Source organism: Arabidopsis thaliana, assembly GCF_000001735.4.
Source record: "Arabidopsis thaliana chromosome 1 sequence".
NCBI lineage: Eukaryota > Viridiplantae > Streptophyta > Magnoliopsida > Brassicales > Brassicaceae > Arabidopsis > Arabidopsis thaliana.
In genome coordinates this window covers 10,102,554-10,554,956 of record NC_003070.9, presented here as the reverse complement: position 1 = coordinate 10,554,956, position 452,403 = coordinate 10,102,554, and the positions used below count along the sequence as shown (strand labels likewise).

The 452,403-nt window shown below is 35.4% G+C and overlaps 119 protein-coding genes, 15 long non-coding RNA genes, 23 other non-coding genes and 7 pseudogenes across 258 annotated transcripts in view, besides 3 other annotated features; 70 read left to right on the top strand and 94 right to left on the bottom strand.

The window, feature by feature from the left end:
* The first annotated feature begins 1,661 nt into the window (after positions 1–1,661).
* Positions 1,662–4,102, top strand: AT1G30080 (Glycosyl hydrolase superfamily protein). 2 transcript variants are annotated; one of them, NM_102747.3, is made up of 4 exons: positions 1,662–1,862; positions 1,979–2,321; positions 2,494–3,217; positions 3,640–4,102. In NM_102747.3, exons 1-4 carry the CDS (start codon positions 1,790–1,792, stop codon positions 3,724–3,726), a joined length of 1,227 nt encoding a protein of 408 aa, NP_174300.2. In that variant the 5' UTR covers positions 1,662–1,789; the 3' UTR covers positions 3,727–4,102. The 2 variants fall into 2 exon arrangements, with proteins under 2 accessions (NP_174300.2, NP_001320671.1); NM_001332880.1 differs by having other exon boundaries at positions 2,494–4,102.
* A 2,618-nt stretch (positions 4,103–6,720) lies between these two features.
* Positions 6,721–8,446, top strand: AT1G30070 (SGS domain-containing protein). Of its 2 annotated transcripts, none has more exons than NM_102746.4 (5): positions 6,721–6,995; positions 7,307–7,462; positions 7,577–7,816; positions 7,907–7,966; positions 8,062–8,446. In NM_102746.4, exons 1-5 carry the CDS (start codon positions 6,885–6,887, stop codon positions 8,161–8,163), a joined length of 669 nt encoding a protein of 222 aa, NP_564346.1. In that variant the 5' UTR covers positions 6,721–6,884; the 3' UTR covers positions 8,164–8,446. The 2 variants fall into 2 exon arrangements, with proteins under 2 accessions (NP_564346.1, NP_001185113.1); NM_001198184.1 differs by having other exon boundaries at positions 6,817–6,995; positions 7,886–7,966; positions 8,062–8,363.
* Positions 8,447–9,050: 604 nt separating this feature from the next.
* Positions 9,051–9,870, top strand: AT1G30060 (COP1-interacting protein-like protein; the record flags this gene model as incomplete). Its single annotated transcript, NM_102745.1, has 4 exons — positions 9,051–9,153; positions 9,252–9,319; positions 9,400–9,589; positions 9,701–9,870. 4 exons carry the CDS (start codon positions 9,051–9,053, stop codon positions 9,868–9,870), a joined length of 531 nt encoding a protein of 176 aa, NP_174298.1.
* Positions 9,871–10,362: 492 nt separating this feature from the next.
* Positions 10,363–11,935, bottom strand: AT1G30050 (tropomyosin). The gene is made up of 2 exons (NM_102744.3): positions 11,595–11,935; positions 10,363–11,522 (listed from the first exon to the last, which is right to left on the bottom strand). The coding sequence occupies exons 1-2, from the start codon at positions 11,778–11,780 to the stop codon at positions 10,539–10,541; spliced, it is 1,170 nt and encodes a 389-aa protein (NP_174297.1). The 5' UTR covers positions 11,781–11,935; the 3' UTR covers positions 10,363–10,538.
* Positions 11,936–14,912: 2,977 nt separating this feature from the next.
* On the bottom strand, positions 14,913–17,500 carry GA2OX2 (gibberellin 2-oxidase). 2 transcript variants are annotated; one of them, NM_102743.3, is made up of 3 exons: positions 16,776–17,500; positions 16,227–16,569; positions 14,913–15,656 (listed from the first exon to the last, which is right to left on the bottom strand). In NM_102743.3, the coding sequence occupies exons 1-3, from the start codon at positions 17,186–17,188 to the stop codon at positions 15,387–15,389; spliced, it is 1,026 nt and encodes a 341-aa protein (NP_174296.1). In that variant the 5' UTR covers positions 17,189–17,500; the 3' UTR covers positions 14,913–15,386. The 2 variants fall into 2 exon arrangements, with proteins under 2 accessions (NP_174296.1, NP_001031112.1); NM_001036035.2 differs by having other exon boundaries at positions 15,090–16,569; positions 16,776–17,309.
* A 2,614-nt stretch (positions 17,501–20,114) lies between these two features.
* AT1G30030 lies at positions 20,115–23,126 on the bottom strand (annotated as a pseudogene; the record flags this gene model as incomplete). The annotated part of the gene is made up of 1 exon: positions 20,115–23,126.
* Positions 23,127–38,571: 15,445 nt separating this feature from the next.
* On the bottom strand, positions 38,572–41,806 carry nMAT1 (Intron maturase, type II family protein; the record flags this gene model as incomplete). Its single annotated transcript, NM_102741.3, has 2 exons — positions 38,572–38,995; positions 39,459–41,763. One exon carries the CDS (start codon positions 41,761–41,763, stop codon positions 39,628–39,630), a length of 2,136 nt encoding a protein of 711 aa, NP_174294.1. The 3' UTR covers positions 38,572–38,995; positions 39,459–39,627.
* On the top strand, positions 38,610–39,083 carry AT1G30020 (hypothetical protein (Protein of unknown function, DUF538); the record flags this gene model as incomplete). The annotated part of the gene is made up of 1 exon (NM_102742.1): positions 38,610–39,083. The coding sequence occupies one exon, from the start codon at positions 38,610–38,612 to the stop codon at positions 39,081–39,083; it is 474 nt and encodes a 157-aa protein (NP_174295.1).
* A 592-nt stretch (positions 41,807–42,398) lies between the features above and the next one.
* MNS3 (alpha-mannosidase 3) lies at positions 42,399–45,801 on the top strand. Of its 2 annotated transcripts, none has more exons than NM_102740.3 (6): positions 42,399–42,714; positions 43,212–44,149; positions 44,255–44,516; positions 44,650–44,847; positions 44,936–45,084; positions 45,176–45,801. In NM_102740.3, exons 1-6 carry the CDS (start codon positions 42,637–42,639, stop codon positions 45,423–45,425), a joined length of 1,875 nt encoding a protein of 624 aa, NP_564345.1. In that variant the 5' UTR covers positions 42,399–42,636; the 3' UTR covers positions 45,426–45,801. The 2 variants fall into 2 exon arrangements, with proteins under 2 accessions (NP_564345.1, NP_001320239.1); NM_001332879.1 differs by having other exon boundaries at positions 42,399–42,872.
* A 4-nt stretch (positions 45,802–45,805) lies between these two features.
* PFD6 (prefoldin 6) lies at positions 45,806–47,424 on the bottom strand. Its single transcript, NM_102739.4, has 5 exons — positions 47,216–47,424; positions 47,051–47,121; positions 46,807–46,931; positions 46,509–46,569; positions 45,806–46,192 (listed from the first exon to the last, which is right to left on the bottom strand). Exons 1-5 carry the CDS (start codon positions 47,289–47,291, stop codon positions 46,136–46,138), a joined length of 390 nt encoding a protein of 129 aa, NP_174292.2. The 5' UTR covers positions 47,292–47,424; the 3' UTR covers positions 45,806–46,135.
* Positions 47,425–48,767: 1,343 nt separating this feature from the next.
* AT1G29980 (choice-of-anchor C domain protein, putative (Protein of unknown function, DUF642)) lies at positions 48,768–51,718 on the top strand. Of its 2 annotated transcripts, NM_102738.3 has the most exons (3): positions 48,768–49,077; positions 50,347–50,871; positions 50,963–51,718. In NM_102738.3, the coding sequence occupies exons 1-3, from the start codon at positions 48,963–48,965 to the stop codon at positions 51,544–51,546; spliced, it is 1,224 nt and encodes a 407-aa protein (NP_564344.1). In that variant the 5' UTR covers positions 48,768–48,962; the 3' UTR covers positions 51,547–51,718. The 2 variants fall into 2 exon arrangements, with proteins under 2 accessions (NP_564344.1, NP_973938.1); NM_202209.2 differs by lacking the exon at positions 48,768–49,077 and having other exon boundaries at positions 49,791–50,871; positions 50,963–51,677.
* Positions 51,719–51,933: 215 nt separating this feature from the next.
* Positions 51,934–52,622, top strand: AT1G09075. Its single transcript, NR_143464.1, has one exon. It is a non-coding gene; the product is annotated as an uncharacterized misc_RNA (transcript).
* Positions 52,623–53,458: 836 nt separating this feature from the next.
* On the top strand, positions 53,459–56,606 carry RPL18AA (60S ribosomal protein L18A-1). Of its 3 annotated transcripts, none has more exons than NM_001160913.1 (7): positions 53,505–53,820; positions 53,903–53,953; positions 54,063–54,138; positions 54,242–54,284; positions 54,383–54,465; positions 54,723–54,837; positions 54,946–55,292. In NM_001160913.1, exons 1-7 carry the CDS (start codon positions 53,646–53,648, stop codon positions 55,003–55,005), a joined length of 603 nt encoding a protein of 200 aa, NP_001154385.1. In that variant the 5' UTR covers positions 53,505–53,645; the 3' UTR covers positions 55,006–55,292. The 3 variants fall into 3 exon arrangements, with proteins under 3 accessions (NP_564343.1, NP_001154385.1, NP_001077626.1); NM_001084157.1 differs by lacking the exons at positions 54,242–54,284; positions 54,383–54,465; positions 54,946–55,292 and adding exons at positions 55,713–55,828; positions 55,924–55,987; positions 56,158–56,606 and having other exon boundaries at positions 53,530–53,820; NM_102737.3 differs by lacking the exons at positions 54,242–54,284; positions 54,383–54,465 and having other exon boundaries at positions 53,459–53,820; positions 54,946–55,366.
* Positions 55,495–56,647, top strand: AT1G29965 (Ribosomal protein L18ae/LX family protein). Its single transcript, NM_179398.1, has 4 exons — positions 55,495–55,598; positions 55,713–55,828; positions 55,924–55,987; positions 56,158–56,647. The coding sequence occupies exons 1-4, from the start codon at positions 55,584–55,586 to the stop codon at positions 56,497–56,499; spliced, it is 537 nt and encodes a 178-aa protein (NP_849729.1). The 5' UTR covers positions 55,495–55,583; the 3' UTR covers positions 56,500–56,647.
* Positions 56,648–57,669: 1,022 nt separating this feature from the next.
* AGL64 (AGAMOUS-like 64) lies at positions 57,670–58,227 on the bottom strand (the record flags this gene model as incomplete). The annotated part of the gene is made up of 1 exon (NM_001084156.1): positions 57,670–58,227. One exon carries the CDS (start codon positions 58,225–58,227, stop codon positions 57,670–57,672), a length of 558 nt encoding a protein of 185 aa, NP_001077625.1.
* Positions 58,228–58,751: 524 nt separating this feature from the next.
* On the bottom strand, positions 58,752–60,330 carry AT1G29960 (Peptidase S24/S26A/S26B/S26C family protein). Of its 2 annotated transcripts, none has more exons than NM_001332878.1 (4): positions 60,019–60,330; positions 59,706–59,943; positions 59,282–59,392; positions 58,752–59,153 (listed from the first exon to the last, which is right to left on the bottom strand). In NM_001332878.1, exons 2-4 carry the CDS (start codon positions 59,913–59,915, stop codon positions 59,106–59,108), a joined length of 369 nt encoding a protein of 122 aa, NP_001322569.1. In that variant the 5' UTR covers positions 59,916–59,943; positions 60,019–60,330; the 3' UTR covers positions 58,752–59,105. The 2 variants fall into 2 exon arrangements, with proteins under 2 accessions (NP_001322569.1, NP_174289.2); NM_102736.3 differs by having other exon boundaries at positions 59,706–59,930.
* A 28-nt stretch (positions 60,331–60,358) lies between these two features.
* Positions 60,359–63,259, bottom strand: AT1G29950 (basic helix-loop-helix (bHLH) DNA-binding superfamily protein). 2 transcript variants are annotated; one of them, NM_202208.1, is made up of 5 exons: positions 62,603–62,982; positions 62,367–62,521; positions 62,060–62,233; positions 60,696–61,891; positions 60,359–60,618 (listed from the first exon to the last, which is right to left on the bottom strand). In NM_202208.1, the coding sequence occupies exon 4, from the start codon at positions 61,494–61,496 to the stop codon at positions 60,741–60,743; it is 756 nt and encodes a 251-aa protein (NP_973937.1). In that variant the 5' UTR covers positions 61,497–61,891; positions 62,060–62,233; positions 62,367–62,521; positions 62,603–62,982; the 3' UTR covers positions 60,359–60,618; positions 60,696–60,740. The 2 variants fall into 2 exon arrangements, with proteins under 2 accessions (NP_973937.1, NP_564342.1); NM_102735.3 differs by lacking the exon at positions 62,603–62,982 and adding an exon at positions 63,124–63,259 and having other exon boundaries at positions 60,359–61,891; positions 62,060–62,521.
* Positions 61,853–61,891: a sequence feature (AT1G29950.uORF2-2).
* Positions 62,060–62,167: a sequence feature (AT1G29950.uORF2-1).
* Positions 62,382–62,459: a sequence feature (AT1G29950.uORF1).
* A 1,675-nt stretch (positions 63,260–64,934) lies between the features above and the next one.
* Positions 64,935–65,175, bottom strand: AT1G06303. The gene has a single exon (NR_139058.1). It is a non-coding gene; the product is annotated as an other RNA (long non-coding RNA).
* Positions 64,935–65,175, top strand: AT1G06297. The gene has a single exon (NR_139057.1). It is a non-coding gene; the product is annotated as an other RNA (long non-coding RNA).
* Positions 65,176–68,132: 2,957 nt separating this feature from the next.
* On the top strand, positions 68,133–75,950 carry NRPA2 (nuclear RNA polymerase A2). The gene is made up of 27 exons (NM_102734.5): positions 68,133–68,467; positions 68,564–68,649; positions 68,739–68,858; positions 69,103–69,179; positions 69,427–69,490; positions 69,622–69,692; positions 69,807–69,884; positions 69,970–70,015; positions 70,176–70,356; positions 70,431–70,483; positions 70,756–70,829; positions 70,916–71,033; positions 71,230–71,317; positions 71,513–71,628; positions 71,742–71,869; positions 71,969–72,048; positions 72,488–72,729; positions 72,817–72,972; positions 73,057–73,221; positions 73,295–73,369; positions 73,477–73,580; positions 73,678–73,753; positions 74,026–74,151; positions 74,259–74,399; positions 74,474–74,686; positions 74,848–75,102; positions 75,213–75,950. The coding sequence occupies exons 1-27, from the start codon at positions 68,287–68,289 to the stop codon at positions 75,633–75,635; spliced, it is 3,537 nt and encodes a 1,178-aa protein (NP_564341.2). The 5' UTR covers positions 68,133–68,286; the 3' UTR covers positions 75,636–75,950.
* CAB1 (chlorophyll A/B binding protein 1) lies at positions 75,843–77,072 on the bottom strand. The gene has a single exon (NM_102733.3). It carries the CDS (start codon positions 76,884–76,886, stop codon positions 76,083–76,085), a length of 804 nt encoding a protein of 267 aa, NP_174286.1. The 5' UTR covers positions 76,887–77,072; the 3' UTR covers positions 75,843–76,082.
* Positions 77,073–78,987: 1,915 nt separating this feature from the next.
* CAB2 (chlorophyll A/B-binding protein 2) lies at positions 78,988–80,301 on the top strand. Its single transcript, NM_102732.3, has one exon. The coding sequence runs from the start codon at positions 79,065–79,067 to the stop codon at positions 79,866–79,868; it is 804 nt and encodes a 267-aa protein (NP_564340.1). The 5' UTR covers positions 78,988–79,064; the 3' UTR covers positions 79,869–80,301.
* A 1,153-nt stretch (positions 80,302–81,454) lies between these two features.
* CAB3 (chlorophyll A/B binding protein 3) lies at positions 81,455–82,677 on the top strand. The gene has a single exon (NM_102731.3). It carries the CDS (start codon positions 81,711–81,713, stop codon positions 82,512–82,514), a length of 804 nt encoding a protein of 267 aa, NP_564339.1. The 5' UTR covers positions 81,455–81,710; the 3' UTR covers positions 82,515–82,677.
* Positions 82,678–82,745: 68 nt separating this feature from the next.
* CARB (carbamoyl phosphate synthetase B) lies at positions 82,746–87,001 on the bottom strand. The gene is made up of 3 exons (NM_102730.2): positions 85,447–87,001; positions 84,609–85,301; positions 82,746–84,504 (listed from the first exon to the last, which is right to left on the bottom strand). The coding sequence occupies exons 1-3, from the start codon at positions 86,791–86,793 to the stop codon at positions 82,981–82,983; spliced, it is 3,564 nt and encodes a 1,187-aa protein (NP_564338.1). The 5' UTR covers positions 86,794–87,001; the 3' UTR covers positions 82,746–82,980.
* A 503-nt stretch (positions 87,002–87,504) lies between these two features.
* On the bottom strand, positions 87,505–91,928 carry RWA4 (O-acetyltransferase family protein). 3 transcript variants are annotated; one of them, NM_001332877.1, is made up of 15 exons: positions 91,378–91,928; positions 90,755–90,846; positions 90,500–90,637; positions 90,357–90,413; positions 90,209–90,281; positions 89,867–90,025; positions 89,545–89,694; positions 89,172–89,427; positions 88,910–89,025; positions 88,744–88,830; positions 88,562–88,650; positions 88,394–88,456; positions 88,254–88,310; positions 88,040–88,136; positions 87,505–87,959 (listed from the first exon to the last, which is right to left on the bottom strand). In NM_001332877.1, exons 1-15 carry the CDS (start codon positions 91,423–91,425, stop codon positions 87,804–87,806), a joined length of 1,638 nt encoding a protein of 545 aa, NP_001322904.1. In that variant the 5' UTR covers positions 91,426–91,928; the 3' UTR covers positions 87,505–87,803. The 3 variants fall into 3 exon arrangements, with proteins under 3 accessions (NP_001322904.1, NP_174282.2, NP_001031111.1); NM_102729.3 differs by having other exon boundaries at positions 87,731–87,959; positions 90,357–90,637; positions 91,378–91,534; NM_001036034.2 differs by having other exon boundaries at positions 87,787–87,959; positions 89,172–89,694; positions 91,378–91,554.
* Positions 91,929–91,989: 61 nt separating this feature from the next.
* AT1G29880 (glycyl-tRNA synthetase / glycine-tRNA ligase) lies at positions 91,990–95,500 on the top strand. Its single transcript, NM_102728.3, has 9 exons — positions 91,990–92,664; positions 92,913–93,295; positions 93,380–93,497; positions 93,606–93,800; positions 93,905–94,129; positions 94,259–94,318; positions 94,391–94,471; positions 94,567–94,972; positions 95,063–95,500. The coding sequence occupies exons 1-9, from the start codon at positions 92,176–92,178 to the stop codon at positions 95,293–95,295; spliced, it is 2,190 nt and encodes a 729-aa protein (NP_564337.1). The 5' UTR covers positions 91,990–92,175; the 3' UTR covers positions 95,296–95,500.
* Positions 95,501–96,174: 674 nt separating this feature from the next.
* AT1G29870 (tRNA synthetase class II (G, H, P and S) family protein) lies at positions 96,175–98,055 on the top strand (the record flags this gene model as incomplete). The annotated part of the gene is made up of 7 exons (NM_102727.2): positions 96,175–96,495; positions 96,580–96,959; positions 97,030–97,147; positions 97,233–97,430; positions 97,518–97,742; positions 97,833–97,892; positions 97,966–98,055. 7 exons carry the CDS (start codon positions 96,175–96,177, stop codon positions 98,053–98,055), a joined length of 1,392 nt encoding a protein of 463 aa, NP_174280.2.
* A 1,027-nt stretch (positions 98,056–99,082) lies between these two features.
* WRKY71 (WRKY DNA-binding protein 71) lies at positions 99,083–100,524 on the bottom strand. The gene is made up of 3 exons (NM_102726.3): positions 100,156–100,524; positions 99,816–99,962; positions 99,083–99,686 (listed from the first exon to the last, which is right to left on the bottom strand). The coding sequence occupies exons 1-3, from the start codon at positions 100,473–100,475 to the stop codon at positions 99,305–99,307; spliced, it is 849 nt and encodes a 282-aa protein (NP_174279.1). The 5' UTR covers positions 100,476–100,524; the 3' UTR covers positions 99,083–99,304.
* A 4,463-nt stretch (positions 100,525–104,987) lies between these two features.
* Positions 104,988–107,610, bottom strand: AT1G29850 (double-stranded DNA-binding family protein). 3 transcript variants are annotated; one of them, NM_102725.5, is made up of 7 exons: positions 107,089–107,610; positions 106,212–106,277; positions 106,050–106,108; positions 105,888–105,952; positions 105,686–105,777; positions 105,477–105,548; positions 104,988–105,359 (listed from the first exon to the last, which is right to left on the bottom strand). In NM_102725.5, exons 1-7 carry the CDS (start codon positions 107,089–107,091, stop codon positions 105,327–105,329), a joined length of 390 nt encoding a protein of 129 aa, NP_564336.1. In that variant the 5' UTR covers positions 107,092–107,610; the 3' UTR covers positions 104,988–105,326. The 3 variants fall into 3 exon arrangements, with proteins under 3 accessions (NP_564336.1, NP_001319109.1, NP_849728.1); NM_001332876.1 differs by having other exon boundaries at positions 105,011–105,359; positions 105,472–105,548; positions 106,824–107,203; NM_179397.2 differs by having other exon boundaries at positions 105,011–105,359; positions 106,050–106,111; positions 107,089–107,203.
* On the top strand, positions 107,204–109,338 carry AT1G29840 (alpha/beta-Hydrolases superfamily protein). Its single transcript, NM_102724.3, has 6 exons — positions 107,204–107,678; positions 108,230–108,312; positions 108,398–108,519; positions 108,619–108,777; positions 108,862–108,955; positions 109,033–109,338. The coding sequence occupies exons 1-6, from the start codon at positions 107,388–107,390 to the stop codon at positions 109,220–109,222; spliced, it is 939 nt and encodes a 312-aa protein (NP_174277.2). The 5' UTR covers positions 107,204–107,387; the 3' UTR covers positions 109,223–109,338.
* AT1G29830 (Magnesium transporter CorA-like family protein) lies at positions 109,300–113,904 on the bottom strand (the record flags this gene model as incomplete). Of its 3 annotated transcripts, NM_001123913.1 has the most annotated exons (9): positions 109,300–109,997; positions 110,075–110,196; positions 110,268–110,471; positions 110,594–110,663; positions 110,752–110,811; positions 111,045–111,136; positions 111,250–111,438; positions 112,159–112,930; positions 113,298–113,335. In NM_001123913.1, the coding sequence occupies 8 exons, from the start codon at positions 112,774–112,776 to the stop codon at positions 109,958–109,960; spliced, it is 1,395 nt and encodes a 464-aa protein (NP_001117385.1). In that variant the 3' UTR covers positions 109,300–109,957. The 3 variants fall into 3 exon arrangements, with proteins under 3 accessions (NP_001117385.1, NP_001154383.1, NP_174276.2); NM_001160911.1 differs by lacking the exon at positions 113,298–113,335 and adding an exon at positions 113,772–113,904 and having other exon boundaries at positions 109,300–110,196; positions 112,159–112,748; NM_102723.3 differs by having other exon boundaries at positions 109,300–110,196; positions 113,298–113,350.
* A 266-nt stretch (positions 113,905–114,170) lies between these two features.
* On the bottom strand, positions 114,171–117,300 carry AT1G29820 (Magnesium transporter CorA-like family protein). Of its 2 annotated transcripts, none has more exons than NM_102722.4 (8): positions 117,259–117,300; positions 116,100–116,789; positions 115,662–115,850; positions 115,454–115,545; positions 115,260–115,319; positions 115,109–115,178; positions 114,791–114,994; positions 114,171–114,700 (listed from the first exon to the last, which is right to left on the bottom strand). In NM_102722.4, the coding sequence occupies exons 2-8, from the start codon at positions 116,736–116,738 to the stop codon at positions 114,332–114,334; spliced, it is 1,623 nt and encodes a 540-aa protein (NP_174275.2). In that variant the 5' UTR covers positions 116,739–116,789; positions 117,259–117,300; the 3' UTR covers positions 114,171–114,331. The 2 variants fall into 2 exon arrangements, with proteins under 2 accessions (NP_174275.2, NP_001117384.1); NM_001123912.1 differs by lacking the exon at positions 117,259–117,300 and adding an exon at positions 117,018–117,092.
* Positions 117,301–117,398: 98 nt separating this feature from the next.
* On the top strand, positions 117,399–119,583 carry AT1G29810 (Transcriptional coactivator/pterin dehydratase; the record flags this gene model as incomplete). 2 transcript variants are annotated; one of them, NM_102721.3, is made up of 7 exons in its annotated part: positions 117,399–117,598; positions 117,692–117,738; positions 117,998–118,095; positions 118,673–118,758; positions 118,833–118,956; positions 119,082–119,150; positions 119,260–119,583. In NM_102721.3, the coding sequence occupies exons 1-7, from the start codon at positions 117,551–117,553 to the stop codon at positions 119,349–119,351; spliced, it is 564 nt and encodes a 187-aa protein (NP_174274.2). In that variant the 5' UTR covers positions 117,399–117,550. The 2 variants fall into 2 exon arrangements, with proteins under 2 accessions (NP_174274.2, NP_001323366.1); NM_001332875.1 differs by lacking the exon at positions 117,399–117,598 and having other exon boundaries at positions 117,618–117,738; positions 119,260–119,351.
* On the bottom strand, positions 119,516–122,358 carry AT1G29800 (RING/FYVE/PHD-type zinc finger family protein). 2 transcript variants are annotated; one of them, NM_102720.4, is made up of 6 exons: positions 122,219–122,358; positions 120,966–121,871; positions 120,602–120,802; positions 120,332–120,527; positions 119,915–120,095; positions 119,516–119,825 (listed from the first exon to the last, which is right to left on the bottom strand). In NM_102720.4, the coding sequence occupies exons 1-6, from the start codon at positions 122,219–122,221 to the stop codon at positions 119,780–119,782; spliced, it is 1,533 nt and encodes a 510-aa protein (NP_174273.3). In that variant the 5' UTR covers positions 122,222–122,358; the 3' UTR covers positions 119,516–119,779. The 2 variants fall into 2 exon arrangements, with proteins under 2 accessions (NP_174273.3, NP_001031110.1); NM_001036033.1 differs by having other exon boundaries at positions 119,621–120,095; positions 122,219–122,356.
* A 475-nt stretch (positions 122,359–122,833) lies between these two features.
* Positions 122,834–125,239, bottom strand: AT1G29790 (S-adenosyl-L-methionine-dependent methyltransferases superfamily protein; the record flags this gene model as incomplete). 2 transcript variants are annotated; one of them, NM_102719.7, is made up of 2 exons in its annotated part: positions 122,834–123,320; positions 123,781–125,239. In NM_102719.7, one exon carries the CDS (start codon positions 124,930–124,932, stop codon positions 123,796–123,798), a length of 1,137 nt encoding a protein of 378 aa, NP_174272.2. In that variant the 3' UTR covers positions 122,834–123,320; positions 123,781–123,795. The 2 variants fall into 2 exon arrangements, with proteins under 2 accessions (NP_174272.2, NP_001117383.1); NM_001123911.4 differs by having other exon boundaries at positions 122,986–123,429; positions 123,781–124,932.
* Positions 125,240–125,813: 574 nt separating this feature from the next.
* AT1G29785 lies at positions 125,814–128,178 on the top strand. Of its 3 annotated transcripts, NR_139807.1 has the most exons (3): positions 126,208–126,226; positions 126,866–126,953; positions 127,175–127,615. It is a non-coding gene; the product is annotated as an other RNA (long non-coding RNA). The 3 variants fall into 3 exon arrangements; NR_139806.1 differs by having other exon boundaries at positions 125,814–126,953; positions 127,175–128,178; NR_139808.1 differs by lacking the exons at positions 126,866–126,953; positions 127,175–127,615 and having other exon boundaries at positions 125,819–126,462.
* On the bottom strand, positions 127,342–128,007 carry AT1G29780 (Haloacid dehalogenase-like hydrolase (HAD) superfamily protein; the record flags this gene model as incomplete). The annotated part of the gene is made up of 1 exon (NM_102718.1): positions 127,342–128,007. One exon carries the CDS (start codon positions 128,005–128,007, stop codon positions 127,342–127,344), a length of 666 nt encoding a protein of 221 aa, NP_174271.1.
* AT1G29775 (uncharacterized protein) lies at positions 128,010–129,335 on the top strand (the record flags this gene model as incomplete). The annotated part of the gene is made up of 3 exons (NM_001332874.1): positions 128,010–128,013; positions 128,079–128,179; positions 129,146–129,335. 3 exons carry the CDS (start codon positions 128,010–128,012, stop codon positions 129,161–129,163), a joined length of 123 nt encoding a protein of 40 aa, NP_001322418.1. The 3' UTR covers positions 129,164–129,335.
* On the bottom strand, positions 129,156–130,494 carry AT1G29770 (Haloacid dehalogenase-like hydrolase (HAD) superfamily protein). Its single transcript, NM_102717.4, has one exon. It carries the CDS (start codon positions 130,149–130,151, stop codon positions 129,315–129,317), a length of 837 nt encoding a protein of 278 aa, NP_174270.1. The 5' UTR covers positions 130,152–130,494; the 3' UTR covers positions 129,156–129,314.
* AT1G29760 (Putative adipose-regulatory protein (Seipin)) lies at positions 130,444–132,665 on the bottom strand. Its single transcript, NM_102716.4, has 2 exons — positions 131,467–132,665; positions 130,444–131,311 (listed from the first exon to the last, which is right to left on the bottom strand). Exons 1-2 carry the CDS (start codon positions 132,574–132,576, stop codon positions 130,841–130,843), a joined length of 1,581 nt encoding a protein of 526 aa, NP_174269.1. The 5' UTR covers positions 132,577–132,665; the 3' UTR covers positions 130,444–130,840.
* A 1,517-nt stretch (positions 132,666–134,182) lies between these two features.
* Positions 134,183–141,104, top strand: RKF1 (receptor-like kinase in flowers 1). 3 transcript variants are annotated; one of them, NM_102715.8, is made up of 24 exons: positions 134,183–134,626; positions 135,238–135,412; positions 135,609–135,677; positions 135,773–135,841; positions 135,916–135,984; positions 136,284–136,355; positions 136,470–136,541; positions 136,630–136,701; positions 136,778–136,849; positions 136,959–137,030; positions 137,116–137,187; positions 137,356–137,424; positions 137,513–137,578; positions 137,698–137,760; positions 137,851–137,895; positions 138,068–138,111; positions 138,361–138,749; positions 138,829–139,024; positions 139,141–139,287; positions 139,421–139,539; positions 139,628–139,838; positions 139,931–140,168; positions 140,266–140,416; positions 140,512–141,076. In NM_102715.8, the coding sequence occupies exons 1-24, from the start codon at positions 134,488–134,490 to the stop codon at positions 140,884–140,886; spliced, it is 3,066 nt and encodes a 1,021-aa protein (NP_174268.7). In that variant the 5' UTR covers positions 134,183–134,487; the 3' UTR covers positions 140,887–141,076. The 3 variants fall into 3 exon arrangements, with proteins under 3 accessions (NP_174268.7, NP_001322311.1, NP_850955.5); NM_001332873.1 differs by having other exon boundaries at positions 134,304–134,626; positions 140,244–140,416; positions 140,512–141,092; NM_180624.6 differs by lacking the exon at positions 134,183–134,626 and having other exon boundaries at positions 134,682–135,412; positions 140,512–141,104.
* Positions 141,105–141,837: 733 nt separating this feature from the next.
* On the top strand, positions 141,838–147,737 carry AT1G29740 (Leucine-rich repeat transmembrane protein kinase; the record flags this gene model as incomplete). 2 transcript variants are annotated; one of them, NM_102714.5, is made up of 26 exons in its annotated part: positions 141,960–142,089; positions 142,193–142,370; positions 142,450–142,521; positions 142,614–142,685; positions 142,765–142,836; positions 142,943–143,014; positions 143,129–143,200; positions 143,289–143,360; positions 143,442–143,513; positions 143,602–143,670; positions 143,769–143,840; positions 143,935–143,997; positions 144,081–144,149; positions 144,245–144,295; positions 144,373–144,414; positions 144,491–144,534; positions 144,624–145,012; positions 145,105–145,300; positions 145,378–145,398; positions 145,502–145,660; positions 145,735–145,826; positions 145,912–146,122; positions 146,245–146,476; positions 146,562–146,715; positions 146,806–147,140; positions 147,353–147,578. In NM_102714.5, 26 exons carry the CDS (start codon positions 141,960–141,962, stop codon positions 147,576–147,578), a joined length of 3,237 nt encoding a protein of 1,078 aa, NP_174267.4. The 2 variants fall into 2 exon arrangements, with proteins under 2 accessions (NP_001320665.1, NP_174267.4); NM_001332872.1 differs by having other exon boundaries at positions 141,838–142,089; positions 146,806–147,737.
* Positions 147,738–149,043: 1,306 nt separating this feature from the next.
* Positions 149,044–154,393, top strand: AT1G29730 (Leucine-rich repeat transmembrane protein kinase; the record flags this gene model as incomplete). 4 transcript variants are annotated; one of them, NM_001332869.1, is made up of 25 exons in its annotated part: positions 149,044–149,212; positions 149,311–149,488; positions 149,580–149,651; positions 149,749–149,820; positions 149,901–149,972; positions 150,072–150,143; positions 150,250–150,321; positions 150,415–150,486; positions 150,580–150,651; positions 150,759–150,827; positions 150,923–150,994; positions 151,077–151,139; positions 151,233–151,301; positions 151,395–151,445; positions 151,525–151,566; positions 151,642–151,685; positions 151,770–152,158; positions 152,250–152,445; positions 152,529–152,549; positions 152,651–152,797; positions 152,884–152,975; positions 153,061–153,271; positions 153,365–153,596; positions 153,677–153,830; positions 153,906–154,393. In NM_001332869.1, the coding sequence occupies 25 exons, from the start codon at positions 149,083–149,085 to the stop codon at positions 154,245–154,247; spliced, it is 3,006 nt and encodes a 1,001-aa protein (NP_001322634.1). In that variant the 3' UTR covers positions 154,248–154,393. The 4 variants fall into 4 exon arrangements, with proteins under 4 accessions (NP_001322634.1, NP_174266.2, NP_001322633.1 ...); NM_001332870.1 differs by having other exon boundaries at positions 149,083–149,212; positions 153,893–154,393; NM_102713.4 differs by lacking the exon at positions 152,651–152,797 and having other exon boundaries at positions 152,529–152,570; positions 152,857–152,975; positions 153,362–153,596.
* A 690-nt stretch (positions 154,394–155,083) lies between these two features.
* On the top strand, positions 155,084–161,298 carry AT1G29720 (Leucine-rich repeat transmembrane protein kinase). The gene is made up of 25 exons (NM_102712.4): positions 155,084–155,291; positions 155,385–155,574; positions 155,667–155,738; positions 155,906–155,977; positions 156,056–156,127; positions 156,212–156,283; positions 156,395–156,466; positions 156,665–156,736; positions 156,824–156,895; positions 156,979–157,044; positions 157,142–157,213; positions 157,543–157,605; positions 157,688–157,756; positions 157,857–157,907; positions 157,984–158,025; positions 158,132–158,175; positions 158,314–158,702; positions 158,805–159,000; positions 159,239–159,259; positions 159,376–159,510; positions 159,594–159,712; positions 159,786–159,996; positions 160,109–160,340; positions 160,422–160,572; positions 160,665–161,298. The coding sequence occupies exons 1-25, from the start codon at positions 155,186–155,188 to the stop codon at positions 161,061–161,063; spliced, it is 3,060 nt and encodes a 1,019-aa protein (NP_564335.3). The 5' UTR covers positions 155,084–155,185; the 3' UTR covers positions 161,064–161,298.
* Positions 161,299–162,286: 988 nt separating this feature from the next.
* On the top strand, positions 162,287–165,669 carry AT1G29715 (annotated as a pseudogene). Of its 4 annotated transcripts, one of them has the most exons (12): positions 162,351–162,452; positions 162,549–162,712; positions 162,851–162,894; positions 162,990–163,375; positions 163,460–163,658; positions 163,794–163,814; positions 163,898–164,032; positions 164,115–164,233; positions 164,309–164,524; positions 164,627–164,857; positions 164,939–165,089; positions 165,182–165,624. The 4 variants fall into 4 exon arrangements; another variant differs by having other exon boundaries at positions 162,287–162,452; positions 163,794–164,032; positions 165,182–165,669; another variant differs by having other exon boundaries at positions 164,939–165,624.
* A 1-nt stretch (position 165,670) lies between these two features.
* On the bottom strand, positions 165,671–167,443 carry AT1G29710 (Tetratricopeptide repeat (TPR)-like superfamily protein). Its single transcript, NM_102711.2, has one exon. It carries the CDS (start codon positions 167,282–167,284, stop codon positions 165,857–165,859), a length of 1,428 nt encoding a protein of 475 aa, NP_174264.1. The 5' UTR covers positions 167,285–167,443; the 3' UTR covers positions 165,671–165,856.
* Positions 167,444–167,515: 72 nt separating this feature from the next.
* AT1G29700 (Metallo-hydrolase/oxidoreductase superfamily protein) lies at positions 167,516–170,012 on the top strand. Of its 2 annotated transcripts, NM_102710.3 has the most exons (8): positions 167,516–167,586; positions 168,034–168,323; positions 168,411–168,536; positions 168,694–168,852; positions 168,964–169,082; positions 169,196–169,387; positions 169,487–169,577; positions 169,669–170,012. In NM_102710.3, the coding sequence occupies exons 2-8, from the start codon at positions 168,051–168,053 to the stop codon at positions 169,759–169,761; spliced, it is 1,053 nt and encodes a 350-aa protein (NP_564334.1). In that variant the 5' UTR covers positions 167,516–167,586; positions 168,034–168,050; the 3' UTR covers positions 169,762–170,012. The 2 variants fall into 2 exon arrangements, with proteins under 2 accessions (NP_564334.1, NP_001320906.1); NM_001332868.1 differs by having other exon boundaries at positions 167,516–168,323.
* Positions 170,013–170,681: 669 nt separating this feature from the next.
* Positions 170,682–170,958, bottom strand: AT1G06293. The gene has a single exon (NR_139056.1). It is a non-coding gene; the product is annotated as an other RNA (long non-coding RNA).
* Positions 170,959–172,803: 1,845 nt separating this feature from the next.
* CAD1 (MAC/Perforin domain-containing protein) lies at positions 172,804–175,937 on the top strand. The gene is made up of 6 exons (NM_102709.4): positions 172,804–173,383; positions 173,763–174,001; positions 174,210–174,405; positions 174,514–174,697; positions 174,784–174,938; positions 175,024–175,937. Exons 1-6 carry the CDS (start codon positions 173,096–173,098, stop codon positions 175,645–175,647), a joined length of 1,686 nt encoding a protein of 561 aa, NP_564333.1. The 5' UTR covers positions 172,804–173,095; the 3' UTR covers positions 175,648–175,937.
* A 58-nt stretch (positions 175,938–175,995) lies between these two features.
* Positions 175,996–177,167, top strand: AT1G29680 (histone acetyltransferase (DUF1264)). Its single transcript, NM_102708.3, has 3 exons — positions 175,996–176,284; positions 176,368–176,565; positions 176,801–177,167. Exons 1-3 carry the CDS (start codon positions 176,026–176,028, stop codon positions 177,055–177,057), a joined length of 714 nt encoding a protein of 237 aa, NP_174261.1. The 5' UTR covers positions 175,996–176,025; the 3' UTR covers positions 177,058–177,167.
* On the bottom strand, positions 177,086–179,358 carry AT1G29670 (GDSL-like Lipase/Acylhydrolase superfamily protein; the record flags this gene model as incomplete). Of its 2 annotated transcripts, none has more annotated exons than NM_102707.5 (5): positions 178,871–179,203; positions 178,633–178,757; positions 178,283–178,528; positions 177,559–177,811; positions 177,086–177,463 (listed from the first exon to the last, which is right to left on the bottom strand). In NM_102707.5, exons 1-5 carry the CDS (start codon positions 179,112–179,114, stop codon positions 177,240–177,242), a joined length of 1,092 nt encoding a protein of 363 aa, NP_174260.1. In that variant the 5' UTR covers positions 179,115–179,203. The 2 variants fall into 2 exon arrangements, with proteins under 2 accessions (NP_174260.1, NP_001321992.1); NM_001332867.1 differs by having other exon boundaries at positions 177,240–177,463; positions 178,871–179,358.
* A 1,593-nt stretch (positions 179,359–180,951) lies between these two features.
* Positions 180,952–183,282, bottom strand: AT1G29660 (GDSL-like Lipase/Acylhydrolase superfamily protein). Its single transcript, NM_102706.3, has 5 exons — positions 182,759–183,282; positions 182,474–182,598; positions 182,117–182,362; positions 181,673–181,928; positions 180,952–181,556 (listed from the first exon to the last, which is right to left on the bottom strand). The coding sequence occupies exons 1-5, from the start codon at positions 183,000–183,002 to the stop codon at positions 181,333–181,335; spliced, it is 1,095 nt and encodes a 364-aa protein (NP_174259.1). The 5' UTR covers positions 183,003–183,282; the 3' UTR covers positions 180,952–181,332.
* An 8,479-nt stretch (positions 183,283–191,761) lies between these two features.
* On the bottom strand, positions 191,762–197,351 carry AT1G29650 (annotated as a pseudogene; the record flags this gene model as incomplete). The annotated part of the gene is made up of 1 exon: positions 191,762–197,351.
* Positions 197,352–198,474: 1,123 nt separating this feature from the next.
* On the top strand, positions 198,475–199,319 carry AT1G29640 (senescence regulator (Protein of unknown function, DUF584)). The gene has a single exon (NM_102704.3). The coding sequence runs from the start codon at positions 198,576–198,578 to the stop codon at positions 198,996–198,998; it is 423 nt and encodes a 140-aa protein (NP_174257.1). The 5' UTR covers positions 198,475–198,575; the 3' UTR covers positions 198,999–199,319.
* Positions 199,320–201,123: 1,804 nt separating this feature from the next.
* Positions 201,124–205,530, bottom strand: AT1G29630 (5'-3' exonuclease family protein). Of its 3 annotated transcripts, NM_001084155.2 has the most exons (14): positions 205,210–205,502; positions 204,721–204,840; positions 204,479–204,602; positions 204,241–204,378; positions 203,887–204,096; positions 203,537–203,712; positions 203,379–203,451; positions 203,160–203,283; positions 202,812–202,972; positions 202,681–202,735; positions 202,066–202,592; positions 201,920–201,965; positions 201,598–201,808; positions 201,124–201,500 (listed from the first exon to the last, which is right to left on the bottom strand). In NM_001084155.2, exons 1-14 carry the CDS (start codon positions 205,368–205,370, stop codon positions 201,419–201,421), a joined length of 2,208 nt encoding a protein of 735 aa, NP_001077624.1. In that variant the 5' UTR covers positions 205,371–205,502; the 3' UTR covers positions 201,124–201,418. The 3 variants fall into 3 exon arrangements, with proteins under 3 accessions (NP_001077624.1, NP_001117381.1, NP_174256.2); NM_001123909.1 differs by having other exon boundaries at positions 201,221–201,500; positions 204,241–204,602; positions 205,210–205,530; NM_102703.5 differs by lacking the exon at positions 203,887–204,096 and having other exon boundaries at positions 201,221–201,500; positions 205,210–205,491.
* Positions 205,531–205,939: 409 nt separating this feature from the next.
* On the bottom strand, positions 205,940–207,594 carry AT1G29620 (Cytochrome C oxidase polypeptide VIB family protein; the record flags this gene model as incomplete). Its single annotated transcript, NM_102702.1, has 5 exons — positions 205,940–206,092; positions 206,274–206,323; positions 207,159–207,277; positions 207,372–207,428; positions 207,533–207,594. The coding sequence occupies 5 exons, from the start codon at positions 207,592–207,594 to the stop codon at positions 205,940–205,942; spliced, it is 441 nt and encodes a 146-aa protein (NP_174255.1).
* A 998-nt stretch (positions 207,595–208,592) lies between these two features.
* AT1G29600 (Zinc finger C-x8-C-x5-C-x3-H type family protein) lies at positions 208,593–211,172 on the bottom strand. Of its 2 annotated transcripts, NM_001332865.1 has the most exons (11): positions 211,066–211,172; positions 210,789–210,878; positions 210,540–210,707; positions 210,272–210,460; positions 210,146–210,184; positions 209,882–209,971; positions 209,664–209,741; positions 209,484–209,585; positions 209,101–209,411; positions 208,955–209,023; positions 208,593–208,854 (listed from the first exon to the last, which is right to left on the bottom strand). In NM_001332865.1, the coding sequence occupies exons 1-9, from the start codon at positions 211,078–211,080 to the stop codon at positions 209,259–209,261; spliced, it is 924 nt and encodes a 307-aa protein (NP_001319108.1). In that variant the 5' UTR covers positions 211,081–211,172; the 3' UTR covers positions 208,593–208,854; positions 208,955–209,023; positions 209,101–209,258. The 2 variants fall into 2 exon arrangements, with proteins under 2 accessions (NP_001319108.1, NP_001320176.1); NM_001332866.1 differs by lacking the exon at positions 211,066–211,172 and having other exon boundaries at positions 210,789–211,012.
* A 1,952-nt stretch (positions 211,173–213,124) lies between these two features.
* Positions 213,125–214,965, bottom strand: eIF4E3 (translation initiation factor). The gene is made up of 5 exons (NM_102699.2): positions 214,572–214,965; positions 214,076–214,241; positions 213,857–213,982; positions 213,462–213,527; positions 213,125–213,379 (listed from the first exon to the last, which is right to left on the bottom strand). Exons 1-5 carry the CDS (start codon positions 214,883–214,885, stop codon positions 213,329–213,331), a joined length of 723 nt encoding a protein of 240 aa, NP_174252.2. The 5' UTR covers positions 214,886–214,965; the 3' UTR covers positions 213,125–213,328.
* Positions 214,966–215,810: 845 nt separating this feature from the next.
* On the bottom strand, positions 215,811–216,514 carry AT1G29580 (mediator of RNA polymerase II transcription subunit; the record flags this gene model as incomplete). The annotated part of the gene is made up of 4 exons (NM_102698.1): positions 215,811–215,868; positions 215,959–216,017; positions 216,273–216,335; positions 216,425–216,514. 4 exons carry the CDS (start codon positions 216,512–216,514, stop codon positions 215,811–215,813), a joined length of 270 nt encoding a protein of 89 aa, NP_174251.1.
* Positions 216,515–217,102: 588 nt separating this feature from the next.
* AT1G29570 (Zinc finger C-x8-C-x5-C-x3-H type family protein) lies at positions 217,103–219,047 on the bottom strand (the record flags this gene model as incomplete). The annotated part of the gene is made up of 10 exons (NM_102697.1): positions 217,103–217,204; positions 217,297–217,401; positions 217,529–217,768; positions 217,852–217,929; positions 218,000–218,119; positions 218,196–218,234; positions 218,449–218,472; positions 218,552–218,679; positions 218,831–218,879; positions 218,967–219,047. The coding sequence occupies 10 exons, from the start codon at positions 219,045–219,047 to the stop codon at positions 217,103–217,105; spliced, it is 966 nt and encodes a 321-aa protein (NP_174250.1).
* A 195-nt stretch (positions 219,048–219,242) lies between these two features.
* On the bottom strand, positions 219,243–222,586 carry AT1G29560 (Zinc finger C-x8-C-x5-C-x3-H type family protein). Of its 2 annotated transcripts, NM_102696.3 has the most exons (12): positions 222,242–222,586; positions 222,006–222,158; positions 221,596–221,787; positions 221,209–221,526; positions 221,100–221,135; positions 220,933–221,019; positions 220,780–220,851; positions 220,576–220,704; positions 220,337–220,420; positions 220,016–220,252; positions 219,672–219,923; positions 219,243–219,536 (listed from the first exon to the last, which is right to left on the bottom strand). In NM_102696.3, exons 1-12 carry the CDS (start codon positions 222,308–222,310, stop codon positions 219,447–219,449), a joined length of 1,719 nt encoding a protein of 572 aa, NP_174249.2. In that variant the 5' UTR covers positions 222,311–222,586; the 3' UTR covers positions 219,243–219,446. The 2 variants fall into 2 exon arrangements, with proteins under 2 accessions (NP_174249.2, NP_001117380.1); NM_001123908.1 differs by having other exon boundaries at positions 219,263–219,536; positions 221,100–221,108; positions 221,209–221,787.
* Positions 222,587–222,630: 44 nt separating this feature from the next.
* On the bottom strand, positions 222,631–224,532 carry AT1G29550 (Eukaryotic initiation factor 4E protein). Its single transcript, NM_102695.3, has 5 exons — positions 224,130–224,532; positions 223,562–223,727; positions 223,341–223,466; positions 222,994–223,059; positions 222,631–222,913 (listed from the first exon to the last, which is right to left on the bottom strand). The coding sequence occupies exons 1-5, from the start codon at positions 224,441–224,443 to the stop codon at positions 222,863–222,865; spliced, it is 723 nt and encodes a 240-aa protein (NP_174248.1). The 5' UTR covers positions 224,444–224,532; the 3' UTR covers positions 222,631–222,862.
* Positions 224,533–225,835: 1,303 nt separating this feature from the next.
* Positions 225,836–226,138, bottom strand: AT1G06287. Its single transcript, NR_139055.1, has one exon. It is a non-coding gene; the product is annotated as an other RNA (long non-coding RNA).
* On the top strand, positions 225,841–227,819 carry AT1G29535 (uncharacterized protein; the record flags this gene model as incomplete). Of its 4 annotated transcripts, none has more annotated exons than NM_001332861.1 (2): positions 225,841–226,072; positions 226,672–227,819. In NM_001332861.1, a coding segment is annotated over one exon (216 nt), but the record flags the coding sequence as incomplete, so codon positions are not given. The 4 variants fall into 4 exon arrangements, with proteins under 4 accessions (NP_001322731.1, NP_001322730.1, NP_001322733.1 ...); NM_001332863.1 differs by having other exon boundaries at positions 225,857–226,072; positions 226,672–226,925; NM_001332862.1 differs by having other exon boundaries at positions 225,865–226,072; positions 226,672–227,594.
* Positions 226,852–227,611, bottom strand: AT1G29540 (LOW protein: protein BOBBER-like protein). Its single transcript, NM_102694.3, has one exon. It carries the CDS (start codon positions 227,516–227,518, stop codon positions 227,111–227,113), a length of 408 nt encoding a protein of 135 aa, NP_174247.2. The 5' UTR covers positions 227,519–227,611; the 3' UTR covers positions 226,852–227,110.
* Positions 227,820–228,108: 289 nt separating the features above from the next.
* AT1G29530 (uncharacterized protein) lies at positions 228,109–230,212 on the top strand. The gene is made up of 4 exons (NM_102693.3): positions 228,109–228,381; positions 228,691–229,232; positions 229,312–229,410; positions 229,887–230,212. Exons 1-3 carry the CDS (start codon positions 228,306–228,308, stop codon positions 229,402–229,404), a joined length of 711 nt encoding a protein of 236 aa, NP_174246.2. The 5' UTR covers positions 228,109–228,305; the 3' UTR covers positions 229,405–229,410; positions 229,887–230,212.
* On the bottom strand, positions 230,131–231,321 carry AT1G29520 (AWPM-19-like family protein). The gene is made up of 4 exons (NM_102692.4): positions 231,096–231,321; positions 230,738–230,957; positions 230,614–230,659; positions 230,131–230,515 (listed from the first exon to the last, which is right to left on the bottom strand). The coding sequence occupies exons 1-4, from the start codon at positions 231,220–231,222 to the stop codon at positions 230,432–230,434; spliced, it is 477 nt and encodes a 158-aa protein (NP_174245.1). The 5' UTR covers positions 231,223–231,321; the 3' UTR covers positions 230,131–230,431.
* Positions 231,322–231,717: 396 nt separating this feature from the next.
* Positions 231,718–232,534, bottom strand: SAUR68 (SAUR-like auxin-responsive protein family). The gene has a single exon (NM_102691.3). It carries the CDS (start codon positions 232,272–232,274, stop codon positions 231,843–231,845), a length of 432 nt encoding a protein of 143 aa, NP_564332.1. The 5' UTR covers positions 232,275–232,534; the 3' UTR covers positions 231,718–231,842.
* Positions 232,535–232,978: 444 nt separating this feature from the next.
* AT1G29500 (SAUR-like auxin-responsive protein family) lies at positions 232,979–233,946 on the bottom strand. The gene has a single exon (NM_102690.3). The coding sequence runs from the start codon at positions 233,665–233,667 to the stop codon at positions 233,260–233,262; it is 408 nt and encodes a 135-aa protein (NP_174243.1). The 5' UTR covers positions 233,668–233,946; the 3' UTR covers positions 232,979–233,259.
* Positions 233,947–234,554: 608 nt separating this feature from the next.
* On the bottom strand, positions 234,555–235,225 carry AT1G29490 (SAUR-like auxin-responsive protein family). Its single transcript, NM_102689.2, has one exon. The coding sequence runs from the start codon at positions 235,120–235,122 to the stop codon at positions 234,814–234,816; it is 309 nt and encodes a 102-aa protein (NP_564331.1). The 5' UTR covers positions 235,123–235,225; the 3' UTR covers positions 234,555–234,813.
* Positions 235,226–236,245: 1,020 nt separating this feature from the next.
* Positions 236,246–237,021, bottom strand: AT1G29480 (uncharacterized protein; the record flags this gene model as incomplete). Its single annotated transcript, NM_102688.1, has 2 exons — positions 236,246–236,749; positions 236,848–237,021. The coding sequence occupies 2 exons, from the start codon at positions 237,019–237,021 to the stop codon at positions 236,246–236,248; spliced, it is 678 nt and encodes a 225-aa protein (NP_174241.1).
* A 407-nt stretch (positions 237,022–237,428) lies between these two features.
* AT1G29475 lies at positions 237,429–239,123 on the bottom strand (annotated as a pseudogene; the record flags this gene model as incomplete). The annotated part of the gene is made up of 1 exon: positions 237,429–239,123.
* A 1,686-nt stretch (positions 239,124–240,809) lies between these two features.
* AT1G29470 (S-adenosyl-L-methionine-dependent methyltransferases superfamily protein) lies at positions 240,810–244,826 on the top strand. Of its 2 annotated transcripts, none has more exons than NM_102687.4 (9): positions 240,810–241,195; positions 241,550–242,499; positions 242,603–242,752; positions 242,841–243,111; positions 243,199–243,309; positions 243,401–243,575; positions 243,665–243,934; positions 244,020–244,214; positions 244,305–244,826. In NM_102687.4, the coding sequence occupies exons 2-9, from the start codon at positions 241,588–241,590 to the stop codon at positions 244,531–244,533; spliced, it is 2,313 nt and encodes a 770-aa protein (NP_174240.2). In that variant the 5' UTR covers positions 240,810–241,195; positions 241,550–241,587; the 3' UTR covers positions 244,534–244,826. The 2 variants fall into 2 exon arrangements, with proteins under 2 accessions (NP_174240.2, NP_001031109.1); NM_001036032.1 differs by lacking the exon at positions 240,810–241,195 and adding an exon at positions 241,202–241,266 and having other exon boundaries at positions 244,305–244,712.
* A 234-nt stretch (positions 244,827–245,060) lies between these two features.
* AT1G29465 (uncharacterized protein) lies at positions 245,061–246,437 on the bottom strand. Its single transcript, NM_001123907.2, has 2 exons — positions 246,142–246,437; positions 245,061–245,382 (listed from the first exon to the last, which is right to left on the bottom strand). Exon 2 carries the CDS (start codon positions 245,329–245,331, stop codon positions 245,221–245,223), a length of 111 nt encoding a protein of 36 aa, NP_001117379.1. The 5' UTR covers positions 245,332–245,382; positions 246,142–246,437; the 3' UTR covers positions 245,061–245,220.
* Positions 245,553–245,692, bottom strand: AT1G06283. Its single transcript, NR_139054.1, has one exon. It is a non-coding gene; the product is annotated as an other RNA (small nucleolar RNA).
* Positions 245,737–245,826, bottom strand: AT1G06277. The gene has a single exon (NR_139053.1). It is a non-coding gene; the product is annotated as an other RNA (small nucleolar RNA).
* Positions 245,865–245,946, bottom strand: AT1G06273. Its single transcript, NR_139052.1, has one exon. It is a non-coding gene; the product is annotated as an other RNA (small nucleolar RNA).
* On the bottom strand, positions 246,000–246,076 carry AT1G06267. Its single transcript, NR_139051.1, has one exon. It is a non-coding gene; the product is annotated as an other RNA (small nucleolar RNA).
* Positions 246,117–246,206, bottom strand: AT1G06263. Its single transcript, NR_139047.1, has one exon. It is a non-coding gene; the product is annotated as an other RNA (small nucleolar RNA).
* Positions 246,438–246,710: 273 nt separating the features above from the next.
* On the top strand, positions 246,711–247,605 carry AT1G29460 (SAUR-like auxin-responsive protein family). 2 transcript variants are annotated; one of them, NM_001332860.1, is made up of 1 exon: positions 246,711–247,605. In NM_001332860.1, the coding sequence occupies exon 1, from the start codon at positions 246,788–246,790 to the stop codon at positions 247,346–247,348; it is 561 nt and encodes a 186-aa protein (NP_001320397.1). In that variant the 5' UTR covers positions 246,711–246,787; the 3' UTR covers positions 247,349–247,605. The 2 variants fall into 2 exon arrangements, with proteins under 2 accessions (NP_001320397.1, NP_564330.1); NM_102686.3 differs by having other exon boundaries at positions 246,794–247,502.
* A 756-nt stretch (positions 247,606–248,361) lies between these two features.
* Positions 248,362–249,404, top strand: AT1G29450 (SAUR-like auxin-responsive protein family). 2 transcript variants are annotated; one of them, NM_001332859.1, is made up of 2 exons: positions 248,362–249,198; positions 249,349–249,404. In NM_001332859.1, exon 1 carries the CDS (start codon positions 248,551–248,553, stop codon positions 248,974–248,976), a length of 426 nt encoding a protein of 141 aa, NP_001319107.1. In that variant the 5' UTR covers positions 248,362–248,550; the 3' UTR covers positions 248,977–249,198; positions 249,349–249,404. The 2 variants fall into 2 exon arrangements, with proteins under 2 accessions (NP_001319107.1, NP_564329.1); NM_102685.3 differs by lacking the exon at positions 249,349–249,404 and having other exon boundaries at positions 248,370–249,203.
* Positions 249,373–251,067, bottom strand: AT1G29435 (uncharacterized protein; the record flags this gene model as incomplete). The annotated part of the gene is made up of 8 exons (NM_001332858.1): positions 249,373–249,450; positions 249,488–249,550; positions 249,724–249,815; positions 249,861–249,951; positions 250,105–250,167; positions 250,632–250,694; positions 250,996–251,038; positions 251,063–251,067. The coding sequence occupies 8 exons, from the start codon at positions 251,065–251,067 to the stop codon at positions 249,373–249,375; spliced, it is 498 nt and encodes a 165-aa protein (NP_001322350.1).
* SAUR63 (SAUR-like auxin-responsive protein family) lies at positions 249,849–250,450 on the top strand. The gene has a single exon (NM_102684.2). The coding sequence runs from the start codon at positions 249,961–249,963 to the stop codon at positions 250,384–250,386; it is 426 nt and encodes a 141-aa protein (NP_174237.2). The 5' UTR covers positions 249,849–249,960; the 3' UTR covers positions 250,387–250,450.
* Positions 251,068–251,538: 471 nt separating the features above from the next.
* AT1G29430 (SAUR-like auxin-responsive protein family) lies at positions 251,539–252,372 on the top strand. Its single transcript, NM_102683.3, has one exon. It carries the CDS (start codon positions 251,731–251,733, stop codon positions 252,154–252,156), a length of 426 nt encoding a protein of 141 aa, NP_174236.1. The 5' UTR covers positions 251,539–251,730; the 3' UTR covers positions 252,157–252,372.
* Positions 252,373–252,857: 485 nt separating this feature from the next.
* On the top strand, positions 252,858–253,580 carry AT1G29420 (SAUR-like auxin-responsive protein family). 2 transcript variants are annotated; one of them, NM_001332857.1, is made up of 1 exon: positions 252,858–253,580. In NM_001332857.1, exon 1 carries the CDS (start codon positions 252,929–252,931, stop codon positions 253,472–253,474), a length of 546 nt encoding a protein of 181 aa, NP_001320587.1. In that variant the 5' UTR covers positions 252,858–252,928; the 3' UTR covers positions 253,475–253,580. The 2 variants fall into 2 exon arrangements, with proteins under 2 accessions (NP_001320587.1, NP_174235.2); NM_102682.4 differs by having other exon boundaries at positions 252,959–253,580.
* Positions 252,970–253,311, bottom strand: AT1G06257. The gene has a single exon (NR_139046.1). It is a non-coding gene; the product is annotated as an other RNA (long non-coding RNA).
* A 74-nt stretch (positions 253,581–253,654) lies between the features above and the next one.
* On the bottom strand, positions 253,655–254,326 carry AT1G29418 (uncharacterized protein). The gene has a single exon (NM_001084154.1): positions 253,655–254,079. It carries the CDS (start codon positions 254,069–254,071, stop codon positions 253,805–253,807), a length of 267 nt encoding a protein of 88 aa, NP_001077623.1. The 5' UTR covers positions 254,072–254,079; the 3' UTR covers positions 253,655–253,804.
* On the bottom strand, positions 253,936–254,075 carry AT1G06253. Its single transcript, NR_139045.1, has one exon. It is a non-coding gene; the product is annotated as an other RNA (small nucleolar RNA).
* Positions 254,123–254,208, bottom strand: AT1G06247. The gene has a single exon (NR_139044.1). It is a non-coding gene; the product is annotated as an other RNA (small nucleolar RNA).
* Positions 254,241–254,764, top strand: AT1G06227. The gene has a single exon (NR_139040.1). It is a non-coding gene; the product is annotated as an other RNA (long non-coding RNA).
* AT1G06243 lies at positions 254,258–254,338 on the bottom strand. Its single transcript, NR_139043.1, has one exon. It is a non-coding gene; the product is annotated as an other RNA (small nucleolar RNA).
* Positions 254,392–254,468, bottom strand: AT1G06237. Its single transcript, NR_139042.1, has one exon. It is a non-coding gene; the product is annotated as an other RNA (small nucleolar RNA).
* Positions 254,504–254,606, bottom strand: AT1G06233. Its single transcript, NR_139041.1, has one exon. It is a non-coding gene; the product is annotated as an other RNA (small nucleolar RNA).
* Positions 254,765–254,883: 119 nt separating the features above from the next.
* PAI3 (phosphoribosylanthranilate isomerase 3) lies at positions 254,884–257,207 on the top strand. 7 transcript variants are annotated; one of them, NM_001332855.1, is made up of 6 exons: positions 254,945–255,036; positions 255,314–255,376; positions 255,501–255,865; positions 255,956–256,119; positions 256,256–256,527; positions 256,627–257,131. In NM_001332855.1, exons 1-5 carry the CDS (start codon positions 255,027–255,029, stop codon positions 256,293–256,295), a joined length of 642 nt encoding a protein of 213 aa, NP_001322252.1. In that variant the 5' UTR covers positions 254,945–255,026; the 3' UTR covers positions 256,296–256,527; positions 256,627–257,131. The 7 variants fall into 7 exon arrangements, with proteins under 7 accessions (NP_001322253.1, NP_001322252.1, NP_001322255.1 ...); NM_180623.2 differs by having other exon boundaries at positions 254,949–255,036; positions 256,256–257,207; NM_001332853.1 differs by having other exon boundaries at positions 254,949–255,036; positions 255,956–256,527; positions 256,627–257,207.
* A 3,119-nt stretch (positions 257,208–260,326) lies between these two features.
* Positions 260,327–264,959, top strand: ML5 (MEI2-like protein 5). Of its 3 annotated transcripts, none has more exons than NM_179396.3 (12): positions 260,327–260,576; positions 261,238–261,387; positions 261,464–261,903; positions 262,001–262,159; positions 262,252–262,368; positions 262,460–262,611; positions 262,694–262,782; positions 262,860–263,763; positions 263,858–263,942; positions 264,022–264,090; positions 264,175–264,357; positions 264,487–264,959. In NM_179396.3, exons 2-12 carry the CDS (start codon positions 261,261–261,263, stop codon positions 264,562–264,564), a joined length of 2,403 nt encoding a protein of 800 aa, NP_849727.1. In that variant the 5' UTR covers positions 260,327–260,576; positions 261,238–261,260; the 3' UTR covers positions 264,565–264,959. The 3 variants fall into 3 exon arrangements, with proteins under 3 accessions (NP_849727.1, NP_001320501.1, NP_174233.2); NM_001332851.1 differs by having other exon boundaries at positions 260,327–260,819; positions 264,487–264,917; NM_102680.2 differs by having other exon boundaries at positions 260,479–260,576; positions 261,235–261,387; positions 264,487–264,917.
* Positions 264,960–265,290: 331 nt separating this feature from the next.
* Positions 265,291–266,828, top strand: COR413IM1 (COLD REGULATED 314 INNER MEMBRANE 1). The gene is made up of 6 exons (NM_102679.6): positions 265,291–265,560; positions 265,644–265,781; positions 265,927–266,022; positions 266,151–266,215; positions 266,284–266,353; positions 266,447–266,828. Exons 1-6 carry the CDS (start codon positions 265,418–265,420, stop codon positions 266,610–266,612), a joined length of 678 nt encoding a protein of 225 aa, NP_564328.1. The 5' UTR covers positions 265,291–265,417; the 3' UTR covers positions 266,613–266,828.
* A 25-nt stretch (positions 266,829–266,853) lies between these two features.
* Positions 266,854–268,890, top strand: COR314-TM2 (cold regulated 314 thylakoid membrane 2). Of its 2 annotated transcripts, NM_102678.3 has the most exons (6): positions 267,053–267,221; positions 267,303–267,443; positions 267,689–267,784; positions 267,911–267,975; positions 268,229–268,298; positions 268,383–268,890. In NM_102678.3, exons 1-6 carry the CDS (start codon positions 267,079–267,081, stop codon positions 268,546–268,548), a joined length of 681 nt encoding a protein of 226 aa, NP_564327.1. In that variant the 5' UTR covers positions 267,053–267,078; the 3' UTR covers positions 268,549–268,890. The 2 variants fall into 2 exon arrangements, with proteins under 2 accessions (NP_973936.1, NP_564327.1); NM_202207.1 differs by having other exon boundaries at positions 266,854–267,443; positions 268,383–268,664.
* On the bottom strand, positions 268,793–271,561 carry AT1G29380 (Carbohydrate-binding X8 domain superfamily protein). Of its 4 annotated transcripts, NM_102677.4 has the most exons (4): positions 270,682–271,457; positions 269,966–270,571; positions 269,604–269,646; positions 268,793–269,517 (listed from the first exon to the last, which is right to left on the bottom strand). In NM_102677.4, the coding sequence occupies exons 1-4, from the start codon at positions 270,746–270,748 to the stop codon at positions 269,286–269,288; spliced, it is 948 nt and encodes a 315-aa protein (NP_174231.2). In that variant the 5' UTR covers positions 270,749–271,457; the 3' UTR covers positions 268,793–269,285. The 4 variants fall into 4 exon arrangements, with proteins under 4 accessions (NP_174231.2, NP_001322587.1, NP_001322589.1 ...); NM_001332850.1 differs by having other exon boundaries at positions 269,604–270,571; NM_001332849.1 differs by having other exon boundaries at positions 268,963–269,646; positions 270,682–271,561.
* Positions 271,562–271,731: 170 nt separating this feature from the next.
* Positions 271,732–277,209, top strand: AT1G29370 (RNA polymerase II degradation factor-like protein (DUF1296)). Of its 2 annotated transcripts, NM_102676.4 has the most exons (10): positions 271,732–272,113; positions 272,496–272,539; positions 272,950–273,067; positions 273,148–273,262; positions 273,872–274,401; positions 274,759–274,996; positions 275,086–275,371; positions 275,586–275,750; positions 275,961–276,452; positions 276,551–277,067. In NM_102676.4, the coding sequence occupies exons 1-10, from the start codon at positions 271,933–271,935 to the stop codon at positions 276,875–276,877; spliced, it is 2,496 nt and encodes an 831-aa protein (NP_174230.2). In that variant the 5' UTR covers positions 271,732–271,932; the 3' UTR covers positions 276,878–277,067. The 2 variants fall into 2 exon arrangements, with proteins under 2 accessions (NP_174230.2, NP_001321633.1); NM_001332847.1 differs by lacking the exons at positions 271,732–272,113; positions 272,496–272,539; positions 272,950–273,067; positions 273,148–273,262 and adding an exon at positions 273,500–273,675 and having other exon boundaries at positions 276,551–277,209.
* Positions 277,210–278,978, bottom strand: AT1G29360 (annotated as a pseudogene; the record flags this gene model as incomplete). The annotated part of the gene is made up of 1 exon: positions 277,210–278,978.
* A 213-nt stretch (positions 278,979–279,191) lies between these two features.
* AT1G29357 lies at positions 279,192–281,026 on the top strand. 4 transcript variants are annotated; one of them, NR_139805.1, is made up of 3 exons: positions 279,230–279,663; positions 279,738–279,788; positions 279,873–280,940. It is a non-coding gene; the product is annotated as an other RNA (long non-coding RNA). The 4 variants fall into 4 exon arrangements; NR_139803.1 differs by lacking the exon at positions 279,738–279,788 and having other exon boundaries at positions 279,192–279,663; positions 279,810–281,026; NR_139802.1 differs by having other exon boundaries at positions 279,192–279,663; positions 279,738–281,026.
* Positions 279,418–280,909, bottom strand: AT1G29355 (uncharacterized protein; the record flags this gene model as incomplete). The annotated part of the gene is made up of 3 exons (NM_148491.1): positions 279,418–279,642; positions 279,867–280,563; positions 280,908–280,909. Coding segments are annotated over 3 exons (924 nt in total).
* Positions 281,027–281,135: 109 nt separating the features above from the next.
* Positions 281,136–286,536, top strand: AT1G29350 (RNA polymerase II degradation factor-like protein (DUF1296)). Its single transcript, NM_102675.4, has 10 exons — positions 281,136–281,524; positions 281,907–281,950; positions 282,361–282,478; positions 282,561–282,675; positions 283,189–283,718; positions 284,078–284,315; positions 284,405–284,690; positions 284,905–285,069; positions 285,280–285,771; positions 285,870–286,536. Exons 1-10 carry the CDS (start codon positions 281,344–281,346, stop codon positions 286,194–286,196), a joined length of 2,496 nt encoding a protein of 831 aa, NP_174229.2. The 5' UTR covers positions 281,136–281,343; the 3' UTR covers positions 286,197–286,536.
* A 1,503-nt stretch (positions 286,537–288,039) lies between these two features.
* PUB17 (plant U-box 17) lies at positions 288,040–290,914 on the bottom strand. The gene has a single exon (NM_102674.4). It carries the CDS (start codon positions 290,543–290,545, stop codon positions 288,356–288,358), a length of 2,190 nt encoding a protein of 729 aa, NP_174228.1. The 5' UTR covers positions 290,546–290,914; the 3' UTR covers positions 288,040–288,355.
* A 2,810-nt stretch (positions 290,915–293,724) lies between these two features.
* Positions 293,725–296,709, top strand: ERD2 (ER lumen protein retaining receptor family protein; the record flags this gene model as incomplete). 2 transcript variants are annotated; one of them, NM_102673.6, is made up of 6 exons in its annotated part: positions 293,725–294,141; positions 294,541–294,806; positions 295,514–295,629; positions 296,029–296,102; positions 296,189–296,252; positions 296,341–296,709. In NM_102673.6, the coding sequence occupies exons 1-6, from the start codon at positions 294,051–294,053 to the stop codon at positions 296,375–296,377; spliced, it is 648 nt and encodes a 215-aa protein (NP_564326.1). In that variant the 5' UTR covers positions 293,725–294,050. The 2 variants fall into 2 exon arrangements, with proteins under 2 accessions (NP_564326.1, NP_001321392.1); NM_001332846.1 differs by lacking the exon at positions 293,725–294,141 and adding an exon at positions 294,149–294,395 and having other exon boundaries at positions 296,341–296,377.
* AT1G29320 (Transducin/WD40 repeat-like superfamily protein) lies at positions 296,614–299,707 on the bottom strand (the record flags this gene model as incomplete). 2 transcript variants are annotated; one of them, NM_102672.4, is made up of 12 exons in its annotated part: positions 299,521–299,707; positions 299,328–299,443; positions 298,752–298,781; positions 298,509–298,645; positions 298,232–298,411; positions 298,069–298,132; positions 297,859–297,966; positions 297,631–297,784; positions 297,460–297,549; positions 297,281–297,336; positions 297,147–297,204; positions 296,614–297,050 (listed from the first exon to the last, which is right to left on the bottom strand). In NM_102672.4, exons 1-12 carry the CDS (start codon positions 299,600–299,602, stop codon positions 296,719–296,721), a joined length of 1,407 nt encoding a protein of 468 aa, NP_174226.1. In that variant the 5' UTR covers positions 299,603–299,707. The 2 variants fall into 2 exon arrangements, with proteins under 2 accessions (NP_174226.1, NP_001323159.1); NM_001332845.1 differs by having other exon boundaries at positions 296,719–297,053; positions 299,521–299,706.
* Positions 299,708–300,164: 457 nt separating this feature from the next.
* AT1G29310 (SecY protein transport family protein) lies at positions 300,165–302,716 on the bottom strand. 2 transcript variants are annotated; one of them, NM_102671.5, is made up of 7 exons: positions 302,570–302,716; positions 301,952–302,309; positions 301,651–301,878; positions 301,187–301,541; positions 300,977–301,101; positions 300,757–300,892; positions 300,165–300,670 (listed from the first exon to the last, which is right to left on the bottom strand). In NM_102671.5, the coding sequence occupies exons 2-7, from the start codon at positions 302,293–302,295 to the stop codon at positions 300,431–300,433; spliced, it is 1,428 nt and encodes a 475-aa protein (NP_174225.2). In that variant the 5' UTR covers positions 302,296–302,309; positions 302,570–302,716; the 3' UTR covers positions 300,165–300,430. The 2 variants fall into 2 exon arrangements, with proteins under 2 accessions (NP_174225.2, NP_001321283.1); NM_001332844.1 differs by having other exon boundaries at positions 300,205–300,670; positions 302,434–302,663.
* A 2,536-nt stretch (positions 302,717–305,252) lies between these two features.
* UNE1 (intracellular protein transporter, putative (DUF641)) lies at positions 305,253–307,250 on the top strand. The gene has a single exon (NM_102670.3). The coding sequence runs from the start codon at positions 305,458–305,460 to the stop codon at positions 306,835–306,837; it is 1,380 nt and encodes a 459-aa protein (NP_174224.2). The 5' UTR covers positions 305,253–305,457; the 3' UTR covers positions 306,838–307,250.
* A 1,832-nt stretch (positions 307,251–309,082) lies between these two features.
* On the bottom strand, positions 309,083–310,504 carry AT1G29290 (B-cell lymphoma 6 protein). Its single transcript, NM_001332843.1, has one exon. It carries the CDS (start codon positions 309,900–309,902, stop codon positions 309,579–309,581), a length of 324 nt encoding a protein of 107 aa, NP_001319106.1. The 5' UTR covers positions 309,903–310,504; the 3' UTR covers positions 309,083–309,578.
* Positions 310,505–316,966: 6,462 nt separating this feature from the next.
* On the bottom strand, positions 316,967–318,620 carry WRKY65 (WRKY DNA-binding protein 65). The gene is made up of 2 exons (NM_102668.4): positions 318,235–318,620; positions 316,967–318,135 (listed from the first exon to the last, which is right to left on the bottom strand). Exons 1-2 carry the CDS (start codon positions 318,366–318,368, stop codon positions 317,490–317,492), a joined length of 780 nt encoding a protein of 259 aa, NP_174222.2. The 5' UTR covers positions 318,369–318,620; the 3' UTR covers positions 316,967–317,489.
* Positions 318,621–323,572: 4,952 nt separating this feature from the next.
* Positions 323,573–325,149, bottom strand: AT1G29270 (transcription factor bHLH35-like protein). 2 transcript variants are annotated; one of them, NM_102667.4, is made up of 3 exons: positions 324,740–325,149; positions 324,522–324,656; positions 323,573–324,190 (listed from the first exon to the last, which is right to left on the bottom strand). In NM_102667.4, exons 1-3 carry the CDS (start codon positions 324,815–324,817, stop codon positions 323,936–323,938), a joined length of 468 nt encoding a protein of 155 aa, NP_174221.2. In that variant the 5' UTR covers positions 324,818–325,149; the 3' UTR covers positions 323,573–323,935. The 2 variants fall into 2 exon arrangements, with proteins under 2 accessions (NP_174221.2, NP_001320351.1); NM_001332842.1 differs by having other exon boundaries at positions 323,785–324,190; positions 324,522–324,872.
* A 2,612-nt stretch (positions 325,150–327,761) lies between these two features.
* MIR399a lies at positions 327,762–327,884 on the bottom strand. The gene has a single exon (NR_139801.1). It is a non-coding gene; the product is annotated as a microRNA ath-MIR399a precursor (primary transcript).
* A 750-nt stretch (positions 327,885–328,634) lies between these two features.
* PEX7 (peroxin 7) lies at positions 328,635–330,142 on the bottom strand. The gene has a single exon (NM_102666.4). It carries the CDS (start codon positions 330,032–330,034, stop codon positions 329,081–329,083), a length of 954 nt encoding a protein of 317 aa, NP_174220.1. The 5' UTR covers positions 330,035–330,142; the 3' UTR covers positions 328,635–329,080.
* A 15-nt stretch (positions 330,143–330,157) lies between these two features.
* Positions 330,158–331,691, top strand: AT1G29250 (Alba DNA/RNA-binding protein). Its single transcript, NM_102665.4, has 5 exons — positions 330,158–330,484; positions 330,767–330,815; positions 331,049–331,111; positions 331,212–331,276; positions 331,401–331,691. The coding sequence occupies exons 1-5, from the start codon at positions 330,365–330,367 to the stop codon at positions 331,494–331,496; spliced, it is 393 nt and encodes a 130-aa protein (NP_564325.1). The 5' UTR covers positions 330,158–330,364; the 3' UTR covers positions 331,497–331,691.
* Positions 331,692–335,014: 3,323 nt separating this feature from the next.
* Positions 335,015–338,178, top strand: AT1G29240 (transcription initiation factor TFIID subunit, putative (DUF688)). The gene is made up of 4 exons (NM_102664.5): positions 335,015–335,334; positions 335,941–336,989; positions 337,070–337,807; positions 337,896–338,178. Exons 2-4 carry the CDS (start codon positions 336,033–336,035, stop codon positions 337,932–337,934), a joined length of 1,734 nt encoding a protein of 577 aa, NP_174218.2. The 5' UTR covers positions 335,015–335,334; positions 335,941–336,032; the 3' UTR covers positions 337,935–338,178.
* Positions 338,179–338,393: 215 nt separating this feature from the next.
* On the bottom strand, positions 338,394–340,276 carry CIPK18 (CBL-interacting protein kinase 18). Its single transcript, NM_102663.2, has one exon. It carries the CDS (start codon positions 340,095–340,097, stop codon positions 338,535–338,537), a length of 1,563 nt encoding a protein of 520 aa, NP_174217.1. The 5' UTR covers positions 340,098–340,276; the 3' UTR covers positions 338,394–338,534.
* A 331-nt stretch (positions 340,277–340,607) lies between these two features.
* On the top strand, positions 340,608–341,169 carry AT1G09065. Of its 2 annotated transcripts, NR_143462.1 has the most exons (2): positions 340,608–340,828; positions 340,980–341,169. It is a non-coding gene; the product is annotated as an uncharacterized misc_RNA (transcript). The 2 variants fall into 2 exon arrangements; NR_143463.1 differs by having other exon boundaries at positions 340,608–341,169.
* Positions 341,170–342,234: 1,065 nt separating this feature from the next.
* Positions 342,235–344,437, top strand: AT1G29220 (transcriptional regulator family protein). 2 transcript variants are annotated; one of them, NM_001198182.1, is made up of 7 exons: positions 342,235–342,823; positions 343,018–343,053; positions 343,150–343,351; positions 343,584–343,715; positions 343,799–343,893; positions 343,994–344,115; positions 344,213–344,309. In NM_001198182.1, the coding sequence occupies exons 1-7, from the start codon at positions 342,386–342,388 to the stop codon at positions 344,277–344,279; spliced, it is 1,092 nt and encodes a 363-aa protein (NP_001185111.1). In that variant the 5' UTR covers positions 342,235–342,385; the 3' UTR covers positions 344,280–344,309. The 2 variants fall into 2 exon arrangements, with proteins under 2 accessions (NP_001185111.1, NP_564324.1); NM_102662.3 differs by lacking the exon at positions 343,018–343,053 and having other exon boundaries at positions 344,213–344,437.
* AT1G29200 (O-fucosyltransferase family protein) lies at positions 344,335–347,380 on the bottom strand (the record flags this gene model as incomplete). 4 transcript variants are annotated; one of them, NM_001123905.1, is made up of 9 exons in its annotated part: positions 346,596–347,135; positions 346,446–346,520; positions 346,192–346,368; positions 346,026–346,114; positions 345,826–345,943; positions 345,599–345,742; positions 345,194–345,519; positions 344,870–345,110; positions 344,335–344,774 (listed from the first exon to the last, which is right to left on the bottom strand). In NM_001123905.1, exons 1-9 carry the CDS (start codon positions 346,953–346,955, stop codon positions 344,469–344,471), a joined length of 1,836 nt encoding a protein of 611 aa, NP_001117377.1. In that variant the 5' UTR covers positions 346,956–347,135. The 4 variants fall into 4 exon arrangements, with proteins under 4 accessions (NP_001117377.1, NP_001117378.1, NP_174215.2 ...); NM_001123906.2 differs by having other exon boundaries at positions 346,192–346,292; positions 346,596–347,045; NM_001332841.1 differs by adding an exon at positions 347,245–347,380 and having other exon boundaries at positions 344,469–344,774; positions 346,446–346,986.
* A 198-nt stretch (positions 347,381–347,578) lies between these two features.
* Positions 347,579–347,651, top strand: AT1G29210. The gene has a single exon. It is a non-coding gene; the product is annotated as a tRNA-Glu (tRNA).
* Positions 347,652–351,465: 3,814 nt separating this feature from the next.
* Positions 351,466–352,543, top strand: AT1G29195 (phosphatidylinositol 4-phosphate 5-kinase MSS4-like protein). Its single transcript, NM_102660.3, has one exon. It carries the CDS (start codon positions 351,703–351,705, stop codon positions 352,282–352,284), a length of 582 nt encoding a protein of 193 aa, NP_564323.1. The 5' UTR covers positions 351,466–351,702; the 3' UTR covers positions 352,285–352,543.
* A 614-nt stretch (positions 352,544–353,157) lies between these two features.
* AT1G29190 lies at positions 353,158–353,912 on the top strand (annotated as a pseudogene). The gene has a single exon.
* An 82-nt stretch (positions 353,913–353,994) lies between these two features.
* AT1G29180 (Cysteine/Histidine-rich C1 domain family protein) lies at positions 353,995–355,329 on the bottom strand (the record flags this gene model as incomplete). The annotated part of the gene is made up of 1 exon (NM_102659.1): positions 353,995–355,329. The coding sequence occupies one exon, from the start codon at positions 355,327–355,329 to the stop codon at positions 353,995–353,997; it is 1,335 nt and encodes a 444-aa protein (NP_174213.1).
* AT1G29179 (cysteine/histidine-rich C1 domain protein) lies at positions 354,702–356,193 on the bottom strand. The gene has a single exon (NM_001036031.2). The coding sequence runs from the start codon at positions 356,093–356,095 to the stop codon at positions 355,379–355,381; it is 717 nt and encodes a 238-aa protein (NP_001031108.1). The 5' UTR covers positions 356,096–356,193; the 3' UTR covers positions 354,702–355,378.
* A 3,550-nt stretch (positions 356,194–359,743) lies between these two features.
* WAVE2 (SCAR family protein) lies at positions 359,744–364,820 on the top strand. Of its 3 annotated transcripts, none has more exons than NM_102658.3 (9): positions 359,744–360,193; positions 360,668–360,831; positions 361,234–361,357; positions 361,451–361,580; positions 361,669–361,736; positions 361,815–363,993; positions 364,118–364,210; positions 364,311–364,427; positions 364,555–364,820. In NM_102658.3, exons 1-9 carry the CDS (start codon positions 360,057–360,059, stop codon positions 364,603–364,605), a joined length of 3,063 nt encoding a protein of 1,020 aa, NP_174212.2. In that variant the 5' UTR covers positions 359,744–360,056; the 3' UTR covers positions 364,606–364,820. The 3 variants fall into 3 exon arrangements, with proteins under 3 accessions (NP_174212.2, NP_001117375.1, NP_001117376.1); NM_001123904.2 differs by having other exon boundaries at positions 359,771–360,193; positions 364,325–364,427; positions 364,555–364,743; NM_001123903.2 differs by having other exon boundaries at positions 364,118–364,427.
* Positions 364,821–370,444: 5,624 nt separating this feature from the next.
* AT1G29160 (Dof-type zinc finger DNA-binding family protein) lies at positions 370,445–371,567 on the top strand. Its single transcript, NM_102657.2, has one exon. It carries the CDS (start codon positions 370,633–370,635, stop codon positions 371,158–371,160), a length of 528 nt encoding a protein of 175 aa, NP_174211.1. The 5' UTR covers positions 370,445–370,632; the 3' UTR covers positions 371,161–371,567.
* Positions 371,568–372,148: 581 nt separating this feature from the next.
* On the bottom strand, positions 372,149–374,655 carry ATS9 (non-ATPase subunit 9). Of its 2 annotated transcripts, none has more exons than NM_001332840.1 (2): positions 374,086–374,358; positions 372,149–373,743 (listed from the first exon to the last, which is right to left on the bottom strand). In NM_001332840.1, the coding sequence occupies exon 2, from the start codon at positions 373,715–373,717 to the stop codon at positions 372,458–372,460; it is 1,260 nt and encodes a 419-aa protein (NP_001323322.1). In that variant the 5' UTR covers positions 373,718–373,743; positions 374,086–374,358; the 3' UTR covers positions 372,149–372,457. The 2 variants fall into 2 exon arrangements, with proteins under 2 accessions (NP_001323322.1, NP_174210.1); NM_102656.4 differs by lacking the exon at positions 374,086–374,358 and adding an exon at positions 374,360–374,655 and having other exon boundaries at positions 372,169–373,743.
* A 76-nt stretch (positions 374,656–374,731) lies between these two features.
* AT1G29140 (Pollen Ole e 1 allergen and extensin family protein) lies at positions 374,732–376,055 on the bottom strand. Its single transcript, NM_102655.4, has 2 exons — positions 375,760–376,055; positions 374,732–375,492 (listed from the first exon to the last, which is right to left on the bottom strand). Exons 1-2 carry the CDS (start codon positions 375,926–375,928, stop codon positions 375,146–375,148), a joined length of 516 nt encoding a protein of 171 aa, NP_174209.1. The 5' UTR covers positions 375,929–376,055; the 3' UTR covers positions 374,732–375,145.
* Positions 376,056–376,435: 380 nt separating this feature from the next.
* AT1G29120 (Hydrolase-like protein family) lies at positions 376,436–380,795 on the bottom strand. 8 transcript variants are annotated; one of them, NM_001198181.1, is made up of 12 exons: positions 380,287–380,770; positions 379,594–379,741; positions 379,298–379,365; positions 378,886–378,956; positions 378,524–378,769; positions 378,053–378,216; positions 377,915–377,970; positions 377,767–377,822; positions 377,175–377,343; positions 376,999–377,096; positions 376,811–376,918; positions 376,436–376,726 (listed from the first exon to the last, which is right to left on the bottom strand). In NM_001198181.1, exons 1-11 carry the CDS (start codon positions 380,474–380,476, stop codon positions 376,814–376,816), a joined length of 1,371 nt encoding a protein of 456 aa, NP_001185110.1. In that variant the 5' UTR covers positions 380,477–380,770; the 3' UTR covers positions 376,436–376,726; positions 376,811–376,813. The 8 variants fall into 8 exon arrangements, with proteins under 8 accessions (NP_001185110.1, NP_001319105.1, NP_001321354.1 ...); NM_001036030.1 differs by having other exon boundaries at positions 376,468–376,726; positions 377,173–377,343; positions 377,767–377,819; positions 380,287–380,675; NM_202206.2 differs by having other exon boundaries at positions 376,485–376,726; positions 377,767–377,819; positions 380,287–380,795.
* Positions 380,796–381,885: 1,090 nt separating this feature from the next.
* AT1G29110 (Cysteine proteinases superfamily protein) lies at positions 381,886–383,274 on the bottom strand (the record flags this gene model as incomplete). The annotated part of the gene is made up of 2 exons (NM_102652.1): positions 381,886–382,436; positions 382,821–383,274. 2 exons carry the CDS (start codon positions 383,272–383,274, stop codon positions 381,886–381,888), a joined length of 1,005 nt encoding a protein of 334 aa, NP_564322.1.
* A 1,766-nt stretch (positions 383,275–385,040) lies between these two features.
* AT1G29100 (Heavy metal transport/detoxification superfamily protein) lies at positions 385,041–386,240 on the bottom strand (the record flags this gene model as incomplete). Of its 2 annotated transcripts, NM_001332835.1 has the most annotated exons (3): positions 385,041–385,696; positions 385,807–385,882; positions 385,973–386,240. In NM_001332835.1, the coding sequence occupies 3 exons, from the start codon at positions 385,979–385,981 to the stop codon at positions 385,338–385,340; spliced, it is 444 nt and encodes a 147-aa protein (NP_001321479.1). In that variant the 3' UTR covers positions 385,041–385,337. The 2 variants fall into 2 exon arrangements, with proteins under 2 accessions (NP_001321479.1, NP_174205.1); NM_102651.2 differs by lacking the exon at positions 385,973–386,240 and having other exon boundaries at positions 385,161–385,696; positions 385,807–385,873.
* A 4,264-nt stretch (positions 386,241–390,504) lies between these two features.
* On the top strand, positions 390,505–392,162 carry AT1G29090 (Cysteine proteinases superfamily protein). The gene is made up of 2 exons (NM_102650.3): positions 390,505–391,052; positions 391,268–392,162. The coding sequence occupies exons 1-2, from the start codon at positions 390,572–390,574 to the stop codon at positions 391,852–391,854; spliced, it is 1,068 nt and encodes a 355-aa protein (NP_564321.2). The 5' UTR covers positions 390,505–390,571; the 3' UTR covers positions 391,855–392,162.
* A 3,989-nt stretch (positions 392,163–396,151) lies between these two features.
* On the top strand, positions 396,152–397,463 carry AT1G29080 (Papain family cysteine protease; the record flags this gene model as incomplete). The annotated part of the gene is made up of 2 exons (NM_102649.2): positions 396,152–396,736; positions 396,877–397,463. Exons 1-2 carry the CDS (start codon positions 396,283–396,285, stop codon positions 397,461–397,463), a joined length of 1,041 nt encoding a protein of 346 aa, NP_564320.1. The 5' UTR covers positions 396,152–396,282.
* A 2,792-nt stretch (positions 397,464–400,255) lies between these two features.
* AT1G29075 lies at positions 400,256–401,414 on the bottom strand (annotated as a pseudogene; the record flags this gene model as incomplete). Its single annotated transcript has 1 exon — positions 400,256–401,414.
* A 1,768-nt stretch (positions 401,415–403,182) lies between these two features.
* Positions 403,183–403,289, top strand: SNOR105. The gene has a single exon (NR_139800.1). It is a non-coding gene; the product is annotated as an SNOR105 (SMALL NUCLEOLAR RNA 105); snoRNA (small nucleolar RNA).
* Positions 403,290–403,549: 260 nt separating this feature from the next.
* On the bottom strand, positions 403,550–405,166 carry AT1G29070 (Ribosomal protein L34). Its single transcript, NM_102648.4, has 2 exons — positions 404,860–405,166; positions 403,550–404,061 (listed from the first exon to the last, which is right to left on the bottom strand). Exons 1-2 carry the CDS (start codon positions 405,071–405,073, stop codon positions 403,802–403,804), a joined length of 474 nt encoding a protein of 157 aa, NP_174202.1. The 5' UTR covers positions 405,074–405,166; the 3' UTR covers positions 403,550–403,801.
* Positions 405,167–405,176: 10 nt separating this feature from the next.
* AT1G29060 (Target SNARE coiled-coil domain protein) lies at positions 405,177–407,352 on the bottom strand. 2 transcript variants are annotated; one of them, NM_102647.5, is made up of 4 exons: positions 407,039–407,352; positions 406,792–406,915; positions 406,298–406,354; positions 405,177–405,659 (listed from the first exon to the last, which is right to left on the bottom strand). In NM_102647.5, the coding sequence occupies exons 1-4, from the start codon at positions 407,098–407,100 to the stop codon at positions 405,498–405,500; spliced, it is 405 nt and encodes a 134-aa protein (NP_564319.1). In that variant the 5' UTR covers positions 407,101–407,352; the 3' UTR covers positions 405,177–405,497. The 2 variants fall into 2 exon arrangements, with proteins under 2 accessions (NP_564319.1, NP_001321073.1); NM_001332834.1 differs by having other exon boundaries at positions 406,792–406,886.
* Positions 407,353–415,728: 8,376 nt separating this feature from the next.
* On the top strand, positions 415,729–418,711 carry TBL38 (TRICHOME BIREFRINGENCE-LIKE 38). The gene is made up of 5 exons (NM_102646.5): positions 415,729–416,218; positions 416,712–416,883; positions 417,776–417,954; positions 418,024–418,182; positions 418,293–418,711. Exons 1-5 carry the CDS (start codon positions 415,875–415,877, stop codon positions 418,579–418,581), a joined length of 1,143 nt encoding a protein of 380 aa, NP_564318.1. The 5' UTR covers positions 415,729–415,874; the 3' UTR covers positions 418,582–418,711.
* AT1G06217 lies at positions 416,242–416,673 on the bottom strand. The gene has a single exon (NR_139039.1). It is a non-coding gene; the product is annotated as an other RNA (long non-coding RNA).
* Positions 418,712–418,715: 4 nt separating the features above from the next.
* Positions 418,716–419,506, bottom strand: AT1G29041 (uncharacterized protein; the record flags this gene model as incomplete). The annotated part of the gene is made up of 2 exons (NM_001332833.1): positions 418,716–418,772; positions 418,970–419,506. The coding sequence occupies one exon, from the start codon at positions 419,504–419,506 to the stop codon at positions 418,970–418,972; it is 537 nt and encodes a 178-aa protein (NP_001319104.1). The 3' UTR covers positions 418,716–418,772.
* On the bottom strand, positions 418,833–420,974 carry AT1G29040 (50S ribosomal protein L34). Of its 5 annotated transcripts, none has more exons than NM_102645.4 (4): positions 420,560–420,888; positions 420,376–420,452; positions 420,160–420,271; positions 418,833–419,906 (listed from the first exon to the last, which is right to left on the bottom strand). In NM_102645.4, the coding sequence occupies exons 1-4, from the start codon at positions 420,835–420,837 to the stop codon at positions 419,777–419,779; spliced, it is 597 nt and encodes a 198-aa protein (NP_564317.1). In that variant the 5' UTR covers positions 420,838–420,888; the 3' UTR covers positions 418,833–419,776. The 5 variants fall into 5 exon arrangements, with proteins under 5 accessions (NP_564317.1, NP_001319103.1, NP_849726.1 ...); NM_001332831.1 differs by having other exon boundaries at positions 419,534–419,906; positions 420,180–420,271; positions 420,560–420,901; NM_179395.2 differs by having other exon boundaries at positions 419,596–419,906; positions 420,421–420,452; positions 420,560–420,974.
* Positions 419,010–419,503, top strand: AT1G06213. The gene has a single exon (NR_139038.1). It is a non-coding gene; the product is annotated as an other RNA (long non-coding RNA).
* On the top strand, positions 419,860–420,183 carry AT1G06207. Its single transcript, NR_139037.1, has one exon. It is a non-coding gene; the product is annotated as an other RNA (long non-coding RNA).
* AT1G29030 (Apoptosis inhibitory protein 5 (API5)) lies at positions 420,965–425,958 on the top strand. 2 transcript variants are annotated; one of them, NM_102644.5, is made up of 17 exons: positions 420,996–421,067; positions 421,239–421,349; positions 421,588–421,749; positions 421,880–421,979; positions 422,062–422,127; positions 422,422–422,513; positions 422,870–422,944; positions 423,030–423,179; positions 423,822–423,887; positions 423,986–424,051; positions 424,318–424,428; positions 424,575–424,664; positions 424,743–424,849; positions 424,958–425,072; positions 425,158–425,223; positions 425,342–425,445; positions 425,546–425,958. In NM_102644.5, exons 2-17 carry the CDS (start codon positions 421,260–421,262, stop codon positions 425,754–425,756), a joined length of 1,671 nt encoding a protein of 556 aa, NP_174198.2. In that variant the 5' UTR covers positions 420,996–421,067; positions 421,239–421,259; the 3' UTR covers positions 425,757–425,958. The 2 variants fall into 2 exon arrangements, with proteins under 2 accessions (NP_001322605.1, NP_174198.2); NM_001332830.1 differs by lacking the exon at positions 423,822–423,887 and having other exon boundaries at positions 420,965–421,067; positions 425,546–425,930.
* A 148-nt stretch (positions 425,959–426,106) lies between these two features.
* AT1G09055 lies at positions 426,107–427,375 on the top strand. The gene is made up of 5 exons (NR_143461.1): positions 426,107–426,255; positions 426,338–426,498; positions 426,586–426,821; positions 426,914–427,074; positions 427,163–427,375. It is a non-coding gene; the product is annotated as an uncharacterized misc_RNA (transcript).
* AT1G06197 lies at positions 426,750–427,284 on the top strand. The gene is made up of 2 exons (NR_139035.1): positions 426,750–426,940; positions 427,173–427,284. It is a non-coding gene; the product is annotated as an other RNA (long non-coding RNA).
* AT1G06203 lies at positions 426,901–427,212 on the bottom strand. Its single transcript, NR_139036.1, has one exon. It is a non-coding gene; the product is annotated as an other RNA (long non-coding RNA).
* A 483-nt stretch (positions 427,376–427,858) lies between the features above and the next one.
* On the top strand, positions 427,859–430,671 carry AT1G29025 (Calcium-binding EF-hand family protein). The gene is made up of 8 exons (NM_001198180.2): positions 427,859–428,472; positions 428,561–428,721; positions 428,794–428,854; positions 428,941–429,122; positions 429,211–429,350; positions 429,448–429,703; positions 429,781–430,077; positions 430,185–430,671. The coding sequence occupies exons 1-8, from the start codon at positions 428,082–428,084 to the stop codon at positions 430,431–430,433; spliced, it is 1,737 nt and encodes a 578-aa protein (NP_001185109.1). The 5' UTR covers positions 427,859–428,081; the 3' UTR covers positions 430,434–430,671.
* Positions 430,672–431,983: 1,312 nt separating this feature from the next.
* AT1G29020 (Calcium-binding EF-hand family protein) lies at positions 431,984–434,657 on the top strand (the record flags this gene model as incomplete). Of its 2 annotated transcripts, NM_001332829.1 has the most annotated exons (8): positions 431,984–432,445; positions 432,537–432,742; positions 432,809–432,866; positions 432,972–433,150; positions 433,231–433,370; positions 433,460–433,715; positions 433,803–434,096; positions 434,191–434,657. In NM_001332829.1, the coding sequence occupies exons 1-8, from the start codon at positions 432,055–432,057 to the stop codon at positions 434,458–434,460; spliced, it is 1,794 nt and encodes a 597-aa protein (NP_001320863.1). In that variant the 5' UTR covers positions 431,984–432,054. The 2 variants fall into 2 exon arrangements, with proteins under 2 accessions (NP_001320863.1, NP_174197.2); NM_102643.4 differs by lacking the exon at positions 432,809–432,866 and having other exon boundaries at positions 432,038–432,445; positions 432,537–432,698; positions 432,969–433,150; positions 434,191–434,460.
* Positions 434,658–435,294: 637 nt separating this feature from the next.
* AT1G06187 lies at positions 435,295–435,649 on the bottom strand. Its single transcript, NR_139034.1, has one exon. It is a non-coding gene; the product is annotated as an other RNA (long non-coding RNA).
* Positions 435,650–435,871: 222 nt separating this feature from the next.
* On the bottom strand, positions 435,872–437,242 carry AT1G29010 (verprolin; the record flags this gene model as incomplete). Its single annotated transcript, NM_102642.3, has 5 exons — positions 435,872–436,175; positions 436,248–436,410; positions 436,512–436,591; positions 436,684–436,791; positions 436,883–437,242. 5 exons carry the CDS (start codon positions 437,240–437,242, stop codon positions 435,984–435,986), a joined length of 903 nt encoding a protein of 300 aa, NP_174196.2. The 3' UTR covers positions 435,872–435,983.
* Positions 437,243–439,207: 1,965 nt separating this feature from the next.
* AT1G29005 (reverse transcriptase zinc-binding protein) lies at positions 439,208–440,045 on the bottom strand (the record flags this gene model as incomplete). Its single annotated transcript, NM_001332828.1, has 3 exons — positions 439,208–439,512; positions 439,952–439,984; positions 440,033–440,045. The coding sequence occupies 3 exons, from the start codon at positions 440,043–440,045 to the stop codon at positions 439,208–439,210; spliced, it is 351 nt and encodes a 116-aa protein (NP_001320734.1).
* Positions 440,046–440,465: 420 nt separating this feature from the next.
* AT1G29000 (Heavy metal transport/detoxification superfamily protein) lies at positions 440,466–442,393 on the bottom strand. 2 transcript variants are annotated; one of them, NM_001332827.1, is made up of 5 exons: positions 442,191–442,393; positions 441,819–442,022; positions 441,364–441,569; positions 441,185–441,272; positions 440,466–441,065 (listed from the first exon to the last, which is right to left on the bottom strand). In NM_001332827.1, exons 2-5 carry the CDS (start codon positions 441,937–441,939, stop codon positions 440,617–440,619), a joined length of 864 nt encoding a protein of 287 aa, NP_001319102.1. In that variant the 5' UTR covers positions 441,940–442,022; positions 442,191–442,393; the 3' UTR covers positions 440,466–440,616. The 2 variants fall into 2 exon arrangements, with proteins under 2 accessions (NP_001319102.1, NP_174195.1); NM_102641.2 differs by lacking the exon at positions 442,191–442,393 and having other exon boundaries at positions 440,477–441,065; positions 441,819–442,054.
* Positions 442,394–443,218: 825 nt separating this feature from the next.
* Positions 443,219–445,457, top strand: NUDX15 (nudix hydrolase homolog 15). Of its 5 annotated transcripts, NM_179393.4 has the most exons (6): positions 443,219–443,743; positions 443,869–444,011; positions 444,384–444,503; positions 444,598–444,795; positions 444,935–445,031; positions 445,146–445,457. In NM_179393.4, exons 1-5 carry the CDS (start codon positions 443,350–443,352, stop codon positions 444,935–444,937), a joined length of 858 nt encoding a protein of 285 aa, NP_849724.1. In that variant the 5' UTR covers positions 443,219–443,349; the 3' UTR covers positions 444,938–445,031; positions 445,146–445,457. The 5 variants fall into 5 exon arrangements, with proteins under 5 accessions (NP_849724.1, NP_001031104.1, NP_849725.2 ...); NM_001036027.2 differs by having other exon boundaries at positions 444,598–445,031; positions 445,146–445,363; NM_179394.3 differs by having other exon boundaries at positions 444,598–445,095; positions 445,172–445,301.
* A 176-nt stretch (positions 445,458–445,633) lies between these two features.
* AT1G09045 lies at positions 445,634–448,357 on the top strand. Of its 3 annotated transcripts, NR_143458.1 has the most exons (4): positions 445,634–445,784; positions 445,894–445,984; positions 446,862–447,529; positions 447,684–448,357. It is a non-coding gene; the product is annotated as an uncharacterized misc_RNA (transcript). The 3 variants fall into 3 exon arrangements; NR_143459.1 differs by having other exon boundaries at positions 445,747–445,984; NR_143460.1 differs by lacking the exons at positions 445,634–445,784; positions 445,894–445,984 and having other exon boundaries at positions 446,683–447,529.
* AT1G28990 lies at positions 446,176–446,247 on the bottom strand. Its single transcript has one exon. It is a non-coding gene; the product is annotated as a tRNA-Pro (tRNA).
* Positions 446,497–446,568, bottom strand: AT1G28980. The gene has a single exon. It is a non-coding gene; the product is annotated as a tRNA-Pro (tRNA).
* Positions 447,237–447,308, bottom strand: AT1G28970. Its single transcript has one exon. It is a non-coding gene; the product is annotated as a tRNA-Pro (tRNA).
* AT1G28765 (uncharacterized protein) lies at positions 447,312–449,910 on the top strand (the record flags this gene model as incomplete). 2 transcript variants are annotated; one of them, NM_001332824.1, is made up of 5 exons in its annotated part: positions 447,312–447,529; positions 447,684–447,781; positions 448,545–448,602; positions 449,152–449,382; positions 449,485–449,910. In NM_001332824.1, 2 exons carry the CDS (start codon positions 449,248–449,250, stop codon positions 449,626–449,628), a joined length of 279 nt encoding a protein of 92 aa, NP_001321692.1. In that variant the 3' UTR covers positions 449,629–449,910. The 2 variants fall into 2 exon arrangements, with proteins under 2 accessions (NP_001321692.1, NP_001321691.1); NM_001332825.1 differs by lacking the exons at positions 447,312–447,529; positions 447,684–447,781; positions 448,545–448,602 and having other exon boundaries at positions 449,248–449,382.
* Positions 447,988–448,059, bottom strand: AT1G28950. The gene has a single exon. It is a non-coding gene; the product is annotated as a tRNA-Pro (tRNA).
* AT1G28940 lies at positions 448,358–448,429 on the bottom strand. The gene has a single exon. It is a non-coding gene; the product is annotated as a tRNA-Pro (tRNA).
* On the bottom strand, positions 448,796–448,867 carry AT1G28930. Its single transcript has one exon. It is a non-coding gene; the product is annotated as a tRNA-Pro (tRNA).
* Positions 449,911–450,073: 163 nt separating the features above from the next.
* AT1G28760 (guanosine-3',5'-bis (diphosphate) 3'-pyrophosphohydrolase, putative (DUF2215)) lies at positions 450,074–451,876 on the bottom strand. The gene has a single exon (NM_102639.3). The coding sequence runs from the start codon at positions 451,797–451,799 to the stop codon at positions 450,369–450,371; it is 1,431 nt and encodes a 476-aa protein (NP_174193.2). The 5' UTR covers positions 451,800–451,876; the 3' UTR covers positions 450,074–450,368.
* Positions 451,877–452,028: 152 nt separating this feature from the next.
* AT1G28715 overlaps positions 452,029–452,403 on the top strand; it is a 7,116-nt gene continuing 6,741 nt past the window's right edge. Inside the window, exon 1 of the long non-coding RNA NR_139799.1 lies at positions 452,029–452,283. This is a non-coding gene — a long non-coding RNA (other RNA). The remainder of the gene's footprint in view (positions 452,284–452,403) is intronic.

Below are 452,403 nucleotides of genomic sequence, written 5' to 3'. Positions count from 1 at the left end.
TTTATTGATAAATTAATATTTATTAATTTATAGAGAGATTTTCTTAATTTGGTAACTTTTTAAAAAAATTTATAAGATTTTTTTCATTATAAAAAATATATTTCTAGAACCAGTTACAAATAAAACATAATAATAATGTCTAGAAAACATTATTAAACAAATAACAAAAGTTTTGGTATAGTAAAATATGAAAACTATAATCAAACAAATAACAAATATGAATTTAAACAAAAAATTATTATAAATATATTTTAAAGAAATTTTTTACATATAATATATATATATAGTTGATATATTTATACAATTATTAATTTATGATATCGATGAGACCATATATTTACATAGAACTTTCCAAAAAATTATTATCTTATTAATTTATCGATTTGTGTCATTTTTTACACTAGTCCCAACTCGGGACCGGAAGAATTTATTAATTTATAAAGGTTATTAATTTATAGAGGTTATACTGTAGTAAGAAGTCCGTTCTATAAGAAAAGTAACAACCCAAACTTCCAAAAATCTGTACAAAATGAAGTTGAATTACAATTATCACCTGGTGTATAGTTAGAGCTTTTATTGTTTTAATATCAAACTGAAAGAAAAAAAAAATTGTTTCAGACAACTAAATTATTGGCTAGGGCCAATTAGGCTGTAAATTTACATATCAACTTTGATTAACTTTTCTTTTTGTAAACTTGTTTAAAACCGTTTTTTTCCATTGATTGATTAATCGAGTAATTAATTTATTTTATTTCATCTAAAACATAAATAATGAACCGTTGTGCAACCTAATTTTTTTTGTGATCGAGCGGGTTGACTAGATGAGTTAGGTTGAATTTAGAAATATTTACTTTTACATGTAAGCTAACGGTATATAAATTCTGAATTGAAACGTAGGATCAGTTTTAAATATGCGACTAAACTCCGTTGAATATCAAATATAGGATTAACTGAGGGTCATACTATAATTTCACGTGAAATACAATTCTAACAATCGTTACAATGTTTTTTAAAAGAGCTTTTATTTCACAAGATGCAAATTGCAATACTATATAAATATAATAAACTGAAGATAAGCGCACTATCCTTCTTATCATTATGATGGTGTGATTTCTACTCTTTACGTTCCATTTTTTTGGTTCACCCAACTACCAAATTTGGGATCCTCCAAATTCTATGCCAAAGACATAATGTTTTTTTTTTCTTTGTGTTTAATAGACATATTGTTAAGATTAAAAACCTATTATAGTGGGCAATTCAATTTTTCCCACCTTTGCCTTTGTCTGAAGAAAGTGTCTTCTTTTAGGCCACTTTTTCATTTTTTTTTTTTTTTGGACTGACATAGTTGGCAATGTGTTGGAAAGAGACAATCTAAGATGTCATATTTTTTTCTTCTTGGGTCCAAAATGTTTTATGAAACCCATGTTGCCTCACAAAGAATGTTTTTGGCAAACACTATCTATTTTTACAATAGACTTCCATAAGATAAACCTATTGCCAAACCTACTCCCATTACAAAACTAACGAGTATAAATTTAAATAACTTATTGAATTATTTTTGGAATTAATCATATTGTCACTTTTATTGTAGAAACCCTATGTCTCACCATAAAACAAAGGCAGGCAAAGTAAAGTATTATCTCTAAATTATAAATTAATAATTATTCGTCGCCTACTTGGTCCCATTTCTCAATTCTTCATCTCTATATCTATCCCCACATTTCATTGCATTGATTCTCTTACAAGCACTTTCTCCCTCAGTCTTTATCTCCCTCTTTCTCTCTTCTCCATGTCTAACATGTTTAGCAGAATTGCCATGACCAACTCTATCGTTCTTCTTCTATTTTCCTTGACTTTCTTAGGTATCGTTTTTGAATAATTGCTTATTTCTGTCTACCAACAAACAAAATTCATTATCTCAATTTCAGTTTGTCATTACACTTTAATTATTTAAATTTCTCTTACATTTTTTTCACAGAACATGGATTGTTGTTTCAAAGGGTCTCCTCTCTTGGCATCAACTATGGTCAAGTCGGCGACAATCTTCCTCCACCGGACAAAGTTCTACAACTCTTGAGTTCACTCCATATCAATAAGACAAGAATCTATGACACAAACCCTCGAGTGTTAACCTCATTTGCCAATTCCAATATCGAGCTCTTTGTCACCGTCGAAAATGAAATGCTTCCCAGCTTAGTAGACCCTCAACAAGCTCTCCAATGGGTCACTACCCGTATCAAACCCTACTTTCCGGCCACCAAGATCGGTGGTATCGCCGTCGGCAACGAACTATACACTGACGATGACTCAAGCCTTATAGGGTTTGTTACATACATCCCCTCATTCCTATAAATTGTTATCCTTTTCAAATCTTGGTCCATTACAAATATGCCCTACTAACCAAATCATGGTAGTCATGTGGGTATCATCCTGAGATCCTCTAGTTCAAAAAAAGAAGAAAGTATTCAACCTCGTTATTGCTATGATTCGCAGGTATCTTATGCCTGCAATGATGAGCATTCATGGGGCTTTGGTCCAAACCGGACTAGACAAGTACATTCAAGTATCGACTCCGAACTCACTATCCGTCCTTCAAGAATCTTACCCTCCATCCGCCGGATGTTTTAGGCCGGAAGTAGCTGGCGTAATGACACAGCTACTAGGTTTCTTGCGTAACACGAATTCCCCCTTCTGGATCAACGCTTACCCTTACTTCGCTTACAAGGATTCCCCAACAAAGATCCCATTAGACTACGTCCTCTTCAACCCTAACCCTGGAATGGTTGACCCCTATACCAAGTACCGCTATGACAACATGCTCTACGCTCAAGTAGACGCTGTGATCTTTGCCATGGCGAGGCTTGGCTTCAAAGACATCGAAGTTGGGGTCTCGGAGACTGGATGGCCGTCTAAAGGCGATGGAGATGAGGTTGGAGCCACTGTGGCCAACGCAGCCGTTTATAACAAAAATATTCTAAGGAGACAACTTCAAAATGAAGGAACGCCATTGAGACCAAACTTGAGTTTTGATGTTTATCTATTTGCTCTTTTCAATGAAGACCTTAAACCAGGACCAACCTCTGAGAGGAATTATGGATTGTATCAGCCTGATGAGACCATGACTTACAATGTAGGTTTATTATCGTCGTCATCATTAACATCAACATCAACTACTTCTTCAACTTCTATTATTTCCCTCACTTCCTCTGCCTCCACGGTATGTATCAACATTTAACTTTACTTGCTCTGTTTCTACTAGATCTCTTACTTCCATATTTCTTTCTTTTTAATCTTTATATAGCACATTAAATCCCTTGAAAAAAGCTTTGATTGAGAAACATTTTTAAAACAAATTCTGACCTGTTGTCTAAAAAAGAAGAGAATTGTGACGTTTCTTTCTTCTAATTGTGACGTTTTATACTTGAAAAGTTCGGCTTTTCTAGAACATATTCTTACCAAACATATTTATTTTAACATATTTCTTGATTAATAGCGATAAAGTATACATTTTTTTTGGAGCGATATGATTAGTACATGATATTTATGATTATCCTCACCATCTGATTTTTAGATACATATTAGTTAATTAAAAATTTGCGGTCTTAATTATTGCTTATTATGATATTTTAATTTAAACAGGCTTTAAAGAAGGGAAAGCAACGGTTGATGTATTGGACATGCGTTTATTTGTTGGCCATTCACATGCTAATTAGAAGATCGTACTAGAAGCAAAAACAAATTGAGAGAGCTTCTAAGTGTAAATAGAGAGTCCACTAATGCGGTCCAATTTTTCAACGAGAAGAATTAAATTATTCTCGAAAGTGTCTCAGATGATTCTTTAAAAGGGGAAAAAAACACTCAGAAAAATTGAGAAGGGAATGCAGTACTGCAAAGCGAATCCTATGTATAAAAAACTGACGATTCATATTATAGAACTTTATTTGTATTTGTCTTACTAACGTGTTAATTACTTTCGTTGTCTAAATAAAAAGTGACTAAAATTAATCATCAACTGATAAGGTATACAATAATGATTCGTATACAATAATGATTCATGAATCATATAAGAACGATCGTGTTTATTGTTTAAATCCAAAGGATACAATTTCATTTGAGGCATTTTAGTAACCACATTCATTGCATAATTTCATTTAAAATGTTTGATTTCACATTATGTACTACATATGAATCATATTTCAGAAAGCTAAAGAAATTACTCTAGATATAAAGAAGACCCCATATAGTACTACTTTTACGAGAAGCATAGAATATAATAATAATTATTACTAAGCAGAAAATATTGTCATTTTCAACGCTCCAAATATTACTTTAAAGTACATGATATATAATGTTATCATCAGATATCGTTTAACAGAAACAGAAAAAAAGAAAGATGATATCATATATTTTATATAGAAATTTATTGATTGGTCACACCGAAGGTGAAGGCTCTTTTATCTTTTACCTTTTATCTTTTGGACGTGGAATCCATAAACCTTAGACATACGATACCTTCCTTTTCCATCTCACCGTCAACATTCGATATTTTAATATATTGTCTGCTCTTACACATGCATGCATTATATCTGCATGTATATGTGGTATGGCTTCGTACGTGCACACACATGACACTACTCATACATGCATACATGACACATCTTACATGTATGAATATGTGTATATGTCATATGTGTGGTGGATACTCATTAATTCACCAATTGATGTAAAAGAGGAATGCTCCATTTTTCTAACGGGAGAGAAAGAAGAAGTTAAAAATTATCAAAACAAAACTAAAGTTTATTTATTAGGAGGAAGCATATAAATTGATATGGACGGTTCCAACTTTATTCCACGACCATGTTTTAAGTCGTCAGCATTTTGACAATAGTCATTGGCCGTCCCTTTTCAAAGGAGCTTTCTCTCTTTTTATAAATTTTCTATTTTTCTACTTTTTTCTCTGGATTCAATTGTTACTTATTTGTTTAATACAACATGTTTACACTATAATAAATATCTTCATCGCTTTTCTTACACCTTTCTGGTTTTGTATAATCCATCACGGTTTAACTTAAAAATGCCACAAGCTATATTGAGCTTCAATCTGGAAATCTCCAATAACAATCTTTGTATATAGCTCCAGTAAATTTAGCGACGAAAGATTACACTGTTCATATATATATAGAATGCTAAATAAATGATAGTATTGTTCATATCTAAAGTAATACTCACTCGATTACATTTTTAATGTTATACTCATTAGAATTTAGGAGTAAGTCGATCTTCTTCAAAATTCAGGGAACAAAAAAATACGAGGATTTTGTAAAATTATGGTTTTCTTCTTGCATTTAAGTTGTAAAATTCATAAAACTCAAACTCTCATCCGATAACAATGCGCTTGATATAACAACGGCTTTTTGATAAGTAAGTTTAACATTCATTAAAAATAATTAGGAGTATTCGAACATCAATTTTATTTACAGTATCATAAAAAAAAGTTTCTTAAAAAGTAACGTTTTGGATGTTACATTTAAATAACGCCACCATTTGGATCTGAATTTGTTTTGTTACTTTTGTTTGGATTTAGAGCTCATTATGAAATCGAAGTTTTTTCTTTTATGTACATAGAGTTTTAATGGCTAATACTAGAATCATTCTACTTGACACCATATAACTCAGTTGACTCTTTTCTACAGATGAAAATTAACTTAACGTTCCCCCTCCCCCCAATCAATAATTATTTAGACCACACCATCATATGAAAAAGAGAGTGCTCAGTTTATTTTGTCTCATTTTTCTTCATACTGAATCACTGATATTGTGATTACTTACTAAGTCACGCCAGATATGTGCATTTGGTAACGTCCAATTCAAAAGAATTTCATTAACTATAATTAATATATCAAAAGAGAAAAGTGAGAATTTTTGTTGATGTATACATGATTGAATGAATTATTCGTAAGAGAGACAAGTTAAGGTCATGTTAGTTATACAAAGATGTCAATCAAACTCAACTCCATGTTAGCACATGGATACCTTTGGCTCAGATATAATATCAATTATCATGACTTTATAATGCAAGAATAAAAATCGTTAGATTTCTAATTCATATATATATATATATAACACTGAATCTTCTACTTGCAACAAAGCTAAATCTAGTAAATGTGGATGATAACTGAAACACGTTTTGATTTTCTAGTCCGGCAATTGTGTTTTTATCTCCCTCTTTATCGGGCATCAAGCCAAAAATGGCGACAATTGTCTCTCCTTTTTTTCGGGGCTCGAGGAATGAGTTGAAATTGTTGATTATCACTATCCACATTTATCCAAAGTTATACTTAAGCATATAAAAATGAGAAAATTGCTTTATATTTTGGTAAAGTAGGACGTAACTCGAAGATCCTTTTAAATGGAAAAAAATAATAGAATCTAAAACTTTTTTTTTATTGCTTCGTAAAATAAAATAGTAGAATCTAGAATAAAATTTATTTTCCTATAGAATATCAATTTAAAGATGTGACTGATAATTTTTCCCTTTTTTTTAGAGTACATAATTAAGTGGACAGAAAAATATGTAGGACCAAAGTTTTAGATTATTTTCCAGTAACTTTAATATAGAGTGAAAGTTTCTGCTGAAAATAAAAAAATTGTTTGATAACCAAATGTTTTACTAAATGGGCTTGGCTCTGTATGAAAGAAGAAAGCCCAAGAAGCTAAAGCATCAAAAAGCTCAATATGAGGTCTTCTAGTACTTTCTAGTTTCCACAAGACTCTCTCGTTCCCTTCGCTTTGTGCTTGTAATATAAACACAATTTCGCAACCTTCGTCTGTCCAGATTCTACGTTTCGTTTTCTCTGAAAAAAGGCTGCTCTAAGATTATATCCATGGCGGAAGAAGTTGGGCTTGATTTGGAAGAACTCAGGCAACTCCAGAACATCGCCAAGAGACCTCGTGTTCTCAATCTCATCAATTCCGAGATTTCAAACTTGGAGAAGGTACCAAATCCCCCTTTTACCCTTTTCTCGCCATAATCGTTTCCTTACAATGGTTAGGCTATAAGTAGTAGTTGCTCTTATCTGAAATGGAACATTAGTTTTTAGTTTCCAGAAGAACTATTTCGTTCTGTGTATGTTTGTGTGTGTGTCTCAGTTTCTGGAGCTTTGATTTAGTCTTCATTGGATGATTATAAGGCAAAAAAATGATAACTTTGAGTTCTGTGACTGAAATTATTATAAACTTATCTCTTGGATTGAGGTTAAAAAGGACTACTTTTGATTTTTAATTAGCATGAATCTTCTTGCTGTAGCTGAGAGACTCTGCAGTCAGTTCAAATGCGAAACCAAAGGTACCAGTTACAGTTCCTGCACCGGTTTCTTCTTCGGGTAAGCCGGTTTCTTCTTCGGCATTGAACTATGTAACTCTCGGAACATTCAGCTGGGATCAAGACAATGACAAAGTCAAGGTAAACCATTCAGAGTTTTCCTCAATCAATACTCAATTATGTTAATAACCATATGCTTGCGTGTGGTTATGTAATGGTGTTTTCTTATTGATGCATTATTTTTTTGTTTATCAGATGTACATATCCTTGGAAGGTGTTGATGAGGACAAGGTTCAAGCTGAGTTCAAGCCAATGTCTTTAGACATCAAGATCCATGATGTACAAGGAAAAAATTACCGATGTGCCATCCCGAAGTTGTGTAAGGAGATTATGCCTGAGAAATGTAAAGTGCTTGTAAAGCCTAAGAGGATAGTTATCACTATGGTCAAGTCTTCCAGAGGAAACTGGCTTGACATTCACCACAAAGAAGACAAGGTAAAAAACTAAAACTCAAGAACACCATGCTTTAGCTTTTGTCTGGTGAACTTATAGCTAATGATCAAGTACTGTTTGTTGTTTGTTCAGATTAAACCGAGTTTGGAGAAAGAGAAAGACCCAATGGCTGGAATTATGGGGATGATGAAGGTAAAAGGATCTCTTAATTCTTGAGTCTGAGAAACATGTTAGTGCATTTCGCATTGGTTGCTTATGGTGTCTTTTCTTTTGTCTTGACACTGCAGAACTTGTATGAGGATGGAGATGAAGAAATGAAGAAGACAATAGCTAAAGCCTGGACAGATGCTAGGTCAGGCAAAGCAGCAGATCCTTTAAAAGGACTATGAAGCTCATGTGATCAGTATAATCAATCACTAGTCCGTCTTTTGTAACCGAGCAAGTATGCTTCTATTATGTTCTAGTGACTCTATCTATGAAAGAACTTGACAAAAACCAAAACATATATTTTTTGAGTTTAGTCAAATGTTGGCGCACTTGCATTGACTTTAGAAGTCTTTTAAATCATTAATTAATTTTAAAATTCATCACTTTTTCTTTTGTTTTTGTGCAAATTTTTAATTCATCACAAATTTTGAAGTGATTAGAGTTAGAATCCAGCCATTTAGAACATTTGATGTGTTTCTTTCTTTGTTGCATCAACAATATATATACGATCACGACATAGTGTTTATCTATACTACAGACTATTTAATTCGAAAATAGCTACACATAACAACAAAAACAAATTAATTTCAACTTTATAAAACTTGACATCTCTCCTAGAATATTTTGAGTAAAGCTCAAATTTTATAACTAACAAAAGATATAATTGATATGGTGTGAGAAACTAACGTAAATATAATATATATGAGTTTTTTTAATAAAAAAACATATAGTATATGAGATATATTCTTAGAGATTTACCGATGAAAAGAATCGTAAAAGGTTGTGCGATGAGTCCTCGTGGAGATTCATTGGATAACTCTTATAGCAAGAAATTCTAACTGCACTGCATTTAAACTCAAAAAGAGAGAAGACGAAAGGATGAGGTAAAGAGAGAATGATACTATTGAATATGTTCAGTTTTCCTAATTAAGTGTTTTGGTTTCCCAATGAAAATGACTTTTCATATTTCTTCTCTAAGAAAGAAACTCGCTTATAAATAAATCAATCTCAATCGGAGAGGCAAGTCTCATTTCCTCTACACTTCTTCAAATCCCTATTTCTTCAAGCTATGTCCCGAATCAACGAATCTCAATGCGTCTTTGTGAAGACTAGTATTGATACTCGTATGGGGCTTCTCCTTGACAGTGATGATAGTGTATCTGCTTTCAAAGGTGACTCTTCATAATCTCCTCCTTTTTTGTACTTTGGTAACTTTTTGTAGTAACTAAACGTAACAGCTAATGTTTATTGTTGTTTGTTTATTATACAGACAAAATCTGCAAAGAACATGAACAGTGTTTCCCAAGTGTTGGCAACATCACTATTTCTGCCTTGAAGGTAACAACACTTTCTCTAACAAAACGTTTTTGTTTTGGAAACAACAACTTAAGGAAGGAGTACTGGTTTTTGGTTGGTAGGTTAACTTGGGTGGTAATGATTATCACTTGTCGGATTGTATGATTTTGAAAACCGCTCTTCAAGGCCTCAGTAACAAGGACTGGTTTCTATCTGTCCACCTCGTACGTGTCGAGGAGAAGGAAATGAGAAAAAGTAAATCAGAAAGTGACAACAAAAGTAGAAAGAAACCCTCCTCATCAAAAGCAAAAGGTAACCTCTGTTTTTTTTCTCTGTTATTGAATAGTATATAGCAGATCTGCCGATGTTATTGAAGAGTATCAGTTGATTTACCGTTGTGTTGTTATATCTGTTTATCTTAAGGCCTTGAAAGTGGTGAGGGAAATGTCACTAGGATGGGAGAGAATCAGCAAATTTGTGATGCAGATCAAGAGGAACCTGTAGATGGAGATGAAGAAATGAAGAAGACAATAGCCAAAGCGTGGACGGATGCTAGGTCAGGCAAAGCAGCAGATCCTTTAAAAGGACAATGAAGCTCCTGTGATCAGTATAACCGTTCACTAGTCCGCCTTTTGTAACGGAGCAAGTATGCTTTTGTTATGTTCTAGTCACTCTATCTGTGAAAGAACTTAGCAAAAAGCATAACATCTATTTTTTTAGTTTAGTCGAATGTTGCATTTGCTGTTTTGGATATTATTTGGTCATAAGTCATAAGAATTGCATATATGCTCAAACCTTGCTTGCTCTGAGATGGTTCAGCTCACGGGATTGTGTTTCACATTTTGGCATCATAGCCTTTGAGATAGCTGGGCCCGGCACGCATTGAGATGGGCTAAACAGCCTGCACCAGGCCCGTATACTAATAGTTGACCGATTTAACAAATTTAAAAAACGTTAGACGTGGTTACTTGTAAGTTGATACAAATAGAGTTTGTTACGCCTCAAAGTTCGAGCATAAGTCACCTCATTTCCTAGTACCAAAAACTAATTTACAACATTTTCAATTCCAAAGTTCCAAACAAAAGAAAAAGTCAATAAAACGATTAACATGAAGAAGGTAGAGGCAAAAATGTTCATCAATCAAACCACTATTACAAGTAGATTACGCCAAAGGTGAAGTCAAGTTATTAATCAAGATCAAAAATTAACAACAAAAATTTCGAAACAGACATAATCAAAGTGATAGTAAAAGTCATCAATTCTAAACAGAGAGCTGTGACGATGGTAGCTGTGATGATGGTCTCTTACCATCATCTGTGTATCCCAAAGAAGGTGGTCGAACCGGTTTAGGACTCTCAACCGTAATATCGTTAGTCGAACTCTGCTGAACCAAAATCGGATAAATGTCTGTAGAAACCGAAAGCCGAGAAGGCGAAGCAGGGGAAGAAGGCGAAGGCGAGATCGAAGGCAATTCAGAAGCCGAATACGAAGCCATAGAAAGCGTTCTAGTGATAGAAGGATTCACTTCAGCAACTTCTTCAATACCTTCATCGATATAAACAACATCTTGCATTGTTAACTGATGATATTCGACGATTTCTCTCAAGAATCGGTTTTCTCTAGCGTAAATAGAGTTTTCGTGTGCTAATCTCGCTTTCTCTGCAAGCAATGTCTCTAGCTGAAGCCTAATTAGGTCATCATCAGCTGGATTGTTGTTACCTTTATCCCGGTTATCTCTTAACCGTTTGTTTTCTTCTTCCAATTGAGAACAACGTTCTTTAGCGAAAGCTAAATCGGCTTTAACCGTTTTCAATTCACGGAGGAGAAGCTTGGCTTTAGCTGCTGTAGCCATGGCTACATCACGTGACGCTTTGAGTTGAGACTCACGTGGGTTTGGTTGTGTTAGTGGTTGCCATGGACTGCTTGATCCAGAGGATTGGTGATAATTGTTGTTGTCTGAATCGATTAGATCAGATCCTTTTCGTCTGATTTGTGAAGCTACGATCGTACGACCTTCCTCGAACGCTTTCTCGAAACTATCTCCGATATGATTCAGAGACGTTGTGATCTTGTCTATGCTTTTGCGTATGGTTGGATTCGAGGGCTCGAAAATGACGTCGTTTTGTTGTTGTTGTTGTTGTTGTTGCTCTTCTTCGTCTTCAAGGATTGATTTAGCTTTCTGAGCTAAGATTCCCCAGAATCCACGACTCTCGCTCTTATCCTCGTAAGCGGTGAATCCTTGAGCCTGAGATTGGTTGAATTTTAGGTTTCTTGCAGGGAAAGTAATCTTATGAAGAGAGAAAAAGAGAGATCAGACCTGAGAGGAGGCACGGATTGCTTGAGCGGCAAGGGAGGAATGAGAAGAGAAAGATTGAGAAGATCTGAAGGATCCGCCATTGGAGTGACCTTTGAGATCACCGTGATCGGGATCTGGTGGTTGATGATAGATGTCTTCTTTGAATGTTGAAGCTCTTGTGATCCCTTGTCTTCTCCGATACGCCATTTTTGTTCTTTTGATTCTTTCTCTGGCTTTTGTTTTTGTTGATATTAAGAAATTTGTTTATCACAAATTCTACAATCTATGATCCTCTGGTTTTACGTAATTCACGTTCTTTAATAAGTTGATATATTAATCAGAAAAGAAAACCATCAACCTTCTAAGTAAATGGGTTGACTTGACTCCTAAATGTGTATGTAATTGGGCTGTTTAATGGGCTATAATAATAATGGGCCAACGGCTCACCAAGACTGAATGTGCCAGAAGAATCAATGTAATTTTGGTTTATAATTAAAATATTTTGTTCAAAACTTTTGACTTTGATAGTCTAGAATTTATTTAAAAACTTAAAAGCACTATAAATTTAAGACTATATGGGTTGCAAATTCAAGAGATGATGACTTGGAACCCACAAGAAGATTGATCTGGGAGAAGTATTTTAAACTCAGAAAGTTCGTAGCTTTCTATGCAAAGAATGTCAAAAGGTTTCGATAAAATGGAAAAACATTACGCAAGAATGTCAAAAAGCTTCAATCTAACCTTTTTCCATTTGACTCGAGGAGTGGTTGCTTAGGGTATAGGTTGGCCAGTTTAGACTTGAATTTGAAGTTTTCGAATGCAATAATTTACTTTAATTAAAGAGATTTAGTTTTTAATTTATTTTTATATGACCATCATTTGTACGTGACAATCACAATTCAAAAACATATAAACAATTTCGTACATATTATATAAGGAATGCCACTCTTTCCATATCTTCTTTTGTAAAAAAAAATTATTTTTAGCGTAGTTATTTCCTTATCTATATTGAAAAAAATGCAAACTTACATACAAAAGGGCCCAACATGAGCTGGCTTTGGACCCGTAGATGCACTAAAAAGCCGCATTGAGTCACATCGTGCTCTTTTCCATTTAATGAAAATAATTTCACATGGAATATTTGGGTAAAATTTCTGTTTTATAAATATTTCAGTGGAGAAATCAATTTTATGATTTGATTTAGCCAATTACACGACATCCTTATTTGATACGAATCATCAACAAATTCCTATAAACTGATATGTCAGCGACTCAGCAGTAACTGTGTCGTATGATTTCCATGCAGTTACTATTAATTGAAACGATACGATTTTAAATGGTTAGTTAATGTTTTACGTATTCAAACTAGTTAAAAAATAAATATATTAATTTACGATTTTATCTATTATTAAGTGTAGGTCTCATCTCTCAACTTCTACAGAAAATTAATAAAATAAATCAAGATTATGATTGTTCTAATTAGCATCGGTATAGTTTGAAATAATTCGTTTTTGGTATTTTGAAACATTCTTTTTTACTATTTTTATTTTTTTTACGGACACACACAAGTTTTTATGATATCCAAACACTTAAAAGATATCCAGTTTTTTTTTAACAAAATATCCAGTTTCGTGACCATCTATAGTTGTCAAATGGTAGTACAACAGCTAACTATCATGGATATATTCGAAAAAGTCGACCTATCAATCTTCCAATTGTACAACCACAACTTTGTTGAAAATGAGAAAGTCTGGTATTGGAGTAATGTAACTATATCAATTAATATACCATAATGTAACTAATTTACCTATATTATCTATGGTTGGTGAGTCGGAGTCTATTAAAACTATTGTCTTTTTTCTTTTTTCTTTTCCTCATATCAAGACCATTGTCTATTAGAGTAATAAAAGTAAAAACAAAACAAAAACAAATACTACTCCTATATATGAATGTGTCGCGCTAGATATTTAATATATACACTACCTGAAAGTCTGACAAGAGACGACCAAAACTGTTGTCACACTATATTTACTGCTCCATCTAGTTAGTTACAATATTCTTGTGTGAATTCAACAAATTATCTATTCAATGGTTTAGAAAACTTGTTCAACCCAAACTTCTTTAAACAATAAACTAAAGTTGAAATTAGCTACGAAATTTTCTAAACGTTGATGAGTTTTTACGGATGTATTACATGTGTAATTTGTGAAAAATGGGTATTAAATTGGTGAGTCGGAGTCTATTAAGTGATAACCAATAAAATATATAAATAATAAATGAAAAAGTCATAAACCAACGACATTACGACAGTAACTGTACAGTTCTCTGTTCCGTTTCGTACAGTTCTAAAAGCTGTAAGAACCCTAGCACGTAGCACCGGTCTCTTCTTTTTCTCTGTGGTCTCCACTTTTATTTTCTCCAATGCTTTTTTCTTGATTTTTAAAACAACTCTTGTTCTTTCTTCTTCTGTTGTTTTGTCAAGTTTCAAACGTTGTTTATATTTATTTTTTTAAACTGTTAACCTTAATCTTCTTTCTATCTCTTTAAAATGTCTCAAAAAATCAACGTTCACTCTTATAATCTCCAGTCAGCTATCCCTCACATTACTTACTTTAAAATGAAAATATATTTGTTTTTTTTTTAATGTCATTGGTAGTTTAGGAGAAAACTATTCCACTTCTTTTGTAGACTGCTTTCCCACAATAACATTTGGTTAGTTTTTAATATTCAAGTTCCAAATAAAACTAAAATAACAAATTTCAAGAAAAAAATAGTTTAATGATGCGACTTTAAGTTATTCATCAATGTATCAAATCATCATACCCACGTAATCATTTTCGAGTCTTAATGGACTTAAGACTCCGAGGACTAGGGATGTTAAATAGGAGTTTTTTTGTCCGGTCTAGTTCTATATATTTAGAGTTTAGTCTTAGTTATCTAAGGTTCGGCGAATACTAACCATAAAATTGTTAAAACCAAATTTACGCGCTAACAATTTGATAATACAATAAAAAATAGTGGAGATGTGCAATTCAACTGAAAATAAAATGTGGTACGGTTTTAATAGTAACAAGAATATGTATATCCACATATATGTGTTTTTGTTACTATTAGAATTTTATGATATTGTACGGTTCGGTTTCGATTTGGAGTCTCATTGATAATTCAACAGTTTTCGTTTTTCTTCTGCGGTCTACATACTTCTCGACCCTTGCGTCATCATATAGCTATTGTGAGATAGTAAGAGACTGGTTTAGCACATAGCTCAAATTCCATATGTTTAACGGCCAAGAGTCCATAACAATAGGAGAAGGAAAGAGAAATATCATTATTTGTTTGCATGATGACACAATGAGGGCATACATAAAGTGGAAGACTTTTCTTTTGTTTCTATTAGAACGTAAATTTGGTGTAACACTAGTTTTAACACGTACAACGCATATCTATATATTTACATATATTATATTTTATAACCAAAGTGATAGTAATAGAATAATAGATAAAAGAAATTGATGAGGGAAATGGCAAAAAAAAGTAAAAAAATTAACTGTTAAATGAAACATAAAGAGAAAATAAACACTAGCTAATTGTTACAAGAAAGATAAACAAATTATGGCAAAAAGAAGAAGAAGACGAGAAGATACAAAAGTTAGGTTTGGTTGGGTCAAACTCTAAGCAAAGCCTAAAGCTTTTGTACCTAATGAAAAACATACCAAACATAAAAAAGCTAATCCAAAACACTATCCATTTCCTTCTTTTTGTGATTATGACTTTCTATCGTACAAAGGATGATAAAGATCATCATGACTACTCTCATACAAGGGTTTTATGATTGAGAAGAGGTTGTTTCTCAAAGAGACCAAGTCTATAATCACCAAGCTTAGACTTGTAAGCAGAAGATTTGTATTGAGACCAAGTGAATTCTTTGTAAAGCCAATCATCTTGCTCAGGGACAAGGCATGGCAATGGTGCGATCTTCTGGCTCAATGGCGGTCCGCCGAAATATATCATTGAAATCCTCGATCTCCTTGTATCGGCTAAGACCCTGTGTTTAACACTCTTGAACCTCCCGTTAGTCATAACCTGTAATCACCGGGTATATATTGTTAATACATGCGTCTTATTAGCCTTTGAAAATCTTGTAGGAGTCAAAATTAAGATAAAAGACATTCTCTAATACTTTTTTGGTCTGTTTTTGAAATGTCACTTATAAAAGAATAGTAGTACTGCGTACATGTCCATAGTGTAATAGTAATTGTCACGTGAGTCTCAGTGTCTACATAGATTTTCTAGACGTACACACAAGAAAAAGGAACTTTAAAACCCATTCTCTTTTTATAAAAATGGAAAAAGAGAAGAGACGAGAAGAAATCGCATGTGAGAATTTTTGTCGACCCTCCACACCGATCTCAGTCACTCTCTTGAATATCCCAATTTAGCAACCAAAGAAAAAAATCACTTACCTAATTTAATAACTTTATCTTAAGATAAAAAAAGTATATACGGTTTTTCTAGTTTTGAATTTGACCAACCAAACAAACCGCAGAGAATGTCACAAACACAAACATCAAATCTTAAATACATAAAATTATCAAACTAATTTTAGATTTTTAAATATATATAAAAAAAAAGAAAAAAGAGAGGAAAAGGGACCTGAAGAGCATCTCCAACATTAATGAAGAAAGAAGAGTGATCAGGAGGGACAGCGACCCAACTTCCATCTTTCACACAGATTTGAAGACCCGCCGTGTTATTAGATCTTAGCACTGAGATTATCTGTGGGTCTGTGTGTTCCCCAAACCCCACCTTCACCATCTTCTCCGCCTCTTCCTCCGCCGCCGGATAATGGTTTAGTCTCAGGCACGAGTCACTCTTCTCATCTCTCAGCATTTTACTCAGAGTGTCCCTTGGCTCTATCCCTAGTTCTTCGGCAACCATCTCCAACACCTTGTACGACACTTCCTTAATCTCCTTCATGTACTCCTCCACCGACTCACTGTTTATATTTGTTTACTCACAACTGTCAGATTGTTTCAATGAAGAAAAAAGTAGTACTAGCTAGAAGATGAAAAAAACAAAACAGAGTGCTCTGTTTCTTGAAATGTATAAAGAAAAGGAGTGATGATTTATTTAGAACAAAGATTTGTTTTTAACAGTATCTTAAGTGAAAATAAGTGATGTAACGTTGTTTTTTGAGATTACCGGAAAATTTGAGGGGTTTGACGGAAAACGGCGGAGGTTTTAGGAGAGGAGAGCTGAGGATTAGCATTGAGGAGGAGATACTCAATCCAACCAACGTCACCGTTTGGTCCAATCCGTTTATTACCATAACCGTACGGTTCAGGTGGACCGGCCCGGTTTTTAAGAGACTGAGGCAAGCCGAAGAAGCCAATAGCCTCCTGCTCTAACCGAGTCATGAGTTCGGGTCGGACTCCGTGGTTTACGACCTTGAAGAACCCGAACTCCTCGCAGGCTTTTACGATTCGGGTTTTCGCTTCCGGATCGGCTAGGTTGACGACGGGGATTGAATGGGAAGTGAGAACCGGAACCGGTTTGTATGTGGGGATTAGGGAGATGTGGTTATCTAAAGTGACTGGCTGTGGCAAAACCACCATGTTTGGTTTTTGTAGGTTTACACTTAACTTGCAAAATCTTTATAAAAAGAAAGTTGTTGAAGATTGAAGCAAAGGTTGAGGAAGAAGAAGGAAAAGTTTTTGTAGTTATGATTTAGGAACTATCGAGGAAAGCTATTTTGCTTGGCATTTATAGGGAGTGGTATGTGGGGGATGACGGAGAAAAGGTTACGAAATTTATAAAATGGTTACTATGATTTTTTAATTTATTTATTCTAAGATATTATATGATTATTTGGTCATATTTATTTTTATTTTGCATGTCGAGTCTATTCTTGTATCTCGCACACATGGAAATACAGCGTGGAGTTTTTGTTTTTATTTTCTTATTTGGGTTTATGAAATCGAAGTTGGTATAGTGAGAATATGGTATTGGTATGGTCCTGTTTTATGTTTTTTCTTTTTGCATTTTACATTTGACTAATCACGTATTCACGCGTATGGATTGTCGACAAAGGAAGAAAAGAATCACGGGTCGTAGTTTTACTTAATTAATTCTTGACTCGAAATGTTTCAACAATTTCACGATTATAATGTACAAGATAAAGTTATGCTTTATGTAAGAAAAAGCTATAGTCTTTTGATGAAATTTCTTTTTTCGTTAAAATGAAAATACAAAATATATGTAGAGAAAACACTACTATTTAGTATTAGGGATATTGTCAAGCCCACAATCTAATATTTAGGTCACTGAAATTAAAAAGATATTAATAATAAGGAACGTGACTAAATGCTTTTACAGGAAATATATTCCTACGTAGATATTGTTGAAGATAAAACCCATCGATAAAGTCTTCTATATTTAGCTCTTTTCTAACGTGCTACTAGAAATAGTTAAACTTGAACAGGGTTATAGATTGGGCGGTGAGTGAGATTCTCAGATTCACACGATAGAAAAAACAATTGCATCTTGCCAATCTTATGAAATATTGTCATTCTTAAAAAAAAAAAAGCATTGCCATTCTTTATTAGTTAATAATTTACTGGAATCACTATTATTGTATTCGAGTCAGTAAAATGTTAGTATATTTATAATATTATCAAATTAAGTTAAAGCAAATGGGAAGTCGACATATTTTCGGTGGTAAGACTTGGACGCCAAGGCTTCTCTCCGACGCGCAGTAATTAACTTTTGTTTACTCTATTTAATTTATTTGTTCAATAATATCTAAGTGCATGTAGGGTTGGGAATATATATACATATATAATTTTATTTTGAACATTCGGGTTGAAATATATATTTTTACCGTTTTAGGGATGAATTTGAAATCAGAAGTATACAAATTACAAATTCTAGGTTTAAATCAAACTGCCAGAGGGAGCTCTTAATATATCTAAACAAAAAAATTATTATTTTAGATATACTGTGAATCATGATAAATAAACCTTGCACTCGAAACAAATAATTCATTGTTACATGTATTAACGATTATTTCTGATACATAATGTAATCTTTATTGCTTCCAAAATTCGATGTAGGTGCTTTCTGGTTGTAGGTTCTCTCCGGTTTCTCGGTGGTGAATTATTACCAGTAAGAGTATGGTGGTTAAAATCATAACCTCATGTGTTTCCTAGGATTTGGTTTTGATGTGGTCGTATTTAACTATTGTAGTATTTACATGATGCCTATGGATCAGAACTTCCGATTACCAAATAATAATAGTACTTACAATAAATTTAAATTTCGTATAATTTTCCACCAATTTCTCTTATATAATATTCAAATGTAGGATACGCATCTTCAAGTTTTGGTTTGGTTCAGTTAGACTTGTTCGGTTGGTAAAAAGTGTATCTTCTTTCACTTTTCAAAATATAATTTTAGAATTTAAAAATTGCTTGGTTTATACAAATACAAGAGAGCTAATTTGTTGGTTCAAGTAACCCACGCGGCCCCTATGCACATATGTATGTAAAGAATTATCATATACTTAGGATCACAATGACCCTATAAAAAGATTATATTTTTGGGTCAAAAAGCTAATTAAGATCTTGAGATTTTGTGAATCAAGATCTTGTGAATACTTTCTGTACTCTTTATCTTTTTGGTTTGTTTGGATAATTGGAAGAATTTTAAATGGAAACCTAAATTATTCTTCAAGTTTTGTAAACACTGAAAAACATTTTGCCAATTTGAACGCCTAACTAATAATCACCGGTAAAAAAAACCTTATAGTAGAGATCTATGGAGGAAAATGATTGGATCTCTTGTCTAAAGACCACCAAATAAATCTGCACCACTTTATTTTTTTCATGGTTTTAGAAATGAGTAAAAAAAAATGAATCCCCTATGCACAAGGAAACCGTAGGAGTGAGGATGGTGATGTTGAAGAATAAAGCCTACCCATCAAAGAGGCCCAAGGCCAGCTTTCTTACACGTTTATTTTATTTTACTTTTCATAAAAATAAATAATACAGAAATAGAAACATCCTTATCCTCACCCTGTTCATTTCCACGTTCTCGCAGCATTCGCAAATAATTGGTGCACCCATCTTTTACAATCATTAGGACATAATTAATTTCTCATCACTCTCCTTTCTATTAAAAATAAATCACCAATGCCCGTCCTCCTCCTAACTTAGCTACATTACCTATGTATAAATCATATGATTTTGATATTGCAATCATATGAATCTTTAATCTACTGAATACTGATCATAAGCTTTTTGAAGATTGCATTACATTGTTTCTCAATATTTTTGGCTAGACTATATAGGATTCTTTGAGTTCGGCAAATGATTCGGGGGAAACAATTTAGTACTAAATCCTAAGTTGGGAATAAGATGGGAGATAACTTAATATGTAAAGAAGATGAGTCATTTTAGTTACTGCCACTTTATTTTTGAATTGCAAGTGTATTAACTTTAACAATTTTTTTTGTTTTTTCCAACAAACAGAATTTATTTATATGAGTAAATCTTTACAAAGAGAGTTCTTGAGCCAAAGTGGCTGATAACCAGAATTCGATTGAAACATGTAACACGAATTAAGTGGAGAAGCTAAGAGGTGAGCAGTATTATTACAGAGTCTATTTGTGAAAGTGAAAACCACATTAGAAAATCTTGATGCCCAAAAATCCACATTTCGGAGAAGACTGGTTATTTCACATCTAGAAGTTGCACCATTGATTGCTTTAATAAGGATCTCACAATCACCTTCGAATTGAACACACTTATACCCTCGTACCCATGCTTGTTGCATTGCGATTAATAGCGCTTTTGTCTCAGCTTCCAAAGCAGTGGTAACGTTTTGGACTATTGATGATCCTCAAGCCTTCGCTAATCCCGCATGATCACGTATGATCCACCCTCCTGTTCTCTGAGTATTATTACCCGTGAAACCCGCATTGAAGTTGCACTTTACTAAAGGAAACACCGGTTTCTTCCACCGCACGTTTGCCCTGTGCGATGATCGTGTTAAATCGGAAGCTTCCTCTCTTCGGTTCACATTTTGTAACCATTCATTGACTTTTGCTTCAGTTTGTGTCACAACCCTTGAGCAACTTTCATTGAACTTATTAAACACAAGATTATTGCGTGCTTTCCATAACCTCCATATGAGCCAAAATGGGGCTAACCTTTGCTCTGTATTAAGAGTATTGCTTGAAAACGAATTGATAAGGAAAGAAATTTTCTCCTCTGTGTCTTGAGAGAAAGTATGACCCGGTAACCAAGGGAAGTTTGATAGGCTCCAAATCGACGCAGCATAAGGACACGTAAATAATACATGGTTTATCGTCTCTTCTTCAGTTGGGCATCTGGGGCAGTGTGGATCGATGTCCATTCCTCGAGTGAGAAGTCGTGAGCGTGTTGGTAATGCTTTTGAAATTGTACGCCAAAGCATGTACTTGATTTTTGGAATAATAGGGAGTTTCCAAAGCTTGTTCTTAATTTCCACTGAACCATAAGGCACCGCTGGTCTAACTTGAATATTCGTTGGGTCATTAAAGAGAAACCAGTACCCGAACTTAACTGTATAATCCCCAGAAGGAGAGTAGTTCCAAACTAGCTTATCTTGATGCACTGTCCTGGAAAGATGATGGTTCATAACAAAACGGTGGTCGTCGGGATTAACAAGCTGAGAAATGAGATGTACGTTCCAATACCTATGCGAACCATGAGTTGAGATTAACGTATCCACCGTGGTATCCAACGTAGGAGTGACGACGTTAAGAGGTCGTGGAGGGTGCGATGCAACAAAATTATCTTGACTGATTCGAATGGTTTTGCCATCTCCGACAATGAATCTGCTTCCTTTTTTAATTACATCTAAACCCGCAAGCATAGAAGTCCATCCGTAAGATTGATATCTCTGCCTTTTAGCGTCAAGAATAGTCTTCTCTAAAGTATCTTGCTTTCATTATTCGGGCAAATAAAGAATTTGGGTTGTTAATGATCCGCCATACTTGTTTTGCAAGTAAAGCATCATTGAATTTAGCCAAATCTCTAAACCCTAAACCACCTTCCTTTTTCGAGTATTGTAATCTCTTCCAAGCTATCCATGGTATTCCCCTTTTTTTTTGCATTCTTTTCCCACCAAAAATTCATTAAGAGAGCTTCAATCTCCGAAACGATATTCAATGGTAATTTGAAGCAAGACATTGCATACACCGCCACTGATTTTAACATAATTTCTTTTCCTGCCGGTGATAAATATTTCGCACTCCAACTGGATGTTCGTTTCTTTACTCTTTCAATGATATAGTTGAACATGTCTCGTTTTTTCCGCCCAAATTGCTCCGGGAGCCTAAGATATTTTCCACCTCCACCATGACTTTGAATACCAAGAATGTTTTTGAGACGATTTTGAGTGGTGCCATGTACTCGTGAACCAAACGTTATCATTGATTTGGACATATTAATTTTTTGGCCCGAATAGTACTTATAAACATCAAAGACATCCTTTAAAGCTTGGCAGTTTCGGACATTAGATTGGCAGAAAAAAAGAGAGTCGTCCGCAAATTGTAGATGAGTAACACCAGGAACACCATTACCAATTCGGATACCTCGAATATCCCCTTCCGCTACTCTGTTTTTAATAAGATGGCTTAGTATATCAACACATAGAATGAAGAGATATGGAGATAAGGGATCTCCTTGTCTTATTCCACGTTGTGGTTGAATTGTGCCATGAGGTATGCTATTCACTAAAACTGAGTAGTTGACTGATTTCACTGCTCCCATTATCCATTTGATCCATGTCTCGCTAAAACCAAATAGTCTCATCGTTGTCTCCAAAAAATTCTACTCCACTCTATCATACGCCTTGCTCACATCTGTCTTAACCGCCATATAGGATTGAGAGACTCGTTTCCTTGTTTTCAGAGAGTGCATCATTTCGTGTGCGATCATGACGTTATCATTAACTAACCTTCCCGGGATAAAGGCAGCCTGAGAGTCTGAAACAATTGCATCTAGATGGCCTTTTAGTCGTTCTACAAGACATTTAGAAATAATCTTGTAGAGAACATTACATAATGCAATGGGGCGATAGTCAGAAAATGTTTCAGGGTTTGTAATTTTAGGTATCATACATATATTTGTGTGATTTATTGATTGTTTCATGTATGATGTCCTGAAAAAAATTTTAACCTCTTTTATCACATCCGGACCAACTATCTCCCAACAAAACTTATAGAAACGAGCTGTTAGACCATCAGGACCCGGTGCTTTGTCATCTCCTATATGACAAATGTCGTTATAAATTTCCAAATCACTGAAGTCCTTTGTGAGATCGTCATTTATTTGCTCTGTCACTGTAGGTTTGAAATCCGCAAAATCAATGATTGAAACAGGACGACCATTGCTCTCATAAACCTTTGTAAAGAACTCCTGAGCATGAACCCTATCTCTTTGTCACCCCGATAAATCATTCCCTCCTCATCCTTAATTGTCACTTTAACAATTTTTTTTATATTACTTTAAATGCATCTTATTTTTGATATTGGATATGAAACAAAGCATAGTTAAAAAAAAAAAAAATTGTATAAAGAAAGTTTGATTTTTAATTATAAACACAATTATAATTCAAATCATGAAGACATGCTAGTTCAAAGACTCAAAGTCATTAACGTACTCATAAATCATAATTTTCTTTTTGAAAATAATATTAAATTAATTTCCAAAAAAAAATTGTTTTTACACCAAGTGCATCATTAGACAGAAATTTTAAAAAATTCTGATACAACAAAACTTTTAAATAAATCATAATTCATAATTCTGAAAGAAATATCATATCAAGCTTGGTTCTTTCATACCGTGGCTGATTCTAAAGCCAAAGAGAGTATTCTGGTCCTCGAACTCTTGTTCCAAGTTACTAATTTATTAGAAAATTCTTTATTGACAAAAAGTAATAGAAATTATTTTCTTTCATATTTATTTGGACTTTTCTTTATCATAAAGCTGATGTAGCAAATCATTGGTGGCATTTAAGGTTATTTATGAGGGTATTTATTCTTGTTATTTGTCTTGATAGAAAATTATGAAAAGTTTAAAGGGAAACCCATTTGTTTTGGAAGGGAAAGAATCGGACAAAATTAAGTTGGCTGTGATGACAAAAAGAGAGAACAAATTAAAAAAAACGGCTGAATAATTGAACCATAATCATATATTATTCGATGATCATGACCTCTAATCAATTCTTTCATGTCTTAGATGTAGCAAATCAGATGATTATGAGGAAGTTGATATACACAGACCTCATAGTTTCTCTTTCTTTTTTCCCTTCAGTTTGCATATGTTTTTTAATAAAAAAAAATCCTTGTCGTCCAATCTAGTTTGCTTTTGACTTCAGATATTTCCTCTGAATTTTCAATGATGGAACGGAGAAAAAATCATCAGTTCTTATTTTGGTCACAATGATTATATATTGTCCAATTACATCGCCGCCGTTCGTATAGTTAGTTTGTCGATGTAATTCTTTTGTGGCAATAAATGTTAAGACATTGCTTGTATATATCATTATTGGAACCCCGCTATAACTATAAATAGTTTATGCTAAAGAAATTATAGATTTGTACGACATTATCATTTATAGTGGATACCTATTCAGCACATAATAAAAACATCAATAGTTAAGAGGAAGGGGAGCGTAGTAGAAGCAAATCACATAAGTATTTTTGTATGGATTATATGTGGTACATATGGAAAGCGAAAATAAAAATGTTTAGGCGATCGAGCATCAATTAATATTTTAGCGTCAATTAATATGTTCACCGACGAACACTATATATTACACTCAATATCAAAAGCCGAAGCTTAGGAGAGCACAGTTCAAACCGGACGAGCATGAGGGATTATTTGGACAATGAAATCTATCTTCTTTCACTAACTGAACTGTGTTCCTTTTTGAGATCTTTCTATTTTCTTACTTTTAAAGTCAGTAAGTTATGCTCCATACCTTCCTCATTTCTGAGTAAAATTTTTTTTTTTTTTTGACGGCATTCTGAGTAAAAATTTAATAGTGCTTTTCAAAGGGTTTTGAAATTTAAACTAGCACATGAATACATGATGTCAAACAAAGAATCGGACATACACATTTAAATAATAATATCAAATAGACTCAACTAACAATTTATAGATGATCCTTTTATTTGATGGTAGCCATTTTCACAATCATCATTTGAACCGAATATGGAAAATCAGCCGACCAGGCACGTGATAATTACACTATAGTTACTATATATATAAACGTGCCAACATGTATATATTTGCAAACAATAAGTGACAATAACTAATCGAGGTCCCTAAATTAAATGGGTTGGTTGAGACAAAAAGAAAAATTAAAGGGGTTGGGTCGTCTTTAGATCTGATCCAATCAAGTTTCTAAAATCATAAACGTATTAATAAGCAAACGGTACAAATAATTCTTTTTGGTCAACCAATGGTACAAATGATTGAAATAAGTATCACTTGACATTTTCATATTCATTTAATCAAATTAGTTAAATATTAAACTAACAAAAATATATATAAAATGTGTTACGTCAATAATGATCAATCGCGTCGCAACATATGATTAAATTGTTTATATATAAAAAGTGATTAAACTGATGTTTTAAGCTTTTATCTCAAACATATATTATACTAGAAGTTGTCCACGCGATGCGTGGATTATATATTCGATTTTAATTTTGAATATAAAATAATATTTATATTGAATTATATATAAAATTTATTTATAATTATTAATATATCGCTCAAAATAATTAATTATAGCAATTTTGATGTTTACAAGATGTTTTTTACAAAGACATTTTAGTTGATTAAAAGTTATGCATTCAATTTTAAATTATTTTTTTGTGAAACAGTAAGTTTTTCTTCCAAAAAAATAAACATAAATTATTCAGTATTTGTTTTTGTAAAAATGTAAATGCATGTATTACCAATTTTCTTGAAAGTCAAAACGATAGATGAACCTTCTTCACATTTAAAAATTTAAAGCCTATGATTTAAGATAACTTTCAATGAAAAACCTTCTAACTTGACTAAAGATCTTATATGTCGGCTCAAAAAAAATAAGTCATATAAAATCTGATAAATATATTAAAAGACGTTAAATTATATATATAATTTATTTTAAAATTGTTAATATATCGCTCAAAATTAAATAAAATTTCAATTTTGATGTTTACAAATTATTATGATGTGTTAAAAAGACACTTTAGTTGATTAAAAATGTTCAATGCACTAAAACTGTTTTTTTTTTTTGTGAAAACGGTATATTTTACTATATAAAAACTTAAAATATTCAAGAATGTATTTTTTTTTTTTGTGAAAATGAATATGCATGTATTATCAATTGTCTTGAAAGTCAAAAAATAGATGAACCTTCTTCACGTTTAAAAATTTAAAGCCTATAATTTAAGTTAAGTTTCAAAGGAAAATCTACCAACTTAACTAAAGATCTAAGAATGTCAATTTTGAGGAAAACAAAAGTCATATAAAATATGATAAGTGTACTAAAAAAACAAGGGAGATTTGCAAAACTACCCTTTTTTCACTACCCTTTTGCAACAATACCCTTTTATGTTGTCCATTTTTAAAAAATACCCTTTCTCTTAAACAAAATGACCAAATTACCCTCATCTAATAGAAACATGTAATTGGAAACTGAACTAAACCCGCCAATTTTTTGGCGCCAAAATTTTTTTTTCCCGTCTAAAAAAAAGTATCAGCCAAACTTTTTTCCCGCCAAAAAAAAAATTTCCGCCAAAATTTTTTTCATAACAAATTTTTCCTCAGTCAAAAAAATGATTTTAAAAATCCTTGTAAATATTTTTTAGTGGTAAATAGATTTAAAAGGGATTTTAAGAGGGTTTTAAAAGATTTATAAGAGATTTTAAAAGAGTTTTAAAAGATTTATAAGGGATTTTAAAAGGCTTTTAAAAAATTTACAAGTAATTTTAAAAGGTTTTAAAATCCCTTATAAATCTTTCAGAACACTTTTAAACCCTTTAAAAATCTTTACAAATCTTTTGTAAATCTTTTAAATCCCTTTAAAATCTTTTGTAAATATTGTAAAACCCTTTTAAAATCTCTTGTAAATATTTTAAAATCTTTTTAAAACAATTTTAAACCCTTTAAAAATCTTTAAAAGACCTTTGTAACTCTTTTAAATCCCTTTAAAATCTCTTGTAAATCTTTTAAAACCTTTTTAAAATCCCTTATAAATCTTTTAAAAACCTTTTAAAATCCCTTGTAAATCACGTTTTTAAAATCCCTTGTAAATCTTATAAAACCCATTTAAAATCTCTTGTAAATCTTTTAAAACTCTTTTAAAATCCCTTGTAAATCTATTTCCCGCCAAAAAAAAAAAATTGGCGGGAAAAATATTTTTGAAAACAAAATTTGGCAGGAAATTTTTTTTCGAAATTTTTTGGCAGGAAATTATTGGCGAGAAATTTATTTTGGAATATTTTAAGCAAAAAAATATTAATATTTTATTTTGTTAACTTAAAATAATTTCCAAATAAGGGTAAAATGCTCATTAAAAATTTAGAGAGGGTAGAAATAAAAATAGATAAAACAAAAGGGTAGAGTTGAAAAAGGGCATCATGAAAAGGGCATTAGAAAGAATTTTTCAAAAAACAAACTATATATAAAATTTATCTATAATTATTAATAGAAAACTCGAAAGTAATTAAAAATATTAATTTTGATGTTTACAAATTGTGATGTCTTTAAAAAAGATAATTTAGTTTTTAAGAGTTTTCAATGCACTATAGTTTATTTTTCGGGTTTTTTTGTGAAAAATGCATGTTTTTTCGTGAAAAATGTATATTTATCTTTTATTAGATATTTCCATGAATCCATTACACATGAGTTTCAATATGGGTTGAATAGAAATAAATATTTTTATTTTTCATTATAATAAATGAAATGTCAAACAATTGTTATTATTAGATTTCCAAACAGATAAGCCGGTGAAATAAAATTCTAATTGTTTTTATTTTATTATTTAGCATAAATATAGTTTTATTTATGTTTAACTTCAAATGATGGGAAAAAGTAGGGAAAATATGTCTCTAAGTTAAATGTTTAGGGATGTCAAAATGGGTAACCCAACTCAACTCAACTCATAATCAAATGAGTTTAGGGTTAAATGAGTTATGGGTTGACCCAACTCATTTTGTTAAATGGGTTGGGTCAACCCATAACTCATTTAATTTGATGGGTTGAGTTGTTAATTGGGTTAACCCATCTAAGTAATAATTTAATTAATTATTATTATTTCATAATAATAAATAATTATCATTATTAATAAATTATTAATTCATTATCATCAAACTTAGAATATTTACGGCTTCCACTTTTTACGGATTTACGTTTTTGGCGGGAAAATTACGAATTTACGTTTTTGGCGGGAAAATCACGGGTTTACGTTTTTGGCAGGAAAATTACAGGTTTACTTTTTTGGCGGGAAAATCACGGATTTACGTTTTTACCGGAAAAATCACGGGTTTACATTTTTGGAGGGAAAATTACAGATTTACGTTTTTGGCGGGAAAATCACGGGTGTACGTTTTTGGCGGGAAAATTACGGTTTACGTTTTTGGCGGAAAATTACGGGTTTACGTTTTCGGCGGGAAAATCATGGGTTTACGTTTTTGGCAAAAAAATTACAGGTTTACGTTTTTGGCGGGAAAATTACGGATTTACGTTTTTGGCGGGAAAATCACGGGTTTACGTTTTTGGCGGGAAAATCACGGGTTTATGTTTTTTGGTAGAAAAATTACGAGTTTACTTTTTCTCAATTTCATCGCTTGTATATTTAAGAAATTTGGAAAAATATTGATTTTATTAAATTGGTTTAGATGTGTTGGTTAAGCTTAAATTGGCATTGGTTTAGAGATTTTACTTGGTTTAATTCAATTTTACAAAACTTGATGGGTTAATTGGGTAAACCATTGAAACCATTAACCATTACAACCCAACTCATTTGACTCATCAAACCAATTGACCCAATAACCCATTTGACCCATCAACTCATTTGAGTCAAAAACTTTAACTCATTAGGGTTCATGGATTGAGTTGAGTTGAGTTGACCCATGAATTTTGACCCATTTTGACACCCCTATAAATGTTATAAGCTTTTATAAATTGAAACCATAATATTTTTATATAATTAATTTAATATTATATAACAATTATTATTATTTATATGTGATGTAATGGCAACAATAAATGAAACTAAAAACTTAGGAATCATATATATAAAAGTAAGGTTTCACTCTTTCCTTAATGGTCCACTTGGCAATATAAGTTTTTTTTTTAAATTTATATAAATAATAAATAACTTATTTAACACACAGTTTAATAGAAAACTGAAAAAAAAAAAATATGTATCAACTATATTTTTCCACTCTACTTTATTCAACACACAAGTAATTAAAAATTAACTCCCACAATTTATTTACAAACCTGAAATCATAAATATATATAAATTAATTATATTTCTCTACACCATTTTATTCAACACAAAATAAATTAAAAATTAACTCCCACAATTTATTTTTAAATTGTAACTTCCATCACTTCTCATCCTATAAATATATACATTCTTTCATTCTCTCATTTCTTCATCCCCTTCCACCGTATCTTAGATATTGTTTTGTTTAGTTTTAAGTTTTTTTCTTGTTGTTGTTATGAGTTTAAAAAAAATTATTGTAAACACTTAATTCTAAATTTTAATTTTAGATTATGAACCTTACACTGTTATTCTTTTTTGTTTAAATACATCTCGATTATCAATTTTTCATTACCATCTTATAAATAATCATTCTCTCATCATTTTGCACTATATTCATGTATATATATCTTATGTTGTTATATGGGTAAAACACAATAAATTTAAAAGATAGAAGTTGTCCTTGGGATTTAAAAAAAAAAAACTTTTATATTAAAATTCATATGATTTTATAAGAAGACAAATTAGTTTGTCACTTACAAAATAAAATGAATTGGAACTATTATGTATGAGTTTATATCAACAAATTATTTTTTAATTTACTTTATCATACAATTATTTTGTAAAAATAAGATATGATATGTTTATTAATATATACATGCATAAATAACATAGAAAAAGAAAAACTGTTAAAATATGAGCAAAAGTAAGATATCAAATTTTAACATATTTTTAATTTTTTAATCATATAATATTGATACAAAATTATTTTAATTAATTAAGGTTTTGAAAAAAAAACTAAAGATGGAAAAATTTCTTATAAAATTGGAGGATTATATATAGTAGTGAACTATAAAACATAATATCATGTCAAAATTCTAAAGATTTGATTTTGTAATTAGTTAAGGGAGTTGCAATTATGCTAGAAGAAAATTCATTTCAAAATTGTAGTTTAATATGTAGTAATTTCAAAGTTTAATGACTATTTTTCTAAATATTTAATATATCTATTAATAAATTATTTTAGTCAAACTACAATTAATGATAAGTACATGTGTCATCAAAGTAGAGTGTCAAATGTCGCATTAGTAAGCAAAGTTAGGAAAAACCTTCTCTTATTATATAAGATATGATGTTTTATCCCATGTATAATCTAATGACTTGAAGCGTTACTGAATCAGAAATATACAAGTAGACATACTATCACATTTTCCTTCTGTTCGAAAAAAAAAACAGCCAAGTCGTCTATGTTAAGGAAAAAAGAACATAACAAAAGAGGGCATCTTTAAAGGATTTTGAAAGATATGGGCACTCATAAAAGTTCAAGACGTTATAGATCATTGGGCGTTATAGTTTAGTGGCATAGATGATAAAGTTTAATTGATCTCGACTTAATATTCTCCTTCGTTCTTTGTGATTGTCTTTCTCATCTTGTCTTAATCAAGTTTCTTCAAATGCGTAAAAGACTCAAAAGTTGCATTAATGAAAAGATAACTACTATTGTGTGTAACAAAGAATATCCCATCTATGGAATTCTATAATCTACTCATAGGTCCCAAAATATTCAATCGATGACCTAATTGCAAATCGAACTCACTTTTTTTTTTTCAAAATTTTTGGGAATCCAACTAAAACTTGTTATTTGAATGCCCTTATTTTGGTAAAGTTTGGTCATATTTTTATGCGAAAGTTTTGGCTCAACTTTTGTCTTCCTTCGACTCCATTATGCAATGGGTTCGTCCACGTCTCAAAATGCTTATATCTCTTCGTAATTTAGCTTGTTTTCCAGGCGATAGTAAATATGAGTTGGAAACAATGTAACAAAAGGTTGCATAGTGCTCACTCGCCACCTTCCAAAGCCATTATAAGGGAAAGGTCATTATCTCAACTCAATACTAAATATACTATGAATCTCACACCAAAAGTGAGATATAAATTATAATAATATATAAAATATATGAATCAATCTACTTTTATTAATTGGTTTTGATATGAAAATCCCTAAAATTTAATATTTATTTATATATAAATGCTATGAAGCTCAGTTTTAAATCTCCTCATTGTAGACAACACTATTTTTGTTTTTAACCATAACCACAACAAAAAAAACTAACACAATGGGTCTGATTGCTAACAGAAAATTTTAACTGTTAGTTGGAGCGGTAAGCTGTTATATAGAACGGTAAACTGTTACAATGCAAAGTTGTACAAAAATGTTAAGAGTAATATTTTTGGTAACGTTTTTGTGATTGGTAAAAATAAAAACTGTACAACTTGTAATATTTTGTTTTTGTAATCAAACTCAATAGTAATCGTTTTTTTTTTTCGAGCATATTCAATATCTAGATAAAATATATTGTGGTGATCAGCAACGCATCTATGTAATCGAAGTAACAACTCCAATCAACCTGACGCAATCCACTTGATCAGACGTTTTAAAGTATTACTCGGTAGTAATTTGATTTTAAAAATAATCCACAATAATATCTCTATAGAGGAGGATATAATAAATGCATAATAATTGGCTCACCCAAAATATAGAATGATACTGTATCATCTATTCGTTGAACATTAATTGTGAGCATGACAACTTCCTAACCTATCGTTGTTTATATATCGTATTAGACTATTTGCTTAAATTAAGAAAACAAATTCTGATTACATGAGATATACCATTATAATTATCTCATAAAAGAAGAAAAAACAAATAAAAAAATATGGACCAAACAAGTACCATTTAGAGTCTAAACTCTTAAAAGAACAAAAGTCGTATGAAATTGTTTATTCTATCAAAGAAATGTATGACACAAAATATATTTTGTAGTCTAGGTTATGTCTTCACCAGTCAAGAGACAAAAATAAACATGCTCTTAATAGTAGTAGGATAATCTGCTCAGTCGTAAATCTGCTATACAAGAAACCCAATAACAAGGACGACTTGTTCGGCGCTTAATCTAAGTATAATATTACATAGAAAATGTTCTGTCTCAGTTTTTTCAAGAAGTGCTCACTAGGAAGTGGTATTTAGTGTGGTGCGATTTTGAAATAGAGCATGAGTCAAGACATTTTGCTTAAATCTGATTGCAACTTAAGGATATTTATATTGTGATTCTGATTAGGTAACGTGTTTGTTAACATAAAGATTACTAAGCTCGCATGTGGTCATGTTTGATTTGGTGACTCTCCTATATTTTGGAAAACTAAGAAGCAACTTATAGTGTCTTAATCCTCATAGAAACTAAGTATTGGCCCAACGCGATAGCAGCATGTGAAATTAAATGGGTTAAGAATTTGTTTTTGCCATTATGGATCTTGGATGCCTCAAGAAGACTCTTCTACATTGCGATTGCATAGCGACACTTCATATTACCGCTCTATTCAATCTTTCACAAAAGGACCTAACATATTTATGATTTGGAAAGATATTGTACGTTGACATTCTTACAAAGACACTTGGTCATCCACATTCTTCATTTAGCATATACAGACATACACAACCAATAACATTGCTGACATTCTAACCAATGCACTTGATCGTCCACAATTTGATTGGTTACTATATAAATTTGTCGTGGCGGATTTAAATGTACCAGCTTAAAGAAGAATGTCGGAATTATAGTTTAAGTTTATTTTTAATACTAGATACTGTATATATATCTTGTTAAATTACTACTAATTAAGTAGATATTCCTTGTGTATAAGTGTACTTTCATCTTCTTATTAAATAAAGCAAGAATTTTTGTTATGACGATTAAATTGTTTTACAAAAAGGTAATAAACTCAGTTAAATCGGTACCATGATCCATAAGCTTTTGACCGGTTACTTTTCAATCTACTTTTAAAATAAAAAAATATAAATCATTTATTCAAAAAGGTTGGAATGTCGACAACTCAAGAATTTGTGCGTCTAATGGTCCTTACTCCTTAAGTGTCCCGTACCGCTGGAACTTGCCAATTGTCGATTGAAACGTGAAGCAAAAGAACTCAGACCACTGACAATCTTTGCTCGTTTTTGACCATTAGATATAATTAGGCCTCAGTCATCGAATATATATTTAAACCGAAATATAGTCCTAGTACTGCTTAAGACCACCAACTTAGCTTCTTTAATCTCATTTGAACAAAATAATTGTTTTTGCATGACTTGATTTTTTGTTCAAAGTTTTATTATATCAAGAATTAGAAATGTATGTGGCCAGCAAGAAACTTTTTTTCTTCTATACTATTATAAAACTGTAGTTTTTTTCCAACTTATATGAGTCTGAAACGATCGAGTTTAACGTGTCTTTTAAAAACCTTAAGCATTGGTCTCTTAACTTTTTGTCACAAACTTAAATTTCACTATCGTAAAGTCACAAAAATGCAAATAAAGAACCAAAATACGGATGAAATGATGATATAAAATACTTTATATACATATCTCTCCAATCATAAAGAATCTTAATCTCATGATGGCTCGTATGTAAATTAATTACATACGCCACATATGCTTATAGTATATTCGCATAAATGAAAATGCATATGAATGCGAAAAGGAAGTGATAATGTTGGAAGAGCAGAGAGGACTGGTAAAGCATGTGCATGAATATGTAAACTTTAATATTATTACCTTCTGAAAATAGACCATTCGATGGACCGTTATTCGTGTGGGGCGCTTATAAAAAAGGGGTTTCGTAGAATTGATGAGTCAAACTGGAAGAATCACCCAACTTGCACAAAAGGTTGACATGTGACCGGTCAGCTTTCAGCTAAAAGCAATTCACGCACGAAAACTACACCTAATTAAATTGCCTATAACATAATTAAAAATCTTATTGTTTTTAGCAAAGTATTAAGAAAACAGTTTCAGGAAAATCAATCCTAAAATAAATTGGAGTTGAGGTTAATCTCTTGACTAGTTGCAAAATGATAAGATAACATCAGGTCCTAGACATGTCGAGTTTACAATAATTCAAAGACTTCTAGCAATGCTTTTAATTGTTCCAATCTACCCGGTATACAATTTACAAAGATTTATTTAAATTCATGATCATAAATAAACTATGTGTCAAAGATTCAGAACTTTCTAACTATGAAATAGTATTATCCAAATTATGTATGTCTATTATTTTTTAACTATATATTCGAATGTTACCTTTTTAAAACAAATCATCTTCAAAAACGTTTATAACTTGGATTTTTTTTTGTTTTGGTAAACTTGGATTTATTCTTTAATTTACCTTATAAGTTATAATCGAATCATAATTTTTTTATAAGATGAGTGAAACAGTACTATGACCCATAAATAGTTTCTTTAACAGAAGCAATCTTCGACTTATCAAATCAGTTTTCGAATTTTTCTGCATAAATGAGAAAATAGGCTGATGAAAATTAAATGATAGACGTACGTGGAGAGCTAGGGTGCGTGAAGTAAAATGGGATTACGTGGTTTTTCATATATCCTCTCCTTTTTGGACAAAACAGGATTGTTTCTTGACAGAGATTTTTGTCGCTCTCCCCATTTCCAAAATCTACTCACCAAAGATTCCGTGCCCATTTCTATTCCAAATTTCCAATGCGCCTACACAAACACGTAACACTATTCAACTTCTCATTTTTTCCCAATAAGATTTAGATATACATATAGAAAAAAACTTTAAATCTGTTTATATATATGATTAGTAAAATCATATTGCATCTTAACAGCCGAATTTGATCACTATCTCGAATATATTAGATTCAGAAAATGGATGCTATCCGAATGGAGTAGCTCAATCGTTGAATTTTGAGCACTCAAAAAAAAGAAATTTTTTTGAAAGTTTCAGTTCGAATAATGACAGTAAAGAAGGAACTCTATTTATCTTATTATGGTCTTCGGTTCAAGGAAATTTTCAAATGTCAAAAGTTCTTTGGCCAAATGGTTACCGGACTTTGTTATGTTTTCTTCGCATGTAGGAAATCGACCCTAGTTTCTTTTTGTTCGAGTAAAATGCAAGGCTCTTTACCTTTAGTCCAAAACTTAAATTAAAATTGCGTGTACATATTAAATTAAAATTGTCTGTACTAAAACTACTTTTTGGTTTTTTGACTACTACTAGTCAATAGAAATAAATATTTTTTTGTATTTTAATTCTATGAAGCTTTATGTAATCCAATAATGCAAAATAGAGATTAATAATACATATATAGAAGGTTAATTACTACTATAAAAACTAAATCACTTCTCTATATGTTACATATATAGTTAATTAAAACTAGGAAAAAAAAACTAAATAACTTCTCTAAATATGTTTCTTTTTTTCCCAAACTACTACCAAAAAAATCTTTAAAAAGCCAAATAAAGTTTAAGAAAATGTTTAAACTTTTGCTAAAATACCAGTTTGTAGTGATTTTACTGTATATATATACTAAAACTTGTAGAACTTTTGTATAAAAAAAGTTCTAATATTTTTAATTTCTTTGAAAAAATGATGGACTGTACTTTGGTTTAGACAGACATATGGGTGTCTGAAATCTATTTTTAGCATGTGTACGTTTTACCTGTACTTGTAAGAATCTTTTTTTTTTCTTTTTTTTTGTGTGTGTAACTACTTGTGAGTATCTATTCGTCATTATCCATAGTAGAATACAAGATTTCAGTACTCTACAAACTTGAGACAGAGCAGTATAGTGAGTCATATTGAGAATTACAGATAGATAATCTTCTCATCATTGACATATAAATACATATGTACACTGAAATAATTGATATAAGGGTTTCTTCATCAGTTCTCTTAACCCCTGATAAGACTAATTTGATTACAATATGAAGAATGGTTTTAATTTACTTGAAAAATGGTTTGAACACAGCTGGACCGAATGCATTATATAGCGTAAACCTAGAAACAAGTTAGTTTAGAAGATGCGTGTCTAATTAATTAAGAACTCCATTCTAAACGCTCTCAGTTTTATGAAATAAGAATTACATATATTTATTATAAATTACATATAACATTCTGTAGAATCCTTGGTTGTATCATGTGCGACCCAAACCTAACCCCATAGACCTTCACGTGGCCCATGACCTCATTCAAAAGCATAATCAAACTACGCCCCATATGCCGCACGGAATTTTGACGACTACTTCATTTTTTAGTTTTTTGCATATTAATTATTTGTATATAAACAATCTTGTTCATGAAAACTATCTGAGCTACTGTCAACTGACTTGACTTAGAACGGAGGAAACCTAGGAGTTCGGAAAAGTCAGCTGGAGGTCATATATAAGATTAGGCCATGAATGAATATATGAAGTTTTTTTTTTTTTTTTTTAGATTTTGGCTTTTTGTTTTAAAATCCAAATTAATTACTTGTTTTAAAATCCAAATTAATTAGATTTTGTTTTTTGGAGGGAAACAACGTAATGACTAATGAGAAAAGAAAGAGATTCCCTATAGCTAGTTTATAATTTGTATGAGAACTGAAAATATTAAAAACTTGAATGGACAACTAAACAAACAAAAAAGGTTTCCTAAATCTTAGAAAATCAATTCTCTAAAAACTTAATTGGTGAAAATCCTTTTAACAGAAAAAAAAAAAAAAAACTCAATTGGTTATTCAAAATCTACATTCAATACCCTACTTTTCCATACATAAGTTTGCACTGTGTCAATCTCAATCTCGTTACTGCAGGATATATATATAGACCTGGTTAATTATGTCTCTGCGTTAATATACTGATAATAATGAGAACTCTTTTCAACTTTGCAAAACATATTTTTGAATCTTAATACAAAATTGATATGAACGCAAACGTAAACATATGTTTTATTTACACAATAAAGATCATATTCATATAGCCAGTCTCTCTTACAGAGGAAATAATAATACTTTTTCTTTCATGGAATCCTGATATATATTTGCAATTAAAGACGAAAGGATACTAGAGCGGTCACAAAATGCGGAAGGTTAGCACATATGGGATTCATATTTCAAGTGCATGTTATGAGATTAATTAATTAAGATTTTGATTTAAAAAATGAACATCAACGTTTTGATCGTTGATGATTGGAGTTATGACTACAAATCCAATTTTTTTTAATAAGCAGCCTTTCATGCTTGCTACCTGCAGAAGCTGAGTCATCGGACACACTGTCCCATTTTATAAATTTCACGTGATTTTCATGCAACCTACTATATATTTACACGTCGGTATAAGATCTTAACGGGCACATGATAAGCGTTACGTGTGCATTCGTATGCAAATGGATATGCATGTTCGTTTTTCTTATTTGCCTTGTCTTTTATTAGTGTTGGCCGTGTTAGATTCGTGAAAGAAACCCTAGATTTGTGTCGGATTTTTTGGAGGCATCTTACATATATTACGTTAATTTAATATGGAATATGCTTTATTTGGCCGGAAAATATCTCTCGGCAAAGTATCATTTGTGGATGGCAGAGCGATGTCTAGAGAATCTAATATCTATCATTAAAGAAATAAAATTCAAAGGAATTTCTTCAACTAATAACAAACTAGAGCTTAAAATCCAGCATACACATGTATTTAAATCATAACACAACCGTGGTTTTGCTTTGACAGTTTAACATTCGTATATAAAGTCGTAAAGTCTATATTTTTAAACATAGATACCAGATTGACTTGAGTTGACCACAAATCAATAAATTGGAAATTTATGTATATTATTGTATATCTAAATATATTGTTAACATAAGATAAAATAATTAGTCTATGTTTTTAAAATATGATGTCTAACATTAATTATAGAGTGATAGATTGATAATGATGAAATAAACGAATATATATCACATTTACGTATTCATCAATATTTAGAAAATCACAAATAATATACTTATATATATTATTTTCTGAATTTTCAATAATACCAAAGTACGACTGTACGAGTCAATGCAATTTTTGTGAGTTTATCAGATTTATAATTAGCGGATATCAGCATCAATTGGTGACGTTCAGTTCTGGTAAAGCTTCGTCACAAAAATCAAAACAACAACTTCATCATAACGTTATTGATAAACTACTACATTAATGGAAACAAAAAAAAAAGAGACGTTATTGATAAACCCATCAGAAATAAATTGACTCCAAAACCTTAAAAAAAATAAAGCCCATTAACTGAATAATCTGGGTTAAATTGGGCCATGATGGATGAGCTCATGGACTATATGATCTTTGCCAAAATGTACAAGTGCTTAGAAGAAATGAGATTCTCTGAAACTGCAATCCATTATTGATTTATTTCCCATTTAAGTGAATCTGACAAGCAAGAGTCAAGACCTCGAATCATTTAACAAGTTCGTTCTTAAATTATGTAATAGCTTGATTCTGCCTCAGTAAATTAGTCACAGAGTTATGATGCAGCCAAATATGAGGCCTGAAAATGCTCACACACACCTTTCGTGTTCCATTTTACGTACCCAAACACATGATTAGACCCATAGAAACTTTACTATATAGCAAAGTAACCAAAAGTCGCATTCGACAATAAAACAAAGTGATTTATTATGGCGTTAAGAGAGATGATAATAGATGAGAGTGATGACATAGAGAGCTACAGTGATCAATCTCTTTGTCTTGATAAAGCCAAGGAGCTTCTTGCTCTCATCAAACTACCCACGGGATTGTTGCCATTGAAGGATATGACGGAAGTTGGGTACAACAAAACAAAAGGGTTTGTGTGGATGAGGATGAGAAGCAAGATTGAGCATACATTCCGTGAGATAGGTCGCAGAGTTTTATATGACACGGAGATAACTGCGTTTGTTGAGGACCGCCGTATGAGGAGACTTACCGGAGTCAAAAGCAAAGAGCTCATGATCTGGGTTCCTGTGAATGATATCTTCATAAAGAGAAAGATCCTGAGAAGATCACCTTTGCTAATACCACCGGCCTGTCACGAACATTTAAAGTTTCAGCATTTCAATGTGAGGGTTGATAAATTAAAAGAAAAGAGGAGTAACCAGACTTCCTTGATGTAAGCAACCAATAAAGAACAGAAGTTGTTTCATACTCAATAAGAGATAGTTTCATTAAATATCATAAGGACACGCCTTTCTTACAATGAATTGCTTATGGATCATCACAGTAAATAAACAGGTTCTGCAATTCATGCCTTGATGTATGACACGACTAAATCTAAACAATCAGATGGATCAAACAAACAACAGAAACGATTCACTTCAAACAGCTTACACATCCTAGGATTCTAGCTAAAGTTAAAACTTGGAAATCTGGTGAAGGAAGACATAATGCTTATGCACATTTTCCTAAGTTTTTAACATAACCTACGTCAGTAAAATACTCACATCTGGGAAAACATCTATGAAGTGAGACAATGTATAGAGTTAGATTACCAAGTTCAATGATTTGTTGGGTAAGGAAGCCAGATCCAGAATCAGGGTCTCTTGCGAAGAAGGGGATTAAAAAAGAATAGCGATGAAATTCTCCGCTATAACTCTCAGTCTCTGGTTTATCATGATCCTTGTACCAGATACACCAAATAAAGGAGGTAATGGTAGACAATCATGTTTGTGAGTCTAATTTCTGCAACCCATCATCTGCTTCTCTTTTATTTTCATACTTTGATCTCCAAGCACCAAGAGTCTTGAAATCCCACACAGCCTCTGAGATCTCATCCTGGGGCAAGGTTAGACCCTCGCGTTTTATTGACCTATGCAACCCACAGAAGAATTTAGGGTCTTGTAGCCTGATGTACTCCTGCAAAACTTGCTCATGATTTGGGATCCAGTTCCTTGGGAATGGAGTATAATCACAAGACGGAATCAAAGACATGCGAGAGAATTGAACTCCTTCTATAGCATCAACGAGTCCCATTCTCAGAAGATCAGAGTATTCAGGTGCAGAATTATTGCTACTCTCGCTTAATGGATGGCTAAGATCCCGTGAGGCAATGCTGTACACTTTGGCACGAGATTTAAGTCTATACCTTGCAGCGTACAATTTAGCCAAAGAGCTTCTAATTACATAAGCACAGAATCCAACAGCCTTCTTGCGATTGTCTGCATATTTGTACCAATCAGCCATTGTTTCAAGAAACTTATTCATCTGAGAGTTACTATGAGACTGGCTTGAATAAAGCATTGGGTTGCAAGGTAAAGGCTCGGGATCTTTGTCACCTTTAACAAAAGCAAGCCGCCTAAATTGGCGGATACATTGTTCTAAACTAGCAGACACAGATAGCAAAGTTCCCACACCCTTTTTGCTCACAATGCTGCCTCCACTTCCTGTATAACGGAGAGTAGGGTAAATAACTCTTCGGCAAATTATGTGGTCAAGAAACTGAATACCTCTACTTATATGTTCAATCTCTAACTTTGAATTATCCAATCTCACACCAAAAACTCTATCGCAAAAATCAATTATTTCCTTCCGCATCTTTACTGCATCCTCTCTAGGCCCTCTAATGCCAATCAGAAAATGGCCCCCATACCTAATGTAATCCATTTTCCTAGTTTTCTCCTTCCCACTAGATGGAACAAACTCTGGCCAGGCTGGATTATGACAACCATCTTCAATAGACTCCTTCCATATTGAATCATCTTTACAAGGACTAAAATACTCAACTATCTTCGTTTCCATAAATCGATCCAACTCATTAAGACATACATTAGCAAGCAAAGGACTCAATACGCCACAGTAGCCATAAGAAGGCACCTTTGCAGCTTCCTTAGGAGCAAAACTATAGAAAGTCCTCAACCAATAAGGATCCGGTTTCGGCTCATCATCACTCAAAATCTTCTTCTTCGTCTTGTTTCTCTTTTCACGTTCAATCCTCCTTTTCGTCCCCAATCCATTGTCATTGCCATGTTTCTCAACAACCCTTTTTAACACTCTCTTATCAGAAAATTTCAAAGAAGATTCAATCAAGCCAAGAACTTTCCTATCCTTGACAACCTTTTGAAGACAATTCATCACTACATCAACATCAACATGATCCAACATTTCACTAACATCACCTTTCATAAACCACAAGTACCCAGCGAAATTACTTCTGATAGTTCTAATCACAGTATGTGGATTCCTACCTGGTCTAAACCCATGAGACTTACTCGAAAACCTAGCTTCAAAGAAAGGTTCAAGAATCATCAACAGAACCTCATGAACCACCCGATCCTGAAAAATCGGTTCTTCAGACTCAATGATCCTCCTTACCTTCCCTTTCGACATACCCTCTCCACCATTCATTGAGATTTTATCCTTTGGGCTCCTTACGTACTGATTCATCTTATCGTTCCACCGAAATTTGCCACCGGAACGTGTAACGGCGTTTTGGAGGGAGAGAAGCGAACGGAGGGCATTGGCATGAATAGCATTGCGCGGTGGGAAAGTTCCGGTGACATGAGCACAAGTTCGTTGATAAGCTAAGACCCATAAATCGAATTTGGAGAGAAAGCCAGTGAGGTTCGAGAAAGTAGCAGAAGGAGGAGAAGAGAATGATTTGACCCAGAGTGAGAGACATATATCGACTGGATCTTGTTTGAGTAGTGAATACGGGTCTTGGGTCGAAGAAGGTTCTCGTGATTCGGATTTGAGAGTTGGGGAGATTGAAAGAGAAGAGATTGGTTTGTGGAAGGTGTTGCAGTGAAAGTGTTCGACGATATTCCTCAGAGAACTCAATGGATATGTCAGTCTTTTCATTCTCTTACATTGGACGAGTACAAGGAGGACGCGTGAATAATAATTGAAAGTTTTTGTATAATGACGGTTTCTAATTCAGCCCCAGTATTTTGTTATTATTATGAGTCGAGCTTAAGGTTTTTAAAATTCACTAATTCACCTAGATAAGCCTAAAAGTATTAACCATTTTTCAAACTAGACCTTTTTTTAGTCATAATCACAAACTTTTAGTACTAACAAAGGATTCAAATGGTTGCGGCGATTAGGACGGACCGCTTTTCGTTAACCATTCATAAACTATAATCAGTAGTACGGACTGAAAAAAAAAATAGAACAATTCCGCGGTGGATTAATTATAAACTTTTTAACGTAAAAAAATTTGGTACGTGACGGTTTATTATCCGCTCCAAAAATAGTTTAGTGTAGTCGGTTAGCAGTTTAATCCACTTTTCCACTACATTCATTCAAAATTCTCTATTTGTTTATTGAAATGTCATTACTTTATAGAAAAAAAAAAACAAAAAAAATGTCGTGAAAGCGAAAGATTTAAAATTTACTTAGGAAATGGATGAAAACAAAATTATGTGGTAATTCGTAATTAGAAGAAACGAATTAATAATGTTTGACGAAGAAAAAAAAAAACAAGAGGAAAAAGAAAGAAATCGGAAGCTTGAGTTTGGTTGGTCAATGCTTGTAAAGAAGCTGCCGTAATATTTCAGAGAAGAAGACTTCTCTGCGTTGTCTCTGCGAAACACTTTTTTTATTCTTCTGAAAAAAAAAAATCTCATCTGGTCCCGAAGAAATCTCATCTTATTCTCCGGTCATTATTAGATCGGCGGCAGACAGAACACGAACCCCAAAGCCGATCTTCAATTAGAACGGGGGGATCTGAGCATGTCGAAATCTCTACCATATTCAGTTAAAGATATTCATTACGACAATGCCAAGTTCAGACATCGATCTCCTTTAAAGGTTATATCTTGATCTCTGATATGGGTTATGCCCAAGTTTTCTCCTTTATTATGGATTTGATGTCACTGGTTCTTGTATCTGGTTCATCTTCTTTGGTTTTAGATGAATTGCTTTGTGTCCAAATTGACCTTGGATTCACGAAATTACGTTTTTGTGAGGTAATGCTGAGTTATAGAAAGCTAGATTGATAAACTGCCGCTAAAGCTTCAGTTTTTAGATAGAAGTTGTATGCTTTCAGGTTAAGATATAGAATTCCCATCTTATATAGTCTCTAGCTTCAGATTAAAGTTTTAGGCTTCTTACTGTGAGACTCCTAAAATGAAGTTATAATCTGAGCAATAGAAATGTTTGCTTAGAAGGAGTAAGAATTGGACATGTAGAAGGTGCTATGAATCTAGTAATGGATGACTTGAAGCTTTTGGTCGTACGTGTATGAAAGTTGATTTAGTTTGCTCTTCTTTTTTGACATCATTCTTTTGCAATGTCTTGTGTTATAGGTTTTTTCTCAAAGCTTGCTTACTCTTAGTACAAAACGCAACTACGCTAGCTGTAGCACGGGGAAGTTCCTTATATTAATACTGTTCTTTGGAGTAGCATGTCTAATGCTGATGAGTAAGAGTCCAAATGAATCTGGTCTTAATGAGAAAGGAAAGGTCACTTTTGTTGGGGGACTTAGGCTAGGGGGACTTTTGAGAAAGCCACCTAGGCTTCCACCTCGTTTATCACCTGACGAAGGACAATTAAGAGGAAGTTCCACTAATGGCTCAACTATTTCAAATTCTGACCCAAAATGGGCAGCTAGGCAGCAAAGTGTAAAAGAGGCTTTTGACCATGCATGGTCTGGCTATAGAAAGTACGCCATGGGTTATGACGAGCTAATGCCTATTAGCCAGAAAGGTGTGGATGGTTTAGGAGGATTAGGTGCCACTGTTGTGGATGCTCTTGATACAGCCATGATAATGGGTCTTGATAATATCGTCTCTGAAGCAGGATCATGGGTTGAGACTCATCTCTTGGAGAGAATCAGTCAAAAAGGTCAAGTTAATTTGTTTGAAACTACAATACGTGTCTTAGGTGGGCTTCTAAGTGCATACCATTTGAGTGGAGGAGAGCAGGGTACGGTGAACATGACCCATGTTGGACCGAAACCAGTCATCTATCTAAATATTGCTAAGGATTTGGCTGACCGTCTACTTTCGGCTTTTACCTCCAGCCCTACTCCAGTTCCCTTTTGTGATGTCATATTGCATGAATCGACTGCTCATCCAGCTCCAGGAGGAGCGAGCAGTACAGCAGAAGTTGCCTCTGTACAGCTTGAATTTAACTACCTCAGTTCTATTTCTGGTGATCCAAAGTATAGTACAGAGGCCATGAAGGTCTTAGCTCATATAAAAACACTTCCAAAGACAGAAGGTCTTGTTCCAATCTATATCAGGTAATTCGTGTTTGCTCTTTCAACTATAAATACCATGCTAGTAATTTGCTTTCCCTTGCTTTCCCGGGCTCTTTTGATCTGACTTGTTGTTTCTACCTGGTGCAGCCCTCAAACAGGTGACTTTGTTGGTGAGAATATCAGGTTGGGATCTCGTGGTGATAGCTACTATGAGTATTTAATTAAGGTGTGGCTTCAGCAAGGAGCTAAGTTGAATAGTAATTTCACATATTTGCATGATATGTACATTGAGGCAATGAAAGGAGTCAGGCATTTGCTTGTGCAAAATTCAATTCCAAAAGGTCTGGTCTTTGTAGGGGAGTTACCTTACGGGTCTAAGGGAGAATTCAGTCCAAAAATGGATCATTTGGTAAGTGTCACTAGCTACTTGGTACTGAAAATAGCAATCATTTCATAGTATTACGCTATTGTCATTCGCTGAGAGATTTCACGAGTTTTGTTGTTCTTGACTTGTGATTCATTCAATTGCTTTTTCTTGCTAGGTATGCTTCTTGCCTGGTACTCTTGCTCTCGGTGCTACCAAGGGCCTCACAAAGGAACAAGCCCTGAAGGAAAATCTTTTGTCCTTTGAGGACCTAGAAAATCTGAAACTTGCAGAAGATTTAGCGAAAACATGCTTTGAGATGTATGAAGTAACTGCCACTGGCCTTGCTCCAGAAATTGCTTACTTTCACACAAAGGTAAGTTTTGTGTGTACTTTTTTCCAAAACGTTATTGTCATCCTTGCTCTTCTTGTTTTTTGTTAAGTCTTGGATTTTAATAAAGCAGGATTACACTGAGGATGGTCTTGATGGTGGGAATAAGAGTTCTATGTATGCAAATGACATAATCATTAAGCCCGCTGATCGACATAATCTACTGCGCCCTGAAACTGTTGAATCACTCTTTGTCCTCTATCGTATCACAAAAGATACAAAGTATGAAAACTATTCATCCGATTTTCCCTCACTAATCTAAGTTCTTGGGGACTATTCTACTCTTAAAGCTAACACATTTCTAAAATTGCAGATACCGAGATCAAGGTTGGCAAATTTTTGAAGCTTTTGAAAAGTACACAAAGGTGAAATCAGGTGGATACACATCATTGGATGATGTAACAGAAGTGCCTCCTCATAGAAGAGATAAGATGGAGACATTTTTCCTTGGTGAAACATTGAAGTACTTATACTTGCTCTTTGGAGATGACTCAGTGATACCATTGGATAAGTTTGTTTTCAACACTGAAGCTCATCCATTACCAATAAGAAGAAACACCTGAAGGCTTAGTTTTGAAGACTACTCCAGACAATACACACACACACACACATACACAAACTTAAGAGAGGGTATGGAGAAAGTGATGTATAGTACACTGCCAATTGGAGAAGAAGTTAGTTCGTTGAGGAAAAAAAGTCATAACTTTCAATGTAAGATAAGCTTCTGCATCCAAATTATAACTTAACTCGTAAAAGTTTTTGCTTGTAGTAGTAGGTTTCTTGAGACTAATATTCTCTCTTTTCGTTAAGCTCTCACTTGGCAAAATGTAATCAGACACAATTGACATGGAGATGAATTATGGTTTTAGTTTTTTATACATACCATTTACACTGCAAGATAAGATCATTCTGATATGACTAATAAACCTTTAAATTTGAGATCATTTGGTCATCTTAGCTCTTTGTAATCTGCAAGGTGTTGCATAGAACATAATCGACTTGAAGTATGTATGAAGACCAAATTAGGCGCACACACACAATATTTTTTTGTAAATCTCCAAACTCATAACTTCATAAAGGGCGACAAGATCATGTATAAGTTACACACTTAAGTCTAGTTGTCAACAAAAAAAGATTAGTGACACAAAGAGACATCAATCACCCAATAAACTGAAACCACAAGAACCCTCAGTAACTGAATATGACACCATTGAGACAAGGCCGAGCACAGTGGAAAGGGTTTAACAAGTGTGGTTGCAACTGAGTAGCTCAATCAAGCCTTTGCTTTTCCTGCCTGGATAGTTTGTAGCCTTTGTTGTAACTTCATTATCTGCAAATATTTTGATTCCATAAATTGAAACCATAGGATCATTATCACCATTTAAAAGCCAAGAAAGTGCAGAAACAGCAAATCCTCATATTGCGCCAAGGCCAGTAGGCCACTCAACGAGACAGAGGAGATAACAAAGTTCAAGTATTTACTTTCCGGGCAGGCTTAAACTGACAACAATAGCTACCAAAGTATCTTTTTAGAGCTTAGTATACTGAGCATCAATGTTTGGACTATTATTGGTGTAGCAGTCCTAGTATCACTAATTCAATGCACTCAAAGAAGTATATAAATGCATGAGAGGCAGATGTCTTACCGTTTCTCTCTTGTTGTTTTGTTTTTCTTCCATATCTTGAAGAATTGCATCAAGCCGTTTCCTGCAAAGGATACAACAATATTCTTGAGGTCACAACACTATAGCTCAAACACTTTATCAACATCTCTCATAGTTGTTACATAGCTAGAAGTGAAAACATTTTAGCTACTTATGAACAGCAATCACTCACTATTAGCCTAGAAAGAAAGAAAGGTTCTTTATTTACAATAACAATCCCAAAATAGGTTTCTCAACGAACTGCATTTGCTTCAATCACATTAAAAGAAAAGAAACTCACAATTCAGCAGAGATGTACTCAATTCGTTTACGAACATTTGCATTAGCTTCAGCCAAATCCTGCTTCACTAACACCGGACCAATCAATTTGTAGACGTTAGCATCTTCTTCCAGCAAATCTAACTCCTGTAGATACAAGACAGACACATAAAAAGATTAAAGCCAATCAACAATCGAAATAAACTTCTCTTTTCAGTTGAAGTAGCCACAAAACTCAGATTAAACAGTGAGACATGAACATATACCTTAAGCACGAGCTCATTCTCACCGAGTTGGATCGTATACTTCTTTCTCAGCTGATGATTCTTCCCGATATCTGAAAATATGAACACAGAAAAGTAGGGTTTCCCGCCTCCAGAAACAAGAAAAGAATCAAATCGAGAAAAGTTACGAGAATCTACGAAACTTGCCTTTCTGGATTTTGCCGAGATCATTAGCCTTGTTTTCTAGGTCTCTCTGCAAATCACGAACAGTCGATGAACTCATCTTCGTCGTCGTCGTCTGCTTCTTCCTCACTCCGGTGGTTTATTGAAAACTCGCAGATCCACCAAGGAGCAGTAACAAAACTCCGTTAAAGCCCCCGTGTTTTAGTAAGGCCCAAAACCGTATTAACTTGGACTTTTTAACGGCCCAATATGCTTTTCTTCTATTATCAAGCCTAGTTTTAGTTACATACAAAAGAAAAACACTATTTATCACTTGGTGACGTAATATCTTCTAGTTCACTGATCATATCAACACTGAACATAACTCTCATAAACACAAATTTTTACTTTTCGTCCCTTTATACCTCAATCTATAACGGGAAAAATGTCGTTTAATACGTGAACTTTAAAAAAATGGTCATTTAATACGTGAACTTTATATATGGTAAATTAATACATACAAAAATCGTTGACTGGCCATTTTACACAAACTTAATCGTTGATCAGGCCAAAATCTACACGACGTTATCTGACATTAACAGACCGATAACAGCCGTTAACTAATCTCTGTTAGTTTCCAATACGACGTCATTTCGATTATCGCAAAAACGGGAAAAATGCCATTTAATACTCCAACTTTCAAATTATGGTCATTTTATACATCAACTTCACATATGGCCATTTTATACATGAACTAAACGTTGACCAACAGTTTAAAAAATGAGAATGTGTTAACCAGGCCAAAGAGACATACCGCTATCTAGGCCTAGGTATTTGAATAAATCCAAACCGAATCCAAACAAAAATCTGAATATCTAGGTCTAGATAGCGGTATGTCTTTTTGGTCTAATCAACGCATTCTCATATTTTAAACTATTGGTCAACGTTTAGTTCATATATAAAATGGCCACATGTGAAGTTGATATATAAAATGACCACAATTTGAAAATTGGAGTATTAAATGGCATTTTCCGTTTTCGCGATACTCGAAACAACGTCGTATTAGAAACTAACGAAGATTAGTTAACGACTGTTATCGGTCTGTTAATGTCAGATAACGTCGTGTAGATTTTGGCTTGATCAACGATTAAGTTTATGTAAAATTGTCAGTCAACGATTTTTGTATGTATTAATTTGCCATATATAAAGTTCACGTATTAAATGGCCAATTTTGAAAGTTCACGTATTAAACAACATTTTTTCAAATCTATAATAGTGAAAAGCCGAAGATTTTACAAAGACATTTTTGTTGTTGTCAAACTAATAATTCACTCCACAGCCTAAAAGAAATAGAGTTGGATCAAAAGTAAAGTTGCCACTTTAGTCTCGCATCTAGCACAGATCCAATGAGAGGGAAAAAAAAAGAGAGAACCTAGGTCAATACTAAAACTTATTCCATCGTGGCTCTACTAATTAGAACAATTAAATACTATGTTACAGTAGAAACATTTCTTTTACTTTTTTTTTGTTATGCGTGCATGGAGTTTTGTCTGTAAAGAGCTTTAAATATAGTGGAAATTAAATGTTGAGAGTTAAAAAAAAAGAAGAAAAAAAAAGACAAGGAGTGAGGAATCTTGGATAAAAGGACACTAACCTTCCCTGTCTTTGCTCGCTGCCCGAAAAGAACATACAGAAAGACACTTTCACATTTCACACTTACAGAGAGAGAGAAGAGAGATAAAGAGAGCATTTAGATATCTTGAGGAAGACGAAGAAGAAGTAGAGGAGAGATATGGTTCCGAGCAACAATAGATGCAAATGGAGTTCCATTTTCTTGTTTCTGCTCAGTGTCTCCGTTGCCGTCTTAGTCGCCGTCGCTGACGACAAGTCTCCGGCGGTTGAGGATGGTACGCTTTTCACTTACCTTCATCAAATTTCTTTGTTCTTTTCTGGTCTCTGCGTGATTGGTTTTTCTCAAAAATGCCATTTAAATAAGAATCTTGTGTTATCAAGATTTGGTTTCTTGAATCCAACCCATCTCTGTTTCAAGAACAGAGGACCAAAATAATTTAGTTTCAGATGATTGATTTAGTTTTTATCTGGATTTTGAGTGTTTAGATTTTTGGGGGTTTTCCTCAATTTCACTTCACTGTTGCTAAGATTTTTAAGTTGAGTTTTCTTCTTTACTAAAGATTAGAAATCTGTTATGTTAATGTCTAGTTTAAGTAAGTAAACAGTGTTAATCGAACCAGTAATGCTAATCTAGTTAAGGTTATCTCATAGTCAGGGGAAAAACTGTCAACTGAATTTAATCCGTCACAATAGAAAAGAAAATGAAAGTTGTATGGGTCTATTTGTCAATTAAGTATAAAGTATCTTATTCGTGCTTTCAGCGGCGGCAAAATTAAAAAGGAAGCCCTTCTTAAATCTTCCTTAGCTTCAATTAACAAATAACAAACACACACCAACAAAACCCTGAGAACTCTTTTTTTTTTTTTTTATGTGGATATTAATTTAAAGATCTGATTTCATAAAGAAAGTTGTTTAGGTACTTTACTTTCTAAGAAATTATTTGATTAAAAAATTTACCAAAAAAAAAAACCACTTGAGTAGGATTCGCGCCAAATAGTAGGTGGTCTTTTGGTCGTAGTATTACAAAACGACAAAGAATACTTGATAAAACGACATCCAAGTGTCTGAATACTTCTCTAGTTTTTCAACACGCTTTCTTTTGTTTTTCCACCGAAAACACAACAATTGTCTCTTGCTTTCCCCTATTAGAAGGGGCATTTTTAACTTGTAAATTGGGAACTGTAGAGTGTAAACATAAAAATTAGTAAATAGTCAAAACGAGTCTTCACAATTGTGGTCCTACTAAGTCATAGCTAGAAGGTATGGGCCGTATGTCTGGCCCCATATTAGACGTTTCAAGCCTCGTGTCTCCTTATTATTTTTTTTCGTTCACGTTTTTACAATCTAGTAAATTAAAGTGTTATGTCGAATCAAACTATTTATTTGAGAAAGACAAAAACAATCTCTTTTCACACCGCTAGCTAGTTTCAAAACAATCTTGAAACGTGATCATTTGGCGTTTCCAATGATTTTGTCTAACCAAATAATCCAATGTACATTATTATTTTAAAATTGTCTGTAACCTTTATTTTTTGTTATGACAGGTTTAGTGATCAACGGCGACTTCGAAACATCACCGTCAAGTGGCTTTCCTGACGACGGAGTAACTGACGGACCATCCGATATCCCAAGCTGGAAATCCAACGGTACGGTGGAGCTAATAAATTCCGGTCAAAAACAAGGCGGAATGATCCTCATTGTCCCACAAGGCCGTCACGCCGTCCGATTAGGGAACGACGCAGAGATCAGCCAAGATCTAACGGTTGAGAAAGGTTTTGTCTATTCAGTCACGTTCAGCGCTGCTCGCACGTGCGCTCAACTCGAATCGATAAACGTGTCGGTAGCGTCTGTGAACGCAGACGCGGACGATATGCTGGCGTCGCGGAACGTTGATTTGCAAACGCTTTATAGCGTTCAAGGGTGGGACCCTTATGCGTGGGCGTTTGAAGCGGAAGATGATCATGTACGGTTGGTTTTTAAGAATCCGGGTATGGAAGATGATCCGACTTGTGGACCAATCATCGATGACATTGCTATTAAGAAGCTCTTTACTCCTGATAAACCCAAAGGTAACCATAAATTTCTCTATATTTCTATTTTCGACTCCAAAGTTCTAAAATGTGCCTATTTCACCCTGATTTTTTTGGTTACATTTTGTAGATAATGCGGTGATTAATGGAGATTTCGAAGATGGTCCATGGATGTTTAGGAACACGTCTCTTGGTGTTTTACTTCCGACAAACCTCGACGAAGAAATCTCGTCTCTTCCTGGTTGGACTGTTGAATCGAACAGAGCGGTTCGGTTTGTTGACTCGGATCACTTCTCTGTTCCAAAGGGCAAACGAGCCGTCGAGCTACTCTCAGGCAAAGAAGGAATTATTTCACAAATGGTTGAGACCAAAGCAGATAAGCCGTACATATTGTCTTTCTCACTAGGCCACGCAGGTGATAAATGCAAGGAACCATTGGCTATTATGGCATTCGCAGGTGATCAGGCGCAGAACTTTCATTACATGGCGCAAGCGAACTCCAGTTTCGAAAAGGCCGGTTTGAATTTCACGGCTAAGGCTGATCGAACCAGAGTTGCGTTCTACAGTGTTTATTACAATACGAGGACTGATGATATGAGCTCCTTGTGTGGACCTGTGATCGATGACGTTAGAGTGTGGTTCTCCGGGTCGAAGAGAATCGGAGCTGGGTTTGGGTTTTGGGTTTTTGTTCTTCTCGTTGTCGGTTTGGTTTAAGTAACTCAAAATTTAGATGTTCCGGTTTTATTCTAGTGTACCAGTAAAATGTTGTTGCAAACCAAGAAGAATTCTGTATGGTTTATTTATCCATCGGGTTAAAGCAAATTCGAAGGTGTTTATCGTTATGCAAAAGCTTGTCCCAACGAAAATCGAGAGTTTTTTTCTATAGTTTTATTATTTTGTTCGAATATATTTGGATAAATCTACCACAAACATAACATCTTAGAAAATGTATGTATACAGATAATTTTGGGTAAATCAACGTCAATTCGAATACACACGTACCGGAGATAAAAAATGTTTCGGTTTAGTTTGGTAAAGAATAAGTAGGTTTTTATAATTTTGCTCCACTGTTTATAAAAAGGTGTCGTCGCATTCAGAATTCTTAAATTTCTTCTCTTTGCTTCTTCTCTCTCCACCGCCGTCGTCGTCGTCTCCGATTTCCATAATGAACTTCTTAATTTTTTAATCCGGAATTATCTCCGGAAGTATCATGAGTAGATAGATGTTGAAGCTTATAGAATCTCTTTTTTTTTTGGTCCCTTATTCGCTTCCATGAACATTTCATATTTTGGATCTATGATTTAGAGTAATAGGATAAGAGTTAATCATATGTTTGTTTTGATTCTGGGAATAGTAGATGATGAAGATGATGACATATAGCAGGTACTTAAGAGCAGTCTGTATTATCCTTGGAATGTTTCTTGGTGCAGCTTTATCTTTTGCTATGCCAGAATCTTCCGGATACTCAGTCTGAATGACTTTTCAAATCAGCTTCTTTCTGATTCACTCATCTACTAGTTCTTCTTGATTTAACAATCTCAATGTTTGTTTCTCGGATAGTTTTCACTCCAAAAATGAAAAAGTTTTCTTCTTCGTGAGGATGTAACATCCAGTTTAGGTTTGTTTTTTTAGTGTTAATATATATGAATGTTTTCTTACTGCAACTTTATAGAGCAGCCAATGTTTGTTGGTTGTGTGATTGATTAGATTCAGCTATAATGCTTGTTCTTTATGTGTTATGAACTATAGAGGAAAAAAAAACAGAAGTTGGTTGCATCCTCATGTTAATGGTGTTTTCTTCTTCTTTAACCTTGATGTTATTTAAGGTATATTGTAAAGGAAGATGAGTATACGTAAATAACTTTATATAGTTAGATAGGTATTCCATTTACACTCTTTACAGCAAAAGTTGAAAGCCTAATGCCACATTGGTTAAAGAGAAACTGTCGTCCTATCAGTTTAAACCAAATTGCATTCGAATTTGTTTTTTGAGTGTATAATTAATATAGATTACCATCGTGCTAGAATCCTACTGTGTTGTCATTGAAGGAGAAACAGAGCTTGCAGAGGCCAAAGATGTGTGGACTCATCAATTTGGAGGACTGCTTCTCCAAGTCATCGTCTGCTCTACTTGGAATAGCATTGTTCTGTTGTTGTCATCACACTATCGACGGAGAAACAGAGCTTGCAGGGTCTACATTGTACACATTTTTTATATCTGTATCAAAGGACGTGGAATAGCAATTTATGAGGACGAGAGATATGAGACTGAGAAAAAAACCATTATATTACACTAAATAGCTAAAGAATATTTCATCACAATGCCTGCAAAAGAATGACCTAGGATAGCTTCATGTTTTGTATGATCCATTCACCCCCCAATCATCTAACAAAGGATTAGCTACAAAAAAAACAAAAAAAAAAAACACAATAACCATAAAGAGTTGCAAACTTGGACAAATAAACAGTTGATGGAGGAAGCAAAACATTGACCATAATCATATTCATTGAAGTGTTAACAGGCTTTTGCTACGGTCATATTAAAGTATCATCAAGCCCATTTTGATAAAAATATGGAAATTGGGGCGACCCGGAATTTAAATTGGATAGTATCCGGGTCAGCTATCCCGTGTCTTTTGACTCCTTCCCTCATCGTCGTCTCTTTCTTCGCCAAGTCTCTTTTCTCCTCGTCTCTGCCTAGCCGATAAATTCGCCGTTCTCCATCGGTAAACGCAGCTGAGGAGCTAGATAATTCTCTGATATCTGCGTTACGCCGGTGTGGAAGCAAAATTTAGGTTAATCGGATCTCAATTATGGACGAAGAGGCAGCAAAACCTAGAGACTCCACCGTGAATCAGCAACATCAATACTATTACGGAACGTTTCAAGGCGTTGCGAATTTTCCTACTCCTACTCCACCACCGCAATTTATGCAACCACAGCATCCGATTACTACGTTTCCTGGACATGCTTACCAAAATCTCCAAGGTTTTAAAATCTCTCTATCCCTCTTGTTAATTTTGGATAATTACTTTGTGATTTGTGATTATTTGGTGATTGGAATTGTTAGGTCATGGTGGTGGTGTGAATTATGCTCAAGGATTCCCAGTTGTTGTTCCTGGTAATCATTTCTGGAAAAATCTTCTTTCTTTTCTATATCAATTTGATCAGATACTGAGGGTAGATTTTTGTTGATGTGAGAGTAATGATTCTGGTTATTGTTGTTTTAGATTATACAGTGGTTGAGGTGAGACCAATGATAGAGCATGAACTTCCTTGTTGTGGCTTGGGCATGGGCTGGTTTCTGTAAGTTCCTTGTTATACATTGTCTCGCAATACGAATTCCCATTCTCTGTGTTTTGAATTGCCAAATGCAATTGATTTCTGGTTGTTTTATTCCATGTATAAGATCAAAATTACAGAAGCTTAGGTTTATGGTAGTTGGAAACTCGGTTTATGATCTTTAGGTTTTAGAATGCTATCATAACCAATTTCTTTGATAGTATTAAGTGACAGTTCGTTGTGGAACTAGCTCTAGATTCTGTAACAGAGTCTTCTTTCCTGGAATCTCTTTGTTTCGAGTGAGATTCTAGATGAACTGATTGCCTCTTGGAATCAATATAAAAAGTCTGTGTAAAACCTTCTTGAGGCTTGTCTCTATCCACTAATGTTTAGATTTACAAGAGCATCAAGATTAGCTAATATTCGATAAATGGATTTGTTGGTCATTCAATCTGGATATACTTTGATGAACTCCCTGACACGGAGATACAAGTGCAATCCGCCTTATATGATTCTGTCGTTTAACGAGAGAAAGCTGAAAGCATACATCTTGTGACTTGAAACTCGTTCCAGTTGCTAATTAAAGTTTTTGTTGTCTATGGTCCCAGGTTTATCATGGGCTTCTTGTTCGGTGGGATCCCTTGGTACCTCGGTGCTTTTATTGTTCTAGTCACATCTGTTGATCACCGCGAGAAAGCTGGTTACGTTGCCTGTTCAATCGCAGTGAGTTCCTCTCTCTCATTACATTGTCGTAGAACAACGGCATTGGTCACTCATCTATATTCATCATTGTCTCTCATAATTTCTTTTTCTTTTTATGAATTCTTCCAGTCCGTTGTCTATTTGATTGCCGTCATGCTCGGGATGACTGGGGATATTAACATCTGGTGAAACTACTCCCCAGCCAAAACCAAACTCAATCTTGTATATATATCTACATATATACTCGAAAACGTAGATATATATCAATATCATTTACACCAGTTATTGCTGATTTTAGTGAGTTACAGAAGGGAAATATTTGTAACTTTGTGTTGAATTTTATATCATAACTAAATATTGTATATATGTGGTTGATTCCCTTGGTGGCATATCTATCTATATGTAAAATATTTTGTGATTTGTTTTGACCATTGCTACACAAAAAGTTCCCCAAAAGCTAAATACGTTTTCATGTCTTTCTTTGTGCTTTTCTTCTTCTACTCAACACACTTTATTATTTATAGATCATAGCGAAAAAAAATCCGAATTCAGTAAAATTGATGGTTGATAAAAATCTGTAGAGAATTATAGGCAGTGGGTTGTAAATTTAAAAGGCCCAATGGGCTTTAGCCTGTAGGATCTAGTATTAAATTTTTGAGATTAGGGTTTAAAATTTTCATTCTTTTTAGCTAGGTCATATATAAAAAAAAGCCGCAAGAATAGAGCTTGCGATTATCGGAGGATTCAATCATCGGCGGAGGACGAAAATGAGTGTTATCAGGGTAACATCTCGTTAACTCTAGCCGGAGCTTTAGCTTCTCCTCCTTCCAATTTAGCGCATTGATGTTTCCCGTTTTCTAATTTCGACAAATCTGATCGGAATTTTGTAATTGCAGCTGCACCAGTACCAAGTCGTAGGACGAGCTCTCCCGACGGAGAAAGATGAGCAACCAAAGATTTACAGGATGAAGCTATGGGCAACGAACGAGGTTCTTGCCAAATCCAAGTTCTGGTTAGTTTAATTTTATCATAAATTCTCACCAATTTCATGATGTTTGAATCGTTGTGATATTGAATCGTTTCTTCATGTATGTGTTTTGAATTCAGGTACTACTTAAGGAGGCAAAAGAAGGTGAAGAAGAGTAATGGACAGATGCTAGCCATCAACGAGGTACTTGCTGTAGGATCTGAATTTGATTTGTTCTCGGTAGTAGTCTCTCAGAATTATGGAACATTTTTAGATATTTGGTCTTAACTTGATTGTGTAAAGTGTTTGTGATTCTGTAAAATATTTTGTCGTTCGTGTTGCTTGATTCTTAAAATGACTAATTGGTGTGACAGATCTTTGAGAAGAACCCAACAACGATCAAGAATTTTGGAATCTGGTTGAGATACCAGAGCCGTACAGGTTACCATAACATGTACAAAGAGTACCGTGACACTACTTTGAATGGAGCAGTGGAGCAAATGTACACTGAGATGGCGTCAAGACACAGAGTAAGGTTCCCTTGCATTCAGATTATTAAGACAGCAACAGTCCCAGCCTCTCTCTGCAAGAGGGAAAGCACGAAGCAGTTTCACAACAGCAAGATCAAGTTCCCGTTGGTCTTCAGGAAGGTTAGACCTCCCACCAGAAAGCTCAAGACTACCTTCAAGGCCAACAAGCCTAACTTGTTTATGTAGAACTAGAAGCTCTCTCATTTTTCTATCATAAATTCATAAGGTAATTGACTTTTCATACTTGTTGAGGGATCGAAGTTGCTGGTTTTGGCTTTTTAAAATTTTGTGGGTAGAATCTTGAAGTTTTATGATTCATTCTCTTGGTTTCGATTCTGGCTTTTCTTGTTCATTTTTATTAGTTAGGTTTCCCAATTGTCTGCGTTGATCCCCGTTCTAAAATTTGTTGGACATTGTAGATGTTTTCTTAATCCATGAATACGGTACGATTAGAGCTTAAACTAATATCCTCTTAAAAGAATGTAATTAGAATCTACCATGAAATGAACGAACAACGTGAAGAAGACTAGAGCTTTGGTTTAGACGACTCATATGAGACTACTAGCTCATTAGGACCAAACCCGGACGAACCAATCTAATCGGCTAAAGTGAGTGAACAATCTTTGGATGACTTTATCCCTCTTCTAAACAAAATCAGAAGACAGGCTAAAAAATTACAAAACAACTAAACCTATATGGGCCAAAAGCATATGGGCTTATTTAATACTTGTAGCAGCATTTTTCACACAGTTTAATATGTTACAAAATCTTTCATGACTTATCTTTCATAAAAAAGGGTGAACGACCTGTGTCCCCGTAGAAAGTTTCATATACGCTCATAATTCTACAGAATCCAGACTTCGACTCTAGTCCACACCAAATGAAAGTTCCAAACCTCAGTTCCACGGGTACAATAAACCAACGATAAACCACAAAATTCAAAATTTTGTGGACCGAGGATTTGAACTTTTGATTTAGGGGAACTGAGGTTTGGAACTTTCATTTGGTGTAGATTGGAGTCGAGGTCCGAATTCTGTGGAGTTGTGAGCGTATATGAAACTTCTCATGGGGACACAGGTCGTTCACCTGATAAAAAAAAATAAAAAATTGAAGAGTATTATAGTACTACATAATACTTTTTTCTTTCTGTTTTGATAAGATTTTGTTAAACTCAAAGATGACATCTATTCAAACAAAATATTTCGGTTTCATTAACCCATGACTGGATGTTGTAGAAAATAATAACAATTCATAATGTATAAAAAACAAAAGACAAAAAAAAAACATAATTCTTAAGACTCATAATTAACTAGTGATGATCACAAATGATCTACTAATTAAAATCTTGATTATGGATCATTTGTTATTATTCTCATCATGTCCTCTCTTGATCCTTGAAGCAGCTTCCTCGCACAGTTTCTCATAGAGCTCTTGATGCTTCTCCATCATCTTCTTCACCTCTTCGCGATCCTTCACGTCATTTGGATCCACTTTCCACCACGCATCCTCATTCATGGGCATCATCTCCGCCAATGCAGCCGTCTTCTTTAATTTGACTTCTTCCACCGTTATCTCCTCCACCAATCTATTGTATACTTTGCAAAGCTCTTGAATCTTCGCTTGCTGATGAGCATTCATGACCGATCGTTGCAACGATGATGAAGAAGACGACGAGGCCTCGCCGTTGAGAAACCGCTCTGCCACGGCTTGGAAGGACGGACTGCCGAATGTGTATGGTTTTCCAGAGCAAGAATACCCGAGAAACGCAACTTCAGCACCACAGAGAATGGAAAGCTCACTGAGTTTAGTGTAGATACCATTTCGACGCTTAGACAATGTGACCAATCTGTCTTCGTCTTTTTCAATTTTCTTGATGTTAATCCTTTGTTTTCCTTTGGTTTTCTTGGGTTTCATTTTGGAGAAAAACAAAATTATGAGTTTATTGGCTATAAAAAAATAAGAGAAATTTAAACTAAGTATTTGTTTGCTGTTTTTGGCTTTAGCCAAGGAATATGTTTTTTTTGTGGGTGCAAGATAGGGTTTATATAGATGGAAAAATGGTAGTAATTTAAATTGCATAAAAGTTAGTCAATTCTTAGATTAATGTTTGGAAGGTTGGTAATATTGATTATCCGCATAGTTATGGTTGATTGATAACAATTGTTAATGTTGGATGTAGAGACTTTGACTGGAAAAACTTTTTTTGTAAGGACTTTGACTATATAAATTTTTATAACCAATTGGTAAAAATTGTGATAGTCGAAACTACGATTTTAAATAACTATCAAATATGTGGGAAAACAGAAAATAAATCACAATGATTGTTTTAAAAATTATTTGACACACAATTAAGAAAATCCCTACAGTTTGGCTTGACAAACTTGACGTTACCACCAATTGGTATCACCATGATTGATTTAAGTGAAAATAGAGCAATCTTTAAAATGTGGGGAAATGCTATTGATCAAGTAGTATTTTTAAATGGTTATAAGATTTTCCCATGAATAATCTTGGCTTCACACAAAACATTCGATGTTTGTTTTAACTTTTTGATACAGAGGCGACTCTCACATACAGCGTCAGACCAAAAATACATAATGTTACGTGCTCTCAAGTCTAAACCATATACTCACTTTTCCTGAGCGTTTAGATTCTCCCATCTTCGTGAATGGTATGATGATCCTGCATCTCATAGTCAGTCATGAGCCAGACTCACTCGGCAACAACGATTAACCATACTACCAATCTGCCTCGGTCATCTCATTGGCCTAATGACCAAGCTAACTCGTATGCTAAGTTGGGGTTGGTCCAAGCGGTCCAAAATCTTGAAATGGCCAAACCTACACATTATTATACATACCGAAGATTAGCCAAATAGATTTACCAAAACAAATGCAAATAACACATTTGAAGTTCCGAAATCAGATAATCTAACTATATTTGTAAGTTAATGACAAAAAGTTTATACCCTCCAAAGCACTCTGCCTTGAATAAGACCGTAAGGTACAGTACCAAAGTTTCTTGAGTCTCGTGAGTTATGAGTATAGTCACCTTGAACAAAGACATGTCCTTTAGGAACCTAAAACCAAAAAAACATCGAAAGATCAATTCGCCATTAATCCAACAAACTAAACAATCCAAAGGAAATTGTAATATACACCAATAACACTAACGTTGCTAAAAGATTCAAAATTTTCCATGAATTGCAATCAGCTAAATCGAGCTCAATACTAATTAACAACTTGTTTCAACTCTGATCACTCAATTTCTCAACAATGTATCTACCTTCTTCAAACTCAGTTCTCTAAGTACAACATTCAAAAATCTCATCCATAAGCAAAACCAAAGTGAAGTGAAGTCAACAAGGAAGAAGGTTAAGTAACAAAACATACCACAATGGTTTGAGATTCATCACTCTTCCTTGAATCAATCACAAAGCTTATACAATCACCTTCAATACCAATAACTCTTTTAATTGGAGTCTTATTAGGGTTTTCTGGAGATCGTATCACAACTATATCTCCACGACTCGGTTTCTGATACCGCTTCGAGATTCTCTCCGCTAATAACACATTTCCCGAAGGATGAAGCGTCGGAGTCATGCTCGGACCATAAGCCTGCTCAAAAAGACTACATCTTTATGGTAAATTTTCAATAACGAATTCGATTTACACCAAAAAAGAAGAGAGATTTCGATTGACTCACATAAGCCATGAATCCGAGATAGTTTGTTGTTACATGAAGAAAGCAGTAGAGTTTCGCGAGTAACACGCCGCTTTTCATGGCTTCTCGTGAAGCTGTGTTCCAGAAAGACGACGACGGAGTCGCCATTGCCTATTTCTTCAACTGAATCCAACGAATCGAGATTTGAGAACTACACAAAGTCTGCAGATTTCACGAAAGTGTGAAGCTTTGAGACGAATCGTTGAGCTATACTGTGTAAAATAAAATGTAATCATAACCCAATTTATAAACCCGGTTATTTAATAACCCAGTTAATTTCCATCAGAAATTGAATTTTGGTTACGTATAGGACCCGTTTTATGGTATAAGCGTGACTTTTCAAAATGATGGCCCTTACATTGTTCAGTAGAAGGAAGACCAAATGTTTAAAACTATGTAGAAGCAAATACATAATGATAATTGTAGTTCATAGTCAAATGATTACAGTGAAAGTAAAACCATACAAATTAAAATCTCAAATCAAATCCACAAGTACTTGTTCAAACCTTGCTTCTTCATCGAAGCAGTAACACACAAAAAGCAAAATACATAGAGAGATTCAAACATAAAATAGATACCATCCTGCCAACAAAAGGAAGTGAGTATAGAGGGAGGAAAATAAAGAGAAAGGTCCAGATAGCGCTAGACCGATGATTTACCTCCCGAGAAACAATAGTGATGGAAGAACCGAATATCGGTAGCATTCAAGATTGGTTTGAGAAATGTCCAACGCCAAGTTTCTGAGCTTCGATTTTAAGTGACTTGAGATACTGAACAGCTTCATCAAGAACGCAAGCTGTATTCATCTGTTCTCCTCCAGGGACAATTCTCCTCAATACTCCCATCATCTTCTTCATCTTTTTACGTCCTTTCCCATCATTGTTACTACTACTAGCACTGCCCGATAAACTCTGCTTCCTTGAGTTGTTGTTGTTGTTGTTGTTGTAACCATAACTGGAACAACAAGATTCTGCTGTGGTGTTTCCATAATCCCTGGAAGAAGTACGAGCAGTGCTGACTTCTTCTGAATCACCACCATCCTCTTCACCTTCATTATCATCATTCTCTTCATAATCTTCATCTGCGCTCAAGAGAGCATCGATCTCATTTGGATCTTCTTGATAAGAAGAGGATACTTCTTGCTCATAGTTACCATAGTTACCATAACTTCCCCCAACATACTCGTTCTGAAACGTCGAAGCTAAATTGTTCAACGAAGGGGTATTCATGAGCTTATGAGTCAGCTCAGGATGGTACATCACTTGGCTGCGGTCATATGTTTGATCGAAGATGACAAAGTTCTTTGGACAGACCGCAGACGGTTGAAGTTCAACACCATGGTATGGCAACTTTGCACATGGTGGGAACAAAGCATCATAGGATGACCCTGATGCATACGGGTTGTGCATATTTCTGTCACCCACTTCATCTGAGAAGTGAGGAAACTGATTGTTCTGCATCAGAAAACCCGTGCAAACGTAAAAAAGGAAACGCAAAGAGAAAAACAAGTTGTACACCTCAAACTGCAAGCTGCTTGAATATTTTCTACTACCGATTTGTCGCCTTTGTAAGCTTCCAGCTGCTCAGTTACTACTACACTAAGTTGACACACGGAACCAAATGCTATATCAAGTTATGGCCATCATACTAAAGATATCACGAGTTTCCACCAGAGCCCTTACCCCCCAAACCAGAAGCTCCCCCACAGACAGCTCTTCAGAATACCAGACTCTTTAACAACTCACAGTAAATTTTTTCGAAATCAAAAGTAGATAGCCGCTCAAAACCCCAATTTCCGAAAACTCCAGACGCTAGACTACGTTACAGGCTTAAGCAACTGTCTGAAATATTCAGCCTGCAATGATTTATAAGAAAGGTTGAATATCAGAAAAACTATGGTTAATACTCTAACAAATAGCTATCCACATGTCATCAAGAGGATAGAGTTCTTTTAATGACATAAATCAGTGTTGCCTAAGCGATAGAAGTGTTAGGAAATACTAAATCAAAGAGAGGCATGTACCTGGCAAACTTGAACGGATTGGTAATTAGCAATGAAACATGTAGTCATCATAAAAGTTCCTATTTCCTTCAATGATCGGTTTCCCTTCTTGTTTCCAACAATGCACATTCTCACAAACTAACCAGTATAATAAGCACAACAACAAAGAACTATTCCGAATTCCGGAAACAACACCTGCAAAACAAGGAAGAGATGCCAATAGTTTTAACACAAGAAGCTGTATATAAGGTGGCAACAACAAAATTTGCTTCCACAAGGTACCAATGTAAGACAAAAACACAAGATGTGAAATGAGAGGCTGGCTCACCTGAAAGGAACAAAATTACAGAATAACGAGGAAAAAGACAACCAGACGAGTGCAAGTTCTGTTGAAAAACATGAAGAATGCTGTCCAGGGCATCTTTGGTTCTTCCAATATCAAATTTGTAAGTGTATTAAATACCGTTCCTCTTCTCACAAACTCTGCACAAACAAACAAAAATTAGGACCAACGCTATTCAAATACTAATATATTTTCAGTATAGGAAGTTGAAAGGCACTAACTTCGAGGTAGAATCCTAAAATAACTACTGGCAAAACAAAACAGAGAAACAAAAAAATGGGAAATTTCTAATTCCTGATTCAGATAATAAAAAAGCACAACTTTAGGCATCTGCGTACAACAAACAAAAAGATAGGATCATGACTAAAGACATTAACATCGGATCCAGAATAAATGTTTTTCGATTTCATGATCACAAACCAAAATCAAAATAACTTAACAACTCTGCTTCAAAACAGAACACATAGAGGAAACAAAACCTCAACAAAAGAATTGGACTTGTTAAAAGAAAGAATCTTTACGCGATCATGAATAGTTTATTAATAATAACACAAACAAACATAAACAAGACAGAACATTCAATAGAAAAATCAAATTCAGCAATCATCTGATAAACCATAAAATAGCTATTTATGAGATACCGTCAAAGTACTAATTACAAGACAAAGAAAAAACATATAAGTCCTAATAAGTCAGAAATTGCGGCGGTATAAAGAAAGAAAGAAGCAGAAAACATTCATACCGTAGAAGAAATCAAAAACCCTTTGGATCAAATGAATCGGTGATGCGTAAAAACTAAAGCTTTAGAAGAATCTGATCAAATTCGAAAGAGTGATTTTTTTGTTTTGTTGTTACAGAGGAGAAGAAGAAGAAGATCTAAAGAGAGAATGATGTGTGTGGCAAAAAGAGAGAGAGAAGGGAAGGGTAGAGAAATAAGGAGAAGAGAGCGAGCGAGCGTGGCTTTCTTTTTCTGGTGCGGTTTGTTTTTTTTCGTTTGGTTTGCCCATTTTCATTTCTTTAATCACTCACTCACACACACTACACTAGTCACTACACAAACAAACATTGTTTAAAGTTAATAATTTCGTTTCACGCTTTTCGTGCGTGAATCTACTTGTTTTGTTTTTTCAAATGTGGAGCAAAAAGATGTTTAACTTTACCGCAAATTTTTGGAATTTTCAAAAAAAAAAAATGCACTCCTATTAATTTGATTCATCCAAGATAAAAAGGTAAAAAGCTTGGACAAAATATGTCTTTTTACTTGTTAGATTAGATAAAAAAAAATCTTGGAGTAGAAAGATGACACATTTTTATTAGTAGTGTTATTTAAATCCAACAAAGTATAAGAGTGTCGTGATACCTATATTGTTTCTTAACTTTTTCTCAAACAAAATATTTGTTTCTTAATCTTTTCATAATGTTCAGTTTCTTTAATCTGTTTCTTTCGGCATAAGTAATTCTTTAACTATTTCACTATCTAACTATAAAAGTGGATATTACTATTACAGTAGAAACTCTATAAATTAATACTCGATAAATTAATAAACACGGTAAATTAATAAATTTTGTAGGTTCCAAGTTGTGCCAATATAAAAATTAACCAAAATCAATAAAATAATAAGATAATCATTTTTTTAAAATTCCTATGTAAAATTATAGTCCCAATAATATTATAAATTAATAATTATAGATCTTAAATATATATTTTAAGACTAATTTTTATATGAAATTTTTGTTCAAGCTATAATTACAACTCTTTTTAAAATACAACTGATATGATCTCTGTTGTACTCACATAACTATTTGCGTATTTGATCCGTCATAGTTGATTTTATAAAATCTTTTATTTGAGAAAGCATTACTATGATTTGTGTAAAGAGAAACTGGATTAACTTTCATGTTTACGTTTACGTTCACGTTAATGTCGTAGATATACAAATACAAATCTTACCGAAAATAAATTAAAGAAGTCAAATTAAAATAAAAACCTAACATAATTATATATGCAAACAACAAAGCATATAGAAAATTACATTAAGAAATATTTTTAAAAGAATATAGTATCGTACTTTACGTAAATATTTCTATAAATTAATATTTATTAACTTATACGGTAAATTAATATATATTAATTTAGAGGATAAATTAATATCACTATAAATTAATAAAATTTTATGGCTCACCATTATTAATTTATAGAGTTTTTACTGTATCTAGTAAAATTTACTAAATCACTCTATTTGACCGGTGTCATGCTTTAGATTAGGTCTATTAAAAAACTCATGTATATCACTATGTAAGTGGATAGTAAAAACTCAAACAACTTCTCTTTAGGAAAAAAGAATTACTGTATGTAGAAAATATGTTATCCATTTCTGTAAAGATGGAACACACTATGATTACAGTGTTTAACCCATGTATATCACTATGTAAGTGGATTTTCTTGAATGAAAAGTTTTTTAAAACATAAAAATAAAATAGATGTTATGATAAAATAATAAATAGTGGAAATTAAATGGAAAAAAAAAAACAAGAAGAGGGAGCACGCGTGAGGGGATGGACAGAAGAGAGTCAAACAAGGGAAAGTGTGAGCCGTTGGATGAAACAATCACAAATGGTTTCCGTTTAATGCGGCCTTGATCGTGACCGTTGGTTTGGTTGCTCCTTTAGCACGCGTGAAAAGCTTTTGTGGACCTCTATAGCTCCCACCAAAAAACCAAACTCTCTCTTCTTTGACAATTTTTATTTGTAGTTTTAGAGACGACACAGTGACACACTCTTCTCTCTCTTTGGGCTCTTGTCCCAACCCCATACTTGTTCCAAAGAATATTACTTATTATTTCCAAACCAAACTCATCATTCTTGTCTCTTCACTTTCAGCTGTAATTTTAAGTTTATGTTGGCATGCGTATGCTTGGTAATATTTTTTTATTATTTGATTGGTAAGCGACAAACAACAAGTAAGAATATTTGGTGAGAAAAATAAAAGTAGATATTTGGCAATAAGTAACTAAGGTTTAAAATTAAATAATATATACGAATCGTGTGGGTTTAATTTAAATCATGATTATGGACAGCATTAGTTTCAAAGGAAACCATTCCACACATTGCGAAATAGTTAATCTCATGATGCTGCTTCTTTCTAAATCCATCATTATGTTTCTGTTAAAACTCATTCGATTGAAGTACTGGATGTTTGTTCCAAGTCTTAGTGGAAAAAAAAAGTCTTGTTAAAAGAATCGAGACAATGCAACTAATATTGTACACAAACACCAAACCGTTTCTGAAGCATTGTTATGGATGGCAAAAGTGTTCTTCAACACTTCAACGGAGGTCAAACCTGTTCCTTTTCTGCCTTGTTTAGGGAAAAAATATTCTAAAGCGAAAAGCATTTTTGGTATGAGAATATCCAAGTGCCAAGTGAGAAGATTCAAAGAAAAGTTTAGACGAAAAGCAAATGAATGGAATAAAAAAATATCAATTATAACGGAGTGTTGTTATGTAACTTTGTTAACAGTTGTAAGTAATTTGTAAAACAAACCAAGAGACAAAAGTTTATTTGTAAGGTATAAATTTTTTTTACTGGAAGGTAAAAAAAATGTGTTACACACCAAGTGCTTGAGTGTGGTTTTTAAAAAATGTGTTACAAAGTCATCAATATTCTTGTTGGTACCTTGTTTGCCTTTTGCTTATAACAATTGTCGAGTGTCGAAATGTAAGGGAAATGAAACTTTAGTGTTTTGGGAATGATCTTTGGTATTGGCAACAGACCATTTATAGTGACAAATATCCATTAGTGTTGAGGAATGTCCTTAAGTGCTAACGAAAACGCGTATTAGTGTTGAAGAAAATCTTTCAATGCTGACATAAGACATTTAGTGTTCACGGAAGGCCTTGTTAGTGCTATGGATGGAAAATGCTCTTATTTCTCGTAATATGAAAACTTGCTGCTACTGAAGAAATTGATCTTGATGACTAATTTCTAACTATTATATCACCTTACATTCTCAGAAGTTAAAAATAAAATGCATAAACTTTTTCAAATACAATCAGAATCGGTCAATCCGGTGACCGAAATCAATTATGATGTTTTTGAGAGTTCTGATTGAATTTTCAAAATCTACATCACTAGTTGGATAAAGGTGATTTTGATGGCTACCTTGTGATCATCATATCATCTGATACTCTTACTAGTTGGAAGCCAAAGATATAAACTCTCAAATACAAACGGAATCAGTCAAATCATATGGTCGAATAATAAATTATTATGTTTTGACACACCAAAGCCTAGCTACATGTACACTTGAGTTTATGTTGGTGAACGTCTTGATCACAAAATCTCACATACACAACATTGATGTCCAGCGTTAATGCGTTATACCCTTCTAGAGATCTAATTGGTGACACAAAATCTCACGTAGTGTAAGTCAGCAGAATGAATGCGTTTCAGAGCTAAGATCTTACATGTTCAAGCCAATGCTTTCGAGGAACGGTTTTTGTAGATCCAAGAAAGGAATAGAAGCTTTTATATATATGTCCAGACAAAAATATTGGATTTTAATTAACTATATATATATATATATATATTATGATCAAAATGGATAACTATAACTTATGCATGACAAAATAGATTCACAAGAGTAAGATACGTTTTTCTAAACTAGTACAGTATTTATGAGTTCTACAATATTATGCGAGCCATTGCAAGGTACAACATTACATACTAGTCTTACTGCATTTAAATGGTTTGGATGTGTATATCATTATGTTTATTGCATAATTTGATCATTTTGGATAGCTATGAATCGGCATTAGATTCATGTTAGCATTTGGATTACAACATAATTTTGGAATTGTGATATTTCAACGTTGGTATCATATTCGTAAAGGTATGATTATTGTAGAAAATATGAGATCTTATATAGATATCCTGATCCTCTCATTGTTGTTTCTAATGGGATGGAGATCCAACGTTGAATATGAGACTATGCTTCACACACAACACACAACTCACGACTCACGCAAAATATACTTACCCTTCTCCTATCGTAAATACTGTCCGACTAGTCACATAACATTTTTCAAACTTGCACGTCGAAAATTTTTCGAGGAAAAATCTATTGTTGTCTTCCCAAGGATCATCCAAACCATATAATTGCCTCATTGATGCATCTCCCAAACCAGAAGCTAAGAAAAAGGACCCGGATCGAAAGTTTTAGTTAATTTTGTTTTATAACGGTCAAATTGTCTGATCGCGCTCATCCATAAGACCATAACCATAATCCAACATACACGACATTCCCCAAACGAAAAATCTTCGGCATAATTCAACCACTCGGTGGATCCCAAAAAATCAGTTTCGAACAGTATGTATAGATACACACTTTTAAACTTATATCTTGCAAAACAAACAAACACATCATCCAATATATCATCAATACACGAAAGTTTCACTTAACTAGCTTTAGTAGCAAATCAATTTTGCTCTTTTTAAAAATGTGATATAATAGTATTTTTATTTTATACCTGTTCGATCTTGATTAACGTTGTTTTAGTGAGCTTAAACACCAAATATCGTTAAGGTTCAATAGAGAAATTCACCAAAAAATAGTAAAAATCCGTATCCAATCTCGTTCGAAAAATTATTAAGAATTAAGGGTTCGAAATATAAACATTTTAAAGATGAGGATTATATCTGCAATAAACTTGAAAGTTATCGACAACCAGTAAAACCCAAACTCAATAAACTCCTAAAACCCTTTCCCTTTTTTCTCGCGCCGCCTTCTCTCTCAGACTTCTCCGCCTCTCCATCAATTTCCTCAGGCAAGAAAAAGCTCCTCCGAAACCCTAATTTCAGCTTCCTCAAACCTCAGAACCGGCCTAGCTTGAGAGCAAACCTTAAATCATGGTTGTGAACGCGAAAGACTCGACGGTTCCAACGATGGAAGACTTCAAGGAGCTTCACAATCTCGTTACTCATCATATAGAGTCTTTCGATTACATGACACTGAAAGGACTCGATGTTATGTTCAATCGAATCAAACCCGTTTCTGTTTACGATCCAAACACCGAGAATGAATTGAGCAATATCCTTTTTTTTTTTGTGTTGAATTTACTCTATGGCTCTTGTAATGTTCAATTTTTGTTTGTGTTGTGTCTGATTTCCTTGACAAGTATGATACTTTGGTTAGAAAATCCTCTAGTATTTGCTCCACAGAAGGAGAGTTTTAAATCAACATCAAGGAAAGAGCCTTTGCTTCCCTTTGAGGTGAAGTTTTTTTGTTTTGAACATGTTTCCGAGGTTTATATATTTTGTTGGTGTGTTAGTAACTTTGGTTTTGGTTTAATGAATAACAGTGTAGGCAAGCGAAGATTTCGTACACAGGAACGTTTATGGCTGATGTTTGCTTTAAGTATAATGATGGAGTCGTTGTTAGAGACAAGTTTGATTTTGGGCAATTTCCTATTATGCTCATGGTGAGTGTGATCTGTTTATTTGATTTCGCTATTGTTTATTTTTACTTTGATTCTGTTCCTGAAGATATGACTATTCCCAAAGCGAGAGTCACTTCTATGGCTGGATGCTTTAATTTGTACATTTGGTTCTTATAACTGATAATGGAACAAAGCTTAGCTCAATGATTTATCTTCTTGACTTTGCTTATGATTACAAGTCTTTGTTTATGAGCTAATAGAAATTGATATCCGTACTTTATTGCAGTCAAAGCTTTGTAGCTTAAAGGGTGCTGATTGCCGGAAACTGTTAAAGTGTAAAGAGTCAACTTCTGAAATGGGAGGGTAAATGTTCTTCCACCTCTTATACCTTATGATAAAGCCACTGTGAGGCTTGTGGTTAATATGTGATTTTGTGTCTGTGGATTTTTTTTCTAAACTGTATTTTTGTGAAGCATGACAGCTATGTTTATAGCAATGGAAACTGGGGTGTGATTAAAAACATCTGTTTTGTCTATGCATTCATGTTGCTCTTGATATATCTTCCCTTCTATAAGTCGATCATGATAAATTTTAGCTTTTCTTGAAATAGGTACTTTATTTTGAATGGGATTGAGAGAGTGTTTCGATGTGTTATTGCACCAAAGCGGAACCATGTAAGCTACCTCGCCTTTTAACTGACTAAGTTCATGAGTATAGTGTTTTGCTTATAAAGTTTATGGGTATAGTGTATTCCCATGAAGTTCCTTGTATCATAATTTAACTGACTAAGAATCTCTTATAATAGCCAACAAGTATGATTCGGAACTCATTCCGTGATCGTAAGGAAGGATACTCTAGCAAGGCAGTTGTCACTAGGTATTTGAAGTTTATCTCTTCCTTATGTGTTGCATATAGTAATGCCAATCTTCCCCTAAAGTGGCAATAGATCTTAAAGAGTTCTTCATGCGGTTCTTTTTTCTTAATTCTTAGGTGTGTTAGGGACGACCAGTCATCTGTTACTGTTAAACTGTATTATCTTCGCAATGGAAGTGCCAGAGTTGGATTTTGGTAAGTGTTAACTTTTGATGTTGGAATGTGGATGACATTTCCTACAATTTGAGCTACAGGTTAACTTTATTTCTAATGGACACAGGATAGTGGGAAGGGAATATTTGCTTCCTGTCGGCCTTGTTCTCAAGGTATGGTCTTAGTGACTCTATGAATCTGTCTTCTGTAGCATAAGAACATTAATTTTTTAAAGGCGAAATGTTTTGAGATTCTTTTATTCAAATTTCGTCTTTTTTTTTTGAATTCTCATTCAATTCTCCATTTTTGCTATCTGTCCTCATATGTTCGTAGGCTCTAACGAATTCCTGCGATGAGGAAATATACGAAAGCCTGAACTGTTGCTACAGTGAGCATTACGGAAGAGGGGATGGAGCTATTGGAACCCAACTTGTTCGTGAGAGAGCCAAAATTATTCTTGATGAAGTTCGAGACTTGGGTCTTTTTACCCGTGAACAGTGCCGGAAGCACTTAGGTGATTACTTGTCTAAGTGTTTAAGTACATGCTCTTAAACTAAGAAGCTAATTTTTTACTTGTAAAACCAACAGGACAGCATTTTCAACCTGTTCTTGATGGGGTAAAAAAAGAAAGCCTTTCTATCGTAAGTTTACTTGATCATTCTGAACCTCCTTATCCGGTTTCATTTCTACAAGTGGTGATCATTAGTTTTGTTTGCAAATCTTCTTTGCATTTGTTTTCATTTACATAATAGTAACCTTTCTGGAAAAATATAACTTACTTCTTTGAGGTTGGCTTTGGTCTGTTAGCTTCTTGAAAATTCTGATTGGTTCTGATTTTGTAAACAATTTCTACAACTGATGACAGTAAGTTCTTTCTAATTACTTTTGTTCCTCTTCATTTTTATATATTTAGGTTGCTGAAGCTGTGCTCAGGGATTATTTATTTGTTCACCTTGACAATGATCACGACAAGTTCAATTTGCTCATGTAATGTCTTACTTTTGCCTCGTGATGACTTTCACGTTGAGTTTTTTAGTGTGATTATGGTCAACTTTTTCTTTTTGGCTACGCAGCTTCATAATTCAGAAGCTCTATTCTCTGGTGGATCAGACTTCTTTACCTGACAATCCGGATTCTTTGCAAAATCAGGAAATTTTAGTCCCAGGTCACGTTATAACTATTTACCTCAAGGTATATAAATATTTTCCCATATGGTAGAAACATCTATGTGGAGGCTCATTATATAAGAGCATGTGATTTTGTCATTATCAATGTTTCTGAAATTCTAGGATTCTATTTTGCATAACCATGAATTCTTGTGTTTACTAGACAAAGGTTTTCTTTCATTAAAAAGAGTTAATTGACGTCACATGCATTGTTTATCTAGGAAAAACTTGAAGAATGGCTGCGGAAGTGTAAAAGTCTTCTTAAAGATGAGTTGGATAACACGAACTCAAAATTTTCCTTTGAAAGCCGTAAGTCCCTTTTGATTTTGTTTTCCCTGTTCAATGTTCTGATCATCTGCATTCCTTAAAAGTTGAAACTGTATGAAACCATTTTTTTTGGTATATCCACATTTATTTTCTGCCTGATATTTGCTTGTTCTCTTTAACAAATATTTTGTGAAGTCAATATCATGTGCTCGGTAATGATCCGTTCATTATATGCAGTTGCTGATGTCAAGAAGCTTATTAACAAAAATCCTCCCAGGAGTATTGGTACGTCAATTGAAACATTGTTAAAGACAGGAGCGTTGAAAACACAGTCTGGTTTGGATTTACAGCAGGTAAGAGTTGGTCGCTTGTTTGGGAAGCTTTTAATCTTAGTAGCTAAAGTCCATTAAGTATGATGTAGTTTGATAGAACAATACTAATATATATTTTCTCAATTCTTTACCAGAGAGCAGGTTACACTGTTCAGGCTGAGAGACTGAACTTTCTCCGTTTCCTTTCATTTTTCCGGGCGGTTCATCGAGGTGCTTCTTTTGCTGGACTTCGTACAACAACTGTGAGGAAGCTGCTTCCTGAGTAGGTTCTTTCACTTTTTACCTGTCAAACACTACATGTGCTGATGCTGTCCCAAAATTGTAGTCTTCACATTTTTCCTCTTTTATTGTTATCTTGTAGATCTTGGGGTTTTCTTTGCCCTGTTCACACTCCTGATGGAACACCTTGTGGATTACTGAATCATATGACTCGTACTAGCCGTGAGTTTCTCTACCTCTCTTCTTCACACATCATTTTGTGCTATTCAGTACGACATCTTGAATTCAGCAATATTATTCTGTTATCTTGACATTTGGTTAGACCAAGTTGGAGTTACATAGTTTATTTAAGCTTTAAAATATTAGAGAGATTTAGATAGAATCACGTTTGGTTAGAGTGTGTTATATTTCTCAAGGTAACTTATTATAGACTGGAGTTTCAAATAGTATTGTTATATTAGAGCATATTTTATTTCGTTTCCCTTTTTCTCCATTTATCTATAGTTTCTATTTGTGGATGCGATTAATATGCTTAAATGTTTAGTTCTTGTCATATTGTACCACAGTGGGGATTGTGTACACTCGTAATACCATTTAATATGTCACTTTTTTCCAGTAACAACTTTGCTTATTGTGTTCTGATTGGTCATTGTGTTTTCAGGAATCACTTCTCAGTTCGATTCCAAGGGAAACATCAGAGATTTTCTGAAAATAAGAAAGTCAGTTGTTGATGTTCTTACTGGGGCGGGTATGGTACCTTCATTGCCAAAGCTAGTACGAGCTGGACCACCAAAAGTCATCCATGTTCTTTTAGATGGTCAAGTTGTAGGCACGCTATCTTCTAACCTAGTCACGAAAGTTGTCTCTTATATACGGAGACTGAAAGTGGAGGCTCCTTCAGTGGTAAGGCGTATTTACTTCTTAACAGTATTTGTTGACGGCAACCTATTTCATTAGAAAATAACTATATATGCGAATGCTTCTTTACAGATTCCTGAAGACCTCGAAGTGGGATACGTACCTACAAGCATGGGTGGATCTTACCCTGGATTGTATTTGGCATCATGTCCCGCAAGATTCATTAGGCCTGTTAAAAATATATCTATACCTTCTGATAATATTGAACTGATTGGACCATTTGAACAGGTAGCAAATCCTATCAATATTATCTTCATATCCACCTTTCCTGGTATACAATCAAATGAAAAGAAAAAGATTCTACCAAACCAGGTTTTTATGGAAATAAGCTGTCCTGATGGTGGAAATGGAGGAAGGAATAACTCTTCCCTAGCAACTCACGAGGAAATTCATCCAACCGGGATGATAAGTGTGGTTGCTAATCTTACACCTTGGTCAGATCATAACCAAAGTCCCCGTAACATGTATCAGTGTCAGGTATTACTAGAAATTCGATGCAAATTTTTTATGATTATGCTGCTGGAAGTTTTTTAAATTTTCAGTTATACAGATGGCGAAACAAACCATGGCGTACTCTACTCAAGCACTCCAATTTCGTGCCGACCAGAAGATTTACCACCTGCAGGTCATTTCCTATCTTACTCTTAGAAAGCTGAAAGTACATGGTACAATTTTCAGTTGATCATTTCGTCTCTTTTGGTCCCATTATTAAATTCTTTTTGTATGCTACAGACTCCTCAATCCCCTGTGGTCCGCACAAAAACATACACCACTTACAGTATTGATGAGAATCCTACAGGGACTAATGCAATTGTTGCTGTCCTCGCACATACAGGGTAAGAAACTGCTTTTGCGTACAAGATCTTGTCAGTGATAAGCTTTTTTCGTTAATGTTTCTTCTCTTGTTCTTTTATCCACCTACCTGTCTCACAGATTTGATATGGAAGACGCGATGATTTTGAACAAATCATCTGTGGAGCGGGGAATGTGCCATGGGCAAATATACCAGGTTCGAGTTCCCATTCTCATTTCTTTATTAAGAGTCCTGCTGATTAGCTGAATATAGTGCTTAAGCTTGATGTAATAAGTTCCTTTGGGTCTGGAGCTTTATCATAATCCTGGTCAATGTCCCCTAGGTCAATGTCCCCTACACTTGTTCCTTTATGAACCCCATAAAAAAATCTTGTAGTTGCAGCGAGAGATTTAGTATCATTATACAAATCACCCAAATTTCTTATTTTTTTTTAATTTCCTAACCCTTGTCTTTATATGATCTCCCAGACAGAAAATATTGATCTTTCAGATCAGAATAGCCGATTTGATAGTGGTTCTAAAAGTTTTAGGAGGAGTACTAACAAAGCAGAACATTTTCGTATCGATGCTGATGGGTTACCATCTGTTGGACAGGTAAATAACTGCTTTCTATCCTCTCTATGTACTGTAAGTTAAATATTTAATTTTAGTTTCCTTGTCAACTTTCATAGAAACTCACTAATTTGTTGGGTTTAACGCAGAAATTATATCCAGATGAGCCGTATTGTAGTATCTATGATGAGGTAACTAACAAAACAAGGCACATGAAGCGTAAAGGTACCGACCCTGTCATAGTTGACTTTGTCTCTGTCGACATGAAAAGCAAGAAACATCCTCAAAGGGTGAGGTTTAACTCCAACTATCGCATAGACAGATTCCAATTGGCTTAAAATCTAATTTTCGAGTTTCTTGGCAGGCGAATATTCGTTTCCGGCATGCCAGAAACCCCATAATCGGTGACAAGTTCAGCAGTAGACATGGGCAAAAGGGTGTTTGTTCTCAATTGTGGCCTGATATTGACATGCCATTTAATGGAGTTACTGGAATGCGTCCAGATCTCATCATTAACCCGCATGCTTTCCCATCAAGAATGACAATTGCTATGCTTTTGGAATCTATTGCTGCTAAGGTATCCTTCAGAATTTTTCTCCTTAGAAATTTGTCTGATTCTTAGGTTCCATCGACGCTGATGCTGTGCATCTTCTTTTCATGTGTTGTTGAACCCTTCCCATTTTTATTTTTAGCTGGTAAGTAAAGTATATGTAATGCTTATATCCTCGGCTTTTACAGGGAGGTAGTTTGCATGGAAAGTTTGTAGATGCAACACCGTTTCGTGATGCAGTAAAAAAAACAAACGGAGAAGAGGAGAGCAAGTCCAGTTTGCTTGTTGATGATCTTGGCTCCATGTTAAAGGAAAAAGGGTTCAACCATTATGGTACCGAGACATTGTATAGTGGGTATTTAGGAGTAGAACTGAAGTGTGAGATATTTATGGGGCCTGTTTACTACCAGAGACTGCGTCACATGGTCTCAGACAAATTCCAGGTTTTTCGACCCTTCTGGCTTCATTTCTTTTATCATCCTGACATATAGTCTCCAACTGGCACTTGTCTCATCTTCGTGCTATATCTGAATCATAATACTCTGGCTTACAGGTTAGATCTACGGGACAAGTGGATCAGCTAACTCATCAGCCAATAAAGGGAAGAAAACGAGGTGGTGGGATTCGGTTTGGTGAAATGGAGCGAGACTCACTACTTGCTCATGGAGCCTCCTATCTATTACACGACAGGCTTCATACATCTTCAGATCACCACATTGCAGATGTGTGTTCGCTATGTGGAAGCTTGCTCACATCATCTGTTGTGAACGTTCAACAGAAGAAGCTTATTCAAGAAATTGGAAAGTTACCTCCTGGTAGAACTCCAAAGAAGGTAACTTGCTATTCTTGCAAGACAAGTAAAGGCATGGAAACAGTTGCAATGCCCTATGTGTTCAGGTACTTGGCTGCAGAGTTGGCTTCAATGAATATTAAGATGACTCTTCAGTTAAGCGATAGAGAAGGAGTAACTGATTAAGATTTTACACCAGAGGAAGAAAAAAATAACCAGATCTTTACAATGTACTAGTGTGTAGAAGAATATATTATTCATCAGTTTTTGGTTTTGCTTTGTTAGTATATTTTCTAGTGGAAAACGTCATCTATTTTTGGTCAAAGTGAATTTTTAAACAAATGTGTTTGATTTGTACGGATAAAATCAATGAATTTTTGATTCTCCAATACCATTAACTTAACTTTGACATGTATAAGTTGTTCAATTGTGGTAATAAACTCTGCAATTGAGTGATCCGAAGGACATAAAACGAATCCAATTTGGTAATTGCCAGATAATTTGAGAGAAAAACGAGTTATTTGATTAATGAAAAAAATACAAAGTCTTGCAAATTTTACATCTAAACAAGCTCTCTTTCTCCTCTCACACTCACGAAGCAAAGACTGAAGCAAAATACAGATAAAACTTGGCTCACTTTCCGGGAACAAAGTTGGTGGCGAAGGCCCATGCGTTGTTGTTAACTGGATCGGCCAAATGGTCAGCAAGGTTCTCTATCGGTCCCTTACCAGTGACGATGGCTTGAACGAAGAATCCAAACATAGAGAACATAGCCAATCTTCCGTTCTTGAGCTCCTTCACCTTCAACTCAGCGAATGCCTCTGGGTCGGTAGCCAAACCCAATGGGTCGAAGCTGCCACCGGGGTAAAGCAAGTCCTCGGCCTCTCCCAATGGCCCATTTCCTGCGACTCTGTAGCCTTCAACGGCTCCCATCAAAATAACTTGTGTGGCCCAAATGGCCAAAATGCTCTGAGCGTGAACCAAGCTAGGGTTTCCCAAGTAATCGAGCCCTCCATCGCTGAAGATCTGTGAACCGGCCTTGAACCAAACCGCCTCTCCGAACTTGACTCCGTTTCTAGCCAAAAGCTCAGGGAAGACGCAGCCTAGGGCTCCGAGCATGGCCCACCTGCTGTGGATAACTTCTAGTTCACGGTTCCTTGCGAATGTCTCGGGGTCAGCTGAAAGTCCGGCGGTGTCCCATCCGTAGTCTCCGGGGAACTCTCCGGTAAGGTAGCTCGGTGATTCGCCAGAGAATGGACCCAAGTACTTGACACGGTCAGATCCGTACCATGGGCTGCCTGATGGGCCCTTTGGCTTGGCAACAGTCTTCCTCATTGTCACACGGCCGCTTCCAAGGACTTCAGATGCCGCGGGGGAAAGCTTGACGGCCTTACCGGCGAAGGCAGGGGAGGAGAGAGCCATTGTTGAGGCGGCCATTGAGGTTGAGTAGTGCAGCACAAAGTAAAACGTTTAAGATTTGTTGTTGTAAGCCAAGAAATGGGTGGTTTGGTATTGATGCGATTTTCGCTATATATAATACAGAAATCTAAATACTGTCTTATCTTGAAATATCAATCTCTGAGGTTGCTATTGGCTAGTCATAGATTTTTTTTGGGGTTTAGATTGTTTGTTTGCTTACGTGGTTAATGGCTCGCACTTCGCAGATTCGCAATTGATATGTGTTTTAGATATCTAGGTGCGTTTCATGGATTGGCGAAACACCCACTCATGACGTGACACGTATACGAATAGATCTCTCTATCCTTATGAAATCCTGAGAGCATCAATGTAAACCAAAACAAAAAAAATTTGGATAATTGCCTTGTATAATACATTTTATTAAACCTTTTGTATATATGCTTCTTTTTTTTTTCTTCTTCTGATAATAATAATAACTCTTGGCTAGAGATAAAACATAAGAACAAAGTAGATAAAACTATAAAATTTATGTATGGAAATAAGATTATCTAAAACTACGGAATTGAATCAAACTTTACCACAGAAACATAAGAAATTATTACCATCTTAATTAGCACCTGTATTGACCATAATATTTTATTAGAAGAAGAAGAAAACATTGGAATCCACCAGATCAAGGTGATGGTCAGGGTCATAAGACAGCTCCATAATCACGAGTCATGGTCATAGACTCATAGCCACAAGTCTGCTTCTCCCTTACCAATACCAACGGCTTCAACAACGGCCACAACTAATAAGCCAATTCCAACGGCCACCATATAACTGAACCGGATATTCACCAAACCCATTTCAACCGGAAATTGATCCACAAGTAATTAAAAATGTTCTGACCAAATGTGGAATAGGTGGGAAAATGTTGAAGTAAAGGCCAATTCTATAATGTGAGAGGAAAACTCTTTTTTGAGCTTCAGGAATATTTTCTTAGACCTGACCTTGAATCTATATTTTGTAGTTCTTCAATGATTTGATTTCTCTATTCATTTCCTTATAAATTAAATTACTTGTGAAATGAATTTCTGTTTAGAAAAACCTTGAACTTCCTAGTTGACCAAAGGATTAGAAAATCTTTCTAAGTGGAGTGTCTCCTAATAATGGATCAAAAGTGTTTGGAGCAAAAAAGAACGCATAGTGTATTAGTGTTAACAGCTTTTATAGTTCAAAGTTTAGAATGTGCTCTAAAGCATATGTGTGAGCCTGTGAGGTCTAGTGATTGTAAAAAAGAAAAATTGTGCTTCGTGGAAAGTGATGCAATAAACAACACTTCTAGGGCTGAGTAAAACCAACTAGACATGTAATGATAGCTTAAACCGTTTTCTATAGGAGTGTGATTGAGGAGTAATTTGTTGATGAATTCGGAAAAAGCGAATAAATAAGTTTGTTCAAAAGGTTGTTGAAGTTTACAATAAAGATAACTTGAATCATGATAAGAAAAAAAGTAGCTATATGTTCTCTAAAGTCTAAACCCATGATGATGAACATGCCATATGAATTAATATAGTTCTTTCATGTTCTTAGAAATGGTCGATAAGTTAAAACAGTGTTTCATTAATCGTTGTGTTTCTTCGATAAAGAGTAAAACGTCAAAGTTTTAAGGTGATATCACATAATTCATGAGATTATTTTGGTTATTGGATAAAGTGACGATGAAATCGATTCATAATTGAAATTAAACTGGTAGTGATGATGAACTAATTACCATTGAAAATATTGATATTTATGTGTGGGTAAATGCTTTTTATAATGTTACTTTATATTAATGTTTCGATCATCAGAATCTATATTTTCAAAATGTTATACTTTAAGTTTTAGTTATTGGGTTGTAGCAAAAATCATTCTTGTCACGAGGGTGTAAGTAAGTGTAACCGTTGAAGTATTCAGTGGCTCATAACTTGTGGTCACAAAACGCTTGGCTGCAATGAAAAAATCAAAACAAATGCTGGTGGACTAGAGATTGCCACGTAAGACTACTAAACGATAAAACAAAAATCTTAAAATCCAATGAATGAACAGATAAAGATTACTTCAGATATAACAAACGTTACAATATCCCTATATAATCCAACACTATCGAACCAGTTTTAATCACTCTCACTCACAAGTTAGTCATAAAAAAAAAAAAAACACAAAAAAGTTTCAATGGCCGCCTCAACAATGGCTCTCTCCTCCCCTGCTTTCGCCGGAAAGGCTGTGAACCTTTCCCCTGCGGCATCAGAAGTCCTTGGAAGCGGCCGTGTGACAATGAGGAAGACTGTTGCCAAGCCAAAGGGTCCATCAGGCAGCCCATGGTACGGATCCGACCGAGTCAAGTACTTGGGTCCATTCTCTGGCGAGTCACCCAGCTACCTTACCGGAGAGTTCCCTGGAGACTACGGATGGGACACAGCTGGTCTATCCGCTGACCCCGAGACATTCGCAAGGAACCGTGAGCTAGAAGTTATCCACAGCAGGTGGGCCATGCTCGGAGCCCTAGGCTGCGTCTTCCCTGAGCTTTTGGCCAGGAACGGAGTCAAGTTTGGAGAGGCAGTTTGGTTCAAGGCTGGTTCACAGATCTTCAGCGATGGAGGGCTCGATTACTTGGGAAACCCTAGCTTGGTTCACGCTCAGAGCATTTTGGCCATTTGGGCCACACAAGTTATTTTGATGGGAGCCGTTGAAGGTTACAGAGTCGCAGGAAATGGGCCATTGGGAGAGGCCGAGGACTTGCTTTACCCCGGTGGCAGTTTCGACCCATTGGGTTTGGCTACCGACCCAGAGGCCTTCGCTGAGTTGAAGGTAAAGGAGCTCAAGAACGGAAGATTGGCTATGTTCTCTATGTTTGGATTCTTCGTTCAAGCCATCGTCACTGGTAAGGGACCGATAGAGAACCTTGCTGACCATTTGGCCGATCCAGTCAACAACAACGCTTGGGCCTTTGCCACCAACTTTGTTCCCGGAAAGTGAGCCAAGTTCTATCTGTTTGTAATTTACTTTTCTTTCAATCTTTTGAATTCGAGTGAGAGACAGGAGGAGAAAGAGTAGGTTTGTGTTTGTGGTGGATGGTAGAGACTTTCAGATGTAAATTTGCAAAGACTTTGTATGATTTGTCATTAATCAAATAACTCATTGTTCTCTAAATATGTTTCGTAGAACTATAATTGAATTGGATTTTCAGTTCTTGGGTTCACTCCGTTGTAGAGGCTATTTCTACAATCGAGCAACGTGATTGAACATATTAAGGCAATGGGTACAAAGATTATGTTCTTTTCAAATCAAGAGAAAATGTGATTCTCGGATGTTAGCTTGAACAACACGAAAGAGTCTTTTATATAAGTTTTTTATATTCCCTTGATTTAACTTGTATATCGTCTCTTCACAAAATATGATCGCATTGAAGAAGAAATTGCAATCGTTTTTTTTCTTCTGATTGAGAGAATTAGAGAATAGATAATGAAGTAGTTTCTTCCGTGTTTGGTTGATTCTGAAGCTCGTAACATTGGCTCATACGATATCTGGATAACAATATATCACATTGCTCTGATACCATATTAAAATCACATCCACGCATTGAATGGACTGATCATATATCTTACATATTAGTTAAAATCCATTGTCGTGCGAGAGATTGCCTTCCGTGACATCCTCTGTGGACCAGGTTCGCTTGTCACACTAGCTATAATTGGTGAACACATGATAACATATATGTTTGGAGCATAGAAGAGCTAGCGCCTGTGTCATTGGTGTGTGGTATCGAAAGAACAAGAGAATAGAACAGGAGAACATGAATATAGCTAGGTTTATTCATTTTCACCCCAAAGCTTAGAAATTGCGTTCCAAAGAGTGGGTGAATTCATGTGTGAGGGCAATTAGTGATTGTAAAAATAAAATTGTGTTTTGTAAAAAACTTTTACTGTCGAAATTATTTAGGGTGATGAAAAAATCAGTAAACTACGAATGATAGCTTAAAGAGTTTCTATCAAAGTGATTGAGGAATAGTTTGTTGCAAATTAAACCTCTAACAAAATGTTTTCTGTTGTGGTTTTTCATCTCTACAAATTTTGAATTTTATGATGAATTAGAAAGATAGAATGAGTTACTTTAGATTTTAAAAGGTTGTTCAAGTTTACAAAACAGATTACTAGAATCATGATTAAAAATTTACAAGCTACATATTGTCTAAACCAATGATGTTGAACATACCAGATGATAGTTTTTCAGTGTTTGAACAATCAATTGGATAGTTTTTATGTTTCTGCAAAATATGCAAATAATCAGTGTTTTTGAGTCTTTGCATTTTGATTTAAAAGCAAAAACAACTGAGTTTCAAGGTTAAATTAATTACATTATTCATGAGATTTATCAGGTTAGTGGATAAACTGACAATGGAATCAATGTTATTGTAAATTGGTAGTGATGTTGGACTTCTAATGTTACTCTCTATGATGTTTCGGTCATCAATATCACACTATCTTTACTTTTATTTAAAGGAAAGATCACACAAATAAGTTATCTCTATTCAGAACTATTAAGCTGCTTCCAAAAGACTTGCAACATGTGGTCTCGAAATGCTTTGGCTGCAATGAAAAAATCATAGCAAAAGCTAGTGGACTAGAGACTGCCACATAAGAATAGTAAACGTTAAAACCAAAATCTCAAAAATCCAATGAGTAAAGAGATATAGATTACTTCATAGATAACAAACGTTACTCGCAATTTTCCTATATAATCCAACCCTACCTAACCATTTTCAATCACTCTCACTCACAAGTTAGTCACCAAAAAAAAAAAAAAACACAAAAAGTTTCAATGGCCGCCTCCACAATGGCTCTCTCCTCCCCTGCCTTCGCCGGAAAGGCTGTGAACCTTTCCCCCGCGGCATCTGAAGTCCTCGGAAGCGGCCGTGTGACAATGAGGAAGACTGTTGCCAAGCCAAAGGGTCCATCAGGCAGCCCATGGTACGGATCCGACCGAGTCAAGTACTTGGGTCCATTCTCTGGCGAGTCACCGAGCTACCTTACCGGAGAGTTCCCCGGAGACTACGGATGGGACACCGCTGGACTTTCAGCTGATCCCGAGACATTCGCAAGGAACCGTGAGCTAGAAGTTATCCACAGCAGGTGGGCTATGCTCGGAGCCCTAGGCTGCGTCTTCCCTGAGCTTTTGGCTAGGAACGGAGTCAAGTTCGGAGAGGCGGTTTGGTTCAAGGCCGGTTCACAGATCTTTAGCGATGGAGGACTCGATTACTTGGGAAACCCTAGCTTGGTCCACGCTCAGAGCATTTTGGCCATTTGGGCCACTCAAGTTATCTTGATGGGAGCTGTTGAAGGCTACAGAGTCGCAGGAAATGGGCCGTTGGGAGAGGCCGAGGACTTGCTTTACCCCGGTGGCAGCTTCGACCCATTGGGTCTTGCTACCGACCCAGAGGCTTTCGCGGAGTTGAAGGTGAAGGAGCTCAAGAACGGAAGATTGGCTATGTTCTCTATGTTTGGATTCTTCGTTCAAGCCATTGTCACTGGTAAGGGACCGATAGAGAACCTTGCTGACCATTTGGCCGATCCAGTCAACAACAACGCATGGGCCTTCGCAACCAACTTTGTTCCCGGAAAGTGAGCCAAGTTTTATCAGTTTGTATTTTGCTTTTCTTTCAGTCTTTTGAATTCGAGTGAGAGACATGAGGAGAAAGAGAAGGTTGTATGTGATGGTTTGAGACTTTCAGATGTAAATTTGCAAGACTTTGTATGATTTGTCATTAATCAAACTCAATTTTCTCTCATACTAGTCTCGTATTAACTAAAATTCAAATGGAATGTTCTTGGGTTCGCTCAAATGAAGAGGCTGTTTCTACAATTGCACAATCTTATAGAACATAACTCGAGTTTAAGCCAAGCGTTACATGACCTGATACAATCAAAGGCTTGTGTATATCTGAATTAAAGGAACAAAGCCGATTGATAAATCACAAGTTTGCTGCATTTTCGAAGATTATTCATAGAAATGCTTATGGGTAACAAAATCCGTTAAAATTTATCGTAAAAAAGTTCCACACAAACGATCAACACACAACAAAAAAACTAACTCAGACGAGCAAAGAAGATACATTCTTTACCTCAAAGAAGTCCTGAAGAGCGGTCATTTTAATGGCACTTGACTTCAAGCTCTTGATTCCCTCAGCAGTGGCCAATGCACCAGCAACAGTGGTTATAACAGGTACCTTGTATGCTAGAGCCATTTGTCTGAGCTGTCTCCCATCTTTCTGATCAAGAGCATCACCCGAGCTTGTGATCAACATCAAATGGATCTGACCATTCGCCACCATATCAGCAGCATGTGGTCTTCCTTCATGCAACTTCAACACTCTCTCCACTGGAATGCCTTTCAGTTCCAGGAAATGAGCTGTTCCCGAGGTGGCAACTATTTTGAACCCAAGCTCGAGGAAGGACACCGCGATTTTCTCCAGGTGCGGTTTGGTCATATCGTTTAAGCTGAGGAAGACTGTGCCTGATAGAGGTAGCTTTTGACCTGCAGCGATCTGAGCCATTGCAAACGCACTTGAGAATTCAGAACTGATGCTCATCACTTCTCCTGTGCTTCTCATCTCTGGCCCGAGTATCACATCGCATCCTTGGAACTTCTCAAACGGGAAAACAGCTTCTTTCACAGAGACATGTTTAGGGATAACTTCTTTTTCAAAGTTAAGATCTTTGAGAGATTTGCCCGACATGACCAGCGCTGCATACTTGGCAAGAGGGTGTCCAATGGCTTTTGACACAAAAGGGACAGTACGGGAAGCTCGGGGATTGGCTTCCAGCAAAAAAACATCCCCAGATGTTGTGATTGCGTACTGACAGTTCATCAGCCCACATACATTTAGCTTCTTCGCCAGCTTAGTGGTCCATGTTCGAATAGTTTGCAAACAAGAAGCTGGGATGGTTTGTGTTGGAAGCATACAAGCTGAGTCACCAGAATGCACACCAGCTTGTTCGATATGCTCCATTATTCCACCAATCACCACATTTCCATAGGAATCAGTAAGGGTATCAACGTCGATCTCAATGGCATCAGAAAGATATTTATCTACCAAAACAGGTCTCTCTGGGTCAACTTGTACCGCATTTTCCAAATAGGTTATTAGTCTACTGTCATCATAAACGATCTCCATTGCTCGTCCACCTAGAACATAAGAAGGTCTTACCACAACTGGGTACCCTACCTCCTTTGCTATGGCTAATGCATCAGCTTCGCTCTTTGCAATGCCTCCCTTGGGCTGCTCAATCTTCAGCTCGTCGAGAATTGCATTGAACCTCTCTCTGTCTTCAGCAGCGTCAATGGAGTCAGGTGATGTACCCCAGATGCGAACAGGTCCCGCTCCGCTCAAGCTCATGGGCATGTGCTTATCCAAATAATGTTTGATCGGCAGAGCAAGTTTCAGAGGAGTTTGACCACCAAATTGCACTATTATGCCATCAGGTTTCTCAAGGTCGATAACATTGAGAACATCCTCGATTGTGAGAGGTTCAAAATAGAGCCTATCGCTTGTATCATAATCTGTGGATACTGTTTCAGGATTTGAGTTCAACATTATGGTCTCATATCCAGCATCCTGCAAATAAATTAAAAAAAGTAGATAAGTAAGTTTAGCATAAAAAAGTTGAAACAATGTTTACTGGCTTTTGGGAGAGACGCTTAGATTGTCTAAAGACATACCTGTAAGGCGAAAGATGTGTGGCAACAACAGTAATCAAATTCAATCCCTTGACCAATGCGGTTTGGCCCTCCACCCAAAATCAAAACCTTCTTCTTGTTGTTTGGAGCTGATTCACATTCAACATCATATGAAGAGTACATGTATGGTGTATGCGCTTCGAACTCTGCAGCACATGTATCCACTCTCTTGTAAGATGGAACAACTCCTAGAGAAATCCGCTTGGTACGGACTTCTTCCTCGGTTGTCTTTGTAGCAAAAGCGATTTGCTTGTCACTAAATCCCCGCTTTTTGACTTCGTAAAGGTCTTCTTTTGTAATCTCTGACAAGGTTCCGGACATAAGATACTGTTCGACGTCCACGAGCTCTTTAAGCTGGGTTAGGAACCACTTGTCCACCATGCTCAACTCGTAGATTTCATCAATTTTCATACCCTTTTTCATGGCAGCATATATCGCATGGATCCTGTCAGGATTTGGGACTCTTAGGCTGTATTTCAGCTGATCCCAGTCCCAATCTAGCTCTTTAATTTTTGCACAACCCCAACCCGAGAATCCACACTCCAGAGACCTCAGAGCTTTCTGGAAAGATTCTTGGAATGTACGGCCGAGAGCCATAGATTCCCCAACAGATTTCATCTGGGTCGTTAGCAATGGCTGAGATCCTGGAAACTTTTCAAATGCAAATCGAGGAATCTGCATGGTAAAGAAATAGATATCGTTAAGCAAAATATGCATTTGAGTTTATATATCATGAAGTGGATAGATGTGTGTAAATCTTCAAAGTCAAGCGTATCTCATTTCGCAACACAAATAAAGCCAAAAGTATGGAATGACAAACCTTAGTCACCACATAATCGATGGAGGGCTCGAAGCTAGCCGGTGTTTTCCTCGTGATATCATTAGGAATCTGATCCAAGGTATAGCCAACAGACAACTTGGCAGCCATTTTAGCAATGGGAAACCCTGTAGCCTTGGAAGCAAGAGCAGAAGATCTTGAGACCCTAGGGTTCATCTCTATGATCATAACTTCACCATCAACCGGGTTGACAGCAAACTGCACATTAGATCCACCACACTCAACACCAATCTCCCGTATAATCGCAATGGAATAATCCCTAAGCCGCTGGTACTCTCTATCCGTTAGAGTCTGTGCAGGTGCCACAGTGATGGAATCACCAGTGTGCACACCCATAGGATCAATATTCTCAATGGAACAGATAATGACAACATTGTCAGCTAAGTCTCTCATCACCTCAAGCTCATATTCTTTCCAACCCAACAAGGATTTCTCCACAAGAACTTGACTTGTCGCACTCGCAGCCAAACCCGATTTACATATAGACTCAAACTCCTCTTTGTTATACGCAATTCCACCACCAGTACCACCTAAAGTAAACGCAGGACGGATAATCAAAGGGAACTCACCAATTTTCTCAGCAATGTCAAAACACTCATCAAGAGTGGTCCCAATCCCTGAAGGTGGAGTCTTTAGCCCAATGTTCTTCATCGCATCCTTGAACAACTCACGATCTTCAGCTTTCTTAATCGCACCAAGCTTAGCTCCTATCAATTCAACACCGTATTTCTCCAAAGCACCACTCTCAGCAAGAGCAACCGCGAGGTTCAATGCGGTTTGACCACCCATGGTTGGTAACAAAGCGTCAGGCCTCTCTTTCTCAATAACCTGCTCGACAAGCTCAGGAGTCATCGGAGCGATATAAGTCCGATTAGCAGTTTCCGGATCAGTCATGATAGTGGCAGGATTCGAATTGATCAGGATAACCTCATAGCCCTCTTCTCTTAAGGCTTTACAAGCTTGAGTACCAGAGTAATCAAACTCACAAGCTTGTCCAATGACAATCGGACCAGCGCCGAGAATCATAATCTTCTTCAGATCGGTTCTCTTGCCGACGATCTCCGGAGAAAAAGGCTTGGTAGTGGTGTCGGCGAGCTCTGAGACGGGTTTGAGAACATGCGTGAGGGAGCTTTTCCGATTGAGACATGGGGGGAAAGTGGAGAAGGAAGAAGAAGACGAGGCTTGTTTTGGTTTTGATCTGTAATAGATGGCAGAGCGAGAGAAGAAAGTGGAATAGGAGAGCTTGGAAGGAGAGAAACGAGGATTGGATTTGGAAGAAGCGAAAATGGAGGAACAATTGGAAGAGAGTTCTAAGCAATGGTTTCTCATTTTTGCTTCTTCTTCTTCTTCTTCTTCTAAGTTTTGCCTGTGTCGGCTCTGTAACTGGAGACTGCTGCAGAAGAGAGTGAGACACGAGAGAGAGGGTTTTAGGGTTTCTCGAAATTTGGATTATTCCGGTTTGGTATTTATTTTGTCTTTCTCAATCCTGCTGTATTTGATTATGACAATCCATTTTTTCAACAACAATTATTGGGAAAATATGATAAATGACATAAAAAGATAATTAACTCTTCCAAAAAGTTGCAAAGAGAAATGATTTTTTTTTTTTTGGTTAGAATGTATCATTTCGTCATTTATGGAATCGTATCCATAATATGATAGATATTATGTCTCTGGTTTAAAAAAATAATTAAATTTTTGGAAATTAGAATATTATTGTTTTATTCAAGAGTGTTTAAAATATAAAATGGTGTTATAATGAATGGAGTTTTATTGGTAGTAAATCCAATAAATATTATTTGATATAGATTTATTTCATTAAAAACAAATGTTATTCGTGTCATGTTATTAAAGTTATACTCTATATGACTTTTAAATATAGTATATATTCCAAATCGGTTTTAAAATGAGTAAATAAGAAAGTCAACGAATTACAAAACTAATTACCGCATTTATTTTGTAGTCAATGCGGTCGCAGGTACTTACTGCTTTTGCTTTCGCTCAGATCATCAACTCTTCTGCTGACTTTACAGTAGATTAAACAGATAATGTACTATATATAACAGTCGCATCTGGTAAGGTTTCCTTAAACTGCAAACTTTTCTAGTACCGCATGTCCTTCTCTATAGAATCAATCTTTTTAACTGTATATAGTAGTATTATATGTGTTTGCACGTTTGATATAGTAGTAAAAGCTTTTTTCTCTGTGCAACTAACTTTAACTTTGTGTTTCTCAGGTTTGTGACGTCTCTTCTGTAATGGAAACATTTGTTCAGAGTCGTCATCCTTTTTGATAATGGTGCAACTGGACAATAAGGGATCAGGGACTAGTACAAAAGTTAATGTGGGATCAAGAGAAGAATAAGACCGATAATATATAAACAAAATGATATCGCAGCCATAGCAATCACGTTGTGGAGCAGCCGTTTGTCGTCTTTCGTGGGTATGAAAACTGATTTTAATGTATTGGTTAGCTCGAAAAGTCGAACAGATACCTGAATGAAGAAGGAAAAAAAAAGTGTAAGAAGTAATAAAACGATAAAAGCATAGAATGGTTTTACCGATGCTTTTTTACCAAGACGTAGATGGCCGTGGTGAGCATGAAGTTGAGCATTGGGTATTCTGGGATGATTGATAATAGCAACTTTGGCTGCCCATTTGGCACACTCGATCTGCACCACATTGAGAATTATTGTTATACTAACATATGTTAACCATAAAGGCTTCACTAACCACATTGTGAAGTTTCTTTATAATAACATATGCTTCGATTTGTAGATCCCACTAACCTTAACCAGATGTGAAACTGTGAAATGTAGGTCTCGAGAGTTATCTTGCCCAGCCACCTAGAGAGAGATCATGGTCAAAAAGCTGTGTGCACTGTGAACAAGAAGGTAACAATAAGGAATTAAGAGATTGAGAATCTTACGCAAAGAGTGTCAGGGAAAATCTCCGTAGCTGTTGGGTGCAATTTCGCAGACAGATGTAGACACTGTTCCAGATTTAAAACCAAAGGTCATAAATCAAGAAAGCATATTATCTCAAGATTTAGCATGAACCATGAAAATGAAGAAAAGACAAAGTTGTTGGTACTGACGTTATTGGAATCCAAGATGTGTAGGGATGATATTTGTTGTACGTAACCTTGTCCAGCTTGTAGATGTATTCATACCAAAGGTAACCAGCCTGAACATTTGGAAACCACGACACAAACATCAGAATAATTGTGGAGAAGACTATATATGATGAACCAGAAGCCGAGAAAAGCTAACAACTCACGAATGAAGAAATTCCTATTATGCTTGTCTTGATTGACATCCTTCTCTTAGCATCACACTCCTCCAATTTCTCCATCCATCTTTCTACCTGAAATCCCCAATATATTTAGTTGCGTCTTTCGAGAGGAGATATGGAAAAAATGAAAGCACCATGGTTCTGGAATTACAGTGGGATGAAAATATGCATATATCATGCCGATGATCCATATGTAGCGATCAAGTCCAGATCTGAAATGCCATTCGTGTAGACGTGGAAGGTCTGGTTTAGCTGGATCTGTGTACCCTGTATTTGTGTTAAAGACAGAATATCAACGTTAGTTACCAATTTTTATTCAAGCATGCCATCCAAAATATTTGTGTAGAAGACAGAACTACAGATCAGCCACATGACAAAAATGGTATGAAAAATGAGAGAAATTTGTTACTGACCCAGTAAGAATGCCAGAGGACTCCAGAAAATCTCAAAAACTCCAGGAATCTCCCACATAAGGATAACCACGAGAAAGCATGAAGCAATCTTCAGAGCCATCACTGATGCTATTTCGTTATACTGACTGTAAATACCAAGGGCTCCATAGACCATCAGCGTGAATAGAGTGTGCATTGGACAGATGTAGTACAGCATATAGTCATTGTTGAGAATAATGCAACAAAACGCCACAAAAAAGTTAAGCCGCCACATCATCTGGATTAAGTAAAAGCTTTCATAAAAATCTTGAGCTTTGAAAGACATAGTGCTCTCTAAAAGAACATCACATGGTAAACTGAACAAACTATGGTGATCGAAAATAGTTGATCTGACCTGAGTGAATCGTGCAAGGGAGAAATCCTTTCGGATATAGTAATAAGAGAAGTTCCCAAAACCGGTCATCCACACATAGCCAGCGATGAAGACCCTGATTGCATTGTAAAACTCAACTGCCGCAAAATAATGATACATCAGAAATAGAACCTGCAAAGTCCCAAAGGGATGGAAATCAGTTAGAGAATCGAGGTGAATGCAAAAGAAAAGACACACAAAGATTTAGATGAAGATACTATTATGAAGCTGACGTGAATGCAAGGAAGTAAGGGATAAAATGGTAGGAAAATGAAAACTACTGAGTAAAGTTCGAACACAGTACCTGCATCCACCCTTTCCATTCTTCAGTCTGGTGACGATTGAGATACAGAATGGACTTTCCTGTTATTGGTGACTTGTCAGTGTGTTTCTTCAAGGACGTCATAGCTGACACTATGATGAGAAGACAGAAGAGAAAGAGAAAAAGGTCTCGGCTGTAATTCTGCCAATGGAATCCACATCAAAAAGATGGACGGTCAATTGCAATTGCTAACACAGTAACACTGATATAAGCTTTCTACACCAGAAAGAATTTCGGCTCTAGTGAACTATATATTGCACAAGTATTTTTTTTGAAATTTAACAACCGAAAAGGAAATTCGTCAAAGAAGTTTGATGGAGGCACCTTTTGAGACTGCCCGATCAAGCTAGTTCGATCACAAATATAAAAATATAAAAGAATTGCTCCAAACTCAGCCCTACAATAGAAGAAAATGGTCACTATGGAGCCTAATCAGTAAGAATTCAATATTGCTGAGAACTAAGGAACCTACATTGCTCTCAAGGTTGCTCGGTTTTCAAGCAAGAAAGAGTCTTCCAAAGTCAGAAACCTACGAATAAACACAATGCCAATGGTTAAGAAAATATTATGGCTAGAGAACATTCCTCCCTAAGAAAAACAAATAGCTATAACAACCTAATCAAATTTGTTTTGATTGGTGAGCTATAAAACTTTGAAGAGGCAGATCTTGGAAGACCTCCTTCCATTAAAACTGTTCCTTCATCCTCTTTGTTCGTCACCATTTCCAGTTCAACCAAATTCTTATCTGAATGACTGCAAATGTGGATAACGTGAAACCACAAAAACAGTAAGTTCCAAAGAAATTAAACACACATAAGCGAGATATCAGTAGATGAGACTCAATTAGATAATAATCATCCATACACATACACTTTAGCGTGAAAAGAAGACCTCCTATACTCCAGAAATTCCGAGTATAGCCATGCTATCATAAGAGGAATGACTCCAAGCAGAAACGAAACCTGCAACAGAAAGAAGAACAAAAGAAGAAAGATTGAGAACAATAACAGTAATCCAAAAAAACCCACGAAAGTTGTGTTCTTTCAGCCGAATACAAAATGTAAATCTACGCAACAAGGTTCAATCCAAATCTTCCAAACTAAAAGAAAAAGTACGTTGCTTCAAGCTGAAGAAAACACAGAGTGGCTGAGGTAGAAGCTTAGTAAGTTATTAGTAATTGAAAACACTTGACTCAATGTTGAGACATTACAATCTTTGTAAATGAACTATTATAGATCATTGTGCCAGCAGATCATCTGGTGGGATAATCAATCTCACCACTCTACTTTACACAGCCAACATTAATCTAAATCTAGCAAGCAACCGATGAACTGAAGAATGAATCAACCACATTCATATAAAGGAGAAAGATAGAGAGTCCTAATCACATTAAGCTACAGGCCAATTCAATCAAAATCTCAAAATCCGCTTCGGGAAGTTGGAGAAGAATGTAAATCGAAACTTGAATCACCGAAGATCATGAAAAATTGTACCTGACCAGGCGTAATTGGCTGTGACACAACCATATCTACTGGATCCATAAAGGAATACCCAGAGATTCAAAAACTAGATACTGCAATATACACTCCAATTGCAATTAGTTTCAATCTAGGGGATGAAGAGAGAGATAGACAGAGTTAATTGGGGCAGTGGCAACGAAGAAGAAGAAGAAGAGATCTGAAGTGAAGAAGCTATTGCTTCAAGGAAGAAGAAAATGGCGGACGCGACGTCGTTTTCGTCAAATTCAATCGTACGGTTGGTTGGTTTGGCGATTGCCTCTCCTCTAATTGTTAAATTATTAATTACTTATTAATTACTAATTAAGTAAATTACAGAGGTAATCTGATTGTGGTTATACGCAATTTACAGCTCTCACTGCACACAAACTTTTCTTTCTAATCGCAATGCCTTTGCTTACAGAAATGCATGCATTTAGGTTTGGTTTTGACAACATATTTGTGTATCTAAAGAGGAAAAAAAGAACACAAAAACATTAGTGTGGATTTGCCTATAGATAAACAAACGTAGTGGACCTTTCTGGTAGGTGAGGGATAAGTTGGTACCAAACATCAATGTTCACATATTTGTTTGGTGTTAAAGCATTTGGAAAATTTTGCATCCATGTTGAAACGTCAAACGTGTAGATGTGATGACATTTAAATGTCTTTACTCTTTATTGGGTTTAGATTTCATTTCGTCAACCAAACCCACTCCTTGGGCCCAAAGGTTTCCACATTATCATCTTAAACCCTAAGGGGGCCACTAGTAAGTGGAAACAAACACTTCGTCGAATGCGCATCTTCTCTACATTCGTCTTTCATCGCAGACAACAAATCTTCAATCTTCGTCAATTCCAAACCACCACAATCCTTCGCAACCCAATCTCCATCGCTCCGATCCAGATTCCGATGGACGCCACCGAGCAGTCTCTCCGTCAATCTCTTTCCGAGAAATCCTCATCCGTCGAAGCTCAGGGTAACGCCGTCCGAGCTCTCAAGGCTTCCCGTGCAGCTAAACCAGAAATCGATGCTGCCATTGAGCAACTCAACAAATTGAAGCTCGAGAAATCTACCGTCGAGAAGGAGCTTCAGTCTATTATCAGTAGCTCCGGTAATGGTTCGCTTAACCGTGAGGCTTTTCGAAAAGCTGTTGTCAATACTCTCGAGCGGCGTTTGTTCTATATCCCTTCGTTTAAGATCTACAGTGGCGTCGCTGGACTTTTTGATTATGGTCCTCCTGGCTGTGCTATTAAATCCAATGTTCTCAGCTTTTGGCGTCAAGTAAGGAACAACACTATTCACATTTCTCTGTATTTAAATTCGACAAGATTTTGGTTGTATAAACCGAGTTAGATTTGTTACTAAACGTGATTGAATGGAGTAGAAATTGAGTCAAATGTGACAAGATTCATAGAGTAGAGTTACGTTTGGAATTATACAGATTGATGTGGGTCAAATTTGACATGATTCATAGAGTAGAAATTGTGTTAGGCTTGTTCTTATACGGGAGTGATTTGCTTCGTTTGCAGCATTTCATTCTTGAGGAGAACATGCTAGAAGTTGATTGTCCATGTGTGACACCAGAGGTTGTTCTCAAGGCATCTGGGCATGTAGATAAGTTCACTGATCTTATGGTTAAGGATGAGAAAACTGGAACATGTTACCGTGCTGACCACTTGCTCAAGGATTATTGTACCGAGAAGCTGGAGAAAGATCTTACCATCTCTGCTGAGAAAGCTGCTGAATTGAAGGATGTTCTTGCTGTTATGGAAGATTTTTCTCCTGAACAGCTAGGTGCCAAGATCAGGGAGTATGGGATCACTGCTCCAGACACGAAGAATCCACTCTCTGATCCTTACCCGTTTAATTTGATGTTTCAAACATCCATTGGCCCATCTGGTTTGATTCCTGGGTGAGTATTTTTCATGTTATAATCATTTCTGAGCCACTTTCTTTCCTGAGTTTGTTATCAAATTACTCCTCTTTTGTGTTTCAGTTACATGCGTCCTGAAACTGCTCAAGGTATTTTTGTCAACTTTAAGGACTTGTACTATTACAATGGGAAGAAACTTCCTTTTGCCGCGGCTCAAATTGGTCAAGCCTTTAGAAATGAGGTAATGTATTACTTTGCTTGATGTATGGGATGTCTTCATCTCAATCTTCTTTAAGAAATTCTTTTCTGCATTATGTCTGGGTTTTAATAAGTAGCATATTACTCGCAGATATCTCCTCGACAAGGGCTTCTTAGAGTTCGTGAATTCACGCTGGCAGAGATTGAGCACTTCGTTGATCCTGAGAATAAGTCACATCCTAAGTTCTCTGACGTAGCAAAATTGGAATTCCTTATGTTCCCAAGGGAAGAACAAATGTCTGGCCAATCTGCCAAAAAACTTTGCCTTGGTGAAGCTGTTGCTAAAGTTAGTATTTGTAATCATATTCGCCTACTTAATTCTACTAAGAACTCGCACACACCCATTTTTATATCTTATTGATGCCTGACACTGAAATCCTATTCGTATAGGGTACTGTGAACAATGAAACTCTAGGATACTTCATTGGGAGAGTGTATCTTTTCCTTACTCGTCTTGGCATTGACAAGGAACGGCTGCGCTTCCGTCAGCATCTAGCAAATGAAATGGCCCACTATGCAGCAGATTGTTGGGATGCTGAAATTGAAAGTTCATATGGGTGGATTGAATGTGTTGGGATTGCAGATAGGTCTGCTTACGACTTACGTGCTCACTCTGTAAGAACCTCACCTTTTACTTCTATTTTCATCATTTCGTTTTACAGCTAGATAATTAATGATCAAAACCCGTAAGTGTTCCTGTTTAAATTCACTAAAGTATATTGTTGATCAACTGTTGCGCGACAGGACAAAAGTGGTACTCCTCTTGTGGCTGAAGAGAAATTTGCAGAACCTAAAGAAGTAGAGGTATTTTAGTGAACAGATTCATTCATCTCTGTCTTTATTACTTGTCCTTAACATGGTTATCTTTTATATCAGAAACTTGTGATAACTCCTGTGAAGAAAGAACTGGGTCTTGCATTCAAGGGAAATCAAAAGAATGTGGTTGAATCTTTGGAGGTTGAACTCTTAACTGTTTTACTGAATAACTTTTTTTTTTAATAATATGGTGATGGTTTAGAATAAATATCATGCTTCGTGTAATGTTTTGTTAGGCGATGAATGAGGAAGAAGCTATGGAGATGAAAGCAACCCTGGAATCCAAAGGGGAAGTGGAGTTTTACGTGTGTACCCTAAAGAAAAGCGTGAACATCAAGAAAAACATGGTGTCTATATCAAAGGAGAAGAAGAAAGAGCACCAGCGGGTTTTCACTCCATCAGTGATTGAACCATCGTTTGGGATTGGTCGGATCATATATTGTCTGTATGAGCATTGTTTCAGCACAAGGCCAAGCAAAGCAGGGGATGAGCAGTTGAACTTGTTCCGTTTCCCTCCTCTTGTAGCTCCCATCAAGTGCACGGTTTTCCCGCTTGTTCAGAACCAACAATTCGAGGAAGTAGCCAAAGTTATTTCCAAGGAACTCGCCTCTGTCGGTATCTCCCATAAGATTGACATCACTGGTACGTAAAAACAAGTTGAGAATTGAAGTTTTTTGAAATATTGAAATGGATCAAATCAAGTAAAGATTTGTTGTGTTTGTGTGTGAACAGGTACATCGATAGGGAAGAGATATGCGAGAACCGATGAGCTTGGAGTGCCATTTGCAATAACAGTGGACTCGGATACATCAGTGACAATCAGAGAAAGAGACAGCAAAGATCAAGTCCGAGTCACCTTGAAGGAGGCAGCTTCCGTTGTGAGCTCAGTCTCAGAGGGGAAAATGACGTGGCAAGACGTCTGGGCAACCTTCCCTCACCATTCTTCTGCTGCTGCAGACGAGTAGCTAGCTCCTTGTTTTTTTCCGAATTAAAAACCAAAGTGTTAAATTAATTGTTGCTGAATCTACTCATTTTTAATGTTTTGTTTCTTAGTGTCACGTAAAAAGTTCGATACCAGATTTGGAGACGAAGTGGCTATAAAGTATAAACTCTCTGTTATATTTTCGTCCATTCTACTGCTAATTTTCTAAATTTTGGTCACAAATTTCAGTCCATCCAGTTATGGTCTGAATTGTTTGTGTTTGCATTAAGAAAAAAAAGTATGAAGGATCATTGTTTTTACAGTTTGCTAAGGATTACAAAGTTACAAGTTAGAGAAGCAAAGAGTTGACGCATCCTTGGGCAGTTGGTAGCGCCATCGTGCATATATACTGACTATTTTAGGTTTTAGTTTAGATGCAGAGATGGACTAAACCAGAGGAAAGCACATTCAAAAGTTTTTGATATCGAATAATGGGTTAGTTAAATCCAAGTTTTATGATAATGCAGCCATGCAGGCGGATAGAAATCTCGATCTTGGAGGACGTAACACAATTAGGCAAGTTATGAAGGAAAGTAAGATTATCAATATTTATGATTTTATGATTGTTATTTATATAATTAAATACAAATAATTAATACAATAGACTATAGGCAAGATATATTTAAAAAAATATTTAATTGAAATTACAATTAAAATGTTTAAGAACGAATAGAGATTTTATATTTTTTTTTAAAAACTCATCGCTTGAGCACCAAGTTTCGCATTGTAATAAAAATCCTAAAGTAACAAAACCCTGCTGAAGTTTCCCATATTAAAACCCTAGCTAGACCAAAATTGTGAGCGGACAAGTTCACACTTTTCTTGACGATTCCAAACCACTTTGGCTCCGATTCAGATCCCGATGGACGCTCCCGAACAATCTTTTCTTCGGGAGAAATCCTTGGCCGTCGAAGATCAAGAACTCGCCGTCGGAACTCTCGAGGACTCCCACGCAGCGAAACCAGAGACCAACGCTGCGATTGAGCTTCCCAACAAATCCAAGCCTGAGAAATCCGCGGTCGAGAAGGACCGTGAGGATTTTCGGGAAGCAGTGGTCAAAACTCTCGATCGGCTTTTGTTCGTCCATAAATCTTTCGATATCTACCATGGCGTCGCTGGACTTTACGATTTCGGTCCTCATGGTCGTACTGTTGAACTTAATATACTTAGCCTCTGGCGTAAGGTGAGGATTCATTCATTCATTCACATATATCTCTGGCACAATTCGGTAGACAAGAGCTGATTTTGAATTTTCTTTGATATACAGTGTTTTGTTGATGAAGAGGACATGATGGAGGTTGCTTGTACAGCTTTGACACCAGAGGCCGTTTTCAACGCATCTGGGCATGTAAAAAAGTTCACTGATCTTATGGTCAAGGATGAGGTAGATGGAGCATTTCACCGTGCGGACCACTTGGTCAAAAGTTATTGTGAAAACCGAAAGAAAGATCCTACCATCTCTGCTGAGAATGCTGCTGAATTGGATAAAGTTATAGCTCATGTGGAAGATCTTTCTGCTGAAGAGCTTGGTGGAGTATGGAATCACTGCTCCACAGCTCCAGTCACGAAGAATCCACTTTCTCATCCTCCTCGCCCCTTCAACTTGATGTTTCAAACTTCCTTTGGAGCAAGTGGTTCGTTGATAGGGTGAGTCTTTTTCCATGTAATAATTCTTTCTTTCTTGAGTTTTATTTATTTATTTGTTGGTGTGTTTCAGTTACTTGCGTCCTGAAACTGCTCAAGGCAGTTTTTGCAACTTCAAGGATTATTATAATTTGAATGGGAGAAAACTTCCGTTTGCCGTGGCTCAAGTTGGTCGAGTCTTTAGGAATGAGGTGAATATCCTTCAATATTACTAGTTGATATATTGTATACGTTTATCTGAATCTTTCTTTTAAGGGATCTTTGTTTCTCACGCAGATATCTCCACGTCAAGGGCTTCTTAGAACTCGTGAATTCACTCTGGCAGAAATTGAGCACTTTGTTCACCCTGAGCATAAGTCACATTCTAAGTTCTCTGATGTAGCAAAACTTGAACTCCTTATGTTTCCAAGAGAAGAACAAGAAAAACCTGGCCAATTTGCAAAAAGACTTTGCCTTGGCGAAGCTGTTGCTAAGGTCAGTGTATTTGTAATCATATTCGCTTACCTCCTTTTTGATAAGAAAAAAAAACTAATACTGATCTCTACAACTGAAAATGTATTAGGGCATGTGAACAGTGAGACTCTAGGATTCTTCATTGGGAGAGTGTATCTTTTCCTTATCCGTCTTGGAATAGACAAGGAACGCCTGCGCTTCCGTCATCATCTTGCAAATGAAATGGCACACTATGCAACCGATTGTTGGGATGCTGAAATTGAGTGTTCATATGGTTGGATTGAATGTGTTGGAATTGCAGATAGGTCTGATTACGACTTACGTGCTCACTCCGTAAGAAACTCACCTTTTACAACTAGATATATGTAGGTGTTCCTATTTATATTTACTTAAGTAGATTGTGGACTCTTTGTTGTATGGCAGGAAAAAAGTGGCCATGCTCTTGTGGCTCAAGAGAAACTTGCAGAGCCTATAGAAGTAGAGGTAATTTGAGCTACTCGACATTTCCACCTCTATCTATATAACTTGTCCTTCATGTGATTCTCTTATATTTCAGAAACTTGCTATTACACCTGAGATGAAAGAATTGGGTCCTGCATTCAAGGGAAATCAAAAGAATGTGGTTGAAGCTTTGGAGGTAGACTGAAGTGAAGTCTATTGTTTTACTGAATAGCTTCTTTGTCTCATGGTGATGGTTTATAATAAAGAGATAAGTTGGTATTTAGTACGTTTATGAAACATAATTATGGAAGTAGTACACTCACTATTTACAATTAGGGAAATAGCATATATGATTAGGGTCTTTCATGTTTATGTTATTTATCTTCAAACAATTAATTATTGCAGATATGTAACATGGCTCATATGAATCTTTACCTAAATCTCTGTCTCTTTTCTACTTTTCTAGCTTTACCAACGGCTGAGTTGAATCTAGAAAATTATGGTGTCACAAGTTTTTCTTTTTCTTTCTTTTTAAGTGTCCTTTAAAAAGCTCGATACCAGATTTGTAGGTTAAGTTTCGGTTATCAATGTTTCTCTTGTTAGAGACTACAATAAACACAAGCCCAAACCTAATGAAGCCCATGTGTGAGCAATCAAAGTTCTCATAAGCAGTTTGTTTGTTTGTTTGTACTACTACTACTCTACTTGCTTAAACCCCCTAAAACACATGGGCTTCATTAGGCTGGGCATGTGTTTCTGTATACTGTACGTTAGTTATGATAATTTTTAATCGGATAAAATGACAGAGAATATTTACCGTCATATAGGAAAAACTTGGATCGAGGGAACTGATTATGGAGCAAGTCGTTGTCGTTAAATATAGTCAACAATTTCCGCAACAAAAAAAGCGGAGACTTTTATCTAAAGGAAAATTAAGACATCAGTTTTTTTTTCTTTGATAAGGTTGATATAGTTAGCAATTTTTTTTTTTTTTTTTGAACAATAACAGATGTAAGTAAATCAAAGTGAAATCATCCTCAGCTTTCCACCTTTTCTTTCTTTTGGTTCCAATATCGCTATGTAAAATAACCACATCATTGTCTTCTCTAAACTTCTCCTCGTTTGAAGTGTGATGGTTACTTTTATCAATATATAACTTGTCTGCCCCCAAATAAATTAAGATACCACATCATATACCCAATTATACAAAAAATACTCTGATTTGGAAGAGGACAAAATGTAAAATACTCTAATTAACTCTTTTAATAATCAAGATTACAAATGATTAGTAGCAGTGCCAGTGTGTCAGTGAAATATATATAAATTAACATGCATGTATAGATATGAATAAATACATTACCTAAGAATCTACTTACATACATATAGTACAAATGATTTATGCTTATATAATGCAACCATAACGATACGATCTATAGTACGTACATACCCCTCTCTCAAGACTCGTTCTTGGAGAACATTGAAGGAACAATGTCCTGAAGAAGACCATAGTCAACAACTGGTTGATTATTATTAAAATTGTAACTAGAGGTCCCATGGCCATGTTCGTACGACAGAGATCCCACCGATTGATAATTGGCCGGAGAATGTTTCATCATGAGAAAATCTTGATGGTGACGAGGGAAGCTATGGAGTAAACTGCCTCCACCACCACGGTGGACTAGTAGATGTTCAGCTGCCACGGTTCCTCTCAACGTCGATGGGATCGGATGGTTGTGTTTTCCTTCGTAGGTTGTAATTACGATCGACGGATCTTGAAACGATCTCTCTACACGTTTCTTCACGTTACACTTCTGTGTTGTGCACCTATAGTAACTCCTGAAAACGCATAAACAAATTATGATATTATGATAATATACACTTTATTTTCTTACAAAACCATTATGATATATATATCTGTAACTTATAAATGTGTGGATTTGAATAGAGTGTAGTGAATAAATGAACCTTGGATAAGGGCTGTTCTTCACTGCTTTTTGTCCATATTTTCGCCATCTATAACCATCTTCAAGATGATCAATCTCGCTTTTGGTCATAAATGCAACCCTAACTTCTCTCTCTTTCTTCTCTCCTTTCTTTTTACCTTGTTTTGTCCTGACCATACCCATCCATCTAAAGCATATCAATCTCAAGGGTTTCCACGTTCTATGTTGGCAAGTGATTGTTGATTTTTATAAGCTTCACGTTAATTATATAGTCTAAATTTTGTTTCAGGACATCTAGTCCATAAAGAACAAAAATATGTGAGGAACTCCGAAAGAAAAGTAAAAGGTTGAAAAAAACTCACAGTTGCTTGGAGCTTTCACCAACACCATGTAGGTCGCCTTCGTTATCCTCCATTTGGTCACTCTTATCGTTGGTGTTCTCTTTAGGCTCGCCTTCATTGGAGGAAGATGAGACCACCGGAGAATTCGAAGTGAGATTTAAGTAAGGGTTGTTTACTGACGGTGAAACCGATTGAAAAGGGGAACTATAAGGTGAGAATTTGAAGACCTTCTCTAGTGAGTTATAATCCATTACTAATGAGCTTTGTAAGCAATCACTTAAGCTCTTGAAGTGTACTTCTTCTAAAGATGTGTTATAATTGTGCTCAACATGATCATCCATTGAAGAAGAGGAGAAAGAGAAGAAGAGGAAGAGATTTGGTTCTTCAAACTTAGGTGTTAGGTTATATGTGGACTTTGGGTGATCAAGTCTTATAAATACAAGTCCATTCAACTTTACTTTAATACTTGGATGGTTTTTTGTTCTGAATATTCTATTAAGGTCTTAATTAAATCATTTTGGAGCGATATCACTTGGAAAAAATAAAAATGTCCATTGGTAATGTTTGGTCAGTAAAATCAATGGAATTATGATACCATATTTCCGATTGGTTATAAATTGAGTAACTAATCTCTTTTAATGTACCAAATTATACGTCCTGTACTTTATAACGTTGGATTTCTAACATATCAGTTTAAGATCAATATCTTTTATTGAGGTATAATATACCTACCATATGAAGATTCATAGATTTGCATTCAAACCATATGTAGAAGACTGTCCTTTGTATATTCAATTTGAAAATATCAATGTAGTGGTTATCAAAAAACTAAAAAATAATCCCAAGATAGTCTACTTCAGTGTGATTTAATGTTTTAGCTAGGAAAATTTTTACACAAGACAAAATTATTTTACCCAAACTGGATGTTGATTTATGGAGTTAAATCTTGGAAACACTATTTGACCCTCCAATCGAAACTGTTTTTCGTTACCCTTAATTATATTAAGGTTCATGAAGCATATTTTGGATATTTTAGGCGTATGCTCCGTTGTTAGAAATTATATATATACCTTTTTTTTTGTCATCGTTTCTAATTGTATTAGAGGAAAAAATTTGCAATTAATTCCCAACTTTATTTGAGTAACCCGCAATGGCAGAAAATGGACATAAAAGATGAATTATACTACAAATTATGTGTATGATGGTCGATGATCTGAGATCAAATTTTAATATATGATCTATCAACCAAATAGATATGACCAATTTACTAGCTACCAGCAACAATCGTTCTTAATATTATTAAATTACTTGTCGAACCAAAGTATCAACTATGGTATGTAATTTGAGATTATAGTCTCTCTAAAATGTGAAATACTAAACTAATTTGAAAGAATTCAAGAGGGAGATACTGAAAAGTTTGGAAGGGTCATAATCTTATTAGAAGACTTTAATGGGTATAAATTGTTAAAATATTTTGATGTATATGAAAAAGAAAGGTTTGACAATTTCAACTAAAAATTAAATATAGCTAGAGAGCTATTGAACTAAAAGTGGTTTCTATAAAGGAGCATTTAACTATATATTTCTCTCTAATCCTATCTACCACACTATGTTTTGGCTTTCATTCTTTCCTTTTTCTTTCCTTGTGTTTTTTTCGTCTTGTAAACATACATTTGGTTAAGACAATGAATAGTTTATTCTTAAGAGTCTACATTATTAGAATTCACATGGAGATTGACGCTATGAATATGGTCTTGACTAAACGTAAAAATAAAATAGAAAATATGTTGGAAAACATACGTACATATATCTTCGTAGATATCTCATAGTGGACATGATCATCACCATAACACCATATCATGTAGTACATAACAAATTTAAACTGTCACCATGTCCATAGACAATATCAGAAATTGAGGTATATATAAATGCAATCTGATTAGGTTTTAAAAGTTTATGTGCGTAGAAGTCCTACCGAGGAATATTAAAAATAAAGATAAAATAGAGGTCAAATGTATAAAGTTATGTAGACATTATGCATATACTTCCAACTCTTTCTACTCGTCAAAAGAAATCTTTCTTGGTGAATTATAACGAATCATATATTAATACGCATATACAAGAAGCCAAAGAATAGTTAACAGAAGTCTTCATTTTGCGCGCCTCTCTCTATAACCCTTTTTATATAACTTTTTGGTTCATTAATACAAATAACCTCCATAGAAAAGCTTACGAATTCTTTCTTTCTTGTTTAAATAAGGGTTTGAATTAGATATACTCCTTTCTTTGGAGCTACATTATTGTTGTTGATTCAAAGTCAACGAAGACTAGTTGTTTTTGTGAACAGTCAACGTCTTTCAAAGCAATGACTTCACTTTCTTTAGCTTTTCTATTTAAGATTAGATAAGTCTAGACACTAACAAATAACCATATCTCTAGACGTCGAAAAAGAATCTTAAGAATAAATATACTCACAAAAATAAAAACACAATGATTGGATCTAAACATTTCTATTATCTAACCATTGTTTGAACTTGGAAAAACATATATATTACGAGTGAATCGAGTTTGGCTATTTCGAGCAATTTGTCTGTACGTACACGGCTTTAAACCATATGATTGCATTCTTACTTTTTAGTGTTAGAAACATAAAATGTAATTAAGAGACGTGGAAGCAAATGACACCGTATTTGACCATTAGGATCAGCAAAGTCGTGCATGAGACTGCATATCACGTGCTCTTCATTCCCCCTGTCTTTGATGACCCAAGCCCTATGTCATTTTATGTATTTGCTTTGTAATTTTAGAATTTTGAGTGTTTGGTGACTTTGGTTTATGGTTTCTTTAATTTTTTAACGGATTTCATCACTATGTGATGAGAGGTCGAACCCACTAACCATATTCGTTTGCGTGTTTTTGTAAGTATAACAATTGAAGAAGTAACCTTAAAGGCTTAAACCATAATTCTTTTACCAAAAGAGTTCAAGTGAGTACAGTTCAACAACACTATTTCTTGGAAATTAGGGAGCCAAAAAACCTTCTTATTATATTCGCTTTTCGTTTTTTCATGGAGGAAGTTCAAAAATGCTAAGCACTAATCGAAGTTTTGTGTGGCATTTCTAGTACACCTAACGTCTAGTGGTGTTTGATAAGTCAATTAGACGTTTAAGAGTTTACTATTATAAAATAAATAGAAATTATTTGTAGAAAACTTTGAATTTAATGGGAAAAACTTATCATAGTTTAAAATTCAAAAATACTACGAGACGCTAATTGATAGGTAAATTGTGGAGACACTTGTACAAGTAAAAAAGGTGCACGGTTGTCACTTTCTCTTTGACATTTCACCTACAATTTTGCTAGTTTTAATTTTGTCGATTTGACGACAAATATAATATAATAAAAGTATTTCGATATTTGCTAGTTAAAAATAGCATAGATAACCTAATATTTCAATAACCTTTTTCAAATCCTTCACTCTCAGTACCAAAATAGTTTAAGCTAATAATTCTCTTTACTTAGGGGGAAAAGAACATATTATAATTGTTTTTTTGCTAAATAAATGTTTCTTATGAATCATAATTTCTCTTCTTTTTCAATCATCTACATGTCGTGTGATACATTTAGTTTCACAAGTAGATGTAATGCTCTATCGTCAAAACTTAGAAGTATTCAGTTCTAGTCCAAATTTAAATTATATAACAAAAACATGAAAAGTATATGACTTTGAAAAACTCATTACTCATGTCAATTCTATTTTCTAGTTGAGTGTGACACTAAAATAATGAATGTTTCGACGTTTAGAGCAGGTATTTCGTTAGGTAATATTTATGTACAATAGGTAAATGACAACTCTGAGATATGATTAATTTTCATAATCGTAATGTTTACTTATCCATAATTTCGTCAAAACAATGAAAAATCACTTACATAATGCCCTGACCGTTCAGGTCCACCTATCTCACGTTTCTCCACTCTTGTAACCATCGACGGCAATTAGCTATTCTCAAAAGTTCGGAAATTTTGTTCCCAAAAGTGTTAAGCTTTATGTTTCCGAAAATGATATTTAAAAATCCGAAATGTTCCATCTTCTAATATAGACATATAATCAATTAAAAAAAAAGTAGATGCATTATCGAGTAGTGTTACATTCATTTTTACTATATGAGATAATTATGAATACAACAAAGACTAGAGACAAGGGGACACAAAAAAAAGTATTAGGAAATCGAAAAGGAAACCAATGACTGGAAAAGTCAAAAGTCAACGTTTAGGCTCAATTGAATTCGAGAATTCAAGTTCAACATCCACTCCACTAATGTCGTTTTCTAATCACTAGTATTTAAGAAGACCAAGTCTTAGCGTTTTATTAATTGATTATTGTACGGATCGTAACACACTTTGCATAAAATGTTGTTCAACTGTCTTTTTAATTACTTTTTCAATATAGCCACTTTATTTTTGTAGAAAGATGGCTTATCTAATGATAATGACTGATCTATATTCGAACGACGTACTACTAATCATAAGTTATATGAACTAATGAAGCATACATTACGTACGTGATCGATCATCCTTAAAAATCACAAAACGTTTTGATTCTACGTTTGAGATTTTCGTATTTTCAAACATGTGTTTTGAGTTCATCAAAGCTAAAATTCGATATAAAACTAAATCGAAAAAAGATACATAACATTTTCTTTTAATAATTCATGATCTCGATGAAAATTATTTTTGAGGATCAAAACCAACTTTTTGTTGTTGCTGTTACTTTAGACTCTTTTTTTTTTTTCGACTGTTACTTTAGACTTTGAGCGATTTTTTTTTAATAAGACAAAAAAGAAGCCAATGACTTGAGAATGCCATGAATTAGTAATAACAACATCAATTTTATGAGAATTACAATTAGAACAGAACCATTTTTCTTTCTAATAATATTCAAATCATAACAGGCAATGGGAAGAGAGACGAAGATGGAGATAGATCACACAGAGGAAATGCCAAAAATAAAAATGTAGAGCTTCAGTTTCAGATTGCTTTAATCTCATCCCAAGTGTTTGGAAGATAATCAAGATTCACTCACAATAAACATATTGAACAGAAACATTTAAGTAGATCTTAAGTGAACTCACTAACATAACAGTGAGATCTCCATAGATATACAAAGCACATCATAATATTCTTCTTCCTTCCTAATCGTCGTCCACCCCACGGCGCCGTTGGTACTACACGAGTGAAGATAAATATCCGAGATCAATTTACACTCAATGATATCGATGGTTAAGATAAGAGCAAGGACTTTGCTTTAATAACTTGTGTTTTTGAGGATTGTGTGACCTTACCGTGACTTTCGTTTGCTTGGTAGTTTGGCTGTTTATTTGTTCCAACAGTGTTATAAGCCGTTCCTCAGAAACCTGTAAAGCAAACAGAGTATAGTTCACGAACTCTTTGATGCATAACACTCGTGTAGTACCAGCGGCACTTGAGTAGAAACCATATGATGTGTAAGAATTCTGAACTATGACATTGAAAAGTGACTGAATTTTTTTACCTTCTCAACTATCTGTCCCATCTGAGCAGCCCTCAAAATAACATCCTCCACACCTCTAGCTTTCTCAGGTTTCACCAGAGCAATTCGAGCAACTATCGAAAAAAAGAAAGAAAGAGAAACATAAAAGATATAATAATGACATAATGAAGAAGAAAGGGAGAGTAACTAGATGAACTCCAACACATTTTTAGATGAGACTTACTTCTCTCTCGGGCTTGAGAAGACAATACTTGACTAAGCATCATTTGCCTACGTTCATCAGCTTCCCTACACGAATGTTCCAATCAGAGAATACATTAGTTTAAATATACAATTCCAAATTCATATACATAATACATGTCAACTAATAGACAATGATACACACCTTTTAGCATCTTCCTGCTGTTTCTCTTGCTCTGGATTCTGCTGATTGCCCTGCTTACCCTGCTAATGATGCAGTTTAGTGAAGATCTTAAAAGGGAAACGAGCCACAAAGTACACTTCTTTTTGAGAAAAAACAGATGTCAGTTAAGGTATTAAATATTACCATGCCTTGTCGAGCCATGAGCTCTTGCATTCTCCTCTGTCTAATAGCTTCTAGTTCAGGATCAGCCTACAGAACAGGAAGTAAAAGGAGTAAATATAAACATAAAAATGCAGTGTTTTAACATTTGAAGATGAATTATCTTTGGCTAACATTATACTGAAGATTAATCTATCAACTGCATCTAAAAAAACAGTCGACTCCGTCATTTCCTAGGACCATTTTTTCATAATACACCCAACAACCACTGCCCTACTAAATGGAAGCACATATAATTCACACTACACTAAAGTGCAATGAAATGAAAGTAGCCAGAGTTGAATATTAATATTAGAGAGATGAATATAATTTTGATCATCAATTTCAATTATATCAAAGTGAAAGCAATGAGTTGATTTCACTGAACGGTAATACAACTCAAGAACCATGAATAAACCATGAACAAAGAAGAGAATCCTGTGAAGAAAACCAAATCAACAAAGAGATCATTAAAAGCAAAGATCAATGTCAAAAGCAACATAATCCAATAGAATAATTTACAAATATAGATGAAGAACTTTAACATGGAATCACACACCAATTCAAACAAAACAGATTCAGAAAAAAGGGCACCACCTAGAATTAAAACAGATCCACCAAGACGGAACCACTGATCCAAATCCCTAAAGTAACAATCATGAATTTCAAAACTCTAAGCGATATCAAACTTAAATATAATTCAAGCGAACCCAGTTTCCAATCAACAAACAGTTCAAATTATTGTTACGCAGGAACGAAATCAACTCAATGCCCAAAACCCTAAGAAAAATTCGAGTTTCCTAAAACGTATATAGGGGAAAATTGAAAGAAGGGTAATGAATTAGAGACAAAAAAAACTCACCATCGGAGCTGTCTTCTTCTTCGTCTCTATCCTCCAAATCGAAATTGGGTCTCTTCTTTTACCTCAAAAACCAACACAGCTCTCTTCTCTAAAAGGGGAAATGCTTCAAAAACCCAAACGTAGCTTTTCTTAGACGCGCTTCATATACAGTCTGTCCCGTTTTTACATATTCGCCCCGATAAAGTTTGTCCTTTTACTATTATAACTATAAACTTATAATTCGTCCAATTTACACCCATATCTCCACCCAAAACAAGATTTATCATATTCAGTCCACTATACTGTAATATGAAACAACAATGGAAACTCTTTTCCATAAATTGCAATCTGTTCCTCACATTTCTCTAGATTACAAAATTTCCCCTTCACCTACATTCTCGTTCTTCAACGTTAGCTTTCCCATTAAGAAGAAGAGAATCTCCTGCAACAAATCAAACAAGCTGAGAATGGATTCGTCTCAGGGAATTTCAGCTACTACACAACAGAAGATAGTGATTCTGAATAGCAACAACGAGAAGCTAGTGGGTCTGCTTCATGAAACTGGTTCAACAGAAATTGTGGTCTTGTGCCATGGCTTTCGATCAACCAAGGTTAGTGTGTGATACCTAATTTGGTTTGTTTTGATTTAAATTCCGGATTACACACATTTTGTGTTTTGCAACTTACTTATATGTTCATTTCTCAATCCATAACTTATAAAGTTGCATACTTTTAGTTCAATTTGTAATGTTAGTTGATTAAAGGTTTTGCCTTTAAAAGCTAGTCATCTTCGTTGTTTTGGAACTTCCTTTGTCTTTGCACTATGGATGAATCTGGATTGTAATCAATATCAATGTTGAGGGAAAACTTCAAATCTGTTCTTTGCTTATTCCAACTAGATAGTAAGACTTCAAGGGGTTTATTGTTTTAGTCGGTTTGATTGTTTCATATAGTAAGTGATTTGGAAGGTTATACACTACTGAGTAACTGAAAATCTTACCACAGTTTCCTGTTATATTCTTTGATTACTGGTTTTTGAATTCAATAGAGTAAGTGCATTGACAATTAAGCTAACTAGCGATTTGTACGCTAAAGGTGGAAGCATATATTGCTAGGAGTTTTATGTGCATTAAACTTTTCATTGGCTAATGAAACTATGCAGAATGACCAAGTCATGAAAAATGTTGCTGCTGCTATAGAGAAAGAAGGGATCAGCGCTTTCCGTTTTGATTTCTCTGGGAACGGGTATGTTTCTCTTGCTTGCTTTATCATTGTTTTGCATCAGTGAATGAGAGAATTTGGATTTTGTTTTGATCTTCCATTGTTTCAGAGAGAGTAAAGGCAGTTTCTATTTTGGTAACTACAACTATGAAGCTGATGATCTACATTCTGTTATCCGATACTTCACTAACATGAACCGTGTGGTTCCTATAATTATTGGCCACAGTAAAGGTAACTAGGACTGTTTGATTTTCTGCCTCGAACAACGGATTCACAGAAGGGGTGAAAACTGACATTGCAAGAAACTCAACTTATTTTGACTTTATATAGGTGGTGATGTGGTCCTCGTCTATGCCTCGAAGTATCAAGATATTCGCAATGTAATCAATCTCTCGGGACGTTATGATCTGAAGAGAGGCATAGGAGAGCGTCTTGGGGAAGATTATTTGGAAAGAATAAAGCAACAAGGATTCATCGATATTAAAGAAGGTACTGCCATCGCTCTTTGGTCTTCCTGTACTGTCCCAGATCAGTACTCTAGTGTCTTTTTATCAATTTTCTGGTCTTTTACAGGAAACGCTGGGTTTCGTGTTACCGAGGAGAGCTTAATGGAAAGGTTAAACACTGATATGCATGAAGCTTGCCTCAAGATTGACAAAGAATGCAGGTGAGATTTGCTGAGTTCTCTCTAACTCATATCGCATGTTTGGGATTGAAACAAACGATGATTGATTGTAATGGCAGGGTCTTGACGGTTCATGGCTCGGCTGACGAGGTAATACCCCTGGAAGATGCCAAGGAGTTTGCAAAGATCATACCGAACCACAAGCTGGAGATTGTGGAAGGAGCTGATCATTGTTATACCAAACATCAAAGTCAATTAATTACAAATGTTATGGAGTTCATAAAGACAGTCATTGTGAAGAACAACTAGTTTTTTTTGTTTGTTTTATCTCTTTGAGAAAATGTTCATGCTTCTTAACACATTTTCAACTCTCATTCCTCATTTTTGCCTTAAGAATAATAGATACCAAGATAAGATCATCGGATAACACGGTAAACCATTATACTAATACTTACAGAAATGAAACGTACAATTGAAATAATCGCATAAGTCAAGTAGTAGTCCTTGTTTGTCATCTAAGTTAAGAAGTCCTATATGATGACAAACATGGCTTCTACTTGGCTTATGCGATTACGTTTCATTCTAGAATCATGGAACATTGTCAGAAAGCACACAACATTAGTTTGTGATATTCAGCAACCATGACCAGCCTTTTGTTTGCTTGCAAACTTTATAGAGCAAACCGAAAAGCAAGTGCAGCCTCTGCTTGTCTATGGCTCGCATCATATGGAATACACGAATACTCGGTCAAATCGTGACGAAAAAGATGCTGGAACAGAGACCTCGTCTTAAGAGCTTTGTTCTCTCAATGATTCAGACTACTTTCTGTGTCTTTTGCAACAAGATGGCTAACACGAATCTAAGATTAGTAATATGAATACAAACAAAAAAAATTGATTCTGCGTTTAATTCGTTTACTGGATGAGAAAATAATCAGCATCAAACACATCTCCAGCAGTAGGAGAGAGGTTGTTTCTCCGGAGTTGGGCATGAGTCTCTGCTTCGTGTTGAAATATCTTAACCACGTTTTGTAGCTCCAGCTTTCTAGCTTCTACATGTTCTTCTGTGATGGGCTTCTTTGGCCCTAGGTATCTCAGACCAAACGCAATCAGAACAATTCCAATGAGAACCAAGAATACACTGAACAAGACAAATGCATACGGCGTGTGCTTCACACCCGGAACACCATCCAGGTTGACACTGAACAGTCCTAAGATTATGGTTAGCACAAGGCCACATCCTCCAAAGATAGCCAAGTTATGGCTACCATTAAGGCTTTGATCCTGAAAATATCAATAACTGATTCAGCCAATTCATCTATGTGCCATATATATATTATTATGTGGGGACAAACCTGTAACCAAGAGCGGATATTGCTTTGAATGTTGTCCTGAATTGTGAAGAGACGTCCACGCACCGCTTCTTGTTCCTCCAACATTTCCCTTGTGTTATTCCTCAAACCCTCTAACAAATGTCGGGGTATGTTTCCCCTCAAATGCTGAAGAAGCTCCAAGATAATCTCCTCTCTCGCGTGTAGTGACCACTTCACTCGGATGGTCTGCCATATGAAACATAAACTTCATGTTCTTTGTTTCCCCAACATGTAAACATTAAGTTTCGATTAAAAACATCAACAAAGGCCTTTCTAACATGAGAGAGCAAAATTGAAGATAAGATGACCTGTCTTGCTAATTTTCTGATCTCTTGGTTGAGAATGATACTAAAAAGATTCAAATCCTCATGGTTTCTCCTAATAAGAAAAAGCATAGTATTTGTTACTAAAACATGTACTGTTTTATTAGATAAAATAACGGGAATACATACATATTTATAAGAACCTGTTCATAAACTTCAATTCGATTTCATCGGCAGCACCAAATATGGATTTACGAAATAATCTGTCACCAATCAATGACCAACAAAAAGATTTTGTTAGATACCTTCCACACCGGACTAAAACAAGAACTTTAATATTAGTTTCGTCCCAAGTGTCACTCGAACAGGCGATCTCTAAACTTCGCCTAGTGTCTTTATCAATTGAGTTAACGACACTTGGTCTAAAACAAGAACATTTAATAGAATAGAACTCAAGTCACTCGTTTATTAAGTTAGATCAGAAAATTGTGGTCACCTATCATCCCATCGAGAAAGACGGCAAGCCAAGTGTGCTATGACTTCATGAATTGTTCTTGGTACATTATAGCTCCCTGCATAAAGCAACTCCTATGAGGGATTTTTTTTTACCGCTAGTTAGTATCCATATTGTAGGCTTGTGTTATTTAAGTATCTATAAAGAATCTTATCAAGTAGAGTATTTTGACACTTTTTGAACTAACCTCTACTTCAGTGATACCGAGAACATTGCTCTTTGATACATTTCCTTTTATGTGCATCACAGATACCAAAAAGTTTTTTGCTTGCCAAGAGCGGAAAACAACGGGTACATCATCCTCACCGATTACTGGATCACCCATTGATTGTCCTAAGAGTTCAAACAATAAACCCCCATCAACCCTCACCGGAACCTAAAAAATAAACCGCAATAGAAGTTAGACAACAACATCCAAGAAAAATAAACTTAACACACTTTTCATTGATAACACGTATAATTAGACGTTTTCTAATGCGATTATGCATGAAATTTGCCAATTAAGAAAATTTGCATAATTGCATTAAAAAACGTAAAAACACAGGATTGCATTTTCGCCTAATTACAAGTAAAAGTTCATTATGCCAAAAAGTGGATATATAGTTGGGTTTTTGCATAACAAAATGATATTATTCTACGCATACTAAATATTAGCAATTGTAAAAGAAAAAATATCATTGTTTACACTAAAATTATATAATTAATAATATAAAAAAAATTCACAACTTTCCAATAAATTTTAATTATCAAATATTACTAAAATATATTTAAAACATTATTTTGTTTATGAAGTATATATATAAATATGAGATTTTATTTTGTCATTATGCAAAGTGTATCCAATCAACATATTTTAAAAAATAGTTTCATTCTTTTTATTCTGCAAATTTTCATTCTATAACTTATACCATTATGCTATAATGTAATTTTGCCGGAGGATAAATGAAGAACTTTATTATGCTAAGAGACTACACACATCTTTAATCATACCCAAAACAACGATGAACCATGTGGAAGTATTTTGGAAATTTGAAGTAATTATCAGCAACAATTTAAAATGTTGTTGAATTTAGATACTCAGAACAAAGGCACATACCTCATATAGAAGATGTCTCATCCGTTCACTTATTAGCTTACTTTCATCCCTCAATGCAAGACTAATTGCAGGATGCAACCACGTAGCACTTCTGAGCCATCCCTCAACAAAAGAGTTTCCAGCAGTCAAGTGACACCACCATGTAGGGCCACCTGGTCGTTCCCAATACGGAGCTGCTAAATCTGTAACAGGAACATCTTCTTCATCATCAATCAACTTTAGATTAGGCCACTCCGCGTTTACTTGAACCTGTTGAACTAGTTTAGTTATTCTAGTCCAACCAATAGGTACCCAATGACTTCCCTCAGATCTCTCAACATGTCCTGATGGAAGGACATGAGCCTCTTTAAAATCCAAAGAAGATACAGACCTTGACCTTAAATAATCGACTGCAGGCGAATCAATAAACGGGTTATGACCAGGGAAACTATGTCTGATCGGTCCATCTTCTTGCTTCAAGTAACCTTTATAAAGTTGCTTTGAATCAACATGTTTTTTTGGGCCTCGAATAAACTCAAAGGCACAAATAATCCCATCAGTCCAAAGATCACTCTTCGGAACACCTGAATGATTTTTACTCTCTTGAGAGACTGAATGATTCTCCCCATTTTCACCCATGGTCAGTCAAATAGAAAATCTACCAGCTTCTTCTACGGAACTTATCACGTGTGAGACAGTGAGAGTCAATTCACATCAGCTTCAATATACTTTCTCGCAAACTCAACTCTTCAAGATCAAACAGGAAGCTAACTTAAACTGATGCACTTAGAATCTGTCACATATAACACAAATCTATAAGAACCAAAACTCATTGTATGTAATTAAAGCACCAAACTAACACCAACACAAAAACTGCAAACCAACAAATACTAGAAAATTACATATTGTTAGTATTTTATTTTGATGTCATCGTGATTTTTTTGTTTAGCCAAAATCCAAAAACAAAAACCAAATCTATAATCTAAAAACTACTTAAAACCCCCTATAAAATTCATGGCCAAGGAGAGACACAAATCCTACTTATAAGATCATACAAGTTTTTGACTGGTTTGTAGAGAATTCGAGTTAATGTGATCTCCAAATTAGTCAAAAATATCCAATAAAAGAAACAAATTAATTTCGAGAAAAAAAAGTCTCACCTTAGGAGAAGTACAGTATTCTCTTTCTCCAGATGGCTGATCCAACACTCGAGAGTTCGCAAATTATGAATACTTTACAAGCAAATTGTTTAGCTTTGACTTTGAGAGACGCGCGTAAACGTTTTCATAAATTTGCTCCTTATTGTTTTACATTTTTACATAGTTAACCGTAAAGTTATGAAATGTGACATGTAACACCAAAGAATAAAGAAACAAGGGTTCATCGATATTAAAGAAGGTCATCGCTCTTTGTTCTTCATCTACTGTCACATATCAGTACTCTAGTAGTAGTGTCTTTATCAAGGTGCGGGTCTTTTACAGGAAACTCCGGGTTTCGTGTTACCGAGGAGAGCTTAATGGAAAGGTTAAACACTGATATGCATGAAGCTTGCCTCAAGATTGACAAATAATGCAGGTGAGATTCGCTGATTTCCCTTTAACTAACTCATATCCATGTTTGGGATACAAACAAACCATGATTGGTTGTAATGGCAGGGTCTTGACGGTTCATGGCTCGACTGACGAGGTAATACCGGTGGAAGATGCCAAGGAGTTTGCAAAGCTCATACCAAACCACAAGCTGGAGATTATGGAAGGAGCTGATCATTGTTATACCAAACATCAAAGTCAATTAGTTACAACAGTTATGTAATTCATTAAGACAGTCGTTGTGAAGAACAACTAGTTTTTTTTTTGTCTTATCTCTTTGAGGAAATGTTCATGCTTCATAACACCTTTTCTACACTCATTCCTCATTTTGGTTTAAGAATAATTGTAACCAAAATAATTCTTCGTTACTCACTCTTTTACTATTTCAGACATGAAATGTACAATTGGAAGAATATGGAAGACGAATAATTTGGTCGAAATTTTAGCGAAATAGATGCTGGCACATAAAAATTTAACAGAGACCTCGACTTAATAGCTTTGTTCTCTCAGTGATTCAGACTACTTTTATCTTTTATGCAACAACATTGTATTGACATCTCTCTGAATTTAGTAGTATCTTAACAGAAAATAGATTCCAAGTTTGTTTACTGGATGAGAATATAATCAGCATCAAAGACATCTCCAGCAGTAGGAGAAAGGTTGTTTCTACGGAGTTGGGCATGAGTCTCCGCTTCGTGTTGAAATATCTTAACCACGTCTTGTAGCTCCAGCTTTCTAACTTCTACTTGTTCTTCTGTAATGGGTTTTTTGAGCCCCAAGTATACCAAACCAACCACAATCAGAATAGCCCCAAGGAGAACCATCAGAAAAGTGAATAGACCAAACGCATAAGGCGTGTTCTGCGCCCCCGGGATCCCATCCACATTGATCCCAAACAGCCCTACGATGATGGTAAGTACAAGACCACATCCTCCGAAGACGGCCAAGTTGTGGCTTACTCTCAAGCTTTTGTCCTGAAAATGCAAACTGGGGTTTTAGCCAAATGGATCCATTATGCTAGATTTATGAGATACGATTTTAATTTTGTTCGGTGGAGTAAGAACCTGTAACCAAGCGCGGACACTGCTTTGCATGACATCTTGAATTGTGAAGAGACGTCCACGAACTGCTTCTTGTTCTTCCAACATTTCCCTTGTGTTCTTCCTCAAACCATCTAAGAGATGTCGAGCTATGTTTCCCCTCAAATGCTGGAGAAGCTCAAAGATAATCTCCTCTCTCGCGTGTAGTGACCACTTCACTCGGATGACCTGCCATGAAAAAAAGGAAGATGTCATGCCCATGACTATAGTCCATCCCACGCACAAACATCAGATCTCATTTAAAACATATCAAGACAGGTTTGAGAATGAAGAGAAGGTGACCTGTCTTGATAATTTTCTGATCTCTTGGTTGAGAATGATACTGAAAAGATTCAAATCCTCATAGTTTCTCCTAATAACAAGAAAGGATAGTATCTTTAGTTAAACATGCATTGTGTATTATCAAAACAAACGGATACATATTTTTAAGAACCTGTTCATAAACTTCAATTCGATTTCATCGGCTGCACCAAATATGGATTTACGGAATAATCTATAGCCAATCAAGGACAACCAATTAGATACTTTCCAGACAAGAGCATGGTATAAAACTCAAGTCACTTTTCTGGTCAGCAAAACTAGGCAAGCGTTCATTAGAGTAAAGGTAAATCAGAAAACTGTTGTCACCTATCATCCCATCGAGAAAGACGGCAAGCCAAGTGTGCTATAACCTCATGAACCGTTCTTGGTACATTATAACCTCCTGCATAAAGCAGCTCCTATCAGGAGAATCATAAGGAAAATTAGCGTAGGTCAGAACCCATATTATAGCCTTGTGTTATTTAAGCTTGAAGATTCTTATTAAGTAGAATATTTTGACACTTTTTGAACTAACCTCTACTTCAGTTATACCAAGGACATTGGTGTTCGTTACATTTCCTTTTATGTGCATCACGGAAACTAAGAAGTTCTTCGCTTGCCAAGAGCGGAAAACAACGGGTACATCATCCTCACTGATTACTGGATCACCAACTGATTGTCCTAAAAGTTCAAACAATAAACCACCAGCTACTCTCACTGGAACCTAAGGATATGCAACAGAACTGAAGTAAAAAAACAACATCCAAGAAAATACACTACACGTAAATGTTTAAACTGTAACGGGACATTTGATGTAACACTAAATGAAAGACATACTATGCTCAGAGACTAACAAATATTTTTTAATTATATCAAAACCACTATGATCCATGTGGAAGTATTTCAATAGAACATGTCTATAAACCAAAATTAGGTGGCTGAATTTTGACACTCAACTTGAATATGCACATACCTCATATAGAAGATGTCTCATCCGTTCACTTATTAGCTTACTTTCATCCCTCAATGCCAGACTAATTGCAGGATGCAACCACGTAGCACTTCTAAGCCATCCCTCAACAAAAGAGTTTCCAGCAGACAAGTGACACCACCATGTAGGGCCACCTGGTCGTTCCCAATACGGAGCTGCTAAATCTGTAACAGGGACATCTTCTTCATCATCAATCAACTCTAGATTAGGCCACTCAGCGTTTACTTGAACCATTTGAACTAGTTCAGTTATTCTAGCCCAACCAATAGGTACCCAATGACTTCCCTCATATCTCTCAACATGCCCTGATGGAAGCAAATGAGCCTCTTTAAAATCCAAAGAAGATACCGACCTTGACCTTAAATCATCAACTGGAGACGAATCAACAAACGGGTTATGACCAGGGAAACTATGACTGATTGGTCCATCTTCTTGCTTCAAAGCACCTTTCTCAAGTTGTTTTGAATCAACATGTTTTTTCGGACCTCGAATAAACTCAAAGGCACAAATAATCCCATCAGTCCAAAGATCGCTCTTGGGAACACCTGAATGATTTTTACTCTCAAGCTTCTTGGATTTACTCTCTTGAGAGACTGAATGATTCTCCCCGTTCTCACCCATTGTTCATCAATAGAAAAATCTACCAGCTTCTCAAGACAGATAATTTAAACTCTGCAAGATCAAACAGAAAGATGTTGATTTAACACAACTCTGTAGAGAATTCAAACATAACAAAGCTCATTGTATGAGATCAAAGCAGCAAACTAACAACAACACCAAAACTGCAAATTTGACGCAACAAATACAAGAAAATAACATGCAAGTAACATAATTAAAGTACGGAATAGCATAAATTCCAAAACTTTAGACTCAAGAAGATGAGGTTTCAAACAAAGTAACCTTAGAGTAGGCCCAGAATTTATAATTAGAAATAGCAAGTTCATCAGAAAGTAATTATAATCCAAAGATGAACATGATTGAAAGAACAAGTTTATTGAGATAAGGAGATACACAAATTCGACTGATAAGATCATACAAAGTTTCTACTGGTTTCTAGAGAATTCAACTTAAATGTGATCTCTAATTTAGTCAAAAATCTCCAATAAAGAAACGTAAAACTTTCGAGAAACCAAAATCTCACCATGGAAGCAGGTTATCTCTTTTCTCCAGATGCCTAATCCAACACTCAGAGTTCGCAATTTTGATACTTTTTATATCTTTTCTTCTTTTTGACACCCTAATTACGAATACTTTAAAAGCAAGTAGCAAGCTTTAAGAGACGCGCGTCAACATATTTGCTCCATATGTTTTAGATTCTTACAGATTTAACCACAAACTTAAGAAATTTTGTCATTTAACCCCTCACTTTCACGATTAGTAAGTATTACAAAACTCTCCCCGGAAATTTCTGCTCCGCAACGGCTTCGGCACCAATGAGTCGGCTCTTGCTACCTAAACTTTTCTCAATCTCTAGAACACAGGTTAACCAAAATCACCCTCTTCGTGTATGTTTATGTGCATGTATGTATATCAGGGATTTGCGTGTGTGTTTACCTCTCTTTTTTTTTTGTTAGGTTCCAGCTGCATCATTGTTCAATAATCTGTACAGACGTCACAAACGGTAATAATTTGAATTAGATTTTTGATTTTGGTGAAGAATAGTAGCAAAGGACGGATTTTGATACTTAGGTTGTAATTATAAATCTGGGTTTGATATGTATGTGTTCTTAGTTCAGATTCACTGATTTGTTAATACCTACGACTATTGGTTTATTTGATATTATTCTCCATTTGTTTGAGTTCCATAGATGACAACTTTCTCTAGGATTTACACAAGTCCTGGCATGTAAAGATGTAATATTTATGCAATTTCCTTGCAGTTTTGTTCATTGGACGAGTAAGATGTCAACAGATAGTGTTAGATCATCCACAACTGGTGGTTCTGCTTCTGGAGCTAGAACATTTTGCTCCCTCGCAGGTATAAATTAGTCATTCCGCTGCTCTACCATTTGATATTTGAATCAAGAATTCCTTGTTTTGACTGAATCATGACATGCTTCATTTGTTTGGTACTTGTGTTTATTGAGGCAGTAGCCACCCTAAGCTTTTTCTATGACATAAAAACAGCAAATGATTTCACTCACCTCTACAATATTAGAACAACTTCTGTTGGAGACCCCTTAGCCTTTTCCCATCGTCCGTGGTGAATTAGGGGCAAGATGATGACGAGTCTGTAAGAATAAGTTTCAAACAAGTGTCAATCTTCCATTGTGTAATGGGAAGACAAAAGTTACACCAGATCAATTCATGTATCAGTATCCATCATTCTCATGTCCATACTAGCTTAAGTAGTTTTCTGCTGTCTTGTAGTAAATTCCAACTTCTTTTGTCATGTCGTTTCTAAAGTTTTGAAGTTTTGGAGAATATTGCTATGATTTCCTTGTGTCGCCCTTGTAAACTACTTCTTCAGCATTTATAACCAAAAACTCTAAAACCATGTAAATTGGTTATTAATATGGTATTCTTTTCGCTCTGTTTTCATATCTTTGTCCTAGATTTATCAACCAAAAAGTGTGTGCCATGCAATGCGAAGGATCTGCGCGCCATGACCGAACAAAGTGCCCAAGACCTACTTCAAAAGGTAATACGTTTGTACTTCTTATTATTGCAGGTGAGGTCTATAGTATGTATCCCTCAATTGTTCCTTTTACACAGGTTGCTGGATGGGATTTGGCCAATGACAATGATACATTAAAGCTGCATCGGTCATGGAGGGTGAAAAGTTTTACAAAGGGGCTAGATTTCTTCCAACGTGTAGCTGATATCGCTGAATCAGAAGGTAAATAAATCATCAGCAATACAACACATGTGTTCTGTGACCCTTCTGAGTAAGTTTTTCAAAAAAGATAGCTCAAGGAAGATCTGTTATTATTTTGTCTCACGCATGGACCGATATTGATGCAGGTCATCACCCAGATTTGCATCTGGTCGGCTGGAATAATGTGAAAATTGAGATATGGACACATGCGATAGGTGAGAATCATGGTCTCTGTGTTTTTGATATGAATCTTATCAAATGCCTGAATCTCAAGAAGCCCCTCATCAAGTGCTGACTAAGTGATATCGGATTCTTTTGCAACAGGTGGTTTGACAGAAAACGACTTCATTCTTGCTGCTAAGATCAACGAGCTCCAAGTGGAAGATCTTCTGAGGAAGAAGAAAGTTGCTAAGTGAAATGGAATCAAGATGAATTCTGCAAGCTAAAGAAACATCTTTAAAGACTGGCTCAGAGGTCAATATGAATAAGCATCTTGAAGCCATAACTGGGATGTGTTGGTCTTAAAACTCTTTGAAGCATGCCACACAAGCTTTAGATCTATGTAAGATGAGAACAAAATGACAGAGAGAGTAATGTTTCTTTTGTGTCTTATGGTTCTTGTAAAGCTGTTTCTAGTCTTACAATCTCAAAAAAAAAAAATCAAAAAAAAAAAATCAGGGGATTTAAGTATGAAACAATTTATAACTTCAGATAATAATGTATGTTTATTTACAAACCACATACTATCAAACCTCCACAAACTATGTACATTCAAGAATTGCATGAATCTATACAAGATAGTTGTCAATCATTCTTCCAACGAGATGAAGCGAATCGAACAAGTTTAGTCTTCAGACAATGGAGAAATTGCCGGAGACCGAACAGTTTCACTGCACACCAACAAGAAGTTTTCCAGGTCAGGAACTTTTCCATCATTAAAGTCAGAATTACAAATTCCCTTAAACTGTGTTAACATCACCTCCCCATCTTCTGATACAGATCGCCAAGCGCACGGTAGAGTGCAGCAGCGGCAGGTGGCCTTGGCAAAGAGCCAAGGAGGATGTCAGACGCAGCTAGGGACTGGCTCCCATAGAACCGTGAGTTCTCACTTGTACGTGTTGTGAAAATGCTTCCTTCAAGCGAGCATCCGACAAATGCACCTGTTCATATAATAGTGATTACGTAAGGATTTTGCAACCCCAAAAAAGGAGAATATACAGACTGATTATGAGGCTTAGTTCCAAAAACGATTTTTTAATAGGAATATTATAATGGTTGTAGATTTAGAGTGGCCCATGAAATCTCGTTTTAGACATCGAAGGGAAGAAGTGTAAGAAACCTTAACCAAAAAACCTACTGAAAACTATTTTGGCTAGACACACATGAATCTGGTTACCTTTGCTGCAGCTGTAGGTGTAGCAAGCAGCATATCCACCACTACCTGCTCGGATATCCGCTTCAACTGCTCGTCCAGTCACACCAACTGCAGCGCTTAAACCAGCTCCAACAACAAGATGGGTGTTACTCCCAAACGTTTGGATGGCTTCACGAGTTCTCAGAACGATAATAAAGTCTATGAACTCTCCTCCTGCCTACAGGTGAGTGATGAGAATATAGAACAAACACTGTTTGCAATATCTACGGATTACTAAAAGAGCTATGTTACCTGAGCACCCCATCCCAAACCAAATGAAGAGATGGCAGAGGGTGGAGACCAGGAGCCATCATCTCTACGAGCAACCACAAGTCCAGTCCCGATTTTATATGTAACCATAACTCCAACTCTGGCAACAGTGATTACTGCAAGACCTTTTGCTTGTCTTAAAATGGCATCTGGGATGGACCTCTCAGTTCTCGAAGAACCAACCTGATGAGAGATTTTCAAATTATCAACACACTATTAGAATTCTGAATTTCACAGACAGAGGCAAGTCGCCCATTGACACAGTGACATAGCTGACATTTAACACTGCTACTAACTTCACAAAAATTAAAGAAGCTTAAAGTGAATTAAGGACCACAAATCTCACCTTGGTTATATAACCCCGAAGAGTGTTTGTCGCCTTATAGATCTCATACTCCATGGATTGTCCCCATGGAAAATTCACCCAAGACCTCAACGTACTAAGATCTGTCAAGTCATGGGTTGGCAACTGAGCAGCAGGACTCACTTGGTCCATCAAATAAGGCTGCACAGACTCCAACCTCACAAAACACACATCACAAACCCTCTGGGGATCTGAAACACGAAACTTTACAGGAACCAAGCTTTTTCCTTTAGAACAATCCCTACAGAATATTCCTCCACAATATCGACAGTGATGACGGGAACACATAATTGGATGAAACCTCACACTACATAGCATACAAGCAGAAGCAGCGCTATCCGGTAGCCACTTGGGTGGCTCAGTCTCCAGAATCTCTCTTGCATTACCAAAGTTAGCCTCAGTAAGAGTATGAGCCATATCTTGCCAAGCTTGTTCAAGAAGATGTCCCGACAAAAAATTAATGCCACATCTCTCAAGGTTGCCAGAACTAAGAGCACTCGCTTTACCACGCGCTGCAAGTAACATATCAACTATCACATCCCACATAGTTAACTCCTTATCTTCATCAAATATCTGGTCCCATCCCATATCTCCTTCAGGGAAGTAACCACCATTGAAACTAAGACCTCTTGACCATTCCTCATGATCAGGTTCTAACATGGGTGGGACTGAAACAGGTATCCAAACCCCGGTTTCCTCAGAAAGCGGTGTGTCATAGAAAAAATATTTACCATGCTTTTGTTGTTCCGGTTCCAGTCTTTTGCTCTCTTCAACAAAGCCTTCACATGAACCAGAATCTTCTTCTCTAGTATTCTCTATGCTTTGACTAACGACATTACCAGCATTAGAATCACCATGAGAAGCACGAATTTCTCGATCTCTTTCATCCTATGATCACCATTCAAGGAGAAAAAGTTAAACAAACCATTTCAAGCTTAAAGTTTAGACCTTTAACTTGTTATCAAGACAATGATATACAAAAATTAAAAACACCAAACACATGTGAGATGTCTATTAAGCTAAGGATCATACTGATACAAATAACTTTGAGACTAAATTCTTTTTTTCCATAAAAATCAGTAATTTTATTATTAAATTAAAAACATTTCTCCACAATCACGAAAGAATTTTGAATAAAAGTGATAACCCTAGAAATTGGTATGATCGCGTAGAAATTGATTTTAAAGAGAAGAAAAATTGTGAGTGGAATCAAAATCGGTAAGCGTAAAACTCACCATGTTCTAGAGTTGTTCCTTGTCTCGATTGCGAAGCCAATCTTTCGATTTTTACAAATTTCAGAAACTCCGAAACACGACTATGTCGTCTGGAAAACGATTACAACAACTTTACAAGTTAACACCGTCGCTAACCTTTCTGAGACGCGACCACATAATCATCATATTTATCTTTATTATACTTTAGTCCTCATATTATCCATCTCTTATATTTTTGACACCAAACCTTTCATTTTGTTCATTAACCCCATATATATTACGTCTAAGAAGTGTGTTAAAGGCGTCGGTAAGAAGTGAGATCAACTAATGGAAGTCACATGGATACACTCACTCATAAACTAGCTTTGCTGGATTTGAACTTTGAAGATTCTACTATGATAATTTTATGGAGTTTGGTTAAAGGCTTGATAGGTTCTTATTAACTGGTAAGAGTTCTAAAAAGAAAGCCTAGCAAGATCGCGCCTTACTTCTTTCGGTTGTGTGGATTTGTACACAGAAAATTAGGAGAGTACGAGCTCATCTTGATTGAGCATTTGCTAGCTCAAAGATCTTGCATGCAGGTGAAGCAATACGAAGTAAGAAAGAGCCAGAAAAGCTATAAGAGTAAAAGCAAGTCAGGCTCAGATTCAGGTTCAGGTTCAGATTTGCGTTTAGCCTCATGCCAGGTCTTGTGGGCTTGGCTAAGGTTTGGGAACATATAAATTATAGCGAAGAAGAAGTATTTACGTTATAAACATTTCAAACGTCATAAAACGAATAACTTTCAGAAGCTTGAACTTTATCATGAAACTTCTTAACCATTCTACAATCAGCCTTCCACAAAACTTACCATCTTAGGAATAATATAAATGCATATTATCTATGACAGAATCAAAGTAGAAGACTCCATAATTTATGTATACCACCGTTTAACCAATCTCCCTCTACCAACAATAGATCAAACCTTGGCTTACAATTCCCCTAGTTCTTCTTTCGCATAAATAACATCATTGCTTGTGTGCTTACATCTGGAAAAAAGCAATATCTGAAATCGTTGAAAAATCTTGCTTTCCAAATCTTCAACAAAAGTAAGCTGTTTGCTAACAAAGTCGAGGAAATAGCCCTGCATAACAACCCACATCTTTGAATCAGGCGTGAAACCAGAAACAAGCACAAGCCAGGAACTGACAGACAAAACGAAAGACACAACATCCAAGTCTCCTGCCACTGAACTAGACGAAGAAAAGTTTCTTAAGAACAGAGTAAATGTCTAAGCGCTAATACAAAACCAGTCATTGAGAACTTCCTATTGAGACATTGCAGAAACAAGCTTCAGAACCTATAACAGTGTAATGTTTTAAACTAGCTACAATGTCTTTGATTGACTAGAACCAACCTACAATTTCGCATCTTGTTTAGAAGAAACATAAGAAAACAAAAGTTCCACAAAGTCCAACATAAGTAGCACTGTTCAAAGCAACAAAAAGCACATATCTACCATTTTAAACTCAAACTACATAATAAGAATTGTGAATCTCTGACTAAGTCCACAAAGTTGTACCAAAACCAAATTCACAATGTACCTCAGAAAGATTTTATCATCTTGCAACAGGTTTTTGAAGCAAAGCCGTCAAGAAAACTTCACCATGTTTCGAATCAGCTTTGTTAGCCACCGCCCATTTCACCTTCTTATACCCCAATTTCCCGATCATCGGTGCATAAACATTTTCAAGATCAACTTTTTTACTAAAGAACCGATCCAACCAAAGATAACCACCACCACGAAGAATCCTATCCAAATCAAAGAAGAAAAATTCCATAACCGTCACCGGAATCCACCGATTCACCGCTCTTCCACACCTAACCAAATCCACAACACCATCAAACACCGGAAGCCGTTGCTGTAACGGCACATGAAGCGGCACAAGTCCTCTCATCGCCACCGCTTCACTATACGGCGCATTAAAATTCATCGTCGTGGTCAAAACCGTAACATTACGAGCCTTCATCGCAGCAGCGAAAGATCCAGTACCACCACCGACATCGATACCAAGACGGAGAACAGAATTAGCAGATTTAGCGATCTGGAGAAGCTGCGAGATCGGAAGATCAAGCTCGGATTTGTAAGCAGAGAACTGAGATTTGGATTTCTCTAAGGAGAGATCAAACCCTAGATCAGAGAACTTAGTAATCAAACAATCAAAGCTCTTGCAAGAGTAGTAAGACCAGAGAACATTAGATTCAGGTTTCGAATCTGAAGGATTTCGCGGCGTTCGTGAGAAGCAACGACGGCGAGGAAGTGGGTGGCAGCCACGGAGGATGAGTTTCTCGACGAGATCGGTGTCAGAAGGACAAAGAGAGAAAGGAGTGTAGTTCATATACTCATGAAGAAGGTCAGGGTAGTTATGACAAGCTGAAGCTATAGGTGAGAGCTTAGAGTAGATTAAAAGCTCTTTAGGCGCGGTGGAGGAGGAGGAGGAGGAGACGGCGGCGCGTGAGGTCGAGGTTGAAGTTGATTTGTCTGGTTGGTGAGTTGTGAGGTGGTTAATAGCGGCGCGGATAGTGTGGAGCTGACGGAGGAGGTGATCGGGAACTGTGGGAACAGAGGATTGTGAGGATTTGACGGTGGATTGGAAGAAATTTGTGGTGGAGGAGAGGTGGTAGAGTGAGAGGATGTTTGTAGCTACCATTGCTACTAGTAGAAGCAAGTTCAAGCTCATGGTGAATCCCGCCATTTTTCTTCTTGGATATGGCTCGGATCCAAGTTCTTGAAGTCTCTCACACAGAGATTCTTGAGCTTTAATGGTGTCTTTAAAGACGAGATTTGTGGGTTACGGTTTTAGAATCTTGGAGGTAGTGACACTTAGCGAAATAAGTGTAAGATAAGCTTTTTCATGTAGGAGACTCGCTAGTCAAAACAGAGATCTGAGTTTATAAAATTACTATTATTACAATGGGAAAAGAGAAACATCGAATCCAATGTCATTATTAGTTTTTTTTTTCCCAAGTTTTTGCATGGAGGAGTAATAATCCTGGTGAAAAGTTGTTGGAACAGTAAAGAAAACAGTTAAATTTCTTGGTTTAATAAGCACAAACAAATTTAAACAGATCTGTAATGTGTTCACATGTCTTGTCCTCTTTCTTCTTTTTTCAGACTAGTTGTGTCTTTATTGCAACAAGATGGGATCATTAATTCATTATGTATCTGAAATTAGTGGTATCAATTTTGTTACTTGATGGAGAATATAATCAGCATCAAACATATCTCCAGCAACATAACTAACTATTTTATCTTCACACATTAACATAGTTCAAGTGTTTTACTCTTCTAATTTTTAAGCACTTACCATAATATGACATATTTTAGGATCATGATTTATTACAAATTGAGATTAAACTATGAACTTTGAATCTAATCGATAACATAAATCTATAAGAACTTTGAAACTAATATCTTAACATGGATCAATTTGGACAAAATTTGTAGAGCTAAAAAGTTGGGAAGCTTAAAGTGAAAAACACTGCTTCACAAAGTAACTGCCTTTTGATAATTGTAACCGCTAATATGCGCCCACACGAGTGAATATATTCTCACACGTGTGTAGATTTGTAGGCTAACTCGAGAAAGATCTTGACACTCTTCCCCTTTTCTCTGAGTACACAAAAAAAGAGACAACTTTCTAAAAATACAGACTCTACTGTGTCAATGCCGGAATCTAGCTCAAGCTTCTCGTCTCTCTTTCTTCTACTCATCATCTTCTTCCTCCTTTTACTCTCTCCATCGCTTTCTTCTCCCGAATCTGAAGTTCATGTTTTGGATCGTGAGCTGTTAGAGATCCAGACGAATCCGAAGCCGGGCAAGACTAATAGGAAACTCAAGTGCTGCGAGATGCGGAGCAGATCTCAGTGTTCGGCTTTCCCTAGATGCAGGTGGTGTCGTAGTGAAGCTCTTGATGACTTGTGCTTCAGTAAAGCTGAAGCCTTGCGACTTCCAAGTCAAGTCTTCCTTTGTGAATTATGAATTAACAGGTTTGATCTTAAATAGCTTGTTGTAGTTCTTGCGGAGTTTCGATGGAGATAGAGAGAAAGTTGTTTTCTTTCTAATTTTTTTGGCTTGTATTGAATCGCTTGTTCCGTTTTGTAATCTCTGTTTGGTGTTATTGTTGTAATTGTTTTTGAGTGTCACAAGTTTTGAATTGTACTGGATCTTTTTGCTCATATCTATTGAAAGGTGCTTCATTTTGTGTTTCTTTCTTGTTATGTTTTGATTTTGAGCTATTCACTTTAGCTACCATGCTCTCAAATGAATCGATCATACTGTATGATTCTTGACTTGCAACATTGTTAGAGAAATGGAAATAAGTGTTGTTGATATCTAGAATTTTCAATTGAGCTGAATATATCAAGTACTTTACTTCTCTAATTTTTGTGTGAGTAGAAGACTAAAGTAATGTTGGTGTTTCATATAGATATAAACACAGTGTTTTTAGATTGTAAACGACAAAAGAACCGCAAAGAAACCATCAAGCCTTCAGTGGAGTCAATAGTATTTGTGTTTAAAATGCAGCTTTTTAGTATCAAGTGGTTCACTGATTGGTACCTTGGTATGTGTTCGTATTAGAAATGTTATGGCTTGTCTGGTTTAGTGGATTTATATTTGTGTTTTAGAATTGTTCTACCCGTCACTGCCGGTTTTGGAAGTTAGGAGCTGCTAAGGCCAGAATGAGCAAAGATCTACTTAAAGGCGTCTTTTAGTGTAAGTACTGCTTCAATAAATTTCCTAATGGCTGAAGAAATACTTGAACTCAGGAACAGAAACCATTGTATCTGCAATAGTAGCTTCTTCTTTGAGGGTTTTTCGCATATCATTTCGTGAAAATATCATAAGGCAGTAGGGAAGTTTCATACTATACAACTAAACTATGTTTTATTCCACATATATATGCTTTACAAAAGTGACGTTTTTCTTGTTTTCAGGAAAAGCTTATGATCTAGGTATATGCAACATTGAAGAAGGATGCATCCCTTTTCAACGCAAAAAACGGATTACTATATGTATAATCATCTTTCCCTTATCCCCCTAAAAAACGTCGAAGAAAAGGAAAAACAGATCTGGAAATAAAGACATATGCACATTAAGCCAGCTAGTTTGCGAGCAAATCCGTGACTGCATCCCTCATATCTTCATATGCGTAACAGCTTTCGAGAAACTCCACAAGATTCAACAGTTCTTGATCTTTCAGGTCATCCACAAAAGCCTTTATAGGCACTCCATTCTCTGGCTGTAATGAGTAAGAAGATGGATTGTCATCGACAATCAAAGCACTTCTGAGGTCTTTCCCCACTACCAAAGATAAGTCCTTTACATATTTCCCGTTCACCTCCGTGCATGAGTCTCGATATAGCCGCTGTGAGATCACACCGTTCTTGTCTAGCTTGTCCAAAACCTGTGAAGCATATTCTTCCAGACCAGCTGTGAAAACTACCACTTTGTAGTTTTCACCAAGTCTTTCCAAGAATTCAGTCACACCAGGACGTTTCACCACAAAGATTGGCATTATCTCCCTTTCCATTTTCACCATCACCATGAAATCATGTTTAACTCCCGGAAGATGTGTTGTTGCGTGAACCAACGTTTCATCAAGATCGAGGATGATTGTCCTTTTCATGTTGGTATATCCTGTCAGAGGGTCCTCGAGTTTCTCAAATTTTGTATAGCCATGTTTTGTGGCTGGATAGCTGATGGTGATGCCCGTGAAGCACCTGGAAACACAACGCAGAAGGCGACAATGAAACTTCAAGATGGACATTAATGGGTAATTTTTCTGTTGGTGTTTGTGGAACTTGGAATTTTCTGGGGTTTTTTCGATGATTCTTTCAGATGCCATTGATTTCTCACGGTTGCTTGGTTCCCCAATGAAGAAAACAAGTTTTGGTGAACAAAATAGGCTTGCAGCTCTTCAGACGAAAGGCTTGGTAGTGGTAAGATGTTTCTGAATTCATCTTCTGCTAACTTTTTTGTACGATAATATACATTTGGTTTAGTTTTGTTTGTTTATGGGAATTTAGTGGTGAAGTAGAGCAGATGCCTACTTTTAGAAAAATTTAGTTTGGACAATTAGATCATAGTTTTACTGTTTCATGTACTCATGGACAAGTGTACACACAACATGAACTAACAAGAGATACATTATTTAGTTTAGTTAAGATTTAGAGGTGTGGAGATTTTAATGGGATTACAGTTGAAGTATATTGCTGCTGTTGTTGTTGCTACTTCACAGGTATGGCTCTGTGGCTTTGGTGTCCCTGGTTAACTAGTTAAACTATAAAACTTGTTGGAATTTGTTTCTAACTTAAAATAGTTCCAGTTTTAACATCGTTTTTATCCAATATGAATCACACTTATTGAAATTTGATAAGTTATAATTGATTAGGTTTCATTTGTTGAATTCATTCTTCTTTACATTATTCATATGAAAAAAAATATATATCTTAAATGAGTTTTATGGGTCAAGCATGAACAACTCATAGCTTCAAGAGTGATTGCTCTGTGAAACTGTCTCAAGCATAGAAAGTTTATAGCCTCAGCGTTATAGTTGACTGGAGTCATTTTCTTGCAGTAAATCATTCGTTCATTGTTGTCTTTGGATTTTAGCCACCAGAACCTCTAGTAACACTAATAAGTAATTAAAAGCGTTCAATGGATGTTTCAAAACCATTCAAGGCAATACTATTTTCTTATACTCAATACGTTGAAGATAGATTCTGTGGGGACTTATTACTGGATATCATACTAGATCAAATCAAACTCTTTAGACTAAGATGTTAATATCATTGATTATTTGCTAGTCCAAAACTTCCTTTTTTGTTTCCTTCTTTGTGAATTTTCTTGGTTACATTATACACTTTTTAATGTTCTGAAGAAAAACAGCTTACATTTTTATGCAGGGGCATTTTTGTAGGTAAAAACGCTGAAGAAGGATAAGGAGCATCCTTTTTCAACACAAAAATACCGTCACTCTGTACCATCCCTCCCCAAAGAAGATCAAGAGAAAGATAGAAAGAATCCCAAAAGATTGAAAACAGGTTCTGCAAACAAATTCCATATATATGTGCATCAAATCAGCTTGCTGGATAGAAGTTCTGCTGCTGCATCCCTTAGATCTTCGTACTGATAACATCCATCGAAGAATTCTGCAAGCTTCATTAGTTCTTGATCTTCCATGTCATCCATAAATGGCTTAATGGGAACTCCATTGTCTGGCTGCAACGAGTAGGAGAAAGGGTTATCGTCAACTAGCAAAACACTCCCGAGGTCATTCTTCGCCACCAAAGATAAGTCTTTGGCATATCTTCCATTCACTTCTGTGCATGAATCTCGATATAGCCGCTGTGAGATCACACGATTCTTGTCAAGTTTATCCAAAACCTGTGAAGCATATTCCGGTAACCCGGCTGTGAAGATTGCCACTCGATAGTTCTTACTGATCCTTTCAAGAAACTCAGTAACTCCTGGTCGTTTTACCACAAACATTGGTATAACGGCTCCTTCGATCTTTATCCTCACCATGAAATCTACATTAACCCGGATTGGTGGTTCCATCGTTGAATGTACCAATGTTTCGTCAAGATCAAGAAAGATTGTCCTTTTCTTGTCATTACGTCTTATCAGAGGCTCGCGTTTATGGAGTTTTTTGTAGCCTTGTTTCATGGTGGGTCGACGGGTAGGAGTTGCGCTAGATGTGGTGGCGAGACGCAAAAACCTGGAGACGCAACGCAAGAGGCGGTTGTGGAATGTGAAGATAGACATGTTGAGGGATGTGAAGATGGAGCCAGCTGCTGCAACGGCTGCAGCCAAACATCTGGATTGATGATTCCGGTTTTTCCTTGCATGTTTATGATGACGCCCAAATGATTTCGGCGTCGGTTTCCCCAGAAATCCATGACACGCCATTATCAAGAAATCAGAGTTCAAAACGTTGATGAGAATTCCGGGTTCTTTTGTGCAGCTGGCTCAGATGGAAACCTGTAGAAATTGTGAGATGTTTATAATGCTTTAAAGGTTCTAACTTCCAAGCTACTGGCTTTGGAACAGAAGAGGACTTGATTTGGTAGAGTTCAGTTTATTCAGGTTGTGATTAGCTCTGAGTTATTTTTAGTAAAATAACAGTTTTTAAGTCATTGACACATATTTGAGCTCTGATTGTTTTCTCCATGTATTTTCTCATTGTACAGCAATATATAAATGTGAAAACAGAAAGTTAAGGAAAAAATGTTTGAAATAATAGAAAGGTTTAGAGAATTTCATGGGATTACAGTTAAAGTAAATGACTAGCTTTGGACTGCTTATATACTTTTGGATCTTATTAGACCTCTTGTACGTACATGTAATATTGACTAAATTAAGTACTACTAATCATTATACACACTGCTTGTGAAGAGAGACTGAAATTACCCATTATATCACTCATCACACTCGTTTTAAAGGACATTTTAAATCCAAACCATATATAAGATTAAACTTTTATTAGTAAGCATGAATTTACAATTTAATCAAAGAACTTTTGGAACTAAAGTTAACAGGAAGTGAAAATACCATTGCCGTGTTAAAAACATGATGTACAGTAACTGTTGATTCATAATCTACCTCCAGACTCCAGTTGGGTTTGAAGGCGATCTGTCTCTAGGTTGTGTTCTTGGGATGATAAGAGGTCTACAACAAACCAACGTGAAAAGCAATTCCGTAATGAACAAACTCATGCTGATCCAGACGAACAAAGTCTTCCGCCATTTCCATATAATTTTTCTGAAGAAGGGAAGACCGGATTCAACCGATAGGGATGCATCGTACAGCTCTGGAATACCTGCTCCGGGTCGAAATTCTGCCCGTTGTTCGATTATTATCTTTAAGCAAGCAGTGGGAATGTCCTTTTCTACAAAGCCTTTCAACTTCAAGCTCAAGGTTTGGATCTCAGAGACATATCCTGTCACTAACGGAACCACTTTGAAGAATGTCTGAACAAGACGAATAGGCTCACTTCTGAATCTTAACATGCACGGACGCCTTATACTAGCAATCGTTTGACCATCCACAGATAAGAAGTCCACCCGAACCTTCAATAAACACATGATCCCATATCAAAATGGATGAGCAAAACATAAGTAAATGTTTATTGGACAAAAACGAATACACATGAGAAACTATTTCAAGCCAGAGCAAACTGCAATGCTTAGACTTAGAGTGTAAGATATATATCTCATGCCAATACCTGAAACATGCCGAGATTTTTATTGTACGCAGACTCAGGTAATGTCATTGAAAGAATGATATCTAACTTCTGGTCTCGAGGGATAACTCGCAAACCCCTGATCTTCGACATTTCATTACTTTCCTTGCAACTTCCCTCACATTCAACACCAGCACACGAGGATATGGGCACATATGCTTCTGGACTATTCTTGGTGTAATCAAAATTCAAGGTCTCCTTGACCTCAAATGGTTTATCCGCTATACGGTTAATCACATAACCACCAATCATAAGCGACGAAACCAACAAGCCAAACAACACAATGCCTACATAAACAGCCCAAAACATACCCCAACCAAACTTGCACACAATACTCAACATTTGTTTTGTATCTTTTAACCTAAAAGGATTCATATAACCAAAGATCATATCACTTATTCCTGCTACTCTTGCCATTAAAAAGCGTCTGCCAAACCTAATCGTGCTAAAGGGATCGAAAAAGAAGAGAAAACAGTTACGGAGAAGCCATGGAGGAAATGTGAGTAAGCTTGTCATGAAACTGACTTGAAATTCGATTGCTTTGATCACTAGCCCAACCAAAAACCCAAGGAGAGACCACTCAGTGGAATTAGGTGGCTCCCGAAACTGTGGTACCGATCCGGCGTAGTCGTCGTCTCCTTGATCATCGCTGCTCACGGTAGTCACCGTGGATTCTTCCTGAAACGGGTCAACCCGGTTCCGACCCGAATCAATTACATCCATATCATTCCCAGACGAACTAATTACATCCAAATCGTTCTCCTTTTCTGAAGATAGATCAATTGAGTCCTTAGTTGATTCAATTACGTCGCTTGTATCAATATCCCCTCTAAGCTCAGCGTTCTTTTCCACATAGCTGGATTTCTCACCGACATCAAATCCATCGGAAGAAGAAGATGGCTCCGTTTCAATATCGGACGAAATTAAATCCCGGCGATGTGCCGACTTTCGCCGCCGTAAGAGAGACGAAGGTTGATGGGAATTGGAACGAATCGGTAAGCAATCGTAGTAAAATTCGTCAGGTGCGTCGAGGAATCGATCGAATTCGTCCGTGGTGCTAGGGTTTGACTCGGACTCGGACTCGGAGTCCATTGATGGTGATGATAACCCAGAAGAAGAAGAAGAGATTGCGTGAGTTTGGGGAATTTCTAAAGCATCGGTGGCGATAAGCGTGATAGCTCACAAACGGCGTGACCGAGTTTTTTTTATTTAATTTTAAATTTATTTATATACGTCACTCTTTGGCCTTTGCAGTCAATAACCGGAGCGGACCATCAAACCGGATAATTGAGAACCGAAGATAAAAATGAAACTAACCCTAGGGAAGTTACTATTTTTTTTTTTGGTCAAACAGGAAGTTACTATTAATTTCTACTAATGAATACAGATACAAGGTATCTGAATCTGAGAGCTGAGATTAGAAAGTGATTGTTTGGTGGGTTAGTTAGATAGTCTTCCACAAAGATATGAGTGTTGGACTGAAATTTATCTCACTAATCAACTTTTAGTGATAAAATAATAAAATAGTTTACAACGTTTATATAAATGTTTGTTCTTTACTTATTTTCCCATTCAATCATAGCAATATACTTTACTTATTATTTTTTAATTAATTAATTATTTTACTTAACTATTTATGACAATGTTACTGTTGATAGAGATTGTTTTGTGTTACTTTATATTTAATTTCTTTTCTTAAATTAAATAAAATAACAGATTTTTTTTATAGGATTAGTCATTAATCGAAACAAATCTTTGGGGGATGTATTATGGCCTATATTTTGCGTGGGCGAGACGGATACCTCAGTTGGAGTTAGAGGTGGATTCAGAGATAGTGGTGGGTTTTCTCAAGACCGGGATAAGCAACACACATCCCTTGTCTTTCCTAGTACGTTTGTGTTATGGCTTTCTTTCGAAGGACTAGAGAGTCTGAATTACACATGTGTATAGAGAAGTTAATCATCTTGCTGATGGGTTAGCTAACTATGCATTTTCGCTCCCTTTAGGTTTGCATTTTTATGATGTATGTCCTGACGGTTTGTCGTCTTGTTTATCTGACGATGCTCGAGGGTCTGCGTACCCGCGTAAAGTTCTTTTGTAATATTTTTTTGTTCTTTTCATAAATTTGTAGGGGGCATTGCCCCCTCACCTTACCAAAAAAAAATTAATCGAAACAAATAGGGTTGGTCTAGCGGTTAAGCGGAAATTAATCGGACTAGATGAAGATTTTCAAAAAGGAGAACTATATGGTTTTTAAACTATATAAAAAAATATGATTTACCTAAACTATGTATCCTTTAATTTATGTTACACTTGTTGACAACAAGTTCAAAGAGGAAATATCAAAGAGCGGATATGTATGGGTTAAGCTTACTTTTGCTAATGTCAATTTGTTTTTTTGTTTTCCAGTGTCAATTTCATTTTGAATTGTCTTTTGTCATACACATTTTGTCTTCAATTAATGTAAGATAATCTACGTTTTCTTTAAAGAAATGTCGTAAATCGTAATGAATAATTGTCTACTTCAAAAAAAAGTTTGAAAAATTGTTCTTTGACTATTTTGTGCAACTATTTTGGTCTTCAAAATTAACAAAGCATTCACACAATGAAAAAGCGGGTAATTTCTCTAAACAGATATCTACTATTTTTGATTTACGTCGCTTTTTACCTCTAATGGATTATTTGTTCAACTTTTGTAGGGTTTGTGGTTTTTCTCATTGTGGGATTGTACCATTCTTTTTTTTTTCAGTCAAATTCAAAATTTGACTAATAATAATATACGCTGTATAGAAATTTTTTTCACTAGGAAGTTAAAAAAAGAAATAACCAGAAAAACGAAGGGAGGAAAAAAGCACAGTTCGTAGATTCTCTGTCATAATTCTACGAATCCACTAAATCATCACACTTGCCTAACCAACCCAGAAAAAAAATTCAGATCTTCTTCTTCCCTAACGATTTATCATTTTCGATGAGACATTGTTTTACAGAGATATTTTTGTTGCAATGATATCTCTGTATCAAATATTGGCCGAGAAGAAGAAGAAGAAGAAAAATGATCTTAACATCTTTGCATTTTCTGTTTTTGCCATCATTTGCTTCAAATTTTATAGTGTAAATGCTATCAAATTACCGCAGCAAGAAGGTTGGTTTTCAAGTTACTTCCTTTCTGTTTTTGGGTAAAAAAATTTGAACTTTATCGTTTCTCTTTCCTTTTTGGATTCTGGGTTTACAGATTCTATGCAAAGTTTGCTCCTTTTTCTCATTTTATTTGTAAAGTTTCCTTTTTTGGGTTTTCATTATCTGTTGGAAATGGGATTTCATGATTGGTAGCCGCAACAATTCCGGTGACGTTGGGGTTTTTCATTTTTTTAATTGAAGTTTTTTGAGTCCAAAATCTGCAGGTGTTAATTGGGTGTGATTAGGTCCATTAGGGTTTATTAAATCATTTTTTGATTGATTATGGTTTGAATCCCCTTGACCATTGAGTTACCTTGAGAAAGAACTTGTCATATTTTTGTATTAAACTCTTCATTAGGCCTTCTTTCACATGATGATGATGATGATGAATTGATGATCCTATAAACTGTTGAAGCAATCATTCATATTTTGTTGTGGTTGATGAAGAGTTCTAGATAAATTGTTTATCCTGCTTTAGTTTGATGATTGTTAAGGCCAAGAAGAGTGTAATTCTTGTTGTTGCTCAAGTAATTGAACTGATATTTTATGATGTTTGCTTCTGTGTCTGTTCCTTAGTCGATGCTCTGCAGCAAATCGCTACCACATTGGGCTCGAAATTCTGGAAATTCGATGCTGAAAATTGTAAGATTGAAATGGTGGGGTTAACTGAAACTCCTCCTCCAACAGCTAAGCAAGAAATAGAATGTGAATGCAGTCCCACTAACGACACTGATTGTCATGTTGTCAAATTGTAAGAATTCTCTTGCACCCTTCATTATTGAATGTCTTTCAACTTATAAGGTCTCAAAAGGCATTGTGGTTATATTCGTGTTTGGTTATGCACCGTTGATTACTGATATTTGCTATGTAGAATTGAGAAATTGTTGTCTCTAGGGTCTTCGAAATTCTTTAATCACTTTCTAATTGATTTTTGACTTGTTCTTTAGTGCATTCAAGGACCATAATCTTCCAGGAACTCTTCCTCAAATAGTCAAGCTTCCCTACCTTCGGGAGATGTAAGTGCTCTTATACAAGTAACTCAACCTTGCTTTAAACTAGCTAGGCAAGTTAAAAGCTGCTAATTTGATCAATGGTTCTTGCTATATTTTAGAGACTTGGCCTACAACTACATCAATGGGACCTTACCTCGTGAATGGGCTTCTTCAAATTTAACTTTTATGTAAGAGTGTTTTCATGTTATGTTTTAGTTTTAGTTTCTAAATGCTCTTGTACAGTAACAGAATGTCTCTGCAGTTCTCTTCTTGTGAATCGGTTGTCTGGAGAAATTCCGAAGGAGTTTGGAAACTCTTCTCTAACATACTTGTAAGTTTTGAGCATCGGTCAATCTTTTTTGTTCTGGAAATTTGTTTGGTCTTTATTTCAACGGAAAGTTCATGTACTAACTATCCATGAGTTTAGCTGGTGGAAATATTACAACTTTCTACCTCTTGAAACTTGCACTACTAGGTCCCACTATTAGCCTTTCCTGAGGGTGAACCCGTTAAAATTATCATGTTGTATGCTTTAGCTGAAATTTGAATACTTCAGTACACTTCTCTTTTGGAAAGCTTTAGCATTCTCTATGGGACTGCTGTTGTAATACTTTTGCTGCTTTTGTATAGGGATCTCGAGTCAAATGCGTTTTCTGGAACTATTCCTCAGGAGCTTGGGAACTTAGTCCACTTGAAAAAACTGTGAGAGTTTCTGATTCCCTGTCCGTTCTTGGTTTCTTTTGTTGTGACGATGTTTTAGCGCGTGGTGTGTTTCTGAAGGATGAGATCTTTCTGGTGGGTCATTTCTTCTTACAGGTTGCTTTCCTCTAACAAATTGACCGGAACTTTGCCAGCTTCACTAGCTAGACTACAGAATATGACAGATTTGTAATCTTTTGTTATATTTCCCTTTAACTTAACTACTTATTACGGTGGAATCTGTTGTTCATCTGCTTCTTGGTTTTAAACAATGCAGCAGGATTAACGATCTTCAACTCAGTGGAACGATACCTAGTTACATACAAAATTGGAAGCAACTCGAGAGACTGTAAAAATCTATTTATTTTATAACTCTTTTCTGTTTTGTTAGCACTCAGTGATGATATTCTCTTCATACCTTGTAGTGAAATGATTGCATCTGGTCTCACTGGTCCAATCCCATCGGTCATCTCAGTTCTGAGCAATCTTGTTAATCTGTGAGTAGACACCACTCTTTTGACGTCCATTTTTTCTTCATAAACTTAATTTGTTTTCATTTATTGCAATGGAGATCACACTTTTATTATAATGCCCTATTGTTTTCAGGAGGATCAGTGATATACGTGGACCAGTCCAACCATTCCCTTCGTTGAAGAACGTGACAGGTCTAACTAAAATGTAAGTTAGTTCTGTCATATGTCTTCGTGAAGCTGTTTAATCTATCTCTGATTTTATATGATTTTTGTTTATTTAATCTTTGTAGTATATTGAAGAACTGTAACATTTCTGGACAAATTCCTACTTATCTTTCACATTTGAAGGAGTTGGAGACACTGTAAGCATGTCTTCCTGACATTTTCATATAGTCTCAGCGAACTACATTATAGATTATTAGTTGATATACCACTAAAGAATTATGAACTGAAAGCAAGTTAAAGGAGGAGTAGGTTTGTACATGAAACACAACATGACTGATTAATTTTTTTATTGTGTTGGTGAATAGGGATTTGAGTTTTAACAAGTTGGTTGGGGGAATTCCGTCGTTTGCACAAGCAGAAAATTTACGGTTTATGTAAGTGAAAAGATTCTACTGTCATGTATGTTTAAAAGTTCTATCTTACTTTGACTTAAATTTATTATTTGACTGTTTTCTTTTGCAGAATTTTGGCTGGAAATATGCTCGAGGGAGATGCTCCAGATGAATTACTAAGAGATGGAATCACAGTGTATGTATATTTCTGGAGTTTGCAAATTGCCTTCACATTGCTTTCTCACGAAACTAGGAATCCAAGTTTTTTTGTTGCAGTACATCTTCATTTTGATGTCAGTTTACTTGTTGATGCAGAGATCTTTCATATAACAATCTCAAGTGGCAGAGTCCTGAAAGTCGTGCTTGTCGCCCAAATATGTGAGGATATCGTCATGTTTTCTTCTTTTACGGTTTTGGTGGACATAATTGGCATTTAGCTGACAATTTATCCGACTTCTCTTGTTTTAGGAATCTGAATCTAAACTTGTTTCAGAGCACTTCGACAAAAAAATCGTAAGGTCTTTTCTTTTGATTATCTTTAGCATCTAGAGGCTGTGTTTGTATCTTATGTATACAAGCTAGAAAGTGTACTTCGAAGAAATTCGGCTGAAATGTTTGTACTTTTCGGAAAAATAATATTCCACAATTGATACGGATATGCAATTCCCAATTGATGTTTTTGTAGGAGCAAATTTCTGCCGTGTATCAAAGATTTCAAATGTCCTCGATGTAAGTACACTTATCTACATAACAGTGATTTATTTGCTAACAATCACATAGGACTAATAATGATAGATCGTTTCACAAGAGTCTCGCATTTGAAAATTGAAACCAACCACCTGCTAAATTGCCTTCTACTTTAGTCCCACGTCAATATTGTTATTTCCTGTCTTGTTATCATCATAACATAGAAATGTTGATGTGTAAAGATCACTTGATTATTCTCTCTCAATTTATGCAATTTGGTATATCTGGCAGATTCTAGCTGCTTGCATGTGAACTGCGGTGGAAGCGATATGTATGTTAAGGAGAAAAAAACAAAAGAATTATATGAAGGAGATGGAAATGTTGAAGGTGGTGCTGCTAAGTATTTTTTGAAGCCTGACGCTAATTGGGGATTTAGCAGCACAGGGGACTTCATGGACGATAACAATTTCCAAAACACTAGATTCACCATGTTTGTCCCGGCATCTAACCAGTCTGATCTCTACAAATCGGCACGAATTGCTCCAGTATCTCTAACTTACTTCCATGCCTGCTTGGAAAATGGAAATTACACTATAAATCTAGACTTCGCTGAGATACGGTTCACCAATGATGAAAACTATAACCGGCTTGGAAGGCGTCTGTTTGACATTTACATTCAGGTTAGCGTTTGCCCCGCTGGTGAAATAAAGCAGCTGTGAATGCAATTAGTTTTATTTTTCTTAAGCCTCTTTTCTTCAGGAGAAATTAGTGGCAAAGGACTTTAACATCATGGATGAAGCAAAGGGAGCTCAAACACCTATAATCAAACCACTTACTGCCTATGTGACAAACCACTTTTTAACCATCCGGTTGAGTTGGGCCGGTAAAGGAACTACCAGGATTCCCACTAGAGGGGTTTATGGTCCTATCATATCGGCTATTTCCATAGTTTCAGGTAGCTTTCTTATTCTTGCAGCAGCCAGGTGGATGTGTGCATCTGATTTTGTATGCATTTTGAACTCTTTTCTCACCACAGTATTTTTTCTTAATACTTATATCTTCAATGTACAGATTCCAAGCCGTGCGAACGTCCGAAAACTGGAATGAGCCCTGGAGCATATATTGCAATTGGAATTGGAGCACCATGTCTTATTATCTTTATACTGGGATTTCTGTGGATATGTGGCTGCCTCCCAAGATGTGGTCGACAACGAAAAGGTGATCACTGCTCTTTTTTTGCAGTTCTTTTTACTTTTGATATTGAGTTGATAATAGATATACCTGAGTGCTTTTTATGAAGTTGGAAGAAAGTGTATTTTTCTTGTTTATTGATTCTTAGTTTGTCCCACAGATCCGTATGAAGAAGAGTTGCCTTCTGGAACTTTTACATTGAGGCAAATCAAATTCGCTACGGATGACTTCAATCCAACTAACAAGATTGGAGAAGGTGGTTTCGGTGCTGTCTTTAAGGTAAAGATTACGAGATGAAATAATTCTTTATATACGAAGAAGTTAAAGTTGTAATGCAGTTCATGCTGACATAAAATATCATTTGCAGGGTGTGTTAGCAGATGGAAGAGTTGTAGCAGTTAAGCAACTCTCATCTAAATCGAGACAAGGGAACCGAGAATTTCTAAACGAGATAGGCGCAATTTCTTGTCTTCAACATCCAAATCTCGTCAAGCTTCATGGTTTCTGCGTCGAGCGGGCTCAGCTATTACTGGCGTACGAATACATGGAAAATAACAGTTTATCTAGCGCGTTATTCAGTGAGTTTTTTTTCTTATTTCCCACCTTTTGCTAATGAAGGCTTTTTGATGCTTCGGCTCTAAGTAAAATGTGTTTTTGTTGCAATGTTTAGGTCCAAAGCATAAACAGATACCAATGGACTGGCCTACTAGGTTTAAGATTTGCTGCGGGATCGCAAAGGGTCTCGCGTTTCTCCATGAGGAATCACCGTTGAAGTTTGTACATAGAGACATCAAGGCCACAAATATTTTATTGGACAAGGACTTAACTCCCAAGATATCTGATTTCGGATTGGCTAGGCTTGACGAAGAGGAGAAAACACACATCAGCACCAAAGTTGCTGGGACTATGTGAGCCCTGAGCCTGCCTTTTTTTTTTTCTGTTAATCGTATTATTTACTATTATGTTTGTTTGTTCACCAGAAGAATCATTTGAACTTCTCTGCAGAGGATATATGGCACCAGAATACGCACTGTGGGGCTACCTAACTTTCAAAGCAGATGTCTACAGCTTCGGTGTTTTGGTTCTAGAAATCGTCGCCGGCATAACCAACAGTAATTTCATGGGGGCAGGAGATTCCGTTTGCCTCTTAGAATTTGTAACTATAATCTGATCCCAAGTTGCAATTTGCTTATGAACTTTTAAAACCAAAAAACGGTTTTCTTGATAAACCTTTTTGTGATGTATCTGCAGGCTAACGAGTGCGTAGAATCGGGGCACTTGATGCAAGTAGTGGATGAGAGGTTGAGGCCTGAAGTGGATAGAAAAGAAGCAGAGGCGGTTATAAAAGTGGCTCTCGTGTGCTCGAGCGCTTCTCCAACAGATCGTCCTTTAATGTCAGAGGTCGTTGCTATGCTAGAAGGTCTATATCCAGTGCCAGAATCAACACCAGGAGTAAGCAGGAACGCAGGGGATATAAGGTTTAAGGCATTTAAAGATTTAAGGAGAGGCATGGAGAACAATAGTAAGACGCAGTGTTCTGTTAAAAGCTATCCGTCTTCTTCTTCGACTTCTTCTGGGGCAGGACAAGCAGTTCAAGAAAGAAAGAAAGAAGAGTCAAGGCCTTGAAGAGGTTTTGAATCCTTCCCTCTCTTTTTTTTTTTTTTGTAAAATGTCTGTCTTTAGTAAAATGTTTATGAGTTTATTCTGTGATTAGTCATTTACTGTAATTCCCCATATCTGTATTTAGGTTCTGTTAGTTGGGGATTGAATGTTGTGAAAACTCAAAACTCAAATGATATATAATCAGTGATCTTTCATAGGCTGGATTTGTGAAATGATTTGTGCACAAAAAAAAAAAAATGTAATCTTAAAGAATAAGCTTCCTATTGTCTTAAAATAGTCTGCTTCAAAGGATGAGTTGACTTACCAAGAAAAGGACCAAATTGACTCAAGTCCGTATAGTACTTTAGTACTTGTTGCATAAAACTATAAACTACTTTGTCAGAGAATCAGTGAAACTAAAATGGAATAATCTTAATTCTAATCTCAACTAGTTTTTGGATCCATGTGAAAGTATAAGTCAACTATCAAGAAGGTTGATTGATAATTGAATAAAATAACCAACAAGTTCAAGTGTTCAACATAAGAAGTTTCATGTAAAATTCAATCAAAATTATTAATACAAAACTGATCAACCCCTCCAATTTTCATTTGTTGACAAAACTAGCCACATCCTTCGAATTGGGACTAAACATCTAAAATTAGAGTTGTTTATGAAAGGTTTTTCTGAAAGTGGTGACAATAATGATGACTTAGAATCATGAATTCTCACAAGGTTTAACTTTTAAGTATGCTCTTCTAGTAGTAGTACTACAAGTAGAATGCAAGCTAAAAGGGTGAATAAGCTCAATTTCAAAGGTTCTCCTCATACTGTAAACAAATAAAAACAGAGAGGTTGCATGCACTGTAACAAAAGTGCTACATTTATCCGGGTTTAACAAGCAACAGACCCCATGTGTAAAACTCTTAATTTAAGCTTAGTCAAACTTCATTTCAAGACACTTCACATCTTTCACAATTTTCTATATATATGATTATCTAACTGTAATAAAGAAGAGTTTTAGTTATTTTCTTTAGAAATTAGTACTATATACGTAGTGTTTTCAAGTGATGTATAGATCACTTGCACATAATCTTCAATGTCTGCAGCTTACAAGCTCATGATCATGTCGCGAAGCCGCCTTTTTAGCTCTCTACTCTCTGTTCTTACTCTTATCTACTTGGTCTGTACAGTATTATCTGCTTCTCCTTCTCTGCACCCAGATGAAGGTTTAGTGGTTTTACTGCATTATATATTTGCCAAAACAAAATGGCTTGTCTTTATGAATTTGAGCTTAACTTTATTGTGTTTCTGATTGTTTGTCTTTTCCAGTGGAAGCGCTTAAGGATATTGCATTGACACTCGGTGTGAAACACTTGAACCTAAGTGAAGATCCATGTCTCACAAAGACTCTGGTTATAACTCAAGATGTTCTCAAGGAAGGACAAAACAGCACAATCAGATGTGACTGTCATTTCAACAACAACAATACTTGTCATATTACACACTTGTAAGAAACTAGCCCTTTCTTTTACTGTATATAGTATATGGTTATCGGCTCTATATAAGTAATTTTGCTTCATGTGTAGTGTCCTTAAGACATTCAGTCTTCCTGGTAGACTTCCACCAGAATTTTCGAAGCTTCGGTATCTTGAATTTATGTGAGGAAGTTCTTTTTGTGTTCTGTTTCCTCTGTTTTCAATGTTGTTGAGGAAACATTATAAAAAAGAACTTTTTTTGGTTGTTTGTGTAGTGACTTGTGCCGTAATTATCTTTATGGCTCAATTCCTATGGAATGGGCTTCACTGCCTTACCTAAAATCTATGTAAGTCTTTGTTCTCAAGTTTCTTGTTTGTTAAGGAAGTAAAAAATGCTTCTGAGTTAACCTGAAATGTATCCTGCAGCTCTGTTTGCGCGAATCGCTTAACAGGAGACATTCCAAAGGGATTAGGGAAGTTTATTAACCTCACTCAATTGTATGTTTCTACCGTTTTATTAGTTCATATGATGTGATTATAGATAAAGTTTCATACTCTTGAAATTTGAAACTAAGTTTTTTTTTGTCTGTTTGAATGATTTCAGAGGTCTTGAAGCCAATCAGTTCTCTGGAACTATCCCAAAGGAACTAGGGAACTTGGTTAATCTAGAAGGATTGTAAGCAAAAATCTGTTAATCACGCTTTAAATCAAAACTTTAAGTTTATAAATTAGGTGATTCTATTGGACTATGTATTTTAATCTTGTTTTTGTTTTGCTGATTCTCTCTCAGAGCATTTTCTTCTAACCAACTAGTTGGAGGTGTACCCAAGACATTAGCAAGACTAAAGAAGCTGACTAATCTGTATGCTCCTCTTTCTTTTCATTACAATATGGCCAGTTTTTTATATGTGTTGTTATGTATAACACTTCATTCATTCTATTGTTTGCAGACGATTCAGCGATAATCGCCTTAATGGATCCATCCCTGAGTTTATAGGGAACTTATCAAAACTTCAAAGATTGTAAGCCAAGAAATTCTGCATTATAGTTTTAATAGCTTGAAGCATTACAAAGTTTTCTGACTTGTGCCTATCTTTGATCAGAGAACTTTACGCGAGTGGCTTAAAAGACCCTATTCCATACTCCATATTTCGTCTAGAGAATCTGATTGACCTGTAACTAATCCATTTCTCAATACATTGTAAGTTACAGAAGCATGTTGCTCTTCTTGAATCTAAACTGTAGCCATTTCTTTAAACGCAGGAGAATCAGCGACACAGCTGCAGGATTGGGACAAGTTCCTCTTATAACTAGCAAGAGCCTGAAATTTTTGTATGTCCATACATCTAATTATGTGTCTGGACCAGAGACAAGATCCTACGTTTTACATAAGTGTTTAAGACTCAAGATTGATTCTGTTAACTTTCCAGGGTTCTAAGAAACATGAACTTAACAGGACCAATCCCAACCAGTCTTTGGGATCTTCCCAATCTCATGACTCTGTAAGTTTCATGTATATATGTTTATATCACTCTTCATAATGCAAAAAACCACCATCAATTATTTTGACTATGATGCTTTTTATTTTCCGGGCAGCGATCTTTCTTTCAATAGACTGACAGGAGAAGTACCAGCAGATGCAAGCGCGCCAAAATATACGTATGTGCAATCGTGTTGAAAGATGAGAGCATTTTGTAATATGAAAAAGTTTTGAATTCATTTCCTGGTTTCATCTTTTTCAGATATTTGGCAGGAAACATGTTGTCAGGAAAAGTTGAGTCAGGACCTTTCCTTACTGCAAGCACCAATATGTATAGCCAATAATAACTTCTCTAATACTCAAATATGTCAAAAATATTTCAATCTAATCTCTATTTTTTCTTGCATTGGATAAACATATCTGCAGTGATCTCTCTTATAATAACTTCACATGGTCTCAAAGCTGCAAAGAGAGGAAGTATGTTCTTCTATTCTTTTCTTAAGTACTTATTTTAAGACTTTCTGAAAGCTTAAAATATGTATTTTTTGATGCAGTAATATAAACACATATGCGAGCTCGCGTTCAACAAACAGTCTGTAAGAACATTTTTGACAATCTTATCAATCACAGGTCATTGTGTATACTGTTATTAACTCATTGTTCTTGATACAGAACCAGACTTCTTCCGTGTTCTGCCATAAACCTATGCCAAAATTGTAAGGTTTTGTTTAGTTGTCTCTTGTTTTGCCAAATGTTCAGTTTCAAGTTTTTGGATATGATCTTGAAAGAAATTCATTTTTTGCAGATAATAGGTCGTTGCATATAAACTGTGGGGGACCTGATGTAACCATCGAAAACTCTAGAGGAAGGTTTCTATATGAGGGTGATAACTATGGACTTACCGGATCAGCTACGAACTATTATGGGAAAAATTGGGGATTCAGCAATACTGGTGACTTTATGGATGATGCAATAACAGAAGATACATACACAGTTTCATCAGAATCTGCAGTTTCAGCCAAATATCCAGACCTTTACCAGAATGCTCGGCGTTCTCCCCTGAGTTTGGCTTACTTTGCCATCTGTTTTGAAAATGGAAGCTACAATGTGAAACTCCATTTTGCAGAGATTCAGTTCTCAGATGAGGAACCTTTTTCTAGACTAGCAAAACGGGTTTTTAACATTTACGTTCAGGTACATATAGCCTTTTGGTGCAGATTCCTTAAGACCCCTTTTTCAGCGTTTGTAGTTGATTTTTTGAAGTTTGAACTTTGTTATCTCTTTAGGGGAAGTTGATTTGGGAGGATTTTAGCATCAGGGAGGAGGCTAATGGAACTCACAAAGAAGTTATAAAAGAAGTGAACACAACCGTGACTGATAACACTTTAGAGATACGGTTGTACTGGGCGGGGAAAGGCACGACGATCATTCCTAAAAGAGGGAACTATGGCTCTCTTATCTCTGCAATCTCAGTCTGTCCCAGTAAGTAAAATCTCTGTAAAAGAAAACATTAAGTTTCACTCAGAATCCTAATTCTTTTGTTGTTCTTGTTTTATCAGGTTCAGAATCTGAATGTGGCGGTAAGAGGAAGAATTGTCTAGTCGTTTGAATCCTCAATTTGTCTACCTTTTATATCTGAAAATGAATCACTCCTTTTCACTTTCTGCTTCTGTCAATTTTCAGTTCCGGTGCAAATTCATCCAGTCACAAAACAACAACACAAACAAAGAAAATATCATCTCATTCTCGGCATAGCAGCCTTAATAGTCTCTCTTTCTTTCTTGATATTGGGCGCTTTATATTGGAGAATATGCGTTAGCAATGCAGATGGAGAGAAAAGAGGTAACATCGGTTAAACTTTTTTTGTCGGTGTTTTTGGTAAATGAAAGCTCAAAGAGATATCTATCTGATAACAGGTTCCTTCAGTTTGAGGCAACTAAAAGTTGCAACAGATGATTTTAATCCGTTAAACAAGATTGGAGAAGGCGGCTTCGGATCTGTTTATAAGGTACAAAAGAGTCTCAAGCTCTAGAAAAATCAATGTTAGTATTCTTAAAAACAGGTAACGTTAAAACCAAAACTCAACAATGCAGGGGCGCTTACCAAATGGAACGTTGATTGCGGTCAAGAAGCTATCTTCCAAATCATGTCAAGGCAATAAAGAGTTTATAAACGAGATCGGTATAATCGCTTGTCTGCAGCACCCGAATCTTGTGAAGCTTTATGGATGCTGTGTTGAGAAAACCCAGCTGCTTCTTGTCTATGAGTACTTGGAGAACAATTGTCTTGCCGATGCATTATTTGGTAAAGTTCTGCTTCTTCTTCACCTCTGTAGATGATCATATTGATCTGATAGAGACCAAATCCTTTTACTGCAGTCTCTTCTATCTTTGAGATGATTGTTTGCTTATAACTGTTGGGTGCAGGAAGAAGCGGTCTGAAACTAGACTGGAGAACAAGACACAAAATATGCTTGGGAATAGCAAGAGGGCTTGCCTTTCTTCATGAAGATTCAGCGGTTAAGATCATTCACAGAGACATCAAAGGAACAAATATACTGCTAGACAAGGATCTGAACTCAAAGATATCAGATTTCGGATTGGCCAGGCTACACGAAGACGATCAGAGTCACATTACCACCAGAGTTGCAGGAACAATGTCAGTCTTACAGTCAGTCATATACACATAATCCATACTTATGATAATAATGTCTCAGTGACAGTTAATGTTGTTATGGTTGCAGAGGATATATGGCTCCTGAATATGCAATGAGGGGTCACCTAACAGAAAAGGCAGATGTTTACAGCTTCGGTGTAGTAGCAATGGAGATCGTTAGCGGAAAGAGCAACGCAAATTACACGCCAGATAACGAATGTTGCGTTGGCCTTCTCGATTGGGTACACTAAAACCAATCCTTTTACACTCACAAGAACTCAGTTTTTCTCTCAACTGGGTACTTATAAAGGTTCTTGATTTTCAAATTCCAGGCATTTGTACTACAAAAGAAAGGAGCATTTGATGAGATTCTGGATCCGAAGCTTGAAGGAGTGTTTGATGTGATGGAGGCAGAGAGAATGATAAAGGTTTCACTTTTATGCTCCAGCAAGTCTCCAACATTACGACCAACTATGTCAGAAGTTGTGAAGATGCTTGAAGGAGAGACTGAGATAGAAGAGATCATATCAGACCCTGGAGCGTACGGTGATGAATTGAGGTTTAAGAAAACGGCGGAGATAGGGTCATCGTCTTTACCTTCCGATTATCTTGTGTCGATTACTTCGTCCTGTGAATCTGCTTACGATTTGTACCCACTTAGTCCCGAGTCCGTTGTTTTCTCTAGACCCTAGATCCCATTGTTAACGACCTTTACATAACAATCTCTGTTACATTTTTTTCACAAATTTCATTGTCAAAGACTGAAACTTTTGGTTTATAAGAAGAAGAAAATAACGCTTTGTAGTCATTGACCAAAAATCGTTAAATTGGGGTATGAAATTAGGGTTCTTTCGTTCGCGCCGTGGGTGTACTCGTAAGCCAGCTATGTCGACGTTATCACCCTCTCCGCCGGAAAGAACATCACGATGATACTTCCCGGTGGCTCCGTCCTGAGCTCGACAATGGCGCCTACATTGCAGCACTTCTTCTTCCCCAACGTGATGACTTTGAGGTCTGTGATTCTGTTATTTTTTGGCTTTCAAGTATCATCAGTGGACAAAGAGAAATTCGTCAAATTGCAGATATTAAGAATTCTGATGATTGAAATGCAGTAGGCCATAGCTTTTTGTCTGGTAGAGATTGTAACTTGGTAAGCTTGAAGCTGCATTTTGCGTTGACATCTATGAAGAAAGAACACACACAGATAACGAGATTAAAACTGCATAATTAGACTAGAGCTGTAGAGTGTCATCACTTCGTGAATTATGGTGGTCACATCTCTGTTATTGATCGGGTCATTTGCTAGCTTATACCGTGCATCAAAGCTTTTTCTTTTGCTTAGAATCTATCATGAACTGTTGAGGACACTCTTTGCAGTGATTAGTTTTAAATCAGGTAACAAAGTCTTGCCTTTTTTCTAGCTACAATGACTTCTTCATGAAATGTTAGTCAAATCAAGTTAAATGTTCTGGTTAACACAATTTGCAACTGAGGTATCAAATGCCATGTTATACAACTACTAATGTGACATCTTTGGTGTCTTTAATTTTTTACATCATACTTCCTCTTTTAGTCTTGTATCTGTTTCTCTGTGCACTGGAAGACTTTTTATTGGCTGAGCATATGTCTCTAGATTGTGGTTTTGACGATGATTCGGGAAGAAACCATTCCCAAAACGTGTGTAATGAAGTTATAAGCATGAAGTCTCTAGAGACAATATGATAGGGACAGCTTGATTTCTTGCCCTGTAAACGTTTTACACCATTGGTAAGATGATTTTCGGTGTGCATGATATTTTGGATAACAAGTATGTCATTGTAGATTTCATGGTAGTCTGATCTAAAAATGATGTCTTATTTGATAAGGAGCTAGGGATAGGGAATTCTTGCGTATGAGAGAGTCTGAGATATATTTGGTTATTTGGATCTCTCTCTCTGGCAGTTGCAGAGCTTCTGACTTTATTGGCCTTTAACAGAGGACATTCAATAAGATTAATATGAGTAAACCAAATTTTATACCCACTAGCTTTATAGATCCAAGGGAAAGTAGAAGTCAACTCTCAAGAAGACTGAATAAAATATGCAACTAGTCGAAGTCTTGTTTCATGTACTCAACCAAAGTTATGCATAGAAATTGTCAATCCCTCCAATTTTTTTATCTATTAACAAAACAAGCCATGATCTTCAAATTATGTGACTCAAGATCTAAAATTAGAATTGTTTAGGCTATATTCTGTTGAAAGTGTTAGCAATAATGCTTTTGGAACCATAAACTCCTACTGCTTTTTAGCCTTTTAGGTGTTCTTCTAGTAGTTCTGCAAGTAAAATGGAGGCGAAAGGCTGAAGAGAATTTTCTAATATTTCTGCTCATATTGTAAATAAATCCAGATGAGAGGCTGGATTGTAATTATCCCCTGAATTTGGCAAGCTGCCTAATACAAGCAATGACTAACCCCATGTGCTTACTCTTAACCTCAACTTAGGCAAACTGCATTTCACTTTTTCACAATTTTCTATATATATATATATATGTGCATTCGTATTGTTTCAGTTATATATTATTTATGTATTGTTTTAAGTCATAGATAGATCACTTGAACACAATCTTCCATGTCTGCAGCTTACAATCTCATGATTAAGTCGAAAAGTTGCCTTTTTAGCTCTTCTATTCTCTTTGTTGTTACACTTATCTACTTATTATGTACTGTATCTGCTTCTCCTTCTCTGCACCCAGATGAAGGTTTAGTAGTTTCAATGCATTATATCATATATACATGTGCCTCTCTTTGTGAATTTGAACTAAACTTGATTTTGTTTCTGGTTTGCTGTCTTCGCCAGTGGAAGCGCTGAAGGATATCACTGAAACATTGGGTGTGAAGCACTTGAACCTAAGTGAAGATCCATGTCTCACAAAGACTCTAGTGATATCTCAAGGTGTTCTCAAGGAAGGACAGAACAGCACAATCAGATGTGACTGTCATTTCAATAACTACAGCACTTGTCATATCAAACACTTGTAAGAAAAACCATTCTGAAAAAGAAGAAACTAACCGTTTTTCTGCTTATTTCTCTTGTTTCTGACCAATTACTATGTACCTCATATCTAGTGTCCTCCAGAAATTCAATCTTCCAGGTAGACTTCCTCCAATGCTGTACAAGTTTCGGCATCTTGAATCGATGTGAGGAGGGTTTTCAGTGTTTCAACTACTTTCAATATCTACTGCTATCGTAGAAGAAACATAACAATGGCTGGAATTCTTTTGCTTGTTTTTGTAGTGACTTATACAATAATTACCTTTATGGCTCAATTCCTATGGAATGGGCCTCACTGCCTTACCTCAAATCTATGTAAGTCTTTGTTCTCAAGTTTGTTTATTGCTAGGAAAGTAAGAAAAGGTTCTGAAGTTACCTGATATATTTCTCCGCAGCTCTGTCTGTGCAAACCGCTTATCAGGAGACATTCCCAAAGGATTGGGGAAGTTTATTAACCTCACCCTTTTGTATGTTCTTAACATTATTTTGTTGATCTTATGAGATTACATATAAAGCTTTTTGTCCTTTTTGAAAACTAAATCTTTCGTCTTTTTGTTTGATTGCAGAGTTCTTGAAGCCAATCAGTTTTCGGGAACTATTCCTAAGGAACTAGGGAACCTAGTGAATCTACAAGGACTGTACGTAAGACCCTTTTAAAAATCACTTTTGAAGAGATCGAAACAAATTTATGACCCAGTGATTTTCTCAAACATGATCCATTTAATTTTGTTTTGCTGATTCCAGAGGACTCTCTTCCAACCAACTTGTCGGAGGCCTCCCCAAGACATTAGCAAAACTAACAAAGCTAACTAATCTGTAAGATCATCTTTCTCATCTGGATTACTAACAAAATATCAGCTTTAGAATGTGTTCATCATGCTGAATTGTTTTTCATTATATTGTTTACAGCCATTTAAGTGATAATCGCCTGAACGGATCGATTCCAGAGTTTATTGGGAAGTTACCAAAACTTCAAAGATTGTGAGTAAAGTATCTTTATTTTTCATTACACTTAAATAGTTAGTATTTGTACATTTCAATGTTTTCTGACTTGTGCTGATAACGTTGTATCAGAGAACTCTATGCGAGTGGCCTTAGAGGACCTATTCCAGACTCCATTTTTCATCTGGAGAATTTGATCGACGTGTAAGTTTTTTATCCTCTTTAGATATTTGTTGAAGCAATAATTTTGTAAGTTGCAGAAGCCTATGTTCTTTTTTGAAACGAAATTGTGGCCTTTTCTTTCTATGCAGGAGAATCAGTGACACGGTTGCAGGATTGGGACATGTTCCTCAGATAACTAGCACGAGCCTGAAATATTTGTATGTAATAGTACATTTTTATGTCTCAGGTCCAGATACGATCATATGGTCAATTACTTGTGTTTAGACTTTAGACTGATGTTGATCATTTTCAGGGTTTTGAGAAACATAAACTTATCTGGACCAATTCCAACCAGTATCTGGGATCTGCCCAGTTTAATGACTCTGTAAGTCTCATGTTTTATCACCACGCATCTTGCTAAACACTGTCCAGTCTCTTATAAGTTATAACGCCTTTTTTTTTGACAGGGATCTTTCCTTTAATAGGCTGACTGGAGAAATACCAGCATATGCAACTGCCCCAAAATACACGTAAGTCTTAAAGTGTCAGATGATCAAAAGGATTAGGTATGCTATTAAAATTTACTATAGCTGTTGAACTCATCTCCTGGTTTCATTTTTCAGATATTTAGCTGGAAACATGTTGTCTGGAAAGGTTGAAACAGGAGCTTTCCTTACTGCAAGCACAAATATGTATGACCATTCTTATTTTATAGCAGTCATATATGTCAAGTCATTTCTCGGTATTACACTAATCTCTCCTTTTACCAATATTCATATGTGCAGTGATCTTTCCTATAATAATTTCACGTGGTCTCCAATGTGCAAAGAGAGGAAGTATGTTTTTTCTGTTGTTAACTACCGCCTTTCATCTGCTTAAATTTTCTGGATACTTTTAACATAAGTTTCCATGCAGGAATATAAACACATATGAGAGCTCACACTCAAAAAACCGTCTGTAAGAGCATTTTGTCAATCTTATTAATCACTTGCTACTTCGTGTACTGTTATTAACTCATTGTTCTGTATACAGAACCAGACTTCTTCCATGTTCCGCCATAAAGCAATGCCAAAATTGTAGGTTCTTTTGCTTTTTATTGATTTCCAAATACCCTTTTTCGAGTTTCTGCATATGAACTGGAAATTGTTTACTTTCCACAGATAGTAGATCGCTGCATATAAACTGTGGGGGACCTGATGTAACCATCGAAAACTCTCGAGGAAGGTTTCTGTATGAAGGTGATAACTATGGACTTACCGGATCAGCTACGAACTATTATAGGAAAAATTGGGGATACAGCAATACTGGTGACTTTATGGATGATGCAATAACAGAAGATACATACACAGTTTCATCAGAATCTGCAGTTTCAGCAAAATATCCAGACCTTTACCAGAATGCTCGGCGCTCTCCCCTCAGTTTGGCTTACTATGCATTTTGCTTCGAAAATGGAAGCTACAATGTGAAACTCCATTTTGCAGAGATTCAGTTCTCAGATGTGGAACCATACACTAAACTAGCGAAACGGGTTTTTAACATTTACATTCAGGTACATATAGCCTTTTGCCGCAGATTCTTTAAGAACCCCTTTTCAGGGGTTTTAGCCGATTCTTGAAGTTTGAAATTTAATATATGTTCAGGGGAAGTTGATTTGGGAGGATTTCAGCATTAGAGAGGAGGCTAATGGAACTCACAAAGAAGTTATAAGAGAAGTAAACACGACCGTGACTGATAACACTTTAGAGATACGGCTTTACTGGGCAGGGAAAGGCACAATGATCATTCCTCAAAGAGGGTACTATGGCTCTCTTATCTCTGCAGTCTCAGTTTGTCCCAGTAAGTAAAATTCTGTGGAGGTAAACATGAAGTTTCCCTCAGAAATTTTTATCCTAATTGTTTACTTGTTTTTGTTTTACCAGGTTCAGAATCTGAATGCGGTGGTATGAAGAAGAAAATCTCAAGTCTTTGAGTCCTTTTGTTCCTGCTAAATCTTGAATATGGATTAATCTTTTTCTCTTTGTTTTCTTTTGTCCGCCTTCAGTTCCAGTGCAATTTCTTCCGGTAAAAAAAGATCATAAACCAACAAAATATCCTCTAATTCTTGGCTTAACACTCTCTCTTGCTTTCTTGCTCCTGGCCGCATTCTGTTGGAGAAAGTGTGTTAGCAATGCAAATGCAGCAGAACGAGGTATTGAATTCGCTACTTAAAAACCATGTAAAGTTCTGTTTTTTTTTTTGAAAATAAAGAGCTTAAGGGACCTGATCTAAGAACAGGTTCCTTCAGTTTGAGGCAACTAAAAGTCGCGACCAACGATTTTGATCCCTTAAACAAGATTGGAGAAGGCGGCTTTGGATCTGTTTATAAGGTACAAAGGAGTCTTCAAGCTCTAGAAATCAATGTTAGTGTTCTTAAAAACAGGTGACGGTAAAGCCAAAAATTTGACAATACAGGGGCGATTACCAGATGGAACATTGATTGCGGTAAAGAAGCTATCTTCCAAATCACATCAAGGTAACAAAGAGTTTGTAAACGAGATCGGTATGATCGCTTGCCTGCAGCACCCGAACCTTGTGAAGCTTTATGGATGCTGTGTTGAGAAAAACCAGCTGCTTCTTGTCTATGAGTACTTGGAGAACAATTGTCTTTCTGATGCATTATTTGGTAAATTTATCTGATAGATGATTGGACCAAATCCTTTGACTGCATTCTCTTCTGTCTTGAGATTGAATATTTGCTTGTAAACTGTGGGAGCAGGAAGAAGCTGTCTCAAACTAGAATGGGGAACAAGACACAAAATATGCTTGGGAATCGCGAGAGGGCTTGCTTTCCTCCATGAAGATTCAGCAGTTAAGATCATTCACCGAGACATTAAAGGGACAAATGTTCTACTTGACAAGGATCTGAACTCAAAGATATCAGATTTCGGGTTGGCCAGGCTCCATGAAGACAATCAGAGTCACATTACCACCAGAGTTGCAGGAACAATGTTAGTAGTATATTCAGTCGTACAGATGAGTTCAGCATAAGATGATGTTTCAATAGCAGTTATTGTTATTTTTGTTGCAGAGGATATATGGCTCCTGAATATGCAATGAGGGGTCACCTAACAGAAAAGGCAGATGTTTACAGCTTCGGTGTGGTGGCAATGGAGATTGTTAGCGGAAAGAGCAACGCGAAATACACGCCAGATGACGAATGTTGTGTTGGCCTTCTCGATTGGGTACTGATTCAGTCTTTTTCTCCACAAGAATTCTGCTTTCTCTCAAATAAAAAGGTTCTTAGTTTTCAATTTCAGGCATTTGTGTTGCAAAAGAAAGGGGATATCGCGGAAATTCTGGATCCGAGGCTGGAAGGAATGTTCGATGTGATGGAGGCAGAGAGAATGATAAAGGTTTCACTTTTATGCGCCAACAAGTCTTCGACATTACGGCCAAACATGTCGCAAGTTGTGAAGATGCTTGAAGGGGAGACTGAGATAGAACAGATCATATCAGACCCTGGAGTGTATAGTGATAACTTGCACTTCAAGCCATCGTCTTTGTCGTCTGATTATATCTTGTCGATTCCTTCATCATCTGAATCTGCTTATGATCTGTACCCACTCAGCCCCGAGTCCATTGTCTTTACTATACAGTAGCCTGAACCCTCTGATTATCTCTACGCTAGGGTTGTTGTTGTAGGCTACTTCGGGCTCGAGAAAAGATTGTAATTAGGGCTAATATCGCTAGTTGTACTTGGAAAAGAATTTATTTTGTTTTAGAAGAAAAAATCATACTTAAATTGAAATTCGTTATAAAATTAAAACTATAGAGAAAATTCCAAAATGAAATCCAAAAGGTCCTTGTCCTAGCGTTTAGCCGTTTACTTTGACTCTTCATCCAAGAAAGTAAAGACATGGCTTTATATGCTTTCATTTTTAGTACAAATACGAGTGGTCAGTGGTGTGTGTAATCTATAACGAGTGGTCAATGGTGTGTGTAATCTATAACGAGTGGGCAGTGGTGTGTGTAATCGATGTATATTGTCTGTGTGATTGGCCGTACGGATTGGCCGTAGTTTAGTCACCAAGTGTTGGCTTTCTATTAGTATTAATTTGCTGATAACATGGTAAATATTTTGATTTTTAAAACATGCACAAGAGCATTTTAAAGAAGTCATACATCATAAGGTTCTATACGCGCTTTGATATATATAAATAAGAACAAAGCATAGCATTTTGAGGAAATTATCCCAAGGTTTTATAGTATGATGAATAACATTCAATTGGAGAAGTTAGATGCAAGAATTGTTCAACTTCCTCCACAGAGTGTTAATTAGTTGAGGTTCTAAAATTAATCAACCAATACATAAGGAGACATGAAACATCAAGCATTCATTAACCTCTCTATTCACCACTATTAACGTCGACATTAATGTTTATTTTGGTGAATTGGTCAATATATACCTATACTCTCTACTCACCGACAACCTAAGAAAACCCTATAAATTTGCTTGTTGGTGATGACTTTGTGATCTGCCAAACAAATTAAATACACATATATACAAAGAATCACTAAATATACCTTATATATACATATGTCAATCATCCTCTGGAGTTTTTTCCTGTTCTTTACCATTATCTTAAGTTCCCTCACAAATATAACAACATTGGCTTCTTTTTCATCTCTTCACGCAGATGAATGTATCATTTCTAAAAATTTTATAAATCATAATCAGAATCCGTATATATTTTATATACTTATTTTCAATATGTTTTTTTGCTATATTAATGCAGTGAATGCACTAAAGGAGATAGCTACTACACTTGGTATAAAGAGATTGAACCTAAGGGATGAAGATCCTTGCAGTTCAAAAACTCTAAAGATCATACAAGAAGTTGATTTTGTTCCGAATCTAGATATCAACAACACCATTGGTTGTGATTGTAGCTTCAACAACAACACGATATGTCGTATTACAGAACTGTGAGTGTTAGTTTTTTTGTCTTCTCTTCGTTTAATCCTTTTACTTTCTCTTCTTTTCTAATAATGTTTTGCATTATTATATATAAATACAGAGCTCTCAAGACCATGAGTCTTCGAGGGAAACTTCCACCTGAATTGACCAAGCTTCCATATCTCAAATCGATGTAAGTTCTGAATTATATAATTAGTTGGATGTGTGTTTTTTTCAATTTGCAAGACATGGTTATACAATAAGAAGACATATAGGTCTATTATGCTAGTATGGTCATATGTTCGTTTGGCAGCCAGTGGAATGGAAAAATATTGGTTAGTAATTTGCTCTTCTTTGCAGCGAATTATGCCGGAACTACCTCTCAGGAACAATTCCAATGGAGTGGGCTAAAATGGCATACCTCACTAGCATGTTAGCTTTCTCTCTTCTCTCTTTCCAATAATGTTCATTGTCATGATTTGGGAGTAACGTACGAAATTTTTCTTGCAGCTCGGTCTGCGCGAATAATTTGTCTGGAAACTTACCAGCTGGATTACAAAACTTCAAGAATCTGACATTCCTGTACGTCTCAAGTTGTTTTGTATACCGGTATATATGTTCGTTTTGATCTGACCTAATATTACAGTAATGTGACGAAATTTTCAGAGGAGTTGAAGGCAACCAGTTCTCTGGTCCCATTCCTGATGAGCTTGGTAACTTGACCAGTCTAACAGGACTGTAAGACCCTTTTATTGCATTTTAACCATTGTTCAAATTAAACCTCAATTATCTTCTTTGATTTTGTGGAAGGAATCCAGTTTTGATATTTTGTGAAACTGGATTTTGTAGGGAACTTGCGTCTAATAAATTTACAGGAATCCTTCCCGGCACTCTTGCTAGACTGGTAAACCTTGAAAGAGTGTAAGTTGTTAACTCTACTTAGCTATGAAAGTTTTCAAATAATGATCTAAAAACTAGAAGTTATCTAAAAGGTTTTCAAATAATGATCATATACATGTTTTTGCAGGGAACTTGCGTCTAATAAAATTGTAGCAGCTAGGTGTTTGTTTTATTGGCAGAGATATTGAACTGAACTAGTAGTTTGTTTTCATAATGCAGAAGGATATGTGACAATAACTTTACTGGTATCATCCCAGCATATATTGGCAACTGGACTCGGCTTCAAAAGCTGTAAGCTTCTCCTTCTTCACTAACGATAATTTATCTTATAGTTTATTTCTTTGTGTGTTCTAACCTGTGTTGTGTTTTGATCAACAGACATCTTTATGCAAGTGGACTGACAGGACCTATCCCTGATGCAGTGGTCCGCCTAGAAAATCTTCTTGAATTGTAATGAACTATATTCAATAGATTAGCAAAAGGATCATTGAATTGAAACTGATGTTCTAAGCATTATAGATATATGTATGCAGGAGTCTTAGTGATACGACTGGGATAAAATCCTTTCCGAATTTATCTAGCAAAGGCCTCAAACGCCTGTATGTATATTTCCCACTGAAGCTTTATGTTTCTCTTCGTGATGCTTGATACTAACTGACAATGTCAAACTATTGTCTCTGTTCCTGCCTGTTCCAGGATTTTGAGGAATGTGGGTTTGTCTGGTCCAATTCCTTCTTACATCTGGAATTTGACAGACCTAAAGATTCTGTAAGTGTTTTAATCATATTTACTACGACTCTGTAGACATATCAAAACTAGCTTGTTCTGTATCGTCTACATTTTAGTCATTTAATTACCTACTGTACTATACGGTTCTATGCTTAAAGTTACTCAATTATATGTAGATAATCATCGTCTCATGCATGGGAAAGAAAACAAATGTAGAGAAAATAACCTGTTGTAAGAATGATTTGCAAGTATGAGAGAATCTGTTTATAAACTTTTGCAGATTCTATAGAAGCAAATTTATACAGTATTTACACAATTACGTTTCTATCAAAAGAAATTCATTTATTTTTTCGCATTGTTTTCTGCAGTGATTTGTCATTTAACAAATTGAATGGTATAGTTCAAGGAGTTCAAAACCCACCAAAGAATATGTAAGTACTACAATAATCTTTTAATGTGAACTCTACATATATATATACTCTGTATAATTTGCCATTCGACATGTTCTTACAGTTATTTGACTGGCAATTTGCTTTCTGGAAACATTGAATCTGGTGGTTTACTCAACAGCCAATCTTATATGTATGTTTCAGCCCTTCACAAGTTTGTATGGTTTGTGAAGTTTGCTGCCATGTCAACTAATCTTCTTGTCGGTTTTCTGTATTTTGGCGAATCTTCACAGTGATCTCTCTTATAACAATTTTTCATGGTCGTCTAGCTGTCAAAAGGGCAGGTATGAGCATAAAACCTTGGTAGGTAGGATACGTTTTCTCTCTATTTGCTTATGTTCTCACTTTCTGTTGAATCAGTACCATTAACACATACCAGAGCTCATATTCGAAGAACAATTTGTAAGTACACACTCTTGCCTTATGTTGCAACAAGAACAGACTAAATAATTAGCATTCTCTTGCTTCCGTATATTGTAATAGATGCTATGACCGTCTTGTTATACAGAACTGGGCTTCCTCCATGCGCTGTGCCAGCCAACTGCAAGAAATGTAAGTACATATTGAGCCGTTCTAACGTATCTCTAACATGCATTAGATATTTTGACGTACTCACATTTGTTCATCCTTTTTTTCTTAAAAATTAATAATTTCACGTCTACTTTTTCTACTGATGGTGATGAATTGTAGATCAGCGATTTCTACATATAAACTGTGGTGGAGAAGAAGTATCTATTAGAAACTCCTTGGGTAAAATAACGTATCAAACTGATAACAGTCGTCAAACCAACGCTGCATCAAATCAGCAGTTCGATTATTGGGGAGTCAGTAACACAGGTGACTTTACCGATGATAATAGTGATCATGATGAGTACTACACGTCAACTAATTTAACCCTGTCTGGAGACTATCCTGATCTTTATAAGACTGCACGTCGATCTGCTCTATCTCTTGTTTATTATGCATTCTGCTTGGAAAATGGAAACTACAATGTGAAACTACATTTTATGGAGATTCAGTTTTCTGACAAAGAAGTATACAGCCGTCTTGGCAGACGCATATTTGATGTCTATGTTCAGGTGGTTAAGCATCACTTACTACTTAGTAATTGTTTCTTTGATTATAAGTTGCATGGAAGATTGACGTTCATTTGCTATTCGTCATTTCTCCTGCCCTGTTAGGGAAAATTATTCTTGAGGGATTTTAACATCAACAAGGAGGCTAATGGAAATATGAAGCCTGTTATTAAAGAAATAAACGCGACTGTGACCAATCATATGTTGGAGATTCGGTTGTATTGGGCGGGGAAAGGGACAACCCTCATTCCTAAAAGAGGAAATTATGGTCCTCTTATCTCTGCTATCTCCTTGTGTCACAGTAAGTAGTACCCTTAAACTCTAATTTTTCTTAACTATCTCAAGTCTCTGCTTCAACAAACCTTATTCATCGTATGGCTTTCATGACTTTCTTAACATCGATTTGTTTTACTCATAAATGGCCATAACGGTCAGATTATTACTTTTTCGTATATCCGTTGCCTTTTTGTGCTTACCCTTCATCATATTGACACTCGTTCCTGCTACTTAATGATAACATTCATCTTTCAAAATTTCAGGTCAGGAGCCACTATGTGGAGGTACATAGATTAAGAAAATTACTTCATCGAAAATGATATTTCTGTACGTACGTAGCTTGTTTCATGTATGATGTAAATGTATATATATATTTTCACTTTTAGTGTCTCATTTGTAGTGGAGAAAACAAAACATCACATTAAGTATCCCCTAATTTTGGGGGCTTCGGGTGCCTTGGTAACAATTGTTCTATTGGCTGTGGGAATATATGCTCGGGGAATATACAGAAGAGACAATAATAGGAGAGAACGAGGTATCATAGTTCAGTGTATGAATCCATTTCTGGTACATGAACATTCTTTTTAATGATTTTCTCTTGTGAACCTGATCACATAGATTTGAGAGCCCAGGGTCTACAAACTGTTTGCTTTTCTTGGAGGCAACTGCAAACAGCAACAAACAATTTTGATCAGGCCAACAAACTTGGAGAAGGAGGCTTCGGATCCGTATTCAAAGTATGCTATATACCAACTTCTTCTCAAACGAAATATGGCTTAAGGGTTTATTGATATGAGAAACTTAATGCAGGGAGAGCTGTCGGATGGAACTATCATAGCAGTCAAGCAGCTTTCTTCCAAGTCAAGTCAAGGAAACCGCGAGTTTGTGAATGAGATAGGCATGATTTCAGGTCTGAACCATCCTAACCTTGTCAAGCTTTATGGATGCTGTGTCGAGAGAGATCAATTGCTGCTCGTGTATGAGTACATGGAAAATAACTCCCTTGCTCTTGCTTTGTTTGGTAAATTAATGTCATTCAGCTTTCCCTTACGTTTTCAGTCCAATTCAAGTGTAAATATATGTTATTCCATTCAACGTGATATCTTTTCTATTTGGTTTACATCCATTGGCAGGACAAAACTCCTTGAAATTGGACTGGGCAGCAAGACAAAAAATATGTGTTGGAATCGCAAGAGGGCTTGAATTCCTCCACGATGGATCAGCGATGAGAATGGTTCACCGTGACATAAAAACCACTAATGTGCTTCTAGACACCGACCTTAATGCAAAAATATCTGACTTTGGATTAGCTAGGCTTCATGAAGCAGAACACACTCACATTAGCACCAAGGTTGCAGGAACCATGTAAGTATTGAACATAAGACAAAAACCACTTCATGGCTGAAGAAATATCTCATTCTTGGTTTCTTTCCAATAATGATGCAGCGGATATATGGCTCCAGAATATGCATTATGGGGTCAACTGACAGAGAAAGCAGATGTGTACAGCTTCGGAGTTGTGGCAATGGAAATTGTTAGTGGAAAGAGTAATACCAAACAGCAGGGAAATGCTGATAGCGTCTCGCTTATCAATTGGGTAACCATGGAGCTTTTCTTTCTCTTTAGTTGATTTTATGTGTAATCTGTTTCCATAAGTTTACTGAAACCAGTTTTTACATCAAATCTCAGGCGCTGACGCTGCAACAGACAGGGGACATACTGGAGATTGTAGATCGAATGCTTGAGGGTGAGTTCAATAGAAGTGAAGCCGTGAGGATGATCAAAGTTGCTCTCGTTTGCACAAACTCATCTCCTTCCTTAAGGCCAACAATGTCAGAGGCTGTGAAGATGCTAGAGGGAGAGATCGAAATAACACAGGTTATGTCAGATCCTGGTATATATGGGCACGACTGGAGCATCTCAAAGCTGAGGGACATTGATACGCATAGTAGCTCGAGCACGTCTGGTGTGACCGATCAGACGACAACAACAATGAAATCCTCTGTTTCTGGTTGTGATCTCTATCCGTTATACCCTGAATCCATGATCTTAAACTCCACAGTAGAGAATTCTTCCTCGTCACTGTAATATCAAAAGCTATGATACATTGCCTACTTAATGAGAGGCTAGTGAGGTTATCCGAAAGTTAACTACGTAGTTATATCATTAAAGTTGTCTGGAACCTTACCATCATCTCAATTTACATACATCCAAAACACACATGTATCGCTAGTGCTTTTTGAATCAAACTATCTTTTTCTCACTACGATTGAACTCATACACATCGATTTACTTGGGAGACATCAAATGGACATGAAAGCGTAATTCAATGATGTAGAAACACATGTATTTTCTAAGTTTAGATACTCTTTATCACAAAATCTTAAAGGAGAGACTGAGATGGAACAGATCATATCAGACCCTGGAGTGTACAGTGATAACTTGCGCTTCAAGCCATCTTCTTTGTCATCTGATTATATCGTGACGATTCCTTCATCCTCTGAATCTGCTTATGATCTGTACCCACTCAGTCCCGAGTCCATTGTCTTTACTATACAGTAGTAGTGTGAAACTTCCGATCATCTCTACACTAGGGTTTTCGTTGTGGGCTACATTGTGCTCGATAGAAGTGTGAACTTAGGGCTCACAACATTCTCTCGTGGAAATGGTCGTAGAATATATAGACCATTTCATTTTCTAATATTAAATTGGACTTTACACCATTTCATATTTTATTGCAAAAAAGTCTTAAGAAGCTCTCCATGTGTTATTGAATTGCACTTTACAACAACAGCTTTTGTCATGCTTTTATTGTCTTGCGTTTACTTAGAAAACTAGAGTCTTCGAGACTGAGACGTTCAGCTTTTTTTGCTTCTTCTTTTTTTTTTCTTCTTTTTGTCGTCGTTCATATTCACACGCTGGATTCAAACCCGAATGACACGCCGAGAACACTATTTCAAATCCATTAAACATAAGTGGTCCTTTATCATTAATTTTGCAGATTTATTGTCATCAGTTAGACCAACTTAATATCCAATAGGCAATAGTTACCGTCACTTCAACGTCGTACAATAATGCATGTCTTAAGAGGCAGGCATTTTTGTTCAAAAACATCTCAAAATGTCATTTTGTTATATGAACAAGTTGGAATATATATATGAACAAAATAAACTTTGGAAAGAGGCTAACATGAAATTTGGAATATATATATATATTTATTGTGTTCACATTTTTTGTAGTGATTTATCATTTAATATGCTGACTGGTGAAGTTCAAAGAGTACAAAGACAACAAGAAATACGTAAGTACTACTAGTCGAGATAATAATATTAAAGAGCTAGAGCTCTTGCAATGTGAATCCTGCAGTCTTATGATCAAGTACTATATCGTTTTGACATGTTCTTTCAGCTATTTGACGGGAAATAGGCTTTCAGGACACGTTGAATCTGGTGTTTTTCTCAATAGCCAATCTAATATGTACGTTTAGGCTTTCCCTTGTCTATATTATTGATATATTTTTGGTCATCTCAACTAATCTATCTGATGGTTTTCTATTTGGCCAACCCTTCACAGTGACATCTCTTACAACAATTTCTCATGGACGTCTAGCTGCCAAGAAAAGAGGTGTGAACATGAATCCTTGATACACAAGCTACTCATATTGAAGTTTCAGTTTTCACTTTCTGCTGAATCAGTAATATTAACACATACCGGAGCTCATATTTGAAGACAAATTTGTAAGTACACTCTTCTGCTTTTTATTTTGGAACAATCAAGAACCAAGAACATATATAACTTCAAATATGGCAATGGAAATGGTTTAAATTTGTTGAGATGATGAAGTGCATAACTATTTTGGTAGTCTTGTTATACAGAAGTGGGCTTCTTCCATGCGCTGGTCCAATAAGATGCACTAGTTGTAAGTACATAATGAGATAATCTAACTTATTACTGATCTCTGCTTAGTCAGTTAAGTCTCATTTTGTTGATGGTTATAATCATTATGGATTGTAGATCAGCGATTTCTACATATAAATTGTGGTGGATACAACATAGTTATCACAAACTCTTCTTATAAAACTACTTATCAACCTGATAACTACAAATTCAACGCGGCAACAAATCAGCGTTACGGAAACTGGGGAATCAGTAACACTGGTGTATTCACGGATTATCTTAGTGAGGAGGAGCAGTTCATCTTTTCAACTAGTTTAACTCTACCTGTAAATGCTCCTGATATTTATAAGACTGCGCGTCGATCTGCTCTCTCTTTAGCTTATTATGCGTTTTGCTTGGAAAATGGACCTTACAATGTGAAACTCCATTTCATGGAGATTCAGTTTTCTGACCAAGAACTATACAGCCGTCTCGGCAGACGCATATTTGATGTCTATGTTCAGGTAAAGCGTCACTATATACTAAATGTTTTTTAACAAGCATAATAGATTTGTTCATTTGCTTTGTAAATTTTTCTTCTCTGTTAGGGAGAATTGTTCTTGAGAGATTTTAACATCAAAGAAGAGGCTAATGGGACACTAAAGCCTCTTGTGAGAGAAATAAAAGCTGTTAATGTGAGTGATCATACGTTAGAGATTCGTTTTTATTGGGCGGGGAAAGGGACAACTCTCATTCCCAAAAGAGGAAATTATGGTCCTCTTATCTCTGCAATCTCTTTGTGTCACAGTAAGTACTTATGACTATCTCAGGTCTCTGCATTTGTAACCCTCACTCTTTATCGTATTTCTCTCTTCACATTTGAGTTAATCATAACTTCAAATTATCACTGAACGCTAATATTCATCTTTTTCATAATGTCAGGTTTGGAGCCACGATGTGGAGGTCGTTTTGAACTAGTTTGTTAAAGATGTTTTTCTGAAGCTTGGTGTTTATATATACTTACACTTTTAGTGTCTCATTTTCAGCGGAGAAAACGAAACGTCACACTAATTATTCACTCATTTTCGGGTTAACGGGTGCCTTGGTAACAATTATTCTCTTGGCGTTGGGATTTTATGCTCAGAAAAGATGCAGAGGAGACAGGAACATGAGAGAAAGAGGTATCAGAGTTCAGAGACTATATATGAATCCATTCCTCATATATCTCATAGCATTATTAATGATTTTCCCTTGAGAACATAGATTTGAGAGCCCAGGGTCTGCAAACGGTTTGGTTTACTTGGAAGCGACTCCAAGCTGCAACAAACAATTTTGCTCAAACCAACAAACTTGGAGAAGGAGGTTTTGGATCCGTATTCAAAGTAATGCTGAAAGATGCCAAGTTCTTCTCAAACGTAGAAAATAAGGTTGTTTCTGATATGAGAAACTTAATGCAGGGAGAGCTATTAGAAGGAACTATCATAGCAGTCAAGCAGCTTTCTTCCAAGTCAAGTCAAGTCAAGGAAACCGCGAGTTTGTGAATGAGATAGGCATGATATCAGGTCTGAATCATCCTAACCTTGTCAAGCTTTATGGATGCTGTGTCGAGAAGAATCAATTGCTGCTCGTGTATGAGTACATGGAAAATAACTCCCTTGCTCTTGTGCTATCTGGTAATTTAAAATCATTCAGATTTTCTTTACGTTGCGAGTCTAAATTCAAATGTGGTACATGAAACTGATATCATTTGTCGTTGGTTTTACATCCATCACCAGGAAAAATCCCCCTGAAACTGGACTGGGCAGCAAGACAAAAAATCTGTGTGGGAATCTCAAGAGGACTTGAATTCCTCCACGAATGATCAATGATCAGGATGGTTCATCGTGACATAAAAACCACTAATGTGCTTCTAGACACTGACCTTAATGCAAAGATATCTGACTTTGGATTGGCTAGGCTCCATGAAGCAGAACACACTCACATTAGCACTAAAGTGGCAGGAACCAGTAAGTGTTGAGTATAAAATGAAAACTGCACCATGGCCGATGAATATATATAGCTCAGTGTTTGTTTATCTTATGCTGCAGCGGATATATGGCTCCCGAATATGCATTATGGGGTCAACTAACAGAGAAAGCAGACGTGTACAGCTTCAGAGTTGTGGCAATGGAAATTGTTAGTGGAAAGAGTAATACGAAACAGCAGGGAAGTGCTGAAAACGTCTCGCTTATCAATTGAGTAACCGTGGAGCTTTTATTTCTTTAACCCATTCGATTCACTATTGTAGTTTCTATAAGTTTCCTTGAACCCTTCTTTACATTATACCTCAGGCGCTGACACTGCAACAGAAAGGGGCTTTCAATAGCAAAGAAGTAGTGAGGATGATCAAAGTTGCTCTCCTTTGCACAAACTCATCTCCTTCTTTAAGACCAATAATGTCAGAGGCCGTGCAAATGCTTGAGGGAGAGATCGAAGTAACACAGGATTTTTCTGATCCTGCTATATATGGACACAACTGGAGCATCTTAAAGCGGAGGGACATTGAAACACATGGAATCTCAAGCACGTCTGATGTGACCGATCAAACAACAACGACAATGCGATCCTCCTTCTCGGGTTATGATCTCTACCCGTTATACCCTGAATCCATGATCCTAAACTCCACAGTAGAGTTTTCTTCCTCGTCACTGTAAAATTAAAATCGGTAGACAATGCCTTGTCTCTCTTATGAGAGAATAAATGTATGTGAAGTTATCGAATAGTTATCTAAAACACACACATCAATATGAAATTTTGTTAAAATTGAATTATATCATTTTATGGAAGTCTCTAGCTCTCACTTGATCAAACTATCTTCCTTCTCTCTTTGTTAAGTGTTGGTTGAACACTTTTCCAAACTCATTTCTCTCAAGTAACACGAAATAGTAACTCGATGATCATTTACCAAAATCTAAAAATTTATTGCATATACAAAGGATTGGAGTAGAGGAAAACAATCAGTTAGCTCACCAAAGATTGTTGCACCGGCAGACGCCATTTTTGAACAAGTGGTATATCTTTGCATCTCGCTTAATCATATCTCTGCCAGTTATGACTGACATCAACTTCATCATATCATGGCAATCGCCAACAATGCGTATATTAGTTAACAGAGTGATTGCAGATCGAGGCTTTGACTTAAGAAGACTTTCAACAACTGCAATTTCCTCTCTGTAACCAAAAATCTGTTCTTTATTCTCCATCGCCATGATTAAACTACGATAATACCTAGTGTCAGGAACATAACCCATTTCTTTCAGTTGTGACCTCAAACTCATTAGTGTCTCGTAAATGATATTCATTTGTGGATGTGAAGAATCTACCGGTCTAAAAGTAGAATAAAAATATGGTTCAGACCGAGTGCTTGGTTCCTTCTTCACAAAGTCTGATGCTTTGGTTGCTACAAGACCTGCACTTGACACTTTGTCTAATCTTGTGGCATCTAACTTCTCAACCAACTCAGCACATCTATCTCCAAGCTCTACATCTCCATGAACCCGAGAAAGATTCATTAGTGTTTCCCACACGTCAACACTCGGTTCCATCGGCATTCTCTCAACAAAGTTCAGTGCCTCATCCAAGTGACCAGATGTTGCCAACATTTTGGTAACACTATGATAGTGTTCCATTGAAGGTACGATTCCATATTCTCTGTACATAGCTTGAAATTGCAGAGACCCTTCCTTAACATCTCCTGTCAAAGTACATGTAGAAAACACTTGGTTGAATATCTCTCCGTTTGGTTTGTTCCCTTCTTCTTTAAAACGAGTAAACAAATCAATTGCTTCTTCACCATATCCGTTGTTAACAAAACACCTCATCATAACACACAAAGTCCCCGAATTCCACTCAGGCATTTCTTCGAACACCTTGAGCGCATCATCAACAGAACAACAACCAGAATACATCTCGATAATCGCGTTTCGAGCGCCAACATCACAAGGAGAAACCAGAGCAATGATACACTCATGAACAACTCTAGCTGCTTCCAAAGCTTCTGGTTTACCACATAGTTTAGCTAACCCTAAAAGTCTAATCAAATCCATAGCATAACCCTTATTCTCCAAGTAATCTAAAACCTCTACAGCTTCTCTCCAATTCCCTTGAATACATAACGAATCAAATGTCTCAATAGTAACATTTTGAGCAACACTTGGAGAAACTGTTGTTTTGTACTGACCTACCATTGAATTCTGCGTCAATGTGTGTCCGGCTACGTTTCGCTTATACCGATTGATCATCTCTGTGATCTCTGAGCTGCCATACTTTTTGAGGATGTGAAGATGATGAGAGGGAGCTCCACCACCCGAACAGAACCAGCTGTTTCTACTCTGTGTAGCTAACGCTAAATAGGGTTTCCAAAGTCTGAGCTTCCCACACCACAATCGCACCATTTCACGATGGTAAAACTCCGGTGACGGAGAACACAAAAGCAACGAATCTTGCAAGCAAAAAATCTCAGAATCGAGTCGAAACCCTAAAAAGCATATCCGTGATTTTGATTTATTGGTTTGGTAAACCGGGTCCGGGCAAGGGGAGAGAGACCAGTAATCTTCCTAGACGCAGCGTTTTGTAGCTGAAGTCGTGAAATTCACTCTTAACCACCAATTTTGTTTTTCCTGATTATTTGTGTGTTGGGGACAGACAAAACACTCACCACCCTCACCAAACAGTCTCTCTTCAACTCTAAAATCAGGTTCTTTCTTCTTCTTCTTGTGTTGTGTGTTTTTGATTAGTTGAGCTACTGATTTAATACTTTTCTGGGTTTTTACTGTTACTGAATCAATGTTTGAAAGTTTTAATTTTGGATTTTTCTGTTAATTTGCTCATCCCATATGATGTTGTATGAATTTCTGGGTTCGATGTTGATTAGTGCAAATTAGCTTAGGTGGAGAATTTAGGCTATTACCGTCTTCTTCAAAGCTAATTGTATATTCGTAAGCTAATTAGAAAAGAATTTCAGAATCTTGTTGTATATAATCCCAAGGCTAGGACTAATTTTGATTCATAGATAGATGCTTAGGTTTCAGATTTAGAGAAAATGCAAGCTCATTTACAAGCCAAGACACATAACTAACCTAAGGCTGATCATAGCATATTAATAAGGCTGAAAAATCTCATTTTGTTGAGAACATTTCTTTAGGTGGCAAAACAAAATCAATGGCTCTAGTGGTGTCAGGTGGCAAAGCAGCCATGATGCCGCTTCATGCCAATTCTCTTCCTCTAAGTATCAACACCAAATCAAGAGTACTAAGTGCATCAGCATTTCCACTATTCTCGTCCACTCCTCACCTCCCTTCCAGATCCCTCTCCATCCGCCTCTCGCCGAATGTTTCCCGGTCTCTCACTGTGGTATCTTCTGTTTTGTCAGAGGACAGAGCTACTAACGTTAGTGGCTCTGGGACAGATGCATTCAAGCTGACTTACTTGGAGGTGAATCTTTACTACTTGAGCATTTGTATTTCCAAATGTTGCATCTTATTTGACTATTACTATGTCTTCCATTTTTGTGGGAGTTAGGGCAATAGCTGGCTATGGGAAACAGCTGGACTGAAAATCCTAGTTGATCCGATTCTTGTGGGTAATTTGGACTTTGGAATCCCATGGCTTTATGATGCTGCCAAGAGATATTTGAAGGCCTTCAAGGTAACACTTGTTTATTTTTTTCTTTCATTCTAATCATCATTTGTGGGGTTCGTATTTGTAAAGAAGCATGAATCATCATCAGGTTACGAGTATATTCAGGAATCTAGTTTGCAGTGCAGTTTCATTATAAGTTTCTTTGATTCTATATTCTGTGCAGCTTGATGATCTCCCTGAAGTTGATTGCCTTCTCATAACTCAAAGCCTTGATGATCATTGTCATTTGAATACCCTTAGGCCACTTTCCGAGAAATCTCCAGGCATAAAGGTTATAGCAACCCCAAATGCTAAGCCTTTGCTAGATCCTCTTTTTAGTAACGTAAGTGACTTGTTTCAAACTTCCTAATCTAAATCAGAATTGCAGACTATCTTCAAAAAAATGTAAAATGAGAAAGAGTTATATATAAGAGTTTCTGAAATATTACTATAGGTCACTTATCTGGAACCTGGAGATAGCTTTGAGCTAAATGCAAGAAACGGTTCTAAGGTTCGAGTTAAAGCCACAGCTGGACCTGTCCTTGGTCCACCGTGGCAACGCCCTGAAAACGGGTAAAAGAAAAAAACTCTTATCAAGCTTCCAGTTGCTCTGTAGATTTGTTCTGCAACACATAATTAATAACCTGGTCATGGTTATTTCAGTTCTGCTTCTTTTGTGTTCTCAGGTATCTCCTTGTATCCCCTGAAGATCAGATATCTCTCTACTATGAACCGCATTGTGTATGCAACATGGAACTTCTGAAGAATGAAAGAGCCGACATTGTAATCACACCGGTCATCAAACAACTTCTCCCACGATTTACTCTTGTTTCTGGTCAAGAAGACGCTGTCCAGCTTGCCAAACTCTTGAAAGCCAAGTAAATAATCATCTATCGTCTTTTCGTTTTAGTCTCAAGATAATGTATCTACACTCTTGCACTTTGTAGTTATCAATCAGGTTTATCTTGGACATTTAGGTTTGTTGTGCCGATGCAAAATGGCGAGCTTGAAGCAAAGGGACTTTTAGCAAGCCTAGTAAAGAAAGAAGGAACTATTGAATCATTTAAGGTGCAGCTTTCTCTTAACCAAAAAGAAAATAAATCCCAAATTCCAAATCAATGGTGATATAATGTTTTGGATGTTTGAATTGTGAATGCAGGAATTATTGTTAAAAGAGCTCCCAGAAGCTCAAGTGTTGGAGCCTATAGCAGGTATACCGCTAGAGATCTTGGTTCCATCTTCAGACATTTAGAAAGTAAACTGTACATGAGAGTATACACATATGTAAATATACACATGTGAAATGAAACTTTTTAGAGGAGATGTAATAGTGGAGAAGAGGAGAGATATTGGAGGTATGACTAAGGACGGATATTTTGTATATGTTGATCTATTTAAAGATTATTTCATTTAAGGTTGGAATAATTAATGTATCATAATAATAAATTAGTGACATGTTCCAGTTGCAAACCAGTTTTGTTTGTCGTGTGAAGTTGAATACAGAAGATTGTAGTTATATATACTCTAGCCATGGAATTGATAATGAAAACGATTGGAATAGTAGATTACATGTAGGTAAGCAACAAAAAAAAAAGAAGGTTTTACTAATTAAAAAGGGGTTGCACTAACCAAAGAAACAAGGAAAAGATCAGTTTGTAGAGTAAATTTTACTATAAGTCCATTATAGTATTGCCTTTATTTACATTTCTTTAAATTAATCGCTTAAGGAGAAGACGCTTTCACAATGTTTTTTTTTTGGTGAATACGCTTTCACAATTTTTTTTTTTTTTTGGTGAATACGCTTTCACAATGTTATTAAGAAACTAGAATGGAAACATTCCAAACCATAAATAAGTTACAAATCTAACCAAATCCACACTTGAAAGTAACGTTTTCAAAAATAGAAGAGCGATAATTAAAAACAATAATATATAAAACCAAAAAAAATGATACTATATCAACCGCAATTTTTCAAAGGGAATATTATCATTGCAATTCTGAAAAGGTCACTAATTATTCGTTAATCATGAAAGAAATACAGCCTAACATGCAACTTAAAAGTTAAAACCTGAACTGATTAGATATCGTATTTTCTTAATTTTTCTAAAATTAGTTTTTGGAAAGAGGGATTCTTGTCTCTGAAGTTTCGATTATATGCTTCATTTCTTCAATTTCCCTGATTCACTGCCCGAACTTGTTTTTATGCTAGCAGGGATGGTTCGGGTTGAATTCAGAAGAAGCAAAGCCGTCAGATTCAGGTTGTCTAAGATGAAACAAACCATTTTTTGCCTGGCGCAGTGATAACTTGTGATACAAGTCTAACTCAATTTGCTCTATCGTATTGAAGAGTAGATTTGCTGAAAATATTGATCCCAAAGTAATTCTCGAAAAGTATTCAATAGAACCCAACCAATATGTGAACTTGAGATTCATGTCTTTGGTTTCTTCCCCCAATGCCTTGAAGATCGAACCTTCCATGTAATCAAGCTCCACGGTATCATTCTTTTGGATGAAATCCCTGTTTTTTTTCAAACACCTCTAAGGCCTCGATGTATGGAGCATGTAGAATTAAAATGCAGTTTATCATTATCAAATAAATAGTTAAAGTGTATAGCAATATTTGAAACAAAATTACTAAATTAAATATTAAGAAAAATATAGAATACTATTTAGAATATAAAGATTATCGATACAAAATTATATTTATTTCTCACACCCTCCGAATTGGGCCGGCCTTATCTAGTTTATAACGTAAAATATGTTGTTTTAAAATCAGTTTGTGCCTTTTATCATAAACAATTTTTTAAATTGAGCATTTGGACCTTAGGCAAATGCATATGCTGCCATTGGTCATAGACAAGCCTGTTCCAAATACGCACCATCCAACATTTTATTAGTTTTGACAAAGTTTGAATTTTGTTCTGTTATCTATAATGCTTTCATGTAATCCGATTTGTCGAACCAACAATCATTTGCATCTTTTAAACAAGAAGAATACTCTATATTCAGAGATCGCTGTTTTTCGTGGCCTATACAATACTGGGTTTTGGATGTTGGGCGAAACGATGATGAGTCTATTTATTCATTTTAAGTAAGTAGAGAATAAGTAACAAATAATGTCAAAAAAAAATCTTCTTGTTCAAAAAAAGAAGAAAGTCTAAGAAACAAATTTCAGAAATCAAATTCAATATGTCATGTTAAGTCTGGTCATGGTAAACTTTTTTTTAAGTCATTCAAAAAAGAAATTTAATTCTTTTTTTACGGCATGTTTAAATTTATTTCATGAAAAAGGTTATTATACATGAAACTTTTAAAAAGTATGAGCAGAAATCAAACAAGAAAAAATAAATCATGTTAAGTCTAGTTATATTTAAAAAAAAAAAAAAAATCTATAGAATGAAAAAAGTTACTGTACATAAAACTTTATAAAAGTATGAAATTAAACAAGAAAAATTAAGTCAAGTTATAGTCATGTTTAAAATAAATTTAAAATAATCTATAAAATATAAATCGTCAAAACCAACAAAAACTGATCAGTTTTATATTAAAAGTTGAAAAACATCCTCTAATTTGAAGCATATGTTTCTCCTAAACATCAACTATTAAAATATGGTGGGAGTATACTTTTAATATTCTAATACTTTTTTTTTATCAAATAAAACATTCTGAAATTCATTAAGATAAAAGTATTATTTGTTTATTGAGTATACGTAGATATTAGTAATTTTGTACTCAAATTTATCCAATCCCATAAATAAATTTACTATACATCTATTTAATATAAAGATTATACTTTATTTTGAGATTTAATTTTACTTTTAAATATTATATATTTATAGTATTATACACTGTTACCAATTGGAACCATTTACTCTAGTTCTATGGTAGAGAAACACACACTATTTACTCTAGTTCTATGGCAGAGAGCAAACTAAACTTCAACACAACTTTTTTCAATAAAGAAGATGCATAACACACAACATGTATAATGTGGTAAGATTATAGAAAAAATGAGTAACAAAGTGTTTTGGAAACACTAAAGAAAAAAAGTAGTCTAAAATATGGTCGAAAAAAGGACTACAAGTCTACAACATACGAAAATATACACATACGTTTGTATAAGAAATATTTGAAATCATGATAGAAACTGTTGTATATTCCTTAAAAAAAGAAAGCATATGCTCAAATTCAAGAACAAAGACATGATGATATTGGCAACCCTAGAAAAAAGGGAAATTAAAAACACAAAGTCAAACTATTTGTCTGTCTGGAAATGAAGAAAGGATCTATGTAATTAGTAACCAAAAGAAAATAAAGACCAGTCAACCTAAGAATCTTCTTGATATCACTCAGAAAGAAAAAAAACAATAAAAACAATAAAATCTCAAACGCGGTTTCTACGATTTTTGTAGAGTCAAAACCAGCAATGGTGTTGGTGAGAGTCTAAAAAAAATCGATCGAAAGCTCAAAAACTCCATCTTCTTTCCCCCAGGAACTCACAAACCCTAGATGAATTGTTAATCATCAATCATCGATTTCAAGATTTAGTCTCGAAAGGTTTTATTTTTTTTGTGCTTGCGTCTTAAATGGAGAATCGTAAAGGAGGAAACTTTAGCGTACCTAGCTCCGAAGCTTTGACCACGACGCTTCGTAATGCGATCCAAGCTTTGGGTCGTGGTTTCGATGTTACATCTGATGTTCGGCTTCTTTATTGCAAAGGAGCTCCTGGGTCAAGACTTGTTCGTATAGAAGAAGGACAAAACAGAGATCTTGAGTTGTCTCATGGGTTTCTTCTTCCTAATGTCCCTGCTGATATTGACTGTTCACGCGGCAACAGTGGCACACAAAGAATCTCTGTTTGCAGCTTCCATGAGGTGACCCCCTAATTTTCTACTTCTGATGTTGAAATGCCATTCTTAGATTCAACCCCTTTTTTGTCTTTGTCTTGATTACGTATCTACAGTTAGATGATGTCTGCTCTGTGTATTTGTGAAACCACTAGTTCATAGGACCCTAATCTACTTTGGACATGTCTAAATTTAGAAGCTTTACATTGAGCTTTAACTTGAATGAGGCAATTTGTAGTTCGATCAAGTCAGATGCTAAGGGAAATTTCAGAGCAGAATGATGTTTCTTATATTTTCGGATAAAGATTGGTCTTTGGGGAACAAAAATGAGTCTTGATGTTTAGATATTCTGTGGAAATATATTGTTTTGCTGCTGGTTATTCATTAGATATACGTTTTTTGGCAGATGGCAGAAGAATTCAATGTGAGATCAGGTGTAAAAGGGAACATACCACTCGGATGCTTTAACGCAATGTTCAATTACACGGGTTCTTGGCAAGTAGATGCAGCATCCACTAAATCTCTTGCACTGGTTGGATATTTTATCCCGCTTTATGATGTCAAATTAGCAAAGCTTACATTGGTTTTGCACAATGAGATCAGACGTGCTGTTCCTTCCTCGTGGGATCCTGCTTCCCTAGCTAGGTATATTCCCTCTCTTTAATACACCATGTTTTCTGCTTTTCTGTATGTTCTGTTCTCGCTGTTTACATGAACATGGCTTCAAAGGTTCACACTCTAATTGAGAGTCAGTTTCCTTTTGTTGTCCTTTTGCTACACTTTTATGTGATTCTTGATGACATCTATCATGATTCTTATGTGGTTTCTCCACTTGTTCCTTCTTTTGGTACAGCTTTATTGAAAATTACGGCACTCATATTGTAACTTCGGTGACCATTGGTGGAAGAGATGTAGTATACATCAGACAACATCAGTCTTCTCCTTTACCAGTATCTGAAATAGAAAACTATGTGAATGACATGATAAAGCACAGATTTCATGAAGCAGAGAGTCAATCTATTACCGGCCCCTTGAAATACAAAGACAAGGTTAGTACAACGTTAAGGGCATGGCGAGATTACTCTTGTTAATGAATTTTATTTCCTATAAAATTATGGTTTGATAAAGATATTAGTTGAAAAAGCTCTCTCCTGTAGGATATCACAGTAATATTTAGGCGAAGAGGAGGCGACGATCTTGAGCAAAGCCATGCTCGTTGGGCTGAGACTGTACCCGCAGCTCCAGACATTATCAACATGACTTTTACTCCTATTGTTTCTCTCCTTGAAGGTGTGCCTGGTTTACGGCATTTGACTCGTGCTATCGAACTTTACTTGGAATGTGAGTTTGTATCTAAAAATTTAACTTCTTTGTATTTGAATCCACCTGGTTACATTCTCATAGAAATTTCTCGATATTTTTACCAGATAAGCCTCCTATTGAAGATTTACAATACTTCTTGGATTACCAAATAGCTCGAGCTTGGGCTCCCGAACAGAGTAACCTCCAACGTAAAGAACCTGTGTGTTCTTCTCTTCAATTCAGCTTAATGGGTCCCAAACTATTCATCAGCGCTGATCAGGTAACATAGAGCGGTCGATTCCTTTGTTTAGTTACTGTTCTGTTTATGTATGAACTGAACATATTTGCCTTTTGGGTAATTTCAGGTAACTGTTGGGCGTAAGCCGGTCACAGGTCTCAGACTGAGCTTAGAAGGAAGCAAACAAAACCGTCTCTCTATCCATTTACAACACTTAGTCTCTCTCCCTAAAATCCTGCAGCCACATTGGGACTCTCACGTGCCAATAGGTGCACCGAAATGGCAAGGACCAGAGGAGCAAGATAGCCGCTGGTTCGAGCCAATCAAATGGAAGAACTTCTCTCACGTAAGCACCTCACCTATCGAACACACAGAGACCCACATCGGCGATCTCTCCGGCGTTCACATTGTCACTGGAGCTCAGCTCGGGGTTTGGGATTTCGGATCAAAAAACGTTTTGCATTTGAAACTACTCTTCTCTAAAGTCCCCGGTTGTACAATAAGAAGGTCCGTCTGGGACCACACTCCCGTTGCTTCCTCAGGGAGACTGGAACCGGGAGGTCCATCTACATCAAGTTCGACCGAGGAAGTGTCAGGGCAATCAGGAAAACTGGCCAAGATTGTGGATTCGTCAGAGATGTTAAAAGGACCACAGGATTTACCTGGACATTGGCTTGTCACTGGAGCAAAGCTAGGCGTTGAAAAGGGTAAGATTGTATTGCGTGTGAAGTATTCGTTGCTAAATTATTGAGAGATTTTAGATGAGTTCTTGTTTTTCCGGCGGCCGGGAAAGTTTTCCGTCAGCATTCTTTGCACAGCGAATCATTCTTGTACATGTTTCGGTTGCTTATGGGAACCGTTTGGTTCTGTTCGGTTTGACACGAGTTTGGTTTGGTTGATTTTTAATTTTGGTCCGGTTTGGTTTTGTAGACGATTTTATTAAATCAGAGCTGTAAATTTGTAGTGGGATATTCAACACATGGTCGATGTATGCCCGTTTCGTGACACGTTTCTATGAAATATGCATGCCATGTATCATATAATTCATTCAAAAAAGATTACATGCAATATAACCACGAAACCATAAACTAGAAAATTCAAAATTGTAACCAAGAAAATAAAATTAAGGATGGCTTTGAGCGGCGGCGATGATCAGGTACCTCCTGGAGGTCCGATGACAGTTTCAACACGTCTGATTGATGCCGGATCGACGATCATGCAGCGGCGATTACCGGTGAAGCAGATGAACACTCATGTCTCTACTTTTGCGATATATGGTGGTGACATGTCCCGGCTAATAGGGACTCACCACTATGTCCACCGCGTCAACGACGAGTTCCTTCAGTGTGCTGTTTACGCCTCTGACCGCTCCGATGCACCTCTAATCGGTACTCTTTTTTTCATACCGTTTTTTCTTGTTAATCACATCGAATGCCAATTATGAAAACTTATAGCAAAGTTGTGTTAACAGGAATTGAATATGTAATATCCGACCGATTATATGAAACTTTGTCTGAGGATGAGCAAAAGCTTTGGCACTCTCATGCATATGAGGTTAAGTCAGGCTCGTGGGCTTATCCACGATTGCCTGAGGTTGTGGCTGCTCCGGAGCTCAAGAACATAGCCAAAACGTACGGAAAGTTTTGGTGCACCTGGCAGATAGACCGAGGTATGTCTCCTCATCTAAATACTGGTCCGAAACCGGATCCGGACAGATTTTATGTAAACCGCTTCTATCAGTTAGTATACCGATTAATCGTATGGTTAAACAATTAGTTATCCGGACTCAGAGGTTAACTAATTCAAACATTAATCAGAATCATAGAAATTCTAGAAGTGGGTTCGATTTTGTCCGGTTTAGTTTGATCCGACCAATCATTGGTTATTTATGTGTGTTTCTGTAGGTGACAAGTTACCAATGGGTGCACCCGAACTAATGATGTCACCTCAGGGGGTGGGGCAAGGGGTACTAAGGCCAGAGTTGGTGAAGAGAAGAGATGAGAAGTACAACATTTCGACAGATGATTTGAAACACACGAGAGCGGAGATTGCTGAACCGGAGTGGATCAATCCGATGGCTGACTACTGGAAGCAACATGGTAAGTGTTTTGTACTCGATATTGCGACTGTCGAAATGAACCGTCACGCGCAATTCCCGTGAACAATGTCCTCTCATGGCTCACTTGTATGAGTGATGAAGTTGATATAGAAATCGAATGTATATAGAATAATGTTTTACTCGATTTCAATTACGTCAAGAAAATCTTAAATAGCGGTACGGTACACAACAAGATCACACATTGGTTTGTGGAACTTCTTTAGTTCTTATTTTACTATGTTTCTTCAAAGCTGTGCCAGCCTTGAAATATCCATAGGGTAAGCGTCTGAAGCCGATTGTGCATTGTACGATCTCCTTGCGATGATCACATTTGCGGCTTCAGTAGGGTGAAATGCGTCCCAGAACACGTACGCATTGCGGTCTCTACACGGTCTCTGTCCCGGTAAACATGTGATCTGTCCAGCATTCCTCCCAATACCGCAACATCCCGCGTTCGTCACTCTAAACCCTGAAAACAAAAAACGTTTCCGACAAATCAGATAACAATTTCGGTTTCGTTCATACTTAAAAGAAAACCACACTTGTGTTTGTGTGTATATATACCAAATCTGGCAGGATTTGTGATCATGTCCTGGAAAATGCCATAAGCATTGATGTAGATGAACTTTGCATCAGGGTGATTGTTGTTGAGCTGATCAACAAGAGATCTTAGCTTGTTGTTGAAGATCTGGTTTGCTGAGTTGATGCGGTCTACGCAAGTCCTACCGTCGGGACTGCCTGCGAGCGCGTTAGGACTACAACCAACTGCTCCAATTCCACTCAATGCAAACTTTCGAGCCCCATAGTTGTATAATGCCTGCACAAACCCCGAAAAATGGAAGTAAAACTCCGATGAAAATTTTACAAAATTGCATAAATTTTATTATTCATCCTTTATATTATTTTCCAAAAATAAAAACATTTCTCACAAGATAGGTCACTCAGAAAAAGCTTAAGCTAGAAACTTTATATTGTGTACTACAAGTGAAGACCAAAATTGGGTTTAAATTAACTGGTGTGAGACCTTAACTTGTAGTCTTGTACTATAAAGCTATAAATTGCTATTTTTGTAATTCTCTGCCTCAAAAAGTCGTATTTTCATATTAGAAACCAAATCGTATTTAAATGAAAAGAGTCATAATACGAAAGTTAAAAGATAGACCAAACCCACGTCTAAAAACCTTACTATCACTGCTAAATGGGTAAACTCGAGAGAGCCAAACCTTTTGTATCATTTAATAACATGAAAACAGAGATAAACTAGTCACAAGAAAAGAAAAAAACGTACATTGAGCTGGGTGCTGTAGCGACTGATGAGATCGTTAGCGTATTGTTCGGGTGTGAATTGTCTGCTAGAAGAGTAAAACGTAGGCATGAAGTAGTTGTTGAGATAGTCGTTGCTTCCTAAACCAACAGAGTAAATACATCTCTTGAGGTAATCAGCTGCACGAGTCTCGTCTCCTAGAAGCTGCACAACTTGCGATACTGTGGTCTGGTAGTTCCTAACTTGTCCACTAAAGCTTATCCTTTGTCCCTTCATTTTCCGGAAAAAAAAAAAAAAAAAATTAACGTTGGAACTTTAATAATATTTTTTTGAATAAAGAGAGTTAAGAAAAAAGGTTTTAATGTTTCAGTTACCAATTGTCGACCGGTTTCTTCTCGGATTCCAGCAGCTGCGGAAGCGTAGTTAACTCCGGAGAGTATTTGCCGACCACTCACAGTATTGTACGCAGGAATGTAGCCATTAAATCCAAGTAGCTCAGCTTCATTACATCAAAAAAAAAGGTCAAAACATGTTAGATTAAGACCATTAACTTTCTAATCGCATAAACTATCTAATTAGCAACAACTCTATCTAATTAATAAGATTGCATACCGATCACATCAACAGTAGTCTTGCCGTTGGAGAAACGGCCGGTAGGGCCGCCGAAATCGATACCGTAAGGGAAGTAATTGGATCTTGCAATAGAAATAAGACCGTTGTTGTTTCCATTGTCAACCAAAGAGTCACCAAAAACAAAGAAACATGGAACTTGAGCTTGTGCTTGTGCTTTTACTACACTAAACCCGAAACACAACAACACAAGCACTACACACCATTTCGTTAAGTAACTCTCCATTTCAAGACCAATATCTTTTTTAAGTAGTAAAAATATATTGGTAATTAATGGAAAGTGTAGTGATATGAGTGAATGTGAAGAAGTCCAAAGAAGTTGTGTAACTATATATAGAGAGACATTTGTGTTTTTGATAGATTTAATTTTTGTAGGCCTAGTCACTTTAAGATTGGTGGGTCCAATATAATGTGACCAGTTTTTTCTCATTCAACATCAGAATCAAGATTTATCAATGGCTTTATATTCGATAATTTAAAAGGTATATGTGCCGACAACTAAATTAACATTAACTTATATAAGGAACTTAAAGAGGAGTTGGAGAAGGAACATTGAACAAAAAAAGAACTACAGTAAATGGATAGGTAATTACCAAAATTAAACATATCGCGCGGAGAGTAGGATTTATGACTTATCGACAAGGGCTTATTTTTAGTCATGACTTATACCAATAAAATATTATTTACAGTTAGTAATGTACATATACCCTCACTAAACCCTAATTTCTGATCATTGTTTCGATATATATATTGTTTAAAGCATTTAGAAAGGTCATTTGCAGCTGGTTAAAGTAAGAAAAAGATATTTTGCATTATAATAGTATGAGAGAAGACAAAGTCGTAGGTTTGACAAAGCCACTTGTCCTTCTCTCTGAACGTTGACCAGCTGTAGAGTTTTTTCCGCGTACAAAATCCTAACTTTTGTCATAATTGGATAAATGAGCCAATTAAAAATCATTTTATAAATAAATACGAAATGAAAAGAAAATCGTGATAGATTGTGTATTATCGGTGTCACTTGTTGTGTATATATATCTAAAATTGAAAGATACCAATTATTTGAAATGGAAGAAAATTGGGTGAAAAGAAAACAGGTGAAGAATTAGGTTTGGGCAATAAATGAAAGGTATAGTGGATATTTTGTGAATAAATCAACGACTTGTTTGTATCATAATTGAACAAGGCCGGTGCTGCTTCCATGTTCCCTCCCAACTCTTTCCATTTAAGATCGTAGGTCAAAACTCTTAACTTAGGGTAATGCTACATTTATTGTTAAACTATTGCATGTTCTCTGAAGAAAGAAAAAATAAGTAAAGCCAATTGGTCACTAAATCATTCTAGTCATCGATTGACAGATAATTTCGTCGTTAATATGTTTTGAATACTTGCTGATGTTAGGCTTTGGTCATAAAAGAATCATTACAAAAAAAAAGTTTTTAGTAGGAATTATCCATATATATATGAACTTAGATTTAAATATCGCTAACTAACAAATTGTATGTTTCAAGTTATCATACAATTTAAACTTAGATTTAAATATCGCTAACTAACAAAAAAACTCTTTTCCAGTAGAATACTCTTAAAAATCTAATGGCAATTCTAAAATTGAAAATAGATGACCTGTGTCCTGTGTCCAGTCCTAGTCATTGTATCAATCATAAAAGCATATATTAGAACAACAACCTAAATTAATTAACGAAACAAAACAAGGTGAATTAAATTTTGAGTAGACGACAAGAAAAAAAAAAAAAAAAATTATATTTAACTACATGTTTTTTTAGTTAATTGTATTAACTACATGTTCCCGGCTGGTGCACTCTATGTTATTTTTAAAAACCAAAACAAAAAAAAAAAAAAACACATTTTTAGTTCGATATGAAAAAATGATTGACAACTATTGGGCTTCATTGATAACTTTTGGGCTTGGTTTATTTAGCCCGGTGGAGAATGTAATATTACGTATGAAAGAATTACGTTACGTGCTTTCCTGAGAGGATCAAGAGATTTTTCAAAGTGCATAATGGAAGTAATGAATAGAGATGCGTTCAAATTATTTAATGTTTCTGTCTTCTTTCTTACATTTGTTGTACTCATAGTTGATTAATGACGGTTAATAAAAATCAAATGATCAAAACAATTTAACACAATTCCTATCTATATACTAGATCCAGTTTCAGCGAAGCCGTGTTCAACCAAACAAAAGTTTTAGACAATAAATCCTAGACTACACATTTTGAAACTGAATGAAAATACACGATTACAGAAAAGAAAAAAAAAAAAAAAAAAAAAACATTGTGGAAGTAACTCAGATAATGCAATCCCTATTTTTTTTTATAAAGTTGAACACTTTGGGTACACACATAACATCAGAATCATTTCCAATAATTCAATTTATAACCTGAAAAGCATACAATTGTTGTAAAACTCTCCTATTCTCTGTCCTTTCAAAGCTGTGCTAATTGCGAGATATCAATCGGATAAACGTCGGAAGATCTTTGTGCATTGTAAGATCTTTTTGCAATGGCCGTGTTTGCAGCAGCCGAAGGATGAAATGCATCCCAAAACACGTACTCATCTCGGTTCAAGCACGGGGGTTCTCCCGGTAAACATGTTAGCTGACCTCCGTTCCTTCCAATTCCGCAACACGCAGTGTTCGTATTCGTAAACCCTAAAAACATTCATTCAGAGAACCCAATATATAGATTAGATTCTTTTTACCATAAAGTAGAAGAGAATATTTATTTAATCATAGGCTTAAGTTTCATGAAGATATCTCTATTATACCATAAGCAGAGGGATTGGCGATTATATCCTGAAAAGCGCCATAAGCATTGATGTAAGTGAAACTAGCATCGGAATGAGCGTTGTTTAGTTGTTGGACCATAGATATGAGCCTGTTGTTGAAGATTCGGTTGGCCGAGTTGATACGCTCCACACAAGTTGTTCCGTCTTGGCTGCCCTGTGCGAGCGCATTCGGACTACATCCAATGGCTCCAATTCCTACCAATGCAAACTTTCTAGCTCCATAGTTGTACAGTGCCTTCATACACACGCAAAATAAGAAAGATTGTGAAATAAGTAACGTTCAATTGAAAATAAACTTAAAATTACTGCTAAAGATCATATCATAAAATAGATCATCCCAAAATGAGAATCAAGGATACAAAAAAAACAGAGGACTCCCAAATTACCCCATAGTTTTCCATCGAATTAAACAGAAAAACTTACATTAAGCTGGTCCCTGTAACGACTGATAAGATCGTCAGCATACTGTTCGGGAGTGTACTGTCTGCTAGTGGAGTAGAACTGAGGCATGAAGTAGTTATTAAGATAGTCATTGCTTCCCATACCAACAGAGTAAATGCATCTCTTAAGGTAATCTGCTGCAGTGTACTCGTCTCCAAGAATCTCCACCACTTGTGCCACTGTGTTCTTATAATTCTCTACTTGCCCACTAAATGTTATCCTTTGTCCCTTCATTACCGAAAGCAAAGCAAAAAAACAAGAAAAAGTTAAAACAATATTTTTCTAGTCTTAAACAGAACAGAGAGGTCATGAGAATTATCAAAGTGTTGTCTTTGTTACCAATTGTGCACCGGTTTCTTCTCTGATTCCAGCAGCTGCAGATGCGTAGTTGACTCCTTGAAGTATCTCTTGGCCACTCACAGTACTATACGCAGGAATGTAGTTATCAAATCCAAGTAGCTCAGCTTCATTATATCACACAAGTCATGTCAAAACAAAAAAAACATGTTAGATTCTGATTATAACATTTCAGTCGCACTCTAGTTTAGTTAATTAGACAGATTAAGTAGAAAGTAATATCTTTGAGAAGAAAAAATAAGAAGAAAGATATAGTTAAGGGTTTACTGAGAACGTCGACGGTGGTTCTGCCGTTGGAAAAACGGCCGGTGGGGCCGCCGAAATCGATGCCGTAAGGGAAATAATCGGCTCTTGCAATAGATCTAAGACGATTGTTGTTTCCATTGTCAACCAAAGAATCACCAAAGATGAAGTAACATGGAACTTGAGGCTCTGCTTTTACCTTAAACCCTAAACCTAAAAGCAAAACCCACACAGAAACTAAACACCATTTCCTCAAGTAACTCTCCATCGATCTCACAAAACAAAACAAAAATACTTAGGAACTGAATTTTATGTATAGTAGAACACAATGTGTTGGTGATATAAGTGTTAGTGTAGGAGTGGTGGTCGTTGTGGTGAAATGTGAAGAATCCAGAGAAGTTTTGAGTCCTATATATGGAGTCTGAGAAACGTAAGTGTATTTATATTTTCTTTTCTTTTTTTAGCCTTTTTAAAGTTTGTGGCATACTTTACTTTAAAATCGATGGGTCCAATTATAAATTGTATTTGTTTTGGTGTCTCGTTTTGAGAACTATAATTGGTTGCACCAAAAAAAACGAAGAGAACTGTAGTTAATGACATCTTATGGGATTGAAATAATAATAACTACGCTGTAAATGTATGTTCGTGGTAAAAGGATTTGTCGGCTCACAAATAACTGCGTTATAAGATATTGATCACGATGGTTTTGATATAATATGTCAAACACGATCGATCCTATCGTTTGATTGGTGGAGATTTTTTCTCGAAAAACTATCATCGGGTCGTATATTATTGTTTAATGGTTCTTGTAAATTTGGACATAGTGATTCTGAACTTAGTCTTAGATATGTAAGATTCGGTTGTGTCATAAGATTAATTAGTGTAGTCGATTTGGGACTATTTTTGACGGAAGAAAACCGTTGATTGCCTAGATAGTCGTCTTGGCAGCTAGGCAGCTGTGTTTTCTAACAGTGTCTAGAATAATTGATTATTGTCTAATGCTAATGAATAATGCCTAAAAAGATATTTACGTTTCGGTCAAAAAAACTGTAACAATAGTTGTATGGTCGATCGCATACAGAGACATATTTCATTTCAAAGATTAAACTTTAAAAATGGAAGGAGTGGGAAATAAGTGAGGAGAGTTAGGTTGGGGCATTAAATTCACGCGGACTCTTTGTGAAAACTTTTTCGACATGTAATAATCAAAACGAGCCGCCCTGGTGGCTGATACGTGCGCCTTAAGTCTTGTTACACATAGACAATTATACACATTCATCATACAAATATGATATTATACATCGATCATACATGTTACATTTGAGATCGATGGTTCAAATGTAAGTTCGAGAAAATGGTAGATATTTGACATTATGTGGGCATGAAAGCTTTCGATATAATAACGTCAGTGAATTGATCTATGAATTGATCTTTTACTAAGTCGCATACTCTAGAAAGATTAAGATCCGTTAGCTGGGTGTCTGGGTCTAGACTTCTTCATTATCATATGTACCGATGTACGAAAAACTATCTTCAAATTTGTCTATGAACTGGCTGTTTCATTTTGCTATAACCTTATACGCTTGAAATGGAAATAAAAACTATTTTTCTTTATCATTCTTACGTTTAAATAAGTCTTTTTTTTTTTTTTGTTAAACGGAGAGAATATTACTCTACTTTTCCAAAATAAATATATTTTGGATAAATGCACAATTATTAGGAAAACATGCAAAACAAATAATTATCTCTATGTTACAAGCAATGCAATAATTACAAATAGTTTCTTCAAAAAAAAAGTTTTAAAAAAATACAGATATAGTATGAAAAACAATAAGGATAAATTGGGACAATGAGGTAATTTTGCATACATCACTTATTTTGAAAGAGAAAAACAATGTGAATATAAGAGTTAAATGAAACAGAGAAAGTACATTGTATCAAATATCGTCTGTTTTTAACCACATTATTAGTGAAACTATTTGAGCAACGGTATATACTATATTCCAAGGTACTAAAAATGTTGGCAAAAAATATTCTATGTGTAAGTATCAATAAATAATACTGCGTAGGGTGTGCGGACACTAGCCGACATAACAGTGCATAGAGGGGTCCGATCCCTAAAGAGAGTGTTGTAGTATGCTTCACTAATCCAACTTTTTGTGAAGCGAAAAAAAGAAAAGCAAAAATGGTGGCTTGAATTGAACCTTTCTCTTGTAAATTTGATTTGAATTCTTGTTAGCAGTAACATCATACGTTAACGTCAATCGCAATGTAATAAGATTTATTAACGTGACCATACCAATTAATGCAATAAATAGTCAGATCAATTTTTTGCTATACAAGCACTTTAACTGGATCGGGTCCGTGTTAGCACGATTAAAGGTTCCCCTCTTCTACAAGCTGATATATATATATATATATATATATATCAACAAAAGTTAACTAAACCCACAAAAGTTTTGTAGAATGTACATTTTGAACAAAACATAAAGATATTAATTAGTATATATTGTTAATGTTTAGATAGATTAGTATTTTGATCAAATATCTTATGATGATAATCTGCTTTTTAATTTAATGTTAAATTATATTCAAAAGAAAAATAAGTTGGTTTATAACTTAATGTATAATGATAACGTGTTTTAAAATGCTTATATGTTAAGTATGCGAAAACAGTATAATAATATTCAATATTATGATATCCCAAAACATTTCGCTCATTGCTTGGAATATCTACAGCTATTTTTTAAAAAAAAATGGTAAACTGTAAAGAAATAACTTATAATGAAAAACGATTAAAAAGTGATGAAAAGATTTGGCTAGCTATGGTAGACAAAAGCATAATACGTGTGAGAGGTGTCTCATCACTTAGTCGTCACGAAGATAAAATTACGTTTATCAATTTATGAACTTTGCATTGATGAAATAGTTCAGCCTTCACAGAGATTTGTAATTAATCGTTGAAACAAGATCGATAAACATTTTTGTGTGGACAAGCATGATGCACCTAGTAAGGGGTTTTGATTGATCCACAAACTTGATTCCAAACGAAACTTATTCGTCATTTATTCAGTCTAGAAAAGTCAATTCTATAACTTCTTTTTTTTATATCAACCAGTAAAATCTATAACTTAAATATCCTTTGTACGTTAACCTTAACCAAGAAAATTATAGTAATTGGTCACTTAACATGGATACCAAAAAGAAAGAAAAAAACACTTACATTAATTGGTTCTTCATTAGTGCTATTGTTTATTTTGTGTTTACAACTGGCGGGTCTATTTCACGATGTACTATCACCCAAATTGGTCTTATTATAAAGGAATCAATGGTTGCGATTAATTGGTCCTAAATGCTTTTTTTGTTTAGTGAGTTGGAACTGCATGCAGTTAATGAGAGTTGGTTGGGAGTTTTAGTTGTAGGACACCAAATAAAAGTCAAAAACTGAGTTAGTGAGGAACGTGCTCCTGCTTTAAACTAAATCTTCCAAGACGTTGACGGTCAGGTTCATGTTTATCTGCAATTTAAAACAGAGGGGGTAACTTTGTAATGTTTGATGAATTTATGTGAATTAATCTCTTGTCTTGAAATAAATTCTCCATTTTTGGACAGCTATACGACAGAGATCATATACATTAGTGATCTATGCTTTTGCAAGAAATTATAATGGCATAATAGAAACGGATATATAAGTAATTTATCTGTTAATTCGAGGAATATCGGAATCTAACATGCTAGCTTATGATATGGTCGAAATCATCTAACTCGAAAAAAAAAAAAAAAATAGCAAACTGTAACTCTTTGCTTACTTTACCTTCACTTTAAAGATAGTAGTATTAAACGAATTCGCATGACATTATTGATCCCAAAATGTTGGTTTAGTAATAAATTGTTTGGACACAACATATATCATTCGAAAATTGATTGCTTCTGATATAGGACAATTTACAGGCCATAGTGATCTGTCGGGACAATGTTGTATTTTACTTCTTATTGCAAAAACATGTATATCCATAGACTTGATTTGACATATGAATGATATGATTATTCCGTCACAAAATTAGAGAAATTAAGATTAGTAACGGTTTGAGAGAAGTGAGGTTTTTTTACTCTTCTGCCTTGCTGCTCACGTCCACATTCAACAAACAGCTATGAAAATTATAACACTCCTATCCAATAGTAGTATTTAGAACTATCAGAATAAGTTATTGAATAACGACTTAACTCAACTGAAACTATTTATTAGTGAATTAATGGATGAGTTTTTTTCTCCAAATCATTTAATGAAAACACCTTTTAGATTAGCATTGAATCCCAAGGTTTATGGATTAGTCTATTTCTTCAAATCGTTTGTAGTTAAGGCTAAGTTGTAGTTAAGGAATCAAAAGGTACAAGTAGTGTTATTATCGTCTAAGTTGTAGTTGTAGAATAAAAAGATCATGTTATTATAGTGTTGTAAGACTGAGAAAAATTGAGACTGCCATATGCCCATATATGTTTTTGTTTCAGTTCAGATATGCTTCAGAAGAGGTACAAGAAGAAGTGCATATCAGATTTGATATAAAAATTGGATGAGAACAAGGCACTTGTATACCAAATTAACAATATTCTTGTATTCTTCTATTTGATTTTCTAAACATGAAACTATATATTATGTATTGTTTTTACTATTGAGATATTTGATTTCATTTGGCTATTGTCCCTTGTTTTATTTACAACTTTGATTCAGACAACATGTAAAGGATTCAAACAAATATGTATTTGGATTCAGACAAAACATAAGTGTAAATGCAAATGTGTTTTGCATTGAGACAAAAAAAAATAAAGTTCATTAAAGAATTAAAGCCCATTTTGTTTTGATGTTAGTTTTAAAGTTAGTTTTTCAAGTGATGTTAAAACACTTAACCTCATCACTTGTAAGTCATTTTAAAAAGTCACTTTATATTGTTAGATAGAGTCAGTGTTTACGTTAGGGTATTTAAAAAGTGACTTTAAATCCCTTGTTTTTTTGTAGTAGTTTACCCATGCATAAACTAAAATTATATGTTTTAGTTACATTTTGTTTATCTTAAAAAATACTATAATGCAATGTAATTTCATGATCTTGTCTAGATCTATTACTTTGTTAGTTGTTACAAATTCATAATTTTAAAGAGTACTTGCACTGTATGACAATGATGTAACTTCATTGCCCATCAATATTGGTTGGGTACTTGGGTTAAAGTTTGAACTTTGAACCATCGGGGGATAGATGTTATCCTCTATATAGCTATCAGTGCCGACCAGGCCTACTAAGTTCTCAGCTACAATTGGGCCGAACTGGGTCAGGCTTCCTTTAATTGGGCTAATATATCTTAAATCATAATTTAGTTATCCAACTAAACGACCATACAATTATGAACGTAACTAAAATTGTCGTCCAAATTTCATACTATTTCATAAGATCCACAAGACCACAACTCTAGATACAATCTTTTCCCCGTTTATTTAACCGCATGTGTACGTGGAATCCTGAGTTCGAATCCCACATTAAAACAAACTTTTTTTCTAAAATATTGGAATTAAAAATCATTAATACAAAACACATTAATAAGTACATTAAAATCTTATTGTGATGTACATACACAAAAATAGTACAAACATATTGGATGAGTAAAGGCTTGTTTGTTGTCATGAACTTATAATCTAAATTCTTTTTAGCACCAACAAAATTAACCAATTATCAAACAACCATAATAACTACAATATTTTTCGAAGTAGGGGGTGAAATGTGAATAAAGCATTAGCCAATAAAACCGAGGATTTTAATGTATTGTCATCATAAATTTTCGAATCAAATCATATGGAACTAACGCCATGATCATTTGTATCTGAGAACTTAGTAAGCATCTTTTCCAAATCATTTGTTATTAGATTATCTAACATTTACGTTGCTTAGTAAATAAGTATCCAAAACCCTAAGAATAAACATCAATCATTGGACAAATCCGTACGTATACTTACGTAATTAAATTCAGCAATTTCGTGTGACTAACATTGCCATTTGACTTTTACGTACGTATTAAATCAACCATAACTTCGGGCAAGCATTAGTAATTTACTAAATCTAGTTGTGGTTCGTCTTGCAGCCAGCACAACATTGACTCTACAATATCTATATAATAATAACGCAGGAATATATCTGCCTACGCAAATACTTACGCACACGTATGTGATGATCATAGAACAAATCTAAACTCATCATCTTATCTAATTTGTGATTTGATGAATCGTTTAACAAAATTACTTATTCTTTCTACCGAAATATTAAATCAACAAAAATATAATTGCATGCTTATCTGATTATATATGAATTTATCTGACAGGTGTTCAAACCATATTAGTAACGTGGCTCAAAATAGCAACACCAAATTAACGAAAAAGAATTTACAAAAATCGAGTCCTAACTCTTGACTCCTGCGCTCTTTTCTGAAGTTTTCTTTCTTTTCAAAGAAATTTATAGATGACATTGAAGTCGTTTTCACAATCTTTAAGACGTGTCAATGTATACACTTTAGGATCATCGCATTAATAAAAGATAAAATAATTATTTAATGACTCAAACTCTATTGTATAGTACATAATTGTATTCATATGATCTTACCCCACCACAATTTTCTAGAATATCTGTATCTATATTTTTGTCTGGTAATCTAATCATAATTTAGTTTCAAACTCAATAAAAAGAAAATCGAGCTATATAGCCTATATGGAGCTTATCAGCTAGCATAAACTATTTTTTAAACACATACTTATTTCAAGAGTGATCACTTATCAAGTATCAGTCCACGAATCAAAAGATTTAGGAATATAGTTACTCCAAAAATAAATGAATCTTAAAAGAGTATAAAATCTGCCACGTAAGAGAAGACAAGTACAGAGACGACATTGAGAGTCCCATCAATCGAATTTGAAGCAAAGCATAAACTTCGAGATCCGTATTTGATGATGACGAAATCATTACACGTGTTTGGTTCACAAAAGGCCTTATCACACTTCAAGATAGATCTGGAAAGTGAGACCCACGAGGGTTTTGCATTGACGAGGCCAACGATGCCATAAATTAACACAACACACTTCCAATGCCCAAAACTCTTTTGTCACTTCCGCAACTATTTGTGTCGTTTACTTCTTCATTTTAAAATATGAAAATAGTATTACCAAAAAAGTACTGAGTTTGTAAAAGTCTTCGAAATTCTGATAGAAGTCGCTTAGAGCATGTCGTTCAAATTTGTTTAAAGAATGGTGTGATATTGGGTAAGTACGGTTTCTTCATAATCCTTTACGCGGTTGCAACCGTTTTCACATTATCATTATTACGATTCTGTGACTGTTTATGGCTTAAAATGTGAACACAATTAACTGTTTTAAATTTCTGTCTTTAGTGTCTGAGAAAAAAAAAACGATTATAGTCACTGACGTTTTCAATTTTTTTTTATGGTTTATGTATATCCAAAAAGAAAAGGATTGGAACCAAAAGCTGAGATAGTGGTATAGGTTAGCATAATTTGACCAATTGCTTAACTGATTATGGTTGCTCTGCTTTGACTTATGGATACTTCCAAAATCGCAACCTTCTTATAAGATGTTTTGTTTTATGGACTTTCATATTTTCGAACATGATGCCACTGGTTATAATTCTTCCATCATTCCATTATTTCCATGATTTAAGTATTATGATAGTTTCTTTAAATACAATGTATCCTTAGAATATATGAGTTTGAAAGCTTGGAAAGAGATGGGGTATGTTAGAAACAAAACCCCGTGATGTTGTCATTGTTGAGCACGTAAAGAATCTTATTTAGTTACTTTACAAAACGGATCACTCATGCCGTTTATTATCAACATAACGTTGTTAGTAATTTGGTACAATAAAAAATTTCAACATTATAGTATATTTATATACCAATAATGAGGGAGAAAATATCCATCAAATCCAAAACAAAAATTTCTTATTTAAGAAACCCAAACTTCCTAATCAATCAACGTCGTTTTTTTATTTATAGATACTAAAACTTTCGTTTTTGTCAAATATTTCACTGAAACAAGCCATTATAAACTCATATAGTTAATACCAACAGTAAGAATGAACAAACACCAAGGAATAATAATTTTAATGTAAGAATGAACACATGCATAATCTCCTAATTTTGATTTAAAAATGGATCACGAAATGAGAAAATGGGTGTACATAGCACCCGAATGGCCAATAATTAGGCAAATAAGATTCGCAAGTTTTTTTCCAAAACATGCATATAGTGTAGTGATTTGTTTGAACATATTATAACATATTTTATGTTCAAAATTGGTTATGTACATGTGTAAATTGTAGACAACGAACAAAAGGGTTACATACCCTTTTTAAAAAACTTAAAATGGTCTTTGCCAAAACTTATTAAGGTTTAACTTTTAAGAGGTTCGAAAGATACATACAACGTACTAATTCATTAATCTTCCCTTGTAAAACAACCAATACATTTAAAACATAAACTAAATTATGTACCATATGATGATTATAAAGATAATGAGAAAGCTTTATCGTTTCGTTTTCTGATTGAAGTAAATTGGACCACTGCCCAAAACAGTTCAAAGAATTCACGCTATGTATTTAATATTGTTTTCTGATGTGTAAAAATATTACTCAATTGAAATAATGAAATGCAATAATGTGTTTATCACAAAATAAAATAATAATGTGGAACAATACGTGGGCCACAAGAAACGGAGACTGATTTGTCAGTAAGCGCAGGCACCTAGCTTCCTTTTTCAGTTAAACACTTCAAAAGTATCATTCCAACTTTCCATCTATATTAATTATACTTTTTTTTTTTTTTTTCTTACTGAAAGGATATATATAAAAGTTGGGATACATAATCTTTAAAAAAAACCAGTTACGGTTAAGAATGAAACACTAGAAAGTGCCATTCAACTACAGAGCCAAAGATTAGAGAGGGACCAAAAAACAAACCAAATACAAGGAGAGAAGACCTAAAGAAAGATTCTCTCACCCTCAAAGAACTGATGAAGCCAAAGCGGATGACCAACTGCAACATAAGATTGTAGCCTTCCATCCTTGACCACGCTTTGAGCTATAAGAGAAGCCCCCTTGTTTGAAACCACATTTTCCTCCACCACTTTCCAATCTCCAATCTTTTCAAAAAAATGTGTTAGTTCTGAAACCTGTAAAGCAAAAGAAGGCCACGCTTTCGGCCTAACAAAAGCAAACAATAAGTCTCCCGGTTCGAAAGCAAACAGAACCTTCGATAATTTATGACTAGCCATGCTCTCAATGGCCCAAAGAACACAGGTGATCTGACTGTCCTTTTTAGTTGTAAGATTCCCGAAGGCTCTACGGCTGTGAAGCAGAACCTGACCACGATCATCTCTCACGACCCAAGACCCACCACAAAGCTTTTTTTTCCCTGACCAGACCGCTCCAACATTGCATTTAACCCAACCTATCGGAGGAGGGTCCCAACGTGGCCTACAAGGGTCAGCCCGATTGTTCTCCTCTGGATCCACTAGACGGATAAGAGATTGTGCCAGAAACCATTCCTACACATCATCTCCTATCTTAAGAATGGAGCTTAAGGGGCAAAAACTTATTCCTTCGAATAATAACAAGTTTCTATTCTTCCATAACCTCCATAAAACCCAAGGCCAAGACCTTTTTACCTGAACTGGAACCCTGGCTAAAAAACTCAGCTCAAAAAGGAACTGAATGTTGGCAAAAATGGAGCTATTCTGAAAACCAAACTCGGGGGTGGGGACTCCCGATAACGCTCATACCTGCCTAGCCACTGAACAAGTAAAAAGCACATGGTTTATAGATTCACCTTCTTGACCACAGATTTGACAACAAGGATCAACATTCATTCCTCTTCTGAGAATTTGATCCGCAACAGGAAGAGCAGCACTCAATATTCTCCAAAGAAAGAGCTTGATTTTGGGAAAAGTAGATGTGGACCAAATCTTTTCTTTCAACCCATTAGTAGACGGTTGCCTACAAGCCTTAAAGAGTAGCTCCGGTTTATTGGATTGGAAGACCAACCAGTAACCGGACTTAACCGAATACTCTCCTGATTTAGAGTGCAACCAAACCCAAAAGTCATCCATGTCAACCACAGGCTTTTTCTTACAAATGAGATCAATATCCACCTGAAAAAACAAATCCTGAAGCAAATCTCTATTCCAGCATCTTCCATCAAGGTTGATTAAATCTTTCACCCTCAGGTTCAAACTAACAGAGAAATGCTTTTGAAGAGGGATACGGGGTCCATTGTCGTAAATCCAGTTGTCCATCCATACACTTATGGAATTACCATTACCAATTTCTTTCCTTAGCCCCTTAGTAAGCAAATCCCTGCCATGCAAAACACTTCTCCAAGCATAGGATGGTCTGGCTCCTAGATCAGCTTCTAAGAAATCTTCATCAGGAAAATACCGACTTTTTTGAAAAACTGAGCAAAAAGACAGGAGGGATATTGTAATAATCTCCAAGCTTGCTTTGCCAAAAGAGCTTGATTGAAACTTTCAATATCCCTAAAGCCCAACCCTCCATTTTCCTTAGACAGACACATCTTCTCCCAACTGACCCAGTGAGTCTTCCTTTTATGTTCAAGAGCGTTCCACCAAAAGTCAGCCATTGCACTTGATAGGTTCTCACAAGTGGTCTTAGTTAGTTTAAAGCAGGATATTGCGTAAACCGGCATCGCCATCGCAACTGCTTTAAGAAGAATCTGCTTACCTCCAAGAGATAAGATTCTAGCAAACCAACCCGACAGCCTTGACTTCAACCGGTCCCTAATATAGTCTAAAAGCTGGACCTTAGAACCGCTGAAACACTCAGGGAGACCGAGATAAGTGCCTGCTCCACCCTCATTTGTGATTCCCAGCGCTGCTTTAATCCACTCTTTACAACCCTCTTCAACCTTTGACCCAAAAGTGATACTAGACTTTTCAAAATTTATCATTTGTCCTGTAGCATCACCATAAACCTTGAAAATGTTTTTTATCACTGCCACTTCTTTCTTATCCGCTTTACACATGAACAAACTATCATCCGTAAACAGCAGGTGGTGAATAGCTGGTCCATTAGGAGAAAAGCGGATACCACTAATGAGACTCTGGCTTTCAGCACGGTTCATGAGGTGAGTTAGACCTTCTGAACACAAAATAAACAAGAAGGGTGATAACGGATCTCCTTGCCTCAACCCTCTTGTTGGAATGATTTTGCCATGAGCTTTGTCATTAATCAGAACTGTGAAGGAGACTGAAGTAATCATGAACATAAACCATGCCACTTATTTCTGATGAAAACCCAACGCTTCTAACAAGGCCTTAACATAGTTCCACTCGACCCTGTCAAACGCTTTGGACATATCAGATTTGATTGCTATGAACTCTTTAGACACCGTCTTGTGAGTGCGCAGTCCATGTACCACTTCGTGTGCTATCAAAATATTATCTGAGATCAACCTGTCAGGCACAAAAGCTGATTGATTAGGAGAGACCAGATCAGGGAGAAAAGGTTGCAGCCGCTTAACCATAATCTTTGATATGATCTTGTACATAACTGAACACAGACTTATAGGCCTTAAATCTGTCATCTTGTCTGGTTTCTTCTTTTTAGGGAGCAAACACAATTGAGTGAAATTCCATTCTTTAGGAAAAGTCCCTTGACTAAAGAAATTCTAAATCTCCATTGTAACTTGAGGGCCAATGATGCTCCAGTATTTCTGGAAAAAGAACCCAGTGAACCAATCAGCTCCAGGAGCACTTGAGCTTCTAATCCCAAAAATTGCGTCTCTAACCTCATTCTTAGAGACAGATCCTGCAAGCACAGTATTCATTCCTTCAGTCACCCGAGATGGATAATCCTCAAAAAGATCCTGAAAGCTGCTAGGATTCGAGGATTTGAATAACTCATTGAAGTAGGCAACCACAATCAAACCTTTCGACTCTTCATCTTTGTGTAGATGACCATTGATATCATTCATCTGCTCAATATGCTGTTTACCCCTGTTATCCTTGACAGATGCATGGAAAAAGGAGGTATTCATATCGCCACTGTGCATCCATTTTGCTCTACTTTTTTGACTCTAAAAAGTTTCTTCGTCTTGGTTTGCTTTACAAAGATCATTTTTAAGAGTCCAAACCAATTCAGTACTAGGGAAATCAGAAGACTGTTCAAACTCTAAAGCAGCCCTCGCCTGAGTAATCCGAGTCAACGAGTTACAATTGTTCTCCTGTTTCCATTTACTTAAAGCTGATATGCACATCTTGAGCTTTTCCATAGTAGAAACCCTCCTGAGAGTTTGATTACCATTCCATGCTAGACAAATGACTTCTTTTACGTTAGGTTGATTGAAAAGACGTTTATCAAACCTGAAATTGCCTCTGTACTCCACCGTGGTCTTATCCAATCTTACAAGGACAGGACGATGATCAGAACCCCTTTTATCCAAAAACTCTTGATTGGACACCGGAAAAGCCTTGAACCAGTTCTTGTTCCCAAAGCGACGATCTAGGCGACTCTAAATATACAAATTTCCTCTCTTACCTCCCTAGGTAAAAGCATTTCCTTTGCTTGGTAACTCTAACATGTCACAACTTTCCAGCATATCTTTGAAGGGAAGGAAAGCAGAATCACCTCTTCTGGGACCTCCTTTTTTCTCACCATTATGCAAAATGGCATTAAAATCCCCTAGCATACACCAAGGATCTTTTCTGTTAAGCCTAATCATAGTAAGTTTTTCCCAAACCAGATGCCTGTTACTAAAAGCCGGATCTCCATAAACACAAGAGACATAGAAATCAAAGGAACCAAATTGGAGATGAAAATCAATAAGATTCTTGTCTGCAAATTTTACATTAACAACAACACCTTTTTTCCAGAGCAAGGCCAAACCGCCACTAAGGCCCACTGGATTAACTGTAAAAACCCTCTCATACCCTAACCATTCTTGCAGGTCTACTACTACATTACTACAATTCTTGGTTTCCATTAAAAATAACACCTCAGGAAAATGAGAACGCCTCATTTCCATGAGTCTAGGAATCGCCAAGTCTTGAGACCGTCCCAATCCTTGACAATTCCAGCTGATAAGACTCATTAGGCGTTGGACGGTCCCTCATTTGGGACCACCAATTTCGGGTTGAGCTTGATGGATTTTGCAGTGCTCGGACCCTTGTCAACTGCCTTTCTATTCTCTTTAGAACCAGATGCTGCACCTTCTTTGAGCTTTTGATCAGACAAACTACACAAAGGATCTCTAGGCTTAGGTTTCCTAGCATGTTTGGGCGATCTGTTCCTTTGCTTCGTCTTTTTCGTAGTAGTCCCAGTAGAGCCTATCTCAAAGAGATTAGGACTCTGAACCATTGAACTATCCGGAAAAGGTTGAGAGAGAGCAAGGAAGCTACCAGCCTCCGTGAAGGAATTCCTGATCGGCTTCTTCAACAACCACTCTCTAGCGTCTTGCGGCTGTGACGATTCAGCAACACCAGAAGACGAGTTGAGGTTGAAACTGATTCCTTGACTTGAAGATTCTTCCTGATCATAACCGAAGACCAACCCTTTTTCCTTAGACAGATCATAGTGCACTAAGGGTAAGGCTTCCAATCGCAGAACAGTTTTCTGAGTAAAGGGATCTTTTTCAGTCTCTCTAACAGATTGAATTACTCTGTCTACCCGAATAGAACGCTCCTCTGCATTTGCAACTCTGAGGTATTGCCTCATACCTTCCAAGACCTCTGGAGCAATTCTTGGTCTTCCTGTGTTGGGATCCAAACCCACCTGACTTTCTTGTAAGACACCAAAAAGAGGGTCCCCTTCCTTTAAAACAGGCTGTGGTGGAGCTCTTGGAATGGATACTCCTTGTCTCGAAGCAGCCGCTTTGTCTTGACGAGCCTTGATCAGGAGAGGGCACATATCTTTCTCATGAGTTAACCGCTGGCATTCATAACACCTCTTTTGAATCCTTTCATAATGGAATTTTACCGTGGCTGATTCTCCATGTTTGAAATTGATGACTTTGGATCTCCTTAACGGTCTAGAGACATCAAAGAGCACCTTAACCCGGACAAATTTCTGAGCCTGATGCAAATCCGGGTTGAACACCACCTCTTTGACCTCACCAATGAGATCACCAAGCTTCGTGATAGCTTTCTCAGTGTAATAATTCACCGGAATGTTCCAGATTTGAACCCACAAGGGCATGAACCGTAAATAGTCGTCTGGAGGGTGCTCATACCATCTGTCCACAATAATGGACCATTCATTAAAGGAATGCACTCCTTTCGCCAGGACATCTTCAAGATCATGTTTGGAATCGAAAATGAACTGGAATCTTTCATCCGAAAGAGCTACACCTTTGACTTTCCCTTCTTTCTGCCACTTCCTTGGCATATTACGAATCAAGTGTTTCATCGGTTGACAACTAGGGTTGAGAACCCTCCCTATTAAACAGAGCTTATTCCTTTCACAAGACATGAGATCAGGCAAATCCGGCATCTCGAATGGTTCATCTTTGTCATCCAAAGACTTCTCCATTAAAGCTCTGTCCATTGCAGCCGACATTGCAGAACCTCAAAGAACTTCCCCCTACAAGAAGCTTTACTGAACCGCGGAGACCTTTAGTAGAAGAAAACCGATGGAAGATCGAACGGAAACCTTGAAAACACTATTGAGAAACCCCAAGAATTGAGCTTTATCAGACAAGGGAACAGTGGAATGCGGCTGAGGGATCGAGATTATTCAGCCAAAAGCTCTATTCTTACCCTAGTGAAAAGACACTGAGAGAGAAAGAGGGTTCTAAGCCCAAAAGAGGGGAAACTTATTATACTTCTACGGTTCTATTCTACCATATATTTTTTTTTCCATATTATAAATTATAATTGATTTATATATATGAGATATATATTAACTACCTTTATATTTAAACCGACTAGGTCATTTGAAATTGAAATTGAATCAGTCTTGTTAATTATTATCACATTTTATCATCCGGATGGGTTATTATTGTAAAGGAATTATAATCAAATATTAACATAGCATTATCTTAATTTGATTCTTTTTTCTGTGTCGTCGATGTCTTGATTCAATCAACAAAAAAAATCTTGACGAAAATGATTTATCTAGTAATTTAATATGAAAAAACTTGAAAATATAAATAAATGTATCACTTTGACTTAAACTTTTGGGGAATACATCTTCTAAAGTGAAAATTTACTTTTTCGAAAATGAAAAATTCAAATTTACCAAAATAATTCAAACTTCCTATATTTTAATCTTAATACCAATTAATATATCTTTCACCCTACCAAAAACAAAATTAATCTATTTTTCAAAACCTCTTAAACCAATGACATTCTATGGATAAGATGTGTCCAATGTGATATAGTTAGGCTAAAAATATAAGAAATTCAATCCAAGTATCCAACGAGAGTCCTCGATCTTATATTATACAGATATAGGATAAGACAAAACATAATTCTATTATAAAAAGTGTTAAAATAAAGGAAAGTATAAAATTAATTAAATTCTATATACACAATGTATAGATATAGAAAGAAAAGCGGGGTCCGCACTCAACGCCATTATGATGACATCATCACATAACCACACACAAAAAAAAAAACTTGAGTACTCTCTACGTTTCCTCTATTCTATATAAACCCTTCACATTTCTCTTCTTCTTCTTACTGTTTTCTCCAATCCAATTCTAATCTTAATTCTTCATAAACCCTAACTTTATTAATCCCTTTTTTAGTTTCATCTTTAAAAACATTTGTTTTCTTGAAAATGTCGGAAGAATTCGACGAATCTGAGATCATTTTCTCTGACAATTACTTTCCGATTCGCCGGCGAGAAGACGGTAACGAGAAAGAGAATAACCGTCCGGTGGATTTCCGGGAAAATTCTGAGAGAGTGTGGAACAAGTCATCTAGACGGAGTAAAACGACGCCGTTGCCTTCAGCGGTGACGGCGTTTTCTAGTTCGCTTCCGGTTAACATACCGATGAGGAGGTATTCGACGGAGGAGGAATATTCCGATGACGACGGAGGAAGGAAAATGATTCCGCCGCATTTGATAGTTGGACGGAGGATGGAAGGAGGTCAAATGGCGTTTTCCGTTTGTACAGGTAACGGAAGAACTCTTAAAGGACGAGATCTGAGCCGGGTTCGTAATTCGGTTCTCAAATTAACCGGGTTTTTGGAAGCTTGAAATTGGATTAAACCGGACTGGTTTTGGATTTTGATTAATTTTTTTCGATCTTCCAATTTTTTTTTTTTTGTTTTTAGTCGAAGAAGTAATCAGCGGTTCTCGTAATTGTTTTTTTTTTAGTTTGATTTTTAATTGAATGTCAAAAGGAAAATGTCAAAAAGAAAAGAACATTAATTTCCTTGTTTATTCTTAATTTTTGATTCTCTTAAATGTAATAGAAAAAAGAAGAAGAAAAATATAAGTTTTACTTTTGCTCTAATTGTTGTTCTTCATCAACACTTCTTTTGCGCTGACGAAATTGAATTTGTCGTAAGAAAATGAAATTTATGAATGTATTATGAAGATCTCTATTATTTGTTTCTCTAATGAATAAGATGAGGACAAAAGACGAACAGAAACAGCTGTTCTGTTGTAATTGATTATGAGAGAGAGCAAGAAAGAGACATTTCTGGCCGGTGACATCAACGCGAGAAAATTTGCATTATTTTATACATGTAATTTTTTCATAATAAATTTTGAAGATTCTAGACCAAATTCCAGACTAAGAATTTATGAAATTCTAGGTGTTTTTGACGTTTAAAAACATCTATATTTTAAAAAAAAATAAAAAAAAAAATGTAGTGAATTGATTGAACTATTGAGTTCTAACCTTAAGATGAGTCTAATATATTAATTTCTTTAAGAGCAAAATAACATGGTCAAGCTTAACCGATATAAAATGATGGTCAAGTAAATTTATCCAGTTTTGAAGATATTAAATTACCTAAGGTTCTATCTAGTTGAATCAGACTTGAAAAAACCGTATATATAATCAAATTGGTAGGGAGAAGCAGTAGTAAAAACTTGATAGTCAAACAAAAACAACTTGATTAATAAATACTCGATTAACCAACCCCAAGCAAATTCTTCTGTTCTTAATCAATTATTCAAACCTTATCTTTATAAAATAAGCAAGAGATCAATAGGTAATTAAGGTCTTATCATAAAATAATAACGATCATGACATAATTACTTTTTCTTACTAGCCATCCCTTTGGAATATTAGCGTCTCGTAGATATATACTTTGACACATGATGACATGATTATAAGCCGACGGCACATGCATCTAGCCAAGTTCTTATCCATTAACTTTGTTACTGATGACTAAATTATGTAATATACATTATTATAATATTCTAACTTTACAAGCTTGTTTTTCACATTCTTATAGCGATATTATAGTAATGTTTATACTTTAACAGAGATTGTATCAAATTCAAATTTAACATGCCCAGTCTTTAGATTACGCAGCTCCTTTATCTTATAAACATGCGTTTTAAAAAATTAAAGAACCGACAAGGAAATAATAAGTCACATTATACTTGCATAAAATTCTTCTAGTCTGTCATTTATTGAGAAGGAAAAGACCAAGAAAGTTTCTTAACAAAAAAAAAAAAAAAGACTAAGAAAGTTTTGTGCAATTATAGCGTGACTAACAACGACGATTCATGACTCTCACATGTCAAAAACAATTTTTCAATATAGCAGAAAAAGAAGAGGATATTTATTCTATTATTTGGAAAACAAATCATGTATCACCTAGTATTTTTTTATTATTAATCATGATCAACTAATTGCAGAAATACGTTTTATACGTTTTATATGATCAACTAATTTGCGTTGATTAAAACTGGTTTATTGAAAATAGAATGCTTACGCATAGCTAGAATCGCATTATCAACCATCGGTTTGTTCACATTGCATTTGATGATTACGTTGGCCCATCGCAACATCCATTGTAGACTTGTAGTATTGTGAATTACAAAAACGATTTTTACTCACTAAAAAAGGAAAAAGACAGCAAAAGTAAGTGAGATGACGTGGAAGTACAAGTGGACCACGTGTGTAAGAAAAAGCAGAAACTTCGAGTTTGATGATCCAAACTGTCAGAATCTGATTGGACTTGCACATATCAAATGATATGTTTCTTTTAGCGTTCACGTGCATACCTTTTTAGCCACAAATTTCCCTAAATTTATTACGTGTGCATACAAACAATCCTAAATCATTTGATACAGAAATTAGAGCTTGTCTTTTTCTCAATAAATCTCTTGAAAGCTCTATCTATTGCATTTGGCCCAATTATAACATTTATTGCATTTGCTTGCACACTATTGCCTTTTGGTTCTCTGCAACTTTCACTTTATGAAAACAATTTTCAAAAATTTATGATTTTCCTAGAGATGACAAGTTGAAAGTTGTTTCATTTATGAATCCAACTGTTGTGTGAAGTGTCTTTGAACAAGAATGCTATGCACAGTAAGTAGAAAGCTAATACAGACACAACACCAAAAATATCATCATGCGACCAAGAAGTTAATTCTAAAGCTAAAGCTCTCACATGTGGCTCTAAAGAGATGGTTAACTTACAAATCTGAGCTCACATTCTCCTTGACTTTGTCACCATGTGTCGGTTGCTTGACGCATAGCCAAACTTGCTGATGTCTGGTTTAAGAGATAACCTTTTTTTTGACAAAACCAATTAAATCTCTATGAGAATATTGCATCAATCACCAAAAGTACTGAAGATATTATACTATCAGAGGTAAAAATGTTTACCCTTTGGACGGACAAGTGTTGCGGATATCTTTGAGAGGGGCACGGAGACCGCTAGCACGAGAGCCAGTCCCAGAATATTTGAAAGACGATATAGCTGAGACAAATCTTTCCACTGATTTCTCTGCTATTTCTGAGTAATGCCCTATATGTGAAATGTTCGATCCAAACTTCTCAACATCATCGGTTTCTAATGGTGTTTCTGCATTAAGAGCTTCACAAGATAGTACATGAATAAAATCAGTTTCCGTCAAAGATCCCATTGCGCCTATATAACAATTATATAGATCCAGGTATTTATGGGAGCAAGAATTTCTATAATTACCAGTATCAGTTTCATCCATGCGCATGTGCTTGGATTTCAAATTTTCCTGAAGAAATAGTTAGAAAAGTTGATAAATGGCTTGAATAATGATAGCATAAGCGGCAAATATGGACATTGTCACATTGGCTAATAGAACAATATCTAACCTTGTGAAGGTTTTCATCTGAGTCAAGCTTCCTCTTCCCTGTTGCAACTCCATGGCAACTATCAATAGCAATGGAAGAGAGAGGTATAACATTCTCGGGAGTACTAAAGGCAGAAGGAATTTCAACGGATGGGTTCTGTTCTTCTTCATTGATCTGATGGTTAATCTTGTGGGTGTTTATTGTTCTCTCAGCCACCTCGTTCATGGCAGAGAAACTCGCTTCTTTAGCATCTTCATGATCGTTGTAGATTCGGTCATGGTGTAAACATGGACTTGTTGCTATAGCTCTGTGACTCTCTTCTCTTTTAGACGCGCTTGACATGTTAATCACAGTTTTAACAGCCTTTCTCTGACCAATCACAGAGCAATCATTAAGACATGGGATCGATTGTTTCAGACTTTTGTCCTCCTGTTTCTGCTTAAAATACTTGCTTCTTACTATAACCTTCAAACTATCTGACTTCGGCCTATCCACTTCCCGTTCGCAGTATTTATGATGAAGGTCCTTGTGATTCCTTTCCACTGCATCTAAAGATTGTGATGCGTAAAAGGTAAGTCAGGATAGTAAGTTTAGAGTATAATTTTTTTCAATCATGGAAATAAATAAATATTGTACCGTCATCGGGTGAATCTCTTTTCTCTGCAACTTCGCTAACACATGGATTCTCACCCTAAAGACACAAAGAGATTCGAGCTTGTGATACAACTTTCGACCAGATCAAAAATGTGGTTCTTCTAGTTGCTTACCAAGCTATAAACCGGGGATTCATTTGTTGTCTGGCTTGAAAGAGCATCTAAATCTGGTGTGTTGTCATCAGGAATGCTTGGAGACTCATCAGTTGGGGTCAGAGACATTGGTGATATCCTAGGAGCCTTGAATTTTCTTTTTGCCTCAACAGACGCAAAGCCTTTCAGATGTTAAGTGAAGAACAAGTAGATCAGATAAAAAAACATCTCCAGTTTCAACAGCTATTGAAACTCTTAAAGACATACAGGACATCTTGATCAAAACAAAAATCCTACTAAACCAAGTAAACCCCATTCCAAATGTAATAAACTGCAAAGAAATATATGGGATGCGCCATTTAAGGATACAGAAGTACTTGGTGAGAAGGTTTTTTTGGACTGGCAAATCAAGCTTTTTCTTTACAGTTTCAGGTTTGAAACTTTTGGGACGGGATATATCATCAACAGCCAATTTAGGAGTAACACTCTCAGCCTATTCATTCAAGAAAACAAGACAACGAGTCAAGAAAACATCTCCGGGAGGGAAAAAGAAGGAGACACTATAAATAGAAAAAAGTCTTAATATACCTGGAATGGCAACTGTGTGAAGGGATCAAGCTGGCCTAGAGCTATACCCTTAGCAATATCTTGTGGCATCGATGTGAATTATGTTAAGAAATCAATTAGATGTTAATTAATTTTGATAAATGGAGGCCTAGTGTCAAAATACTTGTCTCAAAGGATATGGGCCTACAAAATCTGAATCTTCACCAAGGTTGTCAGAAATGTCACACAAGTGTATGATATCTTCAGCATTTGGGTCATAGACACGTTGATGCTTGAAAGTCAGTAAAGCTCTCTTGAATGACTCTTCATAAAGAGGAGGAACTGAAACTGTGCTGTACTTTAAGTGCTTAATTACCTGAAAGCAAACTAGCAACATATCACACAAGTAAACTCTTTTCCAAAACTGAGTATATATGATTGATGCCGGAAAATCTAAAGCTAGTTCTGTAAAAAAATTAGTATCCAGTTTTTGAATTAAACATGCTCTTGCTTGACCAAGTTCCTTGTTAAGTGAGAAAAGAATGTATACCCTGTCATAGCTTTTGAATTTTGTAATGAGTGCATGTGCTCTTTTGAGTCCCATTCCTGGAAGTGACTGCAAATAATCGCAGCCACTTAATATGCACATTTCGAGAAGCATTTGGCTTGAAAATCCTGATAGACTGAGATCCTTATTTTTGGGTAGCTTGGAGGCTTGAAACTCAACACCATGACCAAACTTGTCCATTTTGAAAATGATCTATTACATAAAAATTAGCAGTTGAAGTTTTGAATTATACTCTAGTGTCGTGTCGATAAGGAATTAAAATTCTATATACCAGTAATGAAATGGAAATTCTGATGAACTGCATATATCTCATGCAAAGTGTAACAGAAAGCTTACTCTTAGGCAGCCAAAAGGTATGAGATCAGAATCCTCAGTGATAATCGCATCAACTTGCTTAGTAATAGCTAAGAATGCCATCTGCGCATCAGCTTCGTAAGGAGCAACAACGTAATCAACATTCTCCTGCCTCAGAACCTTGAATGGTAGAAATTAGAAAACTTCGGTTCAAAGAAATGGAAAACAAAGCAATTAAAGACAACTATGAATCTTTTTATCAGGAGAAGAGTACTGTTACCTGTATCAACTCATGTGCAATAGAAGGTGAAATATCTACGGCCTTTGAGTAGCACTCATAAGCAGCTGAGGAATTTCCATTTGCTTCATGCTCCAATGCACGAGCAAGATTTTCCTTTCTGGACCTGAACTTGATTGTTATAGAAAAGAAATGACTTGGTTTGAAACTTGTAAGATGATAACCAAGAAAACAAACATACATTTGCATATTCTGCTTATATTAGTTAGCCAATGTTTGCATACCTAGCACGCTTATTCTCTTGTTCTAGTTTCATCGGTAACGGACCTCCATCAAAGACCATGATAGGCTTCACTCCATGATGGCGAAGTAAATTCACTCTATGCATACAGTATTGAATATGCCTGAAAGATTAAACACCAGTAAAACTCATTATCTTCTACAAAACCAGAACCAGAACAGTAACACGAGAACACATCTTAAAGTGTAAAACGAGATCTCAATCACGTTACCCAACAAGCCTAATGGTGAAAATTCTAGAACACCCAAATCTTTCGAGTTTGGTTTACCTAACATCCTCAAGAGATAGAAATCGAAATGCCCATCAAATAATAACCAGAAAAGGTTTGATTTTTCAGAGTTTGCCTAACGAATTAGGACCATAGACTTCGAGACAAAGAAACCCACTTTCTACTAATTGGGCAAAACCAAAATCAATATCAATCTATATCTGGGATTCATCAAGCAACTTGAGAGGAGGGAGAGAGACGAACCTCTTGGTGGGTAATCCCTTGCAGAGCTCTCGGCTACAAGATAAAGCCCCTTTGTGTAGCCATGAATATGTATCGACGGCGACGATACAACCCTCGAGCTCCTTGATATGAATCGGTACCATTATCGATTTCAACAACGGCAAAAGCCCTTGTATACCCATTTTTCTCTCCTTCCTGTTTCAAATACGAATCTGAAGGACGGGAATGAAGAAACCCTAATGTCGCCCTGACGAGAACATTTCAGGAACCTGGACTGTATCGACAATCGAGGAGGGGTGTTTTGACAAATCTGGCGGGAAAATTCTAATTAGGGATTTTGACCAGATTTTCTCTGACCAAAGACTCTCGAAAGATTTTTTAATTCATAAATTATAAAAGATTATAATTTATTTGCGAGAATATTACACGTAAAGGCACTATTTTGAAACTTTAGCCATAAATAGGCACTTTAAAAACATTAATCACTTTAACTCAGTAGAATTACCATTTTACCCTGAAATCGTTGGTTTAACAAAACCTAACAAATTTAGCCGGTTTTCGGTTTAATTTTTTAATCTCAATCTCTAAACTAAAACCAATTTGTGAGAAACTTCTTTTTCTCACCCAATCCTTCACGACGATTTTACAGTTTCATTTATCTGGACAGTTAAAATCATCACAACGCCGATAACATCATCTCGACTCCGGCGATCATCCCGACGAGTTTTCTACCGACAAAGTCATTTCCTCGTCACTCTCTCGTCGTTATCATCAACAAAGCTTTCAATCGGCTGACATTAATTCGTCCTCTCCCGTCGTCGTCGTCAACAGTTGTTCTCCCGTCATCGTCTTCATTTTCTTGTCTCTTAATCGATTCGTCGTCTCCGGCGTGTGCTAGTAACTTCTACTCGGTCCTCAAATGTAAGGTATTAATCTTCTCCAATCATTTTATTTGCTCCAATTATTCAATCGTGTGCTAATTTTATTTATAATACCCAACATTGTGAAGAGCTAATAGGTGAAGACATGAATGCTACGTTAGGTGATATTTCAAAAATGTTAATCACAAGACCTTATCTTCTTACCATAGACTTCGGCTTGCTTATCTCCTCATTGTTGACGGTGTCCTCATATCCTCAAACCAACCTATTACGTCTACATTAAAATATGTAGAGATGTTGGCAGATTTGGAGAAGTTCCTTAACTGACTGAGGTCTACGTAACTGACTGTCTATACACATGTGGATAAATGGTCAAAGAAACATGGATAATATACTTTGGATTGACGTTTATTGTTCATGTATAAACTTATGTATTAGTATGAAACTATCATGTGAGTCTTTAGATGATCATGGACTGGACTGCTTGGACAATCATTAATGGACAAGTATGTCTTTGATTTGCTGCGAATGTGTTTATAGCTCGATAAAATTGTATCAACATGTCTATATACATGTGGATAAATGGTCAAAGAAACATGGATAATGTACTTTGGATTGATGTTTATTGTTCATGTATAAACTTATGTATTAGTATGAAACTATCATATGACTTATTAGATGACCATATGTACTGGACTGCTTGGACAATCATTAATGGACAAGTCTGTCTTTGATTTGCTGTGAATGTGTTTATAACTCGATAAAATTGTCTCAACATGTCTATACACATGTGGATAAATGGTCAAATAGACATGGATAATGTACTTTGGATTGGCGTTTATTGTTTATGTATAAACTTATGTATTAGTATGAAACTACCATGTGAGTCATTTGATGACCATATGGACTGGACTGCTTGGACAATCATTAATGGACAAGTATGTCTTTGATTTGCTGCGAATGTGTTTATAGATCGATAAAATTAGCACTTTTTTGTTTGCTCATCTAACATTATCATTGGAGCCCAACTTGATACAACCTCTCTAGCTTCTCTTCTTCCTCTCTTACAATAAACAGAATAATCATCACCTTCTCTTTCAACCTCTCTACATTCCTCCCTCGACGTCACAGTTACATCGGCCGATGAAGAAATCGGAGCTACAAATCCATCAACACCAATCGGTATATCAAGCCTTGTAGGTCGTTTCCTTTTTAAAACTTCTTCCGGAGGAGACGATGCAGAAACAGAGTCAGATCCAAACGATAACCCGAATCATGGGGAGATTCCTAATCGACTTCTACGTCATCTCTCCAATCACAGTGGCGGTTAATTCGTTGCAAAAAACATCGTCACAATGCCTTGGTTAAGGCGGAGGCAACTCAATTTAAATTGTTCCAGAGGTTTTGTTTGAAGGGAGAGAGATCGTTGCACAGTAATATTAACCAATTCAAGAAACAGTGACCCGGAGATTCCGAGACTTTCCATAGTAATTGCTTGGTCGGAAGAATTAACAACCATCGACATTGATATTGTGAGATAATTTCAGTCGGCGAAGGTAACTTCCTTTTCTCATCTGTAAATATCAACTGTCGATTTATTAGAAGAGAACCAAATCAAAACAAAACCTTTTTAACCGGTTAAGTAAATTTTTGGTTTAGATGGGTGGGGATATAATTGTCCATTTATTTTTCAAAAACAAGGAAAAGTGTCTTGTACGTGAGAAGTGTCTCAAAAGAAATAAAAGTTTGTAAAAGTGCCTAAACATGTCCAATTCCCTTTATTTGCATCAAAAAAAAAACCCAACAAACAAATTGTATAAAGGAATGAACAAATCAAATGTGATTTAAGAAGAAAAAAAAGTTACTAATTAATTTTAGTCAAACAGTAATTTAATGGAGTCGCAATTTTGTAGATGTTTAGTCTGAAAGGTTTTTATGCCAACTTAATCAAAATATAAATCATTGCATGACCACAAAGATATAGTGATACACACCAGAAAAAGAAAAATACATTATCAACATCATTTTCATTAAATTGGTCAAGATTTATTAATGGCTGTGATGGTACTAATTAATAGGCTTAAGAATCAATATTAAAAGTTTAATCCCAACACAAATTCGGAAGAAAAAATTCGAAATGAGTAAGTTTTCATCTAAAAATACAATTGATTTCAGCATATAAAAAATAGAATAAGAAAGTATTATGTTTGATTTAAAAATAAGATATGTTCTACAAGTTTAGCAGAATTTGGTGTTATGTAGTTAAAAATAATGGTGTTTGGTTTGTAGTTTTTATTTTCTTGGTGTATGCATAATTATTTTTGATGTAGTTAAGAATATGCTTTTTTAGTTGGAATGAGTGGCCATGTAACAAATCACATACATTATGTTGCTAAAGTCTATTAAAAACGCATGATCAATGATTATGCAACTTAGCAATCAGAATTCAGAACAATGATTAACAAAAACGTGCCACATTTAACATTGTACTTATTCATACATGCTAATGCTACCATCTAGAAGTTGTACCAAGCTTGACATGTTAAATTATGCATCAATAGTTTTAACCAATTCTCTTATGACAGAAAGTGAGATAGTTTAAAATAAAAAAAAAATTAGAAAAATAAAAAAGTTTAAATCTGACTTAACAACAATGTTTTCTGACCCAACATATCCATTTCTTGTTTCCAAGGTTGGAGCCTTGGAGTTTGCGAAAATCAGTAAATCCCCATTCTATCATCATTTTTGTGGCTCGACTATTTTCTAATACAACAGTTGGTCGGATCTGAAGAAGAAACAAAAAAAAATTAACTCACATGAGAATCTTTTGTCAAGTATATATAAAAAAAATCAATTGAGAAAATGTTGATGATTCAACTAAACACCTGATCAAGTTTCAAACGAGCTTCGATTCTCGCCTTCTTAATGTTTCTCTTTCTCTGTTCCTGCAGAGTCTGTTGAACATCTACGTTGTGATTCTCTGGCATCATCAGCAAATAAACATAAGTAGGTCTCAGTTCATTTTCTTTACCTGAAACCTTTCCTGTTGCAGTTGCAGATTCTCTTGAGCTTCTCTCCTCTGCCTCTCGATGTTCCTTTGTCTCGGTTTCTGAAGATCCTACCATATTTTGTTTGAAGAAAAAGCAACGAGTTAAGTCAAAAGGACTCAGGATCATTAAGTGACTGAAGTCAGTAAAATAAAACAAAGAACAAAATCAAGTCATAATTCATTTTCTTTAGCCTCTCTCGCTTGAATAAGGCCAACTCCTTTCCATGGCGTCTTTGACATTTATTTTCAACTCTTCCTCTCGATGAACTCGCTCTAAAATCCGGACTTCTAGACTGAGAATCAAAATTCAAAAGAAAACGTTAAAATCAAACAAAGAAAACTATGTAAGAACTTAGTTTCTTTACCCTCTTCCGCATCTCAACATCTCTAGGTCTCTGTTGTAGCAGAACCTCTTGCGCGTCTTCTTTAGAGTCTTGGTGATCACGAAACTGGCCCACTTCTTTCTCCTGAGAAATTCGTATAAACCCTTGTCTCAGCATAATCCAAAGTAACGAAGAGAATAAGTTCTTGTTCTGTTTCCTTACCTTATTCTCTGGCCATGATCTTGACTCTGTATTGTACCTCCTCCCTGAATCATTCCTTCTCAAATCCGGAGTTCTACCCTGAGAGCCAAAACTTAAAACACGTTACATCAAACTAATATAGTCATGGCTTCTAACCCTGGAGAATAAACTCGGTTTAAGTTATCACATTTGACAATAAAACGTTGCTAAGACTAATATAATATCCGCGGTGAAATTACCTGAGGCATAGGTAAACTATCACCATCCCTTTCCTTTGGGTGATTAAATGGACAATTTGAGCCTCTCTTACAAGCTCCTGCCTTAAAAAACTGCAACAAAATGCATATAGAAGTTTGGAATTCTTGTTACTTGACGCTCAACTCGAATGCATTAAAGCAGAAGAAAATCTAGGTTTTTTTTACTCTTTATAATCCGCTCATACCACAACAACCAATCGAATTAATCAGGTTTTGAGATAATAACAAGACATCCAAGAAATGTACCTTGCAATCCAGCTTCTTACCAATCCTGCACGGAATCTCCTGTTTGTAGTAACAAAGGTATAAGAAATGAGGAAAACTGCAAATTATACTTAGCCAAATTAATTGAGATAATGTTTTCTTTCTCACTTGTAGAGGAGGATGATTGTAACAACACTCGCTTCCCCATTCACACAGATGGTTTTTCATATAAAACAGACAATTATCTTCACCGGGGCGAACTGGATACGCACTCGATAGCACCGGTGCGTGACTCCACTGAGTTCTCCCATCAAACATCATTCTGGATTCACTTCCTCTCCTATCCTGAGTTCTAGCCTAATGTATCAAATATTCAAAAGAAAACGTTAAATCAAACAAAGCATATTGTGTAAGAGCAAGACTTTAGTTTCTTTACCCTTTGCCATAATCTCGACTCTGTTTCATGGCTTCTCCTCTGCATCACAACATCACTCACTCTCTGTTGTTGTGTCAGATCATCCCGCGCGTATGAGTCAGTATTTGACCCTTGTTGCAAAGGAATCTCACCCTCTTCGCTTACTCTAAAACCCGAGTCTTCTTTCTCCTGAAAAAAATCGTGTCGACTCTTGTTTCATCACAAAATACAGAGTAGATAACAGAGTAAGTTTTTGTTCAGTTTCTTTACCTTCTTCTTTTGCTCTGTTCCCTGTCTCCTACCATTTCTCTCATCAGATCTACCCACTAATCTACTCGGCCTCAATTCCTTATTTTGTTCCTGAGAATCAAAAGTAAACGAAACGTTAGCCATATTTCTTGGCTCTGTTTTATGAGATTGTAAGGACCAACCAAACTAAATAAAACCCGAAACGTAAAATCAAATGAGAAATCACAGTAATAACATCGTAAGTGGTTAGCAAAAATATGGATTAGCACGTTAAGTTATTGTTCATTTTCTTTTTTACCTTTGTTTCTTCCATGGATCTAGACTTTGTTCTTCCACAACAACTTTTGTTATGAGTTTTTCTAGTCTCCTCAGATGTTTTTTAATTGCTTATATTCTCAAGAAATAAAATCAAAGAATAGTTTGGTTCTTCATATTCAATTTGAAAATCATGTTTCCATAACATTGATTGGTCGCGAATAATAATAATAATAATAATAATTTTCATAACAATATTTGACTATGTAACTTTTAAGTATAGGCAATTCAGTAATGCGTCGTTGACTAGCCTCCAAATGAGGGAAGCTCCCGCAACCAGAGTTCGAGCCTTACTTGAGAAGAATTAATTTATTCGCTATGACTTTAGTCCTCCAAATGATGGAAGCTCCCAAAACCAGGGTTCGAACCTTACTTGAAATAAATAAATTTATACGCTATGACCTCCACCCGCATAAATATACACTAATTGGCTCTATAGAGAATATTAAAATTACCCTGATAATATTTGATTATTTGCAAACTATAGAATGTGTCCCTAGTAGATACATCATTCATGTACATGCACTTAATGACAACTCAGTAATGCATTGTTGACTGGACCCCAAATGAGGGAAACTCCGGCAACTAGAGTTCGAACCCTATTTGAAAGGAATTAATTTATTCGCTATGACTTGACCTTCAAATGAGGGAAGCTCCCAAAACCAAGGTTCAAGTTTTACTTAAGAGAAATTAATTTATTCGCTATGACCTCCATCCACATAAATATACTAATTGGCACTATGGATAAAATTTAAGTTACCCTAACAGTATTTGATTATTTGCGAACTATAGGATGTGTCCCCTAGTAGATAGATCATACATGTACATGCACTTAATGACTTTCAAATATAACACCACTTTATTTATTTGAGTGATTTTTTGGCGGGAAAAATGTTTAAAGGTGATAGTTTGGATTTTCTCTTTTTCTTTCAATAGCTATTCTGTTACGGTTAAAAACAAAAAATATAACTAATAGCTGAGTTTCAATAAACCTGAAATAATTCTATAATTGTGATAAGTGATAACGATTCAAAGTTCCTTTTCTTTCTCACGCAACCCCTATTCTACTGGTTCTGCTTCAGAGCTTAGTTTTTTCATGGAAACCAAAGATATATGATGTGTCCTCAAGAATTCTTGAAGCAATGTGGTTTCTGGATTACGGTTGTTGATTTCTTCGACACACATTCATCGCTCTTTCTCTGCTTCGACGGATCTTTCTCGTCACCGTGAGATAGACTAGGTTAGTCATTTACATAATCTAGGTTAGTCATTTCGATCTCTCAATACATTGAAGACATCATTTTGTTATATATATATATGTGGGTATGCAAGTCTAATAGAGGTACATCCGCATATACCACACAAAAATACCTAAAAAGTCCATAAGCTCCAATATTGTTTTTAGAGTTCAAGAAAGATGGGTTTCTTCTCCAAGCTTTTTAGTTGTTTCACGAAGCCATCTTCAAAGAAAGGTTCATGTAAGGGTGGTGTCTGTGTTCTTAAGAAGCCTAAATAACAAGGATGAGTTTGCTACTATGTAGTAGTAGGGAAAAAGTTATTATTATTATTATTGTTTTCTCTTCAACATTTATGTTTCTCTTTTCATATTATTTGCACTTGATATTTTAACTTAATTTATGTTTTGCTACTATGCTTCTTCTTTTTCTAATGGTAATCCGATTTGATAAAAAAAGGTTCTTGATTGTTTACATCAAGAATCAAACATATATTCGTAGGCTTGATTCTCTAAAAATGTACTTAAGTGATATAAACTTCACTAAAAACACCATTTAAGTGATATATTGTGATTTTTAGTTCTTAGGCCTTCCAAAGATTGTGAACGGGTCGGACCTTCTAGACTCCTAGAATTCATTATAATTTGAGAAGAAGAGAAATGTTATTGGATGGGGAATTCCTCAACTTACTGCGGATCGACAATAGTCCGTCTTCGACCAGTGTTAATGAAGTCTTCTCCACAATTCACTTTGTTCATATATATCTTTTCCAAATTGTTCATATGAGAAAATGATTAACGTAAGAAATTTAATTTCGAAATTCCTTTTCCTTTATACCACTATATTGATACAAACCCGTTTCACCAATTCTGATTGTTGAAAATGAGAACCAAATGTGCATCTTCTTTTTACAGTAAAGATAGAGCAACTAAAGGTCATGTTCTAATATGGCTTCCCCTTTTACGTCTTCTCGATTTCCCCGGCAAAGCTGACAAGTAAAACTGTTGAATCTCATACAGTATATCGACGTTTAGCATCACGATCAAGAGTCTTTGCATCCTCCTGAAAAACATTTTGGACAAGTCACACAATAGCACATACCTATGTAGTTTAGGAGAAAAAAAAGATGTTTCAGAAATAGTACATGAACTATAAATCCGATTGTGTCATTGTAGCCAAGAAGTTCCTTCCACTGCTTCCCAATGCTTAGCTGCAGCAAACACCACAATAAGATATCAGTTCCCAAAAAAAGAGTCTCCTAAACAAAACCAAGATCCTGGCCCTTAGTTAATTGAAACGATGAAACACAATTGCTACAAAATCACCAACGCAAAACTATCTTCGTTTACATTCTAAAAAAGTCTCTTGAAAGAAACAAGAAATAGGTGCTCTTATCTTGTAGTCTCCCTACTAGTTTTTGGTTAAGTACTTAGAAAACTAGAGACCTCAGGAAATTCGCTAACTACATGGTGTGTTTCGTCAAGAACAAGCCTTTTTAATTACCAGATAAATATATACTATAAACCATCCATGTTTTACCTGAGCCTCCTCATTTGCAGCTTTCTTTGTCCATAGAGAGATCCTGTCCCCTCTCGTTCTGAAGTTCAAAACTGCTCCACAGATCTCATCTCCTTGGTCAAATTGCTCACCAACCAACGCAAGTAACTAAAACAATGACACAAAAACATCACAAGGTGCATCCAACAAGCAGCAGCATGGCCAAGCGAACTACAATTAACTCCTGAAAAGTTACAATACCGTGTTAAGCCAATTAGATTCTAGTGTAGCTCTAGGGAAAAACATAGTCCATTTTCCTCCATTGGCACAGATAGGATCTTCCCATTTTGGTTCAATCTTATCTTTGAAGCAGTAGAGATCCGACCCTGACACCCACTTGGTTGGAGGATGAATGTTATTGTAAAGACTGCATCAAGTAGTTCACAAGCAGAGCTTTAAAACTCAGAAAAAGAAGATACACAGGACACCTTAAGATAGAGGGGACCTAAAACGCAGAAAAAGAAGGCACACAAAAACCAAACTAGCTTCTGAGATTAAGCATTCTCCAATACAAAGAAATCCAAGAAGCAACGGTTCTATATTTATAAGATCAGAGCACAAAAGCATCCGCAACCATTATAATCATGGAGCTCAGCTATTGAATCCCTATTCTACAGGTTCTGCCTCAGAACTATTTCAAATCCACTCCAGCTTAGACCAAAGAAATTTGACAACAAGAAAGATACAAAGATCTCACCTCCAGAACTCTTCGATGGTAGCGAATGTATACAAAGATCTCAAAGAGCTTCCCCATATGACTTGATTCGATTTGGAGGAAGGATTATCGAACCAAAATGTCCAAGAATTCTGGAAACAGTGCGATTTCTGGATTACGGTAGTTGATTTCTTCGACGCGTAGTTCTTTTTCTCCTTCGACGGAGCTTTCTCGTCGCCGGAGATAGCCTTAATCGCCGAAACATGCTTCTCTATAGGACTAGGGCTCGTCGTGGTGTTAGGATCGATGTTCTGATCAGCCATTCTCCCCGAAACTGGAGAATCCATAACCACCATTTCTGATTTCTCTTTCTCTCTCGCTCGCTTGACAGTTATTTTCCCGTTCACTATGCTCCGTCGAGTCCGTTCCCAGTATAACAGACGGAGATGAGAGAGAGTTAGTTCTTTATATAAAGCCCAGTATTGTTCCATTACTATAAATGTGGCCCATTAAAGGCCCATACTCAAATGCGTGGTTTTTTTTTCTATTTTAACTAGGAATTAGACTGCTGACGTCATTGTATTGAATATGATCAATCTTACAAAATAAATAAAAATGTAAACTATACATTTAGAAATAATGGTAAACTTCCTAATTTAATATATTTACATCCTATAATGATATATTCACACGATTTACATAATCTAGGTAACTAGGTTAGTCATTTTGTTATATATATATGTGTGGGCATGCAAGTCTAATAGAGGTACATCCATACAAAAACACCTAAAAAGTCCATTAGCGATTTAGCTCCAATATTGTTTTCACAGTTCAAGAAAGATGGGTTTCTTCTCAAAGCTTTTTAGCTGTTTCACGAAGCCATCTTCAAAGAAAGGTTCATGCAAGGGTGGTGTCTGTGTTCTTAAGAAGCCTAAATAATAATGATCAATTTGCTACTATGTAGTGCTCGTAGGCAAAGATATATTATTTATTAGCTTTTCTTTTCAATATTTATGTTTCTCTTTTCATATTATTTGCACTTGATATTTTAACTTAATCTGAGAATAAATTCAGAAACACAAGATATGATTTATGCCTTTTTGTTTTTATATTGGCAATTCGATTTACAGACAAAGATTTGGATTATTATTTTTTAGTTGTTGATGCACATAAAACAAATGAATGATCTCCTTTGTGTGTCAAAATTGGTTTCTATTGATTACAATTCTTTGTATTTAGCACCTACATTGCTGAATGAGTAAAATTGAGAACCATATGGAACTAAGGCTCTTTTTTCACAATCTCTTCGACAGATTTCTTGTATTCCTCAATCAATTCCCTGCATGACACAAAGATTTAAGAAGATTCTTATAAGTAAAGAGCACAATAAATCTAATCAAATAAAAAGAAGTTGTAACAACTTGCTTACATTCTTTGTTGAAGCAATTGTTCACTTTCTTCTAGATTTTGCTTCTGTACATCAACATACTTGTAAAACAGGAAAACCCGTAAGCAAAAAAACAGACAAACTTTATTCTGATCCAAATGTCCAAACTTTATTGTTATGTTATACCTTTATAGTTTTAGATTCTAGGGATCTAGAAATCGAATTCAAAATCTGTTAACACTTGTCGAAATGGCTACTCAGTTCAGTCACCTGCAATGCAATTCAACATTCATGAAACCCTAGAAAGCCAAACAACCTTAAAAAAGACTTGGAAATTTTTGTATAGAGAAACTAACCAGGGCATCAGAGTTCTGATCTCGTGCTCTAGATTCAGTCACATCTTTTAAATTTTCCACCAACTGCGAATCCAAGACATTAACAAGGACGATATATCAGACCCCCAAGGAGAAGAAATTGATTCATCAACTTTTTGTTTCTTGATTCTTACGGGATAGAGATGAGAAGCTAACGTCTGATGTTGCAGCGGAGTCTGCACAGATTGTTGTTGCTGCGTTGTATGGGATTGTGGCTTCTGCATCTCTTGTTTTTGATTAAACTGTAAAATCGAAATATATGTTCTTGCGGATTCTCTTGCTCTCGAATTTCCTAGGATATTTGTTTGAAGGAAAAATCAAGGACTCATGATCATATAACAAAATAAGAACAAAGTCAATTTCTTCATATATACCCCTTCCTCTAGATCTTCCTCATAACTTTTCCACGTAATATGTCTTTTCTTGAATTAAACTCTACAAGAATATTGATGTGTAAATTTCAATATGTTCAGAAATATTCATTTCTACTCAACTAACTTTCATAATAATGTAATTTACTTTTTACCCAGCATGTTATAATTTTGCAAAACATTGAAACAACGAAAGCTTAACCTAAATCTTCCAAACACATATATAAGTTTCTTGCGGTCAAAGGAATCATCTGAAATTTCTCTTTGGCGGTCTCATACATAACTCTGTTTCCTCCTGTTAATAAGAAAAATATAAACCTTTTAAAACGAAAAACAACATAAACCGAAACAAGAAATCAAATGACAAGTCACAAGATAGTAAGAAGTTGTCTTCTCTTTCCACGGTGAGAAACAGATAGGTGTTTACCTTGACCTAAATATCTATTTCTTCCAAGCTTTATCATCCCAATTCTCTATCAGTTCTCTCAGCAACACTACGGCTCGAATAAATTCGTTTATTGGAAATGAAACAGTGGGTCGGATCTGAAGAAAACAAAATAAATTAACTTACATAACAATCTTTTGTTTGTCATGTAATTGACCTTTAAGAAAATGTTGATGATTCAACTAAAAACCTGTTCTAGTCTCAAACGAGCTTCTGTTCTCTCCTTCTCAATGCTTATCCGTCTCTGTTCCTGCAGATTCTGTTGATCATCTACGTTGTGATTCTCTGGCATGTCCTGAGAATAAGTAGATCCGAACCATAAAATCAAATGACAAGTCACAGTAGAAAATAACAGACTGTAGTACTCTGTTCTCTCTTCTTCTAGAAGTCACATAACTAGGTCTTGTCTCAGTTTTTTAAACCTGTAATCTCTGTTGTTGCAGATTCTCTTGAGCCTCTCTCCTCTGCCTCTCAATGCTATCTCTCTGTCTCTGTTGTTGCAGATTCTCTTGAGCCTCTCTCCTCTGCCTCTCAATGCTATCTCTCTGTCTCTGTTCTTGCAGATTTTCTTCAGCCTCTCTCCTCTGCCTCTCAATGCTATCTCTCTGTCTCTGTTCTTGCAGATTTTCTTCAGCCTCTCTCCTCTGCCTTTCAATTCGTTCCTGCAGATTCAATCAAAGCTGCGATTCTCTTGAAGAAAAAGCAAAACACAAACTGAGAACAAAGTCAGGTCTATTCAGTTTACCATCCTCTCTCGCTCGAATCTCCACTCTGTATCATGGTGTCTTGGATCACGCATTTGAAAATCCGGAACAATCTTGGACTGAGAATGAACAACAATATAAGCAACTAGTAACGGTAAACAAAGAAAGGTCACATTTTAGTTTACTTACCCTCTTCTCTGGCCTGGCTCCTGAGTACTCTATTCCATATCTTCTTTGAGTTCTCTCATCACCAAATGTGCGCTGAGTTCTCTCATCAAATCTCCGTTCTGATTCACTCTCTCTCCAATCCTAAGAATAATAATCATACTAAAACGTTAAATCAAACTATTATGGAGATGGCTTCTCACCTTGGAGATGAAGTTACCTGATACATAGGCTCTGCAACATTTCTGTCCATAATGTGCTGAAATACACAACCTGAGCCAAACGTACATGATCCTCTCAGAAAATGCTGCAACGAAGTTCATTATAAAAGAAGTTAAAAAAAAACAAGTCTCTTTCAAATGAATAAACCAGACAAGAGATTCCTAATTACATTCCAGGTTCTTGTTTAGCTCTTAAATAAACTAGAATAAGTTTTTGCTAGATGACCACGTAAGTTACAAAACTACACATACCTTACAAATCCTCACCGGAAGCTCCTGTTAAGATGTTTGAAACCAGTAAGCCAAGAGAAAAAAATGGAAACTTAGACTCAACCAAACATAGAGAAGTTCTCACTTGTGGACGTTGAGTAGGATGATTGAAACGGCAACTACTTCTATAGCGACACAGACCATTTTTGAGGTAAAACTGACAGTCTTTTTTACCGGGACGAACTGGATACGGACTCGACTGCCTCATCCTCTCTAAACATCATACCAACAACATCAAAGATTATACACATATCCAAACTTGGATCAACAGAAATCCATACGATTCTTAAAGAGATCACAAATGATGATCATAAGTAGAAAACCGTAGATCGATCATATGGTTCTCTCAAAGATTTGAAACTACCTTTGCTCTGTATTTGATCCTGAGGATTCTCATCTTCGTCTTCTTTCTCCTGAGAAATTCGTTTATCGACTCTGTTTTTTTCGAAACAATCCATAGTTAAAGAACAGGGCAAGTTCTTGTTCAGTTTCTTGTTTACCTTCGGTTCTTTAATGGATCTCGACTCTGTTTCATCGCTTCTTCTCTCAGCTTCTTGCTGATTATCTCCAGCGTCTGCCATTGAAGTTGAGAGTGAGTTCTCCTCGTATCAGTCTCTTCGACTCTCTTTCGTCAATGCTAACAATATTCTCTCTAATGCTGTTTTTGTTTCTCTATTTAATCAAAGAATGGTATTGTTTCTTTAGTTTTTTCGGCGGGAAACTGTTAGGGCGTATTTTTCTTTTTATCTTCAATAGCTATTGATATTTCTTTCTTCTAAATAACAGTTATTTTGTTCAAATATTTTGCATTAAAAGTTTCATCATTCGTTTAATCAATCAATAACACAATTGATTCCGAAACGATCAGTTTATCAAAATGAACTTATTATTTGCGTTCAAAGGAAAAACACATCAGTTTCTTGCGGTAAAAGAAATCATCTTGAGAGTTCTCTTTGGTGGTCTCGTAACTCCGTTTCCTCTTAAACTCCATCTCCCTCTTTTCCTTTGAAACCGAGTTCCTGAGTTTTCTCTTGATCATGAGCATCCACGTTCTGATTCTCTCGCATCCCCTGTGAACCGAAACAATAAATCAAATGACAAGTCACACTGTCACAGTAAGAAAACATAGTATAAGTTATCTTCTCTATGTGTTGTATCATCCAAAGTAAAGAAACAGAATCATGTCTTGTTTCAGTTTTTTTAACCTGCAATCTCTGTTGTCGCAGATTCTCTTGAGCCACTATCCTCTGGCTCTCAATGCTAGCTCTCTCTCTCTGTTCAACTTCTTTATCTCTCTTTGCTTGCATGTATCGCCTCACTAGTGGACCGATTAGAGGTTCTATCCTCTGCTTTTCAAGTTCTCTGTTTACCATCTTCTCTCGTTCGAGTCTCAACTCTGTATCATGGCGTCTTGGATCATGCATTCGAGAATCCACGTTCTGATTCTCTCGCATCCCCTGTGAACCGAAACAATAAATGTTATCTTCTCTATGTGTTATACAATCCAAAGTGAAGAAACAGAATCATGTCTTGTTTTAGTTTTTTTAACCTGTAATCTCTGTTGCCGCAGAATCTCTTGAGCCACTATCCTCTGGCTCTCAATGCTAGCTCTCTCTCTCTGTTCAACTTCTTTATCTCTCTTTGCTTGCATGTATCGCCTCACTAGTGGATCGATTAGATGTTCTATCCTCTGCTTTTCAAGTTCTCTGTTTACCATCTTCTCTCGTTCGAGTCTCAACTCTGTATCATGGCGTCTTGGATCATGCATTCGAGAATCCGAAACGATCTTGGAATGAGAATGAACAACCATATAAGAAACCAGTAACAGTAAAGGAAGAAATATCACTAGAAAGTGAGTTATTTTTGGTACCTGCAGATTGTCATGAGCCATTGTCCTCTGTCTTTCAGTATTTATCTGTATCTGGTTTTGCGGATTCTCTTGCTCTCGAAATTCCTACGATATTGTTTGAAGAAAAATCAAGGACTCATGATCATATAACTAAATAACAACAAAATTCAACTTCTTTCTTGATTTATACATACCCCTTCCTTTAGATCTTCGAGTTTTTCATCCACTAGTAAAGAAGAGAATCAGTTTTCTTTTGGTACCTGCAGATTGTCTTGAGCCTCAGTCCTCTGCCTTTCAGGTTCTTGCGGATTCTCTTGCTCTCGTTTATTCTCTAGACCTTCCAGTCTTTTTCTTGAATCAGGCTCTACGGAATCCAGACTAGTTTTTGCCTGAGAATGAATATTCATATGAGTTTAAACGGAAAGCAGTTAAACAAACAAAAAGAGACATTTTAGTTTACTTACCCTCTTCTCTGGCCTGAATCCTGAGTACTCTATTTCATATCTCCTCTGAGTTCTCACATCAAAACTCCAATTCTAAGAGTCAAAATCATGCGAAAACGTTAGATCAAACTACAGTATTATGGAGATGGCTTCTTACCTTGGAGATGAAGTTACCTCATACATAGGTTCTGCAACATCCCTGTCCCTTATGTGTTGAAATCCACAAACTGAGCCGAACTTACAATATCCCCTCAGAAAATACTGCAACGAATCTCTTTTCAAATCAAGTAAAGACTAAACCAGACAATAGCTCTTAGATAAAGTTACAAAACTTCACTTACCCTGCAAATCTGCAAACGATTCCTCACCGGAAGCTCCTAATAAAGATGTTTGAAAGCAGTAAGCCAAGAGTAAAATTGCAACTTAGAGACTAAGTCAAACATTTCTCACCTGTGGAAGTTGAGTAGGATGATTGTAACGGCAACTTCCTCCGTTTCGACACCGCAGACACCAACACTCTTCACCGGGCCATCGCACTGGTTCTTGTCTCCTCTCTGTTCTCTCATCAAATACCCCTTGGGATTCACTTCCTCTCCTATCCTGAGTTCTTTCATGAGATCTCATTCTGGATTCACTATCTCTCCAATCCCAATCCGGAGTTCTCTCATGAAACCTCCATTTGGATTCATAGTCACTATCTCTCCAACCCTGAGTACTTTCATCAAATCTCATCCTGGGTTCACTTCCTCCCCAAACCAGAGATCTATCCTGAGAATCAAAATCAAAGGAACACGTAAATCAAACAAAAGATACTGTGTAAGAAGTTAGTTGTTTTACCCTCTCTTGGTGCCATAATCTTGACTCTGTTTCACGGCGTACCCTATGCGCCTCCACCACATCTTTCAGTCGTCTCTGTTGTGGCAGACTCACTCGCGTGTCAGCGTTAGAGCGTTTGTAAACTGAGTCTGCTTTCTGTATTTCATCAGACCCTTTCCCTGAATCACTCAGCCTAATATCAGGAGTTGTGCCCTGATAATCAAAAGTGAACAAAACGTTAAATCAACAAATCTAAGTAAGCAACATAGCCATTTTTTCTCGACTCTGTTTCATTACGTCTTTTCCTTCTCCTCAGAATTCACAAGAAACGAAAGGAGTAAGGACTAATCTAAAGAAAACGAAACGCCGATTCAAATGAGAAGTCACAGTAAGAACATCACAAGTAAGTTCTTGCGCAGTTTCTCGTTTACCTCAATGGATTTCGACTCTGTTTCATGCCTTTTCCTCTGCATATCAGCATCTTTCAGTCTCTCTTGTTTCAGATACTCTAGTACCTCTTCGTGTCCCTCGTTGTATACATGATGACCTGTGTCGTTTCTTCCAGATCCCAAGTCTTCATTCTCCTGAGAAATTCGTATCGATCTGGTTTCATCATAATAATCCACTGCAAAGAACAGAGCAAGTTCTTGTTCAGTTTCTTGTTTACCTTCGTTTCTTCAGTTGATATCGACTCTTTTTCATCGCTTCTTCTCTGATTATCTCCAGCGTCTGCCATTAAAGTTGAGAGTAAGTTCTCCTCGTATCAGTTTCTTCTACTGTCTTCTCCGACTTCTTTCTTCAATCTTGTTTCTTATTCCGCTTTTGTTTTCTAAATGCTCTTCTTCTCTGAAAATCAAATCAAAGAATGGTTTTTATATGCATACTTTATGACACGTCAGTTTTCAGTTTTCACACGGAAGAAATATATTTGCAAGTTTAGTTTTTTTATTGGCGGGAAACATTTTCCTGGCTTTTAATGGATTTAATTTTCTTCAACAGCTACTCTGTTATGGGTTATAAGACAAATTAAAACCAACAACTGAGAAAATGATTAACGTAAGAAATGTAATTTCGAAATTCCTTTTCCTTTATACCACTAAGAAAATTACGAAATCATGTACTTTTGATACAGATCCGTTTCAACAATTCTGATAGTTGAAAATGTGAACTAAATGTGCATCTTTTTTTACAGTAAAGATAGATCAGAGGCAACTAAAGGTCATGTTGACTTCCCCTTTTACGTCTTCTCGATTTCCCCGGCGAAGCTGACAAGTAAAACTGTTGAATCTCATACAGTATATCGACGTTTAGCATCACGATCAAGAGTCTTTGCATCCTCCTGAAAAACAAATTGGATAAGTCACAATAGCACAAACCTATGTAGTTTAGGAGAACAAAAAGATGTTGCAGAAATAGTACATGAACTATAAATCCGATTGTCTCATTGTAGCCAAGAAGTTCCTTCCACTGCTTCCCAATGCTTAGCTGCAGCAAACACCGCAATAAGAATATAAGGTATCAGTCCCCCAAAAAATAAGGCTCCTAAACAAACCTAGATCCTGGCCCTAGTTAAGTTAAACGATGAAACCAATGTATGAACGAAACAAGGATTAGATGTCTTTATCTTGTAATCTCCCTATTACTTTTTGGTTAAGAACTTAGAAAACTGGAGACTTCAGAAAATTCACCAAATACTTGTGTCTCCCTCAAGAACAAGCCTTTTTGGTTACCAGATAAATATCTAATATAAGGCATCCATGTTTTACCTGAGCCTCCTCATTTGCAGCGTTCTTTGTCCATAGAGAGATCCTGTCCCCTCTCGCTCTGAAGTTCAAAACTGCTCCACAGATCTCATCTCCTTGGTCAAATTGCTCACCAACCAACGCAAGTAACTAAAAAAAGGAGACAAGAAACATCACAAAGATGCATCAAACAAGCAAAATAGCCAAGGGAAAAACTACAATGAAGTCCTGAAAAGTTACAATACCGTGTTAAGCCAATTGCATTCTAGTGTAGCTTTAGGGAACATCATACTCCATTTTCCTCCATTAGCACAGATAGGATCTTCCCATTTTGGTTCAATCTTATCTTTGAAGCAGTAAAGATCCGCCCCCGAAACCCACTTGGTTGGAGGATGAATGTTATTGTAGAGACTGCATCAAGAAATCAACAAGCAGCCCTTTAAACACATCCATAACATACACAGGACACCTGAAGATAGAAATAATCTAAAACGCAGAAAAAGAAGGCACACAAAAACCAAACTAGCTTCTGAGATGGAAACAATCTTAAGTAAAGATTACAGGTTTATGTACAGATACAATTCAAGTATTCTCCAATACAAAACTTGAAGAAATTCAGGTTTATGGATAGAAACAACGCTTTCTATAGCTATAAATCTAAGATCAAGGCACAAACGAATCATGGAGCTCAGCTATCGAATCCCTAATCTACTGGTTCTGCCTCAAAACTATTTCATATTCACTCCAGATTTGTTCTCAGTGAAACCGAAGAAACTATTTCATACAACAAGAAAAAGGATACATAAATCTCACCTCCAGAACTCTTCGATAGTACCGAATGTATACAAGGATCTCAAAGAGCTTCCCCATATGACTTGATTCGATTTGGAGGAAGGATTATCGAACCAAAATGTCCAAGAATTCTGGAAACAGTGCGATTTCTGGATTACGGTAGTTGATTTCTTCGACGCGTAGTTCTTTTTCTCCTTCGACGGAGCTTTCTCGTCGCCGGAGATAGCCTTAATCGCAGAAACATGCTTCTCTTTAGGACTAGGGCTCGTCGTGGTGTTAGGATCGATGTTCTGATCAGCCATTATCCCCGAAACTGGAGAATCCGTAACCACCATTTCTGATTTCTCTTTCTCACTCGCTCGCTTGACAGTTACTTTTCCGTTCACTTTGCTCCGTCGAGTCAGTCCGTTCCTAGTTTACAGACGGACATGAGAGATAGTTCGTTCCTAATGTAAAGCCCAGTATTGTTTCATTACTATAGCCCATTAAAGGCCCATACTTGAATGCGCGGGTGTTTTCTTTTTTGATTCTTATACCTAGAAGTCAGATCAATAGCAACCTACTGTTTTCTGCTCCTAACGTCATCGTATAAAATATGATGAATCTAAGTTTTCTAATATACGATAAAATAAAATGTAAACTATACATTTAGAAAAAATGTTAAACTTCCTAAATTATCATATTAATATTCTTTCATATCTTTTTTGAATATTGTATAATTATATTTTTCATGATTTCCAGTCATTTCGACGGTTGGATCTCCAAACACATTTAATACAAGAAAATTCATTACCAAATAATTTGTGACATTATTGTTATATATAGCCATGCAAATAGTCTAATAGAGATACATAACACACACATAGATCCTGAAAAAGTTCATTAGCTCCAATATTCTTTTCAGATTTCAAGAAAGATGGGTTTCTTCTCCAAGCTTTTTAGTTGTTTCACGAAGCCATCTTCAAAGAAAGGTTCATGCAAGGGTGGTGTCTGTGTTCTTAAGAAGCCTAAATAATAAGGATGAGTTTGCTACTATGTAGTAGTAGGGAAAATATAATTATTAGTTATTTTTCTTTTCAACATTTATGTTTCTCTTTTCATATTATTTGCACTTGATATTTTAACTTAATTTATGTTTCAATACTATGCTTTTTCTTTTCTAATGGCAATTTAATTTGGAAAAAGTTGTTATTGTTTACATATATAAGTTTTAGAAAACATTCTAATGATTGGAACAATATGTATAAATAGTTGGATCATACGAAATCTGATGTAGAACCTAAATGATAGGAGCTTATATCAACAATTTAGTATATGATGTACGTAAGAGGTTTAAACTTTGATGAAAAACAAGAAGACTTTAAATCATTAGAGCTAATACAGTTCAATGGGAAGTCTTCCTCTTCTTCTTCTTCCTAATCCTTTGTTTGATTTAATATTGGTTTCTGTTAATTGCAATTTTTGGTATTTAGCACCTAATTTCTGAATAGGTAAAAATGAATATTCTTCATAATCTCTTCAACAGATTTCTTATATCAGTTCCCTGCATGACACAAAGATTTAAGAAGATAAATTATTAGTAAAGAGCACACTCAATTGAGTCAATCTGATCAAATAAAAAGGTAGAGAGTGTTCTAATATAAAGCCTAGTATCGGTCCATTAGGCCCATTAGAAGCCCAAACTCAAGTTCGCGGGGTTTTTCTATTTTTTTATTAGGAATAAAACAGCGACAAAAACGAAGAGAGACCTTGGACTCGCGTAACGGCAACAAATCTCTCTCTTTCTCTTTCACTCTTCCATCGATATCTGTGCGCTTTCGCTTTCTCCATCTTATTAAGCTCTCTAAATCTCTCTCTCTCTTAGGGTTTAAGAGACTATCTTCTAGTTGTCGATACCAGATCTCTCTGTACAGTTTCGCCCATGGCTTCACTTCTTCCAAGCTCCTATAGATTCCTTGGAAATGGTAAAGTTTTCTGATCTCAATTTTGTTGGTTCTGATCTCAATTTTGTTGGGTTTTCTAGTTCGATGCTTTAATGTTGGTCGTTTATCTATGTGGGTTTCTCGATTGTTAGGGTTTTAGCTTCATCATTGATTTTAGGTTTTAAAATGTGAACGAAGATGGTTTTGTGTTGGTGATTTTGCCCTGTATCTAGGTAATATTATTTCGAAATGCGTTACTAATTTGTTAATATGATTACTAAAAGAAGCTTGAATCTTTTATTTACCGGAAGCTGTAAATCACAAAATTGGCAAATCTTAGGTCATTTTGTCATCTTTGGTTTAGTATATCTTAAGTGTAATGGCTTACCATATTTCTAAAGCTTAATGTCAAAAAACCCCAATTAGCTGTGGTAACTTGAAAGTTGAATTTATGATGAAGTAATTTAGTGTGGCTTAATCTAAGTTTATAGGCTTGAGGGTCTCAGGAAACCTTATTCTCAGTTTGTTTGAGCTGTTGCATAAAGTGTGTAATCTTGTTTTGGGTTTCCTTTGTTCAATATTATTACTTTCTTTGTTGAGAACATTTTCATATCTTGCATTCTTTTCTTCTGATGTTATAGGTCATCATAGAGTTGAGATGTTGCCAAGAACTGATTCAAGGATATTCACCTGGTTGGAACCGGTGAGTTGAGATGTATTGTTGTTATGCCCCAGGTTGGGTTAGGGGAATGAAGCCATTGGTCCGTGCTTGTAGGATAGATGTATAAAAAAAGTTTGATGTCTATCTTCTCTTCCGTTTGGAAATTATTTGGGTTCTTGAACTATAATCATTTCTGATTCTAATTCAAAGTTTTTTCGATAGATTTATTGAATCATACACATCAATCTTATTATTAAGTTTCTGCACTACAAAGAATTTTACTCTGCATTCATCATACATCCTGAGAGAGTCAGAGTAGGGTCTTAGTGTTAGAAATCACGACAATGAGATATCCTACAACAACCACATAATCAAATTGAAAGCTATACATGTGATCTCGCGTTGTTTTGACATATGAGTCATGGAAGGAATGCGCTTGTGCTGTCTCTAGGTGGATCATGACCTTGTGAGACTTCTTGTGAATGAGCCTTACCTGGGCAAAGCCAAGACGATGGGAATACCTTCTTTCTTGATTCAGGATTTGACGCCTTCCTTTCACCGACGGCACCCGAGAAACTCCTGAGTTCGTTAAGCCGCTTCATCTTCTCCTTGTTCTGTTTCTTCTTTTGGAAGAAGAGGAAGAATGAAGCCAACACTTTGGTCCCTTGCTTCCCAGATGATGATGATGATGATGAAGAAGAAGCTTTCCGAAGTTTCAAATGCCGGTAATGGTGTCTGGGACAGCTCCTGGTGATTCTGATCAGGAGGTTCTTACAACGCCGCATAATCTTCTGATTAAATGTAACTAGTGATGCAGTGGCTCTCATCTCGTGTTATTAAAACCGAAAGCAAGTTCTGAGAGAAAAATTAGAGAGACAAAAACAGGATCTGTGTTGCTCTGTGCCTTAGGTGGGTTCTCTTTTGTAGCCATAATGTTGAAAATTTGGTAGGTGGGTTTCACGTTTTTCTCTCTTAACATAAGTTTGTGGTAAGCCATGATTGTGCTCTTCCCTCTACTAGTCTATACTGACAAAGTCCTCTTACTAAAAGTGTTCTTAAACTAAAATTTGAAAGGTCACACAAAAAGGGATATTCTGTTTTTAGTAATACAAAAGGGCAAATTTCAAATTTTGTTTAATTTGTCGTCGTTGGTCTAATGCAGTGATTCTGATTTCAAACCATAGCCTAAAATGGTGCGACCTGCTCAATTGTTAATGCTGTCGGTGACAACAGATTTGAGTTGACCGTAGTAATTAATCACAGTAAATAAGTGAAGGCGGTAAATAATCTTATGTTATTGTTCATTGTATAATCAATCTAATTGTGGAAATGTGATTAAAAATGGAAATGAATTGTCGTTGAATAAAGAATAAGTTCAATTAAGGCAGGTTGAATTAAAATTAAAAAAAGGAGAATCCTTATCTCTTTCCTCTGTGGGAGATTCTGGTTTTGCCCAACATAGTGACAAAAAGGAAAACGCAGTCCACACACACACACACCAACTCACACTGGAAAAAAAAAACAAGAGAGAGAGAGAGAAGAGACAAAATTTGAAGTTTGAAGTGAAGAAACAATTTCATTTTGCGGCGACGAATTCGAATTTTCCGATCGATCATGCCGTCCGGTGCGAAGAAAAGAAAGGCGTTGAAGAAGAAGAAGCAACAGGAAGCGATTGGAACAAGTATCAACGGTACATTTCGTAGTTCGATTTTGGTTTCAGGATTTGTTTGTTTGTTAGGTCGATAGATTATGTCTTGAATGGTGTTGAAGGATTTTAGTATAGCTTCTCGCCTAGAAATTAACTATTTTCGTGGTTGGTGTATAGAGAGATCTGTTTGATTACTTCTCTCAATATCTGTTTCGAGCTAACAATGCTTCATTCATGACTTTAGCAAGACTTTTTTTTATAACTCTGATCAAATGCTGGATTGTTTTCTCCTATCATTTTTGGAAGTTGCAAGTCTTTTTGTGTTCTTAGTAGTTCCTTTTTTAATCTCAGGAAATGATGAACATGGAAGCCAAGATGGGAGGGGAAGTGATAGCAGTTTGAGTTCTCCTGGTTCTCAAGGAAATCAAGAATTTGGGACTAAAGATTCATCTGCTCTTCTATCTTCTGCTGTGGTGAAAGGTGCTTCTAAAGAGATATCTAGAGATGCAGGTGTTACTCAGGGACTAGGACCCAAAACTGGCAATGCTATTGTGGAAAAATCAACTAACTCCTCTTCTGATAACCGTACTCGCCCCGCCAAAAATGTAGCTTGTGGTAATTCAGTTACAGAAATCACTCCAGTTGTTGATTCTGTTAAACCTGTGGTTTCTATCTCCAAAACAGTGACTTCTGAAAAGAGTGGGCTTGTTGAGACCTCAACACACTCAAATTTGGTCAAAAAGAAGTCTGAGAAAGATGAAGAGTATCATCCGTCTCCGGTATTGGAAAACAATAATAGTAAGGTGGTTATGCTTCCAAGATCTGCTCCTGAAACAAGCAAAAAAGTAGAGAGCGTAAGAAAATCTGAAGTTCCAGTATCCCCTGAGGAAAAGGTAGCATCTCTATTCTCCTTTTTGCATACATGTGTTTTTCGTCTCTTTTCAGTTGGCTGAATCTTCTGCATGTATGCAGCCTCTTTTGCTACCTGGTCCACCAGTCGTCCGAAGGACTTCATGGCTAAGCTGCTGCGGTTTGTTTGATGCTATGACTGGATCTGATAGATAAACACAGGTTAGTCTTGGTTTATGATTTTTGGTAGATGTACTTTATCTGGTTGAGTCTCCTGATTACTAAGAACTCACATGGCCTACAATTTGTGAACTAATTAAGAACTTCACTTAATTATTTAAACATTTTGAATTGCAGTTAGAATCTTGAATTGTTAAGTAGACGGTTTAGTTCAGAGTTTTTATCAGTTTATCCACTTTGAAACCTTTCTCCGAGAGGCTTGGTTACCGAAATTGGTTAGAATCAACGTAGCTACCTAAAACACTATCAAATTATCGAAGAACAGAATGATGTGCAAGACACAATTATGCATCAGAACATGAAAGTCTTGATAGCTAAGAGCCACCTTGACGCTGTTTATTTTGGGTTGTCACAAAATCTTCTAAAAATATCAATGAGGTTTTTCTTGTGTGAATTTTAACTACATTGTCTATTATGGTAAACCTGTATTAACGTGTCTTCTCTGCATTGTGCTGCAGATGAGCTGGAGCTAGATAAAGGTGGATGCGCTTGACAGTCAAAACTCAAAGACAACCGAAAATTAGGAGTCATGGTCTGTATACTCTTCTCTGTACATTATATCTTCGATAGATAATAATGTGGGCGGCTTTTAGCAACGTACGAGCAAGACCAAATATGCAAAACAGGGTAAACTTTCTTTTTATTCTTTGAAATACAATCTTCTTTTGTTCATCAAATGGATTTTAGAACATGAGATTATTCTTTGAAATACATTCTTAGTTTTTCTATCTATTATCATCTTTCTGTAGTTCGTTAGATTATATATAGAGGGATGACCGGAACCAAGCCTCAAAGTTCGATTTTATTCCATGAACACAAAGTGACAACACACAAAACAAGATCTAATCCTTTTGTACATAAAGAATGCATGAATTTATCTTAAGCTTCCTATGAAGAAAATAAAGCACACTCACACAAATACAAACGCTCACACACACAATCCCGAGTTTCGGATGATTGCCACAATAGGAAGAAAAGAAATCCGACGCCCATGAATGATTCCTTAAGGTCTCCTCACGCCATGAACTGCTGCGATGTAAATAAGCTGGGTGACTGAGAGTATGATCAAGAACGCCTCCATGGTTCTCTACATAGAAAAATGACAGAAAATGGACGTGTCATGAAGGCAACAATGGTGGGATTTCCAAATTTGTCTATAAGGTTCGAAATAGAGAAAAGTCTCACCAGTTTTGCATTTCTCCCTTGTAGCTCGATTTCTTTCCAAGCGAAACTGTTGAAAAGCCATGATTAGTTTTACTATCGATGTCTTTAAAAATGATGAGTTTGCTTGTGAAACAAGAGAGTTTACCCCATGGCAAGGACTGTGAGGGTCCAGGCAATGGTTGCAGCTGTGGCTGCTGCTGGTAAGCTTCCCACGGTCCACGAACGAATGTGGCTAAGGCCTGAGATTGTGGAAGCTGCTCCAACTACTCCCGCTAGCAACGCGAATATCACAAAGAATCCTGTGGCTGCGTTTCCCATCGGGAAATAAATTGGGGAGAAATGTGCTGGAAGCTCTAAATTAGGGCCTGCCATGGTTTTACAAAAACCCGAAATATTAGAAGTTCAAGAACAACAAGAACAAATAGTTTGTGCCAAAAGCATACTAATTCAAGAAACGGTAAGGAATCAGAATCGATAAATCTGAATTTCAACCAAATTCTTACCGACTTCGAATCCATGGTCGATGGCTCGGTTCATGGCCCATCCTCCAATGCCTAGAACGATCACATACATGCAGAAGTTCAAAACTAGAAGTCCAGAGGCAACAGGTTTGATTTGCTCACCCGCCATTTCGCCTTTTGAAAAACTACGAAAGCGGGACAAAAAGAGAAGAAAGAAGAATGAAGAAGATGAAGTTTGTTCTTATGTTTGGAATGGGGCATAATGAAGCTACTTTATATACTAACTTGCATTGTTCGTTTCTTGTTAAGGCTGCTGATAATAAAAGAAAGGTTTATTAGAGAGTTGTAAAGTTCATAGCTTCAAGTTCAAGGCAAAATCTATTGAACCAAAGATTCTTGGCTTTGCTCTTTGTACATGTAGAAAGTATTATTCAAGTTTCAAGAGTTTTTTAAGATGTTCTTACAGAAGACAAAAGTTAGATTCTTTAGCAGTTTTATGTCTCCTTATTATTTGCTTTTTATCCAATTGGGACATGGTATTTATTCTTAAACAATTCTCAACGATTTTGAAGAATTTTTAGAATTTCGAGTTGGTACTTTTGTGAAATATCCAAATTTTAGGAGACTAAGATTAGGTAATTAACTAACTACTAACAGAGAAAATCCAACATTTACGTAAAGCTTAAAAGTGAACTTAATTTTTCCTGAGAGAATAGTGGTAATGTTTATCTTGTATAAAGTATAAAAATATCTGAATATTTACAAAACTATATGTTCTTTTAAGAAACCCTATAATACAAGCAATTGTTGAGTACTCTGTTCTTGCTGTAGCAAAGAACATTGTAAAGAACACTTAGCACTAGAGATTGACATCAACAGAGCCTTTTCTGTATCTCCATCCATTCGTCTTTGGATCAGTTTGATGAGATACTCCAAGAAAACCGAATCGAACGGCAATGTGATTGGTCCTTCCGTTGGGAGACCGAACTCTTCTTCAGATATTTTCAAGAGCTCTTGGACAATAGAGTTGCTCAGATAACTTATTGGAAAAGCAAAGCGGATTTTATCCGCCGTGTAGACCACGAAACAACCCTTTTCTACAGTAGAAGAGCTGCTAGTAAAGACATTTGATCTCTGAAATGAGATTCTTTTCCTGTGGAGGGCTGCTCTTTGTTGCCATTTCTTAGCCATCTTCATAAGCTTCTTTGCGTTTATCATCATTTTCAGGGAGAGTTAAAGCTTGAGATTGGAAAGCAAAGTGTGGAGAAAGAAAGAGAAAAGATATGTGAGTTCTGTTTGAAAAGCTCTTTGAATGAAAGTTGTGGTTGATGAAGAGTACCAATAAGCTTGTTTCATTATATAGAAGGAGAAACTATTAGGTTTAGACAAGCTCCTGAGCAATCTAACCCGACACAACACATGCTTATGTTTCTACTCTGTAAGGGTCCCAAGTTGGTAATCAATTATGTCAGCTAATCAACTTGTGGACTATACAACTTATGGTGAGAAGACAAGATCATGTGGGTATGAATCCTATACGGACGTTTATATGACAAGAGTTAGGTACTGAGACATTATTGAAGAAAACATGAGGCTGTTGATGCATTATATCATATAATACAAGAGAAGCCAAAAATACCAAACTCATGCATCTGTACAACTTTTTTTTTTTTGTGAAGGATAAGATTCCCAGGTTGGTTAGTAGTCCATCAGGTAAATCAAATAATAGATTTGTTTCACTTATTCAGGGGACAATCGGACAACAAATCTGGTGATAATTAATGATCCGATAGAAAGAAACAAAGAAAGGCATGTGCTGGTCAAGCAAAGATGAAAAACATGTAGCAGTAGTTTCTAAAGAGTGTCTGGCCAGGAAACAAAAATAGCTAGTGAATCAACTATTCACATTTCCTTGAGATTAAGCTTGGATCAGAAAAGATACCGTGTTCGTATTAGTTCTTTCTCAGTCTTGTATTACACTTCCAAAAGATTCATAAGGACAATTGATGAAATTGTGATGAATGAAAGATTCATCAAGTGAAGTAAAAGTTATCTCATTTTTCTTTGTTTACAATGAAAGTTGGTTTTGATGAGGCAGTCTAAAAGAGAGACACAAATAATACTTTACTTTGTATTTCTGAAATAATCTGTCTAATCTAATACAGTAGAATCTTTACAAACACAAAAACTGCTACACACTAATTCTCTAAAATACAAGCAATTGTTGAGTACTCTGTTCTTGTTTTTGCAAAGAACATCTAGCACTAGAGATTGACATTAACAAAGCCTTTTCTGTATCTCCATCCATTCGTCTTTTGATCAATTTGATGAGATACTCCAAAAAAACCGAATCGAATGGTAATGTGATTGGTCCACCGGTTGGGAGGCCAAACTCTTCTTCAGATATCTCCAAAATCTCTTGAAATACAGAGTTGCTTAGGTAGCTTATCGGAAAAGCAAAGCGTGTGTTGTCCGCCGTGTAAACGACAAAGCATCCCTTCTCTACAGTGGTTGAGCGGGTACTTGGTCTTTGGAATGAGATTCTTTTCCTGTGGAGAGCTGCTCTCTGTTGCCATTTCCTGAACATCTTGATTAGCTTCTTTGTGTTCATCATTATTCTCTGGGAAAGCAAAAAGATACTACTTGAAAAGTTGTGTTGCAGAAATCTTTGTATTAGTGCAAGCTGTGATTGATGAAGAATGCTACAAGCTTTGTTGTATTATATAGAAGAAGAGCTTAATAGATTTAGACAGACTTTGTGACAAGCTACTACGCACCTAACCTGACACATCACATGCTTATGTTTCTTCTCTTATGTGATCATAAGTCAGAGGGGTCCTAAGTTAGTTGGTAAGTAATCATTCATGTCTGCAAATGAATTGGTGGACTATACAACTTCTTTTGAGGACTGAGAAGACATGATCATGTGGGTATCAAAATTCTATATGGACATTTATATGACAAGAGTTAGGTACTAATACATTGATGAAGAATGCAAGAGACAGTTGTTACATTTTAATATGTGTAGTTGATAACTTGTCAAGCAGATAAGTCTTGGAGACAAGAGCAGCCAAAAACCAAAATCATGTTTGCTTAAGGGTCCCATGATGTTGGTTACTAGTTCCATCAGCTAAATCAATAATAGATCAAGTAAGTTATTCAGGGAAAAACAAATCTGGTTAAAATCAATAGATTAAATAGATAAATCAAACACTTGTGTGCTTAAAATCTGGAAAAAGACATCAGAGTCAAACATTCCTGCTACAATCGATTATGTTCAGATTGTGCAAACGACATGTTCTTGTGTAATCTATATGTTGCTTTTTTCACAGATTTCTTGTTCCAGAGTTGGTTGATGTATGAAACGATTGAGTTAAAGAAATTTGAAGCCGCTGCACCATTTTACATGATAGACAGTTTCAGAACATATTATGTGCTAAAAGAAGTTGGAATAATGTGTCAGTAAAATGACACAAAGATGGAACTGTGACAAGAAGTGATACTGAAGTTTACTTTCATATGATGATACGGTCTAAAAGAGACGACAAAAATGATGTTTTGTATTTCTGAAATGATCTGTCTAATCTAGTAATACAGTAGAATCTTTACAAACAAAGAAATTGCTTGATACTAATTCTCTAAAACACAAGCTGAGTACTAGTATGTTTTTGAAGTTGCATAGAGCATTGTGAAGAACATCTAGCACTAGAGATTGCCGTTATAAGAGCGTTTTCTGTATCTCCATCCATTCGTCTTTTGATCAATTTGATGAGATACTCCAAGAAAATCGAATCGAATCGAATGGCAACGTGATTGGTCCTTCTGTGGGAATACCAAACTCTTCTTCAGATATCTTCAAGAGCTCTTGAATAACAGAGTTACTCAGGTAACTTATCGGAAAAGCAAAGCGTACTTGATCCGCAGTGTAAACCACAAAACAGCCCTTCTCTACCGCGGATGAGCTACTAGTAGTAGAATTTGATCTCTGGAATGAGATTCTTTTCCTCCTTAAGGCTGCTCTCTGTTGCCATTTCTTGGCCATCTTCATGAGTTTCTTTGTGTTCATCATTATGTTTAGGGAGAAGTGTTTTTTAGATTGGAAAGCAAAAGAGGCTTGTAAGTTGTCTTGTATAACTCTTTGAATGCAAGTTATGGTTGATGAAGAATCCAATAGGCTTGTTGCATTATATATAAGGAAAAACTATTTTAAGTTAGATAAAATTGGAGCACCTAAACCAGACATAACACATGCTTTTGTCTTTGTTGTATGTGATTAAAAAGGGTTCCAAAGTTAGTAACCACTAACCAACCATGCTGCTCATCAACTTGTGGATTGAAACTTCTGTGGAAAAGGCGTGATCATGTGGATACGATTATGAATCTTTTACAGAAATGCGTAGATACAAAGACATGTGCAAGTGAATGAAAGATGCAGAACTTGTAGGCCCTTTGATGTTCTCAGAGAAGTTAAAACCATAAACCTGAAGAAATTTCAGTAGATTCCTAGTGTCTAGATTAGTTAAGGAATAAATTGGGAATGAAAAAGAAAACTAAAACGTCTAAAACCTTTTTTTCATGAGAATCTAACAAAAGATGTTGCAGAGACTTGCCATTATATTCATCAAGTTATTCATTGTGTTGTACTATATTAGTAGTGTTACTTTGTTGTTCTTATGGTTGCAAAGAACATAGTAAACGCATCTAGATTGAATTTAACATCAATGGAAAGATTCTCATACAGGTTTTTGTCTTTGATTGAAGTTACTGTAAAATTACTAAAGAAGAGTCTGATACAAATAAGAGCAACTCCAAAGACAATAATAACAACTTAGCTTGCTGGAACTTTGATATTCCAGTAATGTAGCTAAACCACGCTTACATGAACTTATCAGTAAGACACAGAAGCATCAGTGGAATGGGATTGAATCAAAAACCTTGCAACTCTTCCTATTGATTATGATATGAAAACAAGAAAGCAAGAAAATTTGCAAATAGTATAGACAGAATTATTCTCAAACCTACGTGTTAAAAGATTGATATCAAACATGTTTTATCTAATATGCTTATATGTAGATTGCATTGAGCACAATCACACAAATTATACCAAAACTGTATTCGGACATACAGTATTACTCTATATCTAAATGATCACACTTTCTGAGCTTTGACTCTGATTACTGCTCTCAGCAGATTCAATGTTCTTTGACATCTGTAGGGAATGTGTTGCTCTTTTTTTTGATGATCTGCTGCTTCTTTCTCGATGAATCTTCATCAGACCGCATTGTCGTATTGCTCGTTTCCAAGACAGAGTTAGTGATACCATTGTAATCGCTTCTTGACCATAAACTGAACATGTTCAAGTTATCAACTTGATCTTGAATAAATGTGTAGCCACGCTGTTCCATTTCTCTATGATAGTTGAGATGATCGTCAAAGCTAACGGTTGCTACCATCTGGTTTAGAGCTAAGCGTGCAGCTATCCTCTGTCTTGTGATGTATTCTCTTCGATGATTAATCTCCCTTTTGTTTTGGATTTTTTCTTGTGCCTTGGCGATCAAGTCTCTCAAATCAGGCTTCTTATTCGTCTTTGTTTCTTGAAGACACTCTTTCGAAGAAGCCGTGATTGTTTCCTCCGGTTTTGTCAACTTTGTTGTTGTTGTAACTGATTTGGTAAGACTCGTCCTGCTAGATTTCGCCTGAAAGATTTAATAAAAGGAAAAAACGTAAGCAAATAGTTCACCCTAAATTAAAAAACAAACGGTTGGAAACTAGGGTTTAAGAAGACCGATATTACCTTAGAAGTTGAGTCCACTTCTTCTTCCAGAGTCTTCTTTTGTCTCTTGATCTTAGGGTTTACTACGGGTAAGAAGGAGAGGTCTGAGAAATCGTTGTAACTAACACGTTTGGTTTTGTATTTCTGATCCTTGGGCAACAAATCGAAAGCACTTGATGTCGTAGCAATCTTCATATCTCTCGACGAACTAAGAAACAAAGGGTTTAAACGCACAAGGAGAAATACGTTCTAGTCTCTGATCACTCCTCTTATTTTTATGGGAAATTGAAACAACAACTTTTATATATGAGTTTCTCTCACTGTAAACTTAAGCCGCCTACTTTGTTTTACTAGATTTGTTAAGAACACACAAGTTAAAGAAAATCAACTCAAATCTAAAACTCTCTTTTGGTTCCCTCAAATCTCTCCATAAAGCTCATAAGGACTATCACATCTCCATAACTCCTTATATGAGAAACTTAAAACCAAAACCTATTTGTTTTAGATAACTCCTAAACAAATATTTAGATAACTCTAAATATCCTAGCTTTTATCTCTTTTCTCAATAATAACTTATTCTTAAGTTATCTTCTTCAAACTTAATCCAACATTATCCCCTTTAAGCTTGAAGTCACATTCAACCACTTCTTGAACACCAATGAGATCTCTCATCTCTTTAAACTTCATTCTCCCAAAGGCCTTTGTTAAGATGTCAGCCTTCTGTTCATTACCAGGAACATGTTTCACTTCCACTTGACCGCTTTCAACTTGTTCCCTTATGAAATGATAACTTCTATGAATATGTTTACTTCGTCCATGGAAAACGGGATTCTTGGTAAGTGCAATGGCGGATTGATTGTCGATTCGAATGAGAGTCTTCTCATATGTTAACCCCGTAACCTCACTAAGCAAATCTTGGAGCCATGTTGCCTGTCTTGTTGCTTTTGTTGCTGCCATAAACTCAGCTTCACATGAAGACATTGCTACAATATCTTGTTTTGGAGAGCACCATGAAACCGGACTTCCTCCAAGGTAGAAAATGTGACCAGATGTGCTTTTCCCATCGTCGGGATCAACGTTATGGCTGCTGTCACTATACCCTATTGGCTTTGGTACCTTTGTTGACGATCGGTTGAACTTCAGGCCGAGAGTGGTGGTGCCTCGTAGATACCTTAGACAATGCCTCATTGCTGCTCTGTGGGATTCCTTCGGTTCTTGCATATAACGGCTCAAAACTCCCACACAAAAACTCAAATCTGGTCTTGTGTGTGGTAGGTAGCGAAGGCAGCCCACGTTTTTCCTGTACCATGTAGCGTCGATCTCTTTCTCGCAATTGTAATCCTGACTCCATTGGCGTGTTCAGCAAGTTACACTTCATCATCATCCCAGCTTCTTCTAAAATTTTCAAAGCATAACGCCTTTGATTCAAAGTTATTCTTCCTTCATGTTGACACACTTCGATTCTGAGATAATACGTCAATTTCCCTAGATCACTCATATCAAACTTCGCGCTCATCTCCCTTTTGAACTCGTCTATGATCGCAACATTAGTTCCTGTAATAAATAGATCGTCAACATAAACTGCCACAACTAGAAGATTCTCACTTACTTCTCTTCGATAGAACGATGGTTCCTTAGAGCATTTTTCAAACTGTAGTTCTTGAAGAATTTGATTTAGCTTGTTATTCCAGGCTCTCGGAGCTTGTCTTAAGCCATACAATGCTTTCTTCAGCTTATAAACTTTTCTTTCATCCCCATTCTCTTGGAATCCGTCTGGTTGTGTTGACATATACGGTTTCTTTTAACTCACCATGTAAGAAAGCTGTCTTAACATCGAGATAGTGATTTTCCCAATTGTTTGACCCTTCAAGGTTTAAAAGAATCCTTATTGTCTCAACTCGAGCCACTGGAGCAAAAACTTCATCGAAATCGATTCTGTATCACTGGACATATCCTTTTGCGATAAGTCGGGTCTTGTACTTGTTAATGCTTCCGTCTGAGTTTCTTTTTAGTTTGAAGACCCATTTTAAGCCAATGGCTTTTGCACCAACCGGAAGTTCAACAAACTCCCATGTCTGATTTTTCTTTGTAGACTAAATCTCATCCTCACAAGCAAGCATCCATTCTCGTGATTCTCTAGCTTCATAAAAATCTCTTGGCTCATTATTCAGACACAACAACAGCCTTTCTCCTTCCTCTTCTGCAAGTAACACGTAGTCCTCAAGATACTTAGGTCTTGAAGTTGGTCTCTCTGATCTTCTCAACACGTTTTCAACTTGAACCGGATTGTTGTTCACATTCTCCATCTCTTCTTCTCGAGTACCTTCATCATTCTGATTTTCTTGCTTTGTATTAATCGCATCATTGTCTATCTCGGTTTGATCTCCGCTTATTTGAACTTCAGAACACACAAGTTAAAAAATTCCTCTCTTTATTAGCTTTAGAAAATCAACTCAAAACTAAAGCTCTCTTTTGGTTCTCTCAAATCTCTCTCACAAAACTCATAAGGACTATCACATCTCGATAACTCCTTATATAAGAAACTTAAAACCAAAACCTAATTGTTTAGATAACTCATAACTCCTAAACAAAAATTTTCTTAGATAACTCCTAAATATCCTATCTTTTATCTCTTTTTTCAATAATAATTTATTCCTTAAGTTATTTTCTTCAAACTTAATCCAACATACTTAGAGCACGTCCAACGTACAGTAGAAACTCTATAAATTAATAATGTTGGGACCATGCAATTTTATTAATTTATAGTGATATTAATTTATCCTATAAATTAATAAATTTATCGTATAAGTTAATAAATATTAATTTATAGATATATTTACGTAAATACAATACTATATTCTTTTAAAAATGTTATTAATTTAATTTTCTATATGTTTTGTTGTTTGCATATATACTTATGTTAGATTTTTATTTTTCTTTGACTTTTTTAATTTATTTTTCGGCAAGATATTGTGTCTGTATATCTACGACATTAACGTGAACGTAAACATGAAGCTTAATCCAATTTCTCTTTACACAAATCTTAGCAATGCTTTCTCAAATAAAAGATTTTACAAAATCAACTATGACGGATCAAATATGCAAATAGTTATGTGAGTACAACAAAGATCATACTAGTTGTATTTTTAAAAAGTTGTAATTGTAACTTGAACAAAAATTTCATATAAAAATGAGTCTTAAAATATAAACTTAAGATCTATGATTATTAATTTATAATATTATTGGGACTATAATTTTACATAGGGATTTCAAAAAAATTATTATCTTATTATCTTATCGATTTTGGTTAATTTTTACATTGGCCCGACTTGGGACCGACAAAATTTATTAATTTATCGTGTTTATTAATTTATCGAGTATTAATTTATAGAGTTTCTACTATATAGGGTTCATATAGTTTCTGGAAAAAAAAAAAATTAATATTTTACTTTTATATCCAAAAAACAAAAAAACTAACGTATAGAAATTGTATAAACGATCCTAAAATTAGGAATTTTAGAGATTCTCTCATATCTATCTTAATTTTTAAATATTTTTATTTTTTTAATTGTATGAGTTTCTACTAAAAATCTACCGCCTTGGTGTTAAAGCCACTTAGACTACATGGGTTTTGACCCAAATAGTTAATTAATCTGATATGGGTTTTGCGATAAACTCCTCACTCTAGAAAGTAGTCTCACAATTTTATTTATTTAATGTTGTTAAATTTGATAGGAAAAATGGGCCTAATGGGCTTTTATATCTTTTTTCAATAATAATTTATTCCTTAAGTTATCTTCTTCAAGTTTAATCCAACATACTTAAGCCACTTAGACTATATGGGTTTTGACCCAAATAGTTAATTAATCTGATATGGGCTTTGCGATAAACTTAGTCTCACAATTTTATTTATTTGTGTTGTTAAATTTGACAGGAAAAGTAGGCCTAATGGACCTTATCGAGTTTTCTTCATGAGCTTAGCTGTTTTGCTCCATAAAAAACGACGCCGTTTCCTGTGCGAACTGAGAAATATTTCTTCCTCAAGTCGCTTTATGTCGGTGACCGACGGCGGGTTAAGTTTAGTGAATAAACAAACAATCTTCGTAAACCAAAATTGATAATTTTTAAATTTTGGTGTGAAATCAGATCCAAATTCTGGTATTTTAACACCGTAACTATGCTGAGTAACTAGTACGATTGCTGCTCACTCACCACTTGCTCCTGCGATATAAAAACTTTGCAATCTAGTAGGATCATTGTATCTTACTCTCTCTGGTTCTTTCTACTAGATCCGGATCTGGAACTTTCTCTACTCTCTGCTCATAAAGTTTCATTCTTTGGGGAGATCTGAGGCAACCCTTTTTCTCTGGTGAGTATCTCTCTCTCTTTCTTTTGATGTTCTTGCTTCTGGGTATCTCTACAAATGCAAGATTCGGATATGTACATGAGCTTTTCTTGTTCCTTTTACTTCTTAAACTCTCTTTGCTCTTAATTTTGTTTTAAACTACTGTGATTTTAGTTTTCCTAATGTTCGATTTGTTCGTTAAACGTGTAAATCAAGTGTGATTGTGGTATATGATCTTGCGGACTTGGTTTAGTTTCTGTTTTTCTAGATCTGCAATTATTTGCTTAAACTTAGACATTGGACTTAATCCGTCAAAACCATACCTTTTTGATTGATACTCTTACTGGTCACTAATGCCATTGTACTTTGTTGTTGCAGGTGCATGTGACTAGGGATTGTGCCGTGGGTTTAGGATCATGGCAATGGGGAAGTATTCTCGTGTAGACGGGAAGAAGTCATCGGGATATGGCTTAACCATTACCATCGTTTTAATTGTTTCTCTATGTTTGGTTGGGGCGTGGATGTTCATGTCTTCATGGTCTGCTCCAACTGAGTCTATTGACTTCTCTGCAAACGAGAGGACAAAAGATGTAGATACTACTAAGAGTGATTTCAAAAGTGAAGAGGTTGATCGAGGTTCCAAGAGTTTTCCGGATGAAAAGAATGAGGAGACGGAGGTTGTGACAGAGACCAACGAAGAGAAGACTGATCCTGAGAAATCTGGTGAGGAGAACTCTGGTGAGAAAACGGAGTCGGCTGAGGAAAGAAAGGAGTTTGATGACAAAAATGGTGATGGGGATAGAAAAAATGGAGACGGTGAGAAAGACACGGAATCAGAAAGTGATGAAACCAAGCAAAAAGAGAAAACACAACTGGAAGAGAGCTCAGAAGAAAACAAATCTGAGGATAGTAATGGAACCGAAGAGAATGCTGGTGAATCTGAAGAAAACACCGAGAAGAAGTCAGAAGAAAACGCTGGTGAAACTGAAGAGAGCACTGAGAAGAGTAAGGATGTTTTCCCAGCTGGTGACCAGGCTGAAATCACAAAGGAGTCAAGCACTGGAAGTGGGGCTTGGTCTACCCAATTGGTGGAATCCCAGAACGAGAAGAAAGCACAAGTGTCCTCAATTAAATGGAAAGTCTGCAATGTGACAGCTGGACCAGACTACATCCCTTGCCTTGACAATTGGCAAGCTATCAGAAAGCTTCATTCGACAAAGCATTATGAACATCGTGAGAGGCATTGTCCCGAGGAGTCTCCACGCTGCCTTGTTTCTCTTCCCGAAGGGTATAAGCGATCCATCAAGTGGCCTAAGAGCAGAGAAAAGGTAAAAATTCAATATGCATATAAGGAAGACAAAAACCTCCTTATCCTCCTTTATATTATTTGTGAATGATATCAATTTATTATTCTGTTTTCTGTTGCCACAGATCTGGTACACCAATATTCCACACACCAAGCTTGCAGAAGTCAAGGGACATCAAAACTGGGTGAAGATGAGTGGTGAATACTTAACATTCCCTGGTGGAGGTACTCAATTCAAGAATGGTGCTCTTCACTACATTGATTTCCTCCAAGAGGTACAACTTATTATTGATTGATCTTTCATGCAACGTTTACACAACTTTCTCATTTGACTATTGACGTTATTATTATATACTTTTGCAGTCATATCCTGATATTGCTTGGGGAAATAGGACTCGTGTTATATTGGATGTTGGGTGTGGGGTTGCTAGCTTTGGGGGATATCTTTTTGACAGAGATGTACTCGCTTTGTCATTTGCACCCAAAGACGAACACGAGGCACAGGTGCAATTTGCTCTGGAACGTGGTATTCCTGCAATGTCAAATGTTATGGGAACCAAGAGATTACCTTTTCCAGGATCTGTTTTTGACCTTATCCATTGTGCTCGTTGTAGAGTTCCTTGGCATATCGAAGGTAAAAAGTTTTTCATATTGGTTGTGTAATTCTGTCTTTATTTTTTGTTTCATTGAAATAACCTCTTTTTGGTCGTCTGAATTGAAGGTGGTAAACTACTTTTGGAGTTGAACCGTGCATTGAGGCCGGGTGGTTTCTTTGTCTGGTCAGCGACTCCAGTCTATAGGAAGACTGAGGAAGATGTTGGCATATGGAAAGGTTGAGAAATTTATTCTCTTTTCTTTGGCCATGGATAAGGCTGGGCAATTTATTTTTAACTAACTTGTGAGATGGTGTTCTCTGTTTATAGCTATGTCGAAGCTAACAAAGGCAATGTGCTGGGAACTGATGACGATTAAGAAAGATGAACTGAATGAAGTTGGTGCTGCCATTTACCAGAAGCCAATGTCGAATAAATGCTACAATGAAAGATCTCAAAATGAGCCACCTCTCTGCAAAGACTCTGATGATCAAAATGCCGCCTGGTAGTTTATCTATTTCCCTTCTTACATCAATTGACAATTGAATAGTAATCCAATGCAGTTCTGTTGCTAACATTTTTGGTTTGATGCAGGAATGTTCCACTTGAGGCATGTATTCACAAAGTAACAGAAGATTCATCAAAACGCGGAGCAGTTTGGCCTGAAAGTTGGCCGGAAAGAGTGGAGACGGTTCCTCAGTGGTTAGATTCTCAGGAAGGAGTATATGGAAAACCTGCACAAGAGGATTTCACAGCAGACCATGAACGCTGGAAGACTATTGTTTCAAAGTCATACCTCAACGGTATGGGAATCGATTGGTCTTATGTTAGAAATGTGATGGACATGAGAGCAGTCTATGGAGGGTAAGCAAAAGCTTATACTATCTTACATCAAAACAAAATTGGCTCTCTTGATTCGTTTTTAATGATATCTCTTTTTGGTTTTCAGTTTTGCTGCTGCATTGAAGGATCTGAAACTGTGGGTGATGAATGTAGTTCCTATCGACTCACCTGATACCCTTCCGATTATATACGAACGTGGTTTGTTTGGAATCTATCATGATTGGTGTGAATCATTCAGCACTTACCCTCGGACTTACGACCTCCTTCACGCTGATCATCTTTTCTCTTCACTGAAAAAGAGGTATATACACGTTTATTCATCTCCTTTGTCTCTATCTCTATATTCTTGATTGCAAACTTTGATGTCTATGTATACACAAATTCTCTCTAGGTGCAACTTGGTGGGCGTGATGGCTGAAGTAGACCGGATTCTTAGACCACAAGGAACTTTCATAGTAAGAGATGACATGGAAACGATAGGAGAAATTGAGAAGATGGTGAAATCGATGAAATGGAATGTAAGAATGACACATTCCAAAGATGGAGAAGGATTGCTCTCTGTTCAGAAGTCATGGTGGCGTCCTACAGAGGCCGAGACCATTCAGTCGGCAATAGCTTGAGATCAAGGAAACGAAGAAGAGTGTGGGTTAATATAGTCGACAGTTGTTCCTTTTACGATCCAATTGATTGTTTCTTACATGTATTAGTCGAATATTTGTATCCCTTTTTTGCATTGAAGAAAGTTGTATACAAGACAAAAGTGTAATCTTATCGTATAATGAGCTTTTGCTTTGGTCCTAAACAACACACATAGAATCCTTATTCTTCTTATTCAAGCAAGCATTTCCTCTGTGTAAGAAGTGCTGCAATCTTCCTCTGTCAAAGCCTTTTACGATCCAACAATTGTGTTCAAAGTCATTTGATTTTGGTCCAACAACAGTCCTTATATTCCAATTCTGTCAATCTTTGTTATCAAGAATCAAGCTCAACAAGTGATGAGAGATACTGAAACTGAAAGGCAAGGGGAAAGGAGACAATGGTTGATATGAAGCATAGAGAAGAGACACTAATGTGACAGATTTTGGAAAACTCCAGCTAGGGAGTAAAGGTCCTCAAAGACCAACACATCAAACCATAAGCATTGTGTATTTCATTTGCTCAAACTTAATTGTCACATGTAAATTTCGGGTCCAAACAAAAGAGTATAGATTCCGGACAGTGAAGTTAACTTATATACCAACAAGGTTCAAAAGGGTAATAACTCTGTCATCATCTTTTAATATCAGTGGAACAATAATCATTACACGTCACAGAAAAATTACATAAGAATTCATGATACAGATAGGAGTAACTCCAGATAGTCCAATAAGCACTTGGGCGGACTCTGACAATCCAGTAAATACCAATGTAAATCCCATTGAAGTCCAAGCAATGCTCTTCACTTTCTGAAGTAACCACGCTTACATGAACTTGACAATAAAACACAGAAGCATCAGTAGATTGGGATTGAGTCAAAGAGTCTTCATAAGATCAAACTAAAGTCAAACACAGAGGATGCTATTACAAAAAGATTTGGAATGTAACCACCAAACAAGATGGAATATAAACAAAACGAAAACAACATTGATATTGAAAAATAGGATGTAACCAGGTATTAAAAGTAACAGGTAGCTTATGTGATAAGCTAACAGTGTCGCAAAGCCTGAAATCACTTTCTGCCTAAGAAAAACGAAATGTCCAAACACAATTATCAAACTTTGGACATCAGATACCATAGGCAAATCGTCAACAATAACACAAACAATAATTCCAAAAAAGAAAAACTGCAATCTCAGCCGAAAGATGGTGATCTAGTGATTATAATAATCATTGTATAATCATTGAATTTGACATAATTTCATCACTGATTGCAGACAACTAACAAAAGGGTATTGAAAACAACAATAAAACAGAGGTCAGATGGTAGTGCATGTCAATTGTATCAACACTGTGTTTCAGATTTGCAGACGTATGGAATTATATCCTCATCCCTCCCTTTCAAAAATCAAAACTTTGAATCAAAATCCACAAAACTGAAGAAGAATTAGGATCAGAAAATATGGCAGATCAATCACGAAGATCAGACTGGGTGTCACAAAACATTATTGCCATTTCGTCATATCCATTCACAAACATTATAAAACAATCTAAGAAAAGATTCGAAGAATCAGACAGAGATAGTCAATCACCATGTTACAACCATCGTAATGGATGCAGATTAAGCCTGGGGCGACAATTCCTTATCATCACTTTCCTCAATCTGAGCTAACGAAGAAACATAGACACAAAACAACACCTACTTACACAACAACTAGAGTATCGAGAGCGTTAGGGTTTATATAGAAGCAGAAAACATGTGGATAGACACACAAAACCCCTAAACGCTAACATGACATGACTCGAAGATAATCACTAGTTTTGAAAGTTTAGGACTCTCTCGAGTCTCCTATGAGATTGTCAGCGACGGCTTTATATAAGAGGCAGTTCACAGGTAGCTAATAAGGGTTTTCGGTTCAGTTCGGTTTACATTTAATTAAACCGGTATTCCAAAAATTTCTCTAGGTTTAAGGTTTTTTTACATCTCTGAGAACATGAGAGGACCCGCATCTTTTCTTTCACCTTCAAATGTCTTTGTAACATTGATTTAATACCCCCACATGGTCATGTTTCTTCTCACCATGTTAATGGTTTCTAATCCACAAATTGATTTAGCAGATATGATTGATTACTAGTTTGGGACCTCTTTAGACAAGAACTACAAGAGCATGTGTTTCTGTCTTCTTTGGTTGCTCTTAATTATATCTAAAACTCTAATACTTTCTCTTTATATATAAAATGCAACAAAGCTTAGAGCATTCTTCATCATTCACCACTTTCATTACTTCAGAGATTTATACTACAACACAACTTACAATCCCTTTTTTGTTTGCTCTCTTTCTATTAGTAAAGATGATCAACACTAAGAAACTACTCAAGATGGCCAAGAAATGGCAACAAAGAGCTGCCCTCAAGAGGAAAAGAATCTCATTCCAAAGATCAACTACTACTACTACTACTACTACTACTACTACTAGCAGCTCAACTGCTGTGGAGAAGGGCTGTTTCGTGGTTTACACGGTTGATAAAATCCGCTTTGCTTTTCCGTTAAGTTACTTGAACAACTCTGTTTTCGAAGAGCTCTTGAAGATATCTGAAGAAGAGTTCGGCCTCAGGGCGGGTGGACCAATCACGTTGCCGTTCGACTCGGTTTTCTTGGAGTATCTCATCAAATTTATCGAACGAAGAATGGATGGAGATACAGAAAAAGCTCTTTTAATGTCAATCTCTAGTGCTAGATGCTCTATGCAACCACAAGAACAACAGAGTGGTTATACCCAACAATTACTTGTATTTTAGAGAATTAGAGTGTAGACATTTTTTCCTCTGTAAAAAATTATACTGTATTAGATAGACAGATCATTTCAAAAATACAAACTACTATATATTTGTCTCTCTCTCACTCGTTTAGATTGTCTCATCTAAATTTAACTTCAATGTCACATGTTCTCGCAGTTTCAGCCTAAGGTCTTAAGAACAATCTTTGACCCATTTCACTAAAACATATCTCCTTCTTTGAAGACATATATACTCTGATACTATCTTTCAAGAAAAATGATGCAGCGGGAGTAAAACGCCTTTCACTACGAATTACCTTACATCAAGTTTCTCATAGACTACACAAGAACATATGAAATTTTACCAGAAATTGTAGCTGTATTTTATGGACCTACATGCTCTTCATCCTTGCTTCATCAGCACATGCCTTTCTTTTGTATCTAATTGATCATTACTTCTAACCACATTTGTTGTCCTTGATTTCACCAAAAGATTTGTTGTCCCCTGAGTAATAAGTACTTCATCTATTATCTTTGTGACAAACATTTGATTTAGCCGATGGACCCCTTATGCTAACAAACAAATCTGTACAGATGCAAGAGTTTGGTAATTTTTGGCTTCTCTTGTAATGTATAAGTTCTCATTATGTATATACTGTAACAGCAGCCTCTTGCATTCTCCATCAATATAATAGTACCTAAATCTTGTCATATAAAGGTTCATAAAGTATTCATACCCACATGAAGAAGTTGTATAGTCCACAAGTTGATTTGCAGACATAGTTTATTAATAAGTTGAGACCCTTAGGAACCGTTGAAGTTTCTGCAGGTTAAGAGATTTTACTTCCCTGGGAACATCAAAGGGTTTTAATTGAATATTGAATGCCTTTGTATCAGCTAAATCGTGACATATGAACGTTCTTATTACAAGATTCATACTCACATGGTCATGTCTTCTCAGTTCTCACCATGTATGTTTTAATCCACAAGTTGATTTGAAATAAGATTGATTGCTAACTTGGGACCCTTATGATCACTAACAAGAAACCTGGCATGTGTTTCTGTCTGGCTTGGTTGCTCTAAAACAATAATAGTTTCTCCTTATATATAATGAAACAAGCCTGTGGGAATCTTCACCAATCATAACTTGCATTCAAAGAGTTCTACAACACAAGTTAAAATCTCCTTCTGCTTTCGGATCTACAAAATATTTTCCTGAAAAGAATGATGAACACAAAAAAGCTAATCAAGATGGCCAAGAAGTGGCAACAAAGAGCAGCCCTCCACAGGAAAAGGATCTCATTTCAAAGATCAAGTAGTGCTACTAGCTCAACCGCTGCAGAGAAGGGTTGTTTTGTGGTTTACACGACAGACAGCACACGCTTTGCTTTTCCGCTAAGTTACCTGAGTAACTCTGTTTTCCAAGAACTCTTGAAGATCTCTGAAGAAGAGTTTGGCCTCCCAACTGGTGGACCTATCACATCGCCATTCGATTCAGTTTTCTTGGAGTATCTCATCAAATTGGTCCAAAGACGAATGGATGCAGACACAGAAAAGGCTTTGTTAATGTCAATCTCTAGTGCTAGATGTTCTTCCCAATGCTCTTTGAAACTACAAGAACGTAGTACTCAACAATTGCTTGTATTTTAGAGAATTCGTGTGTAGCAGTTTTTGTGTTTGTAAAGATTCTACTTTATTAGATTAGACAGAATATTTCAGAAATACAAACTATTCTTTATGTCTATCTTTTAGACTGCCTCATCAAAGTCAACTTTCATTGTACACAGAGAAAAATGAGATAACTTCAACTTCTTGACATGTTGTGAAGGTTCTATAACTGTTATGCTCTGCAACTCTCAGTCATAAAAAATGGTGCCTTAACTTTCATTCGTCATTTTTTCCTTATGAATCTCTTAAAAGTAATAAAAACAAGAGATGTTTTTATGATCCAAGCTTAATCTATCTCAAGGAAATGTGAAAGTTTAGCAGGAATAGTTGACTCACTGTCTTTTTCTTTGCCAGAAAATCTAAGGACCTACATGCTCTTCATCTTTGCTCCACCAGCACATGCCTTTCTTTGTATCTCTCTATCGGATCATTAATTTCAACCAGATTTGTTGTCCCCTGAATAAGTACTTGATCCATTATATTTGTGACTCACATTTGATTCAGCTGATGGACCACTAACCAACCTGAGACCTTGAGTTTGACATTTTTTTGGCTTCTATTGCATATACATAATATAATGTAACAACAGCCTCTTGCATTCTTCTTCATCAATCTAAGTACCTAACTCTTGTCATATAAACGTCCATATAGGGTTCATACCCACATGATCATGTCTTCTCACCATAAGTTGTATAGTCCACAAGTTGATTAGCTGACATAATTGATTACCAACTTGGGACCCTTACAGAGTAGAAACATAAGCATGTGTTGTGTCGGGTTAGATTGCTCAGGAGCTTGTCTAAACCTAATAGTTTCTCCTTCTATATAATGAAACAAGCTTATTGGTACTCTTCATCAACCATAACTTTCATTCAAAGAGCTTTTCAAACAGAACTCACATATCTTTTCTCTTTCTTTCTCCACACTTTGCTTTCCAATCTCAAGCTTTAACTCTCCCTGAAAATGATGATAAACGCAAAGAAGCTTATGAAGATGGCTAAGAAATGGCAACAAAGAGCAGCCCTCCACAGGAAAAGAATCTCATTTCAGAGATCAAGTGTCTTTACTAGCAGCTCTTCTACTGTAGAAAAGGGTTGTTTCGTGGTTTACACGGCGGATAAAATCCGCTTTGCTTTTCCAATAAGTTATCTGAGCAACTCTGTTGTCCAGGAGCTATTGAAAATATCTGAAGAAGATTTCGGTCTCCCAACGGAAGGACCAATCACATTACCATTCGATTCGGCCTTTTTAGAGTATCTCGTCAAACTGATCCAAAGACGAATGGATGAAGATACAGAAAAGGCTTTGTTATTGTCAATCTCAAGTGCTAGATGCTCTTTTCAACCACAAGAACAACAATGTAGTACTACGCAACAGTTGCTTGTATTTTAGAGTTTAGCAAATTTCTGTAAAGTTTATAGTGGATTAGATAGACAGATCATTTCAGAAATACAAACTATTCTTATTTTGTCTCTCATTTAAGTTGTTTCACAAAAATTCAAAATTCACTAACTTCATATATTCCATTATTGAGAGTAATTGAAAACTCTTATATATATCTTGAACTTTATACATTTACTATTTACTACATGTATGGTTTCAGCATGTAAGAAATAGAAAGAAGAAAAATTTGTTACTGATTCTTTCCAAAATTGAAGAATCTGGTAAGCAGCTTCCGGCTGTGGATGAATAACTGGAGTCTTAACAAAAGTCATGCTTAAGAAAAAATTGAACAATCTGATCAACATCTCTAGTGAACAGCTTGACTTGAAATCCAAAGAAATGGGAAAAGTCCAAAACCTGATTGATGAACAGAGGAAAGTACTTTGTGACATGTATAAGCAGCAGACAGCTAATGCATGTATCAACGATACTTCTAGCATCTTTGTAACATGTAAGTTGTAAGTCGTTACAAAATTTAATGACACTGAACCCTTACGTTACGTACGCACCAAAATTATTTGATCAACAAAATATTAACTAGTGGACTATAGAGATAACTTCAACATCAGTTAATGTGACGGTTTCTTCCAACTGTTTTTCTCTGAAACCAAAAAATTTCATTCACCGCATTTCATAAATTTTCCCTATAAAACAGAAGTATGGTTAAATCGATGATTTTTCTTCTGGCCAGAAAATCTAAGGACCTACATGCTCTTCATCTTGGCTTCACCAGCTCATGTCTTTCCTTGTCTGATGCAAATTGTATCCATCTATATCAGTGACCATTAATTCTAACCACTTTTTTTGGTCCTTGACTTCACAAAAAAGATTTGATGTCCCCTGAATATATATTTGATCTATTATTTTTGTGACTCACATTTGATTTAGATGTCCAGGACTACTAACCAAGTATCAACAGCCTCTTGCATTCTTCAATAATGTCTCAGTACCTAAATCTTGTCATATAAATGTCCATATAGGAAATTTATACCCACATGATCATGTCTTCTAACCACAAGTTATCTATAGTCCACTAGTTGAATGCAGACATAATTGATTACCAACTTGGGACCATAGATTAGAAACATAATCATGTGTTGTGTCTGGTTGGATTGCTCAGGAGCTTGTCTTAACCTAATAGTTTCTCCTTCTATATAATGAAACAAAGCTTATTGGTATTCCTCATCAACCAGAACTTTTATTCAAAGAGATCTATACAAACAGAACTCACCAATCTTATCTCTTTCCTTCTCCACCTTGCTTTCCAATCTCAAGCTTTAACTCTCCCTGAAAATGATGATAAACGCAAAGAAGCTCATGAAGTTGGCCAAGAAATGGCAACAAAGAGCAGCCCTCAAGAGAAAAAGAATTTCATTTCAGAGATCAAGTATTACTACTAGCAGCCAAACAGCTGTAGAAAAGGGTTGTTTCGTGGTTTACACGGCTGATAAGATCCGTTTTTCATTTCCCTTAAGTTACCTAAGCAACACTATTGTCCAAGAGCTCTTGAAAATATCTGAAGAAGAGTTCGGTCTCCCGACGGAAGGACCAATCACATTGCCATTCGATTCGGCCTTTTTAGAGTATCTCATCAATCTGATCCAAAGACGAATGGATGAAGATACAGAAAAGGCTCTGTTATTGTCAATCTCAAGTGCTAGAAGCTCTTTTCAACCACAACAACATTGTAGTGCTACTCAACAGTTGCTTGTGTTTTAGAGTTTCGCAAATTTCTGTATTTTGTAGAGTTTATAGATTAGACAGCTTAATTGTTTCAGAATACAAACTATTCTTATTTGGTCTCTCATTTAAGTTGTCTCATAAAAATTCAAAAATGACCTTCCATATAAATGGAAACTTTATCCCAACTTCAAAAATCACTTGTTCTGACAGTTTCATATAAATCTCTGAATACTCAAGCCATATTAATGAAATATACTGTACTTCACTATGAATCATCGTATGTCCATATGAATCTCTGTTAAGGCACAGAAGATTGCACAAGAACAAGAGATGTTCTTATAATTTGAACTTACTTAATCTGTCACAGTGAGAAGAGAAAAGAGAACACTTGCTTGTATGTTCAAAGAAGGTTCCAATTATTCTACAAAATATTAACTTGATGAAACTTTTTCACTCATCTAGAGAGCTATTAACAACCATTGAATTTTCTGTAAGTTTAGGGTTCTAACTTCTCTGTAAACGTCAAAGGGTCTACAAGTTCTGCATCTTTCATTCACTTGCACATGTCTGTGTCTAAATTTAATAGTAATACTATTGTATAAGTGACTCATACCTAAATCCACATGGTCAAGTATTTTCAGGAGAGGTTTCTAATCCACATGTTGTGAGTAGACAAGATTGGTTACAACTTAGGGACCCCTTATGATCATCACATATAAAACAAAGACAAAGACAGACGCATGTCTTATGTCTGGTGTGGTTTCTCTTAAGTGAATCTAAACTCTAATAGTTTCTCCTTATATATATCATGCAACAAGCCTATTGGATTCTTCATCAACCACAACTTGCATTCAAAGAGTTACGTTATACAACACAATTTGCACATCTCTTCCTCTTTCCAATCTTAAACAGCTTTTCCCTAAATATAATGATGAACACAAAGAAGCTCTTGAAGATGGCCAAGAAATGGCAACAGAGAGCTGCCTTAAGAAGGAAAAGAATCTCTTTTCATAGATCAACTGATACTACTAGCAGCTCAACCGCTGCAGAGAAGGGCTGTTTTGTGGTTTACACATCCGATAGAATCCGCTTTGCTTTTCCAATAAGTTATCTGAGCAACTCTGTTATCCAAGAGCTCTTGAAGATATCCGAAGAAGAGTTTGGCATCCCCACGGAAGGACCAATCACATTGCCATTCGATTCGGTTTTCTTGGAGTATCTCATCAGATTGGTCCAAAGACGAATGGATGGAGACACAGAAAAGGCTCTTATAACGTCAATCTCTAGTACTAGATGTTCTTTACCATGCTCTTTTCAACTTCAAGAACATAGTAGTACTCGGCTTGTATTTTAGAGAATCAAAATCAAGCCATTTCTTCTTTGTTTGTAATGATTCTACTGTATTATTAGATTAGTCAGATCATTACAGAAATACAAGATATCATGTTTGTCTCTCTTTTAGAGTGTCTCATCATCTGGAAATCAACTTCAGTATCTTTGCCATTTTATGAAAATAAGTTAGACAATGAATATTGCTAAGTTGATAATTTTCTTTATTGGGTTAAGAGATTACATTACATAGTCTTAGAAGACTAGATTCGTCCATCAAATACAACATTAAACAACAGACAATTTTGATTCTTGAGACCGATTGAAGTTGCTCGTAGTAAGCATATCATCCGCATTAGAAGCCAATCCTACACCAAGAGAACAAGCCAACAAATCCTGCACAAGACCACATAAAAACACAAGATGATACGAAAAACAAAAGGAGCAATGATGTTAAAACCCAAACCAAACCAAAGATTGATATATAGATGTAACCAGGTATTAAAAGTAACAGGTAGCTTATGTGATAAGCTAACAGTGTCGCAAAGCCTGAAATCACTTTCTGCCTAAGAAAAACGAAATGTCCAAACACAATTATCAAACTTTGGACATCAGATACCATAGGCAAATCGTCAACAATAACACAAACAATAATTCCAAAAAAGAAGAAACAGCAATCTCAGCCGAAAGATGGTGATCTAGTGATTATAATAATCATTGTATAATCATTGAATTTGACATAATTTCATCACTGATTGCAGACAACTAACAAAAGGGTATTGAAAACAAAAACAAAAACAAGAAAACAGAGGTCAGATGGTAGTGCATGTCATTGTATCAACACTGTATTTCAGATTTGCAGACGTATGGAATTACATCCTCATTCCTCCCTTTCAAAGATCAAAACTTTGAATCAAAATTCACAAAACTGAAGAAGAATTAGGATCAGAAAATATGGCAAATCAATCACGAAGATCAGACTGGGTGTCACAAAACATTATTGCCATTTCATCATATCCATACACAACCATTATAACAGAATCATAATAAACGATTTGAGAGAATCAGACAAAAATAGTCAATCACCATGTTACAACCATCGTAATGGATGCAGATTAAGCCTGGGGCGACAATTTCATATCATCACTTTCCTCAAAAACATTAAACGAATTACGAAAATAACAAAATCTAAGCTATACGAAGAAGCATAGACACCAACAACACCTAATTCACTAAATCTACCGAATGAGAGATAAAAATCAAAACTTTATTTGGCCGTCGATAATTTATTGGATGAAGAGGAGGTTAGGGTTTAGGCTTTATATAGAAGCAGAAGACTCCTTAGGTTTTTAGGGTTTCTCTCTTCCCACCGCTTTATATATGGGCCTAGTTTATTATAGGCCCAATTTATATCCAAATAAAATCCAAAAGGCCCATAATTCGATCGTCTCTCTTCCTCTGTTGTACAAAACCATTTGTTGTACAAAAACAAAAACTCAGCTGACCCTCTCTCGTCTCATTTCATCGACGGGAGAAAATCCGATATCATCTGAGATTTCCAACAGTGTCAAATTGAGATGTCTACAGGTATTATTTTCTTTCTGGGGATAGAAATGCAGATAACTTGTTCCATGTATTTACTCAAAGAGCTTAAATAGAGTTTTCTAGTTGTGAATTCCGCTGCTATCAATCCTGCTTTAGTGATGATCCACTTTTCTATTATATTGTTTTGCTTGTCAATGTCATCTTCTTGTACTAATAGGAAACTTGGTTGTCTTGTAAAATTCAGAGCTTGTGTTGTTTTCTTAATAGTAAGCTTTATTCTAAGATCAGTTGATGAAACAAGCTTTCTTCTTTTCCTCAGGAATATCCTCTGATCTCCACCTCCATCCTAGAGCTCTGAATTTCTCCAAAACCTCCAAATCTGGTTACTTTTCTTGGCTTTTGGTTTTATTGAGATTTCACTAGAATTTGTGTGTGTGGTTCTCTTTGTTTCCGGTATATTGCTGAATCTTGCCACTGATCTCTTGTTTCTTACTGGATATGCTCAGGTTTAAGCAATCGAAAGGTGTCTTTTTCAAGTGTCGGGTATGCTCAGAACAGGAAATTGAGCTGCAGTGTTTCCAGCACAGAGAATGTAGCTCCTAAGGATGATGACAGAGGAAAGGATAGACCTTTGGTTAAGATGTGTGGCATCACATCAGCCAGAGATGCAGCTATGGCAGTTGAGGCTGGTGCTGATTTCATTGGGATGATTATTTGGCCACATTCAAAACGATCCATTTCTCTTTCTGTTGCAAAGGATATTTCCCAAGTGGCCAGGGAAGGTGGGGCCAAACCTGTTGGTGTTTTTGTTGAAGATGATGAGAACACGATACTCAGAGCAGCTGATTCCTCTGACCTTGAGCTTGTGCAGGTTCTCTACATTCTTATCGATTTTTATTTTGCTCTCACCAAAGTGATTTTCTCAGCTTTATTAACGGTTGATGGTTATGGTTTCTTACAGCTTCATGGTAATAGTTCACGTGCTGCTTTCTCGAGGTTAGTACGGGAAAGGAAAGTCATATATGTCCTTAATGCAAATGAGGATGGAAAGCTCCTGAATGTAGTTCCTGAAGAGGATGGTCATCTCGCTGATTGGATTCTTGTGGATAGTGCAACGGGTGGGAGGTACCTAGATCAACTTTTAAGTTTCTTCGCACTGTCTCATTGTAATGTATTCCTTCGAGGAACGAGTTACACAATCACTCTAGTCCATGAAACCGTTTGTCTTTCACAAGTGACTGAAATATCAAGAGTGTGATAGGTTCAATCATAACAATTTTCTGCTGTGGAAAAGGATTTAACTGGGCTCAATTCAAGTTACCTTCCGTCAGAAGCAGAAATGGGTGGCTCTTAGCTGGGGGAATCAATCCAACAAATGTTTCAGAAGCTCTTTCTATCCTTCAACCTGATGGAATTGATGTTAGCAGTGGTATTTGCGGCATAGACGGCATCCAGAAGGATAAGTCTAAGATAAGTTCCTTCATAACTGCAGTTCGATCTGTACACTACTAATGGCTTGCAATATAAGCCAAGGTAATTTGTCTTGTAACTATAGTTTCGAGCATCAAAATAATGCACTCTCTTTTCATCAGTAATAAAGGTTTAAATTAAAATGTTGGGTTGCTTCATCAGTCCAAACCTAGTCCACACAGACGAGCGAGAGGCAGCTGCTTTTGGCCCTTCCTTGAAGCCAGAGTCCAATGAGACAATAGACACAACACCTTTCAAACCCGTGGTTGAGAATTTTTACATGACAAACTCAATCACAAGAGCCTCAAAGATCATGGCTCAGTGCAGTGCTTTGCTCCTCAAGAAGTGATCTCTGTTTCCTAATATCTGTCTCCGTTGCTGTCTTCCTCTCTCTTGCAAAATAAAGGTGCAGATTCTGAGTTTGCTCGCATCTTTACTGGTCGCGTGTATCACTGAATTTTGATTTAGCTCGTGTAGAATCTGTAAGTAGTTTACACAATAAACACATGTAAGGCAATTTGGAAGAAATGTCTGCTGTTTAAACTCTGCATCCGTCAATTGGATGCTTGTGACATTGTTTGTGTGTATGTGTTCTTACTAGGAAGTTTTATATTCTGAACTTTTCATGTGTACAATTGCGTCTCTATATATAATTATAGTTTAATAAGTTTGCAAAAGGACAGAGTGTGATATGGAGTTTAGAGTTCTTGCTTCTTCTTAGTCCTCTTTTGTTTTTGTTTTTCTGGGTCCAGCAACAGTTTTGAAACCAACGTACGATATAAAGTAATTAATAACTCAATTTTATAAGTACAAATGTGTGATGTATATAGTTTGCGTAAGCATTTAGAACCCTAAGAAAAAGGAAACATTGGATAATAAGGATTTGGGTATTCTATGACGCAAAGCAAACGCACGTCTTTTAACTTTACACTCGACGTCCTTCAGACAACGACTTTGTTTATACCAAACCATATCGGTTTTGTTTTGCCTCATCAAACCAATATTGTGTACGTTTCTATTGTACTAACATTTGTTAATTTTCTTTACAATTGAGCTAATTTTCTAGTAACATGTACACCTCAAGTTTACTATCGATAACTCTTATAACACAAAAACGAAAATAATACAATTCTTACATGCTAGAAAGTAAAAACTGAATCGAAGAAAGAAACCAACTCCTTTGTGAACACATCTACTAGTAACGACCGTACGCAACTGTCACATGTGGGAAGGACTATTATCTCCAACCATGAGTTTTAAGTCAATGCTCTAATTAGCTTTTCAAGAAATTAATATCTAAATTTTCAAATATGTAATTATATATACAAAGAAAAGTACAAATAATTCGGTTTTATATGCCTCTTTATTTACGTCACACCAAATTTTACAAGTATTATTATCTTTTCATCGTTTTCACATTTTTTTTTTGTTTCAGCCACATAAAAAAGGGTATATTATCTGAACGACCATGTCAAATTTGGACATAATTGAGTTCAGTTCTATATAATTTTGTAATAGTATTGAATCAGTCACCACTGCCGTTTACAATCATTTTTTTCTTTTGTCCAATAAAAAACAATCCGTACCACTTGTAAAAGCAGGACTTGTATAATTTCTACTATTCAGAATTCTTATAAACACTAATTTGAGTTTAATTGTTTATCTCTAAAGATATATCATCTATCGCAGCCCTAATTAATATTCATAGTAGCATTATGGCATATGCTTCAAGATTATCTTGACGTGGCTTCGCAATATCCTATTTTTAAAACATCACACAAACCGTAAAGCAATAAGACTAGAAAGTAGAAACTGTAGATTAATTACTTTAAAAAAAAAAAAAAAAAAAAGTCTATGATCTTAATCCAAGTGAGCCTATGATGTTAACACCTTAATTTTTTCTTTTTGTATTGTGTACTATATTATAGCTCTAACGTGAAGAAATAAAACTAGCAATAAAGAATAAATAAAATAATTAGAGGGTCCAGTTATATGATGAAGTGTGGTATTTCTTAACTTCTTTGCAAATTTTAATTATCTATTGTTTACTTCTATAATAAACTACTCATGCTGACTCGGTCTAGTCATTATTTCATTGTTTCGTACAGAAATTCACTAGTAATTTTGTATGTTATATTTTTAATTTTATAAACGAATATAGAATGTTTTATTTCTCTTTAACATTTCTAAAAGTCATGGATCATTCAAATCCGTATATATTAGTATTAAGCAACTAATTCGTTTTAATTTATAGATCCTCAAGTATAGATACATATAAGGCTGCATTATTTTCCTTGTGTGGACGATGACTTGACATCTCAATTAATTGTTATGGGAAGATAGGTATTTTTGAATATGAAACATTATCCAGGACACTTTTGATAAATCTTTTCTTCGACTTTTCCGACCTCCCGGCAAATAATTTGTCATGTATGTACGCTCGATACTATGAAATAAAAGATGAATTTATTTCAATCATTGATATGAGATAGATGGGGGGAAAATAATAAACTAAATACATACAATAGAGTATTTTTGAAATAAATTCATATTACCAACTAACATCTTAAAGATGTTGCATTATTCTTTGGTCAAATATTGGTCTACTTGATGATTCCGTATGGCGTAAGATCAGTGCCGCGTAATTTGATTAACTAAGATTGTTTTAAATTTCTGTAAGAGATTACAATTAAACTAAACTTTTTATATGGGGTTGAGTCGTTGACTATATGTGCCTGACCATCCATTATTCGACAACAACGTATTCACTTCATTTGGATGATACTCAGTCAATTAAGCAACATATTGGCTCCGTTTTTATCCAATTTGATTAAGTAAAAAAAAAAAATGTTTCAGATAGTGTAAGAAGCTACGAAGAATTTATGGGTATGACTGAAAGTTGAAACTTTCTAAAGCCATCACAATTGTATACTTTACAAAATATTAAGATACATTGCTGTCAAATTTTATAGTTTTTTCTCGTTTGGAAAATATCAAAATATATACCTAAAACCATAAACTATATGCTGTCTTTGTTAGTCAACATTATTAATTTGAAAGATATTAAAATATCTCATTCATAAATACAAATATATAATTTTAAATATCTTTTCATATTATTTATTAAATAAATTTGATTTTCTTTTTATTTAATATATTTTTTCGTAAACCAAATTTTTTTCTTACATCATTTTTTCATAAAAATTTGCTTTTGACGTAACATATTTTCTGCTCGCATAGCGCAGAAAATTACCCAATTATTTTTAAAATATCTCATTCATAAATACAATAGTATTTTAACTATCGACATTATTATGCTAACAATAACAAACAGAAGACATTACTAAAAATCAACTCTATATTACCAATAGTGTGCCTAACGATATTACCATGTGTTTGCTCAAAACAAAAAGCTCACGGTTTTCCTTACTCTCTTTTTCCAATTATTTCCTAATCTTATGGATAAACTCTTTTGAAAATTCATCTAAATTCATTTTTCTTTTTAAAATATGTAAAATGCGAACAAAGATTACAATTCCGTATGGATACATTGTACCTCTCAAAAGAATCTGAATATTTTTAGTTGGTATATCCACTATCCCATGCATTAGATGACACTAGCTGATAATAAATGTGTATGTCAAAAAATGCATAGTAATTAGTAAAGATACTCTTGACTCAAATAAACTTTTGATTTCATAAAATCTTAACATATTAATGGGATAGTTACAACTGTAGATGATGATATAACAGAGATAAACACGGAAGTGTCAAAATCATAGGTTTAAAAAAATAAAATAAAAAGTGTCGAAATCGTCGGACTCAAAAATGTATTTAAATACAGTTAAGAAAAAACCTCTTTAGCCACATCAATCATTCTCATCCTTTCTTGTCTTCTCTGATATTTTTTTTTCTCCACCATTATTGTTTCTTCTCTCTCTCTATTAAACCCTCAAAATTAAAAAATAAAGAGACAAGTTCAATTTTTCTTCCTTCTTCTCTTTTTTTTTTCTTCTCAATTTTAATTTTATTTTGGTTGGTAGAGATTCTCTCTTTTGCTCTTCGTGCTTTGTATCGTGATCATCGTCGGTGTTGGTAACTGCACATTTCAGGTATTTACTCTTACCTCCTCACTTTCGCAACAAATTTTGATTTCTGGGTTTTTCATGTTTTTCTTCTTCAATTGATTGGGTTTTCTACTGAAAATTTTCAACTTTTTTTCTGGGTTTTTGTCTAAAGTCTAAAACCCCTTCTTAAAGGGTTTCTTCTCTTTTGTTATGTCGGCGATTTCGATCAATAGTGTCTCTGAAAGTTTTCAGCTTTTTGATGATCGGAGATTATAAGAAGTAAATTGGGTTAGTTTCTTTTTACCTAGTAACCTAGTTCTGTGTTGGTTTGATCTTCTTAATGAGTTTAATCATGTTATTTGTTCAACGATCTTCTTAATTTTGATGTTAATTGAGTTAAAGCTTCATCATTTGACTATTGTGTTAGTCAAATGCTCAACTTTTAGACTTTCGAAAAAAAAAGATTACTTTCACGACTTTTGTTTGATCAAAACTTGTGGTTTTGTATTGATCAAGCTTTTTTGTTGGTTTTAGGTTATGGTTTCTTGCTTGCATGTTAATTTTTCAGCACATGACTTGAGATTTCAAATGTGTTGTCTACTCTTGTATCTCGATTCTCAAAGTTTATCTGACCTGTGAAGATTTTACATGTGATTATTATAAATGTGAGCTAATGCGTTTATTCTCTTTTAATTTTGCAAAGCAGATCAAAAGAAAGAAGTTGCTAGAATGGATATTCCACATGAAGCAGAAGCTGGAGCTTGGGGGATTCTCCCTGGTTTTGGTCGTCACCATCATCCCTCCAGTGATGCTACTTTGTTCTCCAGTTCTTTACCTGTTTTCCCCCGTGGAAAACGTATTAACCGAATCCCTTACTCGTTTATATATGGCTTTCTTCTCTCTTTTGCTGACAAGTTTTACTTCTTTTGCAGTGCAATTGAGTGATAACAGAGATGGTTTCTCACTGATAGACGATACGGCTGTTTCTCGCACAAACAAGTTTAACGAAAGTGCTGATGACTTTGAATCTCATTCCATTGGAAACCTGCTCCCTGATGAAGAGGATCTTTTGACAGGGATGATGGATGATCTTGACCTGGGGGAGTTACCAGATGCTGATGATTATGATCTTTTTGGTAGTGGAGGAGGAATGGAACTTGACGCTGATTTTCGAGACAACTTGAGTATGAGTGGTCCTCCAAGGCTATCACTTTCAAGTCTTGGTGGAAATGCAATTCCGCAATTCAATATTCCAAATGGTGCAGGAACAGTTGCTGGTGAGCATCCTTATGGTGAACATCCCTCGAGAACATTGTTTGTCCGGAATATTAACAGCAATGTAGAAGACTCTGAACTCACAGCTCTCTTTGAGGTAACTTCAACAAAACTTGACCTGACACTGTTGGATTTTTTATAACAAACTTACTCTACAGACACTGATGGGTTAACTTTTTTGTGATATGTGGCAGCAATACGGTGATATTAGAACGCTCTATACCACTTGTAAGCATAGGGGATTTGTCATGATATCTTATTATGACATTCGTTCTGCTCGAATGGCTATGAGGTCTTTACAGAATAAGCCATTAAGACGTAGAAAATTGGACATTCACTTCTCAATTCCAAAGGTTTGCTGATAGCTCTTTGTTAACAATGTCATCGATTCTTAGTTGCACCCCTAGTTTGTTTATATTGAGCCTGTTTCCTGTGTAATTTGTAGGATAATCCATCTGAGAAAGATATGAATCAGGGGACATTAGTGGTGTTTAACCTGGATCCTTCAATTTCTAATGATGACTTACATGGAATTTTTGGTGCTCATGGCGAGATCAAAGAGGTGATAGATATCATTCTGTTTATTTGATAGCTTTGAACTGGTTTGGAAGAAAAACATCCATATTAAGTTCTGTTTTCCTCATGAAAAACAGATAAGAGAAACACCACATAAGAGGCATCACAAATTCGTCGAGTTTTATGATGTCCGCGGTGCTGAAGCAGCATTGAAGGCATTAAACAGGTGTGAGATTGCAGGAAAACGTATAAAGGTTGAACCTAGTCGCCCTGGAGGAGCTCGTCGAAGGTTTCTTTCTTTCTTAGATCTGCTACATGAATAATGAATGCCATTACATTTCTTACATCTGACCATTTATTTGATCTGCTAGCCTGATGTTGCAACTTAACCAAGATCTTGAGAACGATGATTTGCACTACCTACCGATGATTGGTTCACCCATGGCAAACTCTCCCCCAAGTGAGTCTATTTCTTGATGCTCTTCTTCAAACAAATTTGTTTATAATATCCTCAAAGACTGAAACTGTTTGATTTAGTGCAAGGTAACTGGCCGCTGAACAGTCCCGTGGAAGGTAGTCCGCTTCAAAGTGTACTTAGCAGGTCACCTGTTTTTGGCTTAAGTCCTACAAGGAACGGCCACTTGTCTGGTTTGGCTTCTGCTCTAAATTCACAAGGACCAAGCTCGAAGCTTGCACCCATTGGCAGGGGTCAAATTGGTAGCAACGGCTTCCAACAGTCATCACATTTATTCCAAGAGCCTAAGATGGATAATAAGTACACAGGAAATCTCTCTCCTTCAGGTCCTTTGATCTCAAATGGAGGTGGAATTGAGACGTTGTCGGGTTCAGAGTTTCTCTGGGGAAGTCCTAACGCACGCTCTGAACCTTCAAGTTCCTCGGTTTGGTCAACATCATCCACTGGGAATCCACTCTTCTCAACTCGAGTAGACCGATCTGTTCCATTTCCACATCAGCATCAAAATCAAAGTCGTAGCCATCATCACTTCCATGTTGGGTCTGCACCATCTGGTGTTCCTCTAGAAAAGCATTTTGGATTCGTCCCAGAGTCTTCAAAGGACGCTTTGTTCATGAACACTGTTGGTCTTCAAGGAATGAGTGGAATGGGTCTCAACGGTGGAAGTTTCTCTTCCAAAATGGCAAATAATGGGATCATTAACTCTGGAAGCATGGCCGAAAACGGTTTTTCAAGTTACAGAATGATGTCTTCACCGAGATTCAGCCCCATGTTCTTAAGCAGCGGTCTAAACCCAGGGCGGTTCGCCTCTGGCTTTGACAGTTTGTATGAAAATGGTAGGCCTCGTAGAGTTGAGAACAATTCGAACCAGGTTGAGAGCAGGAAACAGTTTCAACTTGATTTGGAGAAAATTCTTAATGGAGAGGATTCTCGGACTACCTTGATGATTAAAAACATTCCAAACAAGTAAGCTTTTCCTTTCTTTATCTTTACTTCTCTTGAAATATACTTGGAATATGATGCAGCCAGATTACTGAATGAGTTTCTTTTATATCAACAGATACACCTCGAAGATGTTGTTAGCTGCAATCGATGAAAAGAACCAAGGAACTTACAACTTTCTCTATTTGCCCATTGATTTCAAGGTAAAAATTGATTAGAGATTCAAAGTTCCAAAATCACTAACTGATACAACGAGCGGTTAATAAATCTTTGGTTTTGCAGAACAAATGCAATGTGGGCTATGCATTCATCAACATGCTCAATCCAGAACTCATCATTCCATTTTATGAGGTTTCCTTCCCTCTCCGCTTTCTTTCTTATACTTTTAGCTAAGATCACTCGAAAGGTGAACTAACAAACATCCAATATTTGCAGGCTTTTAATGGGAAGAAGTGGGAGAAGTTCAACAGTGAGAAAGTAGCTTCATTGGCATATGCTCGGATACAAGGAAAATCTGCCCTTATAGCCCATTTTCAGAACTCAAGCTTGATGAATGAAGATATGCGTTGTCGTCCAATTATCTTCGACACTCCCAACAATCCAGAGTCTGTTGAACAGGTAAAGTTACTCTTTGGTCTGAAAGTTAATGCTAAACCTTATGGAAGTTAATACTGCATAATATAGTTAGCGATGATCTTTAGACTTATTACTCGGATTAAGTAGCTATGGTATTCTTGTTCTTCATAGGTTGTTGATGAGGAATCTAAGAATATGGACCTCCTCGACTCTCAGCTCAGTGATGATGATGGCAGAGAGAGAAGCTGACACAGGAGTTGAGAGACGACTCAATGTTGTGATAATGGCTGTTTTTTTTCTTTCTAAGTACTAATTTTTAACCGTACATATTGGTGAAAGGCAGAGTTAACTGATGCATGCAGGACCCTGCGGAAGTGTGTTTTCGAATTGCAGGTTTTAAATGCTGCATGCAGAAGCTGTGCGAGTATTTACTCTGTTTTTTTTTTTTTTTTTTCTTTCTTCATGTTTTTTGGTTCCATGGAGTATATGTAAAAAAAAAAACCATGAATACTCGGTTTTATGTGGGTATTATGTTGTAACTCTCACAACTCTTGTTAAAGCTTTTGGCAATTTGTACAGTAAGAAAAAAAGAATTGTCTCTCAAGTCTTTTTTGTCTTATTTTTTGGACAGAAGTCTGTCTTGCAAAAAAAAAAAAAAAACAGAGGCACAACATTTGAAAAGATGAAGATATACATCTGAAACTGAAATTAGTTATGTCGGTACCAATGAAATTTTGCGTTAAGCTTTACAATTATTTTATGATAAGACTTGCAATATATATAAATAAAAAAACTAGTGAAATTATCTATGATCGACATGAAATTTTGTCATGTTCCAATGAATTAGATATGGTAAAGCTGACGTGGTATCCTAAGTGGGGTGGATTTGAATTGGAGTTGATTCCAACGGTGGAGATTCAAAGATTCTTTGATTGATAGTGAGCGACTCTCGTTTTCCAATCACGTGTAACTCGGCTCCACTCTAAAGCACGAAATCAACACGTCCACGTAACGATCATATATTCATGCAGTGATATAGTCGTTTAACAGAAAGATCACTCCGTCAATCTTTCCACCACTGTGACTAAATCTAAACAATTTCATGGCGAGTCTCTGTCTCTCATCGTCCCGGATCGTTTCTCTTCACCACCAGAAACCATTCCTCTCTCTTAAACTCCGGTCTCGTCCTTCAGATCTCTCCGGTCTAGGTCGCCACACGAGTCCTGTTTGCTTCAATCCGCTTAGGTACCGTATAGTGAAAACAATGGATTTGGGATTCTTTCGAGTCATGCATTTTGTGTAACTCTTTTTGTTTGTAATGTTTCTAGGTTATCGGGTGATCGTCAGCGAACCGCTACGGTATCAACGAGGGTGGAGAAGCGGCGAAAGAGAGGATCGAGTGTGGTCTGTTATGCTGCTCCGATTTCTGCCAATAGTCTACAATGGATCTCCACCATTTCTTGCCTGTATGATCTCTCTCATTTACTGTGATTTTCTTAACACATAATGCTGGTGAAATTATGCTAATGATGATTGTGTAATTTCCTCTGTTTTCATCATAACGTCAATAACATAAGTTAATTGCTATACTGAATGGTGTTTCATTTCTAGTGCATTGATGCTTGCAAGGGGTACTGGTATACATAAGTCAGTTGTTGTTCCACTATTCGCTCTCCACGCACCATCGAGCATCGTCGCCTGGATTAAGTAAGCTTTTAACATGGAGATATATTCATTAACATGGTGATATATATGGGTCTCTCTTCTTCTTTTTGCATGCTTGAGCAGCCTATTGAAGTCATTAAACTTAAACTTGTGTATCTTTATTTTTGTAGGGGAGAGTATGGTGTATGGGCAGCATTCTTGGCGCTTATTGCTCGACTTTTCTTCACTTTTCCAGGTTCGTAATCATCTTCAATATGTAGGTTGATTACAAGTTATTAATTAATTAAAGTTATACATTAATAGGTGAACTTGAGCTTCCATTCATCGCATTACTCTTGGTGATTGTGGCGCCATATCAAGTCATGAACATAAGGTTAGAATCTTAAAGAATGTAATGTTTTAATATATATCAAGGTTTTCTTTTCTTTAGTCGCCGAGACTCATTGACTTCATTATAAACTTGCAGAGGGAAGCAAGAAGGGGCAATCATAGCAATAGCAATATCTGGTTTTCTGGCTTTCCAACATTTCTCACGAGCAGGGAGCTTGGAGAAAGCATATGAGAAGGGTTCAGTTCTTGCCACTGTAGCCATTATTGGTGTCACAGTTGTATCGCTCCTTTTGTTGCTATAACTATATGCTCCTGACCAAAAATGTTAATCAGTGTAAGAATGTGTGTGAAGGAAAAAAAAGAAAGATGTGCTTGCATTTATCCGCTCTTTAAGAAATGCTGGTACATTTTTGGCAACTATTCGCTGGCAATAAAAATGATCTTTCATGTACAAACGTAAAAACAATACACATTTAAAATCTTTGGTCGACATGGGATTGGGATATTTAAAAGCTGACGTGGAATCCTACGTGGTTAGATTTGCAGTCGTATTGATGCCAACAACGGTGGAGATTCAAGATTCTTTGATTGATTGTGAACTAAACGACTGTCGTTTTCCAAACACGTATTTATGGGCCCCACTTTAAAAGCATTCCCGCTAAATCTACACCGTCCACGTAGCGATCATGATATTGATGCAAATGATTCAATTTTAACGGAAAGATGACGGAGTGATCTTTCCACCACCGTAACTAATCTTAACAATTCATGGCGAGTCTCTGTCTCTCATCGTCCCGGATCGTTTCTCTTCACCACCAGAAACCCTTTCTCGCTCTTAAACTCCGGCCTCGTCCTTCAAATATCTCCGGTCTAGGTCACAGTACTAGTGTTGTTTGCTTCAATCCGTTAAGGTATAGTGACACAGAAACACCCGATTCATAAATTCTCAATCAGTGGATTTTGGCTTTTTCTAAATGAATGTTGGTTGGTAGGTTATCGGCTGATCGTCAGCGAACCGCTACGGTGTCGGCGAGGGCTGAGAAGCGGCGAAAGAGAGGATCGAGTGTGGTCTGTTATGCTACTCCAATGTTGTCTGTTCATAATCTACAATGGATCTCGACAATTTCTTGCGTGTATGATCTCTCACTCTCATTAGCTGTGAATTTTAACGCAGAATGCTGCTGAAGATATGCTAATGTATGAAGTTTCTTACAAGTTTAGCTTAATCGGATAATAGCAAATGATTGTACAGGGAAATAGTTTAGCTTCAATTCATGTGTGAAAGTGATTTGTGATAGATAATTGTATAATTTCCACTGATTCATAATGTCAGCAGCATATAAGTTCATTTCTATACTGAATGTTGTTTCTTTTCTAGTGCATTGATGTTTGCAAGGGGTACTGGTATCCATAAGTCCTTTGTTGTTCCACTATTCGCACTACAAGCACCAATGGGCATTGTCTCCTGGATGAAGTAAGCTTTTTTTAATGCTCATTTACCTATGCTTGTGGATTTTATTCCTTTTTTTGCTATTCTGGATGACAGAAATTTTCATACTCTGCGTCTTGAATTCATCACACTTTTGCATCTAACTTGCAGGGGTGAATATGGCATCTGGGCAGCATTCTTGGCGCTTCTTACTCGACTGTTCTTCTCTTTTCCAGGTTCGTATTCGTCTTCAAGTAGGTTGGGTTATAGGTTGTTGAATTCTAGTGTTGGATTTTTTTTAGTTCAGTTGCCATTTACTAGAAAAGAAATTGGAATGAAACTCATGCTAATTTTCGACGTCAGGGGCTAAAATTTCCATTACTAAGACATGCTGAAAGGAATCACGCATGTTTTATCAGATCTTCATGTTAAATAAGAGTGTGCCTGCCTTTGTATGTTTTTAATTCTTATACAATGCCTTGTTTATAGTTGAACTTGAGCTGCCCTTCATTGCTTTGCTTTTGGTGATTGTGGCGCCATATCAAGTTATGAGCATAAGGTTAGATTCTCAAAAAGAGTGTAATGTTTCAGATCAAGGTTTTATTTTCTTTAGTCAAGACTCATTGAATTTATACGCTTGCAGAGGGAAACAGGAAGGTGCTATCCTTTCTTTAGCAATCTCTTGTTTTCTGGCTTTCCAGCATTTCTCAAGAGCAGGCACCTTGCAGAAAGCATTTGATCAGAATTCAGTTCTTGCCACTGTAGCCATAATTGGTGTCACAGTTGTATCGTTCCTTTTCTTGATATAAATATGCTCCTGACAAAAGGACTCATCTGTAAATCACTGTAACAAAGTGTATACAGAGACTAGAAATAATGTGCTGTATTATTTACTCGATTTCAATACTCAATTCAACGTGCTTGCATTTATCCGCTCTTTATGAGATGCTTGTATTTGCTACTATTCGTTGCTAACAGATTGATCTTTAGCCGCATATGATTCCACAAGGAACCAGATCAAAAATTTCAGCTTATAAGATTATGAGCTGAAAAGAGCATATTAAAGATATTGTCATCCTTTTAGAAACTGTTTGGAAATGCTGCAGGTATCATGGAGCTTGTCTGTCATTTTCGGTGTGCCTACTTGTTTTAGAGTGCTGCAGGTATGTATCTGCTTCAAGTAGCTTTCATTTTATTTTCTGTTATATCTTTCTAATAGTTAATAATGTCTGACATTGCTTTTGTATTTCTTAACCGTTCCCTAAGTATTTTATTTTCTAAAACTGTAAAGAGATACATTATGCTTAATGTGTCTACAAGAATGTATATATCCTAAGCCCTTTGATTTTGTAGTATCTCCTACTAAATAAATATACTTTCAGTGATAAACTATAGCAATAGAACAGATGGTGAGAATTAGGTCATGGATTAAAATCTTCTTGCAAATCACAGCTGCTTTCTTGAGCTCCATAGATCGCATCATAGTTATGGAAAACGCGCTTCATAATTTGCAGAGAATGATTGAAACCCTGAAACTATTGTCTGTTTAAAGATAATTTTCCCTGAGCAGTGGCATTAGTATCCCAACTGCTGTAAATATTGAGAGAAGGCTATGTGATACAGAGGTTGCTGAATTCGGAAGCCCTGTTGGCTCTGCTACGCCGAAGGGTGGTCCAGAGCCAGTTATGCCTGTAGTTGGAGTTGTTATTGGCGGTGGGTATGTAGATGATGGTGGGGAACTAAAATCTGGTGGACTCATTTGACTTGGGGGGCTTGTGCTGCAATTGGCAGATATTAATCACAATTATTTTTCTCACTTTTTTGACAGGTTAAGAAGTTGATTTGTGGAAAAAGAAACACATACCTGACTGTTCCTGATGATGATGAGAAGTGACAGCTTCCTTTACCTGGAGCAGTATAAGAGCAGATTTGAATACCAGTCTCAGATTTATCTTTAGCGTTGAAAGGTATAAACTCTAGTTATTATCAGATTCTTTGACCCACTGGAATCATATGGTGGGCTAGTATTACTAGGTTCAGGAACTATTTCTAGACACTCAACATCTATCAGTTGTGGAGGTCTCAAGTAGCTTATGCCGCTCATGGAGACAGCAAAGATAAAAGCTGGAAATATGGAAGCTAGTATGCGGGTAACTTAATTCTACTTTCCCGGTTCTTATGGTCAAATCTGTGTGGACTAGTACATAAAAAGTTAAGATGTCTTACTTGGATCTGTGCTAGTAAGTTGTGCTGCCCCTCCAAAATTGCAGCTGTCTGAACCAGGATGCTTCTGGTAATAACTATTGAAAGCAAAGGAAGCATGGTCACGAATTGTGTTAGGCTCGTAACATGCTGCACCTTGTTGTATCTGGCCACAATCAGCTCCTCCATACCCACAAGCGTAATCTAAAGCCACCTGTAATGATGTTGGCGAAGCATTTGCTTTCGCTATACACCACTGGCCACTACCAACACCTCCACCTGCACCAGTGTCACCACCACCACCATAACCCCCACCTCCAGCACCTGCACCAGTGTCACCACCTCCACCTCCACCTCCACCAGGTGTACCACCACCATATCCGCCTCCTCCACCACCTACATCACCTCCACCTGGCGGTGTAGTACCATAAAGTGGTGGGTAACCACCGGTTGGCGTGGTACCGTCAAGAGGTGGATAACCACCAGTTGGTGTAGTTGGACCTGGGAATGTCAAGGAAGGCGGTGACGGTTGTGTTATGGTTGGTGTTGTGGTACTACCACCTGGAGCTGTAGGATTAACAACTGGTATATCACCTTGTCCTCCCTGACCCTGAGCTATAACATCTAGAGCTGAAATCAATCATCACAAAAATCAAGTTAGTTTGTTGCATCCTTAAATTTTCAGAATGCGAAGAAAAAAAACAAAGCTTATTCATATGTATCAGACGCAGAGAGATTACGTGAAGTATATAGAAGACATAGAAGCATGATGGTGGAGAAACATCGAGGAGCTATACGGTGAGTCATTTCGTTCCGTAAGCTTTTGAGAGAGAATAGTCTTCAGGTAGTTGTTGGGGTTTGGTAGAGGAAATAAAGAATGTTTGCGAAGAAGTTCCCTATCAGGTATAGATATATGTTGTTATAAAGATGAAGAGAAAAGAGAAGAATCATAGAATCAAAGATTTCTTGGGATGGGAGAGAGAAGGGATGCGAAGACATGTAGGAGAGAATATAAGAAAACTTGAGAAAGGAGAAACTAGCTAAGAAGCTAGAAGAATCGGCAAGCAAAGAGAAAACGCCATAAAGAGGAAAAGGTATTTACAGATAAACTTTATAGTACATGAAGAATATATAAGAAGCTCGTTCCTTGTTTCTTGGTGGGAAAGTTCAAATCTCTTCTCCTATGTAGTATTAAGAGATTTATTGAACTAGTTATGTTTCTACTTTATAATGACATATGGAGATCATATTATATATCACAAGATACTTATTTAATCAAGGCTAATATTTGGAGCATTCGAAGATTGTTTTTGTTTTAAAGATTGGAGATGTACAACTTTTGTAAACTGTTGTCGTACTAAATCGAACAAGACAAAGTTGAAAGACTTGTAGGTAACTGAAAACAACGGAAACATGAGGAATCTGCGTATTAAGCCCAGTTGCGATTCTCTCTTTATTTGTTTCTTCTCTTCTCTTGTAAATAAGTGTATCTTATTGGTTCATTCGTCTCTAACCTTTTTTGTAATACATTCTTCTTTTACCTAGAAAGTTCATGTGCTTAACTCTGTCCAAAGTTGTAATCCAAACTAGTAGTAATCTTTCATCGGAAGCGATATAAACCCAAATCAATCGTCCTTTATTATCATGTGTGTATGTCTTCTTTTTTTAACCTTGGGCAATGTGGTTTTGGTTCGGTTTAATTTAGCACTGCTGGTTTAAACGAGAGAACCGGTTCAGTAATTTTACAAATTTAAAAAGGCAAAGAGGAAAAAAAAAGGAAAAGAAAAGTTGTTTTTTTTCTATAAGGTGAAGAAAAAATCTGGAGAGGGTTTCGTTTTCTACAGAGAGAGATATATCTTCCCTTGAGCTTCCTTGGTGTTCTTCGTATTGTCGTCGCGACTGAGAGAAGGCCACAAAAGCTTCGTTTATTTCCTTCAGATCCGATATAGTGAGAGAGAGAGAGAGAGAGAGGCAGCTTACGGCGGATAAATATGAGCAGCAGCAAGGTCGGCGGCGGAGCAAGGAAAGGAATTCAGGATATTCCGTCAGGGTCTAGAAAAATAGTACAAAGCTTGACGGAAATTGTAAACTCTCCTGAGGCTGAGATCTATGCTATGCTTAAAGAGTGCAATATGGATCCTAACGAAACCGTTAGTCGCCTCCTCTCTCAAGGTTCCTCCTTTTTCCTCCTCCTCTATTTGTTTGAGCTGCTGTGTCTTTGGATTGTTAATTTGGGCCTGGGGTTTTCATGTATCCCGAGGAGGATTTCTCGAAATCGACTTAATTACTAAGGGTTTCTATTAGGGTTTGATTGGGGTTTTTATTCTGAACAGACCAATACTTTCGTTTTTGTTAGTTTCTAGAATTTAGTCATTGTGCAATTCTAAAGCTGTCGCCTTTAATATGGTTCCCCTTGTAATTGTCCAACTTTCTAGCTGGTTCGGTTTTATAGAGAAGAAAGATGTTGTTAATGGTTTGCTTTCTTAGTTCTTGATTCAAGGCTTGTCTTTGTTCTATTATTAATGATATTGATACTTGTTTTTTCCTTATTCAGATCCATTTCACGAGGTAAAGAGCAAGAAAGAAAAGAAGAAAGAGGTGAGTCCATGTTACAAATCGTATTCTTATGGATAATAGACCCAGGGGTGTTTTGTTTTGTGCTTTTGGTGTCCAGTGTTGGCGTTTTATGTGCAAACTTATGGCACAATCTCTGTATCATTACATGCTTCAACCATGTGTGATACAATCAACTTCTCTTTCTAGTACACAATTTCTATGTTGACACATCTGGCAATGATATTTTTTATTACTAGCTGTCATCAATCATCATGCTGTACCTGACTCTAGATGTTTTGCTGGAATCAAATGAAGTCTAGGTCTAGCTAGTTATTATGTAGTACCTGACTTTCGATGTTTTGTTGGAGTGAAATGAATTCTAGTTTTAGCTAGTTATCGTTTTAATTTACTAGAATTTTGGTGATTTTAAAAGTTTTTTTTTGTCTATTCAGACTAGGGATATATCAGATTCTCGGCCGCGTGGTGCTAATAACACCTACAACCGTGGTGCTAGAGGTGGTTCTGCTCGCTACGCCGGACGAAGTGGATCTACCCATTTCAGCTCTACTGGTATAAGCATGATCTCTTGTATACACAAATATATTTAGTTTTAACCGTAAGATTCATGCTTATGTGCTTCCGTTGTTCAGATTCTGGAAACTTCCAGGGAAAATCTACAAATAAGAAAGAAAGTGGAACGCAGGGTTATACAAGTTCTTGGTCTTCTGCTTCTGGAGTGGCGAACACCTATCAAACACCACACAGGTTTCCCCTTGAGCGATTCTTTATTTTTTTTAGATGGGAATTGGGATGCAGTTGAAATATTTAGTGGAAGTTCTGTCTGCGTATTGAATCAATTAATTGATTTCATATTTTACTCATATGGTTACTCATTGTATTAGTAGGATCCATTTAGTAGTGTTTCAGAATTCCCAGTTTATGACGTGCTTAAGGGATATCACTAGATACGAAAACTGTGACGGATTGTTTAAAGTAATTATATGACCTATACCTTAGGTAGGTAGTAGAATATCACAATTAGTTTTACTGGTTCATTGCAAGTCTCTAGTTTGTGAAAGATTTGAGCCAATAACTAGAGAATCTTTTCATGTACAGTTTCTGTTTTACTAACTAGAAGCAATGAAAACTTACATACTGGTTTGGAGTTGTATGATGAGGTTAGGTATGGTCATTTTGTCAAGATCATGCATTACAGTTGAATGTGTGCTCCATGTTGACCTTAACTTTTTCATTCCGCATTTCTCTTTTTTTTAGCCTTTTTAATTTGACATTTTTTTCCCTTGGATTATGTTTTTGTACATGTTTCTATTTGGGTTGTACAAGTTTCTCATGTATCCTACTTATCCTTTGCAGTGAACCCGTTGCTACGGAAAACAAATTGCCTCCTGTTACCTTGGGAGATGGAATATCATCATCACAGTCAGCTTCTGGACATCAAACTGCATGGTTTGGAGCTCCAGGCCAGAGGTCTATGGCTGAAGTTGTGAAGATGGGTAGACCACAGAACAAGACAACAAAGCAAAATGTCAATATGGGTTCTGAGATAAATCATGAACACAAAGTTAGTGCAAATCATCAGGCCCCTGTTAAAGATGAATGGCCGTCGATTGAGAAGCCGCTGGCTCCTAGTACATCTTCTTTATCAGTAGCACCAGCAGAATCAGAAGTACGCAATGGTCCAGCTGATTTCCAATCCGATAGAGGAGATCAATATCTGAAGGACCGGTTAGAAAATATTCATATAGCAGAAAGTGGCCCTTCTGAAAGTCGTAAGGTTGATCATGTGCAAGCCGACTCTGTTCAAGAAGATGAATCTGTAGTTTCGTCAGAAATTGATGATAATCCATATCAGACACAGAGCCATCCAGTAGAGCACCACAAAGGTAATATTTTGAATCTTTATAAAATGTTTCCCATTTATTGCTAGTGTGTGCCATTATGTTCAAATTCTTTTTCCTGTTTCATTTTGGAGTGGGCTTGTGTTTATTGATCATGTGAATACAGATAGGATTATAGTTCTGCTGGGGGTGATAAAAGCTTCTTTGCTGTTTAGTTTGTCATAAAACTATACTATACTTTGCCTGCTCTGTTTTCTTTCTCAACTATTTTTTGGCGGTAGGGTGATACTCATTATGTGATGTTTTGTTACAAAATATAGTATTCAAAAATCAATACCTTATGAGGATCTTTTGGTGTTTCTGATGTTTTTTTTTATTCACTGTCTCATTATTACTTTTCAGATGAAGATGATGTTTCATCTGGTTCAGCCAGTTTTCAACAACTAGATAGTCATGATCAAGAAGTCTCACATGAAAAGGATAGACCTGCTGTTGTAATTCCAAACCATTTGCTAATTCACACAGAAGAATGCGCGCAATTAAGTTTTGGAAGCTTTGGAGGTTTTGGATCAAGGCCTTTGAGCAACAGCGTAGAAGCGACTTCTGATGTAGCTCCACAAATCGAACATTCAGATGCAAGGTATATTTTGTGTTTACTGATTACTTTTTCCAAACTTTTTATGGACTTCATTTATATCATACTTACCAACTGATCATACTTGTTTGCAGAAATACTGAGTTCTATGGAGATGAACATCTGGGAAGTACAACCAATGGAAATATGGTCCACACACCTGCTACTGGAAATTATGATGATTCTTTAGAAACGAGGCGAGAGGTGTTGAAGCAAGAAAACTCTGAGGGCGCTCAGGAGCACCAGTACACATTTACCCAGTCTGAGCAAGGGTATGCGTATGAAAATGCTAAGCAGCAGCAGATGAATTCTGCATATGATGCCTCACACACAAATTCACAGAATCAGATGCATAATCTTGATTCATTATCAAATGTGATGGTAAGCTACATGTTTATTTTTTATAACAGAACCATGTTTCAAAGGGTTTTGAAAATCATAGTTGTTTGTGATAGCTTCTAAGATACTCAATTTTCTTTTTAAAATGCAATCAGGCTTTTTATATTTTTGCTGGAAGAGTAGCTTAGTAATCTCTGAAGTGATTCCCATGAAATTCTTGAATGTTAACATTAGTTCTTGTATGTTTTTATCTCAGCAGGGGTATTCACACTCAGTTCCCAACACTTTATTGGCACAAACAGCACAAAATGCGAGGGAACTTGACTTCCAGTATTCACCTTTCTCAGCTCAACAGTCTATGCAATCAAGAACTAGCAACAATGCCTCATCACTTGGTGGCCAAAGCATTTCAATGCCAGAGGTAAATAATTCTTTCTCCTTGAGAAACACGGGACTGAAATAGTTCTTTCTCTTAGCTTGTTTTCAGAAGTAGTAGTTACTGGTTAGTTGTCACATGGGTACTGTTTTGCTTACTTAGCCAAAGGCAGTAGTTTCTTCAGATTCGAAATCTGAATCTTCTTTTACAAGTGAAACGTGTGTGATTTTGATTTTATATTCTTTTACATTGCAGGCGCTCCGAGGCAGTGGAATTCCGGCAACACAGCCAACCCAGCAAACACTACCTGGTGCTAATATCGCTACTGGACCTGCTCTTCCTCAGCAGCTTCCAATGCATTACTCTCAACCCACATTACCTCTAACACACTATGCAAACATGATCGGTTATCCTCTAATGCCTCAGAATTATCCATACATGCCATCTGCTTTCCAGCAAACATTTGCTGGTAATAGTGCATACCACCAGCAACTAGCTGCATTGCTTCCGCAGTACAAAACCAATGTCTCTCCCGGTAATTTGCCTCAGTCTGCAACAGCGCCTGCCTCTGCTTATGGATTTGGAAACTCGACCAATGTCGGATCTGCCGGAAACTTCCCTCTTAACCAACAGTCTGCTACTACCGGTACAACGCTTGGTTATGACGATGTTCTTAGTTCTCAATACAAAGAGAATCATCTGTTGGCACTTCAGCAGCAGCAGCAACAACAGCAACATCAACAACAGGTACTTTCTCGTTTTGGTCACTTCCTTGCCACTTTCGTTTGGTTTCAGGCATGAACCATTTTGGTGACGTTCTTCCTCTTTTTGACTTAAATATACAGAACGAAAACTCGGCGATGTGGCATCAGGGTCATGGTTCCAGAACCATGTCAGGTGTCCCGACTAACACGTATTACAACCTCCAAGCACAACAACAACTGCAACTACAACACCAGCAACAACAACAGCAGGCTCAGCAAGCAGCGGGAGGGTATCGCCAAGCTCAGCAACAACAGCATTATGGATCTCATGGATACCCAAATTATTATCAGTCTCAGACCGAAATGTCACTCGAGCGCCAGCAGCAAAACCCTAGGGATGGTGCTGGGTCTCAGGCTGGTCAACCGTCGAATCAATCTCAGCAGCAGCTCTGGCAAAACTCTTACTAAATAAAGAAAGAGAGTGGTTTTTTTCAGCTTCTTTCTCTCGCTTATAGAGGTTTGTGTGGCGAGTCTGAAGAGGAAATATGGTTGTGTTCTAAAATGTAACTTATCATCATCTTTTGTCTCCTCTGTTAACTTAGGGAACATGCAACTCTGATTTCATCAATGCAACTTCAGAAATGAAACTTTTTTTTTTAACTCTTGCCTCTTCTTACTTCTCTTGTCTAAGGGCTCAACGTGATTTTTGAAGCATGTTCTTCTCTTGTTTATATTTCTGTGGAATGAAAAACATATGTTCAATTAATTTATAATTTGCTTAGGTTACAAACTTCTCTCCAGCTGTATAAGTAAATGGAGGAATGCCTCCAATGTTCGAAAGCCTAAACCTCCTTCTGATAGTTGCATAATTTATCCCAGGCAATCCAATGAATCCCTTAACTATCTGCTCTTGTCTTCCACAAAAAATCCGCGATAGCACTGGATAATTTTGAGCGTATAGCTTTAGGTAGGAGGAAACACGACATGACGTATGTCAGAAGGGTTTGAGCTACTGATTTTATAAGAATCTCTTTCCCACCCTTGGAAAGGAATTTGGCTCACCAAGTGTTGAATCGACTATGGAGGTGATCTTGGACAAAAGCGAAGACTTGGGTTTTTGAACCGTGAATTTTTTCAGGAAGTCCCAAGTAAGTGCCCATTCCTCCTTCGTTGGATATCCCAAGTGTTCTTTTGATGGTACTTCGAGTTTGTGTATCAACGTACTTGCCAAGCATCACCGAGAATTTTCGAAATTTAGTTGTTGTCCAGATGCCTCGCCGTACGAACGAATAATGTCTATAATAGCCTTTCCCTGACTTTCATTCGCTTTACAGAAAAATAAACTATCATCTGCAAAGAGGAGATGAGAAGTCGATGGGCTTGCCTTTGAGACTTGAAGTCCTTGAATGTGGCCATTCCATTCAGCTGATTTGAATTGGGCAATTAATGCCTCCGTGCATAAGATGAAAAGAAAAGGAGATATTGGGTCCCCCTATCTTAGACCTCTCGTTGATTTGATCAATCCACGAGAAGTTCCATTGAGAATCATTTTATATGATACAGAGAAAATGCATAACATAACCCGATCAATCCAAGTTTTGGAGAATTCCATTTTCTCCATTAGAACTCAAAGAAAGTGTCCTTTAACTCGGTCGAACGCTTTACTCATATCTGTTTTTATTGGCATGATTTTTTTTTTACATGCAACATTTGAGCGGAGAGCATGGAAGTTCTCTTGAGCGATAAGAATGTTATCTGCTATAAGCCTACCAGCTACAAAAGCTGATTGGGTCTCGGATATCATATTCGAAAGGATATTCTTAAGGCGCTAGCTAAACACTTTTGAAATAACTTTGTAAACAATGTTGCAGAGACTTATCGGTCTAAATTCTGTCATTGATCTCGGTCGCTCCGTCTTTGGAATCAAACATATATTTGTCTCATTGAGACGATGGTCAAAAGTACCAGAGACAAAAAAATCTTTGACTAGGCGAAAAGATCATCTCCGACAATATCCCAGAATCTCTGATAAAAAGCGGCTGTTAAACCATCTGGTCCAGGTGTTTTATCAGGATTTAGAGAGAAAAGAGCTCTTCGGATTTCTTCGAAAGAAACATCCTTAACAATCATCTCCTTCATCCCTTCTGTAATTATCTCAGGAATTTCTCGGAGCGCCGATGAAAAATCAATCGGGTTTGTTGTAGAGAAAAGATTTTGAAAATAATCCACTACTAATGCTTCAATGCCTGATTCTTTGTCTATCCAAGTCCCATTTTGATCTAGCAGACCAATTTATTCTATACCGCGCACGACGTTGCATTGTCGTAGCATGGAAAAACTTGGTGTTCAAATCTCCTTCTTTGTACCACAATACTCTGCTTTTCTGTTTCCAGAATATATCTTCTTCTCTATAAGCCCCACATAGTTGCAATTTAAGATTCAAAAGTTCATCAATTGATACATTCTCATTATTTTGAGCTTCGTCAATTTTTGATTGTAGGCTCAAAATCAGCTTCTCAGAGTTTGTTATTGTAGATTTTTTCCAACAAGAGATGATTTGACCACAATTTTGACCACAAGTGGAAAACTTCACCACTTGGACCGTTTGCTGAACGTCTTGACTGCCTCATGTTAGGTGAGAAACCCCCATGAAGGTTAAACAATTTTTTAGACGCCGCACCTTGAATACAAGTCTGTCCAGATTGGGCTTTAGGAGTTAAGGCCTTTTACTTTTTTTCCTTTTTGCCTAGAGTGGCCCAAGCCCAAATCTGGAAAAGGAGAAACACGATTCTTCTTCCTCTCGTCGCTCTCTTTCACGTTATTCTGCTTAAGGTCTTCAAGTTCTTCACCTAAGAGATCATCATTCTCCAAGTTCTCTCCTGCGTCTAGAAGGGAATTTTCGATTTCACGATAATCTCTTCATCTTCTATCGCTCAGTCAAGATCAAGATGATCCTCCTCAGGATTATTCTCCTCCCAATCCATGTCGCCATCATCCGTCACTCCTTGCTATGTGTCGTTGACATCTTCCTGCATAAACTCCTCTTCCTCCTCCCAGGTTTCTTCACTCTTAATCTCCATTTCTGATGCGTTAATTTCTGTATTTTCAGGATTAGCACTCGGTAATTCTCCAATATGAATTGCATTGGAGAATCTTGCTTCTAAAGGAGCTTCTTGAGCATGATTTTCCTCTTCTTCCACAGTTTGATCATACCAACTCTTCTCCTTGTCCAGCTGCTTCGATATAACCAAGAGGTCAGATTTATTACGAGGACCAAACGCTTCATCATCTTGTGTCATAGTATCAAAGTTTAGGCTTTTCTTTGCAGAGCTTCCCCAATAGTAAGTTTCTCAGAGGCGATCACGTGCTTCAATTGAATGTAGTCGCCTCTCTTTTTCAGATTCAAGCGAAAAGGTCTTTCTCTGTTAAGAGCTTGAGAAGAAACTCCTTGTTTTACTCGTAGTGAAGAGATCAAAGGATCAGAGACCGTCAATTGCGAGTCCGAGACATGGGATAAACCAGCAGATTTTGATGCTGCAGCTGGAGATTTGTTCTGGTTCATCCTGCGGGTCACAGCTCTTTCTTTTGATGAGGATGGCTTGTGATTATGGTTCTCCAGAGTGTCATCATAACGTCTTTTGCGACCTGAATCCTTAAAGGGAGGGATCTCGCGGACTGAAGAAGGGTTCTTAATCTCTGAAGGTCTCATAAGTTTCTCCCGTGTTCGGGGAATTGAAGCTGTGCTCCATTCAATTCGTCGATCATAGCCCTGAGAGTCATCCCTAGTCGTATGATGATTTGAGTAGCGAGCATTTGCAGGTGGGTTCCAGTTCTGAGATCGAGAATTGTCAATACGACGCCAAGCATGTTTAGAATTAGCATTTACAACTTGTTTGCCTTCTGTTTTTCTCCTGCGGTAGTCAGAGGTTGTTGGGTCTTCTTTAGCTTGTGTTGGCTTGACCAAGTCAGGTCTCCACCACGAAGGGTGAATCCTTCCATTTGTGCTGAGCTGGAGAGTTGCAGTAGGAGTAGAAAGAGTTAACTTCTTCCCTGAAGTCAGCTTTCCCAAGCTTTTGTCATTATCTTTTTCAAACGGTAACGTCTCCTTCTGAGCCACAAGGTTTAAAGGACAAGATTCTTGTTCGTTGTAGATCCTATGACAAAGCTTACACCACCTAAAGAGTCTCTTGGAGCCGAGAGATACCCAAACAAGCTCACCCGAAGGGATTTAAGTCTTTTTGCGGAATCTCAAGGGTTCATCTGCCTTACTAGTGACTGTGTTATTTTAAAGATTGGAGATGTACAACTTTTGTAAACTGTTGTCGTACTAAATCGAACAAGACAAAGTTGAAAGACTTGTAGGTAACTGAAAACAACGGAAACATGAGGAATCTGCTTATTAAGCCCAGTTGCGATTCTCTCTTTATTTGTTTCTTCTCTTCTCTTGTAAACAAGTGTATCTTTTTGGTTCATTTGTCTCTAACCTTTTTTGTAATACATTCTTCTTTTACTTAGAAAGTTCATGTGCTTAACTCTGTCCAAAGTTGCAATCCAAACTAGTAGTAATCTTTCATCGGAAGCGATATAAACCCAAATCAATCGTTCTTTATTATCCTTGGGCAATGTGGTTTTGGTTCGGTTTAATTTAGCACTGCTGGTTTAAACGAGAGAACCGGTTCAGTAATTTTTCAAATTTAAAAAGGCAAAGAGGAAAAAAAAAGGAAAAGAAAAGTTGTTTTTTTTTCTATAAGGTGAAGAAAAAATCTGGAGAGGGTTTCGTTTTCTACAGAGAGAGATATATCTTCCCTTGAGCTTCCTTGGTGTTCTTCGTATTGTCGTCGCGACTGAGAGAAGGCCACAAAAGCTTCGTTTATTTCCTTCAGATCCGATATAGTGAGAGAGAGAGAGAGAGAGGCAGCTTACGGCGGATAAATATGAGCAGCAGCAAGGTCGGCGGCGGAGCAAGGAAAGGAATTCAGGATATTCCGTCAGGGTCTAGAAAAATAGTACAAAGCTTGACGGAAATTGTAAACTCTCCTGAGGCTGAGATCTATGCTATGCTTAAAGAGTGCAATATGGATCCTAACGAAACCGTTAGTCGCCTCCTCTCTCAAGGTTCCTCCTTTTTCCTCCTCCTCTATTTGTTTGAGCTGCTGTGTCTTTGGATTGTTAATTTGGGCCTGGGGTTTTCATGTATCCCGAGGAGGATTTCTCGAAATCGACTTAATTACTAAGGGTTTCTATTAGGGTTTGATTGGGGTTTTTATTCTGAACAGACCAATACTTTCGTTTTTGTTAGTTTCTAGAATTTAGTCATTGTGCAATTCTAAAGCTGTCGCCTTTAATATGGTTCCCCTTGTAATTGTCCAACTTTCTAGCTGGTTCGGTTTTATAGAGAAGAAAGATGTTGTTAATGGTTTGCTTTCTTAGTTCTTGATTCAAGGCTTGTCTTTGTTCTATTATTAATGATATTGATACTTGTTTTTTCCTTATTCAGATCCATTTCACGAGGTAAAGAGCAAGAAAGAAAAGAAGAAAGAGGTGAGTCCATGTTACAAATCGTATTCTTATGGATAATAGACCCAGGGGTGTTTTGTTGTGTGCTTTTGGTGTCCAGTGTTGGCGTTTTAAGTGCAAACTTATGGCACAATCTCTGTATCATTACATGCTTCAACCATGTGTGATACAATCAACTTCTGTTTCTTGTACACAATTTCTATGTTGACACATCTGGCAATGATTTTTTTTATTACTAGCTGTCATCAATCATCATGCTGTACCTGACTCTAGATGTTTTGCTGGAATCAAATGAAGTCTAGGTCTAGCTAGTTATTATGTAGTACCTGACTTTAGATGTTTTGTTGGAGTGAAATGAATTCTAGTTTTAGCTAGTAATCGTTTTAATTTACTAGAATTTTGGTGATTTTAAAAGTTTTTTTTTGTCTATTCAGACTAGGGATATATCAGATTCTCGGCCGCGTGGTGCTAATAACACCTACAACCGTGGTGCTAGAGGTGGTTCTGCTCGTTACGCCGGACGAAGTGGATCTACCCATTTCAGCTCTACTGGTATAAGCATGATCTCTTGTATACACAAATATATATTTAGTTTTAACCGTAAGATTCATGCTTATGTGCTTCTGTTGTTCAGATTCTGGAAACTTCCAGGGAAAATCTACAAATAAGAAAGAAAGTGGAACGCAGGGTTATACAAGTTCTTGGTCTTCTGCTTCTGGAGTGGCGAACACCTATCAAACACCACACAGGTTTCCCCTTGAGCGATTCTTTACTTTTGAGATGGGAATTGGGATGCTGTTGAAATATTTAGTGGAAGTTCTGTGCTGCGTATTGAATCAATTAATTGATTTCATATTTTACTCATATGGTTACTCATTGTATTAGTAGGATCCATCTAGTAGTGATTTTCAAAATTCCCAGTTTATGATGTGCTTAAGGGATATCACCAAATAGGAAAACTCTGTGATTATTTGTTTGATCTTAGGCCCTTTCCTACATTAGAATACAAAGCTTAAGTTGGATTGGTTAAAGTAATTATATGACCTATGGCTTAGGTAGGTAGTAGAATATCACAATTAGTTTTACAAGTCTCTAGTTTGTGAAAGATTTGAGCCAATAACTAGAGAAGTACTGGTAGGTAGTGGTTCATTTCTCTTTTTTAGCCTTTTCAATTTGACATTTTTTTCCCTTGGATTATGTTTTTGTACATGTTTCTATTTGGGTTGTACAAGTTTCTCATGTATCCTACTTATCTTTTGCAGTGAACCCATTGCTATGGAAAACAAATTGCCTCCTGTTACCTTGGGAGATGGAATATCATCATCAAAGTCAGCTTCTGGACATCAAACTGCATGGTTTGGAGCTCCAGGCCAGAGGTCTATGGCTGAAGTTGTGAAGATGGGTAGACCACAGAACAAGACAACAAAGCAAAATGTCAATGTGGGTTCTGAGATAAATCATGAACACGAAGTTAATGCAAATCAGCAGGCCCCTGTTAAAGATGAATGGCCGTCGATTGAGAAGCCGCTGGCTCCTAGTACATCTTCTTTATCAGTAGCACCAGCAGAATCAGAAGTACGCAATGGTCTAGCTGATTTCCAATCCGATAGAGGAGATCAATATCTGAAGGACCGGTTAGAAAATATTCATATAGCAGAAAGTGGCCCGTCTGAAAGTCGTGGGGTCGATCATGTGCAAGCCGACTCTGTTCAAGAAGATGAATCTGTAGTTTCGTCAGAAATTGATGATAATCCATATCAGACACAGAGCCATCCAGTAGAGCACCACAAAGGTAATATTTTGAATCTTTATAAAATGTTTCCCATTTATTGCTAGTGTGTGCCATTATGTTCAAATTCTTTTTCCTGTTTCATTTTGGAGTGGGCTTGTGTTTATTGATCATGTGAATACAGATGGGATTATAGTTCTGCTGGGGGGTAATGAAAGCTTCTTTGCTGTTTTGTTTGTCATAAAACTATACTATACTTTGCCTGCTCTGTTTTCTTTCTCAACTATCTTTTGGCGGTAGAGTGATTCTCATTATGTGATGTTTTGTTACAAAATATAGTATTCGAAAATCAATACCTTATGAGGATCTTTTGGTGTTTCTGATGTTTTTTTTTTATTCACTGTCTCATTATTACTTTTCAGATGAAGATGATGTTTCATCTGGTTCAGCCAGTTTTCAACAACTAGATAGTCATGATCAAGAAGTCTCACATGAAGAGGATAGACCTGCTGTTGTAATTCCAAACCATTTGCTAATTCACACAGAAGAATGCGCGCAATTAAGTTTTGGAAGCTTTGGAGGTTTTGGATCAAGGCCTTTGAGCAACAGCGTAGAAGCGACTTCTGATGTAGCTCCACAAATCGAACATTCAGATGCAAGGTATATTTCGTGTTTACTGATTACTTTTTCCAAACTTTTTATGGACTTCATTTATATCATACTTACCAACTGATCATACTTGTTTGCAGAAATACTGAGTTCTATGGAGATGAACATCTGGGAAGTACAACCAATGGAAATATGGTCCACACACCTGCTACTGGAAATTATGATGATTCTTTAGAAACGAGGCGAGAGGTGTTGAAGCAAGAAAACTCTGAGGGCGCTCAGGAGCACCAGTACACATTTACCCAGTCTGAGCAAGGGTATGCGTATGAAAATGCTAAGCAGCAGCAGATGAATTCTGCATATGATGCCTCACACACAAATTCACAGAATCAGATGCATAATCTTGATTCATTATCAAATGTGATGGTAAGCTACATGTTTATTTTTTATAACAGAACCATGTTTCAATGGGTTTTGAAAATCATAGTTGTTTGTGATAGCTTCTAAGATACTCAATTTTCTTTTTAAAATGCAATCAGGCTTTTTATATTTTTGCTGGAAGAGTAGCTTAGTAATCTCTGAAGTGATTCCCATGAAATTCTTGAATGTTAACATTAGTTCTTGTATGTTTTTATCTCAGCAGGGGTATTCACACTCAGTTCCCAACACTTTATTGGCACAAACAGCACAAAATGCGAGGGAACTTGACTTCCAGTATTCACCTTTCTCAGCTCAACAGTCTATGCAATCAAGAACTAGCAACAATGCCTCATCACTTGGTGGCCAAAGCATTTCAATGCCAGAGGTAAATAATTCTTTCTCCTTGAGAAACACGGGACTGAAATAGTTCTTTCTCTTAGCTTGTTTTCAGAAGTAGTAGTTACTGGTTAGTTGTCACATGGGTACTGTTTTGCTTACTTAGCCAAAGGCAGTAGTTTCTTCAGATTCGAAATCTGAATCTTCTTTTACAAGTGAAACGTGTGTGATTTTGATTTTATATTCTTTTACATTGCAGGCGCTCCGAGGCAGTGGAATTCCGGCAACACAGCCAACCCAGCAAACACTACCTGGTGCTAATATCGCTACTGGACCTGCTCTTCCTCAGCAGCTTCCAATGCATTACTCTCAACCCACATTACCTCTAACACACTATGCAAACATGATCGGTTATCCTCTAATGCCTCAGAATTATCCATACATGCCATCTGCTTTCCAGCAAACATTTGCTGGTAATAGTGCATACCACCAGCAACTAGCTGCATTGCTTCCGCAGTACAAAACCAATGTCTCTCCCGGTAATTTGCCTCAGTCTGCAACAGCGCCTGCCTCTGCTTATGGATTTGGAAACTCGACCAATGTCGGATCTGCCGGAAACTTCCCTCTTAACCAACAGTCTGCTACTACCGGTACAACGCTTGGTTATGAAGATGTTCTTAGTTCTCAATACAAAGAGAATCATCTGTTGGCACTTCAGCAGCAGCAGCAACAACAGCAACATCAACAACAGGTACTTTCTCTTTTTGGTCACTTCCTTGCCACTTTCGTTTGGTTTCAGGCATGAACCATTTTGGTGACGTTCTTCCTCTTTTTGACTTAAATATACAGAACGAAAACTCGGCGATGTGGCATCAGGGTCATGGTTCCAGAACCATGTCAGGTGTCCCGACTAACACGTATTACAACCTCCAAGCACAACAACAACTGCAACTACAACACCAGCAACAACAACAGCAGGCTCAGCAAGCAGCGGGAGGGTATCGCCAAGCTCAGCAACAACAGCATTATGGATCTCATGGATACCCAAATTATTATCAGTCTCAGACCGAAATGTCACTCGAGCGCCAGCAGCAAAACCCTAGGGATGGTGCTGGGTCTCAGGCTGGTCAACCGTCGAATCAATCTCAGCAGCAGCTCTGGCAAAACTCTTACTAAATAAAGAAAGAGAGTGGGTTTTTTCAGCTTCTTTCTCTCGCTTATAGAGGTTTGTGTGGCGAGTCTGAAGAGGAAATATGGTCGTGTTCTAAAATGTAACTTATCATCATCTTTTGTCTCCTCTGTTAACTTAGGGAACATGCAACTCTGATTTCATCAATGCAACTTCAGAAATGAAACTTTTTTTTTTAACTCTTGCCTCTTCTTACTTCTCTTGTCTAAGGGCTCAACGTGATTTTTGAAGCATGTTCTTCTCTTGTTTATACATCTGTGGAAAGAAAAAATTATTTATAATTTTCTTAGGTTACAAACTTCTCTCCAGCTGTATAAGTCAATGGAGGAATTGTGGACACAACGTCTGGATTGATTGATCTAATCTATTTTCAGTCTAAGTTTTCTAGGTAGCAAACATGTGTGAGCTTCGAGTCAAGTCAATGTTTTGAATGTAGTTCGTTTACTATTAGTGTTATCAGAATTTGTTTAGTGTTTGAATAATCTTCTTATTGATTAGACATCAGATTACATCACACTTAACGTTGTCACAATAGAGATGTGAACAAAAAAAAACAAAGAGAAAGGGAAAAAAATTATTAACTCAAACACTCTCTATGGATTTTACGTACCTCTTATCGACAAAGCTAGAAGGATTTTGCAATGAAATGATTACACATTTTTTTAAAAGTTTCAATGTCAATAAACTATACACATAAAAAAAAAAACTCAAATATTTTCCAAAATTCCAAGTTCGTTATGTGGAAAATGTCAATACACACAAACTTTCAGTCGGATTTAAATAACAATCTGTGCGTTGGATAATTTTTATGTAGTTTAACCTTAATATTGACATAATGAAAAGACATATAAAAATTGTATGAAATATGATATAATTGTATTGTTGATTGTCGGGTGGTAATGCGTATACGCACATGATACATAACTCCAAAAAGCCAAAAACACAATAAGATCACATCCACTTCAATAAAGAACAAAACATAGTGGACGGCTTTATCTTATATCAATTAATTTGTAATCATAATTTTTTTTATATATCATGAAATCCTCTAAATATGATTTATCATTGATGATGACATTTTCCATTTTTACGGAATAATAATATAGTGTCTATACAATAACATTTTCACGAATTATCATATCTTAATAGATGCTTGAAATCTATAGGAGTTTGAAATGTAAATATTTTGTTTTAATCAACTTTGAAATTGAAATTTGTTGATTAGATGTTGTTATAATGTACAAACTACTTTAAATTTACATTTTAAATCATAAAATTGTAACACATAATGACGAGATCCACTTAGTAAGCTTTTACAATAACAAAATAGAAGAAGCAAAAACCAAATCCTAAATAGAATAAGAAGTTGCCCCAACTCACCACTTCACTAGAGATTCTCTCTTCCTCTCTACCTTTTGCAATGAATATCTTTAACTCTCTTTTTTATTTGTAATATTCTTCTATCAATTTCACAAGTGGAGAGACCATCCAAATCATACTACAACTCTCACTTTTTTTCTTTGGTGTGTAATAATTCTTTTTGTTGAATGTTTTCTTCTTAAAGGCTTCTCCATTAGTCAACACTTTGAAGTCTTCTTACTTAGCTTTTTTCTTATGTAGATTTTATTATATCTTTGAATCTAAGTATAAGTCACCATTATTAGATTCCTGATCCAAAACTAGATACATTATTTCTTGGGATATATGCTCTAACTAAATTTTTTTTTTTCATTAATTAGATAAATTATCTATTTTTTTTAGTCAAACCACATTAAAAAAAAAATGGTTCTCCATTCTTACTATTTCTTTTGATAACCTTCCAAGCAAATCTTCTCTTCAATTTGATTCTCTAGATATATATTTCAAAAAGTTTACTACAAAAACGCAAGCTCCTTAGTAACGAACGATCACAATGCAAGACGTTTCATAGCTTATACATCAAATACAATACACATAAAGATCATCATACACCAAAACTCTTTTTTGTTCTCCCTGGAAGATACATATACACACATATCTTCTCTAAAATATTACTTGTATTATACCTCCCAACCAATAAATGTATATAATATAGACAAACAATGAAACAAACACCACCAACAACAAAAAAGTACCACTTTTAGAGTTCTTTTAGACTAAACATAGATCACAACACTGGTACGGAGATTGAGATTGATATCGGAACTGAGACATCCGTTGTAAAACCACCGTCTCTATTCCCATTTGTATTCCCTACAAACCCGTAAACGCCAGACCGCATCGCTGCATTTTCCCGCCTCTGAAAAACCCGAGCAAGCGAAGCCGCTTTCCGTCTAGCCCGCTTTGTCCCCGTAAACAAAAGCGTCTGTAGCAACCCCGCAATCGCAGGTGCTCTCAACACTTTCTCCGCCACAGCAGCTCCACCACTCCTACAAAGCTCGAGCAACGCAGCAACAGCATTCTCTTTCCCTCTCGGTGTTCCACATCTCATCATTCCCATAAGCCCCGCCACAGCGGAGTCTTCTTTCCCTATAGCCTCAGCGCCAAGAGATTGTCTAACTAACAAAGCCAAAGCTCCTGCTGCTTCCTCTGCTACACCTTCGTTCTTTAAAGCTCCAACAAGACTAGACACACCTCCTCCTTCAATCATCCTACTGCAGTTATCTGGATGTGTCGATAAGTTATACAACGCAGTAACCGCATCTTTCTTCCCTCTCGGCGTCCCGTTTTGAAGCAGCAACGCTAATGCCTCAACGCACTGATCCACAATCGCTATCCGTTTCTTATACTCGTGTACTGCAGAGAGACTGAACAATGTAGCCGCTGCATTTTCTTGCGCTTCCACTGTGAGACCAGAAACAAGAACACTTACTATAGACTCCAAACAATCACCTTCTTCCATGATCCGACTCTTGTTCTTCTCATATATCGAGAGATTCAGCATCGCGGTCACTGAATTCTCTTGCGCAATAGCATTTTCGGATGTAAGAAGGCGGCACAAGTGCGGTATCGCGCCTGCTTCAGCAATATATGCTCTGTTTTCTTTTCCAGTCTTAGCTAAAAGACGAATCTCCCGTGCTGCAACAGTCTGAGCTGCTTGAGAACCATCAGCTAGATACTTAATAAGTATCGACACCGTCGCTTTGTTCGCTTCAACCGCAGCTTTCGTGGGAAGAGCAGAAGCAAAAGACTCATTCGGAGAATCCGTAAACTCTGACTCATAAGATATACCACTCGCAGTACACCATTGCACAATCAAATTCTTCAACGCCCTATTAGGAACAATCCTCGAATCCATTAGCATTTGTCCTGTTTTCGGACAAGTACAATGCCCTTCTTCAATCCACCTAGCTATAGAGTTCCGATCATAAGTCTGCCCAGTGGAAATAATCACAGGATCTGTCATCAAATCAAGAGAGATTGGACAAACAAAATCCTTTGGCACAGTTATAAACGTGTCTCCAATCTCCTGTGCAACGAACCCTTTTCGAGGCTTCTTCGGATTATTCTCAATCCACCACTCCATTCCATCTTCTTCAAATCCAAACAACAAGAACCTACAGTATCTTGTAATCGCCACAAAACCATTAATAACCGATCCCGTTGGCTCCAAATCACCATCATGATTCACAATCTGTTCTTCCAAAAACTCGATCTCGCTACGACAACTCTTCGAATCTCTAATCCCCAATTTCTCAACAAAGAACATTCTCAGATCAACAGAACTCGGAATCTTACCGTTCTCAAACCCATCAAGAAACGAATAGAATGATTCACGTAATGACTCATCGTTCTTATCGATATACAATCTCGCTTTCCTTGACTGTCTCTGCAACAACTCGATTTGCTCTCTAATGTCATCGCTTAGACCAAGATCATTGACAGGTAAAACATCCAAAAGAGTCGAAATTTCTTGATTCAAATCATGGAAATACCCAGAAATCGAAGGGTTTTGTAACAAGAGCCATAACTTACTAGATTGAGCGCAGTAATCAACAAGGATCTTGGAACGATAGAGAAGAAGATAAAGCTCTTTGAGACAAAGCAAAGCTGTTGATTCAGAAACAGAGCTTTTGCTTCTTCTTCTTGCTCTTGTTCTTGTTGTTGTTGAGCCCCAATTTGAATCTACGAGAAATTCGAATAATACGACAAAGATCTCGATCTTACGAATCAAAGAACGAGCGTTCTTGCGTTGAAACGAGAATCGAACAGAGGTGAAACAAGAAACAACCTCCGAAGAGATTGAAGCTAGGGTTTGAACAAGTGCGACGCCGGAAAGGTCAACGGGGGCTAAGAATGCTTCCAAAGACGGCGATCTCCTCCGTCGTAACGATGAGAATATCGCCGCTGAGGCCATGGAAAGGGTTTTCTCTTGCTCTCAGATCGAAAAAATCAAACCTTTATTATATATACGAAGAAAACAGAATCTATAAACGAAAACTAAAGATTCGAGAAGAAAAAAGTCAGAGGAGAAGAAAAGTGAAAAAAGGGTTATCTTTCGATGATACTTTCTGGGAAAGAGAGAAGGAAGAAGAAGAAGAACGCGTAATCGTATATGAATGAATCGAAAGGCTGAGAATTTTTCAGATTTGTCTTCGTTGTCAGATTTTTTTTATTTTTTTCTCTCTCTCGAAAGTTTTTTTGTTTTTCCCAGTAAAAGTCAATACTACTGGCAATATGTAACGGATTAGAATCTAATCTTTTTATTACTAGATTTGTCTTTTTTTTGGTTTAGTTGTGTCGGAAAAATATGCTATCGTATTTATTTAAATTAGTCGCACTTGTAATTTAATGCTCTTCTGCAAAATATTTATGAGTATCTCGTGTATTTTCATACGTATCGTTAGATTCGATGTTACGATATGTATTATTTGTATGTATAATTCATTGCCCCTTATTTAGGTTTGTTTGACCAACCGGTGATTCACTTACTATTTAGGTCGGCAAAACGTTACATGAAATAAAAACAGCATTTAATTCTGTTTTTTTTTGGGTATAATTCTCTTATTAGAGTCGTTAATTAATATTGCGACAAAAGAAAATTCGTGAGTTGATTAATAGTAGAAAGTGTAGAAAACGAGTCAAGGATTTAAAGGTCAATGGCCTCAGCCATTTGATTGGTTTAGAGCTTGGCTATCTCTGAATTTGAACTATATCTTACCCACATATAATAAAATTAGGCCGGCCACATAGACAAACATAAATACTAACAAAACAAGTTCAAAAATCTCAAGATCACCAACGATTTATGTAGTTTGACAAGTATTCACGAAATATTTTTGCTACTAACGTCTCGATCACCACTGGTTGTGGATTTTAAATCTTCTCTCAGTCTCTATGTTCGTTATTATGGGAGGCTTTAAAGATTTACAAAATACAAGAATTCACTTTCCAATAGATCACTCATTTATAAATTGCTTCAAATCAAACACATTTAATTATAAAATTGTTTAAAAAGTTTGACCTAAAAAAAAAGTGTATTTTAGTGACATGATCAAATCAATTATTTTAAACTTTTCTTATCCACCACCACATTTCTAGATTTTGGAATGATTAAAAAATGCATACATGATGTTTTTATAAGATTTTTACGGTGTTGGTTCTATTTTGTTTTTCTTATTGCCATTTTTTCGATTATTAGTGTTTTGTATGTTAAACTTGCCGATTGTTCCAATTACTATAATATAACAAAAACAAGTTTTAGCTATCGATTTTTCCAAAGTTTTACAACGAAGTTTTTATAAGTTAACATGAAGTAATAATAGTATATGTTTTAAAATTATACGTTTTTTTGTATGAAATTAAATGTTACATTACACTATTAAAGATTCCAATAATTAAAACACATGTTACAATGAGTAAATTTTATTATCAGACAATAAACATCTCTTTGCTCTAAGAAGAAACCTATGCTAGTGAAGCGTTGACTCTGGAAAGATGCAAGTGCAACGTGTCGCTGAAACATTGAAGGCGCGTGTAGAAAAATGTTAAGCTAAAGGGAAGTTCACTTTCTTTAACCAAGTTTTGCGTTTTGCAAATTACAACTAAAGAATCCACTAAAGCTAACCCAACTAAATTCAAACATTTTTCTATGTGATCAGTTTACCATCAAACTATTTCATATTTTTGCAATGTGTAGTAAAAACTTTCTTTGTTACATTATATGCTTCTTTTATAAGCAAAAATACCATATTACATTACATGTTCATTTCATTTTTGTTTGGTATTTGCGCTTACAATTTACAAAATGATTTTGTTTGATACTATTTACATTTACATGTGAAATTATTGTGTTCATCGTAAAACGTTCAAAATTTCTAAAAATTGTAAGAAATTATTGTAAATGTAAACAAAGTCGGTTTCCTATAAAACCACACGTCTGAACCACCTTAATCATCATCACAACATGAAATTACAAAAGCAGCGACTTTGTCGATTGCCGTAGTTTCATTGTAGCATAGATAATCCCGTCACGTGATGTTATCTATTTTTAACTGTTTCAATGTAGTCAGAAAAGCTATTTGTTTGATTTCAGAACTGTTTGATTAGTGGCCATTGAAAAATTCTATAATCTATAGTCAATAGTCTATACACAATTGAAAATGGTATAGTTGATTTTTTAAAATACGCCATTAAATAAAATTATATATAGAACTTCTCTATAATCGATAAAGTCGAACACTCCAGGCAACAAGCGGACCGACCACGGAGTCTAACGTAAGAGTATTATTAGTGATACTGTAGGTTTTCTTTGACTAACGATAAAGAAAAAACAAACATGTTTAATTTCTCGTGTCCTCTATATTCATGAGTCATGACGTTCATACAATTTATTCTTGTTTTAAATGACGTTCATACATCATTTTCATGGTTGTCTATTAGTTCACTAGAAAAACGAAGTCTTGAACGTTGAAGCGAAGCATTGAATATCATTTTATAATTTTATGGACTAAACTATACATTTCAATCATCTTTGCAAAAAAGAAAAAAAAAAATGAGTTAGATCATAAGGAGTCAGGACAACAGCTAGCACAAAAATCTCAAAATCCTATACTGTTTAACCCAAAACAACCGTAGAACAAATATTATTATACACCCAAAAAAAAAAACATATTTGCAATCACATTAGTTTGTAAACACTTCTATTTCGTTCCATAACCAAAAAAAAAAAAAAAAAAAAATCAACATTCAATTTTTTATTTTAAAACATGTTTGCATATGTTCATGGTATGACATTGGGTATTAATCTATCACAGAGAGCTAAAGCCCATATAAATAATAACAGAAGGCCCATATCTATTAATAACCAACTCTTAACCGGTCCATTCTAACTGTTTTTCTCAAATACAAAACACGTGGATAACACGAGGAATTAAAATTGAAGTTAAACACCACACCATGTCGCGTACGAAGCTGCCACATCACTGTTCTATTAACACGTGGCTTAATATGATGCAATATAGACCCACCGATAGCTGGCGCTTTCTAGTTTACCAAGGTGCGACGTACCAGATAACACCACCTCTCCACTTTTGAAAATTAAAACGCTCTCTTTTGGTAATTATTTAGGGAAACTTCGATAATTAATCGAATAATGAAGGACTAATTTGCAGTTTTAAGGAAATAAGTAAGCACACACGTTAGAGAAGAAAGACCGTTCCAGATTGCCACGTCATCGTCTCCTCTCAACGAGTTTCTGCAAAACCTGAAACGTGCTGCACCTTGCCTCTCTTTCTCTCTCTTCCTTCGTTTCTCTCTCGATTTGAAGAGAGAAAATTCGTTCGATTTCGTTTTCTCTTCTTCTTTTGGATTTTCCCGGAAAATTTTGGAATCGGTGAGTCTCTATCGATTACTGGTCAACCATGAATATCTTTAGATTTGCTGGCGATATGAGTCACTTGATCAGTGTCTTAATCCTTCTTCTCAAAATCTACGCGACGAAATCTTGCGCTGGTGAGTTCTCTCTCTCTCTCTCTCTTTCATGAAATGTGTTGTGTATATTTTGAAGACGAGCTCGTAGACGAAACAATCGCATTTTGCTTTGACCTTTTGTTTTCCTTTCCATAGCTTTCAAATGCAATCTTATTTGAATCCTGTTGAGGTCTATTTATCGATTTCGAGGCGAATCCGAGTTGGTAGATTGAAATTGCAAGTCAAAATAGTTGTGAAATCTCAATCTTCGAAACCACTATGGAATTTCTAAACGAGTGAGATCTCTCACCCCTAAATTGCATTAGGTTTAACGGAAAATTGCTACACGGAATGGAAAATGCTTGTAGATGCTCATGATTTTCTCATAGATTGTGCAGCTCCTAACATTGTTGCTGTTGACTTTTGGATTTTGTTGGCTAGGAATCTCTCTCAAGACTCAAGAGCTCTATGCGCTTGTGTTCTTGACTCGGTACTTGGATCTGTTTACGGATTATGTATCTCTGTACAACAGCATCATGAAGATTGTCTTCATTGCCAGCTCTTTGGCTATCGTTTGGTGTATGCGTAGGCATCCACTTGTGAGGAGGTCATACGATAAGGACCTGGACACATTTCGTCATCAGTATGTTGTGTTAGCGTGTTTTGTACTGGGACTTATCCTGAATGAAAAATTCACAGTTCAAGAGGTATTTTCATATGAATTTCACATTGCTTTTGTGTTTTTAGGTTGTAGAGACTAGGAAAGCGAATACTTGTTGTTAGAAGACATGCATATGTTGTGTAATCTTGTTTTTGGTTTATTTATTCATTTGATTCATTCGGTTCCTTCTTCTTATATCATTTGGATTTGGTAACTATCTTGGCTAGTGTAGAATAGAATATCGTCTATGTAAATGAAACTGAACATAACTCCTTCCAGAACCAATTAGGAGTCCGGCGTTTATAGTTTTATTTTTGCTTGTTTAAACGTTGTACTACCTATGTAGCCTCTCACTCGCTGATTGTTTTGAGAAACTCTTTGAATATCAAACTGTTGCATCGTGAAAGGTTTGTTTGCTTCCATTCATGGAATCTTCTGTGTCCTACCTACCTATGTTCCATAAGGTGCCCCATGGATTAGTGTCATCTGTATCTCGCTGTTACTTTTCTGGCCATTGTGTTCTTTGATTATCTTGTCATAAGAAACTGTAGTGACTCCTTATATGCACTTCACTAAGATCGTTTTCCCTTACTACCTTCATATGTATTTTTCCAGTATATGCTCTTGGTAAAGATCTGATCTTTGCAAACTGCCTTCACTCTTTAAGTATTTTTGCAGCATTGTGGCCTCTCTGTGTTGATAGCCAGAATCATTGTGCAATATGTTAATTCTGTGCATTCCAAACCATTTCAGGTGTTCTGGGCGTTTTCTATCTACTTAGAGGCAGTTGCTATCCTTCCCCAGTTGGTTCTGCTACAAAGAAGTGGGAATGTCGACAATTTGACTGGGCAATATGTTGTCTTTCTCGGGTACGTAATTCTAACCAGACATATGCGTTTGCTCACTTGATCTCCACTGGCTTCTCTGTTGGGTTTGTTTTTAGAATTGGTTTATCTTATATATATACTGTGTCTTTCACTGCTCATGCACTTGTTAACTTGATCAATGAGAATCGCTCTCCAGTGTCATTGTGGTGTTTAAAAATCAGTGCATATTTCTAAAGTCCAGACATTGTTTTCCGTTTAATGTTAATGCGTCTGGAAGCTGAGCTGAACTATATTTTTTTCTATAAAGGAAATCAGACTGCTTTACATCTTGCTATGCATTTGGTTCTGATGCATACCTTTGTGTCCAGTGCACAATATTTCAATGTGCAAAATTGAGTAAGTATTCTGTATGCACTCACATGGGCAATGATTAACATGCAGGGCGTATCGGGGACTCTATATTATCAACTGGATCTATCGCTATTTCACAGAAGATCATTTCACTAGATGGATTGGTAATGTTTCAACAAAGAAGCACTAAATGCATTTTAACCATTTGTTTTTCCTCAATGCTAATGTTTTACGTAAATCCATTTTCCAGCTTGTGTGTCTGGTCTTGTCCAAACAGCTCTCTATGCGGATTTCTTCTACTACTACTACATAAGGTAAAGTAACCTCACCAGTCTGAATAATATTCTCTTTATAGTTACTGATCATGTTACTGACTTTGGATCCTTTTTGATTTTGTTGTAGCTGGAAAACCAACACCAAACTTAAGCTTCCGGCTTGAAAAGAACCCGAATTTTTTTGCAATAGTATCAAAATCCAGGAAGTTACAGCAATGGTGACATTAGAAAAGAAAGACATGGTTAACATTTGGGTCCTCCCTCTTTCTAACAATGAGTTGAAAATTGAATGATGCAGGATTGTTGTTTAAAATGTGTTTTTTTTTTAGTCTTTAATGCACATTGTAACTTTCCCGACGATTTTAGACATTGAGAAGAGGCATCGTTTTATCAAAACTAGTCTTTATAGATAACACACAAACTCTGTTTCTTTTGTGCGAGTGTTTAGTTCAAAACTGTAGCTCAGATCAGAGCCAAGTTAACAATGTGTCTTCAAAACTTAAACCTAGTCTTCTTGATTGTGTTTCACTATCTTGGTCTTCTTCTTGTGCTCTCGTGTCTTCTTGCTTCTTAGCTCGTCTTTCTCTTCACCTTCAGAGACTTTTTCTCTACTGCGTTTCTCTTTCTTTGACTTTTTTGTTTTGACCGGAGCCTTCTCAATCTCGTCTTCATTCTCCTCATCGTCTTCACCCTCAAAGACTATTTCTCTACTGCGTTTCTCTTTCTTTGACTTCTTTCTTTTCACAGGAGCCTTCTCTGTTTCATCATCTTCCTGGTCCATGATCGTCATCTTCTCCTCTGTGGCAGCCTCAGCCACTGTGTTTGCTACAGCTGTCTCTGCTTCAACCATGAATCCAATCATTTTACAAACATACTAACAGAGGAATACAAACATAGATGCGATTTGTGAACGGCATTAGAAAACAAACAAACCTTCTCCAGAAAAGCCCGAGTCGAATACAAGACCTGTAAGATGCTGCTTCAAGAAAACCTGCAATAAAACAATGATATATAAGTAAGACTCAACTTCACCAAAAAAATACTAGTCCAAAGGTTGAAGAGCATACCGCAGAAATGAGCTGGCGTGTCTTAACGTCATAAACACGTAAATATCGGTCCAGCCCTAGACAATTCAATTAAAAGAAAAACAGATGAAATTGTTGAACAATTAAATAAAACAACACAAATGAGATTGTTGTTACGGGTTACGGCATATGGACGTTGAAGTTGTGATAATGAATCTTACCGCAAGAAGCTATCACTTGATGCTGTGGATGTCTAACCACAGATCTTATGCTTCCAGAGCATTTTCCTAAAAAGCTTCCCAACAGCTTTCCTGCAATAGAGATGCTCGATTAATTGTTTGATTCAGCAAGCAACATAGTTTATGATACATTTTTAGAGAGAATCAATGAACCTGTTCGTATATCAAAGGAAGCTAGGTCAGCAGAAGCATTCCCGACATAGATAGTATGACCGTCTGGGTCTTCCGCAATTGATGTAATAGCGGTCTCACGGAAATCAAAGGACAGGACCGGTCTACGTTGAGTAGAAATGTCATAAAGACGGACCTGTCTCCAGCACAGGCAAGTTGTGAGTGATCAGGACAAACTTCAAACTGACAAAAGAAACTAGAGATATTAACCTGGTGAGACTTGGTTCCTGTGACAAATTTACGGTGATCATCCTTGCTCAAGAACGTAGCACTAGTGAACCAGGTAGGCGTGAAGATTCCAAGATTGTTCTTAGGAGGCTGCACAAAACAGAGATTGATTGGAGAAGACAGTAAAGGCTTAGTGATTCATCAAAGAAACTGAGAGGCTTTGAAAGGGATAAAGATGAGAAAGCAACTCACGCATTTCGCGCTCCAGATCTTTGTACATTGTTCAAGATCCCATATATTGGCCTCAACCCGTTTCCTGTATCAGACATTCATTTCAGTATGGTAACAACCAAAACCGAGATATAACGAAATGATCTACAAATATAAGCAAATCGATTCAGTTCTAACTACTAACCCTCCAAATAAGCTGAAGTTTTCGCTCCCATCCACTTTACCAACCAATATTTCACCAGAACCACATGCTTTCCATGTTTTAGGAGAAGCATCATCCGTGGAATTACCATGTGCATCTGGAAATTTAACTGATCTGAGACTCACATCTCCCTTTTTCGTACATGTAAGCAATGTGCAAGATCTAAGAATACCAAATTTTGTTTAGAAACGTCAATGGCAACACAACATAAAAACATAATTCAATGGGAATTTCAAAGAATTAGTGTAAAGTTATATACCTTTCTGTCTGATCATCTATCTTTTTCCTGAATAAGTGCAGGGCAGAAATTTCGTTATCCTCAGGGGAACAACCATCATCACCAAATACAGAGTATGAGAAGTGAAGATCACCATTACAAGGGTTAATAACCTCAACCTATGGAAAGGATAGAAATGAACAAAATGATTGTATAAATGTTGGCCAGGCTATGGAGATAAATATATTACTCAAATACACATAGCTTAAAGTAAGGAAAACTTACATTGCCATCTTTTCTTGCAACAGCCAAAAGCTGCAATTGGAAGAAAAGAAAAAGAGAGAAAAAGTTATGAGTTACCATTTTGACGCAAATACGGAAACAAGAAGAAATCAAAGTTAAGAACTCAAAATTTGCTAATACATTTCCAAAGCATAGATGTTATCATGTATGCTTAAGAAAGGAGGAAAAAATCTGAAGAGCTATCTTGTAGTAACAGTGGAGTCAGAGATTATGAAACTGTAGCATAGTTGCAAACGAAATGATAACATATTACCGATAAGTTCTCAATTGCAACCAAAACAAAGCCAAAACTCGTGGTTCAAAATGCCAAAGCAAAACAATAAACTAAAACTACCAACAGTCTGATTAGAGCGAGGAATCTAACGAAAACCTCAAATTTGGCTCAAGATTAATACAATGATCTTCAAGTCCAAGAATCACAAATTCAAATCTTATAAGCTAAATTCAAAAAATGAGCTCATTTCAGCAGTAGATATCAATCTGAACCTGATAACTAAGCCACGCCTAGATTCAATCCTCATAGCTTAACATAAACATGAAAAGAATGAAACTTTTTACCGGATTCCTTAACCGGTCATCAATGGAAGCAGCAAGAACACTTCTAGATGCATTCATCTCTCCCCATGTGTTCACTACAGTCGGAATCCCTCTCTCTTGACCACGAGCTTCAGTCACTGCACATCAAAATTGAAATAATCTATTAGAAAAAACGAAACTTCTATATTAAAAACAGAGAGAGCGAAGTGGGCACCTTTTATTAAGCCGAGAGAGTCAAAAGTTAAAGCACGGAATGGTGGGCAACCGAGATTCTCCGGAGGGATGACTCGAGGCATTTTTTATCGCCGCCGTATAATTTGCAGATGCTCGACGACGGAGAAGAGAAGAGAAACCCTTTTTAAAACCCTACGTTTTGATTTTGGTCACCGCTTTTGTTGTCGTATCCCTCCTTCTAAACCGGGTACAAAATCAAAATCAATTCGGGTTACCTGAACCGGGACAGTTAATAAATACTACTTGGTTGTCTCTGTTTATAGTTTGCATTCAATTTTCGTTTCTTGTAAACAAAATGCTAAAGTGTTTGTGTTAAAACAAAAAAGTCAGTTTAATTGATGATTTTTTTTTATGTTCATAAATTGATTAGTAAATTTTTTTTTGATGAATTCTGCTAATCATGAAATTTTTAATTACTGTTGATCTTAATCTAGTGTATATATATGTAAATTTCTACTAAAGGGTTTTGATTGAACCTTCAACCACCTTGTTTCTAAACAAACCGTCTTTGGATGGATGGTGCTTCAGTTGCCAAATCTCGGGTTCTATTTGGAGATTAGCACAATTACTACTATTCTACGATTTGCTGAATTTCAATTCCTCAATCCAAAGATAACATGAGCTCTTAAAGTCCAAATTAGCAAAATAAAACACAGACTAGTAACCAATGGAGAAATTTGGTGTAATTTTTGAAGAAAAAAATTCTAACACAAAGTAACAACTAATAGAGAAAAATCTGTTGGTTAATCAAAAAGTGTCTACCAAAATGCTCTTTTAATCGTCTATTGAACCTTTGAATGAACACATAAGAGGAAAGCTACTTCTTAATTAGGCTTTCAAATTTCTCACTAGTCTTAGCAAAATTTACCCCTTTATATGACTAGAAACAATCAGAATCCAAAGAAACCAAGCTCGCTGGCTTTTTCCTTCTCAAAGGTTTCAAAATACTGATATATGATTGTGACTGCAAGTAAGATTCCAGTCCCCGACCCAATGGCTCCCATGAAATCAGCCAAAACAGTGAGCGCACCGATGCACACTCCTCCAAATGCAGCCGCTGTTGGGATGTACCGGTTCAGCTCCTTTTGTAAGTTGGACTCTCTGTGTCCCGGCATCACCATTTGTTGTTCCTAATCATATTTTACAAATAAATTCACTTTCCATGTCGAAATGTTTAAATTATTTAGCAATGGAGAAAAGGTTTAGGGATTATTACCTTTAGCTGCTTAGCTACATCTCTAGCAGAAGACCCGGAGACTTCAATCCATGTTTTTGAGAATAGGGCACAAGCAGTGAGCATGAAGACGATATAGAACAGAGCATGGAATGGATGAGCTGCCATATCGGCAAAACTGTAACCGTGGAAAACAAATATTCAGAGAACTGGAAATCAAGTATTGTTATATTGATGGGGACACACGTTACTTGTGAATTACCTTGCCGGAGCTGTGATCAAATATGCAAGACCACTAACTGGTATAGATTGTCCACTGTACTCTGATTCTTTCCACTGTCCCAATAGGTTCACAAAGAAATTTCCACTGAATTTCCTGTAGAGAAGCTGTTGAAGAGGAAATGCAAATTGTCAACTTTATGTTCTCAGCTGTGTTGTCCCTTAATGAGGAAACAAAAGAAAGCACAAGTACCTGAGAGATGAAGTAGAGGTTTGAGACGAGAGCAGACTGGAGAATGATTGGCATGTTGGAGGTGTAGAACAGCTTGATCGGGTATGAACCCTGTTGGCCACGAGCACTCTTTGACCTCACGGGCAACACAACACGGAAGCCTTGGAAGTATATAACAATCAAGAAGATCAACACTGTTGCAAGCAAGTTGGTAACATTTGGAAGGTTCTGCCGGTAAAAAGCTTGTCTGAGCGCAGCAACCTTATTGGACTTAGTTATCAGCATATGGAACAACGCAATCACAGCGCCTTCAAACTCAGCTCCACGACCAGTGTTGATTGTCGTGGGGCTAAATGCTTTCCAGATAATGCTTTCACTGCATCACCACAATCAACTCAAAACGTTTAAGAATCTCTGTATCTAAAACTCTCTTCCCTTACAAAGACAAGCACTTTGATGTAAAAGATGAGCTCTTTTTAACATACCAGATATTGGTTGCTATGAAAAGAGAGATTCCAGAGCCAAGACCATATCCCTTCTGAAGAAGCTCGTCAAGACAGATAACGATGATTCCAGCAAAGAAAAGCTGGAGGATGATCAGAATAGCATTTCCAACACCAAGTTGACCAACAGGACCATACATTCCCGAAAGAACATATGCAACAGCCTCACCAATAGCAATCAGAATCCCAAGAAGCTTCTGAGCACCATTCCTACAACACAAACAACACATGAGACAACGATTCTCGACTTGATCAAGAAAATTACCAAAAGGGAACACTTTACAAGAGAGCACGATCCTCACGAACATTGTTGTCAACCTCAATAATCTTTGACCCTGCTAAGAGTTGCATCACTAATCCAGATGTGACAATAGGAGTAATACCAAGCTCCATCACCGTTCCACGATTCGATGCGAGAATGACACGCATCCAATAGAACGGATCAGCACCGGTGGTAGAATGGATCCCATAGAGAGGAAGCTGACTACAAACAAGGAAAATGAAGAGGGAGATGACAGTGTAGATCACTTTCTCTCTAAATGGAATCTTCCTGTCAGCACTTTGCACTTCTGGAAGAAAAGCCAAGAATGGCCTCACCAAATGCAAAACTCTAAATCCTCCTCCCATTATCGAATCTGTTACTGCAAAATTTAGAGCCTATTGAGAAATTCTTGAAACAAAATGCGAATCTATACATACTAGCTACATGTATCTTGATATTCAACCAAAAGCAATTCACGATATATCTCCGGAAACTAGATCTACCTAGAATTATCCACGAAATCTCAGATCCGCATTGTGAATTTGATAATCATGAAATTACAGATCTACTAGAAACGAAATCACAGAAGGAATGCGAAATCAAAACTGGGGCTAAGAGGAGGATCAGAAGAAGCTTTACCTCTGCGAGTTTGAGAGAGAACGTTGCGAAGAAGCAACAAACGGATTCAAAGTTTTTTTTTTGTTTTTTTTCGTTTTTGATTGATCTTGAAGCTGATGTTGAAGCTTTTTTTGTAAGAAGTTTTACACGAATTACATGTCATCGAACCAATAATACGGATACACGTGGCAAAATACATTCGTTTCTGATTAAGTGATGAAAACATGACTAAATAGTAAATACACTCTTATTAAATTTTATGAAAAGATTGACTAATGAGTTTTGATTCAACTTAATAAATATCCAAACCTCTTTTAAAAATACGTTATTGTTTATTTCAAGTGAGAATTTTCAATTTTATCCAATATATTATTTTTATGATTTCTATATAATAATTCTAACAAAATATGTTATCAACAAGTAAAAGATTATACAAATCTTATATATTCTCGCTTGTAAACCCACTGTCCATCACTCACACTCTTACATTTAGTCTTGCCAAACCTTAGATATTAAAAGCTTTTCTACCATAAGTAACTTAATTATATAAACAAAATATTTAATTTTTCTATTAATAATTTTATTTTAAATCTAGTATTTAATATTATCCAAGCTCAATCAATTGGGGGTTTTGACTATTCTATTTTGTGTACACTTGCTTAATCAACACAATGAACTTTTTGTGATTCTTTCTTCTTCTTGTTTTAATATGTCAGTAGTTACTACTTACAGGACTGGTTACTTAATCTTATTCTAGAACCCGGATTTCAAAATCAATAACTCAAATGAAAGATGTATAAAAATAGATGGCAAAAAAGATCTTAGGAGGGTTTAGTTCTCAACTGCCTGAATATTAACTATTAAGGTGTCCATTTCACACCAAAAGAAAAGATTTTGACAGAGCAGAATCCACACATTCTCTATAATCCTCAAAGAGAACTCAACCAAGACTATTCAAAGAGACCAAATTAATTCAGCCCACTTTGTCTAGCTAAAAAAAGTTAAGGCCCAACACTTTTTCAGTATATGGTGATTGTCAATTATATGATGATGTTAATTGTAATACTAAAAAAAGTTATAAATGACGACAACAACAACAACAACAACAAAACAACAAAGAGTAAAAAAAGGACGCTTTAAATCCGCAGGTGACTTTGAAAAAGAAAGTAACAATGATGAGGTCTTCTTCGAAGCGCAACCTTAAACTTTTCTTGTAATGGCATTGTGAACACAAATTCATTTTTATTGAACTTAAAAGACAGATATCATGATGATTTAGATTACTTGGCTTCACGAGTTTTAAACAATTTTGGACCCACCCACTATATCGTTCAATGGACTATGGCTTAGCCTAAACTATTATACCTAAAACAGCGTACTAATTCTTTTACACTTTAAATTTTAATCCAAAAAGTGTTTATAAGTAATGTGCAATTTCAAACTATTAGAGCCATCCTTAGATTGCGGTGCTTTACTTAAATCCTAGTACTATTTAATCTGAATTTGTGTTAATCTTCGGAATAGAATCCAGTTAACCAATTTGTCTCTAAAAATGTATAAGTATTAAACATCCTATTTTGTCAAGCGACATCGATTGTTTCTTAAAGCTCAAGATGTAGTAATTATCATACGGTATGGTAAGTAATCATAACACACATACACACACATTCAAACATCTATATATTTAATAGATTAATAAAATATTCAAACAAACTAAGACCTAATTTAGAAACATATTTATAAATGCGAATGGTATTGATTTTTTTAATTAAATCTACTTTTTCTATATCATTTTGTTTTCGTTTACAGAGACATCATTTGGACTTTGGAGACTTGGAGTTTACATTGAAACAGATAAAAACACGCACAAAAATAAAGTATGGATAAAATCATACACACGTGAAGAGCAAAAGAAAGACCAATTCAGAGCAAGCATGCAATATGAGATATCCGATTAGCTAAAGGAGGATCGATCCAAACTTGTTGTGAATCGTTTTATGGATATGTTGGATCAATATGGCTTAAAAATCATTTGATGCATTTTGAGTTCTTTCTTTCCACATCTCATAATCAAGTTGCAAAATCAAATTGCTAAAAGTATTGAGTCTATTAGGTAAGCGGAAAGGAAGACCTTACCCAATTGATTACGTCTTGATAATGAAGACTATGTTATTGAACCATTAGTTATTCACTTATTGCTTGGTAACTTTAGTATTTTACATCTAAACTCTTAATCAAGAAACCCATTTTCTAACATTGTTTCTCTTTTTTATCTAACTGAATGTTACAGTATGTTCACTCACTTCAAAAAAGGTACCTTATCTTCGAAATATTTATTTCTTCAATTATTTTTACATATATATGAGAATATATATATATATATATATATAGAATAAAAACAAATTATGATCATTGATCACCTTAGTATAATAAAAAGTAAAATAAATCTAGACATAATTACGTATAAGTGCTTATAATTAACCCCATTAATCTCCGACAAACTCTACCCGACCACAAATTTTCTCAATTTAAAATCCTTGTGAAAGAAGCTTACTCACACTGCTACACATGAATGTTATTCAATTAAGTGTCTTACTATTCAACCACATTATGCTAAATAAATTAATATACAAACGTATATTAAAAAAACAAACAATATAGTTATATATAAAGTATTCAAAAGAAAAAGAGAACAAAATACGATCGACCTTCTCTTTTTCTTCTATCTATCATCTTTCCCACGCTTTCACGCTTTGCCTCATTTTATTAATATTTGTTATTTGAAATCATTCCTTCACTCCTTTCTTCTTTTTTGCTGTTTCAGACTCACCAAAAAAACTTCTCCTTGTCAGAAAAAAAAAAAAAAACTACTGAATCTCTCTGTTTTTTTTTCCTTTCACAACATCTCAATGGAGACATTGAAGAAGAATCCATCAGTGAGAAGAAAAAGCAAGTTAGCGAGAACATTCCAGAAAGTATGTAACCTAAGAACAACGTCGACGAAGGTCTCCTCCAACAACGGAATCGGAATCTGTATGTTAAAGTCCCAAAATCCAAATTTCGACGACGAAGACGACGACGGAGACTCTGTTTTCGATTTAAAGAGTACTTCCAGTAGCAGAAGCGGAGAGATCAAAGTGCGAGAGCGTAATAGAGCTGTTTTACAAGCTGTGGTTGCGAAGATCTTCGCTAGTACGACTTCCATTAAAGCTGCTTACGCAGAGCTTCAGATGGCGCAACGTCCGTACGATAACGACGCTATACAAGCGGCGGATACGGCGGTGGTCGAAGAGCTTAGAGCTTTATCGGAGCTTAAACGGAGTTTTCTCAGGAAGGAATTGAATCTGTCTCCGCAAGTTGCGATTATGTTAGCTGAGATCCAGGAGCAACAGAGTTTGATGAGGACTTATGAAATCACGATTAAGAAACTCGAGTTTGAAGTTACGGAGAAGCAATTGAAGATCGATGAATTGAAGATGAGTTTTGAAGAGAGTTTGGTTGTGAATAAATCGTTGGAGAAGAAACTCTCAGCGAGTGGATCGGTCTCTGTGTTTGATAATATTGAAATTCGAAATTTGAATTTGAGTAGTTTTGTTCAGGTTTTAGGTTTTACGTTGAGATCTGTGAGAAGCTTCGTGAAATTGATTGTGAAGGAGATGGAATCAGCGAGCTGGGATCTAGACGCCGCCGCTTCCGCCGCTGTTTCGGTGAACGTTAAAAACGCTTCCACCGTTTTCGCGAGGCCGAGTCACCGTTGTTTCGCGTTTGAATCGTTTGTTTGTGGGAAAATGTTTGAGAATTTTGGAGCTCCTGATTTCTCGAGACGTGAGGAATTCGAAAAGTTGAGATCCGTTGACCCGATTCAGTACTTGACCCGGAACCCGGGTTCGTCTTTTGCCAGGTTCGTGGTTCATAAGTACTTGAGCGTTGTACATGCGAAGATGGAGTGTTCTTTCTTCGGGAACTTGAACCAGAGGAAGCTGGTTAACTCGGGTGGGTTTCCGGACTCGGGTTTCTTCGCGACGTTTTGTGAAATGGCAAAACGGATCTGGCTTTTACACTGCTTAGCGTTTTCATTAAGCGGAAACGTCACGGTGTTTCAGCTCAAACGAGGTTGTAGATTCTCTCAAGTATATATGGAGAGTGTGAAATCCGGCGATGAGTCATTATTCTCCGGTGATAATTCAGATATTCGGGTCGGGTTCACGGTTGTTCCCGGGTTTAAAATCGGCGAGAATGTGATACAAAGCCAGGTTTACTTGACTCCGGTTAACGGTTTTACTTCATGAATAGGCCAATCCAAAGAGAACGCGGTGGGTTGTGTTCACGCGCCGGGGAAGAAAAAAGAGAGGCGGCGCGTGAAAAGGAAATGGTGGGGACATGATTCCTTGGGGGCAGCAAGACTGGCAAGTGGGACATGTTTTAAGAATGTGACGGAGACAGAAAATGGCGCGAGGGACAATCATTATGAAAAAACAGTTTAGATTAGTGATCATTTTTTGTTTTTAAAATTTTTAGATTATACAGCTTAAAGTATGAAGGGCATAGAAGAAAAATAATATTCTGTGTTTTTCTATAACGTATTACGTAAAAGTTTTTGTTATATACCTGATATTTTATAATGTTTGTAGTTGGTCGGATAATGATGGTAAATATTTTTCTAATTAATTTTATTAAAATAGGTTATGTGTCGTCGTAGCTAGATGTTTTTTAAAGATATCTTCTGATTATGACAAAATACGTAATTGTGGAGTGTGACTTGAAAAATAAGATTAGAATCGGCTTTTATAGTCAAATATTTGGGCTATAGAGGCTTTATTGACTTGATTAGTTTTTTAAAATATCAGTTTAGCTAACGTGAGTGTTGTTAGCATTATGGAAAAATATGTTTTTGTTGAATAGTATGCGTGAGATTAGAAATTAGAAAACGTGTAGATAAACGAATGGAGAGGAGAGAGTTAAAAAATACGATTTTGGGTAAGAGAGTGAGACAGATATGTATGACGTAAAGAGAATCAATCTAGTGAAAGAGATAGACCAATGAGAGATTTCCACATACGTCCGATTTTTAAATCTACTAGTTAGGCAACTTATTCAATACCGTTGAATAATTAATTCCTTTTATTTAATATTGTATGCGAGTTGGTCTGGCATAAATTATTAGTGATAAAGAAAATAAATGAAAAGGAGACAATTGAGTACTTAGAGATTAATTTCATTCAATACATTTTTAGTTATTGTTTACTTAATTAGTTGGCGATTTGATCTTATGAGAAATAAGAACAATCTCTATCCAAAGCAAACCAAAGATGAAAGAATGATGTTGTGTGTGTAGAGGAAGACGAAAATATGTTGTTGTGTCATCGTTTAGACGAAGAAGAAGTGTCGCAGATTTGTGGAAGTCGGAGACAGAAAACAACTTGCGATGCACTAATTGTCTAATTTAAAATGAGCAAGAGCTCACCAATATTTTAAACCCACATGGAAAATATTAGTTGATCAAAAGAAGTAGATAGGCCCATTAGTAAATGGCCCACTGATAAACCAACTTGTAACCGTTTTTCTTATAAGAAGTATTGTTGAGCCCAAACAAAAGACGTATACCGTGTTTTAAATGATTTTAGATCAAATTACAACTAGGAAAAATAATTATATGTAAGACAAAGCTCTAGCCTCTAAAACTCGTCTAGGAAACATCAAGAATATGTTTCTCGTACATTTAGAATCAAAGTGATCGGCTACACACCAACTAGGTAATTGGTCGATGATCATCCAAGTTAAAAACTAAAAAGCATGCATAGTTTCTTCAATCCGACCATGTTCAGTTTTTTATAAGTATTTAAGCATTCCTAAACACAGTTTTTAACCACAGTTTTAATTTCTCTAAGTAGTTGTTGTCTTGTTGAAACCTTTAATTATGGTTATGTTTTCTCTAAGCTTTGTTTTGCTTTGTTTAGTTATATGTGTAAGTAGTTTTCTTGTTGGGTCTTGACTCTTGAGGATTATACTAGCTTAGGTTAATCACAAATGATGATTAAACGATTATCTTTTTACAAACTGTAAATTAAATTACTTAATTTTTAGTTCATAAAATAGCTAGTCAATCATGTTATATACAGTATCACCAATCATATACTCTGTTTATTAGGTGTGTATACTTATGAAGAACAGTATTACTCTAACATTTTTCCATATTTCCACAGTCGAAATATCTTAGGATGACATATCTAACTGATTCGAGTTTGAATAATCCTCAAGAAAACTATACGAATCTCTAATCAATGAGCGGTGGCCTAGAGGCAGCCAATTCAACGCTATCGTACACCTCCACAAGTAACTAACAACTTTTTGCCGTCGAGTGATTATTAATATTAGAATCTCATATATTCTACTATTATTCTATTAGATATTAACCTTGGATTGAAAGGAAAGGATGATTAGATAAGGATGATCGAAAGTTTGACAAAAAAGAGTGTTGTTTCTATATGATTTTCAACTTTTAACTATGTAAAATTTTCTATTCGAATCTTCAACATCGACTTAAGTAAATATTAAACACAAATGATCTCCAACTTGTTTATTAAATATACTGTTAACAACTATGTGACAATGTTTATAATACTCTCAGTCTATGATCTCGCAATGTATTGTTTTGTAACCGAATCCCCTGAACGCATTAATTTCAAGACCATGACTGCAAATAGATAAATTTAACGCATACAAAATAAAATAAAAATATTATACTACTAATTAAGTACTAAAATAAAGAATATATAGCCAGTAAGATTCAACTTGTTATGAAATGAGAAGTAACATTAACTAATTACAAGATAGGATATTAAACCTCGTGTGATATGGAAGAAAATAAACTTTTGACTAATTTACATATGCAAAAGTTGTAGTAACCTGAAAAAAAAAAAGAATTCTAAAAACAAAGGTATACCTTGTAGGAAATTTCGTATTATATAGTTAGAATAAAGAATGTACTAAATGGAAGAAAAAAATATATATATGAATCTAGCCGAGACTATCAATGGCCAACACCGGGACTAGGAACGGATCGGAGATACCGATCAACGGTGGAGAGATGTCGTGATCGGAGCTTTCCGGCGAAGACGGCCGCGTGACCCTTTTTGCTCGGTGTCGAGTTGGGAATTTTCCCCTTTGGTAGAGCACTTAACGTACTAGTTTTGGTCACATGAGGCATGTGACTCTTCTCTTCCTCTCTCACCGTCAAGTTTTCTTGTTTCTTCACCTCCAACAGTTTTCTTGAAGATACCAGCGAAGGCAAGGCTGACACGATGACGGCAAAGACTATGAAGAGCCAGATGGTCGGAATTAGACGAACGGCCATGAAGAGCTTTGATCTTTGGGTTGAGAAATAAAGAGAGAGAGAGCGAGAGAGATAAATTCAATGAAATTCTTAAGACTCAAGATTGCTATAAAACAATGAAGTGTTGTTATTGTATATATAGTCAATAGATAGAGAGAGAAAGTTCCTAATTTAGAATGTTGATAAAGTGACTAATTAATAAATTGGTGGAATCACTATTTGTCTTTTGAGTTTTTTTCATTTTTCTTTAAAATAGAAGTCTAAAGTGACACTCTAACACATGCATGCATAGCAAATTAGTACAACCTGGTTAGAATTTTCAAACACAGTTGTCTATGAAATTTCATTTTTATGGTAAGTTGGGGGAAAATGAATTGAGAAAGAAAATTCAACGTTCCAAAAGTCATGCACAAACTTATGAATGAAGATTCGTGGCAGTTTCATCTATACTAAAGTAAAATGAAATATTAAGTACTCAAAAGTCAAAGAAAAAGTTTAGATAACAGCCTAAAGAGGAAAAGGTGAAAATAGATTTCACATAAAGATAAATATTAGCACCAAACAATTGTTATTCCGAAATATGAAATGTATTTAATTTGCAATTGGGCCAAAGTCAATGATCAAATAAAAACTAAAAGAAAAGAAAGAGAATTTAGACTTGGAGAGAAAGGGATTAGTAATATAAAGATTGGTTTATGATCTTTAGTGAATCAAGTTGAGTCTTATGTACGAAGTGAATCAAATTAATTCATTAAATACAATCAGATTACTTTAATTAGCAAATGAGTTCGGTAGGCTAATTAAATCTCTTGGGATACGGTATTAGATACGATGTAACACGTGGAGATAGTTTGGTGAGTGATGAAATTGATGTTTTTCAAAAAATTAGTAGCCGCCGGCCACCATTTCAACGGCGGTCGTCACGCCACCGTCAAATGTTAGGCCTCCAAGTTCCAAGTTTCACACTTTCCGGTTCATGTTGTTATCCCAACTTTTTTGGAGTTTGTTTCAATCATTATTTTTTTGTCTGTGGTATATTTAAGACACTTATGGATGATGTAACATTACTAATTACTTTTACTTAATATCAATTTAAAATTTTGTTTCAACAACTCACTAAGTAATCAATATACTTAGATGGCTGAAGACTAATAACCAATTAGCTAGTGCTTAACAACTTCTTCAACTCTGATTGAAAAAAATACAATTATATCCAACTTTTCAGAAATTTTTACCTTTTCCAAAAGCTCACAATTTTTCCGACACTATCACAAATTATAAGACGTTCGCGGAACTCGTCAACAAATAGTATAGTATATTTGTATGGTCAATTCTGATTATATTTTCATATCTAAACCATAAGACTAAATTACTTTTTTCATACTATCTGATTTCGTCACTGTTCTATCTGTAGAAACTATGCAAAGCGTGTTCACGACATTAATGAGCTTAACATAAAACTCGTGGAGGCAGAGAAAAGTCAAAAGCATGGCCGGTAGTAAGACTCCAAAACGGGCCTCCACGTAATCCTTATTACGCTATAACATGACAATAATTTCTAACCAAGAATGGAACACCAGCAACTATATAATATTTCTTGTATAATAAATACTAAAATCGTATAAGCATGTTTACTGCTAACTAGTATGGTCTCCCACTAATGTTAAAGTAGTAAGCAGATATTTTGATAAGAACCTTTTTATAAATTCACTAAAATTCAAATATAATATTGCTATAAAAGTAAAATATGATATGAGATATAAATTCTCGAATAAAATGGTAGGATTCTCATACCTAAAACAAGTTAGCAATATATAAGATAGCCTTTTCAATGATACAAATCAATAATGTTTTTTTTTTTCGGTGGATGTAACAATCTATGACGTCCGACACCGTTAAGGGGTAGATTCTTAGGCAAAAAAGAAATCTATGAAGAAATGACAAAAAGAAGAAAGAAAGAGTGGGTAGGTCACATGGCCATGTTCTTGTGTTGCCGTCAACAGAGAAACATTGGCGTTCCGCGTTTTCATGAACACGTCCGGTCCCATCCTCTCTAGTCTCTCTACTACAATCTCCTTTATGTACACATCTGATCTTTGTACATCATTAATGCGTACATATAATTTGTTTAGCTCATACAAGAGATGTATACTATAAATATGCATACACCAATTCGGTGATGAATAGTAGAATATGGGGATTCAAAAATACCTAATCATCTTTTACATGATAGTCATGGAATATTCAAAAGCTAGCTAGTTTTACTAAATGATGTTAAATATGTGAGAAGTGATATTATTATTATCTGTTGTCAAAACAGAAGTGATATTATGGCCAAAAAGAAAATTGCCTTCTGGCTGATAACCGAGCCTTTTTGTATTGAAATCTATACTAAATTCAGAAGTTATAATGACCTACTAAAATCGAAATTGCAGTGAGAAAGTACGAATCATTATCGATTAACTCGTGAGATTAACTCGTCAACCACTAATTAAACTGCCATTCATCACCTTAATTTTCTGGTGAAAAGTGTACATATATTACAAATTATTCAAATCAGTTTGTGCATCAACAATATCACTAGTGTCTTTGCCTTTTTAGCCAAGGAATCAACTAAACTATCGTCTGTTCTTTTAACCCTAATGATATTTATTCCTACAACTCTACATTCAAAGCTCACTACCTCAGAATATTCTCTAAATTGTATATTCTTTTGTTCGTCCTTTGATCAAGCCGAATAGTTGAGAACATCTCTTCAAACACAATGCAACATAGTTATTCCACTCGGCCCTGAAAGCCTAAATCAAAAGCCATTCGTTCAGCTTAGACCGAAGTTTGTGACCACAAAATCTTAGCGACAAAAAAATCTCTCTTTTGTTTAGATGGTGCCAATCTTTATTATCAGTTGTTTTTTTCTTGTTTCTCCTACTGTCTATATCATTTCTAAATTATAACCCCACTCTCCGAACCTTTTTTGGTACGTATAAATTGTCTTTATTGATAATTAGACGGAACAATATTTTTCAGGCTTTGACAATAAACTGTCAAATTGGCTTGTACGGCAGTTGTATATTTATACTACATTAATTAGTGTTAAATCGGAGACTTAGCTTGAATACAAGTCTCAATGTTTCCGTAAAGTCATAATTGATATGGAAACGATTTCTCTTTGTCAGGATTTGTACTTTGACTTGCAATTTTTAAAATTTGAGAAACGACGTGTTTGGTCACGTTGTGCACAACCTATCCCACACTCTGTATGAAGGTAGATACTTAAATTTCTTTTTGTTATCTATAAGAGATAAATAATAACAAAGCGAATTAAGCAAACAAGTTATGGGCTGCCGACAATAATTGCTTGGCTAGATATTGTAATTTATAAGGTATAATTATTATTGTATTCAAATTCAGTATGTAGCTTATAAACTATCAAATATAGTGTCATATAAAAGATATATCATGGAAATGAACACATATTCTCAAATAAGGTAGCCAAACTCGGTCGCAACTCGCAAGCAATAATACTAGAATTTTAGAAACACACGAATATGTGGAACACAAGAGTTGGTGACATTATTTTTTCCAACGACCAAGAAGAACACGGAATGGTCTCTCTCATTGTCACAATTGCTGACTTTACTCGATCGTAATATAAGCTTCTTCTTTGTTCTTTTGCTTTAACTGAGTCTATAACAAAGAATTAATTATATATAACCTAAAAATTTACTATTTTTGCTTTAACTGAGTCTATAACAAATAATTAATTATATATAACCTAAAAATTTACTATAACCAATGCGTCATATCGAATTCGAATTTTGTCGACCACACATAACTAACATGAAGATAATTAAAAAGAGAAATGTTTATCAGAGCAATAAATTCGTATCATGAAGATAATTAAAAAAAATAGAGCGAGAAAAAAACATGAGTGGGGCTTTTGGTGAGCAAAATGGGGTCTGACTTGTTGATCGATGTCAGTGGCTAAGGTATCTGACTTCAGACACACTATATGTTTGTGCCCCAAAGTATTCGTTTTGTCTCAATAAACTTTGCATTGTTAAAAAGAAAAAAATACGAGTGTTGGTCGATGGAAAAATTTAAGAGAACAAAAGAACACAAGTTCCTTGAACGCAGCCACCGGTTTCGTTAATTTTTCGGTTTTTCTCTTCTCTAAAACATAAATGATGATGTTTCATTTTTGCTATCATGATTTACTCGATTGGATTGATATACTTCTGGTACGTGCATTTTCATTGAAGAGTAACCAAAATTCAATCTCTGGTTGGGCCGAAAGATCTACATTTAATGACGATGGTGACATTGTTGGACGGATTTTGCAATTTAATTAAATTTATGATGACTTTACTAAAGTTTTATTTGGTGACCACTTGTGAGGAAAAAGCAATGAGTAATATCAAAATTCTCTTCTTTTTTTTTTTTTTGTCTCAAAATTTGTAGTGTTTAAAATTAATGATTTGTCAAAATTAAAACATGTGACACATATCAAAAGAGGAAGTGTAGACCAAAAATGTTTTCAGCCAAAATTGAAGAGGAAATAAGACAAACATCAACCAAAATTCATGGAAGGATCTTCAGTGTTTATTAGATACTCGTGTTAAATAATATTTTTGATTTAATTTTAAATTAATAAATAAACTAAATAAATTAAGAATTATTTCTAAGTGAAATCCATATTCAAAAATTTTAAAATAACATTTTAATTATTACTACAGTGTTATTTCATGAATAATTTTTAAACTGAAAATATTAAATAAATTTAGAAAATGGAAATTTAAACTAAAACTTAAATTAAACTTTATCTTGCTTTCTTTCATTTCATTTTCAATATTAATTTTTTCATCAATTATAAAACTGAACTAGATTTTAACCCGCTGTACACCGCGGAAACAAATTATTTTTTAAAGTTAGTATATATAAAATTTTGCAAATTGCATTTATCTATAACATATTTTTATTTTATAGTTTACAGTTGTTATTAAATAACGTCATGCCAAACCCGTCCTGTAAAAAAAACCATTTATGATATGTTTATTAATCATTGTCTAAATATTTTAGTTGATGCGGGACGTTGAACTAACACATTTTTTGCCAATTGGTTAATATATGTTTATTTTTAAAATTTTGAATCACAAAATATGACGGAAATATTTTTTGAAATTTTTAAAAACTCTATATATTATATATTGATGTTAAAAATTTTGATATATTAAACTTTTTATAAGTTTAAATATTAATAATGTTTTATAAAGTTTAAATATATAAATAATAATATTTCAAAATTAATATTTTTTGCCTTTTAGGTAATGACATAATAACTCTAAAAGTAAAGATTTAGAAGATTTAAATCTTTAATTAAATATTTTAATTCCTAAATAATTAATGCCAGTAGCATGACATTGTAAATAAGTTCAAATACATGATTTATTTATTTTAATAAAAAATGTTTAGTAAGAATAATATCTATTTAGATGACAAAAGAATAATATTTATTTTAAAAAAAAACTTTGTTTTAAAATATGGTTAGCAAATACGTTTATGCTAATTTTAAGGGATTGATGTGAAGTTTGTTTGGATTAAATTTGATTGATAATGTTATTGACAATTTAAATTAAGAATTTAAAGTAAAATTAATTATTTTGGAAAAAAGATTTAATGCTAATGGCATTGAATTGTAAATAAATTCAAGTATAAGATTTATTTGCTAAAATAGCTGCAAAAATGTATATGTAGATAGTACAATTGACCCCATGTATAAATCTTATAAGAAAATGTGAAAGGGCTACACATAGTCAATAGCCACAAGACCAACACATAGTAGGGACAAGCCCAATATCTTAAAGCCGTTAGAACTTATGACTTGGTTTGCAAGAAAAATAAATGATCTCAATTCTATAGAACGTAAGAAAATGCAAAACCTAGTCAACTGTTAGGGAATTCTGTTTTAAGAAATTGAAATATTTGTATGCTATGAACGTTGATCCGTTAACTCTTTGTTAAAAACTAAAGAACACCAATTAAACCCATCATTGCGTTTCAGATTGTTAAAGTTTCCCAACTCAATACCAATTGATGAGAGTGACCAAATTGTTCTTATTTAGACAATTCCTAATGTTCATATGGAATTTCTAACATGTTTCATTCAAAATGATGATTATGTTCCTACCAACAAAAAAATAAAATAATTGATGATTAGCTTAGCCATTCATTTTCTGAAAACCCAATTACAGAATCAATTTCAGGTTGGTTTGAACAAATCTTTTTGAGGTCGGATTAAGATTGCTCAGACTGAGCATGTTTGGGTGTTCACGTTTTAACCCTCCAGTTCAAAATCAGTTAACAATGAACTATTTGATGTCTTTTATATAATTCTGATCTCATCTTACTTCTACATCTAAAAAAACACTCCTCTAGACTTCTATACACATTCAATAAAATTATGTAGAGGTTGGACTGCTCAATTTTAAAAAATTAAAAACTCTAAAAGTCAGAACTACAGTTTGAACATAATATAAAAAATATGAACGCAAACTTTAATAATAGTAATTACAGAGAGTTTGGCAGACCTAGTAACGTGAATCATAGCACAACTAATTAATTACCTTATTTATTTCTGCTATAATTCTTCACGTAATTTTTTTATTTTTTAAATTCACGTACGTAAGCATGTACATGTACCACCAATTAATTCTTAACTCACTGTTTTGAAGATGGAGTTCTGAAAATATGATTGTTTATCAAGATATTATATTCATTAGCATTTTTTGTCGTTAGTAATATTAGGAACTAATTAAAACCAACAACAATTTTTTACAACAAACTTTGATGCTAGCTAATCAGATAACACTCCAGCGAACCAACAAGTGAGTATAGAGTATCAAACTTTTGTTTCAATAGAAAAAACATCAAAAAACCTTTAGTCCAAGTTTACTTAAAAATGTAAATTCTACCGATCCAACAATGGATAAATGATTTTTTTTCCTCATATGTTTTTATCAATTACCAGCTATAGTCACCGTCTCTCTATTTTACTTTGTGAACACTAATGTAAGTAGTATATAACTAATCTCTAAATTTTGCTTTTGATTGTTTTCTCTAAAAAATCTATTGTTTATTCATACATTTGACAGTAATCTTTTTAGAAAATTATAAGAAAAGTACAATCAAACTATCAAAGTCCCTACTATTGGTGAACTCTCACTTCTCAACGTTCTACTCTTCACCAATCAATGTGAAAATACAAATAAAATCGACATCGATTACATATACATAAAAACGACAGCTATTTTTATTCAGCTAACTACATTGCAATTCAACCTATAATTAAATAAAAGAAGAAGAAAAATCCAAAATAAAAAATTAAATCGAGAAAAATAAAAGATGAATTCTCAAAGAGTAGAGGGTAGTAAACTTTTGTTTTTAAAAGGAATTACAAAATCGAATCATACCTTTTTTTTATCAATAACAAGTATAAAGAGTCTTATATGATGATTTATTGATTACCGTTGAGAAACTAAAACAAAAACGCCGTGCGTACAACGCTTCCCATGTGAGCGACAATAATATCCAATAAAATATCACCACGTGTCAAAAGATCTCAACTTGTGACCCCACTACGCTACTCCGGTGACGAAACACCACAGAACACTCCGGCAACTCGCCGAGATCGGCGAACAAAGACTCATCCTCTTCTCCCATCGGAAAGAACACCGCCACGTCATCAGCCCCCGAGACAGCCGTCTTTTTCTCCGACGAGAAAATCGGGCTCTCAAGAATCGTCGAAGATGTTGTCTCCATCTCCGTAAACCATGCGAACTCGTCGACACATGATGGCGTCGTTTCAATCCCCCTTCCAAGAACCATAAACTTATTATCCTCCTCCTCCGCCTCTGGCTCTACCTCAGGCTCAGGTTCGGGTTTGGGCTCGGGTTTAGGTTTAGGCCCGTTTCTTGTGGAAGAAGTGAGAGGCCAAGGATGGTTATGCTCAGAAGTGTAAGTGATGAGAATCATCGTTGGATCATCTCTGCTTCTCTCGACTTGCTTCCTCGCCGGACAACCTTTTGTGCTACTACAACGGTAATAACCTCTAGGGTATGGAGATCCCTTAATGGGCTTTTGGCCGTACTTACGCCAAGCCCATGAATCTGAGGGCGGAGTTGTGTCCCCTTTGTGCCGAGATCCTTCCATTTCTTTCATCGGTACGTTCACTACTCTCTTCTCTACGGATCTCCTGCTGTAAAGTAACAAGTACATCAATATATGAATATACTTTAGTCAAATGAGAATTTTTCTTGAAATTGTTATATAATTCGAATCACATATATCTACCTACCTTCTTTTAGGCGAATGAGAAGAGATAAGAGCTTTCATGCCGTTAAAGGTTGAAGAATTTGGTGATTCGGGTCCGGTTTCTTGACTACTTTCATGATCATTGTAGCTTCTCGCCATATCTAGACCTCGCTTCATGTTTATATATATGCTCTATAGAGTATAGACTATAGTTATATATATTTACAAGAAGTTAAGCTAAGAAAGAAAGGTCGGATCAAGATTCGGATATTTTGTTGATCTTGATCACTTTTTGGAAATATATGAGTTGCAGATGGAGAAAGAGGAGTAGAAGTAGACAGAGAGATATGAGAGAAAGAGAAAATGGAGAGAAGGTGGAGAAGAAGAGGGGTTGTGTATGAATGAGGACGTGCGAGCATATGTCAATTTAATCTCTACTTGTTTTAAAATAATGCTTTATATCCTTATCATTTAAGAGAGGGACCTCGATTGATTACTATTTTAATAGATAATTATTTGTCCATAAGGCGATGGTTACATATGATCACACCCTTTGTTTACAATTTATAATAATTTTATTGCGTTTTGTTTGAATAGATGGGGTTAGGTATTATTAGTATACACTAGTTAGTTTTTTTTTGTCTTTGTCCACCCATTGTTCAAACAATCAAACACCCTTCTTCTTTTTTCTCTTACAATGTAATTAAATGATTGGAAAATGATTAGGTAAGTTTATTGGCTGGTGTAGTGCGTGTGAACAAGGAAATGTAGTGCATGGTAACTAACATATGTGATCAAACTTTATTATCATCCGCTTAAAGGTACATCTAAAGTTTATTTGTATCTGGTGCACACACACAAAAAAGAGAGTTTATTTGTATCTTTTTCAAGAACTTTTCCATGCACAAAAAGTTTATTGGTGTCTCTCTCATCTATGAAACTTGGATTAGGTCTTTCACTAAACTCAGATTAACATATGTATTATAATATGTAATGACTAATGATGCATGTCATCTTAATCTTATTCACCATATATATATATATATATCTATTTACCCATTTGAATGGGCTATACCGTGATTTCTGAGCTATTAAATTCCAGACATAAAGTTAACGATTATCTTAATATCTTGTTTTGAGTATAAGCTATTACTTTACGTTGCATGTACAACAGTAACATGTATGATGTATAATGAAAACTGAAAAGGGTATATTGCTATAAAAGAGCTACCACTTATCTCATGCATAGATGCATATCATGCATTCCCACTTTATGGAAATTTGGCCATCATGTATTACAGTATTAGCCTATATATATATATATATATATGTATGTATAAATTTGTGTACAAATAATCCCAAACACTCTGAATAAGTTGCACTCCAAAAGTACGAGCTAAAACTATAAATACAATATTAAATCAATTTTTCTTATGACCTTTTCCTTCACCAAAAGCAACATCATAATTTGTCAGCTGATGACAGTACCCATATATTATATAGTTATCATGTTGGATTTAATAAGAAATCGTGTTGCTAATCAAAGAGATAATCTTCTTTATTAATGATGCTTATCGTTTACTGATCACAGTTTACCCTTTCTTCAACCTATAGTTTTTCTCTGATCTCAATTTAGAGACAATAAAAATGGAACATAAGGAAACTGTAACATCCATACAGTCAATCGTACGTATTTAATATGATTATCAGGGTTGTTTTATTTGTCTTTTCTTTAGAGATTACTTTGTACAACATACCGAGATATTATTGTCTATTTCAATAAAAAAAGTTCATATCGATCCTAGGATTTTCTATTTTTAATCAAAAGAGACTAGAAAGGTAGATTTAGATTTTCTTCTTTAGCTATAGATTTTTCAGTACAACATATTGTCAAAAAGTGAATTAAGTGAATATTATTAGTAGAAGAACTACAAATTATACTTCCTATAATTCAATACAAGTTGTTTTAGCTAAAAAACCACATATTAATATATACTCTTAAAAGTTCAGCCAATCATAAAAGATAATGCATAATATAAATATGGGAGATTGACAAAAATAGCACTAAAATAAGTTTTTCTTTTAAAAATATTAAAATAATATATAATTTACATAAAAAAATTGAAAACAACTTATATTGTAAAACAAAAAAGTTTATAAAATAGTTTATATTATGAAATGGAAGGAATATATATTAATGAAGTTAAAAGATATTTACAATATTTTAAAAAATTATATTTTCATCAAAATTTTATACTCGAGAAAAATGCGGCGACGGTGGTTATGACGTTGGTAAAAATGTGACAATAATGATATTGATCTCGGCGAAATGAAAGCATGTGCATATTTGTGGATAATTAACTATTTCGTTTCATCGATATCAATAAACATAGATAAAACATGTTAAAGTTTTTTCCTGTATCGTCTTAAATAAATTAGTGTATGATATATCATATTATTCATATGAATATGTAGCAAGAAGTTATTAGAAATACAGTTTAATACGATATATTATGTATATTAACATGTTAGTACTAACACAAGTTATAGAGGAAGCAAAACGACTTTTCCACTTTCGTCACTAGCGTGTATCCATCCTAATCCAAGGAAGAAACTTTGTTTAAAATGATCCAATAAACCACAATTCACACCTTTGCTCAAAAAGAAAAAAAAAAAACAAAAAAAACCCCACAATTCACACATTTAGGAAAGCAGAATTATACCTGAAAAGTAGACATCTAACAAAATATAGTTACATAGAACAATTTTCCTACGATTTATGTGTCGTTTTTTATAAACACTAACATTTATGTTTTTTCTGTAAAGAATAAACTCATGTTCTTAATGGAGTTGCAAGAATCTTATGGTTACAAAACCTCATTACTATGGAACCGAGAGATCAAAAAGTGGGTTATCCCTAATTTACATGAATTTTCTTTCTATTACTAGATAAATGCCCCAAACCCATATACCAAAATATTTATCAATTTATATCAATATGAAAGGTATGAATAAATATATAAAAACTGTTTGCGTGTTGACTTGGCATTTTATATATTGCCACCATCTGATCATGTCTCAGTTCAGTTTGAAAATATCAAAGATAACTCAGCCTTATTGGCAATTTGCCATATAACTACAATTTTTCTAGAATATATAAAAGAACAACATCTATCACATATATAAGCCATATATAGTGTCTAATTGGTGATTACAACTTTATTCTAGAACTGTATATATATATAATTTTATTTTTGGTAGTAAGACACTTACTGTCTTTAAATTTTAAAAGATCAGTTTTTAGAAAACAATATGGATTAAAAGAACAAGGAAATAATGGTTGTGAGAGTTTGTGAAAATAGTTGGATCCATTCCAAGATCTTAAAAACCCGATGGTTTTAGAACTGTTGTAAAATTTATACGAAATTTTATTTTATAGAATACACCAACTAGACTAACTATTTAATACAGTAAGTTTTGACAAATAAAAGTCTAATTTTGGATTGATTTATCTAATCGTTTGGATTAAACTGAAATGTATTGATGCGTGAAGCGGTGTGGCTGTAATGTGAACCAATTCAACTATATTATAGCGACGATTTGGCAAACTATATTTATAGTGTATTATTGGCTGATTGCATTTAAGTATCTTATTGGCGGCTAATATCATGGAATTTTTTGCCATTGAAAATGGGACCAATAATTTGGCATCTCTGACTTTTCCTAAAACCTCGGCGTGGTTCTTGTACAACATGCCATGATTTAATTATATGATTTCAATATATCAAGATATTTATTTTTTGTCACTTTTTTTAGTACATTATATTAATTTTCCAACCAGCAATTCTGGATTAATAAATTCTTTTTTCTTTGTTCCTATTCCATTTCCTTATATTATTTGAGAAATATTTGAAATAAACGTGCTGATGTGTTGCAACCATATATTGATTCTCAGAGTTTTCTTAACAAAATAGAATTATTTATATGACAATACGAAAATTGTCACTGTATATAAATGTTGAGGCTAAAATTATATTTAAAATTGTTTGATCAAATTCATGCTTCCCTTAGTTAAAACCCTGGATCCAGTGTCCTCTCGCAATGCTTATCCGTTTTACAGCTTTATTGTGTTTAAATTAGTAGTCTGATTGCTTTCTTATAATCACTGGTCTATTGCATAATATGTATAGGCTTTCATTTTGTTCTATGTTATAAATGATTTTAAAAACAAATCCACCAATTTATTATGCTCTATATATTAGTTCAAATCCCACATCTTCAATGCATCCAAATTTTTCCTTGTACCACTTTTCTCCTTGTGGATTGATATACTTGTTTTACCGAACACTTGCGGATTTTAAAACTAGAGAATCACGAAAAGGAGTGTTAAATGAAAACAAAACGATAAGTGGATATAAAATTTTGAATTTTAAACGCAAATCCAAACACAATTACTAACGCTAAGTGCAAAAATCAAAAGCTTACGTAAGTTTCAATGCAAAACCAAACCCGGATTATGCAAGTACAAATGTAACCGCTAAAGACTAACCTTAAGACTGTAAACACAAATACGAAAACTATCCAATATAAACATAAATGTCAAAAGCAACAAAAAGTGTGAACGATGTATAAAAATACAAACAAAATTATGCATGTTATAATTAAAATATATACATATATAAAAGAGAATGGAAAATGCTAAAATGATTCGATAAATGATTTTTTTTTTCTTCTTAAAGTGATGTGAGCACTTAATGGAAACATAATCGCAAGCATAATATGCAAAGATTAATGTAAATTTAAACGCTAGCAAAAATGTAAAGACAAATGTGAATTTGATGCAAATATAAGTATTTAGCATTTATAAAGATTAATGTAATTTTACATTCATGCTAAAATTTACATTATCTTTGCATATTGTAAAAGATTAATGTAAATTTACATTTCACTAAATTTTAATTTACATTTGTATTTGTGTAAGCATTTTGCATTTATAAAGATTAATGTAAATTTAGCATTTAAATTTTAAACGCTAGCAAAAATGTAAACACTTGTCCGATGTTTAAGTTTATTGGTGAATTCAGTTAATTACTTTAAATTTAATTAAATAAGAAAAATAATGATAAAAATAATATTTTTTTTGTTAATCAAATACCCATTTTTAAGAGCCTCACATTTGAGGATGTTCTAAGTTGTTACATGGAAACATAGAAGACCTAGTGTTCTTGCTCCTAATTGCGAGTCAGTCAGCAATATACTATTAACCATAAAAAATATAGTTAGAAACGTGATCACGAAAGAAAAGAGAATTCAATTAGCTCTGTGGTGAACGTTGGCCACTCTTTATGATTGTCAATCATTTTTACAAGGTCTGAGAAATCGGATTAGAAAACCATTGAGACTATTCCTTTCGCAAGAGTACATTTCATGGCCTTAACTAATGCATCTAACTCCGCGTCAAAGAGGTGATAAGCATCGTCGATTCAAGGTTTGTTTTGAGTTTAAAATCAAAATTTATTTTTCCTAATCAATGTTGGTAGTTTAAGAAATTAAAAATCCTAACAATAACAATTATTGAAATAGATTTGAAGTAGCTACCTTAAAAATATATTTAAAAGTCTATTTTTCAAACTCGACTTACAACTTTAGAAGCATGGACATACTTCATCTCACCAGTGAATATGAAACACATTCTTGAGCTTTTTCCCCCTTTTAAGTCCTTTTATTTTTTTATTTTCTAAATGTTACAGTGGGACACTTGGCTTGACAAGAGCTTTGACAAGAGTTTGAGTCAAATCATCCACACTACAAAGCTTGTCTTTGGATTGAGGTGCAACAATGGCTTCCATGGCAAATGAATCTAGGCATGATGCCCTTGCTTGAGCCACATTCAACCCCATTTCTTCAAATGCTTCAAGAATATTCACAAGATTGTTTTCTCCCCGTGGACTTTTTATTTTTACTTGAAACATTTCCCCAATCTTCTCTACCTTCACCTCCTGCCAAAGTTCAAAAAAGAAGAAGAATAATATTGAACTTAGAGTGCCATGTGAACAACTCAATTAGAGTGCCATATGAACATCTCATTTATCTTGAGCTTATATTTGAGCTTAGAAGTTTATAGATTAAGCTAATCAGTTCCAAAAAAATATGATCCACTTTTTCTATGATCAAAGTTATATGTGGTGTTGTTATATAAAAATATTCGATTACATTTTGGTAAAAAAACTCCTCAATTTTTCATAGGATAGACAAAAGTTTCTCAATATGACTATGTAATATACATAGAAGAGCTTCACCAATGATAAAGAAATAGATGAAAGGAGAAACCTGAAATTGGTGCAAAGATTCTTTTTTGGTAATCTTGAGATCTTCATATTCTCTCTGCAAAGCTTCTATCTCGAGTTTGAGCATGGCTATGTATAGAAGAGCTTCCCTAATAACCATGCTCTGTTCATGTATACTCTGCATAATAACTCATTGGCTTTAAACATTTTAAAATAGTAGAATCATCAAGTGATATGAACATATATTTATGTTGTACATACAAATTTAAAGTGGGTGAGATTTTTAAGAAAATGAGGTTTCCCTTGGCTTGCCCTCTTCTTTTGTTCACTAGCCACCATCACTTTCTCAATTTTTTGAACTCTTTGAGACAACGATTAATATTGTTTGAACTTTAAAGGATATATCTCGGGATCTCTCTATATATATACACACATTTCTTGTCGTGTACCAAACATACATGTTGGTGATAAACTGGTAGCTTATTGAAACATCATAAACAAAATCAGATTTTAAATAATAAAGTATAATTAGAATATGTATGGTGGTTGAAGATATATATATTTTTCTTCATATTGTAGATTGGGCCTGTGAAAAGTTACAAATGCAATGGTTTCAAAATGCACCGACCAGGCCATTATCTTGAAGTTGAAAGGTGAAGTCTGAGATTATATATATCTCTTTACATGGTACCTCCCTCACTTATAAGTTGAATCATAATTTAAAACTTGCCCACTTTAAAAGCACGGGTACTTAAGAAACATTTGCTTGTAAACAAATCACAAATTAAAACTCGAAAATCAATAGACTTACATAATTTGAACATAAAATAAATGAAAAATACATAAAGAGAGTGGAAGCATACATCGACGAACGCGAAAGGAGGATAAAACAATGGCAAAATTCCAGTTGTCAGAGACAGATAGATACCTATGAATTAGCCAAAAGAATCCTACCGACACATATATAGCATAAGCAACGAATACAAAATGTGTGTGTTAGCTAAATATTAATAAATGTATATTATAAGAGAAGATCTGTCGAGGGAAGAGAGATAAGAGGAGTCACGGGTTGTTTTCTTACGTTTGTCTCGCTTCGAAAGGTACGTAAGAAAGCAGACTAAGTTGTAAGCATGAGGCTGCTTTGTTTCACATGCTTCGTTAGTACCATTTCCTCTATTTTATTCTCTATCCTTTTCTTTCCTATTATTAGCAAACGCAATATCGTAAGTCGTAACGTATAAATGATCACACTACTACGTATATGTTTTTTTTATATATATATATATATAGAAATGTATGAAATTTATCCTTTTGGATAATGTAGTGCTACATTGGCTTTTTGTATGAAATTTTTGTTTCCAAATTTCTTGATATAATTGTTTGACAAATTTTGGTTGAGGGCGTATCACAATACATATACAACTGGCCGGCGAATAAAATTATTCGTTAGAATCATTTGTAAAATACTAATTTAAAAAAATACACATAAACATTGCTCACGGATGGACCTAGACAAAAGAGAAAAAAAGGAAAAGACAAATGATCAACCCCAAAAATGGATAGTACACGACGAAGATCTATCACGAGACATTTGGTAAGAAATGTAGACAAATAGATAGAGATATGATAAGCGTTGGGTGTAATGTGAAAGCTGAAGAGGTGACCAATAGACTAAAGCACTTTTTTGGATACAAAACAACAAAAAAACATGGAGATGTTAACATTAAGATGACAGTCTTGTCTCAACCCATCACTCGACATTTGTTTCTTTTTAGGTCATCACAGTTTATCTAGTACGATCTGCTATTTGTTTTGTACTCCTTTAACCTTCATAATATCAGATAAATATTTTATTTTTGATGGAATTTGGTTGGAGAATATGAGTATCACATATATTCAAGATAAATGGAGTCTAATTACTTTTTTTTTAAATTAGTAATGGTCTGTTTACGTTTTCATTTTCATTTGTGATGATTAAAAATTAAAAATTATAATATGAACTCGTACATCAAATAAACAATCGATGCTAATTTAACTTGACTTACTTAGTACTCGTGTTTATAAATCCATAAACTCAGAATATTTGTCATCATGATATGAAATATATATATCCTAATATCCCGAAAACCGAATCAATCGAAAATACACGTATGTTTTGTACAAAGTGTCGAAAAAACAAATTAAATGAAAATTAAAAATATATATTGGTAATACACCACATGTAAATATCCAAGTATATACATTTAAGTTTCTCGATATCCACATTTATGTATATCCGTGAACTTTTAGATCTGGTACAAAATGGATTACTTGAGATCGGATAATAGATACATAGAGAATTTACCATATTTATATCCACGTATCTTTCTCAGTTAAAAGGACAGTCTAAAAAGTAAAATAAACAACTAAATAACCACTATCAGATGAAAGAATAGAGGGTTAATAGTTTCTTCACCAAATTTTATTGTAAAAACTATACACTAAATATAGTGTTATTTCAATACCAAAATGGTGTTATGGTTGGAGATGCCCTAATAGGTTAAGACTAATATTTCAAATCAGAATGTTAAATCTTTGGGAAATGGAGAAAAAAATAATTAATCACTATTAATTTTTCAGTATATTTATCAAATGTTTTTGATTAATTATACAATATGACTAATTAAGGAAAACACTATGTTAAACTGAATAATGCATCTTAAATAAAGAGATTATATTGAAAACAGTATATATACACAAAAATACAAACCCTTAAATTTTTTTAATTTTTTTTTGCTGCATGGTTCCTTACCTCCTGATCTTTTCCAGTGATAAGTGTTTCGTTGGTGTGATTTTTCCTTGTCTGTTTCTATATCTCCTCCATTTTAACCGTTCTTGTTGTATATGGTATTTCAAAATTTGATAATCAGCTTCATGTTAACCATGGACTTACAAGTATATGTGTATGTTAAACCCAAAAAGAAAAAAAAAGAAAAAGGTGTATATGTGGAAGCAACACCAATGTTAAGTTGTAGTTTTTTTTGTTAAAATCACTAATTGAATTTGGTTATCATTTTGGTCCGGATTGAACTAAACCAAACTATATATGAACCAATCTAAATCCTCAACATCTAAACAAAATTTAATTAAACCAAACTCAGAAAAAAAAAAAAAGTGTTTTCAGCTTTCACATACCTTAATTAGGACTTGAACATCGTCATCAAGAGCCAAAGAATCCTTTGTTATTCCTCAGATTCTGTTTAGTTTTATTCTTTTGTGATTAATCATATTAATATGTTGGTGCAGAAGAATTACAGGGCAAATCTCCTTTGGCAGATAACTCACTAATTAAAAGCAATGCATAAAGAGATGCAAAGATCTAAGTAATGGTTTCCTGCCAATAGAGATCTTACCCTGTAATGCATTTCCACCTTTGATCCATCTCACATGTTCACAATTGTAACTTGCAAATTTGATGTTATATAAACTTGGAAAGAAGCATATTCCACGGTACAATGCTACTGCATTGTAAATAAGACCGATGTTTTATTCCGACAATGATCTCTTCTTCGTATAATTTCTTAGGAATAATCTTCCATGCCACAAGTTTTATGGTCAGAAATATTCCTAAATGAAGAGCAGTCTACCACCTTCTTCTCTTTTAACAATTTCTAATCCTTCGCAACATCTTCCGCGTGCATCACAACAAAAGTAAAAGATCGTACATGTGTCATTTAAATTCACAAAATTTAATCTCTAGTTTTAACATAAAAAGTCAATACTAATGTGTGTCTATTACATATAGTATGTTCTTGACCTCGTGGATAAAGCAATATTATAGTTCACTTTAATACTATATGATATAATGTCAAGCCCTTTCATATGTTTAACCCAATTATTTGTCTGATTTGAATTTAGTCCAAAAGTTGAGACGGTTGTGAGTCTTGTGACTTGACAAAATGTGTTTTGAGATCTTTTGTTTGGGATCGGAGTACTATATTAAAAAAAAAATCATAAGAAAATAAAAGAATCTTTAATACTATGGAATAAGATAAAAAAGAGAGTGGTATAATAGTAAAGTAATAAGTAGAAAGTGATTCTTGAAATGGAAGATCCGTAAGAATGTTCTTGTGATTTTAATAAGCTTCTACCTGAAGACGCATAAAATGCAAAAGCTCGAAACTGCAATATGCTCTAGAAAGTTATAAATATGTACATTTATGCCACTCAATAAAGTCAATCAACTATGAAAAAGAACAAAATTCGAATTCTACAGTATACTATAAAAGGTACATTACCCTAAAGTAATTGACTTTATATATATTATGTCATTACTTTGGACATTATAGAAGATTAACATATATCTTAGTCCTAATATATATGTTAATCAGGTCTCATTGTAACAGGTTAACATATACACTAGAACATAAGCAATCTATCTACTATTACCATCAATCACAATTCGAAAGATAACCTTGTTCATATGTGAAACTCTCAGTAACTTACATTTCTTCTTAAGCAAGATCCCAACTTTATTCCAACTACATTCCTTTAACAAAAACCAAACCAATTCCACAACAAATAAAGATGAAACTGTTTTGCAATCACAAACTTACTTATGAATCAACTGGCTCTAGGATCCATCCCTTGCTGCCAAACATAAACAAGCTCATCCCAACCAGTACTCGCCATTAAACCTTCAACAAGAACACTCATATCGATCCCAACAGCAAACTCTGTATGATGATCATACCTACCAACCAAAGCATCTTCCACCATATAGTCCCAAAGACAAACACTCATATCATAAGAGCAAGAAGCTATCAAACTCCTCCTATGCGGCGAGAATTTCACCTTCCTCACCGCATATCCATGACCATTAAGCACAGCCAAAGGAACTCTATAACTCCTAACATCCCAAACCTTAACTGTCTTATCCACTGAAGAAGTAGCTAAAATACAATCATCATACTTATTCCAATCACAAGACAAAATCTCAAAATCATGAGCAGGGATGATCATAGTTGATCCAGGTTCTCTAACATCCCAAATCCTTAAAGTACAATCTCCAGAAGCAGAAGCAAACACATCACCATGTTTAGGATTCCAAACTGCTTGATAAACGCAATAAGCATGTTCCTTAAAAGTCCTTACACTCGCCGGACGATCCATAGCCCAAAGCTTAACCGTATCATCCCACGAAGAAGTGAGAAACGAATCGCGCCGCGTGGGATTGTAATCCACAGATTGAACCTCACGCGCGTGCTCTTGGAATGATCTAATCGGATTAGAAGGAGGAGGAAGAGCTGTGTCGTAAATCTTCACTGAGCCGTCACCAATTGCGGCGATGAGCACAGAGTCATGAGATTCTGACCAACATACGTCGTATACAGCGTCGGCTGTATCGTACGAGACGGATTCAGTTACGCCTGGAGCTCCAGGAGCGAGCTCGAGGACATGGATTCGGCCGTTTCCGAGAATTCCGAAGTTCTGAGCTGTAGCGACGGCGAGGCGTGACTCGTAGAATGGACTGAATTTCACAGAGTAGCCATTGAACGGAGCTTTGAACACCGGCATAGCTTCTTCTTCTTCTCCGGTGAGTGATTGAATCAAAAGAAGAGTCTTCTCGAAGATTCAATTCAACGATCTGATCGGATAACGCCGATTTTGCTCATCGCAGAATTAATTTTCCCCCCAATTGGGCCTATTGGGCTGGAGCCTAGCCCATTTGTGTAGGTTGTGTTAAAACGATGTCGTTTGGCATTTCAAGTTAGGGTTTTTTGGGGGTTTGGTTCAAGCTTCATCGTCGTCTCTCTGTCTCTTCAATTTCATTCGTTTTCTGAGATAAAAGTGAGAGAGAAATCTAAATTCGAGAGGAGAAGTTTTAATTTTTCTGAGTTAGATTCAATGGAAGAGATCACGGAAGGAGTTAACAACATGAACTTGGCTGTTGATACCCAGAAGAAGAATCGGATTCAAGTTTCCAACACTAAGAAACCATTGTTCTTCTACGTCAATCTCGCCAAGGTAACGAAACCCTTTTAATCGAATCTTAATAAATTCGTATTTAGATTGAAATCTATGGATTCGAAGTGTTCTTATTTGAGTACCAAGTCTGGAAATGTCTGTGATTGTTCATGAGTGTTAATTTATCTGTTATTGACTTTGATGAGTTATTACTGGTGGTTCTGTGTTGTTTATGTGACTCTTTATCAATGTTTGTTCCTTAGATTTGTGAACTTTGTTTTGCTCTTTAGATTTGATTAAACCTGTTTATGTTATTGACCATGTTTGGTGTTTTGTTAACAGAGGTACATGCAGCAGTACACTGATGTCGAATTGTCTGCACTAGGAATGGGTAATGTTTATTCTTTATGATCTTGTTTATATATCAAATCTAATATGTATGGTTTTTAAACTATGTAACTGAGTTCATTAAATTCAAAGTTATTATCAGAAAAGCTGTTTCCTTTTATTGTTATGACATAGAATCTTTTATCTTCTGTGATTTTGTAATATCTTATCCGAGCTTTCTTTATTGGAAGAGTTTATTCTGGTTTCTCATAAAACATTGATTTGTGCGTTGTGCAGCTATTGCCACTGTTGTTACGGTCGCTGAGATATTGAAGAACAATGGCTTTGCTGTTGAAAAGAGTAAGATCTTCTTAATCTTGAATGAGTTAATGTTAGCACAAGAGATTTGAAAGATTCAGTGACTAAGTTTTGCTTATTTGGATATTGTTTTTTCCTGCAGAGATCATGACATCGACTGTGGATATCAAGGATGATTCAAGGGGTCGTCCTGTGCAGAAAGCTAAGGTATATATTTTCGAATCATTTGATAAATTGCTTATGCTGTGGAATTCTAGCTTCCGTCTAATGATTTTTGTTCTCTGGGAAATTGCTATGTTGGTTGCTAAATTGGTGACACTGTGACTTGTAGATTGAGATCACGCTTGCCAAGTCTGAGAAGTTTGATGAACTAATGGCTGCAGCTAATGAAGAGAAGGAGGCTGCAGAAGCCCAAGAGCAAAACTAGATTGTTTCAAGTTTTTTCTGTTCAACGATCTTATTTCTTCGTTCCCTATCTCTATCTGCTTAATTTTAAGACACTTCTATTTCGTTAATTTTTGGTTCACTTTTTTATTTCACCTTGGATTGTGTCCTCTGTACCTCTGAGCATTTTTATTTAAAGATCGTAGGAAGTATAAAAAAGATGGCTTCGTTGCATAAATCAGCTTCCAACCTTATTATGTAGAGTAATACATGTAGTTGAAATTTTATTTTGAAGACTTGGAATCTGTCCATAAAAAAGGTTAGTGATATGGCTTATGGATAACAAATCACTATCTCTGGGATAATTGAACAAATGTAAGCCACATGATACATATGTGACATCATGAGCTATAAGTTATAACTAATGGCTATATCTAATTTTTTTCTTTTTGTCAGTTCTTTTAGTTTAACACTAAAACGTAACCATACTAGAAGAAATATAAGAAAGTATTATAGTGTGCAATAAGGTTATTACTTGCTAACTAATCACTTTGGTTCACATTCTTAGCACCAATAAACTATAATAATAGTATATTATAGTTCAATAGGATTTGACCAAATAAAAAGTTGTCAATTAGAAAAACAAAAAGAAGTTGTCAAATTCTGTTAAACTCTCAATTGCCATTTGTTAATTGCAGTCTGGGATGGGATTCCATTGCTTGATGATAATAGCTTTTGACTTTTACTGATTTAATTATTATGTCTGTACAATTAGTCAAGGCTAATTGATTGATGAGTGATTGGATTGAATGATAATGGACAAAGTTGAAATTAAGAGAATGAAGAAAAAGAAGAAGATGAAGTTATCTAAACAAATTAAATGAATGGAAAATCATTCTCTTAATTTCATTTTTGTCCATGATCACTTATCAGTTACTCCATAATTATTTTTTTCAAGATCAAAATATCACTCTCACCCTTTATCTTCATGTCCTCTACATATTTATCAATCTCTTTTCTCCTCTAACACAACTATTTTGTGCTGGAATTTGTTGACCAACACACCAACACAATCTATCAACCATAGTGAAACCTTCATTAAACGTAAATGAGATACATGATTAAGCTTAAACTAGGATTTAACCCGTGGTACACCACAGGAAAAATGTTTAATTCATATATATAATAATATTAAATTTTATGGTTTAAATTTAGTATTAAAGTTATATAATTTTATATAATATTGTAAATAAAAAATTTGGTGATGATAAAATAATAAATAAAGATTTAACTCGTGTTATATCAATCCAAATCCGTCCCGTTATATAACTCGTTTTATGATATTTTAATATTTTTTTATAAGGATAAATATTATTAATGTTTTATAAAGTTCATATATATCAATAATAATATACCGTTAATGCTAATTGATCCTCTTAAATAGGAATATTAGTGAGTAGTATATTTTAGTTTAGATTTGGAAAGATTTAAATAATTGTTGTGATATATTTATTTTAGTTTCCTAAATTTTAGTAACAAAATTAGTTTATATTTAGATTTGAAAATAAAATTGTTAAATATTAAATGCCAATGGCATTGGGTTGTAAATAAATCCCAACTTGAAGATTTATTTCATAAAAGTGTTGCAAAAATATATATATAGATACAAAATAAACTAAACCATAATTACTAACCAAACTAAACCATAACTAAACGAAGTATATACACTCTAATACAATCTTTTTATTACCATCACCGTTCAACACCACCTTTCCGTCCGGGTAATGCGAACGTGTTAACATTATTACAACACCATGTAAAAATATAGTTTCATGTTCGGTAAATTGATTTATAAACAACTAACCACAAATGTAGTCCATCCATATAATTTTTGTCGATGTAAGCGTGACTTATCTAATATTCATCATTATCCCGAAAAAATAACAATCACCCAACATTTTGTTCTTTATTTTCGCAAGAATCAAGAGTCAAGACTTACCTCCTGGTCCTCCTCTCATGAAGATGTTATAAGTTAAAACATGTCGTACATAATTTTATCGACGATATTCTATAAGATATAGCGTGTAAAACAAATTACCAACATACATGATTAATTGATTATGTTAGAGGGTTAAGTGAGGAAAAAAGAGAGAAGAAAAAATTGTTACTAAATTTCTAGAAACTAAATTTCATCAACCTAATTTCATCTTGTCTAGTGTTATTTTTTTCCGTCTAAAGATTTCATTCATTAGCTGCGGTAGAGATATACAAAACAGACAAGAACAAGATCTTTTCGGAGACAACATTGATGGGTACATAGAAACCTCCAAAGACTAAGACCCAAATTAAAGGGCAAACAAACATAAGGAGGAAAAGCTCCTAAAAGATAAGCTAATGAGAGAACATGTAAAAGGACTCCATAATAGCAACACAACTCTTCCTCACAAGCCACCGACAAGCATTTCCAAAGAATTTGTAAGTCTAGTGTTGCCTAACTAATTTTATTTTGATTTTTAACAATTAGTAATAAATAAATGAAATCAATAGTTGGTCAAAAATTAAAAAACAATAATTGGCATTTGGCACTGTTAGCATGCAAATACGTTTATGAGGGCAACCCCGCAACGGTGTTGGAAAGCAGCCTGCTGACAAGAGTGTTCGTTAGCCAACCGTTTAATCCCTTTTAATTAGTAAACACACAAAAACAAATTGAATTTACTAATCTCTCTTTTGTATAATGGAATATTCACTGGTTAGGTGAGTTTTTTGTAAAGATGATAATTATGGTTCTGTTTATATGAATTAAATATTTTTATATATCATAAAAGAAAAATTATATACATATTTTGCATTATGTATGTAAGCATACTTTAGTATGTCATACTTATAACATAACTTCAGTGTAAACAAAATCCAAACTTTCAGAAGATATGAAGACAAAGAAAACTCCTGGTATAATAACAGCATAATTATTGATTGAAATAATATGTGAGCTAAGTTGGTATTTGTGTGTATTTATTTATCCATTCTGGAGTTATTATAAAATAAAAGGTTTGAAAATGATAGATTGAGTTGGTTGCGCCAATTTTTTTTGCTTTCCCCTATCAAAATGTTGTCATTCTCTAATCGGCCCACACCTAAAATGATGATATTCCACAAAAATGCAAGTGAAAAGTGAAAAGGTATCTCATAATTGTTTAGTTATTTAACAATCACGCTACCATACTCAGTCGTGGTCAGCTTATATAAACTTTATAAGTAACGCATAGATCTATGGATTCTAGATATGCCACCAAAAAATCAACTGTGTATATTCTTTTGTAATTGTAAACGATCAATCGGTGACGAACGAACAAAACTGTAGTTAAAAGCAGTACAAAATAAATAAATAACGAATAGAGAGCGCAACACCAAAACAAATAATAAGAATATTGCTCTTTGCATCGTTTTTGCTATCAATTTTGTGAGTGGTACAAGATTATACTAATCAGTAATCACGTCCAATATTTGTTTGATTTTACAACCGAATTTGGTTTGGTTCGGTACTTCGGTTAAATGTTGTCAAATACACTATTCATGTTGATCATTGACCAATAGAAGAGAAAATAAATGAGAGAAAGCGTAAATACAAGTAAAGAGGAAGAAGAGTCCAAATGTACCAATCAGCTCGTGACTACTTTCAGCTTACCTTTTTCTTCTCCAAGTCCCATCTTCGTCTCCGTCATCTTCACGGCACATCCTCCAAAAACGCTTAGCTTCTCTCTCTGTTACGTTTACTCAAGTCTTTTTTAGTCTCCTCCTTAACTCTCAAGCCTTTTCCAAGTTTCAAGCGGCTCCAACGGTTCAATTTCGCACTTTCCGATTTGTGGCTTCACTTTCCGGTAACGTACTGATCTCAATCCTTGTAGCTCTAAAACGACTCTCCTAGTTTCGCTTATTTTTTTTCTTGAAATTTCTACTGTAGAATGAATTAAGCATGTCGACGAGGTTATTTTAGTTGACTATCGATTAGAATTTTTCGTGAGCGTTACTTTCTCCGTACATTATCCTCAGTTCTGCATCTAAATCTTGCACTTAGTTCTTCATTTCTTGAGATTTGTTATCATTATTCTCTACTCTACTTAGTTATAACGATTATGACATCGTCACAGTCTTCTATATGTGGGGTTTCTGGTACTCAATTGCGCAAATCCTTGTAATGATTGATGTCACGGGTCTGAAAATTTTGACACCGTCACTAGATTTCATAACTTTTAAGCGGTGTTGGTGTTGCGTTAAATATTATTATTAAAATTGAAGTTTCTAGTAGTAAAAAAGTTCACAGAGAGATCTTTTCTTTTTGTCTGTATCTACCTACTTACTTCAGAATTCAGATAATAATCCTTTATACATAGAGAAAGAGATCATCTACTATATGATTATTATATGGTTTTTATATGGATAATATTCAAGATTACTGAAAAATCTGTTGTTTTGTTTTGTTTCAGATCTGTTCTAGAGAACTTCAATATATATCCATATATGGTTTCATTGGTCTGTGAGCCATATCCTAAGAACTAAACTAGCTAGCTCTCTTACTATGGAGGAGAGGAAACTGAACTTCAGCGTACCTCTTCTTTCAACAAGACGGATGCAGAAGACAGCAGGAGTCTCTGTGCGTAGAAACAAGAGTAATAACTTCACTGATTATGACTCTAAGACAAGTGAATGTCCTTCTGTTCCAGTTCTTGTTCCATATATGATGGGTTTAGATGATGAGGTTACTGAACCTGCCTCTGTTCCTTTCACTTGGGAACAAGCTCCTGGAAGATTAAAGGGCAATGATTTCAAACCCCAAGTTTGTGTTTTGATGAAAGAAGAAGAACAAGTTTTTACACCATGTCTTCCACCGGGTAAAGCCGTTGATGCAAACATGACAAGATTGCAGAGTTCAAAGGGTAAACAAGTTGAAGAATCAGATGATGATGAAGATGATGTGTTTTCTGATGCTCTTGACACTCTCTCTCCAAAGGACTCGTTTTCTTTTAACAATAGCATTAGTGGTGTGAGTGAATATGGTGGCGTTGAGACCAAGAAACCACTGGATGCTCAATCTCGGGATTTCATGATGAGTCGTTTTTTACCAGCTGCCAAAGCTATGACTGTGGAGCAGTCTCATTATGCTTCGAATCGAAAACCATCCACTTTTATGGCTGAACCAACGATACAGATAAGAGAGTTAGTACCGGGGGAGAAGCAGCAAACTCCTAATAGATATGATGTGTCTATAGTCCCATCTTACTATTACCACCAAGACATTGATGATGAAGAAAGCAAGGTGGGTGAGGAAGATGATGAAGTTTCTGAGTACGCCTATCTTTCAAAGAGAGGTTGTGGAATGTTGCCACAATTGTGCTTTAAAGACTCTCTCGGCATGCTGAACACAGTGCCTGGTTTTAAAGCTAAACACAACTCTCCAATAACATCACCAAGTCATGATCAAGTGAAGTCAAGCAAGGTTGCTCAACTCAAATATCGATTCCAATCTGTTAAAAAGGTTCCACCTTTAGACTCCTATTAGTCCCTTATAAATATGATTAGACACTCACTGACTAGTAGCTCTTGTACATTTTCCAGCTAGCTCTTGATTCAGTTTCTAAGCACAAGTTGAGTGGTAAAGTTCATTCACCAGTTCATCCAAGCAATGGGAAGAAGTTCAACTCTGAATCAAACTTGATTTCTGCTGCGAAGAGGTCTTCATCTCCTTACAGACACTCTCGCTGTATGTCACCATTTCGCAGTACAGGTAACGGTTCTCCTTTACACCATGCGGGTTTCCCTGAGACTCGTAGGGAAACCGAGAACCTGAGAGCTAACAGGTTGAGCAATCATACTAGAAACATAAGCAGGACGTCTCAGGAGTTACTCTACCCAAAAAGCAATGGTTCAATCTTGGAGAAGACAGTTTATGTCGACACCGAGAATGATCACATGACCAATGATCAGCATAACTCAAATCTCATGATCTTTCCAGAGGAAGCAGATATGACAGGAAGGAAACCAGATGCCAATCCTGAACTTGAAGCTTTTGAAAATATAAGTATTAGAAGTAGTGAAATGGTGAAGGGAAATGAGTTAGTAGAGATCAGTAGTGGTTTTGATCGGTCTCCTCTTGCACCACCTTCTCCCAAAAGGCCTTCTGAATCTTGGCTTTGTCATAATCTGCCTTCAGTAACTTCTCAGATCACTTCACGTAGATATCATCCATTCAACCCCCAAAAGCAGGATCTTACAGAAAACTACAGAAATGGTACCAAGTGGGAAACTATTGTTAAGACTTCCTACATGCACAGAGATCATATCCGATATTCCGAAGTAAGCATCTCTCATTTTCACATATACAGTGCTTTAAGCAAGAATCAGCTAGCCATCTTTGGTATTTACTTACTTCAATTTTGTGCAGGAACTGGTTGCTCATACATCTCATCAATCCAAAACTTGAGACCTTGATGCTTCTCGAGTTCTGACCTCCCCGAGATCATCAGGTTTATACCTACGTTTCAGCTCAATCATTAGTTATTTGGTAGTCATTTCATCCACTGGTGAAAAGAAAATATGTGCTTGTTTTATGAACCTCATTTACATGTGCAGCTTCAATATTAACTCTAATTAATGAGGCAAATACTAGTAAGACTTAGGATGAAGAAAACAGTGAACTAAAGGAAGGCAGAGTAAGAATTTCCATTAAGCTCGTCTCTTGTTTTACATATATATACAAACTATATATGAGCAATCCACCAAAAAACTGGCTCTGTGACCAGAAAAAATCGACTAAATTGCCTGATCTCTCACCCTCTTTTGCTTATTTTCTTCCCTCATCTTCCTATCACTCACATTACAATACCACTTATATACATAAACACACACTGGGAGATTTCGGAGATCACAACAAATCGTGAAGATCTCCGAAATCTCTCAGTTTTACACCAACATCAACATTAACATAGAACAAGAATAACGAATAAATAATCAATAGTAACAAAAGAATGTAACACAATCTTGTTTCTTGTATATTCTTGTTATCAGCCTTCCTTGTTTTATACTATTCAGTATCAGATGGCAAATACAATGCTTCTTCTACTACAACTTCTTCATGGATTAGTTTCTCCAGCTCTGGTCTGAGTTCCTTGTTGCAAAACTCTTCATACTCTTCTCTGTCTCCTCCTTTCTTCTTCACCTCCACCACCACTAGAGATGGAGTCAGCTCAAATATCTCAGCCGCAATTGTCAACGGTCCTTTTGCTCCTTCTCTACAACCTTCTAATCTCAAACTCCATTCTTTCTTCCTCACAGTAAAGCTCACGATTTTCGCAATCTCTTCCAGCTTCGATATGATCTTTGAAACAGGAGCACCTGACACAAACCTCGTCCCTTCTCCTCCTTCTTCCTCAAACAAACCAGACAGATCAAACCCTGAAGAGAAAGATATAATGTCAAACGCGTTTAAGCTCGAGGGTCTTGGCATTGAACCTATTCCCATCCGTTTTACATCGAACTCTGCATCGCTCTCTGAAACTGTCGAAGAGCGGCCTGATGATGATGCCTCTTCCTCCTCATCTTCATCTTCCCTACACAGTTTATCATCTTCGATGTAGAATTTAACATGTTTGAATCCTTTCTTGAACCATCTGTTCTTCATGATCTCGGGTATTGTAATCCGAGTATCCGGATTCGTATCAAGAAGCCGAGTCAATAACCGAACAAGATCCGATGAAAACCAACGAGGACACCTAAATTCCCCTTTGTAAATCTTCTTGTACATAACCATTATGTTCTTGTCGTAGAACGGAATGTGACCAGCCATCAACACGAATAAGATCACTCCACATGACCAAACATCGGCTTTCGCTGCATCGTACCCTTTTCTAGTCAAAACCTCGGGTGCAATATACGCTGGAGTCCCGCAAAACGTGTGGCAGAGCCCGTCTTGACGAAGCTGCTCTGCCACCGCGCTGAGACCAAAGTCAGATACTTTAAGGTTCCCTTTGTTGTCTAAAAGCAGATTCTCTGGTTTAAGGTCACGGTGGTAAACACCGCGGCCATGGCAGAACGAAACAGAGGAGATCAGCTGCTGGAAATATCTCCGAGCAGTTTCCTCGGGCAATCGACCTTTAGCAACCGTGTTGAACAACTCGCCGCCTCCAACGTACTCCATCACAAAGTAAATCTTGGACTTCGTCGCCATAACCTCGAATAGATGAACGATGTAAGGGTGACGGACACGGCGGAGGATAGAGATTTCCCGTTTGATGTGAGCAACCAAACCACTCTTCATAATCTTCTCCTTGTCGATGACTTTAATGGCGACTTTATCTCCAGATTTGATGTTTTGAGCTAAATAAACCTTTGCAAAGGTTCCGTGGCCGAGAAGCTTCCCAAGCTCGTACTTCCCCATGAGAATGTTGTTTCTTGGGCTCCTAGGACTCCTCGGACTCTGTGGGCTGATGTTACCATCTTTGTCTGTATCCATTATACCAATCCGGCCAAGAAGATCCGCCATGTATCGTAGAGCATACGGCTTTGGGTGCGGTGGTGGTGGCGGCGGCGGCGGGTCTGGGACGACGGTGGTGACCACCAGTGGTGGTTGAGCCAAGGCTTGAGCCATCCGTGTCCAAAGAAAGAGCTTCTGATTGGTTTGGGTTTTGTATTCGGGGGGTTTTGGTTGGTTTGTTTGTTTCTTCCGTTTGAGTCTCCTTGTTTGGTTGGTTGGGCAAACGTGAAAACGACCAAAAAGCCAAAAGAAAACAGAACGAAAATAAAATAGGGTTTGGTTGTTTTGGCCGGTTGTTGATGTTTGGCCTTACCTAATTTTGTCTTGTTTTATAACGGTTTTGGTTTAAATTATTACATTGAAATGGTCTAATAGTCTTTATTGGAAAATTTAATATATCATTTGACTTCGAAATTATCATAAATCCGTTTTTTGTTTTGCCAGCATATTTACACGTGTTCTAATTAATTTTTATCATTATAGAGAAATATAAATGTTACCTAAACACGCTATATGCCTATTACCTATACAGTATACACCAAGACAACAACTTTAAAATAAAAATGGTTTTATTTTGAATATAATTTTAGTAGTATATTTATTCAGTGAGAAAATTAAATTTATTTCTAATGTTTGAATATTTAAAACTGTAGAAAATAAAATAAAGATATTGAAACTTATGATGGTGTCGTCTTCGTTATCACAGTACAATTTGCAATGAACAATGGGTTTTGTGATTTTCGCTATGATATTTCTACCTCCAGCAGTTTATTCAGTGCCAGATAATAGACAGAACTTATCAGTAGCAAAAGGAACCTGATCGATCAGCAGATCATAGATAGGTATTCATAAGAAGTTGCCATCGTATGACACGGTCACGCTTTACTGAGTTAAATTTTATTTCTTTTGTCATCACTTTTAAATAATATTTATAACTCTTTTCTTGTGACGACAACCTATATGAATCAGAAATGTAACGAATGGTATTGTGGGAACCAGGTGTTGCTGCGTTGGTGCTTACGTGAGTTCGTGGACTTCACATCGCCGACCAAATCCGAGTTCATTTTTCCTTACAATAATTCCAGTTCTTTCTATAATATTATTTCCAAAGTTATATCCAAATTTGGTTTTCTACCTTCTATATATAATTCTTTTTATCATGTTTTCTAAATGGAATATTCTTTTCTACACTAAAATCCAAATCACTAATAACATCATATATATATTCACATTAGTTTAGTTTTAATGAAATGTACACTATTTGAAAATCATCTAGTAAACACTACCCTAGTAACTGATATAAATAACTATCGACAATTTGCCACCAAATTAAAACTACCTTTTTCTTATAACCAACATATTAATTGGTGCATGTAGATGTTGATGTTATATAAAAATGACTAAGAAAAAAGATGTAATATCAACAAAAGAATATACATGTTTGAAATCGACTTGTGATTTGGACTAACAAAACAAATAGTTATCGAGTAAAAGTAAAACTAAGTCTTGTTGAATAGCTTATTATATGGGTTGCTATCATTTGATTATCTCAAGGAAGTGCTATTTATTTAACCCTATCCATAAGCACAAGGAAGAAACACATAAGCGAAAGTCACTACTAACTTCAAACGACTCTTTACAATCTATAAGAAAAGAAGAAATAGTTTTCTAGGTATGACTACGTAATTACTGAGTATATATTATACTTTGAAATTAAATTTATTCAAAATAAGGCTTTTAATTAATTTAACTTGTAACTTTTCATAGAAGCTACTGTTCATATTTTCTTTGCTAGTCTTAGGTCTATTATATTATTGACTCACAACTTAAAAACTAGAAAAAAATTGTATAAATAATAATTACAATTCAGGGCAATTTTGCTTAAGAACTAGACAAATGCAAGGTAGTATGAATTAAGTTGCAACCAATTGCAATGAAACAAACAAAATTTAACATATTTCTTCAAATTACTATTATATTTTTTTAAAAACTTTAGAATGTAAAGACATTAAATTGTAAACAAATAACAATTTTTTTCCTGTTTTATCATCTAGTTTTAGGAGTTTGTCTTACATTTGAAGATTAAAAAAAATATCCAAAAATTAAAAGCAATATCATATAGCAATCTCGCATTGTTTTGGACTCATTGCACAATAATTTTAGTTATTGGGCCTTTAGTAATAGATAAACGATCCAATTTATAACTACGTCGTTTTAAAAATATAACATCCCAACTGGGTTCTGATTCGGTGGATCCAAGTTCGGGTTGCAATTCGATTCAGAATCAAACCATTTTTGAAGAACCCTAAAAGTTCTCTTCTTCCCCCAAATTTGAATTTGTTCTTGCAATCGGATTCGAAATCCGAAAGTCTTAGTCTCGAATTTGAGCTCAACAGTTTCTTATGGCTCCGAAGAAGTCTGAAGGAATCGCTTTGCTTTCCGTTTACAGTGATGAAGATGACGAAGAGATGGAAGACGCCGAGGAAGAGGAAGAAGAGGATGAGAAGCAGAGAAATCAGGAAGAGAGTGAAAAAATAATTGAAGAAGATCAGGTAGAAGAAGCGAATTATATGGATGAAGAAGAGAAAGGAAGAGGAGGAGAAGATTCTAGAACGCCGAGGCTATTAGATGGTGTTGGAGCTTCTTCTAGTGCTCATGGGACTCCTCGTTCACTTGATAACGATGAATCATCGAGACCTGATTGGAGTAATCGAATGATTGGTGAGTCTGGAGTTGCGGATGGTGAGAGAGGTGATGATGCTTCAGGGGAAAGTAGTGATACGTTATTGGATCAGTTTCTTCCGCCAAGACCGAGAGAGAGGTGCTCTGAGGAGCTGCAAGTAAGTTTCCTGATGATGCTTCAATGTTCTAATTTTAAAAGTTTAGGTAGGCAAGAACTCATTGGTGTGTTGTTTGGAAATAGCAGTCTTCTAAACTGATTAGTTTGTGATTCTAAGCTGATTACTCATTGCTCTGAGGAGCTGCAAGTAAGTTTCCTGATGATGCTTCAATGTTATTTTGAAACATTAGGTAGGCAAGAACTCATTGGTGTGTTGTGTGGGGTCTCTTGGTACGTATGGTTGGAAATAGCAGTCTTCTAAGCTGATTAGTTTGTGATTCAGTTACAAGTTGGTCTGATATGTATTTTTTTTTGTTGTGTTTGTAGAGGAAAATAGATAAGTTTCTGAGCTTGAAAAAGATGGGGAAGAGTTTCAATTCAGAAGTGAGGAATAGGAAGGAATACAGGAATCCTGACTTCCTATTGCATGCTGTATCTTACCAAGACATTGACCAGATTGGTTCGTGTTTCAGTAAAGATGTATTTGATCCCAGTGGATATGACCCAAGTGACTTCTGTGATGCAATAGGTAACTCCACCTTTTTGTAGCTTCTTCGTTTTTTTCTTCTCTTTTCTTGTTTACTCTTGTCTCAGTAAGAAGCATCTTTGATATCTTTTGCTTATAATTTTGATACTCTGTTCAGTATCATGCACTCATTATTACTTTAGTAAATTATTGATGCTGGTCACTATTATTACTATATTCTGCGTTCTCCATATTTCATGATTTGTAATGATCCTTGTTTATGTGTTAATTACAGAAATCGACATGAAGAATGAGAGGGAAAGGAAGGAACAAGAAAGCAAGAAGAACCAGAAGCTTGACTTTGTTTCTGCTGGTACTCAACCTGGGGCGGTTTTCGCTGCTCAAAAGCCTAACATCCCCATTCCAGGTGTGTGAAAATGACTAGGTGTCTGATTGGTTAGTTATTTATCTCAGCTACATCTCTGCAAAATATGATGAATTTTTTTTCAGGTATTCCAGCTTTAGCTACTAGTGGATTGCCTTCCATACCAACCGAAATTGCTGCTCGTGATGGTAGACCGAACAAGAAATCCAAATGGGATAAGGTTTGTTATCAGATTTAAATATCTAGAATGTGACTATATGATGATTTTGGCATACTTAGTTCTTCGCTTATTTCATTTTATGTGTTTATGGTTAAATCAGGTTGATGGGGACGTAAAGAATCCTCCTCTAGCAGCTGGAACTCAGGATTCTATATCCTCAATCCGGTCTAATGCAGCTCTTGTATCTGCTACAAGTGCTGGTTCTGGATACTCAGCTTTTGCGTAAGTTATATTGTCTGTTGTTTGATTTGTAAACTAATACAATCTTGAGCTATTCCTCAGTTAGATAAATCGGATAATCATTTCATTAACCATACAGGCAACAACGGAGACGAGAGGTGGAAGGAAGAAGATCTTCCGAGAGGAAATTGGAGAGAAGAAGTTGAGAGACATAACCAGAACGAAGCTTTTCTATGTTGTGATTCATGTAGCAAGAGTTTCTAAAGAGGTTCTAGTTCAATGTTTCATAACGAGTACAAACTTAAAATCAATGATATACAGTACCTTCATTCTTTTTTTGTACTAACGGGTAATCAAAAATTTCAGACCAGACACTATTGTTTTACTTTCAAGGATCAAAATTTACACATACACTCAGGACATCTCGGTTGTCTATAAATGCTGCGTCCATAAGGCCTAGTACGAAGCTTTTGGCCTTCCTCTACCATTTTTCTCACACGATCTTCAAAAATCTTCCACTTTATTGTTTCACTGTCTGATAAGATTGCTGCAAGCCTCTTCTTGTTAGGTCTCAATGTTGGTGCCTGACCGTTTCCGTAGTAGTTTCTAAATCCAGACACTAAGGATGATAGTTGACTCCCAGAATCAGTCATTGCAAAGACATCTGATGCTATACAAGCTATGAAATCTAGTGCAGCTAGCTGCAAAACAGCGTCCGAAAACATCGAAATGAAGTTTGAGCAAGAACAGAGTAACTCGGGAAAAAGTAAGTTTAAGATTGTTTATATCTTTTTACCTGAGAAGAGAAGTTCTTGAATGGCGCAAGTTCTTGAGGTGTAAGGAGAGTTTCTTTGGTCGCGATATTCGGGTACAGTCTTGTTAAAGGAAGCATACGAGAAGAGCCTCCATAGATTTGAGATCCAGCTAAGTAAATATATGTTTTTCTCTTGAATCCAAGACCAGCAAGAACCAGAGTTGCTTCCTCTGGTGTTAGTGGACACTTGCCCGTTTTTCTTAACTCTTCTGGGGACACTGGCCTGAAAAATAAGAAACAAGATCTGATTAGCTTTAAAGAACATTGAAGAGGGCAAAAGTAGAGTTGTTTCATCTATCGTTGTACTTTGATTTCTTCAAACGTTTGAGTAGAAGAGGGAAATGATCTTCACGGTAAGCTTGAAGCTCTTTGCGCTCGGCTTCTCCTCCTCCAAAATCGCATAGAGAATAAGCAACCATGTCTTCTTCAAACCTTAGATGCAAAGCAAGATACTTCAACGGTTCTTCTTCTCCTTTAACAGTACTTTTCACCATGGATTCACCAAGTAATGCTTCTTCCAATCTGCTACGCGATGTTTTGAATCTTCTTATCCGTTTCACCAACAGAGATCCCGCTTCTTGAATCTTGGGCGCGAATTTCAGCGCGTGAAAGTTGCATTTACATCGTAATCTCTTTAAATGAAGCAAAAGAAAAAACCATATTATTTCTAAGAAACCAAGTGAGTACTCTAATTATGCATTCTCATTTTACCTGAACGTCAAAAGGCAATGGATCAAACCCGAGGCGATTCCCGTATCCGAAAAGATGAACCATTCCATACTTCTTTAACAAAGGAAGAACATGTTCGATGTAATCGACTGGTGTTGCCTCTTTTACAAGCTCCGTATCAGTAACCTATGTAGAAAAACAAACATTATGAATTTTGCATCTCCAATAAATTAGACCGGACAAGGAAAAAAGGGAGTTCAAAAACACACCAAGCTGAGATTCTTGTTATCAGTAGATTTTAGATGTTGAGGAAGATTCTTCACTATATTCACCTCATCTTTCAGATACTCGATAAAATGATCCTCTTGGTATATATCACCAAATTGGCTGCCATTTACGCACTTTCGCAAAATCAACAAACAAATTTTTTTTATAATAAATTTTGAAAGTCTTGAGGAGTTTAAAATACCTAGGATCTTTCCATACATTGCTGTAAAGAAACCGAGGAAGAACTAGAGTCGCGTTGAGCAGAGCAGCAACCGCAACAGCGTTACAGATCTGCAAGAAACTAACATTCACTATATATACTTTCTTGATGAATCAAATATATAATGATTACTTTGGTATATACTTACAGCCACGCGCTGTTGATTAAGGCCTCCATTTGCACTAACCATGATGTAACCATTGCTTAATTCTCTAGACCTCTCTAATGCCACAGCTGCTTTGTTATTATCTGCACAAGGCTTCCACTGTGATGACTTTGAAGATCTTTCCTCCCGGAAGTTTGGTGTATCGGGTTTGAATTCATTCTTGTAATACAAATGGAGAAGAAGATTATTAATGATTCAAACAAATAACAAATATAATTTCTTACATTTTCACTAACCTTTGCAAGAGAATCCGAAGCTAAGTTTAGAAGACGGCTATACATTTGAACTGGTGAAGCATCTACTGCTCCATTCTTAATTGACATAAACAAAAATTAAGAAGCAATAACAATGGAGGATGTATAAAGAAGATATATTTATTCTCAAACCTTATGCAAAGTCATATTGCTCAACCTTGAAATGTCTTGCACCACGGCTCTACTATCGGAATGAAAGATCGAAACCATAATGGAATCCATACAGAAAATGAAACCGGTGACTGAGATCATCAAAACTATCGACTTAAAGTTCCTACGAAGCCATGAATGTTGCTTCTTCCAAAATTTGTTGCTACTACCACTGCTTTGATCATGCTTAGATCCTTGAGCCTTGGAAACTTCACTTGCATATATTCTTCTACCGAGTAAGAGATCATTACCAGATAAAGAATCCAAACTTCTCCTCCCAAATTTCTCTTCTTTATCTATGGTTTCAGGTCGAGGACTTCTCGGTGATCCCTGTTTCCCCATTAATGATCTGTCTCTTCTCTCAGCTCATAAACTATTTAGGAAATGCAAAATGAATCAAGAACTCTCTCGATGTATGGCAAGCAATTAAGAGATTGATGGAACCAAAATATTCAACAATAAAATATGACAATTGGTGAAAAAAGTGTGGAGGAATCCCGACAGAACAAATTAATTCTAAGTGAAGCTAACATAGTTGTTGAGGAATCTCTGAATTCTTTTTTAATGGGAAGAGTAAAACGCAAGGCAAAAAAAAAAAGTTTTTATAAATAAGAAGAGCCACGACATAAACCTTAATGAAGAAGATTGGGTATGGAGATAGCTACATGTGAACAAATCACACCAGAACAGATAGCTTCTGTTCTTCTGCTTTCTCGTTCGTCGATCGTTACCGATCTCCATGACGGAACCGAATCTTCTATCCTTTATTTAACAATGCGTGTGTTTGAAACTGTGTTATAATACCTAGATCATAGAAATCTGTCAGGAATCTCAAGAAATTTATCCCTGTATTATATTTTACCCATTTTTGTTTTTTTTAGCATAGACCCGAGAATGACTTGTGACGCAAACTTGCTCTTTCATTGTTTTGTTATATAATATTAGATGTAACGGTGTGTCAACTATCCGTTGTAGTCTAGCTGGTCAGGATACTCGGCTCTCACCCGAGAGACCCGGGTTCGAGTCCCGGCAACGGAGTTTTTTTATTTTTATTTTTTCGTTGGGGGTAAATTCTTTTTTCGTTGCTTAGTTTTGAAAAGTGTTATTGCGTAGATGGAAATGAAGGTTCGTTAAAAACAAGGATTAACGGAAAACACTTCAATACTTCATATTTGGAATTGATGTTTTTCACTTGAGACTTGAGAGTATTTTGGCATCCAAAAGGACTTAAACACAATAACCATGACAACTAGAGTGTGTGGAAACTCTTGTAGAGAAACCTCAGTGAAGGACTTATGTGATTTTTAGAAATAGAATTCAATGGTGGACGGATGGTAGAGTTTTCCGCCATAAATGTTAATCCGCATTTTTCCGCCAAAACATGTATTCCTTCCAAAATGTAAATTCGTAGTTTTGCCATAAAAAACGCAAAACTATAATTTTCCAATCAAAAATTGTGATTTCATAAATTTCTCAATTTTGATGATAATCTTGATGAAAATTATTGATTATTATTTTATATTAATTATTAATTAAATTATTATTTAAATGAGTTGGGAAACCCATAAACTCATTTGAAAGAATGAGTTGAGTTGAGTTGGGTTACTCATTTTGACACTCCTACATATAACATTACATAATCGAGACAAAGAGTCTTAAATAAAAACACACATACATAATCGAATCTAATCTTATAAATCTTCCTGCCGCTGCTTCTTCTTCTTCTTCTTCATTCTTCAAGGTTGATTGTTGTCACAATCATGCACATTCTAGTGAATTGGGTCTGTGAAATGATTCACCTCCACCTTTTCATTCTTTCCACCCTTCTTCTTCTGTATGTACTTGCTATTGAATGAGATTGTCGTCACAGATTTCCTAATGGCTCCATATTTCTTCTTCAAATAATGAAACACCGTTGCAACCTTCTTGTCATATCCTTCGTCAGCTTCGAGCTCCACTTCTCTTCTTTAAGATTCTCCAACGTAACATTCACCTTCCTCGCCGCAGATGCAACAGCATGGCTCGTGAATGGGATCTTCCTCTTGGTTGGGAAAGATCCGCACTTAACAACAGCCTTAACAGCTTTGATCATTTCTTGAACAAGATTTTTCATTTTGCGCTTTGATTAAAAAAAGGATTAATGTATGAGTTATGAGTTATGGAATGCTCATACATATAGAAGAAGAATAAGAAAAAGAAGAAGAAAATATTAAATTTTGAAATCATCATTTTGATGAGAAAAATTGGATCGTGTACTCTTTGGGGTTTTAGAGGTCACATAGAGCACAAAAGGAGAAAAAAATGGAGCGTAAAGGGAGAAGAGAACGAAGAGAGAGTGAATCTTTAGTTGCAAATGGATGTCACGTAGATGAATAATATTTTGTATAGGATTGAGTTGAATAATATTCAGCGTTTTTTGTTCAACACAATTTTTCCAATCATTCATCTACGTGACATCTATTTGTAGCCTACATTTCACTAAATATAAAAATATGATAGTTTCCTCTACTACTATAAAGTTCAATAGTATTTGTTTTAAAGATGTCAAAACTATAAAATTAATTTGAAATATATACCTATATATCTTTCTTAAAAATAAGCTAACTTTTTTGGTTTTTTGTTTAAACTAATTTATAAACCTGCAAAATATTACACTTACATGTGATTTTACACAATAATGCATGTTAAACAAAATCTTAATATACATGAATAATACATAATTTTAAATTAAGTTTATAAAGGGGTTAATCAGATGAATAAAAAATCTCATCGACACCAAGTAATTATTTTAACATATCTATTTTAATTAAATAATAAATAGCATGTAAGACTTTGTTAACGTATTTACATAACATCATATATAATTAATACTCTTTTAATTGATAAAATTTACTAAAAAAATTTAACTAATTTTTGCATAAAGTTTTTTTTTTTTTGAGCAACCATCAATGTTTACAAGTGATCCAATTCTAACATCAATTAAAAACGAATGATACATTTATTGAGCATAATTGTTAGAACCGTTACAAATACTAACATCATTTGTATTAATTGATGCAAAATTTACAGACAGAACAAATCAATCAAAATATTGCATGTCACTTTTAATTTGTTTATATCTCCATCAATTATTAAAGTTAGTTCTTCAAAAAGATTTGTTTAGTTTAATTGAACTCAAATAGTTCAAGTCTTGTCTAAATGGTGTTGGAAAACTTGCTAATTCTAACTTAATCCAATGTTTGTTTTTTTTTTCAAATCACCTTTTACATGCTCTATTAGCTCAAAATTAAGGAAGTGAAAAGAAGTTCACCAAACACCAAAATGTGAAAGAGAGGGGTCCATGAGTCAATCACTTTCAAAAGGAAAGCAAAACCCACATGATCTTGCTTCCGGATATATTGAAAACACACTTCTCTTCTTCTTCTTCGTTATAAATCATACAATTATATATATGTTCTCTCATTTAAATCAATGAAGTTTTATGGAAATAAGCAAAAATTTGTTAAGGTTTGTAGGTAATTTTCTTTGTAAATTTAAGTTCGAAATTAGATATAAAGACGATCATACGACCAGTAAATGTATTGTTTTGTGATATACAAATTTTCGAAAAGTATTAATGAATAAGAAAAAGATTTAACATTTACTGAAATCCAACAAGATGCGTGCATATCATGATTCAGTGAAAAGGATCCAAACTAAAGTTCGACTATTTCTTATTGGATTGACTTTTGATGTCACTTAACGACAACAAAACGAATAATAAAAGTTAACATCAAAAAAGACAATAGGAAAAAACACAAATTGCAAGTATGATAAGTTGGTTCTAATAGTTGTTATGTGGGTTTGGAAGAACCGTACTAGTATTTACTTTCTTTTCTAATTTATGAAATTCTTTTACGATAAAAAAATAATTTTAGCTCTCGATTGTTTATTACAAAATTTACATTTATAATATTGCAATCAAAGTATTTTATCAAGTTTCTTTTAAACTACTAAAAATATTTGGACTGGATGATTTTTTTAATCTCTAGGCTTAACTAAGTGAATTATGGAAAGTGATGTGTAATGTGTGGTGATGACATGATGGAGACCCAATGATGCTACAACATGTGTCTACCCATAAGCACCCAGCCTAGATGAACAACAATGTCCATTATAAGATAATGAAGAAATAAAGAACAAGATCGAAGAAGAAGAAGAAGAAGAAAATAATTGAAAGCTTTATAGCGAAGAAGAGGGGTCCCCTCAAAATGCTAATAGACGATGGATCCAAAAGGTAAAGTACATTTTGCATTACATCGTTGGGTGCAATTATTCATTCCATCTATCTCAACCCCTCTTTTGTTCCCTCTCCCCACCTTATGTATACAAAAAAAATTCGAAATATTTATATTTGTTACTTGACATCTTTGTTTCCCTTACTACTCCATTTGTTTGTTTATATTAAGGTATTGTTCAAATGATTCTACATTTTTCGTGTGGTTTATGTTCAAAGGAAAGTTTTCTAAGGAATATATACCAAACTTTTGAATTTTATTTTTGGTAATATTGTTCTAGACTTTAAGACATATATACGGATCACAATTTGTAGTTCCCTATACTGTTGTTGGTGCAGTGTATGTATGCATATATAAATGAACAAGGCAGGTCATGAAATTTAAAAGAATCTTTCATAAGCTTTAGGTAAAATGTTATCGAGCAATACCAAAATAATATTAAAAAAATGTAATCCTAAATTCAGCCGCTGAAAAAGAGCAGAAAAAGAGCAACTAACAGAAACCATAAAACTATATATAATACACACTCACACAAAAATATACACTATACAATAATCAAAGTTTACAAGACGACATCAAAATCGAAAATAATAAACGCACCAAAAGACATGACTATAAATAAATAATAAACACACATGGTCTAAATTCCTCAAAAAAAGAAAAGAATTACAATTTAAATTTAGTTCTTCTTCAAGCTTCTCTCTTCAAGATCACTACCTTACGTCTCTCTCATATTCATCTTCAATCTTCTCTGATGATTTTTTACAAGAACCAAAGTCTTTAAATTATTTGCTTTTCTTCACTGAAAAAGAATGAAGGAGACAATCAGGTGTTGCATCGCTTGCATTCTACCGTGTGGAGCGCTTGACGTGATCAGAATCGTTCACTCAAACGGACACGTGGAGGAGATCAGTGGCACGATCACGGCCAGCGAAATCATGAAGGCTCACCCGAAGCACGTACTCAAGAAACCATCTTCTCCAACGTCAGATCACGACGAGCGTGACGTCATCTCAGCCACAAAGATCGTCATCGTCCCTCCCGAAGCTGAGCTCCAACGTGGTAAGATTTATTTCCTCATGCCTGCTACTAAATCTGATAAATGCGCCGGAGGAGGAAAGATCCGCCGGGAAAAAAGTAACGCAAACGCCGTCGTCAAGAAACGGTCACAGTATCGCCGGCAGCATCGTGACGGTGATGAGAAATGTAACGGCGGCGAAAGTAATGACGTTAAAGATAAAAACTACGAGAAGGATTTATTGATCTCGTCTGATCGATACTTGACGGAGATATTATCGGAGAAAGTGGCGACGCAAAAAGATCGGAGGAAAGGACGCGTCGGCGTTTGGAGGCCGCACTTAGAAAGCATATCGGAGATCATAACTGAAGACTGAGAAAACGGCATCGTTTTAGTGGATTTCTTGATAGTAACAATCGCTACTTTTTTTCACCTTCTTTTTTTTTAAACTATCGTCAGTTGTGCATTTCAATGAAAATATTCAAGAACAAAAGATTTTAACTTCCGATTCACACTCATTCACCCCAAAAAGAATATTTTGTTTACTTCGCATCAATTTCTTAATTGTTTTAGATGTGTACTCTTCTTATCAAACTTACTACACCTTTGATTATATCCTAATTATATTTAAGTTATTTTTCGACCCAAGTATACATATGTAAATAACTTTTTTAATATAAAAAGTTATCCAACAATTTTGATATAAAATAACAAACTAGTATTGAACATTTTAGGGTGTCTATAACCTAAACACGTGTGTTTTGCTTATGTATAATTAACTTATAAACAGAAATGCTAAGAAAAACGAGGAGTGTATATGTTATTTGAGATGATGGCAAATTTCCACTCTTATTTTGCATATCCAACTCATCGTTCATGGATAAACCTATGAATCATCTTATAGATTTCAGTTTTGAGCCATTAAGTTTGATTTGTGGTCATCAAAATCATACACTCGTCCTCAACCATAAAAGCTAACAAAAATTAAAAGTGGGAAAAAAAGAGACAATGGAAAAGAAAAGAAAAAGCTTTTATTCTTGTTAGTAAACGACTAACGACTATATGGTAAGAATGAAGATAGCAAAGATTAAAATTCATCAAACATAATTTAGAATTTTTTTTGAGTGGAATCTATCAAAAATGTCTCAGCTTCTCTCCCGACTCTCCAATCTCTCTCCCAGGAGCCCATTCACTCGTAAGCTTCACAGTTTACCGAACAAAAATGATTTTTTTCCTCTGGAAATTAAATTACGTTATGTACTTGAAAAAAAGAATTGAAATTTCAGTTTCTGAACTCTTTGGTACTAATTTGGTTAGGTTCGTTTGTTTTCATCATCATCCACCAACCCCTTTTTGTCACTTGCGTGCAACACGGAAGCGTTACGAAGTGGCGGAAACATTGGAGATGTTCTCTTGTTCGACGCTGCTAAGGAATATATGCTCACTGTACCTGACAAAACAGTACCTCAAGAGATCGTTGATGGGAGAGGACTCGGAACTTCTCATGGATGGGTAGTTTTCTGTGACCCTCATGATCGTTTTGTGTGTATCAGTGACGTTTTTAACCCCTTGGCTTCTAAGACAAACCCGAAAATGATTCCTCTGCCTCCCGCTTACTGCTCTTAAGTCTTGTCAAAGCCAAATCTTTTGGAATGTGGCAATGTCCTCTTCTCCTCCTGATCAAGATTGGATTGTTGCCATCAAGTTCTTGGATAGACAGCTTAGTCTATGTAGTCCTCATCGTGACTTGCGGTGGACTAATATCTTAACTCCTTTGGACTTTTCGGAAAACTCAAATCTGATGTTTTCAAAGAGAGACCAAAGGTTCTACTTAGCTTGCATGCTCCTGTAGGCAACCGTTTGTTCTCATATGATCTCAACTTTAAACTAGTCAAGAATCCTCACTTCCATGAGTTGCAGTTCCGAGACCTTCCGGAATTTGGTTTTCTTAATCTTGATGACTTTCCCGGCCACGTCATAGCTGGTTTTGGAAGCTCATCATAAACACGGTTACAAATTCAATAATATTTCTTACAACAAGTGAACAAGAGCAATAACCATATAGCTATTTGATCAAATCTCTCGACTAAACATGATGAATACAAAATGTGGAACAAAATATTAATCGAATAAGCACCAACACTGTTTTGTATGGACATCGCTTCCTACAACCTGTGCAAGATGGTCGAGACATATGATTATTGGGCAACACAAATAGCTTTCTTCCATCCTTGTAGATACACAATGAACCGGGCTTCATGTATAAGTCCTTCCCAATCAGACATCTGATGTGTAAGGTGACACAACAATATTCATCACACTTATAAAACCGGTCTTTCGAACTTACTTTTTCCTCACAGACTTCACACCAATATGTCTCAGTATTTGTCTCCTTCCCATAAGAAAGAGTGAGAATATGATCATCATGCTTATACCTCACATTTTGAGGTAAAGTAGCACATCCAAAACACAAAGCAAAGTCGCATTTGATGCAATTGAATGTTTCATTTGTACATTCAAGTCTTGAATCTTTGCAAACAGAGCATCCTCTTTGCTCTCCTGGTTTAGATGTTAGGAATAAAGGATCCATATGACTTTCATGGACTAATGGCTCAGAAATTGTAGCGCACTGCACATGAATCTTAAAATAACATCCTTCTTTATCACACACATAGAAGAAACCTGCTATGCACGACCAAGGACAAGCTGAACACTTATCCTCATACTTTCTAACTTCGTTATATCCTCCCACTAGGGAGAGCATAGGTGGATGTATCGGGTGATGTATTTTGCGAGATAAATTCGCACATTCTTCGTGAAGAATGAAGCTGCATTGTATACAAGAGTAGAGGTTACCAAAATAGATTGGTGTGATGCATGCATCACACTGCTTACTGTCATCGTAATCTCTGTCTTTGTTCTCATCAAGTCTCAAATGATGTTGTTGATGACTAAAATGTTGTATGATTCCATCACTTATCGTCACAAACGGCTCAACTTCTTCTTCAATCTCTTCTAACACCCCTTCAAGCTCTATGCCATCCCACACATTTCTTTGTGTGGCACATCTTGAATGTGCTCCGTACGAACAATCATCCTTGATGCAAGAATAACCCCCAAAATCGTTGTCGATAGTTTCGCGACAAACACCACAAGATCTATCTCGTTGGTCGAACAAAGGGGTAAAAGAGATGCGATGGGGGTGGCGAGATATCCTTATGACACGTGGTAAGTTGATACATCTTAGATGGACCACAAAATCACAAGGGGGACACATATAGATAGGAGAGCTTGCATCGGCCAAGGCGCACACATTGCAAGTTAAGAAAGCTTGTCTAGGAAAGAGAGCAAGTGTATGCTGATGCCAATTCGGATGGTCTATATACAAGACTGGTGGTTTTTCCGCACAAACTATATTCATAGCATAATCACAATCCGAGCAATAGTAGAATATCTTTTCGAGATCCTCCTCACAACAGAAACACTTTCTGGTTTGAATCCGATATTGAGTTGCTGAAAGATATTATTTGCTTAATGAGTGATATGAGCTCCGACTCTGGCTCCGGCTCCGAATCCAAGTCCATAGAGCTGACAAGAGAGATTAGTTGACTAAAACGTAAAATAAGTGATTTCGTTTTTGACATCTTTTGCGACTCATCCAACTCCTCACCCGTTACCACAACCGTGTCGACTGTGAGTATTTGAGAAATGACTGATATGAGCTTTGACTCCATCTCCGAATCTGAACTCGAACCCGAATCTGAATCTGTGAAATCCGGCTCCGGCGACATGAAAAGACTGTATATTTGAACGATGATCGATATGAGCTCCGGTCTCGGCTTGAGTTTGAATGTTTCAGAGTAGAGTGACATAACCTGTGAATTAGGCTTTGGCTCAGAATCAGAATCTATAGAGTTTTGGAGAGATAATTCTTGAGTAATGAGTGATATGAGATTCCTTAACGGCTCCGGCTGGGAATCCAAATCCATGGAGTTGAAAAGAGAGATTGTTTGAGCTATGAGTGACATGAGCTTCGTCTCGGGCTTCGGCTGCGAATCCAAATCCATTGAGCTAACGAGAGATATTATTTGAATAATAGTACATGATACGAGCTCCAAATCCGAAGAGTTGTCTAGAGAGATGAGCTGAGTAGCAAGTGATATGAGCTTCGACTCGGGAGAATCCATAGAGTGCAGAGAGAGAACGATTACTTGAGTAACGAGAGATTTTGAGTTTGAATGTGATTAACTTAGTGTTTCTGAATTTCTAATTGTAATAAAAACACATCTTACACATATAACAATGTTAGTACTATATACGTGTGTTAGCTTACAGGCTGTCCGACTACGAAGTCAACGATCGATTTATAGATTAGATATGTATAAATCATCGGTAGTTACGTAGTATTAGTCTACAATATTACAACTAGTATTCGAGTTTCTAAACTAATACTAAGAATTAGCCTACGCAATTACTTTCACAAAACAACAAAATCATTATTGAATGATCTTTCCTTTATGAGGTTGTCCGAACGCAAAGTCAATGATCGATTTAGAGATGATAACAGATATAATAGTGCAACTTGCTGGCATTTATATATGTTGAGAATCTATCACCCTCGAACACGTACCAACTGATCACCAAGATCAGGCGGCTAAAAAGTGCACTCGGTCTAGGAGTTTCGAATACTTGAGTTAAAATGAAATTTTATCTAGTTCATATCTTTGTATATAGACTACAATACAAAATAGTGTATTGGCAACAACGAGACCATTACTATGGGTGTTAAGTGTTAACATAAATTGTTTGTATCGTATCTACTTATTTTCATGCTTCTCTAATGATTATATATTTGTATATTACATCATACGTATTTTTATCATCAGGTTCGAGTATAATATTTATTTTGAAACTACAAAGCCACAATGAAATTTGGTTTATTCACTGTTGGTGACTTTCCCGCCACATTATAGCTGGTGTTGGAAGCTCATTAATTTGACTAATCAAAACAACAGAAAACAGATTCAATAATATTTCTTACAACAAGAGCAATATGTTGAATACAAAATATGGAACAAAATATTAATCGAACAAACACCGATATTATATTATTTTGTATGGACAACACTTCATACAACCTATATATGCAAAATGGTCGAGACATATGAATATATGATTGTAGGAGCAATGAGACCATGACTCTAGGTGTTAACACAAATTGTTTGTATCATATCTACTTATTTGCTATCTCTTATATGATTATATATTACAGTCATACATACCCTTATTATCAGGTTTGAGTTTAATATTTGTTTTGAATTTAAAGCTTCATTGTTTGATAAATTAAATCTAAACACTATATGGACGTAAGCCCCGTCGAAAGATAACAGAAGTCTAAAGCAAAATTAAAATTTGTTTTGTTCTAATTTCTTTCATTTCAAAATTATAAAGATATTAATTCTAGAAAATCCATATAGTTATCTCATATATGACAATAAAATATTTAATCAGTACAACTCTACCAAATAAGCAAAATATAAGCAATTATAAAAAACTTATAACAAAAGGATAAATATTTTGTATTCAGTTTAAGAATTTAAAACAAAAATAGATTACCTGTTTATGGAACTTCGGTTTTTGTTATGGTAGAAGGTAGATTACACAGAAAGAGAATAAGAAAGATGATACAAAGGATTTTAGGCAGAAAGAAATAATTATGAAATTGCATGGCATTGTTAACATAGACTAGAACTCTGTTTTGAATGCATAGATTATTTTTTCGAAAGAGAAAAACTTTCATATCACATGATTTTTTTATTTTTTTTTGGATACAATCATACATATAATGTTTGATGGATGAAAGACAAAGCGAACGCCAAGTATAATTTGTTCATAAAAGATCAGATTTTATGATATCTGGTGTTTACGATATCGCCACCAGAAGTATCCGTCATTTTGAAGACCAAGTTGAAACACCATAAGGGGTTGAGTTTGACAGCCTCCCTGTATGGCTTCCTCCCACTTCTATATAACACCAACAACTCTTAGTTATGCTTCTTCTTCTTATATTAGTTGAGAATGAAATTAAGATTTTCTTCAATATCAAAGTTGGTGTTTTAGATACAATTGAGTCTTATTATGAGGTTTTGGGTTCTTTTGAAATCCTTTGATGTCTCTTCTTCCATGCAAGTTCGAATTGTAGGATACAAAAAAAAATGTCTCTCTTCTCTTGTCAACTTGAACAAAACCACTTGGAAGATGATTTTCCGTGTTCTATATGCTTAATGACATTACTGCTTCTTGATTTCCTCTTGTTTTTAACCCAAATTGGTCTCTCCCCAAAGTATAATCTTCTGGGTCTTTTTCTTGTAAAATTTGGCATGCTCCAAGATCTATATTAGTAGCTATCTCTTTTTTTTTTGGTTTTTGGTGGTTGTTTGCCTTGTTCACTCCTCCATATATAGTAACTCTTAAACTGTCGAAACATTACCGTATAACATGTTTGTTTGTAGTGATTATTTTAATCGATGTTAATATGCATCAGTTGCAAAAAAATGATATTAATTTTGCATCATTGAATATAAGTGATTTATTATTTGTATCAATTTATCAAAATAACGTTAATATTTGCAACATTTATAATAAATAATTTTAAGTGTTTATATTAATTATAATAACTTATAAAATAATACTAAATTAGTTTTTATGAAACAAATATCTTTATTAATTAATATTAAGCGAACACTTAAATTTAGTTGGGATAGTAACTTTACACTTTTTGGACACCATCTAAAACCAGAATTATGTAACTTTACATATATAAAAAAATTATGGAGGTTTTTTTTTCCTTCTGTGGGAGATATGTGGTATGTAAACAAATTGAATAAACAATTATATCAGTTAGTGCAACTGATGCTAAATCTGTAATTAGCATCGGTTATTATTGATTTAAATTTTGTATCACTTTCTAAATGATTAAAATTCACATATTTGTATTAATATTGTGAAAGTGAGGCAAATAGACCTAGATTTGCATTAATTTTAATGAACTGATGTCACACAAACTAATACGACATCAGTTATTGCAATTGATGTTAAATTATAATTTTTGTATCGATTGTAAATAAGTAATTCAAATTAGTATTTTTTAAATTTTTGTTGCAAGTTAATTGATACAACTAACCTTTTTTGTAGTGAGATTCTTGAGACATAATATCCCTGCCTCTTCTTCTTCTTCAATTGTTGGGGTTGTTCTCCCAATCATAAACATTCTGGTGGATGTAAACATAAAGAGCAAGTGATTTTAACTCTTGTATAGAAAACTAGGAGTCTTGAATGCATTGGAGAAACCACTTTGCATCGGATATGCTTAACTAATTTACCTAGTTCCAAGAATTATAAATGTGGAATTCCACGATTACAATTAAAAATTGTCTACATTTATTGTATCATACTAGAACGTACTATTTGTAATATGTCCATCTCACTCGTTGGACTTTGTTTCAACATGTAACCAACCCAACAATTTTATTTATTGACAAACAAACAAATCCTTACTCAAATAACTACAAAACTTGACGAAACATTTATTTGACATTGACATTCTCTCACTTTTTTTCCGAAAACCACTTCATTTTTAAATTACAAAATCGAACATTTATTCTGTAATCAAAATTAGAATTTAATGTTCATATCGTGCGAACCAATAACCTTTCTTTGAACCAAAAATAAAAATAAAATCCTTCTTTTCTCAAAACCCCATCACGTAATAACACACAAAATACAAGGGTAATTTGGTCTTTCTACTTTTCTGTAAACCCCCCACTGGTAAATGAAATTGGAAAGGAATGGCTTGCGATATTGGCAATGTCAATGTCTCTCTCTCTCACAGTCTCTTTCCCTCTCTGCCTCCAAAATTTCCCTCTCTGTTTTTGAGCAGTTAAGCTGCCTCATCAATCTCACTCACCAGAAACCCATCAACAATCATTAACCTTTTTCTCGTTTTCATCAAAACCCATTTTCTCAATTTCTTCAAAAAAAAACCTTTTGATTCTTTCTCCTAATCCTTTTCCCAGCTCTCTTAATGCTTTAGCCACAAAACTTTTTGTATCTCAATGTGTGACAGTTTTGTACCTTTTAAGAGAAAAAATGCCACGGAATGTATACGGTATGAACCAAAGCGAGGTGTATAGAAATGTCGATCGTGAAGACCCTAAAGCAATTCTCAATGGTGTTGCAGTTACTGGACTTGTTGGGGTCTTGCGTCAGCTTGGTGATCTCGCTGAGTAAGTATTCAATTCGAGCTAATGTTGCGTCTCTTTTGGGTATCTCTACTGTTGAATGATTCTTTGAGCTAGTGGTGAAGTTAAAGATGAGAATCATTACTTTGTGTGAAAGTAATTGCCTTTACTTGTTTAAGGTAATCTAATTGGTGTTTGTAGCTACAAATTTGGGAACCCATTTTGATTGCATGATCCTTTGAAGTTTTTGAGTTAAGCTTTAGCAAAAAGGAAGAAGCTTTATTCATTTATGATTCTATGATTGTTGTGATGTTTCTATCAATCATTCTCCATTTTTGCTGTGTTTAGTTTTGTTTCATGAGCTTAGTTTATGTTTCTTAGCAACTCCTTATGTGGTGACTCTTTATGTCGGCTCTGATATCAAGCTTAGTTTGGGTTTGGAGTGATCTCTGGTTGATAAGGGTCATTTTAGCACAAAGGAAGAAACTTTCTTATCGATTGCTTTTTCTCTTGATTAAGGTTTGCAGCAGAGATATTTCATGGGATACAGGAGGAAGTTATGGCTACAGCTTCAAGAAGCAATCAGTTAAAGATTAGATTGCAGCATATAGAAGCTACAGTGCCTCCACTAGAAAAGGCGATGCTTGCACAAACAACTCATATACATTTTGCATACACAGGAGGTTTGTTTTGTCTTCTTCCCTCTTGTCAATCTTCTTATTGTCTTGACCCAAGGTGTCTGATTCTTGTTAGGTTTCACATTAATTCTTTTAATAAATTATGTCACATCCTTAGTTCATTGTAGGCCTTCACATGCTTTTTCACTTACCCTAAAACTAAAACTTTCTCTGACGAGGCTAGTTTAGAATCTGGAATGATTGAGAAACTAAATCATTGTATCTTCTGCAAAACCTTAAAATAGATTAACTTAAAATTGAATTGATAGTATTAGTTGTTTGGTTCCCCTTGGCAAACTTTTATTTATTGTATTGAAACCGTGGAAGTAATGGGTGGTGAGAAAGTGGTCATGCTTGTATTTTTCTTACTTTATATCTTGTGAACTGAAGGAGTTTAATGGGGTTCAGGTCTGGAGTGGCATCCTCGTATCCCAATTACGCAAAATCACTTAATTTATGACGACTTGCCTCACATTATTATGGATCCCTATGAAGAATGCAGGGGTCCTCCACGGTTACACTTGCTTGATAAGTATGCCTCAAGCTAAAATATTTATATCTGATATGTATGTACTATGTACTATAATCCATCATGTTATACTGATTCTTTGCTTTATTTTCTCAGATTTGATATAAATGGTCCTGGATCTTGCTTGAAGCGATACTCAGATCCTACTTATTTCAGAAGAGCATCAAGCAACCTGAGTCAAGGAAACAAGAAGTTCCAAAAAGATAAAAAGCATTGTAAAATGAAGGTGTGGTTCTCAGATTAAATTGGTAAACCATTTTCTGTAGAATTCTCTTTTACTTGACACATATATATCTGTTTTCTGGCATGGACAGAAGAAAAAAACTTCGTCAAGGAGTCGAGATATGTCACGTTTGGCCTCCTTGGCTAACCAGAATGCCAGGTAAATTATAGATATTGTTGGCATATTTAAGTTTCCGTGCACCTAAAGAATAATTAACTCAGACATAGTTCACTCCAGGAAGACATTTGCTTCATTTAGCTTCAGTGGACAAACCTCTTCTACCAAAACCACCTCAACCAGTGACATGGAAAAAAGATATGATTTTCAAGATCATCATTCTCGCTCTTTTGAGTCCAGAAGTGGTTCAGGCTACAATGAATGCCTTTCAACTGCAACTTCTTCACTGAAGACTGGAGAAAGACCGAAAGGGGTGTTCGTTTCATCCAGCTTGACACCAGGCTCTTGCACTATTGCTTCAGTCCTTTCTGAATGTGAAACCGAAGATGCTCATGATAATTTCCAGTTTAGTCCTTCTCAAGGGCAAGCTGCTCGTGGCTCTTCTTGCGTTAGTTGGGATGAGAAAGCAGAGATAGTGGAATCTCTTGGTCTGCAGACAGATGAAGCTTCTGAAATGGTGGAGGCGAACTCTGTTGTAGATACTCTAGATGAGAAACCAAGCTATGGGGAAGGGATAGGTGGAGTTGATTTCCATTCTAAGGACAATGAAAATGATAAATCAGAATCAGGACTACGAAAACGTGCTGGGATTGATGAGGTAAGAGAGATAAAAAATGGTCGGGAGATTGTGGGAGAACCGAGGGATAGTGAACAAGAGACTGAAAGCGAAGGGGAGTGTTTTGTTGATGCGCTTAATACTATCGAATCAGAATCTGAAAACAATCAAGGGCTTCAAACTAGTCAAGTGAGCAGTTCCTGTGGTGTTGCAGATGAGAGGTTGGAAAAGTCAGTGTGTGAGCAAGAAACAGAGCAGAATTCCTACAGTGTCGAAGATTCTTGCAGATCAATGGATGGGCTTATGGCCAACAGTTTTAAAAATGAAGAGAATGCATCGTCAGAAAATGTATCTGTTGAAATGCATCAACAAAATCTACAGGCGGGTTCAGATATCAACCGCTTACAAAAAAATGATCTTTGTGCAAACAAGGATATGCGTAATGATTCTGGTGGAAAAGATACCATCACATTTACATTTGTGCCAGGTCTCGAGAACAGCTTAGTTGATTCATCAAACCCCTTGATTCATCATGGCCTACAGGAAAATCAAGAAACAGAAGCTGAATCTTCTGGGGATCTCGAAGCCTTTAAAATATGGACTAATGGTGGTCTATTGGGACTGAAACCATCGAAACCTCCAGTCTTGGCAATGCCAAGTTCTTTAAGTCCAGATTGCAAGACCGAGGAAAGGACAGTTGGTTTTGCAGAAGCTGAAAAAGATAAAGCAGATGATCTAGTTGAAAATGCTTCACATAGACATGTTCTGAATAATTCAAGCTTAGCAACGCCAGGAACCCAAAATCCAGGTAGTTCAAATGGCATAGTCATGGGTATTGTAGACCAAAGAGAGTCCCATGAGACTTCTTCTGGAGTTTTTGGACTCAGCCACAAGTTTCTTACTAGTGGTTTCCGCAGAAAGGATTCATTTGCACATGATAGAAAGACTGTACCAGCAACGATTCCAGAGAACGATGAAGTGACTACAGAGAGGAGGAGGTTTTGTGACCAAGATATTAATGAGAAAACCTTTATGGACCCCTTCAGAGACGAAGCTCCTATTGATTGGATCACTTCGTCTCCGCCTCTTCAACACATGAAAATATCTCTCAATCCCGCTGACACTCTTCAGGCTTCGAGACTGAAGCTTAAATTTTCAGATGGAGACAACACTTACAATACCTTTTCCTCCTTCCAGTTGCTTCCAGAGACTGGAACTTCCCTTCCTGATTCTTATTCTGACGACGACACTTTTTGTAGATCATCTCCTTACATGTCAGATACCGATTATCTTAGCGATAATCACTCCTTGTCAAATTCTGAGCCGTGGGAAGAATCCAGTGACAGCCATGGAAGAAAAGAGCAAGAACTATATGATTCTTTCCACGAAAGTAGGCATGTTGATAACAATGCTGAAGCTTCCCCTCTAGGGATCAAATCAGAAAGTTCTTGCGTCGCCGTAAACCTCTCATATCTCCAAAATCCTGCTGAGCCCTTACCACCGCCATTTCCACCCATGCAATGGATGGTTTCAAAGACACCTTCAGAGAAAATGGAAGACAAAACACAGTCCCTACAACTACAAGAAGCTCTCAGGTTTGCGTTTGAGAAGCATATTTCATTGCCTACAGCTAAGAACGAACTGCCTAGCATGGTGACTTCTGCTCCTAAACCAGAAATTAAGGTATGGAGAAGATTTTGACTCTTTCTTCCTACTTTTCTACAGTGTGGGTCAGTTCCATATATTCCAGATGATCGTTTTCAATATAGTTCAAATTACGAATCTTAACAAGCATATGTTCTCATAGGCCCATCTGAAGAATAATGTCAGGGAGGAGAAACAAAGTGCCAACGCAAAGGAGACTGAAACTGGAGACTTCTTGCAACAAATCCGAACACAAGTGAGTGCAAATAGTTCCTTTTTGTGAAAGAAAGTTATATTCTGATGCTTGATTTGTTATATCATCTTTTGCTACATTCTTGGTTTCTTTCAAATCAAAGCAATTCAACCTTAGGCCTGTGGTCATGACAACGACATCATCGGCTACTGCAACAACTGACCCTATCATAAACACTAAGATCAGCGCGATTTTGGAGAAAGCAAACTCAATACGCCAGGTTCATCCTCTAACTTCTGCATCTATATATATCCAAAGCAAATCTAATCTTTATTTCAGAATCTAAGTACTTTTTGTCTTAAATCCAACACAACATTATCTATCACTCACTCTTTTCTTCTTTTCAGGCTGTAGCTAGCAAAGATGGAGATGAAAGCGATACATGGAGTGATACGTAAAAGCCCTTTATCAGATTCCATTTCATCTTTGTAATCTACTCTCTGAACGACATAAATGGAGAAAAGGGGTTCAAGCTAGTCCTGCAAGAATTTTTTGTATTTTGTATCATATCTAATGTGTGGATTTGTGTAGGTGATAGTAAATTTTGTCGAGTGTGATCTGTATCTTCAAGAAAATAAAGTAGTGCAAGAAATAAAAATGAAAGTAAAATCTATAATGCCCATTCATCTTAAGGAAAACTTTCTAGAACTTGGGATTTTAGCCACGAGCTTGCTACAAAAAAAATTCATGACCATAAAGAGCTAAACTTAAATTAGTCATGGACTTTTATCCTAGAGCAACTAAGAAGAATCCATGGTCATAGTTTTTTTTTTTTGTAGTACCACTAAATTTTATAAACAAGATCAACATTTGACTTGATATTACCATCAAAGCAAGTCGGCAATAGCAACATTGAACGACAAAACAAAGTAATGATTCACGTTTACGGTTATTCGATATATTTCAAGTTACGAATGAGAAGCATATGTTCTCATAGACCCATCTTAAGAATATTGTCAGGGAGGATAAACAAAATGCCAATGAAAAGGAGACCAAAACTGGAGACTTGTTGCATCAAATCCAAACACAAGTCAGTGTAATCGATTCTTCTCATGAAAAAAAAAAGTATTTGGATTCTTGATGTTATATCATCTTTAATTGCATTCTTGATTTCTTCCATAGCATAAATATTAATTCAACCTGAGACTCGTGGTTTCCACAACGACGGCCCTACCATCAAAATTCAGATATCATCACGATTCTATTTTGGAGATATGAAAACTTTATACGTTAGGTGCATCTTCTGATAATATTTGCTTGATTAGTTAATTAAGATTGTAATTCTCCTCTCTAAATTACTCTATGCACGACACCTTAGGTTGCGGAGAGACAACCTATAAAAGGGTTTAATCTTGTTATGCAAGTAATTCTTATTGTGTCGAATATCTCATGTGTTTATTGTGTAGTTTATAAGTAAATTTTGTCGTACGTGATATATACCTTCACGAAATGAAAATATAAAATATATACAATGCTACGTTTTTTTACGTAGTGGAAGTAATAGATTAGTTTTTGTTTGAAATGCATTATAAAAAAATATGTTTTTCTATTCGATCTCTGAACTATATGGAAGAGTATCAGTTTTGTGTCAGCTGTGCTACCGTTTCTTGAAGCAATCGCGCAGTTTAAAAAGATTGAAGGAGAAATATTATTTTTAAAATTTAATGGATTATGGATTTGATGATATAAAAAAAACTTTAAAAAAATATCAAAAAAGTGAGTTGGCAAGTAGAGGTCTCAAAACACTTAAGCCGTGAAGTTCGCTTACGTTGTGGCCTTTAATTGTTTTCTTATACTATTTGCCACTGGAATCAAAAGATTAAAAAATAATAGAGATTATGTTATTGTGTGCACTGTATTAATTTCTTAATGTCTGTCTCGCATTTATTAATATCGAATATTAAATCTTAGAAATTTGCTTGTGGACATGTGATGGGATTATTTTTTTCTAAATGGGATATTGAAGTACTAACAGTTTTTGTGGAAAAAATGTTTCTTGAACTATAGAAGTATGGATGACAGAATTATAACTTCAGCTGGATGATAGAAACATACAGCATAATTGTGTCTACACATTTTTGTTGTTGAAAGTGCCCGTTTAATGATTGATCAAGAGCTTAGTATGGTAGTATCCTACGTACATTAGCTAGGTCTTGCGTTCAATCCCAAACCCGGGTAATGAGTATTTCAAATTTCCAAAATTCGAAATTAATTTTTTTAAATAATTCTCCTCAATTCCATCCTTTTTCTAAAAAAAGTTGTAATTCTAAATCGAAAGTAAAGATTTTCAAAGCATGTACCCTCAAGGAAAAGTGCCCCTTTTTCTCAATGAAACTAAACACGTATAAAGTTTAATTATTTATTCAATATCCCACTTTATCTAGCAATAATCAAACATTATCGACTTTATTAATTGTATGGATGTCCTTTTTTACTGTGGAATATGGAACCATTAGTATTGAAAGTTGTAAGCCTCGGAAAGAAACTTTGATCATTAATATCAATATGATATCCTTTTAAACCCTAACCATACGTTTATAGAGCTAATTTACATTTTATGTGGCCATGTGAGATAACAAACTAAATCAAATTTGTATTTTTGGACGATATACGGTAGACGAGTTTGAATCCGGATAGTGAGTTACATACGATATTAGTATGAACTATATATATATGTTCTAGTCATGCTCTAATATTTTAAAATATATCTAAGTTATATATGAGCATACTCGAGAATTTCAAATATAAATATATAATTTCATCCTACATAAGATCAAGAAAGTACAGAGTCAGATCTCTATAAGACTATAATAGATATGAAAGAGAAAAATAATAATTTATTTCTTTATTCTTCTAATTAATTTCAAATCACTTTATTAAAGATAGGATTAAAGAACAAAACCCATATAAAAGACTTTGCTTTCCTTTGTAAAGAGAGCTTTTTTTATAAAGTGAATTTTCAGAACCCAAAAGAAGCACATACTGAAAAGTTTAAGATTTGAAAGGAGAAAAGAAAAAAATGGGCAACCAACAAAAGTTAGTCACCAAATCCATTGAAACCCTAAAGAAAGAAGAAAAAAATAGCCTAAGAAAAGATAATCCACCTTTACAAGGTACAACTAATTACATGTGTCTATATATATACAAGCATGTTATAGTTTATACATATACAGAGTATAAATCTATGCGGAACATGACTAAACCTTCCTTTGTTTTTATAATGCATATTTGTCTAGCACGCAATGTATAATATGTATTAGTACTCCGTATATATTCGAAACATGTGATCTCAATTCTAAAATGAAGAAGTATCTACAATACGTTAATAAATCCCACATTGTATTGCCACTACACAAACCCGTATTATATTGACATGATTTTTCTTACATGATTATAGAAAAATTAAAGCAGTTGCGTTGTATTACCAAAAGTTGTCGTATAACCTACCTGTTACAATTAATATACATGCATGCAGATGTGACCATTCTTAAATCTTAATTGTCTTTTAATTTTGATTTGGCCATAAACTTAAATCTAATCACCTTTAGAGGAATATGAATACAATTGTTTAGAATCTGAATATTTTATCTTTATATGCATATATACTTTGCAAAAATAGCTCAATGGATGAAATTCTTTGTCTACGTAAATATATACGCACATTTATATTCCCTTTTTGTATACGTCTATTACATTCATCTTTAATTTATATTTAACTTAAAAGTCGATCTCTTTTAAAAGTGCTTAAAAGTTGTTCTTTTGCGACTATATAGTATAAAGGTACCAATGAGAAAACATTTAGTATAAAAGCACGAATTTGAGAAAAAAAGAGAAACATGAACATCGATTAGTGCTTTCCTTTTTCTTTTACTTTCTTTTCCTCTTGTTTTTTTTTTCCTTTCCCTCATCTTTAACACTTGCTTTAGTGTTTAATAATAACGTACGTGAAAGTTAATTTAAACAAAATATTAAAAGAAACATGCTTTGCTTAACTTTATGTGTTTCTTCTCCAAGGTAATATCCACTCAACCATTCTAGTAGTTGATCAAGCAAAATTGCACAAATTATTAGTCTAATTGTACCACTATCCATGGACCATGACTGATAAGAAGGGATAGATGTTCCATTTTGGTTTAACATAGTGTTGTCCAACTAGAACTAGATTGCACATATACTATTATTAGAAGTTCTTTTTTTCGGATTGAAAAACCAATTCCAAAATTATTTTCTAAATTAATATTTTGGCTGACAAAAAAAACCTCAAAACATAACAAGCATCAAAATCCAAATTCTTGTTTCCACAATTGGTTTCTCTCCATCAATCAGATGTTTCATCCCAACATAAATGATCCCTTGTAAGATCTTAAAAAACTTTGAAAAATAAATTCAAATTAAATATTTATTCCGTTCAAATTATACGATTTTTTAACTAAAAATGCAGATTAAGAAGTATCTTTTTTTAAAAGGTTCATCCAATCATGAAAAAGGTACGGCATAATCAAAATAATTAGAAAATATGAAATAATATATAATTTGTATAAAAACTTGAAAACATTTATAATATAAAACAAACAAGTTTTCCCAAAACATCTTCTATTATAAAACGAAGATGGTATTAATTTTTTATTTTTCTTTAAGTTTTATTGTAGTTATGAACACAAATCTAATATTAAATTTTTTTCTATAGTTTCATTGTCGTCTCAATAATAAAACATTAGATCATTCACTTCAATATATATGACGTAAACCTTTGAATATAAAATTTACACACCCCATAAAATCATGAAATGTAATCTACTGGTTTGTGAAAATATGAATCCAACTCTTATAAAAGAAAAAAATTACGCGCCTTATCAAAACATTATTGTTTTTTTTTGTCATGTTTACTGACATAAATTTAATGTAGATTCAACTCTGCTTATATTATTTTATATAAGAAAACAAAACTCTACTAATACTATTAAATAAAAAGGGACTATATTTATTCGAAATAAATAAAGAAATGAAGAAAATGGATGGATGACTTGGAAAAGAGTGGCCAAAAGATGATGTGAGCCTAGAATTGAAAGCTGATCCCTCTACTCATTCATGCTTAATTATGCTTATTCATCTCTTCTCCTTTTCTACGCAACACACCAAAAACGCTCTCTCTTTGGCGGCTTTGTCCAAATCCAAATCATTCTCACTTAAATAAAGATTCATTGAAATATATTAAGGAGATACACATAAAATAGAAAATTATATGTTAATAGTTGTGGTTCTCAGCTGATAGAAACATCATTTACTTTTTCAATCGCATAAGTTTCCATATGTTTTTTTCCTAATTTCTATATTATTTATACATTTTGGAGATTTTGATAAATATTTTTTGTTTAATTTAAACCTATAGACCTCACATATTCATCTCATGTTGAAGAACTGGGTCAAAGCACTGGGGTCGAAACCGGTAGTAAACTAGAAATGAGAGTTACCTACTTAAATTGCTCTCCTCATATTTCCAAAGATGCAATCATCCAAAAATGTTAGTCAACGGTGAAAACAAAAAGAAATGGATGATGCTTATGCGAATTTAAAAGGAAATAATAGTTATATTATATGGATAATATAATTAGGTTTTGAATGTGATCTTAATTTTGTTTTGTGATACACAGCCCCAGTTCAGAAAATATTAAGAATTTGCCACTGAACATACGTATCCCTTCCAAATCACTGTTGACATACTAACATCATTTTAAAAATATTCAATAATATCTTAATATAAATTTTATGAATTAATTAAATCGAACAAAGCCTTTTTTTACCCAAGATAAACAAACATTTGGATAGCTTGTAAGTTAATTATAGTAGTTTTAGGCACTGTAAGTATCCCGCATAATTCATATATTATTAGTGATTTGGAAATTTAGCAAAGGGAGTAAATTATAAAAAAAAAACTAGAATTTACACAAATTTTGATAAAAGTCATGTCAATTTTTTATTTTTTTTAAAGGAGATGTTAAACATCACTGTTCCTAAAAAAACTTTTTAAAATATACGGAAAGACAATGGAGAACTGTACCAAAATACACACATTTTGGAGAAAAGGAAAAAAAAAAAAGCAAAAGAACACACACATTTTGTCAGCTGATATATATGGATCGATATTTCTTTGAATGCAATAAGCAATAAATGTGCCTAACATATTCTTTCATTATTTTTTTTTAATATTCTCCCTACTAACACTATTGCTTTTCTCTCCTTTCTTACGATAAAGATATAATAATGTTTTCACAAAATCTTTTTACAAAAAGAAAAGAAAAAAACACATTGAAATCTTCTTCCTATAAACGTCTCTTCTCTCTTTCATCACTGCAAGAAACTTAATCACAACTCTCTCTTTAATCTCTTTGTCTCTCTCTCTCTCTCTCTATCTCTCTCTCATTTTAATGGCGACCCAAGATTCTCAAGGGATTAAACTCTTTGGCAAAACCATAACATTCAACGCCAACATCACACAGACGATAAAAAAAGAAGAGCAGCAACAACAACAACAGCCAGAGCTACAAGCAACAACAGCCGTTAGATCACCCTCATCGGATCTGACGGCTGAGAAGCGTCCAGACAAGATCATACCATGTCCGAGATGCAAGAGCATGGAGACTAAGTTTTGTTACTTCAACAACTACAACGTTAATCAACCAAGACACTTCTGCAAAGGTTGTCAACGTTACTGGACCGCCGGTGGAGCTCTCCGGAATGTTCCCGTCGGTGCCGGTCGTCGGAAGTCAAAACCTCCCGGACGTGTCGGTGGGTTCGCTGAGTTGCTTGGAGCTGCGACTGGAGCTGTTGATCAGGTCGAGCTAGATGCTTTGCTAGTGGAAGAGTGGAGAGCTGCTACGGCGTCTCACGGTGGTTTCCGGCATGATTTTCCGGTGAAGAGGCTCCGTTGTTACACCGATGGTCAATCTTGTTAATTATTTTTACATTTTTATTTGTTTGTTTTCGGGTTTGGGTTTGGGTGGTTTGCTATAATTTAACCCGTAGAAAGAAAGAACGTGGTTAAATTTGCTTTGCTTTGATTACTCTGGATACGTACAGGCTAGCAACAAAATTTAACTAGTTAATTACTAATTAATTAGTAGGTTTTTAATACTTGCTTATCTACTAAACAGCTGTTGCTTTTTAATTTCTCTTGCTGTAAATTGAAGCTCGTGGCCGTGGGATTTTTCTTCTCTAAACAAAGACGGTGTGGTTGACCATTAATTATCCTTGAAACTATTTATTAGTAGTACTAATTTTTTTAGTTATTATTGCTCAATCTCATAAACCTATAGAAATCTAACTTTTTTGGTCTTTGTAGCTTCGCATCGTTTAAGTGTACGTAAAGTTAGTTAAAGATTATGGACATTAGTCTAGTTAATCTTTCAACCAAGAAGAAACCTCATTCAATTGGACATTTAAGTTTTCACTTTTCAGCTATAAACTGACAATCACACAATAATGGGATACCTACATAACTAGAATAAGGTTTTTACTGTTTATGAAGAAGAAATTGAACAAATATTGGAACACTCTAAATGTTTGTCCTTCCAATAAAAGACCAGTAAACCACTAATGATAAATAACCTTTTCAAACAGCCAAAAAAATGTCTTAAATCTTAACGAAATATTATGATTTGTGAAAATATATGCCTTATCAACATTTTTGTGGATGACTGTAGTATGTCACATTTTAGTGTTAACATTTAAAATAAACGTTTTAACAGAATTTGTTTACTTCATCAATAATCACGAAGCTAACTAGAAAAGCTACTGTGATGAAGCAGCACATAAAAGAATATGACAGAAGAAGAGAACAAAATCAAGACTTGCTTGTGTGCAAGTCATGTCCTGAGTTGAGAAAAGAAATGGTGGGTCCTGTGAATTGAGTTCTGGGTTGGTCAGAATTTATAAATGCGGAGATAGAAAAATCAATGAGATTTGGATGAGGTAAAGATTAAAGGTTTTGGAAAAAGAGAACACAATGTTGACTTGCGAGGCTAAGAAAAAGAAACTGCAACAACCAGATGAAAACAAACTACATTTTAAGCACTAATAAAAGGTAAGAAACCATGACATAATAAGATCATAAGCAAAACGAGTAATGTGAACAATTCAGACAAGTTTACTTTCTCCATTGAGAAACATCAGTTTCTTTGAGTCCAAACGATATCTAAAACCAGAAAGAAAGAACGATAGAATGAGATTCATACGACCAACTCACTCACTCTCTCAGGACATGATTTTGGCAGACCGGACATAAAGGCTGTCGACGACCTTCCCCATGTTTGCAATGGTTTCGAGGGTAGCCGAGTAGATAGCATCTGCCTTTGGGTCTTCGAAGATGATGAGGCATCCAGCTCCTTGATCCAAGGTACCTGCAAATTTCTTGTCGAGTATCATCTGAGATAGCTTCTTTTCCACATGGTCGAGCGGCAATCCAATGAGCTCAGCAATGTGAGCTATCTCAACTCTTGAGAAGGGCTCGATCAAACGACACAGATTTTGCTCCAGAAGCGTGTCATAGAGAGAAGAGAGATGCCTGTGGACAATTGGGTCATCTTCAAGCTGTGCTTTGTAGTCACGGAGTGCGTTCTCAAACAACTTCAAGGACCTCTTCGAGTGAGCATCAGCGACTGCTTTCATGGCATCCAGGTCAGGGCCAACGTACTGTAGTCCAGCCTTTGAGGAGATTATTCCTGCAACATCATCAGCTTGGCTAACCATGATCTTGCACAGTAACATGTACTTCAAACTGAAAACCGCTCTCGGATCTCCGAGAGCGTTGAAGGACTCAAAGGCTTCAAAGAAGTAACTGTATCCGGTTTTGTAGTCTTTCTCTTCAGCATGAAGAATCCCACTCTGCAGATCTATCGTGCCTTGTTGAGCTGGTGGGACATATATAGCGTTAGCAGCTGTCCTAGCTGCAGTGAGTGCAGCTTTTGCCTTGGGTAAGTTTCTCAATGAGAAGTGAAGTTTGCTCTCCAGCAAGTCTATGTCGACCAGAAGGAGCTTATCATCTAATCTCCTAACCTCTTTTACCAAAGTACTCAACAACGCCAAAGCTTCAACATACTCCTTGTTCTCCATCAAAAGAGCTGCAAGCCTAGCCTCTACTCGCTGCCTGAGGAAAGTACGCTTCTCAGCGCGGGTCCATTCGACCATCTCTTTGCAGAGAGTGATCTGGAGATCAGTTGTTCCAGGAATCTTTGCCACAGCATCAATGATTCCTCTGACGATTTTCGCAGTTTTCGCCTTGGGGATTAAGGAAAAGAAAGGCCTCAACTTGGTCAACAGTTTCCGGAGATCCTCACCTCTCTTCTCTTCAGTCAATCGATCACAAAGGTTTGTAATCGCTTGCTCCTTGATCCGTATAGCCTCAGGAGATGAAGAAGGGTCTTCCAAAACCTGGTACAGTATCGTAATAGCCTCCGAGCTGTTGGCTTCTAAAGCCAGGGAAATCGTCTCTGTGGTAGCACGATAGGAAACCATTGTGGGTTTAGTGCAAACTCAAATCCCTGCAACAATAAAGCCATAGACCTGTTAATGCAATGTTCAAATATTTCTCCTTTCAAGCTTATTGATACTCTTTAGGTTTCACATCACTACAAAAACAAATCCATCTTCGATACATTACCAAGATAATCAGATAAAGACAAGCCACGATGGTAATTTATCACTGTAATTTATCAACTCTTCTGTACCTAATGATCAAGACAAGCCTAGAGATCTATCAAAGACAAAGATACAACGAGGCTACAATAAGTAATACAGGAACTGAATTACAAAGCCTATGAAACTATAACCTAATTTTTAAGTAATAAGATGAATCACAGAGACATAGTTCAGTAATTACTAACTTATTCAGTTCGAATTCTTCGACTCAAATACTTTTAAGATCTATTTAATTTTGTATTCAGCTTCTTTCAATCAGAATTAGAACATCCTCGGGCCCATCTTCACTGAGATCAACTAAATCGAAGAAAGCTAAACCCTAGAACTATCGAGACAAGGAACCAGATGTGGTTTTTTAAAACATCGAAAACAATACGCATACCAAAACCCAGAATTAAGCAGATCTGATAAGCAAACCCAGAAGAAGAATTAATGAAATTTCGCAAGAACAAGACTTACCGATGAATCGTCGGGGGCGTGAGATTTTGGTAAAGCTTTTCGACGACGGTATAGAAGAAATAAGAAGAAGAAGATTCGAGAGTTTTTTTTGGCTTGAAAGAAAAGATAAATGGACAGTCTTCTCGTAGTTTTACAATTTTTTGAAGGGTATATTTGTCTTTAGATGCTGAAATCAGGAAATAGAGAACGCTTAACAAATTCGGCGTCTTAAAATCTAGCGTTTCGGATTCAGAGTTTGAAAACCAACGCCAGACGCTGCAAAAGATCCTGGTGCAAACGCTTGTCGTGAAAACGCGTTTTGTGATTCAGGCCTAGTGGCTCAGACTAAAGGCCCAATATATACAAAACTCTGATCCGCCTTCTTTAGGTAAGGGTTCGATTTTATTTGTTGTCTTTTGCTTATTTCAGTTTGAGTCATTTACCTCAAACTATAATTCACATTATATGTTACATATGTAGCTTTCTCAAACTGTCATAAATTTCACTATGCATGTAAATGATTTAAATTTATTTTAGAGTAGGGTTTTTCACTACATCATGCATGTATCTGTTCAATCGAAAAGTAACAAATAAATATTGGAAGGTAATCAAATCATTCGTAAAAAAGAACTCCCAAAAATAAAACAATAACAACGAAAAAAAAACATGGTTAATTAGTAAACTCAGACAGACACATAAAAAACATAAATAAATGTTTTATATATTAAAAAGAGTCATCAAAAAAATTGAAAGTGTTGAGACTTTGAGAGATCGATGTATATGGGTGTGTATATATGTATATTAAGCTTAGAAGGTGACGTCAGGGACGATTCCAAGCTCCTTGAAAACTTGAGGGCATTCAGCGAGAGGAGTCTTCCTCATGAACCCAAGTGGGTTAATGGTTCGAGTCTCGTTGGAGACAATGCCATCATTGGCCGTGAGACTGATTCTGGCTGCGTTTCTTAGGAATTCTTGGTTGTTCACGTCTCCACACTCTGGGTCAGGTGATTGGAGGAGGACGATCTCGCACACTTCCTCTTCGTGGTCACCCATTACTTCCATCTGGTAGTTACCGGCGTTGTCGGTCACGGCTTCTTTGGTTAGGGTCACTGTCTGGTTCTCACGACCCTTGCACTCAAGCTTTACCTTTGCCCCTGATATACACACAATAACGTAATTAGTTTTTCTTATAATCTTGCAACACTAACTCTTAGAAATGTGACTAACCACATTTTTATAAAATTTTAACATTGTTAAAAAGACGTCTATATATGCTTGTAATCATTTTTGTGAATTTTTACTACACAATTCTAACCATTGACCTATATACCATAATGGGATCGATTTTTTATCAACCAATATATTTTGCTATTGACAGTATGCTCAACAAATGAATTTGATTAGAGAATGTGGTTAATTACCCTCGAGAAATTTGCTGATACGGGTGATGAATTGGACACGGCATGTGTCGCAGTAGACGGAGCCCTTGATGTGGAATTTGTCAAAGTCGTCGGCATCAGCTGCGGTGAAGTGAACGAGGGTGGTGAAACATAGGGCAGAGGCAAGGAAGACAATGAAGAATTTGGCCATTATGCCTTAATCCTTTTTTTTCTTGTGTTTTTACTTCGGTCTTCTCCTCTCTTGGATTTGAGAGTTTATTTGTAAAATTTAGTTTTTAAGGGAGAACAAATTGTAAGCTTTGGTTGAGAGGAGACGCTATGATAGATCCAACCAAATATCTCCTTTTATAGAGAACAAATAGACAAAACAACAAAACCATGTGATTCTATATCTATTTTTGGAAGTTTTTTTGTTTATTTTTGGTGTTTTTGTTCTTGAGTTTTGTACGGCTGTGTTTTCCTTGAACCCGATCTTTTCTCATTGCCATCTGTTTTTCTTTTCTGTTAATAATTCTTCATAGATTCCGTTTAGGTCTTTTTTGTATGAGGATGGTTTCCCAAATGTCAATCTATAGAATCTTATGTATGTTTAGACCTCCACTAAAAAGATTCAATGGGGGTGGAGAATTATCTACTAGACCCCAAAGTGAAAGTTTTATTAGTAGTAAATGACTAATTAATCTGAGCCGCACATGAAAGCTTTTGCACAATTTTCTTTGAATTAAGAAAAATTCCAAAAACAAATTGACTAGAAACAAATGTCTTCAGCTGAATCTGTTATTTTGAAGAGTAGAGGTTGAACATATATAACTTTTCTCTTTAAGAAACCTTAATCTATAATAACATCTTTCAAGTGTTGTATCATCAACAAGCTAATACAAGAAAATCATGTACAGATGAATTGGATTGTACTTCTTCTGATTTCGCCAAGAAAAAAAATAGAAGAAGCAAAGATGCGAACATTCTTGATCTGCACCGATCTCCCAAACTGTATGGTAAAAGCAAAACACAGGAATGGTTCAAATGTCGTAGCACACTCAGCATTAACGGGTCAAACACTCGAAATGCTCACGATTTATAAGCTGGCGGTAATAAACGTGGAAGACTCTTGCTGTTTTATACTATCTGCAACGTGTGCAATAACTCCAGCTCCTGCTTTGTAAAGTCTTTCACTTTTCACCTGAAACAAGACTCAAAATCTCTGTTAGTCCATGTTTCAAAGAATTAAAAAGCTCCAAAGTGAAGATGTTGGAAGTTTACGTGAATGTTGTTATGAGCTAAGTAAGGCCAGAAGGTGGAGTGGAAGCTGACATCAACTTTCTTCCACCCCAACCTCTGCAGACCGCGGATCATTTCCTCTGCACCAATATTTGTATAAATTGTAAATCTCATGCCGATTTAGAAGAATCAATCAAATGTTTGGGCTAATTCTACACCTTCCACAATTTCATGATACTCAAGTGTGTTCTGAGGGCTAGGAGAGCTTTGTGCGGCCTCCTTGGCTTTAGCAGCTTCTGGAGGGAAATGGGCACCATCTGATGAAACAGGTGGACAGTATTCAACATCAACAACATGCTTGTATCCATCCAGAGACCGGCGTGAAGGCTATATTAAAACAGGGGAAAAACATATCTATCAGATCTCACTCGTGACAGCTAAATAATTTTCAAAGTTTCATTTGACTGGTTACAAGCCACAGAGAGCTTCTTGCACGAAGCTACTTGAGATAAATGAATTGCCGAAAGTATTTTTGGTGATTCTCTACAGACAATTGTTTCATTTCTTAGACTCTTTACCTCTATGAAACTTTCCCTCTATGATTACTCATAATTCCAAAATTCAGGATAAGTTAGCTACCGTTAGCATTTCACAGCAAGCTAACTATCAATATCGATGACCCCATCATCTAGCTAGTGTGTGCTACACGTTTCAGAGTCGAAATCAACTTACATAATAGAAGGAACATGAAAACAAGTGGGGTAATATTAAATAGAAAGGTTCCATTGCTTCATATAGCATGAAACGTACCTTGATAAGTTCAGTTTCTCTCCTAATGGAAGATGTACGCCAACCAACCATGTCTACTTGATGTCAAAGGAAACAGTTCAGAAAACAAATGCAGACACAGCTAGGCACATCTGTACTAGTTAAACAGCAACAGAAATGCACAGGATACGGTCATAAGATACGTTTGCATATATAATGCGACTTCGAAATGCCCCCAGCGCCGATCTGCCAGACAATGAAATGCATTAGGATTACAGATAAGTCATTAAGGGGTCGAATGATTTAAATTGGTAAGAGCATTACTCACAAGAATTTCAGATCTTCACCATCAGATGCCATCCTCAAAAGAAGAGGTGGTTTATCAGCTTTACCATCAGTGAGGAACAACTGACTACCAGTCCGACCAACAAAGAATGGAGCTATTGGTGCAGCAAGTTTCTCAAGAATAGGAACTCCCAACAGAAAAGGCAGCTGATACAAGGGGTTCCAGAAAAAGAGGAGAGAATGAGATAGAATTTACAGGGATTATCAATTAATATTCATCACTCATCAGTCTAGACACTTAGGGGACCAAATAGCAAAAAACGCAAGACAGTTTTGATGAAACTTATGATATCTGTCTGAACACAAGGAGAAGGTAGATGAAATTTACATGTGAAAAACGACTAACTACTTTCTTAATTACGCATACACCACATCTACGTACAGGTACTGCGAGATATATATGAAACTCTTTGATTCCAAAATTCCAATTATGATAAGTAGAGAAGAAGAGAACCTGCTTTCTGCCTCTCACTCCTAGATGAGGTGTTGCCAAAGTGATGAAATTAATCGGTTCTAGCCCCGCAATCCTACCTCGCAGAAGATTTGAATTGCCAGATTGAGAGACAGCAACATCACTTACTTGTGCCATTGCTGCTGAGTAAAGAACAGCAACAGCATGTCTGGAAAATAAGCCACCGAGGGAGTGGGCTAAAAACGAAATCTTCTTTAAGCTCTTGCTCTTTTGGACAACTTGTCTAACCTATTCCTCTCTCACATCCAGAATGGGAACAGAAATCAGCTCATGTACTGAAGTTAAGGGCTAGAAAACCAAGACCTACCTATACACGAGGTGCAAATGAAGATATTAAAACTCACCTCTTCTGCTAGTCGTTTTCCAGCTCCATCGATCCCGCCAAATGTTTTAGTGAAGGTATTGGAAGAACTTGCTGTGAATGTTCAGGAGAAACAGAGTAAATTAAAACACATCACGTGTGATCCATTCCACGCATAGCATAAAAGCACATGAGTATTATAATAAAATACAAAACTAAAGAAGAGTTGTGGTTCCAGACGAAAAGATCTTAAATTTTTCAAGAAAATGTATATTTCGCCTCTTGCCGCTAAAGATTATATAAGACCTTGAAGTGTTTTCAATTTTGTGCCCAGCACATGCATTCAACTTACGTTACCATTTCATTCCCAAAAATTCTCTTCTATTATACATACAATCCAACAACTACTCAACTAAACTAATAGATGATAACAATTTAGAACAAGATGAGCATACCATAAATCAAGAATCTTCTTCCAAGGCGTCTTTTCAGCTCAGCTTCTACGTAGAGCCAGTCGCTGGGACTGCAAGTAATTGTGTCTTAGTAAATTTGGAGTCTATAAATTATTCAATCTGAAAACAAAGTAGCAGAAATGATAGACATAACTTTCTTTCTTTTTTTTGACAATGATAGACATAACTTTCAAATTCAAATACTTGCAAGTTTCTATCCAACCTAAAACAAAACCATGAGGGTTTCCCAAGATGCAAACCCAGTACCATTCAATTGATGAACTACTTAGAAATAATACCTGGCCAAAATACCATGTACAAGAACAAGAAGATGATCAGGTTCATTTTTGTCATCGGAGTCGCCTTTCGATAGCGAAAATTTCCGTTGGGCTGTGGAACTCATTGCCTGAACCCTGCGTCCCTGTTGGTTCCAGCTTCTGTTTGACCCTTCTTAAAGAAAAATCAAACAAATGAACCCGCGGAAAAAGCTATAAAGAACAGAGCCAATTCTTAACCAAACAAATCATACTATCACCATTTCTACTTAGCTTCTCACAATCATTTAACATGTTCAAGCTTATTTTCGATCGCAGAAACAGGGAAAAATCTGTTTAAATAGACACCGAAATTGTGAGCTCTAAATCAAAAGAAAAACAGAGCCGATTCTTGACCAAACAAACCATACTATCACTAATTCTACTTGGCATATCACAATCATCTAACATCTTAAAATCTTCTATCTCTTGCAGAAACAGGGACAAATCTGTGTATATAGACACTGTAATTGAGCTCCTCCTCAATCTAAATTAGGCGATACTATTCTTCACCATCCTAAACAACGTCTTTGATCGAGAAATCCTCAGCTATGAAACTTTGCAGTACAATGTCAGGTCATTTCCAGATGTAACAACGCATCATTCGATAAACATGAACAAAGTAATCAATCCCTAAATCTACACGACAAACATCATTCGAAGATCAAAGCCTATTACCGAAATCGAAATTCAAAATCTCCGAATAACCACAGGAGCACGAGGATGAAGGCGAAGGAGAAGAAGCGGAAGCTGAAACAACGCCGGAGGAAAACTGCCGCGCGCTGCGAGAGCTTGGCTTAGAGAAACCGCCACGATCCGGTAAGTATCTAAAAGGAGGTTGTTGAATCCAAGAAGAAGCCGTAGACATATTGATGTTGAGCTTATATATAGAGAGAGGAGAGAAAGTCAAAATCAGAGAAAGGAGTGGAAGAAAGATCCTTGATTCACGGTTTCTGAGTGACGTCACGCTTCAGAATCAAACATAATAACTCTCTCTACGTTATCTTCTTCACAGAGACCCATGCTCCTCTCTATCTCTTCCATTCACTGCCAAATAAACATTCAATCATCATCTTCTTCGACTTTTGCCAATTTATATAATTTGATTTTATTACTTTTACTTTATAATTTCGGGTGGTGCGTGTTGTTGTTAGGCGACTCAAACACAGAATATTTTTATTCCGTTTTATATTCAAAAAAAGGTTTAGAATCGGACCAGGTTCTTCTTCTTCTTCATCAACCAATTCACTCCAAAACAAAGGTCAAAAGAATACTATTTACAATTTTTTGGTATATATATATATATATATTTTCTGTTTTAAATTTTTAATCAATACTGCTAGTAGTTTTTTTTTCTTTTTTTTGGTGTAAATGGTAAGATAACACCAAAATATATTTGTCTACTAAACCGAGTAAAATTTTTATGGTTTTTGTAAAAATCCAATTGTTAACTTGTTAGTGATGCTTTCCAAAAAAGCCCTTACATGATATTGTCAAAGGGGTATCTAAATATCATATGGTGCGAATTGGTTATGTATATGTAGTGTACTAGTGTGTCGTCGTGGACCTCGAGGTATCATATGTAACCGGGTGTTGTAGATGTTGTTATATTGAAACTAAACTTTTATTTGGACAAGTTAAAAAAACAAATCAAGCTTAATGATGGATTCATATATAATTTTTTTTTGTTTTTTTGCTAATCTACTTATAATACTGCCTAAGGTATCTTAATCATAAGGATATCATGTCAAGATATCCATTATTGGTCGCAGAAATTTAAAGAGTTCCAATTCCTTTTCACAAAACGTTGCAACAATGTTGCCGCTTACCATTTAGCTAATATGGATGTGTAGATTCACCTTTCTATTTGGATGTCTCTAATCCAGCCCCATGGATTTGCCATCATTTGTACTAGTTTGATATTCGATTAAAGTTAATAAAGGTTCATTTTCGATGAAAAATAAAATCAAAATCTACTTGTAATTAACACGTCTTACACTATAATTTTAGTTTTATTAGCGATAATTTTAAATTTGGTTTTAAAATTTGCATTGAAAATTCAAACAATGTTTCTTATGGAACACGATTTAAGTGAAAAACACATCCCTTTATTTATTATGAAAGTGAGGGAAATACGTTTATATGGAGTAATAAAATGAACATATTACAGTTTTTAAGGTCAAGTTTAAGTTGCAATTTTACCACATGTAAACAATCATAAACCAGGCTACAAAATGTATGATCACTTCAATATAAAAAACCACCTAAGTAAATTAGTTAAAAAACCGGATAAGCAGCAACCTGAGCTATACCACACATTCCTTGAGGCCACTCCACATCTCTACGGATCCTCATGTAACCATTTTCTCCCCAACTCTCACCCCAAGAGTTCTTAAGAACCCAGTAGTTGAGCCCACTCATCGTTCCGTACCCAACGATCGTCACTGCATGATTCACGTCTGTCCCACAGTCCAGCCCAGCGTACACTCCCCCTTTGTAATGACCGAAACTGTCCGCTCTTGCGTCAATCAACACCGAGACGGGCTGTCTTCTTACGGCCTCGAGCAACGCACGCTCGTTGTGGCTTGGAACCATTTGAAACCCTCTAATCTGTGTATGTGGGGCGCGTCTGGCGTTGGCACGACAACTCTCCTTTTTCACTTGGTAAGGGTATTCCGTTTCTAAAGAAACGCCTCCGTTTTTTATTATGTACTTGAAAGCTTCTTCAAATTCTCCGCCATTGCAACCACCGTTTTTCTCTATGTCGCAATCTATTAGCTGTTGTTCGGACAGTGTTAATAGATTTTTGCCAGATATCTTTGTCAAACCTTCATCGCCCCAATCGCTGAGAACGCCCAACAACTTCCTGCCCATGTATATATATATTGGTTACTTCATTTTGTTAGTAAACAAATCATCTGTTAGCCCTAAACCTAAAATAACCCTATCTTGGGGATTAAGTTTAGCGAAATGTATTTTTTTGTATGTGGAATGTAATTTTGACATTAATTAAATGACCAATCCAGCCGTTTACTATATCGTACGTATATTGTTTTCCGACCAAAGAATTGCGACGAATCTGTTTCGTTGGAAATTCGGCTGAAACAAGATGTTCCGACAAATTCTTTGGTCGGAATATGCTATCCTTTCTTGTAACGCTGTTTCCAATTATAGTGTAAAGTGTTTATAATAAATGATCACAGTATTCTTACGACATGCTCCTTGATATTTAACAGGTGTTACAGCTCCTTCGTCTCTCCAGTCTTTGCTTTCGTCTTCCATGTCGATATCACTCATGTTCCAATTCCTTGATGGCTTCGTTTTATTAAATAGTTCGGATAGTGAAGTTACGTTAACGCGGAGGCCGGTGTGGGTCGCAAGGAACTCTTCTGTTTTCCAATCCGTGAACTCGTTGACACCAAGTGTATAGCTTTGGTTCCCCATATTATTGAAGTTCTCAATGAATTTCAAGTTTTTCTTGAACACTTTAAGCCTCATTTCTTTCTCGGATTCATCCTTGTAAACTCGAGAGAATTGAGTCATCCATTGTTGGTGGTAATCAACAATTGATTGCTCGTTCAAAGTGACATGAGGTCTGGCTTGAGAGATCCTTAGATCCATGGAAAGAATGGTTAGAGCCACGAACACAGATCGTACAGACACCATTTCGATTTTTGTGAGTAATATTTAAAGTGTTTGTGTTGTGGTGATGAAGAAGTGAAAATGGGGAGAAAGAGTTTTTATATATATATATAGTATGGAATGAGAATTGTGGTTGAAGCAAATGAAGGTTTATGACTCTATTGTGGTGATTTGCTTTACTTGCTTCATGATCTTAGAGGAATAACTTCTTTCTTTGTTTTGCAAGATAACTTTCCATTCTTTATATGCAAATGTATTGCTAGTAATGTATATATATTTCATCACAATTTCATTTTCTACAAAAAAAAAGATAAGATCTAGCTATATTTTATGTGTACTATAGCAACCTAGCTTAGGTTTTGGGTAGTGTTACATTTGCGTTTAAACCGTACATGGTTAAGGAAACAAATAAATTGAATACTTAAAAAGTTTTAGATCAACTTGATTTCACCAGTAAAATGGAAAAGAAAATAGATATAAATTTTCACCCCAACAAAGATAGTGAATAAAGAAATCCAATACTGGAAAACTATATAATTTTTGTAGTATTTATACATATATATATATACACTTTAAAAAGGGTAGAAATTCATTTTTTCTGATAACTTTTGTTTTTCAACATCTGTGATGCTAAATATAGACTTGTTCTAAATTAATAGCTTTAGATTTTTATTTTATTCTGAAGTAATAATATTTCACAGTTTAGAAGAAATAGTAGTAAATATAGTTTTTATTTTTATTTTAAGTAATGATATCTTAGATTTTCAAAGAAAATTATTGTAAATATCTATACAGTAAGAGAAAAAAATACAAAACTTCTTTAAAAATGAGAAATATATTCGGGAGAGAAATTTAAATGATTCATCCTTTAGCAAGTATTTGCCTTGTGTTTATCACTAGTGAAGAGGGCTCAGCTTGCTGCTTATCCAGTTGCGTAACTAATTTGGTTAATTAGGTAATTTTATTGAAGTGATCATATTCATACACATGTAGTCTTGTTTATGATTGTTTACATGTGGTAACATAGCAACTTAAGCTTGGCCTTAAAAACTATATGGTGCGAATTGGTTTTATAAATCTTTGTTTGATTGAAACTAAACGTGATTTTTTGGTCAAGTTGAATTATGGATCTGATTCATGATTTTTGAATTTCGTTTAAAACAATTGCATGGAAATACAAACGATGTGAAACAAGATCTAAGAGATAAAATGATAGGGAGGGAATACATTTTATGGAGTAATAAAATGAACACCTTATAGTTTTTAAGGTCAAGCTTAAGCATCTAATTATGACGTTATTAAAAGTGATAATAATATGATGGGGATTATTATTTTTATTTATTATTATTCTCCTTATTATTTTCCATTTCTTCACTATTCAATAGATCTATCATGCATATACTTGTTTCTAAATTAAGTACAGCTTATTTTATTTTTTAATTAGTGATATTTTACATTCTTGAAGAAGATTATAGTAATTCATATATATACATAGAAATAAAAATAAAAATTTTACTTTCAAATTGATAAATATATACCAATTATTTTGTTAGAAAAACATACCGGATTCGATAGTACGCGGTAGAAGACCTCAGAGGCTCAGACCAAATACTTTTATTCCCTTTTTTAGGATAAAATAATCAAAACTCTTGCCAAAATTCTAGTTCCATTTCCTTTGTGAAAACTATATGTACCATTACTTTAATTTTCGCTCAAAAGAGCCTAAATACATCATATTACGACGTAAATCATCTTTTCAAGTTTGACTAGAACGAAACTTTACTTTTTATCTTGCGATTATTTATTTTTTATTTCTGACGGAATTTCTTAACTAAATATTACAATATTGATTTGAGCGTTGAGTTGTCACACACACAAAAAAAAAAAAAGTTACAGAAGAGCTATCTACTTATGCATACATACATATATCTTACGATGATATAGATTATAGACCCGAGCTTTCCCTAATTAAACCAAATCTAAAACCAAAACACTTTTATTACATGCATGTTTATATACAAATTGAGCACAACCAAAACCGAAGCAAAGTTGTTCCACCCACGTAGTTGTTGAAATATGAAGATCGATCACATGATGCTGCAGAAATGAGGGTTTTCTTCACTGAACATGGAGCTAGCGCTCGGATTGATAAGACCTGAATAAGGCCGTTCTTGATAGTATCCATGCTCGTGTCCGTGGTAGCCATGCTTGTGGTAGTTATAGGAACTCACTTTCTCACCGTTCACCGACATGTTGATTCTTTTGCGAAACTTCTTCTTGAAGTACCTGTCGTTATATCCATTAGATTCAGGGTGGTAAGGGTACGACCATAAGCATATATCTCTCTTTGTAACATTCCTTGCAACTTTCAGAACTTTCTTCTGCTCGGCCGAACCAGTCACCGTTACTCTCTGCTGTTTTATGTCTATCTGAACATCGTGGACTCCTGTTCAATACAAGACGTAATTATCAGGTTTCTTGGGTGACACGAAAACTAATTACTCAGTAAATGTTAATTAGTTTAGGATTTGAAACCCATCTTCACTGATTAATTACCGTTCATCTTTTCAAGAGCTTTCCTAACTTTGTTCTCGCAACCGGGACAGTCCATTGGCACTTCCATTTCCACTACCTGTGTACACATACACAAATTCAATTAACTTATATATAAATGAGCTAGTTTTCATGGAAAATGATAAGGGGAATCAAGATAATTACTCACCGTTGTCATCTTTGTATTATAGCTCAAGAGACCTTAATTATAAATTAGACTTAAGAGTTAACACAGTTTGGTCGATGAATGACTAGAGGATAAGCGCAAACACACACATATATGTGCATGCAAACAATTAGGAACTTAAGGGAGAAGATCTTTGACGGTCCATAAAATAATATTTTTTTATGTGTTGCTTCTACAGAAATATCTTGTGAAAGTACATGGAAACTACCTTGAAACTGAAGTCAAAAGTTTATGTGACCGCAGGTTTTACACTGCAAGCAAGCTCTAGATCTATTATCTATATAAATATTTATATGACTAAATTTGATAAGGATGATCATGATTTGACATATCCATTCTTTAACAAAAATTGATTTTGACATATAAGTTTAGTTATTTGCCAACATCATGATATGAGGAAAGTGTGTTTATTTAATCCGAAGATGATTTAAGAACTACACGAATTCTAACTTTCTAAGGAAGATAATAGAAACGTACATATAGACATATCTTTTTTAGTTTATAACTGTAGCAATAAAGACGATCAAACTGGAATTATGCGATCGTACTGATATTTTTAAAAATACATGGATACATGGACTGTATTCTGGACTAGTTTAATGTAAGTTTTAACATGTCTCATTACGCATATTCAATTTCAAATTTTCTCCCAAACAAAAATGCACAACTTAAATTAAGTTACTAATATGAATTATAAAGATTAATTAAGCTTGACAATGATAGAGCAACCAATGAGAGCTTTGTACAAAGCTTAAATATTTAGTGTTATAGTTTTGACGAAACCATCTATCAGCTGGTAAGCTTATCAGTGGGGTAATATTACAAATATAAGAAAAAATTACGTACAAGTTGAAGATTTTAAATACCTTGATGTCTAAAGATTGGGAGACTATACGAGTATGAGTGACTTACCCTAAAAGAGGCTATATAAAGAAATTCAATGTTAATATTTTTATAGTAATTTTCTCAAGAATATAAACACTTTACAACAAATTTTTTTTAAAAATCGAATAATTGAAAACTATATTATTTTTGGAAATAATTAGTTCTGCCCGGGTTGTTGACTCTACTGATCTTAATTGATTCAAGCTTTTGGAAATCCTTCTCCAAACCGACTTCTGTCTTTCTCTTTCTTCAGCTTAATAATTTACTACAATATTAGTTCTATCTAGGTGATATGTGTGTCTATAGTTCATCCATCTTGTCTGATATATGTTGAGTTTAGGTCGAATGGATATATATTTCAAACTCTTATTCAATCAAAATTTACATTTTTCTCCGTACAAGAAGGATATTCAAATTCGAAGTGCAAACACTATTGTAGCCATCTCAGATCATACATGAGGTAACTTTTCTCATGCTTCCAGAGAAAAGCGTCCTCACATTTCCGCTTACTCATGGTACCGCCGAATATTAGAGTTAGTACGTAGTTTGGCCAGTGAAGCAAAATCTCCTACAAAACTCCTATAATAACCTGGATTCTAGAAAAAATTCCGAACTTCCAAGATATTTGAGAGCCAAGGCCAGTCCTAAACGGTTGCAAAATTATATGGCTTTGGCGCTGAAAAGTTACATCACATAACGTCATAACCTATGCATCAAATCTCTTTCTTCCTGACTTTAAGCTTATGAACTTTTGTGGATAGTTTTCGCTCATGTCAACCGTTCCAGCGCTTTAGGAAATGAGTCACATGACCCTAGAACTGGTATAACTCTAATGGGAACATATATGTCTAATACATAATTGAGTAAGCATGATATCCCTTTAGATCTTAATCGACTTCGACCTGCATTCGAGAAACGGCTAGTGGCATTGAGTTGGTGAGACCAAAAAAGATTTTGAAATGCTAAGGATTTTTTTTCTCTCTTAACAGAAACTCACTATTTAAGACCCACCTTGGACATAATTTATTCTTGAGTTTTCTATAGCAAAAAAAATCCAAACGAGTTGATTTTGTTTGTCGAATAAACCACACACACACATATATATATATATATATCTTATAAATTCGTCCAAAAACATTTTTTATCTATCTAAAACATATATGACATTGATAAAAATCAGAATTTTTAAATTATTTTATTGAGAAATAAAAAATCTTCCCTTTTTTATGTTATCACTGATACTAATACAAATCATTATTTAATTAGTCAACATGAATAGCTTTGTATATCATCATGAATTAGTTTCCGAAACATCTAAGTACTACTACGCTAGATATATCATATATCTATCATTTATTGGTTCATTTGGGTCAGCATTTTGGAATCACACGCTTCAAATCTTTTTAATATTCATGACCAAAAAAATTTATCATATGATAATGATAATGCAATCTCAATGCGTGCATATGTTGCGGCGCGCATGAGAGCCGCCCCAACTTGTAGATGGGAAAGGAACGCCGCCAATTACAAATTCAATGTTTAAGCAAGAGACTTAGGTTTCTCTATATAGCTTTATATTTACATATTTATCAGATCAGGCCATATATATCTAACTTTATAAAATCATCTTAAGTTCTAAGTTAGCGCAAACCTATTTCTATTTCAAATCATCACGTATTCAAGTTTTCTAATTCAACCTATGTATATTATAACTATTTGATGCAATTTTTAAAGTTCAACAACTGTATCAACTTGGGATGAAACACTCTTAAACGAGATCATTGCTCCTAGAGACATTTGATTAAGAGTGCAACTTGAGATGAAACCTTTAACCAAAAATAATACAGTGGGATAAAATATAATACTATTTTTTTAGAGGAAAAAATATGATACTGCATTTGGAACCCATGCTTCATTGCCCCTCCATTCCGATAATGGCAAATATATTTTTTGTCGGATTGTTACTCATTTCAAATATAATACTTCTAAAAGTGAAAGTTGAAATATTAAAATATAAGTTTATCTTATTATCCAACCGTATTTGTATCGTAGCCAAAATCCAATACTAAAAAATGAAAAGAATACTAATAAACCGGACAGAACCAAGAAAAAAAGTGATGAAAATCAACTAGCACGATCCAGTGATCAGTTTTTCCTTCCAAAATCGTTTGCATCATTGCATGACTTCTTTTTTTTTTTTTTTTGCATGACTTCTTTCTTTTCCTTTTAAAATAAAACTAAAAATCATAAGGTGTTTTTATTACTATTTTTGTTTTTTTTGTGAGAACACAAAATCCATTAATTTGGGGAGTTTGCTTGATGAATAACTGTTTTTGGAAATTTCTTTTTCTTTCTTGTTTTCAACAACTTATTGGGAGATATATGAACAGAAAAATAATTATATTAGACAGTTGAATATTTTTTTCAAGAATGGTTCTAGGATTTAAATATTATTGCGTCATTTGTTCTTAACAAAAATTAAGGATTTATTGCATCACTGAAAGAAATATTCTAGCTAAAAAAGTTAAATATTGTTGAATTGGAAATTAATTATACGTACACGTATCTTGGACTTTCCGTATGATCTTTGTTCATACTGATATCAACGGTCCAAACAATGGAATAGGCCAGGATAAAAAAAAATCAACAACAATGAAAGGGAGATTTAATCGCAAGTGGAATAAAAAGGTTTTCTCAATTAAGTTAGAAAGTGGAAATCATCGATTATCTCTTAAGTGGAGCTTTTAATTATTACATACACAGCACACCAGTCTATTTTTATATATTTTATGTAATGTTATTGCAACGGAAAATCGAGAATTGCTGAATTTAATCTGTCTTAATCTACAATTATATATTGTGCGTATAATATTTTGTTTTACGTTTTATTACCATTCCATATAGCTAAATTTAGAAATGTATTACTAATAATTACTAGTTAACCACCGAAAACCTACTACGTACTCCCCAAAATAAGCATTAGATAAATTTGATATGTGACGTGAAGATATTTTGCATCTCATCGCATCAATTATTATCTTCATAAACAATTGCATGCAGTAAGAATAGTGGCCATCGATCTCCAATGGGCTACTATTTTTTGGCATTCTAAAAATTACAAGGGAAAAAAAAAAGAACTTGAGCTATGAATTATGCCTTGACTGGTCATGGCATTCTAAAAATTAATAGTATGAAACGAATCCATTGTACCACTGGACCGTACGTGAGTGTTCCCAAAACCAATAGTTGCAATGAAAATTTTGCGTTCGGAATAATTTAACATTTTTAAACTCACCACGACCGAGAAACTTCTAAATACATTTGATTGGACCATGATTGCATTTGAACGCAAATGTTATACTACCCTAAATCCTAGGGTCACTAGTAAATATAGCTAGATCTTATCTCTTTATTTTTTAAGTGAAATCGTGATATGTAAACATTAGTTGCAATATGTGAGCACATAAAGATGGGAAAGTTGTTCTTCCAAAGATCACGGCGCAAGTAATGTAAACTATAGCATCACCATAATAGGAGTCAACTTGCAATTTGCTCTCATTTTTCAGTTAGACATAACTAACTCCGAAACTTTTCTTTATAAATACCCTTCTCTCCATCTTCACTTCTTCATCACAACACAACACAAACAAACCATTTACATAAAACAAAAACAATTTAATACTTCTTAGTGTGTAAATGTGTGATTCTTTCATCAATAACAAAATGACATCGATATTATTCATGCTCGTGAGTCTAACAATTCTTTCCATGAATCTAAAAGTCTCTCAAGCCACATCTCGTGTCACCTTCCACGAGCCGATCGTTGCTGAACACCATCAGCAATGGATGACTCGGTTCTCTCGAGTTTACAGTGACGAGCTCGAGAAACAAATGAGATTCGATGTGTTCAAGAAAAACTTGAAGTTCATTGAGAAATTTAATAAGAAAGGGGATAGAACCTACAAGCTTGGTGTCAACGAGTTTGCGGATTGGACCAGAGAGGAATTCATTGCCACTCACACCGGCCTCAAGGGGGTTAACGGGATTCCATCCTCTGAATTTGTCGATGAAATGATACCTTCTTGGAATTGGAATGTCAGTGATGTCGCTGGCCGTGAGACCAAAGATTGGAGATACGAAGGAGCTGTAACACCTGTTAAATACCAAGGCCAATGTGGTACGTAAGCTTGTCGGAATTATACATACAAAAGATGATTCCCACACGTATCTCAATTATATAAAAAATTCGATTCAATATTTGAAAGAATTGTAATAATCATTCAACATACAAAACGTAAACCCCAAGTTAGGTTTAGTGTTAGGTTTAGTTACTAAGAGATTCGATAATTATCAAAATATAACTAATCAATATATCGATGCATTTATGGGCAGGATGTTGTTGGGCATTCTCAAGCGTCGCAGCGGTGGAAGGTTTGACAAAGATTGTTGGAAACAACCTAGTATCATTGTCTGAACAACAACTTCTAGATTGCGACAGAGAGCGTGACAACGGTTGCAACGGTGGAATAATGTCAGACGCTTTCAGCTATATAATCAAAAACCGAGGCATTGCCTCAGAGGCATCATACCCTTACCAAGCGGCAGAGGGGACATGCCGGTACAATGGGAAACCCTCCGCATGGATCAGAGGGTTCCAGACCGTTCCAAGCAACAACGAGCGTGCATTGCTCGAGGCTGTATCCAAGCAGCCTGTCTCAGTGTCCATTGACGCGGATGGGCCCGGTTTCATGCATTACTCAGGGGGAGTGTACGATGAGCCGTACTGTGGGACCAACGTGAACCATGCAGTGACGTTCGTTGGATACGGAACGAGCCCAGAGGGGATCAAGTACTGGCTGGCTAAGAACTCGTGGGGTGAGACTTGGGGAGAGAATGGTTACATTAGGATCCGTAGAGATGTGGCATGGCCTCAAGGCATGTGTGGTGTGGCTCAGTATGCTTTTTATCCGGTTGCCTAACTAAACGGCAGACGACTTTTGTTATATAAAAGTGATATTATTGTTTTAAACATTTTAAACAACAAAATGGTGATATATCTTGTTATATAGTTTGGTTTATGAACTCTTTAGATGTGGTCTAAATCTGCATCGCAAAGATTGACCAATACACTATGTAAGTGTGTATAAATGATCGTTATATTACATATAGTTGTTGTAACTTCTAAGAAAAGTATATAGAAAGAAAAACTTCTAAAATGTAATGGGGTATTTATATTTCGTCTCGTTAGCACTGTTACCATATATAATTTCATATGTTTGAAGTCACCATTTATAAATCGTGAGATATGTATGAGCTTCTAATTTCCGTAGTCTAGAGACGGTGGCAGTGGTATAACCACTAGAGATGAGAAGGCGATCAATAACGCGTTTGGGACACCATCACCGAAAGTAGTTGAGTTGCTTCTAGATTATTATTTCCGTAGATGTTGAATAAGATGAATATGATCAAACTAAACAGGAGAATATTACGTAGTTCAAGGAATAAAATAAATGAGATGTACAAAAAAAATATACAATAAACAAATTTAATCCACTAAATAAAATTGAACAAGTTGAAAAATTATTCCTCTCTAATTAAAGAGCAATGATGTTTTGCTAAGTTCTGTCATAGATACGAGAGCGTAATATTTACGTAACTCCAAAGATTTGGATTCGTTATTGTTTGATGATCAATGCAAAATCACATCCGAATTATATGTGAGACAAAAAACAATTATAAGAAAATTTCTAGTAATATATATGATTCATTTTTTATTTTGGGGAAAAGTGAAAAAGCTGTATACTATTTAGATAAAAATGGCTATACACCATATAATACTGAAAGTAACGTGAAAAAAGGTTATATACTAAAAAAAAACAAAGTTAGTATCTATTTTTTATTTTTCATTTTTATTTAATTTAGTGTTAAGAAATAAGAGTTTATTATCTAAACCGAGAATTTAATTAGATTCATTCTAAATTTATGTTGTATTCATATTTTTAACATCAATGAAATTTGCAATTTGAGAACTTATTAAAACTACCAAAAACAAACAAAAACATCGAATGCTTTGACCGTTTCACATATGGCTGCTATTGATTCAAATCACTTTATTAGGCTACATAATCCTTTAGCATTTACCCTCACCAGAAAAAAAAAAAAAATCTTTTAGCACTTACGGCAACAATTACATAAAATCTGTTAGCATTTAAATTTGAAAATATGTTTCAGCCAATTTATATATGAACTAGATTTTAACCCGCGGTATCTTTCAGAAAAAATCAAAATTAATTTGTTTAATAGATTAACTATATATATAACCTACTTATACATATTTTAAAAATGTACAACTCTTATATCTATATATCATTTAGTGTACAATTACTATATTTAAGGTTTATAGGAACGTTAATATAAAATTCATTCAGTTTTGATTTAGTGAAGAAATAAATTATTTTTCTTTTTTGAATTTAGAGGTCACAAATAGTTTGTAACCAACGTAACAATATATAGCTCGCTACCAAAAAAATAAAAATTAACAACTCTTAAGTATAGTGTTCTTTGATACAAAAATAAAAATCATTACATTTTAGATTATACTCTTAAAGAAAGAAAAGTGAGTAGGAAAAAATCGCAACAAAAAAAGAATGTGTTAAAGCAAAGAATGTAGTTTTGTGTTTAGTGATGGTAAACCACTTTTAGGTGCAGTGTATTTATAAGGAAAACTAATTAGGGTCATATTTGATAGCCAAAAAATATTCCGTTTAGAAAGATATTAGTGACAAAATCTTATAAACTATTAGTTTCTTTTTTGGAATATGCCATGATTATGCCTTATTTAGAGTAATTAATATGGATAATCGAAATTGTTAGTTTGATTAGCAAGTAAATGACGACGCAAATCTTGGATTTGATATTTGAATACACGTGTAGTTAATTTTGAGAGAATTTATGGCAATATTGTTAAGAGTAATATTCTTTTGAAATTTTTGAAAAAAAAAAGATTTAATGTCAGTGGCATTGAGTTGTAAATAAGTCTCAACTTCATGATTTATTTTACAAAGTGACTGCAAAAATGTATATGTAGATCTCACATAAGTTCTCAAACATTTAGATTTTGGATCAAACAAAAATGGTTGTATACGTCAAAAACAACTTCTTTTCAGTTCCTATACTAATTTTACATCTTTTTTGTTTGTCTCAATCGTATGCAAGATTTAGTACGAACGTTACAAAAAGTGAAATCAGCGACATTTGCACACATAAAGGAACCAATGCATCATTTTGTTTTGAATTCCTGAAATCGTATCCTGAAATTGTAACATTGAATTCCTGAGGTTATTAATCAATACCCAAACCTATAATAATAAAATGTTTTTTTTTATTCACTTTAGTTCTATATATGTTTGCACTTTAATTTTTAAATTTTGCATTTAAAAAAACTCATTAAGTTAAAAATACGTTTTTTAATTTATATAATACATGGACATACCTTTTTTCCAAGAATGAACTTTCTCCAAGAATGAACTTTCTCCAAAGATGAGCTTTCAGCACTGTCAGAGAGGATAGTTTCTCTACAAGTTATTAATTCTTGTATCGCATTAAGTTATTCGGGCATCTCCAATAGGACTCTTCATTTTGACGGTAGATAATCTTAAAAATGCAGGTTTAAGTAGGGATGGGCATACGGTTTTTCAGTTTGGTTTTTGTTTGGTTTTATGGTTTTTCGGTTTTCTAAAAACTAAACCATATAGAAACCGTATAAAATTTGGTTTGGTTACGGTTTAGCTTTTATTATGGTTTTACAGGTTTTTGGTTTTATGAAGATTGAAACCATATAAAATAATTAAAAACATATGTATCTCGGTTTTGTTCAAATTGGTTTCTGTTTGGTTTTGGGTTTTTCGGTTATTTCATACTTTTACAAAAAAAAATATATGTTTGATGATGCATAAATAAAATTAGAATAAAAAATAATATGTGAACTAATAAGTTAAAATACAATTTTAAAATTATAATCCAAATCTAGTTTCATAAACCCAAATCCTAAATTAAAATTTAAACTTATAAAAGTTAGAAAGCTATAGGAAACAAAATTCAGAAAATAACTTGTATCATTGTTATCTCTAATCAGCCACGATTATATATATATACATAGTTAATTTTTAATTTTAATAGAAAACCAAAAGTATCTATGCATGTAATCCTTGATAAAAATAAAATATTAACTAGAATTTAATCCGCGGTACATCGCGCGGCTAAATTTGTTTTTAAAATGTATTTTTTTAAAAATGTAATATTATTTGTTAAAGATTAATTGAAGATATATCATATTAATTTGTATTTTAAATGTATATATCTATTTCTGTATTATTTAGTATATGATTACTATTGTTTAGGTTTCAATTTTGAAGTATAAATACAAAAACAAATATTTTTTATACATTTAAAATTTTGAATATTTTATCCGCAGTATATACTGTGGACCGTTTTTTTATAGCTAATTTTTTGAAATTTTAAGTTATATTTGTTTTGTTAATATTGAAAGTTTTTTGTGTTTAAAGTTGTATAATTGTATTTTGATTGTTAATTTTAGGATTTCATCCGTGATATACCTTTCTTTATTAATATCGATCAAAACCCGTCATTCCATATAAATTCGTCTATATTATATTGTTAGCTAAATTATTAATGTTATAAAATCCAAGAAAAATAAATTATTATTATTATAAATCCAATAATTTTAGGATCTCACATGTGGTATACCGTCCCTTGAATGATTTTAAATTTATACTACTAATATAGATTTTAAATTTATCATATAAAGTATATGATTTCAAGTTTTTGTGTTTTTTTATTTAAATAAAGTAACGGCTTAAATGATGATTGATTTAGTTCTTTTTCTTGTATGTGTATATAACTTTTGTGATCTTTAATTTATTATAAATTAGTATTTTTATTGCTATACAAAATGTTAATATAAATATTTGTTATAAATCGGATTTATGCATATTTTGTGGAGTAAAATTCACAAATTTGTTTTTTGATTGTGTAGAGATTTTTAGAAACAAATTAGGCAAGATATTGTTTGGTTATTATCTTTTTAAAATTTTGTAAAACTATATAATAAATGCTAGTAGCAACTATAGAAAAATGAATATGTAGATGGATAAAGGGTGTTCCTCCGAAGATTAGAAGTAATGCAAAGTATAACATCACCATTCACCACAATAGACAACTTGCATTTGCTTCCAACGTAACAACTCTCATTCCTCACTCTATATAATATCATACCCCCCATTCTCACTTCTTCGCCACACCACACCACAACACAAACTCTTTACGTATAAAAAAAAAAAGTTCATATCTTTGTGTAAACGATTTTTTTTTCATATACCGAAACAAAAATGGACTTCGTAGAGTTTGTGTGTGTTGTTCTAACCATATTTTTCATGGATCTAAAGATCTCTGAAGCTACATCTCGTGTCGCTTTGTACAAGCCATCATCCATTGTTGATTACCACCAGCAATGGATGATTCAATTTTCTCGAGTTTATGACGATGAATTTGAGAAACAGTTGAGGCTTCAAGTGCTCACGGAAAATTTGAAATTCATTGAGAGCTTCAATAATATGGGGAATCAAAGCTACAAACTTGGTGTTAACGAGTTCACAGATTGGACTAAAGAGGAGTTCCTTGCCACCTACACCGGTCTCAGAGGCGTTAATGTAACTTCACCATTCGAAGTGGTTAATGAAACGAAGCCAGCTTGGAATTGGACCGTCAGTGATGTCCTTGGCACGAACAAAGATTGGAGAAACGAAGGAGCCGTAACACCTGTGAAATCCCAAGGAGAATGTGGTAAGCTTGTCATCTTTATATATAAACTGTCTCTACATGTATGAAATTTGGAAGCAATGTAATGTATGAAACGGCTGGATAATTACACTCCGTATTTAGAAAACTTATTCCTCACGTAACCTATAAATATATATGAGCAGGAGGTTGTTGGGCATTCTCAGCGATAGCAGCGGTGGAAGGTCTGACAAAGATTGCCCGTGGAAACCTCATATCACTATCCGAACAACAACTTCTAGATTGCACCAGAGAGCAGAACAATGGTTGCAAGGGAGGAACATTTGTAAATGCTTTCAACTACATAATTAAACACCGAGGCATTTCTTCAGAAAACGAATACCCTTACCAAGTGAAAGAGGGCCCATGCCGGTCCAACGCTAGACCCGCCATACTAATCAGAGGGTTCGAAAACGTTCCAAGCAACAACGAGCGTGCGTTACTCGAAGCCGTGTCAAGACAACCTGTCGCAGTGGCCATTGATGCCAGTGAGGCCGGTTTCGTTCATTACTCTGGGGGAGTGTACAATGCGCGGAACTGTGGGACTAGTGTAAATCATGCAGTGACGCTCGTTGGCTACGGCACGAGCCCGGAAGGGATGAAGTACTGGTTGGCTAAGAACTCTTGGGGTAAGACTTGGGGAGAGAATGGTTACATTAGAATTCGTAGAGATGTGGAGTGGCCTCAAGGCATGTGTGGTGTAGCTCAGTATGCTTCTTATCCGGTTGCGTAACTAATTCGGTTAGATTATTTGAATTGAAGTGATCATCATGTGTTTGGTTTTTATGAATTGTTTAGATGAGGTCTAAATCTTCATCGCAACTTAAGCTTGACCTTTTGAAACTGTAATGTCCATTTATCGTAATGAAGACAGTAGAATAAATAAGTTAAGACAATATGTAACAGAATTTCAATCTCTCTTCTTGCTTTGATTGTTGTAGCAAATTCCCAGTCGATTAGTATTTATCATGTCACTATTTACAAAAAAAATTACAGATGTCATGAATCTTATGGTTAATGGATCCGATTGGTAATACAAAATGATAACAATTTTTTTTGCCGTACACAAAACAGTAATCAATATATAACTAGTTAAAAGGGATAAGGTATACGAGATAACGATACCAAAAAGCTGAAAGTGTTTTTTTGTATCGATTTTAGTACTACATCGGTACAGGTTACCAATCATAACCAATGTAGCTTTGATCGATGTTTCATCATGTATTCTATGTTTTGCTAGTTAGTTAATAATTCTGTTGTGGGACTGGTCATCATCATCGTCAGTTCAAAGCGAAGCTGAGCTCTTTTTATACGTGTACTCTGTTTTTGTCTGCATTAATAATAATTTTTGTTTTTTTCTGTTGATACAAAACTCAAAAGTACTAGAATAACATAAACGGTTTCTCCTAAGTAGTAACTAACATCAATTTTTTTTAAAGAAAATTTCACCGTTAACACCTTTCTCAGTTTTTTTTTCACGAAGAGGCAAAGTGGATTGGGCCAACCAGCTTTTAACCATTTGGGCTTAATTGGACGAATCTGCCCTGAAACAAGAAATGAAAGAAAACTGTTCAGTTTCGTTCCTTTGTATTCTCGTTACTGAAATAATTTTAAATCTTTAAAATTAAATTAAAAAAAACGTAAATAATTTTAAAACTTAAAATAAAATCAAAAACTGTCTTCGAGAAACGCAAAACAGTTTCGACGAAGTCCGTATTCGAAGACGCAAAAAATTCCGACAAAACTTAAACCCAATTCCGATTGAGGCTCTGTTCGAGTTTGAGTCTTTGCTTGAGTGGAGGAAATTTCGATCGAGTTCGTTTTAAAGTGTCTAACAAAAAGAGGATTTTCTGGTTTCTCGAATTACTGTTCATACTAAAATGGCAGAGATGAAGAAGAGTAGTCGGCGGCGAGGAGTTTTGGAAGTTAATGTATCATCGTCGGCGACGACAATTGTGGGTAAGGGTAAGAGGTTGAAGAAGAGTGCAAAATTAAAGTTGCAGAGGTTGAAGAAGAGTGCAAAATTAAAGTTGCAGAGGTTGAAGACGAATGCAAAATTATAATTATACCCTTCAATAAATTTCTTTTGTGTACGTATATGTAATTTACGATGTACGTACATGTGGACATGTAAATATAATAGATTATGTTTTATTGTTAAAGCGATATACACAATTATATATTGAGTTTGTACATTAGAAATCTTTGGTTATTTTGATTAGATGAGATATTTTCGGAGTTTTCTCCATAAAATCTATGCATATATAATAATTAAGTAAAAATATATAGTCAAAGTATAGATATTCTTAATACTTTTGAAAAATGATGTACGTACATCTTTTCATGAGTTAAAATTGTTGAGATATATTTATTGATACAATAATAAACCAATATTGACCATGGTGAGGGTATATTTTACTATAGTCCTACTAGAGATGAAGACATTGTTATTTACAATATTGACGAATTTTTGTAATTTTTGGTATCTACGATGGTGCATACGGCGAGTTAGCCAAATGTTATGTATTTAGTACGATATATATGATATTTTTTGTTTTGATGTTGTTGTTTCTATTTAATTGTTATTTTGACATTCTTTAGTAAGCATTATGTTATACGATATTATTTGTTGAGAATAGGTAAGATTTAAAACTAAACCCGTAGACGTACACGATAATATTGAGATACACGTACACGTGTATGACCTCTTCAAATATTTATATCCTAAAAATGCCTAAATCACATAAGTCTTATACTATGTACGTACACAAAAATATTTATTGGAGCGTACATGGTACACCATTAATCTAATTTTTTGACATCAAAATTAAGTTATTTGTATGGCTATAAATCTCAATATAAATTATGCAAATATGATATTCAACGAATCGTAGTCTGATTCAGGTAAAACCTATTTTCCAATACTAAACTGCAGGTCTTTCATAACTATATGTATTCATGTACGTAAAATATTTACCTTTCAATACTATACCGAATACATAGTTAGTAGTGTGCTTATATTATTCCAAAAATCATGTCTTATCTCCCGTTTAGGACTCACAAATGATCGAATGACTTAATTTTTTTCTAAATGATCGATGCTTTTTCAATCAAGAACATGTTCATTAGTGACACTCAAATGCAGAAAAAGATACTCAGGTTAAAGATGACTGAAAAATTACAGTTATACCTTTCATCGGATTTCTTCATGTATATATATTTAATTTATAATGTACGTACACAAAATTATTTAGTGGAACGTATATGTACGATTCCTAATAAATATCTAACCAACCACAACAACAAATTTGATATATATGTTAGTTTCATGTACTTTTTTCATGTGTTGTTCATACATGATTTGAATGTTTTGATTTTATGGTCAAAAAAAATTTGAACCGTAAATATACAAATTATTTAGATATTTACGTACATATATACACACACATTACTCCCGTATACGTACACATTACTCCGGTGTACGTACACATTACTACCATGTACGTACACATTACTATAGTGTACGTATATATTATTACGGTCAGAGTAAAATGAAGCAAGGCGACGATTATTGGTAGTCTCTATGCGGGAACGCATTCCCTACAACAAATCATCATGATTAGTGACATGTACGGTATGTGAAAGTAAAAAACGTTATAAACACATTGGCAAAATATTACTCGATTATCTGCCAAGATGAGACCCAGGTCGAACTCATTTATTCCCACGCATTTTTGAAACACCCAGACCACAAAAGCGCGTATACTCCATCCGACTATACCATCATCTCCAGTTACGTTCTCAGCTATATCATCTGTGTGCTCAACTAATTCACCTTCGCATCTTGTCTACTCTGCACAGACTCTAGTGTACGTACATTGGTACAAACCATGTTGACACATCGGGGATGGAGCAGAGGTGGGTGTACTGTCAACCAAAACACCAGTGGGTTCTACGTGAGGTACATGTGTACTCGTCGACGTACACGATGCCAATAGACGAGTGAATTCCCCTGGGGGTTCCACGGTTTGTTGAGTGTCATTCACGACGTCCTCCTTAACATGACCATTTCCATATTGTTCCACAATCATGTCACCCCATTTATTGTAATCGTAATCTTCGCCACTACCTTCACTACCGTCTACTGTAGGGTCGAGGGTACTTCCACGGCTTTCACCATCGGTGTCATCGTCATGTACATCCATATCTTCGTCCTTTACATTATCCTCGTCCTCATATTCATCCTCATCACCTTCATCTATGTCATCCTCCTCATCTACATTTATATCTTCGTAAAAATTATGAGCTGCATCAACATTTGTAACCCTGTTTCTGTATGGCCTCCCTTGCCGATAAGGTAAAAAGACAAAAACAAGTTAACAGAAAGATCGCCATTACGAATCAACATAAATGTATCCAGGCTGATTTGATTCTCAATATATACTGGAGGGCGATTACTTGCTATCATATCAGACATCTTTCCAGGCATCCAGTAACTTATTATAGGGTTCCATTCACTAAACTTATAGCTGAAAACATCACATATTGTACTTGCCAAATCCGTGTACGTCGTTGTGTCTGTAATACGTACACAGCGTCCGAAACTTCCTTTTTCAGCTTCAAATTTCCAACCTTCTTCTTTGTATATCCACTCACCAACCATAATTAATACAGGTAACTCCATACCTGCAACATAAATTCCTCAGGTCAGAACAACATTAAATACAAAAGATATTTTTGAAGGCTTTCATTTATATCAACGAAGACAAAAAGAATCTCTAACAAAACAATTTATGTACTTATAAATTTAACAAAACAGATCATAGAGCTTTCATTTATATCTACAAATACAAAAAGAATCTCCAACAAAACAATTTATGAACCCAGAAATTTTTAAAAACGTATCATTACTTTCATATCACGTTCTCAAGTGTAATTAATAGGATTAACACGAATTTCTTACCCAGAACACAGATTGTCTCTCCTTCAATCCTTCAAACTTTGTAAAACAGCAACTGAAAACTTCAGATTCTTCACCGTAACACAATTTCGATTTTCGTTTTTTTCTCAGAATTCTAATCTCAATTATGTAAATATCTTACAATATAATCTCTATTATAATAGGTAATCATGAGTTTTAGTTTTGTCAAAACTTTTTAGCATGAAAAACTTCTGAGCCCAACCAATTTTTAAAATTTTTAATTTCAATCTCAAGTGTCAAATTCGCCGAAACCTAGAAAACATTTAATGCATTTCTCGTCGATGAACAGTGTACGTACAAATCCGGTTCTCTTGGATTCCAACGACGCGGTCCGTACGTACAAACCGGGTTCAGTTTCGTCAGGGGCATTTTGATCAGTTTTTGGCTGAATGGCTAAGAAATGAAAGGCCCAGCCCACAATGTCAAAATCTAAAATTAAAAGTGAGTCAACGGCTACTGTGCGCAATTTACCCTTTTTTTTAAACATCTTTTTAGGTGACTTTCACATCATGTGTCAGATAACTCTTATTTATAATGTAAATTTGAAATAATAATATTATTATATATTAGAAACTATCATATGAATATATAGACTATATATAATTTCCAACGGTTATGAGAAACCGTTTTCTCTTAAAATGCAATCCCCAAGGACAAGTTTGTTGGCGTGTCGGGATAACCAACAATCTGTTGGATTTGATCACTTTTGGATAATCTGTTTTTGGTGGGTTTTCTTTTCTCTTCATTCGATGGAATGTGTGTCACTAGTCTGGTTGCACTTTTCATCAGTTTTAAAGTGCATTTTGGTGGTTGGATAAGTTTGGAAAAATTACAGATATTTTCCATGTAATATGATGGATAGAATTCACTATATAAAAAAAAAAAAAATCGCGTGTTTGGACTTTAGCTGAGTTTAGTTGTGTTTTGCTCAATGTAAACATATATCAACCATTTCACGAACATCAATATGCAATAGAAATGGAATTCTCATGCCATCTCGTCCTAAGATCCTACTCACGGCTTTTACTAGCTACTAGCTAGTCCATCACATCATACACCTTTTAAACATAATAACGTATGTGAATTATGTTATGACCGGAGACTTTCCTTCCTATGAAGAGTTTGATGAGTAGAGGAGTGACACGGATCGAATATTTGATAAATAGCTCATTCATCTAGATAGGTTTAAAACTTTAGACTATTACATTGTAGACAAAAAAAAAAAAAAAAAAAAAAAAGGATACAGAGGCCTTTTATCGGCCCACCTTAAAAAAAGAGAGCTACAGAGGCCTTTTATAGACCCACTTTAAAAAACAAAGATATATGAATTTGAGATAAGAAACCTTATTTCAAACAAGAGAATAGTTTATTTTGTCCCACATCGTTTAGGTAGAGATAGTGATGGTAGTAACATGCCTATAAAAAAGAAAGAGCTAATTACGTAAAAGGCATGATCCTTCAGGCAAGTTAAAGGGGATATGATGAATGGTAAAAACTCGCTTATATTGCGAGAAGAGCGTTCCGCCCAAAGCCTGTTACGACTATTGGGCGCTCTCTTTTTTACACAATCTGATCCCTCCCTAATTTCCAATAAGAAGGAACTTTTCTTTTTTAGTTTTGGTTTCATTTTTCTTAACTAGTTTGTTTTTGGTGCAGTTTTCTTTTTAAGGGGAATATAATTTAGGGTTAGTACTTAAAAGTAATTGTTAGGTTGAAATAAAACTAGTAAATGAAAGTAAAATCCTTCAGGGATTGAACCCCAAACTATATACATCAACTTTCAGCAACCATTAACACTACTTGGAATCTGAACAATTCTTACACACCAGAATTATCCTGGTGGCCAGAAGAGATCTTTAAGTAATTATGGCTTTGAAGTTGAGACTTCGAGTAGTAACAAATTCAATGAAGCAAGTAGTATAGTAGTACATGTGATGAATTCCAAGAACATTGATTTATAAACGAATCAAGGATGCAAGAGAGTTAAAACGCAGAAAAGAGCTCAACGAACCATGTTTCTCATTGTATCTTCTGGTGGAAAAAAAGCACATGAAACAAGATTACAGATAGAGTGAAGAGAGAAACAAACTTCAAGCCCGTTTGCCGCTGCTAGGGTTGGACTTGGGACAGAGGTTCCAACGTCCCTTGGCACGTCGACGCTTTATGGTTGCTCTACCGCTAGTGGTCCTCATCCTTCTACGGAAACCATGAGTCCTAGCTAGAGATTTTCTTGATCTGCTTCTCTTAGTTTGACACAGAGCAGCTTTTCCAGCTCTAACCACAAGGCCTCTGCGTCTCTGGCCATTCAGTCCACTAGTTTGACTGCTGAGATCAAACGCAATGGACAAACCTGAAAAGACAGCAACACCATTTTGATCAATGTGACATTATAGGTTTGATAGTGTATCAAGCTGATAATATTGGAACCGGTAAACTCCTTCCTTTAATTACCCAAAGAACTCACCATACAATACCAAACTCTCAACACACTGCTCAGAATCAAGACCCAGACAAATCCAAAATGACTTTAATGCATTCTCCTAGGTTACCCTTTTAACTCTTGAGCTATAACCATAACGTCTGTTGCTAAATTGGCAAAGCTTATAATTCACTGCTCAAATCTTAGCCTAGCTACAATGGTCGTACAATATACTTTACAAGAAAATTATGATCAAAGGAGGAGGAACAAGTTCATGTGACATATTGAAGCAAATCTATAACCATTGTACCTAAATAATCGACATGAGCTAAAAGATTTTTGTACTAAAAATCAAACAACATTTACTTGCGGCTACAAATACATGAGCTAAGATATCAGAAATTGAGGCTTAAGTTGCAAAATGTTATCTTCACTTGTTGTTATAAACTTAACAAGAAATATCAGAAACAAACAAAATGGCTTCTTTCACTCACACTCCCAAATCGAATTCACCATTGACAACTATGTTTCACAATTCCCAAATTCTTCTAAAAAAGCTTCGAATATATGTGTTTGCAAAGTAAGCTAGAGCCTAACACACGAGAATAGTGATAAATCAACCAAACCCAAAGAACCAGAAAAAAAAATCAAAATTGGGTAAAAGAACTTGATACATTACATCACCAGAAGCTAAACACAAACAATAATTCGAACCAATTTAAGATGTACCAGAAAATGGAGACGCTAGGGAAACAGGCGACGAGAGAAACGAGCAATGAAGCAATTGCGAAGAAGCGGAAGAAGTGAGAGAGGACGAACTCCGTCTACAACCCGTACGCAGAGAAAGCGAAGCAGAAGGAACGCAAATCTTGCCGTTGGAGGCAGCAGGATTCCATAAACGCGACGAAGCCGAAGCTACAACGGAAGTGGATAAGGAAGCCATTCAAGTTCCCACTTCTTATCTCCAAACCCAGTTCCTTTGTTTCTCCGGTCTCCTTTACATAGTGTGGAACCTCTATCGTCTACGGACGATACCACCATAAACTTACGCATAAGAACCAACCATAATAATACACGTATCACGACACTTCAGCCCATAAGACTATAAAAGCCCAATACTGAATTGGACCGGACGGGTAATTAATCAAGTTAAGGCCAGATTTGAACTGGTCTAAAATATCTCATGCTGTTGTTCTGTGATACAATTTTGCTTCATGTAAACTGTTAAAAACAGGCACTCTATATAACAGGTAACGAGAAGAACCACAAAATGTTTGTAATCTAGAGGATATTTTCTACAACTTATCCAACATTCATCAAGGGTTTTTTTTTGGGGGGTAACACAAGTATGCCATGAGTCTCTCTATCTATCTTTTGAACATCTTGGACCACATGTAGAGGATAAAGAAGAGGAGGAGCGCGAAAAGAACTACGTGCATTATGTGGTTGTTACCACTACGGATTATGCTTAGGTTCAGTTTCCTTATGTTGTTCTTCACCCCTGCTTGCGCTCTGATCAATGTCATTTGCTGTCACAAACAAAAACAAAATACCATTGAAGCGTTTTATGTTTCAGACAAGAACAACATTTCGTCTACTTATTTTATTTTGCTTATAACAGCACTAAATGCTTGTTTCTGCAGTCTCACTACCAAATCTAGTTGTTTGTCATTATCTTCTCTAGGATGTTCTTCTAGGTAACAAAAGAAAAAACTAGAACGAACTAAAAGCAATGAACACATTCAACACCAACATTCTCATTGACAAAGTGGCAGGAACTCAATGATAAGCTGTAACCATTTCCTGCTGCATTTCACCAAACTAGGTGAGATTGAAGATATCTAATCCTACCCACCACCAGCGTTCAGACCAGATCCTAAGTAAACATAATCTACACTTTGGATTTATCAAGATTCATTGGTTTTGTAAGCTACGGTTAAAGTTATCTAACATATGTTAGGATGAAACTATATTTTCCCAACTAATAATGAACAGAGACATCTGAAACAAGTTATAGGAAACCGATATTCGGATATACTATATATAATCAGTGATTCATCTTAAAGGTAAAGAAGAGTAAATGAATGCATGTTACTGATGTTAAGTGCTTACATTGCAATTTACTATGATGGATAAAGAAAAAACTAAAGGGACATCAACAACATACCAGTTCATCTAAGAAGTCCCTCTGAGACTTTGCTTCTGACCCAATTTCTTGAGCAATCTGCATCAAAATAAGCGATCAACGATATAACAAAAAATCATGAGGGATAAATAATGCGCAAAAGTGCAAGGTAAAACACAAGGAATTGTAGAGAATGTCGACTGATTCCTTCAAGAAGGGTGGTGATATAAAACAATAACCACAGATGTATACAAAAGACATCAGACAAGTGGATTCAACTAATTAATCGTGGACTGACTGATAAGTATTGTGAACAATAACATTATCATAGTACCCTGAACAAAAAAACACCTACACAACTAATTAACCAAGCTCTAACCACTGTCAAAACCGAAAAGAAGACAAATTTCCAAATTCATATGATCAACTTAAAGCTTAAAGAGAACAATGATCCTTCAGAACCACAAGAAGACAATACAAATGGCACTATAGATAAAAAGTAGAAAGATCGAAATGGGATTTAGAGGGTTTCTTACATTTTTCAATTGCCTGACTTGGCCATGGAGACCTAGAATCTCATCATCCAGGTCAGAGTGCATAGGATCAATCCTCAGCTGAATTTCCTCTGAACCTGAAGCATTTCTAGTGCTTAGCCCTTCTCTACAAATCACACACCAAAGATAAATACTTGTACTTTACGCAGAATTCACCAAATCTAGGACCCGTTTTCTCTATCCAGAATCGATTTCAGAAAAGGAGAAACTGATAATATTAGAAATATACCTAGATCTATACGGATCAGCTCCGCCGTATAGAGAACCACCCGCACCGCGATTGGACGCCATCGACGCGAAATCTAATGGGTGTAAGAAACCCTAAATTCGAATCTGCTGGGGTTTGAGAAATTAAGTTTTGTATTCTCTCAGAAAATTCGAGATCGAGAAATTGCAACCAAAAGAAGAGAACAAATTTCAGGCAAATCAAAGAGAAAAACGACGACGATTGAAACAAGCTGGGCGGGTGCTCTTCGATTCAATGATAAATGACCGCGAGGGAACACGTGGCGTTTTAATATTGGTTGATTATCGTCATGTTTTTGAGTTATGTAAACAAATAAAGAATGGCAGTTTTGAAATATTCGTCAGCCAATATTTTTTGGTTTATGGGCTTTTTTAACGGGCCGATCCCAACTTTAGTGGACCACAAATTCATTCGTTCATAATGATGTCATTGAAAAAGAGAGGTATTTACTCTGTTCGTTCTACATTCGTTGTATTGTAAGCATCAACGATACCCAATTACACAAGAAAAATGTTGTTTTTTCATGATGGTGTTGTTATTTTCTAATTGTTGTTAACGAAGAGTAAAGATAATAGAATCGTGTTTGCATTGTAGTCGTTAGTTTATCCATCGGTATTTATTTTTAATTTTTTAGTCTTTTTTTAATATATTAATTTTTAGTGATTGTTAACCAACTGTTTTATAAACGTTAACGATATGTAGGCTAAATTTTCTGAATTAGCAACAATGTAACAAGCATGATTTTATCGCTGAAAGGTATTGTTGAACCAACAAACTACAAAACAAACATAATTTCATCATTTGTCACTGTTGTGTATCACTGATGAAAGCCAAACAAACATATCCTAGTTTTGGTTACAATATCTCAGTGTTGATATGATAGATGATGGTAAGCGGTAACTCAATTTTCACATAAAGTAGTGGTCTTGACTTGTTGTTTCTAGTTGGTTGGGGCTAGGTGTCATTGCAATCGTTTTGACATTTTAGTAGGATCAAAGAGGTCCAGTCCAACGAATTTGAGGTCTAGTACAGAAAATGAAAATTTTGAGCTTTAATTAACATTTTTATTGAAAATAAATATTAATTGGAAAATTTCTATTTTTTTCAAAAACTTGGACTTTTATTCTGTTTTATTGAAATATTGTCTGAATTTTTAAAAAGAAATGAGCGTTTGTCTTTTGTACTTATCTAACAAATGGTTTATGTCTTGTGTCATTCATACTTTTGTCCTCTCTATTTTGATCTGGTATGACGTTAAAGTGTTATCCATTATTCATACGGTCCATGTTGCATTGGACTATATATCTACTAGTCAAATTCAAACATTTGACCTTCCACCAGATCCTATCGTAATTTTTACGTGAGTTGTAGTCCTTTTTTGTTTCCTGAAAGCAGAATTATTGTACCCATCTTTTTAACAATGGTAAGAAGATTTACGAAAAATGGTTCAATGAAACGTTCAAAAACTGTGAACAGAAATTGATTTGCTAATGTAGTTCGGAAAAGGAGAAAATGGAAAGTTGGAGAATTTATATATTAAAAAAAAAAAAAAAAGTTGGAGAATGTTATTAAATCATCGCAAAAACTTGTTAAATCACTGATACAAATATTGGAGAATTTTACATTTTCCTTTCTGCATTATAAGCTTATGGTTATGGCTATCTTTGTGAGTAAATAAACATCTTTTTAATTATTATTTTTTTCATTTATATATTCGAAATTAACTAGATGAGGGATTTAGTAAACAGAAAGAAGAGTTGACATCATGTAAAATCGACCGACAGGTTCATAATGATGTCATTGAAAAAGAGAGGTATTGTCATATATGGTGTCACCGCTAGGTAACAGAGACGTACATTAGCTTATGTTGATGTATTGTCAGTTGGTTAATAAAGCCCACCACTACTTCACAACTTGGTTGACTTTTCGTTTTAGTATTCGATTTGTCATCATTAATTATCTCCCAAGAATTTAGTCCACCGAGTCGTATGCTATATAGAATCCAAAAGATATCAAAAATTTACAAACAAACATTATAATAATACTTTGTACAATTCCTTTAGTTTAGTTCAAGTGCAAAATAGAAACTTATTCATGAACTGTATAGATTTCATATTTCGTACTTTGTCTCAACTAACAAAATGTATGTACTTTTGGAATTAAAAACATATTTAAGATTAACTAAATTTCATCACGAGTGTATTTTGTATATGATCGTACTACGTTAACCAAAAAGTTTCACTATCCCCAATACCCGAGTTTCTTAAAATATCGTATACTCTATATATAGTTTTATTTTCAATATATATTATCCTTGAATTATCATTAAATTCATGGATTTAACTACCCAAATATTATTTATAAAGATTTCATATCTTTTGGATTCCTAACAATTTATTGTATTTAAAAAGAAAAGAAAAAACTAGATCTGACGTTAGATAGTTAGTCCATAACAGATATAGTTGATATCCTATCAATTGTGAAGTGGGATAGTTATATAATTGACCGTTTTGCGGAGCCGAGCTTGTTCCACGCATATTCGTTGATTAATATTATGTTTTTTCACTCAAAAAAGTCACATTTGAATAGCATAAATTGCATAATTATCTATATCATCTATCTATAATGATAATTATGAAATTTATTGTATGAAGGAAAACATATCTTATCTAAAGGACATGTTTAGGCTTTATCACACAGCCAGCCAATCTGGAATGACAAAGAATCTCTTCTACGTGACTATCCTTCTACAATTTCTTGTCTAATAACATCTCGTATATTATCTAGTTCTGTTAGCACACTTATTGATTTTTTTATACAAAACTACTAGTTATAAATTTTATTTATATCCTTGAAGTTTTCTTTATTTTTATTTTTTTAACACGAATTTCATTTTTATTACTTAGGTACGTAGTTTGAAAACAAAGCATTTGAGATACACAATGGGATAAAACTATGAACTATGTATGAAGACAGAGCATGTCTCTGGTTTTTCGCTAAAATATCAGCAGGTTGATTTATTGATCTGTGTGACCACGTGAACTTGATTGCGTCAAACTTATTTCTCCAAACTTGGATTTCATGGATCCAATTGATAGCATCAAATCTTCAGCCTCTTCCATTCAGAACATTGACTAGGAGCTTGCAGTCGCCTTCAAGTATTACTTTTCTAAAACCTCTTATCCATAATTGTTGCATGGCAAGAATTAGGCTTTGACATTCTGCTTCAAAGGCTGAGGAAATGGTCGCACCTGTCGCTTGAGCAGCCCCTTTGAACACGCCGTTATCATCTCTGATTATCCAAGCTGCCGTAGAGCCACGGACTCGATTCATAAAGCTGCCATCGTAATTACACTTAATCCATCTCATATCTGGTAATTACACTTTATTTATATTATCATTTTAGCTATTTTTAAATATTTTTCAAATTATTTTATGAGTATTTTCTTTTATATAGTTCTTCAGTTTATGGTATAGGCCTCTAGGGTTAATATTTCTAACATCCTTAATTTTATAGTTTTTATGAAATTATTATTTATTAATAATATGATTTATATATACATATATATATATATATGTTCTTTTGGTAAGTTATATATATATTGTGTTTTCTGTATTTAATTTACATCAAAATAACTGAAATTGTCGCTATCACATCTATTTGCATTTGTTGTACGAAAGCATAAATCATTTAGCATTCATCTTTTAATCATTTTTTGGTGATCAAAATCCGAAGCTGAAATCTAAACTAATTTCGAGTATGTGTACACTATATAAATTAAATTTTGTAGTGGCTCAGAAAAAGTTAGTCTAATGAAAATGGAACTATGACCTAAACATCCAACAATAAAATTTAACGCGCATGAACAAAACTTTAGTTGAATCCACCTTGACATCTCCATTGGATTCTCAAACTCTAACCACATAATAAAATCTTATAAACAACAAAAAGAAAAAACCAAACACCTTCATCCAATTTTATGATTGGAATTCTATACAAGAAAAGAAATTAGAAGACGTGAAATGATTGATCCAATGCAATTTCCAAATATATAAAAAATAGATGTTTTAGTGGATACGGAACTTGGGTAAGCCTTGCCTAGAAGCAACATTGGCCACCAAACAAAACCCACTCATTGGAGCAACGTGTGTGGACCCAATAAACGAGCCTCATGGGACCCAAACGGCCCATCTATTTCATATGTATTTTAGTTGACCAATATGGTTCAGAACTTGGAGTTGGAATGAGATGTTTCTTTGTTTTTTCCAACATGTATATATATTTATGTTAGCTAAGTGATACTTAAATAACTAGGTTAGTGAAACCGGAGAAGCCGGATGTAGAAAAAAAAACAAAAAAAAAACAGAAGAACTAGATCTGTACTTTCACCATGTTTGGTTTTAAAATATATTTTCACCATGTTTAAAAAAGGAAAATTTTGTGAGATTTCTCCACTTCATCATAATAAGTTAATAACGACTCAAAACTTTCAACAATTGACAATACACGATGGTTCAAAACAACATGTTTGAATATCAATGTGTGTAATGCATCAATGATAATTCTCATGCTTATATATTAAGACCATATATAGTTATTTTTTGTCCGTTATATAAACTATATAAAGTTTTGACGAGAGCCGCCCGTCCGTGACAGATAGAGAGGCAAACAATCGTACGAACTCTAATTCTTATAAAAGTTTTTCGAGAACTAAATATTCCAAGTATTTTGCAATAAATAACGTAGACAAAATAGATGAATTACCCAAATTCCCTACGTGTCAACTTTTGCAAAAACGTCCTTAAAATATTCCTTCACAATCTCTCGTTCACAAAACCGATAACGATGTTTGTTTAAACTCAAAATGACGATGATTTAACTAGTGGCGTTCCAAAAATATGACTTTTTCTATATTTTCTTGACAACCATGAACCATACAACAGAGATTTTACACAGAAAGTTGAATTTATCTAATCAGATAGTTAAAGCGAGTTAAATTTGTAGGAATTGCTCTTTAGAAAACACGGATGCTAGATTACTAAAGAACGCGACTAGGTGATATATATTAATCACACTGAGGAACGAACCTAACTAATCTTCATTCAGTATTCAAATTTATTTACTAGCTAGGTTTAATTTTCAGTTCGAAAACTTCTAAAAAACAAAAGCATAGCCATGGCCAGGAAGACAAATTTGTTTTTGTCATTCCAAAGATTCTCCAACATTCAAATTAGAATGATATAACTTGATTAGTTCGAGAGACAAAATTTTATGAAAGAAAAAGTGTGAGTTTAGCTCTAGGTTTTGCCAAAATGTGAGCCTAAACTCAGTCTGATGTTTAGCGTGAGTTTAGAAATTTTTTGAATAAGATCGAAAACGATTTCTAAGTGGTACTACAATTCTTCGAATGGGGGACGGTGGTCGAAAATTGTTACGTCCAGAAATTTATAACATTTTTTTTTTGTAGCAGGAGATTTTGTATTATTTGTGGCAAATATAAAGTACTTAAATCATCATTCTTAATGAAACATTGAATTTAAACTCGAATCTTGTAACACGAATACAATATTTTTTTTAACATGTTCGCTCTATCATTGTGAGTTGCTTAAATATGTGTATAGTCGAAATCTTAAATGAATTTCTTTTATATAAAAGTGAGTCCCGGAGTTTGGAAATGAAAAGAAATAAAAAAGCGAAAATCCTATCGAAAATGTCACACAATTATAGCGAAGAAATCAAAGCTGAAAACATTGCTTGAGGACGACAGTCGAAATGATTCGGCAATATATAATATGATTGTTAGCAATGGAATGATTGGTTGGTACAATTTTTATGTTTGCTTGACAGCAAAGAAATTATTAGGTCTTCTTAATAGAAAACAAACACATTTTATATTATAAACCTAGGAAAGGAAGAATGTTTATTTTGGAACAAAATCAATCAGAATATCATATGACTGATTAATAATATTTTCTGATATCACCTCTTAAATAATAGAACCCTCCATAATAGGTCTAGGAAAAGGTATATATTCAGTTTACATTTCTAATAAGTATCATTTCTTTCTGTCGACAGTAAGATTATTTCTACATGTAATAGTACTATAATAAAAAACGAAATTTTAAATAGTGATATGAAATTTGTTCCCGTATATAAGGTGATTTCTTTTGAGTAATAATATGCGAAATCTAGTGCAATATTCCTAAACAACCATACCAAAAACACTAAAATAAAATAAGCAGGATCCTAAACAACTAAATTATACTAAGAAACAGCCAATATTACATGTCTGGTACTGTCCAAAATCTTGTATTTTGACATAAAATAAAGTAATATATATGATCTCACAGAGTCACAGCAGATGGCGTAAAAGCATGTGAAGATTGATGCAAATGATTTAAGTTGTTTCCCGTGACCTGCAGACGAAACGGAATGTCCATGGTCCATATAAACCTTTTCGTCGTTCGTGGAACCGTCCTCCAAGAAAACACTACTCTTTTAGATAAATATGTACTTGTTTTATCGTCAGAGAAATATAGATTTTTCTAGAAAACTTTGTTTCAACAATTTATGGAGGAATTATGATATGAAATAGACGTTATACCCCTATTTTAAAGGAAATGGGCAAACACTATATGAATTTTCTAAAAAAACAATTTTGCTTAGTGAGTATAAAACCGAAATTAATATGGATTAACCTTATAATACTGCCATGCATGTCTACATTTTTCCTAACATTGATACAAAAAAAAATGACTGAAATTTTTCACATATTTTTATATTATTTTATCTGAAAACTATGAACTTGGTAAAGTTTGACATCATAACTATGATTACGCCTCAATTTCACAAGATTGGGGTTTAATTATTATCAGTTACATCTAATATATCTTACATTCTAAACTTTCTTTTTGAATAATTGATGTTAATTAAAAAACATTATTCTACTATTGAACTCAGATATATCATGCGACATTTATAAGGTCTCGTATGAAACATCTACCAACTAATAATTCATGGTAGAGAAGGTTTTTAAATCTTTTGACAACTAAGACCTATTTTAAATTTATTTAATTCCCACAGAAAGAAAATTGAGGTAAGTCTTAAAATATGATAAGTGAATAATGTTTTGAGGTTGACGAAGTTTTAGAGTCCGATCTCTCACGTTATGTTAAGAAAACAATTTTAAACAAAGAGTTCTTTTTATTCATCTTTTAAATTGTTGAAATTTATTCATTTAAGTACTTAAAGTTTTAAATGGATGATGTGGAGCTAAGTAGACTAAACTGTTAACGAATTAGACCACTCTATTTTTATTAAATAAACAACTATTTATTATAGATTAAATTTATTTATATGTAAAATTTAGTCTATAGTTGGTACAAGCGGATTTTTTTGTAATTTTCTCAATCGACATTACTACATTAAAACTATATAATTTATGAATGATAAAAAACCGGTATAATCCGTAAACAAATTTGTTTGCTTTAACCGCAACAATTTAAACTCTTAAAAGAAATAAGTTGTTTAAAAACATTTTTAGATACTTGCTACAAAATAGAAAAACAAAAGAGTTTTAGATTCCCTAGGAAGACAAAGCCTGCACTACTTTCCACTCATGAGTCTTTCCCATATCCTTCCATGATCTTTCTCTGTGCCATAGACAAACCCATACACATGTATTATGCATAATGTACATAATCCACTACTCAACATACGTGTTTTCTTCATGTGATCTGTGTACCCACGACGGTGAAAACTCATATTTGTCTTCTACTCTAAAATGTGATTCTGTCTTTTTAAAACAGTTGAACCCAAAGTTTTACATGAACTGTCTATGCCGTTTATAAAAATAGACTGTCGATGCCGACTATTATCAGATCCGGAATGTCTTTTCCTATAACATTTTAATATGATTATTTGTCTTTTCCTATAACATTTTGATATGATTATTCATCCCTAGCCGAAAGAAAGTTAGCACTTGTTTAAGTTGGTAATTAGTATTAGAAGCTTGACATATACTTGCATGATTAGTCTTTTAATTTAATATTACCACATATAGATGCATTATATGTACCTAATTAGCTTATATTAATTACTTTGCTTTCGTCTCATATAAAGTAACATTTATAGTGCTGATTTAAGACTAAAACTAATCATTGAGATGGACTTAACATCTTTCGGATGTCAATTTAATGTCATTCTCTACAAGGAAAAAGATTAGATTTTGTTGCGTAACAAGACCAGCGACATAATGCAAGTTTGTGAAGCTTTCTAGGAACATACTTTCACACCTAAAAAACGAACAAAAAAAGCTAATTAAGCAGTTATTTTCTTAATAATTCTTATTATCATGTGTTATATTCGTCGTCAAAATAATCTTGTAATAGACATGTATTAAGACTTTAAGAGGTATAATTTTCCATTTTTGATTCAAAACTCAAAATTGATTAGTTAGAAATAGATATATTTAAACAAATTTTGATTTTACTGGAACATCAAGTTTTTAATGTACACGGTAAAATCGGACCCAAAACTACAACAAAATACTATTGTACGTCCGTGGCATTAGAGTTGAGATCACCTAACCGTGCCACTAGCTTGGGTTTCATAATTGACATAATTGTGTACATTAAAATATAAGTATTATTTAATCACATTAAGAAATATGCACAGAAACTTTTTATCATAATTATATGTATGTACATGCATTAGTGCATATATACATACACAAATGAGTGTATAAAAGCTTGAACCCATCGAACAAGCTTCATCACAAAAACCCAAAACCTTTGATATTTGTCTAATTTTACAAAGATGGGTTTCAAACTCATCTCTCTCCTCCTTCTTTTTCTTCCACTTCTAACAGTCACAATCTTGTCGGGAGTCGAGCAGGCCTTTGCTTCCGACAAGGCACTCCTCGTGACCGGCCGCAACATCACGGCTGACGGTGGAAGGTCGTCACTGAGAGGGAAGAAGCAGAGGAGAGCATCAGGATGTAACTTGTTCCAAGGCCGATGGGTGTTCGATGCTTCTTACCCTTTCTATGACTCGTCCAAGTGTCCTTTCATCGACGGCGAGTTTGACTGTCTCAAGTTCGGCCGACCAGACAAACAGTTCCTCAAGTACTCTTGGCAACCTGAATCTTGCACCATCCCAAGGTTTTTTCAACTTTTTTTTTTTTCAACTTAATTTACTTAAAACTTCACTCTTTACATAATTCAAAATGTTTTGTTTAACTAAAACAATCACTTTAGTTAACAAGAATTTTGGTTGGAGAATATTTCGAGATCTCATGATCTTTGCATGAGTTAGCACAATTATTACTATTTTAAAATATATTTTTTCATATATATATATATATATATATACAGTATATATTGTATAATAACTAGAAGTTGGTGATGATATGTTTTTCATGCACTTTGTTTTAAAGAAACGTGGATTGTAGAGCATTTCATTTATATTATTTTTACAAATGAAATGGAGGGGTTTAAATCAGTATATTAATATCAAAAGTGATTAAGTGGATTATTATGTGATATCAAGAATAGTAAAAAAAAGGAGAAGATACCATCAAGTTGTATTTAAATTAAATAATAGTATATGCAAATGCAATAATGCATGATGATGGATTGTTAATTACGTAATTAGGTTCGACGGTGGGGCATTTCTGAGGAAATACAGAGGAAAACGAGTCATGTTCGTCGGAGACTCACTGAGTTTAAACATGTGGGAATCGTTGGCCTGTATGATCCATGCGTCGGTACCAAACGCCAAGACCACTTTTCTCAAGCGTACCCCACTCTCTACTCTCACTTTCCAGGTCTCTCTTTCTTTTTTTTCTTAAAAATATTTTTATAAAATCTGTGTTGCTCTTTGGATAAAAACAAAAATCTAATTATCAATCTTCACGAGGATTAGTTGTCATCAACGAAAACTGAATTGGCTGTCATTAATATTGAAGAATGGTCGTATTATTAGTCACGGACTATAAAATTTATTGGTCATTTAGAAAAAGAATTGAAAAAAGCTGTTTGGTTGGTGCTAATAATGCTTATTAACATATGGTTGTTGTTAGTGTTCGATCACATCCACTTGCTTGATATCTTTTGAAAAAGAGTAAGCTATTATTATTGAAAAGACTTATTTGATTCTTCATCTACATATACCGGAAGTATTATTAAGTATAGAAGATTCGATAGAAACATATAAAATTTCCTTATTTCGTGCCATTTTTCTTTTTGTTTTCTTCACTCGAAAGCTATTGTCATCTTTACCATAATTGTGCAAAGTTGTTTATCATACATCAATTACGAAACTGAAAACATTATGAAATGACTTGTCTACTTCACTTGATATGTAAGAAAAGCTATGGACCTCCAAACTCTTTTTCTTTTTATTTATTTATAAATCAAAATATATAAATCCTACAGTAATTGAGATTCTATTTACCACTATGAGATTCTGTCTCTTTTTAAATTCATGGAATTAGTTTTAATAATTAAAAAATGTTCTACCAGAAATAACAATAAAAACAAATGAATACGTAAAGGAAGTACACTAACAACTCCAACAGTCCAACTTGTTATCTCTTGTTCCCTCTGCCTACTTTTTACTACTATTCTCATTGTTCTATGACACTTTTTCTTTCATTTAATTATTCTCTTCCTTGAATATTCTTATAAAATCTTGAATCTGATGTTATGAAAAAACAGGAATATGGAGTAACGTTATATCTATATAGAACACCATACATAGTAGATATATCCAAAGAGAGAGTTGGGCGTGTGCTTAACCTTGGAGCTATTGAAGGAGGTGCTGATGCTTGGAAAAACATGGACGTTCTTGTCTTCAACTCTTGGCATTGGTGGACTCACAAAGGCCAATCTCAAGGGTCCGTACCATTAATATAAACAATATATACCCAAAATATATCACTCATAACTTAAATTTTTGAATTTAGGTGGGATTATATTAGAGATGGGTCGTCTTTGGTGAGAGACATGAACCGTCTTGACGCTTTCTACAAAGGACTCAGTACTTGGGCTCGATGGGTTGATCAAAACGTCGATACGGCCAAAACTCGAGTTTTCTTCCAAGGCATTTCTCCCACTCATTACGAGTAAGTCCATTTCCGTTTCGATTGTTTCAAACACAGACAAACAATTGAGAACTAATTACGTCATTCAAACACAAACCTATATCGACTAATGTCTTCCTTTCGGGTAACAGGGGAAGGGAATGGAACGAGCCGAGGAAGACTTGTAGTGGGCAAATGCAGCCGTTGGGTGGATCAAGTTACCCAAGTGGTCAGCCTCCATCCTCAGGAGTAGTGTCGAAAGTGTTGAGTTCGATGAAAAAGCCAGTGACCTTGCTCGATATCACAACTTTGTCTCAGTTGAGAAAAGATGCTCATCCTTCTTCTTATGGTGGCGATGGAGGAACAGATTGCAGCCATTGGTGCCTCCCAGGGTTGCCTGATACATGGAACCAACTTCTCTACGCAGCTCTTACGATGTGAAGTGTTAAGATACTAAAAAGAAAGTGCATAACACCTTTATTCTGTAAATGACATTCGTAAATCTTCTAGTGTTGTGTGATGCTATAGAAAACAGATTTATAACAAAAGAGACATTCTCAGTATAAAATAACACATTGGTTTGGTAACTCTTTGCTTAACTTGATTTAAGAGCAAAAGCTGTTCTGTATCACCTATGAAACAAGCATTTTGACACACTCATAAACAACAATTTCTCTGATTTGATATTCAAATTGTACTAATAACAACACCATTTACAATCCCATATTCGTCTACTATCACAGAAAATTTGACCTTGAAGAACCCTAGATAAAACACAAAAAGCCAACATGAAGAACCAAAAATCATGAAAATTTCAAGTGAAATCACCTTAAAATTTGAATCCCTTTTGCAAGAGGATTTGCACACAGCTCATCTTCTCAATCTCTTTGTCTTCTTCTTCCTCTGTGTTTCTCGAATTCATAACTATGGCTTTCACAACTTCCCTTAAAGGAATCTTAAGTTTCTTTCCTCCACCTTCCTTCTTCGCTGCAGATTCCAGAGGAACATCACTCTGCTTCTCCGCCGAAACCTCAACCGTCGGATCTGCAACATCTTCCTCTAAATCAACGGTGTCCACGCTTTCCTCCGGAGTGACGCATCGAATCGCCTGACTCTCCACCGCATCGTTACCCGAGCCGATTACACTATCCTTATCCGTATCCGAATCACCGGATGAACGCTGATATGGAATTCCGTCGTTTAACGGTGGCGGTGAGACTCCGACGGAGGGATCGGAATCTGGAGGTGGTTGACCTGGTACGGCAAAACCGCATCGCTGTAGATAAATCTCCTGAGACGCAGATACATTGCAATCTTCGAAAATCGAACCAATGTTTTTCTTTTTCCCTTTCATTTTCCTCTGCATTTTTTTTTTTTGTTTCACATGTATGTTTTGCTTATGCTTAAGAGCTATTTCTAGGTTTAAGGAGGGAAAACTTTCCCGCGGACTTTAGAGATTTGAGGCAAACGTGATTATTTCTAGACCGCACCAAACGCTGCACGCCTACAAACCAAAATGGTTCTGAAATCAAAATATACAACTAAAAGTGACTGCATTTGTTTTTGTTTTTCTCTTCTATCGACGAGGGTGACATTGTTAAACCCGGCGTCGAGTCGACCATACAAGAACGATAGACTAGTAACCGACATAGACTGCGACATTCACTATGTAGCAATCTTCATTTGTATCACCCATTTCTTCGACTAGAACACCGCTTGAGCAAATCAGTCCTCCATCCACCACCTCTACATTCACAATCTTCCCACTTCAAACAAAAAAGGAACGAATGATTGTGAAAACATGGTAGATAAAGCTGACTCAAGAGATGTTGTCCAAGACTAAGTAACAAAATGAGAGATGTTTTCCCACAAACACTATACATGATCAAATAAGTAAACGGTAATGGTTGTTTCTTTCTACTTTTTCACAACACCAATCTTAATCCAACTTCAAAACAACTTATATCTAGTACCAAGCCAAATTTAAACTCTATGATAGAGGTTACTTGAGGAACTTACTATGGGAAGATAGACTTAACCTTGTCCAAATCCAGCTGCTGGTGAAGAGAATGAGGCACTCCAAGCTTAATCTGCAACTTCATTTCTCCAAATGAAACTCCAGGAATCGAACCTTCACCAACACATTCAACGCCACTAAGTATCAAGTTAAAAGTTCGAAATTGCTAGATAATTACTTGCATTGTTGAGCCAAGATGATGATATTCAATTTGGTACCCCTCCTAAAAGCAGGAATCGAATTCGAAGAAATTGCATTCTTACAAGCCTTCATCGCCGCAGATGTCACATCTTGCCTGTTTCAATTTTTTCAACATTTTCAAGATTCGATCTCAATTCTCACATCGGTATGATCGATGAAGACGCAAATTTTGAGAGTAAGAAAACTAAAGATCTGACGTACCCGTGCTGATCGTAACCGACACCCATCTCAACGAACAATAACTTCATCGTGTTGTTGGGAACACCGCCGGTAATTGTCTCCGCCGTCGTCTCCATGGCGCTTCTCGCGATGACTTTGATCGGACGTGAGATCTGAGGAAAATGGTCGAGAGAGAACTGCTTACTACGGGAAGAGAGAAATTTTGGCCGCGAAGAAGAGATTGTTAAACACGACGGAGATTGACGGAGACGAAGCTCAGCGCAGATATGAATCGAACCAGAAATCAACGAAAGAGACATTGAACTAGTGTTTGATTGGTTCGCTCTATAATAAATTTTTGGGACAAAGTTGAGAGAAATGATAAATAAGGGTGTTGTTTTCAAAACTCAAATTTGACACAAAACGACAATGTTTAAAGTCAGGGCATAAAGGTTGCTCTTTCTCCTTCGATAAACCCAGAAACCCTTGGAGTCTTGGACTGCTCTGCGAGAGAACATATCAACCTTCTACACTCTTCCAAAATCGCCATGTACGGTCTCATCTTCTTTTTCTCCTTCTTTCACTTCTTCGTCTTTCTCCCGAAGTTTTTTTCATTATTGTGTACAGAGACGTGAATACATGTGTATAGATTCTGTTTCCTGCAACCTAAACTGTGTATATTAGTATAAATACTCATTTTCTTAGATTTTCTCCGTCTCAGCTTTATCTAAAGCTCCCCGAAATGTCAGAACAGTATTCCGAAGATGCTAAACATATCGAGAAGCTTTATGAGTTCGACGAGCGCTTGAGCGAGTCCACGGACAAGTCTCAGGTTCGTCTCTATTTCACCTAGGGTTTCGTTTTTGTCCTGGATTTGAAATTAGGCATTCTCTGTTTGATTTAGCTGTTGATTGTGTTCCCGAATCGTCTCTTTGGTCTCTTATGCTTCGAATTTGTGTATAATCGGTCTGAAAATGGATACTGGCGATTAAGTTTTGGCTCTTCCTAGGCTTGCTTGGTTTGTTTCTTGTGTTTGACAGTGTTTTCTATGATATTCTCATGGTTTGCAGAATGTTCAAGACTATGAAGGGATTATTGAGTTGTCTAAGACGAACATCAAGACAAAGCAGCTTGGAGCTCAACTGATTCCACGCTACTTCAAGTTCTTCACAAGTCTCGCAACAGAAGCTTTTGATGCGTACTTGGATATATTCGACGAAGTTGAAGTCGGGGTATGTAACTAGTCTTCTTACTCATACGATTTATCCAGAAGCAAAAGTGTGCTAGTGTATTATAGATGACCTTCGTTTTGTTTGTAAGGCTCAAACTTGGTGTCACGTTTCATTTGCTTCTTATTTGTAGGTACGAGTTCAAGCCATCCGCGGGCTTCCATTGTTCTGCAAGGATACTCCTGATTTTATATCTAAGATAATTGATGTTCTTGTACAATGTCTAAATACTGGTAATTCTGTTTTTTTTTATCATTTAACCTTGATCTGAATACTTTGTTTTCACCATTTGACTATGAAATTTGATCCAAATAGAGGAATTTGTGGAGCGTGATGCTGTGCACAAGGCTCTTATGTCATTATTTCGGCAAGATACTAAGGGTAATTCAATTTCTTCTGCATTCATCTTCATTGTCTGAAGATGACAATTCATCTTACAGCCGCAATGCTACTTTGAGAAAATTAGTTAAATTGGTCTTTCAGTCTTATGGTAGATAGTTTGCTATCTGTACTGTTACTCAGTCCATCTTATAAAGCATAAAAATAAGTGTAGAAATTACAGACTACAGGTTGTGGCGTGCTCTAAATCTAAGATATATTAGTATGTTGTTAGTGACAGTAATTTTAGTTTTTAAACTGTTCTTATGTTCAATATTTTCGTCTTTTTTTGTGTAGCATCTTTGACTGCATTGTTTAAGCACACTGAGGCCACTCTTAGTACTGATGAGCAAATCCGTGAAAAGGTCTTACACTTTATTAGAGATAAGGTCAGAGTCCTTTCTACATTTTTTAATCTTTTTTTTGAGGTTCTGCTATATCTTAGCTTGACTTGACTTAAATGAAATTTATACTCTCATGTTAGACCTATATGATCTTTTGATTCTTTTCGCCAAATCAACTTGAGTAGGTACTGCCATACTGGTGCTGATAGCTAGCGTATATTTAGTGGAGTCATTCTTATTTTGGAATTTGGAAAGTTTGTTTATCACCGAAAAATATTTCTTATAGAACAATATGTAAAATGAAAATTTTCTGATAATGCAAGTTAATGGTATGCTAGGAATTCCTTGGAAAGGTTTTGTATATCTTATCCTATTTTAATTGATTTTGTATTTCCATGTAGGTGTTCCCTCTTAAAGGGGAACTGTTAAAGCCTCAACAGGAAATGGAAAGACATATAACCGATTTAATCAAAAAGGTTAGAACATATCTTTGGCTGCATGGAGTTTTTCTTTGTACCTATTTATCTGGATTTGTTTTTAGCCCTTTTATGATGTTAACAGAGCCTAGGGGATGTAACTGGAGAAGAGTTCAATATGTTTATGGATTTCCTGAAAAGTTTGAGTATATTTGGAGGGAAAGCTCCTCAAGAAAGAATGCAAGAACTTGTAGAAATTATTGAAGGACAGGCTGATTTGGATTCAGAGTTTAATGTGAGTTTCTCGGTCACATTCTTTTGGGCATGAACTTAATTTCTTACTTTAATACAATGGCAGTAAAATGATTTCATTCCTCGTAGATGTTTATTGATTTTTAAATCACCCAAGTGGTCGTCGTTATCTCGGAATGAAGTATGCTAGTTTTTTGGGTGTTTGTGAGATTAAAAGGATACTTCTCCTGGCACAGGCTTTCACCCTCTCAACAAAAAGCTTATAAAGGATAGATAATCTTTAGATCTGCGATTCTTGCATGTGTTGATCTCTGTTGTTTACCTTGCGTATTTTTTGTTGTGAACTTGTGATATCTCATTGGTAGTATGTGAGAAAGTTGCCTCTAAATTTTCATGAAGTCAGGATTTTTTCCGAAGTCCAGTATACTGTCCACTGCCCAGTCTAGGATTGAACATAGGGAAGGGGTTAACAGTTTTCTTGATGCAAATCCATAGGAAGTGAGTCATAAAATTTGATAACATCTGTTTTAGTCACCATGGGAATATCTACTAAGGTTTTACATTAGTAAATAAAATTAATCTTATTATGGTGATTGTAAAGGTTGAAATTTAAAATTCTGAAGGTTTCATTTTGATGATTCAAAATTATGCCACAACTACTGATGTTCAAATATTATTTTCCCAGGTTTCAGATACAGATCATATTGACAGGTTTATATCATGCCTGCAAACGGCCCTTCCATTCTTTGCAGTATGGAATCATAGCTATTACTGCATAGCACTTGGATATTTCAAAGTTGAGATGTTTTGAATCATATATATATACTAATTTCGTCCTCTTCTGAACAGAGAGGTGCTCCAGGTAGCAAGTTTCTTAACTACTTGAACAAGAATATCATGCCTGCTTTTGACCAGGTATATTGTAACTTTCTCACCTTTTCGTTTAGGTGTTTGACCGTAGTTTTGTATGTGCATGATCTCTTTGTATTCCCTTGGGCATATTAAGAATAGACTAGTTAATGGTATCGAGGGCATGAAGTCACATCTGAATTACTGAACGTGGAGCAACTCTTTTTGTTCATACATGATATTGCCACTTGTCTGTCTTGTTGTTTCATTTTGGTAAAATCTATATTACTCCATGGGTGAGCATAATATTTTGCCAAATCCACTTTTACTAGCTGCCAGAGGAGAGGAAGCTTAATTTACTCAGAGCTCTTGCTGAGATGTCCCCATACACAACAGCTCAGGTAGCACGTCAGATACTTCCATCAATAGTTCAGCTCTTAAAGGTACCTCTTACGAACCAAATTCTCATCTTGTCTTCATATCTTATATTAAGAATTTATGGACATACATATTATTTACTGTTATCATTTCTCTGGTGTATATTCTTATTTTGAACGTAAACACTGTAACTGTTACGATTTGCTCTCAGAAGTACATGCCTGCTAGGAAAACTGGGGAAGAAATGAACTTCACATATGTCGAGTGCCTGTTATACGTGCTACATCATTTGGCGCACAAGGTTGTCTAACTATTTTTAGTTGCTTGGCAAGGTCTCTTATTCTTCCTTATTACTTATCTATTTCTGTTGAACATATAGGCTCCAAATGCAACAAACAGCTTGTGCGGCTACAAGATAGTGACTGGGCAGCCATCAGATAGACTCGGGGAGGACTTCTCAGAGTTCAACAAGGAATTCACTGAGAGGTACTGTGAATAAACAGTAGTAGAATGAGATTCAGTTTTCTTCTTGTAAGACATAAATTTTGGTAAACTGTTTTGAAAATATTGTTCTGATGAAAATGGACGTTGCAGATTGACCAGTGTTGAGGATCTAACGAAGGCAACAATGAAAAAACTTACTCAAGGAATGTCTGAGCACAGCAAAGCCATGTCGACTGCTAAGACAGATGAAGAGAAGTCAATCGTGGTAAGAACTTTAAGTTCTCACTCCTTCTGTATCCATTTCATCTCATCTTTCTTTGCTGGTTTAATATTACCAAAGCTGCTTTCAGAAAACGAAGAAGCAGAGTACAACAACTGGACTCAGGACCTGCAATAACATATTGGCAATGACAAAGGTGAAAAACAGAGCCATATTTTCTTACCTCTTTATGTCCCTTGCTTTCTAGGTAACTTGTATATATCTGTTTAATAAATCAAGGGTGTTAGCCAATATGACTGTTTGGTATGTTACAGGGATTGCATGCAAAAGCGCCTTCATTTATCGGAAACACCAGTGTTACTCTTTCTTGGAAAGAACCCACGAAAGTGACGAAACCGTTAGCCTCTACAACGACTGGGTACAAGCCAAATCAACTTTGTTAGTTTTGCAGGTTTCTTTTCTTGTTTTGCAAATGTGGAAAAACTAATGTTTGTACGTTTCATGTGGCTCTACCACAGAGGAAAACGGCCTGCAAATGGAGCCGGTAATAACGTGGGTGCAAAAAAGGCTCGTGTGCAGAATCAACAACAGGTTGTGAACAAAAGATCTGAGGGAATCTCACACGGTGGTGGTAGAGGCAGTCACAGAGGCCGAGGCCGGGGCCAAGGTCAGGGAAGACACAGTGGTGGTGGTGGCGGCCGTGGCCGTGGAAGAAGAGGCTTCTGGTAATTTCAAAGGATTCTCCATGACACTCTTTTTTGTCTGTTCTTGTATAACAGAGTATGTTTATCCTTCTTGTTTTGGCTCTTTTAGGCTCCTAACATTCGACAAACAAATTAATCTCTTTTGCGATTTCTTTGGCTTCTCCTTTATATGACAAATTCTTTGTTTTCTTTTCTCTTTAACTACCCTTTCTGGGAAGTCAACTGTCCTAAACTCATAATGCAATAGTCAGAAATGATTAATGCCAAAGTAACAGTAAAAAATATTAATTTATAAATAACCCCTTCAACCTTCTCTGTATTTATCAACTTAATGTCACTCCATGTTATATATTCGACAATGTAACTCTGTGTTTCAACGCCCATGCATCCTTCCAATGGCACAACTTGTTCTGTCCCTGACTTCTCTCTTTCTAGCCTCTAATCTTTAAATGATCTCATGAAACTGGTGTGTAACTTCCTACAGAATCCAACGAAGCCAAGCCCAGAGCTATTAAAGAGACTTGGTGAGTACGTAACATGATGGTGATTCTGTTTTGTGGTTTCTGCAGATATATGACCTTCTTCGGATTATTTTTCAATCTGCAGAAGCAAGTGTGGAAACAGATCATGCTTCTCACATTAATTCCTTTCCTCATTGTGAAACTTTCAGAGCTATTCGATTCACGATCTTGGAGACACTATTGTTCTAATGACGCTGATGGCTGATAGTTTCCACTTCTGCAACTCTTTTGCTTTTGGCTCTTTCGGTATACATATGTACATAACTTTATAGCTTTACTGAATTAAGTTCAAGATTTTGTGTCTAATCTTTGACATATTATGAATCTCTGAAGCTTTTGGATACGAGTGGACTAAAGAATAGCTTGGATAAGCGAGGATTTAGCTCATGTCCGAAGTGAAAAAGAAACTGCAGAGAGATATTCGCTTGAACGCATTCTGCAAGATGGACAACTCACTAGGGAAAGCTTGAAAAAGTAAACCACTGATCGATTGTTTTGCTCTGGTTCTTGCTTTGGTTTTTAATAGAAAACTAACTGACTTTTTACAGGCTAAGGGAATCACTTGCGCTGTAAGTTTTTAAAAGAAGAACATTCTTTCTGTTCCATTGCTCTTACTGGTTCTCGGTTTTTAACTTTCAAGAGACTAAAAACTGCTGTGTAGGCGGCAGCTGTTGCTCCGAGTCTGAAGGTGGGAAAGCAGAACAAAAGTGTTGGTTAGAAACATAAATAACGCTTTGTCTAGAAACCTAAAGAACGCTTTGTCTCTTCACTTCTGTGCCAAAAAAAGAAAAGCAAGAAACAGCATCTCTCACATTTTCACAGGTACACATAATCATTGATTCAATCTTGGTTCTTTAGATTTTTTCTTTCTTTCTTTCTTGTTGCTGAATCTTGAAGTTTTCGGGTTCAGATCTACAGGGATGTTACATTCAACAATTTGATGGGGATGTCGAGAATCTTAGTGATAGTGTACGCCAAAAGATTGACATGGAATTGTTCAACAGAGAAAATCTTGATTTTGTTTCCCTGCTTCTTCCTTTGTATCATATCCCTTCAATCATTGTCTTTACTACATTTCAATGTCTCACATTGTAAAAGGAAAAATGTACAGAGAAGATAAAATCTTTTGACATCGATACATAGTTATCTTTCTATGCAAGTAACTCTGGTACAGTCCTTGTTCTACTAAACAAGTATACAAGTTGTATTTTCTAGTTCCATAACTCTGATAAAACAAAATTGGCCTTGGTGTCTACATTGACGTTTAAAGTTGTATAATGAACATTATTGATACACATATTAAACTAGAAAATTAGAAGTTTGTTCAAACGATTTTAAAAGTCAATATAATAGTCACCAACCAATCATAGATGCATAATTAAAGAGGTGTCAATTCACGTTCTTCTAAAATCCAGCCTCAGCTTCATCAATTTTATAATTTTACCAACCTCAACAAGTATTTATTTATTCTAATATATGATAATAAACCTCGAGGGATATTATGATAAAACTATATAATAATCACCGGCTTATAATAATTAGAAAGGTGGACCATTTCCGTTTTTTAAAATCAGACTCAATAAATGTGAAAGTCCAGTGTTTCAATATTTTAACCTCAGTTTCATCAATTTTATATACCTTATTGTCTTTCATTATTCTTTTACGTAAAACCCTTCCAAAAATCATGTTACATTGCTTAATTTATGTGTGTGTGTGTCAGTGTATTGCTTAATTTATGTGTGTGTCAGTGTATATAAATATATGCAGCGTAAGAAGAGAAGGATCAGACCAAAACTATTGACTTAAAACACTGTTTCAAGTTTACTTCCATGGCACGTCTTACTCTGTTTCTGTCTTTTCTTTCTCTAGCTTTAGTCTCTGTTGTAAACTGTCGTGTTTTAAGTTCTGTGTCTGAAGATAACAACTCCTCCATCTTGGTCTCCGATGGAGTCCAAGACAGATCCAGCAACGACTTTCTCAGTCTTAATCCGCCAAATCTTTCCGAGAGTGCTTGTGTTCATGTCTACGGGTTTCTTCCATGTGCAGACAATATTGAAGGATATGTCTTCCAAGTTTTCTCCTTTGGTTGTCTATTGATAATCGGTGAATACTTTTTGTCTAAAGGAAGGTCTAAGCTCTTTGTCATCTTCGAGGTCGGTTTCTTTGGCGGAATTATCTTCCCTCTACTTACAATGTTCCCAAGAATTGCCCTTATTCTATGTAAGTCATCTCTTCTTTTGGAGAAATAACCTAGACAGAATTTGAGTACTACAAAATATCTTACCATTACGTTGGGTTTTGATCTCAGCCACTGGACTGATAGGAAGCCGTGAAATAGCAAACTCGATGACGGGTAATAATGTTGCAGTTACTGTTGGATACTCTGTCTTTGCTTTGACAATGCAATGGGGAGCTTGTGTTGTCTTTGGCTTGTCTGGTTTGAGATCAGATGATCAGTCCATAACTTGTGTAAGATCTTCTTGTCCTTCTTCTCTTTTTGAGTGTATAGAATCATCAAGTGATTTTTATAATTTGATACAGGACATAAGTAGTCCAAGAAGACAAGTTAAGAAGAGCATTAATCTATTGAAGAACCTAGCTGGTATTTTTAAATCTTACAGGTTTCTTGATTTTTCGAGAATCTTCTACGCGAGACTAATTTGTCTTTTGTGCCGTTTCTCTATGCAGGAGCTAGCATTAGAGCAGATCCTAAGAACAAGAAAGCGGCAGGGATTATGCTCCTGACTTTATTGCCTTTCGTCTTAGTCACATTTTCAGAGACATTTCACATAAAATCTTGGGATGACAATATGGTTTTGGTCACACTCATATTCTCTGGTTCTGCAACTGTTCTCTACTTTGTTTATTTGGTAATGATTCACACCTTCAAAAAAATGATGTAAAGCTTCAAGATTCATATCTTTTTGTGCCTAATCTTTTTTTTTTCAAAACCCGCAGTATTTTGATAAAGCGGACCAAGTGAAGAGCCTAGAATACGCGAAGTTTGAGCTCATGTCAGAAGTTCATAAGCACTTGCAGAATTTTTCGCCTCAAAGCCTTATAAGAAATGGACAACTATGTCAAGAGAGCTTGAAAAGGTTTGTTTCTACATTTTTTCCTTTGTTATTCTAATTTTAAGAAACGCTCTTTTTATTTGATTCTGTTTCTGTATTCTTACTGGTTATTTTTATTCAGTTTGTTCAAAAAGTTTGATGTCAACAAAGACGGAAAGATCCAAGTATCAGAGTTAAAAGATCTGACAGTGGACTTTGGGGTATTAGGGAGAGTGAAGTGTGATATAAATGAGCTTGCCACTACTTTGCTTGCTGATTTCGACAGTAATAGAGATGGTGAGATAGATGAGACTGAATTCGCCATTGGTATCGAAAAATGGCTGAAACAGTACAAATTTAGCTTCAATGGCACCGAGTCACAAGGAGAGGACATAGCCGTAAGTGCAGCACAATCTTCTCATAACATTTTTTACATGTTTGATCAGATTAAGAAATTGGGAAGTGTTAACTGCAGGAGGATGATGGAGTTTTGAAGGTGGAACAATTACTAAAGGGATGTCTTTTTACTAAGTTGCTTACAAAGAGAACCTTGAAAGCTGTCATTGAAGTCATTATAGGGATTACTATTGTCAGCTTTCTTGCAATGCCTTTCATGATGAATATCGAACTTTTGTCGGTATCAGCTGGAGTGCCTTCCTTCTATGTTGTCTTTGCAGTGATCCCTTTGGCAAGAAACCTAAAGAACGCTTTGTCTGCTCACTTCTGTCGCAAGAAAGAGAAAGCAAAAATTACATCTGACACATTTTCTGAGGTTAGTTTTCTTGAAACTCACGTTTATTAACTCGGTATCAATATTACCCTTATGATCTTTATCAGAGCTCAAAGGTGAATGAGTTTTGTGGTTCTTTTCTTTTGTAGATTTATAGAGATGTTACATTGAACAATCTGCTGGGGATAACAATTATATTGGCGATTGTGTACATCAGAGGATTGACTTGGGATTATTCAACAGAAGTTCTCATTATTGTGATCGTTGGTCTCATAATAGGTGTACCGGCCTATGTGAGATCGACTTATCCATTTTGGATATGTGTCTTGGCCTTTGCTCTCTACTTCTTCTCTCTTATCCTAATCTATCTCCATTCCAAGTCTACCTTTAATGAATAATCAGTGAATATTTCCAAATTGTTTTTTTTTTTGCTTTCAAGATTTCATAGTTACTATTCCGATTTCGATACGCTATGTATTTTGAAAGTTCCGTCGACGTTTTATGTATATGAGCTCTTTGATGATTGTTAAGCATCCGGAGCTAGATAAGAATTTTAAATCTTTGATGTTATGAATATCTATGAAAGTTTGCAGAAATTGTGAAAATGGACGTTCAATGTTGACACTAAGTAAGGAAACTACTATACAAGTTTGCATTCTCACTTGGAGACATTTCAACGTTTTCAGATAATACTTTTCTCAAAATCACTATTCAGAAATGAATGTTGAATTCATATCTGTTAGCTATACCAAAAGAATATGAATCCAAAAAAAATCAAGTTCTACCATATAATTGACACACATGTGTTGAACTAGTTGATTCTGTATTTCTTTATTTTTTCCAACAAATGCATTTTTGTTTTTATCAGCGAAAGAATGTGAAGTACAGTAAAACCTCTATAATCTTATGATCGTGAAATTTTATTAATTTATCGATAAATTAGTATTTATTAATTTATAGAGATATTTGACTAATTTTGTAATATTTCAAGATTTTTCTTTGAGAAACAAAGTTTTTTCATTATAATCAAATATCATTTTATAACCAATTACAAGTAAAAAAAATCATTATTCTGTTTAGAAAACATCATAAAAAGTTTTCGATGTAGTAAAATATTATAGACGAATTCCACCAAAATTAAATGTAATTTTTTTAAAAAATAAATAATACTAGAGAATAGAGTCCTATTAATTTATGATATTGATGATACCATATATTTACATAGAATTTTCGGAAAAACTATTATCTTATTATTTTATTAAATTACATTAAATTTTACAGTGATATGATTCAAGAGTGAAGAAATTTAATTAATTTATAAATGATTATTAAATTATCAAAGTTTTGTATTTAGATTTTTACTGTAGATCATCAATCGTCAAACATTCCATGCCTAAAAATTAATTTTCCAAATATTTTCACGAAATGTTAATGGTAGACATCACATCGGGTGCTTATGTAAACAAAGTCCTCCCCATTGGCTCTATGAGCCTTTCTAATAATATAAGTTGTTGACAAAAAAAGAATGACATCGGCTGCTTTTCACGCAAGTAAGGGCATTGAATACGCGTTGTGGTCTATTGTGCAACTGTATTTTGACGTCAGTTCCTATCTAATATTTGGGGTTAAGGTGATGTACTGGAGATTCCACACCTTTAAACTAAGCACACTAGTTCTTATTTAAACCAAAATTCAAAAGTCAATAGTCCTTAACAAATCTATCTATATTCTACCCCACTGACCCGGCCAATCATAATTAGAGAGGTGTAACTCACGTTCTAACATTTAACAATAATTCAGAAAACAAAGTCTTTCTTTATTTACTAAGAGCTAGTCGTAATAACTTGTTCAACTCTAGAAAGTCTTTCTTAATTCTATTACGTAAAAACTAAACAGTAAGAAATTGCTATAGTAAGATTATGTTTCTGTTGGTTTCTGTGTATATATATATATGTTGGAGTCAGAAGAGACAAATACAACAAAAGTGCTCATTATAAACACTGTTTCGAGTTTACTTCCATGGCACGTCTTTCTCTGTTTCTGTCTTTTCTCTCTTTGATAGCTTTGATCTCTGTTGTGAACTGTCGTGTTTTAAGTTCTTTATCTGAGAAAGACTCAATCTTGGTCTCCGATGGAGTTCAAGACGGGTCCAGCTACGAGTTTCTGAGTCTTGATCCGCCAAATGACATTACCAAGAATATGTGCGTACATGTCTACGATTTTCTTCCATGTGCAGACAATGTTGCAGGATATGTCTTCCAAGTTTTCTCGTTTGGTTGCATCTTGATCATCGGTGAATACTTCTTGACTAAAGGAAGGACTAAGCTCTTTCTCATATTCGAGGTCGGTTTTTATGGCGGAATCATCTTTCCTCTCCTTACTATGTTCCCACGAATCGCGCTTATTCTCTGTAAGAAGTCTCTTCTTTTGGTTTTTGAATCTATATATGTTGTTGTATTAAGAATGTGAGATTATAAGCTCTATTCTGGATTTGTTCTCAGCGACTGGACTGGTGGGAAGCCGCGAAATGGCAAGCTCGAGGGTTGGTAATATCATTGGAGTTACTGTGGGATACTCTGTCTTTGCTTTGACAATACAATGGGGAGCTTGTATTCTCTTTGGCTTGTCTGGTACTAAACCAGAACAGCCCATAGATTTATCTGGTACTAAACCAGAACAGCCCACAGAATCATCTGGAGAAAATTCAGTAAGTTTTCTTCTTCTTCTTTGAGTTTATGAATTATGAAGTGATTTCGATTATAATTTGATACAGGACGTAAAGTGTCCAAGAATACAATTTTACTGGAAAAAACTATCAGATTACGTTTTCGGTATGTTTAGAACTCTTACAGATTTCTGTTTCTTTGGAGAATGTTAATTATGTGCTCGAGCCTAATTTGTATCTTTGTTGTTGTTGTGTGCTTATTATGGAGCAGCTAGTGTAGAAGCAGATATAACGAACAAGAAATCGGCAGGGATTATGCTCTTGACTATACTACCTTTCATATTGGTCACATTTTCAGAGATATCTAGTTCACAATATTGGAATGACATAATCGTTTTGATCACACTCATAATCTCTGCTTCTGCAACTTTTGCCTACTTTTTTTATTCGGTATGAGTCTCCCCAAAGATTATTCATATCTTTTTTTGTTTGTAGTAATCTTGAAGGTTTTCTTTGTGAAAAACTCGCAGTATTTTGATAGAGACGACCAAGCGAAGAGTTTAGATCACGCGAGGTTTGAGCTCATGTCAGAAGTTCATAAGCATTTACAGATTTTTTCACCCAAAAGCCTTATAAGAGATGGACAACTAAATCAAGAGAGCTTGAAAAGGTTTGAAATAATCCATTTTATTGCAAATTAAGCACTAATTGTTCTGTTTAGTTATGTGTTCTTGATTACTGTTATTATATATTATACAGATTGTTTCAAAAAATCGATGCAAACGGAGATGGAAAGATCCAAGTTGCAGAGTTGAAAGATCTTACGGTGGAGTTTGGGATGATAGGGAGAGTCAAGTGTCACATAGATAAGCTTGTCCATACATTGGTTGATGATTTCGACAGGGATGGAGATCGTGAGATCGATGAGGCTGAATTCGAGATTGGGATCAAAAAATGGCTGAATCAGTACAAATTCAGCTTCGATACCACCGTGCCACCAAGAGAGGACCAAGCTGTAAGTGCATAACAATCTTCTCAATTCATTTTTTCTTACATGTTTGATCAGATTAATAAATATCAAAAACATGTTGATTAATTGCAGGAGGGAGTACCAATTCTGAAGGTAGAAAAGCCAGAGCAGAGTCTTGTTAAGAAGCTGCTCTCATGGAGAACCTTGAGAGCTTCCCTTGAAGTCATTTTAGGGATGCTAGTTGTCATCTATCTTGCAAGACCTTTCATGATGAACATCCAACTTTTGTCGGAATCAGCTGGAGTTCCTTCTTTCTATGTTGTCTTTGTAGTCATTCCTTTGGCAAGAAACCTAAAGAACACCTTGTCAGCTCACTTCTGTCGCAAGAAAGACAAAGCGAAAATCACATCTGACACATTTTCTGAGGTTAGTTAGGTTTCTTGAAACTCCATTAAATCGGTATTGATGATACTCAAAAAACTAAATTCTTTTTTCTTAAAATTCTTTTCTTCTTATGTAGATCTACAAGGATGTTACAATGAACAATCTCATGGGAATTTCAATTATATTGGCAATTGTGTACGCAAGAGAACTAGTTTGGGATTACACAACAGAAGTTCTCATTATAGTGATCGTTGGTCTCTTAATAGGCTTACCGGCTTATGTGAGAACGACTTATCCATTTTGGATATGTCTCTTGGCCTTTGCTCTCTACTTCATCTCTCTTGTCGTAGTGTATTTCCATTTCATGTCTCTCGAAAAGGGCACAACTGTCACCTTTAACAAATAATCAGTGAAACTGTCCAAGAGTTTTTTTTCCTTTTTTTTTCTCAAGATTTCCTAGTTTTTCCCATATCGATCCACTATGTATTTTCATATATTTCGTCTGTGGTGTATGTTTTACAAGCTGTTTGGTCCATAAATATAGCTCTAAAGTCTCAATCTTTGAGGTTATGAATTATCTCTTAAAGTTTGCAGATATTGTGCAAATGCTTGACAACTTAACTCTTGACACTAATTACGAAATCTAAAAAAAGAACATAGAGATATTTCTTCAAAATTGCTATTTTGCTGCTCTTAGAAATCCACAGTGCGCTGCAGCCATATGCGATCTGTCTGATAGTGAAAAGAAAACACGTCAAGCTTCAAACTTGATTTCCATATAATTCAATGAAATGCTAATAGTACACATCGATTGCTTTGCATGCAAGTAATGGTTTTGATCATCCGTTTTCGCCCTTTTTGTGCAACTTTGTTTTGACCAAAAGTGAGATTGATTCCTCTTATTGGCATTAATAAGGTGATGTAGTGGAGATTTCACGGCATTAACTAAAAACACTAGTAATTACTTAAAACAAGTTCAAAAGTCAATAGGTTTAAACAAATCATAATTAGAGAGGTGTAACTCTAAAACAAGTTCAAAAGTCAATAGGTTTAAACAAATCATAATTAGAGAGGTGTAACTCTAAAACAAGTTCAAAAGTCAATAGGTTTCAACAAATCATAATTAGAGAGGTGTAACTCACGTTCTGAAGTTTTAACAATAATTGTCGAAAACATAGACTTTCTTTAAATATTGATCTTTTTTATTTGTCATATTTCTTGCAAAACCTTTCATGATGATCCATCGAGTTTGTCAGTATCAGCTGGAGTGCCTTCCTTTTATGTCGTGTTTGTAGTGATCCCAATGGTTAGAAACTTAAATAATGCTTTGTCTGCCCCCTTTCTGGCAAGAAAGACAAGGCCAGAAACACATATGATACATTCTCTGAGGTTAGTTTTATTTAAGCCCAATTTCAATTTTTTTCTTTAGGTAAAAGGGCCCATTTTTTGTTTGTTTTAAAATTTATTAAGAGGTTTTTATAGTTTTTGGTTTTGCTAAGGGGCTTTCAATACCTCGACTTACCCTTTTTGGATATGTCTCTCTTCCCCTTATCTATCTGACTATCTTCATTTCTCAAGTCTCTAGATATGAAATGAGAAACTCAATGAAACCCTTATCAATATTCTACAAGTTTCAATACGTTTTCATATGTTACTTTATGATCTTGGTGTAAAACATTATTGTAACATAATGTTTGTATTTTTGAAGTTAAGTTTTGTCTCCATTTATACAGTCTTTTGATTATTAATCTTAAAGGCGAAATAGCCATGATTAAGTATGTTTCTTTCACTCGCATTATGGTTTTGGTTTTTTATAAGAAACGAAGAAAATCCAAGTCTTTGGCATATCTTTTGTTACATATTTATCCAAAACTACAAACTCATGGTGTAAAGATTCGAAGTTTTGAAAACTGCTTAGAACAAAACTTATTATAACTTAAGGCGAAGATCAATGCCATGATCAGGGACTGTGTCATATCTCTCGGTTCTCAAGCTGAATGATCGATCTTGGTCGCGAATAATCTGGTCATTCGCGGGTAAGAAGCTGTAGAATGGTTTTTTGTTTAAAGGAAAATTTGTACCGCTCTTTCGTTGTATAATTTCATGATCATCCTCTTCTTTCTGTCCATACTAAAAAGATTAGGAGGATGAAAATGGATTTGATCTGATAGAAACATAAAGAAACTTCAATACCTGTAAAAAGCGCGGGAAACCGAGTGACGGATTTGCAAATATCGTTGTAGGAGGACTGGCTGAAGAAGGAGAATCAATAGTGATTGGATTTCTTATTGTGGTTCCTGAATCTTGGACATGATTTTTCAATCTTAGGTCTAGTGATCTGGTTTGTTTAGCATCTCTGAACCAATTCCAAAATAAAAAAATGTCAAACAAAGAAACTATGATCTTAGATTTTCTATACATATATATAACTCAAGAAACTTAACCCTAAAAACAAACCTTGAGATAGTTGTGCTCGGTCCAACACTACATTTCGCGGTATCTGCCATAAAATGCCATGGCCTTTTCGCAGACGAGATCTATCAAAGAATAATCAAAATAGATTATTAAGAATTAAACTCAAATTGATTACTTTGATTTTGTTTCAAAAGGAATAAACTCAAAACATTACCTTTTCTTCATCTAGAAATTTAGTGACATTGTCAAGAGAAGATGTTTGGCTTGAAGGAGGCTCTATAAACTGATAAAATCCTCCAGATCCTTGTTTTGGTAGATTCATCTATAAACAACAAACATAAACACAAATCAGTCTCACAAAAAAAATATGTAATTTATCAATCTTTGAATATGTTTTTTTTTTGTGTATATACCGGAGGGAGGTAGTGAAGAGACGAATCATGTTTCCTCTGAAACACTGGAGCCGGAGGAATCAAATCACTAGGGAAAGATCCGGCAGAGAAATAAGACGAAAACGGGTAAACTAGACCGGTTCTGTCAGTGATGGTTGGAGACTTCTCCAGGGAAGGAGGATGATGAAGAGTAAATGGTGCGGCCGTAGAGATGTGTTGTTCTCCGAGACGGATCTTCTCGAGTTCAGCAACACCAGGTCCTCTACGTGGGACTCTTTTTTTTCCTCCATTATTATGTTTCTGTTTCTTCGGACACAAGGACGAGTAATTATCATCATCTTCTCTGTTTCCATAACTTACACTACTCGTCTTACTACACATTGTGATGTGTTCTCTCTATTACTTAAGTGTGTTTTTTTTGTCTCTTGGTGTCTAGTTTATGAATATACAAAAGAGAAATGATTGAGAGCAATTTATAATGGTGAAGGAAAAAAAGGTGGTGGAGAAAAATATGTTGCAAAAGGAGAAAGAAATAAAAGTCATTAAAAATAGGAGAGATTAAAGGAAAGTAAATCTGAGACAAAATCGGCTCTTCTGGCGTAGTGCTAAAAAAAGTTCTGAGATTTTAGGAATTTTCAAACTCCATGTTTTTAGCTTTCTAAAGATCTCTATCATTTTTTTTTAATGATTTAAATTTTAAACCACCTGGAGAGAGATATCATGAATCCACATTTATTTCCGTGATTTTTTCTTTGAAAAGTTGTGCTTAAAACAAAAATGTTGTGTGCTTTTCTTCAATTCTATTGGAGGAAATAAAAATATAATTTAGATATTTTAATTTTGCTTTTATTTCAAGAAAGAACTTAGAAATTACTTGATAACCCCAATTTTTTTGTTTTGCTGTAACAATATATTTATTACATTATTGGTAAGGCATATATGATTTGTCATTGTTGTACTCATCACTTGTAATAGTATAATTAAGAAAAATATTCTTACCAAAGGAAAATAGATTTCATATTTATTTATTTATTGTTAATAATAAAAGATTACTATCTTTCGGTCTTCTTAGTTTTACTAATCCACTTGTTGTCCACGGTTGTGATTTGTGAATTGGCTGGATGGGGTAAAATTATTTTGGTTCCCTTTATTTGGAATAATATCTAATTTAAAAAACAAAAAAAAGAAACACAAAAATTTGGTCAAACGTAAGAACTTAAGAAAAGTAATTATGTAATTTCTATGTTTAAAAGGTTGAAGGAAAAATGCAGCGAACAGATAGATGTTGAATTTGTACAAATAGAAAAGAAAAACTAAATATGGGAAGTAGACAAACTAGAAAAGTTTTCATGTGGATTACAAACGAGGAATAAAAGATAGAAACAAATCTTCCAACTTGTTAATTAGTACTTATATATGTCATACAATATTGACCAACTTTTTGTTTGTCTTAAGCAATTAATTATTTCATCAAAATTACGAAAGAATATATATCTACGGGGAAGCTAAAAGATTACACATCAATTTAGTCAGTATTTAGTCTTGGGCGTATCTACTAAGTAAGATGAAGAATATAAGACAAAGATCTTTTTAAATTGGAGAAAATATATAAGAAAATATAGCGCATTTACTCTTAGATATGGGATAATCAGACAAAAATCACATCTTTAAGTTAATGGACTGTTTCCAGCTTTTGTAAACTCGAAATATATCTTTCTTTCTATACCTTATTTTCTGTAAATCTATTTGAGCTCGCATAAAATCTTCGTTTCAATTATAATTTTAATGATTCAAACTAATTTTTTTATACCAGTTATAGAGTATATAAATTAATGTGTTAAGGATGTTATTGTAATTACCTTTGCCCTCATCTATCTTGTGTATACATTGCTCATCTAATAAATCAATTCACTCTACAACAAAAATTTAAAATAATAATTAAATTTTAGAATGAATTGCTTTATTAGATGAGTAATGTACAAGAGAGATTAGAAAAGGCTAAATACAAAATTACGATTAACACATTAACTATTTATCCTCTATATCACGTAAAAAACCTTCTTTTTAATGAATGTTCAATCTATTCACAAAAAACCGGTATTACATCAAATGCAACTGATTTTTGAGTTGTTTTTAACATACGCTACTAGATAGAGTTTAGAAATTATCTCCTAGTAGAAAGCCAAAATATGAACAATTATCGATGTTTTCCCCAAGGCTTGAAGTTGTTTGAGGTTCTTCACCATGTCTTATATTATTTCTCTTTCTCAATATGGTGTGGACTGTATTTTGGAACATATACTGCAATAGTAATTAGTAGAGCTTTCATTTCGATTGTTGCATCCGTTAGGAGTAGAGTGATTTGATCCCAAACTGAGGTGTTACTTTTCTTGACGTAGCCCTTTTACTAGCTAGCTTCTCACATACTTGTCTTGTGAACGAGCATTGAAAGAAGAGGTGGTGCTTATTGTCTTGTCTCAACCGGTTCCTGGAAAAATGTACAAGTGTAGTCATTAAAGTATTACACTTCTCCATTCGTTCACATGTAGTCAATCTGTCATCCATTGCAAGCCATGTTATGAAAGCGTAGTTAGGTGCAGTGCAGAAGATACTAAAAAGTAAAAACTTCACATCAATGCTTGTAATAGATACTAAAACTTCACATTTTAGTATATATATATATATATATATTGATTCGATTTATATAAAGTGGTTTATGTTTCCTGAACTTAAGAAAATCCGAAACTCGAAATTGTTAAAACAAAAAAAAAATCCAAAGTTATTGGTTAATACAATTTAGGCAAATATGGAAAAAAATATCGGTACAACTGTAAAATTAGTCTTATTTAAGAATAATCATTCAACATTTTATTCTAAAAAGATATTTGATATAGCGTTCATTCTACCGACAAAATTACTGTCTGATGATACCCGGCATAAAAAAATAAATTATAGAAATTAATGTTACACTTAGAATATAGGAATATAGAATATTTCTTATTCACGATGATGTCAAAATATGTACATACATAATTTGGATAATATTCCTCTTCTACCTATATAAACATTAGGGTTTTGAGCAAAAAAAACCCTCAAAGTCGCCCAATTTTGCTACTTTACCCTCTACATAAAAAAAAATGCAAAATAATTATATGAAGTCAAGAATAATACGCAGTATATCCATTTTTATAACTTTACATATATTTTAAACGTTTTCACGATCACATACATTTTATTTTAAAAATTTTAAAGATATAGTTGAATTCATCATCTCGAAAGGTTCAATTTGATATATTATTTATCAAATTTTAAAACTTGACAATAACGGAAAAGAGCTATATTACTTATTGTCTTAGTATGATTATTTTGCATTTTTTATACGTTAAAGGTAAAATTGCAAAAATATACGATTTTAAGGTTTGTTTTGCATTAAACCTTAAATATTACCTCATTGATTGCGGCTAAAGGTAAAATGTTTAGAAGAAGAACTATGATGTAAAGTTTCGACCAAATATCTGAGAGGCATATGAGCTTGGACCAGCAATATATATATCCGTATTGTTGTGTCTTTATATGCATCATCTGCAAAATTATTAATCCATATTAATAGGTGATTCTTTCTAATACAATATCACCTCATCATCATCATCATCATCATCATTGGTTTAAGTATAACTGATATTGATAGTTATACTGTATAATTTCATATGTAGTGTATATATGAACAATATTACAAACATATACAACTCATGTAACTAGACAATGCGACAAGCATTAGGGTTTTCATCACTGAACAATTGTGGAGCGTATACGTAGTGGACAAAGTAAGGTATGTTTCCATCTTTATCTTTTTGGCCCTCAACTTTTACTATCTCTTTATACTCCACAACTTGAGTAATCGTTTTGGTTGTTACTTCTACTTTTACTTCTTCTTTCTTTTTTTCTCCTTCCTTCTTCTTATTCTCCTCTTCTTTCTTCTTCTCTTCCTCTTTCTTCTTCTCATCTTCCTTCTTCTTCTTATCCTCTTCTTCCTTCTTCTTCTTATCCTCTTCTTCCTTCTTCTTCTCTTCTTCGGTCTTTGAGCTTATGATCTCTGCATGTTTGTGAACTTTCTTCTTTATATAGGCTAAGAGTTTTGCGGATTCTATCGTCCCTTGTACCGTTAGAGTTTGCGCCTTTGTATCGGTTTTGACAATGTGGATAGCTGCCAAAATAACCAAGTTAGAATCCAAGCCCTGAACTAATGAGTCAAAATAAGATTCTGAAATTTATTGCGAATTCCCCACTTAATTATTTTGAATATTTCTAACGACTCAATCTTACCTTTATGTTTCAAGAGTTTGTGCTGAAGATCTTTGTCACACTGTGCGCAATGAATGTGTACCTTTAGTACTGTCGTACGAATAACGTCCTGTGGATGATTAAAAGTAAACTCACAAATGCTTTCACACACGTATAGGTACATATATATATGGTATGCGATTATGGAAGCAAAATTTTACCTTTTTAATCTCGGTGGTCTTCTTTTCTACCACAGAAGTAGTTGTTGTTGTAGTGGTGGTTTTCTTAACCTCAGAAGGTTTGGGAGAGATGAGCTCAACTTTTTTCTTGCTCCATTTCTCGATTTGTTTGTGAATCTTCACGACTTCTATTTTCCCTTTTACTTTGATCTCGTTCTTCTCCAAATCAAAGTCCACATTTTGAACCCCTACAATATTGTATTATTCTTTAATCAAATTAATGCTACTACATCACTATATATTAATTCTCCACATAATAGTTAAACACCGCGCTTGTGAAGAAATTTATTAGAAAAAACTCTATAGGACATGCGGGAGAAACCAAATGTAAATAACTCTCATGAGATCAACAGTAGATCGACCCATCTCTGAAACTACTTTCTATATGGGAAGACTTGTAATATCTTAAGGCCATCGTCTAGACAATGAAGCCTAACCTTGGAATCGAAGGAGAGGCTTTTTGATGTCGCATGCACATTTCCGGCAGTGAAGGTGAACCTTGTAAACGGCCGTGATGATTTCATCGCCTTTCTCTTTCTTTTCTTCTTCCTCTCCCATTTTTTTTGTTCTACAACTCTAAATTTTAGTTTTGACTGATACGATTATTATTATGTTGTATAGTTTTTCTTTGGTCTGTACAACTGCACGTAGAAAACGCCAAGGAGAAAGGAAATTAGGACTTCAATATAATCACGACAAGAAACAATCTGATATGATCATATAAACTAATGTAATGTAATTTGAAAAATGACAAATTGTTTGACACGTTAAATAGGTTTGGTTTGAGTTTATAGATTCAGTTCATTTACTTGGTTACTAAAAAAAAACATTCATGGGTGTGCGGCGTGTGCTGCACAAACGGAAAAACTTAGAACAGCAAGATATATGTTCCAATGCATGGCATGGTATAGGGATTCACGTTCTATATTTAACGAAGTACAAATAACCACGTCTATAAGCTATTTTAAACCACCGATGCATATGTTTATGAGCCACGAACAAGAGGACTAAGATATGTACTTTCTCAGAATTTAGATCACTGTCATGCTTAATATATAACAGAATACAAGAAAAATCTCAACGGTCATGGTTTTATATATGAAAAAGTCCATTTGATCGTGCCAACCCTTCAATTACTTGGTTGAATTTTGTAAAAGGTGGTTTACCAGTTCCAATGCTATATATTCGTATTTTAGTTTAAATAAGCTAGCTAACAAATTATATATGTGAAAATGATTACCTAAGACACATAACTCATATATGATATTTAAACTGAACTAGAGCCACAAGCTCCAAAAAGAAAAAAAAGAAAATCCAACTAATTGAAGTTTGATCATTGATGATCCAAATTCCAAACCATTTGAAAATGGTCAATTATTTGTTTCGTATGCAAACCTTCAATTTTGAAAGTATTTATGATAATTAACAAATGAAAGAAAACACAAAATCGTTTACATCAAATTTATTACAATCGCAAAGATTTGGATTTGTAGCTTTTAAAGATTGAAATCCAAGCGATTTTTTTTGTCCACATGTTTTTACAAATCGCATACAATAAATTACATCGATGAGTACACAAAACGGTAAAATTCTTTTCGCAAATTTAAAATAAAATAAAAATAAAATATAAGATACAAAAAACAGTATCAACATCTAAAAAATACGGATTTTGTGATTCAATTACAAAAACGATAAAAAATAGTATATACCAATACCCACAGCTGCAATAATACGTGTTTACTAAAAAAAATAAAAAAAATAAAAAAAAAATAAAAAATAAAGCCAATAATAAAGCTTTTCACATGAGCGAAAGAAAAGCCAAAAAAAAAAAAGTCACAAAAAAGGAGAAACACGTGGACACTCACACGAGGAGGTGTCTGATTTTGTCTAATTAAATTTGAGTTTTTTTTTTCTTCTTTGAAATCATATGATTGATCTACACAGAATCCATTTCCGCAAATCGGATTCATGTTTTTGCTTTATCGTAGGCTTCCTTCATTTGCACGAACAACAACAACAACCCTTCTCTGCAAATCTATGGAGCCTGCGATAACAGCGACTTCTTCTTCTTCTTTCGGTGGTGGCTCTTCTCGTCTCGCCGCTTTAGCCCAGCAACTTCGCCAATACAAGCCCCCACCTTCTTCATCGTTCGATGACTCCGAGGAGATGCAGACAGATCAGGAGACCGCTGGGAAAGTCGTTTCTCAGGTTGGGTTTCAGGAATCTATTGCTCCTCTTTCGAAAGACCCTGATAGGTTTAAACCCAAGAGAGCCGCTGTGTTGATCTGTCTCTTTGAAGGAGATGATGGTGATTTGCGTGTTATTCTTACTAAGAGATCTTCCAAATTGTCTACTCACTCTGGTTCGTATGGTTTGCGATTTAAAGTTTTCGTCTTTTTACTTTGAAATCATTGGCTTCTTTGATTTTGGTCAATGAGTATGGTTTAGTGTTGAATTTGAGGTGGTTGTTTTTTTTTGTGGTTGCAGGAGAAGTTTCATTGCCAGGTGGTAAAGCGGAGGAGGATGATAAAGATGATGGGATGACTGCTACCAGAGAGGCTGAGGAAGAGATTGGATTGGACCCTTCTCTTGTTGATGTTGTTACTTCTCTTGAACCATTTCTGTCTAAGGTATTAATAAATGGTGTTAATTCTCCATGTCTTATTGGTGGTGATGCATGCTCTTAGTGAGATCAGAATTTGGGATTGGCATTAAAGTTGAGGTTATATAGACTATCTTGTTGATCTGTGCTTGAACATCGAGGTTATAGTATGAGTTACTAGTGGTTCTATAGAACTTTGGTTATTGAACTTCCATGTCAGCTGTATTATATCATAGTAGCAGAGATCTGGTAGCTAAAGTGACGTTCTTGATCGCTATCTAGTTTTGATTCTGGATGTTCTTAAGTAGGACTAGGTGTTAATTCGGAAGAATAATGTTATCTGGATTATGTCAACATTTCTGATAGATATTTTTCTTACATGTGCGTCATTGTCTTACAGCATCTTCTTAGAGTAATTCCTGTGATAGGCATCTTGAGGGACAAAAATAAATTCAATCCGATACCAAATCCTGGGGAAGTGGAAGCTGTGTTTGATGCACCCTTGGAAATGTTCCTTAAGGTTGCTCTTGTTTTCTTACCAAGTTACTTTAGCTGTAGTTGTGTTTTTTCCCTTCTCAAGCATCATTACTTGAACCTTTTTTTTTTTGTTTCAGGATGAGAATCGAAGATCTGAAGAGAGAGAGTGGATGGGTGAAAAGTATTTGATCCATTACTTTGACTACAGAACAGGAGATAAGGATTATATGATATGGGGTTTAACTGCTGGGATTTTGATCAGAGCTGCATCTGTGACTTATGAAAGACCACCTGCTTTTATCGAGCAGTGCCCGAAGTTTAAGTACCCTAAAATGGTAGAAAAACATACTTGTATGCCTTAATGAACATAATTTTTCGAATGATGCTTTCCTAGACTAGTCTTCTTCCACTATTTGATAACTTGTACCAGACAACAAGACAATAACATTCCATACAACTGATTCTCTGTACCAGTGAATGGCTGAATGCAGAACTTGGCTACTTGCTTATATATATGCAGACGCAGTAGCTGAAGCTCCAATTCATTTCCTGCTGGGGCATCTCATAACAGGTTTCCATGACTCTTCTGTTTGTCATTAGATAATTGGAGGGGCTTCTATTTCATTATGATCTAGGTCAGTCTGTATTCTTGAATTTGATATAATTGTATTGTAACTTTTTCTAGGCTTCATTTCTGAGTTGTTCCCACAGGATGCTCAATGGTGATTCAGAGAAAAGTTGGCTTGTTATGATTCTAGGCAAACATCACCCTCAATTGTGAATTTGGAGGAATATTTGTACTCAGTATTTACCTTCAAACGCTCATTTTTCATTGTATACTTGTTATCTTCTATTTGTATACTGAACCAATTTCAAAGCAAACTTGTCTTATGAGGCTTATGATTTTTATTAATCGTTGTAGATTCAAGCTGCAGTTACGTTATTATCTCTGGACTAGATTTTTTGTGTTTCAATGATAAATTCAGTTAGGTTTTCTTATTGCTTTGTAGTTAACCCCAGGACCACCATTTCTTCGTATTGAGACATTTGTTTTCCTGTTATTGCATGGCTTTGGTTTTATCTAGTTCTGCTTTGGCAGTTTTTTATTTGTGAATGGCTTCAGTTCTGCATTGGCAGTTTTTTATTTGTGAATGGCTTCAGTTCTGCATGTATGAATTTCTGGTGAATCTATCCAAACAAGTGCCACTTTAGACTTGTTCTAGAGGCAGGAATTTGCACTGGCTACCCATTCTAATGGCAGGAACTTGATCCTTTTCCTAATGTTGCTACTTATTCATGGAGAATCCCGCAGTGTACAACAATTGTAAGTGTCCTCTATTTGATAGCTTGTGGATATTGTTTCCTTATTTAAGAAAGCTAACTGAATTGTGGATCCTTTCAATTGAGTTATTTTGGTCCTTAAGTCTTAACAGAATGTTTCAAGATTTGAAGTTGATGTGCAAGCCTTTTCCAGTTTTCCTTTTGATGTGTATACTTTTGCGTTGCGTCAAGCACTTAATAATGGTACGTTTTATTTTTCTTTGCATATGCACTTATTAACGAAACTTTAAGGCGGTTGTCATTTTTTATTTTCTCTTGCTGAAATGGAAGGGGGACTTGTGGTCCATAGTTGTTGAAGAAGATATGTGAATAATCTATAACTAAATCAATATTAGTTACCTGAGCAATTTTCAGATGTTTGACAAAAAGTCAAAGGGGCATTGCGAGAATCGAACTCGGGACCTCTCGCACCCAAAGCGAGAATCATACCACTAGACCAAATGCCCTGTTATTGATTTAGCAAGCAATGTGTTGTTGAGAATTCTATTCTCAATGGCAAAAAGCTGTATGTTCCAACTGTTATATATTTTATATTTGGATCTGACATGAGAATGCTCTCTTGTTTAGATAATCTAAGTTATGTTTTAGATAGTTCTATTAGTTGACTTTCAGGGCTTAATAGTTAAAAGGTGGATAATTTAAATATGATGAAATGTTAGTTGGCATTTAGAACATCATTTTGCAAAAAGTCAATGGGGGCATTCCGAGAATCGAACTCGGGACCTCTCGCACCCAAAGCGAGAATCATACCACTAGACCAAATGCCCTGTTGTTAATATAAATCCGATCAAGCATTTGTGTGTTGTTTGCATCTTAGGGGACAAAAGGCGTTGAATCCAACAAAAATCCCGCTGAAGTGAAAATTGTGTTTGATGCACCCTGGAAATGTTCTGCAATGTTCTTGTTTCCTTGTCAAAATCAAAATTTCGCTGTAGTTATGTTTTTAGCTCCTCTGAAGCATCAGTGCTTGAAAAGTATATATTGAGTATGACAACCGGAGATCTTAGGAGAGAGTACATTGGTGTTAATTATCTGATTCACTTCTTTGACTGTGTAACAGGTTGTAAGAATTACTGTTGCTTCCCTTTGCTTTTTCATTATATGCTGAATCACGACTTGGGGGACTATTTCTGCAGCTCATTCTTGATGAACCTGGCAGCTTACCAAACGTGATGGTTTTCACTGTATAAAGTTACTGGTTATAAAGATTGGACGTGAAACAATGGTATTATTTCTTTTCTTTTGCCATTCTGCACTAAATAGATTGGGCGGTTTGGTTTTTTTATTATTTTCTCTTGCTTAAATAGAAGGAGAACATATGGTCCTCAGTTGTTGAACAAGACTTGGGAAAAATCTTGGTTTAAGTCAATACTGATTTTACAAGCATTGTTAGGCTGGCACTTAGATCATGTATATGGTTTACAAAAAGTCAATGGGGGCATTCCGAGAATCGAACTCGGGACCTCTCGCACCCAAAGCGAGAATCATACCACTAGACCAAATGCCCTGTTTTTATAATGCTGTTCAGTTCGTGTCTCCTATTAGCATTCTCTCTTTTCTTTCCGAGATTTTTTTGCTCCGTATGCTTTTCTAGTAGATACTCGATCGAAAATCTTTTTCCGCTTATGCTGCTCATTTTTGGTGGATCTGGCTACTTTCAAAACATGATGGTCCTCCCTATATGAAGGTTACTGGTTGAAAAGATTTGTGGAGTGTACGTGAAGATCGGTATGTTCTTCTATTCCTTTGCATTAAGCACCTTATAATTTTACTTACTGAAAATGAAAGGATTAGATATGGTTCTCACTTGGATTTGATTGCGATATCACTAGGACTAAAGAAAGATCTGATTTGCTTAATCACAACTTGTGTGTTTCTGCAGCTCATTCTTGATGAATCTTGCAGCTTACCAAACGTGAAAGTTTTCACTGTATAAAGTTCACTGGTTATAAATATTCATAGATTGGACGTGAAACAATGGTACTTTTTTTTTTCTTTTGCCATTATGCACCAAATAGATTGGGCGGTGTTTTTTTTTTTAGTTTCTCTTGCTTAAATAGAAGAAGAACATATGGTCCTCAGTTGTTGAACAATACCTGTGAAAAATCTTAGATTAAATCAATACTGATTAACTAGCATTGTTGGCTGGCATTTAGATTACGTATATGGTTCACAAAAAGTCAATGGGGGCATTCCGAGAATCGAACTCGGGACCTCTCGCACCCAAAGCGAGAATCATACCACTAGACCAAATGCCCTGTTGTATATGCATTATGGTTCAAACATTTTTTTCTATGCTCGTCTATGCCTTTAAAATTTACAGTTAGCTTAGATTCAATCTTGACATCTGATGCTTGAAGATGTTAATGAACCATCTGAAATTCCATCAGTTGACTTTCCGGTGGATTGTTTGTAAATTAGTGTTGGTGAAGTTTCAGGTAGATACACATTGTTGAAATGATGAATGTGATCTGTGGTAAATCCGGAAGCAAAAACTATGTTGTATGCAATTAGTTTGAGCTGGCATTTAGAACTTAGGTTTTACAAAAAGTCAAAGGGGCATTCCGAGAATCGAACTCGGGACCTCTCGCACCCAAAGCGAGAATCATACCACTAGACCAAATGCCCTGTGTAGATGTTGTTCAGTTAATGCCTTCTATTAGCATTTTAGCCTTTCTTTAAAGACTTTTTGCTTAATCATGACTCCCTTATTGTTTATGCGGATCATTCTTTGTGAAATCAGCAGCTTACAAATGAGAAGGCCCGACCTATGAAGTTTACTGGTTAAAACAGCGGTGGCGGTATGTTCTTATCTTCCTTGGCACTAAAGATGTTGATAGTGAAACCTTAAGGGTAGGTGTTGTTTTCTCTTACTGAGATAAATAAAAAATATTTGTTCATGCATTGTTAAACAAGAACTGTATTTTTTTTTTGAGAAAGTCAATGGGGGTATGTAGCTGGCAATTAGAACAATTGTTTTGGAAAAAAGTCAAAGGGGCATTCCGAGAATCGAACTCGGGACCTCTCGCACCCAAAGCGAGAATCATACCACTAGACCAAATGCCCTGTTGTTTATGCCATCTGGTTCAAATACTTTTTCTGGTCTTCTAGACTTAAAAAAAAAAGCTGCAGTATGAAATGTAACCATGACATTATGCTTTTTGATTGTTGCTGTAAGTTGAGAAGGTCTTTCCAAGATATTAACTGTTGAAACTCATATCTTTACTTGCGCTGGATCTCTTTTACGATCTGATATTCTGTTGTAAGACTTGTGGTATTGCCGTAAAAGGATGCTTCTTCTTTTGTTATTATTTGACGTTCAAAGTCAATTCTTTTTTTTTGTTATGAAGTGAGGGATGCGCAATTTCCCAGTTCTAGGGGAATGTTTTGTTCTATGCACTCTCCAAGGCAGCATCTCTGCTGAGTAATTATTGTGTAGGACTCTAATGGAACACATGAGGCATTTACTTCGACACCAAACTCTGCAGAAGACTCTAATGGAACACATGAGGCATGTACTCCAACACCAAACTCTGCAGAAGTGGAAACTTTGCTTGATGCACACCCTTTTCGAATGTTTTGTAAGCTTCCCCTCATTTTGATATCAAACATACTTTAGCTCTAGTTGTGTTTTCATTTCCTCTCAAGTACGATTAATGCTTGAAAAACAATGTGCAAGATAGGAATCGGAGAAGAGCTCTATTGAAGCACCCTATATAGCATGCCTTAGTCAACGAGTTTTTCCTGAATATGGTTCTCCTAGACGACAAACGAGTCTGCTTCTGATAGAAGATGAACAAGATGACAATGACACTCCTTACGACTGATACTCTGTATAATGTTCCAAGAATCTTTCTGTTTGTTGGATGATCATTTCGAGTTGTCTCCTCTATCTTCATCACCTAGATTAGTCGTTTACTAGAGAGTTGTCTGGTTATGGACATATTCCTTTGCAAGAAAACCTTCAAGCTTGGATTTAGAGGATAGCTTAGGCGTAGTGACACTGTGCTATCCATGTTTATGTACTCTGATCAAATTTGAAATCAAAAGTTGCCATTTTGAGCCACATGTTGTAATACTCTAGTTGTTTTCAAATTTTACAAAGTAATCAGATTCTCATCTTTTGACATACGGTTTAGTTTCCGCAGGGTGTTGGTTTTAATTGTTTCTGCGTAGCTGTGTCCAAGCAGAATTTTTGGGATTTTTTGGTTTATAGATTACATCATTACAGAACCGAATGAAAATTATTGGAAGATTAATAATACAGCCTCTAAAATAACACTTTCACTTTTCATTAATTTTTACCAACAACAATTATGGGAGGATCAAAAGGACCAAATTCCATCACTACACACAACTAAGTAATTAAAATGTACTTGAGCTGCTTTAATAGGAAAACTGTGATTATACAAAGATTGATTCTAAAACCTAAACATAACTCTATCTATCTCCTAAACACTCTGAAAGCTATAAAAACATTACATCTTCTGATTAATGCCAAGTTAATGAATGATAAGCCGTATGCGTCGTGCAAGTAATTAAGAGTTGCCTCGAAGGTGTCTATGCTCTACCAGAAGAAACGTGTCCAAGATTGTTCACCGGTTGAATCTGATTCACTACCCAATTCGTCATCATAGCTACTATCAGTGGGAAGCAACTTGATTCTGTCAGCATGCTCAACTAACCAATCACTAAATCCTGGAGAAGCTGCAAGTCCTGCCATTGCTTCTCGTGTCGTTTCTTGTGTCAACTCGTCATACTCTCTCTTCGACATCCTCTTCCGGTTTGGCGTCGTATGGAATGTAGAATAGTAATCCTGATTTCCGATCGGTATCCTCCGGTTAACTGAAGACGGTGAGCTCACAATCACATCATAAGAAGGAGAGCCGGAATACGAAGGTACACTCTTAGCACTCTTCCACAGTCCACCACCTCCAGGGCGACTAAGGAACTCAGCTCGTCCATGCATTATCGGACGTCTCTCACCAGCAGAAACCAACCAATGACTTTTCCCTACAAAGCTTTTCGTTTTACTAACAAGAAAACCAAACAAGCTAGCTAAAACAAAAGCTCCCATGGCCATAGGAGTATCAAGACTACTCTGCAAAATAAACGTAGCAGCAACAGAACGCATAGCCCATTTCACAAACTGTGCAACACTAGCATCCACACCTCCTCCATCTTTCGAAACAACAAACTTCCTCACAGTCCAAAATCCAAAAGCAGCTCCAGTAATAACCACCCCAACAAGCACAAGTATCGCTACCGGATTATACATATCCTCACTCAACCCAAAATTAACAAGAATCATATTCACCATCATTGAGAATTGATGTAGAATGAAAGATCCAGCACCAACAACAGATCCATAAAACGCAAGATACATAACATTCTTCCTCCCAGTAGGTAATAACCTCATAACCTGGAAGATAATAATCAAAACAACGAGAAAAACACCAACCGCCATAGAACTCGTATAGTAAAACGGTAGCCAACTGCTAACAACAGGTGCTAACAAAATCACAATCAATCCCGCTACAAGACAAAAAATCCGCCATTGATGAAACTCTTCTGTAACATTGACCGTAATCATTGAACGAGACGACTGATATTCACTACCAGTGAATCTCACATCAATGTATTGTTTATCATATGGTGATATAACAGAGCTGCTCTGGAGATTTTTCCAATTAGATTTCTCACAGTGGCACATTCCAAGTGTAGCATTTCGGTGAACACAAACTTGGATTTTGAGGTGTAGCTTTTCTGGGATTGGTACTAAGTTTACTCTGAGAGAGTTAGCGAATTTCCCTAATTTGGTTCTCGAATAGCCTGAAACTTGGATTCGCTCGCACGACCTAAGGCTAATATTCAGAGCTGGCTCGCCGGGACCAACACTTTTGAGCGCCGCCGCGTAGGATAACAAGAGAAAGACAATAAGAGGAAGGAGAAACCAGATTCGATGAGGAAGACGAAGAAAAGAAGAAGAAGTAGTCATTGCCACCACCGCGAAGCAAAGACGGAGCAATGATAAGCGACCTTTTAGGGTTTAATTTTAATATATAGAAGAAATTTGACGCAGAATTCTTAATTGGTGCCGTTGTTTTGACGCAGAATTTAATTGGTTCCGTTGTTTTGACGCAGTTTCGGTTTAGTTAAACCAGATTGAATTAATTTATTTTGATGCAGTTTCGGTTTAGTAAACCATATATATAGAGATTCACGGTCGTGGCTTGTCGAAGTTTCCAACAGATGTGAGCGTATCCATTGGATTATTCGTTGTCCGGTTTATTTGCTGACTCATGAGGCACTCGCCCACCAGTTGTTCGACGAAATTCCTAAACCAAAAAATTTCGCCCACAGAGATTTAGATTGAGTCTACCTGAAATGTGGGATAAATTTCGTATTTTGCGTGAGGTTTCGCGGAGTTTAGAGAATCAGTGGCGCACTGGCGCGTGATGCGTTTTCTTCTACTCTTTTGGGTACGTATTCGCTCTTTACTGCTATGGAAGTGTGTGTTGCTTAGTTTTCGTCTCTCTTAGCTTCCCTAGGTTAAAATCTAATACGGAAATGTCTCTGTATTCTATAATTTTGACTTTTGA

Coding starts and splice junctions, on each gene's coding strand:
- AT1G29630 (NM_001084155.2), bottom strand. CDS start 205,370: ATGGGTATACAAGGGCTTTTGCCGTTGTTGAAATCGATAATGGTACCG. Junction 204,379..204,478: donor TTGCACATGAGTTGATACAG/GTAACAGTACTC, acceptor CTACCATTCAAG/GTTCTGAGGCAGGAGAATGT. Junction 202,736..202,811: donor AATCCCCGGTTTATAGCTTG/GTAAGCAACTAG, acceptor TTGTGTCTTTAG/GGTGAGAATCCATGTGTTAG.
- SAUR63 (NM_102684.2), top strand. CDS start 249,961: ATGATAAACGCAAAGAAGCTTATGAAGATGGCTAAGAAATGGCAACAA.
- AT1G29640 (NM_102704.3), top strand. CDS start 198,576: ATGTCGGAAGAATTCGACGAATCTGAGATCATTTTCTCTGACAATTAC.
- WRKY65 (NM_102668.4), bottom strand. CDS start 318,368: ATGAAGCGAGGTCTAGATATGGCGAGAAGCTACAATGATCATGAAAGT. Junction 318,136..318,234: donor TCTCATTCGCCTAAAAGAAG/GTAGGTAGATAT, acceptor GTTACTTTACAG/CAGGAGATCCGTAGAGAAGA.
- AT1G29160 (NM_102657.2), top strand. CDS start 370,633: ATGGCGACCCAAGATTCTCAAGGGATTAAACTCTTTGGCAAAACCATA.
- AT1G29980 (NM_102738.3), top strand. CDS start 48,963: ATGGTTCCGAGCAACAATAGATGCAAATGGAGTTCCATTTTCTTGTTT. Junction 49,078..50,346: donor GTCTCCGGCGGTTGAGGATG/GTACGCTTTTCA, acceptor TTGTTATGACAG/GTTTAGTGATCAACGGCGAC. Junction 50,872..50,962: donor TACTCCTGATAAACCCAAAG/GTAACCATAAAT, acceptor TACATTTTGTAG/ATAATGCGGTGATTAATGGA.
- AT1G29500 (NM_102690.3), bottom strand. CDS start 233,667: ATGATGAACACAAAGAAGCTAATCAAGATGTTCAGGAAATGGCAACAG.
- COR314-TM2 (NM_102678.3), top strand. CDS start 267,079: ATGGCGAGTCTCTGTCTCTCATCGTCCCGGATCGTTTCTCTTCACCAC. Junction 267,785..267,910: donor GGCATTGTCTCCTGGATGAA/GTAAGCTTTTTT, acceptor TCTAACTTGCAG/GGGTGAATATGGCATCTGGG. Junction 267,976..268,228: donor ACTGTTCTTCTCTTTTCCAG/GTTCGTATTCGT, acceptor CCTTGTTTATAG/TTGAACTTGAGCTGCCCTTC.
- AT1G29420 (NM_001332857.1), top strand. CDS start 252,929: ATGCAACAAGCCTATTGGATTCTTCATCAACCACAACTTGCATTCAAA.
- AT1G29490 (NM_102689.2), bottom strand. CDS start 235,122: ATGATGAACACAAAGAAACTCATGAAGATGGCCAAGAAATGGCAACAG.
- PFD6 (NM_102739.4), bottom strand. CDS start 47,291: ATGAGTTCATCGACTGTTCGTGATTTGCAGAGAGACCTAGAAAACAAG. Junction 47,122..47,215: donor TCTCGGCAAAATCCAGAAAG/GCAAGTTTCGTA, acceptor TCATATTTTCAG/ATATCGGGAAGAATCATCAG. Junction 46,193..46,508: donor AAAACAACAAGAGAGAAACG/GTAAGACATCTG, acceptor AAATATTTGCAG/ATAATGAAGTTACAACAAAG.
- AT1G29680 (NM_102708.3), top strand. CDS start 176,026: ATGGCTTTGAGCGGCGGCGATGATCAGGTACCTCCTGGAGGTCCGATG. Junction 176,285..176,367: donor CTCCGATGCACCTCTAATCG/GTACTCTTTTTT, acceptor TTGTGTTAACAG/GAATTGAATATGTAATATCC. Junction 176,566..176,800: donor CACCTGGCAGATAGACCGAG/GTATGTCTCCTC, acceptor GTGTTTCTGTAG/GTGACAAGTTACCAATGGGT.
- AT1G29350 (NM_102675.4), top strand. CDS start 281,344: ATGAGCAGCAGCAAGGTCGGCGGCGGAGCAAGGAAAGGAATTCAGGAT. Junction 283,719..284,077: donor TCCAGTAGAGCACCACAAAG/GTAATATTTTGA, acceptor ATTACTTTTCAG/ATGAAGATGATGTTTCATCT. Junction 285,070..285,279: donor AAAGCATTTCAATGCCAGAG/GTAAATAATTCT, acceptor TTTACATTGCAG/GCGCTCCGAGGCAGTGGAAT.
- AT1G29418 (NM_001084154.1), bottom strand. CDS start 254,071: ATGGTATCTGATGTCCAAAGTTTGATAATTGTGTTTGGACATTTCGTT.
- AT1G29450 (NM_001332859.1), top strand. CDS start 248,551: ATGATGAACACAAAAAAGCTAATCAAGATGGCCAAGAAGTGGCAACAA.
- AT1G29710 (NM_102711.2), bottom strand. CDS start 167,284: ATGGTGCGATTGTGGTGTGGGAAGCTCAGACTTTGGAAACCCTATTTA.
- AT1G29000 (NM_001332827.1), bottom strand. CDS start 441,939: ATGGGAGAGGAAGAAGAAAAGAAAGAGAAAGGCGATGAAATCATCACG. Junction 441,570..441,818: donor GCCTCTCCTTCGATTCCAAG/GTTAGGCTTCAT, acceptor ACAATATTGTAG/GGGTTCAAAATGTGGACTTT. Junction 441,066..441,184: donor CAAACTCTTGAAACATAAAG/GTAAGATTGAGT, acceptor TTATTTTGGCAG/CTATCCACATTGTCAAAACC.
- AT1G29660 (NM_102706.3), bottom strand. CDS start 183,002: ATGGAGAGTTACTTGAGGAAATGGTGTTTAGTTTCTGTGTGGGTTTTG. Junction 181,929..182,116: donor GTTACAGGGACCAGCTTAAT/GTAAGTTTTTCT, acceptor GTGTGTATGAAG/GCACTGTACAACTATGGAGC. Junction 181,557..181,672: donor CGCCAATCCCTCTGCTTATG/GTATAATAGAGA, acceptor GAATGTTTTTAG/GGTTTACGAATACGAACACT.
- AT1G28760 (NM_102639.3), bottom strand. CDS start 451,799: ATGACTACTTCTTCTTCTTTTCTTCGTCTTCCTCATCGAATCTGGTTT.
- AT1G29720 (NM_102712.4), top strand. CDS start 155,186: ATGTCAATCATCCTCTGGAGTTTTTTCCTGTTCTTTACCATTATCTTA. Junction 155,739..155,905: donor CTTCCATATCTCAAATCGAT/GTAAGTTCTGAA, acceptor TCTTCTTTGCAG/CGAATTATGCCGGAACTACC. Junction 158,176..158,313: donor GCCAGCCAACTGCAAGAAAT/GTAAGTACATAT, acceptor GATGAATTGTAG/ATCAGCGATTTCTACATATA.
- CAD1 (NM_102709.4), top strand. CDS start 173,096: ATGGAGAATCGTAAAGGAGGAAACTTTAGCGTACCTAGCTCCGAAGCT. Junction 174,002..174,209: donor GATCCTGCTTCCCTAGCTAG/GTATATTCCCTC, acceptor CTTTTGGTACAG/CTTTATTGAAAATTACGGCA. Junction 174,939..175,023: donor TATTCATCAGCGCTGATCAG/GTAACATAGAGC, acceptor GGGTAATTTCAG/GTAACTGTTGGGCGTAAGCC.
- AT1G29770 (NM_102717.4), bottom strand. CDS start 130,151: ATGGCGTGTCATGGATTTCTGGGGAAACCGACGCCGAAATCATTTGGG.
- PEX7 (NM_102666.4), bottom strand. CDS start 330,034: ATGCCGGTGTTCAAAGCTCCGTTCAATGGCTACTCTGTGAAATTCAGT.
- AT1G29250 (NM_102665.4), top strand. CDS start 330,365: ATGGAAGAGATCACGGAAGGAGTTAACAACATGAACTTGGCTGTTGAT. Junction 330,485..330,766: donor TCTACGTCAATCTCGCCAAG/GTAACGAAACCC, acceptor TTTTGTTAACAG/AGGTACATGCAGCAGTACAC. Junction 331,112..331,211: donor TGGCTTTGCTGTTGAAAAGA/GTAAGATCTTCT, acceptor TTTTTCCTGCAG/AGATCATGACATCGACTGTG.
- AT1G29540 (NM_102694.3), bottom strand. CDS start 227,518: ATGAGAGCCACTGCATCACTAGTTACATTTAATCAGAAGATTATGCGG.
- AT1G29060 (NM_102647.5), bottom strand. CDS start 407,100: ATGGCGTCCAATCGCGGTGCGGGTGGTTCTCTATACGGCGGAGCTGAT. Junction 406,355..406,791: donor AAGTCAGGCAATTGAAAAAT/GTAAGAAACCCT, acceptor ATTTTGATGCAG/ATTGCTCAAGAAATTGGGTC. Junction 405,660..406,297: donor GGGACTTCTTAGATGAACTG/GTATGTTGTTGA, acceptor TGTTTGTGACAG/CAAATGACATTGATCAGAGC.
- AT1G30080 (NM_102747.3), top strand. CDS start 1,790: ATGTCTAACATGTTTAGCAGAATTGCCATGACCAACTCTATCGTTCTT. Junction 2,322..2,493: donor GATGACTCAAGCCTTATAGG/GTTTGTTACATA, acceptor TATGATTCGCAG/GTATCTTATGCCTGCAATGA. Junction 3,218..3,639: donor TCACTTCCTCTGCCTCCACG/GTATGTATCAAC, acceptor TAATTTAAACAG/GCTTTAAAGAAGGGAAAGCA.
- ML5 (NM_179396.3), top strand. CDS start 261,261: ATGGATATTCCACATGAAGCAGAAGCTGGAGCTTGGGGGATTCTCCCT. Junction 262,783..262,859: donor CATGGCAAACTCTCCCCCAA/GTGAGTCTATTT, acceptor TGTTTGATTTAG/TGCAAGGTAACTGGCCGCTG. Junction 264,091..264,174: donor TCATCATTCCATTTTATGAG/GTTTCCTTCCCT, acceptor CAATATTTGCAG/GCTTTTAATGGGAAGAAGTG.
- ATS9 (NM_102656.4), bottom strand. CDS start 373,717: ATGGTTTCCTATCGTGCTACCACAGAGACGATTTCCCTGGCTTTAGAA.
- AT1G29950 (NM_102735.3), bottom strand. CDS start 61,496: ATGCAGAACAATCAGTTTCCTCACTTCTCAGATGAAGTGGGTGACAGA.
- AT1G29030 (NM_102644.5), top strand. CDS start 421,260: ATGTCAGAACAGTATTCCGAAGATGCTAAACATATCGAGAAGCTTTAT. Junction 421,350..421,587: donor AGTCCACGGACAAGTCTCAG/GTTCGTCTCTAT, acceptor CATGGTTTGCAG/AATGTTCAAGACTATGAAGG. Junction 423,888..423,985: donor CGGCCCTTCCATTCTTTGCA/GTATGGAATCAT, acceptor TCTTCTGAACAG/AGAGGTGCTCCAGGTAGCAA.
- AT1G29530 (NM_102693.3), top strand. CDS start 228,306: ATGCCGTCCGGTGCGAAGAAAAGAAAGGCGTTGAAGAAGAAGAAGCAA. Junction 228,382..228,690: donor GATTGGAACAAGTATCAACG/GTACATTTCGTA, acceptor TTTTAATCTCAG/GAAATGATGAACATGGAAGC. Junction 229,233..229,311: donor CAGTATCCCCTGAGGAAAAG/GTAGCATCTCTA, acceptor GCATGTATGCAG/CCTCTTTTGCTACCTGGTCC.
- AT1G29380 (NM_102677.4), bottom strand. CDS start 270,748: ATGACTCACCGTATAGCTCCTCGATGTTTCTCCACCATCATGCTTCTA. Junction 269,647..269,965: donor ACTTACTAGCACAGATCCAA/GTAAGACATCTT, acceptor ATACTGCTCCAG/GTAAAGGAAGCTGTCACTTC. Junction 269,518..269,603: donor TCATCATCAGGAACAGTCAG/GTATGTGTTTCT, acceptor TGCCAATTGCAG/CACAAGCCCCCCAAGTCAAA.
- CAB1 (NM_102733.3), bottom strand. CDS start 76,886: ATGGCCGCCTCAACAATGGCTCTCTCCTCCCCTGCCTTCGCCGGTAAG.
- AT1G29220 (NM_001198182.1), top strand. CDS start 342,386: ATGGCTCCGAAGAAGTCTGAAGGAATCGCTTTGCTTTCCGTTTACAGT. Junction 343,352..343,583: donor TGACTTCTGTGATGCAATAG/GTAACTCCACCT, acceptor TGTTAATTACAG/AAATCGACATGAAGAATGAG. Junction 344,116..344,212: donor TCTGGATACTCAGCTTTTGC/GTAAGTTATATT, acceptor TTAACCATACAG/GCAACAACGGAGACGAGAGG.
- eIF4E3 (NM_102699.2), bottom strand. CDS start 214,885: ATGGTGGTTATGGATTCTCCAGTTTCGGGGAGAATGGCTGATCAGAAC. Junction 214,242..214,571: donor ACCATCGAAGAGTTCTGGAG/GTGAGATCTTTG, acceptor TACTTGATGCAG/TCTTTACAATAACATTCATC. Junction 213,380..213,461: donor CAATCGGATTTATAGTTCAT/GTACTATTTCTG, acceptor AATGTTTTTCAG/GAGGATGCAAAGACTCTTGA.
- AT1G29760 (NM_102716.4), bottom strand. CDS start 132,576: ATGGACTCCGAGTCCGAGTCCGAGTCAAACCCTAGCACCACGGACGAA. Junction 131,312..131,466: donor AAAATCTCGGCATGTTTCAG/GTATTGGCATGA, acceptor TGTTTATTGAAG/GTTCGGGTGGACTTCTTATC.
- RPL18AA (NM_001084157.1), top strand. CDS start 53,646: ATGGACGAAGAGGCAGCAAAACCTAGAGACTCCACCGTGAATCAGCAA. Junction 54,139..54,722: donor TTGGGCATGGGCTGGTTTCT/GTAAGTTCCTTG, acceptor CTATGGTCCCAG/GTTTATCATGGGCTTCTTGT. Junction 55,829..55,923: donor CTTGCCAAATCCAAGTTCTG/GTTAGTTTAATT, acceptor TTTTGAATTCAG/GTACTACTTAAGGAGGCAAA.
- AT1G29070 (NM_102648.4), bottom strand. CDS start 405,073: ATGGCTTCCTTATCCACTTCCGTTGTAGCTTCGGCTTCGTCGCGTTTA. Junction 404,062..404,859: donor CCTAGCGTCTCCATTTTCTG/GTACATCTTAAA, acceptor CTGTCTTTTCAG/GTTTGTCCATTGCGTTTGAT.
- AT1G29120 (NM_001198181.1), bottom strand. CDS start 380,476: ATGTCTACGGCTTCTTCTTGGATTCAACAACCTCCTTTTAGATACTTA. Junction 377,823..377,914: donor TGCAAACGTATCTTATGACC/GTATCCTGTGCA, acceptor TTTGACATCAAG/TAGACATGGTTGGTTGGCGT. Junction 377,097..377,174: donor GTATCATGAAATTGTGGAAG/GTGTAGAATTAG, acceptor ATATTGGTGCAG/AGGAAATGATCCGCGGTCTG.
- AT1G29820 (NM_102722.4), bottom strand. CDS start 116,738: ATGGGTGAGAACGGGGAGAATCATTCAGTCTCTCAAGAGAGTAAATCC. Junction 115,851..116,099: donor TGAGACATCTTCTATATGAG/GTATGTGCATAT, acceptor GCATATCCTTAG/GTTCCAGTGAGAGTAGCTGG. Junction 114,995..115,108: donor TCAGAAAATTATCAAGACAG/GTCACCTTCTCT, acceptor TTTTCATGGCAG/GTCATCCGAGTGAAGTGGTC.
- AT1G29195 (NM_102660.3), top strand. CDS start 351,703: ATGAAGGAGACAATCAGGTGTTGCATCGCTTGCATTCTACCGTGTGGA.
- NRPA2 (NM_102734.5), top strand. CDS start 68,287: ATGGTTGTGAACGCGAAAGACTCGACGGTTCCAACGATGGAAGACTTC. Junction 68,468..68,563: donor CACCGAGAATGAATTGAGCA/ATATCCTTTTTT, acceptor CAAGTATGATAC/TTTGGTTAGAAAATCCTCTA. Junction 71,318..71,512: donor AAAATTTTCCTTTGAAAGCC/GTAAGTCCCTTT, acceptor CATTATATGCAG/TTGCTGATGTCAAGAAGCTT.
- CAB3 (NM_102731.3), top strand. CDS start 81,711: ATGGCCGCCTCCACAATGGCTCTCTCCTCCCCTGCCTTCGCCGGAAAG.
- AT1G29460 (NM_001332860.1), top strand. CDS start 246,788: ATGCAACAAAGCTTAGAGCATTCTTCATCATTCACCACTTTCATTACT.
- CAB2 (NM_102732.3), top strand. CDS start 79,065: ATGGCCGCCTCAACAATGGCTCTCTCCTCCCCTGCTTTCGCCGGAAAG.
- UNE1 (NM_102670.3), top strand. CDS start 305,458: ATGGAGACATTGAAGAAGAATCCATCAGTGAGAAGAAAAAGCAAGTTA.
- AT1G29310 (NM_102671.5), bottom strand. CDS start 302,295: ATGGGAGGAGGATTTAGAGTTTTGCATTTGGTGAGGCCATTCTTGGCT. Junction 301,542..301,650: donor TTCATAGCAACCAATATCTG/GTATGTTAAAAA, acceptor GTGGTGATGCAG/TGAAAGCATTATCTGGAAAG. Junction 300,671..300,756: donor ATGTAGCTAAGCAGCTAAAG/GTAATAATCCCT, acceptor AAATATGATTAG/GAACAACAAATGGTGATGCC.
- RKF1 (NM_102715.8), top strand. CDS start 134,488: ATGATATCTCTGTATCAAATATTGGCCGAGAAGAAGAAGAAGAAGAAA. Junction 137,188..137,355: donor TTGAAGGAGTTGGAGACACT/GTAAGCATGTCT, acceptor GTTGGTGAATAG/GGATTTGAGTTTTAACAAGT. Junction 140,417..140,511: donor CCGTTTGCCTCTTAGAATTT/GTAACTATAATC, acceptor ATGTATCTGCAG/GCTAACGAGTGCGTAGAATC.
- AT1G29290 (NM_001332843.1), bottom strand. CDS start 309,902: ATGGCCGTTCGTCTAATTCCGACCATCTGGCTCTTCATAGTCTTTGCC.
- WAVE2 (NM_102658.3), top strand. CDS start 360,057: ATGCCACGGAATGTATACGGTATGAACCAAAGCGAGGTGTATAGAAAT. Junction 360,832..361,233: donor ACATTTTGCATACACAGGAG/GTTTGTTTTGTC, acceptor AATGGGGTTCAG/GTCTGGAGTGGCATCCTCGT. Junction 361,581..361,668: donor AAAAGCATTGTAAAATGAAG/GTGTGGTTCTCA, acceptor TGGCATGGACAG/AAGAAAAAAACTTCGTCAAG.
- AT1G30050 (NM_102744.3), bottom strand. CDS start 11,780: ATGGCGTATCGGAGAAGACAAGGGATCACAAGAGCTTCAACATTCAAA. Junction 11,523..11,594: donor CAATCCGTGCCTCCTCTCAG/GTCTGATCTCTC, acceptor AACCAATCTCAG/GCTCAAGGATTCACCGCTTA.
- CIPK18 (NM_102663.2), bottom strand. CDS start 340,097: ATGGCTCAAGCCTTGGCTCAACCACCACTGGTGGTCACCACCGTCGTC.
- AT1G29800 (NM_102720.4), bottom strand. Junction 120,803..120,965: donor TTCGGGGTTATATAACCAAG/GTGAGATTTGTG, acceptor ATCTCTCATCAG/GTTGGTTCTTCGAGAACTGA. Junction 119,826..119,914: donor CTGTATCAGAAGATGGGGAG/GTGATGTTAACA, acceptor GTTGGTGTGCAG/TGAAACTGTTCGGTCTCCGG.
- AT1G29179 (NM_001036031.2), bottom strand. CDS start 356,095: ATGGATTCTCCCGAGTCGAAGCTCATATCACTTGCTACTCAGCTCATC.
- AT1G29880 (NM_102728.3), top strand. CDS start 92,176: ATGCGCATCTTCTCTACATTCGTCTTTCATCGCAGACAACAAATCTTC. Junction 93,296..93,379: donor CCATCTGGTTTGATTCCTGG/GTGAGTATTTTT, acceptor TTTGTGTTTCAG/TTACATGCGTCCTGAAACTG. Junction 94,472..94,566: donor ATGTGGTTGAATCTTTGGAG/GTTGAACTCTTA, acceptor ATGTTTTGTTAG/GCGATGAATGAGGAAGAAGC.
- AT1G29040 (NM_102645.4), bottom strand. CDS start 420,837: ATGTCTCTTTCGTTGATTTCTGGTTCGATTCATATCTGCGCTGAGCTT. Junction 420,453..420,559: donor GTCGGTTACGATCAGCACGG/GTACGTCAGATC, acceptor AAATTGAAACAG/GCAAGATGTGACATCTGCGG. Junction 419,907..420,159: donor GTTAAGTCTATCTTCCCATA/GTAAGTTCCTCA, acceptor TTTTGTTTGAAG/TGGGAAGATTGTGAATGTAG.
- GA2OX2 (NM_102743.3), bottom strand. CDS start 17,188: ATGGTGGTTTTGCCACAGCCAGTCACTTTAGATAACCACATCTCCCTA. Junction 16,570..16,775: donor CAAACCCCTCAAATTTTCCG/GTAATCTCAAAA, acceptor AAATATAAACAG/TGAGTCGGTGGAGGAGTACA. Junction 15,657..16,226: donor ATGTTGGAGATGCTCTTCAG/GTCCCTTTTCCT, acceptor CGGTGATTACAG/GTTATGACTAACGGGAGGTT.
- AT1G29470 (NM_102687.4), top strand. CDS start 241,588: ATGGCAATGGGGAAGTATTCTCGTGTAGACGGGAAGAAGTCATCGGGA. Junction 243,310..243,400: donor AGATGTTGGCATATGGAAAG/GTTGAGAAATTT, acceptor CTCTGTTTATAG/CTATGTCGAAGCTAACAAAG. Junction 243,935..244,019: donor ATGAGAGCAGTCTATGGAGG/GTAAGCAAAAGC, acceptor TTTGGTTTTCAG/TTTTGCTGCTGCATTGAAGG.
- PAI3 (NM_001332853.1), top strand. Junction 255,377..255,500: donor CTCCAAAACCTCCAAATCTG/GTTACTTTTCTT, acceptor GGATATGCTCAG/GTTTAAGCAATCGAAAGGTG. Junction 255,866..255,955: donor CTGACCTTGAGCTTGTGCAG/GTTCTCTACATT, acceptor GGTTTCTTACAG/CTTCATGGTAATAGTTCACG.
- AT1G29700 (NM_102710.3), top strand. CDS start 168,051: ATGGCTCTAGTGGTGTCAGGTGGCAAAGCAGCCATGATGCCGCTTCAT. Junction 168,537..168,693: donor GATATTTGAAGGCCTTCAAG/GTAACACTTGTT, acceptor TATTCTGTGCAG/CTTGATGATCTCCCTGAAGT. Junction 168,853..168,963: donor TAGATCCTCTTTTTAGTAAC/GTAAGTGACTTG, acceptor ATATTACTATAG/GTCACTTATCTGGAACCTGG.
- NUDX15 (NM_001036027.2), top strand. CDS start 443,350: ATGTTTTTGCTTTATCGTAGGCTTCCTTCATTTGCACGAACAACAACA. Junction 444,012..444,383: donor TTGAACCATTTCTGTCTAAG/GTATTAATAAAT, acceptor ATTGTCTTACAG/CATCTTCTTAGAGTAATTCC. Junction 444,504..444,597: donor CCTTGGAAATGTTCCTTAAG/GTTGCTCTTGTT, acceptor TTTTTGTTTCAG/GATGAGAATCGAAGATCTGA.
- AT1G29370 (NM_102676.4), top strand. CDS start 271,933: ATGAGCAGCAGCAAGGTCGGCGGCGGAGCAAGGAAAGGAATTCAGGAT. Junction 274,402..274,758: donor TCCAGTAGAGCACCACAAAG/GTAATATTTTGA, acceptor ATTACTTTTCAG/ATGAAGATGATGTTTCATCT. Junction 276,453..276,550: donor AACAGCAACATCAACAACAG/GTACTTTCTCGT, acceptor TTAAATATACAG/AACGAAAACTCGGCGATGTG.
- SAUR68 (NM_102691.3), bottom strand. CDS start 232,274: ATGATGATAAACGCAAAGAAGCTTATGAAGATGGCTAAGAAATGGCAA.
- AT1G29960 (NM_102736.3), bottom strand. CDS start 60,144: ATGGCGACTCCGTCGTCGTCTTTCTGGAACACAGCTTCACGAGAAGCC. Junction 59,931..60,018: donor ATCTCGGATTCATGGCTTAT/GTGAGTCAATCG, acceptor CTTTTTGAGCAG/GCTTATGGTCCGAGCATGAC. Junction 59,393..59,705: donor ATGAATCTCAAACCATTGTG/GTATGTTTTGTT, acceptor TTTTGGTTTTAG/GTTCCTAAAGGACATGTCTT.
- RWA4 (NM_001036034.2), bottom strand. CDS start 91,425: ATGGATCCAGTAGATATGGTTGTGTCACAGCCAATTACGCCTGGTCAG. Junction 88,831..88,909: donor ATGCATATTTTCATCCCACT/GTAATTCCAGAA, acceptor TGGGGATTTCAG/GTAGAAAGATGGATGGAGAA. Junction 88,457..88,561: donor ACATCTTGGATTCCAATAAC/GTCAGTACCAAC, acceptor AATCTGGAACAG/TGTCTACATCTGTCTGCGAA.
- MNS3 (NM_001332879.1), top strand. CDS start 42,735: ATGGGTTATGCCCAAGTTTTCTCCTTTATTATGGATTTGATGTCACTG. Junction 44,517..44,649: donor GTCCAAAAATGGATCATTTG/GTAAGTGTCACT, acceptor TTTTCTTGCTAG/GTATGCTTCTTGCCTGGTAC. Junction 45,085..45,175: donor CGTATCACAAAAGATACAAA/GTATGAAAACTA, acceptor CTAAAATTGCAG/ATACCGAGATCAAGGTTGGC.
- AT1G29965 (NM_179398.1), top strand. Junction 55,829..55,923: donor CTTGCCAAATCCAAGTTCTG/GTTAGTTTAATT, acceptor TTTTGAATTCAG/GTACTACTTAAGGAGGCAAA. Junction 55,988..56,157: donor AGATGCTAGCCATCAACGAG/GTACTTGCTGTA, acceptor TTGGTGTGACAG/ATCTTTGAGAAGAACCCAAC.
- AT1G29240 (NM_102664.5), top strand. CDS start 336,033: ATGGAGGAGAGGAAACTGAACTTCAGCGTACCTCTTCTTTCAACAAGA. Junction 336,990..337,069: donor GATTCCAATCTGTTAAAAAG/GTTCCACCTTTA, acceptor TACATTTTCCAG/CTAGCTCTTGATTCAGTTTC. Junction 337,808..337,895: donor ATCATATCCGATATTCCGAA/GTAAGCATCTCT, acceptor AATTTTGTGCAG/GAACTGGTTGCTCATACATC.
- WRKY71 (NM_102726.3), bottom strand. CDS start 100,475: ATGGATGATCATGTTGAGCACAATTATAACACATCTTTAGAAGAAGTA. Junction 99,963..100,155: donor GGTGAAAGCTCCAAGCAACT/GTGAGTTTTTTT, acceptor GGGTATGGTCAG/GACAAAACAAGGTAAAAAGA. Junction 99,687..99,815: donor AAGAACAGCCCTTATCCAAG/GTTCATTTATTC, acceptor ATGCGTTTTCAG/GAGTTACTATAGGTGCACAA.
- AT1G29550 (NM_102695.3), bottom strand. CDS start 224,443: ATGGTGGTTACGGATTCTCCAGTTTCGGGGATAATGGCTGATCAGAAC. Junction 223,467..223,561: donor AATGCAATTGGCTTAACACG/GTATTGTAACTT, acceptor TCCTTTTTTTAG/TTACTTGCGTTGGTTGGTGA. Junction 223,060..223,340: donor CTGCAAATGAGGAGGCTCAG/GTAAAACATGGA, acceptor TGTTTGCTGCAG/CTAAGCATTGGGAAGCAGTG.
- CARB (NM_102730.2), bottom strand. CDS start 86,793: ATGAGAAACCATTGCTTAGAACTCTCTTCCAATTGTTCCTCCATTTTC. Junction 85,302..85,446: donor TCGATTATGTGGTGACTAAG/GTTTGTCATTCC, acceptor TTTACCATGCAG/ATTCCTCGATTTGCATTTGA. Junction 84,505..84,608: donor ACACATCTTTCGCCTTACAG/GTATGTCTTTAG, acceptor ATTTATTTGCAG/GATGCTGGATATGAGACCAT.
- AT1G29465 (NM_001123907.2), bottom strand. CDS start 245,331: ATGGGATTTACATTGGTATTTACTGGATTGTCAGAGTCCGCCCAAGTG.
- AT1G29520 (NM_102692.4), bottom strand. CDS start 231,222: ATGGCGGGTGAGCAAATCAAACCTGTTGCCTCTGGACTTCTAGTTTTG. Junction 230,958..231,095: donor CGACCATGGATTCGAAGTCG/GTAAGAATTTGG, acceptor AAACCATGGCAG/GCCCTAATTTAGAGCTTCCA. Junction 230,660..230,737: donor CTCACAGTCCTTGCCATGGG/GTAAACTCTCTT, acceptor GCTTTTCAACAG/TTTCGCTTGGAAAGAAATCG.
- AT1G29560 (NM_102696.3), bottom strand. CDS start 222,310: ATGGCAGACGCTGGAGATAATCAGAGAAGAAGCGATGAAAAAGAGTCG. Junction 220,253..220,336: donor TGGCTCATGACAATCTGCAG/GTACCAAAAATA, acceptor TCTCATTCCAAG/ATCGTTTCGGATTCTCGAAT. Junction 219,537..219,671: donor TGCGACAACAGAGATTGCAG/GTTAAAAAAACT, acceptor TTCGGTTCACAG/GGGATGCGAGAGAATCAGAA.
- AT1G30070 (NM_001198184.1), top strand. CDS start 6,885: ATGGCGGAAGAAGTTGGGCTTGATTTGGAAGAACTCAGGCAACTCCAG. Junction 6,996..7,306: donor AGATTTCAAACTTGGAGAAG/GTACCAAATCCC, acceptor TTCTTGCTGTAG/CTGAGAGACTCTGCAGTCAG. Junction 7,463..7,576: donor AAGACAATGACAAAGTCAAG/GTAAACCATTCA, acceptor TTTGTTTATCAG/ATGTACATATCCTTGGAAGG.
- PUB17 (NM_102674.4), bottom strand. CDS start 290,545: ATGGCCTCAGCGGCGATATTCTCATCGTTACGACGGAGGAGATCGCCG.
- AT1G29430 (NM_102683.3), top strand. CDS start 251,731: ATGATGATAAACGCAAAGAAGCTCATGAAGTTGGCCAAGAAATGGCAA.
- AT1G29600 (NM_001332866.1), bottom strand. CDS start 210,911: ATGGCTAACGTTTCGTTTACTTTTGATTCTCAGGAACAAAATAAGGAA. Junction 210,708..210,788: donor GAACAGAGCAAAAGAAGAAG/GTAAAGAAACTG, acceptor GATTTTTTTCAG/GAGAAAGAAGACTCGGGTTT. Junction 209,742..209,881: donor ATAGTTTACCTATGCCTCAG/GTAATTTCACCG, acceptor TTTGGCTCTCAG/GGTAGAACTCCGGATTTGAG.
- AT1G29850 (NM_001332876.1), bottom strand. CDS start 106,241: ATGCAAGAGCTCATGGCTCGACAAGGCATG. Junction 106,109..106,211: donor TCATGGCTCGACAAGGCATG/GTAATATTTAAT, acceptor CATCATTAGCAG/GGTAAGCAGGGCAATCAGCA. Junction 105,953..106,049: donor CAGCAGGAAGATGCTAAAAG/GTGTGTATCATT, acceptor ACATTCGTGTAG/GGAAGCTGATGAACGTAGGC.
- AT1G29270 (NM_102667.4), bottom strand. CDS start 324,817: ATGGTGGCTAGTGAACAAAAGAAGAGGGCAAGCCAAGGGAAACCTCAT. Junction 324,657..324,739: donor ATCTCACCCACTTTAAATTT/GTATGTACAACA, acceptor GTTATTATGCAG/AGTATACATGAACAGAGCAT. Junction 324,191..324,521: donor AATCTTTGCACCAATTTCAG/GTTTCTCCTTTC, acceptor GAACTTTGGCAG/GAGGTGAAGGTAGAGAAGAT.
- AT1G29140 (NM_102655.4), bottom strand. CDS start 375,928: ATGGCCAAATTCTTCATTGTCTTCCTTGCCTCTGCCCTATGTTTCACC. Junction 375,493..375,759: donor TATCAGCAAATTTCTCGAGG/GTAATTAACCAC, acceptor TGTGTATATCAG/GGGCAAAGGTAAAGCTTGAG.
- COR413IM1 (NM_102679.6), top strand. CDS start 265,418: ATGGCGAGTCTCTGTCTCTCATCGTCCCGGATCGTTTCTCTTCACCAC. Junction 265,782..265,926: donor ATCTCCACCATTTCTTGCCT/GTATGATCTCTC, acceptor TTTCATTTCTAG/TGCATTGATGCTTGCAAGGG. Junction 266,216..266,283: donor ACTTTTCTTCACTTTTCCAG/GTTCGTAATCAT, acceptor ATACATTAATAG/GTGAACTTGAGCTTCCATTC.
- TBL38 (NM_102646.5), top strand. CDS start 415,875: ATGGGTTTCAAACTCATCTCTCTCCTCCTTCTTTTTCTTCCACTTCTA. Junction 416,884..417,775: donor TCTCTACTCTCACTTTCCAG/GTCTCTCTTTCT, acceptor ATGAAAAAACAG/GAATATGGAGTAACGTTATA. Junction 417,955..418,023: donor CACAAAGGCCAATCTCAAGG/GTCCGTACCATT, acceptor TTTTGAATTTAG/GTGGGATTATATTAGAGATG.
- AT1G29090 (NM_102650.3), top strand. CDS start 390,572: ATGTGTGATTCTTTCATCAATAACAAAATGACATCGATATTATTCATG. Junction 391,053..391,267: donor TAAATACCAAGGCCAATGTG/GTACGTAAGCTT, acceptor ATTTATGGGCAG/GATGTTGTTGGGCATTCTCA.
- AT1G29840 (NM_102724.3), top strand. CDS start 107,388: ATGGAAACTCTTTTCCATAAATTGCAATCTGTTCCTCACATTTCTCTA. Junction 108,520..108,618: donor AATTATTGGCCACAGTAAAG/GTAACTAGGACT, acceptor GACTTTATATAG/GTGGTGATGTGGTCCTCGTC. Junction 108,956..109,032: donor AAGATTGACAAAGAATGCAG/GTGAGATTTGCT, acceptor TTGTAATGGCAG/GGTCTTGACGGTTCATGGCT.
- AT1G29025 (NM_001198180.2), top strand. CDS start 428,082: ATGGCACGTCTTACTCTGTTTCTGTCTTTTCTTTCTCTAGCTTTAGTC. Junction 428,855..428,940: donor TCTATTGAAGAACCTAGCTG/GTATTTTTAAAT, acceptor TTCTCTATGCAG/GAGCTAGCATTAGAGCAGAT. Junction 429,123..429,210: donor TTCTCTACTTTGTTTATTTG/GTAATGATTCAC, acceptor CAAAACCCGCAG/TATTTTGATAAAGCGGACCA.